Raw genomic sequence first — 576,716 nt, 5'->3', positions numbered from 1 at the left:
TTAAAGGTGACTGTTATTTTATAATGTTTATAATTCTGCTTGGAGGAGCTTGCAGCGGTGTAGAAGTGCACTTTATCATACGGAGAGCTTTCTAATATTTTGATTACGTTAGTAACAAGCGCCACTGAAAACTACCACAATAATAAACAATGTTCCATTAAAACCTCTCAGAATGAGTGTCGTTATTTTGTGACGATATTGATGCATGTGTGGTACACCTGTCATTAATGTCGCCCCTAATTTTCCATGTGTATGAGCATACACACAAACACCCTGAGAATTCCTTGGACCTCTCTGAGCAACCAGTATCACACCTGTCCACACACACACACACACACACAAACATACTATAGCGCCAATTAAAATATAAGAAGTAATGGAAGTAACGTGTGAGGAAGCTTTTACAAACAGAGCATATACCAGGATACAGGACGCTTTCCCAGGAGAAATCAGACCAACAGGGGACCAGGACAGGATGGACTGCCATGAGAAACAAACCGGGAGGGGGAGATTAAAGGAGGACCCCTGCTGAGCAAAGCTTTCCAAGGACTGCAAGTGGGGGGACAGTTTGAGGGAACCAGACCTTCTTGAGCTGAACAACTGCTTTGTTTTCCAAGACTGCCTCTGTTCTCGAGAATGTTTTATTTATTATTTTGTAGATATTTCTTCAGTCAATCACATTGCTAGAATAAATCAAAGACGGTGAACGTTAAATTGACAACTGCGTGGTGAGTCTTAGTTCAGGAAATAAAAGAACACGTTTTTTTACCAACACGTTTCATCTTTTTCTGGTTACATTGTCCGTTAGGTATAAACATGCGGTGGTCATTTTTTTCCCGAGCAATAACTTGAATGAGTTCAACATGTGTGGTAAATTAGTGGAAGCCTCGTCATGGAGATTCCTGCCATTTTCCTACAGCTGGCTCTCAGGGGCAGAGGAGTGATGGCGCCCTGGGGGTCCGTTAGGTCTAAACATATGTTTTTTTTTCTCCCCTGGCAATAAAATGTGATCGAGTTAAACGTGTGTGGTAAGATTATTTTGGAGGGCGTGGTGAAGGCGGTGAGGGGTGGGGAAATGTGTGAGATGTGTTTGGAGTCAAACTATGAGTGACTGTTGGAAAAAATGGCAGTGTTCATGAAAAAGAGTCTGCATCTTAATTTATATGTGGCGCAAACAACCTTGTAAGTAAAAAGTGCGGTATATATTAATAAGGTGGGCCTCGTCTTCCCACGGGGAAGACAATGTGATTGAGGTTTTAAAAAACATATCTGAAGGGGGGTCTTTTTTAGCTAACTATAATCAATAGCGGGAGCCTCATGGCTCCCGTGTCAATAGCGGGGCCCAGTGGTTCACATGAGCTCGTTTTAATAGTCGCGCCATTTTTGTGGCAGACACCTCTCACTGGCTGTGGAGGGAAGGGAAGGGGGTATGTGGGGGCATTCTGGGTTTAGTGTATGGAGTCTCTCAAGCAGAAAGAATGGTGGGGGTCTCATGTTTCCTGGGGAACAGGATCTGCTTGAGGCGATGAAGAAACATATCTGATGGGGGTGTTTTTTAGGTAACTATGATCAATAGGTTGGGCCCCATGGTTCACATGAGATTATTTTAATAATCACGCCATTTTGTTTGTGTTTGGAGTCAAACTATGAGTGACTGTTGGAAAAAATGTCAGTGTTCATGAAAAAGAGTCTGCATCTTGATTTATATGTGGCGCAAACAACCTTAAAGTGCAAAGTGTGAAACTCTGGACTAATACATTACAAATACATTACTAATACGATCTATGCAAATGGTATGAATGCACCATGAAGGAAAAGCATGAGTACAGGTGTTAAAGATACAAGTGTAAAGTGAAACTCTTCACTCACCCCTAGTATAACCAGCGCTTTCATCGCAAATTGCATAAAATCCAAAAGGGGAAACTTGTATATAACTCCAGATCGTAGACACACTGAGCTAGCAAGCTTGTTGCTGTGTCGGCCATGTCATTTTTGGCAGAAAAAAAAGACACCAGTATGAAACAATATCTCATTTATAAGCCAATATCATCCCCAGTTTAGCCCTTTTATTTACAAATTGTGTGAAAAGTTTGTCAAAATTTATTTTAATATTTTATTATTTATATTATTATTATTATAGATTTTTATTATATAATATTTATTCACATATGACCACCAATACATCACTTTTTACTTTTGACAAATTTAAATCATGTATCATTGTATAAGTGTATTAAAAGGTGTGTCACTAGCGCCCCCTGTGCACCTTCTTTTGCCACTTGGCTCATCTGCTAACTGAACTTTCCAAAACGTTAGCGTTCACCAATTACATTTCTTACCGGCTTTTTGGACTTCCGTTATGGAACTGCATTGACCAATCAACGTCATCTTTTAAGCTTTGGTCTTGCAGGTTAGTAGCACTGAACTCTATACTACTGGAAGGGGCGTCACGGCTGACCGCATGAAGCCATTGGTCGGCCATCTTGCTTCACCCAAAAAAAAAGGACAAACGCATACACATACATGTATCTTCATTCACTACATTTATTATGGTTAAAATGAACACGAATTAACAAAAATTCCATTCAAACAGAGTAAATTTACTAGACCCAAATCTCAAAATTTCCCTCCAGTTTAAGTTTTTCCCTACATCAATGGTGTGAAATTACAATGCATAACAACTCAATTTCAGTGTTCACAAGGTATTTGTTATGATAAGGATCTATGTAGTATCAAAGTTAAATGCAACGCAAATGAAAGTCAAATATTGTTGGAACTGCATTTTGTCGAAATCTAACAGTCTGGCCGGTCCTGTCGAAGTTCTCCTCGGTGAAATGACTTTAACAGAGTTGCGATCTGGCTGCAGGAATCCACCTGTCTCTCGGCATATTGACTACCCATTGCTTTAGAAGTTGAGCATTGCAGTGTGGAAATCTAAAGGAGAATAAAGGGTCATTTATAACTACTTAAAAGATTATGAAAAGATGCTTACAGATTTAAAGTATCTATTTTTTTTAAACTATTTTTATTATTTATAAGCATTTACCTACCTGTGAAATGTAAGTCCCTCCTCGCGATTTTCACGAGTATCACGATTTGTGCAATTAATAGCAGCACAATACGGCATCTCGAACTCCTCTTAGTTCTGAGCCTTTTCTTGTTTTGGGTGAAACAACATGGCGACTTCTATACTTCCGGTGGCTTCAGGCGTGAAGAGCTTCTCGACGGGCTGTCAAACATTTCTCAGACATCTTCAGGACACGCTGAGATGTATAAGCCACTTTTCCACGGCTATCAGGAGGGTGATTCGACCCTTCTCGCGGCCTGTGAAGCGCAAGACTACCAGACCGATCTGTACGCCAGCACGGTGACGGGGGACATAGCGCTCACCCCCGGTCAGATCACTGGAGGGTCCATTGCCACCCCCGGCTCTCCACACAAGGTGACTGAACAAGGTACAGCAGAAGGCTCATCAGTGTATGCAGCCGGTTGTGTTGCCCAATCCCTCGACAATGGACAGAGCCATGGCGAGCTACCATGCGGACCTCCATCCTCCTGCGCACACTGGGGGGATTATGACAGCGGCGGAGGGCCAACGCCTGCCACAGTCTTCACCCTAGGAACACACAACACGCTCCTGACGCCTCCAGACTCACCCACGCCTCAGTCTCCGATAGCGGTGAGTGGTGGATTTCTAGACACTGTAAAGGCCTGTGTGGCTAGCGCCGTGCAAGTGGTGGTGCAGGAGCAGATAAAAAAAGACTGTTACGGCTGTGAAGGTGATCACCCTTCTCAACGTCAGCATCCCTGTCAGAGAAACTAAGATACACATCCTGTCAAAATCATTAATCATTACAAATAATCGGCAGAAACTAACTGTCAAAATATGATTGATGACTTGACACATCTGATGACATCATTTTTTTAACTGTGAGCAGACAGGTCTTAGAGGGCTGTGGAAGAGGAGGGGGTATGGGGGAGATTCTTGGGGGCTTATGTGTGTGTGTGTGTGCGGTATATATTAATAAGGTGGGCCTCGTCTTCCCACGGGGAAGACAATGCAATTGAGGTTTTAAAAAACATATCTGAAGGGGGGTCTTTTTTAGCTAACTATAATCAATAGCGGGGGCCTCTTGGCTCCCGTGTCAATAGCGGGGCCCAGTGGTTCACATGAGATCGTTTTAATAGTCGCGCCATTTTTGTGGCAGACACCTCTCACTGGCTGTGGAGGGAAGGGGAGGGGGTGTGTGGGGGCATTCTGGGTTTAGTGTATGGAGTCTCTCAAGCAGAAAGAATGGTGGGGGTCTCATGTTTCCTGGGGAACAGGATCTGCTTGGGGCGATGAAGAAACATATCTGATGGGGGTGTTTTTTAGGTAATTATGATCAATAGGTTGGGCCCCATGGTTCACATGAGGTCATTTTAATACTCGCGCCATTTTTGTAGTAGATGGGGATTTCTTGGGACTGATCTGTGGGGGTCTCTAAAGCAAAAAGAAAGAATGGGGGGCGCTGTCTCGGGTGTGTGAAATATATAATATCAATAGGGTGTCTCGTTTTCCCAAGGGGGAAGACAATGCGATTGAGGTTTTAAAAAACATATCTGATGGGGGTGTTTTTTAGCTAGCTATAATCAATAGCGGGGGCCTCTTGGCTCCCGTGTCAATAGCGGGGCCCCGTGGTTCACATGAGATCGTTTTAATAGTCGCGCCATTTTTGCGACAGACACCTCTCACTGGCTGTGGAGGGAAGGGGAGGGGGTATGTGGGGGCATTCTGGGTTTAGTGTATGGAGTCTCTCAAGCAGAAAGAATGGTGGGGGTCTCATGTTTCCTGGGGAACAGGATCTGCTTGGGGCGATGAAGAAACATATCTGATGGGGGTGTTTTTTAGGTAACTATGGTCAATAGGTTGGGCCCCATGGTTCACATGAGGTAATTTTAATACTCGCGCCATTTTTGTAGTAGATGGGGATTTCTTGGGACTGATCTGTGGGGGTCTCTAAAGCAAACAGAAAGAATGGGGGGCGCTGTCTCGGGTGTGTGAAATATATAATATCAATAGGGTGTCTCGTTTTCCCAAGGGGGAAGACAATGTGATTGAGGTTTTAAAAACCATATCTGATGGGGGTGTTTTTTAGCTAGCTATAATCAATAGCAGGGGCCTCATGGCTCCCGTGTCAATAGCGGGGCCCCATGGTTCACATGAGATCGTTTTAATAGTCGCGCCATTTTTATAGTAGATGGGGGTTTCTTGGGACTGATCTGTGGGGGTCTTTTTTAGCTAACTCTAATCAATACCGGGGGCCTCATGGTTTGCATAAAAAAAGACATTGTGATTGAGGCTTTAAAAAACATATCTGGCACTTAAACATTCCTCTCCTAGTGTATAAAATGGTATAAAAGGCATATATTGAGGAAAATAAAATCAATTGAGTATGTTTGATTTCCAGTGATCGATCTGACTTCACCGCCACCAGTGGCCCTAGTGTCACCGGTCCAAAACCCAATGCAGGGATTTAATGTGGACTTTATAACGCCTCAAAACCAGGCACAAGGTAAACAATCGTGTGTAGGTTTAGTTTAATACAGATTGATGTTGGGAATTAGCTCTTTATGTTTTGTGTAAATGCTGATGACTAACAAGATCCTCTCTGACACAGGATTTGCAGCGGGCGATCCCTCTACGATAGACGGGGCAGTTGGGGGACACACTTCGGGATTCGTGGAAAACACTTTAACACCGCCGGTCCAAAACCCAGTGCATTTTATTGTGGGCTTTACAAGTCACGGTAAGTTAAACAAATGTGTGTGGGTTTTGATGAATTCATATTTATGTCAACAATTATCTCTGTATGTATTGTATAAATGTTGATGAATAACAGGGTCTGCTCTGTTATAGGGATTGCGCCACTGACGCCCTCAATGCTGGACGTGACAGAGGGAGAAAACGACACAGAATTCGAGGAAAACACAGCAGAGTCCGATGTGGGAGAAGAAACGGGACAGGAGGAGACATCTGACGCTGGAGTCTACAACCAGGAAAGGTTTGCATTATTTTCCAGATAGTGAAAGTGAATATGTTGACATGCAAGCTCTAAATCAGAGGGATATAGTCTCAGACCGAGATGGAATTGAAACAGTGGATTTCAACACCTCTGTGCTAATTGTCGAACAAGTGTTCAGAAGATACATGTATGATATAGCATGTTTAAATCGCCGCATGATTGAGAACATGAACTGTCATGCGGTGCTCCGCCGGGCTAACTGAAGTGTCTCCACATGGCCACCACAGAAAGCGGAGAAAGTCTACATGTTTTGGAGACACTTTCAGCTGATGAAACATGGCCTGGATGTCAGTCATCAGGGCAATTGTTTCCTGTCTGAAACGAGTCAGCACCCCAAAGAGAGAATTGGTAAGATCCGGCCCCTGTAGAAGCTGACTGTTCAGTGAGGTGCCTTTATAGCTTGCTCCACAATCAAAAATGACTCGCAAAGTCCCCTTTCTTGGGTGGTAGACACCGTGATGTGGCAAATACCACACACGTCCATCCTTTGATTTCAACTGTGGTACCACTCAGTACCACTTCGGCATAGCCTTTGTCGATGAGCTCAGTCACAAACGCTGTGTATTCCTTCTTATGAGACTCATTTTTTCCAAATTTTCTTTTGAGGATCTGAAGACGATGCTCCACAATACACCGGTTGTTGGGCATAATGATGTCATCCTTATTAAAAGGCAAGTCCATGCAATAATGTCCTTTTAATAAACAAGCTGATCTTTCGATAACCTCCATGAACTTCTTGTCCTCAATGGACATTTCACACTCCTCGTCTCATGCCTTCTCAGCAAACTCCTGATTGTACTGAGACACCAACAGCTCCTCCAGTTTGGCAACAGAAATTCTGTTGGTATAAACAGTTGGGCAGCTTCCTGGACCACTCGCGCCACTTCTCAAGGGTCCGTTTATTACCCAGCCCAATAAGGTCTTCACAGCATATGGTCCGTTACCTTGGCTGTTGATTATCTCCCATGGCTCAAATAACTTTGGTACATTCATCCCGATCAAAAGTCCCACATCAGCGTCCAGTTCTGGGATCTTAATGCCTTTAAAATATTCCCATTTCTCCAAGTCTTGTTGACGGGGAATGTTGCCAGTCGAGACAGGGATGGTGTCTTGAGTGTAGACCTCTGGAAGCTCTATAAATCTATTTTCTCCTAACTCGGAGATCTCCAGCCCCACCACACGATGACTGGTGACCTGTCTTTCCTGACCCATTGTCCGCAACATGATGTTTGTTCTCACCCCTTGCAAGTTCAGCTCCTTTACTAGGTTGCAGGTGATGAAAGCAGCTGTGCTCCCGGAGTCTAAAAAGGCATAAGTCTTCCAAATCTTATCTCCTTTCTTAGCCTTGATCTCAACGGGACCAATGGAGAGACTATGGTCCTGGTCCCCGGCCCTAGTACAAACACTGGTCCAGTGAGAAACAAGCACCCTGCTCACTGGTGCCACGGCTGCTTTGATTTGATCTCTCGCCAAATGTAAAATAGTGGGGTGCCTTAGATTGCAGGTATCACAGGTGAGACGACTTCTACATTCCCTGCTGATGTGACCAACCCTCAAACATCCAAAACATGCTCCCTTTTTCCTGAGGAATTCAACTCTCTCTTCACGAGAAACCATGTTGAATTTTGGACACTCTAGCAGAGAATGAGACTGTTCACAACAAAGGCAGGTTTCTGAGGAAATATTTTTTGAATCTTGCATCTGCTTAGGTGACTCGGACACTGCCGGTGGAGGGGGTGTGACCGTGGTTGTGATGGATGTTGCGAAGCTGCTGCCTTTGATGTTACCCTTTGTCTTGTATGTAATTACATGGCGGGAGTTAGTGTCAGAGATGTCGCCAAACAGAGGATGGGACAAGATCTTCACCTGCCTCTCCAGGAAACTAGCCATATCAAGAAAGGTAGCTCTGAAGCCTCTGTGCTCCTGCAGCTCATAAGCTGCTGATCTCCAGCCTTCTCGCAGCTTGTAGGGCAATTTCATGATTATTTGCCTCATGTGGGACTGGGCATTCATCTCCTCCATGTACTGTATTTCAGACAATGCGTTACAGCATTTGCGAAGATTCGAGGGTGTAGAGCAGGGGTCACCAACGTTGGACCCGCGGGCAGCAGATAGCCCACCACAACCACACGCACACACAGTCAGTGCTATTTACATTACCATCCCAACCCTGACCCCCAGCGCTGCTCACTCCCTGCACACACACACACATATCAACACACACACACACACACAGAGGCACAGAGACGCACTAAGATGCAATTACATGATTTGAAACGTACCTTCAATTGGTGAAGATGCAGCTCTGCTGTTAGTAGAAAAAACAAATTCGGTTTTCAAGGTAAACACCATAGATAACTTACATGAAATAAATAACTTACATAAAATAAATCAATTACATGCAGCTTCCCATTGTGTCGATCAGTCGTCTCGTCTTGAAGCTTTTCTGTCTTCACGTTGTTCGCTGATTTCAGTCTGTGTCCGTTATGCCAACGCATGCTTTTTTATGCAGCGGCCTGGCCCACGTGATCTGCTTCTTGTGAGAAAACGGCGCGAAGGTTCAGATGACAGTATCATATACATCCCAGACATGTTTAAACAACAAGACGCATGCTTTTTTAAACAATTCCCCTGGCCAACATGATCTGCTTCTTGTGAGTAAACGCCGCGAAGGTTCAGGACGAGAGGATCATATACTTTGTTTAAACAACGTATTTAAACAAAGTTTATGTTTAAACAACAAGCTCAGCTCAGACCGTTGCTACGTGTGAGAAGATCTCTGGAACTTTAAGAGAGTTGAATGAGACATTTGATATTTTATGCATCTGAAGCAGTGGACAAATAACTTTTTTGAATTTTTATGAATTAGCAGAATGCTAATAGAAAAATATATTTGATATTGTAATGAAACATGAGAATGCTCGTACATACATGTCATACATCTCGTATTGATATTCCTAAAACTCTCTGATGCTGCTTATTGAACAATCATGCTAGCTATCACTTCATCCAACATCAATGCCCAGCAATTCATTTCTTAAAACAGCAGAGGGAGTAGCAAAAGGCTTCTTGAGAGGTCATGTGTACTGTGAAGAAGGTGTCGGACGTTTCGCTCCTCATCCGAAGAGCTTTGTCAGCGAACTAATAAGTGCTGGTAGCCTAGGTCTTAAATACAGTAAGAGTGGGCAGAATTGGTGTGCCAACGCCCTCCTCCTATTGGTTCCTTACACTAAGCCTGGGAGGAGTTGTGGTCTAATCCTCTCCTCACATTAGCACCTCAGATCAAAGGGAAGTGTAGCTCCCTGTAGTTGGGTATGAACGACTCGGATACTGGCTCGTTAGCATCTATTGTTCTGGCTCGGCCCTGGCTTCACCTCATTTGCAAGACTAAGAGCTGTGGGTTTTGGTCTCAGCAACCTGCTGAACACAGGGTCCAAATTAAACCTCAAACCACCATTCCGATTCAATGATGGGTTCTGTTGTTTGACAAAAATAGCTTCCTTTACTCCTCTTTCAAACCATCTGTTTTCTTTGGCCAAAATCTTTACCTCGCTGTCCTCAAAAGAGTGATTGGTAGCTTTAAGGTGTAGATGTACTGCTGATTGAGGACCACTAGAATTGTCCCTGCCATGTTGATAAAGCCTTTTATAGGAGGGCGTAGGAGGAGGGAAGGACCACCATCACAAATGATTTAAGTAATCAAACACAATTTAATCCTCAGGAAACATGAGCCCCCAAATGTTTATACCTAACGGGACCCCCCCATCACATTTTGACAGTTCGTTTTTCACATTTCACATTTCGACAGGATATGGGTACTCCATTCTCTCATGTCATGTTTTTATATAATAACCAGTATAATAATAAATAATAACAAATACAAAACATGCTAACTTTATGCATTGTTTTAGCAGTTTGCATTTCAGGAATGCAGAACAAAGTGAGAGCTCCTCGTCATAAGAGACATCTCACACATTCCCCCCCCCCCACCACCACCACCACCACCACCACCTTCACCACGCCCTCCAATTCCCTTTCAAATAATACTCACATTCTAAAGTAAATAACAAAGTCACACCCCTTCCTTTGCCCACACCTCCGCCCTCCCCCGCCCCTGGTAGCCATCTGTAGGAAAAAAACGGAGATGTCCGTGCACACATTCCACATATGATTAACTGTAATCATTCACAATTTATTGCCTAACGATTGAAATCACAGTTACAGAAATTATTATCAAGTACTTTTAAGTATTCCATAGACACCAATGCACATGAATCAAGCTCAGTTAAACTTATGAAATTAATATTTCTAGAGTCCAACTGAGTACATCGAAGATAATTTCTAAGGGGATTATAGAATGCCTCTGCTTATTAAAGACCGCTTATGTCAAAATGTGAGTGACGAATGACTGAGGTTTAAAGAACAATCTAGCATGTGACGCATTTTTAAGCAAAGGTATATATTCTTTAGTCACAGCCATGGACTACAGTAATGGACGGCTTGCACAGTGAGGAGCAGGCTTAAAACTCGTGATGGAAAACTTGGTTTCTTTTACTGACTCGTTTTGTCATGGGTCACTCACTGACGAGAAACGAATACTCGAGTCACACGGCTCACTCGTCACAGCGCGCATGCGCCTAACTACATAAAAGAGCCAAAATGATACGCCTTGAACACGTGCATATACAGAAAAGCAGTCTCAGAGAGACGATCAACAACTTTCAGTCATCTTGTTTTTATAATAGGCTGTACATTCAATGATAGCTAATACCAGTGGCTACATTTTGTCTTATTGTTACCAGTAGTTGACAATTAATCGATGTGTTACCTTGTGCAGTACAAAAAATTTGGGACGACACGTTCATGACTTGCACATCTCCAGCACCCAGCACCCAGCAGGCAGCAGGACTTCAGTCTGCGGGAAATCAGACAGAGGAAGCGGCATTAGCAGCTAGCTTATCCGGTAAGTGGCAATTTCTTGCAAACCATTGTGGCAAGACTTGTACGACACATTACATAAGTTTATTTGTCAAAACTCAAAGAGACGGTCGTCAAATTGTGAAGTCCGTTTGAACTTTTTCGCCCTGTTTCAAGTCGCTATTGTGTGCTCGTTTGATCCATGTGACCTCACGGAGTCTGATTTTGTTTATCGTAACTTTTAAGCTTGATTATTATCTGCAAGTGTTGCACTCCACCCTATTTATGAGTCATTCGATAATTAAACATTTTAATAAATCAAATGTAACCGGGCGTTTTAGGATGGCACGTTCGTTCTTGTACACAGCTGGTCTGACGTAGCAACGGTCAAGAGACATTCGCAACACGAACACACTTCCGACCTTCAAAATAAGAGGATTGTCTAAAAAAAGTCATTAAAAATAGCTTAGACCAGGGGCGTCCAAAGCGCGGCCCGTGGTTGTTTTCTTTTATTGGCCTGCAGCAGATTCTAACAATATAACTTCACAAGAAAACAACTACAAAAACAGCAAAAATGAAGAAATCAGCAGCAATGTTGGAAAAATCCAGTCAATTTCACAACTGCAATTTGACAATGAGCTCAGAATATTATGAGAAACAAAACTAATAATTTTATTTTAATTTTTTAATAATTAAAATAAAATTTGAAATGTTTAGGGGGGGGTGTGTAACAGCAAAAAATGGGGAAAAAAGAGCAAAGTTCATACGAAAAAGAAGCCTTTTCACATATATAACAAAGCTGAGGTGCACTCTTTTCTTGAAATATATATAACTTCTTAGCATATTTACATGTGTTAATTTATAAAATATCAAAATGGCCCTTACATCCTTTAATATGTCAGTACCTGTCCCTCGATGGAAAAAGTTCGGACACCCCTGGCTTACGCGAACTTTGTTCATACCAAGGCAAAATCGACCTGAGTAGCTTTGTGTAAAATTTTGAACTTGAATATTATTTTGGATTGATAAAACTCTTTATACAGTAATATTATGATGCATAATGCATGTGATTTGTTTATTAATTGTGCATGATTTGTGTTGTGTGTTATTAAGGAAGAAGAGAAGGGTCCAATCTGGAGGGAGATCAGTTTCAAAAAATGGAGAAGGCTGCCATCACCGACTTGCCAATGACGCATGTGAAGAATGTTAATGAAGGTGATGATGGTTGGTATTCACAGCTTCATCACAGAGTAGAGCGTCCAACCACCAACTTAACAGAAAGTCACTGAGCAGATGACCTGCTAATGCGGGGCTGGGCAAACTACGGCCCGTGGTCCACATCAGGCATCACCCAGTGTCTTAATCTGGCCTACCGGTGTTTCCTTTTTTTAAACCTTTAACATCACAGCTGCATCCAGCAACATGACTTGCAGTGCTATTTTGGCACGCTTGAGTGGTACAGGAAATAGCCAGATGTGATCTTTACCTTGTATAAAAAGGTGATCCAAACAACACAACACGTCAACACACACATAACGCACAACGTAACCTACCTGCCGCACCATGTGTGCATAGAGATAAATACCCATGCCGAAATCACGGCCATATAGTCCTGCCGCAAGGCATGCTCGGTAGCTTGTGGTACTCCCAACATTTTGCCGTGTTTGTCACATTTTTGCTGGATTGCAAAATATGTTGAGGTGGTGGTCAGGGAAGTAAACAAGGCGGGACGTTAACATACTCTTTATCCAATGTTTTATTGTTCATATGTCATATTGTTGCCACTGGGCTACCGAGCATGCCTTGCGAGCACTTGTAAATCACTAAGTTCCGTGTTATGTTTACCACTCAGCTGTTGTTTATCAACCACGTAGTAGTAGTTGATATATGCGATGTGTTAACTTGCTTGTGTTTTCGTTTTTTGCACCACAAGTAAGTCAAAAAGTTCGCCCACCCCTGTGCTAATGGGAATGATCTCATCAATGTTCTTGTGTCTTGTAGATGTCCACCAGCAGCTGCCGAAGGCTTCTGCCGGGCAGCAGGAGCAGACCCTCGGTGTGGCGCAGAGGGAGCCAAAGCCCCCCCACATTAAAGAAGAAAACGATAAACAAGCAAGGAGACAAAGGTCATTCCGGCAGAAAGCTTTGCTTCAAGGACGGAAGGAGGCTCAATTTCAGGATTCACAACTTGATCACGTTAAAAGAGAGCAGGAGTGGAAGGTAGAGGCGCCAACTAACAGCTTAACAGCAAAAGCTCATAAAGACCAGTTGTGGGGATCAGAGCCAAATGACCAATTGAGTCCATGTTGCCAAGATGATGACGACATGGAGTCAGAATCTTCTGAGACTGAAGACACTGATGGAGGTGAAGAACCTTCCAAGAGCAAAAGAGCCTCTCAAGCTGTTGGTAACAATTTTAAACTTGTTTGTGTTGTTTGTGGTGCAAGATTCCAACTAGTGGGATACTTGCGAAAACACTTGAATACACACTTGACAACACACACAACAGCCACTGGAGAAAAAACATTTGAATGTGTAATTTGTGGTAAAACATTTACAGATAAGACGAAAATTACCGCACATTTCAGAGTACATGCTGTAGAAAAACCATTTTCCTGCTCAATTTGTGGCCAAGAATTTCTTAAAAAGTGTCATCTGAAAAAACACGATAGAACACATTCAGGCCAAGTATCTTTTTCCTGCTCAGTTTGTGGCAAAGGATTAACAAGTAAATATAGTTTGAACTGCCACATGAGGACGCACACGGGAGAAAAACCATATTCATGTTCAGTGTGTAGTCGCAGCTTCGCGACGCAGCCTGCTTTAATGAGCCACAAGATGATCCATGGTAAAGAAAAACCCTTCACTTGCTCAGTTTGTGCCGAAAGTTTCTCTCAAAAGGGCAATTTGATGAGACACTTGAGAATACACACTGGAGAAAAACCCTTTTCTTGCTCGGCTTGTGCTGCACGGTTTTCTCAAAAGGAACATTTAATGGCACACTTGAAAACACACGAAGCTAGCAAACCGTTCACATGCAGTGTGTGTGACAAAACATTCTCTCGTTTACAACAAGCTGAAAAGCACAAATGTACCGGCAAGAAGGGCAGAGGTAAATGAGGTAATGACTTTACTCAAGCATCAGATGATTTTGATGCATGTGGGTGACAGGATGAGTTAATTCCATCCGAAAACGTCATCTTGGATGGGAACCACCGACATTAACGTCTTTGACAAAACTACCAACCTTTACACTCATATTACCCAATATAGTAGATGTAATCAGAGAACTAAGCAATTTAAAACACAAACAAGACTCGTGCTCCTGTGTGTCAATAAACGTCGTCTGGATCTGTGGACAGGAAGTGACAACGGGGTGTTGAGTGTTAGCCAGAGTACGGCCATGTTATTACGATCATGATGATAATTAGTATTTTTTATTATGTCATTACTGTGTCCGTTGTGAAATAAATATAGAATAATAAAAGCCTGCTTGGTGACCAAGTCTGGTGCGTGTTACTACAGTGACACCTAGTGGCCAGTGTAGTACAGTTCATCAACGTCTTGCATTGCCTTCAAACTGTATTTGTATTTTAGATCATTTAGAACAGGGGTCACCAACGTTTTTCCTTGTGAGAGCTACTTTTACAAAATGAAAATGGCCAAGAGCTACTCATTTTTGTAACATTTGTTTTCAGAGCTTATTTTAAACCCCAAAAAAGCGAATATGCTTGTTTTACCAGAACATTAACAAAATGCTGGTGTCCACAACTCACATTTTGTATTTCAGAATGCATTTCTTTCTACTGTTCTTTCATTATTAACTGAAAACCTGAATGAAAGGCAGGCTTGTGGGCACCTCATGTGGTCGTGGGGGGCTACCTGGTGCCCGCGGGCACCACGTTGGTGACTCCTGATTTAGAACATTTTCATGCCTGAAAATCCTTAATTTAGGCCAAGAATACGTAACATTAGCTTAAAAATGTATTTTAATGATAAGCCGTAGTCAACCACGAAACATCATTTACGAAATAATACATTTTTGAAAAACCACAATGGAGTGAGGTAGCGATGCTCAAACCACGATGAACGTCTTTACCTACTTATCTCAAGTATTATTCACAAAGCGGTCTAAATCTGTGTTACTGAGCACTTCTCCCCGCACACAACAAACACTTGTGTTGTGCTTTGGCACAGTAGCATGGAAGCGATCACATGCACCCAAAATTGATCCCACTGTGACATCAGAGAAAAAATAATTTCTTCGTATATTATTTTCAAAATAGAATAGAGTATTATTCCTAAATGTACATGCATTTACATGTCGTTTTTAAAAATTATTTCGGTATTGCTTCTGTAAGTTGTCTGTGGCCTGCAGTCATAATTGTGGGGATCTTGTATTGTGATTTGTTGAAAGGAGATGTTTAATGTGTCAGAGGACGTTTTCTGCTGCTCCGCAAAGTCTTTGCTCCGTAGCCTTTTGAGGGTTACATTTGGGAAAACTACATTTTCATCCCTCACTGGCTGTGTAATGTGCCTTTACTCCCTCATTTCTTTTTTAGGTGCCTGACAAATAAAGTATATCAACAAAACTGCTCAGATTCTTTTTGTTTTAATGGAGAACATTTGTGGCTTGAAGCCCAATTAAAATTGGGACATAGGGCCACAGGCGGCCCTATACTTAATTTGGTTTTACACGTCCATCCCTCCCATCTTTCATGAGCTGAACTCAAAGATATAAAACGTTTTCTGTCTACAGTTATCCCTCATTTATTGCAGTTAAGTGATTGGACCGGACTGCGAGAAGTGAATTTCAGCTAAATAGGATTCAATATGTATAAACGGAATATTTTCGTAGTTAAGACCATAGAAAACCTGTTTATGACTTTTGAAATCTGCGATTGGCTGGCGACCAGTCCAGGGTGTACCCCGCCTCTCGTCTGAAGTCAGCTGGGATAGGCTCCAGCATGCCCCCGCGACCCTAATGATGAGAAGCGGTATAGAAAATGGATAGATGGATGGGCTTTCGAAATATGATTTTTACCATTATTAGAGCCCTCCAAACATGAAGTAATACCATTATAGTCACCTTTACACTCATATTACCCAATATAGTAGATGTAATCAGAGAACTAAGCAATTTAAAACACAAACAAGACTCGTGCTCCTGTGTGTCATTAACCGTCGTCCGGATCTGTGGACAGGAAGTAACAACGGGGTGTTGAATGTTAGCCAGAGTACGGCCATGTTATTACGCTCATGATGATAATTAGTATTTTTTATTATGTTATTACTGTGTCTGTTGTGAAATAAATACAGAATAATAAAAGCCCGCTTGGTGACCAAGTCTGGTGCGTGTTACTACAGTGACACCTAGTGGCCAGTGTAGTACAGTTCATCAACGTCTTGCATTGCCTTCAAACTGTATTTGTATTTTAGATCATTTAAAACATTTTCATGCCTGAAAATCCTTAATTTAGGCCAAGAATACCTAACATTAGCTTAAAAATGTATTTTAATGATAGTAGTCAACCACGATACATAATTTACGAAATAATACATTTTTGAAAAACCACAATGGAGTGAGGTAGCGATGCTCAAACCACGATGAACGTCTTGACCTACTTATCTCAAGTATTATTCACAAAGCGGTCTAAATCTGTGTTACTGAGCACTTCTCCTTTGCCGAGATAATTCAACCACCTCGCAGATGCGGCGTATCGAGATGTGATTAGACAGCAGGATCCTTGCACAGGCTTGCCTTCGACTGGCCAAAGTGAATGCCACTCTAACATGTGCACTTTGAACTGCACTGATGCAAGGACACTTGTAGATTGAAATCACAGTTTCAAAAATGATGGCCAGTAATATTTGTTATAAATCGTAAACGGACACCCTAATTCTCTTTGTTTGCTTCAATTAAAACAAAGCACACATATCAAAACAATATTGTTGTATTTACATTTAACTTGAAATGGAATGAATATCCATAAAAGAGTCCAACTGATCATATCCAAGATCAGCCACATTTATTTTTTACAGAGCTTACCACAGAGTGATGGACGCACTCTTTTGGGAGGACTAAGCACTGCACGATGGCCTGATCAGACCAGTCAGAGAGGAGACGGTACCCATCAGCCCCACCATCCAGGTGGGGAATCGGCCTGCCCACAGGAAGCCATGTGGCATCCAGTGGATGGCGTTACTCAGGTCTGCCACGGAGCCGATGACGGACAGCAGTTCTCGCTGCATCTGTTTGCGGATCTGACAGTCGCTGTGGAAGAGGGAAAAGGTTCGGTCATGACAAAACGGCTCACACGCTGCCCTTCATTACTCTGACCGGATGAGATATTTAAGGAAAGCTGTCGTGACACCACCTGCTTCCATCTCGCTCACATCTCCTCCTCTGTTTCCTGAGCAGCAGCAGAACTCGGAGTGACCTGAAGAACACGAGTCACATCATAAATGACTGAAGGTGTGGATGACAAATTTACGATTCATTCATTCACGGTCACGGGGGTATGCTGGAGCCTATCCCAGCTGACTCTGGGCGGGAGGAGGGGTACACGACGGATTGGTCGCCAGCCAATCGCAGGGCACATATAGACAAAAAAAACATTCACACTCACATTCATACTTATGAACATGCAAACTCCACACAGAGATATGCCCATATGGAAATATGAACCCATATCTTCCAGATCTCCTGACGCTGTGGCCAACATGTGAACCATTAGATTTAATAATTAGCATCTAATCCAATAGCAGCAAATCTTAATAAGAAGAATAAGATATTGCACTGGTCCACAATAAGTGAATTTCCGCAAAGTAGAATTCAATATTAATAAATTAAATATTTTTGTCGTTATGGCAGAGAAAACCTGTTTAGCCTTAAAACCTTAAAAGAGATATAATAATTGTACAAAAATGAAGTTGACTACTTCGCGGATTTCACTTATAGCAGGCTATTTTGGGAACCTAACCCCCGTGATAAACGAGGGAACACTGTATCAGTAAATTATAAATTTTCCCATCACAAGACGTGAATTAGGAATCGGACCATTTCACGTCACCTCAGTATCCCGAGCAGCAGCGAAGTTCCCCACAGCACCGTGCTGAGCAGCCACCATCGATCGGACTTCACTTGAATGAGGTGGGCATCAGCGGCCCAGGCCACATGTTCACACGGGTAGTAGAGCTGGTCGGCCACATTCGCGAGCACCGATATCCAGCGCACGGCTCCATCTTCCTCCTTCAGACGACATACAGTACAACTTTTCACGAAAACACCTTGACACTCAAGCAAAGAAAAACTATTTGAATTGTTGCACAGTACTAGGAGAAGACATTCAGAACCTCGGCTCCAAATCCATAACTGTGGGAATAAGCCAGCATGGAGATATCATCAAAGAGCCTGAGCACTGTTCTGCAGTGGCTGAGCTGAGCAGAAAAGAGCAGCAGACTTTTCCCAAGGCTGTGAGACGAAGCATCTGCCTGGCGTGAAAGAATGCCTCCGACCAGCTGGGAGCCATAACAAAGCGTCCTGATCTGCAAGCACATGGGAGATGGTGTCAGAAACACACACACTCTTTTGTGTGATCCTCATATTTTCATATTCTTCACAAGATGCATCGATTGTACAAACTATATATATTGAAAACATATACACATGCAGCCTAGTGCACTTGAATCAATAAACACCTAACTTCAAATGAACTCCTTTTAACTCTTGAGTTATTATTTCTCCCCCTTGGCACAAATACTAATAAATATCTGTTTAATAATACTGGTATGACAATATACATAATACAGTGAATCCCCACGAGACCATCATGAATAGCGAAAAAATGTGACTCAAGGGTGCACCAATAAAATTGGCTATTTTTGGCACCCTATAATATGCCTCACACACATATTAAATGCATTTTAAATTGCAAACTGTATAGGTGTTGTAATTCCAGTAAGGATTACTGCAAGTTTTGAGTAGCAAAAACTACTGTCGAAAACTAATGCTGCCGCAAACCACACGGGCGCCGCCATCTTACACCTCTTATGCTGTACATTTTGTTATTATTATCACTTATTTGTCAAGTGTTACCAATTTAGGGTAAATGAGATTTTTTTTAAAAAGGCTTATTTTCAAAAAGAAAAAGCACGAATGTACTGGTTTTCCCGCAAATTAAAAAATCATATTTTTTTAGAAAGAATTCCGTGAATATGCCGGGCTGTGATTGCTGAATCAAGAATAGGCGATGATCGCCAGTAGATATTACATTATTAAATATTCTTATCATGCATTTGTAATGACCTCCTTAAATGGACACTCTAATAAACATTTGGTACTCCCTGCACGTGGGTAAATAGACCCACTGGTCCTGGCGACTATTCGATGGAATTTGGTAAGTATAGTGTACAGGTACATGATTATTCACATTTAGAAACTCCACAACTTAACAAAAATGTTGATGTTTTTCCACATTGAAGCAAATGGTAGGTTTAGATTGACAAGAATAGGGGGTATGTGACACTAGGAATTTTTGGAGACCTTCGTAACAGGTGTTTACATGTTGTTTATTCCCAATCATGCACAGTATTAACGTAATCGACTCACGATTTTATCTCTTCCCCTGTAGGACTCCAGCACTCGGACAAGGCAGTCCACGGAGTCCTGCATGTCTGACAATAAACGTACAAACTACTGTAAAACAAATAAACAAATATAATAGTTATGTGACGACTCTCAACGCTCAAGGCATTCTGAAGTTTGTTTATACGATCTCCAGCTGGACTTTAACCAGGAAACCGCCCAGACTCAAGCAGTCGATAGCCGATATTCTTCTTCTTCTACAGTTGATGCGCAGTGAATTCGCACTTCCACAGCGGTCTTTACTGCCCTCTAATGGTAAAAAGGTATATTGCTTCTATTGCAAGCTTAACTGATGAGATTTGTTTTGCCGTTTTTCAGGACATTTTGGGAAAACAAATGAACAAAATTAGTCAAAACACACACTACTAGTTTAAATTACATCTGAGACAGACATATCACAGAAAAGCTGTCTTAAATAAGAATATTTATTTGAAATTATCTCAGAGGTCAAGGAAAACGCTTCAAGAATAGTGTGTCCATTTTATATATACCAGCAGTTTGACTAACTATGTTTGTTTTCTCTTTTTTCATTGTTGTTGATCAATATCAATGTTCATTGTTTTTGTTTACAAGCATGACAACTCTAAAAGTGGGCTTTGGTTCTCAGGCTTGTGTTTGACTTAATTTCTTTCCAAGTAAGCTTGTGTGTTTCGTCTGACATGGGTTAATAGTCCGCGTGAAGAAAGTCGTTGTCATGGAGATCTGAAAGACAAACGATGAAAACAGATAAGCTCAATTCTGTTAAAACTGAACGACGGTGACCGAAAAAAAAGAACATAGACAAGATAGCTCACCACTTGAATATTCAATATCATCATATATGTCCCCATCCCTGCAAATGAGGATCGATCACGATATTGATCATCATGAATGACTTTTTAAATGATACTTTCTTTTCATTGCTTTCTTCGACTTCACACACAAACTATTAGAAGATACACAGGTGCATTTCAACAGATTAGAACAGGACTGTCCAAACGGTTCCAATGAGGGCCACATACTAAAAAATGAAAGGATACAACGGCCACTTTGATATTATGTAAGTTGCTGGAGCCTATCCCAACTGGCCTCGGGCGAGAGGCGGGGTACACCCTGCAAAAACCCACGCACGGGGAAAACATGCAAATTCCACACAGAGATGCCCAACGGAAATTCAAACCCAGATCTTCCTGACTGCGTGGCCAACAAGCTAACCATTAGGCCACCGTGTGGCCCAGTGTGCGACCATTATATATTTACACGATATACGTGTATCATATTCCGCTTTTTGACAAGTTTTCACATTTTATGTGAATTTTTTCTTAATTAGCTTTAAGATACAATCTTATAGCAAAATTGTTTGCAAATTAAGAAACACATTCTCGAAATATTTCACTCTGTGTGTAGTGAATCTATAGAACAGGGGTGTCCAAAGTGCGGCCCAGGAGCCATTTGTGGCACACGGCTGGGATTTTGTTGGCCCGCAGCATAGTCTAAAACGTAATTTAACAAGAATACTTGTAATTTAACACGCAGAAATGGGAAAATGAATCAAAAGTCAAAATATCAAGAGAAGAGTTGTAATCTAGCAAGGGAAAAAAAGCCATAATTTCACAAGAATAAAGTAATAATATGACGAAAAATGTCATTTTAGTAGCATGAAGTTGAAATATTAAAGAAAATTTTTTTTAAAGTAAAAAACAATTAATAAAGTTGTAATTTTTTGGAAACTTAGGTTGGGGGAAAATGTATAACATGGGGATATTAGAAGAAGAAAGTTGAAATATTCTGAAAATTATACAAAAAATGAAATGGAAAACAGCACAAATTTGACCAGAATAAAGTCAAAATATGAAGAGAAAAAAACAGTTTTCTAATGAGAAAAAAGTTGCAATTTTATGAGAATAAACTTGTACTATGAGGAAAAATATCATTTTAGTAACAATGCTGAAATAAAGAAAAAAATACATTTTTTTTTAAAGATAAATGTAGTGAAATGTAGTTTTTTTCTTGGGCTACATACAGGTATACTACAGCTTCTTAGCATATCGCTATGTGTTGGTTAAGAAAATATCAAAGGGACCCTTGCATCCTTTCATTTTTCAGTATGTCTCTCTCGCTGGAAAAAGTGCTATAAAGCATAAAAACTTCACTTTCACAGATATTATAATATATACCACTAACACCATTAAAAAAGCTTATAAGCTGTGTTTACACCAAAAGCTGCACTGAAAAGGATTCACTCACAATGGAAGAAGAAGGTTTCTGGACACATAACCATCTGTATGAAAAAACACAGAACAAATTATTTTTAATTCTTTCAAGAGCCTTCTTTTAAGAGGTCCACTGTATCTTTTTTTTGTGTATCTGTATCTCTTTTTAAATTCACTTTTACCCATTAAGAAACAATTCCAGGCATGCAGTTTAACGTGGGGTTACACAACGTCATGACGTCCTGTCTAAGCATCTTCCTGCTGGTAAATGTTGACTGAACTGATTTGTGAAACAACGTCTTTTGCTGGATTAATAGCTGCTCCACTCTTTTCCCCCTCCAGGTTGGGTCATTTCTCTTTTATCTTCAAAGTGGTCATCCTCTTCACCCATCAGTTTGTGCTAACATCATGACAATACAGTTGTGACGTGATCACTTACATTTTCCTGATGTGCTGTTGTGGCACAGAGCTTTTTTGCTGTCGGTGAGCTGGATGACATCCAGAACGTCACCCTGCGTCACATGGAGGTCCTTCCCTCCTGGCTTCTTCATGACAGCGTTAGGATCCACCATCAGAGTGTCTATTACCCTGAGCGGACCCTTGTACTGGGACACAAAAGTCACTTTGAACACTTTAAACTTGGATGTGTCAAGGTCATAAAAGTTTGTAAATCCAACCAGCTACTGTATTTTGATATCAAGTTATTTACCTATTTATTATTTTGTGCAGAATGTATTTATGATATGATATGTAGTATTCTACACTAATATGTGTCAGGAATGTGACTGTAATGTTCGGTGAGATACACAAGCACCAGACGTGATCACCGAAACAACAGGCTTTTATTGTAGGTTTGAATCATCTCACGACAGGTACAATAATCCCTAACACGGGCTAGAGTTGCGGCCGTAAACCAAGCCAAGCTAAAACTCAACTCTCGACCCCCGACGTCACGTTCTTGTCTGCCTCCACTCAGCTGTCCTAGCACTGTCCACTACATGGGGTAATATGAGTGTAAAGGAGACTATAGGGGTGTTATTTCATGTCTAGAGGGCTCTAAGAATGTTATAAACTGCATTTAGAAGGTCGTAAACAGGTTTTCTACATAAGGAATCCTACTTTGTGGGAATCAATTAACTGCAACAATTATTTGTACTTTATTTATCCCACAGCGGGGAAACGAGGGATTACTAATATTACTAATATTAATCACTTAGCTGCTTGGCAGTTATTTGACGACTGCTTCACTGATCACCATTATCTTAAAATTTGCATCATATCTCCCCGTTTGTGGTTTGCTAACCTGCGTAAGCGCTGTTTTACACAGTTCATTCGCAGTTGTGGTTTGGTACTGTCATCAATATTCTGCTATTTCTACCGGGTTAGATTTCCTGAAAAGCTTCAAAAATATACTCCCCCCCCCCCCCCCCCCCCATACACACACACACACACACACACACACACACACACACACACACACACAGAGGGGAGAACAGAAGAGCAGAGAGAGACAGTGCCTTTGACGCATTTTCGCTTATTTAAATCTCCAGATAAAAAATATAAAAAATGCTAATAAAATATAATACAATATAAAATATAATACAAAATAATAATAAAATATAATTGGTGTTTTTTTTTTAATGGAGTAATATATCCGGGTCAATATGGCAATACTTTTTTTACAATTTACTGGTCAATTTACTGCACAATATGACTAAAGCGAAAAAGAGCAAAATAATATTTACCTTGAATTTTTTCCTGAGCTCCTTTTCCACTTTGGGATCTATGCTGAAAAGGCAAACATTTCATTGCCGGTTTTCCATCTTTGAGAGTCGTCAATTTGCATCCTATGTGTTTTAGTGTTTCACATACTGTACATCGCTTGTTAAGTTGAACACAAGACTAATTCTGCAGCTACAGTACACACCAATATCATATTTCTCGTTATCTTTTTGTCCAACAAGGAGGATATAGATACCTAATCTCAGGTGGTGGTGGTGGGAAATCCTCAGCTGGTAGATGAAAGCCATCGTAGTCATCTGAGGAGAACAGAAAAACTCTAAAATGACAAAACCCGTTAACATCCTGTATAGTGAGACATCTTCCTGTTGAATCTCAGTATCTGCATTGGTAATAATTCAACTGAAGGAACTCAGAAGTTAATCATTTTCCTTTTACATAATTGAGGTTAGCCTATCAGGTTACAAAAACATGTTTTTCTTTATTTATTCAAGGTGCTGCGCCTAATACTAAATACTGCCGTCCCCCCCGGTGGATACACTGTGGTCATCTAAAACCTTGAATTTCTTATTGTTTATATTATTATTACAATGATTACAGTGTTTCCCACAGGAGTGAAATCTATTTGTGGTGGCAGGAGCATGAAGTTATTGTCTAACTTGCATAACGCGCCCTGATGCATGCGCGTGAAATTGTAATGGATGCTAATGAGAGGGAGAAATAACATTGTGACAGAGGCAAAAAGTGAGCAAAAAAGATGAAAAGCAAAACAAATTTTGTCATTTTTTTAAATGCCACAAACAAGACCGAGTTGCCTGGGCCTGTGCGAGTGCTTTCAGATGGGGGAGGGGCCAGCAGCACCCGCTGCTCGTTGAGAAGGGCGATACGTACTCAACAAATACCATAAATAGTCGCTAGATTTAAAAAATATATCTCCATAGGTCTGAATACGAAATATAAAAATTTAGCAGTGATCGCCTTGATTGCCTGGGCCAGTATTCGACATTTTGACACATATCAGCAGGAGTACGATACATTTCCTCCAATGCAGCAAAAGAAGCATATAAATGTAAGTAATTAAGCATAATTATTGATTTTCATTGTAACGTCACTCATGTTTTATTATGTAGTCAATCCTTTGCTACTCCACATAAATATTAACCATGCTTTGAATTGTTGGCTGTTGCTGGTTATTACAAGTCGGCTAACACTGATATCAAAGGAGGTCCTGCTGAAGCTCCACCAATGTACTCTCACATCCAAAGTGTCTTTCAAGAAGGCATCTCATCCTCTGGAAGTCTCACCAGTCACATATGTTCTCTTCAAAAAGTAAGTCAAATATGTTTTTGTCTAATTTAAGGTGATTTTATGGTCCCTTATCGTATAGCACTTATAAATACATCGAAAAATGTATAATTAATCCATGTGATCGGTATCAGTATCGGCAGATTTCAGTCCTGGATGATGGTATCGGAGCATCCCTATTTTAATATATTAGCTATGATATCATATTATTACCTTTTTATTACTTTATTTCCTATCATTACTAGTGAGCAATAGTTCACAGATGATTGTTTTATGTTCTGTGTTGTGGCTCTGCTGCCGCCTGTCTGCCTTGTCTTGCAGTGCACTGCAGTCCTGCAGCAGGCGGAGTTACCTGCACACACCTGTGGGCAAAGTCTCAACTGGCCTTTTTAAGCATGGCTGCAGGAGTGACTCTTTGCCAGATTGTCCCTCATGCTTCTCACGCCCTGCGCTCAGCTCGGGTCCGTGTTTGCAACTTCCTAGTCCCCGCTTTCTGGCTTTTAGTCTGTACCGTGTTGTGAGTATTTTCCTGCTCGTCTTCTTCAGCAGCGCCTTCTTTTCACTTGATTTGTCTTTTTTTCCTGCCTGTCGTTTTGGCAGAGTTTTTTGTTTGCTGTGTGGTATTCTCAGCCTTGACTACTAGTTTTTTTACAGTAGTGATTTTTTGTTGTCTGTTGTTGCCTTGTTTGTACTTTCTGTCCCTCTGTGGAGGACACCTTTTCTTATAAATAAATATTTTTGGTCACTACTCGACTCTCTCTGCATCTTAACTGGCTCACGACGTTCTTAACAGATTGTGGATTTTCTTATTCTGTTCTGTGGAATGAATTTCTCAAACTTTTTTTTTTAATAAAGAAATTGAAATAAGAATAATTTTATAGATGACAGGATGAGTGTCTGCACGTTGTCACTTACCTTGACCGTGACCCAAACTGCAAATATGAAGAAACACGTGCATGTTACTCATGCAGTAATTACAAATCAAGTCAGAAAGAGCAGTAGAGTTTGTATAAACGTAAAGGGAACATGAGCATTGCTGAAAGTTGACCTGTTTCTGGTATCCATATGTAACATCTGAGGTGGATCTGGAGGTGGTGGAGGTAAAGTCGGTGCTTCGATTTTCCTGGACTGGATCAATTTACGTCTCACTGCCTCATAGTCGACATCCACACAGGTGTTACTGATGTATCCATCTATAGAAGGGGATGCAGAGACAGGATGCATGCTTCTCAATGACGTCATCTGAAGCTATGCGTTCTTTAGTTCTTGTTTTGGACATCAAACTCACACTTTCCATCCAGGGAGCGAGCCAACCACTTGCCCTCTGGGTTATTCTTCACTCTGACGATCTCCACAGTCTGGCCTTGGTGCACCTTGAGGTCCAGTTTTCCTTCCCCGTTCCAGTCGTAACGAACTCTGGCAGTGTGGAGAATTTCCTCCTCCTCTTGCAACTAGAGAGGCTGGATGCTGAAGGACATGCTGATCATAGGATGTACATACTGCATTGTTGTAATATTACCTGGAATTTTTTCCTTAACTCATTTTCTCTTTGCAATCGCTTCATCACGGCTTGATGCCTCTTTTCTCTTGTTTCTTTTTTCTTGTCAGCGTCCCAGTTCACCCGCACTTGGTTCCTGTCACATCCAACATGAACTCTGTTGATCATTTCAAGCAGTGCAAAATGACTATCGTTGAAGCTCCTTTGTTCGGGTGTCACGTTAGTTAGGAAATGTACATGTTACTGCAGAAAATATATATAGACATTTTATATTTGCACACAGTTTTGCTTATTGAATACAGTCAGTATACTTTGAAGCCAGTTAGAAATGGTCTTCCTGGGGGAGGGGAGCATGCTTGCAGTGGACTGGGCTCAAAAATGCATAATAATAACATTTTTGTCTGAGTTAATCAATTTTATTTTTAGTTCCTGAATTTAGTTTGAATTTTTCCCTCCTTTTTGAAAATGTATTATTTTTAATAATATTTTTTTATACACACAAATACAGTATATATTTTTCCCTTTCTTTGTCTAATATAGCACATTACATAACTATCATCACGGCAATTATTATTCATCGCTATCTTGTAATTCTTTCTCCCATAATTGAATAATTGTTTTGCCAGTAAACAGCCCACTTTTCATTGACACACAACATCTTGCACACCATTGTTTGTTGTCCTATGTTCTGCGTATTGTGCAAATCTGCACTTCATATCGTCATCACTGCTGTAAGCACACACTCAATGCAAAAAAAAAGGAAAAAGGAATTCTCCCCCAGCAGTGTCATTTTTTTAAGCAACATATTGATGATTGAAATAGTCAATTAATTCATTTATTTGTTATTTTATTGGTGTTGTTTTACTTATTTATTAACATTGAAAGTGTGAACTTACTCATCAATATCCTCGTACACGTCACTTTCATCCTACAAAAGAGATAATTACAACAATTTTTTTTTTTTTAACACAAGTGAAACATTATTGATGTTGCACTGACCTCAACTAAGTTTTTTCACATTTTGACAGATTTAACACAAACATTTAACACGGAGTCAAACCGCTGCCCTTCTGGAAGCAGCATTTGACCTGAAAGCCAGATATACAGTAATGTCTTTATTAGCTTTTTGTCCTTACCCCTTCCATCCACTGTGAACTGCTGTTGCTCCAGGACTCTGTGACATCAAATGAATATATGCTCAACCGTGAAGTGTTTTACAGTCGAAATCCCTCACATTTCAGCAACCGTTTTATTCTATTTTCTCAAGGGACAATAAGTATAAGCATGAAACTTATACTGTACAGTGATCCCTCGCCACTTTGCGTTTTGAATTTCGTGGCTTGACTCTTTCACGGTTCTTTTCGTTACGTCGCGAGTTTTCAAGAAATAATTAATTAATAAATGACCGCTGTTTCGTGGTTGGCTATGGCCTATTACTAGTCAAAAAATAGGATAAAAAGACAAGTTGTACGTAGTACTTTGGTCACTAGGCATCAGTAATGTTACGAGACATGACGTTAGATTTCATTACCTTTCACACTGCACCGAGACTAAGATCGAATGAAAAAAAGGTTCTCCTCTCATTCTGTGTAGAAGATGAAGGTTTTTGGATTCTTTGTCCTTCTTCCCCACTCCGTTTGAAACACTTTCGGAAGTTTAGAGTAAATAATAATAGTGTAAATAAGAGTGTAAAAGCGGGGTGCTATTTCAAGTCTACAGGGCTGCAATATTGTTAAAAACCATATTCACAAAGTATTTTTGTATGCTCGAACTATGAAAATATTCTGTTTATTAATATTGAATCCCACTTGGCGGAAATTCACTTATCGCGGTTGGGTCTGGAACCAATTAACCGTGATAAACGAGGCATGACTGTATATCAATTAACAAATCATGCAGTTTTGTGGTCGAATACGGCCCATTTTTTTTTTTTACAAAAAAATGCATATTGAAGCAAATCTTATGTGTTTTTGCCTAAATTAAGCGTTTTTCAGCATAAAAATGGCTAAATGAACCAAAATACAAATATAAGAAGGTAAAGATTACCGTAAAGTTCGGTGTGACACACAAGCACCGGACTTGTTCGCCGGAACAACAGGCTTTTATTGCATGTTTGAATTATCTGTATAACAGGCACAATAATCCCTAACATGGTCTACTGTCGCAGTTTTAACCCACGCCACACACAAGCATGAGTCATATTTACGTGTTAAATGGCTTACCTTCCCTTCTTATGTCTACTGTATTGGGTATACAAGTGTAAGGGTGACTATTGAGGTGTTATTTCATGTCTCGGGGGCTCTAATAATGTTAAAAACCGTATTTAGGAGGTCGTAAACATGTTTTCTATGCTCTAACTAAGGAATTTTTTTATTTATAAATGAGGAATCTTACTTCGTGGAAACTCACATATCACGGTCGGGTCTGGAACCAAGTAACGTAAACAGCTGGCAGGACAAGTGAGTACACCTCACAACGAGCATGTCCAAATTGTGCTTTCTGTGAGCACCATTGTTATATGCGGAGCCTTAATCATCTTGGGCACAGAATTCAATTGGGTTCAGGTCTAGAGACATATTCCATCACCTTCAGCTGTTTTGGGCTTGTTGCATGCACCGCTTCAGAATGTCACAATTCATGTTTCCCTCAATTAACCATAGCCCCCAGTGCTGGCAGCACTCATGCAGCCCCAGGCAATGACACACACACACCACCACGCTTGACTGTAGGTAAGAGACAATTGTCTTGCTACTGACTTGCATTGCCAGCTATTAAGCCAATAATGACTGTGTGATGAATCTGTACCGCTATAACAGCTGTACACTGACTACTCTCAAGTACATTTAAGTTTCCTTTTTATAACATTTCCCCGTGTGAAGATAAACTGTAATAAAAAATGCTTGCTGAAATGCGAGGAGTGTACATTTTGGAGGAACTGCATGCAGCTTTCAAATTATTCACAGTAAGCAAAAGTTACTTGTACAAGATATCGTTATTATTCCAAGTATTTTTACCTTTTTCCTCCAAGTTTGCAATGTCATCATAAGTGTCCTGGTTGCTGTCAATGTCCCTGACATGGAACACATTTCAGATATGTGTCAAACTCTCTGACATTTTAATGTTTTATATGAAAAGTACAAATATTTTGCCATGTTCTTGTGAGATTAATACAACCAAATGAACAAATGAGTTTCACTTCGGCACCCAAACATTAGCTAGGCAAATTTATATAAACTGATAACAACAGTGTAACAAACACCCTTATAATTCTGTCAAACTTGACCCAGAATGACATACTCACATAGCAGGCACCTGGTTCTGCAACCTTCTGGGTTTTATGGACTGTGGCAGAGGATGTGATGAAGTGGTCGCTCCAGGTGATGACATTCGTCTTGCTCCCAAGCCTGGAGAACCTTTTGGGGTAACAATGAAAATGAGCATCACTGACAACACGATGATGATACGGAAATAAGGAGGCACCAGAGTGCAAACAAAAGAAACAAGAAACAGAAAATGCTTTTTATATGTTCATGGTTACAAACAAATCCTAAGAAAAGAAATAGTCAAATACAGTCATCCCTCGCCACTTCACGGTTCAAATTTCACGGCTTCACTCTATCACAGTTTTTCAAAAATATATTAAATCATTCTGTTTTGTGGTTAAATATGGCCCATTATTAGTCAAAACATGTGCATATTTAAGCAAACGTTACCTATTTTTGCCTACATTAAGCTTGATTTTCAAGCATAAAAATGACTGAATGAACTAAAATGCAAACATGAGCCATTCGAAAGACGCATTCAAAGACGTCTATGTAACATTCTACAATGGTAACTAGGTGTCAGTAATGTTACTGTAATATTCGGTGAGACACACAATCACCAGACTTGCTCGCCAGAACAACAGGATTTTATTGCAGGTTTGAATTATCTCAAAACAGGCACAATACCGTCCCGTAATTTCCGGTGTATAAGCTGCTGCTTTCTTCTCACACTTTGAATCCTGCAGCTAATTTATGGCTAAAAACCACATTTCTCATGATGTTTAGAGTGCAGCTTCAGGACGTAGTGACGTGGACGAGTGAAGTGGGAGCTAAAGGCACGTTTTCAAGTCTTATGCAGCAATCTCTGACACATCTTAAGTCAGTTTCATCAAGTTTAGAAGTGTGAATGTGAGCGTGAATGGTTGTTTGCCCTGTGATTGGCTGGCGATCAGCACTGTTGCCAACTGCTCAGTAAGTAAAGTAGCTATACTCACCATCTTTTGTCCTCGAAGCAGGAAATGGCCAACCCCGCCGAGTGACGTTCTGGAAGTGCTCCAGGTTAATGTTGGGAGGCCGTTTGGGTTTCAAGGGCAGTGGTCCTTCAGGGGGCAGTGGCCTCCTCAGTGGAATGGCACTGCCTGTGCTCCTCTGTCGCAGTTGCAGAGGTGTCGAGGTTGGAGCAGGACAGGGGACTTTGGTACCTACAGCACTTCGCAGCATCATTTTCTGCAAAAGCTCCCCCGTCTGTTTGACCTTACCAACGCCCGAAGACTGCACTGATGTTGAGACTCCTGGAATGGGAGGCGACTGGGGGAAAAAAACAGGCTTGGAGAGGGTGGAGGCCGCTGTTGTTTCTTCTGTTTGGGACCTCACCACGTCTACCCCAGCCATATGTGGATGTCCTGGTGGAGAAAAGCTTGGAAAGAGCAAACCCTTTTCTGTTCTGGACTGTGGCGATCTCGGTGAGTTGCTGTCTCGGCTGCTGGTGTGTGAAGTCCTGGCCTTGCTGCTGAACCTGGCCCTCAGAGCCTTGACATCAACACTCTCCTCCTGGCAACAACAAAGCACTTTTGTTTGTCAAGCAGGAAGTTAGTGGCTCAGCACAACGCATGCCCACCTGCACCAACTAGAGCACGTCAGTCAGCAACACTCAGTCGCCTTATGCGACTCGACAGTATATCAGTGAAAGTACATTTCAGTATTCTTCACACCAGCGTTGTTGTGACGCCTTCCCATGTACTAAACAGATCCATGCACAACTCTCACTCAAAAATTCACAAAATGTAATTTTCTTAGTTCAAACACATATCTTGGCATTACATATCTTGGCATTGTAACCTTCATGTTCAAATAAACTAAACCAAATAATAATAAAAACAAGATACAAGGCATCAAAACGATCATATGCCATTTAAAGAGATAGTAGGGGTGTCCAAACCTTTTCCACCGAGGGCCACATCTTGAACAATGCAAAGATTCAAGGGCCACTTTGATGTATGCTAAGAAGTAATATATATTTCAAGAAAGAATCTGCAGCTCAGATTTTTGATGTGGTTGAAAAAGCGTATTATTAGCATTAACATTATTTAACTTCGGTCTTTGATCTTTTTTTCCCATTTTTTCAGTTTTTTTTTTTTTTTTTACATCTTCCAAATATTTAAACTTTATTTTTAAATAATCTTTGTACATTTTCTTTCTGTAATACTATGACTTTATTACCACAATATTTTGACTTTATTACCATAATATTATAACTTTTCTCCCACCTAATTTTCCAACAATTACAACTTTATTTTGTTTCGTTTGGTTCTCATAATATAAGGACTTTAGAATAACTTTTTTTTTTTTTTTTTTTAATATTTCCACTTTATGCTCCTAAAATGACAAATGCATTTTCCTCATAAAATTACAAGTTTATTCTCATTGTCAGGCTCAGGGAGCCGTGTAACTTGGATCCCGAGATGCAGAAACAGGTACAAGTCCAAAAGTTCAAAATATATTTAATGTGCAAGCAAAGGAGGCACAAAACAGGAACTCAAGGCGACGGTGCAAAAAACTAAGAGGGCACCGTGGGCAAAAACAAGGACAGCACTGACCAAAAAGGTACTGGAACTACCACATGAGCTGGACGGAGGTCCGGTGCAGCAGGACGACAGAGCTGGTTGGAGTAGCCAGAGGAACTGCAACAGGAGGGTAAGGTAAGTGGTAGCAGGAGAAAAGCACATGGTCTGGAAGCACAACCATTGACAATAATCCAGCACTGGCAGGCTGCAGGTGAGGAGACTAAAAAGGTAGCTGATTGAACACAGCTGCAGGGATCCAGTAGCTCCGCCCAGCTCAGGAGGTGTCACCGTCTGAGCAAGTAAACAGGAGAGGTCAGCAATAATATACAACATAATGGAAAGCAGCACAAAACTAAAACAGGCGACAGGTGTCACCGTAGCGCGTGACACTCATAAAATTATGACTTTTTTCTTGTTAGAATATAACTTTTTCCCTCTTAATATTCTGACTTTATTCTCATAAAATTACAGCTGTTTTTTTTTTGTTTGATCCACTATTTCAACTTTCTTCTTGTCAAAGTAATTAATTTAATTATGTTAACTAATATTATGACTTTATTCTTGTAACATTACAACTTTTCCTGCAACTTAATTTTCCAAAAACTTGAACTTCATAAAACTTGTTTTTCATAATATTTCAACTTTAAAGAAATAACATCTTTCTTTAATATTAACTTCATACTATTAAAATGACGTCGCCTGCGAATATTCTCATTCATTCAGGTCACTGCATTCTCAGGGCACTGAATCGATCGTAAGTAGTCGAAATAGGTGTGCATTGTCAGCTCCCACATGCTAGCCATTTTTTGTGCTATTTTTCTCTCTTTAGAATGCACAAAAAAGAGAAAAACATGTGGTCATGTTTCACATAAGGATTGTGGACAATGGGCAAAATTCCAAAAAAAGTTCAGTTTTCCTTTAAGAACACAGTTGGACATGCAGTGTATTAATAACGTGACGAGACGCACGCCATATTGTATGCTAACCAGAAAATGTACGCAAACCGAGGCAAAAGGTTGGTGTACATAAGGGGTCACCAACGTTTTATCTTGCGAGAGCTACTTTTACAAAATGAAAATGGCCACGAGCTACTCATTTTTGTAGAAATGATTTTCATACCTTATTTCAACCCAAACAGATCAAATATGCTCGTTTTACCAAAACATTCACAAAATGCTGGTATCCACAACTCACATTTTATGTTTCAGAATACATTTCTTTCTAGTGTTCTCACATTATTAACTGAAAACCTGAATGAAAAGCAGGCTTGCGGGAACCTCATGTGGTCGTGGGGGGCTACCTGGTGCCCGCGGGCACCACGTTGGTGATCCCTGGTGTACATTTACGACGTTAACCAAAAAAAACCCACTCAAACCGGGGCATACGCTAACCAAGGTTCCACTGTATAATATAAATAATACCACAAAAAGATCATTTATGTACTTTCAAAGGTTCTATATATACCTTGCACAGTTTAACTGCAAAAAAAATGTATCTCTGATTGTACAGGTGTGTACACTTAAAGGACATTTTGTTCAAATTTCAGCAATCGGTCTTTTTGTGTATGAGTCCTTGACCTGACATCTTGACAGTGAAGCATGGTGATGGCAGTGTCATGCTTTGGAACCATCTGGTTAGAATGTGCTCCAGAGAATTAGTTTTATGGTCTGCACACTTACCAAACCATTTAACAGGGCTGTTTCTTTGCAAATAAGTCACATTAATATATATTTGAACGTTTTCAAATGTGGCCTAATCAAAACAACATGGTATTTTAATGGGTCTGTTCGCTTTCAATATGCACTGGATCGGACGCATGACACAATCGAAACAAGGAAGTGGGAGGTGAAATGACAGTGTTGTTAAGTTACACAAAAACTGGCATGGCTGCATTTACTGTAAGAAAGCAGTTTCCAAAAGGCGGGCTGCGGCTATTTTTTTTTTAAATTTTATCGGGCAGTTGTATATTCTAAACATATAAATTAACAAGAAAAAAAAAAACAACAGCTAAAATGGAAAACATTTTATTTTTCCAAGAATACATTCAAAATATTAAGAGAGAAAACAAGAAAAGGTTGTAATTTTACAAGAATAATGTATGAAAAATAATTTAAGTAGCATAAGGTTTAAATATTATAGACAGACGTTATATTTTTAAAGTATTAATATTATGAAAAACAAAACGACAAATTAATTTGTAATTTATGGAAAATTAGTTTGTGAAAAAAGTTACAAAGTTATGAGAATAAAGGGAAAATATTAATGGAATAAAGTCATAATTACAAGGAGAAAATTTACAAGAAGTTGAAATAGTTGAAAAAAAATAACAGCAAAAATGCTGCTCTAACAGCTCTAATTTTACAAGAATGAAGTCAAAATATTAAGAGAAAAAAGTCGCTCTTTTAAAAGAATAACGTAATACTATGAGGAAAAAAAGTGTTATTTTAGTAGCATAGAATAAAAATATTAAGGAAAGACGTTATTTTTTGAAAATTGTAATCTTCTGAGAAACAAACAAAACAACAAATTAAGTTGTAATGGTTACAAAATGTGTTTGCGGAAAAATTTTGAATTTTATGAGAGTAAAGTCAAAATATTATGGGAATAAGTCATAATTACAAGAAGAAAAGTTACAGGAAATGGAAATAGTTTAAAAAAAAACAACCAGAAAAGGAAAAAAAGCTGTAATTTTAGAACAATAAAGTCAAAATAGAAAGAGAAAAAGAGTCGGATTCCAACGAGAAAAAATGAGAAAAATAATGTTATTTTAGTAGCATAGAGCTGAAATATTAAAGAAAAAAATGATAGTTTTACAAAGTTGTAATATTATGAGACACAAACAAAACAAAGGTGTCATTTTTGGAAAATTAGGTTGGGAAAAAAGTTATGCTATTACTGGAATAAAGTCAAAATATTATGGTAATAAAGCCATAACATTACGAGAAGAAAAAAAGACATCATTAGAGAAGATAATTGAAATAATTGGAAAATGGAAAAAAAAACCTGTAAAAATGGGAAAAAACAAGAGCAGACCAAAGATCACAACGCTGAGATGCAGTTTTTTCTTGAACTATAAAGGTATATGACTTCTTAGCATATCTACACGTGTTGCTTACAAAATATCAGAGTGGCCCTTGCTGGAAAATGTTTGGACACCCCTGCTGCAGGAGGATTACTTATGAAACTCCAATTGTTATTTGCAAAAGTCAAGACTAGCCAAATCACATCAATCTTTTGTGTGAACGCCGAAAGTTGGAACCTTTGAAGATCCTGACACGGTGTGAAGGAAGTGTATACAACCACACACTTCTTTACCTCAGCCAGCATCCTGCACTGGTTGCTATGGATACGAATGTGCATTCACTGCCGCACCAATAAGGCGCAAGATTCAGCGGCAACCGTCTCGCTTTCATCGAACAAAGGAAGCAGACAAGAAGTTTGTCTGCACACATGGCCCTACTTTTTTAGTCTGCAGACTGAAGTTTGACTGCGTGCACTTCATTAGTTACAGTTGCATCATCAAATTAGATGCAATTAAAGAGCTGTTTCCATTGATACAGCAAAAAAGGTACTGATTTAACATTATTTTATTAACTTAAAAAAGGCCTTTATTTAAAATAAATACATTAGAAATCCTATTTGTATTTTACTAAACATATTTTAAGTACAGCAAAAAAATATCCATATTGATACTGATTTTCAAATCATACTAATTTGCCAACATAATTCAAAAAAACAGTTTTCATTGTGGGAAAATCCAGAACAAAGCACATATTTAATTCTTGTATTTAAAAAAAAATCCAATCCAAAAGCATAACTACAAAGCCAGTGTTGAGGTTTTTATGAATACTTACACTTGAAAGTTTTTTTTTAATCTATCAGTCTGGCTATTTAAATAATAACCACTGTGTAAGAAGCCGTCATTAAACAGCGTTATTCTATTTAACAAAAAGAAAAATAATGATTATTAAGTAATCTTACCATAGTTCCCGCCAGTGATGATGCCAGCAGTGTCAGAGCAGCTTGGTGGCAAAACGCTCCACGTTCAGCAGTGATATGTGACTAACCTGTGTCAGTCAGTAGATTACTGCATACCAGGAACTGACAAAGAGGACCACCTGCAGTGCATTACACACACACAACTCAAGAAACATTAACAGACTGCAAGGCTTTGCGGCATGTAGACAAATGTGTTACTGATATGGGTGTTTCCTGTTTTAATATATACATGACAGCTAAGAAAGAAAATAAATCCAAGAAATGATCATAAATAACGTAAACTGTTGCGTTCAACCTTGAGTGGCTGACATCCAATGTTGAACTGTTCTGACAAAAAAAAGCAGGAAATACTTGATCATTTTTCAGAGGGGACAGCGGTGCACTAATACATACAGTATTTTACACAGAGCAGTGTTTCAGTTCACACTGGACGCGGCAAAAACTACATTTCAAGAACGTATTCTACTTGTGAAAATCCAATAAAGGTACATATCTCTATGTTTTCCAGCTCTAGTCCATATTACACCTGGTGCATTTTGAAAACCACGAGACCAAGACATCCATAACTGGACTTAGGGGACCAAGTGGGGGGGTAAGTCGCTGTTGGACTACAATGCTGATGTGGATGTCATACAACTTCATGTCAAAAAATTCGAACTATCTCTTTAATTAATGAAATATTTTTGAGTTACGGCATAGAAAACCAGTTTACGCTCTTCTAAACACAGTTTTTAAACATTATTTGAACCCTCAAGCCATGAAATAATACCCATATAGTCACCTTTAGAGATTTGTATTACACAATAACGTAGACATAAACATCGAAAGTAAGTCATATTAGACATAAATAAGATAACATAGACTCACACGTTAGCAGTTCCTTGTTGTTTTTTCTGGACAGCGTACTTCCGCCATTACAATACATCATTGTATTGTAATAGCGGCTTTAAATGGCTTTATTTATGGTTTTTACATTACCCAATATAATCAACAAAATAACAGTAAATAAGCCATTCAAGACATAAATAAAACTCCTGCTGGAGCAGTGTTACAGTAAATGTGTTCCCTGGGAACCTTAGTGACTAGTCTAGTTCCTGTCTCACCTGTTACAGGCATAGCCTGGACAGCTATGTAGTGGGGTTCTTGTGTGACCTTTGGCCTTGGGCATGTGGAAGGGGCGGGGGGTGAAGGATAGTGAAGGAGAGGTTGGTGTGTTCTGAGCTGCTCTCTTTGGAGCTGAATAACACCGACAGGGTAACACACCAAACAATGACACCTGGTGGCCAAAGTAGAATACTGTACTATATACACAGTTTGCGTGGGACAACTGTATTTCATGGTGGCAATATTTACAACTGAACAACTACATTAAAGTGAAATCGTGAGGTCATCGCTTAACAGTGCGACTCCGGAGTGTTTCTTGCTGTGCATAAATCAGACAACATATCACTTATTTGAATGAGGTATGTTGATTGAACAGTATTGCTTGCTGCTGAGTGTTCTTTATCATTTTTCACGCCAACCATGGGCTGGGAGCGTGCTTGTCCACCCAGGGACATGTTTACAGGCATGATGTTCCTATCTGGCACGGCTGGACTTGCACGGTGGATCTCTTGAAGACCCTGCTGACTCCATGACATGCTGCAGGGAAAGTGTGACTGATTGGTGGACCGGGCGCCCTCTAACGGCTGTGTGGGGAACGTGGCGAGAATCTGACGGTCGGACAGTGTCTGCTGTTGAGATTCTGAAGTAAACAAGGGAAATGAAAGTTTCCGATGTGGAGCTGATGCAGTGAACTGTTAATATTTAGCTAGCATATTCATTATACGTTTATGTTAGTTTTAGTCATGTACTCGCTATTTACTTTGAAATCTTTTGTTATTAAGCTATTTTGTCCACACATCCTGTATTTATTTATCACCAAAAACATTTTCTGTCAGGTGCTTCAGTCCTTACCAGCAAGTTGCTGCACATGATGTCAAAACAGGAAAAAAAACTCAACAAAAACAAAATAAGAGCATTAGACGGAAACAATGTAAAAACAAAGGAAAACCAGAACTGAAGTCCAACCTGTCATGTGTGACATGACATACAGGAGGCGGGTGGGGACAAAAAGTCAAAGGATTTGAATGTAGCCAAAGGTAGTGTTTGCTGTTCTTTACTTATTTTGCACTAAAACACGGGAGAGTTGTCTGTAAATGTCTTAACTTACCTGGGGGACTGACTGATGAGGAGGAGACGGACAAGAGCAGCTCTGCCAAATATTCCGTCCCCTTCTGCAGATACAGAAGTCTGTTTGTTTCTTTGTTCTTGTGTTCTTAATGATACAATGTTGTAAACCTACTATTGATAATACAGTACAATAAACCTCTAAAGACAATGTAAATACAGCTTTTCTTCAGATTGTTATCGACAATCTATTAATATAGAGTCTGTTGCTCCAGGCCTCACCCGAGCAGCCACTGCGGTAAATACACAATGATAGCTATAAATTAGGGGTGGGCGATACTGCAAATTTTGGTATCAACACGACACCAAGTAAATCCAGAGCCAGTATTGCCAGTGCTAATAATGATGCAGATCGTTTTTACTGTAATAATTGAATGATAATTAAATGATTTTGTGATTTTTGCCTTTAGTTTGTTGATTGTGATTATAATCCAAATAAAAACAACAAACAAACAAATATTTTTCACGATAAAACGTATTTGCGAGCAATTTAACAATATATAAATACAAATAAAACAAATATTCCCTTATTCCCTTTTATTACAAGAAACCCACAAATACTTGTGAAAATACACATAAAAGAGAACTGGCAAAATATGGGTCTCATCATGATATTATAATTCGATACTGATACCACCCTTCGTATCGATACAATCGTTCAATATGTCAACATTTGGATCAGTCCTGCTGTAAATGTATTCTTTGCAAAACAGACATGGCCAGAGGTTATTACTTTTGATGTAAAGTTGAAGAAAACACATTTGCTAACCTGGGCACTCTTTGTGCAACAGTCTGCTAACTCTTCATCCGTTTTCTGGAAAATCTCTTTTATTGTGTCCAGGACAGGCTCTGCCTAGAAAACACATAATAACAGCACTCCTCACAACTGGAATACAAATATTTATAGTGCTGGGAAGTAATGCCCTGTGATTGGCTGGCGACCAGTCCAGGGTGTGTACCCCGCCTCTCACCCGAAGTCAGCTGGGATAGGCTCCAGCACACCCCAGCGACCCAAATTAGGATAAGCGGCATAGAAAATGAATGAATTATAAAGTAAACCCCAAATTCTACTGAGTGCATTGCATAAAATAAGGCCCACCAACAGTTTATCATGACAGGACGGACAAAAAAAGTCTCAAGAACTCATGTTTGAAAATAAACAGGGAGTCTGCCATTTTGGATTGGACCTTGGATTGGAGAAAACAAGGTTTTGTACTTTGACGAACTCTTCCTGGGGAATTTGACCAAAGGAACCCAAATCTAAATTATGGATACTAGACCGATAGATAATGATAAATTGTGAAGGTTTTTAGGCTGTCCTGTAAGATATGGGAGGAGTCTTTGATGAGCAAAACAAAATCCAAACAACACAGCTCCACCACGTCAAACTTCTATAATAAAGTGGTGTATGTATGATGAAGATGACACCCTGAAGACATCCTAGTTAGATCCCTAGCATGCTATACTTAAAGCCGTGGCACATCTGTTGTGTCCCTGCAGTGATCCTGTGGCCCGTGCATGAGCAATGTGGTGTAAACAAAGAATAAAAGAGGTGTAAAGGTGACTATAGGGGTGTTATTTCATGTCTACAGGGCTCTAATAATGGTTAAAAAAAGGAATTTAGAAAGTCATAAACAGGCCATATGCCATTGATATTGAATCCTACATCACAGAAATTCACTTATTGCAGTCGGGTCTGGAACCAACTGGCCGCAATAAACATGGGAAGACTGTGGGGAAAAAAAAGAAAAATGGAAAAAAAGCTTTTTTTTTAGTCTGTGTGTCCATGATGTATGTTACATAATGTTAAGACTAAGGTTGTCATGTTTTTTTGTTTGTTTGTTTGTTAAGTGCAAATGTTGTGTTGGTGTGTGTCTGGGATCTTTTAATGTTTCGTAGGACTCCGGCTCCCCGGATTGACTGCAGTGGGGGACCAGCCCTCCATAAAGAGGCAGAGAGACACCCGTAGAGCGAAGAGCATCTCCCATCTCTCTCCCTTTCCAAATGGCTGCACTTAGTTTTTTTGGATGTGTCTTTTGTTTCTACCCTACTGTAAATAAATTCACCGTACAGCACTAAAAAAGTTGCCTGGTGGCTTTTGAGACTCGAGAGAGTTGGGGCCGCTTTACCGTATGTTAGACCTCTGCTGTTTCCCCCGGCTGGAGCGTAACACATAAACATTGCTGATCATAATGGAGGACTTCCCCCTTTAAGAATTCAAATGTCAGTGTTTCCTGTGTGGCCTTGTGGGTGTGTTGTTACCAGGTGAGCCATCTTGACGTAGAAGAGGCTGTAGGTGTCTTCTTGTCGGTAGATGTATGCCAAAGCTCTCAGGTCCCACTTGTCTTTGACGAGTGAACTGATCTTGCTCCTCTCGTGTTCATGTTGGACTGCCTGAAAAAGAGGCAAGGATGATTTCACACTAGAATTTAGTCCAAGATTGTGAACAATCTGAAGCAATAAAATCCAATCAAAATATTTTCCAGCAGGATGAACATCAACATCATCACCATCTGTGATGCATTCCAAAAAATGGAGACAGATTTAGGTTCGATGGCATTGTTCCTTTATTTTTTTCACGTCATTTAATTTCATTCAGTATGACTCGCATTATAAATAATTTCAATATTCCAGCTTTGTGAGATAAATGCTGCTTTCAAGCGTTTACAGTCATCCCTCGCCACTTCACGCTTCGAATTTTCAAAAATATATTAATAAATCATGCTGTTTATTTAACTACCTCAAAAACACAAGGTGCTTTTGCGGCTTTTACCCACGCAAAGCTGAAACTCAACTCTAAACCCCTGATGTCACTTCCTGTCCACTTCTCCGAGGGAACACATTTATAGTAACACACAGGAGCATGAGTATTTACGCCTTGAATATCTTATTTACTCTTATTATATCTACTATATTGGGTAATACGCGTGCAAAGGTGACTATAGGGGTGTTATTTCATGACTAGAGGACTCTAATAATGTTAAAAACCATATTTAGAAGGTCGTAAACAGGTTTTCTACGCTCTAATTATGAAGAGATTCCCTTTATAAATAGGGACTCCTACTTTGGAGAAATTCACTTATCACGGTCAAGTCTGAAACCAATTAACCGTGATAAACCGTGATGGATCACTGTATCAATGATTTGAATCATTTTACTTCCAAAAGTCAAGCTGTATAATTAGGTCTTCTTGTCATTTATCTCACATTCAACTCTTCTGTTGGCTGTTCAGCCAGTTTTAATGTTATTGGAGCCATCATCTATTTTTGTGGGCAAGTCATTCAAGGTCAGTGTTTTTCATCTGGAAACTAAAAGTATGAACTTTTCTTCTTTTTTTTGTTTGCTGGCTTTTCATCCAATTCAGTTTCATAAATGCTCTTTGTCTCTTCCCAAAGGAATGGTGGGAAACAAGAAGGAAACTGGTCTTAGTGTGATAATCCAAACAGGGAAACAGTCTTTGGTGCGCATTGAATGAACACAAAGAATTGAATAGTTTGTAATGAGTCACATTACCCCAGTGCGTTCGTCTACAATCTTGAAGCCGGTGCATGAGACTTTCAACCACACTCTCTGCTTGTGTTTGCCCTGTTTTCTTGCAGCTGTCTCCATGCGCTGCAATGGACACACGCACACGCACACGCACACAAGCTTAGTATTGAAAGAGCTGACCCTTTATGTTCAACCATCTCCAAGTAAGATAAGGCTTATACTATTATACATAATTTTAACATTATTAGAGCTCTCTAGACATAAAAGAACACCCCGTAGTCACCTTTACACTTGCCAATGTTAGTTAGTTACCCAATGTAGGACACATAATAAGAGGAAATAAGACAAAATGCTTTATATTTGTATTTTCGTTCATTTTGTAACTTCTATGCTTGGAAATTAATAATTTTGGCCAAGAATGTGAAAAATTGTCTTAAATATGCATATTTTTTTTTGTAATAATAGGCCGTAGTCAAACCACTAAACTGCAGTAATTTATTAATTAAGGGGGACGTTGACTACGCCCTAGTATTAGGTAAAAAATATGCATATTTAAGCAAATTTTATGCATACTGGGGCTAAATTGAGCATTTTGAGTGTGTGTGTGTGTGTGTGTGATTATAGTGTAAAAGTACATAAGTATTATTTCTACACAAGCGTGTAGTAAGCGGATCAAATGAAACAAACTGTAGGCTAGGGGTGTGTGTGTGATTATATACTGTAATATTCTACACTGGTCACTAGATGTCAGTAATGTTACATGGATGAGACAATTGCCATTGTTGATAATGTGGCTCTCCCAATGCCAATGTGTAAGTTTATAATATGTCTTATTTCTGTTTAATATGTCTTATTATCTCTTATTATCACCTATAACACAAAGCTAAGATGTGGATGTTGGATAGCTAAGCATATGCTGACCTACATTGGATTCCTTGTAGCATCTTCAATGCACAAAATGTATGAAAGTAACTGATACCGAGATTTAGTTGTGTTGTTTTCTTGCAATACCTTAAGTTTACTCATGGAGTCTCTGCACATCTTGTCACCACTGGCACTGGGTACCATGTCCACACCAATCAGCTTGGCCTTGAAGCGCACACTGTCTCCATGGAAACCTGAAGTAGTGTCAAGGTCATTGTAGTTCCTCTGAAGCAATGATGTATTTATCGTATTATTTTGCCATTTATAATAATAATAATAAGACATTTTACTGGTACAGCGCTTTTCATAAAGACAAAGACGCTTTCCAGGGAGCAAAACAACAGTTAAAAAATAAAATTAAAAATACTCAAACCTAAAAAAAAATAAATATTATTATTATTAACTCATTCAATACCAAAGACGTATTTATACGTTTTTATAAGCCAGAACGCCCAATCCCAAAGATGTATTTATACGTTTTTTACACGAGAGGCAAAAAATGACGCAAGTGCACCGTAAAAGATGTCACTGTTAGAGCAATATTAAGCCATAAAAATGGCCACAAGGTGGTAGAAGTACATTTGGTAAGAGCTTGGCATGGGTCTTTTTTATGTAAAAACACACTCAACGGCAAGGAGGAAGTGGAAGAGCAGGGGGAAGCGTAACGTGCAGAAGGATACGCACTGTAGGGAAATTTTAATGCATGCACGCACACACACACACAGCTTAGTTCCAAATGTGAAAATTGTAAATAGTTAACGGTGTTATATCCATCCAATCTATTTTCTATGCCGCTTATCATCACTAGGGTCGCGGGTATGCTGCAGCCTATCCTAGCTGACTTCGGCCAAGAGGCGGGGTACACCATGGACTGGTCGCCAGCCAATCGCAGGGCACATATAGACAAACAACCATTCACTCTCACTTTCCTACCTATGGACAATTTAGAGTCTCCAGTTAACCTAACATGCATGCTTCTGGAATGTGGTAGGAAACCAGAGTACCCGGAGAAAACGCACACACGGGGAGAACATGCAAATTCCTCACAGAGACGCCCAACAGAGATTCGTACCCATTCGTACGTATTCTTCTGGTAGGTTCCATGTTTATATACCCAAAAATCATATACTGGAAAAATCAGTTAAAATTTGTCTAAAATGGCCAGTACTGAAGGCGTTGAATTTGGAAAAATTGCTAATAATGATTCTAATTAATAAATAATAATTATTAATAAATGTATAAATTAGAAGTTTGTGTAAAATACATTTACTGTATAATACATGAATAATAAACATCACTGTACATGCTTGTTTTCCTGCATTTATAATACAGATTTTGTGTATTGCTATGGATATACAGTATATGGATGAATACTTCATAAATGTGAGTTTTTAAATGATTAGAGTTTACTGATGGTCAGGCCCTCAATTTGTATTGTAGGTCTGAAGTCCATGAAATTCACTTTATGGTAGTAAGCCTATCTGGTTCCCTGAAGTTTGAAGAACAATGTATCTTTTTAGTTTCACAAATTTCTCATTTTGCATTGTTCATGTTTTTGATTTTGCTTATATTTCTCCTTTCAGCTTCAATACATGACATACTAAAGCTAAGTACGCAGCAGCTTTTTAATTATACTAAAAAACGATGACCTTTGCTGTAGCTCGTAACAACAAATGATTGACTTGTGCGAAAACACTTCACAAGAGACCGAACATCTGTTCACAAATGCTATCAGTGTTCCCCTCACATTAGCTTGACTTCAGACAAGTAGTTCCAGTTATCCTCGTCACAAAGCTTTCTAAATTCCTGTAACACTCTTCTGTAGAACGTCAGTGACTGCACAACTGGAACAGCTGGACTTCCCAAAACACTCACACCTCACACAATTTACACTGCTTGATTTCATGCGAGTTTCCCACTACTGTCATTTTCAAGTGCACGCTGAGGGAGATAAAGCTGCTGGATGCTGACAGGTCATGATACCTCAAATGCATGTACTGCCATCTTGTAGAGTTGACATCAGGAGGTTGCGTACAGCCACAGCTGTTAATGCCAATGTTTTTTGACTGGGTGCTTTTGCTTTTCTAGTCTGTATCGTCATGAGATTATGTGTAAAAATCAATGACATGGCAATACATGATATACAGTATACAGTAGATCCCCGCGATTCGTGGGACTTCCGTTCCAAGAAAGGCAGATGCTCATACAAATTTTTGACACACATCTCGCTCCCCCTCACCCTCCAAACACTCCTGCTAGCTTGAGATTGACATTATCCTCCGATTTCCCATCAACATTTGCAATAAAGGTGACTGTTGTCATCATTATTACCGGTACATTAGATTCAGCTCCAGGACCCTCCCCTTCTTTCTTCAGTATGCCTCACACGTGATCACATGCATTTAAAATGATCAAATGTACCACTAATGAATGCTAATGTATGATGATCAATGAATAGATGGAATCAATCATACAGTTAAGTTTCACTTTTACGGCTCACAGCAACCGTGGTGCGTTGAAGGCTTACCGAACAAAGCGGGAAATCGCAACACTTGACAAAAAACATTATCAGTGAAGCATGAATACATAAACATGCCAAAATTGTGGGGGGTTTTTAACAGTAGTGTACAGTATGTACGCGATACATTTAACCTGTTTAATAACATATTTATAAATGATATTCAATTATATGATATTAAATTATATACCGACTTAGCTTGAATGAGGTGTGTTTTCTGTGGAAAAAAAACAGTTTTTGGAGAAAAAGAAAAAGTTTTTTGAATGAAAATCTGTAAATTTGCAGGGAATGCTGGATGCTGAATCGTGAGTTTACTGAGGACCGACCAGATTTCGAGCTGCATGAATGAGTGGATGGTCCAATTCCCGTACAGGTCTTCTCTTATAACAAAAACACGAGAACTGTAGTAAAAAAATGTGATCTTGAGTAGCATACTGTATATGGCGCAAAAGTGACTCGAGGCCCATGTTTATTTGCGTGAAAGTGAATGTTATTGCAGTTTAATATGGGAAATGAAAGGTTTATTATTGTGGTTGTAGTTTGCTGCGCCCGGGGTACTCAGACAACCCCCTGCTTGGAAGTGAATTAAGTTATGTAATACACAAAGTGTTGAGGAGACAAGAATCAAAGCCTACCAAGCAGTTATAAAAATAGACTTATAACTTAAAAGATGACAAGTGGCATAATTAGAATTAGAACAGTAGTTTGTGTGCAGGTGCAACGTCAATAAAGGATCAACAGTGCACGATAAACATAAATATTCAAGTTAAAGGTTGCACCAATTACTTTTTGGTAACTTCCAGGCAGCTGGAACAACTTGACACTGACTTATCATCAGCACATCTGCTTGTGTTGCTGGTTACAGTGCGATGTTAATGTCAACAACAGCGATGTTGTACCTCTTGTGTTGGAGGACAGCCATGTCTGTCCTAACGCGGGACATTCCCCTGCAGTTTGCTGCGTCTCCATCACAGCAAAGGCCTGCCAGGAAATCTTCAGCTGGCAGTTGCTAAAAAAAAATAATCAGTACAGTTTTGACTTATTTGCAGAAAAAAGACAAACTTGTAATTTTGGTACCGGGTAAAAAAAAAAAATCACCTGCTTGGAGTATATCCCTGCTGCTCGCACACACTCACAGATAAAATGCGTCAGGGTCAAAGGTGGTCTGAGAATGCACTGATGAAACATTAACATCCGCTGGGAATCTCACACTCATGAGAGCTCTTGAAGAAGATAGTCAGATTAGTGTATGGTCATGTGACTCTCACAGGGACATTCTCTGGCTGGGAAAGGCGCCAGAGATGGTCCCTTTAGACCATCCAAACAAAGTGCGACCTTTAAGTGTGCATTTTTCTGTTACATTCACAATGACCGGGTTTTTCACCACGCGGGATTCAAATGAGAACAATCAAAATCCATGAGTAGACTTGGATGGGGAATAAAAGGAACAGCTTGTGATCCAAAGCATTCCCCGTCACGTGGCAAACATGGAGGAGGCCAATGGAACAAGCTCACTTCTGTTTATTGATGAGCTGACAGAAGTACTGAGGTGCATGGGACACAGTGGATGGGCGTTTTTGTTTCGCTGCACCGTGAGCATTTATACTGGCTGTTCTAACTTAAAACAGGGTTAAGTTTGAGAGCATGTGGCAAAAAACTGAGACGTTACAGTCATAAAACTCTCTCCACTTAGTTAAAAAGATAAAAACGCAAATGTTGAACACTGTTGAACAAATATTTGCGAGCCAGACTACGATATTTGTGTTAGCCAAGAGGTTTTCCTGCATGTTGAAACGTCTATACACGAAACTCCCAGAGACAGGAAGAGTTTCCTTTCAGATAATCCCCTAATCTTCTCTAAATGAAAGGGATTATTCTTTAATTGAAATAGCATCCAAGCTCTGGATATTTAGACCTCTTTGACAGCAAGACAGACGGACATGACGCACCACATTCATCCCAAGCCCTTCTGTGGAAACACCACAGCCAGGAAGATGTCATGTGGAATGCCGTCATCACTGTGCGCTTGCTTTAGCTCCCATGAGAGGAGTCTGAAAAGTTCAATAAGTCTCATAAAAGGCAATAAAAGGTAATATGCAGAGATGTTCCTCCGTGTGGCGCTCCACAGGCATGCACTAATGATAGTTTCAAAGTAACTGACACATTGTGATGAGCTACAGTATGATACAACCATGGGTGGCATTGTCTTTTATGTAGTGCAAGTCGGGGTGACTTTTGTCTTACTAGTTTATGTAACTCCAGACTCGCTCAACTTTGGATTCCCTTGTGGTTCTCCGATCATCTTGACTCACTTCCCAGAGTGGGCAGTGCTAAAAAAAAAACACAATGAAAAAAAGTTTGCATGACAGCACAACTTCTGTTTGGTTTGCATCCATTTTTAAGGCTTTTAAGGCCATCTGTTAGACGCCATAAAAACAGCAATTAAACCACAATTACATATTTTTTACGTGATAAATTTATATTTCCGTGAGGATATCAGACCACTGTGGTCACAAGTTGTTGCCACAGTTAATAACAACAATTTGTTGCATTGTAATCGAGTCATTTGGTTAAGTTGGCTTTTATTGTTTTGGGTTTTTTTATAGCTTTAATGAATGGTAAGCAGTGAGCCGTGTTACACTGAGAGCAACTGTGCAGAACATTAAATCTGCATCATAGCTTCTGCCACAGTTGCAGCAGGAGGTATAACATGTCTCTTAAATGAATAATCGTGAGACATTTTTCTTACGTTATATATTTGGAGAGGCCTATAAAGCGAGGAACCATATTTGGTCACTTAAAAATGAGTTGAAATCGACAGCCAACGCCTCACCGTTGAAACTTTGTGATGTGATTTTCGCTGAATAAAGTCAGTGATAATAATGAAAAAGTTTAATTTAATTGAATGAAAATGTATGTAACACAAACCCGTCTATTTCGAAAAACTAATCAAGTCCCGCTTTGCTGTATTATTACTGAAACGAGTCCACAATCTGAGACCCTATGAAGAATCAGTCAGTTTATGTCAACATTTATTGTAGAATGGCTAACTCCATTGTTACGGCTACGCAGTCTGAAACAACAGCAACGTAACTACTGTCCAGTTTCACAGCATTCAAATGTGAAACTTCCTGTTCAGTGCAAAATAAAAGTATGGCAGTATTAACCTGGATTCTACCCGCAGCAACTAATAAAATGCTGATTGTAAAACACTGTAAGAAAGGTTTTAAAGGAAAAAAAGGCTGTCTTGTCATTGTAGTCAACAAATAAAACAAAATTATGAGATTTATAAGAGTATAGAATATTAGATGATGAGGCAGGATGACGCACAAATCAGGGTTTGGTGTCTACACAACAGAACTGTATACTTTCCAGCAAGACGCACTTCCACCAGCTGCTTGGCAACTCTTCTTCTCTCTTGGTCTGGCTCTAACGAGCAGGCAAACACCACTGCCCCCAATAGCCCCCTATAACCCCTGAATCACAGCTCAAAACCATACATAATACTGCCGTCACTACAATATCATATGAAAACAGAAATGACAGTAAGTGAATTTCTGCGAAGTAGGATTCAATAGAGCATAGAAAACCTGTTTATGACTTTCTAAATACAATCTTCACCATTATTAGAACCCTGTAGTCACCTTTACACTCCTATTATATAGTTAGCCTCCAATTTATTTACTGTATCCTAAAGTTAAGAAAGGGTTTAAAACGGAGCGAGGAAGAAGGACAAATAAGCCAAAAACTTACCACTTCCACACGGAATGGGAGGAGAACTTCTTTTCACTCTGTCATGTCGCCTAGTGGCCAGAATACTATACCTTTGTATTTCTATATTTTGTGACTAATAATACGCCATAGTCAACCAAAATACAGCAATCTTTTATTAATTCATACAAAAAAACTTCTGAAAAAAACGCGATAGAGCAAGGGAGCGATAATAGAACCACGATATTACATTACGACATACAAACGGAGGAAAATCGTGTCAGTTGTGCTGTAAGTTAAAAAATACTTCATCGCAAATTCTGAATGTAAATGTGCAAGCGATGGTTAGTTTCAGTTGACGTACGTCGAAGTCAGTCAGTCAGTCAGAGACGGTGGCGGAGCGGCGAGGTGGCTGAGGCGGCCACCCCCAATTTTGACAAACGTGGCTCTGCGGTGCAGGCCATTAGTTCTTGGACGCATTTCACTGCAGCACACAACTTTTCGTGTGGAGAAACTGTCAACAAAACCGCGTCTTGCGTGAACTGCAAGCAGCAGGTAAGTTTTCCATGATTGCTTTGGTCGGTTCCGGTGAAGATGATGCTGACTTGGATTCTGAAGCATCACTCAGCACATAAATCTGTTGGAATCTATTGGAAGCTCTCTGTAGCCGCATGAGTGGGCGTGTAAACCAAGGAGTCATTGCTTTACAGAGGTTTAAGATGATGTCCTGTACATTTTTATACATATATGTGCAATGTTTACAAAAGTTCTGTGAGTCACATACTAAATTCTTCTCCGTGTGCACATTTCCTAATTCCGCCGTCTGCAGAGATCATTGACAGATAAAACACAGTGTAAGTGCATTTCATATAAACGAGCTACCTTTACAACGCTGAAGAGAACTATAAAGCAGAGAGGGACAGCTTGTTCATCCTATGATTCACCGTGAACTCGGGGACATTCCACTCAGCAGCGGAGTTTCCACGCTTTGGCATCACTTATGTTGCCATTTCAGAGGCTGCCAGCTCTCTTGCGAAGTTTACCTCTCTCAGGGTGGTGTTCTACTTGGTCTTTTAAGGCCGGCTGCAGTCAGAGACCATCAGCGATGCTCCTCACTGTAAACATAAGTCAGACTGTACTTATGTGTGATGGCTGGAGAGTCGTAGCAGGCTTTTTGTTGCTGACGTCCTGCCTGCTCCTTATACAACCATTTACAGTCATCTCCATGTCCTACAGTATGTTAAACTAATTTGTCTGCAGTTTCAACATTGCCATGCTATATTGACGCAGAATATGCATCACACGCAAAACACTGTGTTGTAAGGCAGGGGTGTCAAAAGTGCGGCCCGGGGCCCATTCGAAAAATATAATTGAACAAGAAAACAAAAAAAGACAGTCGCAAAAAATGAGAACTCAGCAGTAATTTGGGGGAGCTGCGGTTTGCGTGTTGTTGTTGTTGTACTGTTATTATTATTATGTAGAGTAACTGGGCCTTGAGTCTTTTCATTGCACTTCTGGGGGAGGAAGAATTTGTCCTCCAGCAGACATGCAGCCTTGCGTGTATAACTAATTAATCTCATATGTTTGACAAACTTGTGAGAAAAGTTGACCCGCTCACAAGCTGCCACAAACATGACCGGGGACTGTGATTGCGTCACCACTGACAGATGATAAAATGTTACAGAAAAAAACTGGGTTGGCAATACTGCACATTTTGGTATCAAGCTGATACCAAGTAAATAAAGGCTAGTATTATTTGAAAATGATCAAGCTTATTGAGTGACTGTATGGTTTTGTTCGAAGTAAAGTAAACCATTACCATGTTTGTATATTATTTAAAAACAAACATAGGAGAGAACTGAAAAATAGCATGCTATATCGACCCAATTTGGAACCCACCCTTGGTATCGGTACCATCGATGTTTGAATCGACCTGCCCACCCTTTATAGGCTACTCCCTCGTCCAATCAGATTGCTGGGTGGGCTGTAGCACAGGGGTATCTGCCTACTTGGCGGATCCCACTGGTGCGTAAAGACCCAGTCCATGTGGATTACTGGAACCACTGGAGAGCCCAACATGAGTCCTCATGATCCGGTCCGAGAGATAACCCCTAAAGTCCACTTGAGCCCAAAAGACATGCTGCTGTCAAACGTGAGCCACTTGGTGCGTGTGTCCATGGAGAATCCGAACTTTACGCACGGTTCCACCTCCAGGAATGAGACCCTAATGGTTCATCGCTGGAAAGAAACGATGTCTTTACCGATATTAATGTTCGCCGGGGGAGCCATTGGGAATATAATAGCCATCATCGTTCTCTCGGTGTCGAGACAGGAGAGGAAAAGTTCTGCTTTCTACACTCTGGTGTGCGGACTGGCTGTGACAGACCTGCTGGGCACATGTCTCGCAAGTCCGATCACCATCGCAAACTACATGGACGGCAAGCTGCTCCAAAGCGGGAAACTCTGTGACTTCCACGCCTTTTTGTTGCTCTTTTTCGGCTTGACCGGCCTGAGCATCATTTGCGCCATGGCGGCGGAGAGGTACATGGCCATATGCTGCCCTTACTTGTACCAGCGGTGGGGGGTGGACCGACGCTTTGCGCGAATCTTCCTGGTGTTCATGTACGGCACCAATGTCCTCTTCTGCTGCATCCCAATGATGGGCGCGGTGAGGAGCAAGCTGCAGCCCTCCAAAACCTGGTGCTTCATCGACCTGAACACACCCGAGCCGGTGGCCGCCGTGTACTCGGTGCTGTACGGCGTGGTGAGCGTCGTGCTCATCGTGGGAACCACCGCGCTCAACGTGGCCGTGTGCGGCGCGCTTCTGCTTATGCGGCGGCGCAGCGTGCGAAGGATGGGTAGCGGCAGGAGCAGCGTCCGGGACAGGTGGAGGGACCTGTCCTCCGCCGCGGAGACACAGATCATGACGGTGCTGGTGATGACTTCCGTCGTGGTTCTGGCCTGTTCGGCTCCACTAGTGGTGAGTGTGAAAGCATACCGGACACAGCTCTTTGCCAAATTAAGTTCACCTGTGAAGGTTTTCCTACATTTTAGATGAAAATGCCAAACTTCTGGTACAGTATATACAGTAATATAAAGTATATGTTCTCTATAAGAGGTAGAAGAGTATACTCCTTTTCGAACAGGCTGAATTGTTTCAAGTCCTAAAGCAGGGACATCCAAAGTTCGACAAAAAATTAAAAACAATGACAACAAATGGGTTAATTGGCGACTCGAAATTGTCCATAGGTATGAATGTGAGTGTGAATGGTTGTTTGTCTATATGTGCCCTGTGATTGGCTGGCGACCAGTCCAGGGTGTACCCTGCCTCTCGCCCGAAGTCAGCTGGGATAGGCTCCAGCATGCCCCTGTGACCCGAATGAGGATGAAGCGGTATAGAAAATGGATGGATGGATGGACAACAAATGGAAAAATCAGCAGCAATTTTATACGAATAAAGCTCAAACATTAAGAGAAAAAGTTGCAATCCAACGAGAAAGTCATCATTTTACGAGAACAACATTGTAACATGATGAGAAAAACAATGTCATTTTAGTAGCATAAAATGTAAATATTAAAGAATTTTATTTAAAAACACGTAAGTTGTAATATTATGATAAAAAGTTATGGGAATAAACATTAAACATTATGGAAATAAAGTCAAAATATGATAGGAATAAAGCATAATGTTACAAGAAAAAAATTGGTGGAAAAAGCTGAAATAGTTGGAAAATTAATAACAGCAGAAATGGAAAAAAAACAAATTTTACAAGAATAAAGTCAAAATATTCAGTGAAAAAAGTAGTATTCTTACGAGAAAAAAGCCGCAATTTTACAAGAATAATCTCGTAATGAGGAAAAATAATGCGTCATTGTAGTACCGTGGAGCTGAAATATTCAAGACAAAATTTTTTTTTTTTTAAGTCGGAATATTTTGACAAAAAACGAAAGTCGTCGTGTTTGGAAATATTAGGTTTGGGAAAAGTTATATTATGTGAGAAATTTGGGAAGATTATTTATGAAGACAGTTTAAATATTTGGATGATTTCAAACAAAAATAAGGAAAAAAACCAAAGTTGAAATTGATGATACACTTTTTAACCTGTATCACGAAACTGAGATGAACTTTTTTCGTGTAATATATATAACATGCTAACATTCCTACATGTGTTGCTTTCCAAAATATCAAAGTGGCCCTTGCATCTTTTCATTTTTCAGTATGAGGCCCTCGGTGGAAGAGCTTTGGACACCTCTGCCCCAATGTAACTTGTTAAGCATGTCCGAAACGAATAAAGCCATGCATGACCAAAGCTCTTACTGTGTCCAATTAAAAGTGAGCACTGGTATCTTTTCTAAGGTTTTTTTCCACTTGATCACTTGATTGTTCATGTGTACCTAATAAAGTGTCCATTGCGTACGTTGTTGTTAACTACTGAGAGGTATTTGTGCATAAATAGTGAAAATGAACACAAACCTCACCCACAGCTGGATCGTTTTCCTTTCAGGTCAGAGTGTTTGCCAACCGCCTCATGCTGAAAGATGACCCCACAGCCGACCGGGCGGCCATCCGGATTGCATCCGTGAACCCCATCCTTGACCCTTGGATCTACATCCTCCTCCGGAGGTCGCTGTTTCGCCGAATACTATCGCTATCCAGGCGATGTAGAACTCGCAGTAGCAGCAGCCTGACAAAACGAGGGCGTCTGTTTTACCCTGAACACACCAAGGAGGGCAGCCATGTGTTCAGCCAGTTGATGCACAGCAGCGTCATGAAGACGCTCCCTGATGCCAACACTTTGTCACAGTACCACGCAGATGCACTTTGTCACTCTTAAATACGCTGAAGACCGATAACAAGGAGTGTTGGCGGGTGCTTTGCTCGAATAGGAACCCAGACCTCTGATGCTGTAGACGTCGTGACAATATTTGTGGGCTTGCAGCTGGAAAGGGTTTTCATTGACCATCTCAGCTGGACGAGAGAGGCACCCTGGACTGAGCACCTGTCAATCACAGGAAAGACACTTAACGACAGACGAGCATGCACACAAGGGCAGTCGTCACTACATGTGCATAAAGTACGCTTGGGGTCTAATGGAAGAAGCTACAGTACACGAAGAAAGCACGTAAGCACAGGGAGAACTTTCACAGTCTCCAACCCTAGTCTTGACCCCTAGCACAGTCTCTATTATATAGGTTGGATGTTAGAGGGCTCATCATTGGTTCACCTTGATGTAATGGAGATGACCAGTGTCCAGATAAACGGGAGGGTTGGCACCCAGTTTAAAAACTTCACCAAATCAAACATTGTCCTTCAAAGTCAATGCACTCAGGATTTTCCAGCAGACGACGCTTTGACAAGACATTATGATTTAGGTACAAAGGAAAACTGAACTTAAAATGTGTTGAATAACTGTGAGAGGCATTTCAGTGGGTTTTGAGTATCAAAAATAGCTATTTTCAGGGTTTTTTTGAGTGCATCCAATATTTGTCTTGGAATGTAACTCATGGCAGGGATCTACTATGCTGGATATTCAATTGCTTAGCGTATCTCGACACACATTACGGATTAAATGTGATGAACGTTTCATATACAGTAATGTTGATTGTGACCAATATGATCACAATAATATTCAAATTTGATTAAAAAATATGCCCCTGTGCAAAAAGTTTACACACCCCTGCCACTGACATAACTTTCAACATTTGCGTTTGAAAATAAGACATTTCCCGGAAAATAAGGGAAATTCCCCTCGACGCAATACAAATTTGCAGTCACCATTGTCACCTGCAGTAACTGAGAGGATTTAAAAATTTGTGAAATTTATGGGAAATTATTTAAACAGGAGGGTGGCCAGAAAAGAAGGGGGGAATGCGCGACTTTCCTGGAGAAACTGAGAGGATTGACAGGTATGGCCATAGATCAGGGGTGTCCAAAGTGTGGCCCGGGGGTCATTTGTTGCCGGTTTTTATTGGCCTACGGCACATTCTAAAAATATAATTTAATAAGAAACTTTAAAAAACAAAAATAGCAGCAAAAATCGAAAAATGTGCAGGAATTTTTGTAAAATTTGTAATTTTACAAAAATGCTAGGGGGAAAAAATGTAGTAATATAAAGCTGAAATATTAAAGAGGAAAAAATGTAATTTTTTAAAAACTTGTAATATGAGAAACAAAACAACAAAAAACGTTTTTTGTTTTAATTTATGGAAAATTAGGTTGCGGATAAAGTTATGTTATGAAAATAAAGTAAAAATATTGTGGGAATAAAGTCAGAAATACAAGAAGGAAATTTAGAAGACGAAAGTTGGAATAGTTGGGAAAAAAAAAAGCCTGGAAGGAAAAAAGTCACAATTTTACGAGAATAAACTCCTAATATTATGAAGAATAAGAATGTAATTTTAGTAGCAGACAGTTGAAATATATATATATATATATATATATATATATATATATATATATATATATATATATATATATAAACTTATGAAAAAAACCCACAAAATAAAGTTGTACTTTTTAGAAAATTAGGTTGGAGAAAAAGTTATACTATGGGAATAAAGTCAAATGACGAAAATAAAATCTCTGATTATATAAGAAGGAAGTTGAAATATTTAAAAAATTTAAGAAAAAAAAACCAAAAATGGGAAAAAGAAGAGCAAACACCAAAGTTGATACTACAATAATAATAGGCTTTTGATGCACTTTTTCTTGAATTACATATAACTCCTTTGCATATCTACATGTGTTTTCAAAATATCAAAGTGGCCCTTGCATCCTTTCAGTTTTCCCCTACCTGAAAAACATGTGTACCCCTGCCATAGAGCAATGAACATGCAATTCAAATACACCCATCCATCCATTTTCTATGCCGCTTATCGTCACTTGGGTCGCGGGCAGTTCAAATACAGAGTAATAAAATAACATAATAACATATATGACATTTAAAACCGCATTACAACTTATATATCTTCCAAAAACGCTGTCTTGCTCCAGTTTTTGTCATGCTCTCAGGATCAGGAAGTAAAAAAAAAAAATGTATATATCTATATGTCTATCTATATATACTGTATATATATATATACACACACACACACATATATACATATACATATATATATATATACACATATATATATATATATATATACATATATATATAGACACACACACACACACACAGTATATATGCAGCCATGGGGCCAACTTAAAAGCTCATGTTTTTGTGTAATTTAATTTCAACAACGTGTATCATGAGTGATGTATTTGATATCAGTAATGCACTGAACTGTATTTTTACATTTGGGAAAACATTCTGTATATGTTGCTCATCTATTTTGAATGCAAGTTCTGAATGATCCAAGCAATTTCAATGTTTAATGAGGTTTGACCAAGCTTGAGGGTGTACGTCATGCTGTATTTTTGAAGTATTAAATATGCTTTATGTGCAAACAAAGTCCCTATTCTTTTCTTGTCAATAGATTTTGTTAAATGTGAAGCCTTAGTTGTTGACTGCCCCACTGAAAACATATTTAAAAAACAAAGACACGGAATACAGATGAGTTCAGTATTGTATTTATTTTTTTCCAACATTTAAAAATAGCATTTTCTAAATCATAGGCAGCGACAATTGTTTGTAGCTGCAGCGCTGAATATTTTGTACCAGGACAACCATAAATAAAAATCTATAAACATTACTTGAGTAAAAATTCTTAAAGACACACAAAAATAATAATCATACAATGTGTTACAAAGTTATCACCCCTTCCTTATTGACATGTATTGTACACCCCAGTGAATCCACCACCCCACACACACGCACGCACACACACACAAAATAACTGATGGTTTTAGTTTAGTTCTCTAGCAGTGTCCACTGGACTCAAATAAACAGCCAGCTTGATCCCGACAATCAGAAAGTATCATCAAGTTCAACAAGGCAAGGCTTCCACCCCTGTGGCACACTTTGCTTTTGGCAACACGACCGAGGAACAAAACGTGATATGAGCAAGTAAGAATCAACGCAAAGTGCTGAGAATTAACCTGACAAGCTTCTACCTTCAGCAAGTATGAGAAAGAGCAAACACTACAATCCAACACGTCGCTTACAATGTGTCATTTCTTAGTTGGTGCCACAAGCATTTTTTTTTTTTTTTTTTACTGACAAATGAATGCAGTGTGAGAAATTACATAGCAAAATGCACAGTACCTACAGGATACACTATTACACAAGAAAAGGTAGATATTCGACTTTTGAGATGACTATACTGTAACCCTGACAGGAGAATTCAATTTGATCTATAAACTTTTGAATACACACGTCCAACCGTTCAATGTTTCACTACTTTTGCACAACTTCCTGTTCTCCAGCATGTAGCTGAACAGCAAAATTCACAACAGAACAAGGTTTTTGCAAGTAGTTTATGTCCTCATACATAGTGGGCCACAATGAATGCATGATTTCCTTCCAAATAAAACATGTCTTGACAATCAACATGTCCTGTCTTTTACATATTTTAATAGTTGATTGCAAATATGCCCTACGGGGATTTCTAACATGAGTATGACTAAACACACTTGATACTTAAATAATTAGCACATTGTCTCTGAGAGCTTTCAATTCAACTTACTGTGTGGCTATTTTTGTTGATTGATGCTTCCCTTTCGTGCAAACAGTTGTACAACCGCTGACCACAACATTATGCATGAGCTATTAATCTTTTGATTTAGTGATTGTAGTTTACTGTGGTGTATACTGCACTGCATCATGCTGAACGTCGTTTATTATACTGTATGTTGCAGTAGTAATGTTGCCAATAAGGTAAACAAAATATGAAAAACGGCATCATACTTGAAATGTATCATGAAGTGCAATTGTACACCAATGCAAATCATTGTAAGGGCTGAACTTTTGATATCGCTTCTGCACTATGTCACTTTCAGGCTATGGTTATGACACAATTTTCCATGGTAGAGGAATCATATGAGACATAAACTGACTTATTCAAATCCTGTGTATCGAGTGGAGTGTTTTACCAATATGTACCCATACACTGCAGCAGTGGTACCGACACAATATAATAAAGAAGTAACAAGAAGCCATCATGTCTGGTGAAAAGAGTTGGACATCGCGCATCGATGGGAACCGGGACTAACGTTCCGATTCACCCGGATTCGTTCATTTTTTACAAGTTCGGTTCCCACTTTTGGTGATTGACTAGTTCCGCCGACTGGAAAAAATGTCCGAAGAACACCAACAAAGAAGTTCGTTTTCATTCATTTCAACTATGGCCAGTGCGCGACAGATAGGCTCAAACATACCCCTGCAAACCTAGCGTGCAAACCTAGTGGCATCGAAAATGGATGGCTGGACAGAGTGTGCGACGGCGCTCAAAAGTTTGGCTGAAATTCTGAAAAAAAAAAAAAAAAAAAAAGAATGGCCGGTGCAGTGCCACGGCATCAAATGCAAAGGAGGGTGCACCACACCACTAACATGATTCAACACCTCCGGATTCACGGTGTACAGTGTGCCCTGTTTTTGACACGCTACACCAGACTTCTTTCAACCAACCAGGTAGGAAAGTAAAACAATAAATTATGTCGATCATCTGCCAACATTGAAGCAGCAAATAAATTCTACTTTATACTGCGAATACGGTGGCCAACTCCAGCTAACGTAAGGCTGTGTACTTTTTCATAGACAAAACGACCTGACGTTAATGCTACCTTCAGCCAGGAAGTTGACCAGACCCCGCGTTAAGTGTTGCTCCATTCACCGTACTTGTTTGATATTCAGCATGCAGGTTAGTAGGAACTCAGTAAGATTTAGTCTATTCTGCATCATAAGTCACTCTCCAATACATCAACAACAGGATGTGTGTAATTGTTCTTTTCATCAGGTTTCCAAACATATATACAGTATAAATAATGAACATGTACTCCTATGTAAAGAGACTTCAAAACATTTATGTTCAAGATCAATGGTTTGATATTTATATAGAGGCTGAAAATAGCCTTGTGAGAAATTCATAGTAAAGTAATTCATAAAAAGTTCATATAATTTAAAATCAATCATGGAGACATTCAGACATTTCATCCAAGAACTTTGGTTAGCGCCCTCATTTAAACCATGCAAACTTTTATGACCCTAACTCAAAAGAATCAGAATCGAGAATCGTTAGGAGCCGGAATCGAAACGAGGAATCGGAAGCGGAAACGCTCAAATTCAAACGATGCCCAACCCTACTGGTGAATAAACAATATTTTGAGTTCCTTGCAGAAATATTTTGTCCCCTCACCACCAACATGACAATGCATATTCCAAAAAAAACTGTTGAAATACACAGTATGTAAATGAAAAACAGTAGTAGAAAAACTTGAACCATGCTTTAAATCGCTGCTTTGAAATGTTCATTGTCGGTTTTCAATAAATACACGATCGATGTAATCGATGACAATCTTGTCCTTCTACTTCCATCAATTATTGCACAAACCAAACCTTTGATTCCATTACAGGTCTATCCAGTGACTACATCAGACTAGCTGTTGAAATTAGAACATTGGGACTGCACCACTACAGCGCGCACTCTTACTTGAACATGTTGTTCTTTCAATATGTGCAAACTCAAGATGGGCCTCTATGACACACACACAAAAGAAATATAGGACAGAGCAGCTTTGGCTCAGGTTGACACTTGGCCTGACAGGAGACAGGATATCCCACTCTGCCTAAAAAGCATTGATGATAAATAAATATCAATGACCGATATCAAAATACTTCACTTGATAAGACTGCAGGTAATGGGTGCAGCATAGCATGATTCATTTTCATGACTGGAGTACACCTCCTACGTAGGATTCTCTGGAAAGAGGGATAAAAAAAAAGAACATCCTTGCAGTTTGAATCTGTTGATGCATGATGTGGTTATCGAATCTGAGGCAACTGGACTCTTCTGACTTACCTTTAATCCAAAAGGTTTCTTCAGTTCAGAGACCATCAGACTCCTGAGACAATCTTTGGGGGACCCATCTTAGGATTGGAGGAAATATTGTCTCATTCCACAGGAAGAGTGACCACCGACGAGCCGTTTTGCTACCAAGCAACCGAACGACCTATTGCGACGCAGGACGGTTTTTCACCCGGCACACCTGATAACAACGCCATTGTGGCCACCCCTCAGGGACATACAGCAAACAGGGAGACGCCACACTTCAAACAAACAAGAATCCAGTTGCCTCGATTCAACCTTTGCAGATCACCATGATCTGGATGACTGAGAATCTACACACTTTGTAAACCTTAATTTTTTAATTATTGTTTTAGATATCTACCTAATGCTGACAACAGATGGCTTTATTTGCTGCCCTGTAAGAAAATATGAATGGTCACTGACTGTTCCGCCTATCAGAACTTGTCTCACACTTATTTCAAATTTAATAGGACAGGCACGCTTTCTGTGGGTGTGTGTGGGCTAATAGATCATGTTTGACCTATTAGACTGTTCGGATAAACTAGAATTTCAACAGTTTATGCCTCCTCTTGCCTTGACACCAGCTTAGCGAAGAAGAATACAAGCCTAAACTCGAAACATTAATAAGGCTTTCCCACTAAATTCTGCTCGGTAACCGTGAAACATGGCAGACTTTCGGTGTGAGGTCACAGTTGACATCACTTCCTTCGAAAGTGAATCAAAAAAATACAAAATGGTGTGCGTGTGTTGTGAAACGATGGCTTTCTCCATGACTAACCATCTGTAAATGAGCGCTGTGTGATCAGTCAGAACCAAAGTGATCGACAGGATCACACAGCAAGGTTTAGACAAGAAGGAGCATGGGAGAAGTCAAGTCACTGGCGCTTTCATGACAGACCCGTCTCGCTTGCTCTTCCTGTGTGGAGCGCACAGCACTGAACTTGAAGTCTCATGTTTAGAGCAGACCAGTGAAGTACTGCTGCTGAGATGGCATCTACACACACACACACACACACACACACACACACACACAAACTAATGTCTATGAGAGCAACCCAGACTTCCCTTTTACACCACGTATTGGTGGTTGCTGTTGTAGTTTGACGTGTAGGTCTGGTGATTGTACTGGAAGTGGTCGGTTAGCACGTTGTTCCAACTGTGCTGCTGCGGCTGTGAACCTTGGGAGAAAGGCACTGACCCATTGGCCTGAAGCTTTTGTAATGCTGGGTTGTTAAAGGACATCAGATCCTGTTTGCTGCTTGGCAGCAGTTTCTTCTCTTGGTTAGCATCGTACTTGGCCTGTCGGCACAATATTAGCATGGTTAATAACATTCTGATCATTACATGGACTTAAAATATCATTTGGAGTACATTCGGTCCCGTTACACCACGGACAAAAGTATTAGGACATCTACAACAGTTTCCACTCTTTGCACGTAGAGTGGAACCCCCTTATATTGCTGCTCTTCAGACTGGCTGACTGTTCAAACCCGAAATCAAAGCCGAAACTAACCATTGTTTGAACATTTACTTATGACATTCGCCAGAGACGTGAGATTGGGAAATAAAAGGATTTTTGAACTTATGTCAGTTTGTTGACATGGTTTCCCTCAATTTGAGCATATTTTTATTTAGATTCTTCCGTTTTCATATGCTATTGTAGCAGCAGGAGTCTTGTGTCTGATTCAGGGATTGGGCTATAGGGGGCAGTGGCGTTTGCCTGCTAGATTGAGCCAGCCCAAGAGCGAAGAAGAGTTGCTGAGTAGCGTTGGTCACTTTGAAATGTGGAGTGCGTCTTGCTGTATACTGTATAGTGCTGTTTTGTAGACACCAGCAAAAAGCTGCTGATATGTGCAAATCACCCTGCCTTATCATCACTATATTTTATACTTCTACTTAAGTTCATTGTCTTTCTTGACTACAACGACAATAACATTGAAGCCCCTTTCCGCCACTGAAAGAAAAATAATATCCCAATGGTAAGTCATAATTCTGAGATAAGAAATTGGTCATGGTTTAATCATTTTGAACATGCATACAGTCACACTGGAGTGCATCACATGGTACGATTCGCAGTTCCACATGTCTAAAAAGGAGTAGGAAGAAGCAAAGCTTATTCAACCCTACCCCCCATCCGTTTCACATCAATTGCAATACATTTAATAATTTATAATTATGAGATAAGAAAGTCATAATCATGAGCTAAAAAGTCAAAATTACGAGCTAAAAAGTCATAATTATGAGATAAGTCTGTGTAGGCTCTCAGTCGTACTCGATTATGAGATAAGATGAAAAAAGTCAAAATTCTGAGATAAAAAGTCACACATGCCCTGCGATTGGCTGGCGCCCAATCCAGAATGTTCCCCGCCTCTCGTCCAAAGTCAGCTGGGATAGGCTCCAGCATACCCACGCTAGTGAGGATAAGTGGCATAGAAGATGGATGGATGGATGGATGTGTGGATGGATGAAGTCATAAATATGGGATATAAAGTCAAAATGATACATGATACAAACTCACTGGAGCCTTTGTCACATGGCGCTCGGCACATGCACAGTTTGTATGTCATAACTTTGACTTATCTGAAAATTATGACTTTTTATCTCATAATTTTGACTTTTTATCTCATAACTTTGACTTATCTCATGATTAACACTAATAATTTTGACTTTTTATCTCATAATTATGACTTTCCTATCTCATATTTATGAGTTTTTATCTCAAAATTATGACTTTCTTATCTCATAATTATGACTATTATCTAAAAATTTTGCCTTTTTATTTCTTAATTATGACTCACCGTATTTTTTTCTTTCAGTGGTGGAAACGAGCTTCCATACAATAAAGCTTTCACACATTCTTAACAATGTAACAATGTAACACCATGCTTTTATGATGAAGCTTATTTTGCGCTAACAGGAAATCAAATTTTAATGCTGTGAAACTAGGGTGACTCACCTTGTTGTAGAGGAAGACCCCGACAATGGCCGTCATCATGCCCAGCACATTGGTGAGCGTCACAGGGTTACGCAGCATAAACAGTGAGATGCTGATAACCATGATCCTCTTGGTCGCATTTGCCACGGCGTAGCTGAGCGGGCTGACCAAGTTAAGCACGCTGAAGGCAATGACGTTCTGCGCAAAGTTGCAGAAGCCGCTGATGAGTAGCAGTATAACAGTTCTGGTCCATCCTGACATGTCCCACTGCGAGGACCACACGAAAGCGTTCAGCGTCAGAAAATCTATTAAAATGCTGTTGGATTCAACTAAAAAGCGTGTTAAGGAGTAATTACACACCAGATCATCATTGACAAGAAAGACAGAAAGGTCCACCAGCACCCAGGTGGGCAGCATGAATATGACAGCATTGAAGCCCAAGATGTTGAGCAGCCGCAGGTGGTGGATCCGAGTGTCACGCAACACCTTAAAAAAAAAAAAAAGACCCATACATGAAGGTTGACTTCCCACAAGGATATAAGCCTCTAGAATGCTTCTGTTTTCCACTCTCAAGACAAAATACTGAAGGATTTTGCCAACTGTGATAAAACTGTAATGAAAAGGAAATGCTTCATATGTCTGTTTCAAATTTTGATGTTTTTCTTTTCAATGTTTTCTTCTTTGATGAGTTTCATATGTAGAAGTCTGGGCCAACGTTTGAGGAAAAACACCCCAATAAAGTACAGGAACATGAAGCAGATGTTGGCCTTATATGGCAGAGTTATCTAATGAACCTACACATGTGACAAAAATGTAAACAATTTAACTGGATGTACCTTTTTGGAGAATATATTCTGTAAGGAGAAGCAGAGCGTGGCAGCCAGAGCACTGATGAGACCCGAAACATCGAAGGACAACTCTGTCACTGTGGCCAGCAGCACTCCGCCGATGATGGGGATGAGAGATATGTACACCTTCCATGTGGACCACACAGATCAGGGAAGAAGCAACAACAACAACAAAAAAAAAAACATTTGAAGAATGATGATTTGATTAGGATTTTTGAGAAAACTAGGAATTATTTTGATAAAGATGTAAAAATATTACCTAGCTTATTTGCAGAGCACAACAAAACAGTAAACAAAAAGAACATAATTAATGGTTGCAACCCTGCTGAATCTGACACCAGTGTTTCCCATATAGTCATTTATTTGGCATTTATCTGTTCGCCCTTGCTCATAACACATTATGACGGGGCTGTCTGTGAATGTAGCTTGTCGTTCCAACTTTGTACAGTCCATTTGTATTTCTAAACATATTTGATTTGCTTTTAATGTGTTTTTGCTCAGATTTTGTCTTCCACAGTGCCCATAAAAATTACATGCACTGGTGTTGCAGACAATTACTCCCGTGGGAGTCTCTCACGTTTAGCAAATGTGTCCAAGAGCGGTGGATGTTTCAGGAAGCCGTGGTGTTGCAAAAATGTTTCAGATGCGTGATGAGGTTGGCCGTATTAAACTTCCCTGGTCCTGTGTCCCCATAGAAAATTTGTGCATGACAAGTTTTGAACTCAGCTGCAACATCTTTTTTGGACTGAAACTAAAAACACAGCTACACAGCTGACATCACATCATCCTTGCTAAACATGCTAGCACACGCTGTTGTGATCATGTGGGTTCTACAAACTAAATAGAAGGGCTGCTGCTGGATAGACGTGCTGGGGGAGTCTGCTTGTAGCAGAGTGCCAATATTGGAGATTTTAGATGCAGGCTAATATAATCCCATAGGGGTGTCCCGTTCCGATCCGATATTGCTACCTGCATGTCGAGTCTCCAATATTGGCACTCCGATACAAGCAGTCCATTCCAGACTCCAGCAGCCCTTCTATTTGGCATGCAGAACCCAAGTGATCACAACAACAACAACATGTGCTAGCGCGTTTCGCAAGGAGTAGGAGTGATGTCAGCCATGTGGCTGTGTTTTTTTTTTTTTGCAATCCGATAAAGACGTTGCAGCTGAGTGCAAAACTTGTCATGCTTGTCAAGTTTCCCGTGGTGACACAGGACCAGGGAAGTGTAATACGACCAACCACATCGCGCATTTGAAGAAGAATTTTCGTAACACCACAGCTTCCTGAAACATCCACCGCTCTTTGATTTGCAAAGCGTGAGAAACTCCCACGGGATGGCACAGTCATTGGCTGTAACACAAACGAGCCAGCCTCTGCCGATGGTGAGTAATGGCGGCCTTAAATGCTTCAGTGAGCACGTCGAGCCTCGCTAAATTGTGCCTATTGTCGATAAAAACCCAGATGTGTCAATAAGTAAATGGGTCCGTTTTTCCTCATTCCTACTGTTGCTGACTATTATTCTCTGTTCGATTAATATCAGTTTATCAAGCCTTTTCTAAACACTACATGCTACGAAACAAGTCATAAAAATATGTATGACCTGTGATGATATCGGATAGATATCGGCCAATATTCAAGGCCGCAATATCGGAATGGGATCGAAAGTGAAAAAGTTGTATCAGGACACCCCTTATTAGAAGTAATATTAAGTGATCATAGTCATCTAGATAAGTCATAATAGTGTTTTTTAATTGCTGTTATTTTGTTGTGACACCCGTACTTGTATTATGTTGTTAAAGCGCTTGTGTTAGATGTCATCTTATGCAATGCAAGGCTCTTGGCCCAGTTATAGCTACTCAAACAGGACCTATGCACGTCATATCCAGCTACATTCCTCGTCTCTGTGAACACTGCATGCAAGGTAAACATGACACGTGGATGTAAGACGCAACAATCAAGGTCTCATTCACCCACTCTTGTTCAGCTATGTAGAAATCAAGCTCTTTTGGAGAGGAAACTAAAAGGAATGCTAATTTGTGAGAAGGACTTAAAAGTGCTCATGACACCAAATCACACACTAATCGCTGACCACTATCTTGTATCTTGCAGTGCCAATCCCTGACAGTCAAACAACACAATGTACACCTGTTGTGGCCGTTTTTTTGTGTGTGTCATATCACACTCATCACAGCACCATGCCAGTGAATGTTATCATTGTGTTATTGTTTTGAATATTGCGTTTTGCTGAGTCCGTGTGCCATGAAGCGTCTTTGATGTGACATCACAGCCAAGAAAACTTTACACTCTCATTATTCTTTGTTTACACCAGATTGAGCATTCTACGGGATCACTGCAGGGACATAAGAGTCGTCCACCGCGAGTTAGCCTCTCAAATTAAGTTATTCTAAACTTAGGAAAGTGTTTCAAACGAAGCGGGGAAGAAAGACAAAGTGAGAAGCCAAAAATGTACCACTTCCACACGGAATGGGAGGATAACTTTGTGTCCACTCTCATGTCGGACATGCCATGGCTGACCTCATGCAGTGTGAAGGTCATGTCATGTCTCACCAATGTAATGTTACAGAAGCCTCGTGACCAGAATACTACATAAAGCTTGTCTTTCAATATTTTTTTACTAATAGGCCATAGTCGACCACGAAACAGCGACCATTTATTAATTTTTCAAAAAAACATGATAGAGTGAGGAAGCGATGTTTGATGCGTGATGTAGCGAGGGATGACTGTAACTAGTGTTATTATTATGATGCATTGCGCAAACGTCATTATTTGCATACCCAATATGATATAGTGTACCTTAATAGTCAGTACTGATGCAAAGATTAACAAGGAAGTAGTTGCAGGATATTTTCAATCATGTCAATAAAATCCTATAATAATTTATACATGCTCATACCATTGTTTCTCTATCATGACACAGGAAGTAATGTTTCCTGTAGTTTTTAGCATAGGCAACCAATACCCCATACCAATTCAAACCACATTAGCGCACAACAGTAGGTTGGAAAACTGTCAGGTAAATATGAGCAACAGTACAGTCGCACCCTGTGCCTGCCACATCACCACAGATGACACACTGCAGCCTTTGTTTGCCGTGTTCATTCGACTCACCTTAGTCGTCTGCTTCTCCCTCATGATGATTCTTGACAAGAGCACAACCCATATTGGCATTGTCGCTTTGACTGCAATGGACACAAAAAAAATAAGGTTGGAAAACACATGACAATGAACTTGTTCAAATGACACTGATCAGTTCATTCTGGACTAAACAAAATCTTACCATGCAAAGGTGGTGCAAGCTTGGCAAAATACAGATAAAGCTACAATGAATCAATTCAATAACTTTACCTTGAACAGTGTTAACACTGCCAGCAGTTTTTAAATTTAGTCTTAGTCATTGTCTTTTGACTAAAATGTATCTCAGTTTTAGTCATAATTTAGTAGGGCTGGACCGTTTTAATTGGCCAATTATAGCCATCAGACATTAATTGATGTACAGCAATCTTAACACCTATTTTCACTGATAAAATGCAGGTAATATGGTGTTTTTCTCAGAAATGTGTTCTGTTAAGATCGCTATTAAAGTGGTATTGAAGCCGCACTCGTGGCGGCTACTAGCTAGCTCTGCTGTCATAAAACATCAATATCCTAAGCTACTGGTTCAAGCGCCGTTTATAAAAATGAACTGCAAAAACTTCCCGAGCCTTTCATCGGTCTCTTTGGCTTTATTGAACTCCTGAGACCCTCTACATTTTGCAGGATGTTCTACTTTATTGACATGCGCATATTAAAAAATTACCGGAATTTCCAGGTATATTAGTATTATTAATATATTATTTGACTTTCTGACTGGGTTGTTCAACAGGATCTTAGATAATGAAAAGATGCCTGAGGAATGGAGGAGTAGTGTGCTGGTGCCCATTTTTAAGAACAAGGGAGATGTGCAGAGCTGTGGCAACTACAGAGGAATAAAGCTGATGAGCCATACAATGAAGTTATGGGAACGAGTAGTTGAAGCTAGACTAAGGGCAGAAGTGAGCATTTGTGAGCAGCAGTATGGTTTCATGCCAAAAAAAAAAAAAAAAAAAAAAAAAAGAGTACTACAGAGGCAGTATTTGCTTTGAGGATGTTGTTAGAGAAGTACAGAGAAGGCCAGACGGAGCTGCATTGTGTTTTGGTAGATCTGGAGAAAGCTTATGACAGGGTGCCCAGAGAGGAACTGTGGTATTGTATGAGGAAGTCTGGAGTGGCAGAGAAGTATGTTAGAGCGGTGCAGGACATGTATGAGGACCGTAAGACAGTAGTGACCCCTGAAGGGAAAAGCCGAAAGGAAAAGAAGAAGAAGATGCTGCTACTTTTTTTCTCACGCTTTGAACCCTGAGGCTTGTACATTTATGGATAAAAACTACATTTCCCATGATGCTTAGAGTGAAGCTTCAGGAAGCAGTGACATGGACGAGTGAAGTCCAAGACAAGTGGCTGTCACGTTCATAGGGTACATGCTAACTTCGTTTTTTAAAGTGTCAATTAATCTTACTATCTTGTTGTCATTATAATACTTATGGCTTGTCTTCACAACAATAGTTGTGTGTCGAAGTTGTTCAACATAAACTCCTGTCAGCTATTCAGCGTCTTTATCACAGTATATGGGGGCGGGGGCTAGCTACGTACTGATTGAATACACTGCATGCTAGCTAACAGTTAGTTAGCAAACGCTAGAATGAAAGCACAAAAGCGATAGTTTCTAAGCCGAATGCCGCAGTTCCAGGGTGGATGTGCTGTGGGGCATTCGTCCCGGCGGTTGGCGCTTGCTGGGGCGTTTGATTGGGCAAAGTGAATGTATAGTGCCGGGCGTCGCGAGCTCGTGATACCCAGGGTATGTGAAGTGGTGACGCCCCCCGATTCGTAAGTGCTGTAGTGGACATCTTCTGTGCCTCACACAGATACACTACACTTGAGTACCATCTAGTGGCACAAATGTGACATGACACAGTGCTCACTGAATGATAAAGTTCATGATAATATGGTCTAAAAAAAGATCGAAATGATCAAATCATTGTCATCATTTACAGCACATTTATCGACCAGCTAAATTAGTTATTGTGACAGGCCTACGTATGAATGCTGCCAGCATTGCTGCAGTGGTTGATAGAGTAAGAGGTACTCTTACTGTATCAAATTTGTCTGCATGATTGTCCCAAAACGAAGCTTCTTCTAAAGATAGTCCGCAAACATAGCTGAAGACCATCAGACTACAGACATGGATTAGTGGATGGTGTCAAGTGTGTGGTAGTCACAACCGTGCGAGGAGCACAAAGACAAGTGTGTCTTGTCCACACTCAAGTATGGTGGCGGGAGTGTCATGGTCTGGGGCTACATGAGTGCTGCCAGCACTGGGAAGCTACAGTTCACTGACAGAAACATTGACGCTAACATGTACTGTGACATAACGCAGAGCATGATGACTTCCCTCCGTAAACAACTTTGCAACAAGCCCAAACACACCTCCAAGATGGCCACTGCTTTGCTAAAGACGCTGAAGGACTTTCAAGCCTGTCTCCAGACGTAAACCCTATTGAGCAAGAAAGAGGAAACAGGATTCCAGACGCAACCTGTGAAGCTCTCGTGAACTCCATGACCCAGAGATTTAAGTATGTGAAAATAATGGTAGCCACAGAAAATACTGACACTGGACACAATTTGGACATGTTGATTAGGGTCGTAGTCACTTTTGTTGCCAGCGGTTTCCACATAAATTGCTGTGTATTGAGTTATTTTTCAGTTTACACTGTCTTACAAGCTGTGCACTGACGGACATTATATCAACAATTCATTAGTTCATTTGCTAGCTAGCACTTGTGTGAGAGATAAAAGCTGTCTAATTTATCATGCACGTAATTAGCACCACTGAAAAATGTTCAGCGAACAGGACCATGAATTGAATCCAGGCCCATACGTGAGTTAAAGACCCGAGTTAGCCTAAAGAGCTAACGTCAGCTGATGACATCGACACACGAATAGGGGTCGGTAGTCATACAACATACATTCTGCCCCAAATGAAGTGTACTCACCGGTGTGCGCGTAGGATACCGGTACCTTCCATATGCTGAAGTGAGCCGACACCGATGCAAAGTATTTTCCGAAAGCTAAAGGAAGAATGGACCACCAGTAGTACCTTCTTGGTAGTTCTGTTTTGGGGACTCCCCATGCTCGCAACAACGGCGGGAGGAAGACAACAATTGAGAAAATATGAAAAAGAGACACCGTGACCGGGTATGGGAATCCATTGAGGATGATTTTGTTGATGACGTTGCCGCCTGAGCTGACTGTGTACCAGCACACACACAGAACAACTATCCGGAAGCCTTCCCTGACCTGAGCCCGCTCCACCGCAGCCATCTTTCACAGCGGAGTGTAGCGTCACGGGCAGCGTGTCTGCGGCACCACTCAGGCGAGAAGCCGGTCGCAAGTACCAGAGCACACTGCTTCCGATTTGATCGCCTTCACAATAAAACACACACAAGTTTAGTCTTGAAATGGCGTGAAGGGGATATTCCTCTTCCTGTTAATGCCTTGCATTGAGGCACGCTTACGCAGTCAGCTCGTTTTTTATTGGCCGACATTTTCTAAAAAATAAAATTAATTCATTGTTAATGAACTATAGCATTAGATAGATTAATTTGCTTTAAATCAGAATCAGAATCAACTTTATTTGCCATGTATGATAAGGATCCTGACACAGTGTACAGCAGGCATAGTAGGGTAATGTTCCTTGATAGTATTCATATCATTTTGTCACCAGAGCAGGGGTGTCAAACTCAGTTGCATAAAGGGCCAAAACTGGAAGCCAACTGTAAGTTGTGGGCTGAACAGGACCACAACTTTTATCCCTATTCCCCGTGCGCCCAGTGCGGATTGGAACATACCAACTTTGCATACCAATATAATGCACCAGGCAGCGGTGGTTGCATCTTCAGGCTGAGAAATGTGCATTTTTCAAAAATACTCGTGATTGTGTCCATTCATTCCTGCTTGAAATTTCTACTTTCCGGTCTCTGAGGCCGCGAATGTATCCTCACTGCTGATTGGATGAACCAGGAAAAAGGAGAGGGAGACGGATGCGGATATATGACTGTGGTTGTTTTGGCGTGGTTGTTCGTTTCAGCGACCAGTCCAGGGTGTACCCCGCCTGTCGCCCGAAGTCAGCTGGGATGGGCTCCAGCATACCCCTGAGAACCCAATAGGGGAGAAGCGGTGGAGAAAATGGATGGATGGATGGATGTTCGTTTCAGTAAAGTCATCGTTGATCGACCACGTTTTGCGAGCCAGTGTCCTAGAGGAGCTACCGTAAGGTCAAAGACAATAACCATAAAAAACTAGCAGAGCAGCATGCCCATAAAGTTTGGAGACAATCGTTATAGATTGCTGCAAAATCCTTGTTTTAGTGCTCTAACTTTAGTGTGACCTTTGTCTTTTACCCTGAGCCACAAAGCTCCTAAGAACTTACTTTATGGCGACTCGGGTGTTTTTGCATCAAAAGTCAAAAGATGGCAGACGATGCCTTTCCTTTTACTCTGTACGCTGTATATTGAAGAGCGCATGAAATCACAGATTAGAATTTCGTAATCTGCATGTTTGGACATGCAGCACTAGTGAAAGAAGTACACTGTGCCGCATGATGAAAGAGACACTGGAGCTTCCCCAATAAACACTACAGATCCCTGATATCGGCAGGCAAAAGCTTTATTAATAATACACAGTTAAGATTTTCATCCAGCTGGCTGATTTGGCATTGATATCATGTCTGATGCATTGTCTGGGATCTTTTATCACCAACACAGTCATAAACATATACATGCATTTCAACAGCAACTGCCCGGATGGGTGGAATGTGCCATTGGTCCTAAGAATGACCCTTAGCTGCCCTGTAAGGTGCCTGGTGTAAAAAGCATTACGTCCGCCCTGAACAGTGCCTGCACTAAATATAAATGCAAAATGAGGGAACAACAGCGATGGACCGTGCAAGTCCCAAAGACAGACCGGTCGATCACGATCGACGGGTTAACCCCGACCAGTGCTCTGTGTGTAACTTCCACAGGTCCTCATTGCTGATCTCTCTGCCCACACCAGGTAGGGCTCAGCTCGGGGGCTCTGATACAAACATGTTTTCTCATCCTCTTTTCTTTGTTGGTCTGTTGTGGAAAAGTGTGCAGTGTGAGTGTGGGCACCCGATGATGTCAGAATGCTACTCTGCTGGCTGAGGTACGACCGGATGATTTCACTCCTCGACAGCTCTTTCCAATCAGTCTGCTGCAACAAAGTGAGAGGAAGTGGTGGATTCTGCCTCGGTTCTTTCCACCGAGGCCCTTCTTTACTTATTCTTTACTGAAGAAAGGTTGGATTTGACCTGTTACAGGATCACATGTCAGTCTCCTGTCTTTTAACCGTACGCGTTTAGCGTCGTCCTCTACATCCTGTCTGTCCAGTTTCGCCACATTGTTGCAAAACCTATAGCTGTGTCTCTTGATCACTGCATCAGTACAAGCGCCGCTATCTTTCACATCCGCAGACTGTGAACCCTGAACGCACTCCTTTAAAATCTGAGAGCAAGGCCTCAGCCCAGACGTACCTGAAGACACAAGTCTCACTGTTTGGCTGCAAATACTCTGTACTGGCACTGCACCTTCCAACAAAAAAGGACTGTGCCAACACTTCAGGGGTTTGTTGGGTTGGTGCTGCCCCCTAGAGGCAGCTTGCTCTTGTTGCTGTAATAAAGACGCGCTGAGAGGTTTGCTGATCCCTGGGCCACTTGGATGAGGACGTGTAGTTTTAACATTAAGCAGCTTGCCACTGTTCTCTAGTTTAGAAATGTCCTTGTTTATAGTCTGATATGAACGTGAAGCTGCAAAAATGTCAGCATTGCTGCCGACCTCTTTGTTTGATAGCAGATTTTGGCTTCTACCATTTAGAGACCTTTTGGGCGTCTTCACTGGTGAGAGTCCTTCCAGTGAGTCTTCAGTGCGTTTCCTGTGGCTTGGTTTCTTCGCTTCAAGTGAGGGGAAGAAGGGAAAGCTGACTACAACAATATTGATGCTGATGTATCAATACTCTACTGTGAAGATAACCGTATATGATGTGTTATCACAGTATCCAAGGATAGCTGATATGCCGCAAGTTGCATTAGTTTATATATGCTTTTGCTCTGCTACAACTGTGCATTCACTTGTAATTAAGTATAAAATAGCATGTCAGTTGCGCTCTAAAACAGCAGGGGTGCCTAGAGTGTGGCCCACAGCCACATTGGATTGGTTTTAGCATCTTTAATGCACAAAATGTATAATTTAAATTTTTATATATGCCGCCCTTGGTGGAAAGTTTGGGCACTCCTGAACTACAGCATTTCATTTCTGGGGTGTAACAACTCCAAGCACATATTTGTTTGAATGACATCTCCAATCCAGACATATCTAATTACTGTATTAATAAATACTTTTACACACGTTGTGGAATCATGACACCATCACAGCACAGCCTTACTTAAACTGAGGACATTTTTTCTGGCTAAGAAACTATTTTTAATGCGATACGTTTCCATGCTCGTGAACATTTGCTTGCAGGAGCAGAGAAGTGGAAAACACCATGTACATTGAGTGGCTGTAAATGGGCAACAATAGGAAAAAAAATCGAAGAAACGTGTGAATCAATTGATGCTTTCAAATCATGCTTTGGAACAAATCACTGCTAATGGAAAACTATGAATTTAAGGTTTTTGAACAAAGATGGAGGGAAAAGCCACGGGTTAGCAGGAAAGAATGCCTGGATGGATTATATTAATGGTAGCAAATGTTGAACTGTACTTTAAAATACGTAAACAACAGCTCAACTACAGTCGTAAATCCAAATGATTAAATGTCCAAACATATATGTGAAAGACAAAACAAATATAACAACCTATACATTTGTGTGGAGAATGAGGTGAGTGGGCTGTAAATTAAACAGAGCAGTGTTACAGCTTTTAACAGAAATGGGGGGGGATCGAGCAGCCGTGTTGAAAAATCCATCGTCAGGTGGCAGCCCAGTTATACTTGTAGTCAGTGAAGTTCATGATCCAAACAATCTGTGAAGATTGAAGAGGATTTAGTCAGAAAAATAGCGCAAGAGGTTCACAAGAGGAATGTGTCAAGCTACAAAGAGCATATTGGAAAAAAAAAAAAAAAAAAAGATTTATCCTCCATCCATCTATTTTCTATGCCGCTTATCCTTATTAGGGTCGCGGGGGCATGCTGGAGCCTATCCCAGCTGACTTTGGGCTAGAGGTGGGGTACACACTGGACTGTTCGCCAGCCTATCGCAATAAGATTTATCAATGATAAGTATTTCTAATGAGCTCATGATTAACAGCTATTGTTAGTAAATAAAAAAACAATAAAACACCATACAATTCATGTACAATACTTTTCTACTTGGTTCATATCTAGAATCAAATATTTTTGTCTGAGGAATATAACATGGACACAAAACAAAATCTGAGGATAGACAGTAATCCCTCACCACTTCGCGCTTCCAATTTCATGACTTCACTCTATCACGCCTTTACACCGTTTTTGTGGTTGAATACGGCCTATTATTAGTCCAAAATTTGATGCAAATTAAATCAAATGTGATGTATTTTTTGCCTAAATTAAGCATTTTCAAGCATAAAAAAGGCAAAATGAACTAAAATACACTAAAATATATGACATTCAGAAGACACACTCAAAGACATGAAGCCAATGTAGTATTCCACGCTGCTCACTAGTTGTCGGTAATGTTGCTGTCATGTTCAGTGAGACACCGGAACAAGCTTTTATTGCAGGTTTGAGTTATCTCACAACAGGCACAATAACCCTAAAAAATAAAGTCCCTAAATAAAACACAGGATATCCGATATTGATATCAGGCCAATTGAAAAAAACAAAAACTATTGGATTATATCGGTGCCTGCATCTCTAATCTACGATGTTGTTACTCTGATACAAGCAGTCAATTCCAGACTCCTCCCCATCAAGTCTATCCAGTCCATCCAGCAGCGGCCGGATAGAGCCCACGTGATCACAACAACAGCGTGCGCTAACGTGTTAACAGAGTAACAAGGAGTAGGAATGATGTCGGCCGTGTGTACAGTATTTGTCGTTAAGGTCAGGAAAAAAAAAGGTGCAGCTGAGTGCAAAACCAGGGAAGTTTAATACGACCAAACTCAATGCGTATTTAAAGCGGTATCACGCGAGGAACTCCCGCGGGATGACAAGAAGTCATTAGTTATAACAGAGAAGGGCCAGCCTCTGTCAGTGGTGACTAAAGTTGGGTTTAAACGCTTAATTGAGCACCTTGAACCTCGCTATGTTATTCCTAGCCGTTTTTTAAATGTGGAAATAAAAAAAAAAACAGAAAAACACCTGGTAAATGACTCACACCTACTGTTGCTGATTATTATTCTCCGAGTAATATCACTTCATCAGGCATTTTCAAACATTCCACACTACATTATGAGTAATAAAATTATATATGATTCATGCTGATATAGGATTGGCATCGGCACCGGCCGATAATATCGATATCAGAAGTGAAAAAGTTGTATCGGGACACCCCTAATTAACATGCAGTCAGCCCTCACCGCTTTTCGTGACTTCACTCTGAGTTTTTCAAAAATCCATTCATTAATAAATCATGCTGTTTTTGTGATTATGACTTTCATGCATAAAAGTGTCTAACTGAAATAAAATAGATATATAAGGCATTCAGAAGATACATTTAAAGACGCTGTGAATGATATATACTTTTCTATCGTAAGCTAAAACTCAACTATGAACACCCGATGTCACTTCCTGCCCGCCCCCCATTTCGCTCCCCTAGGGAACACATTTCTAGCAACACACAAGTATTACAGTATTCATGTCTTAAATGGCTAATTGACTCCGACTGCTATATTGGGTAATACGAGTGTAAAAGTGACCATTGGAGTGTTAGTTCATGTCCAGAGGGCTCCAATAATGTTACAAAAAAAACACATTAAGAAGGTTGTAAACAGGTTTTATATGCGATAAACCAGGGGTCTCAAACTCGTGGCCTGTGGGCCATTTGTGGCCTGCCGTGTCACATTTTACGGCCCGCGACTTGTCTTCAAAGATTACTGTAATACGGCCTGTGACAAGCCAATGTTACTCGTAGGATGCACACATAAGCCTACACTGAACTAAGAGTGAGTGAGTCACTTAAAAAATGCGGTAAAAAAAATTCCACTTGTCTTCATTAGGGTCACAGGTAAGCTGGAGCCTATCCCAGCTGAATGCAGCAAAATATACACCATGAAATTAGCGGCCCTTAGGTTAACTGTGTTTGAGACTCCTGCTTTAGACTATGTTAATATTCCATTTTTATAAAGAAGGAATTGTGCTTGGCGGAAATGTACTTATCACGGTTATGTCTGGAACCAATCACCTGCGATAAACAAGGGATTACTTCACATACCTTTGGTGACGTTTTGGTTTGGTGGTGTGCCACAAGCATTTTTTGGTAATGTAAAATATGCAATCAAGGTTGGGAAACACCGAACTAGACTGTGACACGTAGCTGTTGGCGTGGTAACGTTACCACGATTCTTTTGTTTGATCTCTTTACATGCAAAACGGGAATTATATCACTTTACTCACAGAATCATGCAGAACATGATGAAGATGTTCCACAGTGCGATGAAGATGCGGAAGTATCGCAGACTGAGCAGAAACTCCCGTATGTTGTCACCTACAGTAAATACACAAATACTAGTATCATCATCTCCCTGTATTACACACAACATGCGTTTTACGGTTTTCTTCTCCATCTTTAGACACGGAGTCTCACCTGTTGTTTGCGATCTGGAATCATCTCCAAATCCATGGGATTCTTTCCTTTTGCTGTACAACAGTTGACATTTTGTTGTTATCACTATGACGTCATGCATATTATGACTGATAAAATAATTGCACTCACAGCTTGAAATTCAGCACTGCTCCTGCATTTATCAACAGGGTTCTGGAAAAGACAAAGATGTTATTCCACTGTGTTGAATACGTTGAGGTTAGGTAGCTGGTGCGTTAGCATTAGCACGAAGCTAGATAGTTAGCCTGTCATTTCAGCGCAACAGTGTGGTGTAAAAGTACATCAAACCGTAACTACACGCACGTAGATGACAAATAAATGTGTTTATCGGGTGCAAAATGTGAGCGAATTAATTACATTACCCGAATAACAACAGATCTCCGATCATCGTGTCAACATTACAGTTAACGCCTCATTTCCGCATTCGCCTACATGCATGTGACCAATAGGCTTGGAGCACAGGGTGATTTACCAGTATTAATTCGCCCTCAGCTTTGTTTGCCAGGAATGCCAAGAAAAAACAGGTTCGCTCCAATGTCTTCCTCTGTTTGTGTGGCAGAGTACTCACTGGCGACGGCAAAAGTGTATTTTAGAAGCTTTTTGTGAACTCAGAGCTAGCAAGAAATAGCAGAATTTACAAATATCCAGCATATTCAACTCAGCCGACTGCATTTTGGTTAGTGTAGGAGAAAAATAATTTACAAAGGGGAGGTGAAATTGGCTTAATTATTTTTCCAAAGTGGTCCTTTGACCTTTAGGACGTTGTGGAGAATTTCATCTCCAACATTAGGAATATTTGAGTTACATCATGTCATACTTACACTGTTTTTAATGTGCAGCCTTTCGTATGATGTCAAAAATACCAGTATGAAGGTGAAGCTAATGTTTTGGTCGCCATCATTCTTTTACAAAAACAAACAAACAAAAAATGATTTTTAAATAGAAGTACTGCCTTACATTTAGGAACATCTTAGACTACTCACAGAAAGTCAGGGAAATTTCAATATTCCCTAAAATGCACGATAACCTTTTTCACGTGAACTTAAATATGCGTTCAACAGTTTTGAGAAGTTCAAATAATTTGAACTTCTCAAAACTGTTGAACGCATATTTCCAGCCGTTTAATGTTTCAGTACTTTTTGCACAAATTGCTATGAAGGAACTGAACAGCTCAATTAACAACATAAAGGATGCAAAAAGAAAGGATGAATATGCAAGTCCTTGAAAAACCTGTCCGAGACATCAAAAGCAAACATTTACAGTACCTAAAAGCTGTCATACACAAACACTCTGCAATTCGGCCTTGACACTCCCCAGACGGTACAATCGAGGACAAAGTCGTAAGTATTTCCACTATTTATTTAGCCACCCTTAAACAATTATAATTTTATTTTACATATATACATCACTTAAACACATGCTTTGTCGCGCTGATATGCTGCTTATGTTGTTAAATGGCGTTCAGTCTTAGACACCACTGCACACTACAACCACAATAAACACATTGTTAAATGTATACCTACAGTATGTGACAGTGTCAACCAGTAGTTATTGGTTTTGTAGTGGTATATTTGTTTTCTTTTGAAACCATTGCCTTTGTTATACGGTGCATGCACAAAGTATTCACAGCTCTCCCACATTTTGTCATGTGACCATTATATTCCAAAATTGAATACACAGATTTTTTTTCCACAAAATTGTGCACACAACAACCTGTAATGAAAACATGAAAAAAAGTTTTTTAATGTTTGGAAATTAATTAAAAATAAAGAACTAAGAAATCACACATACATGAGTATTCACAGGCTTTGCTCAATACTTTGTTGATGCTTTTGCAATACTTTGGCAGCAATTACAACCTCAAGCCTTGCTGAATGAATCCACAAGATTGGTGCATCTATCTTTTGGGTAATTTCGCCCATTCTTCTTTGCAGCACCTCTCAAACTCCATCAGGTTGGATGAGAAGGGTCTGTGCGCAGCTGGCTGATATCTTGGCTGTGTCCTTAGGACTGTTGTCCTGCTAAAAGATGAGCCGTTGCCCCAATCTGAGGTCAAGAGCACTCGAGAGCAGGGTTTAAATTAGAATGTCTCGTTTACTGCATTCATCAGCTCCCAGTTCCTGCCTCTCAAACCCCCCAGCCCCACAGTATGATGCTGCCACCACCATGCTTACTGTAGGGATGGTATTGGCCAGGTGATGAGCAGTGTCTGAGTTCCCCCAAACATGATGCCCAACATTTTCGCCAAAGAGTTAAATCGTTGTCTCATCAAACCAGAGAATATTGGTTGTCGTGGTCTGCCTTTTGGCACACACCAGGCAGGCTGCCATGTGCAATTTACTAAGGAGCGTCATGGATTGCTGCAGAGATGATTGTCCTTCTGGAAAGTTCTCCTCTCTTCACAGAGGAACACTGGAACTGTCAGAGTGACCACTGGCTCACCCCCGACTAGCTTTAGGAAGAATCCTGGTGGTTCCAAACTTCTTCAATTTACAGACGATGGAGGCCACTGCATGTGCTCATTGGGACCTTCAAAGCAACAGAAATACCCTTCCCAAGATTTGTGGCTCGGCAACCAATTCATTTGACTTCTTGCTTGGTTTGTGCTCTGACATGCAGTGTCAGCCTTGGGATCTTATACGGACAGGCGTGTGCCTTTCCACATCTCGTCCAATCAAGTGATTTTACAACTGGTGATCTCCGATGAACCTCTATAAACATCTCAAGGATGACCAGTGGAAACAGGATGCACCTGAGCTCAGTTTTCAGCTTCATGGCAACGGCTGTGAATACTTATGCACATGTGATTTCTTCATGTTATTTTTTATTTTGAATATATTTGCAAAAAAACTTTTTTATGTTGCCATTGTGCGGTGTTGTATGTAGAATTTTGAGGAGAAAAATGAAGGAATAAAGCTGTAACAAAATGTGGGGGCAAAAATGAATACCGGATGCACTGTTGAATGGTGGACACTTTGCAGACGCACTACAATTGTTTATTATTTGGTGTTGTCGTGCCCTCTAGTGGCATCAAGATGCCACAGCCTTTTTGTGAAAATAATATGTGTCGCTTCCATTTTATTGTTTTTTATAGCAATGCATGCACTCTGTTTGATCACATGGGGGCGTATGAACAGCGGATGGTACATTTGAAGAGGTATTGGGATTAGTTATGTCATGATTTTAATCCTGCATGTCAAAAAACATGCGTGCTATTTGCTATTCAGTGCACGTGTTTTACCTAATTTGTCCACCCCCCACCCCCAGCAGCGCATTAAGGTGTTGATGACGTCAGGAGACGTTGTTGCAGCTGCCGTGAAGCAAACCTATCGACTCAAAATCCGAGCAGCAGCTGGCACACAACGCATGCCATGATGATGAGGAGGCTGCAGGGGATGAGTGGTATTAATAGGAGGGCTTGAGTGTCTCAGCCTTTCACTATCGTGGCCGGGGGGCTTGGTGGAGAGTCGGTGGACCGGGTTGGGGGGTGCTTCCGATCCTGACTTCGCACTTGGACTACTATAATAACCTGGGATCACAAGACAGGCGACATGGATGTGCTGGCTGTCCTCAATTTGGGAGATTTTGCTCAGGCTTTCTCCAAAATGGGAATGTTCCCTGTGTTCGATGTGGCTTATTACATCGTGTCCATCCTCTACCTCAAGTATGAGCCAGGTGAGAGATACCGGATCACTCTTATGCATGAAGGTTTTTACTATTTACATATATATTTTACGTCGTTATTTGTGGAAAAGCAGATTAAAATGGAAATGCGCATGTGTCTGTATTAATACAATTACAATTACAGTGGATTAGAAGTGCATTTGCAGCCAGAATTCATCAGAAATTCCAATTTTAAGATAAGTTCAATGCATTTCCTGTGGCCTTACAAGACAGTTCTACTATCCATACAAGGACTTTCTGTTGCTTTCATGTCCAAGCGCCCTTTTTTTCCATAAAAAGCGTGGGGCTGTATGTCGCTGCAGCAGCCAGACTTCATTCAAACTCACTGAAGTGAATTAAAACACTTTGGCCCTTGACATTGTCCAAGTTTTAAGTCCTCTGAGCAGCAGAGCCTTAGGGTGGATGAAATGTGAGAAAAGGCCTGTGCATGCCAGCAACTTGGGCAAAAAATAGAAGATCCTGAAATAGATGTCAGTCGGCCTCCAAAGCCCCTGTGCTCTTGTAGGCTTCGGGACTAGAATGTTAAACATGGAACAATTTACGAGCTTTTGTACTGAAGGAAAAGCTGGCTTGGATTTTCTGGTCAAGTTCAAACCTCACCGAAGAATGTGCAAGCAGTGCATTATTTACCTTTCACCTCAACATGTCGCCCTACTTCCATTTTTCAGCGATTTATTCACACAATAAAACTGTCATTGTTGAATTATTGCGCTTTAGGGAAGTTGTTAAACAATCCAGAACACCTCCAAGTCTGAGTCCATGTTTCTCGCCCGGAAAAGTGTTGGGTGCCACCTACGGGTCAGGGATGAGATCCTGCCCCAAGTGGAGGAGTTTAGGTACCTCGGGGTCTTGTTCACGAGTGAGGGAAGGATGGAAGGCAAGATCGACAGGCGATTTGGTGCGGCGTCTGCAGTGATGCGGACTCTGTATCGGTCCGTTGTGGTGAAGAGGGAGCTGAGCCGAAAGGCAAAGCTCTCAATTTACCGCTCGGTCTACATTCCTGCCCTCAGCTATGGTCATGAGCTTTGGGTAGTGACCGAAAGTACAAGATCGCGGCCGAAAAGAGTTTTCTCCGGAGGTTGGCTGGGCTCTCCCTTAGAGATAAGGTGAGAAGCACGGTCATCTGGGAGAAACTCAGACTAGCACCGCTGCTCCTCCGCATTGGGAGGAGCCAGATGAGGTGGCTCGGGCATCTGGTCAGGATGCCTCCCTGACGCCTCCCTGGGGAGGTGTTCAGGACACCTCTGACCGGTAGGAGGCCTCGGGGAAGACCCAGGACACGTTGGAGGGACTGTATCTCTCAACTGGCCTGGGAACGCCTCGGGATTCATCAGGAGGAGATGGACAAAGTGGCCGGGGAGGAGGAAGTCTGGGCTTCCCTGCTCAGGCTGCTGACCCCGCGACCTGACCTTGGATAAGCAGCAGAAAATGGATGCATGGATGAGCTACTTGTAGGGATCAGTGTTACCAACTCTTTCTTCAAATCCCTCATTATTCTCTTTTTCATAAAAGCGACTCTTGACAAACCTATTGAAGAACATTTTTGCCTGAGGCGAGCTCTGTCTTGTTTGTGACATTAAGAAAAACGATAAAAGAAGCAACAAAAGAAAGTTAGGTCACACTTTACCATAAGGTACACAAAAATACAGAAGTTGCTGAGGAACTAAGGAACAACTAATGAGGAACTAATGAGTACAGTAGTTACTGAGGAACTAATGAACAACTAATGAGGAACTAATGAGTACAGTAGTTACTGAGGAACTAATGAACAACTAATGAGGAACTAATGAGTACAGTAGTTACTGAGGAACTAATGAACAACTAATGAGGAACTAATGAGTACAGTAGTTACTGAGGAACTAATGAACAACTAATGAGGAACTAATGAGTACAGTAGTTACTGAGGAACTAAGGCACATAAATTTAGGGTAGTTACTGAGGAACTAATGAAGAACTTTTTGTGTGTTTCATATTGTGACGTTGACATCGATACATATCAAACTCAGCCAATAAGTTCTTGGACACAGGCGGCCTATGGGGCAAAAATCCAAAGGATTTGATTGAGGGACAAAAGTGGTTTTGCTTTTGTTTTATTATTTTGCACTATGGACTTCATTGTTCACCAAATAAGTTCATATTTTTTGTTTGTTCTATGTTTTATTCTTATTATGAAAAAATGCAATCACGAAATCATCCAAGGATTTTGAGAAATTTCAAGTAAAACGCATCTATATCGGCAATACTTGCCCTGTATTTACTTGATATCAGGTTGATATAAAAAAAAATTGCAATATTGCCCACCCCTAGATGTAACACAATGATATTGGCCGTTTTCTTATAATGACTTATTGACTTCATCTTTTTCGTTTTATTTTGTGCAACCTGACGTCACATTTTGTGCGGAATGAATTAATAATTGGTGAGCGCACACGAATGAATCCAGGCTATCATAACGTCTCTTCATGTCAAGTTTACATTTGACAGTCAAATGACTCACGCTGTCTTCATTTGCATGACCTTTTCTTTTTTTCATCTTTTTTTTTTTTTTTTTACGAGCGAACCTTCTTTAGTTCGCGCTAAAAACATGAGAGAATGGGGGGGTCAACAGAGAGGAGAAGACAAGTGTCGGGGTTAAAGGTTAAGACGGGCCCGACACATGCAAGGCGGGAGAAACGGCTGAGTAGAATCTATTCATAGGAAGGCATTTCTCAGCATCAGATTGCGACACCCTCGCACACCTGTTGTTGGACATTTGTGGGAAGCAGTCACACTCTGCTCACTGCTCAATTAACTCCGTGTCTGTGTGTGTGTGTGTGTGTGTGTGTGTGTGTGTGTGTGTGTAATGTAATCTAAAATTGTTAACCAACGATTACGTGGTTGTAAATTATGCTGATCTTTCCTTAGAAACCATTATCAACACTCCAAAGTGCGGGCCGGGGGCCATTTGGAGGCCTCGCGGGTGTTTTTTTTATTGGCCCTCTGCACATTCTAAAAATATGATTGAACAAGAAAACTAAAAAAGCCAACAAAAATGGAAAAAGACATCAGTAATTTTGCAAAAATAAAGACACGATATCAGGACAACAAAGACATATTATTAAGAGAAAAATTAGCATAAAGATGAAAAAAAAAGTTATAGTAAAAGTAACTTTTACTTATAGTAAGTAAAAGTTATAATGTCATGATAAGTCAAAATATGTTGAGAATAAAGACATGTTATTACAAAAAAAAAGTATGCAAAGAAAGTTGAAATATTTGTAAAAAAAAAAACAAATTTAAAAACAAGGAAAAAACGAGCAAAAAAGTGTAATATATGTTCATGTTAATAAAAAGCTTTGTCACGCAGCGCAGGGTGTTTTTCTTTAAAAAAAAGAAAAAGTCTGGGTCTATTGACAGGGGTTGGTTTAGAAAATGTAAAAGTGGTCCTTACATCCTTTGATTTTTCAGTGGAAAAAGTTTGGACACCCCTGATCTACACTATGTACAGCAGTGATATTCATATCATGAAGAATGAATGTTGCATCTTTGTCTGTCCCCTCTTAAACGCTCTACTGTCTGGCGGCTTTACAAATAAACCACCATGCTACTATGATAGATCATAGACACACGTTTTGATTACAGGGGTCCTCACAGAACTCCAATCTCCTGTGTCTTCCGAGGGGGCTAGATGACTTTACGGTTTCATTTGCATAATTGGCCATGACGCATGTCATTTTTATGGACGTGAAAAACTTGAAAAGCAAAACCAATGTGTTTAGAAATACAATTAAACCTTCTTCTGTTGCCTTTTTTGTGTTGTTTTATGTCACAAGCGATGGGGAGGACCCGCTGCTCGTTGAGAAGAGCAATACATGTTTTCATTTTTGAGTCTCCAAAACCAGAAAAAAGCCTGTGTGCACTTTCAAGACACGATGCAATGGCAGAGCTGGTAACAAATGACAGTCAATGTCCAAGTCACTATTACGTAGTGATAACGGTATCCTATCAGGGGCGTACACGTTATGGTGGACGGGGCGTGGACATATATACAGCACCTCGATGCACATGGCTAACGCTGATAACTGCTTTTGAAAGTCAGTGCATCAAGTTTAAGGTCACAGCTTTGCTCTGTGGAAAATAACTGTCATTTTTTATCTGACATCCATCCATCTTCTATGCCGCTTATCCTCACTGGGGTCACAGGGGTATGCTGGAGCCTATAGCAGCTGACTTTGGGCGAGAGGCGGGGTACACCCTGGACTGGTCGCCAGCCAATCGCAGGGCACATATAGACAAACAAGCATTCACCCTCACATTCATACCTATGGACAATTTATAGTCACCAATTAACCTTATATGCATGTTTTTGGAATGTGGGAGGAAATCGGAGTACCCGGAGAAAACCCACGCACGCACGGGGAGAACATGCAAACTCCACACAGAGATGCCCAAACGGCGATTTGAACCCAGATCTTCATGATCTCCTGACTGTGTGGCCAACATGCTAACCACTAGGCCTTCAACATCATAATTAGAATGAAACTGCATGAGGAATCTTGATAATTGTTATACATTTAGTTAATTTAGTTTACGGGAGTAGGAATTCATGTCGAGTCCAATTATTCCAAAAGATCAAGAAAAAAAAAAGCCCCTGAACCTCAAACAAAAAAAAAGTGTAAAGGAGAACTCCATGTAAGTCTTTTTAAGGAAATGGAGCGTGTTATTGCACATGTTAGCAAAGTTGTAAACACTTTTGTGGCTCTCCAGAGGGACCTCTGGGGACGAAAGTGTAAATTTAAAGGAGGCGGTCCCAGCACTTGAAAAGAAAAATGAGTGGAAACTATGACAAAATGTGAAATGCAAAGTACAGTTTTTTTATTGGCCTGCCATATATTCTAAAACCACCATTTAACAAGAAAAAAAAACAACAACAACAAAAATCAGTACATTTACAAGAGTAAAGTCAAAATATGAAGACAAAAAAGTTGTAATCTAACAAAAAAAAGTTGTAATTTTGCGAGAATAATGTCAGACTATTATGAGGAAAAATATCGTCATTTTAGTAGTATAAAGTTTAAATATTAAGAAAAACGTTGTTTCTAAAGTCCTAATATTTTTGAAAAACAAAACAACAAATAAAGTCGTAACTTTTGGAAAATTAGGTTGCAGAAAAAGTTAGAATGTCTTGAGAATAAAGTCAAAATATTGTGGGTATAAGGTCTTAATTAGCCCTGCAATTGACCAGTCCAGGTTGCACCCCACCCCTCTCCCAAAGTCAGCTGGGATAGGCTCCAGCATACCCGCAACCCTACTGGTGAGGATAGGCGGCATAGAAGATGGACAGATGGATGGATGGATGGAGGTCTTAATTACAAGAAGAAATTTGAAAGAGTTGGGGAAAAAAACAACAGCAAAAATGAAAAAAAAACAGCTGTAATTTTACGAGAACAAGATCAAAATATTAAGAGAAAAAGTTCATATTCTGACGAGCAAAAATTGCACTTTTATGAGAATAACGTAACATCATGAGGAAAAATAAAATCATTTTAGTAGCATAGAGCTTAAATATTAAAGAAAAAATATGTTCTTTTTTTAAAAGCTGTAAGATGATGAGAAACAAACAAAACAAAATAAATGGGATTTTTTGGGGGGAAAATTCGGTTGGGGAAAAGTTATAATATTACGGGAATAAAGTCAAAATATTACGGGAATAAAGTAGCAATATTACTAGAAAAAAATGGACAAAGATTATTTGAGAAGAAAGTTGAAATATTTAGAATAAAAAAAAAAAAAAAACAACAGCAAAAATGATAAGAGGAGCAAAGAGCAAAGTTCATACTAATAATACGCCTGTTCACCTACATCACAAAGCCGAGATGCAGTTTTTTTCTTGAAATATGTAGAACAGCTACATGTGTTGCTTTACAAAACACCAAATACCCTCGCATCCTTTCATTTTTAAGTATGTGGCCCTCAGTGGAAAAAGTTTGGACACCCCTGGCTTCGATGACAGATGATGTGCTTGCGATTTGACTGACTGACTTTGTGTGTTGTGCAGGCTCAGTGGAGGTTTCTCGCAGGAGTCCCGTGGCCTCGTGGCTGTGTGCCATGCTCTACTGCTTTGGGAGCTACATTCTGGCCGACATCATGCTGGGAAGCAGCCCCCTTGACTACTTCCAGCACAACAGCCACATCCTGCTGGCCTCTGCCGTCTGGTGAGGAATGGCCGCAGTAATCCCAGTTGTATCCCAGTAATTCTTTAATATAGAGTAAAACTTGACTAAATATCAAATCTACATGTGAAAAAAATGCTATCGCTGTTTACTTGTCTGCCTGTCCAAAAATCACATTATTATTATCAAGTATGCACAAAGTCAGCTGTAGTACACACACATATACTAGTTTATACATTATATGTATTTATGTGTGTGTATATACAGTAAATGTACAGTATGTATATACACAGTGGTGTGAAAAAGTGTTTGCCCTCTTTATGTGTTTCCCTGTTTGTCACACTTCAGTGTTTCAGATCATCAAACAAATTGAAATATTAGTCAACGACAACACAATTGAACACAAAATGTAGTTTAGAAATGAAACTTTTTATTATTAAGGGAGAAAAAAAATCCAAACCTACATGGCCCTGTGTGAAAAAGTGATTTCCACTTAAACCTAATAACTGGTCGGGCTACCCTTAGCAGCAACAACTGCAATCAAGCATTTGCGATAACTTGCAATGAGTCTCTTACAGCGCTGTGGAGGAATTTTGGCCCACTCATCTTTGCAGAACTGTTTTAAAGCATGAACCATGTTTTTTTTGAGGTCATGCCACAGCATCTCAATAGCATTCAGGTCAGGACTTTGACTAGGCCACTCCAAAGCCTTCATTTTGCATTCAGAGGTGGACCTGCTGGTGTGTTTTGGATCGTTGTCCTGCTGCAGAACCCAAGTTTGTGTCAGTTTGAGGTCATTGACATTTTGGAAGCCAGCAGAATTCATGGTTCTGAAGCAGCACAACATCCCCAGTCCATCACACTACCACCAAGATATTTTACTGTTGGTATAATGTTTTTTTCGGAAATGCGGCAGATGCAATGGGACACACTCTTTCCAAAAAGTTCAAGTTTTGTCTCGTCAGACCACAAGGTATTTTCCCCCCAAAGTTCTTGGGGATCATCAAGATGTTTGAGACAAGCCTTAATGTCCTTTTAGTTCAGCAGTGGCTTTTGCCCAGTGTCTTTCTTATGGTGGAGTCATGAACACTGACCTTATGAGGCAAGTGAGGCCTGCAGTTCTTTGGATGTCGTTGTGGGGTCTTTTGTGACCTCTTGGATGAGTCGTCGCTGCGCTCATTTTGGTTGGCCAGCCACTCCTGGGAAGGGTCACCACTGTTCCAGATTTTTGCCATTTGTGGATAATGGCTCTCACTGTGGTTGGCTGGAGTCCCAAAGCTTTAGAAATGGCTTTCTAACCTTTTCCACTTGAACTCAGGTGTGATAAACCAGTTATGTTTTAACGGGGGCAATCACTTTTTCACACAGGGCCGTGTAGGTTTGGATTTTCTTTTCTCCCTTAATAATAAAAGGTTTCATTTAAAAACTGCATTTTGTGTTCAGTTGTGTTGTCATTGACTAATATTTCTATTTGTTTGATGATCTGAAACATTTAGGTGTAACAAACATGTAGAAAAATAAGACATCAGGAAGGGGGCAAACACTTTTTCACACCACTGTTCATACCAACAGTACAACGCCGGTTTTCTTGAACTTTTTTGTGTCCCATATAAACACAGGTACCTCATCTTCTACTGCCCACTGAACCTCTTCTACAAATGTGTGGCTTTCCTGCCCGTCAAGTTGGTGTTGGTCGCCCTGAAGGAAGTGGTCCGTGCTCGCAAGATTGCCGCCGGCGTCCATCACGCCCACCATGCCTACCACCACGGCTTCTTCATCATGGTCATCGTCGGTTACGTCAAAGGTGAACATCTATTGGCAGACCAGCAACAAACGATACTGTATCACACAAGTGAACATGCAACGCAAAATCTGCTGCCAGAAGAAAACACAACACATTATATCGACTGTTAATCTTCCCGTGGCAGGGTCTGGAGTGGCTCTCATTTCCAATTTTGAGCAGCTGTTGCGTGGCGTGTGGAGACCTGAGACCAACGAGATCCTCAACATGTCATTGTGAGTTTCTTCTTTCACGACTGCTGATGTGCTGATACACACCACTGCCTCCCATTGGTGGGTACTGCTAGAGTAGAAATACTATTTGTTATATTTAGCACTGTGATGGATTGTAAGCTGTATGGCGTGATACTTTTTAAGTCATTCATACCTTTCATAACAACAAGTGGTATTTCAATCGGGTGATTGTCATATAACCATTACAAGAAAGATTTTTAACACCACGGTGTAATTTCAGTAGAAATAGTCATACTGGCTTGCTTTAATTCTCAGGAGTCTACGCCGACGTGGCATGATGACGCAGTAGCACAGGCGTAAGCCGTCTGGTCCGCCCCTGCGTATGCTCGGGACTCGAGCCACGTTCCGCCGAATGAGAGCTGAGAGCGCTCGGCATCGAGCTAAAAGCTGCGTACCTTCGCACAGCTGCACCAGCTGGCATCCGTTACACAGACGCTCTGTTGTGCAAATGGGTCTTTAAATCAAGGGTGTCCAAACTTGTTCCACCGAGGGCCACATAGTGAAAAACGAAAGGATGCAAGGGCCGCTTTGACATTTTGTAAAGCAATGGATGCAGATATGCTAAGAAGTTATATAGATTTCAAGAAAAAACTGCATCTCAGCTTTGTCATATAGGTGAAAAAGTGTATTATTAGTATGAATGTCCCAACGTACCCTCTTTGCTTTTTTTTCCCCCGTTTTTGCTGTTGTCGTTTTTTTTATTTTACAAATATTTAAATGTTCTTCTCGTCATATTATGACTTTATTCCCATAATATATTAACGTTTTCCTCAACCTAATTGTTGAAAATTATTTTGTTTTGTTTTTGCCTCATTATGACTTTTTCAAAATAAGCTATTTTTTCTTTTAATATTTCAACACTATGCTACCAAAATGACATTATTTTTCCTCATAATATTACGAGTTCATTCTCAGAAAATGTCAACATTTCTTAAAAATTTGAATACGACATTTTTCTCTTAATATTTTCACTTTATTCTCTTAAAATTACAGCTTTTTCCATTTCTGCTATTGTTTTTTTTTACTATTTCAACTTTCTTTTTTTCCCATTTTTCCGGCAAGCTAATTCTCCAAAAATTACAACTTTATTCCTTTTGTTGTAGTTGTTAACATTACGACTTAAAAAAAAACCCGTCTTTTTTGAAATATTTAAACTTTATGCTACTAAAATGACATTATTCTCGTAAAATCAATGATTTTTCCATTTTTGCTGTTGCCGTGTTTTTTCTCTTGTGTTTTGTTTTCTTGTTAAATTATAGTTTTAGAATGTGCTGCGGCCCAATAAAAAAACAGCAGCAGACTACAAATGGCCCGCGGGCCACACTTTGGACACCGCTGCTTTAAATGGTCTAACTTGGTCAATTAAAACCAGACATATGATCAATAATATTTGCCATGATTTTGTCATTGTGTCACGTTATTGCTCATTTGTCTGCGTGTTGGTTAAATCCTACCCTGGACTCCAAAGTGTTAAGGAACGGCATTCCTGCCATTGCCATGGCAACAATCCCCTACTTTAGTGGTCAGTTTGTTTATTATTTTCATATTAGATATTATACAATTTATGATATTAGTGGACAAGCATGGAGTACACAGTACACCCCCTAGTGGTTGTGAGCGGTATATCGTCTAAATCGTGGTATTATCGCCAAATTATTGCTTTTCAGGCCATGACGTCGTCGACTCATTCATGGTACACAGCTTACAAGCTCAAAACATCTTCTGCTTTGTGGGTGTCTTGTTAAAAGATATAAAATAAGAGCATTGAAAATATGTGCAAGACGCTTTATCGTGCATCAATATAAGGCGTGTACAGTTGGTTTGGTCCCAAATATGGGTGACAAATCAGCATTGAGCTGCATGATTTGGTTGTTAACTAGACTCATGTTTATGTTTTCCAGCCCTACCAAAGCTAGTCTATACGGAGCCATCCTCTTCACCCTGCAGGAGGCTCACTGGCTGCCAGTGTCCAAGGGCACCCTCATCCTCGTCTTCACCCTCTTCATGGCCACAAGCAAGGTCACACCAGTGCTGCACTGCAATCATAATCACAGTCATCAAAATTTGGATTATTTAAATGTGACATTGACAGCAACACAATGTAAATTAGCACTGATGCTAATTTACATAGACCATCCCATGTATATCACAGTATATTTGCATTAGCGATTTTACATTCTGATTTCCAACACCTCCAAACATGACCACAAATAGACAACTTAGGTTCACTTATTCACTTTGCACCACATACTTACCGGCAAACACGTTCTAAGGCTGAACAAGGGCCACCTCGAGTCCCTGCAGCATAAGAGTTGTGCAATGTGACGTAAACAGTGAATAATAGGAGTGTAAATGTGACTATTGGGATGTTGTTTCATGTCTACAGGGCTCTAGTAATGTTAAACCCAATATTTAGAACGTCATAAACAGGTTTTCTATGCTCTAACTATGAAAATATTCCATTTGTTAACCTTGAATCCTATATTGGAGCAATTAATTTATCGTGGTCGGGTCTGGAACTAATTAACCGCTATAAATGAGGGACGGCTGTACAGACATTAAACCACCTTAAGGAGTATTCACTCATTCAATCCCAGCCATTTTTTAAAAGACAACCTCTTCACTACCAACCATTTTAGACGTTTTAGACTGGTTTTTCAAGGCACACAGAATATTGTGTTCTATGGCTATATAAACATGGAACCTACCAAAAGAAAGAATAGACTCTAGTCTTATCAGAAAAAAAGTTTTTTTTCTCCGTTCTTTAGTAATCAGCAGTAGAACATAGGGGAGTTTCAGGAAAATATCAGTTCCCAATGAGAAAAGAGAGAAAGAGAGAAAAAGAGAAAAACAGCTTTTTGTGAGGAGATAAATTTCAAGCTTAACATTCACTTTGATACTGATATTTTGCTTTGTGACAGCTCAAATATCTAAACAACTATACCAACATTAACAGCACAAAAAAGGGGTGTTTACAGCAAAATAACTATTTACAAATATAACACCATGAACTATTTACAAAATTCAATTTTTTGGGAACTAAACTGTATGCACGCGTGTGCGCGCACGTGTGCGCGCACGTGTGCGTGCGTTAAAATTTCCCCACAATGTGTAACCTTCTGCTCGCCACACTCCTCCATGCTCTTCCACTTCCTCCTTGTTGTCGAGTGTGTTTTTACATGCAAAAGATCCATGCCGAGCTCTTATCGAATGCATTTCTGCCACCTTTTATGGCTTAAAACTGCTCAAAAAGTGACATCTTATAGCGTGCAATTGCGTCATCACCCCTTTTTGCCTCTCGTGCAAAAAAAAAAGCCATATAAATTCGTCTTTGGGATCGGGCGTTCGGGTTTCTAAAAACTTGGTATTGAACAAGTTAATGGAAGACACCCCACTGCATTAAAGAAAAACACATTTAAAATAAGCGTATTCGCGACTCAGTGAAATTGAGAATCCCTGAGATAGCGTGTGAATATGCCCCCTAGTGGCTTGATGATGTTGCCGTAAAAGTGCTAGAGCAGCGTAATGACGTACCAAAAATGGGTCACCGTCTTTCCTACGTCCCCAACAGGTGTGGATGACTGCCCGCCACTCACACGGCTCCCCCTTTGCTCTCATCGAGTCCTGGGTTTGCCATCTGCTCTTTGGCTCCCCTCTGGGCGGATCTGAGGAAGACCATCATCATCCTCCAGCCGCAGCGGTCCCGTCATCGCTCAAAAGCAAGGAGGAGCTGAGCGAAGGCGCTCGCAAGAGGAAGGCCAAGAAAGCAGAGTAGAAAAGCAAAGTAGCGTCACTGCAACAATGGAACCGCGTCTGACTCGCCAACACGGCCTCCACTTGATGGCGCATCTCCTTTCCCCTCCAGCGAAAGAGGCGCTTTCACAACTGAGACGCTTTCTCGTCGAGCCAAATTGTGCTCTGCGTTTTACATTTTCATTTACATTTTACAAGGACTCTGTAAAGACAATCATCCACTCCTCCACCCTCCCTGGACATTCGAAAGCTATTTATAATGTTCCCATCCATGTGCTCTGTGTGGTCGTCCCACCTGCAGGCGCCGCATGGTCGTCATCGGAGCGTCAGTGGTTCTCTTTTAGTCCGTTTCACTTGTTTCAGAGCAGAAAGAAATTTTGAATCAGACAAATGTGAAGAAAGTATCCTGTGAAAGATAACTTTTTACCTTGAAGCTGATGAGTATTCCAAGAATTTGAATAAAATGAAGAAAAAGGTGTTGTCTTGCTGGGTTTTTTTTGGTGACACTGACTGTTTTATAGAAACCGGAAAGTGGTAACTCAACTTTCTCAAACTAAATTGGGACAAATCTGATATCATCATAAATGGTCCCAACTATCTCACAAATGCAGCCAACACCACCTCCCTGACTCCCTCACCTCACGTCCAAAATCTTGGCCTTGTCCTCGGCAGCACACCACATCAACCAGATAACCCGAACTGCCTTTTTTCATCTATAAAACATGGCCCGTTTTCGCCCTTCCCTCTCCCGCTCTGCTGCTGCAACCTTCATGCACGCTTTCACCACCACCAGACTTGATGACTGTAACAGCATCTACAGACTTCCAAGCAAAACCCTCAATAAACTTCAGCATATTCAAATCACTCACACTCAACCTTGTGACCACATCACCCCTGTCCTCCAAAACCTCCACTGTCAAAGCGTGACACAATCTGGCTCCCCCTTACATCACAGACCTCCTCCGCCTTCGCTTCCCAACACCCTGTCCCCACCCTTACTGGCCTAGCACCGTGCCCGCTGGAACTCCCTCTCCGCATCCGCCTGTAACTGCACTGACCTGTCCACCTTTAGGACTCGTGCTAAAACCCATCTCTTCAAACTTGCTTAGAATGTTTACTGCTCCCATTATGTGAGGAACAATACCTATTGTCTAGTTACACGGCAAATTCCTGTTCAGAGCAAAGTAAGTTTCAAAATAAAACCATGTCAGGAGTGGATTCTGCCACACCAGGCGGAAAATTGATAGAGCGTCCGGACTGGTGATCAGAAAACATCAAATTTCATGCGTGTTTACGCGGAACGTGATCTGTAAATCAGGAGCGTGTTTGTGCTTCATGTAACGTAAGGCTGCTGGAAGGTGACCGCAAAGGTTCGAGGTCAACGTGGGGTCACGTGCTGAGAAAGTCCCCCCCCCCGGCCAACATACTCTTGTCGCTCAGGGAATAAAACATCACTGATGAAATTTGCAGGAGGTTTGCTACACCTGACCTTTGACTTAAACATTCCATACGACAACGCTTACACTCATTGCGTTCACTGATTCATTTCTTGTCTTTCATAGTACGCGGAACAGAAGTGATGAGGAGCAATTGCAGACACTCCAAATTAGAGGTGGGCACAGCAGGTCTTAGGGGGCAAAAAGTAAAAAGATTTAAATATAGAGAGAATACTTGTTTTTTGACTTATTTTGCACTATTGACGTTATTTCCCTATTGTATGTAATTAAAGGGAACACGCAAACACTTTAGTTGGTACAAGCGTGTTAATACAAATATTTTTTGTTCGTCTAAAATCTTTGTCCTGTGATTATGATTAAGATCAACAAATTAAGGGGGGAAAAAGTCACAAAATCATTCAATCGTTCATTTCATTGAAAAACATCCAAATCACGAGTATGGGTATCGGCGATACAGGCCCCGTATTTACTTGGTCACGAATCGATACCAAAATTCATAAATATCGCCCACCTCGACTACAAATGTGCTGAGAAATCATCAAGGTGATCAAGAGCAAAGGAGCAAAGGAATGCTACCATCTGCTCAGCCCATTAGACAAACACAAACAACATGGACACACACACACACATACACATTTATACACACATAGAGGCGCACACACACAGGATTTTTTTTTATACATCCGAACAGACTTGTGATGTATCTAACAGTTAAAGAAAACAACCATACAGAACTCTCAAGCTTGTTTGTCTAGCCTCATCTGTGTTTCTGTATTATTTATCCTTGATACAATACAATAAAAGTACGCTCTTTTATAACTTTAATCTAACCTTAACACATCACAGCAGTGCAATTCCAACCACATATATGTAAATATATGTATATTTCCAACCCCCACACGCATCTTTTGTCCCTTCGTAGTTGGAGTAACACTTCCTCATTGTCACCACACGGCCGCGAGATGCATTCAGGGACACTCCGAACATCACAAGAACAGCTTTATTATGCGTTTAAATAAACAGGCAGAAAAAAATAAGTGGATATTCTTATCTCTCACTTTGTAACTCTAAATGCGGAAGTACAATTTGCCGCATTTAAGTATGCTCGGAAACTTAAATGACGTGGTGTCTTTGATGTCCCTCATTGCTCATAACAACACGGCTCAAGTGTGAAGTCCAAATATTAAGAGAATTAAGTCGTATTCTAATTTTAAAGAGTCACAATTTCACAAGAATAAATATTATGAGGAAAAATAATGTCATTGTAGTAACTTAGAGTCGAAACACAAAAGAAAAAAAATGTTGTTTTTGTTGTAATATTGTGACAAACAAACAAAACAATGACTAATGTAGTTTTTGGAAAATTAGGTTGTGGAAAAAGTTATCTTACCAGAATAAAGCTAAAATATTTTCGGAATAAAGTCATAACTACGAGAAGACAAATTACAAAAATAAAGTTTAAAATGTTTTTTGTTTTTTTTTAGACAGCTATAATTTTAGAAAAATAAAGTCAAAATATTAAAAGAAAAAGTGGTATTCTAAAAGTGCAATTTTATGGTAATAAACTGGTAATATTATAAAGGAAAAATAATGTCATTTTAATAGCATGAAGTTGAAATACATTACTTCTTAAAAGTCAACAGACAAAACAAAATACAGTTGCAATTTTTGTAAAATTATTTTGGGGAAAAGCTATAATATGGAAATAAAGTCAAAATATTATGGGAATAAAGTAATATTATTACAAGAAGAAAATTTATTAAGCTTATTTAAGAAGTTGAAATATTTGCAAAATTTTAAAAACACAGTAAAAAAGGGAAAACTAGAGCAATAACCAAAGTTAATAAATAATATGCCATTTTTTCTTGAAATATGCAGTCTAGAACTTCTTAGTGTAGCTACATGCGTTGCTTTACAAAATATCAAAGTTGCATCCTTTCATTTTTAAGCATGTGGCCCTCACTGGAAAAAAACTGGACACCCCTGATCTAAATGAACCATAATATTAATATGAATGCATATTAGATGTGAGCTTGTGCAAGAAAACGTGTGTACTATCATTGCTTGGAATTCCTGCAGAGTGGGCTGAGCTCTGAGAATTGGGATGGAAGTTTGGGAAGTGGGGGTTTTCTTCTTCTGCTGCTGCTGGTGTTGTTGTTTTTATTTTGGAGGGGGTACAAAAGCCCAAGCAGGGGAGGAGATAGCGAGAATCTCTCTAAACTAGATTTTTGCAGGAGGCTTGCAGAAGGTAGAAGAGAGGCGACACACACTGCAGCATGTTTTGCTTTCTGGTGTTGACCTGTGCGCTTTGCATGGGAGGGGCTGCAGGACAAAGAGGTAAGAATAAAGCTTTTGGAATTTCTCTCCAATTTTTACGGCTGTTGTTTTTTAAAAATTATTTTGAAACTATTTTAATTTTCTTCTTGTAAAATTATGACTATTATTTTATTTTGACATTATTCCAATAATATAACTTTTTCCCTTCCCCCAGCTAATTTCCCAAAAATTACAAATGTATATAGTTTTGTTTCTTTCTCATAACATTATGACTTCAAAAACTCTAAAAGAAATACATATTTCAAAAACTATTAAATAACTAAATATTTGTCTTTAATATTTCAACTTTATGCTACAAAATATGTTATTTTCATCTCGTAATATTATGACTTTATTCCCATAATACTTTTCCCCAACCTACCTTTTCCAAATATTACTTTATTTTGTTTTGTGTGTTGATCATAATATTACAACTTTTAAAAAAACACATTTTTTCTTTAATATTTCAACTTTATATTACTAAAACAACGTTATTTTTCCCCATAATATGGTAATGGTTTTATTTATTATGATAGATTTCTCTTATTGATGTCTGCTTAATATTGTGCTTTATTTAAATCGAATAATTTAAACAGGTCATTCTTAAGGGTCTGATTTGTTTCATGTTTAATCACCTTTTAAAATTGGTAAATTTAATTAATAATATTGCTTGCAATCTGTTACCTCAGCTTTATTGAGTACTTATGGTGTATCCTTTTTTTTACAGTGTAGGGGTTTTATGGGTGTGCCCATTATTCACAGTTTTTCGCCATTCGCAGGGATTACAATACAAAACCCCCCGCAAGTGGGGAAACAAACAACCAAAAAAATAAACCCAAAAAATGGGCACACCCAGAAAAACTTGTAATTTGCCAGTTATGAAATACATTTTGTTTTCAGTTGTAAACATTAAGAAACAATTACAAGCATACAGTATAAAGTATTGTACTTACGCAGCGGCCAGTTACACGCCATCACGTCTTGTCAAAGCATCTTCCTGCTGCAAAATGTTGAGTGATGACTTGTGAGACAGTGCCCTCTGCTGGATTCAAAGCTGCAGGACTCTTTTTTTTCCCCTCCTGCAGATAATGCCATCAATCATTTTCTATTTAAGTTACCAAAAAAAACATTTTTTTTACAATTCAAAACAGAGACAAAAATCCGGGAACAGGTGCGGATCTACTGTGTCTTTAAAAACAAAAACAAAAAAACATCTGTTGCGGTCTAAAAACTGCAAGCTGAGACTGTCAGAGGAATCTACAAAAACTGTTTTTATTATTTATCTTGTACCATGATTTTTGTTGTAATCAAATAAGGCAAAGAAGAAGAGCTTAACACTTTTTGGCAGCAAAATGAGCGCTCAGCTGGACGTTGTCGTAATAGTGATGGTGACATATAGTATATAGCCAATATATGGTCTCACTGAAGTGCTGTATAGTCTGTAAATAGAGTCGTTACTAACGAGAAGAACACATTGCCTTGCTTTTTTCCACTTATACGACTCCGTTGGGGGGACAGTCGGTGGTCAGAGGGGATGTTGAGGTCTTTGGGTCACTTGGTACCAACAGCAACAACCCACTGTGTTTGGGGACAAGCTTCTCGTTTCCAGAACACCGTTAGTAGTAGCCTAGTTAATTGTGAGTTTCTGTAGCATTTTGGTTTGGGAGAGTGTTGTCCAAGTAAAGTCATGATGTTAGATGTCAAACCAAGGGGATTGTGATGGGTAAAGAACAATGGAAAAGTGTTCAGATATTTCATGAACTGCTCAAGCAATGTTACACATATCTCGTGGTAGGGCTACCTTCTCTGTGCGCAAATCAATTTAGTGGCAATGAGAAAGATCACTAATGGAGAATTTCACCCGAGATTTACATTATTTTTAACACAGTAGCAACATCAGGACGACCACTGTGCCTAATGCTTCTACTTGCAGTATTAAACACTTGATCAAAAATCTTGTATCACGTCCACATCTGGGGAATGGATCATGCACGCTGCCATCGCGGCATCTCTGTCTGCTCTTTAAAATGTAGTGGTTGCGTGGGTGGTAGGAATGCACTGGAATACATGAGTGCGGCTCTGACATCCACACACGCACACGTGGACTTCTGCTCATAGACCCCTGATAAATAATGCTTGAGTTTAAATAGTGTTTGTGCTATTCTGTTCAATTAAGTTATTTTTCGGTGTTATAGTATAATTTTTTTGGTAACACTTTACAATAAGGTACACAAAATTACAGTAGTAAATGAGGAATGAACATACCTAACCCTAACCACTCCTCAGTAACTACTCTAAATTTATGTGCCTTAGTTCATCCGTAACTACTGTACACTTAGTTTCTCATTAGTTCTTCATTAGTTCCTCAGTAACTAGTCAAAATGTATGTGCCTTAGTCATTAGTTCCTCAGGAACGACTGTATTTTTGTGTACCTTAATGTAAAGCCCATGCACGGGGAGAACACGCAAGCTCCACACATACATACAAACTCGGATATCCTTGGGCACCGTGCGGCCCGCAGATTGCAGATCACTACACCTTTGTCAATGGTGCCGGAGGGGTATTTTTGAAATGCAAATTTCCCATTCATTGGACCGACTCTCACATGCGACTCCATTTTCACGTCTCCGCTCCAGTACTGACCGCTCCTCACCATCCCAAATACAAAGGGAACCCATCAGCTGATGCAAAACGAGCCCAAACACGACAGCCATAAGTGATTTTTCATACAAAAACTGTAAAGTTAGAGATGAAAAATTACATTAAAAAAAATAACGCACTGACTGTAATTTATTAAATCGCAATTAATGCACTAATTTGACACTATTATATATGAATACAATTGATGCTGACCTCTCAGCTTCAGTTATTAAAGTGGCATTAGAAAATCATTTATCCAGTCAATTTTTTTTAATCTTTGGCTGTTAACCAACTTTTTTCCCCCTTTTCAATTGCAGATGGGGAAATTATAAGTCAGATTAAAATGACAAACCTTGCCCTGTCTGAGATAAAAGAGCTTATGAAACAGCAGGTAAACCACCAAGAGTACTTTGTGAATGATTTGCTTTCCCTTTGCAATGAAGAAATAATTATATATATATATTAAGCATTGTAAAATAAAATTGTATAAACATCAAACAGTCATAACCAATTATTTGTATTTTGCAGATTAAAGAGATAATATTCCTCAAGAACACAGTGATGGAGTGTGAAGCCTGTGGTGAGTTCACCATCATCACTACTGAATACATTCTACCAGCGCTTTGAAAACGTCATACTATTATTATATACGCTATTGTCAATATACTGTAGTACACTGTATGTGTGGGCTGTTTGGTAGCTGAATGAGGAATCACCCGAGTTTCTCACTGTTCAGGGATGGGAGGAGGGCTGCCGCGTCCTTCCTGTGTGCCCAGCCCCTGCTACCCTGGGGTACAATGCATGGAGACGCCTCATGGTCCAAGCTGTGGGCCCTGTCCGGAAGGAATGAAGGGCAATGGCACCCACTGCACTGATGTGGATGAGGTATGCACAGATGTAACTGAAGACGCCATAACACTTAATCTAAAAACCTTGCCTTGGCTTGAAACTGTAAACGTGAAATTCAACGGTACACTACATTTACAGTGATTACAGTGGAAGAAACTGGAAGAATACGGAATATGGAATTAGTCGCCCGTGGCAGCTATAAGAGCCTCCGCTCCTCGGGGAAGATGTTGGAGAAGTGGTTTTGCTGGTTACACGCAATATTGTGCAAAAACTGAAAAAGCGTACAAAAATTGAGGCAAAATTTTGGCTACGTTTTTTTACAAAAAACGAATCATACAAAAACCATACGTCGTATTCATACAGCACTCTGTTGGTACTGAAATATCCAGGAGCTCCTCTGATGTAAGCTGAGCCACCTTCTATTCGCCTGCAGTGTATGCAAGTAAAATGTCATTCGCAGTGTTCTGTGCTACCGTGCCACATGGGTGTGCGATGCATCAACACCTTCCCAGGCTTCCGTTGTGGCACTTGCCCTGCAGGATACACTGGACCTCAGGTACATGGTGTCGGCCTCGCGTACGCCACTGCCAACAAACAGGTAAACGACTTAACTATGGTATTCATCAGTTTCTTACATCACATAAATTCTTATGAGAAGTTTGTTTTTATTGTACTTCATCTCGATGTGTCCTACTAAGGTGTGCAAGGACATCAATGAGTGTGACAACTCCAACAATGGCGGCTGTGTACAGAACTCCATCTGTATGAACACTCCAGTGAGTATGGATCCACTGATACTTTTCTGCGATTTGAAATATCTCAGTAATTAACATAAGGTCAGATAAAATAAATGTTATTTATCCCACATTAGGGAAATTCTTAAGTTTATAGTTGTAAGTGTAATTGCATCCTGTCAAAGTAGAGTGACCAGTCCAGGGTGTAGCCAGCCCCTCGCCTAGTGTCCCGGTAGAAAATGAATGAATCAATGACGCATGTTGTACTGCCAGGGCTCGTTCCGGTGTGGTCCTTGCAAAAAGGGCTACGTGGGTGACCAGCGACTTGGTTGCAAGCCTGAGAGGGCATGTGGGAACGGCCACCCGAGCCCCTGCCATGCCAATGCTGAGTGTATCGTCCACCGAGATGGCAAGATTGAATGTCAGGTGGGCAAATTCAACTTATCCAACAGCTCAAGTGACTCACCTTACACTTCATTAGATCCAAATCTAATGCACTCCCATACAAGAGCTTTAGCAGTAGTCGTCTATGACCTTGCATTCAACAGCAACAACTGTATTGTGCAATTAACCTAAAATAACTTTTCTGGTAGTTTCCGAGAACATGATTATCAAAGCACACCTTGTTTGGATACCTTGACATTGTGCAGCTCTACTTAATATTGGGACCATTCAGTATATTGTAAACAAATGAGCCTGTGCGATCTCTAAAACATTGGACATCTTCTCAGTGTGGAGTTGGTTGGGCTGGAAATGGCTTCCTGTGTGGATCTGACATCGACATTGACGGTTTCCCCGACGAGAAGCTGGACTGTCCTGAGAGAAATTGTGCCAAAGTGAGTCCGTTTATGTCCACCAGAAAATGAATGACAGAGAGAGAATTTTCAAAAATGTGCGGTTATGTAAGTAGTGTGTGACTTTCAAAACTGAATCTGAAAAAAATAATAAAAATGGCGTGTTTGATGCTAATGTGAAGCGAATCATGTACAGTAGATCCCTATTTTAGTTTAAGATGAAAAAAACAACTTTTAAAGTTTTCCCATAATGCATTGCGTCTGAGCAAGGCATTCACTGGGGCGCTGCAATGACGTCGGCCTCCCTCTGGGCTCCTCTGGCTCCCTCTGGTGGACAGAGGCAGCATTGCAGCACCATCTATCCATTTTCTATGCCGCTTGTCCGCCAATGAAACTCAGATGAAATGCATTATGGGAAAACTGCAAAATGTTGCTTTTGGTTCATTTTAAATTCGTATTGGTACATCTTTGTATATTTATTAGGGATACCTTTTGAGTGTTAAGTTGCTGTGTGATGAGTTTAGTGTTCTTTGCAGGATGACACCGTGAGTCAGACTGTTATATTGAGTAACAATTTCTAGTGGATTGACGAGCTCCTTGTGAGTTTTTCATAGCTAATGACTGGCTCCTCTGAAATAAAGAGCTGCCTGGTCTTCACGGGCTCATGCGCGGCACAATATGCCATTTTATGACGTGAACGCGTGCGGCTTATATATGTACAAATCTGGTTTGTCCTCTAAATAGTGGGTGCGGCTTACACACTGGTGGGGCTTATACAGAGACTTTACGGTAAATGTAAATATTTATAACTATAACTAAATTCTTTTTTTAATAAAAACAACATTTTTGGACCAAAACTATGCAAAACTATATGCAAATATATGAATCGCAAATATATGGGGAATCTACTGTACCAATTGTTTGTCCCTCCCTCACAAATGTATTTCTCTGCAGGATAATTGTCTCACTGTGCCCAACTCTGGTCAGGAAGATGCTGATCGTGATGGAATTGGAGATGCCTGTGATGATGATGCAGATGGGGATGGGATCCCCAACACACAGGTTCATTGAACGTATCGAAAACTACTGCTGTAAAAGTTAACCTAAAAATTGACTGGAGTGCACTTATTTACTATTACAGCTAATTTTGAGCGTTGTTCTCCACAGGATAACTGCGTGCTAGTGCCCAACGTGGACCAAAGGAACATCGACGAAGACGACTTTGGTGATGCTTGCGATAACTGTCGTGCAATCAAAAACAATGATCAAAAGGACACCGATGTGGACAAGTTTGGCGATGAGTGTGATGAAGATATTGACGGGGATGGTTAGTACTCTGCGTGTTTGAGTTTATACTCGTGAAAGTGGACGTCAGACATTTTCCGCATTTATTTCAGGAATCCCTAATCACCTGGATAACTGCAAACGGGCTCCCAATGCCGACCAGAAAGATCGTGATGGAGACAAAGTTGGAGACGCCTGCGATAGCTGCCCTTATGTTCCCAATCCAGACCAGGTCAGCGATCACTTTGTTTACTTTAAAACCTTATGATCCAGTAAATGGCGCTGTGACTTGCTTTCAAATTTGCCGTTAATGTAGCAAAAGTATTGTGTAGATAATAAATAGACATAAACATAAATCTATCCACCATATTTTTAAGGTGCTTCACCGAAGAAGTATGTGCAGTGTTCCACGAGGAACAATGAAACTCATACTCATGGAAAGTAGACAGTTTAGGAATGTAATGCTTAACTTTTCAGATGGTTTAATAGCAAATTTACAAGAGCATATTTTGCACTGATTCAAATGGCTTTGTGTGAATCTGAGCTGATGCTGCTTGTGGAAAATGAACTTTTATAAGGTTTTGTTGTAAACGTCAGTGGTTGGAGCATGTCAGTCATTTGCAAGTCTCGAGTAAGTCTCAAGTCTTTAATCTCAAGTCACGAGTCAAGTCTCAAGTATAGACGTTCAAGTCCGATTCAAGTCTCAAGTCAAGACAAGACAGGTCGAGTCAATTCCGAAGTCAAAGGCTTGAAATTTTTGAGTCCTTACGAGTCGTAAGCACTGTTTAGTGTCTCCCAAATAAACTGACATTTTAACAATGTAACAGTCTACTAAATGTGGCAAATAAAATGAATGCATTGTGAATTGTTTTACTTTTTAAATAAAATAAGACCAGTGTGAAATGAAAAAGCGTGCTGGCGTAGCATTCAAGATTTAGTCAGTGCACTGAAATCTAATCCACACAAACCCGATTGGACGTCAATAGATGACAGATTAGAGGCAGATTCTGTGGGAAAATGTTGTCTCGCTAAAAAATTACATAATAACAATCATGTTCGTTGAATATTTTAAATGGGGACACATTTTACTCAACACATTCACTCAGACCTAAGTCCAAGTCAAGTCCCGAGTCATTGATGTCAACGCTGATGTCAAAGTTGCAAGTCTTTGATGATATTATCAATATGAGTCCAAAGTCATTAAAATTGTGACTCGAGTCTGACTCAAGTCCCAAGGCGCGTGACTCCAGTTCAAACCTCTGGTAAACTTTACAACTTCTCCTGCTTCCCAGTTGGATGCAGACAACGATCTTATCGGAGACCCTTGTGACACCAACAAAGACAGGTACAGCGAAATCGACAGTGAGGCTAAATGTGGCCTACATCTTGCACATGCCAATCAAAGACCCTCTCACCCAGCGATGGCGACGGTCACCAAGACTCTCGAGACAACTGCCCAGCCGTCATCAACAGCTCCCAGCTGGACACCGATAAGGATGGCAAGGGAGACGAGTGTGATGATGACGACGACAACGATGGCATTCCTGACCTGCTGCCACCAGGTCCTGATAACTGCCGATTGATCCCGAACCCCATGCAGGAGGACTCTGATGGTAGGTAAAAGTTGCAGGTAAAAAAAAAAACCCCAACAACTACATGTTCACATCTTTTTATCCATAAAACCATACCCTCGTATCCTTCAAGGCAACGGCATAGGTAATGTGTGTGAAAAGGATTTCGACAATGACACTATCATCGACACCATCGATGTTTGTCCTGAAAACGCTGAAGTCACGCTCACCGACTTCAGGGAGTACCAGACTGTGGTCTTAGATCCAGAGGGCGACGCACAGATTGACCCCAATTGGGTGGTGCTGGACCAGGTGACTTTTACGTCCGATTGTTCATCATTTTGCAGGATGCAACAGCCTAGAAATTCTAAGAATGGACTCAGACTATTTTTTTTTCCTGTGCAGGGAAGAGAGATTGTCCAGACAATGAACAGTGATCCCGGGTTGGCTGTTGGTAAGAACGTCATCCTCAATTTTGAAGTGGGAGTTCATCTAATTTAAAGCTGGAATGGCACTCAATGCGGCGTAGATGTTGGTCAAGGCCAAAATGTACACCTTCATAAATACCCACTTTTAAACTAGCAGCAATATGTGGTGGAGTGGGTAGGGTAGGAAAACTTTTTCTATGCTTCCGCAGTGTACTGTATGTGAAGGGTTGATTGCTGAAGTGCAATCAGGTGCCTGCAGGTGGCTCTGACCCCAGGAACCCCATACGTGGGCACTGGAACAGAACGCACCTGACTGGCAACACAGATTATGGCAACGGCATCTCCCCTAACTGTAAAAATCAAAGACAATATATTGGGAATCTGCAATCACCTTCTTCCTTACCAGGTTACACTGCTTTCAGTGGTGTCGATTTTGAAGGGACATTTCACGTCAACACGGTGACAGACGACGACTACGCAGGATTTATTTTCGGGTACCAGGACAGCTCCAGTTTCTACGTGGTCATGTGGAAGCAAGTGGAACAGATCTACTGGCAAGCCAACCCGTTTAGAGCCGTGGCAGAACCGGGAATCCAACTGAAAGTAAGCAGCAGGAGAGTGACTTACATTCTGATTATTATCCATTACCAAATTTCGTACATTGCCCGACGACCTCACATAAAAGAAAACAACATGACGTCTTCTGGGCCACATACACTAGAAGGGCTTTCTGATCTATGGCTGACTTTTTGCCAGCTGAGATGTAACGAGGATTGACGAAAACAAGATGTGCTGCAAAGAGACAGCGTTTCTGTCGACTTCACTAAACTGTGATGAGTAACACGCCCCCTTTCACTCAGCTTTCTGTTGGGTTTTGCTAATGTAGTCTCCTGGTTTCCTTCGCATTTGGTCGCAACCTATCTGGTGTTTGGGTACATTGGTACAGTCAGTGGTCATACTTGCCTCATTCAGCATTAGAGTCCGCTTGCAGTCAGTCTTGGTCTGCCTGTTTGGTCCTGGGTTCAGTGGACTTCGTTCACACATGACCAAATGAATCGTACTAGCAGACTTAAATTCTCATGGGATGATTATGGCAATATAGACACATATTTATAAGTTGCTGAGCCATCTGCTGCAAAAAGCAGATGCAAGATATGAATGCCCAGACTCGAGTGTCATTTGTGGTTTTGTCAAGGCTGTGAAGTCCAACACAGGCCCAGGTGAGAACCTAAGGAACGCCCTGTGGCACACCGGCGACACGAGTGACCAGGTGAAACTGCTGTGGAAAGATGCTCGCAATGTTGGCTGGAAGGACAAGACGTCTTATCGCTGGTTCCTCCAGCACCGACCCGCCGATGGATACATCAGGTACATTTTACTCTCCCACAGCAAGTATTGCACATTTGTTCTACTTTTGGACAGAGAATATATTACTTTTTCTTTGTGGTTTTGTGGTGCAGGGTTCGCTTCTATGAGGGTCCTCAAATGGTGGCAGACACAGGAGTGATAATAGACGCTACAATGAGAGGAGGTCGACTTGGAGTCTTCTGCTTCTCCCAGGAGAACATCATCTGGGCCAACCTGCGTTACCGCTGCAACGGTGAGCAACAGGTTTTTACCAAAAAGTGTCTATGTGATTACAGTTGAATTTGCAAATGTATGACATTAGGGGGATTCAACATCAGCGGTTCCACTCTATACTGTAATTATTTTTTTATGGTTGCAAGGAACTTAAATTGTCACAATGAAGCTATTTGAATTTTTTTCTACTAGTTGGCAGAGCAGAACAGAATGAACAAATTGATTGACTGATTTGGAGTATTTTTGATGGAACACAAGATTGGTCTGCATCACTGCAGACACTGCACCGGTTCATTGTGGTGAAGAGGGAATAGAGCCAAAAGGCAAAGCTTTCTGGGTTCTCCCTTAGAGATAAGGTGAGAAGCACTGTCATCCAGGACAAACTTGGAGTAGAACCGCTGCTCTCCACACTGAGAGAAGCCAAATGAGGTGGCACGGGCATCTTGCCAGAATGCCTCCCGGAGGCCTCCCTGGGGAGATGTTCAGGACATGTTCGGCCGATAGGAAGCCTTGAGGAAGACTCAGGGTACGCTGGAGAGACTGTCTATCAACTAGCCTGGGGGACACCTCGGTGTCTGCCGGGAGGAGCTGGACAAAGTTGCCAAGGACAGGTAAGTCTGGGCTTCCCTGCTTAGGCTGCTGTCCCCACCACCTGACCTCAGATAAACGGAATGGATTCATGAATGGATCGATGGATGTATGGATTTGGAGTATTCCTCTCTTTCCTAATGGTTAGCACGCTGGTCACACAGTCTGAAGATCAAGGATTTAAATCTCTGCTGGAGCATGTCTATATGGTGTTTGAGTTCCAGGTACTCTGGATTTCACCCACAGCCAAAGAACATATATTTTAGGTTCTCAGTTCATTGAATCGATCACAACTGGACTGTTCAGGTTGTCTTAGAAGACATTTCGCCTCTTCATCAGACCCAGTCATTGGGCAGGAACTGATTCAAAACCCTGAATACAATGACAAGATACACACAGGTATACATACATTCTATGTTGTCCATCGGTTTGAATAGTTTGTCTCCTTGCGATTGTCTGGTGACTCAAAGACAGCTGGAATGGGCTCCAGTCACTCCCAACCCTAATGAGGACAAGTACAGAAAATGGATGAGTATATTGTGTCTTTTTCTGTCTGCAGACACTCTACCAGAAGACTTCGACACTTACCGTGCCCAGCAGGTTCAACTGGTGTCTTGAAGAAAATGACAGCTCAAAGAATTCTGGGAAAATCTCAACTATCTCACATTCAAATCATCGACTGGTGATACTTGCAGATGAAAACTGACGGGGCCCTAAAAATGTAGTCTGAAGAAGTTATCCAGTGCATTTTGTTGGTGGTTTTAAATTAGTCTTAACATTTCAGTGTTACAAAATAATAAAGCTGGATTTTTAGTAAATGATGGAGTCACTCGGTCAGTCATCTGCAGCTAAAGTCAAGCCATCTTCCAAATTCGTTACTGTGGGTACAGTTAGACAAAAACCTGTTTTGGTACATAACACGCAGAACAGCAGAAACGACTGAACACTGTAACTGACCCCAAGGCCTATACATTGCACATATTCTGTACGATGCATTTTCAATATTCTGTATAGCAATTCAGCAATCTCAACCCTGCAAATTTTTGGTCAGAAATGAATTTTTACATGTCATTTACGGTAAGTTTCGAATCATTTATAAATGCGTGATAATACAGGTAAAATGTGAAGCATATATACACCACTGTATTTGTACATGTTATCTCTTTATGCTTCACTGATAATATTTTTTCATCAAGTGTTGAGATTTTGTACTTTGTTAGGCAATCCTCGAAAGCACCAGTTGTGTGCTGTGAGACGGTAAATTTAGTTTGGCAACAGAAGCGCTAGCTTTTCCTTCAATCAGGCCTCAAAACATGCAGAGAGGTGAACGCAAATAAATATATTATAGTAAATTGTTATTACTACATATCACAACGTCTTTGACTGCGTCTTCTGAATGCCTTATTTTTGAATTTTAGTTAATTTAGCCATTTTTAAACTTGAAAATGCATAATTTAGACCCAAAAACTGCTTAAACATGCATATTTTGTGACTAATACGCAAAACCACGAAACAGCATGGTTTATTAATATATTTTTGAAAACTGTGATAGAGTGAAGCTGCAAAATTTGAAGTGCAACGTGACGAGGGATTACTGCGGCTGATAAAACGCCCGAATTTTGCGAAAAACCAAAGGTTGCACTCTAAGTAACAGACATGCACTTTTGATAACTCAATAGATTTTAGTGGAAATCAAACTTCTTAACATTTTCACAAGCATGCACATATCCAAAATAATCTTTCAAGTTGGCATCTTGGAAATACAGATTACAAAATAGCAACCATAGTAAAGACAATATACAGCAGGGTTGAACCATCATGCACGTTCACAGCAACACGCTGCCACGTCGCACAGGAATCGCAGTCAGCACATTTTGAAAATCAAGACTATGTGCAGGGAAAATGTGTCATCCACATTCAGATTTAATTGACATTTTTCTTTCAGTTTATAAACAAACGGTCACATTAGGAGAATCACATGGCATCAAATAAATACCTACAGATCTTTTACTACGACTTACAGGACAACAGTGATAAAATGCTATTCTCACTATAAGCTTTAAGAGGAACTTAAACTTTGTGTTTTCTGAAGCCTTGTCCACTTTTCGATGAACTGTACAGTTCAAAATGTGTGTAATTAAAGGGACCTTTTTATTCAGACCTAAAACAAACAGGTGATAAGGACTAACTGAAGAACATGCCTTGAGAACACAGAACGCCCTTTTAGAGTCACTCGACTGCTTTCTTCAGTCGAGAGACGGTATTCCCTAAGTCAGGGGTGTCCAAAGTGTGGCAGGTGGCCAGTTTTTTATCGGTCTATGACATATTTGAAAAATATACAGTTAAACAAGAAAAATGGAAAAAGAGCAGTAATTTAGAGAATAAAGTAAAAGTGTTAGAATGAAGTCTTAGTATAAAAAAAAAATCTAACATGACAAAACATTTTATGAGCATATCATAATACTATGAGAAAAATAAAATGTCTGCAATCATTTCAGCAATATTAGTAACAAAACAAAGAATAAAGTTGCAATTTTTGGAAAATTAGGTTGGGAAAAAGTGGTGATAACACAAGGATAAAGTCAAAATATTATGGGAATAAATTCACAGCATTATGAAAAAATGTACAAGACGACAGATGAAATACTTGTAAAATTAAAAAACAACAAAAATGGAAAAAACGACCAGTGGAGAAAAAGTAATGATAGGTGTTGTCGCCGATATCACAAAGCTGAGAGTCAGGTTGTTTTTTTCTTAAAATATATAGCTTGTTGGGTTGGCTTACAAAATGTAGAATCTCAAAGTGGGCCCCCATATCCTTTGATTTGACCTAATGCGGCCCTCGCTGGGAAAACTTTGGACACCCCTGCCATATATGAACTTTTAACGCAAGATGAGTGCATGTTATGCTAAATCAGGGGTGTCCGACGTGCGGCCCAGTGGCTATTATAGTCTAAAAATTAAATGAATTATCAATGAGATATAGTATTCCATATTACACTGATTTGCTTTGTCACCTATAACACAAAACGGGATGTTTGGTTCAGATAGCTTAGCATATGCTGACCTACATCGGATTGTGGCTCCCTGCATCCTCAGAGGAAAAACTTTGGACACCCTGCAGGTAAAACCTGTCTCCAACCAAAGCATGCAGATCAGCTGACAGGTGATCTGTGCGTCCTGTAGTTTGCATTTGCGATCACCTTTTCAACACAACCGTCAAATATTGCAAAATTCATACACGGCCTGACTAAAGCTTTCTCCCCCTCAAAAGAAAAAGGACAAACAGCTGACTGGCTACCAAGTTATCATAAGGAACGATGTCATCCATATTCCTTACGTCAGTTAAAGTTGTATTAGCTGCCTAACTTGTGTCTCTTGCACATTATTCGATCAGAATTTCCATCGCCATGCAAGCTGAAGAGCACCTTCGATGTCTGACACAATAAAAGCCTTTCAGACAAATACACACTCACCTGCAGAAAGCATCTTGTGTAGCAAAGTTATTCTTATATAAAGCGTGCTCTTGTGACATCGTAAAACATAACGTTTGAACTAAATTCCTAGTTAGTTTGCAGCATAGCCGTCAACCCTCTCAAATTTTGCTCTTCTTTCCTGACGCCCTCCCATTGTGTTGAAAAAAAAAAAAAAATCCAGTGGACATTCTGGTGGAAAGTTTAGAATTTCCCTTAATTTCTGGAAAATTTTAACTTATTTTCAAATGCAAACGTTGACAGGTTCGCAGTACAGCGGTCCCTTGTTTATCATGGTTAACTGGCTCCGAACAGATCGTGATTGTCAATTTTCGTATGATTCCTTATTTGAATATTTTCGTAGAGCATAGAAAACCTGTTTGTGACCTTCTAAATACGTTTTTTTTTTAAATTATAAGAGCCCTCTAGATGTGAAATAACACCTCATAGTCATCTTTACACTCGTAATACCCAATTTAGTAGACAAAGCCATTTAAGACTCGTGCTTGTGTGTGTTACTATAAACGTGTTCCCTCGCAAACCTTAAAGAGAGGTGGGCATGAAGTGACATCATGGATTCAGAGTTTCGGCTTTTCATGAGTGACGACTGCGTTTCTATTAGGGATTATTGTGTCTGTTGTGAGACAATTCAAACCTGCAATAAAGGCCTGTTGTTACGGCGATCAAGTTTGATCCTTGCGTGTCTCACCGAACATTACAGTAACATTACCGACACCTAGTGAGAAGTGAAGAATACTACATTTCATCAACGTCTTTGAATCCAGCTTTTGAAATTTCAGTTCATTTAGCCATTTTTATGCTTTAAAATACTTAATTTAAGCAAAAATACATAACATTTGCCTGAATATGGATATGTTTTGACTAATAATGTCATATTCATTTTTATATTTTTGAAAAACTGTGATAGAGTTAAACCACGAAATTCAAAGCGCAAAAGTGGCGAGGGACAGCTGTACTGTTATTTTATTACAACACAATCACAGCTCGGGGCGACTTTTGTGTGTGCGGAGGGAGGTTAAACGATCGACAAGAATTACATTCGGAGTGACGTTCCTTTGCAACACAAGAGTACAAGCTGCACCAAAGTAAGCCCTTTCTATATTTGCATCCCCTAAAATCTTCACAGATAAAAAAACAAAAACAACAAAATACAGTTTACAACAGGAAAATAGAGACTTCAGTCTTTTCTTTCACATGAAAATATTTCCGGAGTATACATCTGGTGTAAAACAGTCAGCATTCAAATCAGGCAAATCAGTCCCGGTTCAAAAGCCAGGAAGTCACAAATAAAGTGCGAAGCAACTAGAGGACTAAACATTGCGCACAAAAACATGTAAGGAACAAACAAACAAACAAAATAAAAACCCAAACACTTGACATGATAGGCAACGATACAAGAAAAACAAACAAAAACCAAACAATCATATCTGATGTCGAAAAAAAAAAAAAAAAAGTCACTTGAGCATAGCTAGAGCAAAGTGTGATAGCTTACATGGGACGCTAATCTGCTCAATGTGCATCAGGTCATGCAGCTGACTGGAACACAGAAGCTTCAGGTCCACCAACGCAAAACAAAAAAACAGTGCAAAACTGCCATCTCTGCCAGACGAGACCGAAGAGGAAGGGACCGGATGCTTTTTTTTTTTCCTTACGAGATAACGCGCTTGCATGTGGTGAGGTGACGCTACAGCGGGAAGAGAAAGCGCGCAACAGGACGACAAACGGGGACACGAGTCCACGTGTCATTTGGCGACCAGGATACTGCCACAATAAATACATTCTTTTATGGTAAGTCGTGAAGTAGTATTATACAGACTTGGAGGTAACAGAGTCACTAAACAGGAAACGGAGTTAACTGTTGCACCCTACATGCATCCCTCTGGACTTTGTGACAGCTCTATGTTACACCAACCCATCCTGTGGAACTAGCAAGGCCTTACATTGAGAGGTGTGAACTGTCCGGCTTTTCATGCATTTTGTTTGAACTATAGCGTATATGTACAAGGTACAATGACAACAGACAAAAATTACAAAAAAGTTCCAAAGGCCGTCCATGTTCCGTTTCGTATGTTTGAATGAAAACATCGCTTCACCCACAAAGAACATTTGTTGCCTTAAAGGAAAAATCCAGCTCAAGTGTTCTCTACATGCCTCTAATCTCTAATTTCATGACAAATCTTTTCATTTAAGTCAAGTTTGAAGCAGAGGAAATCTCCACATTGGACAAGGCAGAGACAAAGACGTGGCAACTCCAAGCAGACAGGATGAGGGATTTCAAAAGAACGCGTACACTGATGAAAGAAACAAGGCTGGAGTCATACTTTATCTTCCTCTGGTGGTTAAATGCATTTAAGTGCACAATTTGGGGATTGATTGCCACAGAGACCACAGCAGAGCTAAGCAGAGGTCCCACGTTACCAGAATAAATTCTATAATAATTACTCTCGACAGAGAAAACTATTGATTGGGTGGCCTGCCGGAACAACATCAGCAGCTATTATCACTTATTCCAAATTACAGTACAGCAGCACATTTGGTACTTAAAGGGATAGTTCCGATTTTTTCATCAGCAGTGCAGTGCATCAATTGCGACTTGGTCGCATGAGCCCAGTTATGGCCGGATTTCGGTGATGAGGAACGTAGTTGCGGTTAGTTGCTGGGGCCACTTAAGTTAAGAGTTTGGCCTCTCAAAAATACACGCAGTAAAAAAAAGTGGTATATTTGCATCACAAAACCAAAAAGTCAGGGAATTTTATTAGAAAACCAGATTCCCTTATTTTCCCAAAAAATTCCCTTGTTTCCAAATGCAAATTTTGACAGCAATGATGTCCAAAACAACTCGGATATTTTCAAAAATGCACATAAAAAAAAAAACTCCATCCACACAAGTGGAGTTAAAAAAAACAAAACAAAAACACATTGGCCAATAGCAACCACAGCTGACTTGGTTGCGCACTGTAACGCTTCTGTTCCTTAATATAGTGAGGTATTAGATGAACAGTCAAGTGTACATTATATTTAAAATCAGCGCTCGCTTATACAGAGCCCAGGAAACATCATGAAGGTCTTCAGCTGCACGGAACAAAACAAAACCTCGTAAGTTAATAAGTTCATGTTCTGTTGTCAAATAAGGTTTAAATACATGAGGTACTGTCGCTTGTTATGACACAAGCCAAAAAGCTACAGTATGTGTTAACTGGACGGATTTTTCCAAAAGACAAAAAAAACAAAACGCTTTTTTGTAGACGAGAGGTCAAATCATTCAAAAAAATGTGCTTTTAAAATATCCGTTTTAGCGTGGACGTGGCTTTAGAAAGTGCAGATAACAACCTCACAAGATAATGATATCAGTCTGATATCAGCAAAAAAACGAGTAGTGGAACATATCAGCCTGCATCTAAAATCAAAGCCCTCCGATAAAAGCAGTCCATTCCAGACTCCGCTCCAGCACTTCTATCCAACAGCGTCTGTATAGCACCCACGTGATCACAACAGCAGCGTGCGCCAACAAACCTAGTTAGCAAGAAGCAGGAGTGATGTTGGTGAAAAAGTCCAAAAAAAGATGTTGCAGCTGAGTGCAAAACTTGTCATGCACAAGTTTCCCGTGATGGCACAGAACTGGGGAAGTTTAATACGAGCAACCTCATCGCGCATTTAAAGCAGCATCACAAAATACAGCAGGAGGTGAAGAACCAAACCTCTCGCTCCCTCAAACACTTTACAAAGCGTGAGAACTCCCACGGGACGGCAACAAGTCATTAGCTGCAACAGAGAAGAAAGGCCAATTTATTGTGCTCAATGACCAGCCTGTCGGTGGTGAGTAACGTCAGGTTTTAATACCTACTCGTTGTCTTAACGACTGTTGTTATGCACCACAAACGAGTAAAACCAGTCTTGGTTAGGTCATACCTCAACCTGAGTAAATAAATGCCTAGCTCTTGCTTAGATTAGAGCTGTCCTATCTAGTCTTTGAGCATTAACTGATGAAGCCTGCTTACAAGAGAGGCAAAACGTTTCCTAAGAGAACCTTGAACAGTTGCACACACATTTCAGGCAAAGCTGCGGCCCTCTAATGGCAACCACAACTGTGATGTGGCCCGCTGTGAAAACGAGTTTAACACCCCTGGTTTTATTAGTCACATTTTTATCGCTGTACATGCACAACATAATTTAAATGCATATAAATGATGAACAAATGGGATAAATTAACATTTAAGGTTACTTTTACCTTCATTGACGACGTGGTTCTTGACGTAACTGTTGCCAAAGACGCGATGTGGTAGCAAGATCAACATTTTCCTCTTTTTTTTTTCATGAGTTATTTCTTGAATCCAATAGGTTCTCACCAAGAAGTTGGTGTTCAAGAGGAAGGTGTTGATCTCGCTCCCACATGGTGTCTTTGGGAACAGTCACTTCTTCAATGAAGGTAAAAGTAACCTTAAATGTATACAAATGATGAACGAAAGGGATAAATGAAAATTTAAGGTTACTTTTATCTTCATGGAAGACGTGATTCTTGACGCAGCTGTTCCCAAAGACACGATGTGGTAACGTGATCAACACTTCCCTCTTTTGCCATGAGTTATTTCTTGAATCAATAGTGTTTCTCACCAAGAAGGTGGCGTTGAAGAGGAAGGTGTTGATCTTGCTGCCACATCGTGTCTTTGGGAACTTCAGTGAAGGTAAAAGTAACCTTAAATGTTCATTTATCTCTTTCATTTGTCACTTACATGCATTTAAAATTGTTTTATGCAAGTAAAACTATCATTTCTGAGAGTCAACCGCTGACAACACCAAAGACGGGAGACTTAACTGCTTTCCGGTTCTGGTTGCTATTTTGTTAGCAAGCTAAAGATGCTAGCAAGGTCATTTTTGTGATAAAAAAAATACATTAAGAAACCAGCTGGACTCACGCAGTGTGTTAATAACACGACAAGATGGCCGCCATACTGTATGCTAATGACAAAATGTAAAAAAACAGAGGCAAAATTTTGGCGTTAATTTTCGTCGCTAACCGAAAACATGCTAACCCGGGTGGGCGTGAACAGAGATTCCATTGCATGTATGATTTGTGCTGATATCAGTGTCGTATCGGAAGGGGAAAAGTTCTATCGGGACACCAGTAATCACTTCATTTAAAAGGTAGTCTGGGATTCAACAGAAGCGATAAACTCAGTATTTGCTTTTACAAAATAAATAAAAGACTGTCTGGTATAAAGCTCTATAGGAACCAATGTGCTGCCACTGATTTAGAAAAGCAGCTTTTCTTCTCAAACGTATCAGACTGCATGTGGGAACCCCTGGGTGGATTTTTCCTTTAAGCGTTATCATGTTTTAGTCTCGCTTGCATAGGAACCACAAGTCAAGCAAAGAAGAGCTTGGATGGAGACGTACAGCAGACCAACGCTTCTGAGACTCGACAGTAAAAAGTCTGCAGCGACCAAAATGTGAGTCCCACTCAGTGGAGCTGGGACTTGATCCCAATAATTAAGCACAAATGATCAGCATGTCTAAACACACACACACACACACACACACACACACACACACACACACACACACACACACACATTACAATATAGCCTTCAAGATCACAGAGCAATAAGCATTGCAGGGAAACTCTGACAAAAGGCCACCAAGGGTCGTTTTCTGCTGAATCTGGATCAAGTGTTAGCTGATGTTACCAGAGAAACTCTTTGTAAACATTTGTTTGGAACATCTGTAAACAATTTTAGACTCTGCTACATCCCTGATTGATTTTGTGCCCATTCACGTTGGTTACAACATGAGCCAGTCTTGTGAAAAATGGCATTTAACCATCTAAATACGCTAAATATGTCTGAACTAGACCATTTTACGTTTCCTATGTGAAGAATACAGGTAATATAAATATGTTGCAGGAATTGCACATTTGTATGAAAACACCCATAGGGAGGCATGGTTTGCCTCCTGCGGAAATGTTAAAACAGCTTTTTGTTAGAGCTTCCCTTCCAAGGAGCAAAAAGCCTCCCCATAATTGCGCTCCTCTGCATTTACACCATAATTCATTTTTTTTTCCTCCACCCGCTCTATAAAACATCAATAATTTGGTTATAAAATGTACCGCTACAAAATACAGTACATTGATTTGTCGGACCTTACACAAGAAAATCACAAACAGGACAGAACAAAAGATATGCCTCTCTCAAATACAAGAAAATGTTACAAGAAGTTACGAAAAGACACTTAACAGTAGAATACTCACGTAAGGCAAAATCAGGTGATTTCACAGTGACGACGTCAAAACAAATTTAAGATTTGAGCATTTCCCGGTTTAAAAAAAAACAACAAAAAAACCTGACAGCTTCCTTCCCTCATAGAAGGACCAGTCTGGTGATGTTTATGTACATTTTTGAGAAAATTCATGATGCTTTCCAGTTAAATAGTTATACCTGATCATCAAAAAAACCCAACAAAAACACAACCCTGCGTTTGGAGCCTGCTGTTTTTCAGCACTAGGTAGGATTTCAATGTCACTTCTGGGTTGCAGCAATGAGTATGGCACATCGAACACTGAAGAGCAACTATGGGGAGGTTTTGCACTCCTTCATTAAACAAGTTGCTTAAACACAGACACTGAAATAAATACATTGGTAATTCATAAATAAAACATCAGTGCAATTTTACACTATGCCTTCTGACAGCATTTTGGCATCAAACATATGAAATGGAATATAAATATTTAACCTAATAAATAGAACATATCCGTACATACAACATCAAAACATACAGTGCATGATGAAAAAAACATTTGGTTGTCAAAAATAAAGCTTTGAGTGTGACAGCTGTTGTTTTGCAAGACTACCCGATTTGTTTGACGCAGGCAGGAAAACCTGCAGCGTTTTTTTTTTTTTTTCCTCCCTTTAACATGGCCGGTTTGATACGTACAGTTCAATGTCTCTGCAGCTTCCTGCTACAAGCAAATATAAACAAAATCATCTTAAAGTGGATATGAAAAAAAAAAAAGTCAAATGTGTATTTTTGGAATATATGTGGTATTTAATGGTACACTGTAAACACAGCCGTGCTAGCAAAAGCGCTGAGCGGCCAATCTCTTAAAAGGACAGCAAGGCTATTCCCCGGAATGCCACAGGACGTCCTTTTCCCTGCTGTCTTTTGGTGGCGCATCATTATGTCAAAGGGCTTTCACGGAGTCGAGGACGAGGTCAGACTGCTGGATGGCCATGCAACTAGGGAGAGGGTTCAACCCTGCCCTTGGTCTCTCTCACGCTCCTTTCACAAGTTAGTGTTTTTCTTTTTGTTGCTCACCGCCGCACTCAGTCGGCGTGTCGCGTCACAGCCTATCCATCCTGAACGTGTCTTCGGTGGCAGGGTCGGCTAGCACCATGTCGGGGTCGTTGAGCATGTGCAGCCCATCCAGGGTGAGGGGGTCGATCTTAAGCTCATCCAGGGGGAACTGAGAGTCTGCGTCAAAGCTGACGTCGCCGACGCCCGCCAGTGAATTGGTGAGCTCTTTGGAGAGGCTTGGCGGAGACTCACCTGTGACTGGAATGTGTGACATCAAAGAGACAAGTGGGTGTGGACGTCGCATCAAGCGGGGGACAGGAAACATCTTTGCTTGTTTGGTCAAATCCATACCCTCAGAAAATGGTTTCCTATCACTTAGGGGCTATGCACATGGAAAGTATTTTATCGTTTCAGGCTTTCATCCACATTGAAACGGCATTCTGGGCGGGAAAATCTGACATTGACGACGCGACAAGCCAACATAATATCTGACTATTTCGACTGGCGTGACTCACCCCAGCCGACATTCTTCTACTATTTTGTTGTCTCAAACTCCAAAATGACTCGCAGAACTAATTCCATTTTGTCGCAAGTCAAGACGAGCCTAGAGTATCGATAGAGGAACCCAGAGTCCGACGCTCTTTTTAACCTTTATTGCCGACCTTAACACGCTAATTCCAACATCGCACACACGTTTCTACAGCAACACAACATTTCCGCTAAGAACGCACAATGTATTTTCTCAAGCCGGTACTGATACCTATAGCTTCCTGCTTGTCAAGACCAATAACCGATAACTCATATACAGTCATCCCTTGTTTATCGCAGTTAATTGGTTCCAGACCCGACCATGATAAGTGAATTTCCACAAAGTGGGATTAAATATTAATAAATGGAATATTTTCATAGAGCATAGAAAAGGTGTTTGACTTTCTAAATACGATTTTTACCATTATTAGAGCCCAGTAGACAAGAAATAACACCTTTACACTCCTATTTTTTTTTACAACACATTGCAATGTAATGCACAGGTTATGGGATCACTGCAAGGACACAAGAGACAGGCACCACTTTAAACATACCATGCAACCGAGCTAACTAGTTAGCCTCAAAGTTATTTATTTTAGACTTAAGAAGGGGTTTCAAACAAAGAACAAAGTTACCACTTCCACACGGAATAGGAGGAGAAATAATTTTCACTTTGTCGAAAAGACGCCATAGCTGATTCTATGCAGTCTAAATTTAATCTAATCTAATGTCATGTCTCATCGATGTAACATGTACAGATGCCTAGTGACCAGAATACTACATATAACTTGTCTTTCAATATTTTTTTGGACTAATAATAGTCCACAGTCAACCATGAAAAACCTCTACAGAGTGAGGGAGCGATGTTCGAACTGCGATGTTGCGAGGGACGACTGTGTATTATTTTTTCAATTTGGATTTAACTGTAGTTTGTGCACACCCGGAGGGAAGAAGATGTCAAAGTTGAATTTGACAAACTATACTTTTAGAATTGTCCTTACCAAATACCATGACATCAATACCATGAACAAAACATTAAAAAAAGAAGTACAAACCGTGGGTTTACTAGCCGACAAAAGCCGGTATCTTCAACGATGGTAAAGGGCTGGTCGTCCAGTGCCGTCACTTTCATGATGAAATCACAGACTGCATTACCAGTCAGGTCGTCTCTGGCAGACTGTTTATACGTTTCAAAATGGCGCAGCGATAGGAACAAGCCCCGGGCCCCGAGCATTGAAACCAGGTTTCAGGTGGCTGATAAGGTTTGAGGTGTTGAAGGTTGATGTTTTTACCCCCTCATGGCAATATGTCTGAAATGTCTACAACAGTGAAGAAGGCCCACACGACAGGCCCTTTGCAGCACGTCACAGAATCGCCAGATTGCTCACCCTAACCCACCTAGAGCACAGCATGGGTAATCTCGCCCCTGGTTGGAGGATTTTTATATATTTTTTTAAAGGGTTAAAAGAGCTATTTTCTTAAAAGTTATCAGATTTATCAGTATGACGTCTTAATATCGTGCACCCCAATATCCTCATTACCAATCAATCACAGTCACAGCGAGCGAGGTGCATTCACAAACATCAAGCAGCAACACAAGCGGGCAGTTTTTTGCACATTCCCTGTGTTGCGGCTGGTTTTGCTTCACTTGTAGTGAATTTTATTTCATATTGGTGATTTATTTATGACTTAGACCTCATTTTATTTATACTATTGAAGTGTTTACATGAGCATTCTGTTCAACTTGCATCTCACACTATGCAGTGAAAATAAAGCAGCATTGTTTTTGGTAAAAGTGTATGTTTTCGAGTTTGGACACCGTATCAGCACTGATATGGTTTCAAAAGTAGCAATTTGGCACCGAAATTGTGTAAAATGGAAACACCACCAATCTCTATGTGGAAAGTATGACACTGAGTCAGTAAAAACAATACTAGTGGGAAATTATTACAGAGTAGTGCAGTGCAACACAATACAGTAATCCTTCATTTATCACTGTTAATTGGTTCCAGGCCCGACTGTGATAAGTGAATTTCCGCTAAGTAGGATTCCTTATTTATAAATGGCATATTTTCATCGTTAGAGCATAGAAAATCTGTTCTAAATACCTTTCTAATATGGTTTTTAACATTAGAGCTTTCTTGACATGAAATAACACCCCTATACACTCCTATTACCCAATACAGTATACAGATAAGCCATTTTAGACATACTGTAAATAAGACTCGTGTGTGTTGCTGTAAAATGTGTTCTGGTGTTAGAGGAGCTGAGTCGCGAGTGGACAGGAAGTGAAATCAGGGTTCACAGGATTGAGTTTTAGCTTGTTGTGGGTTACAACCGCAGCTGTGTTTCTTATACCACGAAATAGAGTGATTTATTGATTAAATGGTAAATGGTCTTTCACTTGTATAGCGAAAACCACGAAACAGCATGGTTTATTAATTAATATATATTTGAAAACCCACGATATATTTGAAGCCGCAAAATTGAATGCACAAAGTGGCGAGGGATTACTGTATTCCCACAGCTTGGAAGATGATAAATATTGTCAGTGGTCACTGATAAAAACCATGTATTAATTTAAGCTTTAGCCTCAGCAATGTTGTTTAGAATAACCACTCAATTTAAAGGCTTTTTGCTTAAACATTGGTAATAAAGTATGGAAAGCCGTAAAAGATTGGTCTAATGTAGTACTGACAGAAGGAGAGAAAAGTGCATGACTTACCTGTTAAGATAATGTTGGGAATGTTGCCATGGCTACTGTAGCCCAGCTGCTGAGAGTCTTGTAGGCTGCTCCCACTCAGACCCATCATGGCGGCTTGAGTATAGTTAAGGGTAGAGCACTGTGTGTACAGGCTGGTTGAGCTTATAGGGTTCTCAATCATGTTGAACTGCTCCAACTGGGAAAAGGGGAATTTGAATCAGTTCAGAGCCCATCTGAAATTACAGTAAAACTTTACTGCTGTTTAAGAACACACTCACCTGGTGAGAGAGAGCATTGGTCTGCCTTGAGGCCACTTGCTGATCGTAGAAAGAGTCACCAAATATGCTGCCGACCACGGGAATGTGCTGAAATAAAAATATGGGAGCCAAACAGCTCAGATCTGTTGCCAAGAACGTCGACTAAAACTAAAAACTGAAATTAGTTTGGCGGAAATTTATCCAGGCCTATAAGCAGACAGTGAAAGCAACAGAAAACACAAGCAAAAGGTAAAGTCACAACCATCAGACGTGAGTGAGCAGTGACAGAAGCGGTGATATTCATGAGGAGGCCTGTCAGCATTATAAAAGGGAAAACAATGAACAGGTGGTGTCCTGGGATAGGGTAATAATGATTACGATTGAACATAAATTTAAGTGGATGTGATCTATGTGAAAATAAGACATGGATAAGATATGAGGTGCAAGTATGATGTGGCCACCCCGATTGGAGTCGACTAAACCACAGCATTGCAGTGATGCACTGACCTCAGAGGGCCTCTTCATGACACAACACAGACATTTGACTTGGGGAAATTCCAGTATAAGACAACAGGATCAGTACGCTGTGTTGCACATCAGTCAAAACCAATTGGGACCTTGCACTGACCTGGAATAAGCTAGACTGAAATGAGAACATCTGACACAGCACACAATGTCACTTGGCAGGGACTATGGCTTTTATGACAGTAGGCTTTTAAGGTGGCAGCTTCTGTAAAATATTGTTAATCAGGCGAGATCAGTGCCGCAAGGCAGATTTAAATATCTTTCATTAGCCTAAAAAGCTTCTTTCATTTCCTATTTTGTCATTTACTTCAGGCGCAACCTGTTCACACTCGCTCATAAACACATTATAACGCACCCGGTCTGCCAGAGAATAAGACGACGGCGCAGCAGGTTTCGGTGTTGCCAACTTAGTGACCTTGTCATTTCATTTAGCAAGTATTCAGATCCCTCGAGATACACTAGCTAAAAAAAGCAACAAATCTAGTGAAGAGACTTTTGGAGAGTCATCAATACAGCCCGGAAATACAGTCAAACTTGTCTATCGCGGCCACTAGAGGGAGTCTGCAAAAGTGGCCGCTATAGACAGGTGGCCTCTATAGACAGGTTGGCGTCCAGTTTGAATGTTGACCAGTAGAGGAAAAAAGGGGAAAAAAATTAATAATTATAATGTTGACCAGTAGATGTCACTGCGGACTGCTGATAAAAGTTGTACGCACTACTAGGCTTGTTATTATGATGGTTCATGGTTTTAATCCTGAACATGCATGAGTCAAACAGTAGCACATCACATAGTACAATTCACAATTTTGCATGTCCAAAAAGGAGTAGGAAGAAGCAAAGCTTATTTAATCCTACCCCTCATCAGTTTCACATCAGTTGCAATACATTTATTCACCTCTTGTTCTTCCAAGTGTACTTTGTAGGTCTACATGACAATGTAGTGCAATCATAGCCAAGGTTTTTACTTACTAAAAGGAAGCTAGAGGCTTAATAATAACTGATAACTGATAAAATACTTCAGTTAAGTACAACCGAACTCAGTTTTGCCCCCGCTGCCGCATGCATGCTAGCATATGTTTTTTTTTATTGTAGCGTCGCTGGGAGCACGTCCTGTTCCCAGCCTACTTTGCGGTAATGTTTTGGTGCAAATGCTCTTAAAGTTACATGTTTGACCAGGAAATAGCAAGCTCAAAAGAAGACGGCTTTTTTATGTGGAACAACTGACAGTTTGTGTGGATCTTGTGAATGATTGTGACTGAGCTAGGACTCAGTAATTAAAGTCTACACACGACGCCTTCATTGATTGAAAAACGAAACTTTTTCGTGGATGAAGCTTCTACTTGAGTTGGTAATTTGGCTGCTATATGCAGGTCAGATATTGACCAAGGGAGACAAAATGGGTGGCTGCTGGCTGCGTTGGACAGGTGACTGCTATACACAGGGTCTATAACATGTAAATTTGCTGGGGGGGATTTTTCAGTGGCTGCTATAGGCAGGTGGCCCTTCTATAAAGGTGGCCGCTAAGACAGGTTTGACTGTAGGGTGTAAAATCAGTCTGAAAATTGGCTATGGAGCTCACACTTTTCCAAACAGTTCAGCGAAACGATTAAGGCCAAATACAAGAATGTATTCATGCAGACTGATTTGGTGTAAGAATGCAAATTGACATGTTGGAAGCATTGTTGTCATTATGTCTGACGCTGAGATAAGCTTTCACTGCTTTTCCATTGTCTTGTTTGCAACTATTTTGTCTTCATGCATCACACCATGTACACTCACACAATTGGAGCCAATAATTTAAATGATTTGCACTGTTATTCGCTTTAATCTCCAAAATATTGCACAAACATACTAAGTGCGTATGTGGCTGAATGGCTCTGACCTGGAGACAGTAACTGTTTCGTGACCAATGCCCGCCCCCAGAGTACCAAACCTGTGATGTGATAGCGCGTATCTCCCTTCTCATCGAGCAGCAAGCTTTGATGTGGGCCCCTCCCCCATCTAAAAGCACTCACAGGTGGCACTGTCTTGCTTGTTTAGCGACAAAAGCGAAGTTCATTTGTAGTTCTAAACATATTTGTTGTGCTTTGCATGTTTTTACTCACCTTTTGCAAACGTGTCATGGCCAATTATACAAATGATTAGCTCATTTCCACCCCCCCCCCAACCGCCACAAATAGATTGTAGTCCTGTAGGAATCCCTAGCCCTACAACAATATCCCATCTTTTTACCTTAATTTATTGTATATCCTAAATGTACACATCACAAACCTTCAGTGCAGTTAACAAAATACACTTTTAAGACTGATGTCCAAGTAGAAACAGTTGATTGAGACCACCACCCTGGTTGAAAAATACTGGAATTTCACCTTGGAAAATTATACACTACTGATCAAGATTGAACCAGTTGAAAAATTGCAAGAATTTACATTTTGCACTGTTGGATCTTGAGGTTCTAAGTAGAGCTTCAAAATGCAAAAACAAGAAATGTGAGTGAGACAAAAAAAAAATGCAGTAAGGAATTTATTGCAAACAAACATTAAAGTGAAATAGGCTGTTCTTCAGCTAATCAAATGTTTAAAGGAAAACTGCATTTTTGGGGGGAATTTTGTCCATCATCCACAATTCTTATGTAAGACATGAACACACGTCTCTTTTGTGTGCGTTCTAAAGATATAAAACAGATAAAGAGACAGCTCATTACTGCACGTAATGGGATAACACCTATGCCACCTACAAAGAACGCTATTAAAACACCTCCGAAATCCTCCAACAGGGTTTTTATATATATATGCTGTGACCATGTAGTAACAGGTACATTCGTGATAACATGTAACCCAATATTTTGCCGTATTTTGGGCCTTTTAAGCATGACCGGAACTTCCTTCCTGGGCGCACTGATTTCACATATCAACACTGAAACGAACGCCTACACCTAGCATCGAGTTTTCCAAAGTCAAAAATAAAAACACAGCAGCTCCAATATGTAGCGTTACGTTTTGGTCGTGGCTTGAGGCACTGTGAGCGCGGCGCTGATTGTGTGGTGAAGCTAGTCGTTAGCAGGCTAGTAGCTAACCGGTGGGGTGTGGCGTGGCAAAGTGTCAATATGCCAGTAATGTAGTTTGATTGGTGCAACAATGTTAATAATAATAAATAATAATAATAAAAAATAATAATAATAATGCCATTGTATTATATGTAAATGGAGCGTTGTTGGCGCTTTTTGGAATTTTCTTTCCTGAAGGCATTATAAGTGGAATAAGTGTTTCCCATTACGTGCATTTTTAGCCAAGTCTTATTATCCATTTTTATATCTTTAGAACGCACAGAAATAACAAAGACGTGTTCATGTCTCACATAAGGATATTGGATGATGGGCAAAATTCCCCCCAAAAAGGTGCAGTTTTCCTTTAAGACCACAACCTTTGAAAGCCCAAATCTTGGCAAAAATGCTCTTCTTTCTTTGAACGCGGTCGGCTTGTTGAGCTGCATAAGCAAGGCCTCTCGCAGTGCGTCATTGCTGCTGAGGTCGGATGCAGAAAGATGGTCATTTGAAACTTTTTCAAAGATCCTGAGGGTTATGGAACAAAAAAGTCAAGTGGTAGACCCAAAAAAAGGTCACCGGCCCTGAGCCGGAAGATCTGATTGGCTGTCTGTCAAGACACCGGATGATCCTCGGCCCAAATGATGCCGATTGCAGTCCAATAAACATCAGATGGCATCTGCGAGAGAAGGATTTTAAGAACAAAAAAAACATCTAAGGCCTCGTCTCCTTCAATGCCACAAAATCACCCGTTTAGAATTTGCCCAAGAGCACCAAACAAAAGTGTAAGAAGGCTTTATTCTCTGATAAGAAAAAAATGTAACCCTGACCGTCCTGATGGCTTCCAACGTTACTGGCATGACAAGGAAATCCCACCTGAGATGTTTTCCCACACGGCACCCCATCGTAATCTGGGGTGCTTTTTCCTTGAATGGAACAATGGAGCTTCAGGTTGTGCAAGGTCGTCAAACAGCAGCTGGCGATGTGGAGATGTTGCGACTGAAGGTCTGTGTGGTAATGACTGGCTTTTTCAACAGGACAACGCTGCAGTTCACGATACCCGCCTGACAAGGACTTCTTCCAGAGGAATAACCTCACTCTTTTGGACCATCCTGTGTGTTCTCCTGATCTAAATCCAATTGAGAACATTTGGGGATGGATGGTAAGGGAAGTTTACAAAAACAGCCAACAGTTCCAGACAGTGAGTGCCCTCCGTGAAGCCATCGTCACCACCTAGAGCAACATTCCCACTAGCCTCCTGGAAACATTGGCATCAAGCAGGACAAAACCAATTTTTGAGGTGATTAACAAGAACGGTGCTCATTACCGAGTCCTTTTGAGAACCTTATTTCTATTTTAAGGAGGGCTTGGGTTTTATTTTGAGCTATGGTCTTAAACTTTTGATTAGCTGATGAACAGCCTGTTTCAGTTAATGGTTGTTTGCAATAAATTGCTTACTCACAAATTTTGTGTCTCACTCCCATTTCTTCTTTTTGGATTTTAAAGCTCTACTTAGAAGCTCCTTAAGATCCAACAGTGCTAAATGTAAATTCTTGCAATTTTTCAACTGATCTTAAATTGCGATGAGGAGTGTATAATGACAGAAGCATGACCAGAAGAACAATCAACACTGTGGTGTGATGGTATAGCCCATGGTAACTTGTGAGTGCATTTCATTAAAGTCTATGCTCTTAACTTGACAAGACTCTTTTTTTTCAACTTCATTTTCCAAGTTGTGTCAAAGTTGATTTCCTTGATAACGCCCATTTTCTGTGCGAGCATGAAGCGTATTATAAAAACACATGCAAAAACCCTAATCCGTGTACCAAATGTTTAATGGAGACGCTGTCGACGTTCTCCCAAAAGAGACAGAAGTTATTTATCTGTATGTAAACAGCAGATGTAATGGGGAACTGGGCTCCAACTAGTTGCTAAAACACAGCTCATGACATGGAACAAATAATGTACTGCTCTTTAAGGAAGTCAAAGGGACAGGACCTCCATCAAGAATTGGCTATCATGTCATGCACAGTGGACAGCGACAATTGTGATGAGGAAATGCAGCTGATGAATGGCTGATGCAAAAGATGAAAAGCAGCCTATCAAGAATTAGCTTCCCCCCCAGGAACAAAGCCCTTCCCCAAAAAGCAGCTGGCTTGGTGGGTGGGCTCTTACTTGAGGAGAGCTGCCGGGGGAGAAGCCTTGATTGGAGACTGGGGAGGTTGGAGACTGAGTGGCTGGTGAGCCAGTCTGATTGCGGTACTGTTGGAGGGAAGAGGGTTAGCGAGCGCTAGGCTCCATGCCGGTCACACACAAATATCAAAAGGATGGGGAATTGAGGTGGCATCGAATACGGCCTCAACTCATTACGAGTCATGGAATGTTCACTAATAGTGGTGATGTGATTGATAAGATTCCCAGTCCTTCTGCACGCTTGAAAAATATAATTGCACAATAACAACCTCATACATCCTTCTCGTGTGGGATAATGTTACGAAAACATTGCATGTTCCTAATTGTTTGCCGGCTTTATATGCGACTTCCTGTCATCTTACCGAGCTGATGCTGGCCGAGGTCTGGCTGTCTGGCGAGGGGCTGCTGGCAGTGGCGGGGACTGTACCGGTGGAGGGAGGAGTTGGCAGGGTGATGAGCTGAATGCCCTGTGGCGTCTGCTTCTGCAGGTCGCTGAGCAGCTGTGCCTGGACCTGAGCTGTGAGCTGGTTGAAAAGTGGGAACTGGGCAAGCTGCTGCTCTAGGGTCAGTTGTTCCGTTGACAACACCTAAAGGAGAACCACATACAGCAAAGTAATTCAGGAATAGTTGTACCTGATTAGTAGCAGTAGTGGTTCACTTGGCTGACTTTGTGTGGGAGGGACAGATGGATGGCTGGATGGAATTGACAGTTATTTTAGCTCCATGCACAAGTTAGACAAAATGGTGCCGCTATTTGTGCAATTAAAGTCATGTTGACACTTGAAATGTTTACATTTTGTCCCCTTAACTTTAAAAGTAAACCTAGTTTTAGCCATTGAGATACGGCATAAGCACAAGAAACTACAACCTAATCTGACAGGACTTCAGAGTGATAGAAATGTGTGAAAATGTTATATCCATCCATCCATCCATCCATTTTCTATACCGCTTCTTCCTCATTAGGGTCGCGGGGGTATGCTGGAGCCTATCCCAGCTGACTTCGGGCGACAGGAGGGGTACACCCTGGACTGGTCGCCAGCCAATCGCAGGGCACATATAGACAAACAACCATTCACACTCAGTCATACCTATGGGCAATTTAGAGTCACCAATTAACCTGACATGCATGTTTTTGGAATGTGGGAGGAAACCGGAGTACCTGGAGAAAACCCACACGCACACGGGGAGAACATGCAAACTCCACACAGAAATGCTCAGGGGAGAATCGAACCCAGGTCTTCCCGATCTCCAAGCTGTTACTGTGTTGGCCAACGTGCTAACCACTAGACCACCGTGCGGCCAATGTTATATCCGATTTTGAAATTTGAATGGCACTGCTGGTAAATCATCACCTGCGTCATGTTAACAGGTGAGGAGAGGGTGGGTGACAGCTGCTGACTGGACTTCTGAAGATGCAGGTCAGTGGTGAGGGTAAGTGGCACCACAGGAGGCTGGCGGCGCTGTTCTGTTACAGTCATACTGGGCTGAGAGGAAGTAGGGATCCCTAAGGAAAGAAAACTAAGTTAAGAGTACGGCCCACAGCAGCTCCAAGGCATTCAAATGGAATCATACCTAAGGCTACGTTCACACTGCAAGGTGTGATGACCTATTCAGATTTTTTGTTAAAATCAGATTGGATATGTGGTCATTCACATTACAAAAAAAATGCGACTTATTAATGTGAATGCAAAGCGTCCAGGGAGTGATGTGCATGTGCAAAAGCACAATGTCACATAGCGTGTGCTCTACTTAACGTGTTTTTGTGCAACAGGAGTCAATATTTTCTTAAGCAAATGATTTCGAGTAGGAGATTAAGAAGAAAGAGGGAAAGAATTTTTGCTGCGACGTCTGAGGAGCGTGTGGGTGGCAGGAGTGGTGGGACATTGTCGCTTTAAAAGTAATTTTCGGATGACAAGAAAAACTTTTACGTCGCTGAGTGCCTTTATCCAAGCCTCACATGGTAAACCAGGCCTTTTGATGACATATGCAGTAGTTCGGATATACAGTATGTGATCTGGCTGTGAGACCGCAGCAGATTGGATATATTGGACTTATATCTACATATGAACGAGGCCTGAGTCCCATTTGGAAAAAATTGTACAGTCACACTGACAATGACATAAAAAAATTAGATAGTCACAGCAAAAAATAAAATAAAAAATCATAACTGATCTGCAGTGTGATCGTAGCCTAAGACTGACAAACTTCACGAGTAAGCAAAGTGCACATCCTTCTCCACCCCGAGCAGTACAGAACAGAACAAAAGTGCAGATTCCGAAACATATTTTCTCGTAATGTTGTATTCCAATAAATCAAACATGTTTTTCATGTTTTCCTCGATCATTCTGTAGAAATTAAATGAGGTGCAAAATGAGCAAAAGCCAAATGCTTAAAAAGGTAAACTTTCAATTGAGTCTTTCTGCTGTATTAGAATACTACTCACAATGAAATGTATTACTGTTACCATGGCTGGCCGCACTGATGCCCAGATGGGTGAGGTTGGTGGTCAGGCTGCCTGTGCTGTTGGACGAGCTGAGAGGTGGGAAGGAAACTGTGTCTTCGGGGTCCAGTGGAGTGGACAGCGGGGGAGGGAACTGGATGTTGGTAAGATCGGGCAATGAGCCGCCTGTGTTGTGTGCAGCAGGCAGCACCGACGGGTTCAATTCCTGGTCTGGTGAGGGGAATATACTACAAGAAAATTAAAAACATTTTTTAATCAGTCATGAAAAAGTCCTCTCGGACAGTGAGAAAGCATCGATATTTCACTCACTAGAAGACAATGTACTGGAGGAAAGACACTCACTTGATTCCTGGGACATCACATGTGTTGGGGTTTGGTGAGTCCCCCTGCAGACAAGACAAACCGAAATCTCCAATTTAAAGTTTTGTATACATGTGACACTAAACTAACAAAAAGTATGCAGTCCTTCCCTCTTCCCTCAGTACCTTCTCGTCATTCCATAGCTGTTTCTGTGCTTCCTTGTCAGCATTTGACTCCGGGCTCTCCGTCCCAGGCACTGTTGGCAGCATTACTAATTAGTCAAACAGCCAGACACAGTTGCTTGCTATGACAAAACACATAACGATTCACATCAGGGCAAGAAATTAGTCATCGATACCTCACCAGTCAGGCAGAATACGGTGCTGTGCACATGATTCTGAGGAGCCTATAAATAGCAAGGTGACCACCAGGCAGGCTGGTTGGATGACAACCTATTTGGGTTTCACTACATCAGGGCTTCACACACAATCCGTGGAAGATCAGTGAATTATTGATCAGCCTATCTACATCACCTCGAGTCAGCTCCATTGAGAGATTTCACTCCCCTGGCGGAAGCTAAATACTGAAGCAGCATGCTGAAGTAGCGAGCCGTATCATTCCAACTGCATAAATATTAACAGAATATGAGACATGTACCTGCTCAAATAGAGCACCGTAGATACCCACTATTCGTGTGGGTTACGTTACAAGACCCCCAGCAAATGGCTAAAAAAAGTGAATAACGGACGTGCCCATTAAAAGACCTATAATATGCCTCACACAGTTAAACACGTGTACACAGTTTTACACATTAAGAAACTATTAAAGGCATACAGTATACAGCACTCTACCATAAATTCTGGATTATTGAGCGCACCTGAATATAAGCCACACCCACCAAATTTAAAGATTTATTTATTTTTTTGTACATATACAGGCCGCACTTGTCTATAAGCCGTGTGTGTCCACATTGTAACATGGGATATTCACACAAAAAGACACTATAAACCTTGCAAACCTACCGACCCGTGGTGTGCCCAGCGTCACTCGTTAGCTCTGGTGAGACGTGACACGCTATCCCCCCCACCCCCATCGGCGTTCAACAGCTGCCGGGGTCCAAGTAGTTCAAGCAGAAGCTGTAGTAATTCCACACTTGATCAAACTTATTTAAGATTTGTCAGATCAAAACATGATCGCTAAATAAGACTTCGGAACATGTGATATTAGTTTCTATTGTGGAAATACCTACTTTGTTTCAACACTCCAAGCATCATGGAAAACGTAGTTCTTTTAGCCAAAAATTAGCGGCATCATTGTTTTAACGGCAGGGTTCAAAGAGTGTGAAAAAAGCAGCGATTTATAGTCTGGAAATTACAGGACTGATAAAACATGCAATTCGACAACATCACGTCTTGTCAAAGCATCTTATGACTCGAAAACCATTTTTGACTAAACTATTTACAATTCAAAACAGAGAAAAGAAATCCACAAATATGTGGGGGTGCAAATGCCAAACCGTGAGTAGGTGGGGATCTACTGTGTACAGCTTACTAATGGGTGCCACACACGGGAGGCGACAAACGACTGCGATTGGCGGAACAAATCACATAGCAAACCATGCACACTGGAGGCGACGAATGGCTGTGACCAGCTACACTGATGAGCGACGTGTTCACATCCAGAGCGAATTATATGAGTCTCCCAGGGTTTTGATTGGCTGTCAGATGTGGAGGGAACTTGGGGGTGTTAAAGTAGTTTGGAGGAGGAAAAGCAGCCGGTGTTGATAGAGTACTCTTGCTAGTACCGGATCTTGCTAGTATTGACGATTAACTCACATAAATGTCGGTGCAAATGAATGTGAACTTACCCGCTATGCTTACTCTAGCACCAATTAGTTCCCATGCCGCTGCTTTTTTCTAGGTCGCTCTATATTCTTTTTCTTCTTTTTTCTCTCAAATCTGACACGGCAAGCATAGCGTACTGATTAGCATTCTGTCCGCTCATTGGTCAATCGATGAAACTCCCGCTGATTGGTCCTCATCTGGGCGACAGCGATGAAAAGTTTAACATTTTCCCAACTTTCTGGGATCGCGTCGCATGACTCGTACAAGCACAAACTTTCACACGCACAAATTTCATGTGTCGCTTGGCTGGACGGTGACACGAAAATGAATAGAGGCGATGTCGCCTCCTGTGTGTGGCGCCCATAAGGGTGTCCTGGGCCGATATCGGCAAAAAAAAAAAATTGGATTATATCAGCCTGCATCTAAAATCTCAGATATTGGCAATCCGATACAAGTGTTTCCATGCGCGGTCTTCAGACTGTGTAGAACACATACATGACAATGGACACGCAGGGAGACGACGGGAGAGAAAGTAACACCGAACGATTTTGAGGTCAGATTTTTTTGAGGAGGCATTTTTGTGATGCAAATGTATCACTCTTTTGAACGCATATAGTTTTGAGAAGCCAAACACTTAACTTAAGTGGCCCCACCAACCGGTACTATGTTTGTCATCACTGAAATCCAACCAGAACTCGGCTCACGAAGTGGGGAATAAGTCACTGTTGATGCACTACACTGCTGATGGGGATGTCCTACAACTTCATGTCAAAAAGGCCGAACTATCCCTTTAATTAATAAAAGTAGCTTTGTGTCTTTGCAAGTACATCTTTCATTACCTCGTTTAGGCTGAAGCTCCTGTGATCCACCAGCAAACACCTCTTGGGGTTTAGGATTCATGGCGCTCTGGTGTAAGGCAGAATCTGAATTTGTCCTGTATGAGAGACGAGATGTCACCTAAATGGCTCTTAAATCCCTCATGGCAACATAGTGTATTTTGACGATCCCAGCCATAAAAACAATTATTCCGTTAGAAATATATATTACCCATAACACATCTTCTGTGCAGCTGACTTTCATGTACTGTAATTTAATTTCAGCAAGATGTGTTTCTCCTGGGTTAGATTCTGGAAAATGGCAAAGGGTAGATGGCTTACCTTCTCCAGCTTGTGTCTGGTGGTGGGGAGAGGTAAACTGAGCTGTAGGGGCAGCTGTCGATGTGAATCGAGTTAGGGCAAATAAAGCAGGGGTGAAAAATTGGCCATAGCTTAATTTCGTGCCTGCTGGCTCATTAAACAAAATTGAACTAATCAATAACACAATTCCCAACAAGTGGGGCTTCAGCAACAAATAAGGCTTGGGTCAGTGCGCAATATTGTAAAACGTAGAAATGTAATGCTTATCATCACCCCGTCTATGCAGTGAAACAAATAGGTTGCAACAGTAACATTAATAATGAGGCAAAACTATTTTTGTTATTTTAAATTATCAAATTTAATCTGCAGTCTTGTTACAGAAACCCAAAGATGATGACAATGATGGTGGAGCCAATTCAAACTAATGTGATTAATTTTTTAGGTTCCGTCTGTAGCTGGGGTGACCAAAGTACGACCTGGTGGCCATTTGTGTTTAATTAGCCTGCTCTGCATCCTAAAAATATAATTTAAGAAGAAAACGTTTAAATAAATTAATTAATTTAAAAAAAAAAAACAGCAGCAAAAATAGAAAAATCAGCAGTAATTTTACAAGAATAAAGTCAAAACTTTGAAAAAAAAGTTGTAATCTAACGAGAACGTCGTAATTTTCAGAGAATAATATTATATTATGAGGGCATTTTAGTCGTGTAAAGTTTAAATAGTAGATATATTAAAGAAGATCTTTTTTTTAAAGTCGGAATATTATAAGAAACAAAGGAAAATGGTATTTTTTTTTATTAGGTTGCCGAAAAATTATGTTATGAGAATAAAGTCAAAATATTCTGGGAATAAAGTCATAATTAGAAGATGAAAGTTGAAGTAGTTGAAAAATAAAAAAAAACAGCAGAAATTGAAAAAAAGAGCGGTCATTTTACAAAAGATAAGTCAAAAAATTAAAAGAAATATAATTTTAGTATCACGGAGTTGAAATATTAAAGAAAAAAATGTGTGATCTTTTTTAACGTCGTAATAAGAGAAACACACAAAACAAAGACATGGTTGGGAAAAATAATATTACGATATTAATGAATTGCTATATTAATATTATTATCATAATATTACAGGAATAACGACAAAATATTATGGGAATCAAGTAAAATTAAAGTAAAGTAAAAAGTAAAGTAAAATGGGAATAAAGTAAATAATTACGAGAAGAAAATTTATTAGAACAAAGTTGAAGTATTTGGAAAATGCAAAAACAGCAATAATGGAAAAAAAGAGAGCAAAGACCAAAATTCATACTAATAAAGCGCTTTGTCAGCTATTATCACAAACCTGAGATGCAGCCTATTTTTTCTTGAAATATATATAACTTCTACATGGATTGATTTACACAACATCAAAGTGGCCCTTGCATCCTTTCATTTTTCAGTACGTGGCCCTTGGTGGAAAAAGTAGGGAGATCCCTGCTCTATAGATATACCCAAACAGTTCAAGCTAATACACCAAGAATACTATCCCCTTCATGGTGTCCACTGCAAAAAGGATATCTGGCGTCCATGTTTGTCAACTGACAGAGGTCGGCGGTGGGGAGACGTGATGCGATTCCGATCACGGTAAACGCGATCCACCAAACCATGGTGCCTGGTTGTGCGACTGGTGTCCAGCACTGAATTCTAGAGTGAACACACTCATAGGTCACTGAGGGCAGCAAAACAGCTTGCTCACACAAAAGACAACATTATGCTAGAAAGGTCTCAGGATTAATGGTGCAAATGTGTTCATTTCAAAATGAGTCAAGCCATGGGGCCCCATACTGATGCTTGAGCTGGCAAATGTATCTTAGAATGGAAAGCCATGACAAGCAATGATTTTGATTTATATTGCAACCAAATTCCACTGTAGGGTAGAACTGATGCAAATATCTTGATTCCTTTGAACCATAAGATCCTAAAGATCTCCTGTTCCACCCAAGCAACTAATTTGCATTTACTACCCACTATCAAAGCCCAATCTACTGTGAGAATGTACTGAGAGGCTAAGGGCTCACCTGAAAAGGCAGGTCAATGTTGCCATTTCCAATCTGATTGACATTGGGCAGTGAGCCTCCATAGTACTGTCCACGATTCTGCCCTAGTTGCAAATACTGGGTCTTCTTTAACTGCAACTGTGAGTAAAGTAAAATTGCATGACAGCATGAGCGCATGACTGATCTGATCACAGAAAAGGTAATGCAAAAAAATGAATGATGCCTGCCAGTTCCCAGTGGTTCAAGTTAATGCAGTGATGAACTGATAGAGACCCGATGAGACCAGGCACGTGTGGCTGTCAAGTGGCAATCATTGCGGACAAAATCTTTCAGAGCAAATAAACTCATGTGAGGGAATGTAAATGACTTGCAGACAGCTGGCGTAATACAGCATTAGGATGCAACACATGAGATGATCCATTAACTCACTATGGCCATTCATTGAAATGCAAACACACCGTCTCACATCAGTCACCGAAGAATAATACAAACAAATGCAATGAAATGAAGTCGGGGATGGGAACACAAAAGAAGTCTGACGGAGACCACAGATCTATCTCGTTTACAGATTCGGTGTTTACACTCACTTCAATATTCCCGGCAAATACAACAGATAAATATTGTTTTTATTTTCATTTCACTGGAGTTGAAGTACTTCACAAAATACATCAAAAAGAATTTTTCAAAAATCCAAAAGCTGTATGGTCCCTTTTCAATTGACTGAAATATGTCCCCACTTATAAGCAAATGCAATGTGTTGATTAATCCTAACAATTTCATACTATGTGAATTTCATACTAAGACTTTAATCTACCCACCAAAAAAGCAGACAGTAATCTCACGTTTATCACAGTTAATTGGTTCCACACCTGACCATGATAAGTCAATTTCGGCAAAATAGGATTCTTTATTTATACATCAAATATTTTCGCAGTTGGAGCAAGAAAACCTTTTTACGGCCATCTACAGTAAATACAGTTTTCAACATTGGAGCCCTCTAGACATGAAATAGCACTGCTATAGTCACCTTTACACTCGTATTACCCAATATAGCAGCGCAAATAAGCCATTTAAGACATAATATAGACTCACACAATAGCATTGGTAAAGTTCCTTGTTTTTTTTTTGTACTTCCTGTTCTGTACAGTACTTCCTGCGGTAGCTATTGTCTCATCAATGTAAGGGCATTATTATTGTGTTCATGTTATTGTGCTTGTGTGTGTTCCTGTAAATGTGTTTTGGTGCTATGGGAGCCAAATGGGGGGGCGAACAGGAAGTGACATCAGGGGTTCAGAGTTGAGATGTGTTACGGCCACAACAGTAGTCCGTGTTACAGATTAGGGATGTCCCAATCCACATTTTCCTAATGCACATCTGAATTTAAATTTTTTTACTACACAGCATGACCAACAATATTGCTTGGCTTTTGTAACAAACCTCTGTACCTCAGGTCCCTAATCCAATAAAAGTCCATCCAATAAAAGATAAAATTAGAAAACATGGGCGTGCAAAATACTTTCAGGGTAGGACTAATCATTTTGATTTAGAATATATGACTTTTTTTTTTTTAACAAACTCTCTTCAATGCAATAGTAATTTATTGATGGTCCGTAGTATAAACAACCAGCTGTTAAGAGTAGCACTTCCTGTGCCAGCTCCCCGCACCATGGCACAGCAGTCCGGGCACAGTGAGGGGGAACTACCGCTGTAGCTACGGAGCCGAATATCCAATGTCTTACTTTTTCACAGCAGCCATGTAGGTTTGGATTTTTGTTCTCCCTTAATAATAAAGTTTCATTTCAAAACTGCGTTTTGTGTTCAGTTGTGTTGTCACTGACTAATATTTAAATTTGTTTGATGAGCTTAAATATTTCAGTGTGACAAACATGCAAAAAATAAGAATTCACACCACTGTACTGTATATGTGTGTATACAGTATATACAGTATACAGTAAACTGCAACTGCCTAAGACCTCACCTTGTTTTGCAGGTAAATATAATTGTTAATCATAATAATAATAATAATAATAATAATAATAATAATAATAATAATAATAGTCGTTGGCATTTGACTACATTTAACTTTGTTTTCTAAATTTGTACGCAAGTTTTTCTAATTATACATATTTGCATTCTAAGCTGTAAGAAGGGTTCATTACACATTATGAATTTTTACATTTGCAAGCACATACTGTAAAAGCTGTAAGAAAAATGCTGCAAATGCTGCAAAACACACATAATCCCCCAAAACAGCTACATGAGAGAAATGCTGCAAATTCACAGAACAAAGCAGAAGTTTGCCAGAAGTTTTTTGCTGTGTGGACCACTGCATTTTAGTATGATTTTAGGCACACTGTGTTAAAAGGTATGTACTGTAGGTACTGTAAGCAGCAGGTTCCTCCAGCTGACTAGAGGGGGCCAACATTCACATTTGCTGCAAGCATTACAGTATATCCCACCTCTTCCTGCTTTGTGTATGTACGCTACGCCGACAAAACACATGCAAGCGCACTTATGTTTGTTGTCAGCTGATGATAGCAATTTGGCAAAGTTTAGCTACTAACGTTAGCTATCATTGAATGTACAGTATAGCCTGTCGTAACAACAACATGGCTGCAAATTGTTGATCACCTCTCTGGGATGCTGAGCTTTTGTGTGTGTTCCCACCACGGACATGTACGTTAATACCAAAATTTATGAGTGACAGCCATGAACGCCAGTTATTTTATTCAGGCCAAACAAAAATGTGTTACAATTTTTATGCAATTTTTATCTTTAATTCGCTTTTTGACATGCTGTACAATCTGTCCTTTTAAACAATTACCGGCAACATATGCTGCTGTGTTCTTATACTTTTTAGGCTTCAAAAAGTGTAATTTGGATCGATTTGCATACAGTCCCTTCAATACACTATGTCAAAATGAAAAAAATAAATGTACACAGTCACACGTGTGAGGTTGTACAGGACGGAAGCCAATCGAGGTGAGATAAACCGTTTTTAATGTGAAATATAAAAGGCAACCATAAGTAAGTATGTAAAACCGCGAAATCTTTACCCGGACTTCAAACGGTTAAATATTCCATTCTATTAAGGGTGTCAGGTCCAGACTAAGACAACATCCACAATGACGATTACCGACTGCAGTGACAGTTAACCTGTAGTGCAGAGTGGGGCGGTGAAAACCAAACTGTTCAATTAAACATTTCCTTTTTTCGAGGGGGTTATTTGCCGAGGCGTTTAAAATGACTACGCTAGCATGCTAAAGTAGCTGTTGTCGTCCAGCTAGTCGAGGACTAGATCAAAACAAACCACAGCTGGGGAAGGCGCCTGATATTAACGCTAACGTTAGGGCTGCCCTCCATAAACCCTTCCTGAGATCTCTGTCAATACCTTCAGTTTATTATGAATTCATTGCTTGGCTTGCATGCTGAAGGTTAAGCCGAAATATTCATTTGGTAATTCATGATGAGTTGTAAATAATCAACTAGCCAGAAGACAGGTGTACATTTCATTCTCAGCTCCAATGGGCTAACTCGACTGCATGCACTGTTTATTAATGACGCTTGAGTTGCATATGTCCGGCTGGCTGAGTAGAAAGAGTAATACAGTATCGTTGCATTGTTGCTGCAGAATCATTCACTTTCGCCTCTTAGCGCATAAACATTCAGGTTGATTTTCGCAGCATTCGCTAGCTGCCAGACAGCGTTGCAACAAAATGCTAAAAACAGGGTTATGCACGTCTTACCCGTGCAGCTCTGGTAATGTTCAAGTCTTTCATGACTTCTTCAAATGCCGCAGTCTCCTCCGCCTGTTTCTGGTTATGCAAAGCGATTTTTTCGCTAAATTTGCGGGGATTGTTAGAGGACGCCATCTTTCCCTCTTCTCTTAATGGAATGTTACGTTACGCACCACGTTGGGGCCTTCTGGTGTCGTCATCACGCAGTCAGTGGGTTTTAGCCACGCCCACATTTCAATTGTCATTTACCCCATATGCACGCCTTGGTTCAGTTAAGTCAGCTGTTTGAAAAGTGTGCGGTGGGCATTTTCGGCTCGCAGCTGTTTTTTTAACTGGCCCTCATATTCTGAAAATACAATGATTTCATTATTAATTAGATATATTATTAGATATTACACTAATTTGCCCTGTCACATATATCACAGAGCTAAGACGTCCATGTTCAGATTAGCATTGGTTTTAGCATCTTTTTAATGCGCAACATCTCTTTAATGGACAAAATATACCAATATAAAATCCATCTGAGTTCAATAATGGTTCGGCCCCTACATACATACTTAATCTGTTAGGGAAATTGAGAGTAATAAACTGGTGTCTCAAACGCACTTACTTTATATAAAAGTGGTATTCTATTAGAACGGATTGGGTTGGGACTTCAGCGATTTCATTGCTCACCAAGCAGGCGCACATATTCTTGGCAAATATGATATAATTTTAATTCATGTTTGTTGAGATAAATTGACATATTTTGTGGTTTTATTCCTAATTCATTTGTATATATATGAATGTTATGGCAAAAATTGGTTAAAGGTCAATAAATAAATTAAAACAGGAGATACTTATAACATATATAACATATATATACACATACATATAACAGGGGTTTGTATTCCGGTGAGCCTCCCATCAGAGAATATTATTCAGTTGGGGCCTCCACAAAAAAAAAAAGATTTCCTGGTGAATATTTTGCAGAGTTTTCTGATCACAACAGACTCATCGTTTATTTTTCTCAAGCTGCTGCAGCTTCCATCAAGTCTTCTGGCACATCATACTTTGGAAACCGCCCCCACATTATATGTCAATGTGAAACCTGCATTAAGAGAGGCATAATATGCATACACTTACATTAATAACAGGAATATACAGTGGATGGTTATTCTGACATCTACAGTCCTTCCTTTCTTCCAGTTACTCAAGCCGATGTAGAGATCTATCAGTGTACAGTAACATGATCGTACAGCATGTAGAAAGTGCACACAATGAACTTGCCTACGGACAAAAACAATTAGTTTGATACCTAACTTCATCAAGACCAAAAGAAAACACTTGGAACATTTTAAAACATGATACAACTTTAATAAACGATGCCCTTAGAGCCACACAAGTAATTACATTCCCATGACTACAGGTCTCTTTGTGTTGCATGTCATGAAAGAGTGTGCTTTTTACTGACAGGGCAAATCCCGCATTAAAATGTATATGCTTAGTCGCTTATGTACGATGTCTCCTAACATGGCTAGTTTCAAACATATTCCTTAAAGACACACGAGTACAACAATCATATTTCACTCTGCAGTGAAAAGTGCAACATTGCAGTCAAAAAGAACATTTGAGACAGTTGCTAAGAAGCATCAGGTCATTTGAGTGCAGGTTAGAACATCACCTCCATAGTAAAACAAACACTACAATCCAAAAGCTTCAACGACCGTGTTGAAGAGACAGGGATGATTCATATACACCAGACAAAAAGCACTTAAGAGCTGACATTCACATGGACATACATGAATCATGGTAGCAGCCACAACAGAGCCACACTGAGGAGTTGTGCAAAGACAATAAATAGCTCAAAGAGGACTTCAGAAAACATAGTGTTCAGGACCATGTAGTAGGAACACATCACTGATGCACAGTGACGAGAATTTCCATGTACCAAAAGATGCAGCATGCAAAGTATTCTTAGGAATTTGGTTTGTGATTAAATGAAGATATATCATATATCAAAAATTAAAACAGCAAATGGTTTTCAATACCTAAAATCATATACAATCTGAATATGCAACATTTAGGTCCACAGTTGAGTCGCACTTAAACGCTGATGAATAAAATAAATGTTGAGTAACAATGAAGCTCATAATATGACTGTATGAAATTTATTTGCCAGGGATATCAAATGGTACAAAACCAAATGTGAGAAAACCACAGGTAATAAATGTGATGCACAAATACTAATGTAGACAAAACAGTTTATATTCATTACTATAATCGTGTCATAAAACCTTGCTTAACAGGATTTCACACATTTCTATGACACTCTTCATGCTAATAATACATTTTAAAGCCGAGAATTACAGCACTTTGTGATGTTGATGAACTCACGTGGTGCACACTAAGTTTTCACCAGAGGAAGTGCGGTCAGGTGAGGCATGATGAAAAAAATAAATAAATAAAAATTAAAAATAAAAATAAAAATAAAATAAATATTAAATGTATAAATAAATATTATTTGTCTATTGAACTGTATTATTCATATATTTTCTGTAGGATTCCAATTTTATTTTATTTTTTTTTACATTTTCTTAAGTAAAATCACTGAATTTGCACATTTCCTGACCAAATAGAGGGCAGAAACCGATGATGAGGTTGCCACGAGCGCCTATTTTCGGCTTAGTGCGCCAGCCTTGTCAGCATATCGCCAATAATATAATGTTGAATAAATTTATTAAACAACATGACTTTCTACAGGCTGCGTAATGTCTTTAATGTAAGTGTGACATTATTATTCTTGCTAATCGGACACAGGTCACACGTCATCCTGATGGGGTCGTGTGTGTGTGAACTGGAAGGTGTTTGTCACTGCAATCATTCCATAAATCTAGCGTTTTATTTTTTGACAGCGCCAGCATCAGCTGGAAAGCAAGCCAAATGCACGATATTGTTATGCTTTGCTGAATGAATGAATGAATGTGACTGCCAAGATCCCTCGCTACAACGCTGTTTGAACATCGCCTAATCACTCTATCTCGGTTTTTCAAACATTAATTACTAAATGATCGCTGCTTCATGGTTGATCTTCAGCCTATTATTAGTCAAAAAACATGCTTATTTAAAGTACTTTTTTCCACAAATTATGTGTTTTTAAACATAGGAATAGCAAAATGCACTAAAATACAAATACAGTATATGCCATTAAAACCACAACTTATGGATGTCGTATTCTACATTGGTAACTGTGTGTCAGTAATTGTTCGGTGAGACCACCACCGAAGCACCAGACCACTGGCTTTTATTGCAGGTTAAAATTATCTCACAACAGGCACAATAATAATAATCATAATAATAATCATAATCATAACAACATGGGTTACTGTTGCGGCCATAGCACACGAGCTAAAACTCAACTCTGAACCCCCAACGTCACTTCCTGGCCACCATCGATTCTGCTCTCCTAAAAGGTAAACTGCCTTAAATGGCTTATTTTCTATGATTATATCTACTACAGTAGTACCTCGCATAACGTAAACCTCCTTTTACGTAAATTCCACTGAACGTAAAGAATTTATGTAAAGTTTTTGCATCGTATTTCAGAAGAATTTCTATATAACGTAAAGCGTCAAGTCAAGTCAAGTTTTTTTTTTTTCTATCAATTTTATTTATGCCTCAAGTCGGTGCAAGTTCAGACTAACACTTGGTGACGCCTTCTGACGCTTCACGCTCTCATTGGCTGATTTTCGGTGAACCGCCTCCGCTTTCATCTCATTGGCTGATTATCGGGGAACCGCCTATGATCTCATCTCATTGGCTGATTATCGGGGCACCGCCTAGGCTCTCATCTCATTGGCTGACTTATACAGCAGGTACGTGAGTTTGTGTGAGAGACAGGCTTCTCCCTTCAACCTCCCTTCCTCTTCGTAGTCGCCCTTAAACTAACTTAAGTAATTAAGTTAAGTTACAAATTAAAATTCTGCACACAGCATTATCGTGTAGTGCGTATGCGTTTGTCTGTGAGACCAGCTGACTCTTAGACTCTTTGAGTTGCGTTTCGACACAGGCTAGTCCTCCTCCTCCTTCCTGCCTCCACTTGCGCTCCTGATCAAGACATCTCGTGAACGGTAAGATTGTTTTGGTTTTTCAGTTTTATTCATTTATAGTAATCTTATTTATTACCTTATTTTATATTGGATTATATTGTTACTCTACTATGTTTATGCTAACATCTTGTTATATTTTCCCACCATATTTGGTGGACTTAATATTTTGAAGTGCCAAAGGGGTGAGTTTGGGAAGATCTTCGAAAGGATTAGGCTATTTACACATGTATTTTACGCTTCATATAACATAAAAACCCTGTAACACAAAGGTTCTCGGAATAGATTATTTACGTTGTAGGGGCGTCTGCTGTATATTGGGTAATATGAATGTAAAGGTAACTATAAGGGTGTTATTTCATGTCTAGAGGGCTGGACGTTAAAAATCGTGTTTAGAAGAACGTAAACAGGTTTTCTATGCCATAACTACAAAAATATTCCAGTCATAAAGAGGGGATCCTACTGGAAATGCACTTATCGCAGTCGAGTCTGGAACCAATTAACCATGATAAATGAGGGATTACTGTATACCCAACCAAGCTCACATGTGATGATCAGACTTTTACATCAGAAAGCATCAGAAATTTCCTGGAGAAGGATGGGGTGCATGTACTTCATATACAGATAAAAGGGTAAGGACACAAATGCTTTTTCGTTAATAAAATAATTAAATGGGACTAGGGAGTACCCGAAAACAATTGGAAAACATTTATTGAACCATATTGAATTATTCTCTTCTCCAAAGGAGTCAAACGCCTCACCAGCCACGAATCTCACCGCCCATCACAGGTTTTCACAGCCAAGAGGTCAGGTATTCGACATGTGTCTGTGGAAGTACAATTGGTGTACAAGAAATCCCAGCAAAGGATTCAGGGAAGTGCAAATCCCTCTCCCATTCATCTGTCTCCGTGTTGTACACTTGAACAATGCTTGTGACATTGTTCAGGTGCCAGTTATAGCCCCCAACGATGTAGATCTTTCCGTCCAGTAAGCAGCAGCCAGCCTCAGACTGCCCTGCTCTCATGGGGCTTACAGTGGTCCACTGGTCGCTTTGCGGATTGTAATACTCGACCGCCAGCACATCAAAACATCGGTCCACATGGTCCATGCGTCCACCTAAAGCATACACCCGATCCCTACTACAGATCATGGCATGCAGCACTCTAGGCTCATTCATGGGAGCTCTGAAGTCCCACTGGTCAGCCACCGGGTCGTAACAGTGTAGAGTTTTTTTGTCATCCAAAGAGACGCCATAACCCCCTGAGATATACAGCTTTTTTCCACAGGGAGTCCCTGCATGACCCCAAGTCCTGCGTTTTAATGGCTCCACACAGGTCCACTCATTTTTCTTTGGGCAGTAACGCTCCACAGATGAGAGACTGCCAGATCGATTGCGCCCTCCAGTGGCATAAAGTTTCCCGTTCAAGACATTGAGTTGAAACTGGATGCGGGCCTCCTGCATTGGTTGGATGCGCAGCCACTGGTTCAAGTGTGGATCAAAGCGCAAACAGCTGTCCACAGCCCCTTCACCACTACGATACTGTAAATGCTGCCCACCGACAATGTACACAAAGTTATCAAGCACAGCAACGCAGGCGTGGCTGCACCCTGTGTCCATCTCAGTCAACTCTTTGAACTGGCGAGAAGCAATGTCAGGGAGATAGTACACCTTGGTGCTCACTGTGCGGTCGTTGTCAGTGTATGGCGTCCCACCAAAGGTGATGAAAGACATGACATCAGAACGAATGTGTGTGCGTGGTGACTGCATCTCGTGCTGTCGGAATGGAAGAATCTGGTAATTGAAGGCCTCTAGTAGGTACTGACGGCACAGCACATCCTCCACCATGATGTCTACCGTCTGAACACTGTCCACCAGCTCGGATGAACGCATGAGTGGGAAGCGCACATGGCAGAGGACATTGCTGGCTTGTGCCCGGCGAGACTCATCGTGTTGGAGCCATCGGATAGCAGCATGGAAGAGATCGATCTCGCTACAGTTCTTTAGCTTGTTGCTCTGCAGAAAGAAGATGAGGCGCTCCATGGGCATGTGCAAAAAGTCCTCCTCGTCGGCTATTTGCAGGAAGTGGCGAAAGGTGAAAGCATCGACCGACGCCTTGAGGGAAGACAAGCTGAAGTTGGTGGCCATCTGATCGATGTGCAGACATGTCTTAACACTCATCGCTGACTGGAGGAACTCCTCACACAGCTCCACAACAGGGACCATCTGGAGGAAGACAGCTGCTCCAAGGACATCCTGAATACAGTCTAAATCTAAAGTGACTTCTGCACTGTAAGCAAAGTCTATGATATGCTTCAGCCCTCGGGCGGACAAACCTTTCAGCTCAATAGTATTTTGATTTGACTCCTTCATGCCTCCAGTGAACATGGCTCTGCAACACAAAAACAAGTGAAAACTGTAAATCTTTCATAGACATATTCATTCTGGATGCAGAACTCAGACTGCTGCAGCTACTTTCCACAACAAGATTAGAGCCCTTATTGATATGAAAACAGAGGCAGCACTTTCAGTTATCAGCCTCCTCTACAATGGTACCATATAATCTTACAGATTCAGTAAGAGGCAGACAAGCTTGTTCTGAATCAGCCCATGGGCCTAGACTAACGGGGGATTTCCCATGATGCAATGCACCAAGCTCTTCACTATATCTGGTCCAGTTCATTGTATTTATAAATACAGTCATGGATAAAATGATTAGACCACCCTTGTTTCTTCAGTTTCTTTGTTCATTTTGATGCCTGATACAACTAAAGGTACCTTTGTTTGGACAAATATAACAATGACAACAAAAATAGCTCATAAAAGTTAATTTTTTTGTCAGTACAATGCTATAGCTATTCATGCAAGAATCTATGTGATTTTGGTTATTATCAAAAAAAACATGTAAGTTGCTAGATATCAGAACTTAAATTAAATTCTTATGAGCTATATTGGTTTTCATTATATTTGTCCAAACAAATGTACCTTTAGTTGCACCAGGCATTAAAATCGTTCAATAAACTGAAGAAACAAGGGCGGTCTAATCATTTTTTCCATGACTGCATAACCAACTTGTTTCATTTTTGTTGATATATGTTTTTCTTTCTTCACTTACCTATACATCATGATATATCACAGCTGACTGTCATTTACCATATCACTTATCCTATCTAATTTACATATTTTCAGACCTGCCAACCTTGAAGAAATTTCATGAGTGCTCCACCATCCTCTGCCCCCATCACCGGCATGGGCCCAGTTTTTTAAATTTTCTATAAAAGGCTAAAAAAAACCAAAAACATTATGTATATATATTAAAGACAAAGATTTGTGTTGTTATTAGTATCAAATTTCGGCTTTTTCTCGTTACATTATGCCTTACTCTATTTTTTTAGTGTTTTTTTTAACAATTACTGCGGGTCAATAAAAACAAGTCTCTGGGCCGCATCTTTTACAACGCTATATCATGATCGAGCATACAACTATGGTCGACTATTTAGCTTGTTAGCTTCCTTCGTCACTAGCGAATGACGGTAGCTAAAGCGAGAAGGGGAGTGTTATTGCAGCTGAAACTAATCCACGTGTTACAAGAGTCACTTTTATTGCAAATGATCAGACATCAGAGGAGAAGGGCCTGAACATATACATACAGAAAATAATGTTTTACAGTCGGCCAATCACAGCCTTTTACGGTCTGCGAGATTAGAGTTTTTTGGAGGTGCAGGTCACGCTATGCAAGAGGGTTTGCAGGGGGATGAGTGAGCTGGTGGAGCGTACGCTAGGAGCATAATCTGCGTTTCGCAGACGGAACTTGAAACTGAAGCTGGTGAACTGCAACAAAATGTATTTCTGGACAGTAGCACAGTGGACAGGTGTATTCAAGGGTCAAAATGTGTGCTGGCTCTCAACGAAAGAGGCCACATCTTTCACCTCTCCTCTCCATTATCTTCCCTGCTTTGCTTCTGTGTGTCGTTTTAGTCCTGTCTCATATTTTTAGGAGCCTCTCTCTGCACTGCTCTCCAAACCTAAATCATGGAATTGATCAACTGATGACAATATCTTCTCGACGAGAAGCTTGGGTTCGGGGGAACCTGTGTGCCCTGACAGAACGGTCACCACCGAGTACGTGATGGAGAGTTGGGGGAAGTGGAAGGTTATCTGGCTGGCAATTCTCCTCTCCATGGAGGACGTCGAAGACGGTTACCTATGCACAGCCCTGGTGTATCGCGGAATTCGTAAGACGGAAGCAGCGGTTCAACGCTCTCCAACAGCAACCCGTCGTGATTGATATGGTTAGTCAAGATGTTACAACTCAGACTGCGACTGTGAATCACAACAAGGAAAATATCTTGGGGAATCTTTCGGCTTTGCAAAGGCAGATGGATCGATTGGGAGACCAGAATGGACAAATAGAGTAGAGTCTATTGGAATGCGGCAACCCATGCTAACCCAAACACTACTGCATTTTGGCCTCCCCCCTCGGCCTATCCAAGGTCGTGGCTCGACAACAATTTCCCCCAAGAGATTGCTGCAGCGGGACGCTCTGACTCCCTCCTACTCTTCTTCACAAACACCTATTGTTTGTTGTCTCTGTCACGGGCTCGTTCACGGACGTCTCCATGGCAACTGCTGTGTCATCGCGATGACACCCTGCGAACTGCGGCTCCAAGGTTGGGCACCTGTCGGGGGAACTTCTTCGGGCCTACACATTCATGCATCCAAGAACACTCGCATGCGCATTCGCACATACATCCCTTTCCTTCATCCAACGCCTTTGCCGCTATATCCACCCGGTTCTGCCGAGACGGGGACCACAGCTGGCGCCGATAATCGCTGCATTAGCTGTGGCTGGCTGCGTTGGGATCACCTCTACTCCCATTTTCCCTCTCCCCTGGTGCAAGTCTTATGTTCATGTTGTAAAAGTGTGCTTGTTTGTGCCTACATATGCTGAGGTTTTTTGACAGTCCCACACTGTGGAATTGGAATTGTCTTTTTTTCCCTACCCTCTCCTCCTGTTTTTCCCTTTCCTCTCCCTCTTCCATTGCCCTGTCTTATTGTAGAGTATGGTGTATATGTATGGACGAATGATTGCACAGTTCCGCTTGTACCTCTGTATAAGTGGCAAGTAAAGGCTGATTCTGAGAGTACGACAAGGTTGGCAGGTCTCCATTTCTACACTTGTGAAAATTGACCGTTGATAATATCTATTCTGATCAGAATGTGTTCCGAACAACATCCTTTAGCAATTTGTTGTCGGTCATTTTCCGGTGCATTACGTAGCTCTCCTGACCAAAAGGCTTTGGATCTAGTTGCACTGGCGCCTTATGCAAAGTGCTTCGAGCGACGTAATCCACTAAGTGCTGTGAATTTAAAATGTATATGGGCACTAGGAAGTCCTGTGATCCACACTGACCTGAAGTAATCACTACAAGCGGCCAGCACAGCTTTGTGGACCTGGAAGCGCTCCTCATTGATGGCCAGCACCACATCAAGAAGTTGGCCTTGAGCCCGTAATACCGACAAGCCCTGGAGGAGGGTGGCACTGTGGCTGGGGGCTGAAAATGTGCAGCGCAGGGTGCTATTCTTGCTAGCCATACTGGAAGAGAAAAAGGCCTTGTCACTTTGAGTGAAACAAGGGATCCTAAACTTAAAACTGTAAATTTATTCAGATCCTCAACTGAATCAGGTGAGCATTTTAGGTCTGCCAAGGGAAATTAACGTTAAGTACATAAACCCACAATTCTTTCATAGCTATTTCATTTGCAAGCATTAACAAAACTTGCGTGATTGGTAGAATCATAGATTAACCTTAATTATCTTATCTTATCTTGTCCCTCAAAGTGCAAGAGCAAGTACTGATGCTACACTACAAATGCTAGAAAACACAGTGACGTACACTTCTCACAAAAAAATGATATTCGGCTTTTGGGTGAAATTTCAGGATGAATTTAAAATGCATTACAGTCGTCCCTCGCCACGTTGTGGTTTGAATTTTGCAGGTTTACTCTCGGTTTTACAAAAATATATTAATAAATCATGCAGTTGTGTGGTACGACCTATTATTAGTAAAAATGTATAAAAATGGCTAAATGAGCTAAAATATAAATATATGGCATTCAAAAGACGCCTTCAAAAACGCTGACGTAGTATTCTGCACTAGTCACTAGGTGTCAGTAATGTTACTGTAATGTTCGATGAGACACATTAACAACAGACTTAATCGCTGGCGCAACAGACATTTATTCCAGGTTTGGATTACCTCACTACAGGCACAATAACCCCTAACACGGGCCACTGTTGTAGCCGTAACCCACGCCAAGCTAAAAGTCAACTCTGAACTGCCAATGTCACTTCCTGTCCACACCCCACTCTAGCACCAAAATAAATTTCGCAAGAAGAAACTCAACTTTCAACCCCTGACATCAGTTCCTGCTCGCCACTCACTCTTCTCCCCTAGGGAACACATTTATAGCAACAAACACAGGTTTTTATATCCTCTAACTACGAAAATATTTCATTCATATTAAATAAGGAACCCTATTTTGCCAAAATTCCCCTGTCATGGTCGGGTCTGGAAACAATTAACTGATATAACGAGGGATTACAGCATAACCTTTACAGGTTAACTTAATTTGATCTTTTGTAAACTTTTGAATGCACATATCCAGCTGTTCAGTGTTTCAGTACTTTTTGCACAACTTGCTGTTCTCTAGCAGGAGCTGAATGGCAAGATTCACAAGAGGTGTATTTTTTTTTTTTTATACATAAAGGTTTTCAGTATGCCTTCCAGTGACTCTTCCAGTCTTTATGTATCCCTATCGCAACCTGGTAGTGACACCCTGTGGCACTTTCAGCACAGTGGCCACTTCCCTCTGACAACATCCCATATGAAGCCTTGCCATGGTCAGGTACTGTTGATCAATAGTTAGGTGTGGTCTTGGTCTCATGATTGTCAAAATGTGAACAGCATGGTGAAGAGGACTGTTTAAATACCAATTCTAATTGAACCAGGACATTTATTGGTCAATACATGGATCACACACCTGTTGTAAATTTTGCATAAATTTCACCCGAAAGCCGACTATCCCTAACCTTTCGTGAGTACCTGTTGTTGGTACTCGCAAGAATGGCTGCGACAAATACTGTTATTACATTCATGACCGAGCAATCATTGACTTTCCCAATTAATAAATTATTTGGGCTACATAAAAAATGGCTACTGGAAATACCATACTAATGTCTACTTTTTTTTTTTAATTTTGATATCATTTTTGCTATAGCCATTGTGATGGGTATTGGCCATATGGTAGCATTTCACACCATCAATCAAAAATGGGAATTATAGGTCACATTTTGTGTTTCATGGGTTTGTACATTAAAGAAAATACAAGCGTGACAACTATTCACAATGGTCAGGACATTTGCACTTATTTTCCGTTTACCTCCGCAAGGAACTAATTTTAGCCAATATTCTTCTATTTAGACGTTATTTATTGGCCTACTGATTGGTTAACGCAATTCTAACATATCTGTATTGAGAACATCGCGATCGAGAATATATATTGTGCTCTTGATAGCCTACGATTGGAGTAGCCGGGTAGAATCCACAGGCCGAGACAGATCCTCGGTGTTTCCTGTTTTCTCGCCCGCCTCTCTAAAAGCGGCTGCAGACGAGGCGCCATCGAGACGTCGCTTAAAGAAGCACCGCCAACCTGTCCGACCCCGAGGACCGACTGACTACATACTTAACCAGACCCACTCACCTGCTCTGTGAATGTGTCGTTGAAATCGCCACACCATCCGACTCCGCCATCTTTTAGCACAGGTGAAACCTCATTGAGCATTTTGGGAAGTTTCATCAGAAGAACGGGACGAGCTGCCAGGTCATTGCGTTTTTAACAGGAACGGTTTTCAAAGGGTGATCGCCCGCTGACTCTTGCTGTGAACAGTGACAGAACAAGGGATGAGTGAATCGACACTAATATCGACTGTGTTGATATGGAGTATGGTATCATTATCGGATCGATGTAAGATGGTTTGCTCATATTTTTCAGTTGTCTTCTGTGTTTATTTTGACAAATGTATGTGTTTTTTGTATTGTTCATACTGTTACATTGATACATTGTTATATTTTTTGGAAACCCAGCAAAATCCTTGGCCACAGGAGGACTTGGGGGCAAAGGATATGAATGAGACCCTATAGTAGTTTTTGCTTTTTTCTTTATTTTTGACTTCATTTTGCTGAAATAATCCATCCTTTTTCTATGCCGCTTGTCCTTCGTAGGGTCACGAGTATGCTGCTCAAATATCTTATGTAATTAAAGGAAATAATGGAATGATTTTATTATTTTGTTGCTATTGTTGCATTGTCTTATATTGTTGTATTTATATTAAAGTGTTCAGAAATAAGTTTGTCGACATTGTTTTTGCCTAAAAGTATTGGTGTCGGCTTCGGAAATTTGGCCCTGTATTTACTTGGTATCGATTCGATACAAATATTTGCAGTATCACCCACTCCATTACTGGCCCTCCTATGTATTGACGGCGTCTGGCCTCTACGTGGCGCAACAGTCGTGAATGGCATTACAGACAAAAAGAAATGGCGTGGAACTACCCCTTTTCCTGTTAATTAAGAGATAGGTCAAATATTTAGGCGTTTATAAGCAAAATTTGCAACTAATCCATATCAGCATTTTTGATTTTATGCTATGAATACATTAATTTGGGCCAATGCAACATATTTGAACTCCTGTGTTTGTTGTGTTGAGAATTGTACTCAATTCCTTTCCATTAATGTATTTTTCTTGAACATCTAACCTCCTGAGTTGAGTTTTAAAATGTGAGAGAAGACATTCATAATGTATGGCAAATAAAGGACAAACATGCAGCTGAATCAGTACAGGCCTACTTCCTGGTGTTTTGTAATGTCTTTATTGCTATAAGATCATCTTTCACACGCAATGTTTGGCTCTTTTACTGCCTACAGGCATGACGTTTAATTATGAAATTATATCTACAATAATATTTAAACAGATATGTCATTGCATGTGGCTGCTTTTGCGTAGCAGCACACGCATGCCATTGTCTCCTTGTCTTGCAATGAGAGTGAAGCTTTCAGTTTGATTCTGCTGGCAATTAACTGACGCCTGACATCCAAGGAGACCCATTTGTGTCATCATACTTGGTGGCCAGAGGTGATTAATGCTCAGACTGATGCGAGCAGAGGCTTGTTGGTCCTACCTAGGCGACCCAGTTGCCCTCCAGACAACTATAAACAAGATTCGATGTTCATGTTGCAAACACGCTAAACAGAAAAGCAGTGAGTGCCATCACAGGCCAGTGAGCAGCAATATCATGGCACGTCTGAGTATTTTTAAACATGTTTAAGTTGCACCATTCATAGGGAAGGAAATGGACTGTTAAAATTCATTGAATAATGAGTGAAAAACCTTCCGATTTTTCTCATCTTTTTGAGTTTTATATTTGTGTGGATAGATCTCCATAGATGTGAATGCTTATGAGTTTACAATAGAACAGGGGTCTCAAAATGTTTCCCCATGAGAACGACTTTGACAAAATAAAAACAGAAGCGTGTCACCTGTGTCGTATTTGTAAACGATAAGCAACAGTTTTTGGTTTTCAACTAAAGTTGAGAGAAAACAAACTTTTTAAAATGGTCCTGACATGTTTTATCCTTTGGCACGCTCACAAGCTACCCATTGGAGACCCCAACAGGGTGGGCTCCTAGCATAGGGCTTCAACCTCTAGGGGGGCCATATAATCAGAAAGGTTCTAACCAGTTCAAGTCAATTTATGTTTCCATTTTCAATGACTAGTGGTATGTGGAGGGTTCAATTTGATTAACAGCTAACAGAGGTGTGAAAAAATCATTCCTGATTTCTTTTTTTTTCCACATTTTGGTCATCAAACAAATTGCAGTTTTTAAATGAAACTTTTTATTATTAAGGGAGAAAAAAATCCAAACCTACGTGGCCCTGTGTGAAAAAGTGATTGCCCCCAAAAGTAATAACTGGTTGGGCCACCCTTAGCAGCAACAACTGCAGTCGAGAGTTTGTGATAACTTCCAATCAGTCTATCACAGCAATGTGGAGGAATTTTGGCCCACTTATCTTTGCAGAATTGTTGTAATTCAGCCACATTGGAAGGTTTTTGAGCATGAACCACTTTTTTAAGATCATGCCACAGCATCTCAATAGGATTCAGGTCAGGACTTTGACAAGGCCACTCCAAAGTCTTCATTTTGTTTTTATTCAGCCATTCAGAGATGGACTTGCTGGTGTGTTTTGGATCATTGTCCTGCTGCAGAATTCAAGTTGGTTTCAGCTTGAGGTCACCGACAGATGGCCGGACATTTTCCTTCAGGATTTTTTTGGTAGACAGCAGAATTTGTGGTTCCATTTATCACAGCAAGTCTTCCAGGTACTGACGCAGCAAAACAGCCCCAGACCATCACACTACCACCACCATATTTTACTGTTGGTATGATGTTCTTTTTCTGATATGTGGCGTTACTTTTACGGACACACACCTTCCAAAAAGTTAAACTTTTGTCTCATCAGACCACAGAGTATTTTCCCAAAAGTCTTGGGGATCATCAAAATGTTTTCTGGCAAAACTGATACGAACCTTAATATTCGTTTTGTTCAGCAGTGGCTTCCGTCTTGGAACTCTGTCGTGCAGGCCGTTTTTGCCCAGTGTCTTTCTTATGGTGGAGTCATGAACACTGACTTAACTGAGGCAAGTGAGGCCTGCAGTTCTTTGGATGTTGTTGTGGGGTCTTTTGTGACCTCTTGGATGAGTCATTGCTGCAGTCTTGGGGTAATTTTGGTTGGCCGGCCACTCCTGGGAAGGCTCACCACAGTTCCATGTTTTCGCCATTTGTGGGTAATGGCTCTCACTGTGGTTCGCTGGAGTCCCAAAGCTTTAGAAATTGCTTTATAACCTTTTCCAGACTGATAGATCTCATGTAATCTCAATGAATTTTTGTTTTAACGGGGGGCAATCACTTTTTCACACAGGGCCATGTAGGTTTGGATTTTTTTTCCTCTTAATAATCAAAAGATTCATTTAAAAACTACATTTTGTGTTCCGTTGTGTTGTCATTGAATAATATTTAAATGTGTTTGATGATCTGAAACATTTAAGTGTGACAAACATGCAAAAAAAAACAAGAAATCAGGAAGGGGGCAAACACTTTTTCACACCACTGTATATTAAAGACCAAAATGGGGCCTAAAATAAATTTAGGAGCGGCGCTGAAAAATAAAAAGCTGGAAATGCAAAAGAGAGGTGGTGTAGTGGTTAAATTGTGTTTTATTTAGTTTCAAGATTTTGCACATTTCATATAGATTCATTTGTTGATTGCACAATTTGAAGTATTAATTTATTTATATTCATATTACTTCGAAGGCACTTTTTAAAGTTCATATTTATACTAATTTTGTATACAATACAATACAATGTTTCTGTCATTATTTTACTCCTGTAATTATTTTATTTTTATTTTATTTGTTGCTGTTTTGAAATGTCTTTTATTACTACATGTGATGCTCCTTCATGTAAAATAAACTAATAAAATATATGATGTATATATATACAGTATATACTAATATATACTATATACTGATACTAATATTATATATATATATAAATATAAATAAATAAATAAACATAAATATATATATAAATTTAATTTGTTTATCTATTTACACTTTTTCTATTCTTCTTTCTTTCTGTTTTTCCATTTTGCCATTGCATTTTGCGGACGCACCCGAGTCTTTGATTGGGGGCGGGGTGCTTCCTCCTACTTCGCATGATGTCCGGCAGATGGCGCCGTAAACGCTAAGGTCCCACCAATGGGCTTGAGTGGGATCCCAGTGTGACTTGGCACACAAGCGGGAGGGGAGCCGAGCACAAGTCCCGAAGGAGCGTCGGGCAAAAAAGCACTCTTTTTACCGGCTTTCATCGGCCTTCTTCACTCTTTGTGGTTCCCCGAGCTGACAGACAGTTCTCGGTGGGAAATTGCCGGCAGAGTGAGAGCCGCCGTGTTGCTGGCTGAGGAAAGCCGCGGACAAAGGGAGGCAGGCTGGACTACAACTGACTTGGCAAGAGAAGCACCACTGTCGGAAGAAAAACGAAGAGTCGGAAGTGATTTTTTTCCCCACAGAAAAATGTGAATCGAAGCCTTTTGATGGAAAAACAGTAACAGTTAGGGGGGAGACCAGTTTTTTCTTCAGTGAAAAGACGTTCAGCATTCAGCTTTCATTTAAGATCCAAGCAGCATGGGGTAAGTTTGACGTCCTCTACGTCCCTACAGCTGTTATCCACTGCCTCAGTAGATGACATTGTCAACTTTGTGGTGACCTAATTCAGTGAAAAACTACCCAAACTAAATCGTCAAAGGTGCAATTTTTTCTTGTGTTTGTAAACCTCATTGCCTTACCTGGTTTCATGCACCTTGACCTTGTGACCCCAAGAAGGTCGTCTTCAAACGTCCACCAAAGGATTGATAGATGGATAACTAGATTGGTACATAGATAGATGATATTATTATTATTATTACTATTAACAATGTGTGGGTTTGTACGGTGTTTGACACAGACACAAAAATGATCCAAAACCCCAAATAAACACCATAAAACGAGTGCAATGGGGGAAAAAAGGATGCAATCACATAAATGCTGCGAGATCAATAACAAATGCAAAAATACACAACTTCCAGCCCCCAACAACTGCATAAGAGAAATGCTGCAAGTTCATGTAACAAAACAGAAGTTTGAGGGTTGTCCGTCTTTCTTGCCCGGAAGCAAGTTGTTTGACTTTTAAAGAAGCGTAACGTTTTTTTTTTTTTTTAATGTCATAGTTAAACACTCAACGGTGTCATTCTAAGGAACGCTAACATTCGCCGGTAAATTAATTGCTTGATATTACTGTAAAATATTACGGCCAAGTGTTAAACAAAGGTCCCTCAAACTTGGCTTGGGAACCTGACACAATTCTGTTTTGTTCCGTGAACGTTCTGCATTTCTCAGAGTTTGTGTGTGCTGTTTGCATTTGCAGCATTTTTCTCTTGCTTTTGTTTTTGACAGCACATATGTGATTGCAGCATTTCCCCCGTTTTATGGTGTTTGTGGTTTTGGATCATTTCCGTGTTCGGAACGTTTGGACTTTGCTGCGTCTTTAACCCTGTCGCCCACCGTAGGTTTGTTTTGTATAAAATGCATTGGGCCAACGTTACATTGAAAGGATGAGACACAAGCAGAGGTCATATTGGCTTGCAGTGTACAGCAACTACACATATTTCCTGTTCTCTATTCCTCTATTTCCATGACACACAGACACACACACACACACACACACACACACACTACTGGCCCTCTAGCTTGCTGCAAAGTGGATACTGGGTGTATTTGCATTGAGAAACTCAAGCTGTGCACTGTCTCTTCAGCTGTAGAGTGTATATTTGGTTTGGCATTATGCAGGCTGCCAATAGTTTGGTTCAAACACACTGTCACTCTGTGGAAAACCAGCGTCCTTTTGGACAATCCCTCATATGAGCACAATTCCATCTTAACTACAGGTTAATTTGAAACAAGGATTTGCCACTGTGATTTTTCTTTACCAATATTAACTTTAAAGTCGTACTTGTATTATTTCTTCCCCTTATCAAGTCAGACCTTTTATTTAAAAACACACACACACACACACACACTGAACCCATTGGCCTTCTCACGTCTCGCCTGTCCACAAACATTAGACACATTATCAGATAATCCACATCCACTGGCATTTGTGAATGCCACCTTGCGTCCCAACAAGGCAAATGTCAGCCAGCACTGACATTCAGCTGATAAATCAGTACGATTATTTCATGCAAAGTCCTCTTCTGTGTCCACAGCTGATAAGGAGATGATGTCTGTTTTGATGCCTTACACAGACGCTCAAGTATGTTGCAGCAACCGACCTGTGAAATAATGTTCCGCAAAAACCCACTTACTACTTAGATCACGTCAGTGCAACCTGTAAAGTCAGTAATGAGTAATGTTGCTGTAATAGGGATCAGACTGGATTGTCGAACTGGCTTTTATTGCAGGTTTGAATGATCTCACAACAGGCCCAATAATCACTCATAAAAATCCCTAATAAAAACATGGACTACTTTTGCGGCCATTAGTCAAGCAAAGGTGAAACTCAACACTGAAAAGCTCAATGTCACTTCCTGTACACCTGTCTTTCAGGTCCCCGAGGGGACACATTTATAGTACCACAGATGAGCATGAGTCTTATTTATGTCTTAAATGGCTTATTTACTCTTATTTTGTCTACTATATTGATTAATGTAAGTGTAAAGGTGACTATTGGGGTGTTATTTCATGTCTAGATAATGTTTAAAAACGCATTTAAAAGGTCCTAAACAGGTTTTCTATGCTCCAACTACAAAAATATTCCATTTATAAATAAGGAATCCTACTTTGCGTAAATTCACTTATGGATTTAAATCAATTCTGATCTCTGCCTCTCAAAAGGTGAATATGTTCTTTAATTTCCTGAGTTATCCATGAAAGCAGACCTATTATCTTTGTGTTTTAGGCAGAACAAGATCACACACATCAGCTTTGGGAAACTGTGATCGACATTTTTGTCTCTTTTCTGATATGTTGCATTCCAGCAACAATTTCCAGGTTGTTTGCCTTTAGAGGTTCCACAATATTTTGCAAGAAAGTGGCTTTGTGCATCCTCCGTCTGAGGTGAACACCTGTGTAAAATGTTTCTTGGATTCGTGTTTGGTGTGATCATTGTAACAACACCTGACAATCTTAATGTCTTTTTGCCCTGTCTCTTTGACTTTCTTCTGGTTCTGCTGCAGAGGAGCTGTCTGCCAGCTATAAAATGTACCCGCTACACAGAGAGAGGTACAAACACATCCTTGCCTCCACCTGTGTCACGGCACTGCATGGCAGGGATGGGCAACAAGTGATCTGTAATGATCCCACATTGTTATTAGAGCACTTTGTCTCACTGATGCTCGTGATGACTGGTGATTTTGGGTATCGCATTACGTTTATTGATGGGTTCTACCATCAAAGATGTAAGCACTAGCACAGAGTCTATTCCTAATTGATTAGTTACTGTGAATATAGAAGATATTTGACATTTCAGAGTTTCATTCTGAAATTTGTTATGGTGTGTCACTCTTATAAAGTGCAGCACACAGCATTGGTGGGACTCCAAAAACAACATCAGGCCTTTTGTGGCACTTATTGGGGATCAATGTGCCCATCCCTGCTTTATTAATTAAGCATTTATCTCTCTCCATCCCCATGTTAATCCTGCTCCTCTGTGGAAAGTGTGCATGTACATTGTGATTCACCATAGTCATGTTGTCATGCTGTCAGTAGATCTTCCACTCATCACTTTGGCATGTCAGTCACTGGATTTTTCCATATTTTGGCCGTTTAATGTGGTTGGTCATTTAAAATATCTTGTGTAACATGCTGCATTAGGACTAGGGATGTCCCGATCCGATCTTCAGGATCGGGATCGGCTGCTGATCTGCTGTATTTTGAAGATCGGATAATATCGGCTTGCACCACGAGATCGGGCTGATCCGGTTGCTGTTTAACGTTCGTAACTCTGGGCCACACTCCACCATGGCCGGTGTGGTAACGCCCTTCAAAGCTGGTTGCCACTCGACTCGCGCCACTTCCAAGAAGAAGAAAACGCAACACCACCATGCAGACATGTCTGCGGTGTACCGTGGGGAAGTTTCACGTTCCATAGCTACAGCAATAGTTCCCCCTCACTGTGCCCAGACTGCTATGTCATGGTGCAGGGAGCTCGCACGGGAAGGGCTGCTCTAACCGCTGGTTGTTTGTACAAGGGACCGTCAATAAATTACTATTTGCGTTTAGAGTTTAAAAAATGTCATATATTCTAAATCACACCACAAATTGATCTATAACCATATCAAATGATTAGTCCTATCGTAAAAGTATTTTTGCACGCTCATTTTTTCCAATTTTATCTTTTACTGGACGGACTTTTATTGGCTCTTTTATTGGAACAGGGACCTGACTCACAGAGGTTTGTTACAAAAGCCAAACAATATTGTGGGTAATGCTGTGTAATAAGAAAAGTAAAGTCAGCCATACTTTGGTTGCCTTATTTTTAATGATTTGAAGAGCTATTTTCATAAGCATATTCAATTTCACAAATTTATGTTTGTAACAAAAGCTTATATTATTATTATTTTTTTGTTTTATGGAATGATTTCTGGAATTTTATGTAAGGATTTTAAAATGGGCACAGTGGCCTAGTGGTTAGCATGTTGGCCACACAGTCGGGAAGACCTGGGTTTGAATCTCTGCTTGGCCATCTCTGTGTGGAGTTTGCATGTTCTCCCCATGCGTGGGTTTTCTCCTGTTATTGGCGACACTAAATCCGTAGATATGAATGTGAGTGTGAATGGTTGTTTGTTTATACGTGCCCAGTGATTGGCTGCCGACCAGTCCAAGACGTACCCCGCCTCTCGCCCAAAGTCAGCTGGGATAGGCTCCAGCATACCCCCACGACCCTAGTGAAATAAATGGATGGATGGATTTTAGAATGATTTTATGGAATGATTTTATGAAGTGATTTTACGCTTCTTTACTGTAAAGCACTTTGAATTACCTTGTGCATGAATTGTGCTCTATAAATAAACTGACCTTGTTTTTGATATAGTGCTTAATAGCAATATCGATATATTAACAATATTGATATATCGCCCAGCCCTACCGTGAATACTGAATTGCGAATGTGCGGGGATCCACCTTGTAATGTGTTTTTGCATGATGAGCTGGTACGTTGTTTACTCTACTTGTTGATCTAAATGGGCTATGTTGTATGTGGGAGTCTAAACAATTGCACAATCACTTTCCAGTATTTTTGTTTTAATACCTGTGCCTTTTCTAATAGTTTCTGTCACCTCTCTACCAGATGGATTTGTGAAACCATCCATCTGGCATGTCAGGTTGGGCAAAGTCACCCTGTGATCATTCATCTACTTAATGACCATATTGAGTGGTCATATGAGTGGAGAATTTCTGTCCCGTCCCATCTCATTTATTGCCAATATTTTGTGTAACATTTGACATGCCTCATAATCATCATTTGGGATTCATGAGCAATTAATCCGCAGCATAATAACTGTAAAACTCACAGTACACACAGTGTCCTCACACTGCTGTGACAGCCTAACCAGCAGCACAGTGGGGAGGCAATTTAGAGAAGAACGTTGTCAGTGCAAGTACACGAGTGCTTGACCTTCACATAAACGCTTCACGTACGAGCTGTTTTGCTGTCTTTGCCTGAGTGTGCTTGTGGAGTCAATCAACAATTGACCATTTTACTGTGCTTCCTTCATTGAGTTTAAAAAAGAAATAGTTCCCGGGACATCTTATTTGGACTGCAGGTATGCTGTTTGGCTGACTTGATGGGAGATTTTCCTTGCTGTGCTACTTTGCAAGTATTTGGCTGGGCGTTCAAAGGAGGAAAAACTCTTTGGAGAAATACATTTGAATCAAAAGCTGCCCAAACAAAAATACTCCTAAAACTGGATGTCCCCGTGGAATGCTTTTGCGTCATTGTAATGCACAGATGGTGAAAAACATACACACAACTGATGCTTTCATTTAGATTGTAGCTTGGATGCACAATCCAGGACAGACTGTCACACACACTGTATGTGATCATTTAATCTGACAAACATAACATGGCTTTACGATTAATATTGGATGAGCCTCAAAAATTCATCAGTCCGTAAAACTCTTCTCTCTGGCTTTTTTTAGGCTAATCTCTTTACCTTTTGCCAAATTCCAGCCTGTCCTTCCGATTCTTCTTGCTAATGAGTGCATAATTTGCATCTTCTTGTGTAGCCATTGTGCTTTTGTTGAAGTCTTGTATGAACACAAGCTAGTGACACCTTTACTTCTGCCCTCTGCAGGTTATTGCTGATGTCACTGATCGTTGTTTTAGGGTCTCTCCTAACAATTCTCACAATGTTTCTGTCATCAGCCGCTGATGTTTTTCCTTGGCCTGTTTGATGTCATGTCATTCAGTACAACACTGGTGCAGGTAAAAAGTCTTTCATTTAATTCTCAACAGCAAAACAGAAAGCAGGGAACCTTGCAGATGGCACGTAACGAGGTGCAGGCAGTCAACAGACGTGCGGCACGCGAAAATGCTAGCTAACCAGCTAGCATGAAACAGGAAGTACAACAAAATATGGGGATGGAAGCCGGAACTAAGGCGCGTAGGGGTAAATAAACAAACTGTCACGCAGGCTGGCCCACAGTGCGTGACAGTTAATTGGCGACTCTAAATTGTCCACAGGTATGAATGTGAGTGTGAATGATTGTTTGTCCCCTGCGACTGGCTGGCGAGTAGTGCAGGGCGTACCCTGGCTCCCACCCAAAGTCAGCTGGGATAGGCTCCAGCATACCCCCACGACCTTATAAAGGATTACGTTGCATAGAAAATGGATGGATGCAATACACTCTCACTGCTGACAATCAATTAATTTTTTATTCAACGTACTGTAAGTGAAGTTCGTTTAGCAAGTTAGAAAAAAAGTTTTTTTCTTCATTTTTTCAAGCTGCTGCACCTAGCTGAAATGTTCTGGTTGTCTGCCCTGAGAGGCTCGCTTCACACTTTGATGTATTCCTTATTTTTCCCCCCACTGTACTACAGTAATTATCTCATCGATACATTCTCAATTTCCAAGACTTTTAATGGAGCATATTTCAGAATAAATCAATATGACAATGTGAAAATAAAAGCATACGATTAAACATTTAGTAATATCTTCACGTATGAGGGCGCAGTGTAGACTGGTGAAGATGATAATCTTGATTTCCTTCCAAGCCACTCTGTGCTTTTCCAACATAGCTGTCACTTGATATAAAATGTGATTTTCATTGCGGTGGAAGTAATGAAGCGTCATCAAAGATGCGCAGGCAGTAATTTAAAACGGAGCAGGAAAGGTTGTAGCGTTGAAGTGGAGTTGTTCTCTGATGACTGAAGGAAGATCAAATAAAACACTCATATATTGTTTGCTTTCCATTGCTTCAGGGCGGCACTAATAGCCTATTAGTATGAAATTCCCGACCCAGAGATGACTTATTTCCTCATTTTATTTGATTATGAGCATAAAGTATGATATATTATATGAGTGTAAAGGTGAGCTGCAGTTTGCATACTCAGCAGAAGCCTGTGGGAGACGGTTTCAGCTGTTCTACATTTCATTCGCTTCCTCATACTGTATGTACAGCCACATCCCCCATTCATCTGATAGCTTCATGCTAATTAATTTATCATGAGGGAGGAGTGTCGCTAACAGCCCCAGGCATGACTGCTTCTTCTGTCTGGTGTCATTTGAATGCGAATGCGCAGTTGGCGGATTAAAGGAAATGCAAAACTTCCGCGTTCGCCTCAGACTCCACTTAGCTTTGCTCCTCCATCCTCTGACCATGGCAGCGTATCAAACAAACGTTTTCTCAAGGTTAAACTTGGGAAGTTTATTTTGAAGCAGAGACCAGTAGTAAAAGCTGCCGTCTGGCACCGGACCAGCTCATCCAGCAGTGACGGTGCGACAGTCTGCCGCAGCGCAGGAATTGAAAGATGCAGACAAGTCATAAAGAGTTGTTTCCCCCCACAGAGGTTTGAACCGCGCGTAAGGACTCCCTCAGGTTCACCTGCTGGCCTGTCTGTGCTCCAGTGCCTGCTGTGCTCCTACCTTTCTGAACCTGAATACAGATATTCACACCCGAAACAAACTCTGTTAGATGTTCAATTTTAAAAGGATAATGAATGAAGAATGTTGTTTCAGGAACACAAGTCATGTCCAACGTGACTATTAAAGATAGCTGACCACAGTAGGGCCCTATGATTTCCGCATTAACGGAATGGCGGAATTGGCCAATAAAAACGGAATTGTTAAACGCGGCATCTCGCGGAATTTGACATAATGTGAATGAAATGCAGTCATCGTCAGGAGAAGGAAGGTTTATGCGGGGGAAGTATTTTGGCGCGGAACCTCAGCACAAACACTAGTCGGCCCCCTTTCCGACTAATCACGTCGAAAGGGCGACCTGAAACAAAAAACGTTGAAACTCCTCTCTTACGGAGCGTGAATGGAAGCTAGCGCGGTTAGCTTAGTTTAGCAAAACATGCTAGCGCAGCTGTGTGTGCGACGCAAGCACTGTGTTCGTGTTTTACCGCTTGTTAATGGAAACGAGCGTTTTACGATGCCCGCTGACGTCAAATAAGGACGAGAGGCGCGTTTATTCTAGCTACCAACACAGTCAACACTCCTCCGGCCTTCAAAATAAGGGTGCTGTTTGCCACATGTCGCGCATTGGTGACTACGTCTTCCTTAACCACAAGCACAGGCCTTACAGTTTGTTGAGGATTTTGTAGCAATGTGTACAAAGGCTGACATCCCATTAGACAAGTTAGCCAAGCTACATCGGTTTCTGGAGTACTGGGGTCAGTTGGCCAATGACGTATTCCATCAGTAAATGTAAGGATTTTTGCATTTAATTAATGGACATTTTATTTACGGTCACAAATGTACACACTAAGTGTAAAAGGTAAAAGACGGAATTTTGGAAAAAAATAAAATGAAATCTGGGAGTTTTCGTTGACAACGAAACCAGAGAAAAGGATAGGTCACAGCATCCGCTGGCTTTCTGCTGAAACTCACAATTATGCATGGGCACACACAGCAATGTGTAATCAATCAATCAATGGCATTTTAGCAATCCATTTTATGGCCGCAGACCTCATTCAGTACATTTATATGCACTGAAACAGTTGAATCCACGAAATAGTTCGGTCTTTCCATTTTTCACACTTGTACTTGAAGCCCTCGTTTATAGGCATTTTCTCTAATTCAATCGTTGGCAACACGCCTCCGAAACGCCAGGGGGAGAGTGTAGTCATTTCAGTACTTTTAGCTATGTGAGTAGAGGAAGCGAATGTTGCATGCCAACAGCTGTCACTAGTAGAAACCGTCTGGTCAATTGGGATAGCAGAGCTTTCCACAACTCTTAAGTGCGGCCAGTGAGCCTTTAATGTCTGTTTAAATTACGTTTACTTTGGTTCTTATGGTTATGGTGATCCTCAGAAGCATAGAAAAAAATGGCCATTGTGATGGCTTGCTTTGACCGACTATTTGTGTTGTGACGTCCCCCTGAGCTCATTTAGACGAACATTCACAGTTTCAGGATGAAGGAAAAAAACGTTGAGCTGACATTCACCTGAAACGCCAGCATTGCTACAACGCCCGGGGCTTGTTCCTATCACCGCAGAGTGCAGAAAGTTTGCCAGAGACGGACAGAGGGCTAAAGCGGTCTGCGGTTTCATCATGGAAATGATGGCGCCAAATGACCAGCTCTTCGTTGAAGACTAGTAACCCGCTTGGAGTCACGGTTTGTACGTTTTTTTTATTTGATATTTTCTTAATAGTAGTGATGTCATCTACTCAAATCAAAGTTTATTTGTATAGTACCTTACAACATCTCAGTGGTGCCCAAAGTACTTCACAAGACTAAAAACAACTGACAGGAAATAAGAACAGGGTAAGATCAAATAAAATATAAGACAAACTAAAACAAAAATAACACCAAAATTGTTATTTTGTTGTAAAACAATCCCTTTTTGTGTTGTTTATGTTGGTATAGTTGTCCTAACCCTAACTCTAACCCCTAACCCTAACTTTTCCTCTTAACCCTAACCCTAAATGTGTGGATGTACCTTCCACCTAAAGGTGGAAAGTATTTGAAAGTATCTGTCATAAATCAAATTTTAAATTGAAATAATAATAAATAGTAAATAGAACTATATTTATAAATAAATATATACACAAAAAAGTCATCAGTATCGGTATTGGTCTTGCTCGTTTTAGTGTTAAAATTCAGCAGTTTGAAAGTTTCTGCCCACCGGGATGTGCTCAGGAATCACGTCACGTATTGAAACTGGCTTCGTCTCTGCTGCTTAATAAACGGGGGGAGGGGGTTGTTTCATTCATATACTTAAAAAATATTGACTTATTTCAGCTCATGTAGCTTGGTGGAAACATCATCATCAAGCTTCATCATCAAGCTTGAGAATGTAATGTCGGCGAGACATTTGATTTTATATTTTTATAGAAAGTCATCCGATGTATGTCGACTAATCAGTATGATTCCGCCCACAGTGCTTCAAAATCAAAAGAAACAATGCCTGAAATAAACACAACTGACCCCTTTAATTACTGAGCTGTAATCTGCACGCTACTCTCTGTGCACTCGTGCATGGGTAAGCAGCAATGAGTGTGTATTGTATGATGGAGGGGGATGGAGGAGCGGATGTATGTATGACCTGGAAAAGATTGATCAATTCACATGACCCCTCACTGGATTCAGGCCCCTAGCGCACAGCAGACCCCGCAGAGTGACAGTCAACACTAAAAAAAAAAAAATCAATAGTGCTTGAACTTTTTCCCTGTTTCATTTTCATCATTTTGAATATTAGATATGTAAAATTTAAGGACAGCTTGAATTTATCATATGTTGTGTTGCAGAGTTCTCGTTTGTGTCAATGTGAAATCATTTAGAGATGGAGACACACAATTCCCTAAAGCTAAAAGCCGCACTGTTTCAGGTTAATTGGATGTTTTGCAAAGTACATGTGACGGTGTTGTTATCGTATCAGACAGGTTTTCCTGTGACTGTCAAGCTGTTCTGCAGTGTTTGCTCGTGCTCACTTTGGGATGAGTTTAATCCCGTTTTAATGTCGTCAAACCTCTATGTGACGCGTCCTGTCTGAGCTGATTACCTCGAGAGGGTTTTCTTACAGCAAGCACCAGAACGAGCCAAATAAACGGCAGAGATTTGATTCCAGTGTGATTGGGTGTGACGACTGGGAGCTGATGAGCTGTCAATCATCACTTCTTATTAAGATGAGAGGACGATAGAGTGGAACTTTTGGCGGAATCTCTTTTTGCTGGGATGATAATTAATTCCGTTGGTCTTATTTTCATTTGTCTGTTATTCAGGCAGGTAATTAGTTTCACGGGGGAAATTTAAGACTTTGCATGGTTGTTTTTTCTTAATCCGTGTTAATTAGGGATGGTCTGCTTTGTGTATCACTCCAGTTCTGTGTGTTACATTGTGGAAAAACATGATCAGTTTAAGTAGAATACATTATGCGGAAAAAAATTCATGAGACAAACCTCTTAATCAGTTTTCACTCGCACTCACCCATTCACTCACAATTCATGTACCAACTTTGTGGTAAATGCTTAGGGGAGGATGAAGGCATACTTGAATTTGAATGAATGAATTTGGTCTGGAAGAACCAGAGAACTTCCGTTCGATCAGGCAGCCTTTACATCAGGGATGTCCAAAGTGCGGCCCGTGGGCCATTTGCGACACATGGCTGTTTTTTTTTTTTTTTTATTGGCCTAACTACAAAACAAAACAGCCAGCAAAAATTTAAAAAATCAGCAGTCATTTTTACAAGAATAAAGTCCAAATATTAAGGGAAAAAAGTTGTAATCTAACCAGAAAATTAGTATTATGTTGAATAACGTCAGTTTAGGAGCAGTGTAAATATCAAAGTTCAACTATTAAAGAAAAATTATGTTTTTAATGTTGTAATATTTTGAGATACAAACAAAACAACAAAGAAAGTTGTGATTTTTGGAAAATTAGATTGCATAAAAAGTTCTGTAAAAAAAATGTATGTTAAGATAATAAAGTAAAAATATCATGGGAATAAAGTCATAATTACGAGAAGAAAATTTCCTTCGTAAATTTAAATTGATTCATAAATGAAAAAACAGCTCTAGTTTTATGAAAATAATCTCAAAATATTACGAGAAAAAAGTTGCATTCTAATGATGAAAAAAGTCCCAATTTTATGAGCATAAACTTGTAATATGAGGAAAAATAATGTCAATTTATATTGAAGAAAAAATATGTTATTTTTTAAAAGTCGTAGTATTGTGTGAAACAAACAAAACAAAATAAATTTGTAACTTTTGGAAAATTAGGTAGAGGAAAAAGCGACAGTATTACAGGAATAAAGTCAAAATATTATGGGATTAAAGTCACAATATTCCAAAAATAAAATTGACAAGCATTATTTTAGAAGTACGTTGAAATATTTGGAAAATTAAAAAAAAAAAACAACAGCAAAAATGAAATTGTAATTTTTGGATTTTTTTGAGGAAATTTAAATTAGGGAAAAGTTAGAATATTATTGGAATAAAGTAAAAATATTACGAGAATAAAGTCATAATATTACGAGAAAAAAATTGACAACGATTATTTGAGGAGAAAGTTGAAATATTTGATACTAATAATATGCTTTTTAATTCAGATCTAGGATGTGTTATGGATGTGTTCCCTTTATTTTTTTGAGCAGTGTATATCTATAACTTCTTAGCATATAATATGACGCATCCTTTCATTTTTCATAATGTGGCCCTCGCTGGAAAACCTTTGGAGAAACGCTGCTTTAGATAAATGACAGAAGAGATTGTAAGCCAGGTTTTCTGTCAGGGCCACCATTGTAGACCTTTGAGTGAAGACTGGAGCACTGTCTTTTCTTTGTTTTCTACTCTCTTTTTGTCAATGTAATGGCCAAGTGTTAATTTAGGTTCAATACATTAAGTGGGGGGAATAAAAGCTCAATTCTGCACGGTACTAATGTACTGGATTGTGCTGCGATTTCAGGAAACACTCGTCCTTGTGTGTCACTGACATTCCAGGAATGTATAAGACTATGTTGGAGTGCCGATTTCCACCCACTCCACAAATGTCCACAAGTGGCTCTCTTGTCATCATCGCTGCTGAAATAAAGCCGTCTTTCTAGACAAGACATTGGAACAGTTTGGAGTAATTCTCTTCCTCCTGTGATGTGCCCGGGCTTGCCTTGCAACAGTGTGCAAAAGAATAGAAATGAACATACAGTAGATAACAAGCATGGCTTACCACAGGAGTATAAAGCTAATGAATTTGATGATTTGTTTGTATTCCCTTCTTATGTTGCCAAAATAAGACTTTAGACTAAGAATAAGAGTAGAGAATAAGGGTATACAATAATTATCGAGCCAATATGAGAGGAATTATGATGTCATTCCAATAAATGCGATAACATGAAAAAACGATCCAATGAGGCGAACTCCCCCGTACTGCACTGTAGGTGGGTTAGTGTGAGCAAATCAACCGCTCCTTTTCTGTTGCGTTCTGTAATTGGGCTGTCGTAACTGCCCCTGAGCTCACTTGTAAACAAACATGGCGTCGATCGTGTGGGACTTCTCACTGTTTTGGCAAATGCTCCAAATCCTCTGCAGACATTCCTGAAATGCAGCCACCTGAAATGCCAGAGTTGCTGCAACGCCCTGGGCCCGGGGCTTGTTCCTATCGCATTTGAAAAGTGCAAACAGTTTACCAAAGACAACCCAGGGGTTCTAAAGCGATTTGTGATTTCAATATGGAAATGATGCCGCTGGATGAGCAGCCCTTTACCATCATTGAGGATACCAGCTTTTGTTGGCTTGTAAAACCATTGGGGCCACGGATTGTACTTCTGAACCGCCATAATTTTTAAAATGTTTTGTTAATAACAGTGATGTCATGATATTTGGTAAGGACAAAAGTTTGTCCAACTTTGTTTAAGTCGTTCTTACCTCCAGGTGGGTGCAAACTACAGTTAAATCAAAATTTAAAAAATAATAAATATAAATTAGTGACGCTTTGATCGATTGCCGATAAATGCACCATAAAACCCTGATCGGAGCACCCCTAATATAAATAACTTACTGGTATTGGCTTGAAAAAAATACAGTATATCGTGCATCTCTAGTGTGAACAGCTTTTTGTATCTACAGTCATGGAAAAAATTAGTTTATTGATCCATTTAAATGCCTGGTAGGTATTTTTTTGGGACAAATAAAATAAGAAATGTAGCTCATAAGAGTTGAATTTAAGAGCTGATATCTAGCAACTTCCATGATTTTCTTGATAATAACCAAAATCACTTAAGTTCTTAAATGTATAGCTATAGCATTGTACTGCCAGGAAATGTAACTCTGATGCGCTATTTTTGTTGTCATTGTGACATTTGTCTAAAAAAAAGGTACCTTTAGTTGTATCGGGCATTAAAATGAACAAGAAACTGAAGAAACAAGGGTGGTGTCATCATTTTTTTCCATGACTGTAGGTATCAGTCTTGTGATTAAAGCGCATCCTAATTCAAATGGAGATAAACTCTAGTTTCCCTTTGAACCATGAACAGGATAAGCCTGTAGGAAATTGATGAATGGATGGGTTCCTACACAATGGTTACATGGATTGCCACGCGTAGACACTGTAGCTGTTGAAGGTGATTATCGTGAATTCACTGAGGCAACGAGTGATGTTAAATGTATCGATGTGGAGTCTAAAGCACTACTTGGCCTCTTGTCTTTCAAGAGGCAGGATGAGCAGTTTAGAGGAACAATAACTGTGGGTTCAGATAGCGGACAGACATGTGAGTAAATGAGCTGAGCACCAGATGACAGAGTCCTAAAAACATGTGTCTCTGTCCAAAAGATGCAACTGAGAGAGTCAACTGCGCGAGAGTGCTTCCATATTTAGTGACCATTTAGACTTCCATTTAGTTTTCCTTTTTTTTTTTTTAACTTGTACAGTACAGAATTCAGAATTCCTGTAAGAATGCTACAGAATTGTAGGATACTTTACAATAAACAAATTCTAATTTATAAGATATATTTTTAGAGATGTGCTGCTGAATGAACATTTAACATGTAACATTTTTTTTTTTTTTTATATTGGCACAATTAAATTGTGTGCCATTAAGAGGGTCTTGGGTGTTTGAGTTGATCGTCATTTGGCACTTATCACGCAATGTAGCTCTTCTCCAGTGAAAAAAGGGAATAGTTCGTTTCTCCAGTGAAAAAACAAAATAGTTTGACTTTGAAATTAGCCAAAGTATGCATTCCAGTTGGCTACTGGCTGGTTTATTTGCATGTGCTTCCTTGCTTTACCCTTATGAGATCTTTTTGTTACTGTGTTTACTTGTGCACACATTTAATCGACAGCCAAAAGCTTCAGTCCTTCAGGTCTGATACCAACTCAGTTGTATGTTCCTGCCATCTGTGAGCTGAGGCTTACAGGGAAAACCTGCTGTCAGAAACGGCATTTTTCTTAATGATATATTTTTCAAAAAGTTCTGATTTTTTTAATATAAATACATGTATGTATTTTTTAAATGGGATTAGATGAACCATTACCTGAATCATGCTGCTTGTGTTTGCCTGTGAAGAATTATCGCCCAGCAAACATTATTGTGACAGGCCTAGATAAATGAGCATTTAAGGTAATTTTACCTTCATTGAAGATGTGATTCTTGATGTGACTGTTCCCAAGGACACGATGTGGCAACCAGACATCACAGGTACACTGTCTTCCTGTTTTGCCATGAGCTATTTCTTGAATTCAATCGTGTTTCTTACCTCAATAATCCATAATGGAGCCACAGAAAGTTTCAAGTGCCAGCATTTTGATAAAGAAAGAGAAAAACACTCTTGAATTGAATTGAATTCAAGAAATAACTCATGACAAAACAGGAACACGGTGTCGGTGTTGTGTGTCGCTGCCAATTCGTGTCTTTGGGAACACTCACATTGAGAATCATGTCTTCAGTGAAAGTAAAAATAACCTTAAATGTTCATTTATCCCTTTCGTTTACCGTAATTTCTGGTGTATAAGCCGCTACTTTTTTGTTAACGTTGAACCCTGCAGCTTATATAGAGGTGTGGCTAATTCATGACTGTTCTAATCTTGTGACATCTCCTGTACTTCAGAACTACTACTAATTGTTTAAATACTGTGCTGCTTGCAAGTCAGTGAGGAAACGGTAGCTCTTTCTTTGGCGCAAATCACGAGCTATAAGGGAACTCGCGACGAGCTTGTCAACCCATTGGGAATCGCAGGAGGTCATTACTCAATATACCAGCCTGACTCCCGTGTCATCTTAGATAGAATGCTTGAATCATCACACAGCAACTTAACACTCAAAAGGTAGCTAAGAAATATACAAGACAAGTACCAATACGAGTTTAAAATAAAAAACAGCAAAATTAAAATTTCTTTCTATAATGCATTATTCCCAGCAGAGCAGTTCATTGGCCAGTGGCTGCCATGGCTGCTCGGCAGCCGCCACCAGAGGTAGCTCTTAAGCTCGGGAGCTCATGAGTTAAAATAGTTAAAATTGTTTTTCACTCTAAATTTAGTGGTTGCAGCTTAAACACCGGTGCATCTTATACACCGGAAATTACGGTATATGCATTTAGAATTGTTTTACTCTTTTAAACTGTAAAAACATGTTTTGTGTTGACATTCTTGAGAGTCAACGGCTGATGACATCATAGATGGGTTACGTCACTGATGTCCAGTCCCGGTTGCCATTTTGTAACTTAGCAAGCTAGCTTCCTTGTTAGAAGCTAAGGACGTTTTGTTATTAAAAACACAGTAAGAACACAGTTGGACTCATGCAGTGCATTAATAACACAACAAAGATGCGTGCCGTATTGTACGCTAAACGGAAAATGTATGTAAACCGAGGCAAAAATTTGTCGTCAATTGTTGACGTTAACTAAAACACATGCTAACCGGGACAGAGGCTAACCGAAGTTCCACTGTAATGGTATTCATCTCCAATTCTGTAATGCCACACATTTTATATTGCGTTTTTATATATTATATATTATATATTATATAGTATATGTATATTATATATTTATGGTTTGTATAATTGTGCCATGATAGTGCTGGTATTAAGGGTAGATGGGGTTGCTTAAGTCCACACTGAAGGCCCAGGTACGAAGTACACCACACACCACTGAGTCTTTTAGCATAAACTGATTTGTATAATCAGCGTGTCATGCTGAGTCTCTATCTGGTGCAACAGTGGACAAAAACTGTAGCCAAAGGCGTCTTGGCTCCTCGGCTTTTGTTCAATTATCTTAGCTTCAGCAACAATGGCTATTGTTTGAATGCAAATGTTGGGTAATTCCAAGCAAACTCACACGAAACAATGCTTCATATAGACACGGACGACCCATATAAATATTTTTTCAGTCGGAACAGTGCTTTGATTGGCCCACATTATCCTCATTAACATCAAAATATGGTTGGCTTGCAATAGGCATGTCTCATTGCGTACTTGATATTACAATTTCAAAAGCAGTGAAATGTTGCCTGCATACATCCTGGACTCCACTGATTGTCTCCCTAGCTTGTGAATGTAAGACACACTTTAATTGCATGTCTGCTATTCCTTCATCATGTATTCTTTTTATGTACTGTTCTGTTCGGTTTTAGCATGAGCTTCATGTTCTGTTTCATGTGTTTGTCGTTATATTGAGGTCAGGGTCTCGACACATTAATTGTGCTATATGGACAAAAGTATTGGAACACATTTATTTATTTCCAAGTTTCTGCTGTGAATTGTAGGAATATGTAACCAAAAGTCTTAATAAGATGTCCAAGGGGGAAGTAAGCCATTTTCTTTATTGACTTTTGTTGAGACAAAATGGTTAAAATAAATAGTATGGCACTTTTTCTCTAACCTACATCTTGCAATTGCAGCATTTATCTTATTTTGCACAAACAGTGTTTATTTAGGAAACGCATCCAGTGGCATCACAATAAAAGAAGCATAACATGCTCATTCATTCATTCAGTTATGGCCTGACATTAGTTTGGAGGAAGAGCTGCTGCCAATCTCTGTATCGGTTGAAATTGGTATCGGTGATGAAGTGCTATATCAGATATTGGTAAAAAACCAATACAGTAATCCCTCGTTTATCGTGGTTAATTGGTTCCCAACCCGACTGTGATAAGTGAATTTCCGCGAAGTAGGAGTCCTCTTTTATAAATGGAATGTTTTCATACCTAGAGAAAATAGAAAACCAATTTACGACCTTCCAACTACGTTTTTTAACATTATTAGAGCCCCCTACACATGAAATAACACCCCTGTAGTCACCTTTTCGGATTGCCCAATATGGACAAAATAAGGGTAAATAAGCCATTGAAGACATAAATAATACTTGTGCTCATGTGTGTTACTATAAATGCCTTCCCTCCGGGGCCTGAAAGAGAGACGGACAGGAAGTGTCGGGGATTCAGAGTTGTGTTTCAGTTTTGCGTGGGTAACGGCCGCAAAAGTAGCCTGCATTTTTATTGTTATTAGGAGTATTTATTACGGATTATTGTGCCTGTTAATAACTCAAACCTGCAATAAAAGTCTGTTGTTCCGGCGATCAAGTCTGATCCTTGCATCTCTCACCAAGTGTTACAATAACACTACTAGTGACCAATGTAGAATAGTGCATTTCATCAGGGTTATTGAATAAGTCATTTATATACCTTTATATTTGTATTGAAAATGACTGGAAAATGTTTAATTTAGCCGAAAAACCATTTGCTTAAATATGCATGTGTTTTGATGAATAATAGGCTGTATTCAATCACGAATTGTCATGATTTATTAATTAATACATTTTTGAAAAACCGTGATAGCGTGAAATGAAGTGAATTGAATTCTAAGTGGCGAGGGACGACTGTATCGATCAGATCTCTTGAGAACCTTGTTTGGGATCAACCAGAACAGAGATTGTTAGCTCTGACTTTCCAAAAGTTCTTCTGGATGACAATGGACACAAATTTACACACTCCAGAATCATAACGAAAGTTCCATCAGGAACCCAATTCATATTTGCTTTGATTATCACTTGCTACAGGCGTAATAGGAAGGTGTGCCAACACGTTTGTTCGTCCCATGTCCCTTTTGTCATCGTGTTACATCCAATATTGTCCAATGTTTTGCACAAAAAACCCAAACACTGCCAATGTAAGCAATTTTTCTGCAGTGTTTTCTGCACTTGTGAATGAATTGGGTCATTAACATAGAATTTTTATGTGTTTCAAAGGGAGCAGCCCATCTTCAGTGCCCGAGCTCATGTTTTCCAGATTGACCCGGCTACCAAACGCAACTGGCTGCCGGCCAGCAAACATGCCGTCACTGTGTCCTTCTTCTACGACGCCAACCGCAGCGTCTACCGCATCATCAGCGTGGGCGGGACTAAAGTAAGTGACGTCCAAGTACACACATTAAAATCCACAAGGGTAGTTTTAGAAATAGTATTTGTGTGAATCACATGTGCAAAAAGATTCTGGTCCAGGGTTTCCACCATATGTAATTGATCATAGCGCACCACCACGGCAAAATAAAAGCCACCACACCTTAAAAAGGAGTTGTTGTTTTTTTTAAACTTGAAAACAATGTTAAGTAATATATTGTATAAATGGACATACTGTATATGTTATATAGATACATATATAGCTTATTATTTACGCACATATTGACCACAATTAGTTTGAAAACAATTTAAAATACTGTATATAATAAATGTTTCACTGCGTTGTATTTTGATAAACACACACCGGAATCGCCTGTCTGCCCTGTTGGCACTTGTGGCCAGATAAAAGTACGCAACCCGTCTTGTGTTCACTTTGTTTCTTATTATTGTGAGAATGAAAACTAGAAAAAAAAAATTTGCAATGCAGCAGCGGCAAAACGAAGCAGTGGCAGTCCGCCCTCCCATGCTGGGCTGCTTCAAAAAATCCTAGGGGAAACGCTGTGGTCAATGTCATGAATTATTTGATATAAAGTTATGCATCCTAGAAACTGAGAGGGGTGAAAAAAAAATCCCACCAGCGCCTGCTAGAGACGTCAGAGAGTTCATTTGCACTCGGTAATGAAGTCGCACAGTGCTTTGTATTGTGCGTGACGTTTGCATCACCTGCAGCTGATTCACAGCCCCTGAGAATTGTCTGCACTTGGACAATGTGAAGCGCCATGCGGCTTTGTTACTACCACTGCCTTTAGAGGCTTTTAGGGACGGATTAAAACAGCCGGCATTTTGCTAAAATAATCTCCTCTCATGAGATGGTTCGTTTAACCAAGTTAGTGAGCATATCCTGTACAAGCTTTTTCACTTAGCCCTTGCACCGGATGGTTGTTGGATGTGACATCTGCTCTGTTCTGTATCCACAAAAACATCCTGAGCGTGCAAAAGCTACTGCTTCTAGCATTTCTCAAGAATCATTGTGACTTGCCAATTAACATGGCTATGCAATTTATGGTTGAGGAAGAGCAATCTAAAGAAAATGGTGTTCTCTCAGCGCCACATCGTCATGGAAATAATTTCAGATGATTAATGCAGCGGTAATGACAATTTAAGGTATTATTCATGTTCCTTCGCAGTGTGTTTGTGAATAATGTGTCATTGAAAATGACCTCCCATTGAGAGCAGGGTTGTTGAGTACGAAGCAGCTTAATAAATGAGCATGGAAACTTTCCTGCTAATGTTATCGCACTGCAGATATTGCGGGTGAATATTTAGTTGAAAAATACAGACTTCTGTATTTAAGGCTGTAATAAATCTACTGTAAAGTAGAATTTAAATATTATTAACTCCATATTTGTTAGAGTGCTCTGTCTGCACCAAACTACAGATCCAGAGTTGGCATTTTAGCAAAATGTACTGTGAAAATGTACATTAAAAACCAAACGAAAAACAGACATTGGTGCAAATATTATCCTCAGCTTCGGTTTGTGTAAAAGCTCATCTCGGGTAAAGGGTGCAGGAGACTCATATTTTATCTGTGCACCTCAGTGGTTTATTATTTTCCACGTGAGAACTTTCATTTTCCAAGAAATAAAAAAAAAAATGCATTATTCAGGAGGTAAGCTAAAAAAAAAAACATGCAGCGGATCACAGAGCATCTCTCCTGCTTGGACACTCACAGCACCGCCAGTCCATGAGCCAAAAAACACCTTGGCTGTATTGCGGTTGTTTTTAAGGCATGAAGCTCTTCGAGCTGCCATCCATTGTGACACGTAAAGTTATTCTTACAGGTTTAGTGGTGTGGAGTTGAGGCGGGTTTACATAAAGACAAAATGTATTTGTAATTTTAAGGCTAACTATGAACTCAAAGAAACTAAAGTAACGGTCATTTCCAGTGCAAAAGCCACTACCTTTTTCTTACGCTTTGAACCCTACGGCTTATACAGTGATGCGGTTATTAGTCCGGGTCACGGGGGCAGCAGTCTCAGTATGGAAGCCCAGACTTCCTGGTCTCCGGCCACCTCTTCCAGGTCGACCAGGAGTACACCAAGGCATTCCCAGGCCAGCTGTGAGACACAATCCCTTCAGCGTGTGCTAGGTCTGCGCCGAGGCCTCGTCCCAGCTGGGCATGCCCGGAGCACCTCACCAGGGAGGTGTCCAGGTGGCATCCGGACTTGATGCCCGAGGCGCCTCAACTGGCTCCTCTCAATGTGAAGGAGCAGCGGCTCAACTCTGAGCCCCTCCGGATGGCTGAGTTCCTCACCCTATCTCTTATTTTGGTCGCTTGTATCCGCAATCTCTTTCTTTTTGGTCATGGCCCAAAGGTCATGACCATAGGTGAGGGTGGGAACACAGATTGACCGGTAAACTGAGAGCTTTGCCTTCCGGCTCAGCTCTTTCTTCACCAGTACAGCGACCGCATTACTGCAGATGCTGCGTCGATTCTCCTGTTACCCTCACGCTCCAACCTTCCCTCGCTCGTGAACAAGCTTCACACTCAGTTGCGCACCGCCCCAGTAAACACTGAAGGTCACAGCCTGATTAGGCCATCAAGACCACATCGTATGCGAACAGCAGAGAAGAGATTCTAAGGCCCCCAAACTGGACCCCCTCGACGTCTTGGCTGCGCCTAGAAATTCTGTCAATAAAAATGAACAGAATGCAGCTAATTTATGGCTAAAACCTACATTTCTCATGATGTTTACAGTGCAGTGGAAGCTAATATCACGTTTTGAAGTCTTATGCCGTGATCTCCGACACATCTTAAGTATGTTTGATCAAGTGTAGAAATACTACAGCTTCTGTTTGGACTGTTTGGACCGTCAAGCGTCCACTATCACCAACCGGTTTTAATAGGCAGTACTACGGCGTGATGAGGAGGATGCCACAAGCCAAATGGCTAATTTGCCTCGAGACAAAAGTGGCTCCAAGAGCGACAGCGAAAGAGAGAGCGAGAGAGAGACCGACAAAGTGTGTGAGGAAGGCATTATGAGGCTGTTCAGTTGTGATGCTGAAGAAGACACTTGTAGTGGTTTGGTTTTTCCAGGAGAAGGAGGAGGACAGTGATGAATGACTTTTCTGGTAGCCTACTTTTTAACTCGCTGTATTACACCCACAAAAAGCATTTATTTAATCAAAAGTTTTACAAATCTTTCCGTATAACAGCTTTCTGTGTACCAAATATCCCATGTTACGACGTGGACAAGGTGGGCGGCCTACATACGTACAGATCTTTTTTTATTTCTAAATTTAGTGAGTGCGTCTTACATACCGGTGCGCTCTAGTCCGGAAATTATGGTAAATACAGCATGATCAATAGAATAGAATAGCACATATCAGATGTCAAAAATATGTATGTGGGGTGAAGGAGCTACCATAGGAGCTACTGAGCGATGTTATGGTGTCCTGTGGTGGGTTGGAGTCATCTGTCCAGTTTTGTCCAGCAGACCACTCCCTGAAAAATGTCACTTTGAAGTCATAAAATGTTGCATCCACCGCTAGCTCCATAATTTACTAATGGTATAGTCCACCTGGGAGGACAATGGGAGACATAAGTGACTGGAATACAATGCAGAGACATGTTTGAGGATGAGTTATGACAGTATAAACACAGAGACGTAAAAAATATTCTGTTAAAGTCAATCATCAAATACCACAGGTGTCAGGAAAGAGATAAATTAATGAATTATATTATATTGCCGCACGGTGGCCTAGTGGTTAGCATGTTGGCCACACAGTCAGGAGATCTGGAAGATCTGGGTTTGAATCTCTGTTGGACTTCTCTGCGTGGAGTTTGCATGTTCTCCCCGTGCGTTCGTGGGTTTTCTTCGGGTACTCCAGTTTCCTCCCACATTCCAAAAACATGCATGTTAGGTTAACTGGCGACTCTAAATTGTCCATAGGTATGAATGTGAGTGGGAATGTTTGTCTATATGTACCCTGCGATTGGCTGGTGACCAGTCCAGGGTGTACCCCGCCTGTCGCCCAAAGTCAGCTGGGATACCCCTGCAAAGCTAGTGAGGATAAGCGGCATAGAAGATGGACAGATGGATTATATAATATCTTGCTGTTTTTTTTTTTTTTAAATAACTTATATAATGTTCTTTTGCTCCTTGTGGCGGTAGGCTATCATCAACAGCACCATCACCCCTAACATGACCTTCACCAAAACCTCCCAGAAGTTTGGCCAGTGGGCTGACAGTCGGGCCAACACGGTTTACGGCCTCGGCTTCTCTACAGAGCAGCAGCTGCAGCAGGTACACACAATACCATAAAAGTAGCTTTATTCAGTTAAAGTAATACACGTTGGTGATGCAAACATGGCGAACATCAGTCATGATTCATTCTGAGGTCATGTGGAACCACCGAAAAAAAAAGGTGACAGATGATGTGTCCACCTGAATATCAATCAAAAAGTTACGATATAAAAATGCAGTTGTCCCTCGCCGTTTTACGGTTCAAATTTCGTGGCTTCACTCTATCATGACTTTTCAAAAATGTATGAATTAATAAATCATGCTGTTTTGTGGTTGAATACGGCCTACTAGTAAAAACATATGCATATTTAAGCTAATGTTGCGTTTTTTTTTTTTTTTTTTGCTAAATTAAGCGTTTTCACGCATACAAATAAGGCATACATACAGCACAGTATAAGGCATTCACAAGATGCATTCAAAGACGCTGATGTAGTATTCTACACCAGTCACTAGGTGTCAGTAATGTTAATGGAATGTTTTGTGAGAAACACAATCACTAGACTTGATCGCCGGAACAACAGGCTTTTATTGCAGGTTTGAATTATCTCACAATAGGCACAAGAATCCCTAATAAAAACACGGGCTATTGTAGCAGCCACAACCCATGGCAAGCTGAAACTCAACTTCTCAACTCAACCCCTGACGTCACGTCCTGTCTGCCACTCATTCTGCTCCCCTTGGGAACACATTTATTTTCTCTTATTATGTCTACTATATTGGATAGTACAAGTGTAAAGGTGACTATAGGGGTGTTAGTTCATGTGTACAGGGCTCTAATAATGTTAAAAAACGGATTTAGAAAACAGGTTTTCTATGCTCTAACTATGAAAATAGTCCAAATAGTCCAAAAATAAAAAAATGCTACTTTGCGGAAATTCACTTATCATGGAACCAATTAAGTGTGATAAACGAGGGATTACTGTATACATGTGTAAAAATAATAGCTCATTAAATTATTTACTTCACCGGGTTAATGTGATTTCTTTTCTTGGGCTGTGTTTCAATTCATGCACTTCTGTACTTACACTTAAATATGTATACTATGTACACTGCCGACGTAGTTCCTTATAGTTGTGCATTTAGCTGCAACGACGACAGTAATATTTATCCACTTCCTCTTCTTCTTTCCTTCTGATTGGTAAATTGCCACCACTTGAGTTAATCCTGCCCCTTCTGCTACATAGCCATGATGGCTGTAAAAGCAATTCACATGTGGCGTGAGATCAACATTTCCATCATACTGCATTTTGTCAATTTGCAAGATGGTAATAAAGTTGAATTTTAAAAGCTAACACTATGGAAAACTACCATGAACTTACCAAACAGTGACGCACTGCCAAAACACAACAAAAGCACAGTTTTATGTGAAAATCACAGCAGCACCTTTATGCTATCTGGTTTAGTTGAAAAGATTCACAATGGAAACATGTTGAAGCCCAAAAATAAAGCTTTTTCTCTCTCTCATTCTAATCTACTCAAAGCTGCTGCAGTAAGGGAGAGATTTGAGGGCAAAGCAGCTGTTTTGTGTGTTTCATGCAACAGTGAGTTTGGAGTAACTGCAGACAGGTCACAGCTGTTTCTCCTTGGTCCATCTCTAGTTTGCTGAGCAGTTTAAGGAGGTGAAGGAGGCGGCTCGTCTGGCCAGAGAAAAATCCCAGGAGAGGTACGAGCTGGCCAACCCCGCTCTCAACATCGCTGCCCCACAGGTGAAGCACTAAAGCACACGTTTTCACTATTGTTGCTTTTCCATCACCGCAGAGGTTCTACTCATACGTAAATGTTAAGCTCTTGTGTTTAATTATGTTAAACACAATAAACACAATCATTATTTGCTGATTTCTTGATGAATTATCCTGGTGTCAGGGGAAACAGGCAGTGATGTATTTTTTTTGCAACTGTGTGCTAAGACAGCCATTAGTGAAATGATCAAAAGTTATGTTATTGTTATTATTCTGTGTTTTTAGATATTTATATTTAATAATATGTAGTGCTGTCAAGAGAAATTATTTTATTATGATGTGTAATTCTTGATGTAATTAAGCTACTGTGGTGTGAAAAAGTGTTTGCCCTCTTCCTGATTTCTTTTTTTTTATTTCTTTTTTTTTTTTGCATGTTTGTCACACTTAAATGTTGCAGATCATCAAACAAATTCAAATATTAGTCAATGACAACACAACTGAACACAAAATGCAGTTTTTAAATGAAACGTTTTATTATTAAGGAAGAAAAAAAATCTAAACCTACATGGCCCTGTGTGAAAAAAGTGATTCCACTCTAATAACTGGTTGGGCCACCCTTAGCAGCAACAACTGCAATCAAGCGTTTGCGATAACTTGCAATGAGTCTCTTACAGCGCTGTGGAGGAATTTTGTCCCACTCTTCTTTGCAGGATTGTTGTGATTCAGCCACATTGGAGGGTTTTCAAGCATGAAGCGCCTTTTTAAGGTCATGCCACAGCATCTCAATAGGATTCGGGTCAGGACTTTGACTAGGCCACTCCAAAGTCTTCATTTTGTTTTTATTCAGCCATTCAGTGGTGGACTTGCTGGTGTGTTTTGGATCATTGTCCTGCTGCAGAACCCATGTTGGTTTTGACTTGAGGTCACCAACAGATGGCTGGACATTCTCTTTCAGGGCTTTTTGGTAGACAGCAGAATTCATGGTTCCATTTATCACAGCAAGTCTTTCAGGTACTGAAGCAGCAAAACAGCCCCAGACCGTCACACTACCACCACCATATTTTACTGTTGATACTGTATGATATTCTTTTTCTGAAATGCGGCGTAACTTTCACGCCAGATGTAATGGAACACACACCTTCCAAAAAGTTCAACTTTTTCCCCAAAGGTCTTGGGGATCATCAAGATGTTTTCTGGCAAAATTGAGACGAACCTTAATGTTCTTTTTCTTCAGCAGTGTTTTTTGTCATGCAGGCCGTTTTTGCCCAGTGTCTTTCTTATGGTGGAGTCATGAACACTGACCTTAACTGAGGCAGGTGAGGCCTGCAGTTTTTTAGATGTTGTTGTGGGGTCTTTTGTGACCTCTTGGATGAGTCGTCGCTGTGCTCTTGGGGTAATTTTGGTTGGCCAGCCACTCCAGGGAAGGTTCACCTCTGTTCCATGTTTTCACCATTTGTGGATAATGGCTGTCACTGTGGCTCTCTGTAGTCCCAAAGCTATAGAAATGGCTTTATAACCTCTTCCGGAGTGATAAATCTCAGTTAATGTCAAAAACATTAAGGCCATATAAAAAAAACAGCAACAACACTTTTCTAATAATATTGAGCACTGAAAACTGAACCAGCCGGTCATAGCAACCCACTTGGGCGAATCCTCCACCAAAATGTTGAGTTTGTTTTTCTTTTGTACATCTTGCTAATTTTGCTTGTCACTGCAGTCCTGGACGGTGACTCGGATGATGGGTCAGTGGACACAGTTTGCCTCTGTTAACCCCTCTTCTTCCACTAAGTTTATTGGCTTGCAGTTCATCTCTAACCACTTGGCATGAACCTGCTCATATGCGAGGTGTTCTCCTCGAGGTTAGCTTGTGAAGAGCTTTGCTATGGCTCGCTAAATTCCTGAATTTTTTGCTGCTGACGTTAGCTGTGGCTGCACTCGCGACTGAGTGCTTTGTGTTGATGTGGCAGATTAAATTTGAGCTGCTTCGGTGGTAAGTAAACATGTTCTTACACAAGCTTTTATCAATGGTGTCGTCAGGGCGTTTTTGAGAGGTAAATTTCCCATTAATTGGGCCGACAACTGTCACATGCCACTTTCACATCTCCTCGCCGATACTCGCCGCTCTTCACCTTGCCCTCCCAACTACAATGGGTTGATGCTAAACAAGACCAAACACAATGACAGCTAAGGAATGTCCACGTCAGGGTGTGACTGACCATTGTTTTGCACCCCCAAAAACGCAAGCATAAGAAGCCCAACTCATAAAAGAAAAAGATTTTATTAAAAGGCAACTCGCATACAGAAACAGTAAAGTTAGAGATTAAAAATTAGATCGATTAAATGAATTATGTTCACTACTGTGTCATAATTTTTTTATTTCATATATTGTTTCATATCGTTTATTTGTATTTATATTATATTGTACAAACAATATGTGCAGCAATCGAACCGTGGCCCTAAAGAGACATGCAGACCACTTTAACCAAATCCCAGGACTAGACTTTGGAGCGGCTATATATCCAGAAAAGTCCGTTTCTATTTTAAACATATACACAATCAAGAGGGATTATATGGTCCTCCATCTGGCTGCTTCTCTAGTTGCTTATTGGTTAACTCCATTAAAAGATTTCATGCTTGAAATGCATTTAGGTCTCTGCTTTGGAGAGCTGCCGTAGCTAAAGGTGTTTGGAGAGTTGGTGTGAGCTGAGATTGACTGAAAGGGGGAATGGAGAGGAGGCAGAGGGATAGCTGAATCATCCATAATTGAAGGCAACCTCGCTGTTGTTTGGAGGACAATACCCACATTTTATCCTGCCGGCATCTATGATTTCATGATCTGCTTGACAAATTTCAGGTTTGTTTGGAGAAGTAAAAGTTAGTCAGAACTTCACTTCCTTTTGCTAGTCCAACATAACATATAACACACATTGCTGCACTCAACAATTGAAAGATGAATACACTTATCATGAATATTGTATCGGCAATTGTAGTCTTGTTACTGAGTAAAGCTACCTGACTTTAGTGTTTGTACCAGCGATTTAATCAACCTGCCACTACATTATGACCACATGCTCAATCAAACAAAATGTTCTCATCTATAAAAGATATCTTTATTATTGTGGTTGTCCTTCGCAGCGGTGTGGAACAGCAGAGAGCTTTATAAAGTTTTGGCTGCCTCATTCCAAATATTAAAATACAATGGAACCTTGGTTAGGATCATTAAACCGTTCCAGAAGATTTGACTCTAACCGAAACGTACTCTAACCAAATCAATTTTTGCCATAACAAAAAATGTAAATCCAATTCCCAATAATCCGGTCCAGAAAGCCAAAGATGTTCACACAAAACAGATTTTTAGAATTTTACAATTATAGTTTTAGATGCAAAAAACAATAAAAAATGCATATAAATACAAATATATGATGAATGAAAGGCATAGACGAACATTTAAGGTTACTTTTACCTTTATTGAAGACGTGAATGTGCTGAAGGACCCGATGTGGGAGCGAGATCCACACAGACACAACTTTTGTGTTTTTCCATGAGTTATTTTTTGAATTTTTAAGTCTCTGCTCGCTCAGCTGCAAAATAACCCAAAATAGAGCCCAAAAAGTTCTAAGTGCCAGCATTTTGATAAGGAAGGTGAGACACGCTACTGGGTTCAACATGTACGTATGTAAAACATACAAACCCCACACAGGGATGCTCCAACAGAGAATCGAATAGTTTCGAAGAGGATGTGACAACTACTAGGGCACCATGCAGTCCCCTCTGACAGTTTCACCACTTTTTCTTAACCGCTCTTTTATTGGATCTTAGATTAGATTAGATCGTGCTACCAATGTTGTTCTGTGCAAAAGCCTGCTCAGTCATTGCAGAGTCACGCTTGACACTCAAAATCTTTCATTGTTTAGAGAGAGTCTCTGAAAAACACTCTTGATTATAACAAAACAGAACATCAATAGTAAGGTGGTCACTTGAAGAAAAAGAAGAAGAAGAATGAAATGCACATTTTTATCATTTATTCAAAAAAATCATTCATTATCAAAGTGTACTGACGTTGACTTTCTTTCAAAAAGCCGCTGTAGTTTTGGACACATGAACTCTTTTGTAATACAAGCATGAGTGTGAAATGAAATTCTTGCCCGTGCATGTCTGCTTTGGCACCCAAAGGCTACTGGAGGATGGACAAACACGCAAACATGGAAGACAATAAATGATTAAAACTCTTCCCAATGAGAAATTAAACAGCTTGTGGTAATTGTCCTGGTAGTGGTAGAAGGGCTTTATCAGGGTGCAAGGTCACCCACATGGACACAGCCATATCAGTATGTATTGATTTATAGATGGGGTAGCAGCTATTGTATGTGTGATGGGCATTTAGTGTTGTATTGTAGTGGATTGACAATGTGCAGCCGCCAGGATGTGTTTGCTATCAAACCGATGTCCAGATACAAAGTAAGGTTACAGAGAAAAGACATCTTCGCAAAAGGAGAACATCATGCAAAGCTTACAGGATTATCAAGTGCTATCTTATTTAATTTTCTTCTTCACTGAGGGTTCAGATGGTCAGTAACATCTGCAGATGTGTATGTAGACTGCGCAGCATCTGTCGTGAAGGACGCAGGCAGTAAGTAGCATTTTAGTTTTCTGGGATGTCAGAAATAAAAAAAAAAAAAAACTGAAAGAGGAAATAATAAAATACCCAATAATTAGTTTTTGCATGTGAAATAAATATATCATGTGTTGATGGTATAATGGTCAGCCAAACTAAATGGATAGGATGAATGGCTAGGATGTGTGAAACAAAGGCCAGGGAGATGTTTAGCTACACTCTAATGATGATGACTAAACAGGAGGAACATCCTGCAGAAGACAAGGGAGTTTAAAGTGCTCATGACACCAAAAAAAAAAAAAACAATAACAAAATGAAAATACTCACTTAATAAAACATTTTTGTCATAGATAAACTAGTATGTAATTGGAGTGAAATGAAGTGGTGATTCTGACACGTTCCGGGAACCAGATTCAAACACATGCAGCCATGAATTCACAGCAAAGCCAAGAGTGTGACATGTTCGCAACGAATTCACTGATATTGTGTTGTGATAACTATAGTGGTTAATTGGTTCCAGACCCGATGGCGTTAAATAAATTTTCACGATATAGGATTCAGTGTTAATAAATGGTATATTTTAGTAGTTAGAGCATAGAAAACCTTTTTATGACTTTCTAAATTCATTTTTTAACATTACCAGAGTCCTCTAGCCATGAAATATCACCGCTGTACTCACCTGTACACTCCTATTATTCATTGTTTACATCACATTGCAACTCCTATGCTGCTGTGACTCGAGGCGGCCACTCGCTAGCCTCGAATTTATTTCTTCTAAACTTAAAAAGCCAAAAACTTACCACTTCTGGAAGGAGAAGTCTTTTTCACTCTGTTAAGGTAATGTAATGTAAGGTAATGTCTCAATGTTTTGTGTCATTACTGCCACCTAGTGACCTGAATACTATATATCTCCTGTATTTCAACATGTTTTGACTAATAATAAATAGACGATAGTCTACCACAAAACGGTGACCATTTGTTAATTAATTAATTTCTGAAAAACAGGGATATAGTGAGGGAGCGATAATCGAACAGCGATATTGCGTGGGGTCAGTAAGTGACCCTGACAGCTATATGCACACTGCAAAATAAATGACCAGTGAGCCGCGATCACGCCTTATTTAGCCCTGGAATGAAACCCCAGGGTGGGAACATAGATTGACCGGTAAATTGAGAGCTTTGCCTCACGACGGTCCGGCACAGCGACCGCATTACTGCAGACGCCGCACCGATCCGCCTGTCGACCTCACGCTCCAACTCGTGAACAAGACCCCGAGATACTTGAACTCCTCCACCTGGGGCATGGTAACCACGGTAACCACCTGCGGCGTAAGCATGGTTAATAGAGGAAAACAAAGATTTCAAGCACCACCCCTTTTCCAGCCTGATATGGCTCTCAAGTTTGGATGAACTTGAGAGTCAAATGGCCCTCAAACAATCTTGCGATTAAAGTGACCTCTCACCCCACAAATGCTATTAAGGTGAAAATAAATCCCACAGACACATTCCAGGAACTTGCTGAAAGTCTTTTCAGAAGAGCTCCTTCCATTATCACGTCCTGAGTGTGTAATCGCAAAGTGTCCACACGTTTTGTCTATATAAGACAGCAGGATGTTGGAGCTGTTGTCATTTGTCTGCATTTGCTCATTGGATTTTCCCTGATGCACAGTATCTATGCAGTGGCATGCAGAAAGGGACAATAAATGCCAGTCATCTATATTTTAAATCCAAATCTTGGCATGAAAACTACACTGAAAAGTGTGTGTTGTGTCGTGAGGGGCACAGGTGCTTCAAGGGAAGCCTTGCATGTCCCGATGCATGGACCCATAAATAAATGACGGAGGCTTGTGGTCTCAATGAAGCTCAGAATGTGAAGACAGGAGCTTTATATAAACTCAGAAAGCAAATGGACTGATGCTCGGATAAATAAGTGAACAGTGTAAATGTACTTAAAAAAACAGCGGCACAGGCATGTCACGGTGAAAGCTCTCTGGAAAGCAACTTAATATTTAAAATATCCAAGATTCCATTGAGTGAGATTTGCATTTGACAGCTAACCTAAAAACACACACTGTTTGGACCTTGTTATGTGAAGGTGCGTTATTTTGCTTTCTTTTTTCACTTCTTGGTTGCAAATTTAAAATGAAAGGTTGAAAAGTGAAATGAAATATGAAACGTATTACTGTTTTGCATTTTCCAGGATCATCTACAAGTCAGCTTTTTACCAGTCACTTCTTTTCTTCATCACGCAGCAAGCCTGATATTACTTTGAGCTCTCTGTTAAAGGAAGTATTCTGTTCTCACTATTTCTCTTTTCTCTCCCTTCTCTTCTTTTGCATGGAATGCATCATGGGATATGTGGACACCCCCTCAGCTTTCTCAGGTGTGTAAAAAGTCTCACAAAATCCTAAAACAATATGAAAACATGCATTTTCTTTTGTCTTGAGGCCGATGCTACTGTATTCTTAGTCATTCATCTCTGCGTTGCATGGATGATTTTGCTCAATAATTAATCCACAGTCTGATCAAATTTGACTTGACAGTAAATGTAGCTTCAGAACACAGCTTGTGGTTTGTGCAAAGAAAACTGTCTTTGTTGCTACTGGCAGAAGTGCAACTCGGATTACCTCTTCCAGTGAGGTTTTGTTTTTATTAGTGCATTTTATTAGTTTGTATGCCACTTGCGGCCTGCTGTTTTTGATATATGATATGTATCAAGATGTTTTTTTTTAATGGTATACACTATGGTAATCCCTCATTTATCTCAATTAATTGGTTTTCAGACTTGACCGTGATAAGTGAAATTCCGCAAATAGAATATAGTCATTATAAATGGAATATTTTCATATTTACAGCATAGAAAACCTGTTTACAACCTCCTAAGTACAGTTATTAGAGCCCTCTGGACATGAACTAACACCCCTATCGTCACTTTTACACTCGTATTAACCAATATAGTAGACATAATAAGAAAAAATAAGCCACTTAAGACATAAAGACTTGTGCTTGTGTGTGCTGCTGTGAATGTGTTCCTGTGCAAGGGGAGCTGAGTGGAAGCATGAAGTAACGTCTTGGTTTCAGAGTTGAGTTTTAGCTTGCTGTGGGTTATGGCCACAGCTGTTAGCCTGTGTTAGGGAATATTGTGCGTGTTGTGAGGTAATTCAAACTTGCTATAAAAGCCTGTTGTTCCGGCGATCAAGTCAAGTGCTTGTGTGTCTCATCGAACGTTACTGACACATGTGTGTCAGTGACCACTGTACTGTAGAATTCCACAAATCAACACATCTTTGAATGCGTCTTCTGAATGTCTTTGTATTTTCGTTCATTTAGCCATTTTAATGCTTGGAAATGCTTAATTTAGGCAACAAGATTCCCCCATTAGTTATTAAATATCAACTTAAAAAATAATCACATCATTTATTAATGCAAATCATATCTCTTTTGAAACATGGTGTTATGTGGGTCAAAAGCTGGTGTTAGAAGCAGGTTTCATTCACACTTGATCCAGGTTTTTAAAAAAATCCATAATGTAAATTCCCATTAAACACATTCAGATGTTTGGATCTCATCAGAATTAGTTCTTCTTTTGTAGGAACAGTCTAGTCTGATACAAAAATCCGTCTGATACTTCACTGATTATTTAAAAACCCTAGAGAGCAGGAAACACACAACCCCCCTAAAAGTTCCTCCCAAGTCTTTCAACTGAAATTAACTATTTGTAACCCGGTTTATGACTTAAACATGATCTACAGCATGAATTATTCAGGGTTGAATATGCAAGTCGATCCCTTGGCTTTTGGGGCCTGACCACAGTTGCCTTTGCTTTGATTTTGCCTCTCTTTGTTTCCTTTCTTGGGACATTGTTCTCCTCGACATGAGTGGGCTATGTGTTTAATTACATGCATCCATAAGGACAGACAGCGCTACAAAGCTCACAATCCTCCTCGCAGGAATAGGGTCAGGCTCACTCAAATTAATATTACAAGAATTTTTTCCCAGTAAGTGCAGGACTGCACCGCTTTAGTTGAATTTGACAATGTCTGGCTTTGGTTTCTGCACAAAGAATGAAAGATACATCGTGAGATGCACTGGGACACATCATCAGTGATGTTCCTGAGTTCATCGGGCGTTTCGGGTCTTTCAACATCATACGCCCTCACTCAGGTGACCCAGCCTAGGGTTGATCATTCCCTGGCTTGTGTCCCAGTAGCATGGGCCCACAGATCGCTCCTCCTGATCCACAGCCACCTGGAGGCTCTCTCTGCTGCCTCCATAGTGGACTTAATGGCTTTCCGTTTTGCAGCCCCGGTGATGCCAAGTAGTGTGAAAACCTTGCACAATGAGCGGCCAGCAAAGCCCCTGCACCCTACTTCAATGGGCTCGCATTGTGCCTTCCACCCTGCTCTTAGGCATTGCTCAACCAACTCCTGGTACTTTGCACATAAGGAAAGAGAAATAAGGTGACAGCGAGTGTAAAACTCATTTGCGTCATCTGAAAAATGTGTGAAAATGGTACACTGGGAACAAATCATAGCCTGTTTTCGGCAGCAGGGATGGAAAATATCAAGGCAGATTACGTTCCATGTGCCCTGTTGGAGCAGAGCCAGTTGATGTGCTGTCACAATCCAAATGTAAATGTTCTATCAAGACAAATATTGGTTCTGTCAATTATTTAAATTTTACAATATCCGTAAAGGTTGAATTGAGACAGCTGGACTCCTCCTTTGGTTCACCTTTAATCCAAAAAGATTCTTTAGTTGTAATTTTTTAAAGTGTGGAGTCTCGCTATTTATGTCTCTGATAGGTGTGTCGTCTGGGGGTGGTCACAATAGGGTTGTTTTGTGGCTGTTGGCCGGCGTGGCCTGCATAATAATAGGTTGGCTGGCGGCAAAACGGCTTATTTGTGGCCACTTTTCCTTTGGAATGAGACAATCTTTGGAGGAGAGATGTTAGGACGTTAGGTTCGCAAACCTCCGCGTCTGTTTAGAGTGGGCTTTTCTAGTTTCACATCTTTCACACCTCTTTCAAACCAGCAGTCCTCCCTATCCAGAATTTGGATATCCTTGTCCTCAAAGGAATGTTCTATCTTTTTGAGATGCAAATAAGCTGCTGACAGCAATAAGCTGCTGCCTGAGCCCGAAGAAACTGCTCTCCTGTGTTGTGCCATGCATTTGTATAAGGGTTGCTTAGTCTCTCCAATGTAGATGTCATTGCACTTCTTGCAATGCACAAGCACACTGCAGAGTTTCCTTCTTGGGATTTTGTCTTTGGGTTGAACCAGATTTTGTCTGAGGTTTTTGGTGAGTTTGAAATGCATCGGTATGTTATGTTTCTCCGTCAGTTAGTTAGTCACGCAAGGGATCGCCACATTATGCCGCCTGTTTGTATCCCCAGGCTCGTGTACAGTAGTGGCCCTTTTTCTCCTGGTGGATTTGCAAAGGCCCAGTTAGAGCCTGGGTGTGCCCCGATATTCAAGTTGTCACACTCCCTGGAGAGTTTGTTTTTGTCTGTGTGCAGAAACAGATCACTATTTTATCAGGAACATGTTCACGTTTAAAAATTTAAACGGAATTTGGGAAAAAATACAACTTTTTCATAGGGGCCTATAAGTGTAACACCATCCTAACAAGGTAGAATATAATTCATCATCTGTAATACATTGTGGTTGTCGGTCACACTTTACAATAAGGTACACAAAAATACAGTACTTACTGAGGAACTAATGAAGAACCAAAGAGGAACTAATGGCTAAGGCACATAAATTTAGACTAGTTACTGAGGAAGTAATGAAGAACTAATGAGGAATTAATGACAAAGGCACATAAATTTAGACTAGTTACTGAGGAACTAATGAAGTAATGAGGAACTAATGACAAAGGCACATAAATTTAGACTAGTTACTGAGGAACTAATGAAGAACTAATGAGGAACTAATGAATAGAGTAGTTACTGAGGAACTAACGGACATAAATTTAGAGTAGTTACTGAGGAACTAATGAATAACTAATGAGTATTGGTTAGGGTTAGGTATGTTTGTTCCTCATTAACTACTGTCATTTTGTGTACCTTATTGTAAAGTGTTATCGTGGTTGTCTTCATGTATTCATTTCCTGTTTGGGAAAAAGGGATGCATATAGCTGCCAACTTCTCAGTCACTATATCAGTTCACATGCGATGTGATGTTATGGTGTGTTCCTGTAGACACGTGTTGCATGGAGCTTGTTTACAGGCACTCAGATGAGACGAATCAGTGATTGGCCCGTCCAACACGGGCGTATCCTGCTCCTCTGTGCCTGGACCTCTCTTGAGAGAGAGACTAATGGGTCTGTCTGCAAATGAATCCAGAATCAAATTACCTGTGCGTGATGTTGAACCGACATTTGCATGCGTCCCTGCACAGGCAGTTTTTGCCATATTGGAACATTTTTAATTTAATTTGAAGCAAACCCGCTCTTGAAGTAGAATGATCATACAGCAGCTAAATGTTCTGATAAGTGTGTGCTTGTCTACTAATGGCATACTTTGGGTCACAGAAAAAGGTACTGTACAATGTAATGTGACATTTAAAACACACCCTGCTTACAATCCTTTTGCACAGTGTTTTATGCACAAGGAGCTCACGTAGTGGAACAAAAACAATCTAACTACAGTGTACTTGTGTGGGTTCTTGGTCCAGGAACTGTCCGAGGAGCGTCATTCACCACCACTGCTGACAGTCAATGGGCCAGGAGAAGAAAAGCTGTTTCGCAGTAAAAGTGCAGAAGTGGAGCTTACAGTGGAGAAGGAGAGGGTCAAAAAGATGCTGTCTGAAGGGTAATGACACCCACATCTTTCTTTTCACTTTAAACATTATTGGTTTTATATAGTTACAAGTTGAGAGGTGCTCAAATATAAGACATGTATCAACATTTTTACTCTTACAAAGATCATACTAAGAGGTGTTACCATTTTTTTTTCTTCCATGTAGTTACAGTGGAAGACAGGTCGAGTCAGTTCTGAAGTCATCCCAGGCTTGAAATGTTTTATTCCTTACAAGTCAAAAACATTGTTTGGTATTTTCCAAATTAAATGGAGTTTAACTAGGTAACAATCTATTAAATTTGATAAATATGATTAGTGCATTTTGAATGGTTTTAATTTTAAACCCCACTGTGACAATAGCCCCAGAAAAAGAGAGCAGAGACCACATTCAGGATTTGGTTAGTGCAAAGAAATGTAATCCACACCTTTTGTTGTTTGTTCTTAAACATGATTGGACATTAACAGATGCTTTCAATGAGGCAGTTTCTGTGGAAAAATGAGTTGCCTTGCTGGAAATGACATAATAATGATGAATGGGGACACATTACTCAGTCACTGAAAATTGCAAGTATTTTCAAGTCATCAGACTAAAGTCCAAGTCAAATTCAGAGTCATTAATGTCAAAGTCCAAGTGGGGTTGCGAGGCTTTTTAGATATTGTCAAAGCGAGCCCAAAGTCATCAAAATTGCGACTCAAGTCTGACTCGAGTCCCAGTCGCATGACAGATTCCACACCCCTGCAATATAAAATTTGACATCCAAAGGGATCATTTCTAGAAAAAAATAGTTCTGTATACAGTCTTCCCTCACCACTTTGCTTCACCGTTTTTTCAAAAATATATTAATTCATAATTCAGTGCTGTTTTGTGCTTGACTACGGCTTATTCAGTCAAAAAATCTAAATCTTTAAGCAAATTTTATGTATTTCTGGCCTAAATTAAGTGTTTTCAAGCATAAGAATGGCGAAATGAACTAAAACACAAACATAAGGCATTCAGAAGACACATTCAAATACATGTTTTTGATATGTGGCATTCTACACTGGTCACTAGATGTCAGTAATGTTACATTGATGAGACAAAAGCCACTGCCGGAATGCTACCTCCCAATTCTATATTATGTGCTATTTATGTCTTAATGGCTTATTATCTGTCTTTTATGTTTACTATATTGGGTAATACGAATGTAAAGGTGACTATAGGGGTGCTATTTCATGTTTGAGGACACTAATAATGTTATCTACCTAATAATGTAATCCTCTTTTGCAGAAATTCAGTGATCATGGTCGGGTCTGGAACCAATTAACCACAGTAAATGAGGGATGACTGTATGTCAATGTGTTGTAGTATTGTTAACTACCTCATCACTAAGCAACCTGTGGCAACATAACTGCTGTCTAGTTACGCAGCATTAAAATGTGCACAGTGACTTCCTGTTCAGCGCAAAATAAGCTTCAAAATAAAAATTAACCTGGATTCTACACCCATGTATTATTTTTTTTTTAGATAGCCACCGAAAAAAGATTTGCGCATGTAACAAAGCTTCATTGTCATTTTTGTGAATGAACGAAATGACTGCAGTGGCTCTAAAATATTAAGTATAAAATATTGTCATGTCAGCGTAATGACAGTGAGGCTGGATGACTCAGCCTTTTGTTGGCGTTTACAAAGCATCACTGCATACTAGGGTTGCTCCGATAGATCGGCCACCGATTAGTATCGGACAATTTCCGTAAAAAACACGTGATCGGCATATGACCTTAAATGCCTTTTAAAGCCGATCACAAAAACCAGTCGCCGTGCGGCGGCGACGTGACAAGTCATGTAATGACAACACAGACATGACATGAATGTACATGTGTGCTGTATCACGTAGGTTTGACAAGACCCCTATTGAGCCGACAAGGAATGTACTTTGTCCCGTACTGCCGCGAAAATCAACGCTAGTCTGTAAAACCTCCAATGGTTTCAGTTTGACAGCTTCACACAGGCTACGCCAGTCGATGGCAGCATATTTAATCACTCCCTTGGCAAACCTATTGGTGTTCGACTTCTCTTGCATCTTTCTTTACACGCTTTGCCTCGCTCTTGACGGCCGCAGCTAACTAGCTAGCTAGCTAGAATTATCCGCCGAGCTTCTTGTCTTCGGACTCCAAATTTGACTTTTTACCACAGTGACATTTTGTTTTTAAAACAAACAAGCAGTTAGTTAACTCATTTTTCTCCCACGGAGAAGTGGATATTACTTGTACATCCATCGGGTACGTACTAACTTGTTCAGTGTTTATTGTTGCCATTATACTATATGTGTTGTCCTCCAAACACTATTTGTGTGTTGTTGGTGAATGAACATTGCCTGTTGGAATTGTCTAATGGCGACCCTAGCCAATAACACTCGCAAAATGTACAGTTCATTCATGTGATCGGTATCGGTATCAGCCGATCTCACTCATGGATGATTGGTATTGGAGTCAGGAGCATAAAACGCCCCTACTGTATACCTTTAAGCAAGACGAACTCCACACTTGGAATCAGCAAGGGCGGCTTTATGGTCTGGCTCTAACTAGCAGGCAAACACCACTGCCCCCTATAGCACAACACATGAATTACAGCTCAGAACCACACACAATACTCCTGTGGCTACAATATCATAAGAAGATAGAAGAATCAAAATAAAAATATGCACAAATGGAGGAAAACCATGTCAACAAAGTGCCGTAGGTTAAAAAATCGAGGTGGCCAAAATTCCGAGTAAATGTGCAAGCGACAGTTAGTTTTGACAACCGCTTATGTCGATGTCAGGGAGACTGTATAGTGTAACCACATCATTCGAGGCAGAATTTAATAAACCTCACGTCTCTACTGGATGATAGTCATCCAAACTGATCATTGTTAGAGCTTCAAAATACATTCAGGCCGTTATATGCCAAAGAAATCAACAACTCCGTAAAATGTTGTATTTGAGTTACACACATTTTCATAAATGTATTGTTCAGGTCCATTTAGATTTAATTACACGGTGTGAAAATGCCCAAATGTCCACCTAAACTCACAGATGTACCAGTTTCAGAATATCACCTTCTTTGTGAACACAAAAGTGGACTTGTGGTTGTTGTCTAATAAGAACCCATACACAAAGAGGCTGCTACTGGGGGTGGTTTTCTTAAATGAGAGTTATAATTTACCACTGACTGAGAGCAGGATATGAAAAGGAGCTGAGGAGTAGATTAAGTAGTATATCCACAGCTAATATGGCTCTCCAGCAATTTTCATGCACTCTTGAGACTAATTGTCTGACTTTACACATAAAAATGCTATTAATCCTCGTTTTATAAAGTTGAATGCGAGTTTAGAGCACATTTGTAACATCACTGAGTGGTGTTACAGTGGGCCATTTGTGAGGTTTGCGCTTCATGGCTTCATGTATAGCTCAGAGAAAGCATGTTCTTCCTCTGGCAGCTGAGTGTACAACACACCTTCCAGCCTTTCCTTACACACACATCGTTGTACACGGTGAAAGACACACATCTGAGTGATGTAACAAGGAGGACAGCACATTTTGAAATGGATGGAGCAGCAGCGAATAAGTGTTCCACTCAAAGAAAACAACTTTGCCTGGAGGAGATTTTGTCCTTGTGCTTTGGGGGAAAAGCGTCACAAATGTGTTCAGACACATTTAGTGAGACTTCCATTGTGTTACGTGATGATTGAACATGTGTGTTTGTGTGCGCGTGTTGGCCTTTGCTCGTCAGTCAGCGGTCTGTAATGACATCAGCGAGAAGAATTATCATCTGCAGATGTTGTCCAGATGATTTCATTTTATGGCTTCTATAAGCCGGTGCAAGATCTTCTCTGTTGCTATGGTGAGTAGCTATATGGTTGCTAAGCTCCTGGATTGGTTGCCAAGTGGAAAGACGCCACTTAATGCATTTCAAAGCTCTCAGGCATATTTGATATCCTAAGTAAATCCTGACGTTTACCAGAACACATTTGTTTAATTTTGATAATATCTTCCTTCATCCAAACAGTTGCATTTAACTTCAGTGTCTTTTCTGTTGATTACAAGTAAATACTGGTAAGTAAATACCGGATTCAGTTGTATAGTAGGGATCCAGCTACTTTACTGACTGAGTAGTTGTGAAGATTTCTTTTTAATAATTCCTTGTTAATTTAGCCACTGTGCACTGGCAGTATAGCGGTGCGTGCCGCTGCCTTTCATGTAGACGGCGCGGGCTTGATTTGAACCAGCTATTGGGTCCTCCAGTGACATTACAAATCATGTTGCTGTGGTGACGCTGAAAGACAAACACCATCACTAATTAGTGGAACGTTGGTCAGCGTCATTCATTTGTTCCGAGTCTAAACAGACGCTAACCGAATACATTTTTCCTTCAAAAAATAATGTAAAAACAATTAATCCATTCCAAAAACCCAAAAATGTTAACACAAAAGACATTTTTATAGTTTTACTATTATAGTTTTACATGCTGAAAGCAATTCAAAATGCATGTAAATTTTATATATATATATATATATAATAAGAATATAAAATAACATGAATGTTATCATTCAGAGATGGGTGGTGTAGCCAACAAAACGACTGTAGTCATTTAAGAGTATTGTTACTTTCCAACAATTTTACTCAAGAAAAAGATATGGGATGTTGCACATATCGGTGTCGGTTGATATCGGAATCGGAAATTGAGAGTTGGACAATATCGGTATATCGGTTATTGGCAAAAAAAGCCAATTTCGGACATTCCTAGACATAAGTCATTACAAAACAGGAAAGCGGTATTGAAGAGGAAGGTGTTGATCTCACTGTCGTATCGTGTCTTCTTCGCACATTCCAAAAATATGCATGTTAGGTTAATTGGAGAGACTAAATTGTCCATAGGTATGAATGTGAGTGTGAATTGTTGTTTGTCTACAGTATATGTGCCCTGGGATTAGGTAGCAACCAGTCCAGGGTGTACACCGGCTCTCGCCCAAAGACAGCTGTGATACGCTCCAGCATATCCCCGCGACCTGAGGGAGGTCAAGCGGCATAGAAAATTCATGGATGGAGTTACTGCTTTGCTTTGCAAAGTGTCTGTAATAAAATTATTCATTTTTCCTTTAAAATTTCTTGTCTTAATTCGTTACTTATTACAAGAGACTATCAATTACAACATTTTTTTTTCAAAATGTATAAAGTAAAGGTGTCCAGGCTTTTTCCAGTAAGGGCCGCATACAGAACATTTGAAGGATGTGGGGACCACTTTGATCCATTTTGTGCATTAAAGATGCTACAACCAATCCACTGTAGGTCAATATATGCTAAGCTACCTTAACAAAACATCCACACATTAGTTTTGTGTTTGAGTAGATCCCCACTTTTTGTCAGAGTTACGTTTGGCCTCGGCTTTAGGCGTTGGGGGGGACATGTCCCCTGCACTTTTTTAAAAGGCAGTTTTGGTACCATGTAATTTTTTACCAACCGAAAACAATGTTACGCTATTAAATGGAGACAGCTGTGTTTAGCAGCTAAAGAGACTTTTTTCAGGATACACACTTTTTGGCTTGTGTCCTGTTGTTCTCATCCAAAAAAAAGTCACTTCAAAGTAACGGCAAACAAGCGTTCGTTTTTCTGCCCACAGGTCCATGTGTGAAATCAACCTGGAGGCAGAGCTCTTCACCCTACAAGACAGTAATGCCAAGCTGGTAGCGGCACTGCAAGAAGCCAACAGCAGCGTGGAACAGTGGAAGCAGCAGTTGGCTGAGTACCAGGATGAGACGGATCGCCTTAGAGAGCAGGTGGGCATGTGGCAAAACCTTATTACACTTGATCATTGCTTGCACTTGAAGTTGCTAGAGAGAGTGCTGTTTGGTATTTGGTCCTCTTTAGTTTTAATGAACACCTGCACAGCATGCTTTTTTTTGCTCATTGTGCACAGTATACATCCCCTACCAAACAACAAGCATTCTAACACCCACAGACCGTTTATGTTGCACATGAAGCGCACAAAATAGTCCTGTCCCTTTAGGAAAGCACTCAAGTCATTATGTGGATAACAACGCCTGTCACAGAAACAGTCTCTTCCATTCAAACCTCTCCACCACTATGTGAAAGACCAAAGAGCTGTCAAATGACCTCAGGGACAAGAGTGTAGACCTGCGCAAGACTGGGATGGGCTGCAAGGCCATCAGCAAGAAGTGTGGTGACAAAGAGACTGCTACTGGTGCAGTCATTTTGAAATGGAAGAAATGACAGATAACAGACGATCGCCCTAGCTGTGGAGCTCTATGGAAGATTTCACCTAAGGATGATTCTGAGGAAGGTGACCCAGAATTACATTAATGATCTCAAGGGAGTTGTGAAACCATTAGTAACACACTTCACTGTATTGGATTGAGATTGTCCAGTACCCACCAGACTTCCCGACTCTGTGGAGGGAGCTAAAACGTCCAGTTTCAAAGCAACATCCTTGAAACTATCAGGATCTGTAAAGAGGAGTGGACCGAAACCCCTCCTGAAATGTGGGGAAACCCTGGTGACCAACAACAACAGACATCTGACCTGTATGCATACTTGGTTTCACCACAAGTACCACCAAGTCAAGTTTTGCTTATAGTCTAAATACTTTGACCCTGCCATTCAGCTATCTACAGTCAGCGAAATATTTGAGGCAGAATTAAAGGTACCGTAATCCCTCGTTCATCATGGTTAATTGGTCTCAGATTTGACTGTGACTGTAATTTTTGTGAGGATTCTTAACAGGAATAGGATTCTTAATTTATAAATTGAATAATTTCATAGTTAAAGCATAGAAAGTCTGTTAAGGACCTTTTAATTATTAGAGCTTTCTAAACTTGAAATAACACCCCTATAGTCACCTTTACACTCATATTACCCAATATAGTAGATATGATAACAGAAAATAAGCCATGTAAGATATAGATAAGACTCGTACTCGTGTGTGTTGCTGTAAAAATGTTCTGGTGTTGGACAGGAAGTGATGTTGGGACGTGTGGTTTAGTGTGTGTTGCAACAGTAACCCATGTTAGGGATTATTGTGTCTGTTATGAAATTCAAGCCTCCAATAAAAGCCTGTTGTTCTGGCGATGAAGTCTGGTGGGCGTGTGTCTCACTAAACATTACAGGTTTGGTTTGGTTCTAGACCCGTCTGTGATAAGTGAATTTCCACGAAGTAGGATTCCTTATTTATAAATCCAATATTTTTGTAACCTGTTTATGGCCTTTTAAATATGTTTTCTAACATTATTAGGGCCCTCTAGACATGGAATAACACCCCTTAAGTCACTTTTATGCTTGCATTACCCAATATAGTCGTCATAAAAGACAGAAAATAAGCAATTTAAACTCACATGGGAGTTCCTGCAATGGCTATTGTCTCATCAATGCAACATCACGGACATCTCGTGACCAGTGTAGAATACTACATGTCTTTGAATGCGTCTTCTGAAAGCCTCATATTTGTATTTTAGTTCATTTAGCCATTGTTATGCTTGAAAATGCTTAATTAATGCAAAAAAAAACATAAAATCTGCTTAAATATGTGTATTTTTTCTCCTAATAATAGGCCGTTTCAAATACAAAACTGTATGATTTATTAATTAAAGGGGACCTATCATGCTTTTCCTCTTTTCTGACCTATAAATGTTGTTACAATGTTGTATTCTCGTGTTAAACGATGCCAACGTGTCAGATAGTTTTGAACGGCTCTGCACGCTGAGATTTTTTTTAACACTGAGTTCCATTGACGTCAATGCAACCCGGACTTCCTCGTATGGACATGCCCAGGCAAAGGCTGCTGGCCTGCCCGCCCCCTGCTCTGCTTCGCTCTGCTCTGTTCACCGTGCTCCCAGGAAATGTTTGTTCGGGTATGCCTAAAGAGGCAAGCATCAGGCAGAAGTGGTTGGAGTTGCTGATTCCCGGCCAGCAAGAGAAAAAGATGCTCATCTGTCAACAGCATTTCACACGGGACTGTTTTGTGAACATGGGCTAATACGAAGCTGGACTTTCCGCCAAACTGTTGCTGAAGTAACAATTTATCAGTGTCCTAACTGTGTTTATTTTGTGTGAGTAATCGGACAAAAGGGGTTCGGCAGCTGTCCAGAAGTCCCCGGGAGCACTTGGGATTGTGAACAATCACAGCGGAGTGGGCTTGGTGGGAGGCGTACCTGGAGCAGGGCCGGGGGTGGAGTAAATTTTACAGACCGTTTGGGCGGGAGGCAGGAAACACTGCAGTAAGAGGTGCAGAGTCTGGGAGATCTAGAAAGCGTTCTGTGCAGGTTATCATGTCTAGCTGCTCTATAGGGATCCAGAACTGGATACAAAGGCCAGAAAATTAGTATAACAGGTCCCCTTATAATATATTTTCGAAAAACAGTGAGAGTGAAGGCATGAGATACTTTTTGATACCACACTTAGCTTTGTCTATCTGTCTTATTAACATTATCAATAAAATCCTCAAACAGTCTCAATGCTAAGGGGTTCAGTATTTATGTTCATACATCTATAAATGCACAGTTAAAATCCCCACACAGAGCTGGTGTAATATTCCAAACTGCAGTGTTGTTTTTTTTCTTCGCCCATACCCCCCTTTCCTCTGAATATTTTTGTTAGCAGGTTCCCGTGATAATTGCAGGGCCAGAATTTCATTTCTTAGCTAGGAAGCGAATGATATGCCCATGGTCAAACAAAACAAGCGCGTCTTCAAGGAGACTGAATGAAGTGATGCAACAACTGGCTTTCAGCGAACGCAATCATCACTAATGATGAGACACTATCAGTGTTTTTGTCCTATATTGTGTGAGTCCAGGTGAGGGTTATTCCCCAAATAAACACACACACATCAATGCACACACTGCAGAAAAGTCAACCAGGTGGCTCGAAATGGAGCAGCCCCCCAGGGTTTGGTGGGGGAGGGGGGCTGACACTCTATAGTGTCCAGCCTTTTTCCCATCTCTGCCCCATTTAGAGGAACATGATAAATCACCATAAGGCTCCAAGGAGAAAGGTTGACTTTTTTTTTTTAATCCCTTATCACATTTTTTTTCATTATGGGACTGTGGGTGGGGCAAATTTTATATATTTGTCATATGGCATACTCAAAAGTGATGGATGTACGCCATTTGTGATCTATATATAACTACGTATGCAGACTGGTCGTAACATTAGGTACACAATCTTAATGAGATCCAGTACACAAGCTTCCTCAAAAAAATCCGCCGTAAGAAGTAATAATACTCAATTTTAAGGTATTAATTTGGAAATATGTTTTAATTATCGAAGGTTGTAGTGCGCTGGGTTGTAGAACTGCTGACATAAAAACCACAAGAACAGCTTACATTATTAAATTCAAACCTCAGTGTTACTAAGGCGCTTGTATTAGATTTTTACATGAGCGGATGTTAGTATCCGTCTCGGTTTGATAGCTGTCAGAGTGTGTTCGTTATGTACTGTCTACTCACAGAAAGAAAGATGGGAGCCTTGGGGGGGCAGTAGCTGTCACACACGAAGAGCATACAAAGGGGGGGGGGGGGGGTCTGCATGGCTCTTCGGAGGCTCGGCCCGGATGGCATATGACGTAACACAGCATGGGCTCTTTGTAGAACACACTGTGAATGAAAATGCATAAAGGGATTTGTGAAAACGCTACAGGAACTTATTTCACATGTATTTAATATACTTTTGCAGTCATTCAGTACACATTGGAACCATCAATAAGAAAGTTTGCTGCAGTTTCTGTATCATCAATGTACAGGGAAAAGAAGGGACTCGTGTGAGCCTGAGTTGCTTTCCTCTTACATCTACAAACGGATCTGAGCTTTGTAGGTCGATTTTTGCAGCGTGGAGTCCAAAATCTTTTTAAAACGTGACTAAACAAACTTGATGATCAATATTGTTTCACAATTTAACCAAAAGATAATGTAATTGTAATTGTTCTCACTGCATCAAGCTTTATACAAGGGGGGCACAATAATCATCAGGCCGATATGAGGAATTATGATGCCATACCAATACATACCGATACGTACTCCAGTAACATTAAAAAATAGCTCACCTAAAAAGCTCCAATGAGGCGTGATTACACATACTGTGCTGTAGGTGGGTTACAGTGAGCAAATCAAGTGTTCCTTTTCTGTGGTGTGCTGCAAACTGTCTGTCGTAACTTCCCCTGAACTCCGTCATAAACAAACGTTGCGGTGAGGGACTTCTCACAGTTTCGGAGCATGACATTTCACCTTTCCTCCAAATGCTCTGCAAACATTCCGCGATGAGGGGAAAAAAACATCGAGCTTCAACACATCAACCCTTATCAACCACCTGAAACGCCAGCATTGCTAAGACGCCCGGGGCTTGTTCCTATCGCCATGGCTTTGAAATGTGCAAAGAAGTTTGCCAGAGACAACTCGAGGGCTAAAGCGATCTGTGATTTCATCTCGGAAATGATGACGCTGGATGACCAAACCTGTCGTGTAGTAAAGCCCTTGCAGCCACGCTTTGTACTTCTGAGCCCCCGCTGTTTTTTTGTTTTTTTTTTAAATAGTAGTGATATCATGATATTTGGGAAGCACAAATCTATAGTTACAGTTTGTCAAATCCAACATTGTTTGTTTTGTTCTTATCTCCAGGTGTGCAAAAACTACTAATAAAAAATTATCGGTGTCGGTCTTGAGAAGCAGGATGTTTTTGGTATTGGCTAGGAAAAAAATCCTGCATCCCTACTTTGTACTGATTCTTAAGTTGCTGTAGTTAAAAGGATGAAGACATGAATTAACAGTCTCTGATCATTCTTGTGATTGACATGCACATCCATGCATACATTTTGTGGATGTGTCGCTCCTATTTAAATCTAGAAGTTTAAAAATAGGAAAACACGCAAGGAATATATTCATCAAAAATTCCTAAAGGTTGCAAAAACAGCTATCAGTAATTTGTGCTTACACCAGGGAGCTTGTTGGATGGCTGTTTTAAGCCGATTACTGCCAATGCGTGCAAGTAAACAAGTATGCCGTTTTTAAGAGTAACAAGCAAATTCCCAGGAAAATTGAAAAATCAGCTTTAAAGCTTTGCGCTCACTGTGCAGCCACTGAAACATGACGAATGGCCGAGCAGACACAGTCAAGCATGAAGTTAAATAATAAGGATGAGCCAGTACACCACTATCTGTATCTGTATCTATTCACCCATCCAAATGATCTGTATCCGTATCTGTACTCGGAGTGGAAGGGGAATAAACCGGGAGTGGGTGTGGTTTAGCCAGAAATGGGAGTGGGGCTTAAATCAGTTCATTATTTTAACATGGATTGATCAGAAGTTGCTATATTTATTGTTTATTTGAAAACTATTGGCAGAACAGCCTTAAAATTGAGATTCAAATTCCGTTTTTGATCACAAAAGTAAAAGAACCACAGAAACACCAAGTTTTTTTTAATGATCTGTGTGAAGTTGGTGATTCATGAAAACTTCCAGTGATGGCAAACAGGGAAGTACAAGTAATCTGTCAGCCTTGTTTACTGCATTTTTCTCAAAAGCACTGCGTTCAGTACTACACGCAACGTTTGTCAACTGATGTTATATCACCAGCCAAATTAAAAGCATGTAGATGGAAAAAAAAAAAACCCCACAGGCATTCATGTGACGCCAAGCGAGTCTGTCTAGGGAGCGGTGGTCGCTGTATGTGACTGGCCAATCACAGAGCGTGAAGACTGAATACATAAGTCGTTACCATCACGATTACGGATAATGACGAACTGTACTCGTTTCATGCTCGTACTCGTCAAACGTAACGACTCATCCCTATTAAATAAGTTAAGTAACAGTGTAGCCCACAGTCTTTGCCTTTTCCAAATATGCATCTTATAATTAGCATTGGGTCAACTGCTTTTGTTCACAGTCATGTCACGTAAGAAGAGGTTTCACTGCTCTGACCGCTGCAGTTTTTCCCATATATTCATTTATTTCTGGTGGCCGGCCATGAATAAATTTGGACCACCCCAAATAGATTTGGCACTACCTGTTTGCCCTAACTTGTAAACACATTATAATAAGACTGTCTGTAGCTTGTCGTTACAACTCCGTACAGTAGATGGCATTGTAACTTTCTACTTCTAAGCACACCGCACCACAACTGACTTGCTCGCGCATTACAACGCATATGTTTAAAAATATATTGAGATATTAGATGTAAAATGACGTGTACGTTATTTTTAAAATCAGCGCACACTTACATAGAGCCCAGCAAAAATCATGAATGTTTTTGCATGTGCACAAAACAAAACCAACACCCATAAGTCAATGACTTCATGTTCTGTTGTAAAATGTTTAAAAACATCAGATAATCTCGCACATTTCTTGTAACAAATAACAAAAAGCTCAATTTTGCCCATCCACACACAAAGTTGTGGGTCATGGTCAGTTATGCAAATTCGATTACCCCGGCAACCCAACACCACGGAGCCCTGTGGGAAACACTGCACTGCTAGTCAGTCAGCAGTGTTTTAACTGGATGCGATGTGTAGTGATGTGAGCTGGTGAAGACTGTCTGCGTCTATTGAAATGTTTTTTTTTCTCAGCTGTTAAAATCCTTTGTACATAATGAGATAGTGTGTCTGCATGTGGATGTGTGTGGGCAGGTTGGTGGAGGCGCTCACTTTCCTCATTAGCAATTATAAATATATTACTATTCTGTCTTTGTGAGTAATTTATGTCATTGCATAAATGGATGCTTTTAATTAATAGTCCCGGCCCAAATTTTCACGACAGGTGAGGGGGGTCATGTGTTTTATGAGAATGAGGCCACACATTAGGTTTGTTAAACCCTCTCAAAGCCCACTCGCTGGACATTTACCGCAAGGAGATCCTACTGCTTCTGTCGCCTGATTTGTCCACCAGATCTACTAAGAACTATGACGGAGTATTAGGGGCCACATTAAGAAAAAACAAACAAACTGAGTTTTAGAGAATAAATAAAAATAAACACATAAAAACTCATAATATTACAAGAATGTAGACGTAAATTACGAGAATCGATCCATTTTCTATTAGGGTCGCGGGGATAGGCAGGAGCCTATCCCAGCTGACTTCGGGCGACAGGCGGGGTACACCCTGGACTGGTCGCCAGCCAATCACAGGGTACATATAGACAAACAACCATTCATACCTATGGACAATTTAGAGTCACCAATTAACCTAACATGCATGTTTTTGGAATGTGGGAGGAAACCGGAGTACCCGGAGAAAACCCACGCGCGCACGGGGGAACATGCAAACTCCACACAGAGATGCCCAACGGAGATTCAAACCCTGGTCTTCCCGATCTCCAGACTGTGACTGTGTGGCCAACATGCTAACCACTAGACCACTGTGCGGCCCAATTACGAGAATAAAGTCGTAAATTTACAGGTTCATTCTTGTAATATTATGACTTTTTTTCTCTTTATTCTCTAAATCTCAGATTATTTTTTTTTCTCAATGTGGCCCTCATACTCCGATGTAAAGAAAGTTGTAATATTACAAGAATGAAATCGTAAATTACGAGAATAAAGTCGTAAATTTAGACCAGAATACTACGTATGACTTGTCTTCCAATATTTTGGACTAATAATGGGCCATAATCAACCACGAAATGGCGATCATGTATTACACTTTGGGCACGGCGGGTGTGGCTGCGTCATCATGCTACGCCACCTATCATGCTGTGCCTGCATAGTCCGCAGTCTGCAGATAGAAGGTTGTGGACTCCAGAGAGTTCATTTTGTCTCACAGCAGTTCTCCTTGCCTCAAAAGGTTAAAGTGAGTCTTCGCTGATGAAGAAAAATGATCTAGACCACTTAATTGGGTGATCTTGACCTTTGGTGCAATTCCGTCATTCGGTCCAGGGAAAGATTATGCAAAATTGACACATCCTACAGTTGTTTGATTAATATTGTAAACAGTACACCATGTACATGCAATGTACTCTGTAATTTGGACAACATGCTAGTGATGCTCATATTAGTTCTTCTACTAAGTATTGATGTGTTGTGGTCTAGGTGGCGGAGTTGGAGGCACAGCTTGGCCATCCCGCTGCTGATAAAGAGGAACTGAGCCGCTCACTGGAGGAGCTAGAAGCCCTGCTGAGCGCCAAGGACCAGGTATAAGACGCAAAGTCCCCCTCCCTCCCCGCATCACTCACATCTACTAGTATATCTGCTCATAAATGGAGTTTAATTGTGTAAGTTCCAGCCAAACATCACTTTTTGTTGTTTATGTATTGCTGTAGGTGATCTGTGCTATTATGCATGGTTACTAAACACAACACAAAGAAAGATGAGACAGGAGATAATGAAATAATGTGCATGTTGAAATATCTTGTTTAGATCATGTGACAGACATTGCAATGTTAATGAGGGAATCAACAACCTCTAGGGAATATTTGACTTGAATTGCTATTTACTTAGAGTGAATTGCTTTAGCATCCCTGGAAACTGAAACGCTTGTAAGTATAAAGTTGTAATATTACAGGGAAAACGTTGTAACAATATGAGACTAAACAGTCTGAGCCTGCCTTAAATTCATTAGGCTACCGCACTGGATAAACGTTAGCACGCCTAGTTGGAGCAAACTAGGTGATTTCATTCTGTGTAGTTCAAAGAAACAGATGCCCTTGTTGATGCCCTTAAACATTATTTCATTGTTTGTCTTTAACAGCGCTTACCTTAATGCAAGTATGCACTTATTCCTGTTTTATTGAAACCATTTTCTCCTCATATTAATTCTTAAAAAAACATTTTCCCCCACAATTATTCTGGTATTATTTTTTTTCTTAAATTTTCAACTATATTCTGGAATTTGAAAAACGGCCACAAAAATGCCTTTTTGACGCCGTATAATATGCCTCACACACTTGTACTCTAAATTGGAAATTATAAAGGTACTTGCCACGAAAAAATCCCATCCATCCATCCATCCATTTTCTATGCTGCTCATTCTAATTAGGTTCACGGGGGTTTGTGAGACAACAACTTTATTTGTTAATTTGTTTCCATCGATCTATTTTCTACGCCGTTTATCCTCTTTAGGGTTGCGGGGGTATGCTGGAGCCTATCCCAGCTGACTTCGGGCATGAGGCAGGTACACCCTGGACTAGTCGCCAGCCAATCGCAGCACATATAGACAAACGACCATACACACTCACATTCATACCTATGGACAATTTTAGAGTCACCAATTAACCTAACATGCATGTTTTTTGGAATGTGGGAGGAAACCCGGAGAAACCCCACGTACACACGGGGAGAACATACAAACTCCATACAGAGATGCCCAAGCGGCGATTCGAACCCAGCCCTTCCCGATCTCCTGACTGTATGCCAACATGCTAACCACTCAGCCACATAACACAGTGCAAAAAATTATCCTCCAGTTCCATGTGGAAGTGGTACATTTTTGTCTTATTTCTTCGTCCTTCTTCCTCACTCATTTTGAAACTCATTCTGAAATTTAGAATAATTGGAGGCAAACTAGTTAGCTCGGTATCTTGCTTTGCTTAAAGCGGCAGCCGTCACTTGTGTCTCTGCAGACATACCCATAGCCTGTGCGGAAGAGTTGTGCAATGTGGTGTAACCAAAGATAGTTGTGCATTTTACAACTGTATGTGTATGCCGGATGCATGTCAGACTGGTTGTCCTGTTATCAATCAAGTGACAAACTCAATAGTGAGTATAGATGATAAGCTGATGTAGATTTTTTTTTATGCTATGCAATCAACCCATATTACGTTGTTGTAGATACTATGACAACAAGAAACTTTCCCATTGCTTACATGTGAGTTATTATGTCTTGTTAACGCTTATCATGTCTACTATATTCGCTAATATGAGTGTAAAGGTGACTATAGGGGTGTTATTTCATGTCTAGAGGGCTCTAATCATGTTAAAACTTGTATTTAGAAGGTCATAAACAGGTTTTCTATGCCGTAACTGCGAAAATATTGCATTTCTGACATTGAATCCTACTTAGTGTGAATTCACTTATCATGGTCGGATCTGGACCCAATTAACTGCGATAAATGAGGGACGACTGTAATGTGTTTATGAGCAAGAGCGAACAGGTAGCGCCAAATTTATTTGTGGCCCTCTAAATGTATGTAAATGAATTGATGGGAAACACTGGTATTGTAAGAGAGACACAGGGGTTGCCAAGTTGGCATAAAAACACACTGGAAATGCTGCACCTTGTTATGCTGAACAGCAAATTTGACAAAGTCTGACATTTCAGCTGGAATCAAAAGACTCCAAAGGAGGAAGGAAGTGGAACTGACGCAAAAGTGTATAACGACTATTTGTTGTTTCAAAACCTTTGCCAGTGATGAACAATCTTGCTGAATTTTCCTTCCAAGCCATCTGTTTGCTCGTACTAGACACCCACAAAGAAAGAGTGACTTGCTTGTCGGAGGTTGTCGCTCTCCTCGTTAACATTACGATGTGGTTCACATATCTAAACAGGGCCAACTTTACTTTTTCATTTATGCAGGGTCACCTTGGTAAGTGTCTCTTGGGACTTTGCTCCAAAGTGTTCTGATGACTCTGCTTGTTTTATTCCTTTCTATTCCAAGCAACAACTTGGTGTAAAAAGACAGTGAGGTTAACAACGACAGTGATTGGGTGTCTCTGGTCTGTTTTCAGGAGATTCACAGTCTACAAAGCAAGAAAACCGACGTGGGAGAGCTGGAGAGGGAGAGGGAAGAGGCTATTGAGAGACTCCAGGTAAGTTGTTTTCCTCTTGTCCGGCTTTGTTAGAATGCACTCAACAGGGAGAACAGCTTGCTTTTTGCTTTCAAAGTCTATTTTTGCTCTTAGAAACTGAGAAATACCATTCAAATTTGGAATAGCCGACTTAACAGGGTGCATTTGTAAATGATTTGGACGAAAATCTTTTTTTTTTTTTTTTTTTTTTACTTTGCTGCAAGCGGGTTCAAACTTGTCATTAATGGATGTCACTTTCACTCCACCTCCACAAGAGGCATCTTAGAAAGCAATCTTGCAGGAAAAGGGACTTGTTAAAGTGCCACTGGGTAGTAATTGTACTGCAAAATAACACCCTCATTATCAACATTTTGGCGCTATCTTGCTAGCTGGCAATAAAAAAAAAATGGTTCTGTCATTGCCATGGCAATGCTAGATCTTAAGTGGTGTATAATATTGCTGGAGCAGCCAGTACACCTCCCATATTACTGTACGTGCACACCTAAGGGTGGGCGATTGTTTCAAATTTTTCAGGATCATTGAATTATTTTGTGATTTTTTTCTCCTTTACTTTGCTGCTCATGATTATTTTAATAAAACACAAGACAAAGATCAAGAACAATTTTTGGCTTATCTGTGAACAACGTATCAATATTTAATAGAACAAAACAGTGGAACCTTGGTAAGCCGTTCCAGAAGGCCTGTCTGTCATAAGAAATAATATAAATCCAATTAATCCGTTCCAGAAAGCCAATATCAACAATCCCTGTGTGAGACATGAACACACGTCTTTCTCCCTTCTGTGCGTTGTAAAGACATACACACGATAAAAAGCAGCAGCTCATCAGTCCACGTATCGGGACACACCTATTCCGCCTACAAAGCCCGCTATTGAAACACCTCTAAAAACATGTTAGCATTTTATATTCATGCTGTAACCACGTAGCAACAGGCACCTTCATGATAACATGTAATACTTCCAGTATTTTGCTGTACTTTGGTTGTTTTAAGCTTTCTCGGAACTTCCTTTCCAGGCGCATTGATTTTTACATAGCAACATAGCAAGGAATGCTACACCAAAAAAACAGCAGCAGTGGCGGCATCTCCACCATATGGCGTTACCATTCGGTAGTGACCTGACGCGTTGTGAGCGCGGCGCTGACGTGCCATGAGTGAGTGTGCGCTTGAAGCTAACCGGTGTGGTGTGCCAAGGTGTCACTCCACCAGTAAAGTAGTTCTTTGGTGCACCAACGTTAATAACAATAATAATAGCAATGTCGCTGTAGCTTGGCTAATATGCACATCACATGATGCAAATGGAGCGTTGTTAGAGGTTTCTTCAGAAGGCTTTATAGGCGGAATAGTTGCATCCCATTACCTGCATTTTTAGCTGTCTCTTTTTAGCTGTTTTTATATCTTTCGAACGCACAGAAAAGAGAAAGACGTGTGTTCATGTCTCACATAAGGATTTTGGATGATGGGAAAAATTCCAAAAAGAAAGTGCAGTTTTCCTTACCACATGGCTTCAAAGTAAATCACATTTCTCATCTGTAGAGGGAGCCCTGGATCAATAATAATAATAAAAACAACAACAACAACAACAACAACCTCAAACGCCTTCAGTTTGTCATGTTTTGCATTTGCTGAGTAGTAGTGGCCTCTGCTGGCACAAGTGGTAATTATCACGTGCTGGCACATCACAATTCTACAGTATTGTCTATTGTCAAAGGATTTGAGTAGTTGTTTTCAGAACTCAATACATAAATTATTTTACCGTATTTAGTCTGTACCAGTTTCTAAAAAAAAAAAAAGATATCAGAAGCTCAGAATAGACTTCAAGGACAAAAGAAATTGAACAACTTTGCATGTTAATGAGGGAAATACAGCCAATGCATACTGGATAGCCTTTCTGAATTATTAGCATTTTTAGTCTTGGTGTCAGTTGTGATTTCTGTATATTCCTGTTTAACCTTTGCTGTCTTTGTGTTTATTTCATCAACTATTCATTGATGCATTCAGCATAGTTGCCTCATAAAGCCCACAGTTACTCATTTGAATTTCTATTAGAAATAGAGGATGAGCAGCAACTAGGATGAAGCTATAACCTTTACAGGTGAATTTAATTTAACCTTCTGTAAACTTGGGAATCCACATGTCCGACTCGTCAATGTTTCCGCACTTTTTGCACGACTTGCTGTTTGTTAACCAGGAGCTGAAAGGCAAAATTAACAACGCAATCATGGAATTTGCACAACCGGCCATGACACATTTGCAAAAAGTGAGTCAAAAACATGTTGCTTTTTTTTGGCCGTTTTTTTAATGTCATAAACAAGACGGAGCCGCCTGTGCGTGCTTTTAGTTGGGGAAGGGACCCGCTCGCTCGCTCATTGAGTGATACGTGCTTTCATTTCAGAGTCTCCAAATGTTTTTTCACTCGATTCGTCACTAGTCGCTAGAGGGAAAAGATTGGCAATTCATTTTATTTTCGTTTGAATTGTCTTTTGTCATTATTATCATGTTTTCACTTATAGTATGACTATCTGTGTAAGTGCTCTATAAATACATTTTGTGTTTTACTGCCAATAATGAGTTGTACTTCAAGTACAATGTCATTCCTGTTACTTGTTAACAGTGTAAGGGTAGCCAAAACGAAGTAGGTGTTATGTCTGTGGATGAGTGCCGCCGTGATGCTGCAATAATGGCCGCCCGTTTGTCTGCAGGACCTTGAGAGGCGAAACACAGAGCTGGAAGGTCAAGTTCAGAACGCTGAAAAGACACTGGCCTCCAGCAGGGACGAGCGGGAGAAGGCGGAGGTCGAGGTCCAACACATCCTCGAGGCCCTCGATGTCAAAATTTGCGACCTGAATGACCTGAGACAAAGTCTGGCCAATCTGATCGATAAGTAGTCCCGATTGCAGGCGGGCTGCATCTCCACAGTCGAGGCGTGGTCACATTCATCTGTCTTCACCGGCAGAACCTTGAAGGTGCATTGCATAGAATAAAACAAGTGATCTCTATATTCTTACATATACAGTACATGGCGCAACGTTCAATTACCTTCAACAATATGATCTGATTTGTAACTTAGGCTGCGTTCACGCTTTTGGTTTGGTTTGGTTTGGTACTCTGGTCCGGAGAATCTGAATTGAAAAAAGGTCCTCGGTGTGCACTTTGGTACAGTTTGCTCAGCAGTCACATTGGTAGTTTTGTCATGGGACCAAAGGCTGCACATTAGGGGTGGTCCATACTGCAAATTTTGGTGTCACCCTGACACCAACTAAATACAGGGAGAGTGTTTTTGGTGCCGTACATTTTATTTGAAATATTTCAAGCTCATTGAATGAGTTTGTGATTTTGCCTTTAATTTACTGATCATGATGATCATAATATATAACAGAATAAAACACAGTTGACAGACAATTTAGGCACACAAAAATGCCAACAAACTTGACTTGCAAACAGTTTAACAAGTACAGGTACAGGTAACAAGTAACAGTAATCCCTCGCTACTTGGCGCTCTAAATTTTGCGGCTTCACTCTATCATGTTTTTTTGGAAAATGTATTAATTCATATATCATGCTGTTTTGTAGTTATGTGCGGCCTATTTTCCGTGAAAAAATATCCATATTTAACCAAATTGTACATATGCTTTGCCTAAATTAAGCAATTTCAAGCATACAAATGTCTGAATAACTCAAATATAAATATAAGGCATTCAAAGATGCTGCGATGATATGTACTTTTCTACAGTGGTCACTAGGTGTCAGCAATGTTACTGTAATATTTGGTGAGACACACAAGCACCAGACTTGATCACAGGAACAACAGACGTTTATTGTAGGTTTGAATGATCTCACGACAGGCACAAAAGTCCATAACAATATTGCGACCGTAATATACTGCAAGGTAAAACTCAACTCTGAACCCTCGACATCACTTCTTGCCCTCCCCCACTCAGCTACCCGAGCACTGGAACACATTTACAGCAACACACACGAGCATGAGTCTTATTTATGTCTTAAATGGCTTATTGACTCTTATTATGTCTACTGTGTTGGGCAATATGAGTGTAAAGGTGACTATAGGGTTGTTAGTTCATGTTTAGAGGGCTCTAGTAACCATTGGGGTCTAATAGTCATCGTTTCTGAAAAACGGCTGTCGAAACAAAAACGTCAAGCCAGCATTTTCAGGTTTTCCCACTCTGGAAGCCGTTTTCAAAAATAAGCTGTTCCAGGTCACCCAGATGCCGTTCCCGTGTGGATGAGAGGCTGAAACGATAAAATACTTTGACCTGAAAACTTTTCCGTGTGCATAGCAACCTCAGTCTGTCATAAGCGATTTTTCTTAAAGAAGTTTCTTTCACCATTTCCGGTAATAGTTTACTTAAATATACTTACATTAATGAAATTCTTTGGATGATGATGCACATGTGCCTTTGGCACTAAATAATCAATACCAAGTCATTCACCAAGAAGAGAAGTTAACAAAAGCAGACAGGTTTTATGAATAATAGCATCAGAGTTCTGAGTCATTTTAGAATCATCCTCTCCCGGACTGTGGAAATGCACCCCACTGGAGTTGGGTCAAAGGAGGGGAAAAAGCCTGACAGAACCTCTTCAGACCCACATGTATTTTTCCCTCTGCTTTATTTGGACTACTCTCCTCTCCCCTTAGTCTGTTATTCATGGCGATCGATGAAGAAGCGGCAGCAAAGATGCTGCTGAATTCCAGCAGCGGGGTGCCAGCTTTATCCCCTCCCTCTCCGGCCTCCATCCTGGTCTCCTCCCTTTCATGTTTGTGCCAAGTTTGATTTTGTTTACATTTGTTAAGTGTTCATGCAATGATCCAGTCTGACCATTGATCATGCTGGTTAGAAGAAGTGTGCAGAGAAGCAGTTTCCACACAAGAGCACTGGTGTAATGTGAAACTGTTTTTGTGTGTGCGTGTGCGTGTGCGTGTGCGTGTGTGTGTGTGTGTGTGTGTGTGTGTGTGTGTGTGTGTGTGTGTGCTCCATATAAGAAGCACAACTCGTATTAGTTTACTACATGGGTACTTTGGGGAAAAAAAAAAAAAAACCTAAACAAAATGAACAAAGAAACAGCTTTGTACCTCCTGATTATTTAGTCTGTATTTGACAAACAGCACATGATGCATTGAACTTGTCGAAATGTGATTTCATTAAGCTTGTAGAAGAATCTAGCACCTGTAGGATGCAATTTAACCATGTTTTATGATAAACCTTTTAAAGGAAGGAGGCGTTTATGATTACGAGTACTATTTCTTTATGGTCAGAATGCTAATTCGCCGATTATATTGCCCCATTTACAAGTTTCACTGTGATTTCAGCACGATCAGCTATATTTCATCATTCCACCGACTTATTTCACTATCTGGCAGTTCGGACCTCAGCAGCCACATGCAAGCCTCTTTGAATTAGCAATATGTTTGTAGTCGGCAGAAGTTATTTATTTAGCAAGACATGACGTGTGATAATGGTTGTAAGCCTGAGAACCACACTTGCACAGAGCACAAAAATGCTCGTACTAAATAGCACAATTTCAGGGGTGTCCAAAGTGCAGCCCAGGGGCCATTTGTGGCCCGTAGCTGTTTTTTTTATTGGCCCGCGGCACATTCTAAATATACAATTTAACAAGAAAACAAAAAAAACCCTGAAAAATCAGCAATAATTTTACAAGAATAAAGTCAAAATATAACGGTTCTAATTTTAAGAGAATAGCGTCGTAATTTTGTGAGTAAAAATAACGTCATTTTAGTTTGAAATATTAATATCGAAATAATATTTTTTTTAAGTTGTAATATTATGAGAAACAAGCTAAATGAATGAAGTTGGAATTTTTTCAAAATTTGATTGCTAAAAAAGTTACAATGTTACGAGAATAAAGTCACATTAAGAGAAACAAACAAAGTTGTCATTTTTTGGGAAATTAGGTTGGGGAAAAGTTATGATATTATGGGAATAAAGTCAAAATATGGGAATAAAATCATAATATTACGAAAAGAAAATCTATGGAGATTATTCAAGAAAAAACCCCCAGCAGAAATGGAAAAAACTGCTTTAATTTTATGAGCATAAAGTCCAAATATTTAGAGAAACAAGTCATATTCTAAGAAGAACAAAAGCTTTATGAGAACAAACTCATAATATTATGAGGAAAATGTTTAGTAGCATACCGTTGAAATATTAAAGAAAAAAATACTTTATTTTGAAAAGTCATATTATGAGAAACAAACACAACGAAATAAAGCCATGTTTTGGAAAATTAGGTTGGGGAAAACGTTGTAATATTATGGGAAATGAAGTCATATTATTACGAAAATTACATTAACCAAAAGTGTTTTTAAGAAGAAAGTTAAAATATTTGTAAACTGAAATTTTAAAAATCAGCAAAAATTGAGAAAAGACCGAAGTTTGTACTAATAAAACACTTCTTTCCATCTATATTACAAAGATGAGATGCAGGTTTTTCTTGAAATATCTCGAACGTCTTAGCATATCTACATCTGTTGGTGTACAAAATATCAAAGTGGCCCTCGGTGGGTAAAAGTTTGGACACCCCTGTACTATTTCATTTCCAAGATACACACGAAAATCCATTTTTCCTCCTTATTTCTACTTGTGACATTTCTTAGAGTTCCTGATTGCTGACATGCAACAAATTTGGATGGGAATCCTTCTGCACGTATTATTTTGTAGGTTTTACCGTTCTTGTGCATCAAAGGTGAAATCCGTCCAAGCTGGTATTTTTACCATCTGTGAAACTGCTTTGTTTGACCACTTATAGTACGGTACTTATTTTTTGGTGCTTGTTACACTCTGGAGTAAGTCCTTGAAGTATCTCAACAACAGAACACAGAACCAAAGAAGTGTTATCACCTAAACTGGAATTAGCACATCACCTTCTCCTAAATTACCTTCTTTTGACTGCATTTTACTTGACCTTTTACATAAATGCTTCAGTTAGCTCGTAACAGTATTGATAGATTTTTTTAAAATGGCAAACTGCGAAAACTGGTAATGGCTTTTTCGAGGCCACAGCCCAGAGTGAATTGAAAGTTGGGTTTATATGAAAGATTGAGCTTATATTTGTAAAGAAGTCTTGAAGCATTAAAATTCAGCCATGCTTTGACACAGCTCGATTCTTTCTGGTCATTTTGCATACTTTGGATATTTAAACCCGTACAGGTATCAGGTGTACTGTAGAAATGAAAAGTGGGTAAGCCTATTCAGGAGTCAAAATGCGTGCGAAGGCTTTTTCCCCCCTGACTAAAAATCAAAGTTTAAGTCACATCAGTCAAAAAAAAGCAACACAAAGTGGAAAAAACATATATACAGTAGTTGTCCCTTGCTACATCGCGCTTCGAAGATTGCGCCCTCACTCTATTGCGGTTTTAAAAAAAGAATTCATGAATGATCGCTGTTTCATGGTTGACTATGGTCTATTATCAGTATAAAAATAAAAGGCATATTTAAGCAAATTGTACTTATTCTTGGCCTAAATTAAGCATTTTGAAGCAACTGAAAAAATAGTGTTCACTTGCTCTGTCGCGGTTCACCTTTTGCTGATTTGCTGTTTCGCGCGATTTTTTTTGTGCTTCTTTTCTTTTTTTTTATTACCGCTATTAAATACAGGCCGAGCCTGGCCCTTTAAGAACAATTGCATTATGGCAATTGTTCTTGTAAATGAGTCTTCGGTTCGAGGAGTACTGCAGCAATATGTCTTAACAAGGATACAAAAAAGCTACAGTTCTGCGGAACGGTGCCGGGACGAAAGGACACGGTCACAGGAGTGAAATAGGTGTGTGTGACTTAAAAATTTCTTGTGTCCGACCTGTAGGTTGATCATCAAAATTCAAACCAAGGTTTCACCTTTGTGTTTAAACAAGAGAGAAATGTGAGAAAATGTTATTGCCTGTCTGAGAAAAGTGCAAAAGAATATGGTGAGGGGTTTTACAGCCTTAAAACATATATAATAATTGTAAAAAAAAAATAAAGAAATGAAGTTGGGTACTTCGCGGATTTCACTTATTGCGGGCTATTTTGGGACACTATCCCCGCGATAAACAATGAAACACTGTGCAAAGCAAAAGAAGCATTGCATTACATTGGCCACGAGGTGTCGGTGTTTGGTGAGACACGGGCCACACTCTACTCATCTGTCCGCCCGCCATTAAGGTCCGCTAGGGAATACATTTACTGTGACACCCACAAACGGGGGTTTATTTACGTCTTACATGGCGTATTTACTCTTGTAGGTAAAACGAGTGTAAAGCCATTTAAAGCCGCCATTACAATACATTGATGAGGCAATAGCCACCGCGAGAAGTACGCTGTCCAGAAAAAAACAAGGACCTGCTAACGTGTGAGTCGATATCTTATTTATGTCTAATATGGCTTCTTTTCTTTGACTATATCTATTATATTGGGTAATAAGAGTGTGAAGGTGACAATATGGGTGTTGTTTTAAGTCTAGAGGGCTCTATTAATGCTCAAACTGTGTTTAGAGGATTGTAAGGGGGGGGGCTCAATTAGGCGCAATAACATAACAAAACAGCGAGTCCGACAACTTAAAGGTAAGCAAGTTCTCACTTTTTTGGGAACGCGATTTCTGTTAACAACAGCACAAAGTGTGCGTTCTGTGTTTGCAATCACTAATTATGGCAGACTTTGTGAAAGCCGCCGCCGATGACTACTTTTTGGAAAAATGAGAATCCAGAACATTATATTTTTTAACCTGAATATACGGGGGATGAGCTACAGATTTTAGAAGCTGACCAGGCAAGAAGAGTGAGACGTCGGAGGAGATGGCGTCTGAGAGAGTCAGCACCGGCATGACTTGGTGGTGTCAGTGTGGACCTTGTCAAGCCATGCAGACAGAACTGGAGTGTTTCTGCTGCAGAGTGGCACACCGTGTTACCATTGATGGAAAGGCTTCATGTATCTGACGAGGAGGACACTGCTCCAACAGACTGCATCATATTTCCCGGGGACCAGTGGAAAAACGAGCTACTGGCCTCAAATGGGCCACCTTGGGCTGCACCCATTTGACTGACAAGAAGGTATGTCCGATATCTTTTATTAGGGAACCTTGGTTAGCATTTTAAATTCATTCCAGGTCAGACTCAACCAAAATGGGCGCAAACCGAATACATTTTTCCCTTATCTATAATGTAAATCTTAAAAATGTTTATAGTTTACATTTTTTGTATAGTTTTACAATTATAATTTTACATGCAGAAAAAAATGACATGTGAAATTAAGCCTGACTTCAGTGGTATGAGAATAAAAATGCAACTTTAACCAGCATTCACACCATTTATTTTGTCAAAAAAAGCACAAACATAAAAAAGGTATTCCATAAGGCAGTTTTGTACATCAGTTTGGTATGTTGCCTTGACTCCTTGCCCTGCGATGTGAAATACATGAAACAGAAGAAGACAAGCGCGCTTCTTTTTGTTGTCATGTAACTGTGTAGCAGTTACTGCATTAGAAAACGGGTCTAATGTTGGGATGCATCACCACTGACGACTACATGAACCATTAGAGGTCAACCGGGAGTAAAAAGTCAACCGAAAGTGAAGCTTTGGTGGAACAATGAGGGAACTTCACACAGTCAGGATCAGGAAAATAACCGTATGCAGGGAATGATCAGATTGCTGCTCTTGCATCGTTTTCTAGTGATGAGAAGATCTAAGATGTCTAATACACAACGGCATGTAAAAAGACATGAAATCAAATTGTTTTATTTGGCAACAGATGATATCTACCTCATCAGGTAGACCGTTTCCCCTTCTAATTGTGAATATGTGACATACTGACTATTCATACTGTTGTTTCAACTTAAATACAGAACACACAAGACACATTGGAGTAAATACCCCCCAATTTTAACCTATATACTTTTAAACTGACAAATAGTCTCTGCATAAAGACGCAGACCAGATATTTATTATCGAATATTGGTCTCTCCTTTTAAGCAGGAATGCTTATTTTCTCTAAATAGGTTTAAAATGTTGAATAAAGTAGGGATTTGGTCATCAACTAAAGCATTAATTTCTGTTGAAAAATGAAAGAGGAACTAGGAACTCATTAGTCATCCTTAAAGAGCTCCTATAAACAGTACCAGCAAGCAGAACAAGATGATAGAAGGGAAAACCATTTGATATGGGGCTGGGGCTGGGGGAGGGGGAGGGGGGGTCCAGGTCCAGCATGCTCGCTGGAAGACTGCAGCTTGCCTCCTATACTACGCCAAGATAAAAGAGCTGTGTGCTTCAGGTACTGAGTTTAGGAGCACTTAGCGGATGTTGTTTGCGGGGATGGGTGTGCACTTAGTGATGATCATGATTTTGATCTGGCTGAGATCAAACATGAGGATAAATGTGCCAAACTCTTTACACCTAATGTGACCCAGATAAGACTGATTTAGTCGAGCAACTTGATGTGACACAATCCCATTTGCGTTTCCTTTTAGTCCATATGCCATCTGTTATGCTGTGCGGGTCTATCCAACATGTGGAGTTGACGGTGCCTGTGCTCCTCGTTTAAACCGTCTTCCTCGCTGTCAGAACTCGTACGATGCTGCCCACTCCTCCGACTGCCAGCGCCTGCAAACCCAAACACGCACAAAACAATAGTGTGTGTTGCACACAGTTCTTAGGAGAACATTCGCATCATGGTAAATTAGCATTAAGAAGGATGGGCAAAAAAAGGGACAAGTCACCCTGTCGATTGTTCATTCAATTATTATTATTATTATTAACCTTTATTTAACCAGATAAAAACCCATTGAGATCAGGATCTCTTTTACAAGGGTGACCTGGCCAAGAGGTTAGCAGCACACGTCACAAGGGATAAAATATACAAATCTAAAAGATTACATACAATGTATATTAACAAACATACTTTGTAAAATGCAAGTGATTAGTAATAAAATCCATAAAAAGCTATTTAAAACAAAGGCACTGTTCTGTGGTCTCACGCTCTTTGCCAATTCACACTGCTTATCCTGCTCAGTGTCACGGGTGAGCTGGAGTCTATCCCAGCTCACTTTGGGTGAGAGTGGCTGGAATACAAACGTCAACTCGGAACCAGCACCTATTGTATATACAATAGATCTCTGCCGATTCGCATATTTCTGTCTTTAAATTGTAAATAATGAGATTTTCTAATTCGTATGAGAACGTCAGTGTTTTGATGGCGCTATCTGCAGGAGGAAAAAAAAAAAAAGACTGCTTATGAATCCAGCAGAGGGCGCCGTCTCAAGGCACATCAGTTAAGATTTTCCAGCAGGAAGATGCTTTGCCAAGATGTGACATTGTGTAACTGCACGTGTTTGAAGTACAATACTGTATACTGCTGGGGTGTCCAAACTTTTGCCAAGGGCCACATACTGAAAAATGAATGAATACAAGGGCCACTTTGATATTTTAGAAACCAAAACATGTAGATATGCTATGTATTTCAAGAAAAAAACTGCATCTCAGCTTTGTGATATAGGTGAAAAAGCCATGGCCATCAACTTCTGTCTTTGCTTTTTTCCCACATTTTTGTTGTTTTATTATACATTTTTCAAATATTTCAACCTTCCTATTAAATAATCTTCATAAATTTAATTTTTGGGGTTATTCCCATAATATTTTGACTTTATTCCCATATTATTATAACTTTTTCCCCAACCTAATTTTCCCAAAAAATATTTTTTTGTTTGTTTCTCACATTGGGACTTTTTTAATATGTCAACACAGTGCTACTAAAATGAAATTAGTTTTCCACATTATATTATGAGTTTACTTAGTAAAATTGTGGATTTTTTCCTCTTAATATTTTCACACTCTCTCGTAAAATTACAGCAGTTTTTTACATGCCTGTTCTTTTTTTTTCCTTCCCAAATATTTCAACTTTGTTCTTGTAAATATTCTTCTCATAATCATGACTTTTCCAAAATATTTGGACACTATTCTCATCACCTAACTTTTTCCATAACCTAATTTTCCCATAATTACAACTTTGTTATTTTATGTTTAATCATATTAGCACTTTAATAAAATAACATCTTTTTTTCAATTTCAAAATGATGTTATCTTTCCTCATAATGTTATTCTTGTAAAATTACAACTTTCTCGTTTATAGTACAACTTTTTTCATTTTATCTTTTTACTATCAGTGTAAAATTACTGCTTGTTTTTTCCATTTTTGTTGTTTTTCAAGTTTTGTTGTTAAATTATAGTTTTAGAAAGTGCCGCAGGTAAATAAAAAAAACAGCTGCTGTCCACACCCCTGGTGTACTGTATGTCTTCTATTTCTGATGCGTAAAACTGAATTTAAAATGTGTTTAATAACGTTGAAAGACATATAGAGATTGTAGTATGACAAGATGTTATTAGGGCCTTTCATGGGTGTGTCCACTACTTGCGTTTTTCACCATTCCCATGGAGTCTTGGAAGGTAACCCCTGCGAATAGCGGGGGATCTACTATAGACAATTGAGTGACACATTGAGCTCCCTCTGTGTTGCCTGACATTTCTATTATAGAACTACATTATGTCGTCAGTTCAGGCTTTGAGATATAACCTGAGCCTTTATGGGGGTGTCCACAATTTTATGGGTGCACCAACACACAAATAGGCCAATCATCTTGAAAAAATATGATGAGACAGTGCACATTAGTGATGTGTAAAAAAATAAAATATACTACTCCAAACCAAAGGTGACTGAGAACCACTGCATTAGGACGTGAGATACAAAAACCAAATATTTCCTAATTCCTGTGTGATCACGTATTCAAAACATACCTTTTCATGCCACTGCAGGAGGACGGCGCTGCTGTTTTCTGACGGCCTCTCGAAGCCTTTGTAGATATATTTCATCAACAGGTCCACGCCGTTCTTGTCCAGCGACTGCACACCTTTCTCGATGTCGCTGCTCTTGAAAGCGCTGAGCACCTTCAGCACCAAGCCCTCTGCTCGGTCCTGGTGACAACGCAGACAAATGTAGGAAGATGTCCACGTGTAACAACAACAAAAAAAACACACACACCTTGACGTTCTGATTCTTCGTGTTGATTGGTGGGTTCTTGAGGACAGCGTGAAGAGCTGCCATGTTGTCTCCTGTACAGGGGTGCCCGTTAAGGACTAAATACAATGATTGATCACATAGACAGCAACCCCAAAAAAAACACCAAAAAATATAATGAATCAGTGATATAAATAATATAAATAATAATAAGTGATATAAACTCACCAGAAAACAAGTTGATATTATGATACAGTACAGAGCTACACTACAATCACAATAAAAGTTGTTTACACTGCATATTGTACACAACTGTGAACTTGAACAAAATGAAAGACCGATTTCTGTTTTGTGTTCAACTATATCCTATGGTTACAATGTAAAGACAATCACTTTGCACTACGCTGATCAGCCCGTATAAAGACCAATAAACAGTCAACTAAGTAAGTGTTTTCGACATAAATGAAAACCCGTTTAAAAGAACAACTTGAAAAGCAACGGATGTCACGTTTGATAGGCTGAAACGTCGAAGTGGGCGGTGCAGAGCTCCTACAACAAGGAAGTGCTGCACTTCCTTTCCTTATAAGGCCTATAAATCCTAAACTCGAGATTTGCTTAGTTGCAACATGTAATGAAGCAAAACAGATTACGGGAGCATTCATAGCACACAGAACATTACAACGTAAAGATTGCGTTCAATCACATGTCGACAATTAATGGTATAAACGTGGAAAGTGTGCAGTAAAATGAAGGGAAAAGGCTAGCTTGCGGAGCATTTAGATAAACCATGCCAGCCTGTTCTTATTTGGGAGCAGAAATCCCAGGAATGTTTCTGTCAGGCAAGTCTGGGCAGTGACTGGCCTCATTGTAAACGCCCCAGTAGGAGGCGAGTGTAGCCGCCCAAACACGCACAAATTATTCGGCTAAATATTGTCCAGCCAAACTCAACACAGTACTGTAACCGTTTATACAACAGACCTTACATGCTAACATAAATCAGGCTAATAATGCAAAGGATATTGTCTGATGAGGGAGTCCACCTCCGTCTCGTCGGGTCCCAGCTGGTTCTCCCCTCCGTCCTCCTCGTCTACAAATTTGTTCTCGTCGTACTCATCCACGTCCACTCGCCTGAAGCGAGCGGACATAACGTTCTTCGACATCTCGGCAAAAGAAAGTGGCGAGTAACTGAAATCAACGACCGCTAACGTTTAAGCTCAATTTCCGGCCTTTTCACAGTCAACTGGCAAGCAGGAAGCTTCCTGACGTCCTCTCCTTCCTTGTGTGGCTTTTGGTTCCGCATTTACGCCATTGCCGCCTGGCGGCCAAAGCGCGAAACTGCATGCAGTAGTCGCTATGAACACTAGAGGGAAATCACACCTAAGAAATATGGAAATAGCGATAGACTGTATTGTACACAAGCCATGTACAAGTGTATACCGTATATACGGTATATCTATGTGTAGATATACATACTGTATATGTGTACAGTGTATATGTATCCCCAGGAGACTGGCCTACTTATATCTATATATATATATATATCTATATATATGTGTGTGTGTGTGTGTGTGTGTGCATCTTTTCTAGTATAATTAGGATAAACTTTAGCCTTCGCTCTTTTTTCCCATTTTTGCTGTTTTTTTTTTAATTTTCAAAATATTTCAACCTTCCTCTGAAATAATCTTTATACATTTTCCTCTTGTAATATCATGACTTTATTGCCAAAATATTTTGACTTAATCCCATAACATTGTAACTTTTCCCCAACCTAATTTTCTAAAAATCACAACTTTATTTTGTTTGTTTCATATATTATGACCTAAAAACAATAATATATATTTTCTTTAATATTTCAACTCTATGCTACTAAAATGACTTTGTTTTTCCTCATAATATTATATTTTATTCCCGTAAAATGTTTTCATTTTCATTAGAATGCAGCACTTTTTCTCTTAATATTGTGACTTTATTCTTGTAAAATTATTGTAGTTTCTTACATTTCTGCTCTATTTTTTTTTTCAACCATTTCAACTTTTTTCTTGAACATTTTCTCCGCTAAATTTCGTTCTCATAATATTTTGGGTTCATTCCCATAATATTTTAAACTTTTTCCCCAACCTAATTTTCCAAAAATTACAACTTTATTTTGTTTCGTTTGTTTCTCATCATATCGTGACTTAAAAAAACAACATCTTTTTTTCTTTAAGACTTCAACTTTATGCTACTGAAATGACGTTATTGTTCCTGATAATATTATAACGTTATTCATGTAAAATTACTGTTAAATTTTCAAATTTTTCCTGTTTTTTTTTCTTAGTTTTTGTGAAGTTACACTTTTGGAAATTGCCATGCACCAGTAAAAAAAAACAGCCACAGGCATTGATCTCCCATGATCGACGCAATAACATATGTATTTTTTTCTCTAATGTTGTGTGATTCATTTACCGTAACATATGCATCTATAAGTTAATGTTAATGCTGCAATATCATCCGTGAATGAAATGATAATGTTGTGATCAATGCCTGTTATTTTGCTATTACTAGTTTTTCTGGCTATAATCTAGCATTATTAATCACACCGGTTCCAACATTGAGCAGTTTTCTGATTCACAGTTACACTTAAGTTGCTTGCTCTGTTAAAAAAAAAAATCTTAATTGTTATTTGGGTCTTAGTAAATAATGTCTACCCACTGGAGGAAGTGTTTACAAACTCTATCATTCAGTATGATGGGGCCCAGTTGCAGCTGCTCCTGTGAGAATAGTGCGGGTCCATCTGCTGCGATCCAAACAGATGCTCCCTACCGGTGTTTTCAAACTTTTTGGGACCACGGAACCCTCATAGGAGACAAGATTTTCCAAGGAATCCGCTATAATCCTGTAACCAACTAAAAAATAAAACCAAATCTGCCATTTTGCACTTGACGCCCTATAGGAATTATCCATATTTCCAGGAACACTGAAACAGTAACGGTAACTTTTGCAAGCACCTGAATACGCGTGACACATTTTGGCCTTGCCTCATTGTTCCCAATCAAGCCCATATACTGTAACTTGCCGTCATTTTTCCGAAGCTTAGCCAGTTTGGCTTGTGCATCCCTTGATGAAGTGGCTGGATTTACCGTAAGTATTTGTCCATTGTGCTATTTAGATCAGCAGCACTGAGTGTGTCCCCAGCAAAGTGAGCGATTTACCCGGTGCGTCACCGCAATGTCGGCGTTTTAAATTCACTCAACCTAATACAGGTGTGTCCAAAGTGCGGCCTGGGGGCCATTTGCGGCCCACTGCTGTTTTTTATTGGCGTGTGACACATTCTGATGACATAATTTATAAATAAAATGTAAAAAAACTCATCAACAACAACAGCAAAAATGGACAAATCAGCAGTAAAAAGTCAAACTATTAAGAGGAAATGTATTATTCATTTTATTATTCATTTTACAAGAATTTATAAGGAAAACTAACATCAATTCAGTAGCATAAAGTTGAAATATTAAAGAAAAAATAATAAAAAAAAAATTTAAGTCATAAAATTATGAAAAACAAACAAATTAACATTCCTCCCACATTCCAAAAACATGCCTGTTAGGTTAATTGGCAACTCCAAAATTGTCCATAGTTGTGAATGTGAGTGTGAATGGTTGTTTGTCTATATGTGCCCTGTGATTGGCTGTCGACCAGTCCAGGGTGTACCCCGCAGCTTGGATAGGCTCCAGCATACCCCTGCTACCCTAAAGAGGATAAGCGGCATAGAAAATAGATGGATGGAAACAAATTAACGAATAAAGTTCTAATTTTTGGAAAATTTGTGTGCAGAAAAAGTTATATTGTTCCAAGAATAAAGTCAAAATAGAATGGCAATAAAGTCATAATTATGAGAAGAAAATTTACAAGAAGAAAGTTAGTTGGAAAATGTAAAAAACAATAACAGCAGAAATGGAAAAAACGACAACTGTAATTTTACAAGAATAAAGTCAAAATATGAAATATGAAAAAAAAAGATTTTACTCAAATAAACTTGCAATATTATGAGGAAATAGCACAGAATTGAAATATTACAGAGAAAATATGTTATTTTCTGAATAAGTCCTAGTATTATGAGACGCAAACAAAACAAATTCAAGTTGTAATTTTTGCAAAATGAAGTCGGGGGGGAAAACGTTATAACGTTGCGGGAATAAAGTCAAAACATTATGGGAATGAAGACATAATATTGTGACAGGAAAGTTTACAAAGAAAGAAGTTGAAATATTTGGAAACAACAACGAAAATGGGCGGAAAAGGAGCAATGACCGAAGTTCATACTAATAATAGGCTTTTTCACCTTTTCGGCAAAGCTGAGATGCAGTTTTTTCTTGAAATAAATAGAACTTCTTAGCATACCGACATGCGTTGCATTAAGAGCATGTAACGTTCAGTATGTGGCCCTCAGTGGAAAGAGTTTGGAACCCCCCGCCCGAATGTGAGTGAGACTTTTGAGTGCATTTTTAAGCATACGCCATAACTTTAAAAAAAATTGCAAGCCCCCAGACCAACGGAGGTCCCCGGACCTCAGTTTATGAATCCCTTCTCCATACATCCTGAGTAATGTCTGCTGTGACTTCCTATTGGGAGAAAATGAGTTGGGAATGGGAAATTTCCATGTTAGTAGTCTTGTCTGTGTGTGTGTGTGTGTTGATTCATGGTGTGCGACTCAGGGTGGAAATATTTCTTTCTTGACTGGTCAGGGCTGGGTGGTCTTTGGTGATTCCTGAAATCTTTACGTCAGCAGGGATTTTCGGATTTTCCTGCTTCGGTGAGTGAGTGAAAGTGCATGTTTGTCATTGCAGGAAGTGGGGAAAAACTTTCCATGTCGAACTTCAGCCTAGTGAACTTTGGAAGACTCTCAAAGAGGGCTTAAAGTGGATTTGAAAAAATGCTAGGATACAAAGACCACAGTAAATAGTAATATTAATCTGTAATGGTTTGATTTACTGTAACATTTGTTGTTACGGCAACAGAAGCAAATGGTTTTTCGGGGTGGAATTTTTAATTTCCTTATCTGACCCGTCTAGACTCTTGCCCCAGGGAGAGAAAAGTTAATATTGCATGGATTCAATGGCAGTCGTCATGTAATATTCAACACACACATGCACACGCAATCTGGTGTGTTCTCAGATCAGGCACACACACACACACACACACACACACACACACACTACAGTGTTGCGTGCATGGGTCGTGAACGTCCTCAGTGAGAGCTTTGAAGAGTGTCTCAGCCCATCAGTGCTATGTGTGACTCAACACATGAAAAGGTGAGGATACAGGCGCATACATGACGCCGCACGTGAACGTGCCCTGAAGGAATACAGTATGCAGATCATTTCCTCTCATGCACCGTGCACACCAGGATAGACAGACTCGACAAATTGTCAGATAATTAAACGCCGCAAGAAGCTTTGGGCAAGGTGCTCTTCGTGACAGAAGAAGTGAGGAAGACCTCTGCAAAATACCTTAAGCACATAATTATTACTTTTGCATGAGGAGAATTCCACCTCATTAAATTAGGGAATGTCATGACTTGGCTTGGAGACACTCAGGGTGGTTTCTTCTGTTTGTGGAGGCTGTGCTGTACGTGTGTTTGTTGTTTTGTCCTATCTCTGTGTCAACCCGGAATATTTCTCATGCATTTTTAAACCGCATCAACCTATCATACTTCTTAGGTCCAGAAAGTACAGAGTTGTCAATCTTGGAAGACATATCTTTATTTTAAAACCTTTAAAGCCTTTACTATTACTAGAGTACACCTTTATCCACCGTCTATTTATGAATTGTGCATTTCAGTCAACATTTTTACGCCAGCTATTTATTTATATATAGTATGGATTTAAATTTTACTATTGGGGCTACGTTGGGAAAAAAAAAGATTTCTAAAATAAAGTCGTAAACTGATGAGAATAAAGTCGTACATTTACGAAAAAAGTAGTTGTAAATTTCCGAGCAAAAAAGTAATAAATTTCCAAAAATAAATAGTGATGAATGATAATGAATGAATAATGACGAGTTTATTCTCGTAAATTTACATTAAAACTGAGATTTTGGGAATAAAGTCGTAAATTTCCGAGCAAAATAGTCGTACCTTTCTGAGCAAAAAAGTCGTAAATTTCCGAGAATAAATCATGATGAATAATAATGAATGAATAATGACGACTTTATTCTTGTAAATTTACATTAAATCTAAGAATTTGGGAATAAGGTCGTACATTTCCGAGAAAAATAGTCGTAAATTTACGAGAAAAAGAAGTCCTACATTTCCGAGAATAAATAATGATGAATAATAATGAATGAATAATGATGACTTTATTCTCGTAAATTTACATTAAATCTGAGATTTTGGAAATAAAGTCGTAAATTTCCGAGCAAAATAGTCGTACCTTTCCGAGCAAAAAAGTCATAAATTTCCGAGAATAAATCATGATGAATAATAATGAATGAATAATGACGACTTTATTCTTGTAAATTTACATTAAATCTAAGAATTTGGGAATAAAGTCGTACATTTCCGAGAAAAATAGTCGTAAATTTAAGAGAAAAAGAAGTCCTACATTTCCGAGAATAAATAATGATGAATAATAATGAATGAATAATGATGACTTTATTCTCGTAAATTTACATTAAATCTGAGATTTTGGAAATAAAGTCGTAAATTTCCGAGCAAAATAGTCGTACCTTTCCGAGCAAAAAAGTCGTAAATTTCCGAGAATAAATCATGATGCATAATAATGAATGAATAATGACGACTTTATTCTCGTAAATTTACATTAAATCTGAGAATTTGGGAATAAAGTCGTACATTTCTGAGAAAAATAGTCGTAAATTTACGAGAAAAAGAAGTCCTACATTTCCGAGAATAAATAATGATGAATAATAATGAATGAATAATGATGACTTTATTCTCGTAAATTTACATTAAATCTGAGATTTTGGAAATAAAGTCGTAAATTTCCGAGCAAAATAGTCGTACCTTTCCTAGCAAAAAAGTCGTAAATTTCCGAGAATAAATCATGATGAATAATAATGAATGAATAATGACGACTTTATTCTTGTAAATTTACATTAAATCGGAGATTTTGGGAATAAAGTCATACATTTGCGAGAAAAATAGTCGTAAATTTACGAGAAAAAGAAGTCCTACATTTCTGAGAATAAATAATGATGAATAATAATGAATGAATAATGACGACTTTATTCTCGTAAATTTACATCAGATCTGAGAATTTGAGAACAAAGTCGTAAATTTCTGAGCAAAATAGTCGTACCTTTCCGAGCAAAAAAGTCGGAAATTTCTGAGAATACATAATGATGAATAATAATGAATGAATAATGTCGACTTTATTCTCGTAAATTTACATTAAATCTAAGATTTTGGGAATAAAGTCGTAAATTTCCAAGCAAAATAGTCGTACCTTTCTGAGCAAAAAAGTTGTAAATTTACGCGAATGCAGTCTGGAGCCTATTCCAGCAGACTTCGGGCAAGACACGCGGTACACCCTGGACTGGTCGCCAGTCAATCGCAAGGCAACTAAATTTGTGAGAATAAAGTCGTAAATTTACGAGAAAAAAGTTGTAAATGTACGAGAATAAACTCGTAATATTACGTGTCATCATGTCATGCGTGTCTCAGGGAAAATAGAGCATAGCTCTTCAGGAAGGTTTTATTCATAACGTGGCGGCAAAACAGAGCAGTTGAGCATTTAGCATTTAGATTAGCATGGCTAGCCCTTCTCACTTCCGCCTTCCTTGCCCCGCCCCCTCCACATGCCCAAGGCCAACATCACATAAGTCCCACATTTTCATAGCTGTCCTAGGCAATGCCTGTAAGATAAAGTTATGAGTTTTTTTCTCGTAAATGTAGGACTTTATTCTTGTAATGTTTTATATATGGGGTGCCGAAATGTAAAATTTCAATTACACTTTTTTTTAGCTATATATTTTGAATATACAGGTATTACCTCCTTTTGATCACATTTAGCTTGCTTTATTACATTTTCATTTTTCTATTTATTTTTTCTAATTATATTTAATTTATTGACTGCCAGCCATGTTTTTGGTTTTTGGGCATTTTGGCTCGACTTTCAAGACCCACAGAATGTTGAGTTTTAGGACCACATTAACTTTGAAACTGTCTAAAGAAATTTTAGACTCTCTTCTTTCATCAGGAAAACAAGTTTGTTTCTAACCGTTTTGGGTCTTTAGATATTGGCGGTAGAACATAGGGTAGTTTGATATTTTTCATGTAATCCTGCAAATTGTGTCTGTGGCTCCATGTACTGTTTTAATGTGTCAGAATCATTGCTCTGAAAAGGTTCAAGAAAACAATAAAGGTTTGCGCAGTGTTGTAAGTTAAATGCTGCTCAAGGCAAAATAAGCTTTCATGAAAAAAAAGCAACATTCATACATAAACATTAAACTACTTTCTGAATAAAATAAATGTTCATGACTTTCTTGATATGCTATGATAATATCATTATACAGCAGCTCATCATAAATGTCAGTTACGTCCTATTTTTCCACCGATTGGTTGGCCCAGTCTTGTCATTCTGCTGCCTCATAGTGTGGTTTGAGGGCTGGGACACAAAATGTGTCCTTTGGGGTCAGTTTTCAGCGTGGGACCGCCCGTTACAGTAAAACGCTCTAAGCTATTATGCCACGTGTTTCCAAAGTACGGTCCAGGGGTCATTTGCGGGCCGCAGCACATTCTAAAAATACAATTAAACAAGAAAACGTTATGACGTGGCATGGTGTTTTGTTGGCGATGACCCCAGGATGCAGAGGCGGGAACCCAGTGCAGGTAAAAAGGCTTTAATTCTAAAGCAGGGGTGTCAAACTCAATTTCACTGGGAGCCAGTGGAGGTAGAGTCTGGGTGAGGCTGGGCCGCATCAAGTATTGGGAGTAGGGCTGGGAATCTCAGGGTACCTCACGAAACGACACATCCATGTGATGACACCACTGTTAGTTCAGTGTTGGTGTTTGCTTGCCCCTCCCGGTAAGTATGGAAGTAACACTGAGCTTGTCCGGATGTTGCGGGCTGCAGTTACACTGCTCTTTGATGTCTAGTCGCGGGCAGCGAGATATGATTTGGTGGGCCACAAATGGCCCGCGGGCCGCGGGTTTGTGACCCCTGTTCTAAAGTTTGCAGAGTAGGAAAAAGGGAATCTTGCAGAAGGCACGTACAACAAAGATGCAGGCCGGCAACAGATGTGTAGCAAGCGAAAAACAAACATACAGCAAGCATGGCAAAAACGCCACCGGTTGAACTACTCACAGGCAACTCAAATTAGAAAGTGACGGCACAGAACAGAACAGAACAACACAGGAAGTATAACAAAATAAGGGCATAGAAACCGGAACGTAAGGGAAAACAGAAATAAACCCGCGTGTCACAACAGAAGCAATGCGGAGCGTGACAAAAAATGAACAAAAACAGCAGCAAAAATGGGAAAATTTTTACAAGAATCAAGTCTAAATATTAGGAGAAAATAGTCATAGTAAGAGAAAAAATTGCAAACTTATTAGAAAATATTTTAGAAGCATGAAGCTGAAATAATAAAGAAAAAAATTACATTGTTTTAATAAAGTTGTAATACTGTGAGAAACAAACCAAAAAAATTAAGTTGTAACTTTTGAAAAAAGTCATAATGTTTATCAGAATAAAAACAAAATATTGTGGGAATAAAGTCATAATAGACAATAGAAATATATATATAATATATATAGAAATTGTATTTATTTTTTTATTTTCAAAAAGTACAACCTTTCGTCGTCCAATTACAAGGAAAAAGTGATGCTAATACTGGATGTTTTGAGCTATTGTTTGGTCAGGTATTGTGTTGTGGTTTTTTATGATAAACCTAGCAAATAAAATCGTACATCAATACTCTCTGACCTTTACAAAAAGTTACATGTTTACTGTGCATTTATTAGCGTGTGTACATACAGTATATATTTAGCATGTTCAAGTGCCAACTGGCCAGCATTATTAGCTGTATCATATCTGAACAATGACTGCGTGCATTAGTCGTACAGTGAGAATTTCCCCAGTGATGACATCAAAGCACAGATAGACCCGCTGTGTTATTTCAGTAAGCTCTCACTGATAAGGGATCAGTGCAAAAGCATTTCAAAGGCAAACATTACACGCGTATATTTACTCGGGTCCATTTAGTACTTAAAATTTAATAACAAAAATGACAATAATCAATTCTAATAATTTGATTGACTGAGCATTACCGGGGCTCTCATATGAAGTGAGACAACTTCGACCATTAAGTCTCACAGAGGAATTCAGGGAAAAAAATCCACATTTCATCCCCCAGTCTTACACAGCCATCGACGTTGCTCATGAAACTCAGCAGTCAGAGCATACTCAGCATGCTTTATCAAAACAATGTAACAAGATCTACAAGAAACAGGTAGACACTGACGCAAATCATCTCCTAAATTGAAAAATATGAATCATAGTAACAGCACAGTGTTGTCAAAGTCTCCTTAGCCAACACGACTGCATGATGACTTAGTCTTCTGGATGTGCTCCAAAGCAGAAGTGCTGAAACATGAGTAGTTTAGTAGTGGTCAGAAGCCTTTCAGTGTAAAATTCCACTGCGGTGTGTGCAGCCTCTGGGCCCCTGCAGGTGGAGGTGTAATGTGTCAGATTCCAGGCTCGCACTGCTGGAGGTGTAGGTGTAGTGTGTAAAATTCCACTGAATGCTAGCCAGTTTTATGATGCCATCTCACTCCACCTAGCCCTCCCGTCATTTCACCTGAGCGTCACTTATTGAGGTGGCTAAAAGCCAGCTGGGTGGAGGGAGGAGGAGGAGGATGAGGAAATGGTCTTTTTCGGAAAAGCAGCCTGAAACAACACAGTCAGGAGCATAAACACGCCTTTAATCCTAATGTAGATAGCAAAGCAGCGAAGCCGTTTCTATGGTATCAGGTGTTGTTTTTGTACAATGGCCGCTTTAAATGGGAGGCACTCCCAACAGGGGAGCACTGCCCACTCCCTGTAGGTGATTAAACAACATTGAAATGTTTGAGGTTAACTAGTTACGAGTTACTGTCGAACAAATGGCGGCGAGCTTCTCTTGCATGAGCTCACTCAAAATGTTTAGGTGTGTCACTGAGGTGGGTAAATAACAAAAAAGTCATTTTCTGCAACAGAAAATGCTACAGGGGTAGCAACTGATGTGGTTTCTAGTTGCTGTCAAACAAATGGCTACAAGCTTCTCTTGTTTGATCTCACTCAAGATGTTTAGGTGAGTCATTCAATCATTTTCTGCACTGGCACGATGAAAACAGAAGGAAGGAGCTCAGCCCACCAACAGGTACAATACAGGCTAGGTTTCTTACAGCGCAAAGTAAAAATGGCATCATCATCATCATCGTTTCCTCTTTAATGGTAGCAGAACACTTGAGTCACCCTTTTACCGTGTTATTACGAGCAATGAGGGTTTGCATTCAAAGACACCACGTCGTTTCAGCGAAAGTCACATGCTTTCAGTGTACTTCCCTGGGATTTGCGAGCACACTTAAATGCTGACTGGAATATAAACTCATTGTTTTTCGTTGTCTTGCTGTTTATTTACACCACACATTCACGCATAATAAAGATGTTCAGAGTTCGCAAGTCGGGATAAAGTTAGTAAAGAGCATCAGACTCGTGTGCCTCTGTGGGGATGCTACACTGCGCCTCCGTCTGCCGTCGTAACAGAGATGTGGCTCGCCGCGATACGCATGTGTTAATTCTGCCCAAAAAATATGACGTAATTCATGAAATAAATAAGTTGCCGCCGTTAAAGCCTTATTTTTGACAGCCCCACTTCGAAGACAACCCGAACGGTCCTGTTGCGATCGAGAGAGCGACAGTACGGTGGCCTGGATGAATGAGAATATTCACAGACATGCATCCTAAGTTGTACACGTGCGCGATGCGATCATACCTCACTCAAGTCGGCACGACACCAATTCATGTGTCCACTGCAAGGATGGACGTGAGTGAGGTCAAAGAGCATTGACATTTGACAGCTGTTTCGAAAAACATCGAGGAGAAATGATCTCTTGTTGTCCACACAGTGTAAAAATGTTACTCCAGTCTCTCAGCCAGAGGGAAGCCAAATATCAGCTGCAAACAGTGGCAGCGAAAACAGTTTCCCCTATTTTGTGCAAATGGAGCCCGAGGAAACATGTCAGTGTGTTTCTGAGGCTTTAAACAGTAAACGTCATCGTTCTTCGTTCTACAAAATCCCTTTATGTAACGCGACAAAACACAGCCAATCGACATTTTCCATAAAGAAAATGTTGTCCTCCAAATCCAAAAGTCTCCATCCAAAAGCAGGCTACTGATCGTTGTTGCCGTGGTGATTCCAGGGATTAAGGTGAGGGTTCCTTTTGAGAAACCTCTTCTTGGGGATCTCACTTAGGAAGAAGGGCACGGTGAGGCTGGAAGGATTCTCCTTCCGTAACACGATGCGATCTTTGATGGCCTCTTTAATCACCTGCAGGAAGCAAGTACAGAGATTAGCACCCGCATGTTGAAAAGAATAACATCAGTATCTTTATTCTGTGTTTGGATGGGAAAATGCAACACTCGCAGGAACTGACTCACGACTTATCTCTTTTTATGGCAGCGGTTGTCTGATAATCTGAGGTTAAAACTGAGAATGTGTGGTTGTAGATGACCACAACGTATCTCACTGGACAGCGAGTGTACCGTCGTCCCTCGTTTATCACGGTTAATTGGTTCCAGCGCCGACAGCAAGAGGTGAATTTCCACGAAGTAGGATTCAATATTAAAACACTGAATTTGTTTTTAGTTTGAACGTAGAAAACCTGTTTATGACTTTCAGAGTTTTTTTTAACATTATTAGAGCCCTACAGACATGAAATAACACCCCTATGGTCACCTTTATACTAGCATTACCTAATATAGTTGACATAATAAGCAATAATAAGACATAATAACTCTTTCTTACAGTTTTACCCACAGTACTCCTATAGACCTAAAGTGGCCACAATATTATAGTCCTATAGGTATTAGGTGGCCACAGTGTCATATATAGCACTACATGCTAATAAGGGTGCCAAATTCAGACTAAAAGTAACAATAATTTCACTGTGCACGACCAGAAACGACACCACTTTAAAACTATTACATCCTGTCTGACTTCAGGCGACCAGTCCAGGGTACACCCTGGACTGGTCGCCAGCCAATCGCAGGGCACATATAGACAAACAACCATTCACTCTCACATTCATACCTCAGGAATGAGTCGCCAATTACGCTTAGCCAATTAACCTAACATGCATGTTTTTGGAATGTGGGAGGAAACCGGAGTACCCACACAGAGATGCCCAACGGACATTCGAACCCGGGTCTTCCCGATCCACTGACTGTGTGGCCAACATGCTAACCACTAGGCCACCGTGCGGCCCTGCGACATAAAATGTACGTCTAAAATATACGACATATTTAGAGTTATTTGAAGCTTTTTTGTTAAGTACCGTAAATAATTCCACATGTGTTCATTCATAATTTGGAGAATCTACAATGTAAGTAGTCGTGAAAATAAAGAAAACACATTGAATGAGAAGGTGTGTCCAAACGTTTGGCCTTTTGTCCCGTCCGTCCCCATGTGCAACTGAGTGTGACAACCCCTCGTATAAAGGAAGTCGGTAAGTCGTTATTTTGACTCTGCACAGGTTTTAATACGGTGAAAAACATAGCGCCCGGATCTCTACACGCCTGTGGCTCACTTCCTCTGCCAAGAATCAGCTGAAGTGTGTGTAAATGTGCTTTCCCTCCTGGTGCGGTTCCTGTTCGCACGGTCAACATTCCACGTCACCGTTTCCCATATGTACATTCATTTTGTAATACATTCGGACCGCCACGAATACACCTGGCGCTACATTTTGAAAAAAAAGTATCCCCCTTTGAGACGTTTCATGTGCAGACAACATTGTCAAGACGGTTTCTGCAAAAATGGGCGCGCGACATCAGTATTTTTCAAAGTAAATTACACGTGACAGCTGCAGCCTGTAAATAAAAGCAATGAATCCCTACTCTGGCTTTAAATCAGTGGACGAGGGTTTTGGCAGCAAGCTGAGTGGTTATTGCATCACATGTGAGTCGTCACTCAGCTCAGAAGTGACGATTACGCTCATTGAAAGTCAGACCTCTCATGATGACACACCTAGTGCACTTGATAAAACTCGTATTAGACATGTACATTTTTAATATTGCACCATAAGATGATAATTGGATGGTGACAATGCAAATATGGCACCTGTGGCATCGAATTTGATGCTGCCGCGGATCGGCACCGATGTGTTTAAAATTGGCAAAGAGTACATTTGGAATACAGGAAGTGAACAACTGTATTGTATTTGATGTGAAAAGTTTGTGGGGTAGGATTAAATAAGCTTCTTCCTACTCCTTTTTGGACATGTGATGTGTGATGTCTTCCAATGTAACTTCTTTGCGTGTTCAGGATAAAGCAAATCATTTTTAGAAGCCTGAAACTCACCTCCAAGTTGTTGAGAGTGTTGAACTCCATGAGGTCATGGAGTCGAGTGAAAGCCTCGTTGGAGTACTGGAAGTTGAAAGTGGAGAACGGAGACTCGGGGTCGTCGAAGATGTCGAAGTCTGCAACCTCCTTCTCCTTCTCTGTCTCTCTTGGAACGCCTGTTATCACATTTGTATCACAGTCATATCAATGCGACGAGTGCAGATCTGCAGCCACAATAGTAAACATAGGCTTAAATGAGCCTCTTTCAAAATGGAGCATTATTTTTATGCATCTCATTTTGGCCCAATTACCTTGCAGGTGTGTATGCCACCTTGACACTTGCATAAATTTTGTTGCACAATTTGCCGTGGAAAGTGTGTCATTTAGATGGTATGCCTGAAAAGCATGAAGACTAGTTTGTGCAATGTTTGCTTTCTGTTTACGCCCAAGTTATGCACTTGGCACGCAATTTGTGACCGAAAATGGTGCGCACTGGAACGAAATGCCACGCTCCTGCACAACTTGCTCACACCTAAGTCAAGTACTGTTTTAGTGCAGAAATTTAGTGAGAATTCCCCATGACAGGTGGTGAGAATTTAACCCGTTCATGAGAAAGTGACACGCTTTGATACGCATGGCCCGAATTATATACGAATAGGTTGTGTTGCGTTTGCGAGCAGCTCACGCAAGTGGCGCCAAGATTACCTGTGCCAGAAATTTTGAACATTTAAACATTTTCTTTGCATACTTTGCATACTGGCACGCAGCCCCGTGAACTGTCAACGTGGCTTAAGTCGTGAAGTCATTAAATATTAAAACTGATCGCTTAGAAACAGTGGATTTACCGATACATTTTCTATCCCCAAATTCCAGCTGTTATATGCTAGCATGACCCCACCTTTAAAATAGCTCGCTCTAGTCCCCCATGACACATCAGCTACATTTTTAGGAAAATTTTACATATGAAAAGTCGTCTGCAGGAAAAAGTTACAGTTTGGAAAAGGGAACCCTCCACTAGCCAAGTATGTTTCAGGTCCTACAAACTGGAAGTCCATATGTGGAAGAAGCGTGCATATCCATAAACAGGCTGCGGAAGTACGTGGGCGGATGGGCGGCTGAATGTAAAGAGGTGCTGGAGTGGGGATGAGATGGAGATGTGGTGTTAGGATGTCTTTGTGTGTCTCATGATAAATGGCTGTTTACACACACAACTCTCCCACCGGGCTGAGACATTCCCTCGCAGCACCTGGCTCCTCATGGAACCATAATTCTCCCAAACGGCTCATGAAATACGCAGGGACCGCCATGTTCCTGTCTGTGTGCACACACAATTCCAGCCAGCAAAATGTATGTGGGCTTAAAAGCACACAAATTCCATGAAAAACCACAGAAACACGCATTTAATAGTGAGCAATGGGGCCCGACTGGCGAGACATAATTATCGGGTCAATGTTGTTGAACTATTATGTCACTTCAAGGAAGAGATGCCTCATGTGCCATGGCGGTAAAATGGCACGAAGGGGTACAGTTAGAGTGTTTTTCCTTTCACATATCTGGTGGAAAGCTGGCCGCATGCACGCACTTACCGGGCGCTTTGAACGTCCTGAAGTTGATATTGACCAGAACAAAGTGGATGACAGTTGGGCAGTTCTTTTCGCCTTTTTTGGGTTTGAACACATAGCATTCCTTCAGGCCCTCTCGGTCGAAGACTTTGGGATCAATTTTGGGAAATGGAAGCTTGTTCATGCGAGCCCATTTTTCAGCCAGCAGGAGCTCCTGATGTGTAAAATGTACAAAAAATGAACTTTTTCTTGTAACGTTTTTTTTTTTTTTTTAACCTTTCTTGACATGGTGGAGTCAGACCTTAAACGGGGGGCTGGAGTCACTGGGTCGTGCAGAGAAATCAAAGGAGATGATGAGGTCGACGCTGCGTTGGGGCCTCAGGATGAGAGGATAGGGGAGGTTGTAGGTGAGGCCGCTGTCCACCACATGGATCTTCTTACTCTTCACATCCAGAGGTTCATAGATGCGGTCAAACTCGTCTGGGTCTAAGAAGGTGGCACACAATCAAGTCAAGCATGACTGGAATAAATGCCTGGTACAGCAGTGCCACACATGTTGTCATAATAAGTCTCAGAGGTCACACAGTAGTGTATTTGCAGTCTGTTACTCAAACTCTAGTCTTGATGCTGGAATGTAGACAGTTTAAAAGTACTTTTAGTAAGCCCTACTGGCTGCTTGGGCCCCAAGGGACCCTAGAATCACCTCTGTGTATGTAGCTTTAATGTGAAAAAGCTGCATTTGTCCACGCAACACTGACTGACAGATAGGTGGCATAGCTACAAACTTTATTTCAAGATTTGTTTTGTGTGTGTGTGTGTGTGTGTGTGTGTGTGAGACGCATACACAGTGCAGGCTCATCTTGATAGGAGTGGGTCAGAGGAAGTAGGAGTCTTGAGGAATGAAGATCTTCAAAATTCCCACTTATACTCTGCAACATCTCACTCATAGTGGTAATAAAATATGCCGACTGGTCTCTTTGACGAGCATTGTTGAGGTGCCGTTTGTCGTGGAGAGTTTTAGCACCGGTGGAGAGAAGAAATAAACTGCTCCAGTTTAAGGACAGGACAGAAGCGTAGTTATACAGACGTTACCAGGACTTTATCTGGTGCAAGGACGTGTTTTGGGTTAATCGGAACCTGCTGTCTCTTTTGTCCCAAATGTGACGACAGCCAACATTCCCCCCTCCCCAACAAAGAAATGTCTGGGAGGCAGGGATGTCCATTTGGTCCTAACCATACCCCGTCGGACATTTTCCGCCACACACTGACCACACAATGAGTGCCAAAACTGGTCATATTGGGGTGTAATACCTTTGACAACCTGCCTTGCCTGTATGTGAGGGGGTTTGTTCTTTGGGTGGTGTATACAGAACTTATATACATTCACAGAGTGAAAATGTCATTTCCCTCTGGGGCTTAAAGGCACTTCTTTTGAAATGTTGCCCATCATCCACAAAGCTTGTGTCAAACATGAACACACATGTCTTTGTCTTTCCTGTGCGTTCTAAATATATAAAAACAGATATTCTGTTCTTGCGGCGTGCTCTTCAGAAAACATACACTAATGAATGACAGTCTTCTTAAAAAGCGAGAGGAATAAATAAGAATACATTTTTTCAGATCCTGCATGAGGCCAAATAAATATTGAAAAATCCTTATTTGAAACCTGCCATCATAGGGGGACTACGATGAGTTTCATACAAACGTTTACACATGCATCTACTTGGTGATGACACACAGACTGGCTGGTAATATTTCAAAGTAAAAAAACAAAACATTGCTGCTTGTTGTTACCTGTGACAGCATCGACCTCCTCCTCTGGTGTCGGTGCTTGGCAGATGGCACCACCGATAGGAGAGAAAGGGATGCTGGTGTTCAGGTTCAGGCCCAACATGAAGTTATGCACCTGGTCAAACAGGGTTAGGAGAGAAAAAGTCTATTTTGAATTCATGTAAACAGATGACAAATGGAATGAATCCACATCTGGTGTTAGTAAGTACGGTACTGTAAGTAAGAATCTCTTCGGACACCTTGCCAGCACGGCCTTCTCTGGTGTTGAACAAGGCTGTGTCGCTGAAGAGCGATGTGAACATCCTTTGAACCCAGCTGGCCTGAGCGGTGCGATGATACTCGTCCTCTGCCTCTTGGTTCTCTGTGCCGGCTGTAGACCAACATGGTTAGTTTTTAAAAAGGTGCGCCATCGGAGGCATGCAGTTCTTTAAAATCCACTGACAAGAACATTGTCTTTCAAGTTAATTGGCAGGAATGTACTTTTTGAAGTTTGGACTACTCTTTTTACTGTGAGAGCCTTTATCTGTTTCATCTTTATCTGTTATTCTCATCTCCGGTGCGAGGTGAAGAGTAGCCTTAAGGAATTATGTAATCTTACTGTGGCGCAATGATGACTGCCAACATGTGATTATACCGTCGGAGGTTGTTCGCGTTCCTGTCATTTTCAAAATGTGGATTTTTGATTCATTCACTGGGTGAAAAAACTTTTCACTGGGCTTTCCCACAATGTTTTACGCCACGTGACAGTTGTGCAAGTAATTCTACCAGTTTCCCTTCCTTTTTCTTTTTATTTTACATAACACCGGCTGCCACTGACTCAGCCAAACCATTGGGAGGAACATGATGAGCTTTGAGCCTTGAGTTCAATACAAGAGCTTTGTGTGTGTGTCATTGCACACATTTGGAAATTTCACTCCCAACATGCAAAACACATGGCCAGGATTTACACTTTCGCGATATAATATGTTAATACTGTATGCTAGCAGTGCCCTTTGAACCTCAAACAATTTCCACCGTAGTAAAAACACAGCAGCCGAAATTATAGCTCACCTTTGCGGGGTTCATCCTCATTGTCCATACTGTCTTCTCCAACAATGTGCTGTGGTTTAATCTGCTCTGTAAAACAAGACAGGCTCACACATCAGGCGATATGCAGGGGTGTGAAAACGTGTTTGCCCCCTTCTTGAGTTCTTATTTTTTCGGATGTTTGTTACACTTAAACGTTTCAGATCATCAAACAAATTTAAATGTTAGTCAATGACAATACGACCGAACACAAAAAGCAGTTTTTAAATTAAACTTTTTATTATGAAGGGAGAAAAAAAAATCCAAACCTACATGGCCCTGTGTGAAATAGTGATTGCCCCCTAAACCTAATAACTGGCTGGGCCACCCTTAGCAGCAACAACTGTAATCAATCTTTGCAGAATTGTTGTAATTCAGCCACATTGGAAGGTTTTTGACCTTTTTAAAGTCATGCCACAGCATCTCAATAGGATTCAGGTCAGGCCACTACAAAGTCTTCATTGTGTTTTTCCTCAGTCATTCAGAGGTGGACTTGCTGGTGTGTTTTGGATCATTGTCCTGCTGCAGAACCCAAGTTGGTTTCAGCTTGAGGTCACCAACAGATGGCCAGACATTTTCCTTCAGGATTTTTGGTAGACAGCAGAATTCATGGTTCCATTTATCACAGCAAGTCTTCCAGGTACTGAAGCTGCAAAACAGCCCCAGACCATCACACTACCACCACCATATTTTACTGTTGGTATGATGTTCTTTGTCTTTTACACCAGATGGAATGGGACAGACACCTTCCAACAAGTCTCATCAGACCACAGAGTATTTTCCCAAAGGTCTTGGTGATCATCAAGATGTTTTCTGGCAACATTAAGATGAGCCTTAATGTTCTTTTTGTTCAGAAGTGGTTTTCATCTTGCAACTCTGCTATGCAGGCTGTTTTTGTCCAGTCTTTTTTATGGTGGAGTTATGAACACTGACCTTAACTGAAGCAAGTAAGGCCTGCAGTTCTTGCATGTTTTTGTGCCTTTTTGGATAAGCCGTCGCTGCGGTCTTGGGGTAATTTTGGTTGGCCGGCCACTCCTGGGAAGATTCACCACTGTTCCATGTTTTCGCCACTTGAGGATAATGGCTCTCACTGTGGTTTGCTGGAGTCCCAAAGCTCTAGAAATGGCTTTAGAACTTTTTCTGGACTGATAATATCAATTAATCTCAGTTAAGTCATGTTTTAACACGGGGGGCAATCACTTTTTCACGCAGGGCCATTTAGGTTTGGAATTTTTTTCTCCAATAATAATTAAAAATTTCATTTAAAAACTGCATTTTGTGTTCAGTTGTGTTGTCTTTGACTAATATTTCAATTTGTTTGATGATCTGCAACATTGAAGCATGACAAACATGCAAAAAACTAGGAAATCAAGAACACTTTTTCAAACCACTTTATCTGCGGTAGCTTTCGTGTACAACACATCAGCGCTGCACCCAGAGGATTAGGTTCATTTTGCTGACCTGATCAAATTTACAGACTCTTTTTTTTATCACTCTCATAATATACCAGGGCAGAAATGCAATACCAGTGATAAACAAACTCATTCTTCAACATGGTGGAGGTGTTCTCAACACTTTGGCACAACGGATGTATTGTGTGTCTGCATGAAAAGGTCATCCTAAGCAAATGCATTTAACCTAAGCAAACATTAGACGTGTTATCAGTATAATCCTAGGAAACTGATACCTCCTCATTGTGGGAAAAACAGACAAACATTCACACCACACACACACACACACACACACACAATTTCTAAATATATATATAATATAATTTTGCATACTGTATGAGTGATATATGAGTGTATGAGTGGTGTGCAACAAAATACACAGTAGAGTGAAATATGAATTTCCCTTCAGGGCTTACAATTCGTATAATACAAAAATACTACTACTGTCAAATGATTACATATTTTAATCAAATTAATCCCAGTTTTCAAATTAATTAATGATGATTAATCACCGTTTGCAACTATTTGTGAAATATGCCCATTTTTACTGCATTTTATGAACAGAAAGATAAATGACACAACAGAATTATATATATATGTATATATTTGCATGTATTAACAGCTGCAAATGAACGGAAAATTCAAATCAAGCTAAAAGATAGCACACGTGTCTGAAAACATATGCACCTAACACTGGACTCTTAGCAACAGAGCATTCGAATCACACTTGAACTGCGTAATTGTGAGCAACGAGGAGTTGCGTTCAAAGACACCACGTCGTTTAAAACGAATTCACATGTTTTGAGTGTAATGTCCGTGTATTTTGTGGGATTTCCGAGCATACTTAAATGCAGCAAATTGTACTTCTGCGGTAAGATTAATGTTACTGAGTGATGACTGGGGTTGGGCGCAGGAATGTGTTTAGCCATTTGGGGGCCCAAGGCAAACCCAGTCAGTGGGGCCCTCCTCATCCTTGAACTGCACTGACGCTGATTTTTAAATTTATTTTAATGTCAATGTTTACAAAAGGTGAGTATGCAATTTAGGCAATTTTCTCCTGCTTTTCAGATCTGTTACAGTTGTCTGCCATCTTTAGTTGCTAGTTCATTGCCATATTAATGTACTCCCCCCCCGAGAACTCCTTGAAGTCCTCCTGGGGGATTATTATTACCTAACAAGTGAATCATCCCAATGCTTTGACTGTAACCGATAAGAACATGAAGCAACATTTAATATAGTTTACCGAAAAGCGTCACTCTCATCGCTTCATCCCTAAAATTACTGCACTCGTCTGGCTGTCTGCCTTCGGTAGTTTTGATAAAATCTATTTTCCTCTTGCCTTCTCCTCCTCGACGCTCCACTGGGGTAACTCCGCATTATTTTTGTCCAAACCGCGCCAACAGGTTTGTTTTGCTCCCCTTTTCCGGAATCAATCTGCACATCTGCAATCTTTTTTTCATTCCATTCGCTTTAAACGAAAAAAACTCTAAAACGAAGGCCACGTCATGGTATTCCGGCTTCCCCGCCGCATCCCAAAAACGTGCATGTTTGAATAATGTTAGGTGTGAATGGTTCATATGTGCCCTATGACTGACTAGTGTACCTGCTTCCTGAGTCCTGTCGAGGGGCCCTTATGTAAAGCACCAAACCCTCGGTTTCTGTCTGTAGATTAACACCATCATTATGACTCATTTAACTGTGTGTTTATTGTTGTGGTTGTAGTTTGCAGTGGTGTAAAGTGACCCTGCATCATACTGAGAAGTCTTTGTCATATTTTGACCCTCTTGAGTAGCTAAAACACATCAATTAAATATTACAAACATGGATGGGAATTGCTTACCTAACTCTTCCTCCATGGTGCTGCCCCCAGCTTTGTCCTTGACCCCTAGCACTCGGTTAAAAAGAATAGAGAAGGCGCTTCCCCAAACACCTGCCGCAGAACAAACACGTCTTTTATTTCTAAAGCCAAATCGACAAAAGTATATTGAGTTTCTCACCCATTAAAAAGTGAAGAGGGTTTTCCTCATATTTCTTGACAGCGGTTCCCATGAAGAACTTGCTTCCAAACAAGTCAGGTGTCATGAAGGTGCCGTACTTTGCCATTCCAATTTCATAAGGGCTGAACTCCACCCAGTCTGCAGGTGAAACCTCAGTGTTAGCTCAGACATGGACCACCATCTCAGAAAAAAAACAATCAATATAGAGGTTCTGACACTTAATAATTCGGAAAATATATGGAAAAAGACCATTATGCAGTCTTCTTATACAGTGGAACCTTGGCTAGAGTCATAAAGTTCTTCCAGAAGGTCCAACTCTAATCAAAACGCACGCTAACTGAATAGATTCTCCCACAAAAAAAAATCATATAAATCCAATTAATCCATTCCAAAGCCAAACCTGTTAACATAAACCATTTTTATACTTTTACAATGATATAGTTTTACATGAAGTGAACTATTCCAAATGCATATAAATGATGACCGAAAGGGATACATGAAGATTTAAGGTTACTTTGACCTTCATTGAAGACGTGATTGTTGATGTGTCCACAGTATTCTCAAAGACACAATGTATCAGCAAGACCCCACCTTCCTGTTTTGCCATGAGTTATTTCTTGAATTCTCACCTCAATTGCCCCCAATGGAGCCACAGAAAGTGCCAGCAATTTGATAAAGAAGGTGGAAAAACACTATTTCATTGGAGTGGATTCAAGGAAAGACTCATGACAAAACAGGAAGACGGTGTCCGTGTTGCGTCTCGCTGCCACATCGTGTCTTTGGGAACACTCACATCAAGAAAGAAGGTAAAAGCGACCTTAAATGTTCATTTATCCCTTTCATTCCTCATTTGTATGCGTTTAGAATTGTTTAATGCCTGTAAAACTATAAAAACATGTTTTTTGGAGTCAACCAGTGATGATGTCATAGATGGGCTATGTAGTTTAATTTTTCAGGCTATTTGTTGTGTAATAAAACACAAGAAGTAGGCCAGTATGAGCCTTACTTTTGGCCTCAGGGCCAACAAAGAGTGTTGTCCCATACAGGCTACTGTATGTGTACACTAAGTATACTGAGGCCTGCCATCGTCAAGTATTTGTCCAGGCTTGTATGACATACGGTGAATAACAACAACCACTCCAGGCATGTGAGTAAAAATAGACGCACAAATACACGCAAACATACATTGACAACATGGAGCATGGCATGGAAACACTAATTACACCAATTATTGCTACTGAAAATTGCTGATACTTAAGCAGTCTTTTGACATCGAAGTCGTGTCTTAGGGAAACAGTTTGTGTCACAGAAGAGTCAGACAAAAAAAGTAGTCATGCTTTCGACTTTGAAAGAAATTGTCTGAATGTCATCATTTAATTTTAGGTGTGATAATAACACATAACAGGAGACAAACAGTGTGTTGCTGTGCTGGCTGCAGCAACAACATGAACACTCAGTTGAGCACAGACCTCTGGCAAGGCCAAACAATAATGCAAGACAGTGGGATGTTCCTTCTTCCAGCTTAGCTGCCAGCGTAACACTGCGCAAGATCCATGTTTCACATGCCAATCCTAAAGGTAAACTGTAACAGGCCAAAATGTCCCACTCCAGTCTCTTGGTTGGCGGTGTTGCAGATTACAAAGTGGTTTACAATTGCAAAATGTATGTAGAAAACATCATCTTGCATGAATTGGAGATTGTTATTTTTCGCTCTTATCTCGTGTAGCATCACCCCAGGATGCGAGGACAATCAATAAAGTATTTTATTAAAGAAAAGATAAGCTCACATGGAGCAGGCACAACACACCAAAATGCAAAGCAGCTAGGAGCTAGGAGGTACAGCTAGGTCGAATGTAAAACTCACCATGCGAGGTGGAAAACCCAAAAGGAGAATAATTCCAGAAAAAAATGCTAAAAGAGATACCAATGGGGAACATCGAGCACACAAGTAGCAAGTAGGAATGGGTGTTATGGCCTAAAATCCATACAGTGATCCCTCATTTATCACAGTTAATTGGTTCCAGACCCTACCATGATAAGTGAATTTCGGCAAAGTTGGATTCCTTATTTATAAAGATAATATTTTCGTAGTTAGAGCATAGAAAACCTGTTTACGACCTTCTAAATACGGTGTCTAACATGATTAGAGCCCTGTAGATATGACATAACACCCCTATAAAGGCCTGTCACGATAACAAATTTTGCTGGTTGATTATTGTGCTAATATTTATCGACGATAATCGATAATTGCGGCCTTTTTTTAAACCATACTATGATTTGGTTTATTATTATTCAATGATAATTTTGTCATGTCACCTTTGCGCCACTAAATGGCACTCAAGCGTTGTGTACTTGAGGCACAGAAGCCGCCCACTAGAACACTCACGACGTCACATACCAATCCTACTCATGGTGTGAAAAGAATAAACGAGGTGACGACTGCACGCTAACATAAAACAAGTGCTAACATAAAACGTACCTGCAAACATGAGCTCAGAAACATCTGGCTTGACATGCAGACAAGTAAAGAGAGGAAGAGGACTCTGCGCCTGGTTGATTTTCTCTTGGATGTCACTCAGCTTGATGTCCATCCTCTGAGGGAGAGACAAAATGCTGGCTGATGTACTGAAAGGCAATGATATACGGTACTAAAATAAGGAAGCCCATGAAAATTCTTTCCGGCAGCTCTTACCGCAGGTATAAGCGTCTCTCCTATGAGCATACCAAAGATATCGGTGAAGGTAACAGGCTGTCCTGAGGCCTTCTTGGTCCACAGAGCCTGGATGTAGTTGGTTATATGTTGCGGCAGCAAGAGCCTCAATGGATTACTGCTGACTCGGTTCATTAGCTCCTTGTTGATCTCCTTTGGACCCTTATTCGGAAACTCGGGGTGGGAGTAGAGAGTGGACATGTACCTGGAGAGCCAAGAGAGACTTAGATTGACATATAACTTAAATTAATTATTTAAACGATGTGAAATACTGTATTTAATCAGGAGGTACTCTTCTTAAGGAAGGTCATTCTATTAAGCCAGGGGTGTCCAAAGTGCAGTCCGCAGCTGTTTTTTTAATGACTCCCGGCACATTCTAAGAATGTAAGTGTAACAGGAAAACAAAAAAAAATACAACAGCAAATATGGAAAAAAAGAGCAGTAATTTTGCAAGAATAACGTCAAAATATTAGGAGAATAAATGTTTAATATTACAAGCTAATGGTCATTTTCTTACGAGAAAAAAAGTCGTAATTTTACGAGAATCAAATCGTGATATTATGAGGGAAAAAAATGGTTCAATAAATTAGCTAATAAATTAAAAAACATATACTTTAGAAGCGTAAAGTTGAAACATCCAAGAAAAAAAAGCATGCTATTTTTTAAAAAGTCATGAAAAAAAAACAAAACAAAGAATGAATGTGTAATTTGGTTTGGAAAAACGTTATAAAATTACAAGAATAAAGTTCAAATATTTTGGGATAAAGTCATAATATTATGAGAGCAAAGATTTACATGAATAAAGTTGACATATTTGTAAAAAAAATAATAAAATTGAATGCATAAATTTGCAAAAAAGTATTGTAAGGAGAAAAGGTTCATATTGGAGGATGCTTTTTAAAAAATATATTCAACTTTCTTAAGCATATCTACATGGGTTGGTTTACAAAATATAAAACATCAAAGTGGCCCCCACATTCGCTGATTGCACAGTATGGGGCCCCCGGTGGAAAACGTTTGGGCACCCCTGCATTAAACCATCCAACACACATGGAAAATGAAATGAGAAAAGCCAGCGCTTGCTTGATGACAAATTCATGCCAGTAAATGTGGAAAAATGAAAAACGCTGATGAGCAAGAAGAAAGCGTGTAGTTAGAAATATAAGGGACCAGACAGCACTTATGGAGGACGAGAGAATAACAAAAAACACAGACCAGGTGGATCCGGAGAGACCAGCAATATAGGTGGCACAGTCCAGGACTCCAGACTCAAAGAGGGCTTTCATCACACCTGAATAGCCGACCATGGCACGAAAGCCGCCTCCTGAACCCGAGATGGCGATCACTGGTACCTGTCCCACACAAAACAACCATCATGAGAGGAGAAGAAGTTTGACCAAAGCCTGGCGTTTCTCATGCTCTGGCTTTCCCAGAGGATTCCCAGAGAAATATTTTACAACTTAACGCATCAATGCTTTTTATGACGGCCATTATTTATTATTATTTCTTTTTATACTACCAGCTGTGCAGACGCTGTTCCATAAAGCCTAGATAGAAAGCTAGATAACACATTGTGGTTGAAGTGATTATCCATTTAATACCTCAAGAATATCCCGTACATGCTAAACATGACAGGGCTTGGCCTCAGATTACACACAGACTCAAGGGCATCTGGCAATATCGTCGTGAGTTCAGAAGAAGATACAAGGAGCACAAGCAGAACTGTTAACCCTGAAATAGCGTTCATATTCGAGGTCAAAGATGAGCTGGAGCCTATACCAGCTGTAGTTATCGCAACTCAATATCACTAAATGTTATTATTGTGTTATTGTTGTGAATATGTCACTTTCTTGGCTATGCTGCGAGATCATGGCTGCATCTGTTTCAACCTGGTTCCCGGAACGTGTTCTGGTCGTGATGTCACAGGCGAGGTGTCAAAATCGCCAATTCATTTCACTCCTATTTTATAGTTGTTCACTTTTCTTTGACAGCAGTATGACAAAAATGTGTGTTATTGTTTTTTTTTGGGCTTTATGAGGACTTTAAAGACATACCAAAGCAATGTTAGAAAACTGTGTCTGGGCAAAAAAAAAAGGTTAACTGGCTTTGAGAAGCATTTTGAGCATATCTTCTTACGTGGCCAACATCTGTTTCTTTTCTCATGCCCTGATTGAGTGATTTTTATAGCGTCCTGGAGAATTCTGGAGGACTAAAAAGTTGGAAACAGAGACTATTTTTTAGACAGGCTCTCTTTGTCGGATCCTTTTCGTCGTGTGATAGCTTTGGTCTGTGCTTATGGAGCATGTTGATGTTCCCCTCAAGGAAGCAATAAATATTTCTTGTTTTGCTTCCTCAACAAGTCTCCTCACCTCTTCTGGTGAGCTGGGAAGGAAACGCGGCTTCTCCATGTCCAGCAACTTCTTGATCCCCAGCATTACTCTTTCTCTGCGGGTTTGTCGAAACTGCTTCTCGTTGTCACACAGAGCCAGGCTGAACCGCAGATCCAAGTTGGTACTGTCGGCACAAACGATTTTAAAGGTTTCCAATAATGCATTTCGTCTGAGCAAAGCATTTCATCGGAGGACGAGCGGCATCGAAAATGGATGGATGGCACTGAAATGTTGCCTCTCTACAGCAGAGGGTGCCAGAGGAGCCCAGAGGGAGGCTGACGTCATTGCAGTTCCCCGGCAGGCACCAATGAATCCGTTGGTCAGATGGAAGGCATTATGGGAAAACTTTAAAAGACCAATTTTTGGTTTAAACTCGTATTGGTACATGTTTTTAAATTTCTCAGGTATACCTTTTGAGTGTTAGGTTGCTGTGTGATGAGTTTAGTTAATGTTATACTGTTACCTATACTGACCTCCTGCGAATTCCAGTGGGTGGACAAGCTCGTTTTGAGTGCAATGATAACTTATGATCGTCTCCTGCCAAAGAAAGAGCACCGTTCCCCCACTGACTCGCGAGCGACACAGTATTTAAACAATTAGTAGTAGTTGTGAGGTAAAGGAGATGTAACGAGATTAGAACTTAGCCATAAATTAGCCGCACGGTAATCGCATTGGACTATGTAAACTGTTACAGTGGAACCTCAGTTTTTGTACATGCTGGTTTGCGTATCATTCCTTTTTTGGCAAAAATTATTGCTAAAATGTGTCTCAGTTTTGGTACACTGTCTTGTTTCTTATATGTCCGTGGACTCAAGTGCCCAAACAAAGCATTCAGTCGTTGTGGAGAATGGATAGCAGTTCTTTTAGAGTTAGAAGGGACACTACAGTCAGATTCTGGCTGGGGAATCCTATAATCATCTTTATTATGTGTGTGTGAGTGCTTTATTTGTTCATAGAAAGCACACAGAAAAATTAACAACTCGTATCTGTCTCTTTTCTACCTCCTAATAAGCAGTGTTCACCGTGCGTTGATGAGGCATTCAGGAGCACTGCGTATTTCTGAGTGTTATAGGAATATGAAAAAAATGCAACACAGCTGCAAAAAAAGCTGCGAGTGCCAGAACTTGGATAAAAAAGGTGAGAAACATTGTTGAATTCAAGACAGAAGTCGTAGCAAAGTACGAAGGTAGCGTCCTCTCATCACCGTGTTCACCAACAAGTCTTCGTTGTTAAATGTTCATTTATACATTTCATTTGTCATTTATAATGTATTTTGCTTTTTTTCTGCATGTAAAGCTGTCGTTATTCTCCCTAAAATGCGTTTTGTGTTAACATTTCTGGGTGGAACGGATTTGTTTGATTTACATTGCTTCCGTCCGAAAAATCAGAGTCCATGTTCGTACGTTTCGGTTTTCGTCTGACCTTTCGGAATGGATTAATGACAAAACCTGAGGTTCCAAAGTAATGTCTTCTCCGGCATTGAGGCGCTAGTGTACGCTCCCCCTCCAAAACCTCCTGACTAGCATAACATGCACCGCCAAAAATATCTACTTGCAAGAATTGCACAGGCTCAAGATGGCGTTGGAGGTGGCAGTGCAGTGACTACCTATCCAGGTAACAGGTGGTAAACCTTCAAACGTGTCATTTCCATGCCCTTACATTACCCTCCTGAAAGTGTTATCCCCAGCTAATGGTGACTACAACAACATCACTGATGTTGATACTGGTCAGAATCACCTACCAGATCTCCTGATACATCTCTAGGTGGACCTTTGTTGCCTGTCAAAACCATGAAATACGTGGGTCATTTCTCTGTCTACCTGTATTATTGATTGCAACATGTCACTCAAAGGTGATGCAGCTCACTTTGCCGATGAGGAATGTCTCCATTTGTTTGTGGCCCACTTTGAGCTTGGAGATGTCGTAGGAAGCCGTCCCAAGGGTCTCGTCCATCACATAATTGGCGTCCATTAACGTTATCTGAGTGTAACAACAATAGTGCAGGGTTCAGTTCGTGAAGGACTAAATCTATTTCGGGGTGTGTTTCGTCTCCCCTCTGTTCAATCCGGCGCAACCAGTTTTCTAACCAGCTTTTTTCAAGTTAAACAGGTGTCTGGCTCAAAAATAAAATGTCTCTGATCCTCATCATTTAAACGATCTCACAGTCAGAAAGCTTTTTGAAGTGTGTTAGCAAGTACAAACCTCGAGGACGTTCTGCAGGTTGGGGTCTAGTATGAAGTGAAATGTCTCGTCCCATTTTGGATTGATGTTGTTGTCGATGTGACTGGTTTTCTTCCTGCTCTCTGGGGCTGTCGGGATGAACAGCTCCACATACGGGTCCGGTGTGTCCACTACACAGGCACACAGAGACGTATACACCGTTAGTTTGTTGTTTGTTTACTCAGACTTTTGTGAATGTGCTGCAGGTTCTGAAGAAGTTGCACAATGAAGAGTTAGAGCAGACTCACACAAGTCTCCCAGCGCTCCCTTGGTGACGCTCTCGGCTCGGATGACCGTCACTGTTAATTTGTGAGAAAACTGTTGTTCCACCTGAAATACAGCAGTCAGTTATGCCACTTGAGTGTCACCAGCTCATGTGGGAAAAGTCTTACACACGCTTTGGAATTCACACTGATATTCACAGGGACGTAAATACTGTAAATACATTCATTTACTTGTGACGACTCATCGCTAACAAATTTGAATGTGGTGGTGCCTGTTAGGTGGCAGTATGCATCGTACCACCGCTACAAATACCCACGCGGTAGCTACGGGTTAAAATTTAAAGATGAAAGTGTTTCTTGCGTCATGCATTTACGTGGTAATCCAATACAGGCCGTCAAGAAAGGTAAAGCAAAAGCCGTGGGAGCGGAGTTCCAGACATGCAGGGCACCTCCGCAAGCCCAGGTAGTGTTCATTACCACCGTCGTGAAAGGCGAGGTGTGGAAGCGTGCAGAAAAGCTCTACAAGCCTGCCACCCAGCCTGAGTCATGACTTAGCGATCGTGCGAAGAAGACAGAGCTTCGAGACGCTCGTTTGTTGGTTGTCGCCACATTGCAGTTTGAATTTCGCGGCTTGACTCTATGACAGTTTTTCAAAAATATATAAATTAAAAAATCATGCTGTTTTGTGGTTGAATACAGCCAATTATTAGTTTAAACAATGCATACTTAGGCAAATTGTACTTTTTTTTTTTTTTTTACTAAATTAAGCATTTTCAAGCATAAAAATGGCTACCCGAAGTCAGCTGGGATAGGCTCCAGCATGCCCCTGCGACCCTAAAGAGGAGAAGCGGTATAGAAAATGGACGGATGGATGGAACTAAAATACAAATATACGGCATTCAGAAGACACCAAAGATGTGATCATATGTCGTATTCTGCGCTGGTCACTCGGTGTCAGTAGTGTTAATGTAATGTTCGTTGAGACACACAAGCACCAAACGCTGGTGCCAACAACAGGCTTTTTACTGCAGGTTTGAATCAAAACAGGCACAATAATACCCAATAAAAACACAGGCTACTATTGCAGCCAAGTTGAGACTCAAGTCTGAACCACCGACGTCACTTCCTGTCCGTCCCGCCACTCAATATATAATCCACATTGTTTATGATTTGCTCTTTCTTTGTCTTTTTGTTGCCATCTTACTCCAAAAGAAGGATGAGCCTCAACAACGGATGATTGGAGAAGAAGAGCGTGAGAAGGTGGACAACACACACCAGTAGTGACGTCAGGAAGACTCTTACTGTCATTCAAAACTTTTGTTGACATGTTGCCACTTGTCATAACATTGAAAGTAGTCACCGTCTGGATCCAGGAATTTTTTAAAGGGTTCTTTAACATCGCGACATTTTGCGACATTGGACCATTTTTGGCATTTGTGCATATAACTCCACAAAAAATGTTCAGAGCACTTGGAAAAAAAAATACAGGACAAGTTTCCAACGGGGTTCTACAAAATATCAAAGACTGATTCAAAAAAATGTAGGATTATTATTTTGGAGTGAATCACAACATGGGGGGGAACTATGGCGCTTGGCGGAGGTCTGCGCTGTCCGAGTGCTTCTCTAGTTTTATAGTTGGTTGTTATATTGTATAGTGTTAACGTTTTTACATTTTTGTGACAATTAAGTATGTTAAAAGTAAAACATATGCACTTTGTAGAAGTTAAATAATTTTTTTTTAAAACACCAACAATGGGGAAAAAAAGAACTAAACGGTGTAATGTAACAAGGAAAAACTGATATTTTGATACTAATAATTCATAATAATACGCTTTGTCACCTATAACAAAAAGCTCACTTTAAATAAACATCATACATCATTTTTAGCCTTTTTACAAAATAAAACATATCAAAATGGCCCCCACATCCTTTGACTTTTCCATATGTTGCCAGGTTGTCATTGTAAATGAGAAGCTGTTGTCAATCTTACCTGGTAAAAGAAAAATACATAAATAAATAAGTAAATGTGGCCCTTGCTGGAAAAAGTCTGGATGCCCCCGCATTAATATTAACAACGTTTAACTTATTTGTACATTTGTATAAGTGTTACGAATGTTGCATTACTTAAAACACTGGCGGTACATTTAATAAAGGTTTTATAACGCCGACAGTTTGAACGAGGGAAAATGCAGCGGATCGGCAGCCGATTCTGAAGATCGGATAATATCGGCTTCCGCCAGAAGATCGAGCCGACCCGGTTGTTGTATAACGTTCGTAACTTGGGCCACACTCCAACATAATTCGACTCCCGCCACCTGCAAGAAGAAAACGCTACACCACCAAGCAGACACGTCCACGGTGTCCCGTGGTGAAGTTAGTTTCACGTTGGATATTCCAACGTACAATATTCAAAACAATCGGATCGGTTCAGAAGCCAAAAGATGTGGATCAGGACATCCCTAGTTTGGAACTTGGAAGGGAGTATTTCTATTTATTTCATTTCCTATGAGAAAGTTTGTAAAACATCGAACAAAATTAGACCAGCATCCTCGAATGGATGGTGTTCAGTCTCAATCATTTTCCTGTAATAACAAAATCACCACAAAATACTCTTCTTCCCCATCAACATCCAATGATTGAGAGGTTTTTTTGTGTAAAAAACAAAACAAAACACTTCACATCTGTCAGAGTTCACTGACGATTTAAGGTGTGTCACTCATGAAGTAACCCTGGAGACAGTTTCAACAAAAAACAATGACAAGGTTAAAAGTTCGAGAGACCTAAAAAGGTAATACAATGTTGGACAGACTTATTTGGATTCATTTGCTTTAAGAGCTACAGCAATTGCTCGATGGTGAATCGATTACCCACTTAATCAACAACTATTTTGGTAATCAATTATTCATTTTTTGATTTAAATATGTAAAGATCCTCGGGTTTCAGCCTCTAAATATGTTTAAATTCCCTGGGTCATCCATGAAAGCAGACTTATTATCTTTGTGTTTTAGCCAAAACAAGATATTCACACATATCTGCTTTGACTATGGAAAACAGTGATGGGCATTTTTCTTGGTCCATCTATGGCCTAACCGATTACTCCATTAATTGAAACAAGCCTCAGATTCATCAACCAGGAAAATGATCACGATCGTATTTTTGAGTACATTTATTGTTTTAACTGAAAGTATTTGACAAACGTTGCGATTTTCTTCTTATTTAACATTATTTTAACAGAATATTCAAGCGCAAACTGGTGTTTGTGCGCTTATTCGCTCTGTCAGTTCAAATGTTCTATTTCAGAATGAAGAGGCGGAAGTTAAAAATGTGTTTAAAAAAAATCGGATTCATCAATAAATCGAAAAAATAATCGACCGATTAATCGGTAATTAAAATAATCGTTAATGGCAGCCCTATTTGCTTGATTACATTCATCTAGATACAAATGGCGGTTGTACATGAAACTGTTGAGACAACATGAAGCATCCGTACTCACAATTATATTAGATGCCATGGTGTGGTGTCAGTAATGGAAGCCTGGGTCGAGATGGAAACTCAGGAGAACATCTCACTCATCAGTTGAACGCTTTCGAGTCAGAAAAATGAAACAAGTCAGTTCAAAATTTGAGATACAAATGACAAACAGTGGGACTTGGGCAACACTTTAGTTTGGACACAGGTGGTAACTTTCTTTTAACAACATTTAAAAACGCACTGCTGGTATTTGGACATTTCAAGCCTGTGTGTGTACGTGTGTGTGCATGTGTGTGTGTGTGTGTGCAGAGGTCATCCAGGTTTTTCTCATCTGTTCAGCAAAGCGTGCCATCACTGACAGGCTTGGGAGCACGTAGGGAGACTGTGCGGCCATCCGACTGGTCACGTAGTTTGCCTCAGTGGTCCAAATCCTGCGAGTGCCAGCTCACTCTGGCCTTGTTCAGTGGGCACATGCGGTGTTTTGTGTGTTTTGTGTGTGAGTCAATATAACCCGACGTCTTCACGATCCATTTTCACAAAAGGATGGAAGAGACAAGACAAACACAAGCCGGCATAGATGCAACATTTTCTAAAAACGCATCCCGCTATTTACCTATCTGGGCCACATGGGCCAAGTGAGCTTGTTTGTTCTGTGTGGGGTGACCCAGGGGATAAGTTTTAATCATAGTCGTCATTTTATACGAATCAAATGTGTGAAATATGTTTGGAACTGTACTTAAAGGAGCTTTATCCCACATTTCCAACTTTTAAGACTCACATATGTTTAAAACGCCGTTCCCTTGTTCTACCTGATATGGAAGTGCCATATCATGAGGTTGGTGTGTTTAGAAGTTATCCCTGGTTTCATTTTCATTTTTATGCCACTCCTAATTCTCGTCAACGGTTGGGTACAAGAACCTCACAAGATTTTTACAAGAGCTTTTGAATTTCTCACGTCACAACTTTAGGAGGTCTGCGTATCGCTGCTCAGGACCTTTGCTTGCACTTTTCTTAAAAATGGCAGCCAGGAAGTGTTTTTTAGTAACGCATATCATTATCTGCACTGCACACTCCATCCTCTGTCTCTGTCAGCCCAACAAGGCGAAGCAGATGGACGTCCCCACACTCAGGGTGCGTTTATATAACCCGCCTGCTTCATGCAGGACCTTCGGAATGGGAGACGAGAGCGCTGACCGTTGGGCCAAAAGCCCAGACTGTCGACCCAGCGATCAGCACGGCTCTTAAGGCCGAGGGAGTGAGGTTTACCAACGTACACTTGCGCAGCCGCACTGGCTTGCACCCGTTACATTCACACTTGTAGTCCAGCAGTCTGATATGGACCAACAATTTAAAAAAGATACTTGGTGGTCACTTTAGTGCGGTCTGGTTTGCGTTTACACTTGTATTTCTGTCAGTGGACCAAATAATGCATTATGCCCAGACTGGATGACGTATGTGACCTCACGCACCCAAAACAACATAACGTCATTCAGGGTCACACTTTTAGGACTTTCCTATCTATGGCAGATTTGAGCCGAAGAAGATATAAATGGCATAAAGACGCCAAAGAGGTTCCCGTAGATGTGCTGCAAGGCGACAGCATTTCTGACGACTTCAGTGAACACTAATGAGCAACACGACCCCTATGTTGTAAAGAGTCAGGTATGTTTAACGACAGCATTCACGCTTCCGGGCTTACGTTTATCTCATTTCTCGAAATGGGTGTTGCTACGCATCCGCATCACCTGGTTTTTTGGTGACACGTGCCTCACTCAGAACTACAGTCCACTGGCTGGCAGACATAGACCCATCTCTCAGGTCACCTCAGCCCCCCCCCCCCCCCCCCCCCCCCCCCCAGCACAAGGTTTCTACTTGATGCATTTCCAGGTTACTCATGTATGTATAAGAAGAGGTGACTAAACCTAATCCATTATTAAATATGCTATGAAGTCACTTTTGGTGTGATTTGCCACAATTCAAAGTGAACTGAACTGAATGACAGAATGAACGTCTACAATAGTCTACTTTAGTCTACTATACGTCTCCTATACTATCTACCAGGCTAACTTTTTGGCCACTCTAACAGCTTCTGCCTGATTTTTTTGGCGTGGACTGGTCATAAACTAGCACACTAGTATTTTACATAGATAACGTTCGACAGAACGTGCGAGTGCGTATGGTTCATTTGCAAATGTGAAAGCGCTTCTTCCAAATGAACACATCCAAGAAACGTCTGCTAAACAGGCTCGTGCGAGTGTCCTGGCCATCTACTGCGCTTATAATGCAGAATCTAACTGACAAAATGTGAGTATATTCAAGTATTCTTATGAAAGTATCGCCTTTGGTTTCCTTGTCATTTGAACTTGCGCAAAAAGCCCAAGAAGACATGAAGATCAGTACACATCTGACAGCATTCCGATTAAAACACCGAACGGTGAGTGGTAAAGAAAGAAGACATACCTTAGACAAGATGTAACGTATCAACTCACAAATCCTGCAAAAAAAAAGTGTCACCGATCGAGAATCTTGTTCCACCACAGTCGTGGAAGGAGGCGGTGCCTCGCTTTACTTTGTGGCCAGTCACAGCAGAAGCATTCAATCTTCCTCAACACTGACGTTCTTGTTAATAGCACATAATACGTTTCCCCCCACACCCCTCCACCCCCCGGAAAAAGAGCATAGTTTCGAGCAAGAAACAATAACAGATGATTTTTGCGCAAGGGAAGCTCAAGTTGGAAGTTGCGCTCCTCTGCGCACTGCTGCGTCCACTTGGGGGCGCGACGCACTCTGCTGCCAAAATGGATGAGTCCACCAGAAACACAGTTTGGCGCGTTACCCATAAAACACCATCTATTTCACCTTTTTTTTTTTTTTTACTATGTCTCCTACTGCAAAAGTGTCTGTGAAGCTTAAGTAATAATTAAATGAGTCGAATTAAATTTCATGAATTACATGGCTCCAGTAAAAAAAAAAAAGTAATAGGTAACAACAATATAATAATAACTTTAAAATAATAATGTACAAATATATATTATTGTATTATATAAAAAATAAAATTTATTACATGCACGTTTAATATGAAAGGGTCATTAAGATGACTCATAAGAAAACAATCAAAAAATGTCAGTATCACAGATGTGAGGTTGTGCAAGGGAAAAACTGTCATCCATTCTGTCTGTATGGATTGAGAGAAGGCTGCGTGAGGTGGCATATGACGTCACCCCCACAGGCGTTATAAAGGTGCTCCCTGGAAGGATGGGACGCTCAAACGTTCAACTCTCAGAGAGAAAAGAACACTGTGGAGGTGAAGAGGAGTGCAGCCAAGAAGAAGAAAAAAAATCACTCAAAGGCTTTGGAGTATGAACACACTGACTTTTTTCCTTTTGGCTCTTGGTTTTCTTGTCTGTGAGGGAGGTAAGTGACCTGTCGAATGGTTCAAATCATGTGGTGAAGTTCATGTGCTCACGCCTCCGTGTGTGTGGCGCGTCCCAGGTAACCCATGCTGCTCAGAGCCATGCCAGAACAGAGGTGTCTGCACAGCCCTCGGCGCCGACGCTTATGAATGTGACTGCACACGTACAGGATATGGTGGTCCAAACTGCACGATGCGTGAGTACACAATTTTATCTAATCTTCTCGGGGGTTGTGTGGAGTCGATTTCATTTTTCCACTCATTCACCGCTTTGTCGGACCTTTACAGCTGAATCCCTCACCCGGATCAAATTGCTCTTGAAGCCGTCACCCAACACGGTCCACTATATTCTCACCCATTTCAAGGGCTTCTGGAACATCATCAACAACATCTCGTTCCTTAGAGATGCCATCATGAAATATGTGCTGACCTGTAAGTCCTCAAGTAGCGATAGTAACGTGGTATTATAATAAAGCAAGACTAATACCTGTTCTTCTTCTTCCAGCTCGCTCGCACATGATCGACAGCCCCCCGACTTACAACGTTGATTATGGTTACAAAAGCTGGGAAGCATATTCCAACCTTTCCTACTATACGAGAGCCCTCCCCCCGGTTCCGCAGGGTTGCCCAACCCCTATGGGAGTCGTAGGTAAGTGTTCTTTCTCTGTCTTGGAGAAACCTGTTTTCTTAGATTCCTGAATATTAAGCGAGTGGTGGTTGGGTCTCATTGCATCAGAGGAAGTGCTGTAAGATTGGAATTCTTGTGGGGATGATTTGTTTTTCAAGTGGGCAAGTGAGGTCCTTTAAATGATAGGGTTCCACTTTTAAAGCTAATCTTATGTTGGCTCGTCTGTATGTTCTTCTCCTGACTTGGTTGCATGTTGTCATTGCCCGCCCAGGTAAAAAGGAGCTACCGGATGCTAAGTTTCTTGCCGAGAAGCTGCTGATGAGAAGACAGTTCATCCCCGACCCGCAGGGCACCAGCCTTATGTTTGCATTCTTTGCACAGCACTTCACGCACCAGTTCTTCAAATCAGACATGAAGAGAGGTCCTGCCTTCACACAGGCGAAAGGGCACGGGGTAAGTGGACGGCAGTGTTCTTTTATCACAGGTATGCATCTTGTTTAGATTTCACTAAAGCTGCGGTGTGATGTTTTCAGGTGGACCTCAGTCACATTTATGGGGACGGCATGGAGAGGCAGTACAAACTGAGGCTCTTCAAAGACGGCAAACTTAAACATCAGGTGCGTGTGGCGATGGTGTGTCGCACTACAATCCCTTTCGGACGACACAAATGTCTCACATTTTCCTGCATGTGACTGCACAGATGCTGGATGGAGAGATGTACCCCCCCACAGTGAAGGAAGTGGGTGTTGATATGCACTACCCTCCTCATGTCCCCGACACTCACCGCTTTGCCGTGGGACACGAGGCGTTCGGACTGGTCCCTGGTCTCATGATGTACGCCACCATATGGCTCCGGGAACACAACCGGGTGTGTGACGTCTTGAAGCGGGTCCATCCTGACTGGGACGATGAAAGACTCTTTCAAACGGCACGGCTCATTCTGATTGGTGAGTATTTTAACAGACGAGTAGTATAGTATATATAGTCAAACCTCAGTTTTCGTCCAAATTTTTTGTCAAAAAGTTTTCATACAATATTGCACGGAACAACTAGTCAGTTTGTGTCAGTACCGTGTCAAGTACCCAAACAAAGCACGCTATGTGTTGCTGGCTCACCGTCATTGCATTTTTTTATGGAAAGTGACTGCAAAATAACCCCCCATGGGCCCAAAGGAACTTTCTAGTACCGGCACTTTGATAAAGAAAGTGAGAAACACTGTTGAATGCCATCTCGCCAAGATGTACCGGAAGTCCGCATCAACGATAAGTTCCATCCAGTCGCGTCATTTATAATTATTTCACATTGTTTTCTGCGTGTAAAACCAGAATTGTTATCCTTGTTAATATTTTTGGGTGTCTGGAATGGATTAATTGGATTTACATGATTTCCCGAGGAAAAAATTCCTCGGTTTTCTCTGGACCGAGTGGATTAATAAGGAAAATTGAGGTACCGCTATATAATGTTATACCAGAGAAGCACTCGGAGAGTGCCGGCCTCCGCCAAGCGCCATAGTTCCCCCATTTTATGATTCACACCAAAATAATATGCCTATATTTTTTTAATCAGTCTTTGATATTTTGTAGAACCTGAAACTTGTCCTGTATTTTTTTCCAAGTGCTCTGACCATTTTTTTAGTGATATGCAGAAATGACGAAAATGGTCCTATCTCTCAATGTTAAAGAATCCTTTAAAAAAATTCCCGGATCCAGACGGCGATCTGGATCGCCCCCAAAATTTGATCTGTTCTTCCATATCCGGCAATTCCTGAAAATGGAATCTAATTCCATTCAGAACTTTTCAAGTTATTTTGAAACAAAGAAATCATAACCTCCGCGCTACGCTTTGTGCTGTGCTTGCCGGAGGTAATAAAGTCATGGTCAGTAATATCTGAAGTGGCAATAAACAGTTTTATGCTAGTGGTGTGTTTACCCTAGCAAGTGGAAAAGTAGAAGTTATTCAATTTCACGAACCACATACCTCAGATCCTGTTGCACACACTGGGGGTTTAACCTCCTCATTTTGAAACAGAAATGACTTCAGAAAGAGGACATGCTCCATCACTGTCATCCGCTTGTCAAATTTTGCACTTAGACAAACCAACTCAATAGGAATAAAGTCCCTTTTGAGATGATAACACATGGAATCATTTGTCCTACAGGAGAAACCATCAAGATTGTGATTGAGGACTACGTGCAGCATCTGAGTGGCTACAACTTCAAGCTCAAATTCGACCCCGAGCTGCTTTTTAGCCAGCGTTTCCAGTACCAGAACCGCATCGCGTCCGAGTTCAACACCCTCTACCACTGGCACCCGCTGATGCCCGATTCCTTCCACATTGAGGAGAAAGACTACAGCTACAAAGAGTTTGTCTTCAACACGTCTGTCGTGACTGAGCATGGTATTGCCAACCTGGTGGAGTCCTTCACCAATCAGATAGCTGGGCGGGTAGGTTTGTTTCCAACAAACGCACTCGGGATGATACACCGCTGATGCTTTATGCGTAACATCGTTTCTGTTACATTGTTTTCAGGTTGCTGGTGGCCGGAACGTCCCTGCACCGATTATGTATGTGGCCATTAAATCCATAGAGGACAGCAGGCAAATGCGTTACCAGTCTCTGAACGCCTACAGGAAAAGATTCTCCATGACTCCATACAAGTCATTTGAAGACCTGACAGGTGAGAAGACGATTTATAATAATATTTCGGTAATGGTTTAGCTTGTTTTGTACGAACTGAGTATTAGGGCCCCATTGGAAAAAAAAAAGTCATCTGCGTTTTAGAGAATAAAGTCGTAAATTTACGAGAAAAAAAGTCGGAATTTTACGACAATAAAGTCGTGCCTGTACGTTGGCCACACTGAGAAAAAAAATAATCTGAGATTTTGAGAATAAAATAATAAATTTACGAGAATAAAGTCGTAAACTTACAAGAAAAAAACTCATAACTTTATTGTTACAGACATTGCCTGAAACAGCTATGAAAAGGGGGGACTTTTGGCCTATGGCATGTGGAGGGGGCGGGGTAAGGAAGGCGGAAGTGAGAAGGGATAGACATGCTAATCTGTTTGCGCTCAACTGCTCTGTTTTGCAACCACGTTCTAAATAAAAGCTTACCTGAAGCAAGAGGAAAGTTTCCTTCCTTCCTGAAGAGCTATGCTCAATTTTCCCTCTGACACGTATGGCACATAATATTACAACTTTTACTCTCGGAAATTTACGACTTTGTTCTCATAATATTACAACTTTACTCTCGTAAAATTACGACTTTGTTCTCGTAATATTACAACTTTATTTTCGTACATTTACGACTTTAAGACTTTATTCTCGTAAATTTACAACTTTATTCTCGTAATATTACAACTTTATTCTCGTAAATTTACGACTTTATTCTTGTAATATTACATCTTTATTCTCGTAAATTTACGACTTTATTCTCGTAATATTACAATTTTATTCTCGTAAATTTCCAACTTTAAGATTTTATTCTCGTAAATTTACGACTTTATTCTCGTAGATTTACGACTTTATTTGCCTACTATTACAACTTTATTCTCGTAAATTTACGACTTTAAGACTTTATTCCCGGAAAAGTCGCAAAGTCGTAAATTTACGAGAATAAAGTCTTTATTGTTAAAGTCGTAATATTACGAGAATAAAGTCGTAAATTTACAACTTTATTCTCATAATATTATGACTATATTCTCATAAATCTACGACTTTATTCTTGTAATATTACAACTTTATTCTCGTAAATGTACACTTTATTCTCGTAATATTACAAGCTTTTTTCAATTTTCAATGCGTCCCTAATACTAATATTTAATTTTGAACATACTTTACAAAGTTACATTGAAGTACATCATATGTTTACACGGAAAAGGAGCAGTCCTACCCCGCTTCTCTCCTTAAACGTGCATGCATGACCTTTCGAAAATGTGACATTATTTCTGCATGTATTGAATGATTTCTAAAAAGAAAATGATACAGCTCTAAAAAAAAAAAAAAACAAAAAACAACTCCAGTCTCACTTTGAAGGCTTTATGAAAGTATTTCCGCTAGTTTATAACCCAGATGGTAAACTCGTGTAAGCAAATTGGCAACCCAGTGAACAAGAGATAAACAAAAACAAGAGGCCTCGCTCTACAGGGGAAAGTTTAGAATATTTAGCAAAATACTCTTAAAAAACACTTGTGAGTATAAAAATGTTTGAACACGTGAGCGAGCCAGTGAAATCAGGGACAGAATTAATAGAAATATTTATCCTCCCTCCTATAAACCTATATATTCCGTCTAAAAATAGATCAAACAGACTGATGAAAACTAAAACCTGTTTCCTCTTTCCTCCGTCTTTAGGAGAAAAAGAAATGGCAGCGGAGCTGGAGGAGATGTACGGTGACGTTGATGCTGTGGAGCTCTACCCGGGCCTGCTGGTGGAAAAACCCCGGACAAACGCCATCTTTGGGGAGACCATGGTGGAGATGGGGGCCCCTTTCTCACTCAAGGGCTTAATGGGAAACCCCATCTGCTCTCCAGAATACTGGAAGCCCAGCACCTTTGGAGGCAGCGTAGGATTTGACATTGTCAACACGGCATCTCTGCAAAAGCTTGTGTGCAATAACGTGCAGGGGCCCTGTCCGGTGGCATCTTTTTACGTGCCTGACGTCAAAGACACAGGGTCCGCGGTCATCAACTCCAGCACATCTCCGTCACGCAGTAGTGACATCAACCCCACAGTCATTTTGAAAGAAAGGACTACTGAGCTCTAAGTCTTTGCAGTATTCTTTTTATTTCATACAGCTATTTATTTATTTAATTGTTCATTATTTATTTTATTTATAACAGGAAATGACCACTTGCAGATGTTTATATGGGATTTTATATGTTGTTGTATGTTGCTGTGTGGTTTATTTATTAAAACACCGTGTAGTATAAGTTATTGTAAAATGAAAGACCTCAGTGGCTGCAACCTGATACTTGAAAGATAGTTTACAATTTTAACGGCGTTTTAACGTGTAAGTTACGTTGCTGACCTTTGTATACACTAAGTGCTGCTCGTCTTCCACTTTAAGTATTTGCTTTGTACTCGACAAAATGTAGTACTTGGTCAGCTGTGGACTTTTACTGTATGAAAGAGTATATAGTAAAGGCACTGTGACCATGATATACACAGTGACCACTAAGGTAATTGAATAATTTAATTGATGTGAGTATTTTTGTATTTATAATTTTTACTTCCGTTTTATATATGGTCATTTGAAATGACGCTGGATCGAAGTTGCACAGTTTATATGTTTCTATTGATGCCTTGCAGAAAACCCCCTTGAATATTCAGGGTTGAGATAGTCATGCGGCTGGTAAGATATGTTATCAAGGGCTATTTACATACCAGGTTGGCACTAATAGTGGTTAGCAGGAAATGGTGAACATTTCTCAGAAATCCCATCATTGTCACACTTTCTTGGACATTCAACCATGTGATCAAAGTTGTAGAAATGTGCAAAGTATTGCTGATGATTAAATTATATTTATGATATCCTCATGGTCAAAAGAATGGTCATTTTAAATTGTGTTTGTCCTGATAATCATTAGTTATGACCTTAAGTTTTTGATCAACTGATGAACAGCCTAGTTTACTCTAATGCTTGTTTCCAATAACTTGCTTACTCAATTTCTCTTACTTAGAACTTTCTTAAGATCCAACAGTGCAAAATGTAAATTCTTGCAATTTTTCAACTGGTCTTAAAATACTCATCAGGAGTGTATTAGTTGAACAAAATAAAGTTAGTGTAACAACCTGCTTGTGTAGTAATGCCGATGGTCAGAATTCCAGTGTTCATGAATGCACCTCGCTGTGACTGTGATTGGTGGATAATGAGGAAGTGTTGTGTGTTACTTGCACAATATCACCTTCAAGCACTTGTTGCAAGTGGCTGAGCCTGCATTCATTTAGCTCAGAAATGAGGCACCCCATAGATATTTAGTATTTTGCCATTATGGTGCCATTATAATCTCGGGTTTCGGTGCGCATCCCTATTAAAAATACTTTTAATGATTATAAATTGCATACAAAGCCAAGGATGCCATCTTTCCTTGCACAGTTTTGATGTATTCAAATATAATAAAAAGCATCTAGTCCAGGGGTGGGCAAACTTTTTGGCTTTTGGGCCACATTTGGTTAAAAAATTTGACGGTGGGGCCGTCGAGCAGAACGACGTAAATGCTCACGGTGCAACAAAACGAAAACACAACATTCATAGCAAGGTAAGGCATCACATAAATCAACAACTAAGGTCTAAACACAACACATAACTCAAAAACTGTTCATTCCAAATGCCCGCAAGGCATGCTGGGTAGTCCGGCTGCAACAACAATATGAACTTTGAACAAAAAACATTGGATATCAGGAGTATGTTAACTCCTCCTTGTTTACTTCTCTGACAACCCCTTCAACATATTTTGCAAGCTAGCAAAAATGCAACAAACACGGCAAAATGATGGGAAAAAGAGCACCACAAGCTACCCAGCATGCCTTGCGGCGGGAATATATGGGTGTTTTTTGGCATGGGTTTTGTATGTAGATATTTGTTCGTATTTGGTCTGAGCACTGACAGACTCATGTGTCTGTTCTTTCAAGCCAATATGGCTCAGAACACAAGGACTTAACTTATTTGGTCGACCCTGGCAAGTCCTGTTCCAAATGGAAACCATCTTGGAAAACCACTGTATAACCTTGGACACTGTGCCGCAGCTCCATTTTAGAGTTCTACCAATCTTCGTATTTATAGCACAGGCCATCTTTGTGGAGAGCAACAATTCTATTTCTCGTCTCTCCAAAGAACGTTGTTCCAGAGGCCTTGTGGCTTGTAAAAGACAGAGAGAAGAGGAGAAATTTTTGCCTCCAAACAAACCAGTCTAATGCAGAGCTGTATATAATTAACTGAATGAGTGAATCAATGAAATTTAACATACAAGTTGTGTGCTTAAAGAGAGAGAAGCATGTTTTTTTAATTGCTACTTTGCCCTGGGATGCACTTGCTGGGTCGTCCACTTGGAAATTGCTTCATAACCTTCCTAAACTAATGAACATTTACAATTTCCTTTCCTCCTTACCATTGTGTTAAGTCATGTGTGAGTGCTTCAGAACAACACACTTCTTCTTGCCATTCTGATGATTATTTCAGTTTCATTTGATTAGCAGTGCATGTTATTTTCCACTCAATTCCTATTTCAACAGTAAAGGTGTACTTCTACACACGACTTCTGGATTATAGTGGTTAGTTAGTTGTGTTTGAATCAATAATGACTTTGAGGTTGTCAAGGCTTTACCTGTACACACCGAAAAGGATATTTGACAATGTGCTGTGTTTTTACTCTTCAAAAAGTAAACCTGTAAAAATGCAATGAATCACACAGATGTGCCTTCTGTTTGGAAAAGCAAAAGTTAAGAATGTCGTTTCTCCACCAGAGCTTTGTCATTTCTTCATGTATTTATTTTCTGCACTTTATACTGTTCAGGGTTGCAAAGAAGCTTGAGCCTGTTGCTGCTGTCCTTGGCTGAGAGGTTGCTCAAAAACATTAAAAGTTACAGTATACAGCGTTCCCTCGCTCTATTGATTCACCTTTCCCGGATCTGCAGTCCGGGCCTTGCCCTTTAAGAAGAATTGCACTGTGGGAAGTTGAGTGTCTCTCTCATGTGTCTCCACTGCCCATTGTTTCCTGCTTCCTGATTGGCTGTAGACCATTGTCAATCAATCTCCTTCGTGCCACACTGCGTGTCTCCAGTGTCATTGCTAGCTTGCTTGCTTGCTAGTTTGTAAATTAATCTTCGGTTCGAGGACTGCAGCAATATGTTTTAACAAGGATACAAAAATGCTACGTTACAGCGGAATGGTGCCAGGACGAAAATGCACGGTTACAGGAGAAAAAATACATGTGAGTGACTTAATAATTTCTTGTGTCCTACCTGTAGATTGTTCATTCAAATTCAAACAAAGGTTTGAACTTCTTTGAGAGAAATGTGATGAAATGTTATTGCCTGTCTAATGAAGTTGGCTACTGATTTCACTTATTGCGGGCTACTTTGGGAACCTATCCCCCGCGATAAATGAGGGAACACTGTAACTTATAACCTCATCAGACACACAAGATCCAAATGGGCTATTCTTAGGAATGAATGCTCCTGTCACGGTCTGTGAGCTAGCCCGCGTGACAGTTCATATATGTTGCCTTTTAATGCCTTCGTTCCTGTCTTGATAGTCTTATTTTGGTAGTACATCCTGTTTTGTCCTGTTCTGTGTTGCAGGTTAGGTTAGGGGTAGGGAACCTATGGCTCTGGAGCCAGATGTGGGTCTTTTGATGACTGCATCTGGCTCTCAGACATTTCTTAACACACTAAAATGTATTTTTTGTTGACATTTTAAAGTAAAACATTGACAGTGTTAAAAATAACATTCAAAATATAAAACTTTCTTATGCATTTTAATCCGTTCGTCCATTTTCTACCGCAATGCGGGCAGCCAGAGCCAATGCCAGCTGTCCTTACGATATTTTCTGGATCAGACACCAAAACTGGATCGGTACTGGATAATACAGTACCTGGCTCATTGAGAGGTCAAGTATATTCTACAATTGTTGATCTTACTTACAAATGCACACATTTAGTTTTATTAAATGTTAAAAAATATGATATGGCTTTCGTGTAAATACATTTTAAAATATGTGGCTTTTATGGCTCTCTTAGCCAAAAAGGTTCATGACCCCTGGGTTAGATACTTACTTGCCCTGTGATTGACTGGAGAGCTGTCCATGGTGTAGCTTACTTGTCACCCAAAGTCAGCTGGGATAGACTCCAGCTTTCCTGTGAGCCCGAGAGCACAAGCGGTATAGAAAATGGATGGATGGATGGATGGATGGATGACGAGATGCTCAACCGCCATGTGTGCAACCACACGGAAGAGGAACAAACCACCAATGTGTATTACCTTTTTATGTGGGTTTTTTGCACATTCCCGAAACTTTCCCTGTGTATTGGTGAACTTTTATGCCAGGAAAGCTGATAAATCCTTTTTACTGTTTATGAGGCGTGAGGAAATGGCAACCGACGCTGAGAGGAAATGTATTTTTCAGCAACAAAGGATGGTAGCGTAACACAATTATTTGTGTTGGGTAGCGTTCCAAATCAAACAGTCGAGTAGAAACAATGTTGACGTGACTGTCGGCACAGAGTGATGAGTCAGGCCATAGGGCACCATCATTTTAAACACAGACAATAACAGCAATATTTTCCCATCCATTGAAATAAATTGCTCACCGCCGATGCAGAAGACACTTTTACTCTTTTCCCCTTCAAATTAGTATGGAGATAAAACGAAACTGTACGCAGAAGCCGTGAAATGACATTAATCAAGTCATGTGCATCAGTTGTCATTTGAACTGCCTTCCCTCCTGTGTCTGCTGGTCTTTGTCCTTCTAAGGGACAGGCGTAGGATTCCCTTTCAGATATTCTTGCTCCATCACGGCATGAAAATGACCTGATTGTGTGAGCACATTGTTTGCTTTCCAGACTGTCGCTTGCCCGTGGAGAGTTCTTTATTTCATTACTGAGCAATGTGTGGCATGTTCAGGTCTCGTCCAGGAGCTGGGGCCGAGGGAACACATCTTGCTTTGTGTGAGTGTAATCAGGATGAGCAGGATGTGAGTTCAGTGTGAGAGGAAACTTCGGCGTGTTTTCTTTCTCGTTACCTCTGGACCAGAATCAGGCGTAGCGGGCAGGAGCCAGAAACAGAGTTACGTGACGCTTTGCAGGTGGCTAGAATCAACAGCTTGCTCATGCCAGCTGCCATGCACGCGTGAACCTCTGGCAGTTACCGGACTAATGTCAAATTAACGTCATCCGCTCACAATGCCGCTATGAGTCTTGGCTAGTAAAGTATACTTTACAGCACATGGTCCCTCATGGTCCCATAGTGGGGAAATTCTGAGATGACACATTATTAGTTGTAAACGATCACTTTGAACGGACTGGGGAGGGGGGATGTAAGATGACCACTCATCCCCTCAACCAACATTGCATCACATCCTGGGAGAGTTTTTTCATTCACGATGTACACTGCATATATTTTTTAGAAGCACCATTGTTCATGCTAAGCAGCAAATCAGTGATAACCTTGTGAATATGTATGTATATACAGTGTACAGTACACACAAAAGCCAAACGTCTAGCTCTTATCCCATCATGCCCTATTTTAGACCAGGTTCAGGACTCATGTTATTCTCTTTGGCTTCTAGCTTTCCTCACATTTCCAAATTGTCCGACTGCCAAACCAACCAAATCCAACAAGTCCACTGTTTGCATTTCAAGCAATAGGCAAACTAAGAGGGAGTTTTTCCGTCCTTCTTTGCCAAGTGCTTCCTCATGTGGGGTTCAGCTGGTTCTCTTTAATGTATGAGGAACATGGTTCTAGACCTGCTCCATATGGTATGAATTGGCACTGTATAAATAAAACCGACATGAATTGACTATTGTTTATGGTTATTTATGGCGTGGGTGATCGGCTGTTTTTTTGGTTTTGTTTGTTTTAATGCGTAAATGGTTGTTGGTCTGATATAGTCTGGAAAAGTTTTGCACTTACCAGGGGTGTAACGGTACGCCATAATCACGGTTTGCTATGTACCGTGTTTTTTCTGGGAACACAATGCGAAACATAAAACTTAGGCCCTGTCCACACGGGAACGTTTGGAAGAGTTTTTTTCACTGAGTGAAAACGATGTAATACACCAGCACACCTACGTATGGCGCTGTGAACAAACACGAGGGCGGAACCACATGACATACCAAATCATAGAAGAAGAAAGAAAGTCCGTCGTCTTCCGCATTTCAAGACTTCCGAGAAGAAGAATTACTTCTGCGAGTCTTCTGGAGTATAAGACAACAAAATACGAGGAGAATGTCCACTGGGGTGAGTCATGTACGTACAGTATGTCGAAATATTCAGATGTTATGTTGGTTTGTCGTCAAAGCACACTTCTGGTCACGGGACGGTGAGGAGGCGGCGGTGAGTCGATGATGTCATCCTTTTCCTATTGCCTGTATACACGGCATCGACAAGCCGGCGTTCTCAGATTTTCCCACTCCGGAAGCCGTTTTCAAAAAATACCATTTCAGGTCACCCAGAAGGGCGTTCCCATGTGGATGAGAGGCTGAAACGATATAATACTTTGCCGTTTTAAACTGAAAACGTTTCAGTGTGGATAGCGCCTTAGCTTAGCTTGACTGGTTTTTAAAATGAAACAGAAACTGCTAGCAGATAATTCTGCATGAAATAATATATGCAGTAATACACCTCTGTACCGTACCAAATACATGTTCCTCTAGGACTTACTGATCCCAGATACATTATTCTACAGCGGTATTCTTATTAAAACTTTGGTTTGTATGTGTGGTTGCCAAAACACATCCATTAAAAAGTTATTATCGAAAGTTGAACAATTTTGCCTGTCTCTCTCCATCTCAATCCCTAAAGTGGGTGTGCACGTTTTGTCATGTGGGGCCTCTACATTCGCGCTGCCTCGGGGGAGATGTTCAACCTGTCTATGATGTCATTGTTTCACAGTCAACGATGGTTCCACTTAAGTCTTCTCATGCTAATTTTCTTGAGAAGATGACGGTGGTAATGGTTGGTCACGCCTCTGATTAAAACACAAATCATATACAAGATTATTCATTGGTGTGTCTCATCCGTCTTTTTCCTAGCCATGTTTAACTTGGTGGAAAATTACTTCTTCTTTTGTAAACATTTGAGAAGCGGCATAGAAAACGGACGGATGGATGGATGATCACAATGTAAATACAGGTTGATTTTAAGTGTCAGTAAATTAAAATCAAAGTCACTCACACTGTCCCCAGAACACATGAAGAAAATGTAAATAAAGTAATAAAAACATGAAATATCTAAATCCACAGCTTGTCGTGACTGTAGACTACCTCAAATAAGCTTCCCCTTTTCATTTAGAGCCATCAAAGAATGGAATAATCTTCCAGATAGTCTGAAACCTGTATGATTTAGCTCAAAACATCATAAAGGTAGTACTGGGAAATCAGCATTGTCAATGTTAACTCTATTTATGGTAATCTGTTATGTACAGTCATATATTCTCTTTAAATTGTTGACTGAGGTGTGTGAATGGCTGTAGATGGATATATTGGGTATCGATGGGTATTGATTATATTGATTTATTGATTTGAGTGATATTGAAAGTAGCTGCAGCTAAATCTGGTGTAAAGCTCTTTTTTTGTAAATATAAATGCTTTTGCACATTATCCCTATTAAATAAATAATAAACCAAATACAATAATTATTGTTACACTGCTTAATTATTACTGTCCATGTCATCAGGAGCAGATCCACATGTTCAAGGATATGATCTTTATTCTTGATGATGTTCGCAACAGTCGAATGGCTGTACTGGCCAATGTTGGTCGTCCTTTCTCCCCTTTCTGAGCATTTTTTTTTCATTGTGATGGCTTTCCTTTTCTTTGACACACCGCCATCGGAAGAGTCTGCCTTAAGCTTGGGAGACACAACATTAACTAAAGTTTTCAAAAGAGTCTTGCATTTACACCCCAAACCGCTTTGGTTGAAACTAAGTTATTGAGTAAATTATGGGAGTGTCTCGTAACATGATATGTCACAAACTGAGGACCTCCTGCAGAACGATAACATGGTGCACCGGACCAAACAGGAAATGAAAAGTGAAGGAAGTGAGGAGTTTGTTTCTAGTTCATCCCAAAGGTGTTTTATTGGGTGGAGGTCACGGCCTTTCATTTCAGAAACGAATACAGACCCACCATCCACCAGTACGAGCCTGGAGTTTGTTTTTTAGAGAGAAGATTATACGTCGAGTTGGGCACTGAGTCTCCAGCATCGATGGGTACTGGGACTAACATTCTTATTCCTCCGGGATCGTTGAAAAGTTTTTATTTCGATTCCTAGTTTTCCACTTCACCAACCGGAAGAAATAGCCACGAACACCAACAGAGAAGAAGCCGGTCCGCGAGCACCAGCAAAGAAGAAGCGGATAAAAAGTATGGCTTCACTTCATAAAAAAGCTCGGTGCACAGCTTAGTGCAACATTTGCAACACATTGATATCATGCAATGGAGGGTGCACGATAACACATTCATGGTGCAGAAATAATAATAATGCCTTTTGAAAGCTTTGGAATCGAAACGAAGACTCCAAACCGGAATTGTTCGAATTCAAACAATGCCCAACCTGTATACGTCGCTGTTTGATGTGTGTGGTAACAGGCATCATGCTAGCATGAATTCATTTGAGGTTGTGCACCAAACAAATATGCACATGAACACTCAGCAACGTAATCAAACCTTACCATTGTGCATTCCCACATAGTATCGGCATTTGGGACCAAATATGAGGTGAAAGAAAAATGGGACAAATACAGTATAGTAGTCTATCTGTGCAGTTAGATTAGTACGTTCAAGGAGCGTCGAACAAAGTGGGATGGGTTGCCGCTCGCAAGAAACAACAAAATCATGTAAAAACTGGGGGATTTCTAATTTTTTGAATATAATAATGGCCTATATTTCCTAAATTTAGATCCATTTACAAAAAATTCTATGTAGTTATTTACAAATGAATTGTTTAAAAACATAAACAGTGGCTTTTCTGGAAAAAAGATTTTGCCACGTGATTGTTTCTGTTTTCTTGCCATTTATAGCAACCAAGGTTACACTGATGTCATCTTCTGTCTCATCATAGTGTATCTCTTGGTGACACGGCATCATAATACAAACAACGAAACAGCTGTGAAGGAGCTCCTCCACGCACAAGACGAGGTAATGCCACCATGCATCACACACTCACTCACCTTTGAGACACACGCGATAGATACCATGTGAGGACCTAAAGAAGCGCACAGTGGATGACACAACATACCAGAGACGTTAGAGACGTGAAAAGGATCATCTGTTTAGCCAGCTGATGAGAGTGTTTGCCTGAAACTCAGACAAATGAAACCAACTTCTTGAACGGAAGAAGGAAATAAAATGATATTTCATGGAAGCCATTACAATACCACCTGGTGTAATTCTTTCACTGTATTGTGACTGAAGTGTATCACAAATAACTTGAGAATGTCAGCTATTTGATTTGGTGTTTCCCGTGTTTTCCTGTGTTAGTAATATCCGGTGAGTCCCGCCTCTCACCTTGACACACCTTGAATATCTGTGATATCTGTTTGCTTACCTCTCCCACCATTGCTTGTCTGCATTCCACATATACATGGCTTTCGAAACAGCGTTGTACACATCAGTGACATATACCTTTAGTTATGATTGCATGGGAAAGCTGTTTATTTTGTAACCAATGGCAACAGAAGCAAGTAAAGCAAAGTAGGGGTGGGCAGAAGGATCTAAATGTTGATTGTATAGACACCAAGGGCAGTATCAGTGTCTAATCTCTACCGTGATTAGATTGATATTTTTCAATTGACTTCTATAGGGATGCTCCGATCAGGGTTTTATGCTGCCGATTGTGATACCAATCATTCATGACTGAGAACGGCCCATACCGATCACACAGTACAATTTATTTATGGTGAGCGGTAGTGGTCAGAGGCCCCCATTAGACAATTCCAAGGGCCTCTTGCAAATAGGTAATTATTAAAAAATAAATGTTTTGCCGGATTGTCTTTCTTTTGTCTTAATTTGTGTGAAACGACTTTTGTACTATTTGCATGTTTTGGAGTAATACGAATATATGACCAATAAACTGTTCAATAATTCTTTTAGCTCAAGATAACAAAATGAACAGAATAAAGTAATACAAATGTAAAACTTTATTAAACACAAATCTGTGTTGCTCAGCTTAAAACAGAATAAATTGAATGTGCAGGTTGCAGGGGTCTCTAACTTCCATCACTATTAGAGCTGTCAACGTTTAGTGTTTCATTTATGACTAGCAACATTTCAATGTTGCACGGTGGCCGTGTGGTTAGCATGTTGGCCACACAGTCAGGAGATCGACCTGGGTTCGAATCGCCACTTGTGTGGAGTTTGCATGTACTCCCCGTGCGTGCGTGGGTTTTCTCCGGGTACTCCGGTTTCCTCCCACATTAGGAGGAGGGAATAAAATCTGCGTGTCAAAAATGCTTCATTTTTATTTTTACATCTTTCTGGGCGTCTTCATTACCAGTACTTTCGGATTTTCTCCATTCGCAGGTGATCTCGGAAAGTAACCCCCACGCAAAACGGGAATCTTCTGTATTGCCAATGAATGTAAGGTTTGCCCCGGATAGTATAATGTTGCAGCATAACTCCTCTTCAGTGCTCGTCGCAATTCTGTCGATATCATCTTGGACTGTCCTGAGTGATGCAACCTGGAGACCTGGTGTTTATTTTTATTTTTGAAATAGCAAGTACAGCAACTCCATTGGTATTGATTAATATGTTTTTAGAGAGCATTCACAGGCGTACATACATGAACACAAAGGTAATTATATTATATTTGCTTTTATTGGAAGATTGCTGCTGTGATTTTCCTTTTGTGTTCACTTTCAAACTGTTGAAAAACAGGAAATAAGGCACAACTAAGACGTACTTGGTGGAAGTTGGACAATAACATGTAGGTCAGTGTCTTACTACGTAATGCCAGGAATTGACTGTCATTTCACCTCCAACCTTTGTGAAGACTTAGCTGGGCCAAAAATTTCCATGACATTTGAAAACGCTATGCTGTGTTGCCACAACACTTCAGGCGTCAGGTAAAAAAGAACATTTGTGCAAAACTCACGCACTTCCGTTGCCTCATACAAACAAAATACGTTGGTGTTGAGAGTGATACAATCGGCAAATTGACATTTTTCAACCCTCATTCTAAATTATGACTTACTTGACTTAACATCCATAGGTCTCTGTCCCGTGGGTGTCGATAAAGGCGTCCACAAATTTCCACACTTGTCTCTGTCCATGGCAATGGTCTTGGTTTGCCATACGCTCTTCTGGTACCATTGTTTGATGTAATCTAGCCATGCTCTCTTGGGTCTGCCATGGTTGTTGTTGCTTTCAATGATGCCAAAGACTGCTGATTTGATGAGTCTATGGTCTGTGATGTGGCCAAAATGTTTTTGTATGTTTTTCTTGATGCCGTCCATCATGCTCACCGTATGCCGTACTTCATCGGTCAATATTCTGAACAAACATCTGCAGCATTTCATTTCGAAGGCGTTGAGTTTTGTGATGTCTTTTTTTGAGTGTCCAGGTTTCGCAGGCATGCAGTGGGATGCTGAAAACACGTTTCTGGACTATATCGCACTTTTTTTCATGGTTTGGCTGTTCTTGCGACTTATACTCCAGAGCGACTTACATATCTTTTTTTCACATTGACAGCTGCGAGATGGCGCTCTAGGCTTGTGTGTCAGTATCTGATACTCCTATCACTCCTGTACCACTGAAAATTTACAAGGTAAACATGAGAAACATGAGAGCTGAGAAAGACAGAACACGGGATTTGGTAGTGATTTGGAGTGAGAGCAAGAGTTTGGTAAACTAGTTATGTTATGTTGTTAAGTTATCTACTGTATAGGTATCTGAATAACTGTTATAACGTTGAAAATTTTGCTTCAGTTTGTGTACATTTTCCGGTTAGCCTACAACATGGGGAGCATCTTGTTGTGTTATTAATACACTGTGTGAGTGCAACTATCTTCTGAAAGTATTTTATTATCACGAAGTAGATGGAAACTAGTGAAGTGTGATACCACTGATTGAAATCTTTATTCACTATTCACACGTGGTCATTGTTTCAAACGACAAACGTTTCAGACAAACATTCCTTCAAATGATTGAAGTGTCAAAAGTGTCAATATTTTGATTTGAGAATCAGTTTTAGAGCATGAGAGCTGGTATCGGAAGTATTGATCTTTCGGTATTGATCCACACATCACTAATGGAAACAGGAACCGGAAGTCAGCTGTGTCGCCCGTCTATTGACTCTGTAGTTCTTTGTTAACTAGCACAGTTGAATGTTAACACAAAACACCTTTTTATAGTTTTACAATTATAGTTTTACATGCATAAAATAATCCTAAATGCATATAAATGGCAAATGAAGGCGATTAATGAACATTTAAGGTTACCTTGTTCATTTGTTCATTGAAAACGTGACACGAACGCCGCCCTTGTTATTTCTTGAATTCTCATCTTATTTATCGAATGCTTTCTATGGCCTCATTTTGACTTATTTTGCAGCTGTGGTCTATAAGAAAAGCAGAGACTTAAGGTGAGAAACACTATTGTAACGCTCTGTTGATAGGTTGATCTACCACCTATCCCTCTATTTTTATATCTTAACCCAACCGGTCGACATAGACGCCCGCCCCACAGAGCCTGTGTTCTGTTCAAAGTTTCTTCCCCAGAGTGAGTTTTTCCTTGCCTCCGTCGCCAAGTGCTTGCTCATGTGGAGTTTCAGTTGGTTCTCTGTTCACATTTATGAATGTGACCTTCATGTGTAAAGTGCCATGAGATTGAGACAACCGCTGTTGTGATTTGGCGCTATATAAATCAATTGAAATAAATTGAATTCAACAAATAAGTCATAGCAAAACACGAAAGTGGTGTTTGTTGATCTCGGTGCCATATCACGTCTTTGTCTTACATCTTCAACCTTACATGTTCATTTATCCCCTTCATTCATCATTTATATGCATTTAGAATTGTTTTCTGCATGTCAAACTATAAAAGAACATATTGTGTTGACATTTTGGGCTCTGCAAGTCTTATTAATTGGATTTACATGATTTCTTATGGTTGGTTGAATGGTTAGAATACGTTTTGGTCAGAGTCAGACCTTCTGGAACAAATTAAAGAAGCTAACCAAGGTTCCACTGTATAACTTACAGTGAAGGTTGAATATTTTCGAGCGGAACTGTATGTCTTCAAATAAACATAAAAACATTAGTCATTCAAAGCTAATTCAGTCACAATATGTCTTTCTGACTTCCCGAAAAACAGCTGGCTAATTTTGTTTATAGCAAACTTTACCCAAACAAAACAGTAAACACTTTATTGAAGTGGAGACTGCACTGGATTCATTAGTCATCTGTTGCTGTTTCTTGTGAGCAGTCAACAGTGGAGCGAGTGCTTTTATGGTTGGTAGTATAGTTTGACTAATAATTCTTGTATAATTTAGTAGTTTAGCCAAAATGCATCACTCCGATTTAGTCGTGCCAACATTTACTTTGCTACATCTACTTCCTTCTTACAATAAAAGACAGCAGTGCAATTAAAAAATAGTGATGTGTCAGTACGTAGGTGGTTTGATTCAATTATTTTCATACATTATACATTTTTGCTCAATTTTTTTTCAATTTTCAATTTTTGCTACTTTTTCTGCTGGTTTTTTTTTTCGGTTTAATTTTATTTCTACAATGTGCCGAGGGCCAACAAAAATAATCTGGGCCGGGGCACACTTTGGACACCCTTGAATTAGATGTAAAAAAGGGGTGTGAAACATGAGCAGGAAGTTTATGTGGGAGACAACGACCGGTTTCAGTCAAGCCATGTCTTTCTTTTAAAAAAAAATATTATTATTGTGACATAATAAGCATAATTTCAAGTTTTTCTTAATGTCAGTGCAATCCTATTCTATTGGACTAATTTCAGATGACTTCAAATTATTGTATATTTATTGTTGATGCAGTGTTTCTCCAGTAGTTACTTTAATATGCATTTGTTTGTTAACCTGAACATCCACCCATCCATCGATTTTCTACAGTAAAGTTTCATAATTACATTTTTAAAAAGTTCTGAAATAAAGAGCTGGGGGAAGCTATGCATTATTTATTTATTTATTTATTTATTTATTTATTTATTTATTTATTAAGATTCCTTCCTCCTTCATGCTTGAGTGCAACAGCCCTTGTTTTGCGTCCCTGTAGCTCCTCCCAGTGGACTGTATTGATACAACGACAGTTAACAGTGTGCGTCACATTTTCCCTCACGCCTAGAAGCAGTCAAGCGAGGCCCTGTTGGTTGAAAACATAAAGCCAGACATTACTTTTGGCTGAACGATGTTCATGAATGGGTTCCACTCGTAAACACACCCACATCCTCTCCCTGTCTTACACATTGCTTGTTTTGGTGTTGCACAATCGATAAACACACGCATTGACATTGTGTCAAGGGACATTGTGGAGTAAAGGAAACCACCAACCACATTCTGTAGAAGGAAATTCAAGCTACCACTTGTTGTTCATCAGTAGCAGAAATGGTGATGATCATGTCAACTGTACTGTACAATAGGAATTCAATTAGAGCCGTGTGATTTGTTAGATTTTGTAATTAGTCGACTAATATTCATGCTGTTTTGTGGTTGAATACGGTCTATTATTATTTTATTAGTCAAAAAATATGCATATGTAAGCAAATGTTAGGTATTTTTCCCTTTTTCAAGCATAAAAATGGCAAAATCAACTCAAATAGAAATATAAGGTATTCAAAGACACATTTAGAGACGATGATACGTAGTGGTCTACACTGGTCACTAGGTGTCAGTAATGTTACTGTAATGTTCGGTGAGACACACAAGGAAATAACAAGGAATAAAAACACAAGCTACTGTTGGCCGTAACACTCACAAAACTGAAACAGCTCTGAACCCATGACATCACTTCCTGTCCGCCTGCCACTCATCTCCCCCAGGGAACACATTTACAGTAACACACACAAGCATCTTATTTATGTCTTCAATGGCTTATTTACTCTTATTATGTCTTATTATTTCTACTATATTGGGTAAAACGAGTGTAAAGTGACTTTATTTCATGTCTGGAGGGCTCTAATAATTATAAAGACCGTATTTAGAAGGTCATAAACAAGTTTTCTATGCTCTAACTCAGGAGTATTCAAAGTGTAGCCCAGGGACCATTTACAGTCTGTGACTGTTTTTTTTGTTGGCCCTCGGCACATTCTAAAAATACAATTAAACAAGAACAATTGTAAAATACAACAGCAAAACAGGAAAAAAGGCCAGTAATTTTACAAGAATAAAGAAAAATAAAGGGGAAAAAAAATATGGAAATTAGGTAATAAGTCAGTGGATGCTGAAGATTGTCTGTTGAGCTCATCTCAGCTCCTTTGTGCAACTACAGCGGGTGATTTTATTAATGTATAGTAAGTTAAACACACAGGCTATGTTTAACAAAAACAAAGACATTCTACTGTATGTAGAAATGTTTGCTCAGTAGCAGCCGTTGGCAGCCCCGTGTAGTCAGAACGGTATAATCTTGATCACGACATTTTCATATGATTTGACAGCAAGGCTGAGAATCAAATCAGACTCCCCCGAACTGAAAAGGCAGTTATATTCTAAGACACCCCTAAAGACAATCATGGTAATGGTTAAGTTTATTGCAAATGTGCTTAGTTGCATTGAACTACCGTACATGTTTACATTTGCACAATTCAACATGTCAGAAAAGGAGTAGGACGAACCAGAGCATAATTCAGTGGTGTAAAGTAAAAATAAACTGAAAATGCACTTTGCACACCCCTGTACCACCCTGTCTTAGCTATTATTATTATTAAGAGTTTCTTCACTCTTACAGGAAAGAATGTGCAATAGTAAAGTCAATATACAATCATATGCAGAGTAGAAAGGAATGAAAAGGAACAGATGATAAAAGAACAGGCCTGTGACTGCAATTTTATCTTATATTTTGTGTGACTATGATACAATCTGGAATTGCGTATAAATCTGTGCTGACATGTTCACTCACATGCTGCTCTGACCTGATAAAAAGATTAGATTCATACACATGACACGACAAGTTCTGTTTATGATGCTCTTGTTGCCAAACAGCAAGCGGCTAATATTCAGAAAGTCAGCATGGGTATAATATACTTTATGCTGGAAATGTGTTGATATGCTTATTGTTGACTACCAGTTCACGTAGGATAGCTGCACATCAACGGTAGTTTTATTTATGTCTTAAATGGCTTATTTACTCTTGCTATGTCTACTACTGAAATCCATTGATGTTCAGATAAAAACAACAAGGAACTGCTAAAGTGTGAATCTGTTATCTTATTTATGTCCTAAATGGCTTATTTGATCTTATTAAGATTCAAGATTCAAGATTCAAGAGAGTTTTATTGTCATGTGCATGGTAAAACAGCAGTTTATACTATGCAATGAAAATCTTATTCTGTTCATTCTCCCAAGAAAAGAAAGAAAACACAAGAAAGAATAAGAATAAGAACATAAGAAACATAAACATACATACCAATAAATTAAGCAACAACAAAAAGAAGAGACATTAATACAAATAAATAAGTAAATAAATAAGTAAATAAATAAATCAATAAATAAAGTGCTATGAGTGTGTGTTGCGTGCGGCGTGTGTGAGTGCTTCGTTGAGAAGCCTGATGGCCTGTGGGTAAAAGCTGTTTGCCAGCCTTGTGGTCCTGGACTTCAAACTCCTGTAGCGTCTGCAGTAATAACAGTATTAAGTTGATTAAAATGGGTAATATAAGTGTTAAGGTGACTATTTCATGTCTAGAGGGCTCTAATAATGTTAAAAAAATGTTAGAAGGCTGCAAACAGGTTTTTTTATTCTCTAACTATGAAAATATTAAATTTATAAAGAAGGAATACTACAGAAATTCAACCAATTAACCATGATAAACAAACATAAAACATTTTTATTCAAAAAAATTTTTTTAGAATAATCTGCTGTATCCATTTCAAGCAACTGATGCTTAGTGAGCGAGTGAGATGATGAAAAACCCACCTGACATGCATGGCTCCTCCGTGTGCCTCCATTTAGAAAGTCTACTGATCCTTTAAGCCAATAACGTACAGGACACAAAAGGACAGTAAGTCAACAGACAAAAGTCAAAGACAATTCCTCAAGTTGTCCCAGAAAAGATCTCAGTCAGCATTTGACTGAAGCACATTTTGCAATCTGAGAATGTGTAATTATTTGGTGAATGTGTCTGGTCAAAGGGGGAACCAAAGATATGGGATGTACAGTTGCAATCAAGCTGCAAATTATACCAAAGTCAAACCTCAGTTTTCTAATTGCTCTGTATTTTTTCATATGATTCGGTTTTGGATGAAAATCTTCATAAACATTTTTGGTTTTCGCACACTGTCTGGCCGCAAAAATTGCTTGCTCTATAATATTGTCAAATATTATGTCTTAGGTGTGTGTGCTTGTTTGCCCCTGTCGGCCACCGTCTTCAACTATTGTCAAAGATTTTATAATTATCCGCCTCGAATGCCAAACTCCTACGGTTGCAGTCCTCATTTCCCCTGTGACCATGTCAAAATTGACAAAGAGGAACCCCCAGTTGCTCCGGATGCTGGCTCATCAGCCAGTGAATAAGGAAACAGTGTTAAATTGTACTTTGAGTACACTGAGAAGCACAACATCCATCTATTTCTTAAATCATTTTGCCTGCTTTTTGCAATAGTTGTCCCTTCTTTATCGCTGTTCATTGGTTCCAGACTCGACCACACTGAGTGAATTTCGGCGAAGTAGGATTCAATATTAATAAATGGAATATATTCATCGTTGTGGCATAGAAAACCTGTTTACGAGCTTCTAAATAGGGTTTTCAGCTTTAGTAGAGCCCTCTAGACGTGAAATAACACCCGTATAGTCACCTTTACATTTGTGTATAGTAGATATAATCACAGAAAATAGATTCGACCCCAGATCTTCCCAATCTCCTGACTGTGTGGCCAACATGCTAACCACTCGACCACCACGCGGCCCCAAAATAAGACCTATTAGATTATTAAATAAGATAACATAGACTCACACTTTAGGAGTTCCCTTTTGCTTTTTTTTGGACATCAGTGTATTGTAATGGAGGCTTTAAATGGCTTTACACTCGTATTACCCAATATAGTAGACATAATAAGAGTAAATAAGCCACTTAAGATGTAAATAAAACTCCTTTTCGTGTGTGTCACAGTAAATGTGTTCCCTAGCGGACCTTAGTGATGGGCAGACAGATGTGTAGAGGACAGGAAGTGACGTCAGAGGTTCAGAGTCGGGCTTCAACAGTAGCCCGTGTTATTATTATGATTATCATATTTTCCAGACTATAAGTCACACTTTTTGTCATGGTTTGGCTGGTCCTGCAACTTATACTCCGGAGCGACTTACATATGTTTTTTTCATACTGACAGCCACGAGAGGGCGTTCTAGGCTTGTGTGCCAGTATCTGCTACTCCTATCAATCCTGTAACACTGAAAATGTACAACGTAAACATCAACTTGGAACAACTGAGAGAGACGGAAGACTAATGCCCCCAAAAAGAAAATCCTATTCTGCAAGTAAACTAGTTATGTTATGTTGTTTAGGCTAAAGTTATTTGAATAGCTGTTAATATGTTACATTAACATACCACCTATTCACGTTACGTTAGCCTGTTGTTCTTCATTTTATTGTTAATACTTGCCTTTCAAGATGAAATGTGTGTTCCTGGTCTCTGATTTTATAAAATAAATTTCCCCCCAAAAATACAACTTATGATTACCATATTTTCCGGACAATAAGTTGCACTTTTTGGCTGGTCCTGCAACTTATACTCCAGCGTGACTTATATATGTTTTTTTTTTCTTCATTGTGCATTTTTGGCTGGTGCGAAGTATACTCGAGAAAACCCGGTATTTTGTTATTCTTATCGTGCCTTTTGTGAGATCGTTTAAACTTGCAATAAATATCTTTCCTGGCGATCACATCTGGACCTTGTCTCACCGACACCTAGTGGCCAGTATAGAATACTACATTCACAATCAGAAGGTTTTTTCTGCCTTCTACTTGTATTTTAGTTAATTTAGTTAGTTAATTTTGCCATTTTTATGCTTAAAAATGCATAATTGAGGCAAAGTATAAATTACTTTGTGAGGAGTGTTTGAGCCGAGATGCAGCGAGATGCGTACACGCATTGTCGCATGGATTGTAGACAAGCACACGCAGCAATATTGACAAGGATGTTGATAACGTAAAAGCGACTCACTGTTTTCGAGAAAACAAAGTGATCACTGTTTTGAGAGTTAAACGTAAAGCCGCATGATTAAGCATCCTTAGCTGGAGGTGTTTTATGTTTTCTAAGCTTGCTGTCATGTGTTTATTTTCTGCGAAAGTAAGATTGCCTGAGAGACTTTTAACTGAGTAACAAACAAGGCATTCATGAAAAAGTTCTTCACTGAGACAGCGTTAACTCTTGTGACTTGTTCCCGTCTACGATATAATGAAGACAACAATATCTCTTTTATGTATCGATGAAGTCAGCCAACCTCCCAAGTTGTGTATTGGGAGGAAAACGTGTTTTCTCTCTCTCATTACGCTTGCATCTCTCACTGCATTGTGGGTAGCTGGGCCTGTATCAACTAGAGGCTTCTAATTCCTGAAGTGAAATCCTCTTAGGATCTATTTCCGTTAGGTCTATCGGGTCTTTTTTAAAATCTCCGTTAGACCCTGCTCATTGGCTAGAGAGCACCAACGCATGCATCCAGAAAAGCACACCAGGCAGCAACAGATAACTCCGTGAAGAGATCGACTACGCACAACCTTCAGATACCGTTGTGAAAGGTAAGAACGCCTTTATATTCTTGTTAAATCTTCTGATCCAAGTCTTATTATTCCTGCATGACATTTGGATTCTCATTAAATGTTCAGACTTTGATTCTATGGGGTCGTATGTGTTATTATCTCCATACATGGAGTTTCTATTTAAAATTTAAAATTGCATTAATTGGAATAACAGTCAGAAAGATTCAAGGAAATCATAGTTAGGGTAAGATCAGTCTCAAAGTAAAGTCTTCCACAAAATGTAAAAACAACGCAGTTTCTTGTTGCTATAGTGTCATGGGTCCACCAAAGTGAATCTTCACCTGATAACGTCCGCAGACTCAAAGACCTCTCTGTGTATGAGTCTCCTTTGCACACACACATACAAATCAGGAAATGAAACAACAAAACATTCATACAGGACTCACCCAGGAGAATATTCACCCCTGGATTTGATATCTAATATGCAATTCTTGGATGTCTAAGGTCCAACCAAAAGAAATAAAGACAAGTGCACGGAAATGTGATACAATTTATACAACTACACAGCATGTACTGTAGGAAAAATATGTGTGACGTAGGGAAAAAAAAATCTTTAAATCATTTGCATGCATGCGTAACACTAAAACCATATAGGTTATTTGTATGTGAAATTAAAATATGTGTTGCGTACAAACATGGTGTTTACAAAGTATAAGGAAGAACAATGATGAACATTATCCTAAACCATTTTAATTAATGAGGCATTGCCTATCATCTATGACATATTTATCTGTTTATTATACAAGCTTACATCAAGTATATTCATTATACATTGTTTGAGTACATTTTACTCTTGTACTTACTGTTTACACTTCATTCTTTTATCTTTAATTAAGGTATTATTGAACAATGTTTATTTATTTATGACCATAAATGCTATCTCCACACTCTATTAACTCTACTATTACACATCTTTAGGCTTTTCTTTATTATTAAAAACAAAAAAGGTCAATTGGTACATATCGAACACAGGAAGTGAACAAATTATTAGTGATGGCTGCGACACAAAAATAGTAGGATTAAATAAGCTCTGCTTCTTCCTACCTCTTTTTGGACAAGTTGGGTTGTGAAACTGTAAACATGTGATGCACTTCAACCTTGTATACATGTCCGAAATAAACTAAACCGATACCATTATCATTACTATGGGATGATTAGTATTGTCGAATAGTTCTTCATTATGCCTAATACATACAGTATATTGATCTAACATTAGGACATTGTTGTATATTACAGTTGTGCTATTATAGCCTGTTTAGTGACTAGCAAAGCCACTGGGAGCCCTGCTGCACTCCACTAATCCTCTTAGACAGCGTTAATTTAATTAAATATCATGAGGATCTCTTTGTAAACAAATCTGGAGCTATGAAATTATCTTATTAGAGCCAACAAATGTGACCGGTCATCAACGCTTTGTGTATAAAAAAAATTTGTGGCTATTGTTATGGCCAACAGCATCACAGAATTTGGATTAAATTGTCAGTTTTGTGATTTACAGGTAGTTAACCAGAAACATGTCAGACCAGATGATTGACTTGGAAGAAACAGCGACCCACACGGGTGAGTGAAACTGTGTTTAAATCAAGGCATTACATTTTAGTGAGCTTCACGTGTGCTTGTGTCATTGCTGTGTCAATGAAAATCCGCCATGGTACGGTAAATTAAACAATAACTTGTTTACAGGAAATAAGCCATGGCCGAAGCGTGTACAATTAGCAGACTTCCTTAATATTGACCTGAAGCCTGGGGTGTCTAAACTGCGGCCCAGGAGTCACTTTGAGCCCCGCAGCTTGTTTTGTATTAGCCCTCGGCCTATTTTGAAAATTAAATTAAATCCTTATATTAGATATTACACTCATTTGCTTTGTCACTGATAACACAACACTAAGATGTTTTGTTCAGATAGCTTAGCGTTGGGGTGCAACAATACATGTACAGTACGTTATCTTTATCGAACGGTCTCGGTTCAATAGCACGATGACTCGAACTATACTGCAACCCAGACGTAGATGTCACATGACAAATTCCGGGTAAAATAACTCAGCAGTGGGACGCATATATACTGTATATATATATACAATAAAAGTCCCCATTGCATTTGTTGCATTTGCTAGTTGTAAAATGTAAATGTAAACTGCGCCATGCGCGCCCGGAACTCCATTACGGAAATGTGTTTTTCTACCCTTACTTCTTTGTGTTGCTATTATTTCATGTTTTTTTTAAGTGTTTTTATGTTTAATGGCAAACTGGATGTGTGCATGAACTGTGGACCTAATGAACACTACATAGTTTAATTGAAATGTTATTGAATCTCTGAATAGAACTATTGATGAATTATATGTAATTATCTTTATTGCCATGTTGAATTGAATTGTGAATTATTTATTGTTTTTACAAAGTGATGTTTTTGTTTTATATGGTTCTAGCTTCTAAGAATGCACAGCCGAAACTGCACCAGACACATTTATTTTAATTAAAAAAAACTTACTTTTGATTTGAAACAAAATTCAAAAAACAAAATATCGGACCGTGACACTAAAGTATGGAATCGAACCAAACCGTGGTTCTCTGTATCGTTGCACCCCGACTTAGCATACATTGACCAACAGTGGATTATTTTTAGCATATTTTGTGTACGTAACGTATCAAAGTGTCCCCCCCCCACGCTTCAGTTTTTCTTTTCGCAGCGGAAAAAGTATAAACACTCCTGCCTTAAGCTCTCAAACACCATTTTAACATTACACACAAGAGGGTATTTACATTGCAATCATATTTACAGACGACATACATTTTGAGAAAGCAACAACTAAATGCTATTTGTCGATATGTCACAAGGGCCCAAGGGCGTTATCAATGACTGGAGGAGGTTTAAGTTGGAGAGCATGGACCAGGAGAACCTGCCACCTGCAAAACGAGAACTTCTCAGACAAATGTCATCCCCTAATAGGAAAAAGGACGACTCCAGGGCAAATCTGAATCGTAAGGTATACATATCCATTTATGAGTTGAGTTGTGAATTGGATGAGTGTACAGTAATCCCTGGTTTATTGCGGTTAATTGGTTCCACTCGCTCACTAAGTATCAGACCTGACAGCCCTTCATAAACCCTGCGTTTTTAACATTATTAGAGCCCTCTAGACATGAAATAATACCCCATAATCACCTTTACATTCGTTATACCCAATAGAGTAGACATAATAAGAGTAAATAAGCCATGTAAGACATAAATAAAACTTGTGCTGGTGTGTTACTATAAATGTATCCCCTAGGGGACCTGAGAGAGAAGTGGACAGGAAGTGCCACCGGCAGTTCAGAGTTGAGTTTCAGCTTAGCATGGGTAACGGCCGCAAAAGTAGCGCGTGTTTTTATTAGGGATTATTTTGCCTGTTGTGAGATCATTCAAGCCTGTAATAAAAGCCTGCTGTTTCGGCGACCAAGTCTGAACCTTGCGTGTCTGGCTGAAGATTACAGTAATATTACTGACACCTAGTGACCAGTGAATACTACATTTTGTCAATGTTTTTGAATGCATTATATTGGTATTTTAGTTAATTTACCCATTTTTATGATTGAAAATGCTCAATTTAGGCAAAAAATATGTCATGCATATTTCTAAAAACCATGATGGAGTGAAGCCGTGAAATTGGAATCACGATGTGGCGAGGGATGACTGTATTGCAGTGTTCCTTGTAGTTGTCGTTGTTTTACATACAAAACACCAGTCAACAAACTCCACGTCTGACAAAATATGTGTAATTGAACCACTTTTCAGATGAGTGTACAGGAGTATGAGCTGCTTAAGGATGAGGATGAGGGCTGTCTCAAGAAATACCGAAAACAGTGCATGCAGGAAATGCACGATAAGCTCAGCTTTGGGCCAAAGTTTGAAGGCGTACACGACCTAGACAGCGGGGAGGCGTTCCTTGAAGTCATCGAGAAGGAACATCACAGCACGGTGGTCGTGGTCCATATCTACAAAATCGGCGTGAAAGGCTGCGAAGAGCTCAACAACTGCCTGGACTGCCTGGCCACAGAGTACCCCACCGTCAAGTTCTGCAGGATTGACGCTGTTGCCTCAGGTGCTGCTGAGAGGTTCTCGGATGAGGTGTTGCCCACACTTTTGGTCTACAAGGCGGGAGAACTGCTAGGGAACTTCTTGGCCTGCACAAAGCACCTAAATGAGGAGTTCTTTGCTACAGACGTGGAGGCCTTCCTCAATAGCTATGGCCTGCTGCCTGAGAAGGAGATGCCGGTGTTGGATGATGACGAGGAGAATGATGTGGAGTAAACAATGATTGTGGCTGCTGGGGGGTTGGATGTAGAGCTTTATGAGAGTTGTATAAAATGTTGTATAAAATGACAAAATCTGGTTAAAGCTTCCCAGACATGGCTGCTCTCAAACATGATTTGGGTTAGCTAGAGTGAGGCACACCAAGGTTTTAAAATACTAATTGTCAAAAGAAAAGCCAAAGCCAGCTATAACCAATAGGTTATAAGGTTTTGCTTTATAATTTTAGAACAATTGACATACTATGTATATTTAAGGGATGTTAATTTCATTAATATTTCGAAACATTTTTTTAGCATTCAACTGAATATATATGTACATATACCCTGTATTCATATGGATTTATATCCTTGGATTTGATTCAATAGTCCATTAAAGTGTGTTTTATTTTTGGTCTTTCTTATAACTTAATCTTACCAAAGAAGAGTGGATGCAGAAGAAGGTTGTAAACACATCTGGAGCATACATTAACGTACAGTGGAACCTCAGTTAGCGTCCGCCCAGGTTAGCGTGCTTTTCGGTTAACGTTAAAAATTTGCGCCAAAGGTTTACCGCGGTTTGCAGACTTTTAGCGGTTAGCGTACAGTATGGTGCATGTCTTGTTTTATTAATACACTGCTTGAGTCCAAATGTGTTCTGAATGTATTTTTGTGTATTTTTATCACAAACGTTCTTGTTAGCATAGCTTGCTAGCAAAATGGCAACCAGAAGCAGAAGTCAGCTGTGTTGCCCGTCTATCTCATTTGCGGTTTTTATAGTTCTACAGTTATAGTTTTACATGCATAAAACTGTTCTAAATGCATATAAATGTCAAATTAATATTTAAAGTTACTTTTACCTTCACTAAAAACGTGACTGTTCCCAAAGACACAATGTGACAGCGAGACACCACACAGACACCATCTTCCTGTTTTGTCATGAGGTATTTCTTGAATTCAATTGTGTTTCTCACCATCTTTATCAGAACACAGGCACTTGCAACTTTGTTTGGCTCAATTTTGGGTTACAGTATTGAGGTGAGAAACACTGTTAACTTCACGAAATAACTCATGGCAAAACAGGAATGTAGTATCCGTGTGGTGTCTCGCTGCCACATCGTGTCTTTGGGAACAGTCATGTCTTCAATGAAGGTAAAAGTAAACTTAAATGTTCATTTTTCCCTTTCATTCATCACTTATATTGCTTTTGAATTGTTTTGTGCATGTCCAACTAGTTGTAAGACTATAAAAATGTGTTTTGTGTTATTTTTGGCTTTTTGATTAATTGGATTTACATGATAGCTTATGGGAAAAATTGATTCGGTTAGCGTCTGTTTCGGTTAGACTCTGCCCTTCTGGAACGAATGAATGCCGCTCACCAAGGTTCCACTGTATTCCTGATCAGATAGTGCCATCTGCGAAACAGCAGCGATGAAGAGTAAACCCATTTGAACATACAGTATTTTGTGTATACAGAATTTAGGTCAAAAGGTGCATCTCAGCAGACTGGAATCACCACAACTCGTTTTCCTAATGATTACATACAGCATAAATGTTGATAATTATTAATTGTCCATAATTTAAAGAATAAAACAACATGAAAATTCTATTTTGCTTTACATTTCATTGACTCTGATCACTTCCATAAGTGAAAATGTTTAAATTGTTTAAATTGAAAGTATTTTAAGGTAAGACTTTTATTTATTTTATTTTATTTCCAGCATCATTAATATTCCGCAAAGGGTGAATAATGTGGGTATCCTATCTGGGTCTGTGTCAAATCAAGAAGAAGGGCCGCTACACCCGAGCCTGAGAATAGAAGCAGGAGGCGGTGGTCCCTTGGTGGTTTGTCAGAGAACCTCAGAAGGATTTTCTCAAAACATAACATACCGATTCATTTCACCCTCAGACAAAAGCTGCTTCACCCCAAAATCCAAGAAGCAAACTTAGCAATGTTGTTTATGCAGTGCAGTGGTGAGGAGTGGCATGACCTCTATATTGGAGAGACCTAGCACCCCTATACAAACGCATGGTACAACATCAGAGAGCGTTTTCTTCGAGCCCAGATTCAGCAGTTCATTTCCATCTCGAACAGATGGGACATTCTCTCGAGGACAACAACGTCCAAATTCTGGATAGGGAGGACCGCTGTTTTGAGAGAGGTGTGAAAGAAACCGTACCTCAAACGAGAAAGGCCCTCTTTAAACAGAGGAGGAGGTTTATGCCATCACATATCGCCCGCTATCAATGTTCTAACACCTTTCCCCCTAAGCCTGTCTCATTCCACGTGCGGCGTGGCCACAAACGAGTCGCTTTGCCACGAGGCAGACCAACAACCTATCGTTATGCAGGACAGTTCAACAGCCACGCCCATAACAATAACAGCAACCCTATTGTGACCACCCACAGGGGACACACCCACCATAGACATAAAGAGACTCCACGTTTAGAACTTTAGAACATGAAGAAGCCTTTTGGGTTAAAGGTGAAACGTCCTAACCAAAAGAAGAGTCCAGTTGTCTCGATCCAGCCTTTTCAGATTACCATGACCTGGATGACTGACAATCTACACAGAATCATTAATATTGTTTGTTAAAGATGCAGTTGTTGATCAAACTGCCACACTTCCTGCAGACTGCAGTGATAAACCCGGGTCCTCTTCCACCATTGCTTCTATCCTCGGACAGTTTGAGGAGATTTAGCTAATGAGGTTAACATAATGCTTTGCTAACAGCTGTCTCTTTACCCCCACTAGAAACTGGACTCCTTCATCTATCTCCCTCCATTTTATTATGATGATAATCTAAAAGAAACATTAAGGTAAATGATGTGAAAACAGTTGTAGGGAATTAATTTTCACATGCCCACCCTGAAGAATTTTAAATAAACATAAACTATTTGATTATTTGACAACAAGTACAGTAATCCCTTGTTTTTCCATCATTTTTAGCATTTTCAGCATTTTTTGTGTTTGGAGAATTTGGACATTTTCCCCTGTACCATAGTAGACTACACTGGTTTACTACATTGCTTTTGGAAGAGAAGTTAGAAGTGAGTACAGTAATCCTTTGTTTAGCGCGGTTAATTGGTTCCAGACCCGACCTGACCTGTGATAAGTGCATTACCGTGAAGTAGGATTCCTTATTTATAAATGAAATATTTTTGTAGTTTAGTAGAACATAGGAAAACTCTTGATGACCTTCTAAATACATTTTTTAACTTTATTAAAGCCCTCTACACAAGAAATAACACCCCTATAGTCAGCTTTACACTCATATTACCTAATATAGTAGACATAACAATAGTAAATAAACTATCTAAGACATAAATAAGACTTGTGCTTATGTGTGTTGCTATAAATGTGTTACAGTGCTTGGAGAGCAGCGTAGCAGGTGGACAGGACGTGACGTCGGGGGTTCAGTGTTGAGTGTGAGCTTGGCGTGTGTTGCGGTTGCAACAGTAGTGTTTTTATTAGGGTTTTTTATTAGGGATTGTTTTGCTTGCAATGAAAGCTTGTAGTTCCAGGGGTCAAGTTTAGTGCTTGTATGTCTCACCGAACAATACAGTAACATTAGATAGAGGATAGATAGATAGATAGATAAACAGACAGACAGACCGACCGACCGACCGACCGACCGATAGATGCCATAATGAAGTCAATCACAAAATAAAACAGCCATGGCAAGACAAAAACAAGAAAATAAAATACGAATAAATAAATACAAGATTATGTCAAATCTTGTAGTGGAGTAATTCATAATAAATAATAATAATACATAATATTAATAATAATAATACATAATAAGGTAATACGTCCAGTCCTATGTGTGTTTTTATTGCTCCCCTTCTGTTGTGTTGAAAAGTTGCATGGCGTGGGGGAGGAATGATCTGCTCAGTCTTTCGGTGGAGCAGGGCAGTGATAGTAATCTGCCACTGAAACTGCTCTTCTGTTGGGAGATAATGCTGTGCATTGGGTGATGCTGGTTGTCCATGATGGAAAGGAGCCTCCTCAGAGCCTCCTCAATCTCTGCCACAGATGTCAGGCTGTCCAACTCAGTGCCAATGACAGAGCCTGATCCTCCAGGCGTGTGGCGACCTTCTTCTTAAGGCTGCTCCCCCAGCACACTACTGCAGGAGGGCACTAGCTACCGCAGTCTGGTAGAAGATCTGTAGCAGCTTCTTGCATACGTTGAAGGATGCCAGCCTTCTGAAGACCACATTACATTCACAGCATTTTTGAATGAAATTTTCTGAATGCCTTATCTTTTTTATTTAGGCAATTTAGGTAGTAATAATAGGCAGTGTTCAACCACGAAACAGCATGATTTATTAATTAATGCTTTTTTGAAAAACCATGATAGTATGATGTGTGCACTTACCATATTACGCATCTGCTGCAAGAGCAAACAAATGCAAATGTCATCCTTTCCTTTCCTGCTATCATTGCACCTACATAGCACCTTTTGAATTATGCCACCTTAACAAATATTTCTCTGAAATACTATCCTGCATTTTTCCACACATCCACATCTGACCTAGCTTGCATAGCCTCAAGCTGGTAACACCTCTCTTTCACATGCCTAAGATTTGTTACATTATTTTTAGATAATGAAATGTCCAAACATGTCAGCCTTACTGGGCTCTGACATAGCCTGTTTTAAAGAACAACAATCAATTCAGTTAATCGCAGTGAAGTAACAAATGACATTGTGCTGAACTCTATTAGAAAAATGAATGGCGGTGTAGTGGTTTACATAACTAACTTTGGTGCCACTGGTGCGAAATCAATTCTCACTATATCACCTGTTCACAATTTGCTTTGTGATTGACTGGCAACCAGTTAAGGTTGTCATTGTGTCATTAAAACACAACATGGGTCCAACTCTATCCATCCACCTATCCGCTTATCCTGTTCTGGGTTGTGGGGAGCTGTAATGTATGTCATGAAAATTTAGCAAACAACAAAGTTAAATGTAATGAAATACTCACCAAAATAAATACTTACCTTCAAAGCCAGGCAAGGCCTAAGGCAGTTACTGCTTACTATGGAGTACGCGACAAATAATGTGTCCCATTCCAACAAAAAAAACTGAAACACAGCCTCACCGTGTTTAGTCCTGCCTCTGGACACCAGCAAGAGACCACTCCCTGAGGTTCTCAGAGCTGGGGATGGTTCATAAGGTTCTAACACAGGGGTGTCAAATTCGTTTTCGCCACAGGCCACATCACAGTTGTGTTTGCCTTCAGAGGGCCACAGCTTTTTCCTAAAATGTGTGCACAAGTGGGCTGTTAGAAGATGTTTCACTTCTCACCCCAGCAGGCTTGATCGCTTCAAAGGACATTTTTAACCTGAGGGGATGGTGCAAGATCCAAGCATTTATTTTCTCACACTGAGATCAAGACTTGTTTCATGCTTCTGTGGTGCAAAAAGTGGAGTGAGACCTCAGACCTTAGACGACACTTCACATTATTTGGGTGGAACGAGGACGATTCCACTCAAAGCACCGCCAAAAACACCCTCCAACTGCATGCAGTATAAATTCTCAGTCAAAATGGACAGAAGACATTTTTGACTTGCATTGCTGGCAGGCTTTCGCGGGCCGCAAAAAATGATGTGGTGTGCCAAATCTGGCCCCCGGGTCTTGAGTTTGACACCTGTGCTCGAACATGTCAGAGATTAACTTTGGCCAGGGGTATCCAAACTTTCCCAGCGAGGATCGCATACGTTAAAATGAAAGGATACGGGGGCAACCCATATAGATATGCGAAAAAGTTATATATAATTTTTTTTTTAAACACCCTGTATCTCAGCTTTGTGTTACAGGTGACAAAGTGTATGATCACTTCTTCTCCACTGCTTGTTTGTATTTCTGCTGTTGTTGTTTTTCAGTTTTACAAATATTTCAACTGTCTTCTTGTCATTTTCAACACTGTAACTTTATTCTTGTAATATCACAACTTTTTCCCAACCTACTTTTCCAAAAATTACAACTTTATTCTGTGTTTAGTTGCTAATATTGGAGTAAAATATATTTTAAAAAACATGGAGAAATGATTGTAATTTTTTTTTATTTTTTTGTCATAATGTGAAATTTTTCTATATTAATATGATGAATTTATTATAATATTTAGACTTTATACTTGTAAAATTGCTGCTTTTTTTTCAATTTTGTTCAATATTTCAGCTTTATGCTTCAAAAATGATTTTTTTCCTCATAGCATTATGACTTTATGCTTGTAAAACATTTTTTTTCTCTTAATATTAGCACTCTATTGTAATATTTAATAAAATTACTGCTCTTTTTTTCCATTTTTGTTGTTTTTGTTAGTTTTCTTGTTCAATTGTATTTTTAAAATGTGTCCAGGGCCAATTAAATATCAACCACGGGCCGCAAATGCCCACCGGGCCACATTTTTGGACAATATTACGCTAGACCATAAAGACTCGTACACAAGTGGAGCTGTATTAAAGAGTCTATTCTCTGAGCGACAGGAAGCCATTGTTAATATGGTTGTGCCAATATGGTTGTATTACATGGTTCTAGTCAGGACTCGAGCAGCAGCATTCTAGATGTACTGCAGCAGTTTTCCAGCTTGTTGAGAGAGCCCGGTGAGCAAGAAAGCTGAATATAACATCGCTGAAGTGTCAGACCTGTGTAGCAATTTCAGAGTTATGATGTGCTCCTCCGTGTCATTTGCCCACTTGACGGAAGTGTTGGCTTACCTTTCTTCTCCCTCTTCAAACAAAGAGCATCTAATGGTTTGTGACTGGTCCAATGCATAACACTAGCCTTACATTGACTTTGACAGTCCATGTTTGGGCAAATGATGACAAGTGTTATGTAAAATATCCACGTTTTAGTCGCACGAATTCATCCAAGTTCATGAACTCGTGCTGATATTTAGAGGGGGGAGATCCACATTTTTTATTCTTGGAACAAACATCATGGGTTGACTCATTACTCCCTCAAACTAATGTGTGCCTCAATGTTTAGTCCACTGGTCACATGATCCCACCCCCATATCTGACATTATAACCATGTAATTGTTTATAGAGTCACTAATTAATGGCTGTTTTGCCTCTTGTATTTGGACTTGTGGAAAGCCCAGCTGGCACGCTCTAGTTCACCCAAATAAAAAAATGTCACTGTGATGATGTCACGGTATTGCTATAGCGAGTTCTGATGCACTCTCGGTCACGCTCAGCTAATATGGGCAGTGGATGTAGTGGAAATTACATAACTGTGATGCGCTGGCTTTTATCATGAGTTAAATTTAGAAATGTAGACCTTTTTTACTTGTGAGTTATGTATTACTTTGTATTTGCATTTTCTCCTGTTAAGATGAACCACATCTGCATTCGTGTTACAAGAAATACTAGAATGCAGAATTGCTGTGCAATGGAGCAATGGAGTTAGTGCAATAATCAAGGAGGAAAAAAAGTAGGGGTGTCCTTACCAAAAAATGAAAGAATGCAAGAGCTACTTTGATATTTTGTGAAGCAACACATGCAGATATGCTAAGGAGTTAGATATATTTCAAGAATATACGTGATATAGATGAAAACGAGTATTATTGGTATGAACTTCGGTCATTTCTCTTTTTTTTCCTTTCTTTGCTTCCTTTTTTATTTTGTTGTTGTTGTTTTCTTAAAATTTCTTTGTGTAATATTATGACTTTATTGCTATAATATTTTGACTTTTTTCTCATAATATTAACTTTTCCCCAACCTAATTTTCCAACAATTTAAACTTCATTTTGTTTTGTGTCTTATAATATTACAACTTTTTAAAAAATAGCATATTATTCTTTAATATTTCAACTCTATGCTACTAAAATTACATTTTCTTATCTGATAATATCATGATTTTATTCAGTAAAATTTATACTTTTTGCTTGTTATAATATGACTTTTTTCTGTTAATATTTTTACTTTATTCTTGTAAACTGTTTTTTCTAACTATTTCAACTTTCTGGTTGTAAATTTTCATCTTGTAATTACGACTTTATACCTGTAATATTTTGACTTCATTCTTGCAACATTACAAGTTTTTCTGAAACCTAATTTTCAACTTCTTTTAATTTCCAACAAACTTCTTTACTATTTCTATGTCACGCTGCTAAAATGAAGCTATTTGTCCTCAAAATACTACAGTGTTATTCTTGTAAAATTATGACTTTTTCTCATTCGATCACACATTTTTTCTCTTAATATTTTGACTTTATTCTTGTAAAATTATTGCTTATTTTTCCATTTTTTATGTTCTTTTTTTTGTTTAGTTTTATTGCTGTTTTAGAATGTGCCCCTGACCAATTAAAAAAACAGCCTTTGGACACCTCTGACATAGGTCCTCAGAATGCAACCAATGTAGAGCTCAAACTGCTGCGCCCCAACACTTACCTTTTGACCCAACTCACCTGTGGTTGTCACGCAAGGCTTACCTTATGCCTGAATAATTACTCATCTTGTTTGAGCAAATTTCTGTGGTTGGTGAAATGTGAAACATGCACCTGTACAGTCCCATGAAAATTAATGGAATGTCAGCATGAATCACTCTGGAAATGGCAGCTCGTGTCATCATGTTTCCTGGGTTCTGTCAACACATGGTATGCACAAAAGGTCTGTACAGCCATAACAGAACATGTTTGGTGCACACTGATCCGGTAGTCGTCTGTCTGTATGTGCCCCGTTCAGGGTGTAATTTGCCTTTCACCCACAGTCACCTGGGATAAGCTCCAGCTCCTCCCCCACCCTCCAGAACAGGATACATTGTATAAAATGAACGGCTTGTTTTAGTACATCTTGGTAACCGGGTGTGGCAGCCAGATTTAAAATAGTTCCGCTGCCTGCAGACAAACCTCTCACTTCATTCCTCTCACGATCCCTCATTCAGCAAAAATGATTGTGAAAAATGCCCACCACCCACCACCATGGGCATGCATTTGAAAAATAACCAAATCTGACAAGCAATTTGAAGAAGTGAAAAAAGTCAAATAGTCATTTTAAAAAAAGGTATGTTGTTCTTTGACCAGTCCAGGGTGTACCCCACCTCTCGCCGAAAGCCAGCAGGGATAGGCGCCAGCATACATCCGCGACCCTAGTGGGGACAAGCGGCATAGAAAATTGATGTTGTTATTAATTAAATAAGTCTCCTACATTTCAGGTAATTTTATGAGATACTGAATTTTTTTACTATCTGTAAACTATAATCATCAAAATCCTATGCCATATTCTATGCCGCTCGTGCTCCCTAGGGTCGCGGGGATATGCTGGAGCCTATCCCAGGTGACTTTTGGGCGAGAGGCGTGGTACACGCTGGACTGGTTGCCAGCCAATCGTAGGGCACATATAGACAAATAGCCATTCATGCTGACATTCATACATATGGACAATTTAGAGTCTCCAATTAACCTAACATGCATGTTTTTGGAATGTGGAAGGTAACCGGAGTACCCGGAGAAAACCCACATACGCACAGGGAGAACATGCAAAATCCAAACAGAGATTTGAACTGTGTGGCCAACACGCGAACCCACTAGGCCACCGTGCGGACCCAATCATCAAAATTATTAAGAAATTAAGCAATACAGCCAAACCTCGATTTTCACACACCACAGTTTTTGTACGATTCAGTTTTCACGATAATTTCTGTCAAGATTTTGCCTGGGTTTTTGTACAGCATTGCACGTAACAATCTCGTCCGCTTGCCCTGTCCTGTATCGTTCCGCGAAATCGAGTGCCCAAACAAAGCACATTGCTGACTCACGGTCCATGCACTTTTTAAATGCTAAATAACTCGCCATGGGGCCAAAGAAAGATGCGAGTGACAGCACTTTGATAAGGAAGGCCAGAAAGGCTACTGAATTTGATCTCGCCAGGATGTACGGGGAAATCCACATCAACAGTAAGTCCCATCCATTCATCTTTCTGCGTGTTCAACATTATTCTAATTTAATGAGATGGACTTGTAAAGCGAATACTTTTTGAGGCTATATGCTAGGTAATCACACCATACTATAGTTTAACTACAGTGGTTTCAGAATGAAACCATTTTTTGATATGATACTCTTTTTGAGATCCTTCCCATCTGTCATTGAATTATTGAAAAGATTAAAAGCTTGCCAGGCTATCATTGCACTTAAAACTAATTGTGCTTGTTTAAGAGTCATTTGTGAGTTTCCCAAGACTGAGCAACTGTTTTCCTTGAATTACTTCCTAGTGATACAATACAAACTACAACTTTTCTTTTTTTCTGTCCGTTAGGGCCATCTGCTGGTGGTCTTTCAAAAGCAAGACCGTCCGCATAAGGTCAGCAAGAACTAATAGGTTACTGGAAAATGTCCAGTCATGGAAAGGTATTTTACAGTGTAGTTTTTTTTTCTGATCACGTGATTAAAACATCCCATTTGGCACGCAGGTATTATTTTGTAAGCGGCACTCAACTGTTTTTTTTGCCTTACGTAAATGAAATACATCACCCACAATGCCTCACTTTCTTTGACGAGCACAAATCGTAGCACTGCGCTTGCGCGTTGAACCCGTGGAAAAATGGCGGCACCGTTGCTGCAAGATTTAGATAGTTCCGAGCTATCAAAGCTATCAAAAGGGACTCTGGACAAACTCGAGAAGATCCTGTCAGATCAACAGTACGAAATCGACACTTTGAAAACTCAACGGGAGCAATTCAGGGTTGACAGCGGTGAGATATGTGTCGACATTTTAGTCGCAATGGTACTAAAGTGTTACTTCCACCATGCACGCACTTGTGTAGAGATCATTACTCAACAATCTTGTGGTACAGTTCTCTTGACACATATACCTTACACTGTAAATACTTCGATCTGTTATATCTGCTATAACTCGTGTTAATACTTTAAGTACAACTACAGTACCAGTAAGGCTACGGTTAGCTACACTGCTTAGCTACTAGCATGAGCGTAAACAACGTGACGGTTTGATATTGTGTATGTTTCTCTTTCATCTTACAGAGCAACATTTCTTTGAAAAGGTGAAACAGCTTGGTCAGTGTCAGGAAGATTTTTTGACCCAGACCCAAGAGCACAGTAAACTTAAAGAAGCGTTGACGAAAATCGGTAAGCATGAACCTTTCGAACATGACTCTTTTTAAACACGTCATTTGCCTTTGGTGTTTAACTAGGTGGTCATGGCTTATTTCAGAGGATGAACTCAAAAGTGTTCGTGAGAAAAACAAGCAATATGAAACCGCTCAGGAGAAGTTGTCATCGGAACAGGTGAAACGTGGTTCAGTTGTTTAGAATCAGATGGTTACGTTTGTTGCGCAGCAACATCCAAACGGTCCAAACACAGAAATGATTCAAAACCTAAAAACAACAACAGCATAAAACACATGCATAGGGAAAATGCTGCAGGATAAAAAATAAATGCAAAAGAAAATTACTGCAAATGCCAAAAACACACACATTCCCAAAAACTACATGAGAAATGCTGCAACTTCACATGGCGCCTCTGGTGGTCTGGCAAACTTGTGTGTTGGATCATTCCTGTGTTTGCATCATTTGGCAGTCAATTTAATTCAATTACTTTTAGGCTACGATGTCAAAAACCAAAGAAGAACTGGAAGCACAAAAGCTCGAACTTGTGCGGACACTTGAAAGGAGAGCCCTGCAAGTGGAGCATTTAAATGGTATGTGCACTTACATTTTTTCCCATTTGTTAACAGCGTCTACAGAAGTCATGCATATCTTATATTATAATATTGTATGCTGCCCTACAGATGACTTGAGGCAACTGAATGATAAGTTGGTGGAGGTCAGTGCCTCCAAAATGTCTCTGCAGCTGAGAGTTGATGAACTTGAAGCGTCTGAAGTCAACATCAAAGTGAGTTATGCTTTATGCCTTTTATCGTAACATTGGTTTTACTGTGAAGTTCATCTGTCCAATGACATTATGCACAAGACTGTATGTTATTATGGTTAAAAAGTCCATCGTTATATAGCCTACTAGGGATGCTTCGATCAGGGTTTATGCTGCCGATCCCGATAATCCAGGAATGAAATTGGCCGATACCGATCGCATGGATTAATTATACATTTTTCTATTTATTTATTAGAAGTGCTATTGGCGATATGATATGAAAAAATGAACCATAACATCACCTTAATTAAGACAAAAACATATTTGACCTACTTTTTGAAGAGAACATGCATCACTGGTGAAACTTAGTGAGGATGAGACACCTTCTTTAAGTAGACTTTGGATGTGAGAGTACATTGGCGGAGCTCTATTGTCACGCACATATGAGCGAGTGTCCACATGGCTGCATTAACTGGCTGCCGTTTGACTGATGATTGCACCGTGAGCCTCGACAACTCACCATACTCCGTCAAGTGTGTGTTCTTCAAAATGCCGTATTAAAGCTTTTTAACGTGTTTACATCCACAAGATAGTTTTCGTGGCATGTGTTGGTCATTAGGTTCCACACGGCAGACATGATTGTTTTTGTTTTGGCATGCCTGTGCACAATGTGAAGGAAAGTGGAGCACATATTCCCAAGACGTTAGGGCAAGACACTACACTGCACGTATGGATTGCTGCGGGCTGCAATAGTACTAGCCACAGGTGATCAACATTGAAAGGCTTTTTCACCATTTGCCGATCACGTGTTTGTTCACGGAAATCGTGCATTGCTGATCGGTGGCCGATGGATCGGAGCATCGCTATCGCATACATTAACTCGCATACGTTGTGCTGGTTTTTCATTCCAGTACAAAGAGAAACGCATGGAACAAGAGAAAGAGCTGCTAAATGGACAAACATCTTGGCTGAATGAGGAATTGAAGGCCAAAAGTGAAGAACTTTTGAACCTGTCCCGACAGAAGGGTAATGAGATCCTGGAGCTGAAATGCAGCTTGGAGAACAAAAAGGATGAGGCATGTTTCTTCCTCAGTTGATGCATTCATGGCACTGTGATAACAACCTGCACCGATTTAAACAGGCTTTCTGTGTGTTTACTTTGTAGTTGAACAGAGTCCAGGAACAAGTGGCCAGTCTTAAGACATTGAATGAAAACTATCAAAAACAGAATGAGGACCTGATTCAGAAACTGAAAGAAGTATGTGAAGTCTACCTGAGGGGTTTCTGTTTTTAATTCTTTATTTTTTTTGGTATACAAAAATAATTTTACAATGTTTATTTACTTCAGGCTAAGGAGCAGCAGTCTAACATGGAGGAAAAATTCCAAAATGAGCTGAATGCCAACATTAAGCTTTCCAATTTATACAAGGTATGTTGTGTGAGGTTCCCAAAAACATTAACATTTAGTGTGACGTATTTGAAGTGTTGTAAATGTAAGATAGATCCTAGGGCTTGCAGGATTTAGCAAAAAAATGTGACAATTTTACCACTTAGAATTATGATGGTAATTGTGTTGGCGAGCTTGTACACACACTCATAATGTCTGGTTTTCGTTTTGTTGTTGTTTTTTTCAAATCACACTTTATTATTAGACTCCTCATTGTCTTGAAAGAAACTTAAAATTTGCCGTTTTTATGTAAGGTCCTGGAAGGACATGATAAAATGGATTGAAAGACTGAAAAAAACAAAGTCAACCCATGGCTCACTCGACAGTACATTCATACACGTAATAAAGACAAGTCAAAAGAAAAGCCAGTTAACTGGTGGCGAGTGGGTTCGGCCGTCAGGGGGGTAGAACCACGGCACCGCACACTTCACCCATGCCTTCACTTGCTGGGTAGAGCGTGGAGGAAATGTCGGCCGTCATGCCAACGACTGTGCAGCAGGAGTCCTTGAGTAAAATGGCGGCATTTGTTTGTGATGGAGCTTAAATGGAATTCATAAAAAAATGCTTTCCTTTTAAAAATAAGGTCGCATATTATTGCGAATTGAGGTCACGTTTTTTTTTTTTTTTGTTTGTTTGTTGGTGCAACCTTAATAGATGCTAATGGGTTATTGTTGATTCAGGGAGCGGCAGCTGATTCTGAGGCAAAAAGTGAGGAGCTGAGTCGAGCGGTGGATGAGTTGCATAAACTGCTGCAAGACGCAGGGGAAGGTGAGAGGCGAAAAGGCAAAATTGTCATGACTGTACATCCCCTTTGTTTGAGAGTGAGGCTGAATATTTGGTTGTGTTTCTCCCCTCTCATTGGGCTCTTTTATTTTTGTTTTGTTTTGTTTTGCCTCAGCCAACAAAGCTCTTGAAGAGAATTTCCAAGCAACCAAAGCAGCTTCAGACAACACTGCTGTAGAGCTAAAGGAGCGTATTCAAGTGCTTGAGAAGGAATTGGACAATGCCAATGATCTTCTGTCTAACTCGAAACTAAGAGGTAATTTGGGTTTAATTGTTCTATTGGTAGTTGTTGTTTTTTTTTTGTTTGTTTTTTTTACCCCAGTTGAGAAAACTGTCCGTGTCAACCGTCTGTGTTGATGCCCTCACAGTGTTCATTCTGTTTAAAACCGAAATGTTCCCACATTGTGGCTGTCGGCTGTGGCATTCGCCTCAAAAAACATAGCTTCTGCAACTTTTGTAATGTTAGCGTATGCTGCCTCACGAAGCTCACTGCTTAAACCCTCTGTATCCAGTCACTAGTAGCCCCGCCTCCACAAAGAGGCTGAATGAGATGAGGACCCACTCTGTGTTCGTTCCACGAAAGAACCAATGCGCACAGACAGATGCAGAGTGAACCCTCTCGTCATCCAGCCTGTGTAGCACAGAGAGACGAGCAGATGAAACACGCGGATACATGCACATGTCCATTTATCGATGGTGTCATAATTAGCGAACTGTTTTTAATCGCCTATAGACGGGCGACATAACTTCCGGTTCTGGTTGCCTTTTTGTTTAGCTAGCTATTAGGATGCTAACACGGAAGGACACATACATTAAGAACACTGTTGGACTCAACGCAGTGTAGTAATAACACAACAGGACCCGTGCCACATTGTACACTAACCAGAGAATGCGCACAAACAGAGGCAAAATGGTGGCGTACATTTTCGATGTTAACCGAGACACACTAACCGAGGTTCCACTCTACTGTATATGATGATGCCTTTTGCCCTTGTTTGTGCATCCAGGTCCAGTTGGCACGTCATCTGTGCTCACCGAGGAGCAAATGGCAACAGTCTCTCCTACAGCGACTGCAGTGGCAAAGATTAAACCTGGAATGAAGCTAACTGAGGTGTGCATCGTTTCATCATGTATACAGCGTTGGCCTTGATTTTTAATTTTTTTTATTTTTTTATTTTTTACTGTACTGGCATTTTGATCTGCATTCTGATTGTTTCCTTATTTTTTCAGTTGTATACGGCCTACGTAGAAAGCCAGGAGCAGCTGCAGTTGGAGCGCCTGGAGAATAGGCGGGTCAACAAGTATCTGGATGACATAGTGCAAGAAGTGGAGGCAAAGGCCCCCATTCTGAAACGGCAGAGGGATGAGCACGAGCGCATGCAGAAATCAGTGGCCAGTCTATCAGCTAAACTGGAGCAGGCTGTAAAGGTAAGTAGTGGTATGGCTGCTTCAGGATTCCCGCTAGCGCTGAAACGGGGGTGTCCAAGCTCTGCGGTCTGTGGCTGTTTTTTGGGGGGGGTTTATTAATTAAAATGTTTAATTCCAGTTTGTATTTCTTTAATAAACTAGAAAACTATCAAAAACAACAAAATTGGGGGGGGAAAAGAGCAGCGATTTAATGAAATATTACAATAAAGTCAGATTAAGAGGAAAAAAAATGTTTTACAAGCATAAAGTCATAACGCTACGACAAAAAATGTAATTTTTGAAGCCATAATATTAGAAACAAATCAAAGAATACAAATGGAAAATGAAGTAGTGAAAAAATGGAAATGCAGTTGTCCCTTGCAACATCGCGGTTTGATTATTGCTGCCTCACTATGTCGCGTTTTTTCAGAAATCAATTCATTATTAAATTAGCGCTGTTTGTGGTAGACTTTGGTCTGTTCTTTGTCAAAACATATTGAAATATAAGTGATATGTAGTATTCTGGTCACTAAGCAGCAGTAATGACACAAAAAATTGAGACCTTACTTTACTTTACATTACATTACCTTAAAGGGATAATTCTTATTTTTTTTGACAAAGTTGTATGACGTTCCCATCAGCAGTGTAGTACATCAACAGTGATTTACCCTCTTCTATTGTGTCCAATGTTGTACCCTCTTCATTTAATTTCAACAGATTTCAATGTTTGCATGCTTTTGTGTTTCAGGAGGTGCACCGCCTGCAAAATGAAACTGATGAAGCTAATAAGCGCTCCACTGTTTTAGAAAGGGGCAATCGAAGGTGTGAACTACAACTTGCAGACCTGTCTCAGCAGGTAGGTTCTATTTCCAAAGAGATTCTTATATTAAGATGAGAGAAATTCAAAGTTTCTCTCCCACCAGGTTCGTGTGCTACTTATTGAGCTCGAGGAGGCCCGGGGAAACCATGTGATTCTTGACGAGGAGTTGAGCTCAGTGGATGTCAGCAGCACCTCAGAAGTCATTAGTCAACACCTGGTCACTTTCCGAAGCGTGGAAGAGTTACAGAAGCAGAATCAGCGCCTTCTGGTGGCCCTCAGGGATCTCAGTGATGCCCAAGAGAAAGAAGAGTTGGAAGCCTCTGGCACTAAGTATGTTAATGTTGATGCTTTTGGTGTCTTTATATTCAACTGTGAGTTCCAACATATGATTTATTTTCCTCAATTTACTAATGCAGTTGGTCCTTTTCCAACAGTTACTTGTGATATAAAAAAAATAATCTAATCGGGATTAATGATCACAGGCGTGTTGAAGTGGAGAAGAGTTTGGAGAACACACTGGCTGAGGTGGAGTCTCTGAGGGAGCAACGCAGCCAGCAGATAAAGATGACAGAGTCCATCATGAGGCAGAGGGACATGTACCGTGTGCTGTTGGCCCAAGCAACAGGAGTCAGCTTCCCTCAGCAAGGTAACGCCCCCTCAGCGCCAAGTTAATTGCATAGGCAGAATGAAAAATATTGTAAAAGACATTCAATATGGTCTTCATCCCTTTTTAAAGAATTACAGTTCAATCTACAGTGCAGTGTTAGGATGGCTAAATGCCTTTCTGTTGTAAGGTACATTACCTGAGGAGCTCACCCTCACATCCACCCCCCGCCGTTCACCCGCGGCCACGCCCACCACAGGGACACCCACTGCACTTGTTTCCATGGCAACCGATTCCACTGAAGCATTGGAGGCCAAGGCAGCCTTGCGACAGGTAAAGAGTTTGCCGGACGACGGTTGCACGTCACCTTTATTGCGTATGGAACTTTCAAAGCCACATAAACGTTAGCAGGTGTAGCCATATTGAAAATGTGTTCACAAACGTGACTGTTTTGACGTTCCTCTACATTTCCACCATGCGTCAATGTAAACACTACAACACAGTTTCGAAAAGTGAACCTTAAAGAGGATAACACAACATTTTTCAATGGAACTCCGCAGTGCCTGGCCAACCGCCAAGTGTGACGTTACACAAGCAAGTTTTTATGTTAGCTGCCAATGTCAGAAAGGGTCTTTCAACAAGCTTTTAAGATTTTGTCCTTATTGCGACGTAACAATTAACAAAAGACTGGCCTCACAACACATTTTTCCACCCAGCTCCTTGGCCAATTGTTTTATCTCGCAAGCGACTACATAGAACCGTTATTACATCAAATCCAAAAACGAAACAAAGCTGCAATGCTGTCCGATGCACAGGTCACATAATTACTCCACCTCCCAGATGGAGGACGTCAGAGCAATGTGCATTAGTTTATTAGCTGTGATGTGAAGACGTGTGTATTCTTGCACATGCAGTTGCAGGAGGTGTTTTCTTCCTATAAGAAGGAGCGAGAAGAGAGTGACAAGGCACTGACCAAGCAGAATGACAAACTCCTGGAGCAGCTATCAGACCTCCGCTCCCAGAATGCCAAGACCGCAACACAGCTGGAGTTTGCGTCCAAGAGGTGTGTCCCAGCACTGATAGCGGGACCCTCTCTATTTAAGAACTTGCTTCTGTGGATGCCATTTTTAACAAATTTAAACAATTTTAGGTATGAGATGCTACAGGACAATGTTGAGGGATACAGGAAAGAGATTGCTTCCCTCCGAGAGAAAGAGCAAAAGATGGCCACTGCCACACAGAACCATGAGAAAAGCATCCATACATTAACTGAGGATCTACGAGCTGCTCAAGAAAGGCTTTCAATGGCAGAGGTATTTGTTTTATGAAACCGAGAGAAACTAATGTGTATCTTTTTGAGAAATCTCACCATTTAACAGTAGTTCCTCTTCCCCTTAAGGGTCTCGCTGAAGGTCTGCGTAAAGAGAGAGACATGCTGAAGCTGGTTGAGTCTAAGTTGAATGAAGAGAAGGAGAAAATCCTGAGCCAGCAACAAAGCCAGAACATGGTGCTGACCAACCTTCAGGCTATTCAGGTAAATCTGGATTATCTCACTCAATCCTATGCACACAGTTCCCAATATTAATTCATGTGTTTTACAGGCCACACTTGAGCGTTCCGATAATGACACACGTCAGCGTCTCAACAATCAGATAGAGAAGCAGGAGCGAGAGATTTCCCAGCTACAGAAGAGGTTGGAACAAGAGGTGGAACAGCGACATTTGCTGAGCAGAAACCAGGAAGTAGGTTTCCATCTCTTAATGTGTCCATTTGTGGCCACGGCACATTTTTCCTTTACATCAGATTTGTGGGACCTAGCATGTCAGCTACTGTACCTTGATTTTTTTAATTGATTTTTTTTGTAATTTTCCTCACAGGGCACAATTAGGAAACACTGCACTGACCCGGGGTCACAAAGCGCATTCATATTACTCATTTTCCTTCATCTGCTAAGATTCAGGTAATAGACGCAAAGCGACAAATGGAGACCCAGGTGGCTATACACCAGAGGACTAAAGAGATGCTGAATGCTGCGGAGGTAGAGCTCAATGCCCTCAGAGTGCAGCAAGGTAGCAGTGAAGCACGTCACATCCTGGGCTCCCCCTCCACGCTTATTACTAGAGGTTAGAGCAAAGACACACATACACACACACACATCATTTTTATCTTTCATTAAGGTGACTATTACCATTCTAATTTCCCCTCAAGTAAAAATCTTATCTGCACAGTTAACTTTCCAGTTTAGTGATCCAAATAGTCACTTGACTGACTGAGTTTCTAGCAATGATTTGTTCTAGCACTACATATGATGCCTTACCTACAATACGTAAGATTTACACTTTTTTAAAACAATGACTGACTTCTTCCTACTCTCAGGCTTACCAGTTTCAAGTCAAGACCGTGAAGATCTTCAGAGTCGCATGTTACAGGCTGAAGCACGGGCACAGGAGCTGGCAGAGAGCCTCAGGACAACCACTTCGAGCATGGAGCAGTACCGAGCCATGGCTCAGAGTCTGGAGGAATCCCTGGAGAAAGAGAAACAGGTGACATACCCTTATAAGAACACAAAGTGTTCGGGCTGTGTACTGTTTCCAGCCAGAGTTGTCATATTGGAACAAAATTTTCCCTGTCCTTCAACTGTGTTTTCTCTTCCAAAATAGCAAAGCATGGTATTTTGTGAAAACATTCATGACGTAATGAACCTTTTTTTGACCGTATTTCAAATGCTTTCTATGCAGGTGACTGAGCAGGCCCGTGCCTCCATTGAAATTTGTATGAAGGAGGCTGAGGAGCAGCACCACAGGCTTGAGGAGAAGCTTCTGGATGCAGAGAAAGAGAAACTGAATATTGCAGAGGAAAATATGAAGGCCATTTCCTCTTTGAATGAGCAGGTAGTCAATTTTATTTGTAAAATCAGTCTGTATAATTTCTGAATATTGCTCTAGATTATTATTTTTTTAATTACATGTTTTTCTCCTTATTAGATGGAGGGTCTTAGAAGAAATCTAAACAGTGCTCAGGCAGAACATCAGATGGCACTGCAGCGTTTATCAGCTGCTGAAGCCCAGCAGCAACAGTCTTTACAAGACAGCCAGGAGCAGGTAAATGGCCACCATAACGTTTATTGGCCTATGGTTTGTTAATTATAACTTTTTGTAACTATTTCAAGTACATTTAAAATTTTCTCTTAAAAAAATAAAAAATAAAAATAAAATTTTCTCTCCCATTTGTAAGGCTAAACTGGCAGCCGAAGCACAAGATAAGTATGAACAGGAAATGATTCTGCATGCGGCGGATGTGAAGGCTCTCCAGGATGCTAAGGCTCAGGCTCTGCAGGCCGCTGAGCTCAGACATCAACTAGAGGAGAGATCCCAGAGAGTTAATGCTGAGCTAATGGAGGCTAGGATCTCCTGGGGGGAGCAAGAAAAGATCGTAAAGGTATGTTGGCCACACAAGATTAGATACAAGTCATGAAATGGATTCTTTACATGTGGATGCTGTTCAGAGCTGTTGCATTTAATTCTGTTTTGTGACCTACAAGGAGGAGATGTCCAAGATGGAGAGCCGCTATGAAGAGTTGCAGAGGCAGAACACCCTCCTGCATGAGCAAGTCCAGACAATGAGTAGCAAAATGGCTGAGAATTTGCAGCGTGCTGCAAGTGACAGTCCACTGAACATCTCCCTGTCTGAAGAGGGCAAATCTCAAGACCAAGTCCTAGAGATTCTAAGGTAGTACACAAATCTGTTTGTTTTCCTCTCGCTTTGTTCTCTTCTTCGAGAAGGGAGGGGGAGCGGTCGAAATGATTGTGATAGATTAGCATTTGGATGTAGTTTTAAGTATGTCAATTAAGACTAAAACGGTAATATGTACTTTAAATCGAAGAAGAAAAAAATTAATCAGTTTTTCAGACGTTTGGGCACCCTGGAAATCACGGGGCCCTAGGCAGTTGCTTGTGTTTGCCTAAATGGTAAGTCCGCTCCTGAACATGGGATATTTACACAGAAAGACATGCAATAAACCTTGCAATCCCACCTACACTTGTTGTTCCCAGCGTCATTTATTAGCTCCGTTGAAACATGTGATGCTTTTTATTTATTTTAAGCTGAATTAAAAAGCTTCCACAGTCCAAGCACAAGCTGTAGTAATTCTACATTCTATTCTTGATCAAACTTCAGTTTTCACAGATCAAAACATGATGTTTGACTTCAAAACATGATATTAGCGTCTATTGTGGGAATGCACTGCCGCATCATTGTTTAAGCCGCAGGATTCAAAAGTGTGTGTGAAAAAGTAGCGGCCTATAGTCAAGAAGTTATGGTAAGTTTGCATGGAATTTCCTTCCATAAGCGCATGGACCATAATCTTTGTGTGATGGCGACATCTTGGTAAAGTAGCTTTGAATTCTATGAAAGTAGAAAGGCACTATATACTTGCAAACCTTTCACCTTTGCGTCACAGGTTTGTGCGGCGTGAAAAGGAGATTGCTGAGTCTCGTTATGAGTTTGCTCAAGGGGAGAGTTTGCGTTACCGTGTAAGGGTTGAGCACCTGGAGCAAGAGCTAAAAGAGCTGCAGGACAGCTTGAGTGCTGCTCGAGAGAAGATGCAGGTATGTTTGTACTCTCCTGGGTCCCACAGTTACTGGTAAGGATGAGTTGCACGAGTGTAAGAATACTCCCCCCCCCCCGGATGATTTACTGATCTACCTATACAGCAGTCAAAGTTTTGGCACCCTTTCTGATGCAATGGCAAGAAAGTGTGTTCCAAAAAATATTTTATGATGTGCACATTTACCTGTTTAATTTAGCGAAAAAAACATATACAGCTGAGATTAACTTGACCGATACGGTTTGACCCAAATCTCTTCTGTGTCAGGTGACTGCAAAGACCTTGGCCCAGCATGATGAGCTCATGAAAAAGACAGAAACTATGAGCATCCTAATGGAGACAAACAAGATGCTACGAGAAGAGAAGGAAAAACTGGAGCAGGACCTGCAGCAAATCCAAGCTAAGGTATATTTTACTATGTATATTTATGGTATTCTGTGTTAACCAACAATGTTTCCACAACACAAATAACTATTCTGCAGCCAGCTAGACGCCTTCAGCTGTCAGATTTCACACCTGTCAGTGCTGAACATCGGCCCATATCAAACCTGCCATTCTTGGGGAAAGTCTCAGAAAAGGCTTACTGACTTTCTCTTCTCTTACAATGTGTTTTAAATGTGTTTGTTTGAATTGGTAACTGTGTCTCAGACCAAATGGCTATGACCTGTGGTGTTCCCCAGGGGTCAATCCTTGGACCCCTATTGTTCAATCTGTACATGCTGCCTTTAGGCCAGCTAATACACAGCTGCAATGTCTCCTACCACAACGATGCAGAAGACACTCAGATTTACTTTGTCACTGCATCAAACAGATCAGTGTGTGGATGCAAAAAACTTTCTTCGGCAAAACTGAAATCATTGTCTTTGGCCCACAGAAACAAAGAGAAGGTGTTATTAGCCACCTTGAGACTCTTTCTCTAAAACATAATCATCAGGTTAGAAATCTAGGGGTAATAATGGGCTCAGATCTGAACTTTAACAGCCACATTAAATCTATAACATCACCTTTTTACCACCAAAAGTACATTGCCAAAATCAAAACACATGAACAAAATCAAGGGATTAGTGTCTTAAGATAGAACTAGGAAATATGACCATATTAGTCTAGTACTCTGGTCTCTGCACTGGCTTCCTGTCACTCAGAGAATAGACTTTAAAACAGCTCTGCTTGTGTACAAGTTCATGGTCTTGCGCCAAAGTACACCTCTGACATGTTAGAGCCACACAAACTATCTCGAGTTTTGAGAAACTCGTAAACACGGTGAGGCTGTGCTTCAGTTTTATGCTGCCAAAATCTGGAACAGTCTTCCAGAAGATGTGCGGCAATCCTCAACTTTTGCAATGTTGAAATCCAAGCTGAAAAAAACTTGTATTCAACTATGCATTTCACAGTTGAAAGTATTTTATCTGCACTCTTCAGTTTGAATTTTCTATGTTTTATGGAATTATTTTAGAATTATTTTATGTTTTTATGGAATGATTTTATGAAGTGATTTTACCCTTCTTTTCTGTAAAGCACTTTGTATGAATTGTGCTCTGTCAATAAACTTGCCTTGCCTTTTATCATTCAGTTAAAGTTGACAATATACACTGAATTTCAGTCCTGTGGTGGGACTGGTACCGTTTTTTTTTGTTGTTGTTTTTTTTACTTTTAACGTTGCATTTCAGAGATTTGCTGCACCACACACCTATTACAAGGTCCCTGGAAGCAGGTAGCGTTGCCATCATCCACATTTAATTAAGTTATTCATCTTGTTTATCTCTCAGGTCCAAAAGTTGGAGTCAGATGTTTTGCCACTGCAACAGGCAAACACTGAGCTGAGTGAGAAGAGTGGCGTGCTGCAAATGGAGAAGAAAATACTGGAGGAGGAGATCAAGCGCTGGAAGGCTCGGACACAGGTCAGTGTCACCCTTCACCTCAGTGGTGAATGACCTGTGAGCCACAAATTGTCATGTCTGATGCCACCGTACTCCCACATTAAATTTAGTTGCCTATATATGCTGTCATGTGCAGTGCAGCATAACACTGGTTAACAGCACGTTCTGCATGTTCTTACGACAGCACAGTGCCATTTCTGGCCACTAGTGTGTAGCTGTGAGCTACAGGTTCTGCTGCTAAAATCATCTGCTTACTCAATTTTGAGGAAAACCTTCTTTTGCTGGTGGACCCCAAATCAAATAGTATATTTAATAGGAATGTAATGCTACATGGTTTGGTACATACCTTGGTTATAAGTTCACAGGTCCGTTAATTTTTCGGTTCCGTTAGGGAAGAAAATGCTCAATATAAAATGGCTTAACTTCTTTACAAACAGCTTTTATGATTTGTTTTTGAAAATCTTCCTTATTGCCTCAAGTGCCCCATTCCCGTTTTCAGAGTGAAGCCATGAAATTCAAAGCGTGAAATGGCGAGGGAGGACTGTACTGGGAAACGAATAGTATTGCTTGCTGGAAGAGAGAAATCCATTGGTTTTCAGTACATTGTTCTACTATTACAATTTTTGCGCTGACCAGCATTGTTTTCACTTTTTTCAGTATTTGGTTAGCCAGCAGAAAGATTCAGATCCAGAGGAGTACAAGCGTCTACATTCTGAGAAGGAAGTACACCTTAAACGTATTCAGCAGCTCACTGAAGAGAACAGCAGGATCAAAGCAGAAGTTACAAGGTGAGTCAACTATACAAGTGCTAGTCCATAGCAGACAGTTTTTTTCCAGTAAATTACACAATAGAATTAAACTTTGGCCCATTTTAACTTTATACAATTGATTTATTCTGATGTCTTAACATCTGTTTAGGACCAGCAATCTCACAGTGTCTCAGCAAAGCCAAATACAAAACTTGCTTGACAATTTGAGTAAGATAAATGATGAAAGAAATGTGCTGAGGGAGGATGTAGCTACAAAGAATCAGGAAATCCAGGAGAAGGTAAAGACTATTACCCAAGTCAAGAAGATTGGACGCCGCTACAAGACTCAATATGATGAGCTCAAAGTACAACACAGCAAGGTGAGATCTCCGATGATAGCACTACCACCATTTTGGTTTGATCACAATTGAACCTTTTTGTTGTACTCTCTCCAGGTGGTAGCTGAGGCTGCAGGCCCATCCAAAGAAGAGGAGACTCGTCAAGCCTCAGTTCAGGAACTGCAGAGCCTTCGAGACTCTCTGAGCCAGGCGGACACCAGGATTAAAGACCTGGAGGGACAGCTGGAGAACATCAACAGGGTCAGCCGTCCAACATGTTTTTTTCCCCACTTTTAATGATTGTATCCCACTGGGGCAAACAAGGCAGATTGATAGTGATCCATCCAGCTATTGCCAAACCAAACCTGTCAACTGTCAACACACCATAATGACTACAGTGTGTATAGCCAGTTAAGTTTTCAGTTTCCATATACGTTATCACATAATACACATAAGCAGTGACTGCAAAATATATAAATATTGTTTTTGTATAAAAATTGTGTCTTTACAAAGACAATTCTGAGTAAAGACGATATAAGAGAAGTATTAATTTAACAATATGTTTATTATTGCAGTGTAATTTGCGGTGGTGTACCAATGCAGTTTTTCAAGTGTGAGAAGCACCTCCCCTAAAACGCTGTTGAAAGCTGTGGCCCTAAGACCACGAGATGGCAACAAAGACCCGTAGATGACTTACAGTGCAGTTGTAGCACGGGTGTCCACCGAGGGCAGCATACTGAAAGTCAAAGGATAGATATTTTTATGTATTTTTTCAATTTTGTCAAAAGGCTTAAAAAAACTATATATATATTTGAAGACAAAGCTTTTGTTTTACTATTATCAACATTTCAGCTTCTTCTCTTTACATTTTGCCTGTTTGGTCTCATTTTTTCCATGTTTGCTTGTTTTTTTTGGTTAAATTTTATTTCTACAATGTGCTGCAGGCCAATAAACAGGCCGCACTTTGCGTTGCCTGAGTTGTAGTTTTATCAACTGCCGGACCAGTTTATCAGAGAAGCAGGCGGATAGGCCCAAACGGACAAGAACTTCGTAAGAAAGCAGTATTTAACTGCCGGAGGTGAATGAAATATCGGGGAATCACAGAGGGAGGCCCACAATGTTACTTTGAAAACCCTTGAATTGTGAGAGCTGTGTCAACCCTCTCGTTTAGGTTTAGTACTATTATCTTTGTATAGCCTATATTTCATTAGATTGCACAAGTGTACCTAATGCAGTGCCCAGTCGGTGTAGATGTAAGAAGAAGCTTTGTCTTCTTTGTGTGTTACAGGTGGTTGCAGAGCGTGAAACTGAGGTGCACAATGCACAGGAACAGTCATCCAGGCTGCAGACGGAGCTGAGCAGGCTGAGGCAGGAGCTGCAGGACAAGTCTAAGCAGATGGACGACAAGGGGGAGAAGACCAAGAAGGCTTTTGTTTTTGCCAAGCAGAGGATCAGCCAGCTCACAAGTAAGAGGGAGTTCCCTCCATTACCTCCAGTGACAATGATTATAATACACCTTACTTGTATTGTACTTCTGTTTTTTTGTTTTGTGTGTAAGAACTATTGATGGAACGCATACTTTCATATGTGTGTTTACCTCTTATTTAAAACCTCGCTCAGCAACAGTAGAGCAGCGGGGAAAGTAATGAAATGAGCACCCAACTTCAAGATATCAAAAACACAGAGCTCTATAATCAGTTACCAGAAATAATTAGATTAGATCAATCAAACATACTTTCCTGATGGATTATTCTCCCTGCTGTGCGCTGTTTCGTTTTTTTCCATTTTTACTTCAATCTCAAACATGCAATGTATGCCATATCCAGGCACCAAAGACGAATTGCAGAGGGAAAATGAGGAGCTAAAACAGCAACGTGAGGAGCTAGAGGTGCGCGTAAGCGCCATAAAGTCTCAGTATGAGGGACGCTTTAATCGACAGGAGAGAGAGCTAAGAGAACTGCGAGGTCAGCAAGAAAGACAAGAGCAAAGGGATGAACCAGCTGAGGCGGGTCCAAGCAAAGTGAGTCTTTGTTTCGAATGTTTCTTGGAAATATTTTTTTAATTTTCCTTATTATTCTAAGCTAGTGAAAAATCTAAATTGATGACTATATTTGTCTTTGTTCTAGACTCAGGAGCAGCAGAGGAGCACGGAACAGAGACAAATCAGTCTCAAGTCAACTCCCACTACAGACAGGGGCAGGTATGATGCACATATACTGGGAAAAAACTAAAGCTGCTCCCCAGTGAAACATGAATCCAATTCAAAAGGGATGTTACAGAAATCAACTGACAGTGTGCCCACATTTTTGTTAGTGCCAGCACCTCTGAACCTCCGACTGCCAACATAAAGCCAACACCTGTAGTAGCCACGGCCAGCAAGCAAGCTGTCAACCCAGGGAACAAACCCACTCCAAGGGCAAGCATCAGGCCCATGATCACCCCTGCCACTGTGCCCACCCCAACGCCCACAGCTACCGTCATGCCTACCACACAGGTTGAGACCCAGGAGGGTAAGTCTTAGGGCATAGCTGAATCCATTTATGTAGCCACACTGGTCAGTTTTTTTTATTTTGAAATAAACAGTTCTCAAATCTCAAGACTCCAGTGTGTGCCAGGTCTTAAGTCTTTAAAGGAAGCGTGTCATGTCGAGATGGATTAAAAATCATGGTCACGGTGAACAAAAATAATGTCAGTAGTACAGTAATCCCTTGATTATTGCGGTTAATTGGTTCCAGACCAGACCGTGATAAGTGAATTTCTGCAAAGTAGGATTTCTAAATGGAATATTTTGTAAAGAGCATAGAAAACCTGTTTACAACATTGTAAATACAGTTTTTAACATTATTAGAGCCCTCTAGACATGAACTAACACCCTTGTAGTCGACTTTATACTAATTTTACTCAATATAGTAGACATAAGAGTAAATAAGCCATTTAAGACAAAAATAAGACTGTTGCACGTGTGTGTTGCCATGAATTGTGTTCCCTGAGGGAACTGAGTGGTGGGCGGATAGGGAGTGCCAAAGGGTGTTCGAGTTGAGTTTTACTTTGGCGTGGGTTAAGCCCGCAACAGTAGCCTGTGTTTTTATTAGGGATTATTGTGCCTGTTGCGAGAGAATTTAAATCTACAATAAAAGCCTGTTCTTCCGGTGATCAAGTCTGGTGATTGTGTTTCTCACCGAACATTACAGTTAACACTACTGACACCTAGTGGCCAGTGTAGAATACTACATATCCCCATTACGTTTTCAAATGTGTCTTTGGAATGCCTTACAGTATATCTGCATTTTGGTTGATTTAGCCATTTTTATGCGTGAAAATGCTTAATTTAAGCAATCAATACGTAACATTCGCTTAAATATGCATATTTTTAAACTAATAGGCCGTATTCAACCAAGAAACAGCATGATTTATGTATTAATATGTTTGAAAAACTGCGTGAAGGTGTGAAATTGACACCCAAGGGAAGGATGACTGCATTGTTTACAAAAAAAATACAAAAGTGACACTGATCAGTAGACTATCAGTTTCTTCTTTTTGTGATAGTAATGAAATTAATGTTTTGTTTTTTTTTCGATTGCTCTGCAGCGATGCAGACTACAGAAGGCCCGCCAGTGGAGCATGTGACTGTGTATGGAAGTGCCAGTGGTTCCGTGCGCTCGGCAAGCCCCAACATCCAGACCACTTTAGCCAGCCCCATGTTAACTGTCCAGCAAACCCAAACGCAGGCCACAGCCTTTGTCCAGCCAACACAACAGCAGAGCGTCACCCACGCAGAGCCACTCAGTCAGGAGCCACCACCTGTGGTAATTGAGGCAACACCCAGCTCGCAGGTGGAATGGCCTTCAACATCTTCCACCTCTGCTGTATTTGGGACTGGTGAGAAGGAATTATATTCTTTCCAAGTTTAGGAGAGGACTAAAAGTATCATTTTTGTGGCGGCAAATCCACTTTTAACATCAATATCTTGACATGTGTCTACATAATACTCATGCTTTTTGTCTAGTTTCAGCAACACCAGGATCTTCTTCATTGTCCAAAAGACCCCGTGAAGAGGAGGAAAGTAGCACTATGGTCACAGAAACAGAGGCCCCTCAGGAGGACACCTCCAGGGCTCCCATACCAAAGAAACTGCGCATTGTCCAGAGAGTTGGTCCAGAGGTGAGGGACCTGGCCGGATTACAAATCTCTATTTGTGCTTTGTCTCATAAAAAACATGGTCATGTGTTCCCATTAGGAGGAAATGATGGCTGATGACAATGCTGAGGCTGAGGGACTGGTACCAACAGACAGTCAAGACGGTGCAGAAACCAGTCAGGTATGCCACAACAAAAGTAATGATACATCAGAGCTGCTAACCTTGAGTTTTTATACACATGTCAATGATGTGGTTTGGTAATACAGTGCAACCTCGGTTAGCGTACACCCCAGTTAGCATGCTTTTCGGTCAAAAATGTACTCCCAAAAAAAGAAAATGTACTCCAACATTTTGCGTACGTTTTCCATGTTCGCATACAATATGGTGCGCGTCGGAACTGTTCTCAATGTATTTTTATCACAAAGTGTCCTTCTTAGCTTCCTATTAGCTTGCCACTGCATGGAAACGGGAACCGGAAGTCAACCATCTATGATGTCATCAACGGTTGACTCTCAGAAATTGTAACACAAAACAAGTTTTTATATTTTTACATGCATAAAGCAAATGCATATAAATGATGAATAAAAGTGATAAATGAACATTGAGACAGGCACTAGACTCGTCACTCATGTTCCCTAGGGAACACATTTGCTGTGACACTGCTCGAGCATGAGTTTCATTTACATTTTAAATGGCTTATTTACTCTCATTGTGTCTGCTATATTGAGTAATACGTGTGTGAAGCCATTTAAAGCCGCTATTACAATACATCGATGTAGTGCAGTGGCGGAAGCACACTGGAAGTACACCGTCCAGAAAAAACAGGGAACTGCTAACGTGTGAGTCTGTTATTTATGTCTTATTTTCTCTGATTTATCTACTATATTGGGTGATACAAATGTAAAGGTGACGATATGGGTGTTTCATGTCTTCAGGGCTCTAATTAATGTTAAAAAAAAAAACATATTTAGAAGATCATAAACAGGTTTTCTATGCCATAACTACGAAAAAGTTTCATGTATTAATCGGGCCTGAAACCAGAAAGATAAACGACTGTATTCCCCAAGACACGATGTGGCAGCGAGAGCAACACGGACACCACACCGCCTTCCTCTTTTGTCATGAATTATTTCTGTAATTCAGTAGTGTTTTTCACTTTGTTTATCAAAATGCTGGCACTTTCTTTGGCTCCATTTGGGGTTATTGAGGTGAGAAATACTGTTAAATTTAAGAAATAACTCATGGCAAAACAGGAAGTTAGTGTCTGTGTTGATCTCGCTGCCACATTGTGTTCTTTGAGAACAGGCTTGTCAAGAATCACGTCTTCAGTGAAGGCAAAGGTAACCTTAAATTCTGATTTTATCCCTTTCATTCATCATTTATATTTAATTAAGCATTCCGAATTGTTTTCTGCATGTGAAACAAATTTTTAAATAAAGAAAAACGTGTTTTGTGTTAACACTTTTGGCTTTCTAGAACAGATTAATTGGATTTACATTATTTCTCATGGGAAAAATTTATCAGGTTTGCGTACATGCTCGATTCATCAGACCTTCTACAACAAATTAAAGATGCTAACCAAGGTTCCATTGTGTCTAGTATCTAATTTTTTTTTGTATGATCGAACTCCACCTCATAATGTTAAAATCATTTATTGGTAACGCTTTACAATAAGGTTCACAAAATTACAGTAGTTAATGAGGAACGGATCTGCCTAACCACTACTCATTACTTCCTCATTAGTTCCTCAGTAACTACTATAAATTTATGTGCCTTAGTTCCAGGGTAACTACTCTACTCATTATTTCCTCATTAGTTCTTAATTAGTTCCTCAGTAACTACTGTATTTGTGTGTGTACCTTATTGTAAAGTGAGACCAATTTACTGAAAGAAAGTGGTTTACACAAGCAGTAAACAGCATTCCTTGTTGGGCCTTTTAGACAGAAGAACTTGCAGCACTGGATGAAGATGATGAGACGACAGCCTCTCAGTCAACTACCATGTACCAAGAAGTTTCTTTGGCACAAAGTGAAACGCCTGAGCAGCAGCTGGAAGTAATCGTCATAGTCACCGATACAGAGAGTGAGGAAAACCCTGAAGAGGGAGATGAAGAGGAAGACGAGCAGGTAAGTTAAAAAAGTGAAGAGATATACTTTTTATAGGCAACATGGCAGCATTTGCCATCCATTCATTTATTCAAGGCAGTCCGCTACAAATAAATTTGGACTACCACAAATAGATTTGGCGATACCTCGTCATAAACACATTATAATGGGACTGTGTAGCTCCACTTGTTAACACACCTTATACGCACCTGGTCTGCCAGAGAAAAAGATGTAGCAAGAGAGATCAGCGTTGTCTACTTGGCAACATTGTTGCTATAGTTAGTAAGTAATCAGACACTCAACTAGTAAAGAGACTTTTGGAGACTAAAATGGAGAGGCTCTTGAAGGGGTGAGATGTTGAGTGGCTGAAGTATAGATGCGTGTGTTGAAGTTAAAGAACCTGATAGTAACGTTCTTTTATTTGGTGGGTTTATGAAGCTATGGCAGCGTCGGAGAAAGTTATGTGTAGGTTTCACTTTTGCGTTTCATAGCACATAACTGTGGTGCATTTAAGGACCGCCAAACAAAGGCTACAGTCACTCCATTTGGCGGAGGTTAAAAAATGCGACTTGTATATGTGTCGCAAACTGTCCGGTAAGTGACACGCATGCTCACAAAACACGGAAGTAAACATGGCCTCCCATCCTAAACATGGCCTCCCATCCTAGTTCTGTCGCCTTTGTGGCCATTTTGAAGGATTTTGTGCAACCCGAGTCAACACTTTCCCGACCAAATTATTTTGCGTAGGAAGTTAAGAAGGAAGAGGGCAAGAATTTTTACTATGGCAGTTTTTGCTCTGTTTCGAGGAGAGTGTGGGTGAGGGGTTTGAGCCAGGAGGATGGGACATCAATGTGAGTGTTCAGTTCCAAAACATCATCTTTTCGCCACCGACTGTTATCTCCTTCGTCCGCCGTTTCTTTTTGCGCCTGTCTATTTTCACCTTTTGATGACGTATAGGTCAGCTATACGAGACCCGAAAGTTCAGACTGCAGTAGCATCGGCTACATACCGTATTTATACCTACATATGAAAGAGGCCTGAGCCCTGTTTGAAACAATTGGAACTGTACTCTTCACGCTGACATGAAAAAAGTTAGATACATATTACAAATCTAATTGACCTGCAGTGTGAACGTAGCCGAAGTATGAAATCCTAGTGCTTGACGAAAAACATTATCCCCATCTCAAAGCACTCAACTCTGTCATGTTTATCGAGGAAAAGGCTTCTTGAGACGTCATCTGTACTTCTGTGTAGAAGGTGTCGGACGTTTCGCTCCTCATCCGAAGAGCTTCGTCAGCAAACTAATAAGTGCTGGTAGCTTAGGCCTTAAATACAGTAAGAGTGGGCGGAATTGGTGTGCCAACACCCTCCTCCTATTGGTTCGTTACACTAAGCCTGGGCGGAGCAGTGGTATAGAAAATTGGATCAAAAATCTGTCAGACAGAAGCCTCTCGGAGACAGAGAAGGCAGTATTAACCAAGGGTCTCAACTTCTCAGTGACTCCTAAAACGATACCCACAGTAGACTATATCACAGCAGCTGAATCGGCCATCAGGAACAATAACCTTTCTAGAACAGAGGCAGGGGACCTTCGTCTGAGAATATCGGCCCTTCTCAGTAGTGCCAAACCACCACCGTCCAATATCACGTTAGGTGAGAGGAAAGCATTAGCGGCTCTGCAGAAAGATGAGAGCATCACCATCTTACCAGCTGATAAGGGCAGATGCACAGTGGTTCTCAACACATTGGACTACGAAGAAAAAATAACAAGTCTAATTAGTGATGCCAACACATATGAGCAACTTAAAAGGGACCCATCCAGTAGGTATAAGAAAGAAATCATACACTGTCTCCAAAAGTTAGAGAAGGAAGAACTAATTGACAGACAGATGTATCATAGGTTATACCCTGGGGAGGCTACACCATGTATCTATGGCCTTCCAAAAATCCACAAGGAAGGGTTTCCCCTCAGACCCATTGTCTGTAGCATTGACTCTACCACGTACAATGTAGCGAAATATGTAAAAACAGTCTTATCCCCATTGGTAGGCAACACTGATCATCATATAGAGAACACAAAAGGGTTTGTGGCGAGCATCAAAGACCTCAGATTGGAGCCAGAGGAAACTTTGGTGTCTTATGATGTGACTTCACTTTTCACATCTGTCCCCACCTCAGCAGCAGTCTCGGTGGTGAGGAAGAGACTGCTCGAGGACTCAACTCTGCATCGGAGAACAAAACTTAGTGCTGACCACATCTGCCAATTACTGGAAATTTGCCTTAACACCACATATTTTCAGTTTAGAGGGAAATTCTACAGACAAATTCATGGTTGTGCTATGGGCTCACCAGTCTCACCCATAGTGGCGAATCTGTACATGGAAGAGATGGAGAAACAGGCTCTCACATCCTTCTCAGGGACAAAACCAAGGCACTGGTTTAGATACGTGGATGACACCTTTGTCATAATCAAAAAACAAGAAATTCAGTCTTTCACAGATCACATCAATGCGGTGGACACCAATATCAAATTTACTCGCGAGGACACTAAAGAAAACCAACTAGCCTTCTTAGACTGCAAGGTAATTATAGGAAAGGACAGACAGCTACTTACAGAGGTCTTTAGAAAGGCCACACACACTGACCAATACCTGCTTTTTGAATCAAACCATCCACTACAACATAAACTAGGGGTTATTAGGACCCTCCAACATAGAGCGGAACAAATACCAACTAGTGCTGAGGGAAAGAAAAAGGAGACACAACATGTCCAGAGAGCGCTCTCAACCTGTGGGTACCCACGGTGGGCTTTTAACAAATGTCAAAAGAAGAGAGTAGGGAAAGAAACCCAAAAGCCCACAGAAGCAAAAAGGAGAGGAGTGGTAGTCCCTTATGTAGCGGGGGTCTCCGAAAAACTCCAGAGGATCTTATGGCAACACAAAATTCCTACCTATTTCAAACCAGTAAATACCCTGAGACAAAAATTAGTGCATCCTAAAGACAAGGCTCCAAACCAGAAACAGAGCAATGTGGTCTATTCCATCCACTGTAAAGATGAGGAATGCAAAGAGCACTACATTGGGGAAACTAAGCAAATGCTCCAAAAAAGGCTTTATCAACATCGCAGGGACAATGCTAGTGGTCCTCAATCAGCAGTACATCTACACCTGAAAGCTACCAATCACTCTTTTCAGGACAGCGAGGTTAAGATTTTGGCCAAAGAAAACAGATGGTTTGAAAGAGGAGTTAAGGAAGCTATTTTTGTCAAACAACAGAACCCATCATTGAATCGGAATGGTGGTTTGAGGTTTAATTTGGACCCTGTGTTCAGCAGGTTACTGAGACCAAAACCCACAGCTCTTAGTCTTGCAAATGAGGTGAAGGCAGGGCCGAGCCAGAACAATAGATGCTAACAAGCCAGTATCAGAGTCGTTCATACCCAATTCAGGGAGCGACACTTCCCTTTTATCGTAGGTGTGAATAACAGGATAGGATTATACCACTGCTCCGCCCAGGCTTAGTGTAACGAACCAATAGGAGGAGGGTGTTGGCACACCAATTCCGCCCACTCTTACTGTATTTAAGGCCTAAGCTACCAGCACTTATTAGTTTGCTGACGAAGCTCTTCGGATGAGGAGCGAAACGTCCGACACCTTCTACACAGAAGTACAGATGACGTCTCAAGAAGCCTTTTCCTCGATGGACAACTCCTGTACGACTGAGAGCCTACACAGACGCTCTGTCATGTTTATGAAATTCATTTAAAAAATGAAGCGACAGAAGAAAGTTCATTTTTAGTTCTCAACATATTGTTGTACTTTTCATGTTTGTTTTTTTGTTTACTCACTTTTTGTCTCTCTCTGTTATGCCTCTTATACAGCGTCCATTACAATTACACGCAAACCAATTATGCTCAAGCCTAGGTCAAAACTGTTCATACGGGCTCCTACGGCTGGTATACCTGCAATTGACGCAAGGCACGCATGGCGGGCACGCGTGTGACGTGCTGATTTTCGAGCAGTAAGACCAGCTGCAGATCGGCTGCAGAGGTTCTTTGTCATGTCAAACTCTACGGGCGTCTGTACGGCCAACATGTGTCTTCCGTACATTTTGCTGGTGACAGGTTTTTGTACATCGCACATGCTGACTCCGCAAGTGTGTCGTGTGCCACGCATGCACTCCACATACGTAATTAGTGCGGCCAACGCATCTGCAGATGTTTTTATATGCAGCCAGTCTTCAGATATTTTTATGCGTCCTCGATGTGTGTCGAGCAAGTCTGTCGTGCATTGCCGTGGCATGTGCGGCTCGATACTGAAATATCGACACTTTCGATACCAGCTCTTCACGCTCTGAAGTCAATTCTCAAATCAAGATATTGATACTTTTGATACTTGTGATGTGATTTTGTCCTGCGTATTTTCTGGTGCTGTATATTAGCTTGGCTATATTGTAAATCAACCCACTACCTCAATATATTTCAGGGTTTAAAATAAATCAATAAATTACTATGATACCTTGTATTCTTTATGCTATGATTTGATATACAGTGTACTACTTTTTAAAACTTACCAGACACATTAGGTGTGTTTGCACAAAGTATCAGCTATGTATCACCGATCCCAGCCTGAATTTCACCCAGTGTCAGATTGGGGAGGAGAGAAAGCGTGCGTGGTGATCTTACACCTTCATGGTCACAACTACGTTCTCCATGAACAACAACAAAAATGCAGTGATTTAGGGAACGCCACAAATGGCACGGTCATAAAAACGCACATCCGGTTGTGACATACAGTAGGCTTAAGAGAAATCTAAAGCCCCCCCCGAACCCACCACCTCCACCAATAGATTGTGGTCCTGAGCGAAACACTGATGAATGTTTAGCTGAGCAGTTTTACAGCAAGAACACTCTCGGTTCAAACTGCAGCCTGTGCCTTTCTGTGTGGAGTTTGTGACCCTGTATTTTGTTCGATCTCTTCAATGCAGGACTACGATGAAGGAGACGAGGAGGAAGACGAAGAGGAGGAAGAGGAGGAGGAGGAGGAGGAGGAAGACGACGACGGGGGGATGGGAGAAGGAGAGGAGAGTAATGAAGGGAGCGGAGAAGGCAATGAGGCCTACGAAGGAGATGACACAGAGGTCTGATTAGCAGAGACACGTCATGTACCCGCAGTGACAGCCTTGACTTGTACACTCACCCACACACTTGTCATTTCCAGTAGATATCTTAACCCTTCCCACGCTCTCTAGGGTCTTCTGCTCTTTCCAACTCAACAAGTCAATTTTTCCACTCCTGGCCTAGCAGCATTTTACCCGTGTCATAGATTTGTCTCTCTAGTTTACTTGGGGTTTATTTGCCGCACCATGTGAGTCAGTGTCTGCATGGGGGTGATTTGCGGTGTCACTGCTAATTCTCTTGTGTGAAAGTAGCCTAATGATTTGCAAACGGCTACCGTGGTGTTTTCGTGTAACGCGGGTGTTATGTAATAAAAGTTTTACTGTTAACGAGCTTTGCTGGAAAAAAAAACGCATGCCAGCTCGGGCTAAATGAAAAGCAAGGACTGAACCAGGAGTTGGACCTTTTAGACCACTAACATAAACAAAACACAAAAAAAACTTTGCTGAAGGGAAAACTGAAATGTGAGATCATTTCTTTTAAGCTTTTAAAGGTACGGCAAGGCTTTTTCGGCACATGAGGTCCTTAGCATTGTGCATATTTCTAACAATCTCTCTCCTTCTCTTTTGCCAAATCAGGTTTAAATAGTGAAAAACATATATAGTTGAAATTAATCGGTATATGATAACGAAGGAATTTGGGTTTAGTGACAATATCGTGCTTTTATATTCCAACCATGTTATGCCAGGTCAAAGAAATTCTGTTTGAGTATGGATTGTCCCTTTCACTCCTTTCTCAGGGAGCTGATGTAACCGACCCAGGGACAGAGACTGAGGAGAGTTTGGGGGCGTCTGACTCCACCCAGAGACCAGCAGATTCCCAGACGGCCAGTTGTAAGATCCAGGAAATGTTATTAATGCACACGTGTAGCTCCACATTGGACTCGCCCAATGTGCTCACTACCTGTCCCGCCATCTAATTAGTTATCGAACACTTTGCCATGACTGAGAGAGCTGTAATGTTGTCTGTCTGAAAGAAAGGGTGGCACAACTTGGAACATCATTTCAACAACTGTCTTTTTCGCTCTTTGCTCTTTTAGCAGTATGAAAAATATATGTAGATAGGGTGTTTTTACTGGATTAACATGAAATACGACCTTAATAGTTGACTCGACTGGAATATACTCTAATTTCCGGCGTATAAGCCGCTACTTTTTTCTTAAACTTTCAACCCTTGCGCCTTATACAGCAGTGCATCAAATTTATAGCTATGTTGTAATCTTGTGACATCCCCTTTACTTCAGAACTACTACTAATTGTTTAAATACTGTGCCGCTTGCGTGAGGAAACGGTAGCTCTTTCTTTGGCAGGAGCCAATCATGAGCTATCAGTGAACTCACGATGAGCTTGTCAACCCATTGGAAATTGGTACACCTAAGAAATATACAGATACTGTATGTACCAAAAGTTTAAAATGAAAAAGAACTATTTTAAAGTTTTCCCATAATGCATTGCATCCAAGCAAAGCATTCATTGGTGCCTGCCAGGGCACTGCAATGACGTCGGCCTCCCTCTGGGCTCTGACCTGCCCTGGCTCCCTCTGGCGGACGGTGGCAGCACTGCAGGGCCATCCATTTTCTATGCTGCTTGTCGTCCAATAAAATGTTTTGCTCAGTCGCAATGCATTATGGGAAAATTTAAAAACATTTTCATGTTAAACTCGTATTGGTACTTGTTTGTATTATTTCTTAGGTATACCTTTTTGAGTGTTAACGTACTGTTTGAATTTAGCGTTCTTTGTAAGATGACACCGTGAGTCAGGCTGTTGCACTGAGTAATGAGCTCCTGCAATTTCCAATGGGTTGACAAGCTTCTCGTGCATTTTTTCATAGCTCATGATTGGCTCCTGTCAAAGAGCCACCTGGTCCTCACAGACTCGTGCGTGTCACAATATGCAATTTTATTACGTGGACATGTGCAGCTTATAGTCCAGTGCGATTTATATATGTACACATCTGTTTTTTTTCTAGTTTTAGTGAGTGCGACTTGTACACCGGAATTTACGGTAATCACTTCTTTTTAGTTGAGAACGCCACCATGGAGGCATTCTGTACAGACCAACCCATCACAAGCTCTGGTATACGTATGCCACAGTCACCAAGAAGAACAACACATCCACTGCCCCCTCGTCCCTCATCAGAGCTAGGACCACCCACTCAGGTATGTTGAGGGACAGGACGGGCTTTCTAACAAGTTTTACTTACAAATGACTCATTTAAATCACAACTTACACTACTCACAAAAAGTTAGGCCTATTCAAGTTTCAGGTGAAATTTTAGCTATTTATTAAGCCTTATAATATCCTCCTGATTTACATTTTCAATAAAGCTGTCAAATGATTGTTTTTTTAAATCAGATTAATCATTTTTCAAATTAGTCATGATTAATCTCCATTTGCTACTAATCTGGCCATGTTTAATGTATTTTATTAAAATTTTAATTAGAAATTATTTTTATGTTTAAAGATTTTCTAGATTTCCGCAAAGTAGCATTCCTTAATTAGTAACATGTTTACGACCTTCTAAATACAGTTTTTAACATTAGAGCCATCTCGACATGAAGTAACACTCATATAGTCACTTTTACGCTTGTATTACCCAAAATAGTAGATATAATCAGAGGAAATAAGCCATTTCAGACATAAGACTCATGCTCGTGTGTGTTGCAATAAATGTCTTTGGATGTGTGGACAGGAAGTGACGTCAGTGGTTCAGAGTTTAGTTTTACCTGGATTGCGGCCACAGCAGTAGCCTGTTATTATTATGATTATGGTTATGATTATGACTATGATTATTATGTTGTTATTGTGCCTGTTGTGAGATAATTTAAACCTTCCCGTTGCTCCTATAATCAATTCTTGTGCGTGTGTTAGTAGTGACACCTAGTGGCCAGTGTAGAATACAAAATTTCATTTAGCCAATTTTATGACATTATGGCGACATGTTCGAACCGCAAAGTGGTGAGGGATGACTGTAGCATTCGTTTACAGTTGAAAAAGTTTACCTTTTTGTCACGTGTTATTAGATGTCCCAGCGCATCCCTGCTCGTCGCCAGTCGGTCGGCAGGGTCCCTCAGCTCTCCTCTGGGGTCCCCAGCAGTGCTGTAAGAAATATCTGCATTACATTTTAAAAACTTGGTTTGAAACATCTGGCATGGTGTAACTATCTGCCTTTTTTGCTGCAGCACCTATTTGACGAGGATGACCGTATGGTTCCCAACACTCCCACACTGGTTGTGCCGCACCGCTCTGATGGTTTTGACCAGGCCGTCCAGTAAGTCTCACATGTGCACAGACAAGGGAATAACTATTTAATTCTACAAATGATAATTCCCTTCGAAACTGTGAGTGTTCAGAAGACTGATGCAAGCTCATACTGGTACAATCACATCACGTCACAACATGATACATGTACGTATAATAGTACATGAAATTGGATGTCATCCACAATCACATTTTATTTGCAAGCCAAAACAAATTGGATATCACATTACTATGATATACAGTATACTATTATTAGTATTACTTTTTTGTGAGCTTATTTGAAGGTACGAGTTTAACTTTTTAGGCAATGTTCATTATTGTCTTTCATATTGTTACTGTTAGTTTTATTAGGCAACTTTTTTTTCCCCCTTTATCAGTTCTTCTCAGGTGGCTGCAAGCCGGAGCTTCCGTTTTGGCCAATCAGACGACGTGCCACAGACCAGCTCAGATCTAAGTCAGCTTGCATCTCAAGGAGGTAAACAAAAACTAAATTTACATGTAATATACAATGTTGTGAAAAAGTTTTTGCCCCCTTTTTTTTTTTTTGCATGTTTGTCACACTTCAATGTTTCAGATCATCAAACAAATTTAAATATTAGTCAATGACAACACAACTGAACACAAAATGCATTTGTTAAATGAAACCTTTTATTATTAAGTGGAAAAAAAAATCCAAACCTACATGGCCCTGTGTGAAAGTAGCACCTTAGCAGCAACAACTGCAATCAAGGGTTTGCGATAACTTGCAATGAGTCTCTTACAGCGTTGTGGAGGAACTTTGTCCCACTCATCTTTGCAGAATTGTTGCAATTCAGCCTCATTGGAGGGTTTTCCAGCATGAGTCACTTTTTTAAGGTCATGTCACAGCATCTCAATAGGATTCAGGTCAGGACTTTTTTACAGCCATTCAGAGGTGGACTTGCTGCTATGTTTTGTATGATTGTCCTGCTACAAAACCCAAGTTCGTTTCAGCTTAAGGTCACAAACAGATGGCTGGACCTTCAGGATTTTTTGGTAGACAGCAGAATTCATGGTTCCATTTATCACAGCAAGTCTTCCAGGTCCTGAAGCAGAAAAACATCCCCACACTACCATCAAGCATCATCAAGATGTTTTCTGGCAAAATTGAGACGAGCCTTAATGTCCTTTTTGTCCAGTAGTGGTTTTTATCTTGGAACTCTGCCATGGAAGCCGTTTTTGCCCAGTGTCCGTCTTATGGTGGAGTGATGAACACTGACCTTAACTGAGGCATTTGTTTGGATGTTGTGGGGTCTTTTGTGACCTCTTGGAGTCGTCGCTGTGCTCTTGGACTAATTTTGGTATGCCGGCCACTCCTGGGAAGGTTCACCACTGTTCCATGTTTTTGCCATTTGTGGATAATGGCTCTCACTGTGGTTCGCTGGAGTCCCAAAGCTTTAGAAATGGCTTTATAACCTTTTCCACACTGATAGATCTCAGGGGGGCAATCACTTTTTCACAGGTTTGGATTTTTTTTAATAAATAATAAAATCTAATAAAAAGTTTCATTCAAAAACTGCATTTTGTGGTCTGTTGTGTTGTCTTTGACAATTATTTAAATTTGTTTGATGATCTGAAGCATCTAAATGTGACAAACATGCAAAACAAAAAGAAATCAGGAAGGGGGCAAACACTTTCACACCACTATATACATTAAATGTTATTGTGAATGTCTTCAGGTCTCGGGATGTTTGAAAGCCCCATATTCCTCACATCTCATGAAGAGGAGTCTGGCGGACGCAGCGTTCCCACCACACCACTTCAAGTGGCGGCCCCAGGTATAACGCGATGCACACATTCACATTGGCCGGAAATGGTGTCAGTGTACACACTGACTTGTCTCCAATTGTTAGTCTTCTCTGAAGTGGTTTCATCAGACGCTATGGAGCAGGCCTCCCAGTCGGTTCCCATGGTGAGCACCTCCACGCCCGGCCTGGTTGTGCCAGGCATGGCTGGTACAAGCGAGGATAGAGATGACGTCTTCCTGGAGTCAGACCCTGATAAGTAAGATAAGCATCTTTGTTTTATTTGTTCGTATTAACATTTGTGAAAGTAAATAATTATACAGATACAGTTTCAGAGTCCTAAATGTTGTTTTCAAGATTACTTGCATTTTGGATGAGGCTCTGTGAAGGCACACTCCCACTGGGCCATCTTTATGGTACAATGCTTTGGTTTGATAATCCCTCTCTTTTCTGCTGTTCCCTACTGGCAATGCTTTGCACACATTTGCACATTTATGTGCCGCCTAGGGACACAAGACTACCGTGAAAAATGATGGAATATTCTCACCCAGATACTCTTATTTAGGGTTGCTGAATGTGTTTTATTCAGCTGCATGTTTGCAACTATGCCATACTATACAGGGACTACTAATTGGAGACATTCAAGTTATTTCTATTGCAAGTTGGGGGTTATCATTAATAACTGTTGAGAGAAACAAATGCATTGATTATACAATATGTCCAAGTTGTTCTGTGGCCAGGGAAGTGTACCATGCTTGAGCACGGCGTAGAAGGCTCACACTAGTCAAACAGCTGGACTGTCAAGTGTCACGCTTATCCAAGCACGGTACACATCGGCTAGTGTGAGTGTGCCCTAAAGGCTGGAAACTGTCTCGTTTTAACATGATAAACCAAAAAAATTTATTTTGGACGGTTTATATATTCCTATTAATATCATCTGCTACTCCAAGTAAGACGCTAGTGATGCAGAAACACTTGTAAAAGCTTCATTTTTTTATCCTGTGGGAAAGGTGCATGACCTTGGTTCTCAGTAGGCAGCCCGCAGGCTACACGTGACACATGATGCGGTCGGTCTGCGGAGGCAGGTTGTGATGAAAAAATGAAATAACATAACACAAATACATTTTTGTTAGGGGTGTGGGACAAGACGAGATTTTAACATTAATTTCAAGAAAAGTACAATGAACAAAAATATAAATATATGACAATATATCGCAAACTACTGTAAATTTAATTTCTACTACGTTACACTGCACTCTGCACTCTATGTATGATTGCAGCCCTGCCTCCACACACCGAGACAAATAGACTAAATGACTGACAAAAGGGCTCACTCATGTCGTCGATATATGGAACAAACGTGGCAAGGTGCTGAAACCAATGCACAGAGGAAAACAGACACGCATGCACATGGCAATATATTGATGCCGGCAAAATTGTCCAGTTCTTTTCCATTTAGTGTGTGATTAATTAAATTATTATCATCCCAGGCTTAGTGACCACGCGAAATCATGGCTTTATCTTGGTTTTAATCTCGGTTATCTGATGACACCCCTAATATTTGTGCATTTAACTGTATTTTAAATGTATTTTCTGTAAGATTCCAATGGTGGTTAACAATTTTCAAATAGAAATTGCTGAATTTGCACATTTCCTGATCCAATACAGGGTAGAAACCCAAAGTTAGGCTGCCGTGAGTGTCTCTTGTCGGCTTAGTGCGCAAGCTCCGCTTACCGTCTCTGCACACTAAGTTGGGATGCTGGCTCCTGCCGATTTTTGTTTGTCAGCTTGATGCCAATAATATGATGTTGCACAAAGGTTTATTATACACCATGACTTTCTACAACCCGTGTAATTTATTTAATATCACTGTGACATCATTATTCTTGCTGATCGGACTGAAATACACAAATGTCATATGGGAGGTACTTGCAGTACGGCCGCATCATGACGGGGTCAGGCGTGCAAGAGCTGGGGTTTTTAAAATAGAGTTCAATGTCTGTGGAATGCTATGTTTTAAAATCATAGTGTGGTTACTCATGTCAAGTGAGCATAATGGGACAGCATCCCTTGGGTCCTTACATTTGTGAAACTGTGGCCCTTTTTATTATGTAGTTGAGTATGTAGTTGATGTGTTCCATGTTAGTTCCAGGCCCAGTGCTGAAAGTTCAGTGGATGCTGTGGTGTCTCAGGATGATTTGGTGGAGCCCAGTCAGCCCTCTGACACGGCCAACCTGCCGTCCACCAGCCAGGAGCCTTCGTCCAGCTCTGCAGGTACTTTGTGCCCAAAGACAACCTTCACATCAGGAGGGAGTGAAAGTCATCTGCCATCTTACAGTATATAATTTAAGCAGTTCCTTGACTGATGTGTTGTGCTTTTGCAGATACAAGCAGTGTTCCAACCAGACCTGGACCCAGCAGGCAGCTGCAGCGCTGGCCAGAGAGCCGTGGTGGGAGAGTTAAGAGAGGAGGTAACCTTTTGAGCTTACATTCACATAGCGTATGCAGTTACTCAGGCCATCAAGTAATATCTTTTTAGCATAAGCTGGAAGTGGTTGGGAAAATTGGTGAAATACACATGACGATGTTAGAAGATTTTGCTTGCATCTTGTCGTGTTTATACACTGCGTGAGTCCAACTGTGTTCTCAGTGTATTTTTATTACAAAAAGTTCTTGTTAGCATCCTCATCTTGCTAACAAAAAGGCAACCGGAAGTCTGCTACGGCGTTCGTCTGTGATGTCATTGGCGGTTGCCTCCAAAATGGTACATTCAAGGCATAAAAAAGCAAAGTTGACAATATAACCATCTTTATTTCAAATCAAATGTAAAGTTACAGAGTGTAATGATGATAACATAATGAATATTTCTATGACATGCTTGTTCATTTTCAGAACTGTGATGCACATTATTTACAGCCACTGTACTTGATTACACCCATGGATGTATATACTCCCAACAGGTCAAGCATTTCCTTCCCGGGGAGGCCATGGCAGACGCATCGCCAGATGAAGCTTCAACAAGCAGAAAACTTCCCAGACAGAACTTCTGTCATTCCAGGGTTCGCATTCTCTAGTTTTTTTTGTTGTTGTTGTTGTTGTTTTTAATCAAACAAATACAAAGGATACGTTTTCGCAGTCCATACCGAAGCGATGCGTTATTTTAAAGAATGTTATTAAAAGTTTTCAACTATTACAATGTGAAGGCAAATTTCTTAAAGTGGCCTGTGGGCTTTATTTAGAGCGTTTTTGGGCATTTGATGAAGTTGTTGTTCTGAGCAGAAGGGTTTCCTCTCGGGGAAGCGATAACGGGCCGGTCACTGTCCATCCTAATGTTGTATGATTTAGCTGCAAAAGACACACAAGCACATGAACTTGGGGTGACATCGCCAGGAATGCAATGTTGCAGATGTAAGAAGCAGTTTAGTGGCTCTGTGGTTTTGAATGAAAAATGTCTGGCGAAAAAAAAAATACTGTAATTTCCAGTGTTTTAAGCCGCACCCACTAAATTTAGAGAAACAGATTTGTATACATATCCGCACCGGGCTATAAGCCGGACATGTACGCATTATAAAAAGTCATTGTGGCACGCACGAGTCCATGAGCACCAGACAGCTCTTTGACAGGAGCCAATTGTGAGCATGCGAAAACTCACATACTCAGTTTAACAGTCTGACTCTCGGTGTCATCTTACAACGAACGCCAAAATCATCACACAGCAACTTAACACTCAAAAGGTAGATAAGAAATATACAACACAAGTACCAACCAATCAATGCGACATTAGAATAAAAAATATTTTCATGACTTCTCATCCTGCATTTCTTCCCAGCAAAGCATTTCATTGGCTATGGCTGCCGGGGTGCTGCAATGATTCATTCAGCTGCCTCTGTCCACCAGAGGGAGCCTCCCTGCAATGATTCATTCAGCTCCCTCTGACTGAATCATTGCCGCGCCTCAGCGGCCATGGCCAATGAAGTGTTTTGCTGGGAAGAAATGCAGGATGAGAAGCCGTTAAAATATTTTTTATGCTAAACTCGTATTGATTGGTACTTGTCTTGTATATTTTTTTAATCTACCTTTTGAGTGTTAAGTTGCTATGTGATGATTTTAGCGTTCTTTGTAAGATGACACAGTGAGTCAGACTGTTATATTGAGTAATGGCCTCCCGCAATTTCTGATGGGTTGGCAAGCTCCTCGGGAGTTGCCTTATAGCTCGTGATTGGCTCAACTACCGTTTCCTCACTGACTCGCAAGCGGCACAGTATTTAAACAATTAGTCGTCATTCTGAAGTAAAGGAGATGTCCCAACATTATAACATGGCCATAAATTGGCTGCACCCTTTATATGCCGCAGGGTTCAAAAGCAACAGCTTAAACACCGTAAATTACGGTAATTCATGCAAAAAAAACTTGCAGACTAATATTACTCAGAGTATGTTTTAGGGTGTACTTGTACTATAATGGAACTTTGACTGCGGTCAAAACGGCAATAAACATAACTGTTGGCTTTTTACATCCACCTAGCCCCTCCCACCTTGTCTGGCACACTCTACACACATGGTTCCTGTCAGCAGTGTTATAGACTCTATGAATGGGTTTAACTAGTTTTTTTAGAGATAAAACTCACATCTAGAGAAGACGTAGTATTTGTATCCCTCTGGTTCTCTGTTCGTCGGGACAGATACAGCAGAGGTGATGGTCGTGGGGAACCCTCGCCAGGACGTCCTGATGTTAATTGTCGGCCCTAAAAGAGACACTGGAAACAATTCGGTTCAGTCAAAAACAACTCATTAACATTTCACCGTTCCAAAAGTTTCCCATAAATGGCACCGCTGAGGCTCTTTCCGATGTGTTAGATCTCAAAGGATCAGGTTGTCCCTCTCAGTTGAAGCATGACTCATTTTTCCCAGAGCGCTACATGTGTTGAAACACATAAAAATGGCCTGCGTGAGTTCACCGTGCGTTTAAATTGCTGTGCTCACACCCACTGTTACATTCACCACACAATTTCACTTGGGACATTTGGGGTTTAACAGCTGCCACAAATTTGGAAAACATTAGGTACACCTGTGTTATGTTACTTCATTCGAAATGTTTTGACTTTTACAATAGATCCCCCACTATCCGTGCAGGCTGTGTTCCAAGATCCCTGAGAAATAACACCTAAACAATGCCTATGTTTCATACAGTAGATCCCTGCCTTTTCGAGGTTCGGTATATTATATGTGTAAGGGTATTTTTATTAGGGCTTTTTGTGGGTGCATCATTTATTTTGACACTCACAGGAAAGGCCCCTGAGGAACTGTGAATAATGGAATCACCTAGGAAAATCCCTAAAAATGCATATTGTTTTAGTAGAGCGCCGCTTGTTTGTAGTTTGGCATTTTCCAGGTTTTAGAACGGGGGGTCCAAACTTTTTCCTCAGAGGGCGACATACTGAAGACTGAAAGGACACAAGGGCCACTTTGTAAACTGTACATTTGCTAAGAAGTTATATATATTTCAAGGCAAAACTGCGTCTCAGCTTTGTGACATAGGTGGGAAAAGTCATCCCTCGCTATACTGAGGTTCAATTATTGCGCCCTCACTTTATCGTGGTTTTCCAAAAAAATGATTTATTAATTAGCGATGTTTTGTCGTTGACTATGGCATATTAGTCGAAAAATATTGAAAGACAAATGATGTCCTATTGTCACTAGACATCAGTAATGATATGAAACATGACGTTAGATTACATTACCTTTCACACCGCATGGAGACTACTGAGCCAGCAGAGCCAAGCCGACATGCCATGGCTGAGATCGAGCGGGGGAAGAAAAGGTTCTCTCATTCAAAAAGCCCTAAAAGTGCCTATTTTTTAAACAGATTGACGCCTATTCGCGTTTTGGCATATTATAGGGGTTAGAGCAGGGGTATCCGTATATATACTGTGTGTGTATTTTTTTTTTTTTCATTGGCCCGCGGTACATTCTAAAAATATAATTAATTTAGCAAGAAAACTTAAAAAAACAAAAGTCAAAATATAAAGCGAAAAAAGTTGTAACGAGAAAAGGTAAATTTACGAGGATAATGTAATATGAGGGAAAATAATGTAATTTTAGTAGCATGTTGAAGTATTAGATTTTTTTTTAATGTCCTAATATAAACATTTTTTTAAAATCAGGATGCAGACAGTTTTAATGTTAAAATTAAATCAAAATATCAAGTCAAAATATTATGGCAATAAGTTCATAATTACGAGAAGAAAATTTCGAACATTAGTCATTCTAACGAGGAAAAAAAGTCGCAAATTTACAAAATTAAACTCAATGAGGAAAAATAATGACATTTTAGTAGCATAGAGTTGAAATATTAAAAATGTTTTTTAAAAAGTGGTCATATGAGAACATAATGAAGTTGTCATTTTTGGAAAATTAGGTTGGGGAAAAAGTTATTATGACAAGGATAAAGTCAAAATATGGCGAGAAGTAAATTTACCAAGATTATTTAAGAAAAAAGTTGAAATATTTGGAAAATTAAAAAAATACCAAAAAAACCATTTTGGGGAAAAAGGGCAAAGACCAAAGTTCATACTAATAATACGTTTTGTCACCTATATCACAAAGATGAGATGCATTTTTGTTTATTTACTTAGGGGAATTAGTACCTGCTTGCCGAACCACTCTGCTGCGGACTGTATAAATGGCATAGTGTGGTTTCTTGTTACATGAACTACTGCTGCCAGGCCGATAGGAATATTTCTGGACCAATCCACCTGCAAACAATAACAGTGTCAAATGAGTTCAACTTGCAGATTGATAATGCAACATTTAGGCAATCGCATGTGCCAACAATAACATCAGCAGTTGTTCACCTCTCTTGAAGAAATAGACCGATTCTGTCCTCCTGCGGTACTCGGGCACAGACAGAGCAGCTGTGATGTGGCCCCGAAGTCCATCAAATCCTGTCTCCACAGCCTTTGGATAGCCCTGGTCCAAATGATCATTCTCAAATCTCCAGTACTGGTTTCCCTGCAAAACACATTAAGCCATAAAACACAAAGCTGCTATATATACGTTTGAGGATTGTGATGAAGTCTTGCAAATTACCTTAATGATGTATGTTTTGCCCTGACAGTTACACCGGGTGAACACCGTGTCAATGGGGGACGGGACACCCCAGGTTTGTGTGATGCCACGAGCAGGACCTGGCACCCTGTTTCGGTCCAAAAACCAGAAGTAATGACCTGTGGAGCATACATTAAAATCTTATCAAAATCATACAAGAACACTTTACAATGATTAGCCTTAAAAATCTACATTATTGTGTCATTTAAGACCACTTGAGTATGTTGAAACAATGCAACATATTCCAAACCCTTTCTTGTCATTTAATATGTGAAATACCCCAACATTAATGAAGTTAGCCTAAAATTACTTGCACCCCAGCAAAATTGAAATTGAAAGACTGCATTCTTTCACCTGTCTAAACGGCGTCCCATTGTCAAACTAAATTGCGTCAAACACAGCGACTTGACTTGATACATTTTGCACTCTTTTGCACAATTTCTTGGCACTGACCTCTGAAGACTGCAATGGTGCCATTCCTCAGTGTGGTGATTGCACTGGCTGGCCGCCCACTGCACAAATTTGTGTCATTACTGTCATCTGGGGAAAGAAAAAAGACATCTTAATGAAATGTGAGAAAACATAATTGTAACCAGAATTTGAGCTCTAGGTGGGCGGTTCTGGGCAATAAACTTCATTTATAATGTGGGAAAACCCACATCACTACTTAAAGGGAAGAAAATCTGTAAACCATTGGCAGTTTCCCAAACCAACTGTCTCTTTATTTTCTTAAAATTTTCTAAGAATCTATGAATGCAAGCTCTTACCTGCTTGGTAGTTTCTGGAATCATCCACAGTCCCAGGTTTAGGAGTGGGTTTATCCACACGGGCTGTAGTTGTCTGTGGATTGGAAGGGTTTGGTTTGTCCTGAGGTTTAGGGGTGGGTTCAGATGATTGGGGGATGGTTGGTTCCTGGGTTGGTTTGAGTGGATCAGCAGAAGGCTCTGCTGCGGTAGAATGCTCTATAGAATCGCCCTGCGGTGCATCTGTGGGCAATGGACTGGCGGTCTCTATAGCATCAAGGTCTGACCCCACTGGAGAAACACTAGTGGAGGGATTCTGTTGGTCTGGTGGCGAAGAAGGGCCTGTTGGGCTTAACGTGGTCTGGATAGATGGAGGGACCATTGTTGTTGAATCAGGGATGGTGGCCTCAGAGCTTCCTGCATCTCTGGAAGACTCTGTAATGGGTTCTGAAGGCACTGAGGTTGTGATTGTGTTGGAGGCTGTGGAGGACTCTTGGGTGAGTTCTGAAGGCACTGAAGTCGTAATTGCATCAGAGGACTCTGGTGTGGGTTCTTGGGGTGCAGAATTGGTGGAGAGGTCTTGGGAGGCTTCTGGTGGTACTGGAGTTTTAGAGGGTTCTTGTGGGGGTTCTGGTGATACTGAAGATGCAGAAGAGTCCTGTGAGGGTTCGGCTGGTACAAGCGTGGAGGATTCTTGTGGGGGTTCTGGTGGTCCTGGAGTTGCATAAGAATCTTGTGAGGGTTCTGGTGGTACTTGCGTTGTGGAGGATTCTTGTGAGGGTTCTGGTGGTACTGGCGTTGTGGAGGATTCTTGTGGGGGTTCTGGTGGTACTGAAGAAGCAGAGGAGTCTTGTGGGGGTTCTGGTGTTACTGGAGTTGCAGAAGAATCTTGTGAGGGTTCTGGTGGTACTGGCATTGTGGAGGATTCTTGTGAGGGTTCTGGTGGTACTGGCGTTGTGGAGGGTTCTGGTGGTACTGAAGATGCAGAGGAGTCTTGTGAGGGTTCTGGTGGTACTGGCGTTGTGGAGGATTCTTGTGAAGGTTCTGGTGGTTCTGGCGTTGTGGAGGGTTCTTGTGAGGGTTCTGGTGGTACTGAAGATGCAGAGGAGTCTTGTGAGGGTTCTGGTGGTACTGGAGTTGTAGAGGAGTCTTGTGAGGGTTCTGAAGTTGTGGCGGAAAATGAGGGTGTAACTGCTGCTTGTGTAGCTTCAGTTGGACCAACAGTCTGTGCCAGGGATGTCGTCTCCTGTGGTACGGTGTCTGCTGTGGGAGAAGGTTCTGGTTTGTTTGCTAAGGTTGGCGTTGGTTCGCTGGAGACCTGCTCAACTGCTGTAGTGGGTTGCGGAGTTGCTCCTGAGTCTGGTAAAGTGGTAGCATCATAGACATCTGGAAGTGCAGGAGATAAATTAGAGTTGCTTGTCAGGTTGTACTCAAGTACAGTGGACCTTCAGAAATTGAATGGGTTTACGGGTTTAATAATGTAGGATTCAAACCATAATTACAAGGATCCCAGATCCTGACCTGACGTAGTTTGGATTAATTTTGAATTATGACCAAATCTAAGGTTCACCAACCTCCTGAAAGGGATTCCATTCGAATTCTGAGGGTCCACTGTGATAAATTGAGTGTCTCTACCTTAAAGTGATTTATCAGTCTACTCTAGAGTATGTTCGAATCCCAAACAACTCTCAAGATTGACATTAACCTGAAATTATCACCCATATTTATCCTTTTCTGGTTTTTACACACCTGCACTCTGGGTAGGTGTGACCTCCTCAGCCATGTCAAACGTGGTTGACTTGACCTCAGTTGGTTTGTTCTCAGAGGGAGTGGTCGCTGTTGTAGAAACCACCGTAGCTGCCTCTGAGCCCGCCTCTGGAGTGACTGTGATCAAGGTGGCTTGAGTGGTGACATCCCCGCTCTTGCTCTCTGGGTTCGGACTTTCCCCTGGAGCCTCATTGTTGGGGAATCCATCATCTGGTATGGCCTCGGTGTGTATATCTACGATCACAATGTCATAACGTACATTGGTGCACTTTGATGTCAATGTTGTGACAGGTTACAAGTGGAAAAAATGAATTTACTTTCCTTAAGTACATCATCACTCACCATTATTTGAATCATCTTGTGCACTGGATGTTGGACTCACCAGTGGAACATCATAATTATCTGTTATGGGAAAATATGCAAGAAATAATACAAATGTCTCAAATCTACGCTTGAATGAATACCTCCAAAATGCATTAACAGTAATAATAATAATGGAACATCCTGGTCATTACACCTACAACAGCAGTGTCCAAACTTTCTCTACCAGAAAACATTACGTATGTGGGGGCCTCTTGGATAATTTTCAGCTTTTGTTATGTTAAAACCAATGCACTGTGGATCAAAACATGCTATGTAGTTAAGTATATTTAACTCCACTTTGTGATGCTGATGACAAAGCAAATTGTTATATGATTAATAGGACTGTCAAAAATAACGACGAGTTACGATGAGTTATGTTATATTTTTAGCATAAATAACACATGACAAGCCACACCTCTCTGTTAAGACGGCCGACGAGTGTGTACGTGTGGTCTAAATCAAAAGGGAAAAAAAAGTAGGTATTATCGCTCACGCCGTAATGGGCACCACACACAGGAGGCGACACAGCCTCAACTCCATTCATTTTCAATGGAACCTGCGCGATTTGTGCGTGTGTTTGTTTGTGCTCATCGGGCGCACGCTGGCTTGCGACGCGATCCCAGAAAGTTGAAAAATGTTGAACTTTTCATCGCTGTCGCCCAGACGAGGACTCATCAGCGCTGATCGACCAATGAGCGGACTGGATGCTAACCAGTACGCTCTCGCAAGTGATACTTGCCGTGTCAGATTTCCCGGAGCTATTTGACATTTGTAAAACAGAATATAGAGATATAAAGAAAACAGCAGTGGCGTGGGATATCGTTGGAGCCAGAGTAAACATATCGGGTAAGTTTACATTAATTTACACGGACATTTATGTAAGTTTATCTTCCACATTAGCAAGATACGGTACGAGCAAGAGTACTCGGATCAACACCAGCCACTTTTCGCCCTCTGAATTACTTTGTTACCCCCAAATTCCCTTCACATCTTTTTGAAATTTTGCCCATCATCCACTATCCTTACGTGAGACATGAACACGTGCCTTTCTCTTTTCTGTGTTTTCTAAGATATAAAAACAGACAAAAAGAGCCAGCTCATTACTGCACGTATGGGAAACACTTCCATCCATCCATTCCTCCTATATCCTTCTGAAAAAGACTCCAAAATTCGCCAACAACGCTCCATTTACATATAATGTGACGTGTATATAACTAACCTACGGCAACATTATTGTTGTTATTGTCATTAACATTGTTACGCCTATCGAACTACGTTACTAGAGTATTGCCACTTAGCCAGAACACACTGGCTAGCGACTAGCCGGCGAGCGATTAGCTTCACCAGCGTCACTGTCGGCGTCATGCTCACAACGCCTCAGACCACTACAAAAAAGGTAAGGATTAATAAATGCGTCTGTGTAGGCTCTCAGTCGTACAGGAGTTGTCCATCGAGGAAAAGGCTTCTTGAGACGTCATCTGTACTTCTGTGAAGTACAGATGACGTCTCAAGAAGCCTTTTCCTCTAAGGATTAATAAAGTTGAATGGAAAAAAAGGCAACATATTTGAGTTCACACGTGTGCTGAGTTTTAATTTCTTAGTTTGGAAAAGTTAACACTAGGCGTAGGCGTTCGTTTCTGTATTGCTATATGAAATAGTGCGCTGAGGAAGGAAGTTCCGGTAATGCTTAAAATGGCAAAAATACGCAAAATACAGTTAAGTATTACACGTAATCATGACTGTACCTGTTACTACAGGGTCACAGCATGTATATAAAACCTTTTTGGAGGTGTTTTAACTGCGGTCTTTGTAGGCGGCATAGGTGTGTCCCATTATGTGCAGTAATGAGCTGTCCTTTTTTAATTTTTTTTATATCTTTATAACGCACAGAAAAGAGAAAGACGTGTGTTCATGTCTCACAATGCGGATGATGGGCAACATTCCAAAAAAGTGCAGTTTTCCTTTAAAACATACAAACTATAACCTGTCCTGTTGTTTATCTTTCTGTTAATAAAATACAGTAAAAATGTGCACATTTCAGACGTAGTTGCAAAATGGCGATTCATTCATTTGAAAACTGCGATTAATTTGCTTACTTTTTATCATTTGACAGCCCTAATAATAATAATAATGCTGTGAGGCCACGTTTAATTTTATGTTCAGAATATGCCGTGGTCCAATAAACCACATTAGCTGCGAGCCACAAACGGCCCCAAGGCCTGACTTTGGACACACCTGACCTACAGGAACTGAACATAAAATAACATACGCCATTGAGCCACTCTTCTTGGAAGACTTTCCATAACATTTTGGAGTATCTGTGGAAGCTCTTGTACATTCATCCAGAAGAACACTACTGAGGTCAGCGGTCACTGATGTTGGACCTGGGAGAGCTCTGTTCTAGTTAATCCCAAATGCGTTTGTTGGGCTTGAGGTCAGGGCTCTCATCCAAGAATGTCTTTACAGACCTTGCTTGCTGGAAGAGAAAAGGGCCTTCACCCAACTGTTCCCACAATGTGAAAGCATGCAATGGTCCATACAATCGTGGACCATTTGTAGTTTTAGTTTTTTTTATTTTTTTATTGTATTTCTAAAATGCGGGCCACTGAGAGATGAGCCTCAAATGGCCCCTGGGCCGCAGTTTGGATGTTCCTGATATACTGTACGTCCTGCCATCCTCTTCTCACATAATGTTCCCGCATCTGTTCCCTTTAGTCCCCCACAATATGACAACACTGCTGTCGTGTTTGTGTTGGCCACTCCAGCTTGTGCTTCTTGGCCCCTTCTGGTGACCGAACCACGGCATCACAGCTGCCGTGTGACAATCCCTTCTAAACATGCCCTTGGTAATTTAGTCTAGCTCATATTAAAAACAGATGAGCTCAAGCACACTTCAAGAGAACGTTGGATTACACCACTTCGTTACCTTCATCGTGTCCCTCCGTTGAAGATGGCGGTGTTGCTTCATTCAGAGTTTGCTCTGTTGGAATAATAATGCGTACGTGTTAGAGGGGATTATCGTAGAAAGACGTTTGCCTCACATTATTATGAAAATCAATCCTGGCAAGTTAAATATACCTTGAGGCTTTTTAGCATCTACATTATTGCATGAACTACTGGCCCCTGGTGCTGTTGCACTGGATGCTCCATTGTTTTCCTCTGTGGCAATTGTTAAGACAGAAAATCACGTCAAATGTAACCCAATGTGGTGGTGTAGGTTCCTGCATGCATTGCATGCTTCATGCTGCTCGCCATGCAGGACTACCTCGTCTATCTATGACTGTTTCTACCATTTGTGCCTCTCCTACTTGTTTAGTTGTTCATGCATGTAGATGGTGTATTGATGCTGTGGCTTTACATGAGAACGCTACACTGATCATGCGGAATGTGTTAGACAAAGCTTGCCTTCTGCGTCACAGTGGATCTTGTAATCTGGACAGCACTGACTGTATTTAACACAATCAGAGTCGCAGCTACACAGTTGGCCCCTCTTGAATGTTTCCCCACATCGACCTCTACAGGAGTTTTCTGTGGCACATAAATGTAACACACACCGGTGTAGTGAGCTCCAGCAAATGAAGACAGATGTACAAGTATTCTCTTGTTCTATGAGGCACATTAAGGGAACAATGCACTTTCACTGGACACTTCCAGCATTAATATTACAAGTGTATTATTTTTTTTGTTTTATTAGCAGATGTGGAAAGGAATGAATTACATTTACTGATGTCTGTCCAATTAAGTCATTTTTAATGTATTAGGTCATTTATAAAATATTTACCATTTAAAAATATATATTTTTAATGTTTTCTTATTAGTATTGTTCTGCTACATTTTAAGTTTAAAATGTTACTGAGTATAAACCTAAAAAAAGGCACCTTTGCCACCTGTTTTTTTTTTTTCACAGACCGCTGGAGGCCTGCTTGAAAAAAATTACATTTTTCCAGTACATTTTATTTACTTATTTTTTTTTATGCTTGCTTGTGTAGGTTTTTTTTAGACATTTATTTTCATTTAAAACGTTTTTTTTAAAGCTTTACTTGAGTACAATATTGTACAGTGTTTTTCAGTTAACGTTGAAAATCTACTGTACGCCCAAATTTTGCCCCAGTTTATGTACATTTTACATAAAATACTGCACGCGTCATGTTATTAATACACTGCGTGAGTCCAACTGTATTCTGAATGTATTTTTATCATGAAGCATCCTTACATTCTAACAAAGAAGCTAGCTTGCTAACAAAATAGCAACTGGAACCGGGAGGTGGCTAGCTATGTAGCCCGTCTATGAGGTCATCAATTGTTGACTCTCAAATATGTTAACTTACAACACGATTTTATAGTTTTACACACATAAAACTATTAAAAATGCATATAAATGAGGAATGAAAGGGATAAATGAACATTTAAGGTTACTTTTACCCTCACTGAAGACGTGATTGTTGGTGTGAGTGTTCCCAAAGGCACAATGTGGCAGCGAGACACAACACAGACACCATCTTCCTGTTTTTACATGAGTTATTTCTTGAATTCAATGAAATTCAATTTTGGGTTATTGAGGTGAGAAACACTATTGAATTCAAGAAATAGCTCGAAACAGGACGGTGTTGTCCGTGTGGTGTCTCGGGGCCACTTTGTGTCTTTGGGAGCCATCACATGAAGAATCGCATCTTCAATGAAGGTAAAAGTAACCTTAAATGTTCATTTATTCCTTTCATTCATCATTTACATGTATATACAGGTAGTATATGCGTTTGGAATTGTTGAATTACTGCATGTAAAACTATAACTGTAACCAGGGACCACCGACGCGGTGCCGGCGGACACCCCCACAACCACATGAAGCGCCCGCAAGCCAACTTTTCATTCAGGTTTTTGGTTAAATGTGAGAACCCTAGAAAGAAATGCTTTGTGAAATACAAAATGTGAGTTGTGGATACTATCATTTTGTTAATGTTGTGGGAAAACAAGCATATTCGGTTTGCGTGGGTTGAAATAAGCTATGCAAATGTCACAAAAATGAGTAGCTCTTGCCCATTTTCATTTTGTAAAAGTAGCTCTCACAACAAAAACACGTTAGGTACCCCTGCTGTAATCTATAAAAACGTGTTTTGTGACAACATTTTTCGCTTCCCGGAACGGATTAATTGGATTTACATTACTTCTTACGGCAAAAATTGATTCGGTGAGCATCCGTTTTGGTTAGAGTCGGACCTTCTGGAACAAATTAATGACACTAACCAAGGTTCCACTGTAGTTATATTTCCACCTCTTATTGGGGGGGGGGAAGTACTACATAATCTGCCTTTTCTGAAGACAACTACCTAAAAATAAATCATTTCTTTTTTTTTATTTGTACAAACTGCTCTCCATCATGGACAACCCCACCCACTCACTCCATCGGACAACAGAGAGGCAGTGGAGCTCATTCTCCAACAGACTCCTCCAGTTTCGTTCCCACAGTAAACGCTACGGGACTTCACTCATTCCACACGCCATCCAGCGCTACAATACCTTATATTATTTTTTGTTTTATTAGATCCTATTCATATTGCATTGCATTTTATTTAAGAGCGTGTGTCTTTTTCTTCTGCAGTTGAGCTACTGTAACCAAGAAGTTTCCCTCGTGCATCAATAAAATGTGTCTAAGTCTAGAAAATGATTCTAGTATGCAATATTGTAAAAGTGCACTGTATTACAGAGGGCTGTTTGTAATATTTTGGTTACCTAAATTAGCTATACGAGGGGCAGATAATTAGGAATATCTCTCTGTATGATGGAGTGTAGCACAATAATAAACATATTACATTAATACCTTTCTGACAGTGTTCATCAAAACACCCCAATATTTTCTTTGTGTAGTTTTCATTAGATCGTGCCAGTACACCCAATATTGCGGCCAGCAAGTTTTTATATATATCGTTTAATAATCACTATAGCCTTATAAGGTTGTTAGATGTTGAGGGTTTGATCAAATATTGTGTCAAATACAATTTCTGCAGATTGACATAAGCAAAAATCCATACTGTAGTGCAATATTACAGAGCTATAAGGGTGGGAAAAGCCTCACTTGTGGTGCACTGAGCTTCAAAGTCGAGGCAGCATTCTCCGTAGGCCATGCAGCTATAGTCACACTGGCACAGGTAGCCTCTGTAGTACTCAACACCACATCGTCCTCTGCAGGTGGCTGTTTATGGGAAAGACAGCATGGAATTTCAGGAAAACCGGTGACACACGCACACAGAAGCTCTCTGTCTAGTAAATGATTGTTAACGTGGTCAACACAAATGAGCACAAGTACATCAAACACACATTAGTAATGACATGTTTGCTCACTGAATGCCCCCAAAAGTCACCATATAAGATAAAAGGCATCGTTATACTCACTTTGACCAATACTCGGGGTCAAGGCACAAGCCAGCAGAATAAGTGAGCAAAGTAGGGTCAAAGACATCCTCTTGTGGACCTGAAATGTTCAATCATGATACCAGCTTTTGGTTTTATTTCAAAGAGTGCAAAAAAAAAAAAAAAAAGACCTACCACGGATGGGCCTCTGTGATAATCCTGTGTAACTTTGGACTCCTGCTGCTTTTAAAGGCCGAAAGAGGCTGGCTACCTGCGTCATAATTGGCACATCCGGTTTAATGTGCAAGAGTGATGATCTCACAGGCTGCTGTAGGGAGGGTCTTCTAGTCCAGACAGCGAGGTTTTCCTCGCAAACACCTGGAAGCGCACCAGCACACATCTGTGCCTGGCAGTACTTCAAAAAGCAATAACTTTGTACGGAGCAAGGGTGTCCAAACATTTTCCACCGACAGCCGCAGACAGAAAAATCAAAGGGTGAGGTGGGACACTTTGATATTTTTATTTTATTTTGTAAAAAGGCTAAAAGAAAACTATGTATTTAAAGACAAATCCTTGTGTTTTTAGTTATTAGTATTAGTTAGTATTAGTATTAGTTATTAGTCATTAGTCTCTTCACATTTTGCATTGTTTTTTTTTTTTTGTTGTATTTTTACAATGTGCAATGAATGCACTACTAAAAAAACCAAGCCGCACTTTGGACACCCCTGATATAGAGCAAACAGAAGAAGTAGTGTTTGAGACTGGCTATTCAGACACAAGTAAGCCTGAAACGGAAAATGATTGTTTCCATGGAGTTATATTTAAATTACATTGTCTTTAACTTTTTGCAGGTCACCCATTTATCCATCCATCCATTTTCTATGCCGCTTCTCCTCATTAGGGTCGCCGGTGTCCCAGCTGACTTCGGGCGACAGGCGGAGTACACCCTGGACTGGTCGCCAGCCAATCGCAGGGCACATATAGACAAACAATCATTCACGCTCACATTCATACCTATGGACAATTTAGAGTCGCCAATTAACCTAACATGCATGGTTTTGGAATGTGGGAGGAAACCGGAGTACCTGGAGAAAACCCACACACGGGAAGAACATGCAAACTCCACACAGAAAATGCCCGACGTTGATTCGAACTCAGGTATGCCGATCTCCTGACTGTGACTGTGTGGCCGACATGCTAACCACTAGACCACCGTGCGGCCAGGTCAACCATTTACATACTTGGAATTAGACAATGATATTTAGTGGAAGACAGTAATGTGCAAAAGTCTTAGGCCACCATGAAATACCTCAAGGACTATATATGACTTTCACCAAACGCATAGTCTTTATTCCCATCATTTGTAGATTTTATTCCCATAATATAACTTTTTCCCCCACCTAATATTCCAAAAAATACATCTTTTATGTTGTTTTTTTGTTTCTCATAATCTTACAACTTAAAATAATGTATTTTTTCTTTCATATTTCAACTTTATGCTACTAAAGTGATGTTATTTTTCCTCATAATATTACACCTTTTTCTTGTTTGACTATGACTTTTTTCTCTTTAATATTTTGAATTTATTCTTGTAAAATTACTGCTGATTTTTTCTTTTCTTTTCTTTTTTTGTTTTCTTCAATCTCAATTATGTTTTTTGAATGTGCCAGGGACCAATAAAAAACTATCCGTGGGCCGCAAATGGCCCCCAGACTGCACTTTGGACACCGCAGCTCTAAACTGTCTATAGGAGTGAATGTGAGTGTGGATGGTTGTTTGTCTACCTGTGTCTTGTGATTGACTGGTGACCAGTTCAGGGTGTACCCCACTTCTGAGTGTGCTGGGACAGGCCCCAGCTCACCTGTGACCCCAATGAGGACAAGTGCAACAGAAAATGGATGGATGGATGAAATTAAATTGTTATTGACTAATATTTACATTTGTTTGATGATCTGAAACATGTAAGTGTGAAAAACGTGCAAAAAAATAAGAAATCAGGAAGGGGGCAAACACTTTTTCACACCAATGTATTTTTTAAATTTCATGGAAAGGATAAAAAAAAATATTTTAAAATATTTGAAAGACATGTTTCTTGAATTGTAGTTCCTTTACCATGGTTATAATCACAATCATGATAAAGTCACAAAAAAAAGTTGGAGGCTTTTGTATGACACATGACTGATCAAAATTTTAAGGTCGGTCGGAAAATGGCAAGAATTTACATTTTGCATGGTTGGCTCTTAAGGAGATTCTAAGTAGAACTTCAAAATGCAAAAAGAAAAAGTTGGAGAGAGACAAATCATTTTTTGGAGTACCAGTAAGTAAGTAGTTGCCAACAACTAGCAACCTGAAATAGGCTGTTCATCAGCTGATCAAAAGTTTAAGACCATAGCTAAACAAAAAACCCTGAAACACCCATAAAATAGAAACAACATTTTCACAAAAGGACTCAGCAATGAGTAGCTGCGCCAATCTTGTTAATCACCTCAAAAATTGGTTTTGTCATGCTTGATGCCAGTGTTTCCAGGAAGCTTTTAATAAACTTCCCTTACCATCCATCCCCAAATGTTCTCAATTGGATTTAGATCAGGGGAACACACAGGATGGTCCAAAAGAGTGAGGTTATTCCTCTGGAAGAAGTCCTTTGTCAGGCGGGCACTGTGAACTGCAGCGTTGTCGTGTTGAAAAAGCCAGTCATTACCACTCAGACAAGGGCCTTCAGTCATGAGAGATGCCTCCTGCAACATCTCCACTTAGCCACCTATCGTTTGACGCCCCTGCACAACCTTAAACTCCATTGTTCCATTGAATAAAAAAGCAGCCCAGACCAAGATGGCGCCCCCTCCACTCTGCCGTGTGGAAAACATCTCAGATGGGATCTCCTTGTCATGCCAATAATGTTGGAAGCCATCAGTACTGTCAAGGTTACATTTTTTCTCATCGAAGAATAAAACTTTTTTCCACCTTTCAGTGTCCCATGTTTGGTGCTCTCATGCAAATTCCAAATGGCTAATGTTGTGGCGTTGACAAAGACAACGCCTTTGAAGACGTTTTTTGTTCTTAAAACGCAAATAGCCCCCAGTCTGCACTTTGTACACCCCTCCTTTAAGGGTCAGTGCTGCCTCAAGGCTTTCAGAAGAGACTATAGCGGCCCCTGCTGTCTGCTTCCATTGTTTCTGTCACTGCCAAAAGACTGACTGGATATATTTAAAAATATATCCGAATGTTTTTTTAGTAGTTGTGTTCTTAATGGAAGATTTTTCTACGATGATGTATTTATTTGTAATGTCAAAATTTAAAATAGCTGAATAACTCAATTAGTATGGGACTTTCATGCGCACTTTCATGTGTAAAAGTGGGTCTAGCACGCCCTCTTGTGGTTGTGCTGTTTATTTTAAACTCGGTTGTTTCCACAAAGCTCGACAGTTGCAAATAATAAAGCAGAAAACGCTTTTTGTATCGAACCTTCATTTTTACGGACTATGTAGAGGTTTCAGTTACTTTGGAGTTTGCATTCATCAACAGCGCTAGAAAAAAACGATGTTCCAACGTCGACATCTTTGTTGGATTTCAAGACGTGCGTCACAAACGTCATTTTTTTTAGAGATCTTTAAAGTGTGTCGTCAGCAATTCGTAAGAGAGAGCCAGAGAGGTTTATTGATTTTTATTTTATTCTTTCTTTTATGTACTCTACGTGTGTTGTATGGCTTGTGCGCGCGAGATCCAAAGAGTGCTGCTTCTGGTAAACTGCTCGCAATCGCTCAGCTGCAGCTCCTATGGAAAAAGATGCTGCTGAATCACCGAAGGAGGGTAAGATATCTCTGGAGGTTGGCGCGCCTCCTTCAACACAGGAAGACAATACAAATGACACAGTTGCCACTACTCCACCTTTTAAAGAAGGTCAGAAGGAAACAACGGATCCATCTGCTGCTACACCTCCCAAGAAGGGAGCCCCTGGCGCACCTGAGGCTGTGGCAACCACTGACGCACCTTCAGAGGAGGCGGAGGAACCCACAGCAACACCTTTGTTGGAGGAAGCGGAGGAGAAACCTACTGATTCACCCCAGAATGAGGAAAGAAGCACGACAGTGTCACCTGAAACACTTGAAAATGATGAAACCACGAAAGCGCCTCAGGTGAACGAGTCAGCTGCGCTTCTGTCAGTACGAGAGGCTATGATGGGAAAGGTCATAGACGAAAACAGTTACTTTGTTCACCAAAAAGACAGACGAAACCGTTACTTTGAACAACAGATTGAGCATCGGAAGCTGGAGTTAGATCTTAGGCTCCAACAACGCAGAGCGCTCCGTCAGCCAAAGCAGATGGAACAGTCCGCACAGACCGAGGGGGCTTACGGTGACTCTGAAAGCCAGCAAAGCCTCTCAAAAGTGGAGGGTTCCAACTTCGGCTCTCCCAGCTCCACGAACAAGAGCGTGGAGGAGGATGAAACCAGAACTGGCCAACTTGAACCTGAACACCAGAATGGAGGAATGGACGAGGAAAACGACGGGGATGTGAAAGAACTATTGCCACAGAAAGGTTGCTCGAGTGAACTGCAGGGGCAGGAAAAGGATGAAGACAACGCAAAGAAAAAGCCTAAGAGGCAGTCAGTAATGGCCTGGTTTCTGGGTTTTTTCAGACAGAATAAAACAAACTAATCATCATCCAAGTGAAGTGTCTCCGTCTTGCGGGGGACTAACCAGATCATTAGTTTACTATGTGGAATGTGATTGTGGATTCTCTGTAGAAATAATCAAAGAACATTCACTTCCATGAATCACCAGCAATGGAGTAGAATCCATTCACAAAACATAAAATCGTTCTAAAATCATCACTACATAAAATTCCATAAATCATTATCATCATTGAGGATTGTCACACATGTTCTGGAAGACTGTTCCAGATTTTGGCAGGATAAAACTGAAATGCAGCCTCACTGTGATTAGTCCTGACTCTGGGCACCCGCAGGAGACCACTCCATGAGCTTCTCAGAGCCCGAGAGGGTTCATGTGGCTCTAACATCTCAGAGATGTACTTTGGTGCAAGACCATGAAAAGACACAAACAGCGCTGTTTTAAAGTCGTTTGTTTTAAACTTCTCTGAAGGACAGGAAGCCAGTGAAGTGACCTCTGTACTGGACTAATATGGTCATAGTTCCTGGTTCTCGTCAGGACTCGAGCAGCAGCATTCTGGATTAGCTGGCCTGAAGGCAGCATATACAGACTGAACAGTAGGGGTCCCAGGGTTTACCCCTGGGGAACCCCACAGGTCACAGCCATTTGGTCTGAGACAGTTACCAATTCCAACAAAGTAGTTCCTGTCCTCCAGCTAGGACTTGAACCAGTTTAGAGCAGTACCGGAGATTCCCACACAGTTTTCTAACCTCTGTAATAAGATCACATGGTCAGCTGTGTCAACGGCAGCACTCAGGTCTGGCAGAACTAAAAGTAAGACTTGCATAGCTTGATATGGGCCGATAGTTTAGTACTGTGGCATCAAGACCTTTTATTGAGAGGCTTAATGACAGTTTGTACCTGAAAATGACCATAATTCACATATTTAATTTAATTTCATTTGTAGACTGAATATCAAATACATAACTATGTTTTGGATTTAATATTCTGTCTCTCAAATGAGACTTTCAACTTTGTACGGAATGTTAATGTAGTTGTGGTCATCATCCGCTAGGGGATGCTGTTGCATTGTATGGAATGTTTAACGACGTTAATGTAGTTGCGGTCATCATCCGTGTCAGGGTGCTGTTGTTCTGTAGTTTCTGTTTAAAGCTCTCTCAGTGGCAGTTAGGACTCCACGGTGGGATGTCAAGATAGAGTGTCTTGATAAAAATGTTTTATTTACACAACGACCTAAGTCACTATGGCCGATCTACAGCGTAGACAGTTCGTTAAGAGAACTATAGCGAATACATTTAGTGGTATATATAAAATATAACATTTATAAAATTTAAAATTAAGTTAGACTACCGCACGCGTAGTAAATTGGCTAAAGAAACCACGATAAATAGATAACTAAAGCTGTCTGGTTTCTCAAATTTAGCAAAGTTTTTTAATGTGGGCCGTTTCCCTGTAAATAATGAACCAATAAAATAATAGTATACACTCTTAAACCCGCCTCTATATGGTTGCTATGCCTACTTCAGGTTTCTCCATGAGTGACGGGTTAGCTAGCCAGTCATTGTCAAACTGGGCGTGAGCGGGAGTGGACACTGGAGAGTTGACTGCCTCGCGCATTTCTACTACAACGAACATACCGCCAAGGGTTACCTACGGCTGTTGGACAGAGGCTGTCGGAAGACTGGGGATGGACAATGCTATTTAAACGTCTACGGAGAAATCTATACAGGTCATAAATTAACCTTTCTTTCAATTCACCCCTCTTTTCACCTCAATGACATTTCTCCTTGTTGGCAGAGTGTGGTTTGGTCATGCATGGCTGTGACAGCAGTATAGACGCGGTGGTTTGACACAAGCTAACGCAGCAAAAGGGTGTTTCACATGGACTCAATCATCCACTGTATGTAAATAATATGCAACATAAATTCAAAAGTTTAACGTGTTTTATTAGTGTCCGGTTGTCTAAGAGTTTATATAAATATATATACATATATATGTATATGTGTGTGTGTATATGTATATATGTGTATGTATATGTATATATATATATATATATATATATATATATATATATATATATATATATATACATTTAATGCCAGTTTTAAGTTAAATTTGAGTTATTTTTAACTTATACCATAATGTCAGGTGGTTCTATGGTGGCTGACAGGGAAAACCGTAAAAATAAATGTTAAAATGCTGCAATCACACAAACCAAAAACAAATTCAAAAGAAAAATCTGCAAATGCCAAAACCACATGCAAACCCCCTAAAACAAACTGAATGAGATAAGTGTTGCAAACTCAGAACAGAATGAATGCTGGCCAGGCTACCTGAAGAGGCGGAATGAAAGGTATTTTTTTTCTTTATGTTTTAAACTTTTTGCGCAATATTTTACAACATTATTGCGCAAATGTCGGCACGTTAATATTAGATATGTAAACCGGTTGCTAGAGAATACTGTAATAAAAAAATAAACATATTACTGCCATGTGTTGAACAAAGACAACTTTCTTCTGGGCATCCATCCCGCTCTTGTCTTGAAAGACGGACATTCTGGCATTTGACCGTTTTTGTGCATTTGCACTGGCCACTGTAGCTTTCAGTATTCCTCATTTTAAAGATATCTCACTGTGGTACAAATTCCAAAAATGACATGTACACAACTCTCGCTTTCACTTTTCACGCACGAGTGAGTTTCTGAATTTGCTGAAATACATTTTATGTTTCGATATCTCTCACGTGTCTTGCGGCTTATGGGTAAACCACCACAGGCACCAACGGATGACATGGGGTGATAGATATTCCAATCAACAATAACTCATTTCTCTCTAAAATATCACAGTTTCCACACAGAATAAGCCTGGACTTTATTGTAGAGTCTTGATCATTTCAAAAAGATGTACAGTACGTGATTTCATATCCCAGAGCTTAGTCTGCTCTTCTATATGCCCTTTAACTTTCCTTGTTTGTAGGTGCTTAAAATATAGAAAGCAGATGTTTGCAGCTTGATAGTTTATGGACTTATGGGATTATGTGATGCTAGTCAACCACTGCTGCATCAGACTTGGGAGTTGGAGGGAAGTTAGTGTAATTTACTCTTGAAACATCTGAATGTGCAGCATTGATGGCCTTGTAGAATTTGTTCTTAGGCTACATTAACAATTTTACGCAAAAAAAACCCTTGGGTGATCACATTTGGTGTTGGCTGGTGCTTCACTAGTGTGTTTGCAACAGCAAACCTTAATTTGCAGGTTTGCCATAAGTTACAATATCATGAATGACAACGTGCCGTTTTATGGAATCTAGAAGCCTCATGTTGCACGATATCACCAAAATCCTACAAGACTTCGACTGAAATATTCTATTTCTAGTTTAACCATTACATGAAGTATATGTCAACATAGAATGCTTGAATGTTACTGTCATAGGGTGGAAGAGGTAACTGTTTGTTTTCATACATACTGCATCCGAAATCGAGACTGACTCCCAGCACAGGTGAGACGAACGAAAGAGGCAGAAGAAGAAGTGAGATTTGCCTATTTTGCATTTTGATGTGAATGGACTGACTAACACCTGCTGAATGGTTCAAAATAGACAAACGGCAAAAATGTGCTGTCATACATAGTAAGGGACCACATCCATTATGACTTTAAGGCAATTCTCTGTGACCCAGGATCTTCTTACTACCCTCCCTTCCCATTGGCTTCCCTTCAACATGTTATACGGTGCCCATGACAAGTGTTAATTATACATTAGCCTCCAACGCAAAAGTGCTGCCGGACATTCTGTCTTTATTGCCAAAACCCAGAGGCAGCACATTGGAAAACAGCTCATTGAAAAGCAAACTTCTATTACTCAAGAGTTTATAATTATTTACATGTTTTGCATGATAAGTGGAGTGTTACATATGTAGAAAATCAGGTAGCTGCTTAACACATTGCTGAGAAATACTGTTGAGGCCCTCATGAAGGACCATGACCCGAGGCTGCGAATGAGCCCAGCCAAGGTGCCTCTCCGCTGCAGATGGCAGCCCGGTCCTGGCTCTGTTTCTGGGTCAGTGGTTCATTTAGTGCCCTGCTCTATTCATTAGTCAACCATTTCATGTAATGTTATTGTAAAGTGATAAGACATTTTTGTATTATTAAGAACTGTGTTGATTGTACAGTATGTGCATTTATTGATTTTATGTTGACGTCAACAGCATGTTATGGTGTGTAGTTGCTATGTCTTTAAGACATAAAGGACTTTATTTAATACATGGCAGCAGCCAATAGATAGCACAGCTAATTCAGCCCCAACTCAACTGCTGCCTGAATAGGTCGCCATAAAAATGGGGAATTAAAGAAATTAACCAATAAGAGAGGTTCACCAGCATTTCAATAACAATCTTGCATTGCTGCACTTAACCTCCAGAGTACTGTAGATGTTTTCAACTATTGGCCCTATTGTCACTTGTCTGCTGCTTATATGTTGAAGTAGGGTGGAGTTACTTTATTTTGTTGGCTCACGTGTTTGAATGTGAAGAGGTTTAGTTCAGAGCCTCAGGCTCCCCTGCCTTTCCTGTTCTTACACTTTTTTCCTTTTGATTTGGTTTCTCTTTGTTTGTTCTGTTTTTTTCTTAAAAATGACAGTACACCGAGGCTTTACTTCCTTACTGTTTTCTTTTCTTTTTACCATTTTAGGATAGTTATCAATCAAGGACATTTCTAAAGTACTGTATGGTCTGTATGTAAAACATTGCTATTTAAAAAAATAAAAATAAATCAATATACAGTAATCCCTTGTTTATCACGATTAATTGGTTCCATACGATAAGTGAATTTCTGCGAAGTAGGATTCCTTATTTATAAATTGAATATTTTTGTACTTGAAGCATACTTGCTTTCTGTGCTTTCTAAATATAGTTTTGAACATTAGAGCCCTCTAGACATGAAATAACAACCCTATAGTCACCCTTACACTCGTATTGCACAATATAGTAGACATAATAAGAGTAAATAAGCTATTTAAGACATAAATAAGACTTACCCGTGTTGCTATAAATGTGTTACCTAGGGGACGACACTGAGGGTTCAGAGGTCAGTTTCAGCTTGGCGTGGGTTACAGCCATAACAGTAGCCCATGATTTTATCAGTGATTATTGTGCCTGTTGTGAGATCATTCCAACCTGTCCTAAAAGCCCGTTGTTCTGGCGATCAGGTCAGGGGCTCGTGTGTCTCACCGAACATTACAGTAACATTACTTGCGACCAGTGTAGAATACTACATATCAATGTCTTATAATGCCTTATATTTGTATTTTAGTTCATTTCGCCATTTTTAGGCTTGAAAATGTTTAATTTAGGAAAAAAAACCTTGCTTAAAAATTTGCTTAAATATGCAGATTTTTTACTTATAACAGGTCGTATTCAACCACAAAACACAAATGTATTAATTAATATATTTTTGAAAAACGGTGATAGAGTGAAGCCGCTAAATTGGAAGAGCGAAGTGGCGAGGGACGACTGTACAGTGGAAAACAAACACAACAAAATGAACAATGAAAATAAAGTGGGTCAATAAATAAACAAATGGCTACGAGTGTAACCGTTGCATGGACCACCATATTTATGGTGAAGAGTGTTTGCTGTGACACAACCCGCACTGTGTTCTCACGCAGCTGCTCAGCAAGTGATGCCTGCCTGGCACATGGTCACAGACTGCTGTAGTGCTGCATTGACAAAAGTACATTCAGGCCAGGACAATAGGGAGACGGTGGCCTGGTCTACGTTGATCACTCTGATTGTTCCTATCTTTTCTCTCTTAGTCAGTAAAAGCTTTGCACATTGTTTTATCACTTTAAACTGTTTTCATTCTCTGCCCTGTCTATTTATTTGTTTTGTTATGTGGATGTAATTCTGTCTTCTCACTGATGGTAATGAGGGCTTGTTGGTTTCAGCATCTATATGTTGTTGTTTTTTTTATTTGGATTGATAATTTGGGAGTGCAGAGTTGTTGGGATGTGTTGGGATTATCCGTGGATTGATAATTTGGGAGTGCAGAGTTGTTGGGATGTGTTGGGATTATCCGTGTCTTGGTATGAGCCACACAATGAATCGCCGCCAAAATGGATTTACACTATAACCGATATGCACCAGAGATGTGCGTAAGTCTTTTTTTGCAAGTCCAAGTCAAGTATCAAGTCTTTGTGGGGTGAGACTCAGGTCGCTAAAAAAGTAATATCTCATGTATCTTCTTGGTTTAATGAGCCTTCTATCATCTGCTGCTATTCAGTCTACTAAGAATACGGCACCGCTATATCAAAGCATCTACTGTATTATTATCACTCCTTTTCCCATTAGCATAAAGTATCAAGACTGATTAGGTGTTTGTTATACAAGTATGATCACTTTAAACAGGTACTGCAATGCAATATGAAGAAAACACAATGAATGATTTCCTTTAAAGGAAACTGTATTCTTCCAACATGAACATACAGTTACAATATATCTTGCACCCTATTGTGCAGGCTCAGTCGGACCATAATAAAAACAAAAATATACAAAATGTTACACCTCACCCAGTCAAAGGCATTGGTTACCATGTCATAAAGGAGGGAATGACATTAAGCTTGTCAGACGTTTCAGAGTTTCCCCGATGTTAATACGCCAGAAAAAAGAAAACACAATCATTGTCCACGGTTCTGAAGTCTTTTGAGCATGAGTCCAAGCAAGTCTGAAGCTTCTCTGTGTGCCACTTAAGTGCGACTGGAGTCCGAGTCGTGAACTCCACGGCAAAAGAGACGAAGATAAATACACAATATAAACAGTAATGTACAAAAAAACACCTGTACAATTCAATTGAGAACTAGAAAAATACTCCCAAAAGTTTGATTTCTATTTTTCTAGAGTAATGGCAAGGTAAGGCAAGTTTATTTATAGAGCACCATTCATACACAAGGTAATTCAAAGTGCTTTACAGCAGTGGTCCCCAACCCCCGGGCCGCGGGTCATTTGATACCGGGCCGTGGGTCATTTGGTACCAGGCCGCACAGAAAGAAAAAATAATTTTCATTATTTCATTTTTTTATGTTTATTTTGAAAAGTGGCCTGATTCTTTCTGTTACATCCGTCTCACTTGACGCATGTCCATTGTGCGTGTGCTAACTTTATCTCATGCCGCACAGATAGACTACTACTGTATTTTTACCATTTTTCTTTCCCCTCATATTTGATCTGAAATGCTGATACTATGTGGGAATGCATAAAGGTAAGTTTTGATAACTTATTGAGTGCTAATGTGCACATTTGTCTTAAGTTAATTCATGCTAGCGCACTGCCTTTTACCACACACGTCAAACAGCGATGTAATAATCTCTCTGGAAAAACTTGAACTGGTGGATGGTGGGTCGGCATCCATGTTGTGCTTTTAATTTGATGTTATTCATGTCTTAGTTTTACACAATACATAATAAATAAGATAAATTAGATCGAACACCACCCCCACCCCATGAAATTTGGCGCAAGACCATGAAAATACTTGTACACATCCAAGGCTGTTTTAAAGTCTATTTTCTGAGCGACAGGCAGCCAGTGCAGTGACCTAATATTAGTACTGGACTAATATTGTCATATTTCCTGGTTCTTGTCAGGACTCGAACAGCAGCATTCTGGATGTACTGCAGCTCGTTTAGAGAGCCCGGTCAGTAGGCCGTTACAGTCGTACAGCTTGCTGGAGACAAAGGCCTAGTCCTGATTGTTGGCAATGTTTTTTAGGTAGTAAAAGCTGATGATGTTATTGATTTAATGTGGCTGTTAATGTTCAGATGTGAGTCCATTATTATCACTAGATGTCTAACCAATGGTAAGGGTACACCTTGACAAGCAATTCTAAACATTGCTTCCCTCTTGATACCTAACTCCACAGCCAGACATGCTGTATGAAGAATACGAGAGGTGGTTGTGAAATGTAGGGAATTGCTGCAGCTCCTTTTAATGCTGCTGTCGGTTGCTTGGCAGCCTCCCTGACCTGTTTTCCTCTTTTCATCAATTTTGAAGTGATGCCCAGTTCACTATAATGTCACTGTTGTGCCATATTTTCAGCACTTGTTTATGATGGTCTTCTTTGTGGATCAAGTTATATCCAGTGGATTGGAAATGTTTTGTTACTTTACGTATGATTCTAAGAATATTCCATTTCATATGTATGTTTTGTTGCTTTTGCTTTTGTGGCATTTTGTATATCATGGAGCTGTGGTGTAACACCTATCCAACCCCTGCTGGTCACTGTTAGCCTGGAAAAGGCGGGAGGCAGACGGTAGGTGTTGAGGAGGCGTGAGTTCGTGTTGACCTTGTCTCCTTTCCTTCATCTTCTAGCACCCAAGGTTTTGTGGCGGTGGGATAAAACATGTTTACAATGGGATGACAATATACTGCATTTGTTTTGTGCTGTAATTAGGTGGCTTCCAAGTGTTTTTCAATGCGTAAGAATTTTTTCATTAGTCCCCATCTGTTTCTCCAGACCTCATTTTTAATGGCGGCAATCTGTGCGGTGTCAGGCAGTGCAATTTTGGCTGGACTTAAATGAGCAGACGGAGAGGTTGCAGTGTCTCTGGTGAAAAGGTTGCTTGCTTTGTCTGTCTGGCTGACCCGCAGTTTGTTTGCTGATATGATCCTTTTGTCTCGAACCGCCTTTTACTGTTATAAGTCTTTTCTCTTCAACTCTGGGACCATTGGTAGTGTAGTAGTTCAGAATTTCTTGCAGTTTGCCAGAGATCAATTCCCACTTAATTCTCTACCTTTTGCCCTAAGTCCGCTGGTACAGATGACCATTTGACGAAATTCCCAAAATCCACTATGGTGAAAATTAATCGAGATAGTTGTTATTTTGGTTATGGTTATTTTTATATTAATTTTTGAAGGCGGAAAACAGCGCCTATGCTTGTTGCAGCTAAGTAGTATAGAAAATGATTAGGCTGATGGTTGCATATGTGAATAAACAAGTGATTCATGTCTTTGTCCACCCATTTTACTGTCAGAGTCTTAAAGATAAATTACACAAAACAGTAGCGAAAGCCTTGTTGCTACTTTATCCTTTCGTGGTTGAAGAAAATATATATAAAGCAGACCTGTGGAATGTTAGGTTTCAATGCAGTTGGATCCGTCAGAATTACTGCTGCATCTACGGTGAAATTGAGTACACGTCTCCGTAATCCTCAACATTTTATTACCGCTCATTCATGAATGAATAGTATTCAATACAGTATAGCCACTGATACGTACTCTTCATAAATGTCTGGCTGTAGAAACTGTAGAAACCGGACTGAAAAACTAAGCTATCGGTGCCTCATTTTGGTGCTAAATCAATGCAGACTCTGCCACCTGCAACAAGTGCTTGAAGGTGATGTTGTGCATTAAAGTCTTGTAAGTAATACAATCTTTATCATTTAGAAATGTCTTTATTGACGCCAGGAGGTATGGGTTTCTTCCGACTTGTATTAGCTATCCAAATCCAGGGGACGCTCTGGGAAATGCTTGCTTCCCTGCACAAATGGAACACAGCATTTGTTTGCGTTTGTTGCTACTCGATGTCATGTCATGTCATGTCACCAGTCATGTTTGTGTTGTGTAGTGAAAAGGCTTTGGTCAGCAACAGCATGCATACACATACTCAACAAAAACACAGATAAAGGCATCCACGTATGAAGGCAATCCTTGGGGATTCATTCATTCGTTCTAATATGTGCATCCTCTATAATCTGTTATGATTACAACAAAAGATAACTAAATATTCTAAGTCATACATTTGAGAACCACATGATTATGTTGTTTCATGATGTGGTACTGGTACACAGTGTTGCTTTTCCTGCTGTCACACCTAGCCAAATGCCTGTTGGGAGGAGAACATACCACTAGGCCTGTCACGATAATGGATATATTGATTTATCGAATGATTAAAAAAAAAACAGGTAGATAATTATGAGCCCTCGATAAATTTATATTTACGTGTATGTGCATCTGCTCCATCTCTTAGTCTCTCTGTGGTACACAGGCTGGATGACAAGAGGGTTCACTCTGCATATGTCTGTGTTCATTGGCTCCATAGGAAATGAACACAGAAGAGAGCAAGCCACTTCTCAGCTATTAAGCCTCCTTGTCCCAGTAGTGGAGGCGGGGGCTATGTACATGCAGTGCAAGCAGTTAGCTAGCATACGCGATTATGAATGAAGGCACAAACGTAATCGTTTCTAAGCCGAATGTCACAGTTCCAGTGTGGATGTGAAGCAAAGCCTTCTTCCCGACAGACAACGCTTACTGATCGGCGGAGTAAATATTAAACGAAACATCGCAAAATGTTGGGCGTTTACAGTGTCGCTCGCTACACTGCAAAAGAAATGCAACCTTTCAATACGGTTGAAAAGCCAACAGGTGGAATTGCATGGCAGATATCAGCAACATTGGATTGTAGCTCACTGCCTTGTCTGTTTTTTCCACCTATCGCGTTGCTGTGTGCAGTTGTTTTGACACCATGAGTAGGATTGGTTTGTGACGTCGTGATGTCCTGCGAGTCGTGAGTGTTCTGTGAGTAGGCGGCTTCTTTGCCTCAGGTACACGATGAGTGCCATCTAAAGTGACAAAAAGATCATTGAATAATTAACCAAATGATAATATGGTAAAAAAAAAAAAAAAAAGGTTGAAATCATCGATTATCGTCGATAAATTTTAGCACCATTATCAACCAGCAAAATTTGTTATTTTGACAAGGCTACATACACGCACGCACATGTCAGAGATCTCGTTAATCTTGCGAGATCCCGGACACAAGATCTCCTGACACCCCTAGTTCCTGTATCTGTCATTTTAATCCTTATCTTCCCTAACTGTCATCCACCATCCCCCCGATCACTCCTCCAGTTGACCTCCTTCCTTTGGTCCCCCACATCCTCTGAGCTTTTCTTTTGAAGTCTTTTCTATATCTGTCATTTCTCAGGGGCACCCATCCTACGCTGAATGTGTCTCGTGTGTTTCCATAAAGACATTTCAATCCTAAACCTTGTTCTCGTCTCATTCAATTCACACGTTGCACTTATCTCGACAAATTGAAAACTCGTCATAAAAATGAGGCAATTAAGATGAGATTGAGCGATAAAGAATGGCCTTCTGTTCTCTCTAATGCAGTTTTACCTTCTTTCTGTTTCCTCCACAGAACGCTGTCAGTGCATGCCGAGTGACGATACGATGGCTTTCTTTCAGAACAACTTCTGGGTAAGGAAGTCTGTATGATGATGACAATGATGTTTATGCAGAGGAGACAAGGGTGATTTGTGTTCGCTATAATACAATAGAGCCGGATCTTGCATTGAACTCTGTTTATTTTTTCCCCGTGTTTTTTTTTTTTTCGACTTTCTGTTTTTCCCTGCCAATGCCACCTTCTGCACTTTTACTGAACTAGACATCATTGTGACTTTTGAGATGTGCATCGCCGTGAAGGACTTTCACCGTACTGGAGTAATAAAATATGCCAGATATGAGCGTTTCGAGGATTTACATGCAATTCATCCAGGTCCAAAATCCTGGATTGGAGGGAACAAAAGCTAAAATGATTTGTGGTCATTACAACACATTGCAACACAATCTACGATTAGAGTCAGCCTATCACATTTAAAAATGTTAATTCAAATTTTCGTGCAGACAATGTTGTTTTTTTCCCTAAAAGATCAAAGTTACTGAACTTGTTGGCAGTTTCACCCAAATGTGTGAAATGATGGTACATAGACTCTCTTCTCTCTCTTCTTCCCCTCAACACACTCCTCGACCCCTCAGCGAGTTAGTCAGCAGTTAGATGACATCTCGACATAATTTTCTGTCCCAATGCACCTGCGACATCTATTTCAGTTGTGTGCCCTACTTTCTCTATTGGCTTCCATTAGACTGTTAGAAACTTCACTAAAGTTATGCATTATATACGATATACAGCAGGGGGCTGCGATTTAAAAAAATAAACAAAAAAAAAAACGCAGCTCTGGACTTTTTGACACAAACTATCCAAACAATTGGCTGATTATCTTCTGCATATACTGCACTTAAAAAGACACAAGTGAAAAGACGGCAAGGTTACTTGCTATTGTTTTTTGTAAAAAAGAGAGATATAGTACGAGGCTCTGCTGTGTGGGTAAAAAAAAAAAACGTTGAGTGTGACTGTAAGAGTATTGTGGAGACTACTAAAGATGTACAAGCAGTACCAAATGTGATGTTCTCTGCACTGTGATGCTCAGTGTTAATAGTAAAGATCACAGTTGAAAGCAGCAGTTTCCCAAGTATTTCAGTTCATATTACAAACACATTGCAGATCTTGCAGTGGCTAATTACTGCAGTTTCCGGACTATAGACCGCACCGATATATAACCCACTAAATTTAAAGAGGAAAAAAAGATTTGTGAGTCGCACCGATCTATAAGCCACAGGTGTCGTAAAACGTAACATGGGATATTTAGCACACAAAAAGATGTACTAAACGTTTTTAAACTTTTGATGAAATAAATGCTTTTCTCCAAACAGTGCCGAACAGTGCGTGTAATATGGCTAGTTAAACATTAGCCTACCAGAAAAAGTAATTCATCACCATCTTCATCCTCCTCCTGGGAACTAAACCCACTAAAGGCATCTTCTTCAGTGTCAGAATTGAACAGCCTCATAATTCCTTCGTCACACACTTTGTCAGTCTTTCTCTGTTTTTTGTTGTCACTCTCTGTGTCACTTTTGACTCAAGGCAAATTAGCCCTTTAGCTTGAGCTGTCAGGCAGTAGTCCAGCCTTTCAAAACCCATTCATGATAGTGGATTTTTTGACACACTATAAAGAAAGACACAATAAACTTTGCAATCCTACCGCCACTCGATGTTGCCAACATCACTCGTTACCTGCGATGATGAGACGTGAGACGCTTTTTTAAAATCTGAATTAAAAATCTGTGGCAGTCCAAGCAGTCAAAAACAGAAGCTGTAGTAATTCCACACTTGACTCAACTTAACATTTGTCAGATCGTTGCATCAGACTTCAAAATGTGATGTTAGTGTTGACTTCATGCGTCTAATTCACTTCTTCCAGAAGCTGCACTATAAGCATCATGGGAGCTGTAGTTCTTTTTAGCCATATCACAAATTAAAAAACTTAAAAGAAGTATTTTTTCTTTAATATTTCAACATTATGCTACTAAAAGCATGTTATTTTTCCTCACTAACAAGTTATTCATGTAAAATTGCATCTTTTTTTTGTTTGATTACGTCTTTTTTTGTCTTAATATTTTGACTTTATTCTTGTAAAGTTACTGCAGATTTTTGCTGTTTTTGGATTAAAATATATTTTTAGAATGTGCTGCAGGCTAATTAAATAAAAAAAAAAAAAACAGCCGTGGGATGCAAATGGGACCCGGGACGCACTTTGAACACCCCTGTGATAGACGGTAGAACACCAGACAGTTTCATGTGGCTCACCTGCAAATTTAGTTTGTTTGTGACAGTACTTGAGATCTCAACATGGGCCTATAGCACATCCGATGGCACTGAAAATACACTTTCATGTGGTGTGCATTTCGGTTAGCTATTTGGCTCCACATTTGTCTATTGTATTGGCAAACTCATTTTCATTCATCCTCTCCTTGCTTTTTCTTCTCCTACCTCTTTCTCTGACCTTGCTTTTCCACCATTAGTCCTTGATATCTGTCCTGTGCCAAACTGGATTAAGGGCCAACACACATCAATATAATCTTTCCTGTATTTGTGTCCACGTTGGGGTGGAAAGATCAGCAAAATTAGCTATAATGAAATAATTACAGTGATAAATCAAACAGCTCGGAATGGATTGAAATCTATCACCAGAGTTCCCGTTAGAAATGTATACACGTGTGAGCAAGCATGAGCTGACATTGGATCACCGTTGCATAATGGAAGACACAGTGCTCCATTCTTCAGAATGTTTTGACCTCTATATTAAATGATTTTTGGTGCCCCCATGCTGATGTTGCTACCTAATTATGTTGATGTTATTGACAACCCTCTGTTGTGAGGCTATCCATTCTGAAACTGTCTTGTTAGCAGGAAACATTTGCGTGATCAGCGAAACTCCCCTGGCCATGCTGACTGGTCATTCAGCTGGATGGATTATGTGGGACTTCGGGTTGTTACGCTTTCTGTCTGTCAGCCTGTCACAAATACAACATTGAAGGCATATTTTCCCAAATACCTCAAACTCAACATCTCTGTGTGGATATGATATGTTCACCCTGTGCCTGCTTGGGTTCTCTGCGGGTGCTCCGGCTTCAGCCCACATTCCAAAAATATGCATGCTAACTTAATTGGAGACTCTAAATTGCCCATAGGTGTCAATGTGAGTGTGAATGGTTGTTTGTCTATATGTGCCCAGCGATTGGCTGGCGACCAGTCCAGGGTGTACCCCGCATCTCACCCAAAGACAGCTGGGATAGACTCCAGCATACCTGCGACACTAGTGAGGACAAGCAGTATAGCCTGAAGGATGGATTTGGTCAAACTCCTAATTATACAATCAGCATCAACATCTAATGTTGCCTAGATCGAACGGCAACATCTAATTCTTAGAGTTTTCTAATTTACGTGTTTGTGTAGTCAAAGACTGTCACAATCTGAGATATGACTTGTATGAGGCAGCCTGTTGCAGGAATACTTTAAGTTAAGTTATCATATGGAAAGGGCTATGAAGCAGGCCTCGTGGCAACAAGTTTTTTTTAGCAGGGGTGTAATGGTACACCATAATCATAGTTCGGTATGTACCTTGGTTTTAATATCACCATTCGGTTCATTTTCAGGACAGTAAGCGAACAAAATGTAAAACTGCTCAACTTTAATGATTTTTAAAAGAAATATTAAAAACTGCACACTGCTGGCAGGTAATACATTCCCCAGTAAATAAAATTCTCAAATCCAAATAAAATATAGGATAGAGAGAAACTGAAGGATGCAGTGGGCCACTTGGATACATTTTGTACATTAAACATGCTAAAACTAATCCAATGTAGAAAAACATCAACATCTTAGCTTTATGTTATCGGTGACAAAGCAAACTAATGTAATATCTGATTATGCATCTCATTACTGAATTATTTAAATTTTTAGAATATTAACAGGGCCAATAAAAAAACAAGCTGTGGGTTGAAAATGGCCCCTGGGCCATGCTTTGGACAGTCCAGTTTTTGAGTGTTTCTTTTTAGGAAAGTGCAAGAGTAACAGTTTGAAAAGTCTGAATTATGATTTTACCGTAATGTACTGAAAAATTAGATTACAAACACAGTACATGTACCGCTATACCCCTATTGGTTAATCTGAAGTTTCATTCCCCAGTAATTAGTTTCATAGAAGATTCACTCAATTAATTACAAGTGAGACAGGGGCAAAGCTCTAGGGATGCATAAAATTCACACACACACACACACGGGTGTGCATAGATGAAAAATGTCAGCGAGCGGCGATTGTATGATCCATCCATCCATCCATTTTCTATGCCGCTTCTCCTCATTAGGGTCGCATGATGAGATGTATAATTATTTTTCCGTTTAGTTTTAAACTGTATGTAAATCTCAAATGCAACCGCTTGTTCTTTCAAACCGGTTTGTTTTCCTTCTCACACAAATGTTGATAAATCGTAATTATACATAAAATATTATTCTACTGTATGTTTTTAAGGCCAAAAGTTAGAGAAGTAAAAGCAATTTTCGATTACCATTTTCAATGTACATGCACACATTGAGGGCACAGTAGTAATAGTGGATGCAAGGCTCTCTGTTTTGTTTGCTATACAGTGTAGTACAGTAGTTTAATGGTCCTGTTTTACATCTTTTAAGCAAGGATGGGATGTTGATGAAAATGTCTTGATCAATCATGGAACATATTTTTACATGTTTTTGCAGCAGTATTCAGTTCGTAAGAAGATTTGGAATGATAGAGTCATGGTAAAAAAAAAAAAACACTCAGTTTTAAATGTAGTGGAACCTTGGTTAGCGTCATTAATTTGTTCCAGAAGGGCCGACTGTAACCGAAACAGATGTTAACCGAATAAATTTTTTGCATAAGAAATAATGTAAATCCAATTAATCCGCTTCAGAAAGCCAAAAATGTTAACACAAAACATGTTTTTAGAGTTTTACTTGCAGAAAACAATTCAAAATGCATAGAAACACATATAAAAGATGAATGAAAGGAATAAATGAACATTTAAGGTTACCTTTACCTTCACTGAAGACGGGTGATTCTTGATGTGACTGAAAACAAGAATGTTGTGGTGGTTAATCTCGCTGCCACATGCTTTGGGACCTTGACTTTGGGAACAGTCTTCAATGAAGGTAAAATTAACCTTTAATTCATAATTTATATGCATTTAGAATTGTTTTATGCATGTAAAACTATAAAAATGTGTTTTGTGTTAACATTTTTGTGCGCCAACCGCTGATGACATAGACAGGCGACATAACATTCGGTTCTGTTGCCGTTTTGTTTAGCTAGCTAATAGGAACTAACACTAACAGAGGTTCCACTGCAATAAACTACATATTGCCTCACTTACTTTGACATAATTGACTACACAGCAACGAACAAAATCAGAGAATCAAACAACAGACTCATTTTTATGCTCATCCTTAGTGTTGAGGAACTGATACAAATGGAGGACTCTGAAGCATTTAACAGTGGTTTTAATTTATTGAAATACATTTTTTGAGCTATTTACAGTCTCCTTTAAACCAATCCAAGTAAAACGTCCACAGGTTGCAGTAAGTCTTCATGAGAAAGTTTCTCCATGGAGATTTTACACAGCCACATAGAGCCCCTTCATTTCTCTCTTCTTCTCTGTCAGTTCCATCATTGTAATGATAATGGGCTCCCTGGTGCGTAACCAAAATGGTCATTTTAATTGCTGAATAAGAGATCGGGCAGAGGTGAGGGAAGAGGGGGTTTGCATAAATCAGCCTGAAGGATTTTCATCAGACACTCAAGTATAACATTGCGGCACTTGTAGAAGGCTGTCAGTGGGTTTTCAGTTCTCATATGATGTGCTGTGTGCAATTGCTAGAGCTTGAATTTACTTTACTTTTTTGGTGATACATGTTTCGTATATTATAGGAAGTTGTACCATTGAAGGCGTGAATGGAAAGCGTAAAGTTCTCTTGGATCTTTCATTTTTAAATTTTGGCTTTGTCACATTTGAGTTTGAGAAAGTATGTCAAATTTTAGGGAGCGGCATGGCTCAGGTGGGAGATTGGTCTTCTCCCAACCTGAAGGTTCCCGGTTCGATCCTCCATCCTCCCGTATCAAAGTGTCCTTGGGCAAGATATTGACCCCCAGTTGCTCCTGATGCTGCATCATCACTAAGTAAATGTGCTAGCAGTGTCAAAGCGCTTTGAGTGCCTTGGAGGTGGAAAAGCGCTATACAAGTGAAAGACCATTTTCCATTTGCCATTCATTAATGCAGTTGGCTATGGAAGGCGTGAAACCTTTTGAGAGAAAGCTGAACGTCACGAGCAAAGCAGTGATACCGAAGACCTCGAGGTGACTTTAAATAAATACACGACAGCATGAATCCCCACCACAAATATACTAGTACAAATCTAAAAAGACGACTTTATCACAACTGTATTGTATATTATTGCATAAGTAAAAGTGGTAAAGAATAATCCAGCTGTCATAAAGGAAGGAAGTCACGCAATAGCCCAAATGGGGAATGTTGATGCATAGTATATTTACTTTGCAGTTTTACCTCCAGCAACACAGGATAACCCCCTTTTGCACACTGTAAATACCTTATTTACAGTTTTCCAAACATGAAAGTAAATACACTGTGAAAACCATGATATCTGACAATTTATGTTGTGAAATACCTGTTCAGAAGCTGCCATTGTTAAGACCAATGCAGGAACGCCTTGAGTAAATATTTTGCTACATTTGACTTTTCAAATTTGTACTTTGTCGCTCACAGAAGGAAGTGCTGATATTTCTGCTTTTTCAGCTATTTATTTATACTCGTATAATATGTATTCCTTTATTTTCAAAACAGATGACAGACTGTAGACTGTCAGCAACAATGAACAGGTGCTCTGGGGTATGTGTTTTACTAGGTTTGAGGGGTAGCTCACCTACAGTATCTGTAGCGGGGGTCGGGTTGCAACAGCAGACGCCTGCCAACTGTAGGAAAGGGACAAATTCTTACACGAGCAATTGACAGAGAACCCTTTCTCCTTTCCCTTCACACAGACAGGACTACTGTGTGCCTAATTGTACTATTTTCAAAGTATTTAGCTATTAAAACAACAATATGTACAAAATTTAAAAAACATCTGGAAAATGTTGAATGTCCACTGACTGTTCAGGCGCACCGCCCACACCCCTTTTTGTCAAGGGGACCCTTGTCCCCGGCACGATCCACGACTGTTTTCCATGGTTGTTTGTGCCGATGGAGCGCATGTCGGCTTGTTTTGTTTTTGTAGGCCATGACCCCCACCCCTCCAACCCCCATATGATGGTCCGTTTTGGGTGCTTGAGTGGGGTCCCTAAGGGTCATGTTCTTAATATGGGTGAGCGTAGCGAGCTCGTAACTTTAGAAAAGCTGGAGCCAGCACATATGGTGAGGTGAGCTGCAAAGAACTACAGAGTCAACCGGTGATGATGAGAGTCGATGGTGCTGGGGCACAATGCTTTGCAGGATACAGTTAGATGTAAATACTGATTTGTATTTACAAAGCATTGATTTAAGGTTATCAACTTCACCTGACAAGCTTTTGCAACTAGTCGAGGTGTGAAATAAACCAAAGAAAATCTACTGGAATTGAGTTGATAAAGCATCCTCTACGATTTTTTCTACCTTTTCAAGTTCAGGCAGGCTAAAGTCCAAAAGAACTTGACAATGATGATTGTGGTCATGTACTTTTTAAATACATAACTTCTTACTATGGTTAGAGGGGGTCTAAGCATGGCTACAGTGATAAGTCAGGTAACGCCAACAACTCAGTTCTTCTGCAAGATGAGCTGACAAGTCATCAAAGTGACAAACCTGCTACAGATTTCCACACAGACCTCCCAAAACTGCTCCCTGTTTGTTTTGTTAAGAAATCCAGTCAGCATGTCTGTCTCAGTGCAGGTTTTGTGTGAGTGTGGGTGTGCATGTGTGGTCAAGCCTTACTTGCGATTCCAGGCATTCCCCTAGTACCTGGGAATTGGTCTGTTCTTCAACAGGATATTTTTGGACCTGAGAAGCAGCTGTCTTGCCTGAGCCATCTAAAAATGCATCTCAAGATACAAGGCAGGGACTTTTGGTAGAGCTACTACACTTAGGCAGATTTACGGTCAGTAAGCACTGTACGGTAATTATTGTATTGGTACGACAATTTAAACGACTGTACAATCAATACTGTAGTTTTAAAAAATACCATAACGTACAATAATTTGACCCAGTCAATACATGGCTATGTTGTCCATTGTCAACATAGCGCTGTTCTGCCAGTGGCAGCTTTTTTCAAACAGCACTGATAGTTTATTTAAAGGTGAAACTGCATTATAAGCTTGAGGTACTGCACACAATCCGTGGCATGCTTGCTCACGCCACAGTACATTCATTTATGTAATAAGGACTAATCAAAAGAAAAGTCAATTAATTAATGCAAGCTAATGAATGATAGATATAAGTGGGTAGAACCAGGGCAGTGGGGCCAACTTGCCCTGGATAGCCAGACTGGCTGAGGGATGGGGAGAACGAGGAGGAAGTGTCGGCAGTCATGACGACAGTACAGCATGAGTCATTGAGTAAAATGACAGCATTTTGTGATGCAGCTCATTAAGTAAAAAAATTATATATAACATTGACGATATTTAGACATTAGATTGCATGTTACTGTGAATTGAGATAAGCTTGATAAAATGTTAGGTTGATCAAATTCCACATAATCAACAAAATGTATCAATATGAAATCCTTATAGATTCATATATACTCCAGGAAGGTGTTAATATGTATGTGCGAGTGTCTATATTTGTGCCTTGGCAGGGGGAGAAGAATGCCGGCTTTGACGTGCTCTACCACAACATGAAGCATGGCCAGCTGGCGACCAAGGAACTCGCTGAGTTTGTTCGTGAGAGGTAAGGTTTGTGCGTATTTGTGAAAATCTGTAAGGGGAGTGTAAAGCAAGTGAAGAGAATCTCTGCACGCTTGTGTACTTAGAGCGACAGATGAGTTTCTGCCAACGTTGTGTGAAATGTTTTGCGACTATAAACAAACCCCCTTGCATTTCATGCTTTTCATCTTTGTAAGTTGTGCACGATCTATGCTTCGGCCAGGCTGCTTTGTTCAGATTGTGGTGCAACGACAAGTCTCTCATTGTACAATCTGATGTGACCTCCCAAGTCTGGCTACATTCACACTGCAGGTTATGATGCCCGATTCGAATATTTTGTTTAAATACGATTTTTTTAATGTGGTCATTCACATTACCGAAAAAATGCAACTTGTTAATGTGAACGAAGCGTTCGGAAAGGGACCTGTATGCGCAAAAGCAAGACGTCACATGCATTTCCGTGTGTTTGCGGAAGTAAAAATTGCTGCAGTGTGTGCTCTAGTGATAGCACTGATTTCACTTCCAATCCGATACTTTGTGAAAATACACCCAATGTATCTGGTAAATTTTAAAACATAGCATACGGTATTTCAAATCATAGCATAAAGATTACAAGACATCATAGTAATGTATTGATTTATTTTAAATCCTGAAGTATATTGAGGTAGCGGAGTGATTTACAATATAGCCAAGCTAATATACAACAACGGAAAAAACAAAGGACAAAATCATATATCTGAAGTACCAAAAGTATCGATATTTTGATTTGAGCATCGACTTTAGAGGATAAAGAGCTGGTATCGATGTATCGATATTTCAGTATCCCATCCGCACATCACTAGCGTGCTCTCCTTAATGCATTTGTGGCAATTTCAAGGATTTTGTGCAACGGTAATCGGTATTTTCTCAACCAAATGATTCCGTGTAGGAGATTAATAAGAAAGAGGGCAAGAATCTTGGCTATGACTTGCTGCGACATCTGTTCCAAGGAGCGTGTGGGTGGATGTCAGAGGCAGGAATGGTGAGACATTGACGAGAGCTGCTTCACTAACACCTTTTTAAAATAATTTTTGTATGAAAAGAAGAACTTTTGCCTATATTGGTGAGTACCTTTATCCAAGTCTTGCACAATAAATCACTCCTTTCGATGACGTATATGTGTGATATATATAACCTGACCGTTCAGACTGCAGTAGCATCGGATACATCGTGGATTTATTGATCTACAATGGAACGAAGCCTGAGTCACATTTGAAAAAATAGGAATTGTACTGTTCACACTGAGATGAAAAAATCTGATACAGGTTACATACAGTATGAGCAAAAAAATTGGAATTGACCTACAGGGTGAACATAGCCTCTGTCCTCACTACTCTGCTACTTTACAAGTACACTGTCTCTCACACACACACACACACACACACACACACACACACATATGCCCAAATAAGTGACTGGAGCTCTTTTTTTTAGACCTTGCTTTTAGTAATTCACCAGAGAACCCTTTCACGACCTTTCCATCATATGACACCTTAGGACACATTTATTTAATACTTCAACTCTAGCATTGTTTTTTGAGGAAAAAACAGTTTCTAAATACAACCAATGTCAACATTGACCTGCATCCCACAACATACAATATTGTGTTCCACCTAAGAGGTGGACTTCGGTGCATTACTGAAGTAAATGTTTTGTTATATTAGATCTACTCCAATTAGTAATTAGCAGTGATTAAATTGAGTCCAATAATGAGCTTCTGCAAGGAAGTGAAGATGCAGCATGCACTGTTATAGGCATGTGATATAATCCTGGCCTGTGCACATTCCTCACAAGGGGAAATTCACTTATCTGCTGAGACAGACAACAAATCAGCTGTCAGGAAATGAAACGTGTGGGATCCCACAGGATGCGAATGGTGCAGATAAAGTACGTCCATCTTCTGCATCTGCTTTCCCAAAAGGTTTCTACTCTAAGGCAACATTTTCAACACGTATTTATGCGTCTATATCGGTGCTGGGCCGGGGGGAGGCAAAGTGCAGGGCGGACTTCCAGTATCAGTGTTCTGTTGTTGTGATGAGACTCACAAGCAAAATTGTTGTAAATTTTGCACCAAAAAAAAGTCAAAAAGTCATATACCTTTTTGAAAATGATTACGCTGTTTACGATGACAACAGACCAATGTATACAGTTTTGAATTATTGTGTTAAGTCGCTAAAAATGCACCTCCCTCAGCTCCCTGTGAATCATTTGCTCTTTTTTCTGTTTTGAAAATCACACAGACTGAGCAGCCTGGTTTAAATGTTACAAGTTGAGTTAATACATTTATCGAGCAAATTGGAGAATGCTGGTAGCCAGCAACTCATATAGAGGTTTGTATGAATAAATAAATGTTGTTTTTAATAGTATTTCAATTTGGGAAAAACAATTCTGAGGGGGCATGACAGAAAATAATTGACACCCACAGTGAAAAAGTGTTTGCTCCCTTCCTGATTTCTTTTTTTTGTTGTTGTTGCATGTTTGTCACACTTAAATGTTTCAGATTAAACTTGCATCTTCCATTTAAAATACAACCTTAAATGCCCCTGCGTGTGACTGAAGAGGGATTTCAGAGAAATTTTGTTTTCAGTTGTAAATTTTGTTTTCAGTTGTGTTGTCATTGACTAATATTTACATTTGTTTGATGATCTGAAACATTTAAGTGTAACAAACATCCAAAAAAATAAGAAAACACTTTTTCACGCCACTGCATGGTATAAACAATAGAAAACAGCTTCTGAACAATAAAAGAAAAAGATTCAAGATTCAAGATTCAAGATTCAAGAGAGTTTTATTGTCATGTGCATGGTAAAACAGCAGTTGTACCATGCAATGAAAATCTTATTCTGTTCATTCTAGATGCCATGTCTGCATTTTCATACTGATAGATAAATCCCCTCTGATTGCACTCATTGGTACTAAAACCACCACTGCCGATGATTGTGACAGAGGTTGCAGACTTTTGACACGACAGAACAAAAACAATACAGAACAAAAAATTGACAACGTTTGATTCTTACACAAACGCACAACTTCAGCATTTCTTATGAACGGCATGTATGTATAAATTAAACTCAGTCCTCTGTTACAACGTATTCGAGCCACTCTTGAGAGATAGTTGGATTGATTTTCCTGCTTTATTCTCTCTGGAGTCTGCAGATTGTTTTAAAGCGTAATGTGCAGCTTTGCTAAATTACTCCATTAATCATTTCAGCATGGCTTGTATCAGCATTTGCCCAGCACTGATAAAAAGCATTGCTGTTGTAAAATGTAAAATATGAGGACTTGATAATGGTGTAGCACGGAATTTCTCTTTTGAGTTATGCTGATGAGAATAATTTATGTGGCTAGAATAAACCACAAACTATCTTCTTTTTAAAATAAGAACCACCGTGTACATTATTCTGATGTTTTTCTTCATTTTTCCAGAGCTGCCATTGAGGAGACCTACTCCAAATCCATGGGCAAACTGGCTAAGATGGCCAGCAATGGAAGCCCACTGGGGTGAGTGAGTGAGATAAATTGTGTACTGTCGGAAGCTTGTTGATTGTGTATTATAAATAGTCACATGGCTCCGCTTAAGATATGAATGAGTACCATCTGCACCACCAAATGTTCATTCACTTATTTATAATTTATATTCTGTGTACTTCTTACATGTTCCAAGTCTTTTCATCATACTGTTTTAGTATTTCAGGACAGGAATTCATTAGTTCATCCTGTTGTATTGAATTCAGGAGTGAATGTTCAGTCTATCGTCATGTTTTCCTTACGGTTTCTTTGGGAAAGTGTAAGTTAATTAAGTCATGCATGGCAAAGGTCCAGGTCAAGGTCACTGTGGCCACATATTAGTTGTGACCATCTCAGGGACGCCTGGAGAAGGGAGATAATTACATGGCCCAAATAGCCACTTATGCTTCAAAAATTGACTCATTCCAATGTGGTGCTCAAAGGTCATGTGGCCACGCCCCTACAATACCCATAAAGCACGAACAGAAGTCGTGCAATAGTACAGTAGCTATCATAGAGAAATCCATTATTATAAGCCTCTCTGTGTCTCAAAAAGCACTGGGATTTCGTAATATCAAACTTGCTTATGCTTGTGTTTTTCCCAGGACTTTTGCACCAATGTGGGATGTGTTCAGGGTGTCTTCTGACAAACTGGCTCTCTGCCATCTTGAGCTCATGAGAAAGATGAACGATCTCATCCGGGACATCAACAAGTACGGAGACGAGCAGGTCAAAATTCACCGAAAGGTATGTGTCTCATTGTAAAGACTAGCTCAGCTCTTAAAGTTGTATCTTTAACGCTGACAATGAGAGCTCTGTCATATGTTCATATATGTGTGTGTGTGTGTGTGTGTGTGTGTGTGTGTGCGTGTGTGTGTGTGTGTGTGTGTATGTGTGTGTGTGTGTGTGCGCGCGCGTGTGCGTGTGCGTGTGTGTGTGCATTATTGAGACAAAAGAGGAGATGGTGGGGACAGTGGAGGCAGTGCAGGCGCTGCAAGTTCAGAGTGGCCACCTCCAGAAGTCCAAAGAGGGTTACCATACCAAATGTTTGGAGCTGGAGCGGATCAGGAAGGAGGGAGCTCCACAGAAAGAGCTGGAAAAAGTAAGCTCATTCTTATTCTGAAAGGCGCCTGTAATTTTAGACAGAACTGTGACTTAAACAAAAAAAAAGTTTATTACCTGTCATAATCAATAGAAAGTGTCATGAAGTTGAAAAAGACAACTTTATTGATTATATTGATTGCTATTTACAGTGGAACACAAAAGACAGAATCCAGCCATGAAATCCTTTTAATCATCTTCATGATATCTGTGTGGGGGTTTTGTTTGTTCATGGAATACACACAGAATGATGACCAACTCTGTGTCTGTCTCCTTCCTTCCTCCTTTCAAGCACTGCGCTGTAAGCCGATGAGAGCGCATTTCTGAGTGTTAGAGGAATGTGTGCTTTTTTTAAGTTTAGGACAGCTGCCTGTACTTTAATAAAGAAGGTGAGAAACACTACTGCGTTCAAGAAAGATCTCATAGCATAGTACGAAGGTAGCGTCTGTTAAAATAGGATCGTAATGTATAGGTTCCTTAGTTAACACAGGTTGCAGAGGGAACGGTTTAAGGGGACAGAGAACGTGAGCCAGGCCAGTCTGTGTAATGATGATTGTACCTGCTGCTGAAGTTTACAATAAAGTTCAGGTGAGCGAGTATTCAGTTTTAACCATGCACTCTTTTAAAGTTAAGTTTGTAACGGACTAGGATGAAACAGCAGCCGCATGGCTCTTCCATCCACTCCACCTCTCCTCTCTCCACACTGTGTTTTCTAGTCTTCAATAAAGGTCAAAGTGATGTGAAATGTTCATGTATCCATTTAATTTGTCACTGATATGTATTTTTCTTTGTTTTATGCAGGTAAAACTGTAATTATTCTGGCTAAAAAGTGTTCTGTGTTAATGTTTCTGGGTGTCTGGAGCTGATTAATTGGATTCACATTATTTCCTATGGGAAAAATTTTTTGGTTTTTGTACGTTTAGGTTTTTGTTGGATTTTTTGGAACAGATTAATATTGTATGTACTTTATTTATCCCACAGCGGGGAAATTTACTTGTTACAGCAGCAAGACAAGTAAAGAGAACAGTGTAAAGAAAGCATAGTGTCTACAACATGGTTCAGGTGGTGCAGGTGTTGTAGAGCCTGACAGCGGTCGGTATGAAGGACCGAGGTTCCACTGCGTTGAGGGTTTTGACCTTCGCTAAGCATGCACTTCAAATAACAGTTTTTCATTACATCTTGATGACTTCGGTTTCAGTCCTAATATATGGTCCTAGTCCCAAAAGCTGATGAACATAAGTTACTTTTTTTTTGCACTTTAAAAGGAGGTGTGATGCTTTTTGGGCATTCAGAAGTCTATAAAAAATCTCCCCATCATTTTGTTGTCCTGGTTTCTCATGTCAGTCTTTTTAAAGATGATTTGATTTATCTTTTCTCTCTCACTAGGCGGAGCTGAAGTCTAAGAAAGCAGCAGAAGCATTTGCACTGTGCATTGAGAAGCACAATCGAGTGGGAGTAGAGTTTGAGCAGAAGATGAATGAGTCCACCCAGGTTAGCGCTGACTCCAAGACCTCTTGTTTTTTTTTTTAAATTAGCCTATAAACAAGCTTACTTCCCTTTTTGGCCCTTGGCTGTAATTGTACTCTTGATCCTGACTCATCATACCCCAAAAATGGAAACAATCTATCTGCTCGTACACCCTGCACTCTAATTACGGTACTTTAATCTGTAACTACATACTGACAAGGTTATTGCTGCTGTTCCCATGGAAATCCTCAATAATGCCTGGAGTCATTGTTACCAATTATCTCTTTTAATAGGTCATTTATTTAAGAAGAAAGAAACAGACCATCTGTAAACAACTCACATTTTGTATGCATATAATGCACTCATGTGTAGATTTAGTTTTCCTTTTCCATTGGATCATAACTGCTTCTCTGAAATCCCTCTTCACACGCAGGGGCATTTAAGGTTGTATTTTAAATGGAAGATGCAAGTTGAAAAAACACAAAACATCACAAATGCACACAAAAAAATGAATACTGGAAATAAATATTAAATATTAAAAAAGAAAAAAGCTGTGGGCGGCATGTGGCCCCCGGGCCACATTTTGGACACCCCTAGTGTAAATCATGTTTGGCAAACAATCATACTCCATATCACCTTGCCTATTAGTTTTCCTGTTTGTCAGTTGTAAATTATACCTTTATAAATCATAATTATTGTAAGTGAACATAATTGCAGACTATATGGAATGTTTTTGTTATATTGCTTGCTACTGGAGACATTTCAAACTAATACAGTATTAATGTCAGTGTTGAAAAGAAGCAGTACAGTTTGTGGAATACCGTCACTTATCGTCGATCAAATGAAGTAGACTCTAACTGTGTGTCTATCTGTTGTCCATTTATGTAGCGATTTCAGGAAATTGAGGAGAGCCACTTACGGCAGATGAAACAGCTGATAAAAGGTTACTCCCATTCCATAGAAGACACCCATGTTCAGGTTGGACAGGTATGTACTGCACACTGTGGTGGACCGCAAAACAAAGTCTGTCATTGGCACCTTTGTGATTATGGAGAACATAATCATCAATTTCGGCACTGCTCTGCTCCAGGTTCATGAGGAATTCAAGCAAAATGTAGAAAACATTGGCATTACTGATCTCGTCCAGAAATTTGCAGAGCTGAAAGGCACCGGCAAGGAGAGGCCAGGTAATGTTAAGTTACTCAAATGTGCACAACATCCGCTTACAAGAGTAGCTGGTGAAATAGGAGTTAGCAGATCAGTAGTTTCAGCATTGACAGAAGCGTACATCTGCCATGTTTGAGGATACCTAATATTCTGTCTGATTTTATGTATTTATATACCAGAAGTGTGGACTCAATTCACAATTTTCATGACTTCGGACTCGGCTTGACAAAGACTTGCACCCCGAGTTGGACTTTGACATGACTCGGGACTTTAGTCTGATGACTTGAAAATACTTGGGATTTGAAATGTCTCTCCATTCCAAGTATTTAACTAACGTGACCTTTGTTATATCATTTCCAGCAAGACAACAAATTTCCCAAAGAATCTTCCGCATTGAATGTGTCTATTAACGTCCAATCAGTTGTAAGAACCAAACAAGTGTGTGGCTTACATTTCTGTGAGGCCCAGATCATTTCAGATTATCAAAAAAATTTAAATATTAGTCAATGACAACACAACTGAACACAAAATGCAGTTTTTAAATGAAACGTTTTAGGGAGAAAAAAATCCAAAGCTACATGGTCCTGTGTGAAAAAGTGATTGCTTTAAAAACATTGCTTTAAAACATAGCTGAGATTAATTGAGATCTATAATTCTGGAAAAGCTTATAAAGCCATTTCTAAAGCTTTGGGACTCCAGTGTTCATGACTCCACCATAAGAAAATGGCGTGCATGGTGGAGTTCCAAGACGAAAACCACTGCTGAACAAAAAGAACATTAAGGTTCATCTCAATTTTGCCAGAAAACATCTTGTTGATCCCCAAGACCTTTGGGAAAATACTCTGTGGTCTAATGAGACAAAAGTAGAACTTTTTGGAAGGTGTGTGTCCCATTACATCTGGCATAAAAGTAACGCCACATTTCAGAAAAAGAACATCATAGCAACAGTAAAATATGGTGGTGGTAGTGTGATGGTCTGGGGCTGTTTTGCTGCTTCAGACCTGAAAGACTTGCTGTGATAAATGGAACCAAGAATTCTGCTGTCTGCCAAAAAATCCTGACGGAGAATGTCCGGCCATCTGTTCATCTGGCTTTAAAAAGGCACTTCATGCTGGAAAACCCTTCAATGTGGCTGAATTACAACAATTCTGCAAAGATGAATGGGCCAAAAATCCTCCACAGCGCTGTAAGAGACTCATTGCAGGTTAGCGCCAGTTGTTGCTGCGAAGGGTGGCCCAACCAGTTATTAGGATTAGGGAGCAGTAACTTTTTCACACAGGGCCATGTAGGTTTGGATTTTTTTCTCACTTAATAGTAAAACGTTTTGTTTAAAAACTGCATTTTGTGTTCAGTTGTGTTGCCACTGAATAATATTAAAAAATGTTTAATGATGTGAACCATTTAAGTGTGACAAACGTCACAAAAAAAAAAGAAATCAGGCAGGGGACAAAAACTTTTTCACACCACCATGTGTCATGAATGTTTATTTGTTGTGGTATTGCTTTGCAGCGACTAAATCCTGAATCCTTGTCAGCAGTCTTTCTGTGAGTAAGTCTTGTCACACTGGTCTTATTTATAAAAAAACAACAACAACAAAAAAAACAATTAAAACTGCTTTCAATGGATTTAACTGTTACATTCATAAAAAGGTATTTTATTTGGTAAACCCTAAACAGTGCTTATTGAATGGACTCAAATTTCAAGCCAATGGCTTGGGTCTTGACTCGACCTGTCTGGATTTGACTTGGACTTGCGCGTTTTTACTTGAGACTTGACTGGGGTTAAAGACTTGAGACATACCTGAGATGATCTTCCACCTCTGTTATATACAGTACAGGTGCATTTTCATAAATTAGAATATCCTTAAAATGTTATATTGTTATAAATGTTTATTTCAGTAGTTCACTTCAAAGAGAGCAGCTTTTATATTCTATAGTTTCACAACAAACAGATTGAAGTATTTCAAGAATGTGTTTCTTAATAGTTTTGATGATTATAGCTTACAGCTGGTAAAACCCCCAAATTCAGTATCTCATAAAAGTTGAAAAATGGTCAAAAGTTCAATATTATAAACTACTGATTTACACTGTAATCAGCGAATAAACTGCAATAAACTGAGCCTTTTTGGTCTATTAGAATTGAACTCCTGAAATCAAGTAACTTTTCAGAAATATTCAAATTTATTGAGATACACCTGTGTGTGTGTGTGTGTGTGTGTGTGTGTGTGTGTGTGTGTGTGTGTGTGTGCGTGTGTTGCAGCTCTGATTGGTTTTGAAGAGTACATGACTCTCGCACCTGAAGGTGGGAAGAAGAGTCGAGCAAAAGCCTTCAGGATCCCTGGCCTGGGCAAGAGGGACAAGGAGCCAGACTCTACGTAAGTTCATGCAAATACTGTACACACATCTGTGTTTTCTGAGCTTTTTGTGCTTGATTACCTCTACTTTTTGTAGCTCTCTTCAATTTGTTTTATCCTGTAATTAAAGGAAACTGATTGCATTGTGTTTGTTTTGCAGGGAATCAGCTGGAACAGAAGCACTGGTTAGTATTCTTGTTAATGACTTGAATTACACAATGAGGTGCTCAAGCTGTTAGATATTTTTCAGTGAGGAAGTCAAGCTAGAGTTTTATTGCATTCTGTGTATAGCATTGAAGATGTTTGTACCATTTGTGATGCGACTGTGTCTGCAGAATTCACCCTTGGAGGTAGACGACGAAGGATTTGTTATCCGAGCTGACAGCACTCAGAATGATATCCTTTTTCTGCTTCCCAAAACGACCCTGACAAATAATAGTCGCACAATGAACTGATACTAGAAGTTGAATTGTTGGTTTGTAAAATTGCAGAATTGTGTCAATGTGAGAGTCATACATTCACACTCTTTGTCTACAAAAGCATTTTTAGACAGTCTATTTTACAAGAAGATGCAATCAGATTCAGAGCTACAAGGGGGTAGGGGTATTTTTGCATAGTGCATATTGTATGTGAGGAGTGCTGTGATGCATTAGTTTATTTCTTTCCTTGGTATTTCTGCTCCATGATGGAGCAATTTGAAAGGGAATTGTAATTTGTGGTTGATATTTCCCCTTTCTGCGTCAGCTGATGATTTTGTGAACCACAATGAGTGAAAAGTGAGGCTAAAACCTAACGAGCGTGCATTTGCACATTCCATTTGTCTCCAACAAAACATGATGTCACAAGTTAGTGGTGTCAGACCACACTGCAGTTTCCCACGTGTCTACAAGATTACACAAACTTGACTCTCACACAACGCACTCACACGGGGCAGTTTTCACTTAATTAGACCTTGTGTGACTGAACACACTCAAAAGCTGCAAATGAAGCGTAATCAGGAGGTCAGAGGTGAGGGTGTTCACACACACGGCCACATTCATAGTCTCGTTGACTGTAGAGTGAGACTATTGTCGGAATCTGTATCCTAATTGACTCAAGCGACTTGATGCATTAGCTTCATTAATTCCAGATGAGAAATTCAAGTAGAATTGCTGCACGCTTGTATTGAGTGTGAACTACGGACTCATGCATGGATGTCCACATCAGTTTATCGTTGGTAGCACTCCCTTGTCCTGACAGCCTCAAGATAACAACTGCTGCATTTGTCGCTGTCTCCTTCTCCTCATGCCACACAGTGCAGCCGCGTGCAACAGTGAAAATAGATCCAGGAAGTGGTTGGTATTTTGAAAGAACATCCCCTCCATCACGCTCTGCTGCGCCCTTGCCTTGCTCGCTGTGTTCCTACTGTATGTGTTCTCTGTGTTCTGATTTAATCAAACTCACAGAGAATCAAATTAATTTCTTCTCTCGCCAAGGAAATGACAGCCTCTGTCCCAATACAGGAATGGGGCAATACAAACCAAGCCTTTGTAATCTGTGCTTATGTTTCTGTAGTTTATTCATAGCTGAGATGTTTGTGCTCACTGGCAGGCTTTTCTCTGCTGCTTGACATTCTTGCAAACACTTATATTAATATTTTTTATATAATATTTTCGTCATTAGATAAGGAAGTCACGTAAAAGATTTGTAAGTAAAGGTTTACCGCATTAACTCAAACTCTGGCGATCTTGGTGCTCTCTGCAGTTGAGTAAATAATTGCCCACTCGCCTTGCATTGTAGGAGCAATACTGAAAATCTCCCATTTTTTTCATTAGTATTATAACATCTCCTTTAACCTGATAACGTACAATTATTCTTTTAAGTATGTGTACCTGGGGTGTCCAAACTTTTTCCACCAAGGGACACATACTGAAAAATAAAAGGATGCAAGGGCCAATTTCATATTTTTGATAAGTTATATACTGTATATGTTCAAGAAAAAAACTACATCTCAGGTTGGTTGTATAGGCAAAAAAGCATATTGTTAGTATGAACTTCCATCTTTATTCTTTTTTTTCCCATTTTGGCTGTTCTGCAATTTTCTTCTTAAATAATCTTTCTAAATTTTCTTTTCCTAATTTTATGACTTTATTCCCATAATGTTATACCTTCTTCCCCAACTTAATATTTCAGAAATTACAACTTTACTTTGTTTTGTTTGTTTCTCATAATATTCCGAGTTTATTCTTGTAAAATTGTGACTTTTTCTCATTAGATTACAACTTTTTATTTTGACTTTAATGAAAAATGTCTTTTATCTTTTAATATTTCAACTTTATGCTACTAAAATGACATTATTTTTCCCTCAAAATATTACGTTATTCGTAAATAATCGTTATCCATTTTCTTCTGTTAATATTATGTCTTCACGACTTTCCATAATATTTTGACTTTACTCCCAAAGTATTATAACTTTCTCCAACCTAATTTTCCAAAAATTACAACTTTATTTTGTTTTGTTTCTCATAATATTACAACTTTTAAATATAGCATTTTTTCATTATTACGTTACTCAAATTACATTGTTTCTCATAACATTATGAGACCTTTTCTCTAAATATTTTGACGTTATTCTTGTAAAATTACAGCTGCATTTTTCATTTCTCCTATTGTTTTATTACAATTTTTAACTATTTGAACTTTTTTGGTAAATTTTCTTCTTGTAATTATGACTTTATTACCACAATATTTTGACTTTATTCTCATAATATTATAACTTTTTCTGCAACCTAAAAAAACCCCAACTAAAAATGACAACTTTAGTTGTTTTGTTTGTTTTTCATATTACAACTTGATGCTACTAAAATTACGTTCTTTTCCTCATAATATTACAATGTTATTCTCCTAAAATTACAACTTTTTCTCTGACTTTATTCTTGTAAATCTGCAGATTTTTTTTTTTTTTGGTAAAATTAAATTTTTGGAGTGTAAGAAGCAGTGGGACGCAGATGGCCCCCGTGCCGCACTTGAGACATCCCTGCTATAAAGTCTGTCTGTCAAGGTTCAAGATTCAAGAGCACTGCAATGGAGGCGCGCGCATTTAAACATACTGTATCTCACCTTCTTCCTGCTCAGAGCATGCAAGCCACGTAACACAGGAAAAGTTGACAGGAAAACTTCATGTGAGCTTCTCTGAGTTCTCTCTAATTTATTAATTATTAAATGTTAAACACTTAAGATGGTTCTCCTTGACTCTCCCGCTCATGTGCACGCTGCTCTGAAGATAAGGAGCACAACTTCTACTCCAGTGACTCAGACTTTGATGACGAGGAGCCCAAGAAGTTCCACATCCAGATAAGACCGGTGGTCAACAGCAACCGCAGCAGCGCCGCAGCCAGCGAGAAGGAGCTAAAAGCCACCGTGGGGACTCTCACGCTGCCGCCCAACAGAGGGGTACAGCAAACCGTTCGTGGCTTTTCATGATTATCTTGCTTTTGCTTAAAAGACGCATGGCCTAAAACTTGCTTCAGGAACTGTCTTCACAAGATATTGCAAAATGATAGGAGACAAGAGAATGAGTTTTCGTCTGTAAACTTTCCTCTTCTCTTCTCTTTCAGGTGACTGTGAAGCGACATCTCTCCAGTAAGTTATTTCATGTTTTTTCACTGCAGAATACAGTAGTAGGTGCAGGACACAACATGAACCACTTTCTTTGAATGTTTGACTTGACAGGAAACTCTAGTACATCTGGACGGACAGAAGATGGTGAAGGCACCACCCCCAGAGGTACAGAAATCTCTTGTTTATCGGGGTTAATTAGTTCCAGACCCGACCGTGATAAGTGAATTTCCCACCAAAGTAGTATTCCTTCTTTATAAATGGAATATTTTTGTAGTTAAAGCACAGACAAACTGTTTACAGAGTTCAGAGTTGAGTTTTAATCTGGAAACGGGTTACGGCGACAACAGTAACAGTATGATTATTAATATCAAGATCAAGTCTGGCACTGGTGTTTCACCAAACATTATAATAACAGTACTGACACCTAGTGACCAGTGTAGAATACTACACATGACAATTTGAATGCATCTGCTTAATGCCTTATACTGTATGTGTATTTTACTTAATTTAGCCATTTTATGCGTGGTGGTTAGCATGTCGGCCACACAGTCAGGAGAGCGGGAAGACCCGGGTTTGAATCTCTGTTGGGAATCTCTGTGTGGCGTTTGCATGTTCTCCCTGTGCGTGGGTTTTCTCCGTACCCTGGTTTCCTCCCACGTTCCAAAAACATGCATGTTAGCCTAATTGGTGGCTCTATATTGTCCACAGATATGAATGTGAGAGTGAATTGTGTATATGTGCCCTGCGAATGGGTGGCAACCAGTCCAGGGTGTACTCCGCCTCTCGCCTGAAGGCAGCTGGGATAGGCTCCAGCACACCCCCGCGACCCTAATGAGGATAAGCGTCATAGAAAATAGCCACAAGGCTTTACTGGGGAAGGCAAGGATTGATAATGTTTAAAAATATACTTAGTAAATTGGTTGCGGCCATCACTTCATCACAAATGTGATGCATCAGTGAGGAGATGAGTCTGTGCATCCAGCTGGCTGACCTTGCATGGACCGCCCTCTAATAGTCACAGCCGCCTTCTGCTCTCACTCCAAAATATGTTTCCTTAGCGACGTGTTTGCTAGCTGCCAACAGCTTTGGCTGCAGTTTGCAATTTCATCAAGCTGTTGTACTCCAGCAGCAGAGAAGCACTCATTCAAATCAAGAGGTAAGGAGATTAATGATGATGATAAATTATTACTGCAGGAGTTGCAGTCGGTGCGTAGCGACAACTTGCTATTGCTGGTGTTTCTGAGATCACAGCTAGTTTTTCTTTTTGTCTTCTCTCCGCCTTCCCTGGCATACCCTCAGTGCTGTGATAAACATTCACCAAATTGTTGTTTAGAAAAGTGTGTCTGTTAATAGATGGAGACCAGGAGGGCCTGTGCAGGTCCACTTCCAGTCCTGAACCCAGCAGGTGAGATGTTCTGTCCCTGTTATCTCATTCTGTGTCCGACTCATGTCTGGGCACAGCGCAGACACATTTTGGGTGTGGCCAAAGACTTTGAGACTTGAGAGTGAACCCTTAGACCCTAGTCACACCTGACGGAATGAAAATGTTTGGTTTATTCCAGGATATTCATTCAAAGTGCATTCTAAAACTTCTGACCGCATTCTGAATGCATTCAAAATATTCTTACGGTGTTCCAACAGCATTCCAAACATTGTGATTGCATTCAAGGAAGAACCAGAATGTCCCCATTGTCTCTCGAATGAGTTTGGATATAATTTGAAACTCTGCATCATCACATAAACACGCAGCCAGCTGCCGCTGAAACATCACCCACTATTGAAGTTTCACTGAAAAAAGGAGCCATGATGAGGAATTCCACCACCGGCCTCCGGCGTGGACAGGGCAGAAGAAGAGGCCCCTGAAGAGCCAGTTCCTATTCCTGATGATGCTGCACCAATCGAATGGAAGTCGTACAGCATTCAAAGTGCTTTCTAAATATCCTGACTGCATTCTAACAGTATTCTTAATATTCCTTCTGTGTTCCAACTACATTTGAATCGAATGTGCAAGAATGAGGCGAAACGGGTTTGAAACTTAATCTAAGTATTCGAATGGCATTCTTAAGAAGTAGTAATTCTTACCCGAATGTGGCGCGAACTTTGAAAATGTTTCATTCCTGCTCGTTCTGCTCGATTCGCACTGATTCTGAATAAGTATGAGGGGGGGTAAGATGAGACTCTCTCATTGGAAGCAGTTTTCTTCCATCAGGCTTGCTCTCCCTTGATTCTGGCCTTTCCCACCTGACTGTGCTAACACAGTGCTGCTTTTATGCCTTGTATTTCTGTTGCTAAAGGGGATGTCAGGAGAGCTATGGAGGTGCACTGACTGCTGCAACCAGTCCCAATTTACTGTGTATACTTATATATACTATATTATTTAATTATTATTATTTATACTTGGCATGTCTTGAACCAGTGTGAACTGCTGCCTGAATGAATGACTGTGCTCTACAATAGGTTGAATTCTACAGCATCTGGTGCCGACAGCCTGTTTGGACCTCCACTAGAGGCAGCCTTCAAATCCAAAAGTTTTGGTGGTCGGGAACAACTCCGAGAGCAGTGTTCTTTTGGAGCCTCTGAATGTAAGAGTAACAAAATAAAACAAATTACTTTGAATCCGCTGTCCATTTCAACACTGAATGATTTTTTTTTCTTTTTGCGGTAGATGCTGCCTTTTCATCAGCTTCCTCCTCACCAGACAACATTGAGGACTCTGGTCTAGACTCGCCTTCCCTTCAGCCACTTGGACCCTCTCCTGAGCCAGTAGGCTGGGCAGCATGGCCTCCTGTTTCTCAGAGTAAAGAACAGACCCAAACACGAGGGCAAACTGCAGACCCTTTCCTCTCAGTCTTCTGTGAACCCTCCCCTGCTCAAAGTCCTCATCCACAGGACGACCCTGTGAGCGCCTGGTCCGTTGGCCCATCACGTTCCTCTCGTCTCCCCTCAGATATGGACTCTTCCTCCACACGCTTCCCAGCTTTTCCACAATCCTTCCCCTCATCGGAGATGGACGCAGAGATGTGGAACTGCAGACACATCCCTGAGGATCCCTTCTTTGCTGCTTTTGACAGGAATTTCAAACAAGAGACCTCAAAGCTGGCTGACGCCTGGCCACGTCAGCCTCCACGTCCAGCCCAGGAGGGGAGGAGTTCTGAGGTGCGAGGGGACCCGTTCTCCATCTCTGTCCCTGACACCAAGACGCTTCCGCCCCCTTCTTCCTCCTCTTCCTCCTCCACCTCCTCCAATCGTAAAAACAGAGACAGGAAACGAGATCGTAGTTTACCACCACCTATTACTTCTGATGACCCATTTGCAATCACCATGATTGGCAGCCCGACCCACCAGTCATCAATGACTGCCACAACTGGAATAGTCCCGCTTCGTAGCAATGGTAGCACCACCAACAGCAACAGGCTTGTGTTTGACACCAGTCCAGGTTCTTTATCCCAATCCCAGCCAAAGAAGGAGGTGGTCCACTGGAACTCTGTCCACAACCCCTTTACGGAGAGCACCTCTGGAAAACTGAGCACCTCCAAACAAACGGAAGGAGGAGCAGGAAAGGGCGATGCAGCAGGAGAGAGGCGAAAACATCGATCTTCAGAGAGCGAGCCTCGCCGAAATGCTCCTCCCCTCACAAGACATTCAGGCCCGCAGGAAGATCTTTGCTTCTCCACGGACAAAGACCAAGATTGTCTCGACCTCAACACTCCGATACCTTGCAGTAGCGTCTCTCACAAAGGTAAGGATACATTTTTTTAGAAATGTAAATTACATGGGTCAGTACAGTATATTACAGTGGAACATCCGTTACCAAGTACGCTTTGGTTAGCATACTTTTTGGTTTTGTCCGAAATTTTTCCCCTGTTTGCATACATTTCTCAGTTAGTGTACAATATTGCGCCTTGTCGTCTTGTCGTGTTTTTAATACACTGCGTGGGTCGCCAGCCAATCGCAGGGTGCATTTTGACAGACAACCATTCACACTCACATTATTACCTGTGGACAATTTAGAGTCTCCAATTAACTTAATGTGCACTTTTTTGGACTGTGGGAGGAAGCCAGAGCACGCTTGCACAGGGAGAACATGCAAACTCCACACAGAGATGTCCAACTGGAAATACGAACCTCTATGGTCACCTCTACACTCCCATTACCCGTTATAGTAGGCATAATAAAATATAAATAACACATAAATAAGACATAATATAGACCCACACGTTCTTTGTTGTTGTTTTTCACTTTTGGTTTCTATACAGTGCTTCCTGCGGTGGTTGTTGTCTCATCAATGTAACATTACTGACATCTAGTGACCAGTGTAGAATACTGCATATCACAAAATGAATGTATCTTATGAATGCCTTGCATTTTTATTTTAGTGCATTTAGCCATTTTTACGCTTAAACATGCTTAATTTAGGCCAAATATAAGTACACTTTTCTTAAATATGCATTTTTTTAGACTGATAATAGGTCATGGTCAACCACGAAACAGCGCTGATTTATTAATTAAGGTTTTTTGAAAAACAGAGTGAAGCCACGGAATTGAAAGCACGAAGTGGCAAGGGGCGACTGTAATTGCACTTTATTTCTCATGGGGAAACTGTACTCTGTTACACCGAGTACTGATGCTAACTGAGGTTCCACGGTACATCTGAGCAATTCACATATCATACTTGACTTGACGTGACTTTATCATGATTGTGATTGGAAAGGAACATGGAAAAGGAACTACTCAAGAAACGTGTCTTCCTCAGGGTCCAAACACACCTACAGAAATGATACCGAAAACGTGATCACAGCTGCTCTTTCCAGGGCGACAAGGACCAAAAGGAGCACAGGTCGACTCAATGATCGGGTAAGTGTGCAGTTGTTGTTTTAAAAAAAAAAAAAAAAAAAAAAAAGTCCAGTATTTGGGCATTTGCCTGTGGTTTGGTTTAAATAAGTAATTCACATCACTCTTTATCGTTATTTTCTGTAATTTCCTACTGTGTGTGTAATGTAAAGAATATATACACTCACCAGCCACATCCTTAGGTACACTTTCACAGTATAATGATATCCAGTACAAGAGAGCATTGTCTTTACAAACAATAACAAAAAGAAACACATAATTTGTTTACATGTGTTTATTATTGTGCTTGTACACTCAATAAAAGTACACAAGCAAGATGTTAGTTCTTGTATTGGATGGATGTCATCAGATCGTGAAGCTGTACCTAATGTAGTGCTGTCGGGCTATTAACACAATACAACAGTCCTGCTGATGCCAACCCTGTCTTGTCCCCCTCATCTCAGTCACGGTCGCTGTGCTCTTCACCTCTGCCTGAGCCTAGCCCCTCCCTCACCTCCTCCTCCTCTTCCTCCTCGAGCCCTAGCGAGTGGGGGCCCCAAACCAGAGACACTGAATGGGGAGGGCAGAATCGAGCCCACAGCCCTGCCAGGGTGGGACAAGCCTCCCCTCTACCCTACCCGCTCCAGGACCACCCACCAAGACAGTGTAAGAAAGAATTAATGGGAAGCTCGGCTGTTGATTTTATGTAGAGCTTAGGGTAGTAAAGATGGCAATGCAAAACTAACTTGTGTGTCCTTGGAAGAACGAGAATAGTCACACTTTTTCCACAGAGGGCTGCATACTGAATAATCAAAGGATGTGGGGGCCAATTTTACATTTTTAAAACTGACCCATGTAGATATTGTATGTTGAGACGTTTTTGATATTTAGCTTTATCCCTGTGTTATCGGTGAAAATGTGTATTATAAGCATAAACTTTTTCTCTTTACAGTTCTCTTTACATTTTCTTTTACTGTGCATGCTTTTTTTTACATTTTTACAAATACCGTAAATTCCGATGTATAAGCTGCACCTGCTAAATTTAGAGGAAAACACAGATTTGTTCTTATATAAGCCGCACCGGTGTATAAGCCGCACGTGTCCACGTCATAAAATGATCACATTGTGGTGCACACGAGTCCGTGAGGACAAGGCAGCTCTTTATTTGACAGGAGCCAATCATGAGCTATGAAAAAACCCGCAATGAGCTTGTCAAAACATTGGAAATTGCAGGAGGTCATAACTCAATATAACAGTCTGACTCATGGTTTCATCTTACAAAAAACATTAAAGTCATCACACAGCAACTTACCACTCAAAGGGCTAGCTAGGAAATATACATGACATGTACCAATATGAGTTTAAAATAACAAACAGCAGCTATTTTAACATCTACCCATTGCATTACTGCCAGAAGAGCAGTTCATTGGACGACAAGCAACATAGATGAATGGCGCTGCAGTGCTGCCCCTGTCCACCAGAGGAGCCCAGAGTATAGAGCCCAGAGGGAGGCTGACGTCATTGTAGCGCCCCAGTAAATGTGGTGCTTAGATCAAACACCTTATGGGAAAACTTTAAAATGTTTTTTTTTTTTCATTTTAAATTTGTATTGGTACATGTTTGTGTATTTCTGAGATATACTTGTGATGTGTTAAGTTGCTGTGTGATGAATTTAGTGTTCTCAGTAAGATGACAGACAGTGAGTCAGACTATTATGTTGTTATAATGTTATATATAATGACCTCCTGCGATTTCCAATGGGTTGACAAGCTTGTGAGTACACGGATAGCTCGTGATTGGCTCCTGCCAAAGACGGAGTGTGAGCAGCACAGTGTTAAACAATTAGTAGAAGTTCTGAAGTAAAGGAGATGTCACAAGATTGGAATTTAGCCATAGATTAGCCGCATCTGCGTAGAAGCCGTAGGGTTAAAAGTTTTCAGAAAAAAGTAGCGGCTTATACACCAGAGTTTATGGTATTAAAATTTTCTTCTTGTACATTTTTTTTCCTCGTTATATTATGACTTTATTTGGATAATATTTTGACTTTATTTATTCTATTATAACTTTTTCCCAACCTAATTTTCCAAAAATTGCAACATTATTCTTTGCCTTGTTTGTTACTCATATTACCTTTTTTTCTGATATTTCAACATGATGTTATTTTTTTTCCTCTTAATATTATAATTTTACTCTCTTAATATTTCATCTTTATTATTTTGGTTTGCTTTGTTATTGTTTGTTTATTATTTTCTTGAAATGTCTTGAAACACAGCACTTCATGTAAGGAGCATGAATGAGTCTGAGTCTGTTTCTTTGCAAAGTGCACCTCTCGCGAGGACCCAGTCCCATTTCCCTCAGCACCCAGGAGGCGTGGCCTGTGGCGGCAGCCATCACCGAGTACATCAACGCTTACTTCAAGGGTGGACAACACAATCGGTCAGCATGATGTCTACACATCTCCCATCCTGTCTGCTGTTGAAAGACAATAAAGAGCGTCTTGCCTTTCCTCTGTTCTACAGCTGTCTTGTGAAGATCACAGGCGACCTGACGATGTCCTTCCCAGCAGGCATCACTCGCATTTTCACAGCTAACGCCAACGTTCCCGTGCTTAGCTTTCGACTGGTCAACATCTCCAGGATAGACCACTTCCTGCCTAATCAGAAACTTCTCTACAGGTCAGTAGGTTTGTTTTTTTTGTTTGTTTTTTTAACTTAACCTCGATGCTTTCTGTCGCATTGTGGCGCTCATCGTAAGCAATGTGCACACAGCGATCCGTCTCAGAGTGACCCGGAAGCCCGGGACTTCTGGTTCAACATGCAGGCCCTGCAGCTCCACCTGCAGCGAGAAGCTGAGGTCAACCCCCAGGCTTCCTACTACAATGTTGGACTACTCAAGTATCAGGTCACCATCTAACACGCTTTGTGCTGCGTTCACATGCACCCATCATTGCCTGTATGAAGAGATGAATAACATTTTATGATGATGCTTGTTGTTTGACTGGTGTAGAAGTGCTTCATACTGACTTTTAAAAAGGCTCCTAATTATACTTTTTTTTTTTTTTGCATTTTAAGATGCCGGCAAAAATGTCTTGGATCCCATTAAAAAAAAATAATAATAATAATAATAAAGTACTGCACGTGCAGGTGTCCTCCCAGGACCCAGCCAGGGCCCCTCTCCTGTTGTCAGCAGAGTGCCAGCGAAGTGGCACGGTGATCAGGGTGTCTCTGGACTACCACTGCTGTCCTGTGACGGCGCCTTCCACCCAGCTCACCGCCGTCCAGGTGCTGCTGCAGCTGGACCACACTGCGACCGACCTGCAGTGCCAGCCGCCCGCCTCCTGGTGAGCAATCACTCCTATAATTGGGCGATAACAAGCACTGTGGTCAGTGTGTGTCATTGGGAGGGTTAGTGTCACACACAGAGGCACGTAATGACAGTGCAGCGGCAGAAACACACCCAGGAGGCGATAAAGGGGGAGATGCACTGCAGCACAGGGGTGTCTAAAATTTCTCCACCGAGGGCCACATACTGAAAAATGATGGAATGCAAGGGTCGCTTTGATATTTTGTAGAGAAACACATGTAGATATGCTAAGAAGTTCTACATATTTCAAGAAAAAACTGCATCTCAGCTTTGTGATATAAGTGAAAAAGCGTTTTATTAGTATGAACACCAGTCTTTGCTTTTTTCTCCCCTTTTATGCCGTGTTTTTTTTCCCCCCAAATATTTCAACTTTCTTCTTAAAAAATGAATTTAATGTAATTTGACATTAAATAACGTAAATCTTCATTTGTGATATTATGACTAATATATAATAACTTTTTCCCCAACCTAATTTTCCATAAATTACAACTTTATTTTTTTTGTTTGTTTCTCTTAATATTACAACTTAAAAAAAAAAGATCTTTAATATTTCAATGCTACTAAAAATATTTCAAGTTTTATTCTGGTAAAATTGCAGCATTTGTTTCTGTTAGAATACGAGTCTTTTCTCTTCATGTGATTTGATTCATGATTTCACGTCATTCTCATAAAATAACAGCTTTTTTTTCCATTTCCGCTTTTATTGGGGGTTTTTTTTACCCAACTTTCTTGTAAATGTTCTTCTCATAATTATTCATAATTATTCTCATAATATTTTGACTTTATTCTTGCAACATTATCCGCAACCAAATTTCCCCCAAAATTGCAACTTTATTTATTTTTTTGTTTGTTTGACAAACAGTGCTGCTTTAAAATTTAAATTAAAAAAAACAAACAAACATATTTTTTTCTTTAATATTTCAACTTTATGCTACTAAAATGACATTATTTTTCCTCATATTACGTAATTCTTGTAAAATTTGGACTTTTTCTTGTTTGATAACCACTTTTTTTTCCTCTTAATAATTTGACTTTATTCTTGTAAAATTACTGCAGATTTTTCAAATTTTGCTGTTTTTATTTAAACAAATACAATTAAATACAATTAATAATTATAAAATTAAAAATAATCAAGGGGGGACCCTGACCATGTGTAGCTTGTGCAATTTTAAAAGAAAATGAAGAAATATAGATAAAAAAAACAAAATCATAAATAATAATAATAATAATAATAATGAATAAATAAATAATAAAATAAAAAGAAAATTATTTAAAAACAATATATTTAAAAAAATATATACTTAAATACAATTAATAATTATAAAATTAAAAAATGAACAAAGGGGGGTAGCCTGACAATGTATAGCTTGTGCAATTTGAAAAGAAAATATAGATTAAAAAATAAATAAATACAATAAATAATCAATTCATAAAATAAGAAAGAAAGAAAAAAAATTTTTCAAATAATATATTATTTAAAAAAAAATACAATTAAATACAATTAGTAATTACAAAATAACAAATAAACAAAGGGGATAGCCTGACAACGTATAGCTTGTGCAATTTTAAAAGAAAATGAAGAATTAAAGATTTAAAAAGCAAATAACTATAATAAATAAATAATAATATTAGTAATAATAATAATAATAATTAATCATAAAGAAAGAAGAATATTAAAAACATATAAAATATTATTAAAACAATAAATACAATTGAAGTAAAAACTAAACAAAAAGGGCAGGTGGGGGGAATGTGTTTGGAGGCTTGACCTCCAAGCTAAAAATAGCAGCCACAGATGACAAGACTGCGTCTTGTAGGTGAAAAAGTCAGCGACTGTTTTCGTGTCCCCGCAGGAACGCTGAGGAAAGGCGTCTGCTGTGGAAGCTCTCCAACCTTTCTCCCACCAACCACAGCAAAGGTCAGAGCTGCGTTTCTCCTCAACAAGGAAGCACCCCAACAAGGAAGGAAACGGAGGGGGAGGGAATGAAGCAGCTTGACATTTACCCACGTCTTCATATTATTTTGGAATCATATCATTAGTTTCTTGGAAGAAAAAAAAACAACAACAAAAAAAAAACGTCCACATGCTGTATAAATCTGTCATTTTTCTTCTTTTACGGGCGTTTTGCTGGCAGACGCTCTTTGCTTGGTGTGCTGATCTCACACGTCTCACACGACCATACGGCAAGTTAGCCACGGTATAACAAAACTCAAGATAGCTCCAAACTGCTGGATGACACAGTAAAGTAAACGGGAAGGTGTCTGCAGGGTTTTCCAGGTACTCGTGGTATTTATTACGGCCCGGTGTGGTAGGGGTGTCCGATGTGCGGCCCCCGCGGCACATTTAGAAATAAAATGAAACCCCAAAAAAGGGAAAACTAGAGCAGAAAGACATAATATGAAGAGAAAAGGCTTGAAATGTGGATGCTAATAACTAATAATAACAATGTCTTGAAATATACAGGATATATGCAGGACCAGTATATCACCATATCAGCAGTATACAAGCAGCAGTATAATAGTAAAAACAGTATAATAGTACAAACATACTTAGTATATTGGAATTGACATTGGATGATTGATTATTCATGATCATGATCCTCTTGACACGGAGACGCTATCACGACCTGATGCTGCCTGACGTTCCATTTCTGCTTCTACGCTTGCTCACACCGTTCAAAGCTAAATAAGCCTCAAGTTTGTTTTCTTTTGTAAAAACAAACCTGCAAAAGCCCATTTCTGCCACTGAAAGAAAAAACGACCCCGCTGGCGAGTCATAATGATGAGATAAAAAGGCAAAATGACCAAATAAAATGGCATAATTATGACTTAAAAGTCCAAATTATGAGATACAAACTGCTTTATTTCAGAATTCTGACATTTATCTCATAATTATGACATTTTATCCTTATAAATGCAACTTTTTATCTCATGATTAAAACATTTTTTCTCATAATTTTGACATTTTATCACATAATTTTGACTTTTTATCTCATAAATACAACTTTTTATCTCACAATTTAAAATGTTATCTCATTATTAAAAATTTTATCTCATAATTATGACTTTTTATCTCATAAGTTCAACTTTTTATCTCATAATTAAAACATTTTATCTCATAATTTTGACATTTTATCTTATAATTTTGACTTTTTATCTCATAAATACAACTTTTTATCTCACAATTAAAAATGTTATCTCATAATTAAAACATTTTATCTCATAATTTTGACAATTTATCTCATAATTTTGACATTTTCTCATAATTGTGACTTTTTGTCTCATAAATACAACTTTTTATCTCACAATTAAAAATGTTATCTCATTATTAAAAATTTTATCTCATAATTTTGACTTTTATCTCATAATTATAAATCTCATAATTATCAGACAAACTGCTTTATTTCAGAATTATGACTTTTATCTCATAATTTAAATTTTATCTCATCATTTTGACCTTTTATGACTTTCATCTCCTAATTTCAACTTTTGTATCTCATATTTATGACTTTTTAGATTGTAATTTCTCCAAATTTTGACCTTTTATCTCCTAATTTCAACTTTTTATCTCCTAATTATGACTTTTTATCTCAGAATTGTAACTTTTTATCTCATAATTTTGACATTTTATCTCATAATTTTGACTTTCTTATCTCATAAATTTGACCTTTTATCTCATAAATACAACTTTTTATCTTTATCTTTCTTATCTTGTAATTATGACTTTTTAATCTCGTAATCTTGATTTACCATTGGGATATTTTTTTCTCTCAGTGGCGGGAAGGTGTTTCCATACAAACCGACGTTCAGTTTTTGTCGAACTTTTACGCCATGTTTTTTGTGGTGGAACTCCGAATTGTACGACTTTGGCGGTTTCACTGTGTTTCTCTACCCGTCTCCAAGGCTCGGGGACGCTGTGTGCCAGCTGGCAGTGTTTGGAGGCCCCCCACGGCCCCCCGCCCAGCCTGGCCGTACAGTTTGCGGGCTCCGGGGCCTCGCTGTCTGGCATGGACGTGGAGCTGGTCGGCAGCCGCTACCGCATGTCGCTGGTCAAGAAGCGATTCGCCACAGGTGAACACAACCGTACATAAATCAAAAATACAAACACACGAAATATAAATGTCAGACATTGATACAGTAGAGCCCTGCTTTTTGCAGGGGGGGGCATTCTGGGGCAGAAAATGGTGAAAATCTGCAAGTAAATGAGACAAAAAATGTCTATTTGTGACACACAGCTTGACATTGATGTTCTCCTCCGATTTTGGATCAACATTTGCAATAAGAGTGACTGCTGTAAAGGAGTAGATTCTGCTCCAGAACCCTTCCCTCCTCTCCATATGTCAAGATGCCTCACTCGCTCATTTAACACATTTGAAAGTGTAAAAGGCACCACTAACGAATCATCATGTCAGACTATTGATGACGCACACGTGCAATCAGAGTCTTGTTGTTGAAGAAATCACGGATTTAGAAATTATTACCAACTTAGGGCAGGGGTGTCCAACGTGTGACCCCGGGGTCATTTCATTGATATTTTGTTTAGCGGCTTTCGGCGCATTTTAAAAATACAATTAAACGAGAAAACTAAGAAAAATAAGAACAAGAGTGAACAAAAGAGCAGTCATTTTACAAAATATTAAAATAAAGTCGTAATATTAGGAAAAAAATGTTTTACGAGCTTAAAATCGTAACACAGACAACAAAATGTCATTTTTGTCCAAGTTCAAATATGAAATAAAATGTTAAGTTGTAATGTTACAAACAAAAAAATATATATAAATTTGAAATATTTGGAAAATTACGTTGGGGGTTGAATTTTAAAAATACAATTAAACGAGAAAACTAAAAAAAATAAGAACAAAAGTGGAAAAAAGAGCAGTCATTTGACAAAATCCATTTTTGGAGAAAAAAAAAAGTAAAATACTTTTTTTTTTTTTTTACCCAAAAACATTTTTGTACTATATTTTTAAATATTAAAATTTTATTTGTACATATTCATTATAATACCCATCAAATATAACTATGTTAATCATAATACTTAATATTAAATAAATATTTGCAACTAGAAAAGGCAAAAACTTAGGATATTCAACAATAACTTTAGGGGAGTTCGTCACCCAGATTTGAACCTGGACCCTAATGATTTTTTTTCCTCTTCTCTGCCGTCTGCATGACAGGGAAGTACATGGCGGGCTGCACCTTGTGATGTCTGCTTCCATCCGTCTTCACGAGAATGTTGCACGATCAAGACGTCCTGGAGACGAGGCGCATTCCGTGTGTTCCTTTCGAAGGAAGCGAACAAGCACTTAGTTCTGACAGTGTTTACTGCTGTTTTAGGACCAAGCTACCATCATCATCTTCTTCTTCTTCTCGATTTTCACTTGCGTATTGTCTCGTCTCTGCCTGGAGGGAAAGTTCTTCTCTTGTTTTCTTCTCGTGCCTTTTTGTTTACCAGACTGCGAACGAAGCTAAAGGTCCGTTACAGGGAAGAATGTGAGCAATAAGTTGATGAGCATTATGGATGATGAGTATGGAGTTGCTGGCATATCCCAAATGACTAAACAGGGTTGTTAGATCTTTTAAACCTTCCAAAAAAAGCGTTGTTTGTATATCTGCTACAAAAAGAGGAATTGTGATGTTGATGTTTGATAAAGAAATGTGCAAGACTTTGGTTTACGCCAGTTTATTATAACACATTGTGACCAAGTACAAAATACAGCCTGTATTATGCAGTATAACAACCATCGTCTGTTCTTGGGCTGGATAAAGTGGAGGTTTAAAAAGACACAAAAATAAGGGTTCAGTATACTTGTAAGAGGACCCAAATCTAGCTCCATAAAAAAACAAATCAAAATCTAAAACAGTTTTACAAAACATTAAAAAGAATATTACATTTTTCCAAAGCACTTGAAGGCGACACGTCTCAAAAAGCCTTAAATAAGTCAGCACAAGCGGTGAAGGGGGTGGGTTGGGGGGTGGGGATTCAATCAAGTGGGCCGATTTCAACAGAAAATTGTCAATTAAGCAATAATTCGCTGGACGAGGCCAGTTTGGGAACAAATGAATCACACACTCAAGTCTAATCAGTTGTACAAATTCAATTTTTTTTTTCTTCCGACACAAAAAGAAATGAGGGAAAAGGCCACAGAACACACACACACACACACACACACTACATCATATAAAGATATATGTAATATATAATTTATTAAGCTTATAACCATCCTCCTGTTAGCGTGTACCTAATCCAAAGGGGCCTCAGCAGGGGGTGACATGATGATGATGATGATCGCGCTAAGGATGCTACTGTAGGTCTGCAGTGGAACTATTTACATACAATGAACCGTCAATACTCGCTTTATGTCATCGGAGCCACACAGCATAGAAATCTAGTGAGGTAAACACATCTACGGGTTACCACGGTAACGCACATTAGAATGAGGGAAAGGTCCTTTGGGTCCATAGGTTGCATGTTCAATCTTGTCCCGTTTTTTTTTTGTTTGTTTGTTTGTTTAATTTCCGTGCGCTGCAAGCTGCAGCAGAGGCAACATGGGCGTATACACACGCACGCATGCGCGCACACACACACACACACACACACACACACACACACACACACCTCCACTTTGTTTAAAGGTGCTCTGAGACAATACATTCATTGTGCGGTCGAGGCACAGCTGAGGGACAGGTGGACATCAGGAGTGATGGTTTTCATCGTTAGCAATCTAAGGCACTCAAATGACAACCATGGCACAGCTAACCGAACGAAAGCAACAAAAAACACGTGAGCACCACATAGCACACCCCATTAAAAAATGCACTAATTCATTCACAGTTGCAGTCAAATAAACAAAGAAGGACCTGTGCGCCACTATTGACCACGACAGCGTGGCTACTACGTATAGTGTAGAGAATGTACACATCGCACACACTCATGGCAGAAGGATGCGGTGTGGCCGACCGACCGGCCGGCGCCTTGGGGAGGGGAGGGGGAGTCACGTCTCACATCTCCTGGAGAGGGTGGCTCATTTCGATGCGCTCCCTCTTGACGGCCGGCTCGCTTCGGGACACGTCGGCCTCGCTGCCCAGGTCGCTCATCTCGTCAGAGAAGGACACGTCTGATGGAGCGGGAAAGGTCGGGTCCAAATCAGACTCCAGAACCACAATTTAAAAAAAAAAATAACAACAATCGCAGTCCCAGTAGTATTTTTTGTTGTTACCTTTCTCCATGAGAGCTGGCATCATGGAGCTCAGGTCACTGAACTGTAGCAACACACAAAAAAAGACCATGAACGCTTGAGAGCAGCAAGAAGGCGTCATTGTGATCAGAGGAGCTTCCGTCACCTCCCCCATGACGGCGATGGGCGTCTCCCCGGTAGCCTGAGCCACGCGGTGCTCCACCAGGTAGAACATGTACTCGTCGTACAGCAGGCGGATCAGGTGGAAGGAACCGAAACTGGCCGCGCTGCGCAGAGTCAGGTCTCGGATCACCATGGAGCTGCAGGGGGGAGAGGACGGAGGTTTAGAAGGGGGGGGGAAAGATGACACCTGCCTGTGAAATGTGGGGGGGAAAAGGCGACTGCATGAACCACCACACTACCACCAGTACCTGGATTTTTATAACACTGTCATCCCTCGTTTATCACGCTTAAGTGAATTTCCGCATAAATAAATGGAATATTTTCCAATTTTGCCATTCAGCCTCCAGTGAAAACAACATATGACATCATTGTTGCCATATTAGGACTCCCTTGTAGTATTTTTAAATAACGTGTAAAGTACAATACGGTGTAAAATGGTATTTTGTAGTGAGATGAAGAAGAGATGCAGTAGGAGCAGGAAGTAGAGTACCTGTAGAAAGACCATTTAAGCAGGAACTGGCGTGCCGCCTTAGGGAAGCTGGGGCTGCCCTGGTGAGGCTTGAGCACCTGGGAGACCACGTTGTCCAGCCAGGTGGCCCACTGATCCAGAGAACTCTGCTGCTGCAGGGTGACTTTAAAGTCCTGCTCCAGACGCTGGACCACACTCTCATCACACTGACACACCCAGGATGCCTGCTCCTGTTACACAGCCCACACACACACACACACACACACACACACATCAACAAGATGCACCACAATGAGCGTTCAACATCTGTGAAGGAAAACCATCCACCACCTGAACATTAGCAAAGTCAACCCGGTTGAGGTCAGAGAGCATCTGGTTGATCTGTGAGGTGTTCTGGAGGACGGCACGGGCGGCCTGCGCCAGGTGGTTGAGGCTGGTGTAACGTCTCAGAGTCTGTGCAAAGGCACTGACCACTGCCACCTGCACGCACACGCACACATGCACGCACACACACACACACACACGACCTGAATTTCAGAGGTGCTCCAGCCCCAGTCAGAAAAGCATAGTATCTTGATAAAGCTGTTACGCTGCAAGAGGCCTTGCTTATCAGCGCCACAATCCAACCACGTTGAAAAAGAGAAAGCTTCTTAGCTTTAGCCGTCAGGAGGGCACGACAGTGTGAATGCCTGACAGAAAATGAACATTTTGAGCAGATTTTGGCTTTTATAACCTGTGGTCTTAAACTTTTGATCAGGTGATAAACAACCTATTTCAGTTGGGTTTTTTGTTGAAATTTCAAGCTCCAAATTATTTTGTCTCACTCCCCCTTCTTGCTCTTGCATATTGCAGCTCTACTTAAAACCTCATTAAGATCCAAATGTGCAAAATGCAAATTCTAGCAATTTTTCAACTGGTCTAAAGATTTTGATAAGGTCTGTAGTAGTATACCTTTATTCCTACAATATTATACCTTTATTCTTATAATATTATACCTTTATTCCTATAATATTATACCTTTATTCCTATAATATTATACTTTTATTCCTATAATATTATACCTTTATTCCTATAATATTATACCTTTATTCCTATAATATTATACCTTTATTCCTATAATATTATACCTTTATTCCTATAATATTATACCTTTATTACTATAATATTATACCTTTATTCCTATAATATTATACCTTTATTCTTATAATATTATACCTTTATTCCTATAATATTATACCTTTATTCCTATAATATTATACTTTTATTCCTATAATATTATACCTTTATTCCTATAATATTATACCTTTATTCCTACAATATTATACCTTTATTCTTATAATATTATACCTTTATTCCTACAATATTATACCTTTATTCCTACAATATTATACCTTTATTCCTATAATATTATACCTTTATTACTATAATATTATACCTTTATTCCTACAATATTATACCTTTATTCCTATAATATTATACTTTTATTCCTATAATATTATACCTTTATTTCTACAATATTATACCTTTATTCCTATAATATGATACCTTTATTCCTACAATATTATACCTTTATTACTACAATATTATACTTTTATTCCTATAATATTATACCTTTATTCCTATAATATTATACCTTTATTCCTATAATATTACACCTTTATTCCTACAATATTATACCTTTATTCCTACAATATTATACCTTTATTACTATAATATTATACTTTTATTCCTATAATATTATACCTTTATTCCTATAATATTATACCTTTATTACTATAATATTATACCTTTATTCCTACAATATTATACCTTTATTCCTATAATATTATACCTTTATTCCTATAATATTATACCTTTATTCCTATAATATTATACTTTTATTCCTATAATATTATACCTTTATTCCTATAATATTATACCTTTATTCCTATAATATTATACCTTTATTCCTATGATATTATACCTTTATTCTTATGATATTATACCTTTATTCCTATAATATTATACCTTTATTCCTATAATATTATACCTTTATTCTTATAATATTATACCTTTATTCCTATAATATTATACTTTTATTCCTATAATATTATACCTTTATTCCTATAATATTATACCTTTATTACTATAATATTATACCTTTATTCCCATAATATTATACCTTTATTCCTATAATATTATACCTTTATTACTATAATATTATACCTTTATTCCTATAATATTATACCTTTATTCCTATTCCTTTTATTTATTTCCTTATTTATTTACTCATTTATTTGTATTATTTATTTGTATTAATGTCTCTGCTGTTGTTGTTGCTTAATTTATTGGTATTAATGTTTCTTATGTTCTTATTCTTTCTTGTGTTTTCTTTCTTTTCTTGGGAGAATGAACAGAATAAGAATTTCATTGCATAGTAGAACTGCCTGTTTTACCATGCACATGACAATAAAACTCTTGAATCATCTAACTTTTTCCAAAAATGCCAACTTTGTTTTCTTTTGTTTCATTGTCAGAATTTTACAAAATTAAGAACACCACAGGGTGTGCTAATTTTTTTATAGATTTTTATTTTAAAAATTGTACTATTTATGGATTTATTTTTTACAGTAAAGATGATTTTTATGGACTTTAATCATGTGTACGTGGACACATCTTTTTATGTTCTCCTATCTGTCACAGGATTCGATATACAACGTGAGTTTTAGAAAGAAAAAACACCAGTCAGCAGTCTCGTGTTGCTCTTTGTGTTGCCAGTCACCTTCGTGCGGATGATTTCTTGAGGAAAGCTGGTCATGGCGTTAGTCAGCCAACCCTCCAGACTCTTGGCGAAGTTCCTGATGGCCTGAGTGAGAGTGCCTGGAGGACAGCAACAGGTCGTCTTACAAGTCACCCTTGCTTGAGTGACGTGACAGCAGCAAATTGCAACGAGGAGTTGCAATTGCATGAATATGATAATACTGTATAGTTGTTGAGAACACACTGACTGGGAACAGGACGCAGCACATCTGGGATGAGGATCTCCACCAAGGCCTGGTAGAGGATGTGATCGCAGCTTCTCATCCATAGTCGGACTGGTTCATATTTACACAGAGCCACTAGCTTCTCTCTGGGCAGCACGCCATCCAGTTCATCATCGCTACACGCCGAAAAAAATCATCCAGGTTAACAATGAATGAATGATAGCCAGTCACAGTGCAACATATGGTTTGGTTTTATAATACGTCTTCAGTTAAAAAGTAATGCAGGGCTGGTGTTTCCTGTACAGTACGTGCTCTGACCTGTTGGCTATGGTGGTGCTTCCTTCACTAGAGGGCGCTGTTGAGTACCAAAAGGTCTGCCAGAGTTTTTCAATGTAGTGGAACTGGAGGTTCATCACCACATCCAGAGTAGCCTGCAGGCGGCAGGGAGGGAAGGGAGTGTGGCAGGAGGGAGGGAGAGAAGGGGAGGGGAGGGGAGGAAGGGGGACAAAACACTGAGTGTGGAACCATGGCAACCAGACACACAACACAGCTCCTACAGGCTGCTCCCGCTCAATGTGGGCCCTGACTGGTTAGACTGTGAGCCAGCAGGAACACAACACATCAATCATGGGCGGGATCCCAAAGGTCACGTTTAGGTTTCATCTCCACTTCAAATTTGAGGCGGATTTCCACACATTCCTGTCCTGGTGGCAACATGTCGACCTCAGTTGACCCATGTCACTTCTTCTCTTGTGTGTGTGTGTGTGTGTGTGTGTGTGTGTGTGTGTTGTGTGAATACAAATTTTAATGCTGATTTCACAGCAACCAAAAGGTCAACAAATGGGACACATGACGAGCATTATACAAGTGCAACCCAGCACCACAACACACAACACATCCAACATTCAACTCATAATTCTTTTTTTTTTTTTTTTTTTTTTTTGCCGGGCTGTTGTATATCACAGCGTTTCACGTGTTCCTAATAAATTGGCAAGAGCATGCGGACCGCGCGAGTGTCAACACCATTTCCACGTCTCTCACTCCCTCTGAGCGAGGCTGCTGGATCTTTTTACAAAGCGGTGTAGGCTTCGATCACATGCTATGTTTTTTGCGTCTGCTGAGCTGTCGCCATGGCAACCTTGTTTACGGTTGCCCCCAGCAACAGGTTAAACACAGAACTCCAAAACAAAAAGGAGAATTCCCCATCCCCGCTGAACAAGCATGGAGTTTTTTGCCTCACAGGAAAAACAGCATGCCTTATAAATGAAAAAACACACACACACACACACACAGGAGAAAAGTAACACATCATGATCACGTTCATGCATGGTGGACAGAATATGTCCTGGGACACACATCCTTAAGTATTAAACTCAAACTACAAACACATCATTTGTTTGTAAATCTTTCATAACATCAGCTGAGAAAAAGCCCCCGCTAATGAGATAACAGCTCATTGTTGCAAACCAACTAAGTCAGCAGCGTTAACATCAAACAAAAAGCGGCGTGAGTTTGACAGAAATGTGCCTGCAGACAAAGACGGGAGCCTGTGTGCCCGTCCACAGACAAGCCAACACAAAAGGCCTGCGAGGGGGCCGCCACAAAGACACCAAGATGTCCACCCAGCGCACAGAAAGGTTAATTGGCATGTCTTGAAAGCTGCTTGTGGATGAAAAGACAGCAGGAACAAAGGGAGCATGGGGAGGATGGACAAGGGGAGGCCAGTGATAATGCGATAAAGCACTTGGCTGCTTTAATCACACGCGCTCCTGTCTGTTAAGCTCTTAGATTGTAATGTTTCTTATTATTTCATCCTATGGTGGAAACTTTGTTCTCACATTCATGGACCTGCTCATCATGTGAATGACACAATGCAAAGATGTCTAGCAAAGCCCACAGCCTGACACCTGATGGATTGCTGTGAGTCAGTCAAGCAGAATAATTCATTTATTAGAGGAAATGCTGCCACTTTGTAATTCACTAGTAAGTACAGAAATTTCGTGTGTCATAGATAGCTTGGCTGCATCAGTCCTTACTACGAAGTAAACAACGATTGTGTAGCTCGATGACATACAGTAGACTTTCACAATGTTATTCAGCCTGTCACCCTCAGTTTTCAACAAAAATGATTGCTAAAAATATTAATTAAATTCGCCAATACATATTATTTAACTGTGTCAATAAGGGTTTGAGTGCGAAGGACAACAAATGTAGACGAGGACGCCTCAGCGGTGGTGAAAATGCACGTGACACCTACCTCGCAGTGGTCTCTGTAGAGCGTCTGAAGCTTCTTGATGTCGTTCATACTGATGTGCTCGGGCAGCGGCTGATTGCCCACTTCAGGGGTTGGGAACTCAGGCAAGCTGTGGGATGTGTCTGCAGGACGCACAAAGGCCCACAGGTCATCGCTTATTTCAGTCACACGCATGAATGTGTTCATTGACTGAAGTACATAATAAATAGAGATGCTCGATGTTAGCGTTCTTATCGATACACTTCATTAACGATAAAGATACCAACCAATACTGCAAATTTCTCTTGGAAAAACAGCCAATATTATTGGACACCCCTAGTAATTTATGTTTGTATGTATACTCAAAACACAAAAGTTGTGCTCTGACTTGCATGTATACAGAGGTATTTATGGGCGGGTTTCCACTCATGTACTGACCTATGTACTGCTGATGGTGCTGGCTCTGAGCTGCTACAGATTGTTCCGGAGTGTTGTTACAGTGGGAGCTCACACACAGGTTATCAGACATTCCATCCACCTTCTGCAGAGGTTTGAACCTACACAGGCAGGACAAAGCAGGATATTGGTTTAGGAGGGGGGGCACATCTTACTTGAGTGAGGAGATGAGTCTTTTGTTGTTGTTTTCAAGCAACAGAGGAAAGACTGAGAAGTGTAAACAAAAAAAGCAAAGAAAGACCATGATAACAGAAACACTTTTATAGTACATATGAAAATGAAAATGAAACATTAAGAAACAGAGCTAGAGATGACGATAGGATGAGCTAAGAATGTTGACCTTTGTTTCTGGTGGACAGGCTGCTGCCTCATGGCCATATACTGGGTGTCTTCTTGCAGCCGGTTTAGTGGAGAATCTGGCTTCACCCGGATGCCATAATAATGATACTTTGAGTTTCCCCTGAAAGATTCAAAAGCCAGAAAGTATGTCATCGGTGTAATCACTGTCATTAGCATCCCTCGAACATCTATAAGCATCATCATCCTCGTTGCATCGCTAATAGCGACATGATTACTGTTATCAGGACCTTGAGCATCGGGGGGAAAAGTCAGACAAAGTCGTACCTGGTTCCGAGGCGGCGCGTCCTGAGGCCCATGAAGACTGAGCGAATGAGCTTGCCGAAGGAGGCTGCATTGACTGGATCCAGTTTCTGTTCCTGGCAATGGCGCAAGTAATGGTTATAGAGGGAGCACCGGGGCAGGCTCACACCCTCTGCAGTCTCGTAGTTGTCCAGCAGCCATTGGAGCTAAACACATACACGACAAAATCAGAAGCAGCCAATGAAGAAAGTCTGTTCATTGATAATGAACAGGAACAACAAAGCTTATATCATACACACACACGCACACACACACACACACACACACACACACACACATATGCCAGTGTTTCCCTTACGATTACATTAAGGGGTTGCCGTAAAAAAAAAAGTTTACTAGCTAACTCATCGAAAATGGGCCGCACGGTGGCCTAGTGGTTAGAATGTTGGCCACACCAACATCACACCAACGAGATCAGGAAGATCTGGGTTCAAATCTGCGATGGGCATCTCTGTGTGGAGTTTGCATGTTCTCCCCGTGCGTGCGTGGGTTTTCTCCGGGTACTCCGGTTTCCTCCCACATTCCAAAAACATGCATGTTAGGTTAACTGGCAACTCTAAATTGTCCATAGGTATGAATGTGAGCGTGAATGGTGTGAATTGGCTGGTGACCAGTCCAGGGTGTACCCCCGCCTCTCGCCCAGTCAACTGGGTTAGGCTCCAGCATACTGCTGCAACCCATAGAAAATGGATGGATAGCTGTCGAAAATAAGTACCTATATAGTCTTATTCTTCAAAGGCACATGTCATTATAGAGTGTGTTATAAAGGTAAAACTATATACTGTGTAAGACAGGCTTGGAGTACAAGGTCATGAGAAGGGCAATTGAATGTAATATGCACTGATGAGCTTAGGTTTTACGCATCACAAAACAACATTTTTCAGTCCTGATTTGTCACAGTCTGTGAAGGCACAGATTCACTGGTGCAGCCCAACACACCCGTTTAATGATCGGCTACATGTGTCCAAGTGGAAGCACACTCCATCACACAGGGACAAGACATACTGCTTAGGATTCTATCTAAGTGTCTTTTTGCCACAATCAAAACACACACAAAAAATGTGTTTGGAAAAGAAATCACACACAAAAGAAATTCATGCAGAGATGTAAGACATGTACAAGAATTTAGAAAGTGACAGCGAATGAAAGCAAATGAGGGATGAATAATACTGGGGCAATAATGCGTGTCAGTGGGACAGTGCAGGGTCAGTCGAGCTAGCGGTAGGTGGTGTGTTCAATGTTGCCAACATGAGTACAAACACACTACCTACAGATTTCCACAGCCACAGATTTCTTCCCCCCTCCCAAGTTCTCATGTCCTTTGTCAAAGAAAGTTCCAGATGGACTTACATGGCTGTTCAGCAGGCTGCTTTTGTGACTTGCAATTCCTTCAGACTTTTGGAGGTTTTCAATCGCCATTTCAAGCTAAACAAAGGAGGACCATGCAAAAAAAAAAAAAAAGTTGGATACAGAAGGGGGAGGAGGCAAAAGAGTGAGAAAGGGGGAGAAAAAAAAAGAGTCAGAAATAAGCAGAAGTACATTAAAACACAAAAAATAGATAAAGGAAATAAGACTGTTAGCAAGCAGCCAGATCATTGCAGTTCCATTCAAATCAGTCAGTGTTGCCGCCAAATCCATTATTGCCATACAAAAGCATGCAAATCAAGCGACCTGGAGTTTAGTTAGCTCTGGCTTGCAGTCAGAAACTCTAATGTATGCAAATAGGAACCACAAATAGGGGCACAGGTCATGTCAAGCTTAGAGACAATAGGTCAACACCCCCAAAGTACCGTAACTTATCCAACAATCCATGTGGAAAACAAAAACTAAGACAAACAATACATTGGTATACAGTGGGGTACTATTTAAGAACTACATAGAGTGATTTTGTCATTGATTTGTAAAGCTATACAGTAGTTTAGGCGAGTGACATTCAGTGTAGAAGGAAATCAGGACCAAAAGAAAAGGAGGTGCTTCTGCAGCCAACTGGAGACATAGAAGAAAAAGAAAAAAGAAGGAGGCATCGTTCCAACCCCTAAGAATGCTCCCGAGGGCTCTTGGCCAAATGGTAATGAGCCCCAGGGGTTGCTTTGTTTCGTAGGGCCTTCAAGTGCCTGTGAAAACCTCTGAAACAAGGCAGGGCTGAATTATTTAAGCCAGTGTCCCCATTCTACAGGCACTTGGTCCTGCTTCACTGCAGGCAGCCGGGATGCCCCAACTATGGCTGCTGCAAAGTTTGTCAACTGTCCCTGCCAATGGCATATACTGTATACTTTTATGCCGCTTGGATCGTGACACTGTAAGTGTAGCCTGTTGAGATTCTACAGCAGTTTAGAGACTTCTTGGTGGACCTCCTTGAGCCACGTTACTCCATCCAGCTCTCACAACCAAATAGAGGAATGATGGCACCTAGTCAGTGTGGCTTTGCGGCCTGCCCTTTAGTCAAGTAAGTAGTCAAGGGAAATAAAAATGTAAAAAGTGTAGCAGCTAAAGTCAACCATCTATTTGTTACATAATAATTACGCTGTGACACAATGGCCATTCCAGTGCCAACTTCCTCAATCATAGTTCACATAACTATAATTGTTCTACATTATTATCACTGTGATGGAAAGAGTACTGCAAGAAAGCAGGATGAGTGTTGCTCACCATGGCTGAAGAGGAGCGAGATGAGTGAGATATATGGTTGCGGCTTCCTTCCATGTTTCCTCCATGGATCAAATAGGTGCTGCCGCTGGAGATGATATGGCTGCTGCTTACGTCCATGGCAATGCCCACCATGCTATGCGGTGGCACCCCACCACTGGCAGAGGAGACCACCGTGGCAACATGAGCACCACCGGCCTGCGAGTCAAAGTACGATCCCCCACTGCTCTGACCGTACAACTGAGCTTCTGGGTTGTAGTAGGCCGTGCGACTGTGAGGGATCACTGTGGTTAGCGTGCAGCGAGAACATTGTTCTGAAATGAAATTGTATAGCAAGAGACTATATACTATACTAGTTTTACACTCAGGAAAAACAGTAGCTTTAATTAGGAGACTGAGTTCTAGCAATGTCACACCAGGCTTTAGAAACCATGATGGCATGACAACCCAGACACTAAGAAATAGCGAGTTAGATACTTTAGGGCAATTGAAATGTACTTTTTTAGAACATTGCTCACATTGTTCCGTTAGTGTAAACAGCCTCTCCACCTTCCCCTACATAGTGCACCTGGGACGGATACACATGCTGTGATTGCTGCACCTACAAAGAATGAACACAAAATCAAAGCAGGGCAATTTTAAACCTAATTTTTTACACACTTATTTTATAGAAGATGCACTGCAAACTGTCGGGTACAGATTTGTGAATTGAAGGAAAAAGAATAGGAATGGTAATAATTAGCGCTGTCAAAGTTAACGGACGTTTCCTGTAACGGCACTATTTTTTTTGACGCGCAATGAAAATGCGCACGTCCTGTTTGACCCTCGGCCCATGTAGCTTGAGGAAGTAGCAGTGACTGTGGAGCTACAAGTGGGAACAAATATTGAGCAGAAATGAACAAAAAAAAAGTAGTTTGATTGGTAAATTTAGCTTCAAAGCCCTGGCAGAAGACTCTTGCAACAAGACCAAATTTATTTGTATCTACTGTCGCTGTGATTAGAATTGTCACGGAGTACGCCGACTTGCCAGAGAGAAGCGAGAAGGTACTGAAGCACTGCCGGTATTTTTTTATTGTCATTTATAGAATGGTACCTTGGCATATAAGTGTCCCAATTAACAAGTGTTTTTCGGCTGATTTTTTGCTTTGAACTACAAGCTAAAATTTGGGTACGCGCTGCTAGTTAATGACAGGCATAGGCAAGGACAGCTATTTAGGGGTTTACATCAATGTGACCATGGCTGAGCAGCGCTAGCATTAAGTAGCATTAGCAGCACACTAACTAGTCATCAACGCATCAGTGAAACATACGTACATTATAGCGATCTAACTGATCTTACTTATTATGTATTGTTTAAAACTATGACAGGAACAACATCAAATTAAAAGCACAAAATGAATACGGACCTACCATCTACCAGTACGAGCCTGGACTTGTTTTTCCTGTTTTTCATCGAACAAATATGCACATTAGCACAGTGTAGTAAAAGTAAATACAGTATAGTAATCTACCTGTGCAGCATGGGACGATGATAGAAGGTGCGTTCAAGGACCACCAAACAAAGTGACACAAAATGCCACTTTCATTAAACATGCAAAAAATGCATATTATTTTTTCATTAACATAATGGCCCATATTTCCAAAATTGATATCCCTTTACATAAAATTGGATGTAGTTATCGTAGCTGTGGATCAAATCGTTTACCACACAGACATTTACATCCCTACTTGTTATAGATAAATACTTATGCCTATCTGCGTGATTAATTATGAGTTAGCTATGGCCAAAATGTGATTAATCGCGATTAAATATTTTAATCGATTGACAGCGCTAGTAATAATGAGTGCAATGGAAAAGGTGTGTCCTCCTTTTTTGTTTTTGCACCCTCTCAAATCAAAAAGGCATTTTCAAAAAACTCAACTTGGTGGAGGTGGTTAAGTGTTGTATTAGTGACTGTCCCGCAAAAACAGACAAATTTTCACCATTTGATGAAGGGCAAGGCGTCACAAATGTCACAATTATACTGTGATGCACACAGAATAATGTCGTCTCCTCCCAGATGGATGAAGCAGCAATGAAGCAAATAAGACGAAATCCATGCAAGCAGCTTTGTGGGGCCATATTTATGGTGCCAAAAGCTAAATGCTATGACGGCAAGTTTCATTGCAAACAACAGGCACAGTTTTTCACATTTTCCCAACTGTTGAATTTCATCATCGCATGCAAAAGGAGCTAATTTGGAAACCTGTGCAAAGATGCGGGATGATGTGTTAGTTTAGTGTCAATCAAAGAAGGTGAATGCAATAGGATTGTGCAGACGGCATGCCAAGGTCCTCCTCATTCCAGACACTTGAAATATCCCCTTTGATTCCCAAGAAACAATGTGGGCACTTAATAAGAAGCAAAGATACAGGCAGTGGGCCAGGCTCAGCCAGAGAAAGACACTTATCAGCATAGGAAGCTGGAGAATGAACTCAGCTTTGAATCAGCAGCTTTCAGTTACTGATTGACTAGTTCATTATTAAAACAATATTCAATACTACCTTAACATCACAGTCTGTTATTGTTCAACTTGAATGTAAATTCTGACTGCAATTTGACACGCAAGCATCAAATAGTATCATATTTTGCAAATTAAATTAATTAGTAGAAATAATGCAATTATCTTGTAGCTTTGCTAAGTACGAGTCAGTAACAGAAGCTTAAGGGCCACGGGGTATACGACTATGTTCACAGCACTGTAGATGTATGCACAGTACTGTGTACCTGCTGAGGCACCTGTTGAGCCCTGGATACTGAAAGCTGCTGTACTTGTCCACCCTTCTGAACTGAGCCTGTGGCTTGTACCAGCACCCTCTGTGTAGATACAAGACATAACTCCATTACAAGGGTATGCATGTATAATCACACACACGGCCAGATAACCAACATATGCCAATCCTTTAAAATAATTCCTGACAAAAATTCCACACTTCTGAGAAAGGGACAAAGCTAAAATGTAATAATGTAAATGTAATGTAAATAATCAGTTCTTGCTCTCAGTAGCCTCTTTTGCACAGAGATCCCACAAATTTGCCAAATCAGAGCCGTAACAGTATAGCCAACATTTATTCGCCCGTGCCTTTCACACAGTACCCACTGGGTACGCAGCACCACAGAACTGTCTAATAAGATAATTAGACACTTAAGATACGTAATGATTGATGACCAATCAAATGCAAATCGGACAGCAACAGCAGTTTTAAACAAGATAGGGTGGAACAAATGAGTCTCTTCACACTGCGCTCCTGGCATTTCTGGGTACCATTTCACACAGGGGCCATCCCACCTCTGTTACGGCTCTGATACTACCTGTAAAGTTCCAGGAAAAAGCCTGCTTTTAAGGACCATGTGAAAAGGGCTACTACAGGTAAATTTTAATAGCTGACGGTTTGTGTGTATTTTACGGCAGGTGATGTGTGTCAGATTTGGAAACATTTGTACAGTGGTACCTCTGTTTCGGTCCGAAAGGTCAGACGAAAACCAAAACGTCTGAAACCTGAGGCAATTTTTCCAATAGGAAATAATGCAACCAATTAATTTGTCCTAGATACACAAAAATTTTAACAAAAATACATTTAGAAGACAGTAATTACAGTTTTACATGCAGAAAACAATACAAAATAATTATAAACAGAAAATGGATGGAACTTATTGTTGATGCGGACTTCCCGTACATCCTGGCGAGATTGAATTCAAGTGTTTCTCACCTTCTTTATCAAATTGCTGCCACTCAAAGCTTTCTCCAAGGTGGGTTATTTAGCAGTTGCACCAAAAAAATCCACGGTCGGTCCTTGATATCGCGGAACGATGCAGTACGGGGCAAACAGACTAATTTGTTACGTGCAATATTGTACAAAAACCGAGGCAAAATTTTGGCAAAAATGTTCTACCAAAACCATACAAATCATACAAAAACTGAGGTTTGACTGGATTTATCAACAATGGAGTGTAGGTCATTTCACTGTAGCAAATGTTTCGCTCAAAATAAATTGCAGTAGTCCAGCAGAAGACCGCTGGCTCTTGTCAGCACCCTACCTGCTGGGAGGCTGGGACAGGCTGTACCACAGGGGCCTGGGCTGATGATGACGTCCGCAGCGCTGCCACGCTGGGCGATGTGTCGGACCCGCCCTCTGAGCTCTGCATGCTGGTTTGTAGGAATGACAGGAACAATCAAGAGAAGAGAAAGACATGAGAAGCAATAAAACAAAGGGTTTTATAAAGCTACTGGCCCCGATTTTTTCAAGGCAACTAGGTACTTGTGTTTTCTTTGGTATACAGTATCTGACAAAAGCGAGTACACACCCCTTGCATTTCTTCTCAGGGGACAATAGAAATGAAAGAGTGCACAGCTTGGAAAGCAGTATAGAGTTACTGCCCTTTGAAAATAACATCACACGTTACCTGTACCATGTTGGAAACCTGCCCTGTCGTCTCTGCTAGGCTCTGCTGCAGAATGCCACAGTACATGCTGGAATTCATGTTCCCCTTCAATGAACCACAGCTCCCCAGTCATGGCAACAATCATGCAGCCCCAAACTGTGACGCTATTGCCACCATGCTGGACTGTCAGCATGAAATAATCATCTTGGTACTCACTTGAGATGCCAACTTTTTAGGTAATATGGCTTTAACAGATTTCTTCTACCACACAGTTTTGCATTATGCACATTTTATTGTGTTTTCTATTAATATAGGGCAAGGGTCTGCCAACGTCAAACCACAACCGCCCGACGTTTCATTGTTGGGGCCCTAGTCGTGGTGATACTCTTTAGTTCACTTATGGAAGGCGGCGATAAATGGGAGGGATTCACAGCCATTCTTGTTTACAGGCACTGCCAGCACACTGCACTGTATCATGTCACATTAGCTATCGCCATCCCGCCTACTGCGGTGGGAACGCAAGCCTGACCAGCATTTACCGACCCAAACTGCATTGTAGGAAAGTGAACTGAAATCTGTTGGTGGCTACTTATCATACTTGGTCAAATGATATGACAAGTGATGGAAAAGTAGGGAGATGCTTTAGAATAAGTACGGCATAAGCCAGGGACGTCCAAACCTTTTCCACTGAGGGCCAGATAATGAAAAATGAAAGGATACAAGAGCTACTTTGATTTTGTAAACCATTATGTAGTTATGCTAAGATGTTATATACAGTATACTGTATATACAGTACAGTATATCAAGAAATTTGTCAAAAAGCGCATTATTTGTATAAACTTCATATTTGCTCTTTTCCCCCCATTTTTGCCGTTTCTTTTTTTACATTTTCCAAATATTTCAACTTGCTTAAATAATCTTCATAATTTTTCTTCTTGTAATATGATGACTTTATTGCCATAATATTAATATTTGAACTTTTCCACAACCTTATTCTCCAAAGATTTCTGCTTTATTTGGTTAGTTTCTCATAAGAGTTTATTCTCATAAAATTGCAACTTTTTTCTCGTTAGAATACAACTTTTTTTCTGTTTATAATTTTACTTTATTGTCATAAAATTAAATTAAATTTCTGAAAATTTGTGTTTTTCTATTTCAACTGTCTTTCTTGTAAATGTTCTTAATTTAAAAAATAATTATGACTTTATTGCCATAATACTTTGGCTTTATTCCCATAACGTTATAACTTTTTCCGCAACCTAATTTTCCAAAATTACAACTATATTCGTTGTTGTTTGTTTTTCAGAATATTAATTTTAAAAATAAATAAATTAATAAATAAAACTTAAAAAAAACGTCTTTCTTTAATATTTCAACTTAATGCTACTAAAATGACGTTAGTGTTCCTCATCATATATGACGTTATTCTCGTAAAATTATGCCTTTTTCATGTTATTTTTTTACTGTTTTCTCCTTATAGTTTGACTTCATTCTCGTAAAAATTGCAGATTTTTCCATTTTTGCTTTTGTTGATTTTTTACTTTTCTTATGTTTTTAGACTGTATTGTGCGGCAATAACAAAAACACAAATGGCCCCCTGGCTGCACTTTGGACACCACTGACATAAGCAAAAGACATCTGCAAAATGTTGGTGGGATCAACATTTGATTATTCTGTGCTGAGTTAGTTACATCAGGCTGATGCAGTGAACCTCACAGATATGTTACAATAAAAATCTTTATGGACGGGGAAAAATGAAGGGGTTAAGGGGGCATAGCTTCTTCTAATGATCAAAACCAAAGCAGCTACACAGCTTTCCTCTGGGTGAAAATGTGCAGAGTATGTGCAGAAAATGCAACGATACAAAGGCTCACACAAAAAAAGGACTAAATGGGATTTAGTGTGAACAAGTTGGGCTATGAGAAGAACCTAATGACACGGGAACGTGGGGGGAAAAAAACTTCCTCATAGAAAAACAGGAATGAAAAGAATACAAATGACAACAGGTCTCCGGCCTCTGCCAGAGTCCCGATGATATCCAGCATGTTCCGAACGAAAACTACTCTCTGAGGGCCCAAATAATCCAGCTGATGTGAGGAAATTCCTCAATGCTTTGCAAACGTATTTTGGTTGCCATGGTGAGGAATCCATGACAACCACCCCCAACTCAAACCCATCCTCCCTCCCCGTTCACCCCTTCCCCCATCCACCAACGTCCGCCTCCCTTGCACAAGAACTTTGGAGTACGACTGCAAAGAGATGAGTGGGGGAGGAATAGGGAGATGTGCCGATGTTCAGGGGTGGGGGTGGGATGCTTTCATTTAATGAGCAGTATTAAAGACAGGAATCTAACTGGACAATGGAAAGAGTGTAGACAGATAAGAGAACAACATCTCAAACTCAAGCCATTACTACACTTATGGTAAAGTGTAGTAATGTATCACCTAAAAGCAACAGGTACAACCAGGTGTGTACTTCTGCATGAAATGCAAAGGCTGCATTGTACAAAGAGACCGGCCTTAAAATGACAGCAAAAAGCATCCGGAACATATAAGATCAACATATACATCAGATGTACAGTCTTTCTGCATGTGCACACTAAAATATATTTTAGAAGCTGGTAAAAATTGCAACTATACAATATTAGATTTTTCTTCTTTTGTTAGCAAGTATTTAATGTTTAATTGTTGAAACAGTCGTTAAAAATTAGTGAAATAAAGAAACCAGTGGGGTTTTTTTCGATCTCATTTTTTGTATAACGTAAAGCACCGTGTATAAACCGCACCTGTGTATTAACCGCACCCCCATTTTCAGGCTCACGGTGGGGCAAAAAAATTTTTTAGTTCATAAATGCTTGCCAACTCTTTCATCTCAAATCAACATGCGTAAAGGTACTAAGCAATTTCAAAAAGAAAAATAAAGAAATCTGAACTTCGGCATCTAGATCTTTAATATTATGGCTAAGCACAGATTCATAATAATAATAATAATAATAAAAATAATAATAAATCAAAATAAAGAAATTTGCAATTTTCAGAGATGTTTTGATATCTTTCACTGCTTCTCTTTTTCTCTATTATTATTTTATTGCATTGCTTCAGTGTGAATTTGAATAAACTCCAACGTTTTATTGTATTTTACAACTGCAATGTTTTAATGGAAGCTTAGGTTAGCTTCAGTGTATATAGAGATCGTTTCACTGTGTGAAAATACAGACAGCCGTCAGATAAGTTAGTTGCATACACTAGCATTTTCAGAAACTGTACAGCAGAGGGCGCTAAAGTCAAAGCAACTGTCTGACCCACAGACGGCTATTCTAAAATGGACTTCTTGTCAATTTCTGCGTCTGGTCACAGACCTGTCATCGTGTATAAACCGCACCCCGATTTTTTGCTTCTTACCAGTGGAAAAAAGTGCGGTTTATACACGGTGCTTTACGGTAAATGTTTCTTTCACTTGACGCAGTAAAACTATGATGGCTGCAGGAAAATATACTAACATATTTGGTTGGAATCTTTAAAATCGCTCACAAAACATAAATTGCAAAAAACAATTCACACTTCAATCTCACACTTAGAGTGTCTTAGTATACAAGTAGTTGACTATTCGACCATTCGATTCAGGAGTCTGATTCAACTATCAACCTCGCCGTTGAATCATATAAAAATGTCATGTAATCAAGATTCTACCATTCTGACTACAGTACATGGGGGGTGGCCACGGGTGCTGCTGAGCATACATTTTTAGAAATAATATTTTTGTTATAAATAGCCTATTTTTATGCAAAAAAAGCCTCATTTGTGCTTAGAAGGAATTGAAAATGAAGTGTGTGTTTAACAGGCATATACTTGCCATGCATTAGTATAAAATCACCTGCTTCAGTGGCACAATCCAAAGGAGCTGAGGCGAGTGGTAGCTTTGAACACTAGGAAGACTGTCACCATCTATGGACTCATTGGTTCATAATGGCTACTAAAAAATCATCCAAAGTGTGGAAGTATTTAGAAAAGGTTAAAGATGACTCTAGAAAGTGAAATGCAACGTGTGTCAGCTGCTCCTTACATACTGTATGCAACAACCGACATCCTTGGATTATCACTGAACATCATTGAATATTATTTATTATTATTTAGAATATTATTTAAAAACAATGAATTTGAATGCAAGAAATGAGGCTGCTAACTGAGAGTTTTGGCAAGTTGTTGTTTTTCAAGGCATGTTGTTCCTATTCTGTGTGCACTTTTCTGATGTGTGCCGACAGCGACTGTGTTCCGGTTTTGTTTGTCTTGCGTTTCTGTGTCACTAAATAAATGAAGGTCCTCTTGTTGCAGAACGACCATTTTATCTGATTTGTTTTGTTTATCTGAATTTCTTTGCCTTTTTCTTTGAGGTGGAAAAAGTTGCAAATGAGATCTGTTTATTTTTCAGGATCGCCGTTAGCTCTGTTCTCTCTTAAAAAAAAAAATCAAATAAAACACATCAGATTAGACTATGAAAATGCTTAGTCGAAGACAGCCCTACTTGGAGAAGAAGGTGGACCATCTTGTGGCGGATCTCATTGGATTGTAATGTTCTGATCAGACCATATACGGTATATTCACATCAATGCAGAATGTTTTTTGGTTACTTCTGCCCAACAAACACTGGGGAAACTATTATATAAACAAATATGGTGGATGTTAAAGAAACTGACGGTGTTGGTGATAATCCACAGAATCATTGTAGAGCACTTTCAGTCACCAGTGAATAGAGGGGAAGTACTGTCTTCTTCAAGATTGAAAAACAATACATGTGGGTGTGCCACCATGGGCTTTTCCGCAAGACCAAACCATGACTAACATGCTGACTGAGGCCAATGTTGAAATGACTGTGAGTCAATCCGCAAACAATAACAATACAGCCCTAAAACAACAGTTTGAGACTAGTAAAGCCCCACTTGGAACTTATATATGAAGAGAGTCCTAAATTACAATTTTTACTCATACATTTGTTAAGACAAATATTATCAGAATGCTGTGAACAAAGGGGGGTCACTGCTGCACCGCTCGAGGATCATTCCAAGGATAGGAATTTGTCAAAGGAGTGGCAGCCAAGTTAGAAATACACTTGCAACAAACATCCCATTATTTATCTTCAGTTCGGTCATTTGGAATAGTCACTAAAGCCCAAAAGCTAAAAGCATGCTCTGAAAAAAATCATGAAAGCGCTGGCTGCAATAGGTATAACAAAGTGTGTCAAATGATTGTGTTCGAAAAAGAAAAATGGAAGCAGAGGGAAATGTCTCTTTCTACTTGGTGTCGCAGAAGGTTAAAAGTCACTCAAACATACCACTCGCGGCTCTGAAACACACAAAGGTGCTACACAGCAAGAGATGAAGAACATGACTGCAAAATGCTACTCTGGAAACCCTGCTGTTCAGGTTCAGGCCGCAAGCCCCGACACACCGTCACGGCACTAATATACACACATGCACTCCATCAACAGGCTTTTCTTGGGAGGTCCTGAGTTTTGTTCATACCGATACCAGATAAAAACTAAACACCCTCCCCCTCAAGAGTTATCTGACTTTTAAAAGCTGCTCGGAAATAATAATAATTAAAAAAACAACTTTTTAGAACCTTACAAAGGGTCACTAATTGTCTGGTCTCTACTTTGAACAATACAGACAAGAGTTAAACATGTGCCTCTGACAGTTGAAACTCTAACAGGACTCAATCAGAGAAAAACACATACAGATGTTCAATTAAATGCAGGAGCTCGCAGTCTTGGCTCGTGTTTGCACTGGCTCACATTGTTTGCAGAGCAACAACCGTTGCTAGTGGCAACACTGTCCACTCCCGTTTCCAGGAGCCTGTTGCTATGCAACCAACAGAATACTTCCCAAACCAAACAATGCCATCCCCCACCTGATCCCTCCATCTCACGCTAAGTAGAAACTTACAACAATAAACACTATGTAAGCTATTAATTTCAGACACTGGGGGACATGGAGCTATTCCTGTGGTGCCATTATTAAAAAATGTGTGGACTTTCTGCTGGTTTAGGCTTGATTGAAGAGGACAGGATGAGGCGCTCTCTTTGGTGGTGGGAGGCAGGGGGAATGTTTAAGTCATCAAGTGTAAAACAGTCTATTCTTCAAGGTTGCTTTACATTCATGCCAACTCAAAACAAAACCAAGCCCAGTGAGAGCTTTCCAAAGTTACTTGCAGGAAGAAGAACAGTCAAACAGTTTGAAAAGAGTAGTGTTTTTTGTCCCCAAATCAGGAGGAATATAACTAGGTTGTTTTCGCTTAACAACCAGGCACTTGCTGAATTTGAATGCCGAGATCAGTGAAGGGCCACAAAGAGACAGCGGACACGCGTTTCACAATGAACGTGAGCAACAGGTTGCTGATGACGACTTTTTGTATTTGGGAATTCCATGTAGTGATTCAATAAATGTCTATGCTAATCAGATTACAGTTAGGTCCTGCAAGTGAACACTTTGATTTCACCAAATGACACACGGGCACACACGCTGACACAAAAGGGTGCATTAAGATATGATAAGAGATTTCCACAACAGAGGCTGGTCTTCAAGCCTGTCTCATTAATTCATGGCTAATCCAATCAAAGTGGCTCTTTGGGGTGCAGATGGCAGAGAGAATTAGAGAAAGCAAGGGAGCGAGTCAGTCTGATCTCAGCTCCCCCCCCCACCTCAGGTCATCAGCGCAACCTGTCCACTCCGTCACCAAGCGCGCTGCAGGCCTAACAGCCACAGCCCGATCAAACTGTTGCTATGGCGACCGTGCGTTTGCCCAAGCTCTACTCTTGCAACTTCTCCCCCAATGCTGTACCTCTTCTAAGCCTTTCCAGATTTCTATTACTGCCCTGTACACCCACCACACCCCGCCTTCCTGCTCACCAGTTAACATACTGAGATAAAGAATAAAGATTGACACAGCTTAGACTGAAACGACTTGTTTGAGCCATTCAAACAGGTTTACATAAATAAAATAAATCTAATTAGCTCCCTGTGATACGTACTAATCATGATAAACAAATACAATGAATGCAACAGTCAACTTTAATGGCAAATAAAAATTGAATCCATGACTATATTCACACTTTGAACAACACTTGTTGCAATGTTCATCCTAGCGGCTCACCAGATGTTCCAGATTGCCAGAAAGCACTAAACGATAGACTGGAGTTGGTTCTTGTAGAAGACGGCAGGGTTTTAAGTCATCTTTTTGCCAGCAGCCGGAGCAAAAATGTGCTTTTAATCATCAACTCTCATAGCAAAAGCAATGTGCTAATTTAGCAAGTGTCATTTACCATCCAATTAGAAGATGGAACAGGGGCTCCAATGTGACACTATTTGCAAGAACCTGATGCAGAAAGAAGCTTACCAATTTAGATTCTTTTTTCCAGATCAACATGTAGTGACAATGTCAATAATGTTAAATTTGTATCCAGTCTCATAGACACCAAAATCTTGTTCATTTCTCTCACAAACAAAATAATGCTAATTATTAATGTTACTATTAATGATCATTTTAATACTCATTGTTTTTAGAAGCAACTGGGTTTGGAGGTGATGCTCTTGTCAAAAAGAACACTTTTATTGAGAGTTGTACTGTATGACAGCCTTTTAATGACATAGTGGTGTTTCCAAAGCAGGAAATGGTCTCTTCTGCTCTTGCTTCCAAATAAATACCCCCATGAAAGAGTTCCTGAAACACGGAGGAACAGTTTAAAAACTATATAGTCTGGGTCTGCTTCTGCACACTTTGAATTACTTTGTTGCAAGTTTTACAAAGTAAGACAAAGTAGAAACTCCGCAGAAGAAAGGAAAAGTGAGGCACTGGTGGGAGGGCTGCAGTTATCCCTGCCCAAAGAAGTGGGAGGGAATGGTCATTGTAATGCAAATGTCACTGCCTTGTCTGCTGTTTGTGGCAGGAAATTTAATTAGCAGTTGTGTAGCCAGGCTACAAACAGGTGGAATGCAAAGAATGCCCCCGATGATGCACACACACAGACAGAAGAGACTAGCTGAAAAACATTTCATTTCACAACGAGTTTCGGCTTGCTGCCGCAGCACATGTGCCAATCAGTGTTGACGTTTTTTTTTTGGCAGATGCCAAGATTTGTTTCATTGTATCCTAGCAACATAAGTCCACAATGACTTCAAAAATCACTCGAGTCAAGTTAGACAGTTTCCACGAATTCTTATGAAACGGTCTCATTAATTGTTTAGTTTTTCAAATTCAAATCTGTTTACTTCACACTGTCAAACTGACACATTAATGCTTAACCACCACCAGTTAACAAGCCCCACAAGGCATTCTCTGCTCAGAATCTCTTTGCTCTGTGAGTCCCTGACACGCATTTGATTTCAGTTACAGGAAATCCCATTAACCATGAGTTCATATCAGACAGTGAAGGGCATATGCAAGCAGTTCAGGTGTCACATCAGTGTGCAAATACAATATTACGTTCAAGTGCAAACAGCAGCAATGATACTGATGACACTGACGCTGTCCATGGGCTATATCTGTAAGCTGGAGAGTGGACTTCTCCCTGGGGTTACAGTGGGCCTCATCAGGATCAGCTAAATACAGCATCAGCAAACACACACACATACACGAACCTCATGTACACACACACAGATCATGTGACCAAAAGCTGTGACAGGCCGCCCGCTGCCAGAGAGACAACTGCAGCTGTCCTCCTGAAAGCGACACTTTACAACACACACGGGTCTGAACGGCACACAGACAGGTGTATGACACACATTCACAAAAATGGAGGCTAACAGGCCTAAATATAGTGCATAATTGTTTGCAAATTACACTTTTTTAAAGTGAAATGTACTTTAGAACCAACGTAAAGATTGCTCTGAAGTGAAATCGTGAGTTTAGGGGTACAGTATTTTCGTCAGGAGTGCAAAGGAATACATCAACCACAGGCTGCATCCCACTAATTCTCTGATTCAAGCCCCTTTTCTTTCCGGCCTGCCTCTGCAACCCGCAACTATGCACATTTACCACAGAGGGAGACGAAAACAACCTGATTAAAAGACTGCCATTGAAAAGAATAACAATTTGCCGTCTTTTTTTTTCCTTCCACAACTTGGGTGTATTTGTATGTCAAGTTGCCATGTAAACATAACAATTTCTGTCACTCTCAAACTGGGGGGGGTAGGTTTTCTTCCCTGATGCTTGCTTGACATCATCTTCCAATAACATGCATTGGGAACATTTTAAAAGCAGACTAGTTAGTAATTGTGATTAATTTACAATTTGGCATAAAACACTCTCAGGATGCATGAATGAAATACAGTTGATGGGAATACAGTACACATTTGGAAGTTTCCGACTGTGCAGAGCAGGGTTTAATTAGATGCACGTTCATGCTGTAAAGATTCTTCTTGATGCTTCAGTGGTAAGCAGCATTACAAATGACCGAGCACCTGACAGCTGTCTCTGAAAAGATCCTTCATTAGAATTACTGTCCCCCTGGGGACAAGCTGAACAGACTCCCAGAGGGGGAATCTAGGTATGGAAAAGGCTGGCAAAAAGCCACATTGTTAAACTAATAAAAATGGATTCTGCTTTTTAACAGCTGATTTTTTTCGTTTGGAAACATATGTACCCATTTGGTCTTGGAAAATGTATCAATGGGATACATTTATGTAAAACCTGAAGGAACAGAAACGGTGATGTACTTTTTTCTTTGTATATTGGAACAATTTCACTTTACGGCCAACATCAACTAGAATTAATTGAAATTATTATATTATTATGCACAATCTGGTACATATAGGTCTGGGCACTGTGAATTCACATTCAGATGAACGCCTTAACTCATTTAATACCAAAGATGTAGTTATACATCTTTTACGTATTTTTGCACAAGAGGCAAAAAGAGGTGATGAAGCAACTCCCCACTAACGGATTTCTCTTCAGAGCAATTTTAAGCCATAAAAACGGCCACAAGGTGGCGGAAGTGCATTTGATAAGAGCTCGGCAGATACTGTATCATGTGGAACGAAAAAAACTCACATGACAGGAAGGAGGGAGTGAGAGAGCGTGGAGGAGTGTCGCGTGCAGAAGGTTACGCATTGTAGGGAAACTTTAACACGTGCACACACATAGTTCAGCTCCAAATGTAAAAATTGTAAATAGTTAATGGTGTTATATTTGTAAATTAAGTGTTATTTTGATGTGAAACAAGCATTTTTTTGTGTTGTGTTGTTTATGATGCTATAGTTGTTTAGATATTTGAGCTGTCACATTCAGCTATCGTCTAAAATGGCTGGTTTATGAAGGGGTTGTGTTTTGAAAAATGGCAGAGTTAAGTTGAATGAGTTAAAGATTATAGTTTCTAAGTAGAAAACGTATGAACATTGATGAGGAGAGATATAGCTGTAGTATGCTAACAACCGGGGTGGCCGCTTCTCCCCATTTTGGTCTGATGCCAAGCAACTATAGGGCCGGTATTTCCAAAACTGATGCTTTTTATTTGAATTTTTTCCAAGATCATTGAGTGATTTCACCTTTAATTTGTCCATTTTATTATAATCAGACCACACGGGACAAAAATTTTAGGCAAACAACAAATACTGTATATTTTAGCAGCAAACTGAATTTGTGCACAATTTAACAATCTATAAATAAAACAATATAAGACAATGCGACTATATAAACAAAATTATTCCCTTATTGCATTTTAGTTCATAGAATTGTTTGAGCAAAATAATGTCAATACTGTAGTGAAAAATAGGCAAAACAAAAGCAACAACTGCAACTGGTTGTCATTCAAATCCTTTGGCTTTTTGCCCCCAAAGCCCTCAAGTGTCTTATTGTGACTTACTCCCTGAGGTGAGTTTTTGTTTGCAAACCAGGGATGTCCCTGGCTTGAAAGATGGGGGGCTTAGCCCCTAGGTGCGTGTCTTGGAATGTGCACGCTTGAAATTTTTAATCGCACCAACAAAGCCTTCATCAATTAATTGATTATTTGAAGAGCATTCATCAGGACTGGACATCCGCCTCTCTTTTTATTCTCCTCCTTCTCTGGAAGACTCCCTGCCTTTCTTCGACTAAGTCTTCCGGGTATCTTCTTTTTGCAAAAATAAATCAATGAAACGAGTTCTTTAAGAGGTATTAAATCTAACTAAAGACTTATTTGTCACTTCACCCCTTTCTTCGTGCGTGTACAGTATATTTCCAAATAAAGCTATTTCTGCCTACCGCTTTTAAAAGTGAAATTAGCCACTGGTAGCAGTGTGTGCCTATGCAGCTACACGGCGGAAGAATAATTGTACCTTATTATGTCACCCAAGCAGCAGTGCACCAAAGAAAAAGAAAGCCACAACATCATAAAAAGCTCCGAGAGGACAAACACCCACCAATATTGGCCACTCTTTTGGTCTGAACTGCTCGACTGGTGGGACCATCATTAAGGGTGAATATTACTGAATGCTAATGAAAGTTAGCGGGGGCATAGATTCTGTGCGCTGTTACAAGGAGACGTGGGAGGGGGAGAAGAGGAGGTTATCCTTCCAGACGAGCATGGGACAAAAATTTAAGAAGGTAAGACAACCACAAGGATAAACTTTTTAGTATTGTTCCATTTAATTCTTGTACTTACTGTATTGTATATGTCCTACATGTGCTCTGTGTGCCGTGTGAGTGGCTTAGGAGTTAATTTAGGTATAATTTTCGTACACAGTCTAGGAACACTCGGAATGGAACTCATTCGTAACCCAAAAAGACCACCTGTGTACAAATGTAATATCAATAATGTGACGAACACTACAAAAAAATTGTGAACATAAACAGACAAGTGCAGAATATTGATCTCATCACGCTCATATCAATTTGATACTGATACTACACATGGTATTGATACGATCGATGCGATCTCAAATATAGACAGGCACAGTATCACCAATACATTTTACCTGGCTATTTTTCAAATTCAATTAATGAGTTTGTGATTTTTTTTCCCTTTAAGCTGCTGATCATGATTATAATCACAATAAAACACAGGATAAACATTTTAGGCAAGCAGCAAATGTGAACATTTGTGAACACAATGTAAAAGTATGAACAAAATAAGAAAATGATTCATACATTTTATTACATACAATTGTTTGATCAAAATTAAGTCAATAGTGCAAACCACGTAAATAAAACAAAAAAATACTACTGGTTCTCGTTCAAATTCTTTGGCTTTTTGTCCCCAAAGCCCTCCTGTGTCCAAGGATTTATTCCTTCAGTATGGAAACAATATAACATTACATAAATATCTACAAAATTTGAACAAAGTAACAAAACACACACACAGACGATTGAGGAAATAAACACTGATTACGATAAAGTGTAGTTTTAGAGTAACATAAATGAAAAATATCGATTTAATTGCGCTAGTATCGACCCAATGACGATACTGGCCTGCTATGCTATCGGCATTTTCGATGTTTGGATCGACTCGTCCACTTTGATTGGCTGGTTTTACTTGCATATCTGCTTAGCGTGATTGCGCAGCATTCGGGCTGTCAGCTGGGGTCGAGGTAACGATCACTAGATATGCAAACGTCAATAATCTTATTCTAAAGTGATACACAGGGGCCCCAAAACAAAGTGCAACTTCAGGCGGACGTTAAGTAGAGCCCGTGCCCGGGTGGCACAAACTTAGCTTAGGCTAACTCGCACTGCTGCCACCTGCTTTCAGTACCACTCTGGGGGGGGAACCCACACAGCTCAAGTTTGTCGAACAAGACATGGCTGCCGCTGCCATAGCAGAAAACGGTGTGGACTACAACGACAAACACGGACACACGCATATACAACATAAAACGAGACTATCCACGTTAGCATTAAGCTAAATGCTCACCGGCTCGAGGAGTGTTAAGTTAGCTTGACACCTTCGTGCGAGAACGCTTCAATACTCCACACAACATAGCAACAAGTGGAAAGTGATGTCGAAAACAGTCCAACTTGGAACAACCAACAGGAGTGGCGAAATAGACATTTTTGAAGGATGACATTGGGTTTAAAGGCGTACGCATCAGCTAACTGGTACATGGAAACCACGTCTGAACTCGGTTAAGTTATGCTGTGCAAAATAGCCCGGATGAGTTAATATGGCGTCCATATCATCACGCTACATGAGAAATCACTTGTAAAGAATATAGTCACCTTAGTTTGGAGAAAAGTTCTGCCTGTGTCGTTCCACTATCTCCGTGACCTCCAGATGCTGCTGCTTCTGCTGCTGCTGCTGTTGCTGAGTGTTGCGCCCGTTGGTAAGTAACTGTCTCCACGGCTACAGTCACTATGGCGCGACGGGGTCTCAAGGCAACTGTTGCTACCCAGGAGTGGCTACGTCAGGGTCGGCTCGACGCTGGGGGCGGGCTGAAGTGACAAGCCCAGCCCATGTTCGTATAACTGTCAGGTTGAACCACTGGGGGGCGGTCTTTACCAGGAAGCGGTGGAAGATGATTGACTTTTCATTGGTTCGTTGTGTCATCAATCATGAACACTCACCAGTTATAACGACTTTTACGGCATCCCTTAAAAGAGTTGTCTGCGTTTATTATACTCAGTTTTTAATGACACCGAGCTATTTGTGTCTGTAAATGAAGACATTAACCCCCCCAAAAAAACTTCACAAATCAATAACTGTGGAAAGGGAATGGGAAAAGCGTATAATATAAGGTAAGAACACTTTTCATATGTAACATTTCACAACAACTCATAAACAACTACGAGAAATAAGAAACATCCTTACCAAAAAGTCATTTTAATATTAATATTACAAGTTCTACTCCATTATTTTATTCGCCATTATTTTCAACAGCAACAAAATAGTCATGCACTTCAAATTTTCACCACATGGTGACAGCAGATAAGCATTGCTGTAGTAAAAATGATTATTAATGTACACTAAGAAATGTTTGCCGTTTTTTTAAATTAACAGTAAAAACAGCAATAACCATCCAAAATAACATCATCCTGACCATGAACTACAAACTACAAATGCTGAGAAAAACCAGCGTGGTTAGACTGGAAGCTCTCATACAAGCTTGCAACCTGGTAATTACATACATTTATGTCAACAATTAAGCATAACATCAACCTTTCATTAAATTTAGGGCCAGTTTGTTAGGGTGACTAGCACCAGCGCCACAAATTTACGTAGTAGGTTCCACAACTGCATATATACTACATATGCAGTTGAAAAGGTCAAAATATCTTGACCTTTTGAACTTTTTATATGCACAAGATAATACGCAAAGCATACAGTGCAATACATCACACAAATTAAATACAATTATTTTAATTATAAATGTCCTGAGCCCTACAACTATGGATTTTAATCTCACACACCTATTAACCTATTACCAAATAAACACAGGGCCCGTATCGCCAATAAAAAACACACAAAAAAATGTATCAACACACTTATTTGTGAATAATTTAACAATATTTAACACAACATAAGACAACATAACAATATTAACAAAATGTTCAAGCAAAATGAATGTAATAGTGCAAAATAAGTAAACAAAAGCAAAAAATACTGCTTGCTCTCATTCCAGTTTGCCCCCAAAGCCCTCCTGTGTCCGACTGCGTATTCTGAGTTGAAAACAATATATAAATACGTACAATATTATTGAACAATACAAAAAAACACAGATATTTGTGAACATAAACAAAAGAGAACTGAAAATATCGATCTCATCACGCCAGAATCGATACAATACCACCCTGGTTTCGATAACACAGATATTGTAATACATCCGCCCACCTGTTGTTATTACCAGCAAATACATCCATCCATCCATTTTCTATGCCACATATCCTAGGGTCGCGGGGGTATGCTGGAGCCTATCCAGCAATTACGTATTTAACTTAAATTACGCGTTTCACCCTGAATACGTCAGCCAATATTTAAATAACATTGTGGATTAAAAGCGTCGACAAAATCGTATATAAGGTATATAAAGCTTTGAAATACGCATTTCAAAGAGACACTCTTTGATGTATGTCATCAAAGGATAAAGAAACAACAGAGTTCTGTATGAAGAGACCCTCGGGCATAAACGTGTTTCAACTCGTCAACAGAAACGTGAACCCGTCGTCAATTGCCTTGACATCTTTAAGGTATGTTACTTTAATAACTCTTGCTTTGAAAGATTTTATAAGATTTTACCTTATGGGCAGCTATAGCCAAGTTTGACCAATCTTAGGGTATCGCTAGCATTAGCATTACATATCACCGGTCATAAAAATAAACAGATGTCCACCTTTCAAATACACTACTATTTACGTGAACCCTTTGAGACAGTTTTTATGGCCCAGCTCAAATTAAGGTACTGTATCACCGAAAATAATGAATAACACAATTATTTAATAATAATGCACGACATTAAATAAGATGTGTATTATTTGTATGGCTTATTGTACTTGGAACAGAGTGCTAGGCTGTGTTTCAATTTGCGCACTTACACACGTGCTTAGCATTGCGAGTGTGCAAGTGCGTTCCACTGCTAAGTATGGCGAGATGCAGTGCGCCACAAACGGCGAATTGCCAGCTGTGGAGCCTAGCAACCCTCAGTCATGGCCATATTGGCGACGTAGAGGAGAAATAGGGAGAGTTGTTGCAATTTGCAATTAAAAGGGAGAGATGAGGAAGTAAATACTGTATTGTGGTGAGTGTTGCTAACTGTCTGTGGCCTTAGTATTTTTTTCAAAAGTCGCTTGCACATCTCGTCGGTTGCGGTTTTCAGGGCTTTACTTTGAACGTTATTTAGGCGTGCTTTTCTGTTTTGTGTGAATCCTCCACGACTATTTCACCACCAAAACGCAAACGCGAGCGTGGTAGGTTGTTTTCCACACACCCCGTTTCGTAGTGATCGCGCCTGCCCAGTCGACTCGGCACGCCCCCAAACTAACTCAGGCACATGGCGCATGCGCAGTAGAGGATTTATGGCTCTTGGAAGGCAGCCGGATCTTGAGAACTCAAAAGCGGTTCAATTGACTGGCTCGTTGACGTCTACCTGTGGTAACTCCTTTTTGTTTTGTTTTTTTTTAAATCAAGGAAACTCACTGGCAGCAGTTGAAAGGTAAGATTTGGATAAAAATAATTCCAATTTAGACATAATATATATGGTGATATATAGTCTATTGGTGGGAATTATTGTGAAATACTGTATGCAAACATTCCATAAGGTGGTGCCATATGCTTTGGCGTTTTCTCTCACCTAAAAAACTTTTGGACATGACTGTATACTGTACACAGTGGCGACTTAGCAATTTTGGGGCATAAGGCTAACATAACCAGGGGCCGCCCGCTTCATATGTTGTTTTAACACAAAAAAAACAGGAAAGGCAGCCTCAAAAGGCCCCTACCAATATACTGTACAACCTTGCACTAAATTAATCAACAGAATGAGAGAATAAAGTTTCACATATGAAACCAGTGTATGTCAAAATGCCAGATATTTATTTTTTAACAAAAACAACCCAGACATCATCACAACAGATGTGTGTGTGTTAGAAAGGGAAGCGACTGTGTGTATACTTTGGGGGTGAAGATGAACGACTACAATGCAACAAAAGCAATTACCAAACTATGGCTTTCACCCCGTTTCCATGCCTTCCATGGAAGAAAAGTCAAATGGAGTTTTTTCATATTTGTACAAATACATAACATGGATGCTCATTATCTTGTTGAAGTACATCTATATTGCAGTCTATGTTTTTCATTGCATAAATGTCAAAGAAATAAAGTCCTACTTGTTGCTGTAACTTCTCACTGGACTTCACACATAGGTGAGGTGTCGCAGCACCAAACTCAGCATCATCCGGTAGTGGACTGGAACTCGGCTCACAGCCCGCGGTAGTTAGCGCCTAATGCACATACACATACTATATATAAAATACACATCCCATATAAATCTACAAGACAAATGAATTATACAGTCTGATGGAGTTATTTTTACACTCACATCTGCAGTCAATTTCACCCACAATTACAACAGATTCATAATCACAGTGGGACTACGTTTTCGGTGATGTTAATTGTGTTGGTTGCGGATGTGTACAAAGGTGGGGAAGTAATCCATTCTTAGATGCATCGCGATGCGGACGTTGACGATTATTAATCGATTCATAAATGTCAATAATCGATGCTGACGGAACAAAAAAAAGGAACAAAAATACGGGAAGCAGAAGTGCCGCCCGGACAGTTTATGGTGGTACACCTAAGTGTAAGACACTACCGAAATAGCTGAGCATAAACTCTGACCCGCACACGCTGGATTTTAAGCGAGCGTCTGGAAGCACTTTGACTTTCACGTAGTTGAAAGTAAAAATGAGCTGGACAAGAGCCAGACAATAGGCAAGCTTTGTCATACAAGCTTAAAATATCGGGAAGACAACAAATATGAGAATCCACGTAACACGTTTCCACTCGAACCAGGAGGAAAAACAGCCAGCTGAAGTTGCTGCCAACCAGAGAACCATCGAGCAGGTGATAACTAATTTTCCACCCAACTCGAAAAAAACAAAGCGAATCTATCAAATCGCAAAGGATTTGTGGCCGTATTTGATTGTTGAGAAGCAGGGCTTTCGTGCTTTGTTGCGCACTTTGGAACCCAGATACAATGGCAACGTTATTTCACTGACAATGCAGTTGTGAATAAGGGCAGCCTAGTTTTTTTGGTTATTCATAATATACTTACGTCTGCAAGCATTATTCTTGTATGAGAGCCTCTGGTGCAGAAATCTATATTTTGTATGAAAGCTGTTTTTGACTTTGCTGTACAGCAAAAATATTATTTTGTCAGAGATTCTGTGCTCAGGATTTTAGTTTGAATTCAGAAGTCTATTATTTATTTTTTGAATAATGGCAGATTTTTTATGTTGGTTACTCAGAATATGCTGAAGTTAATTTTATACATACTGCTACTGGTGCACTTTACTTGCTGCTCCTACTGGTTCTGTGCAATGGGAAATACAGTGTATGTTGGTAGAGGTAACCCTCATCCATCCAGCCATCAATTTTCTATGCCGCTTATCCTAATTAGGGTCGCGGGGTGGATGTAACCTTCCAATTAAAAGATAATGGAAGTAAATGAGTCTGTTTCATGTTTATTTTAACTGTGGATCATTACAAATAGGCTTTGTTTTAGTAGCACAAAGTGAGTAAAAATATATTATGTATAGAAAAAAATTATACATGAAAAAACTGACACTGAAAACAACACTGAAACTATTGATCACAAAAAAATCTGCATCGATAATTGTTTTATCATCGCATCGCAGGCCTCTGAATCGTAATCGCATCGAATCGTGAGGCGGCCAGAGATTCCCACCCCTAATGTGTACTACATTACCCATAAACCTTATTACAGCTTCTAGGAAAGCCATCACTAGAAACTGGTATACACTTGAACCTCCCACCTGGAACCAATGGCGGGACATTATAAAGGGATTGTGGACAATGGAAATATATCGCTTGTTCAAGACTTGTTCAAAAAAAGAAGGTTGAAGTGGACAGTTTACGCAGAAAACTTTAAAGGCTACTATCGCAGGGTATGAGAGCACCCATTCGATGGCTATGACAAATGGAAGGTGAAAAATGTATTTGTTAATATTAACTCTCGCAAGCTTTTTTGTTTGTTTATATTTCTTTGTATGTTCATTTCAAGAAATGCTGCAAACGTTCGAAAGTATGAATTGTCTGTAAGAAAATACATGCCACAAACGGCAATTCCACAACTTTGCAACAGTGAAAGATGACATGTTAAAGGAACTATTGCATTATTATCATATTTTATTTTTATTTACCATTATATATCATCATAACATTGTTTATTTGGTCTCAAAAAATATTGACAGTAATGTTGTTCAGCTTCAGCTTTGTGGGACACCAAGCATTTCAAAACGCACCTGCATTGTCTCGTGACTCAGTTCAATAAAAAGGTTTGTCCAGTCATATTTTTTTCATTGTACCTCGTGGACCCAATTGTCTCGTGACAGCCCAGGTCAATACCTTATGGTAGTTGTAGTTTTTGAATGTTGTGCGCGTTTAACAGCACCTTACTGAAACGCGAATATTAGGTGCTTGCTGATGTCTTACTATCTCTTGTAGAAAACACTTTTTTTTTTTTTTACAATTCATGAATTGATAATAGAATTATCATTGCATAAATTACATTTGCAGCAAGGTGTTGAGGTAATTTACAGATTAACAAGCTTCCGAGGCAAAACACACATACTGTGAATGTATGAACTAGTTCAGCAAATGTATTGGAGTCTACAATAGGTCTTAGAAAATCTACATGTTAGATCTTCAGGTTATTTCACATCCTTGCATAGAAAATTGTGTGATATGTGTGATCAACTCGCTCCGCTAAGCAGTGCGCCATAGAAAGCATCAGTGGAGCTTGTGCTTCAGTGAGGATGTCAATGACTGAAAGTAACCTCAGTGAATGTCACGTCAGCAGCTGTCACAGCCAACAGACGTTCGCTGTGTGCGCGTGCGTGCACTAAACCCCAGTTGTCACGTGACACTATGCTGAGGTCGCTCTGTGGTTTCATCTCTGCTCGCAATTGGCTGAGACTGATCTTGCTATACAGAGCGGTGATGGCATACATTTAGTGAGCGTCATGTCAGATGAGATGGCTACAAGTCTGTTTGGGAGCCGTATTTTGGGGGAAATAGTGTAAAGACGATATATTTGGTGCAGTTTATCTAGCTTTTACAGTGCGTTCACAGTAACCTGCTAGTTTAAATGAAACGTGTAGTGATCAGCTAGCTCTATTATGTTCTTCAAGGCATTTTTACATGTCTCCCTCTCGTTAGCCATCTGGTTCGTCTTTCTGCAGTTGTCCTGAACTGATGTCTTTTTCTCAAGTGTCTTGTATGTCAGGCCGTATTTCTTCACAAGAACTAGAAGTACAGGATTAGCGAGACTAAGCTGACAACTCTTTATTTTTTTGTCCACAAACACCATTGTAAGTGATGATGAACTGTGGTCACACTATCAGCTTTGAGCAAAGCCTATGCATCAGTTTGCAAAGAGGCTGGTTTTACTATTTCTGTGCAGTAATTATTTCAATTCCCCCAGTTTGTCTGTTGATATTTTGTCCAAGATTTTATTTTTGGACAACACCTACTGCTTGTTGTCATAAATATCCTGATGTTCAGTCAGCAAACCGTTTAAATAGTAGTCCGTTGCAGTTTTTGAATGAGGTCTCAGTGCCTTGTGTTGTCCCGCAATCCGCATTCACCAGAGCTACAGATGTTCGTCACGTTGGACACTTTATGTTAAACAAGGAATCAGGACAATAAACCTTAAATTCAACAATATACTCTATAATTTCCGCAAGTTGTGTACATTTTTTGATAAAACAAAATCAACATTTTCTTTGTTTAAAAATACCAGAGTTTTTTCATTGGACCGCAACGATGTTTATGTTTATGACCATAAAAATAATTCGCAAGACATTTATTGGTAGATGTATTTAAAGGGAAGCTAAAATATAAACAGACGAAGAATCAGGATCAGCATTTTTTATAATTGAGGTCATAGGAATTGAGAGTTTGTGCTGTGTACAAAAGAGTGATTTGCATAGGACAGTTTGCCCAGAAGTAACCTCAACCAGCATAACTGCAGCATGTGTGTGTGTGTAGGCAAGTATCTCTGCAGGGGGATGGGTTATAGTTTTGATAGTAGGATTCGTGAGGGGAGAGCGAGGGAGTGCGTGTGCATGGATCCTTTGCGACAACTTCCCCCGCCTTATTACGTAGGCTTGCGTGACCTTATATGGAAAATGGGCCTTGTGGTGTGAGCGTTTTCGTCCAATCCGGTTACTCTGGGATGGGGGAGGGTGGGAGTGTGTAGAAGGAAGACGGCAGGCCGGGCCGGGTGGGGTTTTTCAGGGGGAGGGACCAACCAAGCCGGCTGCTGTTTGAAAATGAATGATATGCTGCTCATATGGTAGACACTCTGACAGATTAACGTTTTCCAGACAGAGTGAATAGATCAGAAGAACGTCGATTGTTCAGACAAGACACCAAAATCCCAATCAGGCCAACGATCAGTTTCCAGCAATGCAATGTGAGTATCTTAGTTCACTTTTACTGCATTCTTTCATAGAACTGGAATAGACTCAAAACACTTACTTTCAGCACGAGCTTTCATTTTCAAGTTTGGTAAAAACTGTCTTGGCGGTTATGTTTCATTGTTTGGTTCATTTTCATTAGTTCATTTGTTTTTAAATCACGGTGCCATTTCTTGATTTTCATATGACTTCAATATTCAAAATCATGTTTTTATCTGCCTGATGAGATTGTGTTGGTCTTTCATGAAAAACTACTCAGTACTGAATATTTACGGTATCGCTGCATGATGTGAATGGTGCAGTCGTGCTTCTAATGACACGTGGAGAACTGGTCTAGTGCAGCAAGGGTGTAACCCACCCAGCGTTTGTTGTGAATTGCGATGGCTACCTGCTACAAAGACACCAAGGAGACGGTGTGTTTAAGGTCTCCATGAGCTTTCCATGTCAAAGGCAGCAGTGTGGTCATACTGAGGATGCTGAGAGGGTCTTGTCCAGTCATAAACTGCTGCACTGTATGCTTTTTAAGAGGGGGCCGCTGGTGATAAATCATTGTTAAGCCTGATCAATAGAAACCTATTCCTTCTCCATGTTAATTTCAGTGACAACTAAAACACACAAGAAGATCTGGCTTGGACAGTTTTGGACGATCTTTAATATCTGACAGGTGATACCCAACGAGTTTAGCAAGCTGAATGTGTCATCTAGAGTTTGATTAGAGGAATACATTGTGGGTTGTGATCCGGTCTTTCTATCATATAGAAAGCATGTAAGAGTTCAGTTGTGTCACTCCAATTGTTGCTCGAATAGAACAGCTGTGTCTCGGCACGACTCTTATGTTCATCGTCTGTTCTTGATTGCATGAATGCAGATGGAATAGAGCTGCAACTAACAATTATTTTCCTAGTCGATTGATCTGAAGCTTGTTGTTCTATTAAACTAGTAATCGGTTCGGCCCTAGGTGGACCAAGCCAATATGGACCAAACACAAACTCAGTTTGGTTCACAGCATATCAGAAAATGATAATAACAATAATGGATTAGATTTTTATAGTGCTTTCAAGACACCCAAAGCGCTTAACAATGAAGTGAACCCATTATTCATTCACTCCTCAGTCACACACTGATGGCGGTAATGTACATCTCTAGCCACAGCTGCCCTGGGGTTGCCCAGGGACATAATGACAGTGACTGGGTGGAGGGAGCGAGGATTGAACCGCCAAACTTCCAGTTTCTGGACGACCTGCTCTAACTCCTGAGCCACTGCGGAAAAAATGCAGATTACTGTTTTCCAAAGTCAAATCTGATGAGTGTGAATATCTTGGTTTTGCCCAAAACACAAAGAAAATAGGTCTGCTTTCATGGATGACTAAGGAAATGAAAACATATTCCCATTTGAGATATTTACATTTTGAAATTAAATTGATCGAATACCAAAATAGTTGTTGATTAATTGGATAGATTCATCCATTAATTGCAGTTCTAAGATGGACTCATGGTATTATCATTATCCAGCCATGTTGTACAATCATGAAAAACATGATAGAAAACACATCCGGCACAGTCTCGATTCTGTTTTGCTTTAGGTTTTTGAGAAGTTGAAATGGGAAGGAACGCTCATCCCATGCATGTTTCCTGTAAACTGCTTCAAGAGGAGGAAATAGCTTAGGTCACGTTTGACCAGACACTACGAGAGAGAGGCGGTGAATGACAAAGCTCACAATTCACTGAAGGCTTGTGAATCAGCTCTGGTGTGACAGTCCCGTATTTCACTGACAGAAGTACGAGATCTTTTTAATTACAATGTATCCGCTTCTGTGACAACAAGCCCTGGGATTAAACTGTTTTCGCTGGAGATAAAAACCTTTCAAGAAACAAACATTGCTCCAGACCAGAGTCATGGCAATACTGATCAACCCAATCTCGCTTTTTAAATGCTGCTCAAAAATGTGCAGCTGCACTGGAAAACAAAGTCATCAACATCTGCTATTTATATCATCATGTGAACTTCATCCATACCCCCTGACTCATGCAGCTTTGAGAGTGGCCGCAGGGTCAGCTGACAGCTTGTCTGTCACATGACCACTGTACTACAGTAACATATTTTCATCCTAGACTTACATCAACAGTCTCTGTAGATGGCATTCAATCCGGGGTTCTCAATTATTTTCTGTCATGCCCACACTGGGGGACAGAAAAGTTTTCACGCCCCCCGATTTGAAATACTATTGAGAAACTGATCATATCTATTTATCTGTAGTGTACAGTCTGAACTCGAAAGTGAAAACAGTGAAATGCAACAAAATGGAGAGCAGTGAAGCATACAAGCATATTCAAGAGTCCCCCTCCCCGACAGTTCACCACGCCCCCCCGCCCCACTATTTGAGAAGCACTGCATTAAAGTAACATTTAAATTTCTATGGGCCGCACGGTCGGCCTGGTGGTTAGCATGTTGGCCACACATTCGGGAGATCTGGAAGATCAGTCCAGGGTGTACCCCGCCTCTCGCCCGAAATTAGCTGGGTGTAGGCTCCAGCATGTGTATTTGTGGAGTGAATGGGAAAGACGTGTTATACTCTAAAGCAGGGGTCGGGAACCTTTTTGGCTAAGAGAGCCAAGAAAGCCACATATTTTAAAATGTATTTCCGTGAGAGCCATATACAACTAACAACAACTGACAATACAACTAAATGTGTGCCTTATTAAGTATGACCAACAATTTTAGAGTATAATAATTCTCTGAATTTATTCTTTTTAATAACGTTGTTATATTGAAGCTAACCAATAATAAATACTGTAAAATACTTTTTACCATTAATGTGACTTCTGTGCTTGCGGTAGAAAATGGATGAATGGATTAAAGTGCATAAAGAAGTTTTATATTTTGAATGTTATTTTTAATACTGATTTCTGTAAAAGAAAATTACAATGAAAAAATGTTATTGCTAAAGCCAGAGGGCCAGATGCAGCCACCAGAAGAGCCACATCTGGCTCCCGAGCCATAGGTTCCCTACCCCTGCTCTAAAGTGTCAAACTCAAGGACCGGGGGCTAAAGTCGGCCTCCACATCGTTTTTTGTGGCCTGCGAAAGTCTGGAAATAATGCCCTTCAAGAGTTGTCATTTTTGATAGAAAATTTGTACTGCATGCAATTGGAGTTTTTTTTTTTTAATAATTTTTGTTGTTGTTGTCGTATGGGTAGAATTACCCTCATTCCACAGAAACAACTGTCTTTGGCAGGCAGAGGTCTCACTCTATTGTAACGACTGTCGTTTTGCACCACAAATGAGTGAAACCGGCCTTGGTTAGGGAATGCTTCAACCTGACTGAATAAATGCTTAGATCCTATCCAGTCTTTGAGCATGAACAGATGAAGCCTGCTTTGATGAGAAGCGAAACGTCTTCTCCAACACAACCAGAACAGTCAAGTTGTGCACACCTTTCAGGCAAAGTTGCGGCCCTCAGGTCAAACAAGTTTGACGCCATTGCAAAAATATTTGGCCTTTGGTCTCTGACCAGTCACGCGATTGCAGCTGTGCTGCCCGGCCAGTCATAACTGGGCAACAGGTCATGAAAGGCAGACGAGGCCGCTGGTGCGTGATTTCACTCCCCTTACCTAAACAGGCCGGCAAGAAGTGCAATGTTACAACATACCAAAGAGAGCAGGGACCAGGGCAAACGGCACTGGGCTGGAAACTATTTTTAGCCAGCATATTTACATTGTGTCTGTGTTACTATGGCATGCTTTGATTGTTTTATTGTACATCCAACTATCAATGTTCTCATTGAATGAGATGACGACAATATCCAGAAAGAGTTATCTTAATCAAAATCAAAGTAACCTCAACTAGAAAAGACACTGTGGCCTGCTCCTGAAAACACCCAGGTGTGAGTCTTGTGTGTGTGTGTGTGTGTGTGTGTGTGTGTGTGTGTGTGTGTGTGTGTGTGTGTACTACCGTCACCATCATGTAAGTAGAGCAGGGGAGCAAGGTTTCATTCAACACCACGTCTTTAAAATGTTTGGGTGTTGTATTACACTGAAAAAAAAAATACCTGTACATATGACCTGCTGAAAGGATGTCAAGTAATTCGATAGTATTTTTGCACTTGACTCAATAGAGAATGCTTACTTATTCATCATTGCGTCAGAATTACTGGACTGGAAGTGATGCACTTGTTGTTTACAACCTTCTGCTCTTTCAGTGACCGTGTGTGAGTCCGCCACCATGTCTGAGGACGGTGTGCATCAGCAGCCCCACTCTGTTGCCTTCATGGAGGTGCGCTGTGCTTCGGGTGATAACGCAGCCTCCATTGACCCGGTTTTGGATAAAGCCAAGTATGTACACACACACACACAAGCAATAATGTACGTATTTTAGCAGTGGAGGCCAGGATCCCCACTATACAAAAATGATCAGGAATTTAACCTTTTCTGGAACACTGGGGATATTTCTTTGAACCTTAAATGTGATCTACTGATGTACTGTAAGCATAAAGCACATTTGTGTGCCACCCTCCCTGCTTTTTGTGTCTTTAAGACTGGTTTGTTGAGAATGTGCTTGTTTGTCCACCGATAGACTGGGAATCAGTGTAAGGTGTGCCCAAAGAGAGTTGAGATAAGCATTGGAAAATGAATGGAGAAATGGATGCTGATAAAAGTCAGGAGTCAAATGTTGTCGAGATTTGATGCTTTTGATTTGCCCCGAAGGCCATTTTGAATTTTGATTCCTCCATAATCAAAGCATGCTGTCGGCAGCCATCCAGCTTAGAGCGACAGTCAAATAAAAAGGCATTGTTTTTTCTTAATTACTTGGTATTACGGGAAGCAACCCTATTTTGTTAACTTGAATAATACTGCACTTGATAGACTTGCTGTTGTGATTGTTAGTTCTGTGTAACTTGGATCACGTAGGAGTGCTCTTACCGGTTAATATCAAATCCATGTGTTATGATCAACAATAGGGATGCAGTGTTTCTTACAGGACTGCAGTCTCCATTTGTGGCGTTGGGTTGCTCTAGATCAGGGGTGTCTAAACCTTTTCCACCCAGGGCCACGTACTGAAAAAAATCAAAGGATGCAAGCCCACTTTGACGTTTTGTAAATATGCTAAGAAGTTTTATATACAGTATAGTTCAAGAAAAAATGCACCTCCGCTGTGATCTATGTGGAAAAAGTGTATTATTAGTATGAACTTTGCTCGTTGCTCTTTTTTTCCCCATTTTGGCTGTTTTCCAAATATTTCAACTTTCTTCTTAAATAAACTTTATACATTTTTATTGTAATATTATTTTGCTCATAATATTTAGACTTTATTCCCATAATGTAACTTTTCCCGCAACCTCATTACCCAAATATGTTATTTATTATAATATTGCGACTTGTAAAAAAAAAAAATATATATATATATATATATACATATATATATTTTTTTTTTGTTTAATGTTTTAACCCTGTGCTACTAAAATGACATTATTTTCCCTCATCATACTATGAGTTTATTCTCGTAATATTAGGACATTTTTTCTCTTTAGAATAGAACTTTTTTCTCTTAATATTTTGACTTTATTCTCATAACTTTGTCTAATTTTAACCTAATTTTCCAAAAATTACAACTTTGTGGTTTTGTTTCTCATAATATAACGCTTTTGAAAAATAAGTTAAGTTTTCTTTAAAATTTACTTACTCTCATAAAATTGTGGCTTTTTCTTGTTAGACTTTTTTCTCTTAATATTTTGACTGCTGATTTTTACGTTTTTGCTGTTTTTTTCTAGTTTAGTTTCAGTTTTCTGTGGCCATTAAAAAAGCAGCCACGTGCCGCACTTTAGACACTTTGGACTCGGGAGGTCCCAATCCTTTTATCTTTTCCATAACCTTTTGTTAGAAACATGAATTTGTGGAATTGAATATGGTTATGAAAACAGCTCTTCAAAGCATTAAAAATAATGCAACCAAAGTATTGCTGAATTGACTTTTTTATTACACAGCATGACCAACAATATTGTTTGGCTTTTATAACAAATCTCTGTGAGTCAGGTCCCTAATCCAATAAAAGATCCAATAAAAATGCATCCAATAAAAGATGAAATTGGAAAAAATGGGCGTGCAAAATACTTTTAGGGTAGGACTAATCATTTGACATGGTTATAGATCAATTTGTGATGTGATTTAGAAGATATATAAATATATATATATTTTTTTACGAATTCTCTTCCAAGGCAGTAGTAATTTATTGACGGTTCTTAGTATAGCAGCACTTCCCATGCGAGCTCCCCGCACCATGACCGAGCCGAATGTCCAACATCCAGTGTGAAACTGACTTCACCACGGTACACCGCGGACATGTCTGCAGGTGGTGTTGCGTTTTCTACTTCTCGCGGGTGGCGGGAGTCGAGTGGCGACCGGCTTTGAGGCGCATTACTCTACCTACCATGTTGGAGTGTGTCCCAGAGTTACGAACATTATACGGCAACCGGATTGGCCCAATCTCCTGGCCGACGCCGATTTTATCCAATCTTCAAAATACAGTGGATTGGCAACAGATCCCAACCCTGAAGATCGAATCGGGACATCCCTACTTTGGACACCCCTGCCTTAAACCCATGTATGGACCCCATGGCCCTGCTTTAGAGGGGGGATTATGAAACATGTGAATGAAACATAAACTGACAACAGGATATACTCATACACTGTGGTAATGTAGTATTTTTTTTGTTTAGTATTCAAACTTTATGCTACTAAAATGACATTAATTTTCTTCATATTTCTTTGGGCTGCCACAAATAAAAGTATGGGAAACGCCGGGATGTGTTGATTATTGCTCAATTTTGTTTTCGGTTGCAGAAGTTTAAAGTGAAACAGTCATTGTTTTTCCAGATGTTAATTTGTATCAATCCCTTGGGTTTATTGTGTTACAATGATGTCCCACTGCCAGGATGTGGAGTAGAGCCAATGAGCATCGTAGTGATGCCCCACTCCAACCCATCCGTTTCTGTGCAGGATCGCTTCAGATGTGTCAGATCAGCTCGGGACTTCACCCTCCCCTGTGATAACATGTTTTTGTCTTTCATTTACCTCAGTGAGTCCTCAGAGGAAGAGTTCTCCGCGGAAATGGACGAGGAGACTATTGGCCACAATGCAGTCAAGGCCTCCGCTGAACACACCTTGAACACACAAACAGGTGACACACAACATTGACAGTCACACCTAACAAACGCTTTACATTGCCTTTTCCCCACTTTTGATTGTTTACATGTGTGGTGTAAATGCATCATAGTCGTAGGAGGCGATTTACACACTAAACTGGGCTACAGTTTCATGTTGGAGCTACTTTGAGAGGCCCTTGATTAACTCTTTTCCTGAGGAAGCGACATGGTTTCCTGGCCTCCATCATCTATTTTGACATTGACATTCTTTCCTGGCTGTGTTATTGAGAGGGAAACGGCGTTATGAAACACTTTTACTAAATGTATTTCACGGTTGAGAGAGGGGATTAAAGATTCACTTGCATGTTCTCGCTATAGCGCTCGCTGATGTGCAGCTGTGTTTGTTTTAGGCCATAAATTTGCTATCACTTAGTTCCTGTGTGCACAGGAGATACTACAGTACCACAGTTTATGAGTATGTACTCTTGTCAGTTTATTATGTTTCATTAAGAAGCACAAGATGGAATTGGGGCTTTTCTAATCTCTCTCCTAAAGCAGGGCTATGGGTTCCATGGATGTGGGTGTAGGGCAGGGGTGTCCACAGTGCGGCCCAGCGGCCATTTGTAGCCCGCTGCACATTCTAAATATATAGTTTAACAGGAAAACTTTTTTAAAAAAACAGCAAAAATGGAAAAATCATTAATTTTACAAGAATAGACTCAAAATATGAAGAGAAAAACATTTTAATCTAATGAGAAAAAGTCGCAATTTTACAAGAATAATTTTTAAAAAAGTCATAATATTATGAGAAGCAAACAAAAGAACAAATGAAGCTGTAATTTTTGGAAAATTGGGCAGCAGAAAAAGTTATAAGGTCACAAGAAAATTTACAAGAAAAATGTTGAAATATTTAGAAAAAGTAAAAAAAAAAACAGCTAGAATTGGATGAGGATTAAGTCAAAATATTAAGAGAAAAGAGTGGTATTCTAACGAGAAAAAACTCTAAATTTTATGAAAATAATGTTATATTGAGGAAAAATAACCAAATTTTAGATTAAATATGAAAGATTTTTTAATGTCGTAATATTATGAAATAAAAACAAAACAACGAAGAAAGTTGTAATTTTTAGAAAAGTAGGTTGCAGAAAAAGGTCTAAGGTTACGAGAATAAAATAAAAGTATAGGTATAAAGTCCTAACATTACAAGAAGAAAGTTGAACTAGTTGGGGTAAAAACAACAGCAAAAACTGCTATAATTTTACGAAAATGAGGTAGAAATATTAAGAGAAAAAAATCATATTCTAGGGAGAAAAAAAGACGTACTTTTACGAGAATAACATAATATGAGGAAAAACAAAATCATCTTAGTGCGTAAAGTTGAAATATTAAAGAAAAATGTTATTTTTTTAAAAAGTCATAACAGGATGAAACAAACAAAACAAAATAAAGTTGTAATTTTTGGAAAATTTGGTTGGGGAGAAAGTTATAATATTATAGGAATAAAGTCATAATATTCCAAAAAGAAAATGTATGAAGATTATTTCAGCAGAAAGTTGTAATATATAACAACTGCAAAAATGGGGGGAACAAAAGAGCAAAGACTGAAGTTCTTACTAATAATAGCTTTGTCACCTATAATCACGAAGCCGAGATGCATTTTTTTCTTTAACTTTCTATAACTTCTTAGCATATCTACATGTGTTGGTTTACAAAATAACAATAAGTGTCCCTTCCTTCCTTTTATTTGTCAGTATGTGGCCCTCGTTAGAAAAAGTTGGGACGTCCGTAGTTTAGGGAGTCCGATAGCATCTGATCAGACTCAGATAAAAGTGAACGTTTATAGACGTGCTATGCAGTCCCAATCACTTCATATTGAAAGAAATAAGACATTATTATTATTGCATTTACATTATTGAAGGCAAACGCCTCCCTTCTCATTGAAATAAAGTAGATAGATCATGAAAAAGTAGATATAGTATCTTATGATATGATTCTAATGATTATACTTCGTGTTTGTCATACAGTGCATAAGAATAAAATACAGATAAATAAAGTACGATCAAAAATCATTGCAACGTCATTGTATTCCCTTTTTGGTGATGTGCCGTGATTAGACAGTATTTGTGAAAAGCAACTTTGTTTCTTGAGAACAGCAAAACTTGCCTTGCATGGTGAGATAACATCAGAACAAAGTTATTTTAGCCGGTGTGAAAAACCATTTACTATGCTGCATCAGGGAATGAGTGTTCTATGTTGTGTTAGCTTCGTGTGTCTAGATTGCTCTCACTGATCCTTTTCTTTCAGTATCTGTGCTCATATCTCTTTCTAATGTCTCTCCATGTCCTGCAGTAAATGCCCAGCGTCCACACTCTCTGTCAGTGACAGCCACAGCAGCACCGCAGTCCAACCTGTGGACGTGTCAGCGCGACGGCAAAGTGAAGCTTCGCATGGAGGACTCTGGCCTGGCCGCTGAGACCCCTTTGACGGTCCATCAACTCTTTGCCTCAACAGTGAAGAATTTTGGCAAATATACTGCTTTGAGCTGGAAGGAGGGCGAGCAGAAGAAGAGCCTGAACTATATAGAGTACTACAATACCTGCCGCACAGCAGCTAAGAGCTTCCTTAAGGTGAAGATGATGTTGATGAATATTGCTTAGTCATTGCCCCGGGTGGCTCAAATCTTTCTTGTTAGCGTATAAACAAATTGCCTTCATGAGGTTTTCCAGTTCAGCCCATTTCAGCCCGGATAATCTTTAAATTTATCCGATTTTACCTGAGCGTTTTACCCTGCGGTGTATTTGCTACTTACAATCAATCCTTTAGTAAATCCCGTTCAGCATTTCCTCACAAGCGTCACGCACACTCGGCACAACTTGGCTTGTATTCAGTTTTGCCATCAACACTCGTCTTGTTGATGTCATGTGGCAGCATATGTCAAGGGAATGTGGGAACCCCAGCAACGCAGCATGATGGAGTCATACTGAACCGCAAGCCTCACAGTACACTACTGATGATTATTACGAAACCCAACGCACGCACACGGTCATGTGGAGACTGATATTCACTTGGGTCACTCTTGACACGTCGTTGTAACATGAAGCTTTGTTTGTTTGTGCTGAGCATCGAATGAGCTCATTTTCCATCTTGTGGCCCATCATCCATTGTGGAAACATAACACAGGAGATGCCAGCGATCAAGGTGTGCTTGCAAACAGCAGAAAAACAAAACAATACAAGAAGGGAGCCTTCGGGAAAAAAAAAATAATCAAAGGGACAAAGAAACAAAACATGAAAAAGGGGGCTAACAGTCATTTGCAGTCTACAAACATCTGCTGTAATCCCACATATACAAAAGTGGTATAATTGAAAAGTAGTACAGTAATCCCTCCTTTATCGCGGTTAATTGGTTCCAGACTCGATTGTGATTAATGAATTTCCACAAAGTAGGATTTCCTCTTTATAGGTGTAATGATTTCATACTTATGGCATGGAAAACCTGTTTACAATCTCCTAAATACGGCTTTTAACATTATTAGAGCCCTCTAAACATGAACAAACGCCCCCTATAGTCACCTTTGCATTTGTATTGCCCACTATAGTAGCCAGTTAAGACATAAATAAAACCTGTACTCGTGTGTGGCGTAGTAAATGTATTCCCTTAGTGGCTGGCGGATAGGTGGGTGGAGGACAGGAAGTGACGTCAGGGTTTCAGGTTTTCAGCCCGTGTTATTATTATGCTATTTGTGCCTGTTGTGAGATAATTTAAACTTGCAATTAATGCCTGTAGTTGCGGCGATCAAGTCTGGTGCTTGTTTCACCAAACAATTACTCACACCTAGTGACCAATGTAGAATACTACATTCACTATTAAGAGTCGTCAACTGCCTTGTATTTTAGTTCATTTTGCCATTTCTATGCTTGAAAACGCTTAATGAAGGCAAAAAATACATACAATTTGCTTAAATATTTTAAAAAACTAATAGGCCATATTCAACCATGAAACAGCATGATTTATTAATATGTTTGTCAAACCATCAAATGCCCAACAACCCATAGTTCATCACGGTGAATTGGTTCCAGACCCGACAGCGATAAGTAAATTTCCTTGTGTGTCTTTTGATAAATGTCTTCCGGACATGTGGACAGGAAGCGACGTAGGGGTATCAGAGTTGAGTTTTAGCTGCAGTCGATGTTGTTATTAGGATGATGACTATTATTGCTATTATTGTTATATTATTGTGCCTGTTGTGAAATTACGATGGCGTATCAGGACCACATTGAAAAAAGAAAAAAACATTTCGAGTACAAGAATAAAGTTGCAAATTTACGAGAAAAAAAGTTATATATTTACGAGCAAAAAAGTCGTACATTTACGAGAAAAAAATTCTTAACGTTACCTTTGGCCCTGGACAAAGGTAACGTTAAGAATTTTTTTCCCGATGTCCCCCCTTTTCATAGCTGTCTCAGACAATGCCTGTTATGACGGAGTATTACAATAACCTGAGATTTCGAGAATAAAGTTGTAAATTTACAAGATCAAAATCAAAAAGATAAAAGATTTTCCCTCTGACACGTAATGTTATGACTTTATTCTCGTAGATGTAAGACTTCATTCTTGTAAATTTGCAACTTATTTCTTGTAAATTTACGACCTTTTTTTCTCGTTAATTTACGACTTTCTTCTCGAAATCGCAGGTTGTTTTTTTTCCCCTAAAGTGTCCCTAATATTTATGAATTAAATAATTATAAAATAATAAAAGCCTGTTGTTGGCGATCCTCTGGTGTGCGTGAGTAGTGACACCTGGTGGCCAGTGTAGACAGTTCCTCAACGTCTTGTATTGCCTTAAACCCCTATTTTAGAACATTTTTATACTTGAAAATGCTTAATTTAGGTAAAGAATACATAACATTTGCTTAAATATGGATTTTTTTTTTTACTAATAATAGGGCCTAGTCAACCACCAAAGAGCAATCATTTATTTATTAATACATTTTTGAAAAAACGCAATTTGAGTGATGGGAGTGATGTTCAAGCCGTGGAGTGAGGGTCGACTTTATAGATTATTTTAGGAATGATGAGTGAGGCCTTAACATCTGACTATGTGTAAGCAATAAACACTAAACGTCCGTCGGGTATGTTTGTGTCTCTGCAGCTGGGGTTACAACGTTACCACGGCGTCGGTATCCTGGGCTTCAACTCTGTAGAGTGGTTCATCGCTGACATTGGAGCCATTTTGGCAGGGTGAGTTGTATATTCATCTGTCCAGGCAGTGACCACCATGTTCCCTCATTGATCAATTATGGCTTTATACTTTATACTTCTCTCCTTCCATAATTACAAGCTTATTGAGCTTGAAGGGAAAAATAAAAGGGAAATTTAGCCACGCTTCCTCACCTACAGGGGTGTCGAAAATTAGGTTGCAAAAAAAGTTATAATATTACGAAAATGAAGGCAAATAAAATTGCAGTTTTGGAAAATTAGGTTGCGGAAAAAGTTTGAATATTCCAAGAATAAAGGCAAAATATTATGGGAATAAAGTCATAATTACAAGAAGAAAGGTGAAATAGTTGGGGGAAAAAAACAAGAGCAGAAATGAAAAAACAAATTTTATGAGAATGAAGTCAAAATATTAAGAGAAAAAAAGTCATATTCTCATGAGAAAAAAGTCACAATTTTATGAGAATAAATTCCAGTGAGAAACTATGAGAATGTTTTGGAAAAATAGGTTGGGGAAAGTTATAAAATTATGGGGATAAAATCTAAATATTACAGGGATAAAGTCATAATATGAGGAAAATAAAAAATTACAAAGATTATTTAAGAAAGTTTAAATATTTGAAAAGTTTAAAAATATGCAAAAATGGGGAGGAAAAAAGAGCAAAGAGCGAATTTCATACGAATACTGTATCACCAATAACACAAAAAGCTGAGATGCAGGTTTTTCTTGAAATAGTCAAACCTGTCTTAGCTGCCACCTTTCTATAACGGCCACCTGCCTGTAGCGGCCACTGAAAAATCCCCCGCAGAAAATATGCGTGTTGTAGACCCTGTGTATAGCGGTCACCTGTCTAACGCGGCCAGCGGCCGCCCATTTTGTATCCCTTGGTCAATATCTGACCGCATATAGCGGCCAAAATATCGACTCAAGCAGAAGCTTCATGCACAAAAAGGTTTCGTTTTTTAAGCAATGGAGCCGTCATGTGTAGACTTTAATTACTGAGTCCTAGCTTAGTCGCAATCATTCACAAGATCCACACAAACTGTCAGTTGTTCCACATAAAAGCCGTCTTCTTACTTTGCAATGCCGCCCTGAAAAGATTCAATGACGGCCAAAACGGTAGTCTTCCCACTTTGCAATGCCGCCGTGAATAGATTCTAAAATGGCCAAAACACCTGAATAAAACATCTAAAATTTCACTTAATTGCCGACTCATTAGAGATTAGAAGCCCATTCAATAAGAAAGGAGCGATGGTATTGTTAGTTTACAACGATCTTCGCACCTCCTCCGCACTCTATTGTTCACGTACACACCCATTCATGACGCGTATCCTGTTCGATCCCATTCCTCAGGCTTGTTCACTAAAATTTTTATTTCTTGCTTTTAAAATCGTGTTTAAAAAAAAAAATCAAAGATGGAAATTAATTTTTAAAAATATTCCTCCGCTACTTATATTTTTATAATTTTATTACCTTCTTTGATTTCATTTTTAAAATCATTTTTAAACAATACATTTTTTATTTTTGTGAACATGTTAATATGTGCGCACACAAATTCAAATTGGCCGCCAACCTGTCTCTAGTGGCCACTTTTGCCATTTCCCTTCAGCGGCCGCTATAGACAGATTTGACTGTATATATAACTTCTTAGCATATCTACTGTACATGTGTTGCTCTATAAAATATCAAATTGACCCTTGCATCCTTTCACTTTTGTATGTGAACGTCAGTGGAGAAAGTTTGGACACCCCTGCCCTAGTAGTATGTGGCGAGACACGAGATAAGTAACGGGACGCATTGATCGGTCAAGGGCAGCTATGTGAGCTGGTTACTAAACACCTGCTTATGCAATGTTAATTTTGATGGGATTATGCATTTTCTGTTTGCCTGTTAATTGTGCAACCATTTAGGTAAGCGAGGAGCAGAGTTTGGCTCTAAATCACGCAACAGTTGTTCCTTTGACATTCATAATGACGGAACAACACTGCTTGTTGAGTCGAAGGTTATTGCATAAAACAATGTCCTGCTGGAGAGCCTCAGAGTGCTCAAATGGGTTATTTGGAGGTTGATGTTAGGAAATAACGATTAAAAGAAACAAGTAAATGTGTGCTAAACATGACCTTTTTGTGTTGCAGTGGCTTTGCTGTGGGCATCTACACAACCAATTCTCCAGAGGCTTGTCAGTATGTGGCCGAGAACTGCAAGGCCAATATCCTTGTAGTGGAGAACCACAAGCAGCTGCAGAAGATCCTTCAGGTGCGACACAAACACACAAAATGGTTCACCACGGCTGACCATAACGAGGGCCCTCTCTGTATATATTTACATATTTACAACATACCAGCCACATTTTCACCAATTTCCAATTCTGTCTATTCTCAGGTACAAGACCAGCTGCCAAACTTGAAAGCCATCATTCAATACAAAGGTGCACTAAAAGAGAAGAGACCAAATCTTTACAGTGTAAGTGAATATTGCCTATTTATACTTAACTATATTGCGTGCACAAAGGCAGCAGTACATTCAGCATTGTCTCTTGACGGCAGTGGGCTGACTTCATGGAGCTGGGACGTGACGAGCCTGATGATCCGCTTGATGAGATCATCTCTAGCCAGAAGCCCAATCAGTGCTGCATGCTCATCTACACTTCAGGGACCACCGGGCAGCCCAAAGGAGTCATGCTCAGCCACGACAACGTGAGTTGCACATGACATTGTGTCACATGTGCCTGGAATAGACGCTTTTTAGCGATGATCCACATAGACCTTTCACGGTAATTTCACCAGTATTTAAGCCTCACCCACAAAATTTAAAGAGGAAAAAAAGATTTGTACATAAATATAGGCCACACCGATCTACAAGCTGCAGGTGTCCGTGTTGTAATATGTGATATTTAGTATACAGACAGATGTTAGGCAGAAAGAATTTATAAACTTATAATTAAATAAACAGTGCATGTAAGATGGTTGGTTAAACAGTCGCCTGCCAAAAAAGTCATTTATCGCTGTCTGTCTATTTCTCTTGGGAACTTAAACCACTAAAGTCGTCCTCTTCAGGTGTTGGAACCGAACAGCCCCACAATTCCCTCAGCACACGTGCCGCCGGTCTCTCCCCTTCTTCTGTTGTCGCTGCTAGCGTCACTCCTGCCCTGATGCAAATCAGCCCCCGTACCCGTGCTGTCCTTCGCAGCATGAAGCAGTCCAGCTCCAAATCTCCTAGATCTGCAAGATCGATCGTCTTCAACTTGAAAGCCACGCATCTCATGCACCTCTCTACGCATTCCCCATGAGTCGTTATGTGCTGATCCATACTGAAATGTCGATGCTGCTGAAACCAGATCATGAGGCTCTTAAATCGATTTTCAAAACAAATGATCAATGCCGATATGTCAATCATTTGACGTAATGTATATCATTAACAGAACACAGTGGAAAGTAACAAAATTATTGAGACCTTGTCTAAATGGTAGGTGGTAGGTTATACCTAAATTAACTCATAAGTTACTCACATTGTACACAAAACACAATAAGGACATTTACAATGCAGCAATAAAAAGATAACATACAAGAATTAAATGAAACGGTAATAAAAAAAATGACAGACCAACTTTTTCCTTTTATCCCTGATGTTATCTTACATTCTTAAAATACTGTCCTAGGCTCGTCTGGAAGGATAACCTCCTCTTCTGCTCCAGGATCTCCTTGTAACAGGTCACAGAACCCATGACCTCTCTAGTGTTCATTAGCATTGGATGATCCTTATCCTTATCCCGTCACACTAAGCAAGAATCAAGCAGAAACAGACGGAATGAAAAAGTTGAAAAATTCACGCCACATTTGGGAGAGGACTTTAAATTCGTAAGCTTGGCTTCTTCTTTCCTTGGCGGCATGTCGTGATGTGCCAGTGGCCGGTGGTGGAGCTTGCTCCTTTTTTCCTTGGTGGCATGATGTGATAAGAATTGACGACGCGTCAGTGGTGAGTGATGTTTCAGCAGGCGGAGTGGGTTTCAGCACCTCTTTTCAGTACCTCAGCACTGGTCACGCCGGCGGCTGATGTTGAACTTACCTCCGCTCCTTTTTTCCTTGGCGTATGAAGTAACGTGAATAAGGCAACGCTTCACAGTGACGTTTCAGCAGCAGCCGTTTTTTCTTTCTTTTTCAATTGAGATCAGAATATCTACCGTAAGAATATTTAGTATGCAGTCAGAGTGCAGTATTTTTTTTTCTTTTTTCAGAGTGCAGTTAGCATACCTTTCGAATGCCGTTGGATATTTTTCCACTTTAAAACCACCTTGAAAGGTTTTAGCTTGCTCAAAACATTCGGGCCCTAATATTTGGAATGTACTCAGAATTTTTACAATGCACTTTGAGTATCCAGGAATAAACCATGAATTTTCATTCTGACGGCATCCTGGCTCATTCCACCTGTGGTGCAACTAGGGTATTAATGATGGCCATGACAGTCAAGTGGTTAGGACCGGGCAAGAGCGGGCAATATTGGTGGGAGTTTTATGATGTTCGTTTTCAATTCCCTGATGATGGTTTCCCTTTACTTTGTTGCACTGCGGCTCGGGAGACATAATGAAGTGCAAAAAGTAAATAAGCAAGGAAAAAATACCACCTTATGGTACATACGGAGTTTTAGGTAGTAAGGGTTCAAATGAAAGGGTCAAAATGAGTAGGTTATTTTTTTAGATAGACAATTAACTTAGTTTGGCGGACCTTTGTATTTTTCCTTGTCTTGCTATGTCCATTTTATACGAGCACTCATGTATTCTTTTCTTTTTGTCCTCTCAGCTGACTTGGACCGCACGTTCCACCAGTCGCCATGTGAGCCTGACGGACGCCACAGAGTCCCAGGAGGTGGTGGTCAGCTACCTCCCCCTAAGCCACATCGCAGCTCAGATGGTCGACATCTGGGTCAACATGAAGGTCGGGGGGGTTACACACTTTGCCAACCCAGATGCGCTGAAGGTGAGTTCCCAGTGTAGCAAGCACGTCATGTGCGTCTTACAGAGCAGTGTGTAATCAGCTGTGAAAACAACACATTCACGCATATAAAATAAAAGGTCTATCCTCGTGCCTCTTAAACACACCATGCTTGTTTGTTTGTTTGCAAACAGTCTTTTCTTGCAACAAGTGCACGTGTGTTGTGTCATATCAGGGCTCTCTCGTGAACACCATGAAGGAAGTGCGGCCTACGGCCTTCTTGGGGGTGCCGCGTGTCTGGGAGAAGATGCAAGAGAATATGAAGTCTGTCGGAGCCAAGTCCTCCGCTGTGCGCCGAAAAGTTGCCTCATGGGCCAAAGATGTGGGTCTGCAGACCAATCTGAGCAAGATGAATCAGTACGTGCACAATTTGAATATCAGTGCTTTTTTTTAGCTCTGGTTTGATGCGTGACGTGTTGTCTACACTTGCTTTGTCATAAGAAGCAGAGCAGCAGATCACACACCGCTGAGCTACCAAATAGCCAAGAAGCTTGTGTTCAAGAAGGTGCGCAAGGCTCTGGGTCTGGACCGCTGCCACAGGTGCTACACAGGCGCTGCCCCCATAACCAGAGACACTCTGGAGTTCTTCCTCAGCCTGGACATTCCACTGTACGAGCTGTACGGCATGAGCGAGAGCACGGGGCCTCACACCGTCTCCCTCCCAGATGCTTTTCGGCTCACCAGGTATTGGTTGTTTCCTTGTGTTCCCGTAGTCAAAATAATTACTGAGTGAATTAAGTGTGGCGATGGTTTGTCTTGCAGCTGTGGCAAGGAACTCCCGGGCTGCAAGACAAAGCTACACAACCCAGACGAGGACGGGAACGGAGAGATCTGCTTCTGGGGTCGCCACATCTTCATGGGTTACCTCAACATGATGGACAAGACAGAGGAAGCTATAGACGCGGAGGGCTGGCTGCACTCCGGCGACCTCGGTAAACGCGACCAGAATGGATTCCTCTTCATCACGGGGAGAATTAAAGGTATGCTGGTAGCTCTGGTCGTTTTCATGTGTTACCATGTCAGGATTAGTCACGAGAAGAGCACTAAACATCTCCATTGTGACCTTGAGCTTCGCTGCACCTCAGCATCCTCAGGTTACGAATGAGTTTGGTTCCGAGGCCGTGATGTAAGTCGGGTTTTATTGTAAGTTGGAACTTGAACCTAAATTATATCTAAATTAACTCCTAAGTCACTCACACTGTCCACAAAACACATGAATGACATATAAAATACAGTAATGAAAAGCTGACATACAAGAATTAAAATAATAAAAAGAAAACAACTCCTTACTTTTATCCCCGTGGTTGTCTTACCTTCCTAAAATATTCTCCCAGGCTGGCAGGATAACCTCTTCTCGGTAACAATTACTCTCTTCTCATTTTCACACTCATGGTGATGTCTTTCGTTTTCTTTGGCGCACTGCCGCTGGGGAGACATCATGAAGTCCAAAAAGTTAATAAGCGGTGTTATCCTTCCTCAGTGTGGCTGCGCAAACACACACTGTATTCTTCCGCCCAGCACGAGGCGCACATTGCACTGTGGCACGTATTCTTCCGCCAGGCGGGCGCTCTTAATGACTTTTCACATTTACGCACCAAAATTATGATTTTAATGACTTGCTATTACACTGAATGCCTCTGAAACTGAGCGCCACCCTATTAAAACTCTTAATAATGGTAACACTCACTAAGAATGTTAATATGGTTTATTTCAAATGGCAAACATGCATGACAAAGTTACGTTGAAGCACATCACATGTTTACACTTGCACAATTCAACATGTAGGAAAAAACAGTCGATAATACTGCTCATTTTTCATTGAATGAAAAATGTTGTGATGGTTGTACTACCTTATTTACTGAACGACCACTGTAGACTATAAACAAAATAATAAACATCCTGTTAAATGAATACCTCTCTGACCTCTCTGATTATTATTATTATTATTATTATTTTTGTGGGAATATATGTATTGGAACTCATGTGTACCTAATTGTGAGTATATAAAATAGAGAAAATGTTTTTTTTTTATTTTAGAGTTAATAATCACAGCCGGAGGAGAGAACATCCCTCCTGTACCTATCGAGGATGCAGTGAAGGAAGCTTTGCCCCTGATAAGCAACGCCATGCTGATAGGAGACAAGAAGAAGTTTCTGTCCATGCTGCTCACCGTGAAGGTATGAACAAACATTGACACTCTATATAAGCTTTGCAGCCTCCGTCACGCTTGCAAAGTCATCAGAGAGGACGCCTTGGAGATAAGATGTATGGGGCAGACAAGCAGTCTCATATGCATGTGTTCTGGGGTCACACTGCCATCTGGTGGTTGATTGGTAATATTGCAAGACCCCATGAGAGCTGCAGGAAAGCCATTCTTACATTTTCTATACTGTTAGTCGTCATTAGGAGAGCTGGAGCCTATCCTAGCTGACTTCGGGTGAGTACACCCTGGACTTTTCACCAGTCTTTTATGACAAAAGACTTGTAATTGTTCTTTTAATTCCAGCGGAAAATATAATTAAAACTGGGATTGGCCGGCAACCAGTCTAGGGTGTACCTCGCCTCTCGCTCAGTCTGCTGGGATAGGTTCCAGCACACCCCGTCGACCCTAGTGAGGACAAGCGACATAGAGAGTGAATTAATGAGTATAATTAAGTCTGATTTCCTCTCCAGTGCCAGGTGAACGCCGAAACAGCCGCCCCGCTGGATGAGCTCACCCCGGAGGCCGTGGAGATCTGCAAGAAACTGGGCAGTAAGGCCACGCGCGTCTCTGACATCGCAGGCGGCCGCGATCGCGCCATCAACGCCGCCATCCAGGAAGGGATTAACCGTGTGAACGAGAAAGCGACCTCCAACGCTCAGCGCATCCAGAAGTGGCACATTCTGGAGGAAGACTTTTCCATCACTGGAGGGGAACTGGGTGAGTAGACTTGACCTCAGTGGATATTAGTGATCACCCGATATCGCTTTTCATGCGTGATATCAATATTGATACTGCCGATAACAATACCCAGTGGTGTTCAATCTTTTTTTTTTTTAATTCCCAAAATCAAAGGATGTGGGGGCCACTTTGATACTTTTATAGATTTTTGTTAAATATGATAAAAACTTTAAAATGTTTTTAATATATATGTATATATATATATATATATATATATATATGTATATACATATACACAGTGTTCCCTCGTTTAACGCAGGGTTATGTAAAAAAAAAAACCATGTTAAGTGAAATCCAGTAGTTTCATTTATTATGTATGTTTTTTTTGTTTACAGTTTTGTCATCTACAGGATGTTTGTTTATTATGTTTTTTTCGTTTACAGGGTGTGTTTTTTCGTTTATTATATGTTTTAAGGCTTTAAAACCCCTCAACCACACACTTTATTCACATTTTCTCACATTTCTCTCATTTAAACACTCTCGAAGGTCAAATCTTCGTAGATTTAAAAAAAAAAAGCAAACCAAATGAGAAATAAATATATAAACATCCCTCCATCCATTTTCTTCCGCTAAGTGTTTAGATATGTCTTTTCTTATGAAAACGGCTAAAATGGTACGATGCCAACATTAGTAACATGCTAACAATGGTAACATGCTAGTCAGCGTGTGTTAATATTTACGAAAATGTAAAAAAAAAATGCGAATATTTGCATGCTAGCACTAACATGCTAACACCTGACATGATAGCACTGAGGGGCTATCTACATGGAAACGTTTTAAACCTCTGAGACCTGAAGGAGGGGTCGGAAATAATCTGAAGTGTTGCCATTCCAGGTCCCACCATGAAGCTGAAACGACCAGCGGTAGCCAAAAAGCACAAACAGCAGATTGACAACTTTTACAAAGAAGTCACATCTCCAACGACCCCCGAAAACCCGCTGCCCCCAAAGTGAAAGCTCGCACACCCGTGCTCTTTTCTCGCATTTATCATTCTTCTTTTTTTTTTTATCTTCATTGCCTTACTTGTTTTTGTGGCTTGTTCCGTCTTGGTTTACATGTATGGATAAGAGGTTGTAAACGAGCTTTATCATTTTTGAAGATGTTTTGAATAAGCTGAAGCTATTTATTTGTGTTACATCCAGAACGTAGCAATGTTTGTCAAAAAGAAAAGGTCGTGTGGTATTATTATTATTATTGTTATTATTGTTGCACTGTAATACTTGATTAAAAAAAAAACACAGAATCCAAAATTGAATTTATAAAATGTTTGAAAAAGGTTGTGGATTTTATTTCCAATGTTTGCCACAAACAAGCTTCATTTCAAGTGAAATGCAAGCCGTCTACGTCACTTCAGTTGCCTCAGCAGGCAGGCCTGGATTTACTCGCATATACAGTAGTTGCAAGAAGGATCACTTCTAAATGTCTCGAATCTTCTCAATCCTTTAAGAAGTCATCTAAGCCATATATGTGAAGCTTTTTGGCTATATCTCTGTGCTGGATGCCCTGTGTGCGCACTAGCTACAACCTCTTTAACCCGTGTGTGTGTGTCTGTGTGCGTGTGTGCAAACTCACACAATACTGTATTGTATATATGCTTTTGTGCTATACAAATGTTAGATTTGCAATTGTATGGTAAATATATGATCTGTTCTGAGCTGTCTGTACTTTATGCAACTTGAGTAGATGAATGCTTTCTAGAAGACATGTCCTACTTGAAATCAGATGTTGGAATCCAAAGAGCTGTAATGTGTAGATGAAGGTTTGAAAGAGAATATTGTTGGCATTTGTAGCACTCTTTTGATTGTTACGGTGGGTTTGGCAGCACCGGCCGGCTTGCTTAAACTACCTGAATTTCAGGGTCAATGTGGTGTCATTTCTGATATATACTATGATACTGTTATATATGCTTTGTTTAAATGTCACAGTTGGGGTGTGTGAGGTTTTTTTCTTCCTGTCATGTCACATAAGGACGTTTTTATGTGCCTGCAGAATTCCACTTCCATCTCTTTAATGAAGGAGTGTGCTATTAAAGTGTAATTCACCCTAAAGCATCAAGCTGTGAAGTTAAACTGGATTCACCGTTAGCACATTGTGCACAATTCTGCAGGAAAGGCGCACCGCAGGCACAATTAAGCTCTAAAATGTCAATGACCAGATGTGTAATAAAAATGGAACACCCTCGTGTGTTGTTTGGCTCATTTACACATTTGCAGAGCCAGCTGAGGCTTATTGTTTGGGTATGACAATGGAAAGAAGACATGTCCCCTGCATTTTCTCAAAAGGCAGTTTTGGTTTCCTGCAGTTTTGACCCTCCAAAAACAACGTTACGATATACTACACCATCATGGTCCCCAAACGTTTTACAGTCGCGTACCCCTTCAAACATTTGACCTGAAGCCATGTATCCTCCACTCATGCACACTTAAAAAACAAACCTTTTGATCTGAATTGACTTGACATATGGAACACAATTAATTTTATAGTAATTGTCACGAATAGTAGAGGCTGTCGAGTGTTTGACCCCCAGTATGCAGAGATGAGGCAGCGGCTTGCAAACAAGAAAACTTTAATGTTGAACAATAGGAACGAACAAAAAGCGACAGAGGAAAAGGGGCTCTGTGAACAGGTTACAGGTAGTTCAGGTAAGTAACTGTAGGTGACAGCACCGATACGGAGCCGAGGAACAAAGGCAATGAACCAGCGCCGCATGTAGGCTGGCCTTTTAACCGCCGCTAATGACAATTGGCCGCAGCTGTGCGGCCACTGGGTGTGAAGCGGTTGTCTCCACCACCACGTAGGAAGTACAGCTCGCCAAAATAAAGGCGCAGGACAGGAAGCACTCGCTCCTGTCCTGTGAAACATTAATTTCCGGTAAGAAATGTGTATTTTCTTGAAAGCTTCACTTTTTTTGTTCACTCACGATGGCTGTGGTCTAATTCTTCATATTAACTGAGCACCAAATTGAAGGGGAAAGTTTAACAATAATGATTAAGCTGTATCAAAAGTACACAAACATGATTTTTGTAATGATTATTTTCGTAATGGTAATATGAGCAGGAGAACGACATTGCCACAGACTGCGATGATACTAAGTGACATGTCATTGAACACAGTGTTGCTCACCTTCTTCACAGGTAGGTGTAAAGTTATGGGGAGACAGGGCTGCCGCTGACTCAGCTGTTGATAAATCTGGTAAAAGGTGGGGGGGGGGGTAACTCATTTAATAATACATGCTGAACATTTACCTGCGCTGATTAAATGTTTGTTAAAAAGGAGACATGTACAACATACTAACACTCTGCTAGCTTATTTCATTCAGGACAATAAGCTAACAGGTTCCTCTGCTAGCTTATTTCATTAAGGACATTAAGCTAACAGGTTCATTTCACCACTGGCTTAGGCTTAAAAAAACAGTTTTCGTTTGTCTTTCTTCGCTCACCTTTTGCTCTTTACTTTTTTGACTCCCGGACATTATTTTGCTTGGCACTCGAAGCATAGTTTCACTCGAGTGAAATAGAGCTGATCTGTTCTGCTGCAACTCTTAACGGGCAACAAGTTGACTGCAGCAACAAGCACTGTGATGGTAGTAGTGGACTAAACCATTTCATGAAGCGGGGGTGGTCAGTCAATATGGAAGCTTCAAGTTTGGTCAGTGGATAGTCTGGACTGTCACGACCAAATGCAGGTGATTGTTGAAAGCGTGTTCTGACTATATTTAAAAGAAAAAAAATCACAAGATTGCAAAGTTATTTTGCTTATTTTTTGCAATCTTGGAATTGTCCTAACTTTCCCCCCCTTTACGGCGCCCCTGCGCGTACCCCACTTTGGGACCCTAAAAGGAGACATGTCAAGCACTCGGACCAAACCGAAGACGGATGCTCAAACTGAAGCATGTTTCCCATTCGACCGCCCACAAGCTAATCGATTGAGTTTTTTTTTTGTTTGTTTTTTTTTGCTAGCGTGTGATTGGGCTTCCCCACTGTCACTCTATTAGTTCGTGTTCATCTGCCACTGTAAATTGTTAACATGTTGGGCATTTTTTTACTCTACTTAGGTCAGGTCAGCTAAACATACATTAATATCAAGGTTTTATCTACAATAACGTTTGACATTTTTCAGTTTGCGTGCGCGTGCATGTTCCCAAGTGCTCGTTCCCTCCACTACCTCTGAAATCAAAATCTCGTCCATGCTTAAAATGAGCGTATTTTGAGGAAAATTATCGTACATACCGGATTTGACGTTGCTCAGGAGAATCTACTACAGTAAAACATTACCAAAGCGTGTGTATTTTATAGCCTTTAATGAAGTTTTACCTTTAAATAAACTAGAAGGGGGGAGGGGGATGTGCCACTGGTAGAACAGCCGCCCCCCCGTGAGGCAACATCAGGCGCTTTGCAGGATGCATCCTGTTTGTGTGCTAATAGCCATGTTTGTAATGGACAATTTATCGTACATTACGACTTTTGTAACATTTTTAATTGTACAGAGGGTGACATTATCGTACAAATACTATAATTATTGTACATCTGGAAACGCTGAGTACTCGTGTGGATTAAGCGCCGTCCTGAGTGTGTCAGCTCGCCAATGCTGCCACACAGTGGCAAAAACGAGTATTGCAACCTTACATCTTCACATGGGCTTCGCTTTGCTCAGAATGAACAGATTCATAACAAAAAGAACATGGGTGGAGGGGACTAAGAAAATGAAACAAATAACTGGAATTTCCCCTTGTGGGACTGACAAAGGCCTATTTTATCTTAGATTCTTAGCAATACTAGTCCCCAGCGTTGTCCAGGGTGCCACACATATGAACAGGAGTGTCCAAATGGCGGCCCGGGGACCATTTGAAGTCCCCAGGGAATAGTATATACAGAAAATTAAACATGAAACATTATGATGGACCACATGTAAAAGAACAAATGTTTAAACTAGTTGAAAAAGGTACAACAATATTAATAATTGAAATATATTTAACAGCGTGGCATATCATGACCTACACTGGCTTTTAGCTTGAATAACGTGAAAAGCCCCCCCCCGCCGCATCCTTTTCATTTTTCTGTATGTGAGGGACCAACACAGCACACAAGGTCATACCAAATCTTCATTGCTGAATCTCGACTGATAGGAGTGTTATGACATCAGAAGAGTCGATTGATCAGCCCGTAGCAATAAGGACCCCTCCAACTGAACCATTTCCCCGATGGATGGTCAGTGCACGATCGGCCTGGGCCAAGCGTGTCCTTTTCACCCCATGCACCGTCACATGAACTCCAGGTGAACCCCTCCCACGCAGCCATGGCCGGGTCACCCGGCGGTCAATGACAGGACGCCATGACAACAGTACTTCATGACTTTATTAATAATATGCTTTCCAAATAAAAAAAAAAAACATTAAAATAACATGTTTCATCCATGTCAACAACTTGCATCATATGGCCACATGGTGGCATTCCAATGCCGAGTTCGTCTTTTAAAAATACCAAACAGTCAACTCTAGTTGGTTTGTAGTTGACAGCATATTGACGATGCCACTTACTCACAGCCAACCCCCTGTAACCCCAGTGAAAGAAAAAGACCCTTTATAAATACAGGCAACCCTGTCTCCTTGTCACAGACACACCCTGCCCCCCCCCCCCCCCTTTTTTCTTCTTTGTATTGTAAAGATGCACACTCATCTGTTCTTTCCTATGATGCAACTGCGTTTGAGCCGAGGGAGCACGGATGTCTATGAATGGTCAGCCGAAAGCACAGGAAAACAAATTTACTTTTTTTTTTTCTTCTTCTGTTTTTAGCTAAACAGCTCCCTGAACGAAAGTGTGGCGTCCTCACTCCGGTCCAACTATTGTGACTGGAGGCAGACAGTGATTACGTTGAGGTCATCCAGCAAACATCTGCGGCACCTGCTTCTTGGTGGTGCTCAGCAAAATACACAGGGAACATCCCCCAAACAGTTTAGGCCTGGAAAAATAGCTTGTTTGTGGGTGACGAAACATGCCAAAATACAAGACAATTAAATAAAAGTTGGCAAAAAAACCCTAATAATATCATATTGCATGTAAATATTGTATAAAATCCTTAAAAATACAGTTTAGGTAACCATTAAGTACTGAAGTCGTCACAGCCAAAAGTGCAGAGGTCCATAAATAAAACATGTGGGTAGACAGTGGGCTTCTCTTGGGTGTCCCCCCCGTCCCCCCCTTCAACGACCCATCTCACCACCACAAGGGGCTAAATGAGTAGCAGGTCACAAGGTCAGAGTTCATGAACTAGGACGTACACGCTTGGTTTCTTGTCGGCTCACATGGGGCAGACAAACAAGAGGGAGTGAGAGGTTGTGTTGACAAGAGGCACACCAAGGTGGCAGGTCCAGGTGAGACTCCAGGTGTGTGTGTGTGTGTGTGTGTGTGTGTGTTTAAATCATTGTCCTCACACAGCGTTTACAAGTGAGCATAAGGGGACAGCGTACACATGTATTAAAGCCAACATAAACGTCAGAATAAATACACAAAAGGCAGAACGGCGAGGGCTCGCTCCTTGAAGGTGTGTGTGTGTGTGTGTGTGTGTGTGTGTACCTTGGCGAGCTGCTGTGTGAGTCGTGCACTGTGGTCAGCACAGAAACCGGTCTCACAAAGCATCAGCTTTAAACGCGACTGATGTGAATGATGCAGCACCAACAAGCAGGAAGTCATCAGTTATTGCCTGGCTTATTATTCACAAATCTTTTTTCTAACCATTTGCAAACACTTTGCTCATCTGTGGCCTAAAATTGGAGATATCTTACTTAAAATGAGCACAAAAACACCGAAGTCGCTTCAATCAAGTAACATGGCAAATTTATACAAGTGCATCTCAATAAACTTGAATATGGCCCATGTGGTGCTTTTTTGCACCTCATTTGCTGATTAAAGTGCCAACCAGGAGTTCACAATATAGAACTTTTCCACTATTTGGCACATTTCAATATACTGAAGTTGTTGGGTTTTTGAAATTAGCTGTAAACCAAGGCTGTCCAAACTTTTTTCCAGCAAGGGCCACTTATAGTAATATTAAAGAATCGGCGGGCCACTCCGATCCATTTTGTGCATGAAAGACGCTGAAAGCAATCCAGTGTAGGTCAATGTATGCTAAGCTATCTGAACAAAACACTCACAGGATGTTATAGGTGACCAAGCAAAATAGTGGAATATATAATCATGAATTCATTGTGTTTTTACAATACGCCACGGGCTGTTAAAAATGAGCTGTGGAACAAGACTGGCCCCCGGGCTGCACTTTGGACATCCCTGCTGCACAGTAAGATCCATTAGTTAACCTTACTTAGAAAAACAAAACATGCAAACCGATTGCCTTGGAAAAAACAAGTAAATGGAACTTAATAGTTCTAGTTGACCACAACAGATGTTTGTCTTTTACTTGGTACACTTTTTTTTTAATAAGTTTGTTCTACCTATTTATCTGCGTTGAGAGTGCTGTTGGATTTTACAGTGTGTAAGCGATGATCATCAAACTCATTTAAAAAAAAATCAAGAAATGAATTGTTGAAATAGATTATACTGTTTTGTGAAGCTACAGAACGTAAGAGTTTCCCTTTTTGAACTACTGAAGCAAACCTTTCAAAGTTAATTTATTGAGATGCACCTGTATATGTGTGCTACATATTAACAGAAGAAACAACAAAAATCTACCTTTTTACTGGAAAAATAACTATTTTTGATACAGATTTCAGATATTTCATCATGCAGCAGCACAGTTAAATGATCAGAGCATTTATCGAAGTGGGATTTATTGAATTACCTTTAAAATACTAATATATATATATATAAATTGGTTATTTATTGTCATTTTGTTCACATTTTGTTGTGTTTGTTCTTTAATACTGACTTTTTTCTTTGGGGTTTGGTCAAAGGAGCAAGTCTACTGTACCAAACCAAAGACTTTGGAAGAAGGGACGAACACAAGAAGTTACGTCTTCCATCCCACAAGAGCTCCTGGTGAAATAAGACCACGTCCACATTAACACAGACGTTTTCAAAAACGCACGTCCGCCACTACGGCGTTTAAAGAAAAATCTGTCCACATTAAAAACATATTCACAGGCTGTCATGCGCATATTAGCACCCACAGCTGACTTGGTTACGCATTATAACGCCGCCTCTGTTCATCAGTATAGTGCGATTAAATGTACAATGACGTCTACATTATCGTTCAAATTAGTCCACACGTACACGGAGCCCAAGAAACATCACACATTTTTATTTTTAATCGCCGTGCATGTTGTAAGGCGCACGTAGAGGGACCCGGGGCTTGTTCCTATTGCTGCTGCTTTCAGACGACCCGAGGGCTAAAGCAGTCTGTGATTTCATTATGGAAATGATGGTGCTGGACAACCAGCCCTTTATAATCGTTCAAGATACCAGCTTATGTCGTTAGTAAACCCCTTGGAGACACATTTTCTTGCAATTTTTTTTGTTTTGTTAATAGCAGCGATATCATGATATTTGGTAAGGACAAATCTACAGGTACGGTTTGTTAAATCCAACTTTGAGTCCTTCTTACCTTCAGGTGCGCACAAACTACTGTTACATTTTCATTTTTAAAAATAATAAAGATTTGTCGGTCATCTGTATTGGTCTTGAGAAGCAGGAAGTTATTGAAAAATAATATTGTGCATCCCTAATAAAAACATGAGATAATGTCACATAATTCTAATGACAAATGAACACGCTCCGCTTTACCCTTCCACACACAAATGCTGAAACTGGACTTTCTGAAAATCTCCACTTTTTTCAAGGACTAAACCCTCCATTCCCGTGTGGAAGATGAGCCAAAACGCATAGAAAAATACGCGTTTTTAAAATATTCGTATTCGTGTGGACATTGCCTTAGTTGACGCCATTCCTGGGCTGCTCGAGAAAATATCACATGTTGAATTTCCATTTCTTGTATGAAAAAAAAGAATCCAGTGGATATACAAATGATAAATACTTTGAATTATGGAGTTCCTTTTCTATCACATTTCCAAGTTCTGATGCTTCCGGCAGCAGGGTGGAGAAATGCTGACAAACACAAATTATGATAACTTCATAAAATCAGTCCTTGTGATCAGTTAGACCTCAGAACAGGAGAAGCGGTATAGAAAATGGACAGAGCTGAAACCTGATTCATTAGACCAGCGACTGTGCGGCGACTAATTAGACGTATATGTGACCTGAGTGAGACCACGCTCTCCAAGGCTTGCCAAAGTAAAGAGAGGAACTCTTTCTTTAGCTACGTTATCGCTGACATCCTCGCATTTCAGATGCATTATTTTAGCTACGAGATGCTGTTTTTTCCATACCGTACCACCGGTAATTGAAGCGACAAGTTGGCTTTACGGGACCGGTTTCAGTTGTCACACTCACTTCGGTTTTAGAGCAAGCAGATGAATGATGGAGCCTGGTTAACATGTCTGTCACACAGCAGCCCAAAACAACAGCTACTACAGCTAATTCATATTATGTACCCCCCACCCCCTAAGAAAAACACTGATCTAGCGGCAGAAAGCAAGTGATCACCAGTTAAACATTCTACAGCGCCTACGGGGATGGTGACAAGAAGGGACGCTACGTGGAGGGTCAACAGCCTACAAGGACACTGAGGAAGAAAAAGGAAGCCATTAAGACAATACTGGATATTCAGGCAGCCCATCCAAAGCGGAGCAGGGGATGTGGAACACCCACCTCACGCTGCAGAAAGGCACTAGAGTGGGCTTGTTGCTGGGCGTAGAAAAATAAAAGCCATATACATTCATAGCTCACAGGGTCATTTAACCGCAAATCTGGGAGTAGAAACACAAATGCACTTGTAGAAAAATAAAATGTAAAAAAAGGGGGAGGGAAAAGCGTGGCCCCTACTTTTCCTTATTTTTGGATTCCCGGGAGACGAGTATGGCTACTTTTTTGTTTGTTTTAAAAACCCCGCCCACCTTGAACGCCACCAGAAGGCAATTCAGGAGAGCACAGGCGGCCGGCCAGCAGTGGAGCCCTTTGGTGCACGCCGACATGGGAGGGTGCAGAAGAGGGATGGAGTTAGTGGGGGAAGAGGAGGAGGAGGAGGAGGAGGAGGAGGAGGAGGAGGGTGGCTGCTGGCGGGAGGTCACAGCTCAGCTTTCAGTGCAAGGGTAAAATCAACGTGTGTTCCGATGTGGGGACAGCAGAGAAATGTCATCCAAACACGCCTCGACATGTACAGTGTGAAGATGGGAGGCATGCACCACTTGTGTGTGCTATAAATGTGCCGTATAAGACAAGTCAGTAAGTGTGAAGACAACATCCAGCTGATGGCGGAGGGGGGATGTGGAGTGATCTGCCCAGTAAGTCGTGTGAATGGGGACAAGGAGGAGGGTTGGTGTAGAGGGAAGCAACATGAGTGCCAAGAGGGGGAATGGGGTGCATTCCACAGGTCTTCCCTTCCAAAAGACGTGGGGAGAAAAACCTTGTAGGTGGAGTTTACTTCCTGTAGTGCTGCGCTCTTCAACTCTCCCCGTTCATGTCGTCCTCCTCTTCCTCCAGTTTACTGCTGCTCCTCTGCCGGCGTCACGTGAAGGTGCAGCATCTTCATGTGTGCTTTTATTGTTCCTGCGCGCATGTGGTTGTTCAGTGATTCAGTCTGGCCTCTGGCCTCCTTGAGGAGAAGTGGCGACCTCCTCCGCCGTCCACGCCACTTGCTGTCACGTGGCCGTCGCCTCCAGGTAGCTCTGTAGTTTACGGACGGTGGACTCGTCCAGTGAAAAGAGGTCAAAGTCAAAGGTGGTGTTGGTCACGTTGAAGTGTCCTGTCTCCTCAATCAGGTTGACAATCTGAAGACACAAGGAGAGAGTCACCCACTTTGTCTTAAGGCTGGAATTACACTGCAGGTCTAAGTGCCCGATTCAGATTTAAGGCCTATATTTGACCCTCTATTCTATTTACAGTCACATTTCAATCACTGTGCAGTGTTTCCCATACATTCATTCATGTATTTATGTCAGCCCACCACAAATAGATTTGGCGATACCTGCTCACCCTCGCTCATAACACATAACAGGAGCGTGCGTCAATTTAGCTAGTTTTTGCAAGTCCATACAGTAGGTGGTGGTGGTGGTGGTGGTGTATCAGTTCCTGAACACACCTCATATGCACCGAAAGAAGATGCAGCAGGAGGGATCAACGCTGCCACCACAGCGACTGTTGTTGCTATTTTTAGCGAGTATTCAGCGACAAATCTACTGAAGAGACTTTTGAAGACTAAAGGCTTAATTATGTAAGGAAGCAACGTCGGCTGGCTCCGCCTCCTCCGGCAGAGCTTGACGTGCATCTCTAAAGAAAAAAAAATTTGGAGCTGTGATTGGTTGGCTTTTCTTCGTACATCATTTTCGGGTTTTCCCTCTCCGCCATAACAAAAGTAACGGAGCAAGTTGAGGAGTGCCTGAGCAAAAAAAGTTTGTAACACCTATATAATACTGTAGCGTACTGAGAGTCACACAGCGTCTGGTGCTCTTTTAAGTTTTATTGCCAACCTTGACGCTAACTGTAGTGCACTTCCAACACAGTCGGCTCACGCACGTCTCTTCCCCTCCACACTTGCAGCAGCATGATGAATAACATTCACGGCGAGGTGCATTCACGAGCACCAGAATTCAGAACATCAATGTTACAACACCAACAGGTCGTTACAGTACGTTACTTTCATGTGGATGTCGCCAGTGGCCACTGTTTACTACTACACTGGAAGCTAGCTAGTCAAAGAGAAAAGAGAGCTGATGAAAACACTGCCCCAAGCGTTTTAGTAGAGCATTGCACGTTATGCGCTCAGCCCTGGGGTGAGATGTCTCCTGGGATTGGTTTAGAGTGGCAAATGCATAGATGTGTGTGTTGAAGTTAAAAAACACAGCAAGATGTGGCAGCTTTTGAGAAAGTTATGTGTAGGTTTCACTTCTGCATCTAACAGCACACAACGGTGGGGAGGCCAAGGACCACCGAACACCGGAGTGTGTAAAACATCACCAATGGCCACGCTTATTCACATGTTTTGGTCTTGTCCTAGCCTGGAGAAGTATTGGAGGGAAGTTTTTCCAAACTCTTTCTGCGATTGCCAATTTAGATTTGCAACCCAACCCTTTAATAGCATTGTTCGGCACCACAGGTAAACCGGACTTGCGTTTGACCCCCACAAGACAACGAAGTTTGGCCTTCGCCTCTCTCTTGGTCAGACGGGCAATTTAGTTAAGATGGAAGGATGCCACTCCGCCTACCCACGTTCAGTGGCTGAGAGATGTCAAGTCTTCTTTAAATTCGGAGAAAATACATAGAAAATTTTCCAAATGTATGGGGACCCTTCTTAGTGTATTTGCATAACTTCAAACTTACCTGAGCTCTCTAATATTACTTCCCCTCTCTAGCCCATTTACTGTCACTTACTGTTTTATTCATTTGCTTTGGTTGTTTTACACTTAATTGTCTTATCCTCCCATACTTGGACCTCTGTCTATTTGGGCTGTGTGTGGCTTACCGTCTGGCTTTTTTGTTTTGTTGTTGTTTTTTTTGTTGTTATTTGTTTTAGTTATTTTTTATTTTCCTTGTTCTCTGTCCAAACTTCCAGCAAACATTGTGTACACTTGTTTTTTTACTTATTTAAAATGTAATAAAACTATTTCTGATAAGAAAACATCATCAATGAAACAAAGACATAAACATGTAAAAATTGTGGTGTTCCTAACAGACATGAAAGCACTTATTGCTCTTCTCAACAAGCAGCGGGTGCTTCTGCGGGCCACTCTCCCATCTCAAAGCACTCACTCCATCTTGTTTGTGAAATTAAAGAGCGACAGAACAAAATCAATTTTTAGCCTAATCACAATTCATAATATGAAATGTAAACATGGAATATTGTGACTATCGTGTGGCTACGGACCAAAATGTATTTCCAGTTGAGACACATGGCTATCAACCCTTACTCCAATCAGTGTGTCCGTCTATGTTGCGTCCATGACTATTGGTATTGGTACGCTAACTCTTGTAGTCCAAAACCGCTGCACACAAAAGTGTGACAATTTATAAAAAATTGCAACCCTGCTGGGTTGCTTATGCTATTAACTTTCTGACAAATACACCAGGTGTGTCCAAAGTGCAACCCGAGGGCTATTTGCGGACTGCAGCTTGATTTAGCCCGTGACATCTTCTAAACACAAAATAAAATTCATTACAAATTAGTAGGGGTGTCACACACAAAATCTTACGAGATTAAAACGTGACAAGATTTCTCACTCAGAAAAAAAAACTGTCTCATGGGCACTAGTCCTGGGACGGTAATAAATTCATTAACTGATCACACAATAAATGAAAATCAACTCGATAATTTTGCCAGCCTCAATATATTGCCATCTGTATGCATGTCTGTTTTCCTTGTCTCTTGCCTCCAAACAGCCAGGAAGAGAGTCCACTCTGTGCATTGGTTTCTTGGCGCGTTCGTTCCATAAAACAACTGCATGAACAGAATGAGCCCTTTTGTCAGTCAGTCCCTTCGTCTCAGTGGCAGGAGGCAGTGCCGGTAGCATACACACAGAGTGCAGAAGAGTGTAGCCTCGTGAGAAGCAATGCCAAATGAAATCAGTAGATTGCAATATATTTTTTCACTGTACTTTTCTTAAAAGTAATGTTAAAAACCCGTCTTGTATCGTTCTTGCAGACCCAGTCTCGTGCATCATGTCTTCTCGTGAACCGAGTGTCTCGTGACAACCCTATAAATGAGCTACGTTATTAGATATTACATTGCATATCACACCCTAATGAGGATAAGCGGCATAGAATATGAATTGGATTGCATATTACTAATTTGCTTTGTCACTTATAACACAAAGCTAAGATGTGGATGTTTTGGTCTGATCGATAGCTTAGCATACATTGGCCAACATAGGATGGATTTTTGCATCTTTGCTGGAACAGCACCCTTCCATTTTTCTGTATGCAGCAAAAAGTTTGGACACCCCTGCACCAAAGTTGTCCTCATAAGTCGGATTGACCTGAAGTTTCTCACACAGGTCAATGTGCTCTGCAAAACACCCACTGTAGCTTCACGGTGCCGGATCAGCAAACAATTCGGTACACACTGACAAGAATGATTGAAAAACATGGCCACCATTAACCAAAACGTCTTAGCACAGGCACAGACTTGGCAACTAATTGCCCATAAGTTATTGACCATTTGGCTATTGATAATAAAAGTTTGACGCGATCTGTATTACATTTATGGTATCATTTTGAGTACCACGCCTAGGGGGCGCCACAAATATCATATTCGTCACACGACTGTACCTAAAATCAGGTCTAAAATCTTTGTTGCCCAGTGAAATTGATCATGATTTCTTGAAATGCCAACCCCTAGTCGGGGATCCAACACTTCAGAACTAATGGAGTCCCACTGCTAAAAACACCAGTGACCCAGTTCCATCAACAGTTGTACATGTCCACATCATCACACAACCAAATGCAATGGGTAGCAATGCCAGCGACAACTAGGTGCGAGCTCACTTCAAATTCCTGAACAAACTTCATGAGTCCATGCGAACTTGGGTAGAGAAAATGTGGGGAAAAAAACAGTTGTTGCAATGAGTAGGAAGTATAAAGCATATGAGCAGCTGAACAACAAAAATGAACATAATGGCCATGACAGTATGAAATAATAGGAAGATATGAAGACATGCCTGCTGTAGGACGTTACGTTCCCTTAAAGCCATCAGTCTGCGATGGAGGTCAACTAATTCTTCCGTGTAGGCCTTGACAAGAGGGAAGGTGCAGAGAAGAGGGAAACAGTCAGGATTTTTAACACTGGCGTTGAACCTTTTTAAAGGCTCTCTCGCCTGAGTATAGAAATATACTGATATGTGCTCAGTTTTCAAATAAACATTTTTTTTTAATAATTAAAAGATCTAAAAACAAACCTGAACATAATTTTACGACACCAACAAGATCCATGTGTTAGATGTTTAAGACCACTTAACAATTTCAACAACATAAGATGATATTTGGCTTCAGGAGTCAAAACATGTGGATCCATTCATCGGTCATTATCTGTAATTTACTTTAATTGAACTATTGAAATAAGTCCAAATGCTGCGTGTGTATGAGTTGAAGCATAAAAAGTTTGATTTACCCTTCCTACCTTGTCGTATCCCTTCTTCAACACCTTATCGGAACGAAATGAAGAGTCTGGACTCTTTCTGCCTGACACCTGCACTCGCACAGACAAAGAGAGATGAAATAAAGTTATGGGAGGTAGGAGATGGAGGTTGTGATCGCTGAAATGCCGCAGGCCTGAAATGGTGCAACTTGGATGGCACCTTGGTAAATAAACAAAATAAATGTCTGCTGCACACGCATTTTATGTGAGTCATCTCTTGGAAAAGTAATCACAAGTGCATGCTTATTACAAAAAAGCTTTTGTTTAAATTCAAAAAACAAAGCCAAGTGAATCCACATGCTGGTGGAATGGTGCTAATTCAACACAAAAGATGTATTTTAGAAATTCCCTTTCCATTGTCCTGAACTAAATTGCCTTAATTCATGCCCTGAAGGCTCAGTCAATATGTCAGTGATGGAAGGCATAAAACGTGGTCTCACTTTGTTATTGGAGGAGCTGTGTTTCTGTGGGGGCGGCGCGGGGTCTCGACTGGGGCGGTGCGAGCCGTCACTGCTGTCACTCTCGCTGTCCAAGCTAAGTCTGACACGGGGGGAGAGGGACAAGGTCAGGGGTCAATCCCACAGACTGACACAATGTAATACTGCGTGCGTGTGTGTGTGTGTGTGTGTGTGTGTGTGTGTGTGTGTGTGTGTGTGTGTGTGTGTGCGCTTCTTATTCACTTAGGTATGTGGATCAAAATGCTAAAAAAAAAAAAAAAAAAATTCACTTTGTTTGACTGAAATTCTATCATTGTGACAATTACATGTAATCAGTAGGGACTGGAATAATAACCGATTAATTGACTGGTTAGCCGCCAATACTGTAAACAATTGAAGAACCAGAAGAAGCTAACCGTGTGAGGAAAATGCGACGACAGGAGCAATATGTTTTACCAAGAATACAAAAACGCTACAGCCGAACACCGCCAGGACGGAGAGGCACGGTCATAGCAGGGAAATACGCGTGAGTCACTTAATCATTTCTTGTGTCCAACCTAGAAGGTTGAACATTCAAAAAATTAAAATCTGAAGAGCGTTTAAACAAAAGACAAATGGGAGAAAATGTTAATGCTCGTCTGAGAAAAGTGTATGGTGAGGGTTTTACATAATAATTTGATTGGCTGGCAACCAGTTCAGGGTGTACCCCGCTTCTCGCTTGAAGTCAGCTGGGATAAGCTCCAGCATACCCCCGCGACCCTAACGAGGATAAGCGGCATAGAAAATACATGGATTGTAAAAAAAATATATATAGTTGGCTACTTTGCGGATTTCATTTATTGCGGGCTATTTTGGGAACCTGTCCCCCACGATAAATGAGGGAACGATGTATTTAATGAAAAAAAAGTCCCACTGAAAACACTGACCGAGAGTCGCGGTTGGGTGGGTTAGTCTTAACAGGGGTCTCCTCCTCCGAGCTGCTGTCGTCATCGTCTGACTCCTCTGACTGGATTTCCTCCACCATGGATCGCAGGGGACCTGGGAGGAACAAAGACATATAACCTAATGCAAGTATAAACTAATATGTTATACTGGGAAATAGTATGCTAATGAATACTGTCCTACTTAAAACAGTTGGAGAGATATGATCATTATTACACACAAACGTCTCTGACTAAATACGTTTACTTTGTGAGGGGTACACTGTAATTATTACACATGGCAAGTTGAACAGACCGTACCTTGTCCTGGTTTCTGTCCCGGCTCAAAGTCTGAGTCCGAGCTGGAGTCTGAGCTGGAACTAGAATTCGAAGGACTGGAAGGTGCTGATTGCTGCAGGAGAGGCACAAAGGGAACAGAAACAAAATTGATAATACAATTAAAAATACCCTCTATCCGCTATCTTTCGCAACCCAGCTGGTCGAGGCAGATGGTCGCCCCATACTGAGTCTTGGCTTCGAGTAAGGTTTCTTCTTGTGAGAAGGTAGATTTATCCTCCGCTACTGTAACAAAGTGATCTGCAATGTATACACTACGTGAGCTCCTTTTGGTGTAATATTTGTGGCGAAGTCGCAGAAAAATGATGGACTATGGCCTGGGAGTTGTGTGAACATTTGGAATGAATCTACATCCACAAAAAACCAAACAAATCGTTTCACATCTCACTGCACTTTGCCAATAAATGTGACCACACTGTCATCATACCTCAGACTTTGAAGAGGCTTCATCCTCTGAATTTGACTCTTCAGACTCGGGAAGTTTTTTGGGCTCCTTCAAATCCTGTGTGTCATTTTTGCCTTTGGCCCAGCGACCTTTTTCCTTGGAGTGTTTCTTGTCTGTGTAGGGCTGGCTAGTAGCAGATGACGAGGACACACGAGGAGAACCAGTGAAAGAACCGCCGGCCTGGCCTTTTGGCCCCTCAGAGCTGCCCTTTTTCTGCTTCTTGGCACTAGGTTTGGGAGACTCCACAGTAGAGGGTCTTTTGCCAGGGGCTTTGGATTCTGCGGGACCGCCTCCCCCACCCCCACCACCCCCTCCACTCCCAGCCCCTCCTCCTTTCGGGGACATGCCCTCCATCTTTGACTCCTTCAGGGTGAGCTTGGGCTCCTTGAAGGCTGCCTTGGGTAGGACCTTTACGTCATCCTTCACTTTGATCTCTGATGGCTTTTTCGAAGACGAAGATGAGGAAGAGTCACGTCCGCTCTTGCTGCTTCCATCTCTGTCGTTGTCCCCTTTCGATGTGGCTTTGCTCTCAGAGTCTTTTCGGGGTCTTTCACGGTGCTCCTTGGTCATTTTGTGCGGTTTGACCCCTTTGCTGCTGCCACCCCCTCCTTCTTTGCTGGGTTCCTGGTGATGAGGGACAAACAAAGGAGCAAGAAAACACTTACATTATCTCTTAGTTACACTTGTACTTCTACATGGTCCATCCAGTTAGGCAAACACTGTAAACGTATCAGATAGCTAACAATGTTCCTTGAGTCTGTGAAGACATGTTCACTTACAAGAAAAGGCACATAACATATAAATACAAAAGTAGTTAACTAGTTAGGTCTGTAATTAGTCACACTGCGTGTCTTAGACACACTCTCAGTGATCCATTTCAGACTTGGACACAACAGAACACTCAAAGCTGCCCAAGCACGGCACAGATTGCCTAAGGTGAGTGTGACCTAACGTTATTATTAGGTCCTGTTTTAGAACTGCTGCAGTCTAGTCGAGAGAGAAATAAAACCTTTGCAAACTAAAAAGACATCTATCTGCGATAGGTTGAACCGAGGCAACACAAAACGATGCAGGGGATGTTCATATTTTCTCCTGGAAGATAAGCAGGCTGACTAATACTACACGCATGTTACTGCTAAACCACAGTTGGTAACAATTAGAGGCTTGAGTCAGCCTGCTTGTAGGGGAGATTTGATGGTTAAAGGCATACAACTAAGAAAATGTGCAGCGTTTCTCTCTGGAAATGCCAAAAAAAAGACATGAACTATCAACAAAGTTATGCAGCCTTCAGGAGGAATTCAACTAACACATTTTATTTTTTATTGGCATTTTCATTTGTTTCTCATGTGAATGTCCCCCCACCCCCAAGCTAGATCTGTACATCAAAAGAAGAAGAGGGCGAAAGCTGAGTGCATGTAAAATGAACAGTGGTGTCTTGGCAGCATAACCAACCTTTGACACATGAGAGGTCTTGGTCTTCTTGGGATCTGAGAAGGCTGAGAGGGGGATGGTGGGGAGGATTGGGTAGTCTGGGCTGGGCCTCGACACTGCTTCAGCCACCTCTGGAACCACCAATACCTAAATAACCAAAGAGGATGATTGCAGATTACCTGTGTCTACATCCCAAACCATAGAAAAATACAATTATCTGAGTGTTTATTTGTAACTCAGCCAAAGAGAAAGCATTATTAAGAGTATTTATTTACCCTGTCAGTTGCTACTACCACAATTACTTTGACTGAACATTCTGCTCAAAGTGGCGTCTACTGTGTTGGGCAGCCTCACCCCTCCAGCTTTGATCAGCTTTTTCCTGAAATCTTTGGTGGGATTGTTGAAGGTGAGCTTCTCACAGCGAAGGTGGTTGACAGGAGGGTTTCCCTCCAAATTCAGGAAGAGGTCATAGTTGAAACACACTTTTTTTGGCTCCTCCTAAACAATGTCCATAGAATACGTCATTAAGGCCATCGAGTCAGTGTAAGAGTAGATTAACGCAAACATGCTCAGAGTCAATAATCACGACTAACACAAAGTGGAGCGTGCAAACAAATACTAATTGCGAGATGTTTGATTTTAGATCCAATGTGTGGCAACTGTGCTGCTTTAGACATATTCGACAGATAATGTGTTTAGATATAGTTCTTGTTCGAGGATGTGCGTGTTTAGTTTATTTAAGTAAACAGATTAGTACAGAACAGTAAGAACTATAAATATAATAGCTTGCTCTCAATGCATGTCTACTGCAATTGTCTAACCCTAACAGGTTCTGATAGCTGCATGCATTTAAATAACCAGATTATTTCTGTCTTCAGCAGTAACCTGCTCTTCTCAACTTGGCATCAAAAGAAAAAGTATTTCCATTAAGAAGGTTAACAACTTCATTTCATTAACAAGGGTAGATCCCCCCTGTAAAATCCTGCGTGAAAAACTGGTAAATGCAGTCTGTTAATGGCTCTGTTTACACAGACATGAAGAATTAGGACTGTTGACTTTAAAACCAGACCAAAGCAAGTTAATAGTACTGTATACAAACACGGATGCCCAGGTAAACACACCTAACATTTCCTTGCAGTTCGCTCCAACATCAAATTAAATTCGATCTATAGTTAATGAGGGAATAAAAACATTGAAAACAAACTACATTTGACAAAAACAGTAAAAAGACATACCGGTACTGTACAATTCATTTGACACATTTTTACAAACTTGTAATAGTTCTTTGAGGCCCAAATGTCCTCACCTTGTTTTTGAAGTAAACCTCAATAAGCATGAGGAAACCTGCGTAGCCTGACTCCTCCACTTTGTACGGAGGCTCCTTACATACTGGAGACAAAAACACATAAAAACACACCCATTTTTTGTAAAAGCATGAATAGGAATTGATCTTGCATTTACACCATGTTTTACATTCATCTTCGCCTGAAAACGGTTGCTTCCAAAAGATACGCTGAGGTGATCTAGTTCAGCCACAACCATCAAAATACATTAACGTGAGAAAAAAGAAAAAAAGAAAAGAAGTGTGACTTGTCTACCTCTCTTGGGTTTAGGGAAGCTCTCATGCAGGCGGAAGACAACCTTGTCTACAAAGTGCTGGATGTCGCCATTCTCTGGCCCTCGGACAAAAACCATCCAGTCGTGGGTGAAACCCTCTGATGTTACTTTCTTCCTTAGCTGAGCCCTGTGGCCCAACTCCAGCTTCACCTGCACTGTGCACTGAAAAGATGAGATGATAAAAGACAAAAATACAGGAGGCGTCAACATTTGGGCCTTTTTCCACTTGGAAGAAAGGAAGTGCAAGGTCAGGATAGGAAGAAACAGACCCTGAGAAAATGTAGACGATGTCCAAATCAAAACATGCCACCAATGCTCTACAATTTTTGCATACTTTAACGACCGCAGCAAGGTCAAACAAATGTCAAGTATTTTCATCTGGGTCTTTTGTACATTTTAACTTGTGACTTTCACATGAAAAAGAATTACATTTCATGATGAACGCCGGTCAGTCCACACTAAGATATCATCCATCTTCTATGCCACTTGTCATCACTAGGGTCACGGGGGTGTGCTGAAGCCTATCCCAGCTGGCTTATGGGCGAGAGGCAGGGTACACCCTGGACTGGTCGTCATCTTGATTAATATGCACGTCACATTATATATAAATGAACCGTTATTGCTGCTTTTTAGGCTTTATAGGCGGAATAGGTGATTCCCATTACGTGCATCTTAGCTGCATCTTTTTTTTTTTTTTAGGTTTTTTTTAATATCTTTAGAATGTACAGAAAGGAGAAAGACATATCATGTGTGTTAATGGCTCACATAAGGCTTGTGGATGAGGTCACTTTTTTTTTTTAAGTCCAGTTTTCCTTTAAAACACTGCACATACAGTTAATAAAGGTTTTATGATTGTGACAGTTTGACCCCAGAACACACTAACTCAGTTTCAACAATTTCATTACTGCATATGTGAAAGCTGAACTCTAAATTTGTATACCATACATTTGCAGCCCAGCAGTGTCCTGGAAGCAATTGTGCTCCACATTTGAGGTTCCAATGTAGTAGAAAGAATTGTGAATTTCTTTGTTGAAGGTAGCTTGATTCCCATGAGAAGCATGTGAATGGAGCCTGAATACACACAGAGAAGAACTGGTGTCTCCCATTCCCAGGGGAATGGAATGGGAGTTGATTGGCTGCATAAGCTGGTAGATCTCCAAAGATTTGTCCAGAGGAGAAAGCACATTGCTGCGATATCTTTCTCAGCCAAGAACAATGACGGCAATGGGACAAGCAAACGATACCATGCTGGTATGACAGAAGAATATGCGCGGGGGGAGTACAGTACATAGTGGAGTCCGAAGGCTGTGTCGTAGTGCAGGAAGGGATAGGGGGTAAGTCGACACGATAAGCAACAGAAAGGCACTTCATGTCCAAGGAAGGAGAGAAGAATGTAAGGATTTGGCTCCAGCAGCGAGTAGCTCGTGAGCAGGGATTGAGTTGGGGGGGATTAGAAGGGCCGGGATTGAGATGAGCACTCGACTCTCTCCACTAACTATCACACAGCAACACAGAAACACACACACGCATGCATGCATGCATACAAACACACACACCTGGCACACTGCCTGACCATTCTGTGGCAGTAATGCCCTCAAAGTCCAGACTCCACCACACCCTAGCATGGAGTCCCACTAACCACCAGCACCACCCTCCTTTTGCTCCACAATGCTGACCTGCAACTGGGTGATTAGCCGCCACATTTTACATAATGAGTATAATAAGAGACATTTATCCAAAATAAAGTGGATAAATGAACCGCAACAAACTGCTTCAACATGGGCGGAGGACAAACAAATATATACAGTATTGTTAGACTTTCCACCCTCATCAATAAGAAAAGCAAAGTGTGCAATTCACTGTCACACATGAAAAAGAAAAGCAGAAAATTGGTAATAAGGGTGTGTGTGTGTGTGTGTCTGTGTGAGCAAGCTACATGACCAATCATCCAGTCATTCCAACCGCAGTGCTCACACACAAGTCTCGTGACAGCCGTATGGTTTGGAATGGCTTCCGGTTGCACAGTGATGTGAAACAGGATAACTAACCAATGAAGTGCGCAAAGACGAGGCAAAACAAAACACCAAGCAAACTGCTATCGTCTCGTCAAGTGGCTGTTAATTACAAGGATAAGACAAGCTTTGTTCGACAAAACATTTAGCACATTGCCATTGTTACAGAAGTGATAATTATCTGACGAGTGATCATCAAACTGTAGTCTAGATATCACGATCAGTATTTCCCATACATGCCTTTATTTGTGCTGGCTCGCTACAAATAATTGTGGACCACCACTGACAGATCTGGCGTGACCACATTATAGTGGGACTGTCTGTGTCATAGCTCTGCTTCCTAACACGCCTCATACGTACTGTACATACCACAACTGACTTGATTTTAGGTGTACAATGACGTGTACATTATCTTTAAAATCAGTGCGCAGAGCCTCGGAAACATTGCGAATGTATTTTTTTAAATGCATGCTAAAATGTGCATAAACTCAGTTTTACCTGTCCACACACAAACTCAGTCTCAGTTTTTGAAAATCTCCACTCTGGCCGGAGTTTTGCATCTTGGCCAATTATGCAAATTAGGCAATATGATTTACGCTGCCGCAAGTCACACCACAGATAGATCACAGTCCTGTGGGAACCAAACTGTACCGGGGACCTAACTGAGGGTTGCCAAAAAGTGGTATGGATCAATTATTTTGGTGTGCTTTTTTTATGACGCCGCATGGTGGTCTAGTGGTTAGCATGTTGGCCACACAGTCACAGTCTGGAGATCGGGACGACCTGGGTTTGAATCTCCGTTGGGCATTTCTGTGTGGAGTTTGCATGTTCCCCCGTGCGCGCGTGGGTTTTCTCCGGGTACTCCGGTTTCCTCTCACATTCCAAAAACATGCATGTTAGGTTAATTGGTGACTCTAAATTGTCCATAGGTATGAATGTGAGTGTGAATGGTTGTTTGTCTATATGTGCCCTGTGATTGGCCGGTGACCAGTCCAGGGTGTACCCCGCCTGTCGCCCGAAGTCCGCTGGGATAGGCTCCAGCATACCCCCACGACCTTAATGAGGAGAAGCGGCATAGAAAATGGATGGATGTTTTTGTGTAAAATGTGTGTACCACCACTACTTTGCTGGGTGGAAATGGAGTGAAATGAACCAACCAAGTGTACTAGGATTATACTAATTGTATACTCTGAAATGAAAATTACGGGCTTTATCTCAGGCTAAGTTGACAACATGTTTTAAAAACACATTATTATAAAGCAGTACAGTTCAACAAGCCTTAAGCACAGCCTAAATGACACATCCAAATCTTTATTGCAGTATCTTTGACTGCACGATGGCCCGCTACAGTCTTTGCCAGTTTTCCACAGCACGCTGCTGACTCCACTGAGCTTCACCCGCTCGCCCCAGGATTTTGTTTTCCACTGCACACAGTGCCCCTCAGTGTATCTTGGTTGTCATAGAAATATCGAAGGAAACTGCTGTGCCGTCATCCTCGACATGACATAAAAAATCTGGCATCTTGGAAAGCCTTCAAGATGAGTGTTGGCCCATCCAGCTCTCCCTGGAGCCCCTTGTCGGCAATCGGGCGGAAGGAGGAATTATGGCATCTCCTAAATTCACCATATTGTGGTTTCTATTTGCATCTTACATGAGATGTCCAGTGAATTGAAAATGTGATAGCATCATTGCTTCATATCTTAGAGGGACACAACAATACAGGGACATTCATCTTTATAAGTCAGTCCAGCATGCTGTTTTATACCACAAGCAATGACATAAAAAAACAAGGAATAAGAAACAATCAAAAACAACGCCTGCAATGGGAAAGATTGGGGCAGGGGTCACAAACCCGTCGATCTTGAGCTACTGGTCGATCTTTGGGACTTTGCCGGTCGATCGCGAGAATGTTGGAAAAAAAAATGTACCATTACATTAGTGCCCTCATATCCTGGAGAGTGACCAACAGGCACGCACTTTGACCACTGAACACGCCCGCACTCCTCGCCGCCCTCCAGGCAGCAACCCCGCAAACTCCGGCCAAGAGCCCAGTCCTCCAAACCCGGCCGGAGAAACTAGCGCACGTTGAGTGAGCGGCGTGTAGAAGGGGCGAGCGAGACGGAGAGAGGGAGCGACAGACCGCAGCGATGTGCCTGACCACACAACAGTAACAGTAGTTATTGCACGTTAATATCGCTCAATATCTGCCTTTGCTACCTCAAAATTAAGGCACAAATATGACTACATTGACGTGCACGTCCAAAAAAAAAAAATCTTCCAGCTGCGGCTCGTTATCGCCGACTATTGTAACGCACCAGTCTCGCCTCACCACCGCTCGGCCACGACACTGAGCCAACAGGGCGAGTTTCAATTTGCTCATAGAGCCCACGCCACAAGCCTAACCCACAAAGTAGGGGTGCCCAAAGTGCGGCTCGGGGGCCATCTGCGGCCCGTGGCTCATTTGTCATTGAATCACTGCAGAAACAAAATAACAGCAAAAATGGTTAAAAAAGGGCAAAAGGCACAATGAGAAGAAGCTGCCAACAACCAATAGTAAGACAAAGCTTTGTATTTAAAGACAAAGCTTTAAATATCTTTACGTTCTACAAAATAAAAGAAAACCTTTCTAATATATATTAATTTCCTTGATAAAATACACACATTCACAACATACAAAACACGGCCTCCAGACGCTCAATCTTATATTGATATAAGGCAACTCAAGAGGACCAATTCAAATAAAGTGGCTGATGTTTATGTGTGACTTTAGACGCAATACACAAAGTTAAACCAGTACGTGTCATTACCGTATTACTATTCACACGTCCGGGCTTACATTTAACTCTTACTTTTTGGATGATTTTCACACAGCTTCCTGTTGGGTGTATCTGTGCATCTACTGGTTATGGTCGCATTTGGTGACATCATACCCGGCGTTACCCTCACTCAAGAGACAGGCGGACTGAGACCCATCTCTCAGACCGTCCCCGTATTTGGACCAGTCCTTGACTGTGTTCGCTCACGAACCGTAGCAGGGGAGCAAACGGATTGTAGTCTGTGTGAACGCACCCATCATTTGCAAATATGTCGGTGTGTTCACAAGCATGTCTATTAGTGAAATATACAAAAGTCCTGAGCAGTATTAGGTTCATCCATAAGGATGTGTCTCATTTCAGTTCATGGAAGTATGGCCCTATGCCATTCATACATTGCATGTCTGGATGAAATTCTCAAGGTATATGCAACGGATGTATAACTCATAAAGCAAATTACCATTGTTGCAGTGATTAAGCACTGTACTGTATACTTGAAAAACGTGTGATAACAAACCACTCATTCACTCACAGTGTGTATTTTGGATAGATTGGGCCAGTGAAAGCATGCCAGTCAAGCATGAGTGAGGTTCAAGTTTTTCCACATTAAGATTTTCCTCCATACTCAATACATCTATATTGCAGAAAAGTGCACACGCGTTAACCTTTAACCAAATGTTCGCAAATATTAGTGTGATATGACAAAATAGCATGGTGGTGGTCGGGTTTCTTTGCCCAGTATGGCAGGTTTCAGGCCACCACCCTGGCTAAGCAGCACGGCTAGGAGAGGGCGAGCCTTTTCCCGGCGCCTTGTCGCGGCTCCTTAGCCTTTAGCCATCGGCCGACACTCCACTAGTAGGTGTACTAGCTTAGCTTAGCTGGACACCATCGCCACCCAAAAATGTTTTCCGGGTAATTTGTAATTGCATTCGACTTTAAACGCAAGTAGAGGAGGATAAATACTGGGTGTGTATATCTTTGTGTGCTCGTTCGTAGCTTCACCTATGCAGCGGTGCTGAATGGAGCGGTATACTGAAGCTAGTTAGCGGTAAATGCCGATGTATGAGTGGCCAGCTAGCATAGCTCCAGAGCCAAACAACTACGACTTCTATAGCAGCAGGAGCAGCGTTTTTTTCCCTCTTCCAGCGACTACAACAGAGGATTCATTCCTGCCCTGCCAGCGAGAAAGCCGCCGGTATTTTCTGCGCCAAAAGTTCACAGTCCAAAAGGAGAGAGAAAATCCACGGTACCTGATTCTCCATGTTTCTCTGGCCTCAGCGGTTGTTGTATTTATTTACAGCGGCGTTTGTGGAGCGTCTACCCTGCCTTGGCTCCTCATTGTGTGTCAATCCAGCCGAGAAGCGGAAGGCAGACGACTCCCCTCCCCGTCCAGACGGTCCGCTGGCAGGCAACCAAAACAGAAAGCTCTCTCAGCCAATGGGAGAGCGGGACTTTCCGGCGTTCTTGAAAACAGCCAATCAAAGTCATCAAAAGGCGGGTTTCTACGTTTCCTGCAAATACAAATAAAGCTTTTTGTGATGGTATTCTCGAGTGACAGGGCATATGTCCCAATGGCTGCAGCGCCGATTCAATTGTAAAACAAGCACATGGTGATAATTGATAGTAAATTATTAATTATATTATAATCAATGCATACAATAAACGCTTCAAACTCATTGTTTCATTAATACTTAAAATGTTGGAGTCATACTATACTGACAAAGTACAATATGACATTTTAATATGATACTCAGATAAATTGCATTTCTTGCTTTGGGGTGTGAGATTGTAATGCATTCGTTCTGTGTACAGCTATGGAGAGTGGAGAGTACAGCTATGTACTGAGAAAATCGATAATGCACTTAATTTATTGATGAGCCATCTTCTTCATGGTGCAAACAGGAAACACTATTTCAGTATATTTACAGTGTAAGTGCATTGCAGGTTTTGATAGTCTCTATTAACAATATTATGACTCAGCTCGTGGGTTGACACCACAGGCAGAGCTTCAGGGTGGGCTGGTGAGGGTTGCACACCCCCGGAGTAGCCTAATGTTTTTGTTGTTCTCTTGGTTTGTTATACTTCATGTCCGTTTGATGGACTTCAAAATGACATAGTCGTTCTCCTTGGTGCCGAAGCTTGCAAGCCCCACTGTTGTGGGCATGAGTATGTTGTAAAATGATGTTGTCATGAGCTTTATTATTTGGGTTTAAAGGGCCCAGTCATTTTCCCCGGTCCGGCTCTGATTTGCTCCGCTAGTTGTTGACACAGTGGAAATACACACTTGAGTATGTCCAAAGGTACACTCATTTTCTTTGTCATAACACAAAGCTAAGAAGTCAATGTTTTTTTCCAATAGCTTAGCATACTGTACATTGACCAACACTGTTTTGGTTTTAGCATCTTACAAAGTGTATCAAAGTGGCCCCCACAGCCTTCAATTTGTCTGTATGCAGCTCTCAGTGAAAAAGGTTTGGACAGCCCTGCACTAAACAAAGGTTAGCATTGTCATTCTGCTATTAATTGTAGCAAAATACGGCATGGTCATCACGTTTGCCTTTATAATCTAAGTTTCACCACAAGTATATTTGGTTAAAAAATAATTTCCATTATCAAAGCTGTAGATCTAGTCCAGGATTTGTTTTCATTGGGGGTTTGGTGGCATTAGAAAAAAATAAAACGCTGCTTTTACCTGATTCATAATGTAAATGTTTATGATAATTGTAAATGCCAATAGGGATGCGGCGGTGTGAAAAGTTGCTCATATTCACATGCTCAGTCAAAGAGAGAAGGCCCGATGTGGTCACGTCCCTGTGGTGCCACACTTTGAAGTGAGATTATTGGGCCTCAGCTTTGGCCCAGAAGGTCACCACTCTCTCACTGGCTATAGCTTCCTGTCTACATAATCCAGTTTGCCTCTGAGTCAAAGTAGAGGAGAAGAAATCCCACCTTGGCTTTCAGACAAGGTGTGTGATTTGCATTGAGACATCAAGTCCTTAATCCTCCTTTTCTTTTGGAAAGAATGGAACAAAGTGAAATAGATTTATTTCTGTGATTATTTGTCTTCAAAGCGCGACAAAAGGCGTGGATGTTTATCATCCTTATTCCATAATTCCTAACTAAAGCTATATGACTATGCCTTTAATTTGAATTACTCATCATCCCTGCATGAGTCAGTGTTGACAGTTGGAGCGCATTGCAAGATTTTTTAGTTGAGTGACTTTGTCCTCAGCATTTGATGGCTATCGTTGTATACAGTACCACATTGCTGAAAAATTCATGTATCTCCGCATTGTGTGTTTTTTTATCGTTTTTTGATAATTTGAATAAAATGTTGACTTACAGCCATCCATCCATCCGTTTTCTATGCCGCTTCTCCTCATTAGGGTCGCGGGGGTATGCTGGAGCCTATCCCAGCTGACTTCGGGCAACAGGCGAGGTACACCCTGGACTGGTCGCCAGCCAATTGCATGTTTTTTAATATATGGTACTTTTCTTTCATTGTATTTAATGTTAACAGTCATTATCATTATTACCTTTCTTTGCTGACTGGCAGGGAGAAGTCACATGGTTGTACTTATGCCTCATAAGGAGTGTGGTCTGTGGCTCATTCCCTTAAAGGGCTACTAAACTCATCAAGCCTTCACTCACATTTACACTGTTGTGGCTTTGGTATTGTTTGTTTCAGACATGCTTAATAAGTCACGTGGTTACATTTGCACAATTCAACGTGTCCAGAAAGGATAATCTTATTTAATCCTGCCCCTTTTCCATATCTGTTACTTGTTGGAATCATAGCATACTTATAGATTTGTCACAAATTCAAAAAGTAATGCAGAAATAGACTTGAGTTCGTCATTGTTGAGGTAGACGGTCCTCAAATGACAATAATTCAGATCTCATATAATATTTTAGGGGTCCTGAGTGACATAGACAACACCGGAAACTCTCTGGAATATTTACCGTCACTAATGCATCCCTCATAGTTAAGTCGTAAATTATTCAGCATCAGCATCACTGACCTCTGAGTCACTCCTGGAACTCAGTGCATTTCATCTATTTATTTTGAATGCTGAACATTGGATCAGCTCCTGAGCTCCACTATTTATTTTGCGTGATTATGTCCTATACTTCCTTACTTATGATGATGATGGGAAGATTGGAAATGAAAAGCTTTTGCCTGGAATGGAAGCTTTGTACATTCATGAGATAACAGACCGCAAACATATAGTTGATATATTTTGTCTGAAACACAAAAATATACGTACGGCAAACCTGTTCGTGAAAATGGGCCGCCGTCTTGAGTCTAATATGTTACCCTACAGCAAAATATGAAACCCAAAATATTCGAAACATCTCTTAGTATGATGCCGTATGTTGCAGCTCTATGCCATTGCTAAATACAACCACAAAAAGAAACATATTGCACATTATCGACGCATTATATACAGTGGCATTGACATCAAACGAGTTTGTATGGGGAATAAAACACAATGAGAATGTGCCTAAAATCCACTAAGTGTTGTTGACAAGTTGATCGTCCACTTAGGGGTCTCTCTAGTCTAACGTTGATCATATTTCGTCTGGATTCTTCAGTGAGGACAACAGGAAAAATAGTCAGTATTGTTTCTCAATGAATATAGAAAAAGCGTGCTGGGCAGTTTTCATAACAAAAGATAAAAGATGAAAGAATTCTTTTTAAAAAAAGAGGTTGTTTTACATCATAAACCTAGGACATAGTTTAGTTTAGTTTGATTTGAACGTGCATGAAGGTTACAATGGAATACATCTCATGAATCATCCTTTCACAGTTCCACGTCCAAAAGGAGTAGTAAGACACAAATCTTATTTAATCCTACCCCCCATCCATTCCACATCTTGTACAGTACATATTATTCACTTCCTGCATTCCATGTAATACTATTCCATATAATAATCAGTGTAATAATAAATAATAATAACAAACAAGCATGACAGAACAATCAGTGTAATGATCAAGACTCTTCTGCTTTGTATTTAGCAAACACCACCTGCTTGTGTTGGTTTTTGTATTTGCTCATCTCAGTACATTATTTGAGTTCCTGACTCAATCCATTCCATAGTTGAACTCCCCATACAGAAATGCTGTGGGGTTTCAGCCTCGTTCTCTCATATAAGTGTTTTAAATTTGATGGACCGCTAAGATCATATTTCTCCTCTCTTATAGAGAAATACTAATAAAGGGTTTGTATGTTCTCTATATGACATAGGTTGAAGAAAGAGCTTCTCTTAAACGATACTTGCCTCTTTAGCACATCGAATCAATTTCAGACAATTTCCTCCCCTTATTGTTGAATTTTCTGGTTGTATTGTCAAGGTTAAAGGGTTTTATATGTGCAGTATACACCATGGCATGAATAGTGTTCATTTTTATTTCAAATAACATTTCTGTAGACATGCTATTGACATAAGGACTCAAGAACAATTTGTATTAAAAATATACACAAACAATTGAGCTGCAACAAGGCTTTGATGCCTTCTCCTCATTTCAGCATTTTTTCCCTCTGAGAAAAAACCAAGGATAGGATGCGTGTGGTGATTGAAAACCTTGCGTTTTAAGAAAGGGAGCGTCGCCTTTGATGTGAGATTATTGGGCCTCAGCTATGGCTCAAAAGGTCACCGCTCTCTCACTGTCTGTCAGTAAATGCTGACTGAGCGACGCCTCAAACACGGTGTCAGACCGCGAGTGAGACATCAACCTTTTAATCCTTTTGTTCCAGTATGCAAAGATAGGGAAATGACTGACATTGGCCATGTTTTGCAACGGTAACTTCCTGTATAGTTTGAGGCAATCATTAAAGTAAATTGTATACCAGCACAAAACATACTGTAGGCCTATGTTTAGATATTGTGGCATTGCTGCCAACAAGTAATAGGTATTTTTTAATCACTTCATCGCCACTTATATATACACCTGTACTTTAGGAACCAATGTGCTAGTGCTAAAAACGTTTGAGTGGATTTTTTTTGTTGTTATGCCATCCTGGGACCATAGGAGGTCACTGTTCAGCTTTTCCTGCATTCTGTAAAGCCCCAGGTTTGATTTATTTGTTCTAACTTTTTTTTTTCCCACCGAGGACCGCATATAGAAAAATCGAAGTGTGCGGCGGGTCACTTTCATATTCTGCCCATTTTAGGTCATTAAACATGCAAATAACAATCCAACGTGGGTCAAAATATGTTAAGCAATGAAATTAATTTAAAGAAAAAACAGCCGACATCTAAGCTTTGTTGTTTTGGTCACAAAGGGAGCCTCGTGAAACTTCAGGTTCATCCTATTATTATGAGTATTATTCCGTCTACTAAATAGCCGAGAGCTTGTGGGGCCATTTTGGTTTGCAAGGTACCATTTTTAGAGGATTTGGGCCAATAAAAACAGGCGCTGCGGGCCACACATGACCCCTGAGCTGCACTTTGGATAACCCTGATTCACGGTCTTGTTACATTCAGCATCATTTTCAAAATATTACCGCCAAGCCTTCACATAATGAACTCGATAAGAAGTACATAAACACATACACTTTTGGATTGCAGGAGATTGTTTTCATGCACAACAATTCAGTACTACAACAGCACTGTGATTAAACACATTTACTGTGTGCTTTCAGTGTTGCAATGTCAAATGACAACAAACGGAAAGACGTTACACATCGAATGAAATACGCATAAGGACCTACTCCATTATTGACCATAAATAAATACAAACATTTCATAAAATGATATTCACGATACAACATAACATAGTTTCACTTCTTGTTACAGTCAGACAGAGTACTTATTTTCATGTGTCATGTGTAAACAGACCAAACAAGGCAAACTGTCAGTAATAAACAAAAATGGACATTTACCAGAAGGCGTTGACGTATGAGGAAATACATTCATTTCCTCTAAAATCAATCATTTTGTACACTGAGATCACTTCAACCCGTCATTGTAAATGTGCTTTACTAGCAACAATAACAATGGTAAACTGATATATAAAAGGCACCATCTAAGAAAAGTTTGTGGAATTTAGCAAATAATTGTAATTTACAACAGGGGTTAAATCGCTTTGCGTGCAAGTGTGCATAGTGAAGTGTCGATGATATGATGATATGCCAGTTTCAAGTTGATTTCTTCCAGTGCTGATTCATCACAGTAGTTATTATTGGTGAGATATAATGGTGGCCTGCCATCAGTAAACTCAGTGTGCTGCTCTGTTAATTAGCACCGCTTTAATGTCTTGCTTGTGCCTTTCAGGACAATATGAGGTAATCCAAGTGCCCACTTATCACAGGGCCAGTACCGCAGTCCAGGCAGTGAGTAGGGGATCTCGTAGTTGGCATCCAGGTAAGCGACGAGTGTAGTCGCATATGCCACCGCTATCGCGATCAAAATGTGCCTGAGGGATCAAAACTTATGGGTTATCTGGGAAATGCAATAGGGCACGCACACACACACACACACACACACACAACACAGGACTTACCATATACCGTGCAGGTAGCAGAAGTTCAGGCTCTTCCAAAATCCACAGCCAAAACGATCACTAATCCAGCAGGAGATAGCCAGCACCCATAAAGCCACTGACAGCTTGGCAAGCCTTAAAACCTTCTGGTCCGTGCAGCTGAATAGAAGGGATCATAGGCAACGATGAATAACTAGGAATCACCATTCCCTCACAAATAGTGGGAAAAAATGCTGTCACTCAGGCAAAATGCTAAAAAGAAGTCAAAGAAGGTTATTATTATGATTTGGGCTGGAGTGATTTGGCTTAGGTTTCACACCGGATGCACCGCAACCCTCCCGTTTGTCCGGGCTTGGGACCAGCACTGAATGTCTCCAATGGTTCGGTATCGAGGACATGGCCCGGAATCGAATCCACGCCGTCTACACAAATGGTGCCATTACAGAACCAAGGAAAATAATTGAAGGCAAGAATGCTGACTGGATACTTTATCAGCCATGCAATACATGCTCATTGATAGAAGGAATAATGGGATGCCTCCCAGGGGAGGTGTTCAGGGCACGTCCGACCGGTAGGAGGCCTCGGGGCAGACCCCGGACACGTTGGAGAGACTATGTCTCTCAACTGGCCTGGGAACGCCTCGGGATCCATAAGAAGGAGCTGGACAAAGTGGCCGGGGAGAGGGAAGTCTGGGCTTCCGTGCTTAGGCCGCTGCCCCCGCGACCCGACCTCAAATAAGCGGCAGAAGATGGATGGATGGACGATAAGTACTATGATTTCCTGGTGAAGCCATGCTTGTCTGTCCACAATCTTGCCACTGATTGTTCTGTAGAAAAAGCCAAATCGTTTCAAACTGATATGTTTGACTCTCAAACGAACTGCACAGTTAAAAGCAAAGTGTGCCATGCATAAACAAAGTAACATGCGCCTTAATACTGTAAGCTCATCCTTCAACCAAACCTAATGGTTAATCATTTTGGTCCCATTTCTCAGTCCATCCTATCCCAGCTGATTATGCACCTTTTGCAAACATTTCTAGCTCAGCTTGGCTCCACTTGTCCCACTTCAGGGAAGTACATCTATCCATGAAGTGGTTCATTTTACTCAAGACGAGACTGAGAAGCAAGAAAACAGATCTCCGCAGCACGGTGGAGGCTGTGGGGGGTGAACTCAGGCATCCTGAGCACAGGCACAGCAACAGGAAACTAGTGGTCGCATGTCTGTTTGTTTCTGTCATTTCGTCACGATGTCCTGAAACTACTCAAACCCTTGATTGCCAATGGAAAAGCATCAATAGCGAGTTGTGAAGGATGTGTCAAACTAAGTAGCCATACCTGTCAACAAATAAGAGATATTTTACAGATAAAAGGGACATTTTCCCCACTGAAGACCCAGCTGCTCCTTGTAGATTGCTGTGCTGTAAGTGTTCAAATACAGTACTACATTACCCAGAAGGCTTAGTGCTGTAGACCTGATATCGCTGTTCCTGGTTTGTTTGCACAAGAAACAAATAAGCAAAATAACTGCTGTTGCTCAAGCGTGGATACCGTTACCACTGTCACCCGCAGTACCGGAGAGAATTTTATTTTACTTTTTTGATGAACGTTCAAATACAGGAAATTTACAGGACGGCGATGGGAAAGAAGGGCAAAATACGACACTTTCCCAGGGAAAATGGAGGGTAGGTACCGTGTAGATCACATGTGTCAATAGAGGGCCGAAACACTGCAGGTTTTCTCTTCAACCAGTTTCGCCAGCAGGTGATTTAATTGATGAGCTCCTTCCCTCAAATTGAAGGAGGTGTTGATCACCTGCTTTAGTGACCGGCTGGAAGGAAAACCTGTGGTGTCTCGGCCCCCCCATGGCACGAGTTTGACACCCCTGGTGTAGACTAGTGGAAAACTCACAGGACTGACACAGAGACTGACATCCATTCACACTACCTTCACACCAATGGTAATTTAGAGTCTTCAATGAACCTAAAATACGTACAGTAGTTCGTCGCCACATTTCAGTTCGAATTTCGTGGCTTCACTCTATCACGTTTAAAAAAAAATACATTAATCCATGGTATAATACGGCCTATTATTAGTCAAAAAATGCATATTTAAGCATATTGTATGTAGTTTTTTGCCTAAATTAAGCATTTCTTAAGCATAAAAACGACTAAATGAAGTAAAATGCAAATATAAGGCATTCAGAAGACACATTCAAAGACATGATAATATGTAATACTCTACTGGTCACTAGGTGTCAGTAATGTTACTGTAATGTACAATGAGACACACAAGCATCAGATTTTATCGCAAGAACAACAAGCTTTTATTGCAAGTTTGAATTATCTCACAACAGGCATAATAACCCTTCCACCCATCAATTTTCTATACCACTTATCCTCACTAGGGTCGGCGGAATGCTGGAGCCTATCCTAGCTGACTTCGGTTGCCAGCCAATCGCAGGGCACATATAAACAACACACATTCACAATTTAGAGTCGCTAATTAACCTAACATGTATGTTTTTGGAATGTGGGAGGAAACCGGAGTAAACGTGCAAACTCCACACGGAGATGCCCAATGGAGATTCGAACCCAGAACTTCCCCAACTCCTGACATGCTAACCACTTGGCCACCGTGCGGCCCAGGCATAATAACCCCTAATAAAAATCCCTGATAAAATGTTGCAGCCTTAACACATGCCGAACTAAAACTCAACTCCGACGTCACTCCCTGTACGGCCCGCCACTCCAGGAAGCACATTTATAGCAACACACACAAGCACGAGTCTAATCTATGTCTGTTATGTCTTCATTCATTCATTTTCTATGCTGCTTGTCCTTGTCCTGTTGGAGGAGCCTATCCCAGCTGACTCCTAGCAGGTCGCCAGCCAATCGCAGGGCACATATAGACCAACATCCAATCACATTCATACCTATGGACTATTTAGAGTCTTCAATTAAACTAACTGGAGTGTGATGCCCAAACAGAGATTCGAACCCAGGTCTTCCAGATCTCCTGACTTTATGGCCAACATGCTAACCACTAGGCCTCCTGTTACGTCTTATTTACTCTTATTATGGCTACTATATTGGGTAATACGAGTGTAAAGGTGACTATAGGGGTGTTATTTCATGTCTAAAGGGCTCTAATAACCTTAAAAACATATTTAGAAGGTCATAAACCAGTTCTCTATGCTCTAACTACAAAAATATTCCATTTATAAATAAGGAATCCTACTTTCACGGTTGGGTCTGGAACCAATTACCTGCAATAAATGGGGGATCACTGTATTTGTGAGGGCAGGCCAGAGTGTGGGGCGAAAGCCCACACAAGCTCAGGGAAAACAGTGATTTAAACCACTCTGCCTCACCCTCCCATATTCTCATACCTTCTCATCTCAATAGCCAGGATGTAGAGCAGGTGCAGGCCGAAGAGGTTGAGAGCGTAGGCATTGGCTGTGGGCCTGACAAAGGAGGTGACCGAAGTGACGGCAGTAAACACCAGGATGAGTCTTGCAAAGGTGGACCTGTTCATGACACACAGGGAGGTCATGATGGAGTTCCAGATGCCTATCAAAAATTCATTCATTCATTCAAGTGTTCCCTGACGCCTAAAAGGTGCTGCAGTTGACAACAAGCTGAAAGCTCGGGCTTTTCACTCGTTGGCCAGCGCTGCTTCATTCCTGTCTGTGCACCCTGGTTCGATCCCCGGGCGTGTGCAGAAGCAAACCAGTCGGGTTACACAAGCCATCTCGGGGTTAAATATTTATAAATGGAGGGTGGAGTTCCCTTCTAACAAGTCCCTTTTTGTCCGTTTCGGGTTAGAACGGTAACACCATATTGTGTTTTGTTGACAGTGACTCAAGTTGGAGCTGTCAGACAGGCTCCTCAGCCAGCGCAGGTTAGGTTTCAGAGTAGCGTGCCTCAAATGAATAAAAAGCTTTGATCAGAAGGTATTAGAGCGAGTGAGCATAACCGTCGCGTGGCATAACGTGTCATAGTAGTTGGGTTGATGTTGCGTTACCTGTCCTTGATAAAAGAAGGGAACAGCCTACGTGGGAACCAGATGGCGTATCCCGCTGCCAACGCCCACAAGATTGACAACTCATCCAGCATCTGGCCCACAAAGCTGAGAGTCATATGAAAGTAGGCAGAGAAAAATCCTACAGGGAGAAAGAACTATTAAACAGAGCAATTTGACACATGGATGTAGAACACATGATTTAATCGATTAACTGGAGAAGCACTCGGAGAGCACAGACCTCCGCCAAGCGCCATAGTGTGATTCACACCAAAATAATAAGCCAATTTTTTTTGGATCAGTCTTTGATATTTTATAGAACCTGTTGGAAACTTTCCCTGTGTTTTTTTTCCCCAAGCGCTCTGACCATTTTTTGTGAGATTATACGCACAAATCCCGAAAATGGTCCTATCTTGCAATGTTAAAAAATCCTTTAAAAAATTCCTGCATCCAGATGGTGATCCGTATCACCCCCCAAATTCAATCAGTTTTTCCATATCTTATTCCTGAAAATTCCTGAAAATTTCATCTAAATCCAGTCAAGCTTTTCAAGTTATTTTGAACACAAGCAAACAAACAAACAGACAGATAAAGCGCCGGCAAAAACATAACCTCTGGTATATTTATTTAATTTGATTTGTTGCAGTTTTTGTTCAGTTACGCTCTTACCAAAACGGATCTAACTTGATTGTTATGCTTATTATTCCATCATACTGGTGTGCCTCAGGGATTGTATGCAGACCCACTTCACTATGTGCAAAATATGATCAAAATATAGGCTGTGGTCATGCACTTATCAATCATGTGCGCCCTTAAATAGCTTACAGGTGACCATCTTTTCAAGAAGCGAACTTACCAACAAAAAACATCATGATCCAGACCAAGTGGATTGCTAAGTTCCTCTCTTTGGCATAAGGATGCAGGAGGTACAGCATGATAGGAGATATAATAAAGAAAATGAAGCTGCTCGTCTGCAAGGGGGGGAAAAAAAACAAGCAATTTGTCTTTAAAACAAACAAACCCAAGCAAGCGTTCCTTTCATTTTGTTAGACTGTCACATTGTTTAAGAATATGAAGATTGTGCTTGCATGAACATGAATCTCACAGTGTTGAAGAACTCCACCACGTGTTCCGAGTGTTTGTAGTTGTCTTCACACCAGTCGATCTCTGAACTCTCATAGGAGAAAACTCCAGCCATCCTCTCGCTTGAGTGGACACCTGACAGACATAAAGTCAGGTACACAACAACATTAACAATAACCCGCCAGCCGCACGTTAGAAAAACAAAACATAGAGAGGGACTAGGGGAGTTACACTGTGTTGCTGGTTTATGGAAATAAATGTCGACTCTCCCTTTAGTTCCCTTGTATTCAAATGTGTCGCATTTGAATACAAAATGACGTCTGCGCACTTTCACAAAGCCTCATGCATTTCGGCGCTCCTTTAAATGCACTGCTGTGAATGAAAAGGTTAATAAGATATGATATATCAAAGACACGCCGCTTTGGTAGTGCGATCATTTGAAAATACATATAATGCAAATATTATAATAGCAACCAATAATAAATAAATATTAATATAAGCAATAACTTTAAATTGTCCAAATTATGCCAAATATCGGACAAACAGGCTACATATATCAGCTTCTTTGCAACAATACATTCTTGTATGCTGTGCTCTTTATCAACGATCGTTGTCCATTGTTACACTGTTATGGCAATACACAGCACATCATGTATTTTTGTGTTATACATTTATTATATTATTGGGTCTTCAGATAAAAATGTTTCAGAAACCTTGCTATATAAATAAGACAATGATGTTGGAATATGTCTTACCTCCCATGCTGTTCCCTCTTCCAGTGCCTCCAGTCTGCCGCCGCTGCCGGTCTCCAGGTGACTCAACTCAGGTGTATTTTGGCAGGGTGGAGCATGCAGACCTGCTGCACCACACTGTGACGTCACTCACGTCATCACCAACGGTAAAGACGGAACACCCCCCTAACCTCATCATTTCATGTTTGCGTACGTGATAAAAGACAAACATTGTGACCTTCAAAAGAGATGAGAGTAATAACAGTTGCAAAAAGTATCACCTCTCTGCATAGGTCTTTTTGGGGAAGAAGAGGATCAACCGGTCCGTTTACCTCTGCTGTGTGTGTGTGTGTGTGTAGCACGTATTTCTCATGTTGTGGGGACATATACTGGATTTGTGGTCTGTTACATTAAAGGGATTTCCTTTTTGTTTGTGTAAACTTAAGGTGCAGGTAGTTGCCAAGTATGTCAAATCTGGAGTTATACTGTATTGGCCCATTAGAGACAGAAACGCTCCAGACATATTAGAATATAGACAAGGGGTGTTCAAGCGTTTTCCAGTGAAAAATGAAAGGATGCAAGGGCACACTCTGATATTTCAAAAAGCAACACATGCAGATACTGTATGTTTCAAGAAAAAACTGCATCTCTATAGGTGATACATTGCTCTTTTTTCCCATTTTTGCGGTTGTTTGTTTTACATTTTCCAAATATTTCAACTTTCCTCTTCAATATTCTTCCTAAATTTTCTTTTTGTAATATTTGGACTTTATTCCCATAATTTTATAACACCTTCTAGAACTTTTCTTCAACTTAATTTTCCAAAAATGACAAATTTATTTTGTTTTGTTTGTTTCTCGTAATATTACAACTGAAAAAAAACAAAACAAAAGCATTTTGTTTAATATTTCAACACTATGCTACTAAAATGACCATAATATTATAATGTCATAATATTACGGTGTGTTCTCGTAATTTTGCGCCTTTTTTTCCTCATTAGAACATTTTTCTCATAAAATTTAGAGTTTATTCTCGTAAAATTCCATCCGTTTTTCCCCCTCGTTTTTTCTGGTGTTTTATTTTCTTAATTATCCAAGTATTTCAACTTTCTCCCTGGTATGTTTCTTCTCGGAATTATGACTTTGGTCCCATAATATTTTTACTTTATTCTTGTAATATTTATACTTTTTCAAAAATTACAACTTTATTCATTGTTTTGTTTGTGTCTCATATATTCCATTGGATTTTGGGTGAGAGGCGGGGTACACCCTGGACGAGCCGCCAGCCAATCGCAGGGCACATACAGACAAACAACAATCCACACTCGCATTCATACCATTCATTCAGACAATTTCGCCTATTAGCCTAACATGCATGTTTTTGGAATGTGGGAAGAAACCGGAGTACCCGAAGAAAAGTGACAACTGTGAGTCTGGAACCAATGAACCGCGATCAAAGAGGGATTACTGTACTTGACTAATGGTCCAGGTCCATATAGGACGGTTCCCATGCCCTGTCTCGGACTGCAGTCCGCCAGTTTGTGACTTGTGCTCTAAACCTTATAATAAAGCATAATACAGTCTTTCAACACATTTTAAACTCAGTTTAAGAAACAATTCCAATACAGTATACAGTATTGTAACAAAACGTGCAGTTACACAACATCAAGTCTTGCCAAAAACTTGAGTGAATTGACTTGTGAGACAGCGCCTTCTGCGAAATCTGCGAATGAGTGGGGTCGCGAATGCTGCACGCAAATAGGAGACGCTTGACTGAATGACTCCTGTATCCCTGGTGGTCGAGTGGTTAGGATCCGGTGGTCCACCACCACCACAGGTCAGGGAACATCTTTCATTGTGTTATGTCTATACTTCATCAAAGAATACATACTAAAGTGGGCGGCTCAAACTGTTTGTTTTGAGTAAAGTGCAAAAAGTAAAAAGTAGAGTAACACAAAACAACCTGAGAATTTTAATTACACATACAGTATATAAAAAAACATAAGCTACACGGACAAATCAAAATCTACAATACATTAAAAATGAGGCAAGAGAAATGTGTGAAATTGGGAATGGCTCTCCACTAATGGCATCCATTAATCCAGAGGTGTTTGTTACAGTACAAATGTTCGTACGCACAGTCCATTTGGGTTCTATTGTGAAATGTTAACAGGTAATGACAGAAAATATGAGACAAATGCAATCATACGTTTGTTAACACTGGCAACAACATAATGCAGTGCAGCAATTAGGCTCATTATTCTCGACGGGCTGTAATTTAAGCTTAAGGTCATAGTGCATAGAAGACTGAACGAGAGGTGTCAATAGGGAGAGTAGTCAAAGATCTTGTTACTAGGTTCTTTTGAACAGCAAAGTGCGAGGCGACAACACAGATGAAACCTGATACACGGTAGGATCTGCGTTTTACAGTCATGACAATAATGGCAATGCCTCCTGTCTCCAAAGGGAGGTGTGTCCACCTTAAACAATCATGTTTCCATCATGCATAAACATCCACCAAGCAACCAGGGACAATGATTAAATCTTTTCCACATAGTTACCAGGGAAGAGACCTTCTTTTCCTCGAATCCTGCCAGTCCACCACCCTGACGGATCTAGAGAGGGATAGAATTAAAACACAAGTCAGACGTTATATTGTGGTATGTTCTTTTTGGCCGCTCTCCAGGTCCACGCACCTTCTTTGACAAGGTCAAACACATCGTTGAACTCAAAGCTGATCTCGTCGGTGTCCTGGCCAATGTACTGGTATAAAGCCCGACAGCGAGGCCCCTGAGGGCGAGGCTGGGGTTTGGGAGCAGGAGGCGGACGCTGGCCAATACTCTGTTTCCTCTGTTTTCTGTCACAAGGAGACAGGCATGACAAATTCATTTCACTTTCTGTAATCCTGTGCCTTTTCTCTTTCAGAAAGAGAATGCAAATTATGACCTGCATATATATTATATATAATAATAATATATTTATATTTGATTTACAAAAAAACAATGATGATGAAAGTTTTTGATAAGGAAAAAAACAATTTTAATCAACGCTTGGTTATTAAAGAGGCCTTAAAGTAGATCGGTTTTGGTTCTACTGACTTTGATCCTTTTTTATGTCAAATGAAATAGTTTATTTTTGATTTGATCCATTTCATCCATGGTAAGAGCTCCAGTTAAGTCTCAGCTGAGCATTTTCTAACACACATGCCGTGACCAATAACCTCCCCCACTTCTATTTTTCTCACCCTGACATGCCCTCATCCGGCACGTTCAGGAAGTCCATGTTCCCCTGGTTACTGTGGTTGTGGGTTGAGACTCTGGCAGCTTTCTGAAAGCCCAGTTTCGGTAGGGCCGTTTGCGGAGGCCGGCTCTGTTTGTGCGGGGAGGAGTATGTGATGTCTGATTGCTTGGGTCCTCTGAAGAACTGGTTTGCTCCATTCTGGTGTGCTGTGGAAAAGCACAATAGCTGTATGAGTTTTCATTGTATGTACTTGAAGGAAGCATAATACAGTGGAAGCAAATTCTTCAAAGGTTGGACAATCTTTTAAAATGTTAAAATGTGGAGTGTATCCATCCATTTTCGACTGCTAATTTTGTTCAGGGTCACAGGTGAGCTGGAGCCTATCCCAGCTGTCTTTGACTTCAGAAGTCCCTCTGTATTATACATTCAGTCATCCCTCCTTTTTTCGCAATTAATTGCTTCCCCACTTAACCGTGATAAGTGAATTTCCGCAAAGTAGGATTGCTTATTCATAAATTGAATATTTTCATAGTTAGAGCATAGAAAACCTATTTCTGACTTTATAAATACGGTTTTTACCATTATTAGAGCCCTGTAGACATGAAATAACACCCCTAATAGTCACCTTTACACTCCTATTATTCTTTGTTTACAACACAGTGTGCAACACTAATGCGCAAGCTACAGGATCACTGCAGGGACAAAAGAGAAAGCCGCCACTCATAGCAAATAGCAAGTTACAGAGCTAGGTAGGTAGCGTCCAACTGATTTGTTGTAAACTTAGGAACGTGTTTCAAAGAGTGGGGAAGAAGGACAAAGTAAGAAGCCAAAAACGTACCACTTCCACACAGAATGGGCGGTGAACTGTGTAAAGGTAATTTAATGTAAGGTAATGTCTCATCAATGTAACATTACTGATGTCTAGTGACCGGAATGCTGCACATGACTTGTCTTTCAATATCTTTTGACCAACAATTAGGCCATAGTCAGCCACAATACAGCAACCATTTGTTAATTAATACATTTGTGAAAAACAGCGATAGGGTGAGGGAGCGCTGTTCGAACCACGATGTAGCGAGGGACAACTGTAGTCAGCTTTACACTCATATTGCCCAATATAGTAGACATAAAAGACAGGAAATAAGCCATTTCAGACATAATATAGACTACTGCATGCTACTACATGCTACTGCAGTGGCTATTGTCTTGTTAATGTACATTACTGGTACCTTGTGACGAGTGTAGGATACTACGTATCAAAAACATGTATTTGAATGCGACTTCTGAATGCCTTCTTTGTGTATTGTTAGTTCATTTAGCCATTTTTATGCTTGCAAATTCTTGATTTAGGCCAAATCTGCATTTTTTAAAAACTTTTAAACTTATAGGCCATAGTCAACCAGAAAAGAGCGTTGATTTCTGAATTAATATATTTTGACAAACCGCGATAGAGTGAAGTCACAAAATTTCAAGTGTGAAGTGGCGAGGGACGACTGTATTTTAAAAAAGATTGACTTTACCTGAGATTAGATTTGATGGTCTCACTTTAGAATAAGGAACATAAAAATACAGTAGTTACTGAGGAACTAATGAAGGACTGGTGAGGAACAAATGACAAAGGCACATACATTTAGAGTTGTTACTGAAGAACTAATGAGGAACTGAGTAGACTGGTGACTGAGGAACTAAGGCACACAAATTTAAAGTAGTTACTGAGGAACTAATGAAGAACTAGTGAGCAACTAATGACTCAGGCAGATAAATTTAGGGTAGTTACTGAAGAACTAATGAGGAACTAATGAGTAAAGTAGTTACTGAGGAACTAATGAAGAACTAGTGAGCAACTAATGACTAAGGCACATACATTTAGAAGAGTTACTGAAGAACTAATGAAGAACTAATGAGGAACTAATGAGTAAAGTAGTTACTGAGGAACTAATGAAGAACTAGTGAGCAACTGACTAAGGCACATAAATTTAGAGTAGTTACTGAAGAACTAATGAAGAACTAATGAGGAACTAATGAGTAAAGTAGTTACTGAGGAACTAATGAAGAACTAGTGAGCAACTAATGACTAAGGCACATAAATGTAGAGTAGTTACTGAAGAACTAATGAAGAACTAATGAGTAAAGTAGTTACTGAGGAACTAATGAAGGACTAGTGAGGAACTAATGACAAAGGCACATACATTTAGAGTAGTTACTGAAGAACTAATGAAGAACTAATGAGTAGAATGGTGACTGAGGAACTAAGGCACACAAATTTAAAGTAGTTACTGAGGAACTAATGAAGAACTAGTGAGCAACTAATGACTAAGGCACATACATTTAGAGTAGTTACTGAAGAACTAATGAAGAACTAATGAGGAACTAATGAGTAAAGTAGTTACTGAGGAACTAATGAAGAACTAGTGAGCAACTAATGACTAAGGCACATAAATTTAGAGTAGTTACTGAAGAACTAATGAGGAACTAATGAGTAAAGTAGTTACTGAGGAACTAATGAAGAACTAGTGAGCAACTAATGCGTAAGGCACATAAATGTAGAGTAGTTACTGAAGAACTAATGAAGAACTAATGAGTAAAGTAGTTACTGAGGAACCAATGAAGGACTAGTGAGGAACTAATGACAAAGGCACATACATTTAGAGTAGTTACTGAGGAACTAATGAAGAACTAGTAAGCAACTAATGCGTAAGGCACATAAATGTAGAGTAGTTACTGAAGAACTAATGAAGAACTAATGAGGAACTAATGAGTAAAGTAGTTACTGAGGAACCAATGAAGGACTAGTGAGGAACTAATGACAAAGGCACATACATTTAGAGTAGTTACTGAAGAACTAATGAAGAACTGATGAGGAACTAATGAGTAGAATGGTGACTGAGGAACTAAGGCACACAAATTTAAAGTAGTTACTGAGGAACTAATGAAGAACTAGTGAGCAACTAATGACTAAGGCACATCAATTTAGAGTAGTTACTGAAGAACTAATGAAGAACTAATGAGGAACTAATGAGTAGAGTAGTTACTGAGGAACTAATGAGGATTTAATGAGTAGTGGTTCGGCTTAGGGTTAGGTAGGGTCGTTCCTCATTAACTACTGTAATTTTGTGTACCTTATTGTAAAGTGTTACCGATTTGATAATATAGAGCATTATAATGATTCCTTGGGTGTATGCCCTCAGGAACATTAAGATTCCAGTAGCAGCAACACGGTATGTGGTATACATGGCAGTCATAATAATAATAGCAGCACAGCATACAGAGTAAAAATAAAAAGTAGAATAATAAAGCGTTATTATTGTGCATTTAAAAATGTACCTCTGCTTGCTTTGTGATTTTGTCCTCCACCACGTGACTGTGGACCACTCTTCCTGGTTGGTTCTGAAAAATATGTTAAAATTAGGGATGTCCGATATTGGCTTTTTTGCCGATAACCGGTATGCCGATATCGTCCAACTCTCAATTTCCGATTCCGGTATCAACCGACAGCGATATGTGTAACATCACATAGAGTGAAGTTGTTTTGTTGGCTACTCCACCCATCTCTGAGTAGATAATTCATGGATCACATATTTTATATAAGAATACATTTGTGTTTCTTGTGCCTTGATTTCTGTTATTTTTTTGGAAAGATTTAATTTATTTTTAGTTAGAGTATTTTTTAAAATGCATGAATTAGCTGATTATTTTGATTGATAACTTTCATGTTCTTATTTTATATTCTTATTTTATTGCAGAAAAAACCACTCATTAAAATTACTATATATATACATACATATAATATATATATATATATATATATATATATATATATATATATATATATATATATATATATATATATATATATATATATATATATATATATATATACACACATACATATATACTACATATATATATACTACATATACTACTACAGCTAATGTAATGTGAATTACTTATTACCTGTGTGGGATCCATAAAGTTCTTAACTAAGCCATCTGAGAAGATCCTATATATTGTTTTTGGTGCCTAATTGTTTGCCAAGTACATCAGTGCATTTTTTGAATGTAATTTTTTTTGTAGAAAGGCACATTCTGAAAGTAAGTACATTTATTTGTATTCACTTACAGCACAGCCTTGCCGCATCCAATTCGGCGGCGACGTTGATGTGGCTCAGCGCTCCATGCGGTGTCTACATGTATGGTTTTGACAACCGCACGTCCTGTTTCCCAGCGTGCTTTGCTGTACTGTTATTGTAAATGGCTGCTAAGTTACACGTTTAGGGCTCACATAGTTGTCGATTATTCAGCACTATTCGATGGTGGTGTCTTTTATGTTATACAGTACATATCTACCTGTTATGTTGCTGTGTGATGTTTTTTTTTTTTTTTTTAGCTCTTTCTTTAAAGTCTCTATATCGACTTTCAAAGTAGGGAAAAAAACATACTAATGTTGGCCGATATCACATTTTTATGCCAAATCGGTCCAATAATTGTCACTGGCCGATATTATCGGACGACCCTAGTTAAAATACTTTAAATGCATGAATGGTAGATTCAAGGTAATACTGGATCATTATTTATGTAAACTTACTGGAAGACTTGGGTAGTCCATTCCCTACTGTGATGGTGAGGGTCTTGCCTGCAGGTTTGAGCTGGGCCTGGTCCCCCATTCCATTCTGGAACACCACCACCCTGGAGCCACCGCCGCCCCAACCCTCTTTCTTCACTCTGAACTCCAGTCTGGGGGGTGAGAAGGATGAGTGAACGTGTACGTGCATGTACTGTACATAAAAACTTCCTGTGCGTTTTTCTCCACCTGTCTGTGAAAGATATGGCCAGTTTCCTCCTGGTCACGTCCTCGTAGCGTTTGGACAACAAGCTGAGGAACTCCGTCTTGAAGTTGGACTCCAGCAGACTGTCGTACTGTGCCTCGTGCAGGATAAAAAAATCATCCTGTCTCGTGCTGAAGAAATACACTCGTTTTTTCACACTGTATGTTATCATAATAATTAAAACAATAAAATAAATATAGCATGCCTTTACACTAGGGCAGGGGTCACCAACGTTTTTCCTTGTGAGAGCTACTTTTACAAAATTAAAATGGCCAAGAGCTACTCATTTTTGTAACATTTATTTTCAGAGCTTATTTTAAACCCAAACAAAGCGAATATGCTTGTTTTACCAGAACATTAACAAAATGCTGGTGTCCACAACTCACATTTTGTATTTCAGAATGCATTTCTTTCTACTGTTCTTTCATTATTAACTGAAAACCTGAATGAAAAGCAGGCTTGCGGGCACCTCATGTGGTCGTGGGGGGCTACCTGGTGCCCGCGGGCACCACGTTGGTGACCCCTGCACTAGGGGATTTATCCCTTTCATTCGTCATTTTTATGCATTTAGAATTGTTTTATGCATGTAAAACTATCATTGTAAAACAATCAAAGTGTGTTTTGTGTTAACATTTTTGAGACTTGTGGCGTGACAGAGTCAGCTGCTGATGACATCAGAGGCGGGCGACGCAGCTGACTTCCGGTTTCCTGTTTTCATGTCCAGCAATTCCTTGTTTATGGCGGTTAATTAGTTCCAGACCCAACTACGAAAAGTGAATTTCCACAAAGTAGGATTCCTTTTTTATAAATTTTCATAGTTATGGCATAGAAAACCTCTTCTAAATATGTTTTTTAACATTATCAAAGCCCTCTAGACATTAAATAACACCCATATAGTCATCTTTACATTTGTATTACCTAATATAGTAGATATAATCAGAGAAAATAAGCCATTTAAGGCAGTTTACCTTGTAGGGGAGCAGAATCGATGGTGGACAGGAAGTGATATCAGGGTTCAGAGTTCAGTTTTAACTTGTTGTCGGCCATGGCCGCAACAGTAACCCGTGGTGTTATTATGATAATAATAATAATGATTATTGTTATGCTGTTATTATTATTGTGCCTGCTGTTTGCTAATTTAAACCTGCAGCAAAAGCCAATTGTTCACAAGGTGCTATCCACACGGAAACGTTTTCAGGTCAAAACGGCAAAGTATTTTATTGTTTCAGCCTCTCACCCACACAGGAACGGCGTTCTGGGTGACCTGAAACAGTATTTTTTGAAAACGGCTTCCTGAGTGGGAAAATTTGAGAACGCCGGCTTGTCGTTGCCGTGTATACAGGCAATATGAAAACGATGACGTCACCGACTCACCGCCCCCTCGTCGTCGTCACGTGACCCGAAGTGAGCTTTGACGACAAACCAACATAATATCTGAATATTTCGACGGACATGACTCACCCCTGAAAAAAATATGTACAATTTGCTTAAATATGCATATTTTCTGACCAATACTCGGCCGCAGTCAACCACGAAACAGCAATCATGTATTAATTAATGTAAAAAACCCCCCACAAAAGAGTGAGGGAGCGACAATCACTCCCCAATGTAGTGAGGGACGACTGTATTAGCAAGGTAATCAGTTGCTAACAAGGACGCTTTGTGATAAAAATACATGAAGAACACAGTTGGACACACGAACTGGCGGTTCTGGCTTGAATGACGCCCTGGTCAATTGCCCACGTGGCCCATAGCTAGAACCGCCACTGCACGCAGTGTATTAACAACCCGACAAGACACATGTCATATTGTACGCTAAATGTAAAATCTATGCAAACCGAGGCAAAATTGTGGCGTGCATTTTTGATGTAAACTGAAAAACACGCCAAACGAGGCATATGTTAACCGAGGTTCCACTGTACTGTATGTTAGCATGACTTAAACAAATTCACAAAACCAGACAGACGGACACCAAACGCATACGCAGCTCAAATGCAATCCAAACAGTTTCAAATAGCTCAAGGATATTCTGTGGGATGTAACTGGCAAGTCAAAGCATTGTCATCTGTTCAAAACCTCATGCAGGCAAATGAATGGGCAATAAACAAGGGATCTCCAATCTCTCTCTGGCTGTCAGCTGCGTCTGAGTTCAGTTATTTAAATTTAATATTCCACAACAGCAGCATAAAATGACACCAGGGACAAGACACCAACCTCATGATATGGCACTTCCACATCACGTAGACCAGGGGTCGGGAACCTTTTTGGCTAAGAGAGCCATGAAAGACACATATTTTTAAATGTACTCCCGTGAGAGCCATATCATATTTTTTAACACTGAATACAACTAAATATGTACATGATTAAGCAAGACCAACAATTTTTGAATATAAGAAGTCTCTGAATTGATTCTTTTTACCAACATTGTTATACTGAAGCTATCCAATAATAAATAAAATACTTGCTACAATGAATGCAACTTCTGGTGCTGCACAGTTTGGCACCGCACTACGTATCGTTCTTTATTTTCGCCATCTTCTTCGTCAAAAGGGGTTGCTTTGCCGAATTAGCTAGCTGACCATTTAATTAAAAGGAGGGAAGTTTACTTCTTGACATCTCAGTGACGCAGGTAGGCTACCACATTTTCCAACATTAATCAAGTTTTGTTGTCCGTCCCGGAAAAAATCAGAAGGACGGCTGGCATTGGCTCTGGCCACCCGCATTGTGGCAGAAAATGGATGGATGGATTAAAGTGCATAAAAAGTTTTATATTTTCAACTTTATTTTTAAGACTGTGATTTCTGTAACGTTTTACTTTAAAATGTCAGCGAAAAAAATAATTGAAATAAATAAATTTTAATGTCTTAAGACATGCCTGAGAACCAGGTGCAGTCATCAAAAGAGCCACGTCTGGCTCCCGAGCCATAGGTTCCCTACCCCTGATGTAGAACAAGAGTACATTCTAAACATACATTATAGATAAGTGTAATGTTTAAGTTTTGTTGTAAGTATTTTTTGTAGTTGGAAAAAAAAGGAAATTAATTTGCTCTGTTGTGCGTCATAAAGTTACTACAGGTTACTTAAAAATGGTGAAAGAAATACACACTGAAATGTTTATATTCGTCATATGGTCAAGTATGTATTTTGACTTTATTTTTCCATCATGATTGTGTAAATATTTTCTAAAGTTTCCGAAATGGTTTGGTTTCTGATTAATGGCCCACCTCCCGTTTCCTCCAGATCCCTCCGGTGCAGTCCAATCTTTTTTTTTTTGTTAGTCTATTTTAAGTCAAAACACTTCTTTTTAACCTCTGCGGTGGTGCGTTTCTCCGTGGAAACGGCATTTATGTTTCCTGCAATGGTGCTCCATGCCGACTCTTTTTGGATGGCCTGATGACCGGTGGATACACGTGAAAATAAGGTGGTCTTGTGTTCGGTCACTCCTTGTAAAAGCACCTCTATTTCAGTAGAATTGAAGTTTTTCTTTCGTTTGTTGTCCAGCTGCTCCTCAGTCTTGCCCTTGCGCGTTGCCATCTCCGCCTCCAGCTGCCCGTTGCGCACAGCACATTTTTTTACCTTCTATGGGAAATAATAGGCGGTGACCTATGCAAATTAGGGCTCACATGCACGGGCATCGCAGTTGGCATTCATCAACCTAAGAACACCGGTGCGAACGATTATCCCTACTTAAGAACGTGTCGTGAATGTGGCGCAGTTTCCAACCCGCGCCTTCTTAAGTACACTTCTTAAGAAGACTTTTAAGAAGATTTTCGTGAATGAGGCCCATTGTACTCAACTTTAACTTCGATATGAAGAGGAAGGATTACTGCTTGGATTCCTGCAATATTCATTTTACTTTCTGTTCTTCGTGTTTTTATTGTTATTGTGGACTTTTTGCCAACTTAACCGTATAGTACTGATCAAGCCAGACAGAGAGCATACCACTTTCCCACTTGACAAGAAGTTCCTTTTTTCACTTCTACAGTTGTCATCGCACACAACAGAAGTGGGAGCATTTGAAATTAAAGTCAAGTATCACAAGTATCACTGAAATGAAGTCTCGTAAAATATGCTACTACTTTAAAACTGCCGTTTTTGAGTCGAATTGTGAACCTTAGAGGTTCTGCGGTGCTTTGTTCCACATGAAACAACTTCTCTACCTGAGAGAGATGCCACTGATGCTCCCAAACTCCAGTTTTCGCTTTAGCACCTCCTTTATTTGGCCTTTCTCGGGACCTTTCTTCACTTTCTCCCGGCCAATCAGATAGATTCCCTTGGGGGTCAGGATCAAATCTCTCTTGATGGACTGGTGTGTGAGAAAGCAGGAAGTGAGAAAAATGAGAAACGCCAGAAAGGAGAAGAAGCTGGGAAGTGTAGTAACTGGGTGAAGTTCAAACAGTAAGTATTTCAAGATGTCTAATGAGGATGCGTTCACACTTGTAGCCCGATGGGCTGGTCACATCATCCGCACGGCCAACACACGAGTTCTTAAACAAATCCTGTACTCCCACCTCAAGGAAGGTCAGTGAGCCTTCAAACACAAAAAGACAAAAGCAACCTAAAGCTATCAGACTGGATAACTGGGAGAATATCACACTGGACAAGCATTTATGGAGCGAAGCCATGCAGAAAGGAACAACAATCGTAAACCCGCCATGCCACTAAGACAATGCGACAACTACGGAAAGAAGACATACAAAGGCTCCAATCCCACGGCACGCCACGTCACCTTTGTCTTTTTTTTTTTTTAACCCATCTATTTTCAACCCATCAATCTCGCAAAACTTTTGCGTTATCTGGCAAACCCGTGTGAAGCTACAGGTCACACTTCCCGACTAACAATAGCTTGCCTCCACATACAAAAAATCGGGTGCAAATGCATCATTTAAGTTCCATCTTCAACATTTGCACATCCCTTACTGCACTGTAAAAACTGTAAATAGTTTTCAATACCGTGATGGTTATTTGGCTCGTCTTTTGAAAATAAAATGCCAACATCTGGTCCAAGCTAGTGTTGCTGGAAACACACCTCTATGAGTACTGGTACTCGAAAGGAAATACATTGATTAGCCATACATCGGATTCTTTCACTTGTGTGCACTGCTTGTCCCATAAGTAAACAGTCATCTCAAAGACTCAACGATTGTGCTGCTCTTAATTTGAAGTTTCAACGCAAGCATCCGCTCTGAACACAGAAGTAGGGCAAGTACAATGCTCTTAATGTAAACAGTATTGCGAGGTCTCGCAAAAGTATTGCGTGATCTCGCCAAAGTTTTGTGTGCTCTCACAAAAATTTGTCTTTGTTTTTTATTTTTTTACCAATCGATTTTTTTTCTCCATGTCCCCTTGGAGGCTCTGTACCTGCCCCTACCCACACCGCTCCAAAATATGGAAGTCCCGGATCAGCCTCCACAGCCGCCTCAGGACCCACAAGTAAACCTGACAGAGCACAGTCAAACTCACTTTGAGAGTCCGGTACTCGGGTCTGCACCAAAAATGTAAAAAAGATACTTGGTGGTCACTATACTGTGGTCTGGCTTAATTTTAGACTGAGCTGGCAGGCAGAGGCGGTCTTGGCCCACTTGTTTGGTCCAGTCCTTTTGGTCCTGGAAGGTGTTAATACTAGTACTACCGTACTAGCAGAGCAAATGGACTCTAGTCTATTTTGACCAGACCAAAAATGACAAGTGTGAACACACTCTAAGGTCACAACATTGGAGTTTCACCTTGAACCTTCGATCAAACTTGTTGACAGAGTCTGCAAAGTCAACACGCTCCCTCTTGGCCAGGAACTGCCTCAGCTCAGGTCTTTGTTCTAGGCCCAGGTAGTCTCCAACAAAGTTCCTGTTGATGCTGTGTTTCCTCCGCTCTTTGGAGTTGTATAGGATGTCCGAAGCTGTTGGTGTCAGAATGGACAACGCATAATGATAAATTTGGACATACACTACGGACTTAGGGACCTGTGGGAGTCAGGTTCAAGACCCATATGACAAGGCAATGCATCATTGCTGCATGCTTTGAAACCCACCCTCTTCTCTCATCTGTTCATACTTCTTCCTGGCAATGTATCTTCTCCACGCCTTCTGAATGGTCCTGGCGAAAGTGTCAAACTTCCTCTCCCTCATCTCCTCAAGAAGGAACAGCTAGGGAGAAGACATTGTTCAACAGTCAGGCTCTTACACACAGACATGGAGAAGTCTATCGTTTGAAGTAGTGCTCATTACCGATTCTGGGTTTTTAACAAAGATTTTGGTGCGGCCCATCTGGTATTGGTCGATATCCATGTTAACAGAACGGAGGAGGTGAAGGACCCCCTGCTGCTCCGGACCCCTCCAGCGAGGCCATGTCTCATCAGTCAGAATGGCATACCTAGTAGTACGGTATGCATCAGTTACTTCCGTACCGTCCACAACAAAAACTGAACAGAATCAAAGTGTACTCTTTGGCGGAACGATGGCTTTATTTTTCAGACCTTTGCAGGAATTTAGTGAAGATCCTGCGGTATGCAAAACCAGCCCTCCGTACGCGGATGTTTTCCCGAAGTCCGAGGTATTCCACTTGATGCTTAACCCTGAAAATACATCGCGAAAGATGAACAAAAAGGGGTTATGTTTGCGTATGTCAGTCCAGGTGATGACACTAACCTGCTCTCCTCCCAGTCTTTGGGCCTTTTAGTCTCGTTGGGTTTGATACAGCGGATATAGTGGGGCGTGCACTTCATTAGCGTGTTCACCAGGTCATTTGCTTGTCTCTGCGTGTAAAGTATAAGTTTGTTTAAAAGAATGTAAAAAAAAAAAAAAGGCACTCCATTCCCACCTTGATCTTGGAGCCTGCGGTAGTTGGCCTGCTTTTCTTGTCCGTGTTGAGGTTTTCGGGGAACAGGCTGCGGATGAAGTCACTGTCGTGGCGAGACACGATATCCACAAGTAAACGCAGCTGCGGTGAGCATGTCATATTATTATATACAGTATATTGCTGGTGAATACTTACTGTTCACTGCTTTGCATGAGCTCAATAAGGTCGGGGAAAAGGACGTCCCGGTTTCTCTCACAGAAGCCGTTGATATCATACGACACCTGAGATGCCAACAGACCTTATTGAATATACTGCAGGTTGATTGGCATTACAGTCGTCACTCTGCACTTCATGCTTCAAATTTCGTGGTTTCCCTCTATCATGGTTTTTCAAAAATATATTACCGTAATTTCCGGTGTATTTTCTTAAACTTTGAACCCTGCGGAACCCATCTTAATACTCAAAAGGTAGCTAGGAAATATACAATACAAGTACCAATACGAGTTTAAAATTTTAAAAACAGCTATTTTAACATTTCCCATAATGCATTCCGTCCAAGCAAAGCATTCATTGTTGCCTGCCGAGGTGCTGCAATGATGTCAGCCTCCGTCTCGGCTCCTCTGGCTCTCTCTGGTGGACAGAGGCAGCACTGCAACATCATCTATTCAACCATTTTCTATACCACTTGTTCTCCATTGAAATGCTTTGTTCAGGCGAAATGTATTATGGGAAAGTTCAAATATATATATTTTTAATTTTATACTCGTATTGGTGCTCCTATTGTATATTTCCTAGGTACCTTTTGAGTGTTAAGTTGTTGTGTGATGAGTTTAGTGTTGCTTGTAAGATGACACCGTGAGTCAGACTGTTTCATTGAGTAATGACCTCCTGTAATTTCCAGTGGGTTGACAAGCCCGTCGTCAGTTTTTTCAGAGATCATGATTAGTCAAAAAAAGAACTGCCTGGTCCTCACGGACTCGTGCGTGCCACAATAAGCCATCTTATGACATGGATGTGCGGCTTACAGTCCAGTGTGGCTTATACATGTACAAATTTGTTTTTCCTCTAAAATTTAGTGGGTGCGGCTTATACACCAGTGCGGCTTATACACCGAAATTTACAGTAATTAATAAATCATGCTGTTTTGTGGTTGAATAGGGCCTATTGTTAGTTTAAAAATATTCATATTTAAGGAAATATTACATATTTTCTGCCTAAATTAAGCATTTTCAAGCATAAAAATGACTAAATGAGCTAAAATACAACTATAAGGCATTCAAAAGACGTTGATGAACTGTAGTATTGTACACTGGTCACTAGGTGTCAGTAGTGTTGCTGGAATGTTCGGTGAGACACAAAGATCAGACGTGATCACCGGAACAACAGTCTGTTATTGCAGGTGTCTCACAACAGGCAAAAGCACGGGCTCCTTTTGCTGTCGTTATGCACACAAAGCTGAAACTCAACTCTGAACCCCCAGACGTCAATCCCTGTCCGCCTCTGTTTCAGGTCCCCTAATGAACATATTTAAAGGAACACACACAAGCATGTGTATTTATGTCTTAAAAGGCTTATTTACTCTTATTATGTTTATTGGGTATTACAAGTGTAAAGGTGACTGTAGAGGTGTTATTTCATGGCTAGAGGACTCTAATAATGTTAAAAACTGTATTTAGAAGGTCGTAAACAGGTTTTCTATGCTCTAACTTTGAAAATGTTCCATTTATATACAAGGAATCCTACTTCTTGGAAACTCCCTTGTCACGGTCGGGTCTGGAACCAATTAACAACGACAAACCAGGGATTACTGTATGAAGTTCTACAGTAAAGCTGTTTACTTGAAGGTCCAAATCACACCAAGATCAAACATGTCAAACACCAAAAGCCTTCATTCTTTGGTAATTCTAGTCAGATTGTATCCAAACTTGGGGGACATGTAGTTGTAGGTAATAGCTGCTGAGCTGTCTCGTTTTTGGTGGAAACTGACCTTGACCATAAGGGAAGCATCCAAGGTCAAAAATGACACTGACTCAAGAGGGATTTCTGCATATTTGAACAATATACCCTCATACATTACATAGACAAAAGTTTGGTAGTGAAGAAATGAAGGGGATACAAAGTAGGTCATTCGTACTGTGCTGCATTTGGGTGCAATTCCCCCTCCCTCTCCAGGTCCCCGCCGGCCTGAGCGCACACTGATCATTCGTGCCATGGCGCGTTTGCTTGACTTATCGCTTGTATTCTGCTGTTTGATTGCAATTTCTCCAACTTGGTGGATTATTTGCCGTCGTTCTGATTATTTATTTGTACAAGGTTGCTACTGTCATTAATTACTTGCAAGAGGAGCGTCACATTAATTAAATGGCACAGTCTACTCTGCTGTGTTAGCAACATTAAGGGACTTACAAGCACACAGAAACATTTGAGCAAGACTGGTTATTATAACATCTTTTGCAAAGCATTTGAGCAGAACCCACAGGTTGTGCCACGACTGACGTAACTGTACACAAGTGAAGGCATCTTCTCAGACCGAAACGGACCGTCGTTTTTCTCCTACAGGAGAGTCCAGTCACAATAAGTACCTTTCCAGCGTAGTGATGTATAACAAAGCCTGAGTTCCAGCTGTTGAAATGCTCGTGTATTCCTACGGCAGCCTGCAGTTTCTGCAGCAGAGTGCTATCTGCACCCTCGCCTTTGGCATGCATGGTGGCACACACATCATCCAGCACACTCATCACACCTGGAGGATTCTGAATGGAGCAGGAAGGAATACAATATATTAGTAAGAACATAGTGAGTGGATTTTATTGGGGGAAAAGTGGCAGCATGTTGTTGTGGCGCTAGGATTTTCCATCTATCCATTTTCTTTACTGATACCTATTGTCCTCTTTAGGCTCGGGTGTGTGTGTGTGTGTGTGTGTGTGTGTGTGGGGGGGGGGGGGGGGGGGGGGGGGGGCTGCAGGCTATGCCAGCTGACTTCGGGTAAGAGGCAGGGTTCGCCCTGGACTGCTCACCAGGCAATCACAGGGCACATGCAAGCCTTGGGAGAACATGCAAACTCCACACAGTGATGATACGAACCCAGATCTGCTGACTGTGGTGTGCTGACCATTAGGCCACCATGCTGATTTCTTCCAAATTAATAAATGAATCATGTGATATTCAGTGTATAGCAGGGGTGTCCAAACTTTTCCAACCGAGGGCTGCATACTAATAAATACATTTTTCCCATTTTCTTTTAGGTTGAATTTTATTTCTACAATGTGCCAATGTTGGGAGTCTTTATTAAAGCCATCATTTACAGTCTTACCAATTTATTTTCAATAAGGTCGCACACAATCTTGTTGTTGAAGTATTGAATGGGTGTCCACTTGATGCCCTCTTGAACGTACTCCTCCTGCAGCGAGATAAGAATATTATATACATCTTTTTGGATAGGGCATTCTTAGAACCAGAAATTAAACTGTAATTGCTCTTGGAAGCTAGTGTGTGGTTGGTCAGGGTGGTTAGTATATCATAGCATTAGCCATGACTTCATCATTGCTGTTTTGTTTGCGAAAGACACATGAATGTCATTTTTGTTGGTTTCTGATTAACATTAGTGTCAATGCGTCACACTCAGGATATCAATGAAAGCTACCTGCTCAGCCTTCAGAGTCAGTTCAATGAAGATCTGTTGTAGTTTCTCATTGACAAAGTTGATACAGAACTGCTCAAATCCATTTCTCTAAAAAGGAAATGCAAATCCAGTCAATCACACCTGAAATGGAAAAGCTGGTCATAGTAAAGTCACCTATATTGTACGGGCTGTCCATAAAGCACCTTTGCTGGGTAACAAATTGTATTACGAAAGCAAATTACATATTTTTATATATACAGCATATATTTTTTGTATATTTAAATATACAGTAATCCCTCGTTTATTGCGGTTATTTTTTCCAGACCCAAATGCGACAATTGAATTTCTGCAAAGTAGGATTCAAAATTAATAAAAATAATATTTTCATAGAGTATAGAAAACCTGTTTATGATTTTTTTACCATTATTGGAACCCTCTAGACACAAAATAACACCCCTATAGTCACCTTTACGCTCATATTACCCAATATAGTGGACATAATCAGAGAAAATAAGCCATTTTAGTGCTTGAAAATGCTTAATTTGGGCCAAGAATATGTGAAATTTGCGTATACAGTATATGCATTTTTTTTTTATACTAATAACAGGCCATAGTCACCCACAAAAAAAATTATATTTTGAGAAACTGCAAGAAAGTGTGGGAGCCATGTTTGAACCAAGATGTAGCGAGGTGCGACTGTAAATTTTTTTAAATTGTCAAGAAACTTTGTGGACAAAAGGAACCTGAGGTAATATTTTACCTGGAATATTTCAAAACCATATATGTCCAATACGCCGATGCTGAATTCTTCATGCGGTTTTTGGATGGCTTTATTAATGGCCTGGACAGGAGAGCAAGAAAGAATTTTTTTCAAAAAAGAAGAGAATGAAAAAAGAAAATGAAAATGTGTAAGTCTGGCAACCTCCACCAGGTAGTCAAAGAGTCGTGCGTAGAGGGCTTTAGCCAGGGCGTCTCTCGTGTAGGTGGCTTGCTCCTGGTTCAGTGTCACATTGATGGACTCTGACTTGCCTCCCCACTTTGAGTCCATTTTCCGACTGGTCAGCTTCTCCTGCAGACGGTTGGGGTCGATGGCCAGCAGGTAGGCTGGGAAGGCGAGCACTGGCAACCATAAAGACAATGCATTCAAATGCGTTCTATTCCATTCTAATTGTGGATATGAGCTGAAACTGTCATAATATTGGATCAACCTCTCTGGTTGTTAACGTCACATTGCCACGCAACAGTGGTGAGAAGACAAACAAGTGACGGTGGGCTCTAATTTGATCACATCCCTCAGGGCAAAAAGAGACAATTAACTAATTCATGAGGGAATGTGTGCGCGCATGCATGCATGATTGAATGTGTTCACTCTTAGAAGTGTGTGTATTGTGTATTAGCAGGTGTATCATGCAGTGTGTGTGTGCAATGTTTGTCACTCACAGTCCATGCTTTCCACTTGTCCATAATTCCCTGCTTCTATGAAGCTGATGTTCCCCAGGTGGAGGATGCCAGCAACAATCTGCAGCACCTGGGCCTGGATGTCACCTGGGATCCCGATCACCTGCATGGCTTCCTGGAGACCATGGCACAAATAATGACGGGTGCCAACTGTGGAGCCCTGTTATCTATTAACATCGCCACCAGCCACTTCATTAGGTACACCTGCATGACATCATCAATTCCAATACAAGACCCGCATGAGGAATAATTACCTTCCAGTCATAATGTTACCCAATATTGATTTACACTTTCAGAGAGGTTAAATATTGATTTAAATATGAAATATTAAACATGGACCGCTAACAATATTTTATTCTTGTGGTTGTGGTGTTGTACGGCTGCACTGTTTCATACTGAAAAGTGCTTCTAACATTCATATTCACCAATAAATCATTTGGTCATCCAAGGGACATTATTATTATGTCATTGTGAAAGCATATATTTTGCGGGTGTACCTAAAATTGTGACCATTGTGGAAAATACAGTCAATCCCGGGGGTGTCCAAACTACTACTGGCCTGCGGCACAGTCTAAAAATATCATTTAATAAGAAAACTGAAAAAAAAAACAAAAAAAAAACAACAACAGCAGCAAAAATGTAAAAATCAGCTGTAAGTTGACAAGAATGAATTAAAAATATTGAAAGAAAAAAGTTGTAATCTAACGAGAAAAAGTCGTAATTTTATAAGAATAATGTTGCAATATCATGAGGAAAATATAACGTTATTGTAGTCGCATAAAGTTGAAATATTAAAGAAAAATGACATTTTTTTGTCGTAATATTATGAAAAACAAAGTTGTAATTTTAGGAATTTTAGGATTACCAATGAAAATGTATAAAATTAAATTTATTAATAAATAAATTAAGTTTATTACTGATGACGTGTCCAAGTATCACCGTGAGGTGTATTTAAATTTGTATAATTAAATAAACCAGCAGAAATTTAAAAAACAGCTGTCATTTTACGAGAAAAAGTCGTATTCAAACGAGAAAAAAAGTTGCAATTTCCCTTGAATAAACAAATCATATCATTAGGAAAAATAACGCAATTTTAGTAGCATAGAATTGAAATATTAAAGAAAAAATCTGAAAAAATATTCATGTGTTTCATGTGTTTTCTAATAAGTGAGAAAAAAAAATCAAGCTTATATTGAAAGCCTTTGCAGTGATGAAAGAAAGAAAAGAAGGAAGCAAGCAAGTGCTGAAAATCAAATAAAATACAAAAAAACGCAAATAGGCGTGACAAAAATGACAAGAATATGCTTGTGAAGGGATAATTGAAATAGACACAAAGACACAACGGACCCAGCGCTGCAATGAACAGGCTGTTTTCACTTTGTTGTATATGTAGAATATGTACCATAGTTTCATGGAAATCTTTACTGTCATTGGTTCCATCCACTTTGTAGGTTCCAGACTGGTTGAGGTAGAAGTAGTAGTCCGGGGTCATGATGCCAAGGCCCTCTTTCTGCTGAGCACTAGTGCCCTCTATCAGCTGGAACACAGCAATGCAGCGGTTCAGAGGAAATTAAACACACTGAAGCATGAGAGAAGTATGCGAGGAGGAAATTATTCATCATGTGGTCATGCATGTCCTTCGGCCAACCTGATAGTAAATGTGGAAGTTTCTTTCGCTGTCATTCTGGCTCACCACCCTCGACTTCTCCAGCAGAAAGTTGGAGATTTTGCCCCCGTCAGGCTCTCCGCCTCTGCTGAATTGAATCTCAAAGTATTTGCCCTGGTAGATGAATGACATAGTCCAAGCAGTTAGTCACGTACAGTAGTTTGAAATGCAAATGGTGCTATAAAGCAGTGGTCCCCAAGCCCTTTTGACCCACGGACCGGCTTGTGTTCCCACAAATATTTAGGTCGTATATTATAGCGATCTAATTTATCTTATTTGTTATGTATTGTGTAAAACTAAGACATGAATATCATCAAATTAAAAGCACAAAATGAATGCAGACCCATCATTCACCAGTTCAAGTTTTTCCAGAGATTATTACATCACTGTTTGACATGTGTGGGGAAAGGCAGTGCGCTAGCATGAATTAACTTGAGACAAATGTGCACATTAGCACTCAATAAGTCATCAAAACTTAGCTTTATGCATTCCCACATAGTATCAGCATTTGAGACCAAATATGAGTTGAAAGAAAAATGGTAAAAATACAGTAGTAGTCTATCTGTGCGGCATGAGATAAAGTTAGCACGCACACAATGGACATGCGTCAAGTGAGACGGACGTAACAGAGAGAATCCGGCCACTTTTCAAAATAAAACATACAAATTGAATAATGGAAATTATTTTTTCTTTCTGTGCGGCCCGGTACCAAATGACCCGCGGCCCGGTACCGGGCCCGGGGGTTGGGGATCACTGCTATAAACAAGAAAAGCAGTGAAGATCTCTCAAGTCATGCATACATTTGGCTCCATTCCATCATTATACACTCATGACTGTCATCACTGTTATCCAACTAGCTCTACTGTAGTATCAATGCTAGAGTAACCACGTGTACCCACAGATACGGGTTCTAAATAACCAGCATGCATCATGCTCTATGTGGCCCAGAGTTGCTGTGCAGCAACAGGAAGCAATGTGATGTCATGTTAGGCTTTTTCTGTTTACCGTTTTTCTGGGCGTTTGTATGAGTATGAGGACTCCACCTGACATTTTTTTTTTGTCTCAAGTTTCCACTAAAAAGAATAAGAATGCCGTTTTATCTTACTAAAACTGAAACTGTGCACATTGACTTAGTGGCAGGTTTGGTATGGTATAGTATGGTATGGCATGGTATATACATGTTCACCCTCACTCAAAAACACATTATTACGGGACCGTCTGTGTAACCTGTCGTTACAACTTCGTAGAGTAGTCGTCGTAAATACACAGATACTGAGACATGACACGGTTGCCCCTTATAATGCATCTGTTCATCGGTACAGTGCAATATTAGATGTATAATGACGTGTACACATACGCGGCTACGGCTGAACAAAATGAAACCAACACTTCATGTTCTGTTGTTAAATAAGGTTTAAAAACATGAGATAATGTTGAGATAAACCAAAAAGCTCAGGTTTACCCGTTCACATGCAACGCTGGCCGGAGTTTTATGCAAATGAGCCGAGTATGTCATCAAGCTCGGTGCCACAGATAGATTTCAGTCCTTTGCAAAACACTGATATCAATTAGTGATAATTGCACATTTGCGAATAAGCACATAAGCACATTTTGAGTTTTAAAAAATGACAGTATAATATACTGTAGCTTGTGCAATGTTGAAGGAAAAACAAGAAATACAAATGTTAAGAATAAATATGTGAGAGTAAGTAAGAATATTATGAGTGAATTAATACATAAATAGAGATTGAAAATATTTCATGAAATCACTTCAATTCAACTGATTTGTGTTTTTCACCTTCTTTATCAAAATGCTGGTACTTTCATTGGCTCCATTTTGGGTTATTGAGGTGAGAAACACTATTGAAATAACACTATTACTGAAATAACTCATGGCAAAACAGGAAGGTGGTGTCCGTACGGCGTCTCGCTGCCACGGTGTGTCTTTGAGAAGAGCCACATCAAGTACCACGTCTTCAATGAAGGTAAAAGTAAACTTCAATGTCGTTATCCCTTTCATTCGTCACTTCTATGTGTTTTGTTTATCATTTTTGGCTTTTCTGGAACGGATTCATTGGATTTACATGACTTCTTATGGGAAAAATGGATTCAGTTAGCGTGTAAGTCGGACCTTCTGGAATGAATTAATGGCGCTAACCAACGTTCCACTCTATTTGAAGGTAACTGACGCATTATTTTCCTTGGCAGAGTAATTGCGTTACTAATTCAGTTACTTTTTTGGGAAAGTAAGTAGTGACTATAACAAACTACCTCTTTTTAAAAGGGTCTTTACCCAACACTGCCCAGCACATCATGAATGTTGATGTTCATCCCATCACCTTGTATGTTTCTGTTTAACCAGACAGCACCTTAATAACTATATCTCAACTAAAAACATGGTACTTTACTGAATCTTCTGGCAACTCCTTTAATACAAATATGTTAGTATTTTACCCATAATACAACAGCAGTAGTAGTAGTAGTACTCACAAAGCGACTAGAATTGTTGTTGCGGACAGTTTTGGCATTCCCGAAGGCTTCTAGGAGAGGATTGGACTGAAGGATAATGTCTTTTATGTGCTGTAAGACAACGACAAGGTGTGAGTTACAATGGCATTTACTGCATGAACACAGGCCACGCTGTAATCTACCTGAACTTTGGCTCCTCCTCCAGATACTTTGGATATGTAGCCCATGATGTATTTGGCAGCCACAGTCTTTCCTGCCCCACTCTCGCCGCTAACAAAAGTACATGACATGGTAAAACACACAAATACAGAGAAAGAATTGACTGTGTGAACGTGTGGCGGGGCAAGGCGGGTACGTGTTCACCTGATAATAACACACTGATTTTCTCCATCAATCATCATGTTTCTGTACATGTTGTCAGTCAAGGCGTAGATGTGGGGTGGATTCTCATATTGGGCCTACACACATACACACACACACACTATGATTAGTTATTACAATTGTGTGCATTACAGTTATTGTCATTCTGTTCACTATCATAGTTAATAATTTCATGACTACTATTACTACTAATATGTATGTAATATGTATGTTGATATTAGACAGGCAGACATTTGCTGATGTGGTCCTGGTTGTTTCTGTTTTGTTATTGTTGTCTCAATTGTTGTTGTTGCTGTTGTCCTTGTCTCTCTTTTTTGTCCCCCTCTTATCGACTCCACCCTTCCCTCTTCTTCTCTATCCCCTCCTGCTCCGGTCCGGCAGCTCCAAATTTGCATAACAACAAAACATCAAAGTCAAATAAAGACGCATATAAAGAAATGAACAATCACAGACATGTTGAATTGTGTACTGTAAACGTGTGATGTACTACAATGTAACCTTGTTATGCATCTTTATTATAAACCATTATGATGACATCAACGTTTGGTGTCAGTGCGGCCCGCGCACCCTCGTCCTTTGCGTTGTATATTAACTCATTCAAAACCAAACGTATTTATATTCTTTTATAGAGGCAAAAAGAGGGGATGACGCAACTGCACACTAATAGAGGTCACTTTCACAGCAGTTAATCCATTAAAAAAAGGCCACAAGGTGGCAGAAGTGCATTTGATAAGAGCTCGGCATGGATCATTTGCCTGTAAAAACACACTCAACAGCAAATAGGAAGTGGAAGAGCGTGGAGGAGTGTAGCGTGCAGAAGGTTATGCATTGGAGGGAAATTTTAACGCGCACGTGCACATGCGCATAACCTAAGCATGATGCTTTTCACTGTCGAATTAACTGAAACAAACAAAAAAAAAAGTTCGAATGATGACGGCAGTCCTAGCTGCTACTACTAGTCATCCATGTTGATGTGTACTTATGTAAAGACACATTGAAAATACTGTAGATTGCAAATTACAGTAGATTAGGTAGGTTGGTGTTTAGGCTAAAAGAACTACAATTCCTATGATGCTTAGAGTGTCTAACCAGGAAGTAGTGAAACAGATCCTACTATCACAAGTCTTATGCTGCGATTGTGTTTTGATCTGACAACTCTTAATTAAGTTTGATCAAATGTAGAATTACGACAGCTTCTGCTTGGACATTAACCCAGTGGCAGCTATTCAACTCCGATGGGAACACCCCCCCCCCCCCAGCAACATGGCACGAGCGCGTGACTCTGGCAACACTGACGTAGGTTGGATTGCAAGGTTTTAATCTCGTGGACACCTAAAGATTGTTTATTTTTTTTTTGGTATACTTGAAACCCTTTTTTGTGAAATACCTGATACGGCCCAGCCTCACCCAGACTGGACTTACAGCAGAACCCAGGTAAGCTCTTCGATCCATCCACATATGATACTATTGATACCAAGTGCAGTATCAGTGTCGGATCAATGCTAGGATGATGTGACGCGTATTTACTTGGTATCGGATTGATACCAGAAAAACGCGATTATCCTATACTGTAGGTGACAAATACGAAAGACGTTAACTCACTGCTCCTTGGTACAGCTCGATTTCTCTCTCAGTGAAGTAGGGCATCTGTTTGAACGGGTTCACTGATATCAGCACAGGACCGATGTAAGTCTATGCAGCACAGTTAAGAAGCGTGGAGGAAGTAGACAAGTTATTTCTGCTTTCGTTTCATATACATTCAAGCAATAGTAAGGAATGGGGTCCCTCTACAGTTGCATGGAATGTAATTTATCTTTAAACCACGACGGTATGCAACACATTTCAACTGTGGTTGACGTGCATTTGTTGGCAGACAGACTAAGGTGCTACTAGTTAGATACTGGTACACTTCTGTATTATTTATTCCCTTCATATTGTTAGTATTGCTACACAGTATGTCAATCAATCAAGTGTTGAATGACAGTAATAATGTTAATAATATGACTTGTAAAGCTGGCGACGTACTCAACTCTGCACATGCACAAGTAGTGAAACTGAGAAATACAAACAAATCTGTGACAGCCATCAAAACGCACAGAATAACAGCAACAAGAGTACAAGAGAGGCAAGGATACAAAAATGTAGTCGTCCATGTATCTTTTCTTCAGGTTCTCCACAATGGCGTCCTCGGTGATCTTGGACAGGAGGACCATGTCGTCCACTCCACTTTGTTTGACATTTTGACTCTGCCAGTGGTATTTTGCCTAAAAAAAAAAAAATCATGCAACACCCACACACACACGCACACACAGGAAATGATCAGGCTACTTGTTCTCATATTGACATTTACGAAAAGCACATAACTTACACGATTCCGGTGTGTGAGACGTTGCAATGCACTCCCAAATGTGTCAACTTCCCCTGAAACTGTTCTAAAAATACCATAAATGTATGTTTTTTTCCAGTCTAGACTAGTCTTTTTCTCCCTGAGGGATTTTTGCCTTTTAAAGGCCAGTAACTCCACTGTCGGAGGTCGACAGTTTGTTTGACTCCATGCTTGGTTTGTGCTCTGAAATGCGCCGTCAACTGCGGGGCCTTATAAAGACAGGCGTGTGCCTTCCAAAAACACGTCCAATCAGCTGAATTTACAACAGGTGGACTTCAGTGAAGCTGTGGAAACGTGGCTGAGCTCAACTTCCAGCTTCATAGCAACGGCTAATCTGAGATTCGGTCGTAATAAAGTCGTAAATTTACAAGAATAAAGTCGTAAATTTACGAGGAAAAAAGGCGTACATTTCCCAGAATGAAGTAATACATTTACGAGAAAAAAGTAGTAATATTATGAGAATAAAGTCGCAATATTACGCATCAGAGCGAAAATACAGCACAGCTCTTCAGCAAGGAAGGACACGTTTCTCTTGCTTCAGGCAAGCTTTTATTTATAATGTGGCAGCAAAACAGAGTTAAGCACAAATGTTTTTTTGTTTTTTTTTCAACGTGGCCCCTAATGCTCCATCATATTTAAGGGACAATGCAACAGATATAAAAATGAGATAAACTTTGGAGTGGTCAGTGTCCAGCTGGTATAATGGTGTAGATTTACCATCCACTAAAAATGGATTAACACACATCCGTTATTGTCTAAATCAGGGGTGTCCAAACTTTTTCTAGCGAGGGCCAAATACTGAAAAATGAAAGGATGCAAGGATGCACTTTGATATTTTGTAAACCAAGACATTGAGATATGCTAAGAAGCTATATGTAGCTCAAGAAAAAAATGCATTTCACCTTTGTAATATATCTGTAATATAGGCAAAATGCTACTAAAAATGATGTTTTTTCTATAATAATACGAGTTTATTCTTGTAAAATTCACACTTCTGTTCTTCATTGGAATATGACGGATATTTTGACTTTATTGCCGTAAAATTACAGCTGTTTTTTCCATTTCTGCTGATTTTTTACATTTTCCAACTATTTCATTTCAGCTTTCCTCTAGTAAATTTGCTTCTCGCAATTATAACTTCATATCTTTTAAAAGAAATAATGTATTTTTTCTTTATTTCAACATTGTTACTGAAATGATATTTTTCCTCATTTAACAACTTTATTCTCCCATTTTTTCAAATTAGAAATCGAGTTTTTCCCTCTAAATATTTTGACTTTTCTGCTGTTGATTTTTTTTGGTACAGTTTTCCAAATATTTTAACTTCTTTTCTCCTGATATTTTGACTTTATTCCCATGTTATACATTTTCCCCCAACCTAAGTTTCCAAAAATCGCAACTTTATTTATTGTTTTTGACTTAAAAAAAAAAAAAAAATATATATATATATATATATATATATATACATATATATATATATATATATTTCAACGTCATGCTACTAAAATGACATTTGTCCTCATATTACTTTATTCTTGAGAAATTATTACTTTTTTTCTGTGACGTTCTGCAGGACGGGAACGAGTGTTCCTTGTCCTGCGCTCTTATTTTGGCGGGCTGTGCCTTCTCCGGGGAGGAAGAGGCAGCCGCTTCTCGCCCGGTGGCCGCGCACCTGCGGCCAATTAACATTAATGGCAGATAAAAGGCCAGTGCGTTCGAATGTGCGGCGCTGGTTCATTATTATTGTCTTTGCTATCCATGCTTCTCGTCTCCAAGTCAGTGCGGTAACTTAAACAATTTACTTACCTGTACTTGCACTTTTGTCACAGAGCCTTTCCTCTGTCGCCTTTTGTTTCTCCTGCTTATGTAATTAAAGTACCCTTACCTTTTGCACTCCGTGGCTTCGTCTCTGCATATTGGGGTTCAAACCACACCGAGAACGTGACAGAATGAACCAGCCAGAACTGACCCCCGCAGAGACTGTGCTCCGCAGTCTTCGCGAGATCACCGCTCGGCACGAGCGTAGACTGCGGGACTACGAGGCACCCGGAGGGATCATGGAGCGCCTCCGGGAGTTGAGGACCCGCATTGCTCAGCGCAACCAGGTGGTCGGATGCAAGGCCCACCTCCAGCCCCCTCTCCACCCTTCTGGCTCTCTTACGGACGTCTGGAATCCGTCCCTTGAGGGGGGGGCTATGGTCGGCGGTGCACTCTCAGCCGCACAGCTGCTTCCGGAGCGGGCCGCAGGGACGACAGTTCGCCAGACCGAGGTCAGGCCACCTCCGGTGCCCGCTATCCTTCCACGCGGGGCCGAGGTGGGATCACCTCTGGTTCTGGCTCCACCTGCGGCAGAAAGTAAGCCTCCGTCCTCCGCAGCTGTTTCTCCTGCTGAGAGCAAGCCTTCGTCCTCCGTGGCTCCGCCTTCGCCTCCGGCCGAGACCAAGCCGTCACACGGACCCGGCCGCCCCCCACTTCATCGCCGCGGAGCCGGCCGCCCTGGCCGCCTCCCACCTCGTCGCCGCGGAGCCGGCCGCCCTGGCCGCCTCCCACCTCGTCGCCGCGGAGCCTGCCGCCCCATACGCCTCTCATGGGACTCCCTCGCCTGCCACGCTCGCCGGCTGTACCATCGTACGACCCATCGTCGCCACCGGACACCTTCTCGCCGGCGGTGGGGAGGCTGGCCCGGCTTTGCCGTTCGTCCCATGGTGGGGGGCGTTCAAGCCCAGCGACCCTCCGCCGAGCCTCCCTCCACCCACCCTGGTATTCTTGAACATTTGAAACGTCTGGTATCCGTTTTGTGGGGGGGGGATACTGTGACGTTCTGCAGGACGGGAACGAGTGTTCCTTGTCCTGCGCTCTTATTTTGGCGGGCTGTGCCTTCTCCGGGGAGGAAGAGGCAGCCGCTTCTCGCCCGGTGGCCGCGCACCTGCGGCCAATTAACATTAATGGCAGATAAAAGGCCAGTGCGTTCGAATGTGCGGCGCTGGTTCATTATTATTGTCTTTGCTATCCATGCTTCTCGTCTCCAAGTCAGTGCGGTAACTTAAACAATTTACTTACCTGTACTTGCACTTTTGTCACAGAGCCTTTCCTCTGTCGCCTTTTGTTTCTCCTGCTTATGTAATTAAAGTACCCTTACCTTTTGCACTCCGTGGCTTCGTCTCTGCATATTGGGGTTCAAACCACACCGAGAACGTGACATTTTCCTTGCTAGATTACAACTCTTCTCTTAATATTTTGACTTTTGATTGATTTTCCCCATTTTTGCTGCTTTTTTTTAAAGTTTCCTTGTTAAATTACATTTTTAGACTGTGCGGCGGGCCGATAAAATCACAACTGCGGGCCGCAAATGGCCCCCGGGCCGTACTTTGGACATCCCTGGTCTAAATAGTTGGAAACACCAGTGAGTACCAGGCACCAATAGCATAGTGGTGGTAGCATCATGGTCTCACCGGGAAGGGAAGGTCTGGGAAACAAAAATTCCAACATGTACTGTGACATTGTGAAGCATATACTGCATGCGTTGTACACACTGTGATCTTGCAAGCGTGAAGACGTTTGAATTTGAGGAGGAAGTGTTGTGCCAGAAACTACAGTCCTCGCTCGTCTTCCACTTCCCCCTCTGTCACCTCGTTGCAGCTTCTTGTGAAACTCAGCAGAAACTGGTTACAGGCTGTCGGTTTGCCTTCCTGCATCTGTTTGCAACTCTCTCTGCAATTTGTGCAAAGAAAGAGCGTAACGTGCATGCGACAGTTCCATCCCTACACAGTGACTATTACGCAGTAACACTATTATCAGTGCATAACTCTCCCGAATTTGGCCACATCAGATGCATAGTCACAAAAAACAGGCTCGTTTTGGAACACATTTAGCACAAACTACAAAACCACACACCCAAACTGCCAAATACCTCATATATCCTGCAAAATGAAGCACAGTACCGAAAACTAAAAATATCACAATCAAAATCATACACGCTTAATTCGTATTACCAGGCTTTTGTGTAACCAACAAAACACCATCAGGCATAATGACAAACACTCTCCTCTTTAGTATGCTATGCCATAATACTAAAATAGTTCCAATTGCAGAAAATTCTTCAGATTGTTCACCTGCACAGAAACATTTGCAGATACACACGCATGCTTTAGTAGCATTTATTTATTTATTTTCACCAAACAAGCCAGTGCGACGTATACACAGCACTATATTTACTTCGGCGTGAACTAAAATATGCTCACAAAAAGCAGTAAACTGACCAAAAAAAATGCAGAAAATATACAGTACATAGAAAAAAAGCCAGGTCTGGTCACAAGGCCTCATCCACATCACAGCCGACATCTTCCCTTGCCGGACGTGAAGGTAAAGAAGCACCTCGAGTACCTTATCTATCCCTGAATGACACCCACATCATGCCTCGTCCAAACCCTGAACAAAAATGCTGGGTGTGTACGGTACCTTCCGCCGCCATGCCCAAAAGAACTCACCTGTGGTCTGAAGCGCTAACAGTTAAGCGTTGAGGTGTTTGGCTGCGTGGTTCACACAGCATATTGGCCACTCAGCCCATGTATAGTCATTTTCAACGGCGGTGTTTTGAAAAGCGCCATTTTAAATTTCCGAATGTGTGTAAATCAGAAAATGTGTGCAGAATTCTGGAGACTTGAGAAGAGGCGTTGCTCTCTGTTTGGTGTTAGCAATTGGGGAAAAAAACCCTGTAAAATGTAGTATGTAGTAATGAGTATTTTGTGCATGCAGTTAAATGACTTTAAGGTGCAGAGGGGGTACAGTCATCTATATAGTATGAGCATACAGTTTGCACTCGTCCCATGCTAGGAGGAGTCATACAGCCTGTGAAATGGCATAGTTCCTTAATCTATCAGACTTTCAGAATGTAAATCCAAATTGAATGCATCGAGTATACTGTCAAGATGATTCCGCTTCTACGTTCCATTCAACTCATCAGTACAATCAATAGAGCCTGTTTTATTGTCAGAAAAAAGTAATCATGCTTTCGGAAGGTTGCAGTTGAAGAAAACATTAAAAAGTTTAAAGGTACAGTACCATTGTCCCAGTGGGCCTCCGCTGTTCCGGTCCAGTCGGGTGCACACTGCCCAGTGAGTGGATTTGGGTTCAAAAAGCACCAGATGGACTGTGTCAGACCGCCATCCGACAGCAGTAAAGGTCAGAGGTGCCTGCCATGTACAAGACATCCAGTGAAGCTTCGAGTTCCTCATACGCTCACAAAGCGCTGTGTGTGAAACAAGAACTGCTCGAAGGCGACACGCACACTCAATATTGCACACACACTTACCACATGAGCTAAAGTTGTGACTTCTCCATTTCTGTCACACTCCACTCCATCAGGTAAAGGCTGAGATCACCGCCTGTCGAAAGGGCGGGAGATGACTCGGTGGGTCCGTTTCCAGTGCTGATGGTGACACCTGCAAAGGGATCTTCAAATTCGTGGTCAAATGATGGGGTTTGGCTGTGGTTACATCATGTTTGTGTCATCACAAAACTGCCCACATCATCTGATACGGGTTCTCAGAGAGGAGGAGCAGGAAGTAGAGCAGGTTGTCCACAAACCGGAAGGTTGGTGGTTCAATCTTCGCTCCCTCCACACAGTCACTGTTGTGTCGAAACTTCACCCACGACACTTCACCCACCTTGCCTCCAGAGCTGCCCACACAGGTGGATGAATGTTTGGTGGTGTTCGGAGAGACCGTAGGCGTGAATTGGCAGCCAGGGCAGCTGTGGATACAGATGTAGATGACCACCACCAGAGTGTGACTGCGGAGTTAATGAATGATGGCTTCAATTCATTGTGAAGCGCTTTGGGTGCCTTGAAAAGCGCTATATCAAATCTAATCCATTAGAATTATGAATTGGAGACTGTATTTGTTTGTAATGCGGGCCACCACAGATAGATTTGGTGCTCATAAGCACGTTATAATGAGACCGTCTGTGTAGCTTGTTATTACAACTCTGTACAGTAGATGGCATGGTAATTCTGCTTCTTAACACACCCATACACGCGTAGCACGGTTGACTTGGTGGAGCATTACGACGCATCTGTTCAGCAGCACAGTGAGATATTAATTGTTGGTGCTAAGGGTGGCCCAAGCAGTTATTTAGAGGGGCAATGACTTTTTCCACACAGGGCAGTGTAGGTTTGGATTTTTCCTCCCTTAATAATAAAAAAGTTTCATTTAAAAACTTCACTTTGTGTTCAGTTGATGATCCGAAACATTTAAGTGTGGCAAACATGCAAACAAAATAAGAAATCAGGAAGGGGGCAAACAGTTTTTCACAGCACTGTATATAAAAAAATCAAAATGTAGGATCTCATTTAACTCTGCAGGAGTACCTAATAAAATGACCACGGAGTATGCAATCTTTGACACCCGAAAGCAAGCTTTTTTGGACACTGTACCGAAACAAGGTAACAAGAAAAATAGGAACACCTCTCACTATGATTCGGTACAGTTTCACCACTACAAACTACAACCGCACTAATAAACCCATGTGATATAATGATGCTGTCGTTGTGTGTCAAAATGTGTGTATCAGCTGAAGTGAAGACACCTATTATTTCACAAGGTGTGACATTGTGGCACAGATAGCTCATTTTGAACCAAAGCCATGTTTAATTGGTTTAATATTTCCATTTTAAAACCATGTACAGGGCAGACGCTCATAAAAAGCTACCCAAGCATTCTTCAAACTGGCCCTTCATGTGTCGATTTTGTGGGGGAGAGGGAGGACAGAGGGTGATCTGCGAATGGAACTGGATAAAATGTCGAGACGACAACTTGGACGCAAATGTAGCAAAACAATGAACGAACAGCACCCTTCCGGATGAAAGCACCAGAAAAAGAAAGAAGAGGAGAGTCACGCATGCACAGCTGCATTCATGTGTCAAGGCCACAGTGGAATGATGCGGTCAAACATGGCGACTAAATCCTCAGCAGCATCGCCATCATTACAATACAAACCCAATTTGACTAGTAAGAGTTCAGAAACTGTTCTTAAAAAGAAAGATGATTTTTGTGTGTCTGTGACACCAGTCTCAGAGATGCTACGTTTGGTGCAGCATCATTATGGGGAAACAGACAAAAGTATTGGAACACGGTTACACCTTTGAGGTGAACATGGAAGAAAATCTCAAGGTGCTGCTAGAACGGGAGGATACCTGTGGGAATGTTTGCCCAGTCATCCAGAAGAACAGTAATGTTCCCTGCTCTAGTCCATCCGAAAGGACCAAAATGTCGAGATGCAGAATGACAATTTAGGGGGAGGTAAAAAAGACTTTTGTCTATTTACATGTGCTGTTTACATGCATGGAAGACGTCTTCTCACCAGTTTGAATGATGAATTCAATCCGGTCATTAATCATCTGACTATGCCACAGAGGAGACAGTGTATAATTAGACAGTGAGTCACAATGGCTCCCTCCGCTCTGACACTGAATTTCCGCGTGTATTTAAAGTCGCTCAAACCGTCGACTCGGTGGTCCAAAAATAGAGCGACTCGGCACAAAATGGAGCCGCTTGACCTTCTTTCGGAGGTTCCGTTAAAAGCTGCCAAACACCAAACGGTCAACGCTACAAATGCGGCGACTTTAGGACATTTTTGACGTGACGGTTCTCTGCAAGTAAGCGCGGACTCACACGATGCCAAAACAAACACAAATATACTGTATGCAAGTCACGGGACTGATGACGCTTTGTGCAAATCAAACTGCTTAACTGACTTGATGAACACTTAGATATGCATACAAAATAACGAGTGATCAAGTAAGAACTATCAGGTAACTCTTCTTTCATAATGTAAGAGATTCCTTTTTCATGGAGGATCTGTGTAAAGTGAATTTTTTAATAGCTAAACAAAAACATTAAATTTTTAACATCAAGCTTAACAATTAGGCCAGAGTAAACACAAAGCGGCCCTCCCGATAACCAATACTGCAACCCGTCCTGTAGCCAAGGGGAGGCTGCAGGAGTAGCACCATAATATTACAAGAAAATAATACTCCCTCCAGTGGAATGTAGAATTCAGCCCGGGCTGCATAGGCCCGCTCTTACATGGACACATGGCTGGCAAAAGGTCCCCGTGAACAGTCATGGCATCACTGGGTGTCTGGCAGCATCCCAAAAGCTCCCTCTCTCGGGGTGCTGCCACAAGGCTCATTTTATGTGTGTGTGTGTGTGTGTGTGTGTGTGATGCGGTGAGGTCCACCACGTCCAGATCAGTGTCCCTGGCATGTTTTGCAGCACATCTGTCTAAAATATGGTCGGCTGCAGAACTTGAACCTGAGCACTAGGGGGCAGTAGGCCACAGTGTTCACATCTTTGCACTCTGCAGGGAAAGACATAAAATCAATTCTTTTTTTAAAATAATGCAACAATTCTCAAATACAACACATGCATTATATGCTATTACATTGTTAAAGCAAGAATGAAATATAAACAATATATTTGACCTGAGGATTAAATGTGGAATGAATTTACTGCTACAAGTGAAGTTTTTTTTCAATGTGTTAAGAGTTAAGTGATGCTAATGCTTTATTAACATAACATCCCAAGTTTTCACAAATTGTGTAGTCTTGAACTGAATATTCTTTTATAAGCATTTTTTATCAGCATTTATAGGCATCTTTTATAAGCAAAAATACGGCATAATTGTAATAAATTGTCATTATTAATAGGGATCGGCAAAATAATCAATTCACTGATTGCTGCAGATTTATACCAATTAATGTAATGCACCACTTGGCTGAAACAAGCAGAGGTGCTGTTTCTTCAGTTTCAACTGGCTTGTGGTCTAAGGAAGATGATGTCAGTTATGGGAATTTGAGCGAGCGGACCTCCACTACGGTACAACTCCTCAGGGGATCATTATTCTGCTTATTACGGCATTGGCATCGAAACAGTCCCACACGAAACGCCGTGTTCCCAGAAGGGCTTACTTAAAGTACTTTTAAACAAGATTACGAGCAACACACTTTGAATACTCTCTTCTGAGACCTCGGACACTTATTGTTAATTTTCCCCATAGTTGAGTAAAACAAATTAGGCAAATGCCCCTCCCTAATTATTATTTTTATTATTATTAATGCCAAGATGAAATACCAAGTACCTTACATTAAAAACATACTTTGACTTGCCGACATCCAATCAAACTTCTAGGTGGTCCTCACGTTTCGTGGTCATGAATACGCCCCCATAGATTAATTAAAAACTTAATTTTGATCCGTAAACATGCAGAGGTGGAAGAATACGCAACGTGTTCAAGACTGGCTGCACTTTTCTCAGTTTCTCAGCTGTTGCGACCATTAATACGGCTAAAGGTGGTATTCTACGCATCTACGCAGGCGTAAGGATGACGAGGAAGGTGATCGATCAGCAATCTTATTTTTGCAAAAACAAAAGAGGCTATTTAATCTCGGCCGAACCACGCCAAAACGACATCAACAAACTCAACTGTCCACTCTCCACGCAGCCGTCCTCCTCGGTCAGTACCCACACATGCAGTTAGAATTCATGTCACGTTCATGGATTCAGAGATTGTCAGAAATCACAAAACTCTTTCACACTACACATAACTGCCACTTGGCTACAATACCCTTGAGCATGTTAAAGGATCTGCACCTACAGTATGAAACCGACAGTAATAACTAAGCAGAGTAATGTTTTTTTTGGTTTTTAGTGTTTTATTACAGTATTTTATGTCCTTCATGTTTTCTGTTTACAGTGTAAGTAGGCCTGTCACAATAATCGATAAATCAATTAATCGATCAATCGAACAGCAACAAAAACGAAGTCGATAATTTGCCGGCCTTGATAAATTGACATGTCCATGCGTGCTTGTTTTCCTCTCTCTCCTCTCTCTCTATCGCACAGGGTTAATTTCACGTTGGCAGTTGGATATTCGGCTCCGTAGCAACAGCGGTAATTCCCCCTCACTGTGCCCGGACTGCTCTCTCTCTCATGGTGCGGGAAGCTCGCACGGGAAGTGCTGGTTGTTTACACTAGTTGGAGAGTTTGTTAAAAAAAAAAGCTATATATTCTAAATCAAACCATCAACTGATATATAACCATGTCAAATGATTAGTCCTATTATATGACCCTTCTGATACGATGTATTCACATTATTATGCCATACGATTCATGACAAAATGGTCTCCAAAAATGTTGTCAATTATATCGATTATCGACAATAATTTGTCGGCCAATTATGATCCAGCAAAATGTGTTATCGTGACAGGTTTAAGTGTGAGTGACTGAAGTGTTGATTTTGTTATGATTTCCGACTTACACTAAAATTCACGGAGTGGAACTTTCGTAACCCAAGAACCAATTGTATATAATTTGCAGTTCTGTGCATCATTGCTTTGGTGCATTGCATTGGCAAGCCTAAGAATTTGACCGCTGACCTTCGACATTGTCCGTGCTGATAGGCAGACTGAGGTCACATTTGCTCTTGCACTGCTGCATGGAGACAGGCCGTAGATGTTCCGGACACTCGTTGGATGGCATGCTGATGTGTGTCAGACACTGCACCGATCGCATCTCTTGACCAAGTCCACACTTTGCAGAACACTGCAAGACAAAAACATACATACATGCCAACAACTGCCTCAAAGTAGAACATACCAATATGGACTACAATATAGGTAGGTTCCAGATGTTGCTGATAGTCAACATCGTACCTCTCCCCAAGGACCCATCACCCACTGAGGTGGAGGGCAGCGCTTCAGGTTACAGCGCACTCTAGAGGTGGGCCTGCCATACTTGGGGCACTTGGACTCTGGCAGCGTGTCCCCACTCTCCCCACTCTTGCACAAAACCGCTCGGCGCCTGTAGCCAGGACCACAGCTGGGCGTACACTGCAGGGAGAGCACACGAGGACAAAGGGAGAGAGAGGAGAAAACTAAAATGAGCTAAAGGGTTCACTGCGGTCACCAGCAACAAAAAGCTTTGTCCGCTCAAAAGAGGTGTTTTAAAAAAAAAAAAAATCCTACTTGGCTTAAGTAGATTAGTTGGTCATAGATTTTTTTTCTCAGAAAATTACAACTTTAGAACATGAAAGGATGCAAGGGCGACTTTGATATTTTGTAAACCAAAAGCATGGCTAAGAAGTTATAGATACTTCAAGAAAAAAGTGCATCTTAGCTTTGTGATTTTAGCGAAAAAGCAAATTATTAGTATGAACTTTGGTCTGTTCTCTTGTTTTCCCATTTTTGCTGTTTTTTTTTTTTTTAATTCAAATAGTTCAACTATTTTCTTAATTTTCTTTTGGTAATATTTTCACTTTATTCCCATAATATTATAACTTTTCCCCCTAACCTAATTTTCCAAAAATGACAACTTTGGTTTCTCATATTACAACTTTTAAAAAATAATGTCTTTTTTCTTTAATATTTCAACTCTGTGATAATAAAATGACATTATTTTTCCACATAATATTACAAGTTTATTCTCATAAAATTGTGACTTTTTTCTTGTTAGAATATAACTTTTTTTTTTTTACTTTACAACCTACAACCTAATTGTATCCATTGTTTTTTTTTTGTTTCTCATAACATCAAAATAATTTGTCTTTAATATTTCAACTGCTACTAAAATGATATTTTCCCTCATAATCGTACATTAGTCTCATAAAATTATTACTTTTTCTCGTTAGAGTACACCTTTTTTCTGTTAATATTTTGACTTTGTTCTTGTAAAATTATTGCTGTGCTTTGGACACCCCTTGTTTTCCGCTACAACTGTTATACCCTGTTATAGCTCTTTGGCGGGGTCTGAGCCCGTGACTTGCGATTCTCTGCTAAAACACTCAGGGCAGTGTTTTCCTGAGACGGAGCAACCACAACTCCTGTTGGCGAGCTATTTAGCTTCCTTTGACAATTGGCAAATGACGCAACATCCGGATCGTTGCTGGCGCTAGAACTAATCGATGTGGAATACCAGTCATTTTGGAGGAGAAGACGTTGACGCAGTGTAACCAAGTTTCCCCAAATGGCTTACCTTTGAAATGTTTAGAAAAACATCTGTAAAATACTAAGAATCATTGTCAAATTTGAAATGGGATTAGGTAAGAACTCCAGCTATGGCCCCATTGTGTTTTCCAGTCCACACCACCGAAGTAGTTATTTTGAAGGCATGTATTTCTGAAAAAAATCTACAAAAATCTCCTTTTTCAGTGTAATTAAACTTATACTGTATTCCTCAGTGTCGGTACCACGTAAACAGACTTTGAAAAATAGCTTGTTATCTTGCAAAAGAGCTCAAAGGCATGCCTAAAGTTCACATGGGTCAGCTTTACACTTACTTTGTGTATGACTTTTTTTTTTTTTTTTTAGGCATTTCAGCATTAAGAGGTGAACGACAGTAGTTGGTAGGCTGCTTAGTGACGGGGTTGTCGTTGGAATGCTGGGAAGAAACTAAACAACTAAAGCAACTTAACTACCAAACAGACTTAACAAACATTCTAAACAATACCCGACCAAACATACATTTAAAAGGGATTGGGTGTGTTTACAGCAGAGGTGGGCAATTATTTGGACTCGTGGGCCACATTGGGTTAAAGAAATTTGGCCGGGCAGGTTTATGAGTTGCTGAAGTACAAACAGAAAACACAGTGAAATGGGTAATTTTCCAGTTAAAGGAGGTTTTCGTCTGCCTACCTCCGTCCAGTCCAGGGCCAGCCATTCTGGGGGGCAGCTGTGGTTGTTGCAGGGTTCAGTGAATGGAGGCCGAGAAGGGGGGCAGGCTGAGTCATCCAGGACTTTCTCCTCTAATGCAGAGAGCCTCCTTTTGCATAACACCTCGCGGGTCCTCAGGCCGCCATTACAGCTGCGACTGCACTCCGACCACTCTCCTGTCCACCACCTAAACAACACGACAACGCTTACTGTGTATCAGGACAGCGTGGATAAATAACACGAGACATAACCAAACACTCACGTTGGGGAACACGGCTCGGTGTTGCAGAATCGCCGCCTCTCTTTGGGTTTGTTCTTCTTGTCACAGAAGTGGTTGTAAACGATGGAATGATCTGATAGCTTCCTACACACCACCTGCTGGATCTGCTCACCTGAAAGTCCATCCAACACATACACAAACAGGAACATCAAGCATGCGCATCATGCTGCTATTGAAATGTTTGTCACTTTCACCGCAGCAGCCAGATGAGCTTTATTATCTGTGCAAAAATGTGAGTCAGGGCTCAAAAGATTTGAAGGGCCGGTGTGTAAGATTCAACAATGGGTTCATAGGCATGTCCTCACACTGGACGACAGGCATTCAATGCTTAATAATGCATTATGCATGTTTAATGTACTGTAATTTCTGGTGTGTAAGCCACTACTTTTTGAACCCTGCAGCCTGTACGATGATGTGGCTACTTTACGGCTAAAAACTACATTTCTCATGATGCTTAGAGTGCAGCTTCAGGAAGAAGTGGTGTGGACTAGTGAAGTGGGAGCTAATATTACGTTTTGATCAAGTGTAAAATTACTACAGCTTCTGTTTGGACTACTTGGACTACCAACCATCCACTATCACCAACGAGTTTCGAAAGGCTGGCCTACTGCGTGATGAAGAGGATAACACAAGCTAAATTTGCCAAAGAGCGGCAGTGAGAGAGAGAGAGGGAGAGAGAGAAAGAGAGACAGACAACGTGTATGACCAAGGAATTATGAGGCTGTTCATTTGTGATGCTGAAGAAGACGACTCGAGTGGTTTTGATTCCCAGGAGGAGGAGGAGGAGGAGGAGCAGGATGGGGACGAATAACTTTTCTGGTAGGTTACTGTTTAACAGGCCATATTACACGCACTGTTTGGAAAAAAGCATTTATTATTTACTTTTCATTCTTTTATCAATATTTGAGGTATTATTACACATTTTGAACAATGTTTCTGTCAACTGTTACTCCTTTGTTTATTTACCATTTGACTGTAAAAGCTATCCACAAAATCTATTAACACTACAAGTACACCTCTTTTGTTGTTAAAAACCTGGTGGGATTACTAACATCTGAAACTGAATAGAGCTATAACTATTTATTTTCTGTAAATCACAACACACCAGTATAATGTGGTGTCCCACAGGGGTCAGTTCTTGGACTTCGTTAATGTACAGCGTATACAGTGTATTGTCATTTTAGCGTAGTCGCCATCTATAGTTTGTCACTCCTTAATGCTGGGCAATATGAAAACGGAATATTATTTAATCTACAAAAGATATAGTCTTGACCTTGTGAATGTGTTTCTTACATTAAGTGGATAATATTTCATCAAAACTTTAGCATGAATAGATAATTAGATATCAGTTTATTGGAAGGTGTGCGTCTACCTCCAGCGCAGAGTGCAGAACAGTGCGACCAGGATGTGTGGTACCAGGCATAACCAACCAGGGGATCCCGGTTGACAGGGGGGTTAAAACGATAGTGGATTCCAGGGTTCTCCTCCAGGACCATCACCTGCACACAGATTTTGATTATTTTTGTCTGTTTTTTTTAACCCTGCTTATGCTAAACAGAATGAGCACATACGTACATACAGTACATATACTGTATCTAGCTAACAAATATTTTACCATGACAATGAGGGTCATATTTGTTGGTCCCAGAGCCTCAAGAGTTTCTGGTCCATCAGTAGGCTGTCTGTAGTGGAATGTTGTTCCAGCAACATCCAACCTGTGCGGCGTGTCGGTGGTCAGCTTCTCATTGAGGAAGTACTGATCACTTTTACTCTTCAGCACTGGGGCACAGAAGAGAGGAAAGCACGAGGACCTAATCAGTGGAGTGAAATGTTCCGCATCCTGGCGCTGACACATGAGACAAACAATCAAACGGACAACACCAGTTCGTTCGCTCTGAATTAAAATTATTTATCGTGTCAGGACTTTCTGGACAATTGTGCTTCCAACTTTGTGGGAGAAGGGCCCCTTTCTGGTCTTGCATTACTATGCCTCGGTGCACAAAGCATGGTTCATAAAGACATGCTTGGATGAATTTAATGTGGAAGAACTCGCACAGAATCATGACCTCAACCCAATAAAACACATTTGGGATAAACTAGAACAGAAATTGTGAGCCAGCAGACCCTCTCTCAGGAGAAGAATTCCCACAGAAACACTCCAACATACTGGTATTGTAAGAAGTCTTCCCTGAAGAGTGGGAGCTGTCATGCGGCAAAGAACTGACCAACTCTACATTTTCTTTCATGCTCACTTCTTGTGTGTGTGTGATGGCCCATGTCTCAATGGTGTTGCCTAAATAATGTATATGTTTGCTAGAGCTGGAAGCAAATTTGTAACCATGTAGGCCAGGGGTGTCCAAACGTTTTCCACCATGCTACATAACAAAAAATAAAAGGATATGACGTTGATATGATACCAAGGGTCACCAGCGTGGTAAGCAGGTAGCCCCCCACGTCCACATGAAGCCTGCTTTTCATTCAGGTTTTCAGTGAATAATGTGAGCGCACTAGAAAGAAATGCTTTCTGAAATACAAAATGTGAGTTGTGGTTATGGCATACGAGTGCTAAGGTGACTATAGGAGTGTTACTTCATGTCTAGAGGGCTCTAATAGTGTCAAAATCTGATCGTAAATAGGTTTTCTATGCTCTAACTATGAAAATGTTCCATTTATAAATAAGGAATTCTCAGTCTGGGTCTGGAACTAATTAACAGAGATAAACGAGGGATGACTGTATATATACTGTACGTATATATGTATATTTTTAAAAACAAAGCTTTGCGTTATTAGTTATTAGTAGGGCTGTCACGAGACATTCAGACAAGACGATGCACGAGATTGGATCTATGAGAACGAGACTATTGAAAAACTATTTTAAAAATCTATGAAAATATATTGCAATATACGAATTTAATTTCTACTACATTACACTCTTTGCACTCTGTGTGTATGCTTCATCCACCACAGGGCTCACTCTGTTCATGCTGTTGTTCAATGGAACAAATGCGCCGAGGTGTTGAAATCAATGCACAGAAACTCTCATCCTGCCTGTTTGGAGGCGACAGACGAAGAAAACAGACATGCATGCACATGGCAATATATTAAGACGGGCAAAATTAATGGGGTCATTTTCATTTATTGTGTAATGAATTCATTAATTATGGTCCCAGACCTAGTGCCCACAAGTTTTGTTTGTGAACGAGAAATCTTGCCACGTTTTAATCTCTCGAGATCTTGTGACACCCTTTGTTATTAGTATCAACATTTCAGCTTTTAGTCTGTGTGTTGTGCTTTTTTGCACAATTTTCCCCATTTTTGCTGCTTTTCTTTTGTTTAAGTTTATTTCTACAAAGTGCCTTGAGCCAATAAAACACAAGCCGCCGCCCGCAAATGGCCCCCTGATCGCACTTTGGACACCCTTGACGCATTCGGTTATATAATCCATCCATCCATCCATTTTCCTCCGCTTATCAGGGTCCAGGTCGCGGTGGCAGAAGTCTCTGTAGGGAAGCCCAGACTTCCCGGTCCCTGGCCACACCAAGGCGTTCCCAGGCCAGCTGTGAGACATAATCCCTCCAGCGTGTCCTAGGCCTGCCCGGGGGCCTTCTGCCGGCTAGGCATGCCCGGAACACCTCATCAGGAAGGCGTCCGGGAGGCATCCGGACTAGATGCCAGAGCCACCTCAACTGGCTCCTCTAGATGTGAAGGAGCAGCGGCTCTACTCTGAGCTCCTCCCGGATGACTGAGTTCCTCACCCTATCTCTTAGGGTGAGCCCAGCCACCCTACGGAGGAAACTCATTTTAGGCGGTTGTATCCGCAATCTCGTTCATTTCAGTTATAACGTTCAGTTGTGACATCATGACATCTTACCAAGGTGGTTCAGGGAAACGTTGAGCTCCTGTATGTGAATGAACACTGAACCTTTAGGGATTCGGATGACCTCTTCGTAACCTGCGTGGTAAACAACACAAGTCAAATTACAAACAAATCTTGCCACTGGACCACACAAGCGGACCACTGACAGGCAGAAAAACAAGAATTCAAAACTATCACGCACACCCTCGCAGACATCCTGTCAAAGCTGGTAAAAACGAAAGCAAGGATGAACGCTGTTCTCTGGGCAAGAGTAGACGTGATGGATGAGTAGTGTTTAACTCTGTGGGATGCCGATGGACTGAGCAAAAGCTTCAGATTCCGGCCGCATTCCCGGGCAACGTGCCTCAGCCACTCTGCTCACAAAAAAAACAAAAAATCCCAATGAACCGCCTCTTCACTTTAGTCCCTCAATCTGTTTTCCTGTCCCTTCCATTTCTTTTCTTCAGTGGCTTCACCTTCGCTTTGCTTTAATCAGCTCTACACTGCCAACCAGGCGGCCACAGAAGCCCTGCAAAAAACTCAAGTGTTACTTGATGATAAAGGAATGAAAATGGAGGCATACAATAATTCCTTCCAGTGCTTCAACCACGAGAGGAAAGGAGAGGCTTGGCAGGAAACCTTTTTATGGGACAGACAATGTTCTAAGTGTCTAGATGGAGGTGTGGAAGAAGGACACAGTCTAGAAGGTTTTGGCTGGATGACAGGCGCAAAGACAGCAAAGTGGCTGAATCAGTTCTTCTACGTGGTGGACAAGGAGCATAGGAACTGTATGACACTCCGCTGTGGAAAAGGGTATCATTAGTAATGACTTATATAGATGGGATCTGGATAGAGATACTGCATGGTCAGACACCATTTGATTTGCAAATGGATGCATTTTAATGTGCAGCAAATGTACAGTGCATGTCAAATGGTACGGATGGATGTTGTGCCTCAAGGGTTCATACTGGGCCCTGTTCTTTTCTGTATACAGTCGTCCCTCGCCACTTCACGCTTCGAATTTGGCGGTTCTCGATCACAAATTTTCAGAAATTTATTAATTAAGAAATCATGCTGTTTTGTGGTTGAACACGGCCTATTACAGTAGTAAAAAAATATGCATTTTTCAGCAAATCGCACATGTATTTTGCCTAAATTAAGCATTTTTAAGCAATAAAATGGCTAAATTAAGTAAAATAGAAATATAAGGCATTCAAAAGAAGCATTCAAAGACAAAATGTAGTATTCTTCACTGGTCACAAGGTGTCAGTAGTGTTACTGTGATGTTCGGTGAGACACATAAACATCAGACTTGGTCGGCAGCTTTTATTGCAGGCACAATAATCCCAAATAAAAATCCCTAATAAAAAAAAACACAAGCTGCTTTTTTACTGAAAGAGCTGAAACTAAATTCTGAACCCTCCACGTCACTTCCTTTCCGCCTCTCTTTTAGGTCCCATGGGGAACACATCAATAGTAACACGCATGAGCAGAAATCTTATTTTCTCTTATTTTGTCTACTACATTGGATAATACGGGTGTTATGGTGACTATGGTGTGTCATTTCATGTCTAGAGGGCTCTAATAATGTTAAAACCCGTATTTAGAAAGTCATAAACAGGTTTTCTATGCTCTAACTACAAAAACATTTATAAATAAGGAATCCTACTTCACTTATTGGGTCTGGAACCAATTAACCACGACAAAGGAAGGATTACTTTACTCTATATCTAAATATTCCTTATGATATGAAGTACCTTGTTTTGCTATGTTTATTTTCCAGTATTTCATTAAAACAATCCTTATCTATATGTGCTGGATGTCCTGTGGCATCAAGGAGATGAGAAAAGAAAAGAGTTTCACCTCCTGGTAGAGAGTCATTGAAGACTCCCTCCACAGACTCGCAGCTGCTCCCGTCACCTCCGCAGATCCGACAGCGGTCCTCTCGAACATCCGAGCCGAGAATGCGATCACAGCCAACGTGCTGCGACAAGAAAAGGAAAGAATGAGCTGCAAGGTCGCACTCAGGGGTCACGGGTGAAGGGGCACAGTCAGTGAGTCGAGAGGTGTCAGAGGCCGGACTGAGGAATTACCTCTAATGTCTTCCAGACCCCTTTTCCAAAACACTGAGAGATCAGATGACACGTCCAGATGTGTTTTCTGATCCTGGGCAGACATAATGCTCTCAGATTGCTAAAGTCATAAGTGTCGACATCAATATGCTTCATGATGAGCAAAACAGGTGGTTTTCCTCAAGCTCCTCGATAGTAACCTAAACTGCTCTTGGCCTTTATTCGTCTAAGTGACACTTGCTTATCGTCGAGCGGGGCTTAAGTTTATCACTCATTTCATATTGATTAGATCACACTTAAACGCCAGTCTCAAAATTAAAAACACAGCTATCTGGTAGCATCGTAATGAGGGAACTGCAACCTTTTCGACATGTAAAATATGTTCCAACTGGCAGAAGGCATAATTGCATGCAGTCGATGCTTCTCAGATATCACTGAGATTTTACAATTCAATCAATATCCTACCTGAGCATATCATTTTTAAAAAACATCTGGACGGCGCAATCAGTTACATGAAAGCTCCAAGCCTTCTGACAGGACAGCATACATACCGTAAAAGCGGTAAGTGGAAAGAAGTTACTTGCAAAATTTGGAAACCCATTATACAGTGGACGCTCCTCGGACTGGCTGCATGACTAAAGCCGAACCGAAATGTACTTGTGCCATTCACCAGAGACATAAGGATAACGTGTAGGGGTGTCACAAGACGTCGTGTCACGAGATCTCGCGAGATTAAAACGTGACGTGATTTCTCGCTTAGAAAAAAAAATGTCTCGTGGGCGCCAGGCGTGAGACGATGACAAATTAATTAATCGATCGCACAATAAATGATATTTAACTGGATCATTTTGCCGACCTTAATATATTGCCATGCGCATGTGTGTCGGTTTTGCCCCTCTCTTGCCTCCAAACAGGTAGGAAGAGGGGTTCACTCTGTGCATTCAGCCCCTTGGCATGTTTGTTCCACAGAACAACGGCATGAACGGAGTGAGCCCTTTTGCCAGTTATACTGTCTCTTGTCTCGGTGGGTAGCTAGCATACACACAGAGTGCAGAAGAGTGTAACGTAGTAGAAATTATATTAGTAGATTCCAATACACTGTCATATATTTTTTATAAGGGCTGCACGGTGGCCTAGTGGTTAGCATGTTGGCCACACAAGATGTGGGTTTGAATCTCCGTTTGGGCATCTTTGTGTGGAGATTGCATGTTCTGGGTTTTCTCCGGGTAAGGTGTCGTCAGACATTCCTCCCAAATTCCAAAAATATGCATGTTAGGTTAAATGGCGACTCTAATTGTCCACAGGTATGAAGGTGTGAATGGTTGTTTGTCTATAAGTGCCCTGCGATTGGCTGGCGACCAGTCCAGGGTGTACCCCGCCTCTCGCCCTCAGTCAGCTGCGATAGGCTCCAGCACAGCCCCGCGACCCTAATGAGGAAAAGGGGCATAAAGATGGAGGGATATTTAAAAAAAAAAAAATTTCATTGTGCTTTTCTTAAAAGTAATGTTAAAATCTTGTCTCGTTTTGCTCTTGTAGACCCGATCTCGTGTATCACCTCGTCTCATAAACCGATTGTCTCGTGACACCCCTAATAATGGGTGGTAATAAAGGAATTTTTAACCTACAGCAGTTTGTTTACATTGTTTTCCTTCATTGGTGCATATTTAGGGGCCTGCTTGTGAAGAAAGAGCAGTCACTCATAGCTCAACCACCTACTGAAGCAAGACATCTTCCCATGTTATCACAAAATATCCACGCTGGTTGCTAGCATGCTAGCTGTGAGCATGCTAGCTCTTAGCATTGATAGCATTCCCATTTTAAAAAGTTTCAAGGGCAAAGCCACACAGGTTGGTTGGCTAGAGGTTCGAGATAGGTAGCAGGTCCAGTCAAAATCTCCGTGGGAATTTTATTTAGATGTTCTGTTTTCATATGATATTTTGTACTTAGAATCCAGGTTAATGCTGTGACTGTCAAATGTCGCCTTCAACTGGGCCTTACAGAGCCATCAATCGTGTTGCCTTTTTTCCTTAAAAGTTACAGTATGTCATGTTTAACCGGATCATCTGTTCCAGGGTGATTTTCCTTTCCTCTACTTCTGTTTCTGCTACAGTCAGAATGTTGTTGCAAAGGAGATGAATATGTCTCCGTGGTGCGTGCATAAAATACATGAGCCTTGAGACGATGAGATTGAAGAAGGGACAAAGAGAAAACAAGGGATTAGAAATGCAGAACGTGACAAAGAGCACAGCAGTGCAGACTCACACACGGCTGAGCTACAAGGTCACTGAGTACGGGGGGGAAAACAGAGAAGAGGGGGAGGAGGAGGTTGGAGAGAACAAGGATGCACATAAACAAACTCCTCTTGTTGGACGAGCGCAGGGACTGCAGCCGGTTAACCTTAGACACACTCGGCTAAAAATTTGTGTGACCAAAGGGCCAAAAAGTGACTTGCTCTGACCAACATAGGCACTAACAGATACAGAAACAGATAGTATGATGCCCTTGTACAAGACACTGTAGTACCCAGATTGCTCCAGGAATTGGAAAGCCGCCCACTGCTCCACACTAACATCAATAGGAGGAGACTGGGAGTGAAATTTGAGGATGAACCTAAAATGCACTATTACTAAGGATGCTCCGATCAGGGTTTTATGCTGCTGATTCTGATACCGATCATCCAGGACTGAAATCGGCCGATACCGATGACATGGATTAATGATACATTTTTCAATTTGTTTAATAATGAGTGCTATTGGCCAGGGGTGCCGTATAAAGGGGAAAAGTCAGGATAATTCCAAAGTCCCTTAACTGCCAGGGGACCCAAAAAATAGGCAATTAAGAATAAAATTAGTAATTAATAAAAGGGGGGGGAACGTGTTTTTTTTTTTCCCATGGGACCCAGAATTCCCGGATGCACCACTGCTACTGGCTATATGCTATGAAAAAAGGAACCATAAAATCACCTTCATTTAGACAAAAACATGTTCGACTTACTTTTTGAAGAGAACATATATCACTGGTGAAACCTCCAGACGATGACACGCCTCCTTTAAGGTGACTTTGAATGTGAGAGTACACTGGTGGAACTCCCATGTACGTGAGAGAGCACTCAGCGAACTCTGTGTCTTCCACTGCTGAGAAAGGCTGGTCATCTCGTCGTCCGATGAATTCAATTATTTTTCGGGTTATTAGCTTAGCCTTGTGACTGTCACACACATACATGCCGTGTTAAAGCCTTTTAATGTGCTACCCCCGCAAGATAGTTTCCGTGGCATGTGTTGGCAGTTAATTTCCACACGGCAGACGTGATCGTTATTGTTTTGAAGGAAAGTGGGAGGACGGCACTGGCAGAGACATTAGTTAGGGCAAGACACTCCGCGGCATGAAAGGATCTCTGCAGGGTGCAATATTGCTAGCCACAGGTGATTGGCTTTTGTGATCAGCTTGAAAGCCATTTATTGGCATATGCCGATCACGTAATTTTTTGCGGAAATCGGCCGGTACTGATCAGTAGCCGATGGATCGGAGCACCCCTAACTACAACTTTTTACAGGTGAACTTAATTGGACCTTCTCTGAACATTTGAATGTCCAAACTGCAAAATTCCCCTTTTTTTTTTTTTTTTTTTTACTTTTTTCTTTAAATGTTCACAGAAAAGCACACAAGAGTAATGGTTCACCTCCTGTTCTTGCTCTCTGTACTTCCCTGCCTTCTCCTGGGTGTGTTCTCTCTTTTGCAGGAGCCCTTTCTCCGGTTGGAGGCGGGACTACTGGGCGCACCTGCCCCTGATGAGCTCCAATCCCACTTAAGGTGATGGACTGCACCTGGGAGATGCTGGATTATTTATCCTGGTTTGTGTAGCATGCATGGACAGCTGTATTCTGGCTCCTTGGACTTTAACCGCTTTGTTGCACTAAACGTGTTTAACTTCTCTTCTCCTCCTGAGGGCTAAACGTTTCCCAGCGTCTTCACCAAGCCTTGTTGTCCATGGTGCTTTTTCTGTTGCCTTATCCACGTGCCATCGCCTTTTGTTGTTCATTTAAGACTGTATTAAAAGACTCACTTAGCTGCTCACCTGCCTCTGCATCTGGGGTCCAGCGCCGACCCTCACGTAACAACAAGTCTGCTTTTCTGTGACTCTTTCGGCCTCTCTGCTGCAACCCGTTAATAACTAAGCTCAGTGGCCACTTCCCTCTAAGAACATCCCGTCTGAAGCTTCGCAATAGCAAGGCAGTCAGGTGTCGTCTTGATCTCGTGAAGTCAAAATGTGACCAGCATGACGAAGAGGACCGTCTGAATACCAATTCTAATTGAACCAAGAACTGTATTGGTCCACTCATGATTCAGTTAGAGAACAGCAAGTTGTGCAAAAAGTACTGAAACATTGAACATTTGAACATGTGCATTCAAACATTTAGAGGTCAAATGAAGATCATCTGCAAAGGTTATTGTGCATTTTAGGTTCCTCCTGAAATTGAACCCAAAACCCAAATATTTGTATACCCAACTTTTTGTAAGTAGTGTATGTCCAAGCAAGAAGAGGTACGTACTGTGCAAAAGTGTTCAGGCACCATTAAGTTTGTTGCTATAGAGACTAAATCTACATGCAGTACTTCCCATTTTCTTCATTAGAATAACTTAAATAGTTGTTTGTGTTTTTCCCATGTTACTAGTACTGCACCAGGTCCTGAAACAAGTAGTGGTCTAAGACTTTTGCATATAATTGTACAAGGAAAAAGAGACACTGTAGCGCCAGTAACCTAACTATTATGTCAGTCCCAAAAAAGAAATCTGATGCCAAATGTCACTGTCAAATAAACTGCAGTTAAATGTTTTTATTTCATTGCAAACCAAGACATAAATAGACCACTAATAAAAGAAAGCCGCCTTTCCTGCCAGAGGTTGTATTTTTAAGTTAAGCAGCTGTTGATGCGGATCGTCAGCTGTGGCAGCTTTCCAAGGTCAGCAGACAGTTAAGTGTGGATCCTCTCTTCTGCTAAATACACACTGTCTGCTCGCGCCTAGTAGCTGTCAATCATAGCGAGAGCTCACCTTACATTCGCCGTTTACACACACATCCAGAGAGTCGTCTCGGCATGGCGTGCCATCCACTACTGCTGGTGCACGCTCCGTGTAGAAGTTGTATCCCTCTGCCAGGCAGTTCAGAGAACAGGTCTTCACCCCACCTACACACCAACACACACAGATTTTTAATGCTATTATCGTACAGTGGTGTTGCAGCACAGGCAAACCCACACACACACAAAAAAAATCACAGCTGACATGAAAATGAAAAAACTGCTCATTTCTCTTTTTGGCCATGTCACACATTTCCCCAGCCTCTTGTTGCTAGGCAGAATTCCTGGAGGGCCCCATAATTTAACTGTGCCGCATAGGCCAATGAAAAAAATGGTGTCGAGGAAGTTAGATAAATCGCTAAGGAGACTATAGTAGAACCTCCAAAGTCAAACACAATTCAAGGTGGACCTCTGATTTGTTCGTATTTTTAAACTTTTTCCCATAACACGTAATGAAAATGTAATTAATCAGTTTCAAAAGTACAGTATTACCTGTCCAGACAACATATAGCTTGGATAGAGACGTGTGTACATTAAGACCCTTTTCCCGTTCTATGGTCATCATCACACTTTTTATCTGACGTCTTGCGAAATATGCTAAGGTCACACATGATGATGGTTCGACCCATGTTTTTGTGGTACTTTTGAGGCAACTTCGAATTGTACAACTTATAACCGACTTATTAGGTGGAGGAAATGCACGATATAGACACACTCGTTCACGGAAAGGCACACGCATGATCCATGAACTAAAACACTTTCGCACACAGCATTTAAATACTAGTTTGGAGCCAATCAGTAGGGTAGAAGTTTTATTTTGTGCAGCTCACCCGCAGTTCCTCCATGAGAGTGGCTGTTGACATCCGTCTGTGCTGGGTTTGGTTGTGCTGGCAGTGTTAAACATATACAGTATGTACTGGCAGGCCTTAGAAATAATAAGTGGTCAGAGCATGGAAAACTGCAATTCCCACAGTGCCTAGCTTTGGCAGGGCAATTTCGCAGCTTGCAGCTTGCAGCTGTGCGTGTCGTCGTACTTGCAGGCCATCCCATGTTGTCCGAGGGTTAAGTGTGAAGGATAATTGTTCTTAAAAAGAGCCCTCTCAGTGACGGCCTTATTTAATGAGCTGTCCTTGGCTGTCTGGGCTGACAGGAAACGGCTGTTTCTCATGTGAGAAGTAGTGATTGCATAATAGCAAACTAAACACTGGGGCAGGAGGAGGTTCAGGAAGAGGAGCAACGAAGAAAAAGTGTCAGACAAATGAAAGCCTGAGAAGACAGTTAGGCATGACAACGACAGCGCAGTATGACCTGACCTGAACACACTGCTCCGATTTGAACAGCTGTGAGAGATTTGCATTGTAGAATCAGATGTCTGAAGCTGCAATTGCTTTGCTACTTATCTTTGTGAGTCATTATGTTAGCAGAGGCCAAGATTAAAGGCACTTATGTTGTTGAAACTATTTATCTGTCACATCCAGTGTAGAGGAGCATTGTGGGATACGGGACTCTCTGCAGGCTGCATCTGCGGGTACTTTGGTACTTTGGTGTTTATGTCTTTGAACAGATGCATAGACATGCATGGACACACACACAAACACGGTCCTCCTGACTATTATCTTCTGACTACCTCAATACAGGACAGCGGTACAGTGGTAAGGTCAGACAAAAATCCAGCTTATCCGAGGTCGGGCAGAGGCGGGGAAAGCAGCCTAAGCAGAGAAACCCAGACTTCCCTCTCCCCGGCTACTTCGTCCAGCTCCTCCCAGCGGATCCCAAGGTGTTCCCAGGCCAGTTGAGAGACAGCCTCTCCAATGTGTCCTGGGTCTTGCCCGAGGCCTCCTACTCCTACCTGTTGGACCCAGGGAGGCGTCTGGGAGACGTACTGACCAGATGCCCAAAACACCTCATCTGGCTCCTCTCAATGCGGAGGAACAGTGGTTCTATGCGGAGTTTCTCCTGGATGGCAGCGCTTCTCACCTTATATCTAAGGAAGAACCCAGCCACTCTGCGGAGGAAACTCATTTTGGCCGCTTGTATCCACGATCTTGTACTTTCAGTCACTACACAAAGCTCATGACCAAAGGTGAGGTTAGGAACGTAGAGCGACCGGTATATTGAGAGCTTTGCCTTTTGCCTCAGCTCCCTCTTCACCACAAAAGGTCGATGCGGAGTCCGCATCACTGCTGACGCCTCAGCAATCCGCCTGTCAATCTCGCGTCAGACAAAAAAACGAAATGTACAAAAACCATAGGAAATAATGTAAATCCAATTAATCCAGACACCCAAAAATATTAATAAACATGCATCCACTTATTGTTGATGTGGACTTCCTGTACATCCTGGCGATATTGAATTCAGCTTCTTTATCAATTTGTGAAATTAAAGACAATACAAGTTGAACTCATATTGCTTAGTAGGAATAAATGATGATTGAATGGATGTTTTAATGAATGGAAATATTGTTGAGAACAAAACAACCTTTGAGGACAAAGATTATCCACTGCTGTGTATTTAGAGGTCACAGGTATTGTAGTAAAAGTAAGTGCACTTAAACGTCGCACGCTCACTCACCTCCTCTGTACGGCTTCCATGTGTAGAACTTCCCTCGAAATGGAACACTGTCAAAGTTCGAACACTGGATCTCCCGGAAGTCCTGTGAGCCGACAGGGCACTCCTGCAAAAGATATGTAAACATAGTCCATGTTCTAGACCAGGGGTCATCAACCCGTCAATCGCGAGCTGCTGTTCGATCTTTGAGACTTTGCTGGTCGATTGAGAGCATATTGGGAAAAAAAATATATTATTACATCAGTGCCCACCCCTCCCGGAGAGCGACCAACAGGCACGCATTCTGACCACTGAACACGACCGTACACCTCGCTCCCGCCAGGAGCCCAGTCCCCAAAACCCAACTGGAAATATCAGCGCACGTACACCGGATCGCCTGTGGCAAATAAACACAAGTCCACAACTATGTGACACACAACTTAACCTACCCACTGCACTGTCTGGGAAGTAAAAAAGGAGGGACGTTCACATACCCTGTAATAGTCAATGTTTTATTGTTCATAGTTGATATTGTACTGTACTGTATATCACACATCCTTTATTCGTGTATATTATGTATATTGTTATTTAATGTGGTTTGATGGTTAAAGTGCTTCTGGAAAAAAAAGGGACACAAGCACATATAGCAGATTGTATGACACTTTTACAGTTAAAATATGACAAATACTTCCAGGTGGACTGTTAGAATTATTAGCTTGAACTAGTGCGCGTGTATCAAATATATAGTCTGGCCCCCCGGCCAATTTTGTTAACTCAATACGGCCCGCGAGTGAAAACCTTTGCCCACCCCTGTTCTAGACCATACATGTGGACTGCATGAGTGATACAGCCAATGGGAAAGCAGACAAAACTCACATCAATATTGCAGGATCTGTAGCGCTTTCTCTCCCCAAGGCAGTACTTTCCACCAATGGTTGGCCTTCAAGTCAAACACACACAATCGGGCCAGTCAGACACATCTGAGTACAATTTAACAGATTCTAAACCTTCAACACAATGCTGGCTTCTCAACTCGGTGCTGCTTGTCTTCATCAAAATATTTTCAAGCTCACTGTCAATCAAAGGCCACAGACAGCCTGTGTTACATGGCTGTATTAAACTGTCAAAAATACGGAGCCAATACACTACTCCTTCCCTCTTTCATGGCTGTAAGAAGTCATATAGCCATCCCTATGAAGTAGATACTCACAAGGAAAGTGTGGGAAGAGTTATGAAAAATAACCTCACCCTAATAGATTCGCATAACAATCACAGAAAAAGACAATAAAAATAGGTAACACAGGTAAAATGAACATGAGCAGTGTGACAAAAAGTCAGTGTCTTTGTCAAAGCAAGTCAGGAGAAGCGTGACAATCTAGAAAGACTTTCAGTGATCTTCTTTGGGCTTCTCTGAATGAAAAATGTTGTCCATTCTGATCAAATTGCAGCTATTTGGAATCCAGGCTAGTCTGCCATTGTTTATAATTTGTGACATGAAATCCCAAAGCTAACAAGCCCATTCAGATAGCTGGTGAATATTCAGATTCACACACTCATTTGAGATGAGGGAATCTTCTTACGACACTGCAAAACTCACACTGAGCTACGGGTAGATGACAAAGTACCTTGGGCTGTCGCAATATCTGATCGAGGAGGAGACACCACCTCCACAAGTCCTGCTACACTCTTCCCAGGGCGACCATGGTCCCCAGCCTCCATCGACGCCCTCTGGACGCGTCCCATATGCCACACAGACTCTCTTGTAGCACCACTGTAGCACATAAGACACACATGATGTAAGAGACAGAGCACATGGCAGAGCACATATGGAGTATAGACATTAAATTCATGATACAGTCGTCCCTCGCTCGATCGCGCTTCGAACATCGCTCCCTCACTCTATCGCATTTTTTAAAAAATTCTTTAAAAATGGCCGCTGTTTCATTGGTGACTGCCGCCTATTATTCGTTTGCGAGCATAAAAATGATGTAAATGAAGTAAAATACAAATACAGTTTAAGGCAATAAAAGACGTTGATTAACGAAAGGCTTTTATTATTTTATAATTATTTATGTCATAACAGACACAATAATAACATACCAATAATAATAATAATTAGGGATGTCCCACATTTTCTGGCTTCCGATTCGATCCGATTTTTTTTATATCGTCTTGCCGATCCGATCCTTTTTTAAAAATTATTAATCTTGTGTTACAAACAGGAATTTGTGGAATTGAATATGGTTATGAAAATAGTTCTTTAAAGCATTGCAAATAATGCAACCAATGTATTAATGAATTGACTGTTTTATCGCACAGCATGACCAACAATATTGTTTGGCTTTTGTAACAAACCTCTGTGAGTCATGTCCCTAATCCAATAAAAGATCCAATAAAAGTCCATCCAATAAAAAATAAAATTGGAAAAAATGGGTGTGCAAAATATTAATTGACAGTCCCTAGTATAAACAACTAGCAGCTGGAGTGGCACTTCCCGTGCGAGCTCCCCGCACCATGACACAGCAGTCCGGGCACAGTGAAAGGGAACTACCGCTGTAGCTATGGAGCCGAATATCCAACGTGAAACTAACTTCACTATGGTACACGGCGGACATGTCAGCATTCTTCTTCTTGCGTGTGGCGGGAGTCGAGTGGCAACCAGCTTTGAAGCGCATTACTGAACCTATCATATTGGAGTGTGGCCCAGAGTTACGAACGTTATACGGCGACCGGATCGGCCCGATCTTGTGGCAGAATCGCATCGGGACATCCCTAATAATAATAATCATCATCATCATCATCATAATAACACGGGGCTACTGTTGTGGCCGGTACTCCAGCTAAAACTCTACTGCCCAACTCTGAACCCCCAATGTTACTTCCTGTCCACACGTCCGGAAAACATTTTTTGAAACACACACAAGCATGAATCTTATATATGCTTGAAATGACTTATTTTTTCTTATTATATCTACTATATTGGGTAATATAAGCGTAAAGGTGACTATAGGGGTGTTATTTCATGTCTAGAGGACTCTAATAATGGTAAAAATTGTCTTTAGAAGGTCATAAACAGGTTTTCTATGCTCTAACTACAAAAATATTCTATTTATTAATATTGAATCCTACTTGGCGGAAATTCACTCATCGCGGTCGTGTCTGGAACCAATTAACCGCGGTAAACGAGGGACGACTGTATTTGAGTTTAACCTCTCACAGTTTAGCAGACATCTTTAGTATATCAATTACCCCTTTCTCAATCGTGTTGGTCTGACAGATCGTTCCCTCCGCTGCCGGTATGCTGCTGGTGATGCATCGGTTGCTCTTGCTCATACACCAAAGCTCACTGCAGACCTCCTGTCAAAAGTCAAATAGTTAGAACAACTACTGCAAGATGAATACTGTATGGTATGGTGTGGCTTATTTGTTTCTGACGTGCTTAAAGTTATATGATATCAAAGAACATCAAGTTTACACTGGCACAGGTCAACATGTCTCAAATGGAGTAGAAAAGAAGAGCTTATTTAATACTACCCCGAATCCATGTCTGTTACTGACATGTCTGTCATACCGTATAATATGTTTACACTTGATAATAATAATAATGACAATAATAATAATTCATTGTATATGTTCTGTCCTGCTCATTTCAGGGCCTTTTAAATGTATGCTGGAACCCAGTGGGGCACTACAGTACGTTTCTTTTAATAAAATACTTCATAAATAGATTGTGTAGAGGGTAAATTTGCCTTCTTCTCCTCTTGGCCGAAGCTCTCGGATTTGACAGCCTCCTCCCCCGACCATGCCTACTCTGCTGTGACTGATCAGGGATCAAGAGTCAGCTCCAAAACCAAAAGTGTCCCGATAACGCACTGATGGAATTACATACAGTACATCTCTGGTATCTTCATTAAATATTTTAACCACACATTTTAACCTGAATCAGCTCCATTTTTTTTTTTTGCACAAGAAGGTTCATCTCAAGATGATGTGGTCCATATCACTTACTGTACATCAGCCATTTGTGAGGCTGGAAACAAGAGTATGCAGAAGTATACTCACTGCATATTTACATTGTCGAGATCTGACTCCATACTGGAAGCGGCACTGTTCGTCTGCGTCATAGGCCTGACCCGGGGCTGTGGTGGGGTACACAAACTCCTGCTTGGGAGGGACGTTGTTCAGACAGGAGCCCATACCTGAGCTGGAATACAACAAAAATGAAACACGGTGGTAGAACTATCAGGTATTGCAACAGTAGAAGTGTAGTTTTCTGGACGTAAAGTGTTTAACAGACATTAGTGAGTTTGTCCACATTTTTGTGGTGTTATTGATATCTGAGAGGCTGACTCACTCCAGAAAGCTGGTGATGTAATCCCTGCTACAGGCCGACCAGATGAACGGGTTCGTCTTCATGGTGATGTGGTCAGCCATCAGCTTGGCCGTCTCCTGGGTACGTGGTCCACACGTGTTCCCAATACCGTCATGGTTCATTCCAAACCTTAAGTTTGTGACAACAACAATGATAAAGTTAATTCCCCCTTATTTTAAAAAGAGTGGCTTTTATACATGATGCGTTTTTAGCGTGTTAAGTAACAGCTGATTACGTCAGATTGCTCCTTGCTTATGATCGTTAAGTCCTTCTGGAGTTACAACAAGCAAGCAGTGTGGATTACGTCGACAGCTAGTCGGGGCAACCCAGCAGCCTGCAGAGGAGGGGAGCCTTGTACTACCGCTAGCCACTTCAGAGTGAGATGGAGGCGGCCCCACAACCGACATAAGCGCGCCTTTAATATTTAAACTCTATGCTGCTAAAACGACATTTTCCTACTTATAATATTACGAGTTTATTCAGCAACTGACAGGCTTCCAGCACACGAATGCTTAATACACCGACAACTCAAGAAGCACGCACCTGAGCGAAATAGAAGAGGAACTAAAATAGTAGCAGGTGAGATTAAGGAAAAGTAAAGCACACAGACACAGAAAAGGGCAACGCAGGAAGAACTACAAAATAAGGGCATGGAAACGGGAACTAAGGGATAAAAAGAGAACATAAATGAACTGTCACGCAGGCACACACACAGGCTGTGACAACACCTTTAAAAAAAAATGTCTCTTTTCTTTAATATTTCAACTTTATGCAACTAAAATGACATGGTTCTTCCTCATAATGTTACAATGTTATTCTCTTAAACGTACGACTTTTTCTCGTTAGATTTTTCTCTTCATATGTTGACTTTAGTCTTGTAAAACAACTGCTGATGTTTCGGTTTTTGCTGTGTTATTGTTCAATCATATTTTTAGAATGCGCCGTGGACCGCAAATGGCCCCCGGGGCCGCACTTTGGACACCCCTGACCCACACATTTGATCATTTAACATGCGCTAAATAAGTGTGTGAGGCATATTTAGGGCTTAAACCTGAATTGTGCATTTAGCTTGTTAGCTTCCGGCCGCTAGTGAACAACGGCAATTGAAGAGAGAGGGTTGTGGAGCTGAATCTAATCTAATCATTAAAATTTCCAACACTTTTATAGCAAATGTTGATTTGAAATCAGAGGAGAACGCCTACATCAAGCTAGCAGAAAGGTTTGCAGGGCTAGGAAGAAGCTGTGTGCTAAAAACAGACATTTTTATGGGTGTATCAATTACTCGCGGCATTCGCTGGTCGGCATGGAACGGAGGCAGTCATTTCCTGTACTTATAGTGTTTTCTCCTTATCGTATGGATGGTTGTGTGCATTTTACTAACGTATGTCCAATCTCGTGGGCAATAGTGAAAGCGGTTCCCAGGCCAATGTCCTCATTGATGCTGCAGCTTCTCTCTGGTTCACACATTCCTCCAACAGGAGCCAGGCCTGCAAGACAAACACACACATATGAATACGTGCTCCTTGGAGAGTCATCATTAAAAGTAACAAAACAACAGGTCAGTCCAACAACTGCCTGAGTTATGCAACTAATGGCGTCGAGACAATAAAATATGTTTCCATTTTAGGCAGAACTGTGACTATATCTTTCAGGACATATCTTGTTGTTACCTAAGGTTTCACAGGGCTTGTTTTTCTGGATGCAGATGTCATACCTGCGGACAGAAAGACCAATCACTTGCACATATGACAAACACATTATGGCCACAGAGTGAACAGCAGTGATAGACAGGGCGATCGTATAAAAGAACAATAACAGGAAATCAAGAACAGTGACTCGTAACTTTGAACCGCCGCTTGATAAGTAACACATTGCAAAAAACATATTTGACCTCTAATAAGCTGCAACATGAGATGTTGCACGTTCTGTTCGGAAGAATAGGAAAATATTTGTGCCAGCAGCGGTTGTGTTGTTTGCTGCAGCACATTCCTGAGGCAATAGCATCAGGTTTTTATCTGTTTAACATGCCATTGTCTTCTCAGTGTTCCTCGAGCAGTATCACTGCCAGAATGGGCTGGAAAAGAAGTAGTAAGGAGGGACAAGAAAAAGCAGTAAAATGCACGTCAATTCATCTTTACAGTTTTCCTCACATCACGTTTCTTTTGTGTCCACGCATTTTATAACAGAAGTGATTTTGCTAAGTAACGATTAACTCAACTAACAGCAAAGTACATTTACCTTGGTACAATAAGATATCGTATCAGTGCTATACAGTAGATCACTGAGGTTGGCAAACTGCTTCATACAGAATTTAATGTAACCGAATTGCAAAAAGCCAGTGAGTTTGCCATTTCATTCTGAACGCATTTCACAGCCACTTTAGAGATGGCGGCAGTGCCACAGCAGACAAAAGCGCGGCTGTTGCTGTAGCCTGACGACCAGGCTAAAGGCCAGACCGCGACTCAGATTCCTATCGATCACCAATCATTATCGTTCATTAGTGGTGAGTATCTCTTTACAATTTTATCAATTTACAATTTCTATCTATTTTGCAATTTAAAATGCAAAGAGAGTTGAGTGTGTGAGGCAGTGGTGTCCCAAAAAAAAATATTGGCTCATGGCACATTCTAAAAATAATATTTTTTTTTTTTAATTTTTAATTTTATGAGAATAAAATGTGAAATAAACTTGTAAATTAAAAAAAAAAATTTGTGCAAAAAGTGATAATGTTACAAGGATTAAGTAGAAATATTATGGGAATAAAGTCACAATTACGAGAAGATAATTTACAAAAAGAAAGTTAGTTTGAACAGTTAGTTTTTAAATAAATAAAAAAACAACAGCAGAAATAGAAAAAAAAAAAAACTGTCATTTTAAATAAAATCATTTTAGAATAAAATAAAAATCGTACGAGAAAAAAGTCGTATTCTAACGAGAAAAAAAGCCACAATTTTACGAGAATAAACTTGTAATATTGTGAGAAAAAAATACAAAAAAATAATCATTTTAGTAGCATAAGAGTTGAAATATGAAAGAAAAAACGTAATATGAGAAACAAAAAAAACATAATTAAGCTGTAATTCTGAACATTTTTTGGGGAAAAAGTTACAGTATTATGGGAATGAAGTTAAATGCAGAGAAAACTAAAATGATGGTTTTCTCTCATAAACATGAAGTGACAGAGCCTGTGAAGACCATTACCACTAGCAATGGCAAACAGATAGAGATGATCACTATACTTACAAGTATCTTGGCTTTTTTCTTGACCAAGAATTCTCCCTCCAGGCTCACATTGCCAATCTAGTCCGGAAATCGAGGGTGAAAGTTGGATTTTATTACACGAATAAATCCGGTTTTTCCCTCAGAGCTCAGAAATATCCTGTCTCTGCAACCTTTCTGTCGTTGGTTGCCTCCTTGAGCTCCCGGAGGTATACACATTGGATGATGATGATTTACAGTATAAGGCTCTCCTTGGATTAGTTCCATCCTACCTATGCTGCTCTCTGCTTCAGAAATCAAGGAGCACCTATGCCTTACGGTCTTCCGCAATTCACCATCAAAAAAAGGTGCCCAGAGTTAGAACTGAATTTGGGAAAAGAGCATTTTGCTATGCTGCCCCCACCGCTTGGAACACAATACAGACTGAACTGAAAATGTCAGAACTGATGACATTCTATTTTACACACTAGGCAGCGAGATGCCTACGATCAATGCTTGTGTTTTTTTTCATTGCTACTGTCCTTGAAAGTGTTGCATTGTCATTGCAAAATTGTTGGGTGTTTAACGTATTTATTGTTTGTAATTTATTGCCTTAAAATTGTTCGATTTTTGTATTATTATGACGTGTGCTGCTCTTTGCCAGGTCGCCCTTACAGATCCTGATCTCAATGGGACTTATCTGGTTAAATAAAGGTTTAAATAAATAAATAAATAAATAAATAAATAAATAAATAAACAAATAAATAAATAAAATAAATAAAATAAAATAAAATAAAATAAAATAAAATGGGAATAAAGTCAAGCTTATTAAAGAAGAAAGTTGAAATAACATTTTTTTTTAAAAACAACAGCAAAAATTTTTCACCTATATCACAAAGCTGAAATGTAGTTTTCTTTTTAAATATATATAACTTATATATGTGTTGGTTTACAAAATATCAAAGTTGCCCTCGTATCCTTTCATTTTTCAGTATTTTCAGTATTTGGCGTGCTTCCATTATTTGCAGTTTTTCGGTATTCGCGGGGGGCTCTCTGAGCCTCACCTCCACAAATGGAGGTGTACTGTACACTCTTCTGTTTGTCCTACTGTCTCCTGTCTTTTTAATGATGTTTCACTAGTTCTATAGTTCAGCAAAAAAAAAAAAATACAGGCCTGATAAATGAAAAAAATACATGTGTTTTTTATTCCCTCCATCCGCATGTTAAGTTATTGTCAGAGACGTTGAGCCAAGCAGAGCAGGCCCAGCTGTTGTCACTAGAGAAAGGACAAGACAGAGGCTGGCTCTCTCAGACCTCGCTTCATGAAAACCTCCTAGAAGAAGGGGTGAGGAAACGCTTGTTTAGAGGCATGTGGAAACTGGTCTTCTAATTTGCAAAATTAACTTTTTAATGATATTATAACAGTAAAATGTGTCCCTGGAGCGTGTTTATGATCACCAAATGAGGCCCTCAAATGGTCGCCTTTGAAGTTCTGCTCACGCCGCTGACCCACCTGTACAGTACCTCGGTGAGTCACTTCACAGAAAGGTAGTAAAAAAAAATTAAAAGGTAAAAAAAAAGAAAAGCCAATCAGGCTTCACTACACATCTTAAAATATCCGTCAGTTAGCTACAGACTTCGGCAAACAGGATAAGCAAGTACGATATTTCTGTTAGAACTGTCGCTCAATAGGTACCTCGGTGATGGTAACTCTTGTGTCCTCTCCTATTCAATAGATACCTAATGTTACATTGTTGTACGTGATATTTGCCATCTATGATGTTGGACAAGTGCAGTTGCAGTATACAGTCGTTTCAAATTTTGCAGTTTCACTATATTACGGTTTTCAAAAATATATTAATAAATCATGCTGTTTCGTGGTTAAATAAAGCCTATCATTAGTCATTGATGCATATTCAAGCATATGTTACATATTTTTTTTGCCTAAATTAAGCATTTTCAAGCATAAAAATGGCTAAATGAACTAAAATACAAATCCAAAGACCCATTCAAAGACATTGAAGACATTTAGTGCTCTACGCTGGTCACAAGGTGTCAGTAATGTGACTGTAATGTTCGGTGAGACGCACAAAGATCAGACTTGGTCGACGGAAGAACAGGCTTTTTTATTTCATGTTATTTTTTTATTTTTTTTATTGCAGGTTTCAATTATCTCACAACAGGCACAATAATCCCTAATAAAAACACGTGCTACTTTTGCGGGCGTTACCCACGCATATCTGAAACTCAACTCTGAACCCCCGATGTCACTTCCTGTCTGCCTCTCTTTCAAATCCCCAAGGGAACACATTTATAGTAACACACACAAGCACATGTCTAATTTATGTCTTAAATGGCTTATTTACTCTTATTTTTATGAGTGTAAAGGTGACTATTGGGGTGTTATTTCGTGCTTAGAGGACTCTAATAATGTTAAAAACTGTATTTAGAAGGCCGCTCTAACTATGAAGATATTCCATTTATAAATGAAGAATCCTGCTCTGCGGAAATTCACTTATCACGGTCAGGTCTGGAACCAATGAACTGCATTAAACAAGGGAATACTGTATATGTAAAAAGTGAGTAAAGTGAACAATGGCACGTCTTTCAGCCACACATTCTACTGGAGACAGGTGTGGACAAACACAGCTCATTCACATTACAGCTACCGGTACATCCATCCGTCCGTTCCATCCCAGTCGGAACACACTTGCAAATACACAATTGTTGGGACCTCTGACTGATTTTAAATTGTTGGAAAATAGCATTATCACTATTTTCGCCCATGTTCGACTGTTTCATCTGTTTGTGTTTCTGACCTGGTGATGAGCACAGCCGTGTCGTGGTGAGCGATGCCATTGTCAGGTATTGCGTTGCCATAGCTGCTCCGGTGCTGGATCGATTTCTGCCACTTGCAGAAGCTGTCTAAAGACTTCCCCGCGTGATGATTGATCTCTAAAGTGGGCTGATGGAGACACAAGTGAGAAAGTATGCACAGAGAAAATGAGAACACGTAACAATGATTCTGAATATCACATAGCAGGCCATCATTTCAACAACAAATTCAACTAGACACATGCGGACAGAAATTCATAATGAAAGTCAGCATGTGTCTCTTAAACATTTAATGTGTACTCTTCGTGCCAATGACTGACTTCAATAATTTTTTAATGGCGTGTCCTTGCCCGGGCCTACTTGGCACAAAGCAGTACAGTTGTAGTGAGCTGAACCGTGTCGTTTGCAGTGGAAAAACCTGATCTGGAAGCTGCGTCGGCTAAAATAGTGTGACATCATCCTAGAACGACAGCGTAAAAAAATGTGCCACAGTGCAAAAAAGGACTTTCATTCTTTTGTGTCCTTTCTTCTTCTTGGCCTGTTGATTAAAAGAAGAAGGCAGGCTTTGTTTGGTGTCTCTTCTTTTCTTCTATAGAAAATCTAGCTATATACTGTATTTTATAAAATAAGCACCTTTCTTGACACTCAAGGACACTTTACAAGGTACAAATAAAACAACAACGGAAAGTTGAAATTAACATGCAATAAAGATATGAAGGACAATGTAGGTTAATTAGGTAATTTCTGATCTGAATACTTTTTCCTCATGCTTTGAACCCTGCGGCTTGTAAGTCGTGACGTGGACGAGTGAAGTGGAAGCTAATATCACATTTGGAAGCCTTACGCCGCTATTATGCTTGAGTGCAGAATTCCTACAGCTTCTGTGTGGATTGCTCGGACCGTCAACCATCCACTATCACCAACAAGTTTCAAAAGGCTGGACTAGTGCGTGATGAAGAGGATATCTCAAGCTAAATCACGAACTAAACCGAGAGCGACAACAAAAGACAGAGAGAGACTCACAAAGTGTGTTCAATTGTGACGCTGAAGAAGACGACGGTTTTAGTTCCGAGGCGGAGGAGGAGGACGGCGATGAATCACTTTTCTGGTCGGATAATGTTTAACTAGTCATATTACACGCACACAATTTATTTAATCAAAAGTTTAAAAAATCTTTCTGTGTGACATGTTTCTGTGTAGGCCGCACTGTGGCCAAGTGGTTAGCATGTTCGAATCTCCATTGGGCATCTCTGTGTGGAGTTTGCATGTTCTCCCCAGTGTACCCAGTTTTCTCCCACATCCATAGGTATGAATGTGCGTGTGAATGATTGTTTGTCTGTATCTGCCCTGTGATTGGCTTGCGACCAGTCCAGGGTGTACCCCGCCTCTCGCCCGAAGTCAGCTGGGATAGGTTCCAGTATACCCCGCGCCCCGAATGAGGATAAGCGCCACAGAAAATGGATGGCTAGCGCTGGAATTAGTACCCAAAAAGTGGTGTTATTCTGATCAGTTATTTTGGTGCTCTTCACAACTTTTGACAAAGGAAAAAAAAAAGATAGCGTCCTGGAAACAGGCCTAAAGTAGAGTGGTTCTTAAATTGGCCTATAATGTTTGATGAGAGTTAAAAGATGCCACATTGGACTAGTAAAAAATAGCGTATTGGTCTGCTCGCTGTGTTTTGTGGTGTTCCACACGCTTAATGTCTGGCTCTGTTGGTGAAGTTGTCATCTCACTGGGTTTTGAGAGGATGTTAGAAAACTTGGACATCTGTTGCTGTCTAGCTGTGTTGAGACAATCCAAGACTTGTATTACAGTTAAGCATTCCGGTATCATCACTTCTGGCAGCAGAAGCTGCTGCGAGAGCCCAACTTTCCATTGTATTACTTTACAATCACTCCCTGCATCCAATCACACACATAAGTGGAAAGGCTCTTTATGGTTTAATGCGATTGCAGCAAGCAGAAGGAGAGGACTACCCTGCTGGCCACATAACTTGGAACTGGGGATGCTCCAATCAGGGTTTTATGCTCCCGATAGATAAATAAATGTAGCTATAGCTGTAGATAAATAAATGTAAATAAATTCAATGTATTATAGATGAATCGAGAGGGGTGCCGTATAAGGGGGAAAGGTTAGGACAATTCCAAGGTCCCCTGACTGCCAGGGAGCCCAAAAAAATAGGCAATTATTAAAAAATAAAAAGGCCTACGCCAATCACGTGCTTTTTCACGGATTGATCGGTGGCCGCTCAATCGGAGCATCCCCACTTGTAACGCAGAAATGCGTGTGGTGACATAACTTGGAATGGTCTCATCCCACAGTACTTCATTTTTAGAACCACTACTCCCCTGATTTGACATTCCAGGGGCAGAGTGCCTTTTTCAGACTTGGAAACCAGTCACAGAAGCTCTTACCAAGACTGCTTTCAATATCCTCAACCCCAATTATCCTTGGAGCAAAGAAAGCAGCACTGGATGCAATAATGATCCTAACATTTATGTCCTTACTCTGCCTGAAAAACCAAGCCAAGTGGTAAGCTATGGGGCTATTTTTTAAGGCTTTAGGTAATGCATGAATCATTACTCTTCCTTTTTGGGTCAACTCGAGGAAACCTCAAAAACCACACAGTAATGACACTTTAATGCATCTTCATCTACAAAACTGTGAGAAGGTCAACATTAGAATGCATCCTGCTGCACTGTCTCACCACACGCTGCTAACAGCAAGCTAATAAGGTCATTTAAAAGCACTCAACCCTGGAAAAAATGCTGTTGAGGTCATGCACGTTTTAGAAGCTGGAGAAAAGAGAAGAGGGTTCGTACCTGGTCCTCCATGAGCAGGATGAGCCGCGTTACTACGATGTTGACTGCATTCCCCAGGCTAGAATCCTGGAACAGTTTGGCAACCTGACCTCCAGGGAAACAAGAAAAGACCAGTCTTAAAAAGCTGACACACAGGTCAAAGGAATTTCAACAAGCTGTGAAAGAACTACAGATGAATGGTCATTGACCACTACACTGCATCTGGATTCTCAAATGTATTCTATTACACAAGTGGATACGAGCAATGGGCCTCATTCACCAAGAATCTTCTTGGATTTTCTCGTAAGCTCTTCTCAAGAGGGTTCTGAAAGGGTCCCTGACATGATTTATCAACTTTGCCTAAATATGTTATATATTATTTGTAATTATGTTCTACATTGTTCAATTTTTTAAAGCAAACGGTAAATTTGCATAAATTACATTTATACAGTGGCGTTAAAAAGCGTTTGGCCCCTTCCTCATTTCTTTTTTTTTTTTTGCATGTTTGTCACACTTAAATGTTCCAGATGAAACAAATTTTATATATTATTCAATGACAACACAACTGAACACAAAATGCAGTTTTTAAATGAAACTTTTTATTATTAAGGGAGAAAAAAAAATCCAAACCTACATGGCCCTGTGTGAAAAAGTGATTGCCCCCTTGTTAATACATTACTTAACTGAGATTAATTGAGATCTATCAGTCTGGAAAAGGTTATAAAGCCATTTCTAAAGCTTTTGGACTCCAGCGAACTACAGTGAGAGCCGTGATCCACAATTGGCAAAAACATGGAACAGTGGAGTGGCCTGCCAACCAAAATTACCCGAGGAGTGCAGCGACGACTCATCCAAGAGGTCACAAAAGACCCCACAACAACATCCAAAGAACTGCTTCAGTTAAGGTCAGTGTTCATGACTCCACCACAAGAAAGACACTGGGCAAAAACGGCCTGCATGGTGGAGTTCCAAGATGAAAACCACTGCTAAACAAAAAGAACATTAAGGCTCGTCTCAATTTTGCCAGAAAAACATCATGATGATCCCCAAGACCTTTGGGAAAATACCCTGTGGTTTGATGAGACAAAAGTGGAACTTTTTGCAAGGTGTGTGTCCCATTGCATCTGGTGTAAAAGTAACGCCGTATTTCAGACAAAGAACATCATACTAAAGGTAAAATATGGTGGTGGTAGTGTGATGGTCTGGGGCTGTTTTGCTGCATCAGGGCCTGGAAGACTTCCTGTGATAAATGGAACCATGAATTCTGCTGTCTACCAAAAAATCCTGGAGAATGTCCGGCCATCTGTTCGTGACCCAAACACTGACACCAAATTGGGTTCTGCAGCAGGACAATGATCCAAAACACACCAGCAAGTCCACCTCTGAATGGCTGAAGAAAAGCAAAATGAAGAGTTTGGAGTGGCCTAGTCAAAGTCCTGACCTGAATCCTATTAAGATGCTGTGACATGACCTTAAAAAGGCGCTTCATGCCAGAAAACCTTCCAATGTGGCTGAATTACAACAATTCTGCAAAGATGAGTGGGCCAACATTCCTCCACAGCGCTGTAAGACACTCATTGCAAGTTATCACAAACGCTTGATTGAAGTTGTTGCTGCTAAGGGTGGCCCAACCAGTTATTAGGTTTAGGGGGCAATCATTTTTTTCACACAGGGCCATGTAGGTGTGGATTTTTTTCTCCCTTAATAATAAAAAGTTTCATTTAAAAACTTTTGCAGTCAGTTGTGTTGTCATTGACTAATATTTATATTTTTTGATGTGATCTGAAGTATGACAAACATGCAAAAACAAAAAAAGAAATCGGAAGGGGGCAAACACTTTTTCACACCACTGTATATGCATTACATATTATTTACTGCATATTAAACTAGAATTGTAAAACTGTAAAAACGTGTTTTGTGTTGGCTTTCTGGAACAGGCTCACTGGATTTGCATTATTTCTTATGGGAAAGATTGATTCATTTAGTGTCCATTTCGGTTAGAGTAGGATGTTTTGAACAAATCAATGACGGTAGCCAAGGTTCCATGGTATATTGAGTTTTCAATGATCTCCCCAATTATTGTTACATTTGTTACAATCTGGCCTCAAAAGTTGCAGCGATGTGAGCACAAGTTAACGTATGTTTGCAAATCCATCCATTTTCTATACTGCTTGTCCTCATTAGGGTCACAGGTGCTCGTAAGTCGTCATTGGAATTACAGCAGGCAAACAATGTGGATAGGCATCAGCATGGGTGGTCGTTATTCACGGGGAGTCTCAGTACGTAACCCCCGCAAATAGTGGGGATCTACTGTCATTACAGCATTAACAGTATCTTCAAGCTTACATCTTGTGTCAAACAGAAATTCTGGATTTATCATAGAGGGAATTATTGGACTGCACTGTAACGTTCCAGTCTACTAAAGATACAAGACTGTTATTTGTGTGTACTATCAAAAAAATATAAACATCTCTGAAGAGGAATCCTCTGTGAACCTGTGGAGTGTTAAAGTGCCAGGAGTGATAAAAATACCAACTGGCACTCCAAACTCTACTCTTGTCATTAGTGGTGTCGACTGTAATTTGGCCCACTTTGCTCCACAACACTGAAACAGCGTGTATAAAACCTGCTTTTCAACAATAGCTGGTGAACAACCCTTCATTAGGTGCATTCCAAGTGTGTTTGTATTGGCGTAAGTGGGGAAGTACATGGTGAGTGATTCCCAGTGGCAGAAATAATGTCGCTGATGATACACAACCTCAGCCAGTCAGGCCCAGTTTTGGCTCGTGTTTGCTTTCTTCACGTCATCTTATTTATTTATGATTCTATGTAGTTAAAACATTAACACAAATGATTTATTGCAACAGGTAATAGTGTCTACGGTAATCCTCTGTAATACTTTAATAGTATTAAAGTGCATCTTTTGTGTAGTGAAACTTACAATATTCATGAGAGCCAGGATGTACTGCTCGATGTCCCTTCGACCGTGGTAACCCACCATCATCTTGTCAGCTACCACCAGAGTCTCCACGTAGCGCTCCCAGCTCACCGAACGCTTCAGTGGTAACTGGCCTCGGCCGACGTGATGAGGAGGCATCTTCAGTGTCCTCTGCCACCATGATGAGCCTTTCATAGGCTTCTCGTCTGAAGAACAGATGATGCTCTCAACTGAGATATTTGACCAGAAGCCATCAGAAAGCTTCCTGAAAAACACTTTAAGTGTAGTGGTTGGATATGGGCAAAGATGGATGTTTTTTTTAACCTTTATTTGTCATAAAAAGAGCACATATTTTCTCAGCAACGCCCTGTAGCACAGACTGGGTGACAACCGGGAGCTCAGACACAACCACATTCCACAAAGCAGCTAGCCATGTGGTCTGGACCTAAAATGACCAGAATATCTCCCATTCTTACCAATGACTCCACAAGATTGGCCTTTGTACTGGTGGCGAAGCGATGAGCGCTTATAAACCACATGGGGGCGCCCCTCAGCTCTCTCCCCCCTCTCTGGATTGGTTTGGTTATCTGGTGACACAAGGGGTTCAATCAAGAACTCTTCTTCCCCCGCAACGATCACCCCCTGCTGCAGAGACACAGATACACACAACAGGTTCACATTAATAGGAAGGGCACACTGCACTGTGACAGTAACGTCAAATCAATCAAGGTGAACCTGATGTTGATGTTTAAATGCAAGAAAGCATGTTAACATGCTACCAAGTGTCCAGTCCTTATACAAGACAGGACATCAAGAGCTGCCCATCACCAATACTGCCCACTAATTAGGTTCTTTGTCGGCAGGCTCATATAAGGGGGACATACACATCTATCATATGTGAGAGCACGCATGAAAAGAACAAAACGAGGCAGTCAGGCAGCGGGTGACAACACTTTTGATTCTGTTTAGATGTGCCGGCCTCCGCTCAGTGCCAGCTTCTCCGCTCCATTCACTGCGGCAGCTTTCAAAGAGCATCTAATCCCATAATAAAGTTAGTGATGCTCCCCTGGACATACCACCCGCTCGCTGGTTGAATGTGTTCATGCTGGTCTGCCCAACAGTAATTAAGTGCGCATTTTATTAACGCTTTGTGAACACATCTAATCCTCATCTGCGCATGCAAGTGTTATTGCAGGGCCTGCTGTTTGTGGTGAGAGGATACACAGCTACGCTGAGATATGATTCGGACAAACAAAGTGGTTTCTCATTTCAAAATGTCCTCTTAGCAGCCAGCCGTCTGTAGTGGTGTGTGGAGATGACTTCATGACAGCAGGAAGCAGATCAAATGGAAATAAGGGTTTTAAAACTTCCGGAGGGTTAAAAACAGGTCTTCAGTCCATATGTAAGTCATTGGTGACCCATCTTGATGACTACAGCAGCTTGACTTAATGATCTCCTACCTGTCCAAAGCCATCTTTAAACACCATTAAGAGACGTTTCAGTCTGTTGAGCAACTGGGCATTTCCTACAATTTTCACAAAGTACTGAAGTCCTCGGATGTGTCCTCTCGGGAGATTTTTCCAGCTTTTTATGTGCAACAACAATTCCCTTCAAATGTGGTATACAGGTGGTCCTTGGGTTACAAATGAGTTCCGGCGAGTTTTAGTATAAATCGGAAATTATCCAACTTAAATTAACTCCTAAGTCACTCACACTGTACACGGAACACATGAAGTCCATATAAATACAGTAGTGAAATGAATAAATACAATAATTAACTAAAACAGTAATAAACTTCTTACTTTTTTCCCCGTGGGTGTCCCACCTTATGTTGCCCCAGGCTAGTCTGGAAGAATAACCTCCACTTCCCCTCCCAAATCGCCTTGTAACAACGCATGGAATCCATGACCCCCTCTAGCATTCATTAGCATTCAATAATGTCTGTCCTTAATCCCGGTCGCGACAGTCAAGCGGTTGGGACTAAAAGAGCGGCCAATATTGGTGATTGGTGATGTTAATTTTCACTTCCATGATGATGGCTTTCCTTTTCTTTGACACACTGCCGCTTGGGAGACATAACAAAGTCCAAAAAGTGAACTGATAAGCAGTGTTATTCTTCCTCAGTGCCGCTGAGCAAGCACACACTATTCTTCCGCCCAAGGCCTTCTTGTGCTGTTCGTGGCCGCTGGCGCGTGCTGTAACTAGTTCTCATGCGAGTCTCGTATTTACCATGACCAAAATTACGTTTGTTTTTCATTTTTGGTAGCCCGTTCGCAACCATGAAACATCGTAACACGGAACGGAAACCACGTTCATAGTTAGAACCAGCTGAGGGCAACCATAACACAGATGTGTCTCGCAATGGAAACCCTGATGGCTTTGCTTCGTCAGTGTTTTTTATGATGCCACCATAGAAGGGTACCACTGATGGAATAATCTGATGATAATGCCCATAAATGACAACATATGAAAGTGGGACACACCTTTCTGTCATGGCTATTGAGTCCAATACCACTAAACTGAGGATAAATCAACCACAGCAACAATAAAAGAAAAAAAATGGAAGGTGCACATTCGCCACCACTTCCATCAATCACTACAAACGTAAAGTGAGAGTATTAAATTGTACATTTTACTATTAACCGTGATTAACTTATTCTCCCTGCGTGACAGTTAAGAACATTAACATGAACATTAACATGTTACTTAAAACAATGTAAGTTTCTGTAAATTTCATGATGGCAAATTAATTCAAAATGGATTATTTATTATAATGCAGAAGGCAGCTTGAAGGGCCTAGCAAGAAAGACACGTTTTCAGGTCAAAACGACAACATTTTTTATCGTTTCAGCCTTTCTTCCGCATGGGAACAGCGTTCTGGGAGACCTGAAGCTGTATTCTTTTTTAAAAACAGCTTCCAGAGTGGGAAAATCTGAGAACGCCGGCTTGTCGTTGCCGTGTATACAGGCAATACGAAAACGATGACGTCGCCGACAAACCAACAAAATATCTGTATATTTCAACGGACATCACTCACCCCACTCGACATTCTCCTTATATTTTGGTGTCTTATACTTCATAATGACTGGCAGAAATAATTCCTCTTCTCGTAAGTCTTGAAAAGCAGAAGACGACAGAATTATGCGCACGCGTGCTTTCCTCTTCTATGGTTTTGTCTGTCATGTCGTTCCGTCGCGCCACACGTTGGTGTGCTTGTGTATTACATCGTTTTCACTCAGTGATTCGTTCCCGTCTGGATGCAACAATTTACTAATCCGGCACAGTATGGACGCAGCTTTTTTTCAACCCGCCAAAAAACAGGGCCTAAGGCATTGCTGAAGATCAAAAATTCAGTGCATCAACACACCTCACTCATTAGGGGTAGATCACACTTGGAGGTTGCACTCTTACCAGGCCGTTACAGTTGCTGAGAGCCACTTTGCTGGAGTGTGGCTGGTCCTGGAGGTGTCCTACATAATGGCAGTGGGGAGAGTAAGGGTGACTCCAGGCTAATCTGCCTCTTTTCCAGTACTCCACCCTGAACTGGCGGGAAAGCAGGCCTCCCTGCAGGGTCAGGTTCAGCAGAAAGTTGTGACGTGACGTAGAGAGCTGATAGTAGAGCTGAAAGGAGGAGGAATAGTTTAAATGTCTGCTACAGTTTATAGATATGCATAACTAAAAGAGAAAAAAACATACAGAGGTGTCGGATGATATTTTTTCTTCCGTGCCACGTCTTCTTCTTCGGTGCTGAGAGGTTCTTGTGTGCAGCGTCCCACCATCAGGCCCTACGCGTACTGGAATTGCAATCTCATATTGGCCTAGACTGGACAGGAAGGCAGCTATGGAAAGAGATATAATGAAAATAAGTTCAGTCAATACTTCATATAAATTAAACATAAGTTTATATCATATTAGAGGGCGACTCATTTATCTAAAGAAGCAATGCGGACTTTAAAGACCATTGCTGACAAGGCACTTTCAGTCTCACTCTCACTCTCACTCTCACTCTCACTCTCACTCTCACTCTCACTGCCCTCCTGCATGACGCCAAACGTATGTTTCCATGGTTACGTGAAACTATATACTTCCTGTCTGTTCCAATCTGTACCAGCATCTGGTGGAGGAGATCCATTGTCCAAACACACAGAGCTCCGTATAGTAAGCATTAGGCAAAAAAATGAAAGGATCACCAACAAATTTGGCCTCTTTTCACCCAACATTTGGCCTCCGTTAGGAGAGAAGCAGCAGACACCCGTTTGAAGAATTTCTCTATATAAGAAAACCATTTCCTCTCCTCTCATAAACAATCAGACGTGCTATTATCCCAACACTTATGGCTATAAATGAATAGGTGTTTATTAGTAGTCAGTACCATTAACTTTCATGGATGACATTAATGAGACCTCACACAGAATAAAGGCTGCAGTAATGACAAAAACACATTCAGACAGTCATAAACAAAACACCAATGAAACCACTCCACATGGCAGCGAACATGCATGTGAATATAAAAGACTTATTAAATTTACGCAAAAAAAAGAAAAAAAAAAGAGTCTCATTCAAAAAATAACCTTGAATAATAAAATGATTAAATTAGTAATTACAGTGTCTGTGCTGCTTTGATTCCTGCAGCAACACAGATACACGCCAGATGGCTGGAGCATGAGAGTAACCGTCGAGCAGTGTTTGTTTAATTTTTTACAGAACACCACCACAGTGTCTTTATCGCATTCAAACATTTAGTAGGAGACAAGACATTAACATGCGTGGTTAAACAGCGATGACAGCGCTGATGTTTATATATTGATTGGTTGCACATGATCCCACGGACAAGCTTGAGCGAGACACACCCCCTGACTTCATTGCATTCATCTAAGAAAACAGTGACAGTAGTAACATCTGTTTTAAACACTTCTTCATTCTGGTGACGCACTGTTGTTTCTGCAGGAGTATTTTCTGACAAAGAACAACAGCCAGGGCGACTACGGCACATTTTGCAGAGCAAATACACCTTTTGGGCACAATTTCAACAGATTTTGCACGAGAAGAAAAGTGGTGGTGCAACAAACTGGTGGCAGCAGCATCATGCTTTGATGTTGTTTTTCCTCAGTTGGAACTAGGCGGTGACGGTTGCGCATGCCAGTTAATTTGGGCCTAAAATATTCATATGAGTCCAAATGCTAAATTGAAGTCATCTCATAAATACTCCCGCCCATCTATGAGCGTGGCATCACCCTAGTTTCTCCTATCAGCAGGGGAAGGAAATACTTGACTTTGGATGGAAAATGGTCCTCCCTACATGAGGATCATGAGGTCAACACACCTCAGACCAAAAGCCTCTTTGGAAACAAGTCACGAGAGCAAGATACAGTGAAAACTGATAAGAAATGAATACCGTAACATCAACAATTGTAGCCTTTTGTAACCTGTTGTTCTAACTTTAAACTATTCATGCGACACTGGACATTATGTATGCAATATGCATTGTGGGGTATGAATTACATTGTTTCTCTTGTTCCAAAGCAAACTAAAGCCCAACCTCTTGCTGCAGCCTGCCTGAATAGCCATATTAGTCCTCTCATGTCCCTACATAAACACACAGACACTAAGAAAATAAACCATACTCTCTGGACAACATTGGACCCCGTGACGTTGGAAAGACACTTTTTTAACATTTTATGCTTTGTTTCCCCATTAAAGTATATGCAATGTTTTTGCTGCAAACAGTTAAAGCAAACTTAGAAGCGTTGCTGAAACGTAAACATAAAATGGAAGCAGATGTTTTGAAATCTAAATAGGCGAAAATATTAGGGGAAAATATTAGAAAAATGGCATTATAAAAATAGTTCCAAAAATCGATGAAAAAAAAAAAAGCTTCAACGAGTCAAGATTACCCATACTGTGCTCTGGGTGGGTTAGCGTGAGCAAATCAAGCGTTCCTTTTCAGCCTGTTGTAACATCCCCTGAGCGTTGATCGTGTGGGACTTGTCACTGTTGAAGACATTTCACCAAATGCTCTGCAAACATTCCGCAATGAGGGAACAAAAACATCGAGCTTCAACACATCAAACTTGAAAGGCCAGCATCGCTACGACGCCCGGGGCTTGTTCCTATCGCCACAGCTTTTGGAAAGTACAAAAAGTTTGCCAGAGACGACCCGGGACAACCAGCCCTTTACAGTCCTTGAAAGATGCTGGCTTTTGTCAGCTAGTAAATTCCTTAGAGCCACAGTTTGTACTTCTGAGCCGCTGCTATTTTTTTTATACTTTGTTAATAGTAGTTATGATCTAATATTTGTTAAGGACAAATTGACAGGTACAGTTTATCAAGTCCAGCTTTGTTTGAGTCATTCTTACCTCCGGGTGAGCACAAACTACAGCTGAATCTAAACGTAAAAAATAATACATACAAAAAGGGAGTTACGTTCCACGCATATCAGCAAATGGTGAAAATTGATACGCCCATAAAAATGTCTATTTTTAACACATGGCTCACTCCTATTCTTCCAAACCCTAGATTGACACGTTCTCCTCCTCTTCCGGATCAACATATATAATAAAAGTGCAATAAAAGTGGCCGTCGGAAACATTACATTAGATTCAGCTCCAGAACCCTCTCTCTTCAATAGCCATTGTTCAGATGTTGTTATGAGGCCACAGCCACCTCACTCTGAAGTGGCTAGCAGCAGTACGAAGCTCTGCAGGTCGCTGGGTCGTCCCGCCTAACTGTGGGAGAAGGCGTTTCTACATCATCCACACCGCTTGCCTGTTGTAATTCCAGTAACAACTTACAATCATATATTAACTTGTGTTCACCTCGCTGCATGTTTTGAGGCCAGACTGTTTCACTTTTGCATCTCAAAACAACTGCGGTGCATTCACAGACCACCGAGCAAAGTGTGAAATCTAAATGCTTGACAAAAAACTACAACTGCTAAAGTTACTGTGAGTTGCAGATGTGCAGTTAACCGCTAAATTATCTTTACTTCTTCTATGCTGGTGTGTTTAGAAACAAAGAACATTCTTAAATCAGTAATAATTCATTACTCAAATAAGTAACACAGCAAGAAAATCCCAGCTGTCTGCAAAAGTAGAGTATGTAGCACACAGCACGTTACAGTTTGAGGAGTGCGTGTCCGAAGGAAGTGGCGTGGAACACTGTTTGAGACGGATGGCTGTGAGTGGGTCAGAGGTTAGCTTTAGGAAATACACAATCACATCGTTGTTCAGAATGATGAGACAGACACTAAGGGGATTTGTGTCTTTGCCGTAGGGGATTTTAGTCATTCTAGCCTCAGTGCGTGTACAAGAAAGGCACAGACAGGCATGGATCTGTGTGGCGAGATGTAAGGTGCCACTAAAGCATGATTTGGGGTGCGTGCAGGATTTGGGGCTTTAGTTCAAGTGTAGCCTAATTTAAGACACGCAGGTGTGTGGTTTGCATGAGCTGCCTGATCAGGTCTATTTATTTGACCCTTTACTCTGTTACCTTCTAGGATCTAGACCAGGGGTCACCAACGTGGTGCCCGCGGGCACCAGGTAGCCCCCCACGACCACATGAGGTGCCCGCAAGCCTGCTTTTCATTCAGGTTTTCTGTTAATAATGAAAGAACAGTAAAAAGAAATGCATTCTGAAATACAAAATGTGAGTTGTGGACACCAGCATTTTGTTAATGTTCTGGTAAAACAAGCATATTCGCTTTGTTTGGGTTTAAAATAAGCTCTGAAAATAAATGTTACAAAAATGAGTAGCTCTTGGCCATTTTCATTTTGTAAAAGTAGCTCTCACAAGGAAAAACGTTGGTGACCCCTGATCTAGACCATCCTAGGAGCTGACCTTTAGGGGTGCTCAGCCCTTTCGGGAAAATGAGCTTTACCAAGGGTGCACTCACTTTAGGTAATCTGTACCATGCCGGGGTATGTTTGACCAGATTGTTTAACTAGTAACTAGCCACCCTGAAGCACAGTAGATGTTCTTTGCCAGAGTACGGTGAGAAAAGTTGGGCTTGAACACGATATGGTATGCATTCCCATGCACAGATGCCAAACTTGCGCATCTCATCCAAACAATGTGATCAGTTTCTGTCTTTCTCCTGCCAGTTACTACTGATAACTTCCACCTTGCATACTAGAAATGAACACAGCAACTCAGTATGATCTGTAAAGGATGTAACCTCCCAGGCAGGGTTCATGTTTGGGTTTACGAAAAGCTGCAAAGTCATAACCGACCATCTCCTCTCACCTTGTGATTGAGAGAACTCATCCCTGTGAACTCCTGCGACACCCATTACAACGATGACTGTGCAGATCAGAGCAGTCCTCCATAGCGTTTCCATGGCTACTACAGTAGTAGCTAAAGTAAAAGAATTCAGTGCAGTGGTTCCCGGGCCTCTGTCCCAACATGTCTCCTGGCCTCTGCGGCTCCCCCTCGCCTAGCAGTGGGACAGCTCGATGGTCCGATGGGCCATGGTCTGAGGAAGCGTGGAGACAGGCATAGCAGCTTCTCTCTCAGCAAGTAGTGATGATGAATCCAGGAGAAGGCTTCATAGATGTAAACAGGCCTGCAAGGAAACCAGCTCGAAGCAAATGTAGTACTGGACTCCTCTCAGTAGCCCTGTAGAGGAAAAATTGACTACATGAGAGATTTGCAGATAATTGCAGATAAGGGAAAGAGAAAGAAAATGCAAATGTAGGCTTCATGGAGTTCTTGTACAGTATTTGTAGATAAACCCAGAGTAAAGGGGGCACCAGTCTACCCAGATCTTAACACCAGGAGAAGGGCCACCTACTATTGCATTGTCTTGAAGCTAATCAATGTAGGCTTTGGGCAAAGGGCACATAGCCTATCTTTCACTCTGATGGTCAAAGACAACAGCAAGTTCAAATCTGAGGCCCCTGGGGCCTCACTCCTTAAGCTGCCTGCCCACCGGAAAGAGTTCAAACACAAAGGAAGCATTGATGTTGTAAAAAGCTGTGCTTAATGCCCAAACAGGGACTTAAGTGGGTATTATGTCAGAGATCTAGGGGGAAAATGAGCCAATTTGAGAGGAGCAGCAGGTTGCCATCACCGCTATGCTGGCTGACTGTGCTGTTGGTTGCATGGCTGAGTGACTTGCAGGCTGAATGCTTGACTGTGCCGCTCATAATTGGCTGACATGCGGGCCCTTCGACTGCTACTAGAGAATATTTGAGACGTGTGTTTGAACGAGGGGAAATGTTAAGTTGTGGTACAATAATAAAAAAAGTCGTCAACACCAAGGGTAACTCGAATGGCTCTGAGAAGAGTTCAGACCGCTGCCAAGTCCAAACTTAAGAAAGGTTAAAAAAATAACATCAGGAAGCACTGTAGTGTTTATTCACCTGTCGTCAGTTAGCGGGCTAATTGCTGGTTCTTAGAAGATGACAGGACAGACATTCTCATTTTTGATCCTTTAAAATGGACCGTTCCATTGACTCCATAGGGACTCAAGTGGCAAAAATACATCTGAATTGGTCCACTCTTGACCCGTACGTCACTAGAAAGTTGTGCAACAAAAATGCCCCAAAACTTTGGCAGGATGGAGCTGTCTGCTCTGAACATGGCTGGCAGTCAGTGGGTTAATTATCTGATCGCTAACAGGTCTCACTTGGGCGGACGTGAGCTGGAGCCTAACCCAGCTGACTTTGGGCGAGGAACAGGGTACACTCTGATCCACAGAGCACATATCGACAAACTACCATTCACATTCACACACCTACGGACAATTTAGATTGTGGATTGTGAAAGAAAGTCAGATTAGCCGGAGAAAACCCGTACAAGCATGGGGAGAACATGCAAACTCCACACACAGACATTCTGACGTGCTAACCACTTGGCCATTGCGGGACTCTTGGATAACATCTGAAATGTATTCTGTACTTGAATAGCACACACAATAAAAAACGTTTCCTTGAGTAATCCAATTTGCACTGCTTGCTCATATGATGACTGAAACACCAAACAGTTCGGTAAATAATGCTAAGATCGCATGTACCACAGTACATTTTTAAAGTTAAGCTATAGAGGATGACATCACACATTCTGAGTGATGGGATGTCACCCCGTTGATTACGTAATCCACAGTGGCTTTAAATATATGGTGTGGGGTTAAAAATGAGAACGAGTGATGCATATAACTGTCAGAGGGGCCATTATAATGATGTATGGCTTGGAATGAAGTAGAAGGCCACAGAGCTGCACATTTACCGTAAATGCCATGAGGCATGATGCAGGCAACTTGGCTTTCCAACGTAAAAATCACATTATTGCACATGACGAAAGCCAATGTCTTAAGCCACAGACAATGACTACGAGACAACAATTCAGAGAAATAGACAGCACTTAGCAGCATTAAAATCATCAATCTGCGACGAGTACTCTGTGTTCCAATAACTAGATTACATACTACGGTAATTCATCATTCCTCCGCCTTGCTTTGTGAGGTATGGTTTCAAATGAACTGTTTCACTCCGGGGCTGTGAAACATCAGGATTGATTTTGACCAAAAATATGTGAAAATTCTTCAGACCTGCGGGACAGTCGGGGGAAGGGGCGGTGGTTTTGGCTGAGGCATGGAAAGGAACACTGTTCTCTGATGTTGTTTGGTTTGTCATGTAAGTACTTCGGTGACACTAATAGGGTCACGATAGCACGTGCTGTGCTGCCGTGCCTCTAAAACAAAAAAAAAAAGACTTTTTTCCAGAATTTTGCTGAGGTCAGGAACAACATAAAAGAATATATGCAACTCTCTTCTCAAACTAAAGTTGCAGTGAGATGTGTTACCAACTTCGTTTTTGTGTCTACTATTATTTGCATGGTGCTGTTTTTGAAAAAGCAAAGTATTTATTACTACACACTTTAAAGATTGTTTCGAGGCACAAAACCTTCTGCTGCTTTGAAGGGCCTAATGAGCACAGTGGCCTCCATCGAACCTTAAATGGAAGAAGTTCAGCACCATGAGGATTCTTCCTGAGCTGCGGTCTACACTGAGCAATCGAGGGAGGGATCAGGGAGGTGACCAAGAACCCCCATGGTCTCTCTGGTAAAGCTTGAGCCTTTCTCTGGGGAGAGAGGATAACTTTCCAGTAGAACCCTAGCATATTTGGCTATTCGACGATTCGATTCAGACGAGTCTAACTCGACTATCAATCTCGCCGTCGAATCATATGAAAATGTCATGTGCACTAGGGACGTCCTGATCCACATTTTTTTGCTTCCGATCCGATAAAAAAAATTTTTATAGCCTTGCCGATCCGGTACTATCATTTTTTTTAATGTAATAATAATATGAATAATAATTGTTACAAGCATGAATCAGATTCAACAATGCAAATCCTCAATCGAAGACAGCCCTACTTTGTGGGCAGATGGAACTCCTCCGCCACTCCTGAAGGACTCTCAGACCACGAGAAACAAAATTCTCTTGTCTGTTGAGACAAAGCTTAATTAAACTCTTTGCTGACCAATCACCTGACCAATACCATCCCTACAGTGAAGCCTGGTGGTGGCAGCATCATGCTGGAGGGATGTTTTTAAGTGGCAGGAACTGGGAGCCGAGCGAAACAAATTCAGCAACGTAAAGGATGAAAACCTGATCCAAAGCGCTTATGACCTCAGACTGGGATGGTTCATTTTTCAGCAAGACAACAATCCCAAGCACACCACCAAGATATCAAAGGAGTGACTTCAGGAAACTCTGTGGATGTCCTTGAGTGACCCAGCCAGAATCCAGACTCACATTGGAGGAGGCCGCAATAACGGCACTTCGCATCCAACCTCCTGGAGCTTGAGAGGCGCTGCAAAGTGCAATGGCCGACGCTATTCAAAGATAGACTTGAGACTGTAATTGCTGACAAAGGTGCAGCAACAAAGTATTGAGCAAAGGCTGTGAACGCTTACAGTATGTACTGTATGTGTGATTTCCTTTTTTTTTAAAATAAATTTGCAAACATTGTAAAAACACATTAAGGGGGTCGTGTGTAGAATTTTGAGAGAAAAAATGAATTTATTCAATGTTTTAATAAGGCTGTCACAAAACAAAAGCACTGTGGCTACTTTCCAGATGCACGCTAACTAACGGCATACATTTACATTTGTCATATCGCAACTTTTTCCTCTTACAGATCAATATGATCCATTTGCTATATTTATCCACATTGGTGGTGGATACATTTGAAAAATAACTTATTGCAAAAAAAATGCTCAGGGGCCACACTTTCATAGGTACACCTTTCTTTGCCTGGGTCTCTGACATTGCACTGTCAGCTAAACACCTATACTCCTCACTCCTTGACATTTCCTTCCCTCCCCTTCCTCCCTCCCTCAAAGCCGTCTGGGAGAGAGAAGAGCGAATGGAGACGCCGCACGGGCCCAGATGGCTGGCAGCTCACCAACTGCAGCCAAAGGTAATCGGAAGCAGATGGGAAACCTTTTGGTGACGAGAGCAGGGGAGCAAGTTTCCTTGTGAAAAAGAGGGAAAAAAAATAAGAGCAAAGCCCTGGGGAATGGAAGAGAGACAGCAGAGTGTGAGCTGCTCCAGCCAGCTGGGAGAGCCATTCATCAGTGTTAATTGTTTGAATGGAGCACCAAGGGGTGACAGTGTGTTGAAGTAGAAATACATACATTAAGGTCATCTATTCTAAGCAGGAAGGAGAGTGTCGGCAAAAACACTGAGTGCTCTTTGTGCTGTTGCTACTTCCCTTATACAGTTCGTGGAACAAGTGAAAGTCTTTCTCTTCCCCTCCCTCAGGCTTTCTCCCAGTCATTTCCTGCACAAGCCCAAGTCCTATGTTTCATTACCTCTACTCCCACTCTCGATTTATGGTGGGGTTATTAAACTTGCAGCTTGATATCAAGTGCTTTTCATTACCTCCAACTCTCATCTTGTTTGTTTTAGCTCTCGAGGGGAAAACTAGACCTCCCCAATGCAGTCCCCTTTTAAGTCAAGCTTCTTAAAAAGATTTGTGGACACATAGCAACATGCATGCACTATTCCTCCTCAAACCTCCCTCAGTGAGAGATAAATCCACGCAGCGTATGCTGTCTTGCAAAGGTGACAGTGTCGTACATCTTGCGTGGTCCCCTCTTCTGCAAAATAAAGAACGTGTGTTTGTCACGAGGCCAAGCCGGCACAGACGGCGACTGTTTACTGCAGGTTTTCCTCAGATGAAGACATCTGACAGAGCTCGGGATACCGTGTCGCAAGAGAGACGGCGGACCGAGCTGAAGACAGGTCACACACTTTTCAGAGCAATCACAATTTGCAAACAGGGAGAGAAGAAAGGGAGAAGAAAGGGGTCGTTGTTGTAACGAGAGGGAGAAAAGTTAGACCACTCAGGATAATTGGGTGGGAATTTAAGGCCGGGCCAAATTTGCAGTGTAATAATGCTCGCGGGCTCTTTTTTTAGGAAGCCGGTGCACCGTGTTAGAGCTGGGCTTTACATTGAGGTTAGACTTTATTTAAAAAATAAAGCTAACTATGCTGTCCTTGTCTTTAACTGCTGCCAGATAGAGTGCAGCTATCAGAAAACCAGCTCACTAATCAAAACCATACGACTGAATTGGAGTAAAGTCTGCGTGGAGCAAACAGATGCTAAGTATCCCTCAGTCTAGCAACCCCCCTCATACGCACACACCACTTTGCTCTGATCAGAGGAGTCCATGAATGTGCTTTATGTTCAGTTTATTATTGCGTTAAAGTGGCGGCGCAGCTGCCCTTCTTCCTTCTAATAAGACCTTGAGGCTGCGGGATCAAATGGCACATAAGAATGTCACAAGTCCGATGCAGCGTTTCAGACAACTTCAGTGGCAATCAGTCCCTCATAACTGTCTTGAAAAAACAGGTACCGGTACGTATACTAAGAGCTCTCCACATGAAAACCCCTGGGCAGGTGATGGGAATGATATAGAGCAGAGGGGGATTCATCACAGACTAAACTCTGTGTCTGGTATAAAGACAGAGGAAAAAGAGGGGCAGGCATTCCTCCCTCCGTTTCCCCAAATAAACAGAGTGCAGATGAAAAGTGGGAACATAAACAGGCCCGAGAAACTCCAACATGAACCCCTTACTCTGAAAATGTGCCTCTTAAATCTGAAACAATATTTGGGAGGGAGAGAGAGAAGCGCTGACTCGACGTGGGACTGAGTCAGTCAGCAGGTTTGCACACCAAGTTCATTCGCTTATATACAGTACAGTATTACTATATCATATTTTTCTAATTTTACAAAATTTGTGAAGTATAAATTTATTCTAAGGTTGCAACAAAATGTATATCTTATGGAAAGACTATCGTTTCAAATAGTTGACTAAGCTTTTTCTGCAGTGTCCTCTGGTGGAGAGCACTGGCATCTCTGTGTTTTTCACAGCCACAACAGTGTGCAAATTGAATTAAACCATCGGTGTCCAAAGTGAGGCCCAGGGGCTTTTTTATTTTCCACTGCAGACAAAATGGGAAAAATAGACCAAAAAAGCACAATGTAAAGAGAAAAATCTGAAACGTTGACTCTAATAACAAATAACAACACAAAGCTTTGTGTTTAAATATACTGTATAAAACATTTTTTGTAGCCTTTTTACGAAAAAAAAAATATTCAAGTGGTCCCCCCATCCTTTGATTTTTTTCAGTATGGGGTCCTCAGTATCAAAAGTTTGGACACACCTGAAAAAAAACAAGCATCTCATTCAAATGGAAGACACCCTTAAATAAAATGCTTCAAATGATTCCAGCATACATCATATTTCATCTGACAGTGTCTCTTGTATTAAAATGAATATAATTCACTATAAATAAATTTTTTAAATAAACATAATTTCGAGACGGCAGTTGCATGAGTGTTGGCTGCACAAGATTAGGTTAGTAAAATAAGAAATAATCATAATTGATGTCCGTCTGGGGAGAAGTTGCAAGTTGCTCCCCCAGCTGGTTGCCCCCTTCACATGTGGACCAAATGTCAGCTGTTGGCCACATCACCGGTCAGACAAACACACACACACACACACACACACGCACACACACGCACACACTGTCATAAACCAACGATCCCAACTATTGCCATATAATTTACTTAAAAGTTCTCGCTAGCCTAAATGTCGCGGTAATGCATCATAGCAAAATAAATAAACCAATAGCAATATTCTACAGGAAGAGAGAAATAATGCAAATTTAAGCTCTAAAGTCACATTTGAGCAGTTTTGTGTCTAGCGGTGCGTGGAGGAGAGTTCCCAGGCTTGCTGACCTTAACTCCCGGTGTGTAAGGCACAGGCTTCCGCCGTTGCTGCTCTCCGTGGTCGGTCCCGGAGCGGAGGAGGCGCCGGTGGCTGACTGAGGAGACTTGACTCCTTCCCTGTCAGCACAGCGCCATTGAGCTTCCCTCAAGTGAGCGATAATATCACGCGGGAACTTCCGGTTGAGGGACTACAAAATAAAGTGCCGTCAGGAAGTACCATTTTGAAGCGAATATAAGATACACCCTAAAAAGTCTTCAAAATACAATGGTGCTTTCTCTCCTCTCTGTGTGCTCTTTAAATAAGGATATTTTGGAAGCTTAGAGCTGAAAAAAATAGTCGAATGTAAAAATAACAAACATATTCAACCCAGCAGAGGTCATGTTGCATCACTGGCTAACATCTAACATGCTAACCAATAGGTTAGCATGTTA

At 40.5% G+C, this 576,716-nt stretch overlaps 25 protein-coding genes across 60 annotated transcripts in view; 11 read left to right on the top strand and 14 right to left on the bottom strand.

Moving 5' to 3' along the window:
* Window positions 1-150, top strand: part of LOC129189210 (amyloid-beta A4 precursor protein-binding family A member 3-like) — a 16,584-nt gene extending 16,434 nt beyond the window's left edge. For all 3 annotated transcript variants that reach the window (XM_054790668.1, XM_054790666.1, XM_054790667.1), the window contains one exon: window positions 1-150. This exon is cut by the window's left edge and continues 433 nt beyond it. The gene's annotated coding sequence lies outside the window, so the exon portion shown is untranslated.
* A 10,041-nt stretch (window positions 151-10,191) lies between these two features.
* On the bottom strand, window positions 10,192-19,739 carry pex11g (peroxisomal biogenesis factor 11 gamma). 4 transcript variants are annotated; one of them, XR_008572720.1, is made up of 6 exons: window positions 19,593-19,739; window positions 18,338-18,529; window positions 18,055-18,233; window positions 17,359-17,421; window positions 15,857-17,255; window positions 10,192-10,980 (listed from the first exon to the last, which is right to left on the bottom strand). XR_008572720.1 is itself a non-coding variant. In XM_054790163.1 (6 exons), the coding sequence occupies exons 1-5, from the start codon at window positions 19,653-19,655 to the stop codon at window positions 17,063-17,065; spliced, it is 690 nt and encodes a 229-aa protein (XP_054646138.1). In that variant the 5' UTR covers window positions 19,656-19,739; the 3' UTR covers window positions 10,192-10,980; window positions 17,031-17,062. The 4 variants fall into 4 exon arrangements, 3 of the variants coding, with proteins under 3 accessions (XP_054646138.1, XP_054646136.1, XP_054646137.1); XM_054790163.1 differs by having other exon boundaries at window positions 17,031-17,255; XM_054790162.1 differs by lacking the exon at window positions 10,192-10,980 and having other exon boundaries at window positions 13,490-15,962; window positions 17,031-17,255.
* Window positions 10,769-15,653, top strand: LOC129188975 (zinc finger and SCAN domain-containing protein 2-like). The gene is made up of 3 exons (XM_054790160.1): window positions 10,769-11,028; window positions 12,096-12,206; window positions 12,984-15,653. The coding sequence occupies exons 1-3, from the start codon at window positions 10,929-10,931 to the stop codon at window positions 14,099-14,101; spliced, it is 1,329 nt and encodes a 442-aa protein (XP_054646135.1). The 5' UTR covers window positions 10,769-10,928; the 3' UTR covers window positions 14,102-15,653.
* Window positions 19,740-20,182: 443 nt separating the features above from the next.
* si:ch73-40i7.2 (FYN-binding protein 1) lies at window positions 20,183-37,277 on the bottom strand. 6 transcript variants are annotated; one of them, XM_054790158.1, is made up of 17 exons: window positions 37,057-37,277; window positions 36,172-36,511; window positions 30,622-31,177; window positions 29,665-29,776; window positions 29,378-29,433; window positions 27,500-27,537; window positions 27,260-27,291; window positions 26,385-26,520; window positions 26,154-26,316; window positions 25,914-26,058; window positions 25,781-25,797; window positions 23,799-23,859; window positions 23,566-23,608; window positions 22,260-22,425; window positions 21,855-21,888; window positions 20,423-20,460; window positions 20,183-20,330 (listed from the first exon to the last, which is right to left on the bottom strand). In XM_054790158.1, exons 2-17 carry the CDS (start codon window positions 36,172-36,174, stop codon window positions 20,293-20,295), a joined length of 1,638 nt encoding a protein of 545 aa, XP_054646133.1. In that variant the 5' UTR covers window positions 36,175-36,511; window positions 37,057-37,277; the 3' UTR covers window positions 20,183-20,292. The 6 variants fall into 6 exon arrangements, with proteins under 6 accessions (XP_054646133.1, XP_054646134.1, XP_054646131.1 ...); XM_054790159.1 differs by having other exon boundaries at window positions 36,172-36,308; XM_054790156.1 differs by lacking the exons at window positions 36,172-36,511; window positions 37,057-37,277 and adding an exon at window positions 32,224-34,194 and having other exon boundaries at window positions 30,622-30,828; window positions 30,886-31,177.
* Window positions 37,278-51,115: 13,838 nt separating this feature from the next.
* On the top strand, window positions 51,116-55,496 carry LOC129188831 (prostaglandin E2 receptor EP4 subtype-like). Its single transcript, XM_054789868.1, has 2 exons — window positions 51,116-52,040; window positions 53,566-55,496. Exons 1-2 carry the CDS (start codon window positions 51,138-51,140, stop codon window positions 53,893-53,895), a joined length of 1,233 nt encoding a protein of 410 aa, XP_054645843.1. The 5' UTR covers window positions 51,116-51,137; the 3' UTR covers window positions 53,896-55,496.
* A 1,127-nt stretch (window positions 55,497-56,623) lies between these two features.
* slc35e1 (solute carrier family 35 member E1) lies at window positions 56,624-70,250 on the bottom strand. 2 transcript variants are annotated; one of them, XR_008572770.1, is made up of 7 exons: window positions 69,903-70,250; window positions 66,943-67,013; window positions 63,800-63,937; window positions 63,324-63,449; window positions 62,985-63,230; window positions 60,020-61,327; window positions 56,624-59,919 (listed from the first exon to the last, which is right to left on the bottom strand). XR_008572770.1 is itself a non-coding variant. In XM_054790744.1 (6 exons), exons 1-6 carry the CDS (start codon window positions 70,228-70,230, stop codon window positions 61,097-61,099), a joined length of 1,140 nt encoding a protein of 379 aa, XP_054646719.1. In that variant the 5' UTR covers window positions 70,231-70,250; the 3' UTR covers window positions 56,624-61,096. The 2 variants fall into 2 exon arrangements, 1 of the variants encoding a protein (XP_054646719.1); XM_054790744.1 differs by having other exon boundaries at window positions 56,624-61,327.
* Window positions 70,251-71,588: 1,338 nt separating this feature from the next.
* smim7 (small integral membrane protein 7) lies at window positions 71,589-77,167 on the bottom strand. The gene is made up of 5 exons (XM_054790964.1): window positions 77,091-77,167; window positions 76,840-76,881; window positions 76,711-76,763; window positions 76,521-76,611; window positions 71,589-73,948 (listed from the first exon to the last, which is right to left on the bottom strand). Exons 1-5 carry the CDS (start codon window positions 77,114-77,116, stop codon window positions 73,933-73,935), a joined length of 228 nt encoding a protein of 75 aa, XP_054646939.1. The 5' UTR covers window positions 77,117-77,167; the 3' UTR covers window positions 71,589-73,932.
* Window positions 77,168-79,860: 2,693 nt separating this feature from the next.
* Window positions 79,861-92,954, top strand: tmem38a (transmembrane protein 38A). Its single transcript, XM_054788755.1, has 7 exons — window positions 79,861-79,885; window positions 79,996-80,403; window positions 86,450-86,606; window positions 88,184-88,368; window positions 88,493-88,580; window positions 90,500-90,617; window positions 92,170-92,954. The coding sequence occupies exons 2-7, from the start codon at window positions 80,280-80,282 to the stop codon at window positions 92,371-92,373; spliced, it is 876 nt and encodes a 291-aa protein (XP_054644730.1). The 5' UTR covers window positions 79,861-79,885; window positions 79,996-80,279; the 3' UTR covers window positions 92,374-92,954.
* Window positions 88,085-138,323, bottom strand: crtc1b (CREB regulated transcription coactivator 1b). Of its 12 annotated transcripts, XR_008572605.1 has the most exons (20): window positions 138,142-138,323; window positions 134,417-134,533; window positions 133,917-134,042; window positions 132,388-132,449; window positions 132,070-132,164; window positions 129,572-129,642; window positions 129,429-129,472; window positions 129,069-129,313; window positions 127,978-128,129; window positions 126,988-127,212; window positions 126,608-126,694; window positions 120,886-120,972; window positions 120,629-120,803; window positions 107,004-107,096; window positions 103,842-104,033; window positions 97,078-97,203; window positions 92,133-92,704; window positions 90,854-90,896; window positions 90,506-90,634; window positions 88,085-88,376 (listed from the first exon to the last, which is right to left on the bottom strand). XR_008572605.1 is itself a non-coding variant. In XM_054788754.1 (14 exons), the coding sequence occupies exons 1-14, from the start codon at window positions 138,265-138,267 to the stop codon at window positions 107,059-107,061; spliced, it is 1,650 nt and encodes a 549-aa protein (XP_054644729.1). In that variant the 5' UTR covers window positions 138,268-138,323; the 3' UTR covers window positions 106,886-107,058. The 12 variants fall into 12 exon arrangements, 5 of the variants coding, with proteins under 5 accessions (XP_054644729.1, XP_054644724.1, XP_054644725.1 ...); XR_008572606.1 differs by lacking the exon at window positions 90,854-90,896; XR_008572607.1 differs by lacking the exon at window positions 92,133-92,704.
* On the top strand, window positions 93,912-107,883 carry comp (cartilage oligomeric matrix protein). The gene is made up of 20 exons (XM_054788748.1): window positions 93,912-93,963; window positions 96,043-96,145; window positions 99,083-99,156; window positions 99,294-99,345; window positions 99,502-99,650; window positions 100,075-100,212; window positions 100,313-100,390; window positions 100,622-100,774; window positions 101,080-101,184; window positions 102,097-102,204; window positions 102,310-102,469; window positions 102,540-102,658; window positions 103,719-103,771; window positions 103,846-104,039; window positions 104,131-104,309; window positions 104,403-104,451; window positions 104,832-105,028; window positions 105,621-105,793; window positions 105,886-106,025; window positions 107,154-107,883. The coding sequence occupies exons 2-20, from the start codon at window positions 96,085-96,087 to the stop codon at window positions 107,210-107,212; spliced, it is 2,241 nt and encodes a 746-aa protein (XP_054644723.1). The 5' UTR covers window positions 93,912-93,963; window positions 96,043-96,084; the 3' UTR covers window positions 107,213-107,883.
* A 1,157-nt stretch (window positions 138,324-139,480) lies between the features above and the next one.
* klhl26 (kelch-like family member 26) lies at window positions 139,481-150,192 on the bottom strand. 2 transcript variants are annotated; one of them, XM_054790736.1, is made up of 3 exons: window positions 149,979-150,192; window positions 147,629-147,811; window positions 139,481-144,607 (listed from the first exon to the last, which is right to left on the bottom strand). In XM_054790736.1, the coding sequence occupies exons 1-3, from the start codon at window positions 150,026-150,028 to the stop codon at window positions 143,011-143,013; spliced, it is 1,830 nt and encodes a 609-aa protein (XP_054646711.1). In that variant the 5' UTR covers window positions 150,029-150,192; the 3' UTR covers window positions 139,481-143,010. The 2 variants fall into 2 exon arrangements, with proteins under 2 accessions (XP_054646711.1, XP_054646712.1); XM_054790737.1 differs by lacking the exon at window positions 147,629-147,811.
* A 3,934-nt stretch (window positions 150,193-154,126) lies between these two features.
* Window positions 154,127-214,703, top strand: LOC129188326 (homer protein homolog 3-like). Its single transcript, XM_054788646.1, has 9 exons — window positions 154,127-154,522; window positions 173,264-173,420; window positions 177,589-177,720; window positions 179,319-179,426; window positions 190,691-190,827; window positions 196,453-196,609; window positions 204,857-204,958; window positions 207,491-207,571; window positions 210,271-214,703. Exons 1-9 carry the CDS (start codon window positions 154,518-154,520, stop codon window positions 210,454-210,456), a joined length of 1,065 nt encoding a protein of 354 aa, XP_054644621.1. The 5' UTR covers window positions 154,127-154,517; the 3' UTR covers window positions 210,457-214,703.
* Window positions 214,704-216,871: 2,168 nt separating this feature from the next.
* LOC129188328 (actin-related protein 2/3 complex subunit 5-like) lies at window positions 216,872-221,867 on the bottom strand. Its single transcript, XM_054788648.1, has 4 exons — window positions 221,602-221,867; window positions 220,606-220,678; window positions 220,362-220,538; window positions 216,872-218,174 (listed from the first exon to the last, which is right to left on the bottom strand). The coding sequence occupies exons 1-4, from the start codon at window positions 221,739-221,741 to the stop codon at window positions 218,112-218,114; spliced, it is 453 nt and encodes a 150-aa protein (XP_054644623.1). The 5' UTR covers window positions 221,742-221,867; the 3' UTR covers window positions 216,872-218,111.
* Window positions 221,868-230,361: 8,494 nt separating this feature from the next.
* On the bottom strand, window positions 230,362-256,672 carry LOC129188324 (cytosolic phospholipase A2-like). Its single transcript, XM_054788644.1, has 19 exons — window positions 256,461-256,672; window positions 254,023-254,112; window positions 250,554-250,635; window positions 250,288-250,436; window positions 249,952-250,065; window positions 249,827-249,864; window positions 248,065-248,209; window positions 246,911-247,047; window positions 245,678-245,900; window positions 245,465-245,579; window positions 242,986-243,123; window positions 242,829-242,918; window positions 239,523-239,588; window positions 238,712-238,842; window positions 238,476-238,587; window positions 236,983-237,167; window positions 236,706-236,895; window positions 235,138-235,295; window positions 230,362-233,109 (listed from the first exon to the last, which is right to left on the bottom strand). The coding sequence occupies exons 2-19, from the start codon at window positions 254,038-254,040 to the stop codon at window positions 232,951-232,953; spliced, it is 2,250 nt and encodes a 749-aa protein (XP_054644619.1). The 5' UTR covers window positions 254,041-254,112; window positions 256,461-256,672; the 3' UTR covers window positions 230,362-232,950.
* Window positions 256,673-257,335: 663 nt separating this feature from the next.
* Window positions 257,336-263,749, top strand: LOC129188325 (prostaglandin G/H synthase 2-like). The gene is made up of 10 exons (XM_054788645.1): window positions 257,336-257,414; window positions 257,493-257,609; window positions 257,701-257,844; window positions 257,918-258,061; window positions 258,312-258,493; window positions 258,574-258,657; window positions 258,741-258,987; window positions 260,199-260,485; window positions 260,571-260,718; window positions 262,395-263,749. Exons 1-10 carry the CDS (start codon window positions 257,360-257,362, stop codon window positions 262,805-262,807), a joined length of 1,821 nt encoding a protein of 606 aa, XP_054644620.1. The 5' UTR covers window positions 257,336-257,359; the 3' UTR covers window positions 262,808-263,749.
* An 18,792-nt stretch (window positions 263,750-282,541) lies between these two features.
* On the top strand, window positions 282,542-287,370 carry pdcb (phosducin b). Its single transcript, XM_054788647.1, has 4 exons — window positions 282,542-282,669; window positions 284,189-284,250; window positions 285,526-285,674; window positions 286,463-287,370. The coding sequence occupies exons 2-4, from the start codon at window positions 284,205-284,207 to the stop codon at window positions 286,976-286,978; spliced, it is 711 nt and encodes a 236-aa protein (XP_054644622.1). The 5' UTR covers window positions 282,542-282,669; window positions 284,189-284,204; the 3' UTR covers window positions 286,979-287,370.
* A 10,106-nt stretch (window positions 287,371-297,476) lies between these two features.
* On the top strand, window positions 297,477-331,494 carry tprb (translocated promoter region b, nuclear basket protein). The gene is made up of 51 exons (XM_054790990.1): window positions 297,477-297,656; window positions 297,946-298,050; window positions 298,136-298,209; window positions 298,526-298,622; window positions 298,713-298,816; window positions 299,704-299,868; window positions 299,958-300,050; window positions 300,141-300,221; window positions 300,920-301,007; window positions 301,138-301,278; window positions 302,030-302,133; window positions 302,253-302,450; window positions 303,178-303,285; window positions 303,353-303,579; window positions 303,732-303,895; window positions 304,044-304,186; window positions 304,768-304,916; window positions 305,004-305,166; window positions 305,253-305,387; window positions 305,455-305,595; window positions 305,808-305,976; window positions 306,230-306,396; window positions 306,592-306,744; window positions 306,838-306,954; window positions 307,088-307,291; window positions 307,395-307,582; window positions 308,313-308,460; window positions 308,727-308,864; window positions 310,226-310,357; window positions 310,994-311,124; window positions 311,255-311,465; window positions 311,541-311,684; window positions 312,712-312,889; window positions 313,250-313,443; window positions 313,550-313,623; window positions 313,737-313,933; window positions 315,012-315,302; window positions 315,430-315,584; window positions 315,661-315,741; window positions 317,502-317,687; window positions 322,653-322,805; window positions 323,582-323,675; window positions 324,865-325,001; window positions 325,866-325,943; window positions 326,025-326,113; window positions 326,481-326,578; window positions 327,801-327,899; window positions 327,975-328,125; window positions 330,013-330,140; window positions 330,251-330,337; window positions 330,827-331,494. Exons 1-51 carry the CDS (start codon window positions 297,506-297,508, stop codon window positions 330,874-330,876), a joined length of 7,053 nt encoding a protein of 2,350 aa, XP_054646965.1. The 5' UTR covers window positions 297,477-297,505; the 3' UTR covers window positions 330,877-331,494.
* Window positions 330,658-344,462, bottom strand: prg4b (proteoglycan 4b). Of its 2 annotated transcripts, XM_054790995.1 has the most exons (14): window positions 344,386-344,462; window positions 344,233-344,311; window positions 343,916-344,032; window positions 341,251-341,373; window positions 340,772-340,825; window positions 337,825-337,884; window positions 337,465-337,716; window positions 335,740-337,101; window positions 335,426-335,512; window positions 334,955-335,091; window positions 334,720-334,876; window positions 334,513-334,620; window positions 332,494-332,622; window positions 330,658-331,211 (listed from the first exon to the last, which is right to left on the bottom strand). In XM_054790995.1, the coding sequence occupies exons 2-14, from the start codon at window positions 344,297-344,299 to the stop codon at window positions 331,102-331,104; spliced, it is 2,763 nt and encodes a 920-aa protein (XP_054646970.1). In that variant the 5' UTR covers window positions 344,300-344,311; window positions 344,386-344,462; the 3' UTR covers window positions 330,658-331,101. The 2 variants fall into 2 exon arrangements, with proteins under 2 accessions (XP_054646970.1, XP_054646972.1); XM_054790997.1 differs by lacking the exon at window positions 341,251-341,373 and having other exon boundaries at window positions 330,659-331,211.
* fcho1 (FCH and mu domain containing endocytic adaptor 1) lies at window positions 331,922-396,308 on the top strand. 4 transcript variants are annotated; one of them, XM_054790992.1, is made up of 28 exons: window positions 331,922-338,691; window positions 360,011-360,069; window positions 368,863-368,954; window positions 372,395-372,469; window positions 373,081-373,222; window positions 373,425-373,577; window positions 374,963-375,067; window positions 375,932-376,030; window positions 376,134-376,230; window positions 378,470-378,584; window positions 378,724-378,748; window positions 378,899-378,959; window positions 381,814-381,995; window positions 382,160-382,184; window positions 382,275-382,328; window positions 383,517-383,568; window positions 384,621-384,745; window positions 384,829-384,960; window positions 385,111-385,902; window positions 386,917-387,017; window positions 387,458-387,659; window positions 389,315-389,429; window positions 389,513-389,668; window positions 389,762-389,894; window positions 390,137-390,333; window positions 392,210-392,274; window positions 394,260-394,427; window positions 395,534-396,308. In XM_054790992.1, the coding sequence occupies exons 1-28, from the start codon at window positions 338,550-338,552 to the stop codon at window positions 395,560-395,562; spliced, it is 3,693 nt and encodes a 1,230-aa protein (XP_054646967.1). In that variant the 5' UTR covers window positions 331,922-338,549; the 3' UTR covers window positions 395,563-396,308. The 4 variants fall into 4 exon arrangements, with proteins under 4 accessions (XP_054646967.1, XP_054646966.1, XP_054646968.1 ...); XM_054790991.1 differs by having other exon boundaries at window positions 331,923-338,691; window positions 384,829-385,902; XM_054790993.1 differs by lacking the exon at window positions 331,922-338,691 and adding an exon at window positions 350,388-350,553 and having other exon boundaries at window positions 384,829-385,902.
* A 521-nt stretch (window positions 396,309-396,829) lies between these two features.
* On the bottom strand, window positions 396,830-424,937 carry rfx2 (regulatory factor X, 2 (influences HLA class II expression)). Of its 4 annotated transcripts, none has more exons than XM_054790998.1 (18): window positions 424,755-424,937; window positions 411,223-411,331; window positions 409,912-410,001; window positions 407,663-407,745; window positions 407,148-407,415; window positions 405,849-405,923; window positions 404,463-404,644; window positions 404,179-404,298; window positions 403,821-403,939; window positions 403,407-403,525; window positions 401,468-401,580; window positions 401,174-401,325; window positions 400,948-401,045; window positions 398,517-398,666; window positions 398,208-398,416; window positions 397,701-397,854; window positions 397,577-397,619; window positions 396,830-397,474 (listed from the first exon to the last, which is right to left on the bottom strand). In XM_054790998.1, exons 2-18 carry the CDS (start codon window positions 411,328-411,330, stop codon window positions 397,359-397,361), a joined length of 2,199 nt encoding a protein of 732 aa, XP_054646973.1. In that variant the 5' UTR covers window position 411,331; window positions 424,755-424,937; the 3' UTR covers window positions 396,830-397,358. The 4 variants fall into 4 exon arrangements, with proteins under 4 accessions (XP_054646973.1, XP_054646974.1, XP_054646975.1 ...); XM_054790999.1 differs by lacking the exon at window positions 424,755-424,937 and adding an exon at window positions 424,450-424,674; XM_054791000.1 differs by lacking the exon at window positions 405,849-405,923.
* Window positions 424,938-426,419: 1,482 nt separating this feature from the next.
* acsbg2 (acyl-CoA synthetase bubblegum family member 2) lies at window positions 426,420-455,171 on the top strand. 4 transcript variants are annotated; one of them, XM_054789217.1, is made up of 16 exons: window positions 426,420-426,719; window positions 427,657-427,681; window positions 436,888-437,020; window positions 439,762-439,862; window positions 442,177-442,454; window positions 444,980-445,068; window positions 447,181-447,301; window positions 447,428-447,508; window positions 447,592-447,741; window positions 449,842-450,018; window positions 450,209-450,390; window positions 450,475-450,717; window positions 450,796-451,013; window positions 452,071-452,210; window positions 452,707-452,953; window positions 453,809-455,171. In XM_054789217.1, exons 3-16 carry the CDS (start codon window positions 436,911-436,913, stop codon window positions 453,925-453,927), a joined length of 2,256 nt encoding a protein of 751 aa, XP_054645192.1. In that variant the 5' UTR covers window positions 426,420-426,719; window positions 427,657-427,681; window positions 436,888-436,910; the 3' UTR covers window positions 453,928-455,171. The 4 variants fall into 4 exon arrangements, with proteins under 4 accessions (XP_054645192.1, XP_054645191.1, XP_054645190.1 ...); XM_054789216.1 differs by lacking the exon at window positions 427,657-427,681; XM_054789215.1 differs by lacking the exons at window positions 426,420-426,719; window positions 427,657-427,681 and adding an exon at window positions 432,513-432,685 and having other exon boundaries at window positions 450,478-450,717.
* A 1,598-nt stretch (window positions 455,172-456,769) lies between these two features.
* On the bottom strand, window positions 456,770-479,589 carry mllt1a (MLLT1 super elongation complex subunit a). Of its 2 annotated transcripts, none has more exons than XM_054789219.1 (12): window positions 479,452-479,589; window positions 473,358-473,538; window positions 473,066-473,148; window positions 472,114-472,257; window positions 471,781-471,906; window positions 470,311-470,952; window positions 469,848-469,938; window positions 469,533-469,644; window positions 468,610-468,709; window positions 468,143-468,220; window positions 467,694-467,765; window positions 456,770-463,811 (listed from the first exon to the last, which is right to left on the bottom strand). In XM_054789219.1, exons 1-12 carry the CDS (start codon window positions 479,461-479,463, stop codon window positions 463,683-463,685), a joined length of 1,770 nt encoding a protein of 589 aa, XP_054645194.1. In that variant the 5' UTR covers window positions 479,464-479,589; the 3' UTR covers window positions 456,770-463,682. The 2 variants fall into 2 exon arrangements, with proteins under 2 accessions (XP_054645194.1, XP_054645195.1); XM_054789220.1 differs by having other exon boundaries at window positions 468,152-468,220.
* Window positions 479,590-484,381: 4,792 nt separating this feature from the next.
* acer1 (alkaline ceramidase 1) lies at window positions 484,382-491,607 on the bottom strand. Its single transcript, XM_054789375.1, has 7 exons — window positions 491,545-491,607; window positions 490,812-490,924; window positions 490,563-490,677; window positions 489,710-489,848; window positions 489,075-489,212; window positions 485,709-485,846; window positions 484,382-485,621 (listed from the first exon to the last, which is right to left on the bottom strand). Exons 1-7 carry the CDS (start codon window positions 491,549-491,551, stop codon window positions 485,444-485,446), a joined length of 828 nt encoding a protein of 275 aa, XP_054645350.1. The 5' UTR covers window positions 491,552-491,607; the 3' UTR covers window positions 484,382-485,443.
* Window positions 491,608-493,452: 1,845 nt separating this feature from the next.
* myo1f (myosin IF) lies at window positions 493,453-520,358 on the bottom strand. The gene is made up of 28 exons (XM_054789374.1): window positions 520,244-520,358; window positions 518,108-518,236; window positions 517,575-517,664; window positions 515,955-516,049; window positions 515,774-515,861; window positions 515,613-515,702; window positions 513,105-513,236; window positions 512,859-512,993; window positions 511,439-511,571; window positions 510,921-511,117; window positions 510,759-510,839; window positions 510,020-510,106; window positions 509,690-509,776; window positions 508,962-509,129; window positions 506,575-506,660; window positions 506,401-506,482; window positions 506,229-506,335; window positions 506,057-506,155; window positions 505,809-505,953; window positions 505,613-505,727; window positions 505,311-505,480; window positions 503,745-503,890; window positions 499,569-499,715; window positions 499,344-499,492; window positions 498,084-498,146; window positions 494,764-494,965; window positions 494,216-494,376; window positions 493,453-494,134 (listed from the first exon to the last, which is right to left on the bottom strand). Exons 1-28 carry the CDS (start codon window positions 520,271-520,273, stop codon window positions 494,058-494,060), a joined length of 3,291 nt encoding a protein of 1,096 aa, XP_054645349.1. The 5' UTR covers window positions 520,274-520,358; the 3' UTR covers window positions 493,453-494,057.
* adamts10 (ADAM metallopeptidase with thrombospondin type 1 motif, 10) lies at window positions 517,647-576,430 on the bottom strand. Of its 2 annotated transcripts, none has more exons than XM_054789371.1 (29): window positions 576,294-576,430; window positions 569,283-569,654; window positions 564,738-564,880; window positions 564,453-564,662; window positions 561,518-561,686; window positions 561,045-561,316; window positions 558,125-558,208; window positions 555,287-555,432; window positions 550,940-550,983; window positions 550,651-550,756; window positions 549,252-549,398; window positions 548,960-549,101; window positions 548,147-548,254; window positions 546,523-546,668; window positions 545,774-545,837; window positions 544,922-545,024; window positions 542,325-542,458; window positions 537,064-537,184; window positions 535,216-535,296; window positions 532,960-533,123; window positions 532,717-532,843; window positions 531,327-531,456; window positions 531,047-531,251; window positions 529,070-529,246; window positions 528,794-528,959; window positions 523,670-526,716; window positions 523,420-523,606; window positions 518,108-518,236; window positions 517,647-517,664 (listed from the first exon to the last, which is right to left on the bottom strand). In XM_054789371.1, exons 2-26 carry the CDS (start codon window positions 569,374-569,376, stop codon window positions 526,607-526,609), a joined length of 3,393 nt encoding a protein of 1,130 aa, XP_054645346.1. In that variant the 5' UTR covers window positions 569,377-569,654; window positions 576,294-576,430; the 3' UTR covers window positions 517,647-517,664; window positions 518,108-518,236; window positions 523,420-523,606; window positions 523,670-526,606. The 2 variants fall into 2 exon arrangements, with proteins under 2 accessions (XP_054645346.1, XP_054645348.1); XM_054789373.1 differs by having other exon boundaries at window positions 561,045-561,247.
* Between the last annotated feature and the right edge of the window lie 286 nt (window positions 576,431-576,716).

Source organism: Dunckerocampus dactyliophorus, chromosome 10 (assembly GCF_027744805.1).
Source record: "Dunckerocampus dactyliophorus isolate RoL2022-P2 chromosome 10, RoL_Ddac_1.1, whole genome shotgun sequence".
Lineage (NCBI taxonomy): Eukaryota > Metazoa > Chordata > Actinopteri > Syngnathiformes > Syngnathidae > Dunckerocampus > Dunckerocampus dactyliophorus.
Note: the sequence above shows the minus strand (reverse complement) of the source record. Positions and strands in the feature narration are given on the sequence as shown.

Bases quoted from the DNA above. Each gene is read 5' to 3' on its own strand.
- LOC129188975 (XM_054790160.1), top strand. From the start codon at position 10,929: ATGACTTGCACATCTCCAGCACCCAGCACCCAGCAGGCAGCAGGACTT. The intron at 11,029-12,095 runs GTAAGTGGCAAT...TGTGTTATTAAG, and splicing joins ATTAGCAGCTAGCTTATCCG to GAAGAAGAGAAGGGTCCAAT. The intron at 12,207-12,983 runs GTTGGTATTCAC...TGTGTCTTGTAG, and splicing joins TGTTAATGAAGGTGATGATG to ATGTCCACCAGCAGCTGCCG.
- pex11g (XM_054790163.1), bottom strand. From the start codon at position 19,655: ATGCAGGACTCCGTGGACTGCCTTGTCCGAGTGCTGGAGTCCTACAGG. The intron at 18,234-18,337 runs GTTCTGAATGTC...TGTCGTCTGAAG, and splicing joins GTTATGGATTTGGAGCCGAG to GAGGAAGATGGAGCCGTGCG. The intron at 17,422-18,054 runs GTGACGTGAAAT...CGTGTTCTTCAG, and splicing joins CTGCTGCTCGGGATACTGAG to GTCACTCCGAGTTCTGCTGC.
- si:ch73-40i7.2 (XM_054790153.1), bottom strand. From the start codon at position 32,523: ATGTTGTATATTATTGCTGACCTCTCCTGTTTACTTGCTCAGACGGTG. The intron at 26,059-26,153 runs GTGAGTTTGATG...CCCCTTCTATAG, and splicing joins TCGCTCCCTGGATGGAAAGT to ATGGATACATCAGTAACACC. The intron at 21,889-22,259 runs GTAAGTGATCAC...TTTTTCATACAG, and splicing joins CAACAGCACATCAGGAAAAT to ATGGTTATGTGTCCAGAAAC.
- LOC129188831 (XM_054789868.1), top strand. From the start codon at position 51,138: ATGAGTCCTCATGATCCGGTCCGAGAGATAACCCCTAAAGTCCACTTG. The intron at 52,041-53,565 runs GTGAGTGTGAAA...TTTTCCTTTCAG, and splicing joins CCTGTTCGGCTCCACTAGTG to GTCAGAGTGTTTGCCAACCG.
- slc35e1 (XM_054790744.1), bottom strand. From the start codon at position 70,230: ATGGCTGCGGTGGAGCGGGCTCAGGTCAGGGAAGGCTTCCGGATAGTT. The intron at 63,231-63,323 runs GTGTGTAATTAC...TGGTCCTCGCAG, and splicing joins TTCTTGTCAATGATGATCTG to TGGGACATGTCAGGATGGAC. The intron at 61,328-62,984 runs GTGAGTCACCCT...TTGTGCCGACAG, and splicing joins GGGTCTTCCTCTACAACAAG to GCCAAGTACGATGCTAACCA.
- smim7 (XM_054790964.1), bottom strand. From the start codon at position 77,116: ATGATCGGAGATCTGTTGTTATTCGG. The intron at 76,764-76,839 runs GTGAGTGCAATT...ACTGTTGTACAG, and splicing joins GCAGTGCTGAATTTCAAGCT to CAAAAGGAAAGAATCCCATG. The intron at 76,612-76,710 runs GTGAGACTCCGT...TATTTACTGTAG, and splicing joins TTCCAGATCGCAAACAACAG to GTGACAACATACGGGAGTTT.
- tmem38a (XM_054788755.1), top strand. From the start codon at position 80,280: ATGGATGTGCTGGCTGTCCTCAATTTGGGAGATTTTGCTCAGGCTTTC. The intron at 88,369-88,492 runs GTGAACATCTAT...TTCCCGTGGCAG, and splicing joins CATCGTCGGTTACGTCAAAG to GGTCTGGAGTGGCTCTCATT. The intron at 90,618-92,169 runs GTCACACCAGTG...CGTCCCCAACAG, and splicing joins TCTTCATGGCCACAAGCAAG to GTGTGGATGACTGCCCGCCA.
- comp (XM_054788748.1), top strand. From the start codon at position 96,085: ATGTTTTGCTTTCTGGTGTTGACCTGTGCGCTTTGCATGGGAGGGGCT. The intron at 96,146-99,082 runs GTAAGAATAAAG...TTTCAATTGCAG, and splicing joins AGGGGCTGCAGGACAAAGAG to ATGGGGAAATTATAAGTCAG. The intron at 106,026-107,153 runs GTGAGCAACAGG...TTCTGTCTGCAG, and splicing joins CCTGCGTTACCGCTGCAACG to ACACTCTACCAGAAGACTTC.
- crtc1b (XM_054788749.1), bottom strand. From the start codon at position 138,267: ATGGCGTCCTCTAACAATCCCCGCAAATTTAGCGAAAAAATCGCTTTG. The intron at 134,043-134,416 runs GTGAGCCCTTAG...TGTTCACTCTAG, and splicing joins ACATTGACCTGCCTTTTCAG to AATTCAGTGCTGGACACCAG. The intron at 128,130-129,068 runs GTGAGTAGTATT...TTCTTTCCTTAG, and splicing joins TAACAGTAATACATTTCATT to GGATCCCTACTTCCTCTCAG.
- klhl26 (XM_054790736.1), bottom strand. From the start codon at position 150,028: ATGGCGGAGTCGGATGGTGTGGCGATTTCAACGACACATTCACAGAGC. The intron at 147,812-149,978 runs GTGAGTGGGTCT...TTTCTCTTCCAG, and splicing joins ACGACACATTCACAGAGCAG to TATGGCTAGCAAGAATAGCA. The intron at 144,608-147,628 runs GTCAGTGTGGAT...TTTGTGTTGCAG, and splicing joins GCTTGTAGTGATTACTTCAG to AGCCATGTTCACTGGAGGCA.
- LOC129188326 (XM_054788646.1), top strand. The intron at 177,721-179,318 runs GTACACACAATA...GTCCATCTCTAG, and splicing joins CAGAGCAGCAGCTGCAGCAG to TTTGCTGAGCAGTTTAAGGA. The intron at 207,572-210,270 runs GTAAGTTGTTTT...GTTTGTCTGCAG, and splicing joins AGGCTATTGAGAGACTCCAG to GACCTTGAGAGGCGAAACAC.
- LOC129188328 (XM_054788648.1), bottom strand. From the start codon at position 221,741: ATGTCGAAGAACGTTATGTCCGCTCGCTTCAGGCGAGTGGACGTGGAT. The intron at 220,679-221,601 runs ATATCCTTTGCA...GCACCCCTGTAC, and splicing joins GTGGACTCCCTCATCAGACA to AGGAGACAACATGGCAGCTC. The intron at 220,539-220,605 runs GTGTGTGTGTTT...CGTTGTCACCAG, and splicing joins CGAAGAATCAGAACGTCAAG to GACCGAGCAGAGGGCTTGGT.
- LOC129188324 (XM_054788644.1), bottom strand. The intron at 239,589-242,828 runs GTAAGCAATTCC...CTTGTTTTACAG, and splicing joins CACCATGGAGGAAGAGTTAG to AGCAGATTAAACCACAGCAC. The intron at 238,843-239,522 runs GTGAGCTATAAT...GTTGGTCTACAG, and splicing joins TGAGGATGAACCCCGCAAAG to CCGGCACAGAGAACCAAGAG.
- LOC129188325 (XM_054788645.1), top strand. From the start codon at position 257,360: ATGAACACACTGACTTTTTTCCTTTTGGCTCTTGGTTTTCTTGTCTGT. The intron at 257,610-257,700 runs GTGAGTACACAA...GGACCTTTACAG, and splicing joins TGGTCCAAACTGCACGATGC to CTGAATCCCTCACCCGGATC. The intron at 258,658-258,740 runs GTGCGTGTGGCG...GTGACTGCACAG, and splicing joins ACGGCAAACTTAAACATCAG to ATGCTGGATGGAGAGATGTA.
- pdcb (XM_054788647.1), top strand. From the start codon at position 284,205: ATGTCAGACCAGATGATTGACTTGGAAGAAACAGCGACCCACACGG. The intron at 284,251-285,525 runs GTGAGTGAAACT...ATATGTCACAAG, and splicing joins AGAAACAGCGACCCACACGG to GGCCCAAGGGCGTTATCAAT. The intron at 285,675-286,462 runs GTATACATATCC...ACCACTTTTCAG, and splicing joins GGGCAAATCTGAATCGTAAG to ATGAGTGTACAGGAGTATGA.
- tprb (XM_054790990.1), top strand. From the start codon at position 297,506: ATGGCGGCACCGTTGCTGCAAGATTTAGATAGTTCCGAGCTATCAAAG. The intron at 306,397-306,591 runs GTGACATACCCT...CTTTCTATGCAG, and splicing joins CCCTGGAGAAAGAGAAACAG to GTGACTGAGCAGGCCCGTGC. The intron at 312,890-313,249 runs GTAAGAGGGAGT...TGCCATATCCAG, and splicing joins GAGGATCAGCCAGCTCACAA to GCACCAAAGACGAATTGCAG.
- fcho1 (XM_054790991.1), top strand. From the start codon at position 338,550: ATGCTAACCAGTACGCTCTCGCAAGTGATACTTGCCGTGTCAGATTTC. The intron at 372,470-373,080 runs GTGAGTGAGTGA...TGTTTTTCCCAG, and splicing joins AGCAATGGAAGCCCACTGGG to GACTTTTGCACCAATGTGGG. The intron at 389,669-389,761 runs GTCAGTAGGTTT...ATGTGCACACAG, and splicing joins AATCAGAAACTTCTCTACAG to CGATCCGTCTCAGAGTGACC.
- prg4b (XM_054790995.1), bottom strand. From the start codon at position 344,299: ATGTCTTTGACCCTACTTTGCTCACTTATTCTGCTGGCTTGTGCCTTG. The intron at 335,092-335,425 runs GTCAGTGCCAAG...TATGCTCCACAG, and splicing joins CACCATTGCAGTCTTCAGAG to GTCATTACTTCTGGTTTTTG. The intron at 332,623-334,512 runs GTACTAATTCCC...AATTGTTTCCAG, and splicing joins CAGAGTGGTTCGGCAAGCAG to TGTCTCTTTTAGGGCCGACA.
- rfx2 (XM_054790998.1), bottom strand. From the start codon at position 411,330: ATGCAGAGCTCAGAGGGCGGGTCCGACACATCGCCCAGCGTGGCAGCG. The intron at 410,002-411,222 runs GTAGGGTGCTGA...GTATCTACACAG, and splicing joins CTGTCCCAGCCTCCCAGCAG to AGGGTGCTGGTACAAGCCAC. The intron at 397,855-398,207 runs GTACTCTACTTC...TCCCCCCTGCAG, and splicing joins CTTAAATGGTCTTTCTACAG to CTCCATGGTGATCCGAGACC.
- acsbg2 (XM_054789214.1), top strand. The intron at 442,455-444,979 runs GTGAAGATGATG...GTGTCTCTGCAG, and splicing joins CAGCTAAGAGCTTCCTTAAG to CTGGGGTTACAACGTTACCA. The intron at 447,509-447,591 runs GTAAGTGAATAT...TCTTGACGGCAG, and splicing joins AGAGACCAAATCTTTACAGT to TGGGCTGACTTCATGGAGCT.
- mllt1a (XM_054789219.1), bottom strand. The intron at 473,149-473,357 runs GTAGACAAGTCA...TTTTGTCTCCAG, and splicing joins CTTCCCTAAACCCAAGAGAG to TATGTAAGGAGCCTCCGTAC. The intron at 470,953-471,780 runs GTTGGTTATGCT...CCTCATCACCAG, and splicing joins AGACCTCTCATGTGTCAAAG to GAACCCAGCAAAGAAGGAGG.
- acer1 (XM_054789375.1), bottom strand. The intron at 485,847-489,074 runs GTATGAGAATAT...CCTTCTATTCAG, and splicing joins CTGGCTATTGAGATGAGAAG to CTGCACGGACCAGAAGGTTT. The intron at 485,622-485,708 runs GTAAGTCCTGTG...TTGATCCCTCAG, and splicing joins TGCTACCTGCACGGTATATG to GCACATTTTGATCGCGATAG.
- myo1f (XM_054789374.1), bottom strand. From the start codon at position 520,273: ATGCAGAGACGAAGCCACGGAGTGCAAAAG. The intron at 509,130-509,689 runs GTAAGACTGTAA...TGCTCCATTCAG, and splicing joins ACCTTATTGAAAATAAATTG to AATCCTCCAGGTGTGATGAG. The intron at 506,483-506,574 runs GTAAGTATTCAC...TCGCCACGACAG, and splicing joins CTCATGCAAAGCAGTGAACA to TGACTTCATCCGCAGCCTGT.
- adamts10 (XM_054789371.1), bottom strand. From the start codon at position 569,376: ATGGAAACGCTATGGAGGACTGCTCTGATCTGCACAGTCATCGTTGTA. The intron at 546,669-548,146 runs GTAATTGATATA...TATGTGCTACAG, and splicing joins CCAACACGATTGAGAAAGGG to TGGTGCTACAAGAGAGTCTG. The intron at 545,025-545,773 runs GTGAGTTTTGTC...TATCTTTTGCAG, and splicing joins ACAGATCCTGCAATATTGAT to GAGTGCCCTGTCGGCTCACA.